The 576,716-nt window shown below is 35.6% G+C and overlaps 1 protein-coding gene and 1 long non-coding RNA gene across 5 annotated transcripts; one reads left to right on the plus strand and one right to left on the minus strand.

Moving 5' to 3' along the window:
• Positions 1 to 213,553: 213,553 nt before the first annotated feature.
• Positions 213,554 to 483,831, minus strand: LRFN5 (leucine rich repeat and fibronectin type III domain containing 5). Of its 4 annotated transcripts, none has more exons than XM_084791182.1 (6): positions 478,077 to 483,831; positions 357,747 to 357,899; positions 227,249 to 228,653; positions 224,017 to 224,732; positions 217,777 to 217,820; positions 213,554 to 213,952 (listed from the first exon to the last, which is right to left on the minus strand). In XM_084791182.1, exons 3-6 carry the CDS (start codon positions 228,631 to 228,633, stop codon positions 213,935 to 213,937), a joined length of 2,163 nt encoding a protein of 720 aa, XP_084647308.1. In that variant the 5' UTR covers positions 228,634 to 228,653; positions 357,747 to 357,899; positions 478,077 to 483,831; the 3' UTR covers positions 213,554 to 213,934. The 4 variants fall into 4 exon arrangements, with proteins under 4 accessions (XP_084647308.1, XP_084647306.1, XP_084647307.1 ...); XM_084791180.1 differs by having other exon boundaries at positions 357,747 to 357,922; XM_084791181.1 differs by lacking the exon at positions 478,077 to 483,831 and adding an exon at positions 416,019 to 416,085 and having other exon boundaries at positions 357,747 to 357,922.
• LOC311603364 lies at positions 292,226 to 295,302 on the plus strand. Its single transcript, XR_014781071.1, has 4 exons — positions 292,226 to 292,331; positions 292,839 to 292,957; positions 293,781 to 293,877; positions 294,975 to 295,302. It is a non-coding gene; the product is annotated as an uncharacterized lncRNA (long non-coding RNA).
• Positions 483,832 to 576,716: the final 92,885 nt, after the last annotated feature.

Below are 576,716 nucleotides of genomic sequence, written 5' to 3' on the forward strand. Positions count from 1 at the left end.
ACCTGACAGATAAAGTCATCCTACTTGTGCCCCTCGTCCTCCTCCACTCTCTTTTGTTGCTTCTTCTAGGACTTGCTGCCTAATTACAAAAATACCCTTAGGACGAAGGGGCTTTGTGACTTGATTCCTTTGGATTCCTTTGGATCCCTTTGGAGGATCTTTGGTGTCTTCAGGATACAGGGAAAAATACAAGCATGTCTTCTTAAGCAGGAGTCCTGGAATTATTAACATTTTGGAATATTTTTACAGAGTTAAAAGATGAGATTCTTGCTGTTGGAGTTGTTTGCTCTTAGGATGTGGTCTGTGATGTGTGAAGAATAGTTTGTGTTGCTGCCTCTACTGTTAGTTGAGTTAGTGGTCTTTACTTCAAGACTTGTATGATACACCATGGACCTTGTATTCTCTTCCTCATCATGAAGTGTACCCCACCTGCTTCTTGTAGATACTTTCTGTGACTGCATTTGTCTCTCTCTAATTGTATCCCCCAAAACTGTTCTTTTGTTTCCTTGCCTCCATATGGCTCCTTGAGGCCATCTCTGTCTTGATATAGGGAACTTATGTTCCCATGGTTTCTCCTGTCACTGTTAAATGTTACAGCTAGTGTCTTCTGCTGCTTAAAGCTATACATTTTTGTACAGAAGAAGAAGAAGAAGAAGAAGAAGAAGAAGAAGAAGAAGAAGAAGAAGAAGAAGAAGAAGAAGAAGAAGGGAGACTCAGAAAAAAACAATGCTTCCAACCCCTGTATCATATATAGGTACTTATATAAATGAGGGGTTATATATTTTGTTTTAAAAATCTCTTTGGTAATTTCATCAGATAGCCCTGACATACCAGCATAGTTTTTCTCTTTATATTCCATTTACCTCTCCTCATTTGCCTTAAGAAAACATTTAATTATTTTTTGTCCATTATGGGAGTGAACTATTGTCAATGATTTTTATATTCTCCATAATATTAAATTAAAATTAAAAATTTTTATTTAAAATTAAAGTATAATTGCAGTGTATATTCTTTTCCATTCCTCTGTCTAACACTTCTTATTCATTCATCTACCCCCTAAACCCAGAACCTCTATTTCTTCATTTGGTGATAAACACACACACACACACACACACACACACACACACACACACACACACACACCTTAATATGTTAGTATAGTATATATTATATAAAATTAGTATATAATGTACAATTATATATGATATGATTCTAAATATTTAACCACAACCTGCTCAGTCTGTATGACTTTACTGACATGTATACAGTTTTACTGCTGACTACTTGGTATTACATAACCAGTGAGGGAGCCTATTTCCCATGTGCTCAGGCCTTCTTAGTTGCACATACTTCTTTTTCTGTGTTGATGCTCCATGAGATTTTCCCCTTCCATGGTAGCATAACCGTTGGTGTTATCCTTGTTCAGGTTTTGTTTAAGCATGCATGTTTAGTGTTCTCACTGCACATTCATCCAGTAATCAGCAAATTTGTTTTGCACAGCAGTCTGTATTTGACACACAAGGTTGTCTTTACTGCATGGATACATTCTCCCAACTGATTTAGAACTTTACATTCCATTGTACTCCCTGTTTTCCACCAGAAGGTTTTATTTGATTTCATACTTAGTGATTTCTAACATATCCTTTTTTATCTCTACCCACTCTAACACAGAATCTTTCCAATTCCCAATTCTCAAATTGAACATCCTCCTGTTTCTAAATCACAAGAGCTGGGGACTATGTCCCCAAATCTATTGATGCTCATAAATTATATACTGGTAATGCCCCAACTTTGGGCCTCATTCTTTGTAATAAATGTATAAATGATTACACATTGTCATCTCTATCTTTTGAAGACACCGTGTAAAAATAAAAGAAAAAATCTTGTCTCTGATGTCTTCAGTAATTTTAGGCACCAAACAATGAACCCTTCTTCATATTACTTCATATTTCTTTATCTATAGGCTTTAACTCTCCTTGTATTTTTTATCACATGTGTAAGCAAAACTAATAGGGAGTTATATTAACTATGTAATAGTATCATGTCATAAATTATTATCATTATCTCACAATATTATGGATTCTAAGGCTTCCCTAAGTCAATAGCAACTTGGCTATTTCAAGTTTAAAGACTTTATAACCAGAGAGTCTCTTTTTATTAATTGCACTCCAAGCAGAGCTCCATGGCAAGAAAACACTTAGATCCTAACTCAAGGCAATAGGGCAGAGTAAATGTGTTCTAATTTACTCCACTGTTTAATTATATTAATCACTGCACTTTGCTTATAGCTTGAAACATTATTCCTATTCATAGCTATATGCAGAGTCATCTCTAACTACAATATGAGCATCTCATGGCCTTGTCAAACCATTATAACAAATCTGCTCTCCATTAACCATTTCAAGCACTCCTTATAACATATACCAAGCATCTTGTTTAAACTTTAGACTTTCTTTTATGTCACAGAGAGTATTCCAGTTACATATGTCAGGTGCCTACAGTGTTCAGAAGGAACACCAAAACCTATTACGATCGTATCAGAACATGTGGACTGCTATTATATTTACTCTATCTGATACAGCTTTTTGTTTGAAATACTGCAATACCTTTGACAAAATTTATTGGGAAGATATTTTCTTCCTGTAGTAATTTTGATATTGCACTTGAATGCTCTATTTTTTTTTGTCTTCTGGAGAAATGAATGTTTAATAAGGATAATTGTAAATTTGAGGCATTGCTGCTGTAAGCCTTGGGAGCAGTAGGGTAAGTGTGTTACAGAGAGATGCTGTTACCTGATGAAGGACAGAGTATGAGGAAAATGATGCTAAAGCAACCAACCACAGCCTCTGAAATGTCAGGGCCTAGCTGTCACTCTTGGACTAGCTGACAGGATAATTTACTAAGATATTTCTTATCTGTTGTACCTCACCCTTAAAACTATATTGAAAATATGTTGAAAACAACATTACAAGTTATTGCTGCCCTGGGCTTCAATATCTTGTAAAATATCAGCAGTGCACCCACTCTGAACACATTGGAAAAGCATCTTAGTACATTACTGCCTCCAGGAGTGGAGACCATGTTTATGGAATCAGGAAGTTATGACCCCATCTGTTACGTATGTCCAATAGCTTACTATTGTAAAAAGGCTGCGGTGTAACTTCACACATATCAGGCAGGCACAAAGATTGTTGGCAGGAGAATTAAATCACTATATATTTTCCTTAGTTTATTTCTCAGACTCCAAGTCAAGCTAATATACTGTAGTTAAAATGATCTTTCACTCCAACTGGTAACCCTTTTTATTTGCTCTTGCAGGTTACTTCTAAGTAACCTACATTCAAACAGAGCATTAAAAACTCACTCATATGGAAAGCAATGAATCATATTTAAAGAAAAGGGGCCAGCTGGAGTGATGGCTCAGTGGCTGCTGTCCCAGAGGATCTGGAATCAATTCTCAGCACCCAAATGGTAGCTCACAGCCACCTGTAACTCCAGTTTAATGTATTTGATGCCCTTCATAGGCACCAGACAAGCATGTGCTACACATACATACACACAGGTAAAAGATCCATACACATATAATCAAAATATTTAAACCATCTCAAATCTTACAATAATAAAAATGGAAACATCTATGAATTTTAATGCTTTTCCTTTTGATTTCTTTCTGCCATTTTCTATAAATGAAGCAATTCTGCTGTTTGTGACTTCACTCTCTTGTAAACTCTTGCCTTGTTAGTCAAATCAGAGAATAATTAAACTAAAATGAGGCATTATAATGTATGTGCACTTTATTTTTGTATGTATTGTTTTAGCACTATATGCAAAATAGATTCTGAAATGCTACTCATTATAAACGAAAGCCAGCAAAGGTCTTTACTGTCAACTCTACATTCTATAATACTTTAAATGGGTTATATACAGCATAAAAGGATATTCTTTTAGTTATTCACCTAGTAAAGTATTGTACACCAAATGTATACTAGACATAATTTATTGAATGATTTACTTCAAATTGTTTTCAAAGTGGCTTGTAAAATTGCATCTAGTAGGTCTAATGAGGGCCCTCAGTTGTTAAGATGACTTTGTTGCTCTTGAAGAAGGCCAAAGTTGAGTTTCCAGCCTCCACCTTGGGCGAATCACACCCACTTCTGGTGCTTCTTAAATACTTGCAATTCCAGGCTCAGTAGATTTGCTGCACTCTTCTCATATTCACAGAACTATACAAACAGACAAGGATAAAAATAAAATAAATATTTAAAATTCCATCCAATATATAACTTCACATGACTGTTATCACTTTAGCAATGTAAGGTTGTCAATAAGTATTAAGTGGAGAACAAAGGCTGTAGATATAGAACCCACACAAGAATTGCATGCAACAAAATGTAAATGATTTTAATTTCTTCAGAATAAAATCTTAAGGTATCAAGTCTCTTCTTGGTAGCCTGCTATCCTATGAACATATATACAGGGGGAAGAAGTCCCCCTCAGTCACAGTCATAGGGGAGGGGAGTAAGGGGAAAATGGGAGTGAGGGAGGAGTGGGAGGATACAAAGGGGATAACCATTGAGATGTAATATGAATAAATTAATAAAATAAAATTTAAAAAAATAATAAAATCTTAAACTACAACCATAACACCTTGTAGTCATTAATATTGAACTAGAAAGAAGAATGGTGGCCCACACACGTAATCCCAAGTATTTGTTGCTCATGTTGAATGCTCTTAGTTCTAGGCCTGTCTAGACCACAAGGTAAATTAAGACCAGCAGCCTGGGTAACTGAGGAAGACCTTGAATGAAAATGTTATTTTTTTTTAATAGGGTTGATCATGTAGTTCAGTAGCATATAGTGTGCTTAATATGGATGGGAACCTGTTTTTAATTCCTACTAACACACACACAAAAAACAACAACAACACACACATACACGCAGAACTTCTGAAGATCTATTTTGCAGCACATAAAATACATAGGAAAGAACTGTGTGTATTAAGTTGTGAAGACAGTAGATTTTCAATATTTCAACTACAAAATATTGAGAAATGTTTTAGATGATGGATGTTGTAATTAGCTTGTGTAATATTTATTTATTTACACTGCACACAAAGCCACACTGAAAATTATACTCTAGATTTTCAACTTTATCAGTTATATGACAAGAAATACATACTAGGCATTTCTGTTTGAATGTGAACATAAATGGTCATAATATACTGAGTTTAAAAATGCTAAAAGGTATATATGTAAACAATATAAGTTATATCATATATACCATGCTATAACACATAACACACCCATTGTACATACATACCTAAACACCTAACACTAGAAAATATAAAACAAATACAAGTGGCTATTTGTAGGGATACAATACGAACCTTGGAGTGTGATTATTTTATTTATATTATATTTATATTTTATATTTATATTATATTTATATATTATAGTATATTACTTTATAAATGTTCATAATAATAGTATTCTATGAGTTTTAAGTTTTTGACTTAAGACATGTTTGTTTTGTCACTGTATTTTTAAGTAAATAACTATTGTAATTTCTCATATTTCAAATTATCTCTCCTACCATTTTGTTTGAAGTCATTTCCACTAAAAAAGAAAAATGTAGCCATGAGATAGAAGAAATTACTTCTTAAGAAAATTTGCTAACTCAGCCACAATAGTATTCTAAGAGAGAAAATATGGTTTCTGAGTTGTCTGTATAAGAATATAAGCCACAACTTCTTTCATTAAGATGAACACTCTGATCTCTGGTGAAGTATTGTTTTTGCAAGAAGGTCGCCCCTAGATGCTATCCAGTCATCACATTTTGGAGACGGAACCCCTTCTTGTGACAGCAATGCAGTCCTTGCTGCATCGGTGCCCCCTGCTGGAGTAAAGTCACACAGACAGACCTGTGCAGTGACCCACTAGAATACCACTGTCTAGATGTGTAGGTGTTGCATTTTCCAGTGACATTTGTGAACGGAGAACACGGGAAGGAAAATACACTGCAGGACCTTGATGTGGTGCTGTGATTTCTGACACACTTTCAGACCAACTGCCCTACACTCTTTGGTGTTTCCTGAAGGGTTTTAGTCAGTAGTAAACCAAGTGTGCACCCCAAGTTCAATACTCAGTGAGGAACAGATAAGATTAACAAGAACACTGAAGGACTAAAGTCTTTGCAAAGGACACATTTATAGGTATCTGTGTGTATTTGTTTTCACATTGGAAATATTCTGCCTATATTTTGCAACTAAATAACAGCATTGGGAGCCTGATAAATATACAATAACTGTATAAATACCGTGTGCTAACAGATCATAATGAGTGAGTTAACCCAGAAGCAGAAAGAGTCAAATGGTATATACTCACCTATATCTGCATACTAGGCCAAGGGGCATGTCCCATGAAAGTCTTCACTAACCAGGAAACTGGGACAGAGGGGAGGATATCCTATTGGGACTCTAGATGAGAGAAGCATGGGAGAATGGCAAAGTTGAAGGATCCAGAGGATCCTAGAAACCTACAAGAAGAACATTATGATAGGCAGATTTGGGCCCAGGGGTCTTGCTTAAACTATGGCACCAGCCAAGGACAATACAGGCCATAAACTTCAAACCCCTACCCAGATCTAGCTAATGGACAGGACATTATCCACAGTTGTTTGGAGAGTGGGGTCTGACTTTCACATGTACTCTGGTGCCTCATATTTGACCATGTCCCCTGAATGGGGAGACCTGGTGGCACTCAGAGGAAGGATAGCAGGTTACCAAGAAGAGACTTGATACCCTTTGAGCATATACAGGGGGAGGAGGTCCCCCCTCAGTCACAGTCATAGGGGAGGGGAATAAGGGGAAAATGGGAGGGAGGGAGGAAGGGGAGGATACACAGGATGGGATAACTATTGAGATATAATATGAATAAATTAATAAAATTTTAAAAATACAATAACTGGCTTATATTTAAATAAATGTAGACTTGTATTTATCTTATAATATCCTCTTGCTTCAAGTTAGAGTCTCATATAGCTCAGGCTATCCTTAAACTTAATATATAGCCGAGGATATCTTAGAATTCAGACTCTTCCCCTTTCTCTCCTCCTCCAGTGCTAAGATCACAGGCACATCTGACATAGAACACTTATTACAAAAGTCTTAACATTACAGTGAGCAAAGTACACATGAATGGACATATTTCCAAGAATTAATTATTAGTAAATGATGTGTTTTCAACTATTGGTTAGTTTACATGAAACGAATACATGCCTTTTCTTTAAAACACGAGTAAAATACTGTTCCCATTGAGGTCCATTTTTCAATTTTAGGGTTGTAAAACTACAGATACATCTGTCTTATAATCTTCAAATCAAACTGAGCCAGTAATAAAGCTCACAGACATATACTTCTGCAAAATGATGGCATTCCATTAGGTTTTCAGCACCCCAAATTATTGATATCATGAAAAGATTGCACATCTGATTCTAATGCAACAGGGATATTCTTTTCAGATGATTTTTCAAGGACAGGTCCCTTTGTCAAGTTTTTCCATCTTTCTTAATCTGCTGAAGGGTGGCAATAACTTCAAGACATTCTCAGCTTGATATGCTTTGTGACTGTGTTTCTAGTTGTCATTCAAGTAGGTCAGAGAATAGCTCCTCTCTTGAGTCATACGAGTGGTTTGACATTGTAAAGCTCTCCTAATTGGGGCTGGAGAAGGGCTGAGTCAGCCCAAGTGGCTGACAGAAAGTCTCAGAGCACTGCTATGTGAGAGCCAGCATGGATAGCCATCTGCTGTGATTATACTGACAGCTGCATCCTTCCTCTCCACTGAAGAACCGCACCTGAGGAGTCAGTCCAAAGTGAGCCAGCTGCTGCAGCTTTACTCTGCACAGTCTTCCGAGAGTGCCTGATTATCCAAGCACAGCCTTTACTTCTCCTCAGCTGTAAGAGACTATGTTCAGGCACTGCTGGGTATCCTAATACCTTGGAACATGCCTTTGAAATTAAATTGGGTGGCATTATTATTCTTTCAGAAATATGCAAATACTTTCCCTCCACTTTGAATCATTCAGAAATAAGCACTTTATACACATTATCATAACTAATAGTTTTAAAATATGTTTAATGCTCTATAGCCATACTCCATAGTTTAGGCTTCATATAAAGATTTTCATTGAAGGTATGCATGGATAAGAGCAGGAACTCTGGCAGAACACCAGAATTTGTCTCTCAGCACATATTTCAGGTGGCTCACAAGCTTCAAATTATCTGACTCATTTTCTGGATGCCAAGGTGTCCTCATACACTTCACTTGGCATACTATCCTATGTTGCCTCTCTTTCCTATAACAAATGCTATGGCCAAAAAGCAATTTGAAGAGAAAGTGATTGTTGAATTATACATCCTGATCACAGTCTTAGTTAGGGTCACTATAGCTATGATAAAACACCATGACTAAAGCATGTTTGGAGGGAGAGTTTTTGGCTTATGCTTCCACATCACTGTTTATTATCAAAGGAAGTCAAGACAGAAACTCAAGCAGCACAGAAACCTGGAGGCAGGAGATGATTAAGGGGCCATGGAGGGAAGCTGCTTTCTGGCTGGTCACAACAGCTTGCTCAGCATGCTCTATTTTAGAACTCAGAAGCACTGGTCTAGGGATACCACCACCTACACAAATTAAGAAAACACCTTACAGGCTTGTCCACAGTCTGATCTTGTAGAGGCAGTTTTAAAATTAAGATTCTTCTCATCTTAGATGGGTTTAGCTTATGTCAAGTAGACATAAAACTACCCAGCATAATAATTAAGGAATGTCATGGCAGGTGCTCAAGCAAGAGCATAGGCAGAAACCATGAAATAAAGCAGCTTACTGGCTTGTTCTCCATGGCTTGCTTAACTTATTTTCTTATACACTCCAGAACCCTATGTAGAAGACTGCAATCCACTCCAATGGGTTTAATTGTCAAGTATTAATCAAGAAAGCTCTCAAAAGACATGCGGACATGCCAATCTGATGGAAGTGACTCTTCTTCTGCTGTTTCCTCCTTCCTTCTTACTCTAGATTTTGTCAGGTTGATAAAAACTAACTAGTACATAGGCATATATGCATGAATCTAAACAAAAATCAACTTAATACAAGCATTTTCCCATATGTCTACAAAGTGTTTTGACTGTATTTATTCTTGTTTACCAACACATTCTCTCATTTTAGATTGTCTATGGTGGATTGAATACGTTTGGCCCCCATAGACTCATGTGTTTGAATGCTTGGCCCATAAAGAGTAGCACTATTAAAAGGTGTGGCCATATTGAAAGAAATCTGTCACTATGGGGGCAGGGCTTTGAGGTCTTAAAGTGTTCAAGCTATGCCCAGTGTAAAGCACACAGACACTCTCCTCCTAACTGCCTTTGGACCAAGAGGAAGAACTCTTGGCTCCCACAGCATCATATCTGCCAGCATGCTGCCATACTTCCTGCCATGATGATAATGAACTAAACAACTGAAACTGTAAGCCTGACCCAATCAACTGTTACCTGTTGTAAGAGGTTGCCTTTGTTGTGGTGTCTCTTCATAGTGATGAAACCCTCAGTGGGACATTGTCTTTCCAGTCCGGTAAGTTTCATCTCTCTTTGATGTCTCATTCTGAAAAGTAAACATGAGTATCACCTACTGCATGGTGCTTGTGTATATTTCAGAGAAGGATAAGGCCTCACATATTTTCACACACACACACACACACACACACACACACACACACACACACACAGAGAGAGAGAGAGAGAGAGAGAGAGAGAGAGAGAGAGAGAGAGAGAGAGAGAGAGACTTTAAAAGTAGATTGGGATGTAGAGCTCCTGAGGGTCTCAATGATATAAAGCAAGTGATTTCTTCTTTTGATTAATAATCATCAAAGAGAGTGCCAAATTTATAGATATGTTAGAAAATGATAAATTTTCTGAAATAAGATGTCATTGATTTGGAAGGGGGTGGGGAAGAGATGCCCATTAAGGTAAAAGAAGGACACAAAACACAAAATAGACTAGACCATAAAAATTTACAGCCAGCATATAATAACAAAACCACCAAATATACAGAACAAAAGAAGAACATTAAAGCTTACAAAGAAAAAGACCAAGTCATATAAAGACAAATCTACAAGAATAACAATTAGATTCTCAATGAAAACAAAGCCAGAAGGACTGGACATATTTGTACAGACTCTAAGAGCCTACAGATTCCAAAATGGACTAATATTCCTTGCAAACTTGTAATCACAATAGATGCCAAAACAGACTAATATTGCTAGCAATCTTGCAATCACAATAGATGATAAAACCAAAAATGCAATATGTGCCTACAAATCCAGCTCCACAGAAGGTGCTAGAAGGAAACCTCAAATATAAAGAGGATAACCATACCCAATACAAACAGGATATAAAAAATACTAGACCAACAATTCAAAAAATGGGAAACACATACACAGAGTCACCACCACTAACACCACCATCATCACCACTGAAACAAGAAAAAACAATTAAAATGCACAACTTACTAATACGTCTCAACATCAATTGTGCCAATTCCTCAATAGAGTAACAGAGAATACAGGAGTGGATTCATCATTTTGCTACGTCCAAGAAATATACCTTAATGTCAAAGATGGATATCACCTTAAGGATAAGAGAATGAAAAAAGATATTGCAAGCAAATATACACAAGAAGGAAGCTGATTTAACTATTTTTTATATCTGAAAAAATGATTTCAAACTAAAACTAATCTGAAGAGATAGGCAAGGATACTAAATACTCATTAAAAGAAAGTAGAACATTATGATAGGCAGATTTGGGCACAGGGGTCTCGCTCAAACTAAGGCACCAGCCAAGGACAATACAGGCGGTAAACCTTAAGCCCCTACCCAGATCTAGCCAATGCACAGAACACTCGCCACAGTAGAGTGGAGAGTGGGATATTACTTTCTCATATACTCTGGTGCCTCACCTTTGACCATGTCCCCTGGATGGGGAGACCTGGTGGCAATCAGAAGAAGGACAGCAGGTTACCAAGAAGAGACTTGATACCCTATGATCATATAGAGGGGGAGGTAATCCCCCTCAGGAACAGTCACAGGGGAGGGGAATAAGGGGAAATTGGGAGGGAGGGAAGAATGGGAGGATACAAGGGATGGGATAACCATTGCACTGTAACAAGAATAAATTTAAAAAGGAGGAAAAAAATTAAAAAAATAAAAGAAAATTTCACCAAGAGGACATTGCAATTCTTAACAAATATGCACAAAACACAATGGCACCTCTTTCAGTATGAGAGACACTACTACAGCTTAAATCATATATTGGTACTCACACACTGATAATGGGAGATTTAATTACTTGACACTTGCTATTAGAAGGGTCATCCAGACAAAAGCTGAACAGAGACATGCTGAAGCTAACTGACATTATAAACTTAATGGATGTAACAGAAATTTGCAGAGCACCCTTCTCATCACCTCATGGAAATATGTCCAAAACTGACATCATTCTTAAATATAAAGCAAGTATCAAGAGAACAAGAAATTGAAATAACAACATGCATTCTATCAGACTACCATGGATTAAAGCTGAATATCGACAACAGAAACAACAGAAACAATCTCATGGAAACTGAACAAGTATGTACTGAGTGAAAAATAAGTCAAGACAGAAATAAACAAATTAAAGATATTATAGCATTGAATTAAGACGAATACACTATGCACCCAAACTTATGGCACATAATGAAAGCAGTTCTAAGAAGCCAATTCATAGTACTGAGTGCCTTCATAAAAAATTTGGAAATATCATATACTAAAAATGTAATAACAGAGCTGAGAAAACTAGGACAAAAGAAGAAATCACACCCAAAATGAGCAGATAGCTAGATATAAGCTAGACATAAACCCTGAGATGAAATAAAATAGAAGAAAAACTAATAAGCTACAAAGAATTAATGATACAAAAAAGTGCTTCTTTGAGAAAATCATTAAGACTCAAACTTTTATTTGTATTAATTAAAAGGTTGTGAAAGAATATTAAAATTACCAAAATTAGATATGAGAAAGAGAACATAAAACAAATACCAAGGAAATCCAAAGAATTATAATTTTACTAAACCAGAAAAAGCTGGATAATCTTCTTGATAGATGACACCAAAATTAAAACAAGATCAGATAAAGAATTTAAACAGACCTACAACCCTTAAAGAAATAGAAAGCAGCTATGAAAAGTCTCCCCAGAAAACAAACAACCAGAATGAGCTCATTTTACTGCAGAATTCTATCAGACTTTCAATGAAGAGTTAAAACCAATACTGCCAAATTATTCCACACAAGACAAACTGAAGAAACATTGACCAAATTGTTTTACAAGACCACAGTGACCCTGATAGCAAACCACATAAAGACCCAACAATGGAACAGAATTACAGACCAATTTCCCTATGAACATTAATACAAAAATCTCTCATTAAGTACTGAGAATCTGCATCCAAGAGCACATCAAAAATAACATACAAAACGATCAAGTAAGCTTAATCTGAGAGATGCAGGGTTGGCTCTCCATATATAAATAGATATACGTATTCTACCAAATAAACAAACTGAAAAAAAAAACCACATTGTTATCTCATTAGATGTAGGAAAGTTCCTTGACAAAATTTAATATCCCTTCATGATAAAAGTCGTGGGAAGATTAGGGATAGAAAGGACTTACCTCAACATGATAAGGGCAGACTATAGCAAGCATATGATGAATCCCATTTAATGGAGAACAACTCAGAGCAAGTGCGATAAAATCGGGAACAAAGCAAACCCGTCCACTCTCTCCATACCTGTTCAGTATAGTACTTAAGGTCTTAGGTAGATTAATAAGGCAACTTGAAAAGAAATAAATCGAACTTTATTTATTTGAAGATGACATTATAATATACATAGTTGAATGGAATTTTTCAGCAGGAAACTCCTTCAGCTGATAAACACTTTCAGCAAAGTAACTAGACACAAAATTAACTCACAAAAGTCAGTAGCCCTCACATAGATAAGAAAGAAGTTGGGGAAGCAACACATTTCATAGTAGCCTCAAGTTTAATATGAGGTCTCTGAATGTAATTCCAACCAATCAAGTGATAGGTTTATAGAATAAGAGCTTTAGGACACTGAAGAAAGAAATTGAAGAAGATATGAGAAGAAGGAAAGATCCGTCACATTCTTGGGTTAGTAGAGTTAAAACAGGGAAAACACTCATCCTAGCAAAAGTAAATTACAGTACAAATGCAATTGCAATCAAAATTCTAACACAATTCCTAACAGATCTTGAAAGAATGACCCTCTGTTTCATACAGACACAGAAAATAACCCAAGATAACTAAAACAATTCTGAGTAATAAAAGAAGTGCTGTAGGTATCATTATCTCTAAATTTCAGTTGTACAACAAAGCTATATTAGTATAAACAGCATGAACCAAAAAAGCACACTTGAAGAAAGACAATATCGTCAACAAATAGTTCTGGTCAAACTGGATGGCAGCCTGTAGAAGAGTCAAAATAATTCTATACTTAGCAAAGTGCCCGAAACTCAACTCCAAAGTTTCTTCTGGAGCTTCAAAAGGAAAAGGACCCTCTTTGCCTTTTCTAGCTTCTAAAGTTATCCACATCCTTGGCTCATTCCTTGTAACTGCCCCTGACACTATCATGCTGAACCACACAGGTTATCTGCTGCCATTCTGTCTTCAGTGGTAACTTCCTTCTCTCACTATTTCATTGTAAAGATGATCTCCCTCTGTGGTGATTCTTAACCACATCTGTAAAGGTTACCAGCATCAACAAGGTGGCTCAAAAATACCTATAATTCCATCTCTGGGGGATCTGATGTCTTCCTTCACCCTTTAACTGTTCTGCACCCATACGGTTCACTTAAATTCATGCAGGAACATAGGCAGACGCATGAATAAAACAAAATCTAAAAAGAAAAAGGAAGTGTTAAAATGAATAATATTGACTTATAATCAAACAACATAAAGAAAAGATGAAAAGTTTAATTTTTTATTCTGTTAATTTTAAAAAAGGTACCATTACTTAATATTAATATTTTAGTTACTTATATGTGTGCTTTATGAATGTGTTAAAAATTTACAGGAATTTACTGCTAATATAGTTTTTAAAATTACGCTTATAAACTCAGTAAAGTAAGTAGGGATTTCCACCAAATAACTAAGTATTATCATTTTAATATGAACATTATAAACACATTTTATTGTGCACTTTGCTAAGCCAATTTTACCTACAATTTAGTTGAGTTTAAAATTATTTATCACATTTATTCCAGACTTCCTGAAAAGTCTCTCTTTCATGGTTTCTCTGTGACAGACTGAAGTGAGGCATTTAAGTATTTTGAAATGTCACCACAATGAGTAATATATTTTCATTAACTAACTCTTCTCTTCTTCTGTGTTTAGAGTTCTGTTTTTGTCACTATAGTCTTAGAAATATAATCAGTAAAATTACTTTGAAAATACTCCTAAAATTGTTTTTTTTGATTCTTCATGTTTCATATATTTAATTTTTCTAAGATTGCTGATTCTATAATGTACTTCATTATTCTTCCTTGCCCAGTGTGATGATATCAGTTTGATCCCTAGGACCCACAAGATTGTAGAAGAGAACTAATTTCTACATTTGGTCCCATGACCTCTACAGGAGAGCCAAGACAAGTGTGTTCTTCTCCCACCTTCCACTGATATAGACAAACACACTGACAGACAGATGTGCACACACACATGCACACATAAATAAATGAGGTTAATAAAATTTAAAAAAAACAAGGAATTTTCATGAAAATATTATCGAAGCATTAGTGTAGAATCAATCTACTGGTTAAAAGTGAAATATATTACATAAATCTTTAAATAGTAATTTTGTTGCTGTTAAGGGTTAGATGCTTCGGGACAATTATCTTAAACTCCAGGGAAGAAAATCAACAAATTAAAACATCTCTCTATTAATTTTTGGGTTTGTTGACTGACTTTCTGAAACCACAAAAAGATATTTGGATTCAAAAGTATTAATTCCAGGGGAAATACTCCTTTTATTTTATACTTGTTTATAATTACATAAAGATCAAGTTCTGTCTGTGTGGGGGGTTGGAGGTGTGATGCACCACTAAACTTTATATGCTTAGTATAAAACATTTGGCTCTTGTTTGCTTAAAACTGCAGATATATGGAGTATTTCATTTAAATGAAATTTTATTTTTTGCAAAATATATCACTTTGTAATAAGCATCTTTAAATACTGAGTCCTAAAGATGTATTCAACAATAGAAACTTTTAACAAATAAAGGGTTTCGGATGTTTTTCTGGGAAAATAAAACCTATGTTCATGCTCAAAGTTAATATTGGAAATATCACAGTTCTTCGGTAATAAGATGCTTCAAAATAAAGTTAACATGCATGAAGATACAAATGTACTGCATTAAAACTACTTCATGAAATTGCTGATAAAATTGACAGGTCATATTTTATTTTGAAAGAATGAGGATGCAGGATAGTTAACTCCTAACATTCGTACTATTGAGAGGAGACTCACACTGTGACTATATTTTATGTACATCATTGGGATAGGTATTTTTCAAGTGTCTCTGCAAATAACACAACAGCAAGATCAGAATTGTTCACTTCATGTGAGCCTCAGCATTACCAGTTTGTTTTTTCTTTTCCCTTTTGGTTTGTTTGCTGTTTCACTTCAAGAATTCCTGAGGAGATTCTGAGAAAACTACTCCTGTCTTTAAGGGACAGTGCATAAACCTTTTACAAGCAATTTCTTGGTCCCAAGAGTTGTTGAGATTCACTGAAGCCAGAACACAGTGCTCAAATAGCTCAGTGATTGGGCTGCTATTTTAAAACAGATCTGGACATCTCAAGTATAGACTCTACTTAGCATGGTCTTACTAGAAAATATGCCTTATTTACATACTGGTGGAAATAGGCATGTAGATTGAATTCATTTGCAACAGTGAAATATAGTGCAATTTATAATCAGGGCCTGGATGTAACTAGAGTTCTTTGCATATATTTTAAAATTAAATTAATCATAATTTATACTGCAGAAAAAGATCATGATTATTCTGTAATATAATAAGCACTGGATAAACGAATCAACCACATCATGAGTTTGCATCTCTTTCTATTTTCAGATGCAAAGTAAAAAATGACAGTAGCTTGAGTAAGAAGGTAGATCCAAAAGACTTCATAGTATCACTGCCAATATAGGCTTGTTATTACTATGAAAACTGATACAAATAATCATAATGTAGCTGATGCCAATTGTGGGACATATACTGTGTTATGCACTTAACTCATATTTTTTTAAATTATACCTTGTACTAGCAATAAACATTTGAATATATTCAAAAGAAAGATTGTATTCCAAATGATAAACCAGAATCTGTTTCCAGGATCTTTGCCACTTAACTAAGGCATACTGTATGTCAATTTATACTGATCATGTATACTTTCATTAATAGACAGTCTCCACATTTTTTTATTTTTATTTTTGTTTTTTAGTGTAAAATATTTTTTAATTTTTTATTTTTTAAAAATACATTAATTTTATTACACATATATACAATTAACTACCTACAACCAAAAGAACCACGAAACAATTAGGAATTATATAAATCTTTTATTCATAGTTTTTGGCTATTTGTATTTGGCAACCTTGAAGAAAACATCTTTCCTATCTTGGTGGGTCTAAAATTCTGAATGTAAATCAATATCTATCATATCTCATCATTATCAACTATCTAGACCTAAAAACATTTTTACCCCTAAACAACTAAGCGTGTGTATGTGTGTGTGTCTGTGTGTGTGTGTGTATGTGTGTGTGTGTGTGTGTGTGTGTGTCTGTCTGTCTGTGTGTGTATGTCTATACATGCATGATCATGTTGGGGATGCAGATGAATAAATGTATGTTATACATGCAGAAGTCAAAGGACAACCTCAGATATATGTCCCCAGCTAGCCTCTACATTTTGCTGAGATATGGTTTTGTATTGCCTTGGAAATTTTCTATGTAGGCCTCAGGGCTTCCCAGGATCTGCCTGCTTTCTGCTTCTGGTCCACCATTGCTGGGGTGATATGCATTTAGCTCTGCACACAGCTTCTTACACAGATTTTGAGCCTCTCATCTCAGGTCCTCATGCCTGGGAAGCGTGTGACGTACTGAGTGAGTCATTTCCTAGCCCTTGCTTTCTTTCGACAACAAATCAACTTTCCTTTAGAGGTCTTCATCTCACCTTACAGCTGTAATAATTCAGACACACAGAATGACTTGAAACCTAAACCCACATTCTGCTCCTCAAAACACCACGCAGAGCAACTTCTCTGTCCTTTGTAAACTCAGGTGGTGCTGTCTGTATATTTTCATCATTCTACTGCAATAATTCCTACTCGCATTCTACAGGACTAAAAGTGAGTTGACTGAAAATATAAGCTGTGACTCTCATGTTCGTGCTCTCAATTCTTTGGGAATTCATTTTTACTTGAGAAAAATTAGTCATTCACTGTCTCTACTAAAGGAAAATTGACTATGGAGGGATGTGGGATATACCCTGCCTCATACTTATGGCAGATATTACAAATCACTGCATGTGATTAACTCTGAATCTTGAAAAATGATTTGAGAATTTCACATTCTTTAAAAATTGCCTTTATACTCCATTAAAATTAGATTTCCTAGAATTTATTTCCTCTGTTACAACTGTTCTTTCAAATATTAAATTTATAATTTGATACAGATTATAATGATGAATATAAAGATTGGTTCTTGGAGGTCAGTGCCTATGGTTGCCAAAATTATCCAATCAATGTACAGTGAGGAGCAGAAAAATGACTGTATGTGAGTATTATGGAGTATTCAGTATAATTCCAAACTATGTTTGTGTGTATGAGAATATATACATATAAATGCACACACATATATAAACATGTATGTGTGTGTATATATATATATGTGTGTGTGTGTGTGTGTGTGTGTGTGTGTGTGACATATAGAGAAGGAAGTAAAGAAGAAAAGAGACAGAGAGAGGGAAAAGACTGCATCAGTAAATTCATGATGTTCAGAAGACAGCATTTACATTGTGCATGTAGACCAGCACATTTGTGTTGTCCAAAAAGGTTCATTAGAATTGAGAATTCACTTAATGTTGAGAAGATTTAGACTAGGTAAAGCCTCCAGGAGTCATGGAAAGATGTTTCACCAAATGAAAAAGACAAATTAAAACCTGTAATTAGAGTAGTTAGGGCATAAATGTGTTTTAAAATGTGTATCTTAATGAAACGGGAACCTAACTTCTGCATGTATAATGAAATATATATATGGAACAAGAATATTTTCATGTCTTATTTCAAAGGCAAGTTTATAGAACTACACATACTTATTTCATTTTATTTTAAAGCCACCTAGCATATATTTTGAATTACAAGAAGTTGGAATTTGAGGAGAAACTGAGCCTGAAAGAAATTAAAACATTTATATGGCACATCATCAATACTGCTTGTTAGTTGTTTCACCTGTATTTGTATATTTGTATCCTTTAATACTTTTTGTTTGTTTGTTTGTTTGTTTGTTTGTTTGTTTTTCGAGACAGGGTTTCTCTGTGTTAGCCTTGACTGTCCTGGACTCACTTTGTAGACCAGGCTGGCCTCGAACTCACAGCGATCCGCCTGCCTCTGCCTCCCAAGTGCTGGGATTAAAGGTGTGTGCCACCACGTCCGGCTTCCTTTAATACATTTTTGTAAGCCTTTGGATAAAAAGAACAGAACAACAATAATATCTAAAACTATACAAACAGAAAAATGGGTAAAAATATAAATGTGAGTGTTTTTAATCACAACCAGTTACTTAGAACATGGAGAAGCTTTTTTTTTTTTTTTTTTTTTTTTTTTTAGTGAGCCCCTATGATCCCTGTTTAGTTGATTTTTGTGCACCACATTCTCCTGTGGTTCTTGACCCTTCTGGTTCCTAAAATTTTTCCTTCTCTCTTCTTTGCGGTTTGAGGGATCAGACTTATTTGAGGAAAACAACACAGAGAACAGTGTCATCAGCAAGTCAGACCTTCCACACAGAGGAAAAAAATATGCAGCAAGTCATAGGCCACTCTTTCTGTTCCTTTTTGCTTCCCCATCTCTGTTTTTGTTTTGTTTTGGTTTGGTTTGGTTTGGTTTTTTTCTTAACAATTTCATCTCCAGTTTATTAATAATGACCATTCTAAGTAGTGTGAAGAGATAGTTTATTACGATTGTGACTTGAATTCCTTTTATAATTAATTATGTTAATCGTTTTCCTTTTAAAATTTTTTATAAAATATTTATTTTTACATATACATTTATATTAATACATATATATTAACATGTAATATGTAATACATAATATATATATATATATATATATATATATATATATACACAATATACTACATATAGCAAGAAGAACCATGAAACAATCAGGAATTATATAAATGTTACATTTTTAGTGTTTTGGCTATTTGTATTTGATGGCCTTGAAGAAAACATCATTTCTATCATATCTCAGCATTATCATCTTAAACCATCCATCTAAACTTAAGAACATTTTTAACCCCTAACCTACTAAGCTTAATTGTAAGACTAAACTGTATGGTCTTCAATCCCATCAGAGATTTGATAAGGAAAAAAATTAATTACCTGAATAAACAGGAAGTGCAGGTAAGCAGCTTCCAAAGTGAAAAAAGGTACAGAGACAGCTTGGTGCCGGAAAAGTCCCCCAACACTCTCTATAACATTGGAACATCATCTTCAGCCTTTTGGCCCAATATATCTGACAGACATATTTGTGAGGCACGAGCTACTGAGTACTTGCTTACCCTGTCTTGGCAGAGTTTGGTCATTGACTCTGGCTGCATCCAAGCTTGCCCTGTTTTAGGCAGAATTCTGTCCCCCATCTCTGTAAAGCACATGTGTAGACTGACTGTTAGAATACTTCTATTGTGCAGTCGGAAGTCCTTGAGTTGACTGTCAGATTTAGCCAGACTCATCCTTGAAATTATTACTGTGCTAACAAGTAGAAGCTTTGATAGGAATAGTGGGTTGAATTAAAATGGCTATCATAGGTTCATGTGTTTAAATGCTTGATCCTGAGTTCATCGAACTCTTTGGGAAGAATCAGAACATGTGGAGTGGCTTTGTTGGAGACAGTGTGTAATAGTGGTGGGCTTGGAGATTTCAAATGCCCACACCTGACTCAGTGCCTTTCTCTCTCTCTCTCTCTCTCTCTCTCTCTCTCTCTCTCTCTCTCTCTCTCTCTCTCTCTCTCTCTCTCTCTCTGTGTCTGTCTGTCTGTCTCTCTATCTCTCTCTCACCATCTCCAGCACCATGCCTACCTTCCTGCTGCCAAATCCCACTGATGATCCTGGATTTCCTTCTGAAACTGTAAACAAACCCCCACTTACATATTTTTATGTTTCCTTGGTTATGGTCTCATTTTTCAACAATAGAACAGTAACTAAGAAAGCAGTTAAACCTTATATCATGTGCAGTTTTTACAGGAAACAGAGTAAGATATGTTAAAGTAGATATGAAATAGTTAGAACAAAATCTCATGTCTTTCTGGAGTTGATTATCATGCAATGGAGTTGCTGATCAGTAGTTGTTCTTCCCAAACCAAAAACAAAAAAAAAAACAAAAACAAAAAAAACCCAAAAACCTCCATAATCATAAACAACCCATTACCACAAGAAAGACTCACACTCAGTATACAAGGCTCAGATAATATGACAACTGTTATCTCCATTCATAGAAAATTAACTTCATACTCCTACTCAACACCATATTGGAAAACAATAATATACCGAGTTAAGAATACCTTTGAGTCTCTCACTTTCACACTTATTCTTTTTTAAGATGGATGCCTGTGTGTTTATATATAAGTATGCACATGCATGCAGATTCCATAGATGCCAAAAAAGATGCACTGGGTCTAGAAGAGCAGGCGGTTGTGAGCTTCTTGATAGTGCTGGGCAGTAAACTCCAGTCCTCTGCAAGGACAGTATGTGTTCTTAACTGCCGAGCCATCCCTGCAGATCCCTACACATACTACAGTAAACATTGACCCAAACTGTGATGCTGGTAAATGACACATGCTTCTAAGAAAAGATATGACATGGTACTCTAGGTGCTTATAATGGTAGGCGTATAGGAGCAACTCCTTGTAGTTTTGTTTTATTTTGTTTTTGATCAGCATGATCCAAGTTTTAGTTGCATGGAAATCAAAGTGTCTAAAACATAAGTAGTAGAATGGATTCAGAGAGGAATGGCAGGCTCCATTTTGTTGGTTTTACTTGCTAACTGATAGAGTTAATAAATAGTCAGAATAGAAAGAACATTGAAAAGTTGAGTGTGTGGAGAATCATGGTGATTGCCGGCTGTTATTTGAAAGAAGACACCTTGATGCAGATGCTACAGAAACAGGAACACAGTGTGTATGGGCTCCTCTAAAAAATATGGGTGTTTTTTTATCTGCTCTGTTTTGTATTTCCATATGAACTGTTTACAGTTCAAGGGATAAATATTATAAAATATCAGCACTACTGAAGTAAAGTTTTACTTCTGAGAAATAGCTACTATATCCCAGGCTTTGAAATTATGGATTATTTTTTTATATTGTTGAGTTTATATTCTTCAGTAGCTTCAGAAAGAAAAATAAAAAGTGACTTCAAAGGGTAATTAGAAATCAACAGTACATTACACGAAGAAGGATCATAAAATTCACTAATAGATTTTCACCTACTACACCTTGCATTAACCTGACTATAATATACATGACAGAGAGTATCTAGACGGGTATTACAGCATCATAACTCTCAGAAGATTTTCATTTGAAATTTTATTTAGGAAGCATATAAAAATAATAAAGTTGTAAAATTAAATGAGGATGGAAACCAATGAGAGAAAGGCATCAGTTATGAAAGCAAGAAGATGATAGTGTTATGTCAGATTAGATTTGCAGCAAATAGGAGGCAAATAAGGAGAAGTTGTAATAAAAGACAAAGTCTCCAAAATTACATGCACCTTTTTTTTTTTTAAATTTGGTCAGACTTAAATATAGACTCAGCAGAGGTAGGAAAATAAAATGGTTGTGTTTGACTATATATGGTGATAGTCTATACTATGATCTCTAAATAAAATATAACTTCCAGAAGTGAAGTTAAATCTATAATATTGATTACACATAGTGTATTCTCTTTAAGTCAAGTATTCCTGTATTGTCAAAACTAGTGCCCTTTGTGACTTAGCTAAATTTATCTTATAAAAGATGTTTGAATTTGTAGTGGTCAGCTTTGCAGTTTCATTGTCTATTTCTGACACTGTTTCATACCATTGAAAAACTTATTTTTAATACATATTTTAAACAACAGTATTTGATGCACATTGGTCTATTCTAAAGAAAGGGAATTTTGTACATGACACAAATCCTAAAGTAAGTTAAAGTATGTTACCAAAATTTCTAGACACTTGTTTCTGAGAAAACGAATGCAAACAATATGTTTTCTGAACTCTCTTGAAAACATTCATCTGAAAAAAAATATAGACTTTTGGTTTAGTTTCCCAATTGGTATGTGGTATCTGCATAAATTAATAAAACATATTAGAAATTTTAGATAACATGTGAGTACATATTGATAGTTATAAAGGAGTATCCAAGCATAACGGTCCTTACATTTGTGTCAGTTTTTACGGCGAGTAACTTCTATTTTCTCTCTTTCATGCACTTTCATATATTTAATGACTTCTGGTTATTTATATTGAGTGTAGCATTTTATAGAACAACATTTTCTTTCCTATATATTCTAGAAAAAGCACCAAATATAAGGAACAGTCACACTCTGTTTCCTTCTGGGTTTAAATTCATTTTTTATTATCCATGTATTTAAATCAATACATATCTATCTTAGTAGTAATTAAAATGTAAATTTCTAAATTTTTTGAGAAAAGTTTTCTTTATGTAGAGTTAGCTGCCTTGAAACTCAATATATAGACCAGTGGTGAATTCACAGATATTCACCTGCCTCTGCTTCCTGCAATAAAGATGTCACCTAATTGTCCAATTTCCAGGTTATCAATGATGTATTCAGAGTTCATCCTTGGAAGCAGAATAAAAGGCTACAAGTTATGGAATAAACACATTTTGATTTCTAATTGTTGCTTTTTTTTTATACTTTTTTATTTGGTAAATGATTCATCTTTTAGGTAAAATTTTAAAATAAAATTTAACCCTTCAAAATAAAACCTATTTCCCACAGCATGAGAATTGTGGAAATATTTGTGTCTTTTATGCCAGTAGAATTAGAAATTAAACTAAAATACAGTCTCATAAGTTATCTCAAAAGAAATGGTTGCCCTACTTTTTTTTTAACTCTATGAATTTGAGGCAGTCATTACAACATTATGCAGCTACAAAGAAAAATGTAAAGAAACACAAAGTACATAAGAGATATAATTTTGGTATAGACATATTTTGGAGAAACATTTGATGAAATAGGATAAATTCTGATGTGTTTGCTAGAAAAACAAAATGAAGAATGGTTCAATAATTCTAAATCTTTTCTATGCTCCTAGGATGCAAGAAGTATTACTGTAAGAAGACCATAATTATGAGTAACAGTTGTTCTACTTAACAGTCTGTTTATAAAGAAACCTAAGGTCAAGTGGGTTCTTAAATGAAAGAAAATAAACCAGAGAATAAAAATAAATTCATAGCATTTACAGCTTGTGTTGTCCATGTTGAAAGAGCAAACATTCTATGAGCACTGTATAGACAAATTGATAGATAAGGTTCTAAACACTTCCTATATATTATTAATTTTAATTATTAATATGTGACTTTTAGCTGCTTCTGAGAGGTAGAAAAGAAATAATGTATTACCTTCCTGGAGTCAGAAGAATGAAACTGCTATTGTCCACGAGATACCACATGAGTACAAGTCATAGCGTGAGGTGTGTAGCATGTACAATTAATGTTGTATGGTACAAACTGCCATTGCATATAGACATATACCATACAGTAAGTGAGTATTTTTGTTCATTAAATATAGTTTTATTATTTAAGACTATTATATACATATAATGCATACATATATATTGAACATAGTCTTCCCTTCCTCAAGACCTTCTAGATTCTCCCCCTCTCCCTACCCACTCCACTTTAACTTCTTCCTCAAAAAAACAAATTAAATACAATAGAACAACAAACACAACCCCCAAACCAGAAATAAATAAAAACCCAACAAACGGTACCCAAATAAATGCACACACACAAAACAACACCAACAATCTTTTTTTTCCTCCTTTATTAATTTATTCTTGTTACATCTCAATGGTTATCCCATCCCTTGCATCCTCCCATTCTTCCCTTCCTCCCAATTTCCCCTTATTCCCCTCCCCTATGACTGTTCCTGAGGGGGATTTCCTCCCCCTGTATATGTTCATAGGGTATCAAGTCTCTTCTTGGTAACCTGCTGTCCTTCCTCTGATTGCCACCAGGTCTCCCCGTCCAGGGGACATGGTCAAAGGTGAGGCACCAGAGTATGTGAGAAAGTAATATCCCACTCTCCACTCTACTGTGGAGAGTGTTCTGTCCATTGGCTAGATCTGGGTAGGGGCTTAAGGTTTACCGCCTGTATTGTCCTTGGCTGGTGCCTTAGTTTGAGCGGGACCCCTGGGCCCAAATTGCCTATCATAATGTTCTACTTGTAGGCTTCTAGAACCCTCTGGGTCCTTCTACTTTGCCTTTCGCCCATGATTCTCTCATCTAGAGTCCCACTAGAATGTCCTCTCCTCTGTCACAGTTTCCTGGTAAGTGAAGGCTTTCGTGGGACATGCCCCTTGGGCTAATATGCAGATATAAGTGAGTATATACCATTTGAGTCTTTCTGCTTCTGGGTTAACACACTCACTATGAGCATTTCTAGCTCAATCCATTTATCCACAAATTTCGGGAATTCCTTGTTTTTAATAGCTGAATAGTATTCCATAGTGTATATGTACCACAGTTTCTTTATCCATTCTTCTATTGAGGGACACTTAGGCTGTTTCCATGTTCTGGCTATTATGAATAAGGCTGCTATGAACATGGTTGAGCAAATTTTCTTGCTGTGTGCTGGAGCATCTTCTGGGTATATTCCAAGGAGTGGAATAGCTGGGTCTTGAGGAAGCCCTATTCCCATTTTTCTGAGATAGCACCAGATAGATTTCCAAAGTGGTTGTACTAGTTTGCATCCCCACCAGCAATGAAGGAGTGTTCCTCTCTCCCCACATCCTAGCCAGCATGTGGTGTCGCTTGAATTTTTTATCTTAGCCATCCTGATGGGTGTAAGATGGAATCTCAGCGTTGTTTTGATTTGCATTTCCCTGATGATTAAGGAGGTTGAGCATTTCTTTAAGTGTTTCTCAGCCATTTGATATTCCTCTGTTGAGAATTCTCTGTTTAGTTCCATGCCCCATTTCTCGATTGGGTTATTTGGTTTGGTGGTATTTAATTTCTTGAGTTCTTTATATATTTTGGATATTAGACCTTTGTCAGATGTGGGGTTGGTGAAGATCTTTTCCCAGTCTCTAGACTGTTGCTTTGTTCTCTTTACCGTGTCACCTGCCTTACAGAAGCTTCTCAGCCTCATGAGGTCCCATTTATTAATTGTTGACATTAATGCCTGGGCTGAACACCAACAATCTTTATAATCGATATATGTTGGTCTATGAATCCCGAACATAAAACTTTCTTGAATTGGTGATAAGACCAGTGTCATCCTATTGGAGAAAGCTGAATTTCCTTTCCCAGCACAGAGACCAGTTCAGTTTTTAACCTTAACCCTAGTGGCTTGGTTTTTCTTTATTCATCTACTCATTAATTAATTCATTTATTCCAAAAATAAAACATAATATAATGAGACATAACAAAACCTATCGCGTTGAAAATTGACAGGACAAACCAACATAAGAACCAAAGAGAAGGCACTAATATCAGAGACCTGCTTGTTTGTACACTAAGGAATCTCATAAAAACACCAATGAGAAGACATAATAAACACAGAGGACCTGGTACAGAGTGCAGGCCCTGGGATGATTCCTCTGTTTCTGAGATTTCATATGAGCTCTGTTCATGTTGATTTAGAGGGTCTTATTTTCTTGGAGTCTTCCATCCTCTTTGGCTCTTAATTACATTTTTTTTTCTTTTCCTCTTCCCTGGTGTTATCTGAATTCTGAGGGGAGAGAGTTGATGGAGACATTCCATTTGGGCCAAAGTGTCCCGAGGTCTCTCACTCTCTGCTTGGTGTTTATGATTTTCTTTTGATAGTGTTTATAGTATCTTCCTGTACCAAAGATACTGGAACATAGGGGTGGAATATTTATGTGGGCACTAGCTTTAGGTCTCCATGTTTAATGAATTGTGTAGGCATTGTACCATATGGACAATAAATATTGTATAGTGCACACTGGCATTGTATACAAACATATATTATATAGTAAACGGATATTTCATAAAAGAGTAAGTTTTTGTTTGATGATAGACCTATGTTTTTCAAGGTATTGTTGCATTGCTAGCATGGCAATAGTAAACTAAACAAAATTCCACAGAGAACAAAACTTTAAAGATGGGTTCATTGATGGGTAAATGTGAAAAAATAAGAAAATACAAATACATACAGAAAATGTAAAGAAAATAATGTTTCCCATACCACCTCCTGTGGTTTACTTGGGTAAAACTTCAGGATAGATGCTGAAATGTGCACTGTCAAGCTCTGTATATGACAAAAGGATGATTCTCTTTTACTTTGATACAATGACCAGATGACTCAGTTGATACTTACCTTTTCTCTATTCCTGGATATTTTTATTATTTTTTTTCATAATCTGCTCTTTTTTTCTGATCACCAAAATATTTTCTTTTACTTTTTGGTTTCTTTTAAGAGGCTTTGGCCTACTCCAGTTCAGTGCTTATAAACATATATATTTTGTTCTTGTTTATAGAAAAGAGGATATAAAAATAAATACAAAGAATTCAGTAACTGATGTATCAGAAAATCTCCAATCTGAATAGGAGATGGATGTCTATTACCTTCCATGGTTGCTTAGAGAAAGCACATTTGAGCTAGTGGGATTATGTGTCAGCTTGTTTTGCCACAGAAGGTCCCAGGGGTAGTGGGTCTCATGTGATGCTACACCTATTTTTCTAGATTCCACTAGTTATTAATTTGTTAATAAAGATTATGAGTCTACAGGAGATAAATGAAGTCTTTGACCTGTGAGTGTTTCAGAAAATACATTGTGCTTAACTTAATGAAGCAAAGCAATCCTAATGTCATTTTTGAGTTTTGCTAGTTACATTCACATTCATGTGACAGTGGTCAATGGTGGTACCTAAAGAATCTTAAAATGAGGGAGAGTATTATTCAGTCTGACTAGTATTCATGGAAAACCTGTTAGTGAGTCAATATGGAAAAAAATCTATGAAAAGGACAGGGTTTCTCACTGAACCTTGAGCTTATTAGCACATCTGGGGATCCTTATAATTATGAGGCAAGCATGATACCAAGGAAGCCATTTTCTACCTTCGTGAATTTAAAGTTCTTTAAAGACAATTTTTTCATATAAGACCAGATATATGTTTCTTAAACCTTTACAGCAGTCTGAAGTTCAAAGCTTATTTTCCTTTTAAATGAATGTTTCACTCTGATTATGAAGAAGAATGAAAGAAAATGTAGATTTTTGTTACTTGGTTTTTCAAGACATTATTGGCTATACTTTCTTTAATCATAGGCATAGGACATTTTGTACTTTTCATCCTAGCAAATAAAGTAATATCATGGTTAGAGTTTCAGAATTAACTGTTTAGAAACAAGTGTCTTTCACCATTACTACATGAAGTGTAGATAGGTGTAAGGATGGAGAACAGAGATAGATATTGGCTATGATGTCTTTTAGAGCTTGTAATCAAACAGCAAGCTGAGTCATACCACAATATATTGTTTTTATCTTTTCTTTAAATGATAACCCTTACTGTCATGAGTTTTAGGATAACATTTCTGCTTCCATTCATATGCCATTATACTTTGTTTTTGTTTGCCCTACTCCCCAATGGCCTTCACCATCCACTCTACCCTCTTAATGATCCTTTCTACTCAAACTGTCTACCCTTCTGCTTAAATCTGATACATATTCCACTGACCTCACTTGTTCTCTTCCTTTCCTTTAAAATCTGGTAAGCATATGTACACATAAATATACATACAGATATACACACAAAAGTGTACATGAACACACATATATAAAATGAAATCTAGATTCTGTATGTGTAAGAATACACGCTGTTGTCTTTATAAAGTAAGGCCTAGCTTGCTCTATATAATGGTCCCCTGTTCCATCTTTAGTGAAAATGTGATTTACTTCTCTTCATGGCCTAATAAGTTTCATTCTATGTATAGAGCACACATTTTAAATTTTTGTTTATTTATTCACTTTACATCCTAGCCCTAGCCTCCCATTCCTCCTCACTTTCCAGTCTCAATATCCCTCCCTCTCACACATCCACCCTCTCCTATTCCTCAGAACAAAGTAAAATCCTTTCCTATCCACCCTATGTGATCAAGACCCATCAGGACTGAGTGTGTCCACTGCCCCTGTAGCCTGGCAAGGCAGTACTTCCAGGGGAAGGTTTGCAAGAAAGTCCATGTCAGAGAGAGTCTTGATCCCCTTATCAGAGGACCCACGTGAATTCTGAACTGCCCATTGGCTACATCTTTATAGGGAGCTTAAGTCCAGTCCATGCAAGGTCCTTGACTGGTGTTTCAGTCTCAGAAGGCCCCTCTGGGCCTGGGTTAGTTGGCTGTGTTGGTCTTCTTGTAAAATTCCTGTCATATCCAGGTCCCGTCTCCCCCCCCCCCCACCCAGGTCACTTTTCCACAAGACTACCTACATATCACTCAATATTTGGCTAGCAACTGTTTCAAGGAGCTTCTGGGTGGTGAAGCCTCTTAGAGAATAACTCTACTAGGCTCCTGTCTGCAAGCATAACAGATTATTGTTAAATGTGTCAGGAGTTGCTTCTCTCCCATGGGCTGAGTCTTGGGTTGGAGAAAGCATTGTTTGGGCATTCCCTCAGTCCCTGCTCTATCTTTATTCCTGCACATCTTGAAGGCAGGGTGAATTTTGTGTCAATTTTTTTTCTGGATGGGTTGGTGCTTCTCTCCCACTATGAGGAGACTTGTGTAATGAGAGAATGTGTTCTTCAGTCTCTACTGCCCCTCCTAGGAACCTACCCTGACTTAGGTCTCCAGCTGGTCACAGAGATGCCATGTATCCATAATTTCTTTTTTTCTATAGGCCTTTATTCTCCTGCTTCTGCTTTCCCCATGCTCATATCACTCAGTGTTTCCCCTCCTACTTTGTTCCCTCTTTTCAATCACTACCTCTGTCTATTCTATTTCCACTCCTGAGTGAGATTTAAACATTCCCCCTTGGATATTCCTCGTCATTAGTCTTCTTTGGACCTGTGTGTTATGGCATGCTTATCCTCTGCTATGTGAGTAAAATCCACATATAAATGAGTACATACCATATGTGTCTTTCTGGGTCTGCATTATTTGACTCAGGATGATCTTTTCTGGTTCCATCCATTTGCCTGTACTTTTCAAGATTTCCTTGTTTTTAATACCTGAGTAGTATTTAATTGCGTAAATGTGCCACAGTCTCTTTATCCATCCTTCAGATGAGGAACATTCTCGCTATTATGAATAAAGCTGCTATAAACATAGATGAACACATGTCCTAGTTGTATGTTACAACATCTTTTGGGTCTATATCCAGGAGTGGTATATCTGGATCTTGAAGTAGCCCTACTCCCAATTTTCTGGGAAAGCACCAGATAGATTTCCAAAGTGGTTGTATAAGTTTACACTCCTACTAGCAATGGAGGAGTGCTCCCCTTTCTTCAGATTTTTGTGGGAAAGATTAAGCTTTGTCACAAGTGGAAGCAGTCTTGGCGGGCTTTACCCTTGGGGCACACCATGAATACCTTGTGAGAGACTGTTTGGAGCCTTCCTGGGCTTGGAATTCAGGAAGCCTACCTGGGAACCCCACCGTGGCTATTGTTTTCCTAATTGACCCTCGAAGGGAGGAGGAGACCACCCTTTGCATGTGACTGGGAAGGTGGTGAGGAAAAAAAGAAGAGGAGAGAGGAGGAAGGAGAAGGCACGGAGAGAGAGGAAGGGACCGGACCAGCTCGTGGGACTGAGATACCTAAGGACCCGTCCTGCCGAACGGATTCCAGGAGGTTTTAATCTTCTGTCCCTTTAACCTTTTTTTTCCTTCTTGTATATGCTAGTTGGGTTGTATAATAAAGTTTAATTGTTAATAAACAGAGCCAACACATTTTTCCATCATGTGTTATCACTTAAGTATTTTATCTTTTGACAAAGAGGGAAAACTATACAATGGAAAAAATGACACCATCTTCAACAAATGGTGCTGGTCTACCTAGATTCTGGATGTAGAAAAATGCAAATAGATTTATATTTATCACCCTGCACAAATCTCAAGCCCAAGTGTATCAAAGACCTCAACATAACACCAGATACACTCAATCAATTAGAAGAGAAAGTGGGAAGAGCCTTGAACTCATTGGCACATGAGACGATTTCCTGAACAAAACACTAACAGCTCAGGCTCTAAAATGAACAGTTAATAAATGAGACCTCTTGAAATTGAAAAGCTTCTGTAAGGCAAAGGACACTGTTGATAGAATGAAATGACAGTCTACAAATTGAGAAAAGGTCTTCACCAATCCTAAATCTGACAAAGGGCTAATATCCAAAACATAAAGAACCCAAGAAATTAAACACCAAGAAACCAAATAACCCAAATAATAATGGGGTACAGAGCTAAACAGAGAATCTCAAATGGTCCAGAAACATTTATAAAAATGATCAATGGACTTAGTCATCAGGGAAATGCAAATCAAAAGGACTCTGAGACTCCATCATACAGACTTCAGAATGGCTAAGATCAAGCACTCAAGTAATAGCCTACATTCTTTATCTAATCATCTGTTCACAGATATGAAGACTGGGATAAAGATATTAATGCAACAATAGCTAAGAAGTGAAACAATCGATCACTGTACTGTTTTGATTGGGAATTCTTTTGACAATGTCTTAATTAATTTTCTATTGCTGCGAAGAAACGCTGTGGCCAAGCCATCTATAAAAACAAAATTTATGATAATAAAGTAGAGTGTTAAACTGGAAAAAACTCATCTGAAGCCTTCTCTTTTCCTTCTAGGTACAATCAGTCTCTCTTTCCTTCTTGTTACCATCATACACTTTTATATCATTATTTCACAGCTCTGTTCACACTCATCAATACATTAGCTACACATATTACTCTAAACAGCAAATGTAAATCAATATCTATCCTATCTCATCTTTATCAACTTAAAACATCTATACAGAACGAAAAACATTTTAACCCCTAGAAAAACTAAGCTTAATTGTAAAACTAAGCTACCTGGTCTTCAACCCCATCAGAGACTTGAGAAGGAATAAAATGAATTACCTGAGTAAACAGGACATGTAGGTTAGCAGCATCCAATGTGAAAAAAATGAGAGACAGGTTGCTTCCTGAACAGTCATACACAAAACTCTCTATAATGTTGGAGCATCATCTTCAGCCTTCTGGCCAAGTATATCTGACAGACATATTTGTGAGACAGGAACTAATGAGGATTGGCTTAACCTCTCTTGGCAGAGATTTTTGTCAACTCTGCCTGCATCCAAGATTGCCCATTTTTAGGCAGAATTCTGTCAGTGGTAGAAATGAGGACATTTTGTCCAGTAGCTGGTTTGCCACATTTGAAGCTATCTCCATAAGGAGGTTCTTTGATGTTCCTCATCTTCTTGGAGGTAGACTGGATGTTGCCAGGAGTTAACCTGTCTCATTGTCAATGAATCTTTAAAATAATCAAAACATCTCTGAACGCCATATTCTGCAGGTCTCTTAGGTTTTTGAATACATTATCTGTCTATTTTATCTTATCTTTCTATATAATCATATCTATTTGTTACACCTAGGATACACATTCTTATGATGAAAGTAGAATAGCAATTGATATAGCCATGATTTGATAAACTAACAGCTAACTTGTATAACTTACTTATTCTAAACAGCATGAAATAGCACTTTCAAAATATTGGAAGGAAACCTTGTATTATAATTGAGTTGTATGTGTACAATACAGTATCTTAGAGTAGAAATATATATAATGTGTGTGAAGAAAAATCTTAACTTTGAATTCTATGCCAATGTATATAATTAACATTATTTTCAACTATACACAAAATTCTATACCAGTGAATTAAAAATAACCTTTGAGTAACAATTAAGGCATTAAGTTGAGGAGTAGATTCACTAGTCTACTTTTTGTCCTATCATTCCTATATATTTCTATATTCCCCTTCTTTATTTTCATCCCATATCTCCAAACCTGAACACAAGGTTGGACTCACAGATGTCTCTATCTTCCTGATGGCCTATTTCATTCTAGTAATTAACAGGATTTACCTGGTCAGTTCTCACTCCAGATGGCTCATAAATTGAGTCTGATGGAGGTTGGACTGTAACATTTTGAAAGCATTTATATATTTTTTTCTAGCCTGAGAATGCCAATTAGAAAAAGGAAGCAACCCTCAACCCATTTCTTGTGTACACTGACCATGTTGACTCTTCATACAGCTTTTAGGATCACCAGATTTCCTTCATGTTAGCCACCACCTCCCTAAACATACATTCCACATGAGACATTCAAGAGCTGCAGGTATAGTCTTTTCTTTCTTCCTCCCAGAAGTCCTAGTGCTTTGTCTACTCTCTTTTGTATTCTGTTTGCTGTGGCTGTCAAAAAATTCCACCCACATTGAGATGAGAGGTTACTGTGTCCCCCATTAGAGGGAAGCAATGTCAAATAATTTGCAGGTATGGCTTTCAGCCAGGACTGAGATACAAATTAACTCTCTAGGTTTAGCCATTCTCTATAGTGAGTGTGTGAGCCTCTAAAGATCCTGATCTTGTCTTTCAGATACTCTGTTGCATCTGAAATGAGTCCACGGGTAGCATCCTTCGGTCAGCTGAAGCAGAACAGTTAGAGTTTCCTATGGCTGGGCTCCCTGTGAAGCAATTTTCCTGCACAAGCACCTTTCTATCACCTGATTCTTCCTGTGCTTCCTCAGCAGCTGAGGCATCAGTTGTCTTGAATTTCATTTCCATTCAAAGCAATAATGTGTTATTGATGACCAGACATGCAAGGTTGGCATTTAGAAAAATCTGCAAGGCAATTGTTTTGTTTCTTCCACCCATTAAACTGATTAGAGAAGATTAAATGTAATATTTGTTTGAGACCAAATAACACAGGACTTGGCAGACTGTACAAATTGGGGCTTGAAAATAGTTTTATTCAGTGTCAAATGAAAAAAAAAAGATACACAAAGTGGTGTTTTTATAATCCCAACATTTGAGCAGGGAATCTATTGATTTTTTTTTTTAAGTTGGCTGCCATTTAAACCCTGCAATTAGTTAAAGATTGCGAATAAGCAAAATCTTAGAGTGCTCCTGCTGGTGCCCTGTGACTAATTTAAATCTTTTTAAAGCCAAAGATTCTAAGTCTCTAGAGAAACATCTCAGGGAAATTTGTCAGGTCTGATATGCCTAAAGTTTCAAGGAAAAAAAAAAAAGCTCTCCTCAGATTTGTCTTTTAACGCTAATAACAATCTAATTATAGACAGAGTGAAGTTGCCACAACCAGCTGAAAGCATTTTGTGGATTTTAAAAGCAAATTGAATTGCAGAAACACAGCTAATGTAACTGTAGCATTTGTGGTTCTCATAGGATTATTCAGCCAAACCAAATGCATCCCTCAAGGTAAGCAATACAATAGGCTAAATGAGAACTCAGGCACCACTGACATAGCATCATTTCACAAAGTAGTGCATTAAAAAATTGAGAGACTTGATACCCTATGAGCATATACAGGGGGAGGTAATCCCCCTCAGGAACAGTCATAGGGGAGGGGAATAAGGGGAATATGGGAGGGAGGGAAGAAGGGGAGGATACAAGGGATGGGATAACCATTGATATGTAACAAGAATAAATTAATTTAAAAAAATTGATCTTCTTGACCAAGAACATATCATTAAGAGCTAAAACTACCTTAAAATTTTAAACACCATGTTTTTTGAAGTGGTCCCTACAAACTAAAGACACTGCCTCCTTTTCTACATCTGTCCCATTTTACAAACTGGGACTCTTAAGTGGCCTGTGAATTATTACTTCCTCTGCTATAGAATTAGGTTTTTAAGTAAAATAATCCATGAATAAAAACTTGTTCTTCCCATGAGATTTGCATTTTCAGTCTTGCATATAAGTTTAGGATTGAGTCTTGGCATTCTGATATTCACCTCCATCAATATAGAATTGTCCTTACAAAGTTTACATCCCCAATGACAAATATTGTGGTGGGCTTACTTTGATGTCAAAACACAGAAGGCAGCTGGAGAGATGACTCATCAGTTAGAGATACTGGATACTGTTTCAAAGGTCCTGGGGTCAATTCCACACCCACAGTGCAGCAGTTCACAAAGGTCTGCAACACCAGTTCTATGGAATCTAACACCCTCACACGCAGGCAAAACACCAATGCACAAAAAATAAAAATATTATTTTTAAAAGCCACGTAAGACAGATAGACAATGTACATACATCCATACAGACAAAGTCATCATAGATACAAAATAAAAATAAACAAAACTTTAAAAAATTGAAACTAAAATAAAAATAAACATAAATTTATGGTGGAATGTTCTCCCTGAAAACTGAAGATCCTGAAGATCTGTGTTATATGTACGAAAAAAAGCCCTCACAATCATTAAGTACATTTTTATTGAAAATAAATATAATATGTGCTGATTATATTTCCCCTTCCTTCACTCTTCCTAGTTCCTCATTACCACCCCTCCCCTGTAGGTTCACTGACTTTCTGTTGCTCCTTAGAAAAGAACAGGTTCCTAAGAGGTAACAGTCAAACTAACAAAATAAAATATTAACAAGGTTAAACAAAAAACTATCATATCAATGTTGGACATTGCAACACAACAGGAAAATAAAAACAGTGCCAAGAGAAGGAATAAGAGTCAGAGACCCATTCAGTCTCACAGACAAGAATCCATAAGCTAATTACTTTATGTAAAGGACCTGGTGTGGACCTATGTAGGCCCTGTGCTTGTAGCATCCATCTCTGTGCACATATATGTGCCTTGCTTTTTTGATTCAGAGGACCTTTATTCTCCTGGTGTCCTCTATCTCCTATGGCTCCTACAATCTTTCCCTCTCTTCTTCCATGGGATTCCCTGAGCTCCATGAGGATGAATGTGATAAAGACCTGCAATTTAGACTCTCTCTCTACATAATATCTAGCTGTGGATCTTTGTATTCTTTCCATCTTCTGCCAGAGGAAGTCTTCCTGATGATGAACTGAAAAACCACTGATCAATAAGTATAGAAGAATTTAATTAGTTTATTTATTTACATCTTTTTAGACCAGTAGTGTTTAGTTTTACCCTAATTCTGTAGGTTATCTAGTCTCTTGTTCTTGGTTACAGAAGTAGTGTTGGGTATGAGTACCTTCTCATGGATGGGGCCTTAAGTCAGAGAAGCCATTAGCTGGCTATGCCTACAAGTTCTGTGACCCCATTGTCGTAGCAGATTGTAGGTCAAAAGTTTTGTGGCTACTAAAAGAAAAATATGGAAACCAACCTAGGCACTCCATAGAAACTAAAAACATAGGAATGAGGGCTCTGTGTAGGCATCAGCTAGACTTCTCCAAGCTTAATAAGTTATGTGAGTATTGTCCTCAGCAATGATTGCTGTGGCCCGCATTGCCCCCTGCCTGTCAGTTTGCAAAATTCAGTCTTTTGTTTTAGCAACAGCCTGGGTTGTTTAGGGATTTCCATGGAAGCCTCTTGGCCAACAACTCAATTAAATGCAGTCCAGTCCCTCCACTAGAAGTTGTGACTGGCTACAAAAGATGGCCAGTTGAGACTCTGTCCCTTATTAACTAGCAGTTCTCACTAGAGTAATCTAAGTAAATTCAAGGAAGCTTTCACTACACAAGGTTTTCATCCCCTACCAAATGACCTATATAATTCCAGCCTTCTTTCCCCGTACCTTCTTCCTCCACACCCCATCTAAATTCTCACACTGTTTCCCCTTTCCAACTGTCCCCAGTCTGCCTGTAAAATTTGTCCTATTTTTCCATTCCCAGAGAGATCCATCATCCCAACTAGACCTGTCCTCCTTTCATAACCTTTCTGGGCCTACACATTTTAGCTTGTTATGATCACTTATAAGTGAATCCAATGATATTGCTTTTCTGAGTGTAGGTTACCTCACTCAGGATAATTTTTTCTATTTCTATCCATTAGCTGGCAAATTTCATGATGCTATTTTTTAAGTAGCTGAGTAATACTTCATTGTATAAATGAACCACATTTATTTTCTTTTCTTAAATATTTTATTAATTTATTCATATTACATCTAAATTGTTATCCCATTTCTTGTATCCTCCCATTCCTCCCTCCCTCCTGCTTTCCCTCTATTCCCTTCCCCTATGTCTGTGACTGAGGAGGACCTCCTCCCCCTGTATATGTTCACAGGGTATCAAGTCTCTTCTTAGTAGTCAGCTATCCTTCCTCTGAATGCCACCAGGCCTCCCCATGAAGGGGACATGGTAAAAAATGGGGCACAAGAATTCATGTGAAAGTCAGACCCCACTCTCCACTCAACAGTGGAGAATGTCCTGTCCATCAGCTAGATCTGCATTTCCTCTACGCATTCTTCTGTTGAAGGACATGTAAGTGGTTTCCAGCTTCTGGCTATTATCTATGAAGCTGAAATGAACATAGCTGAGCAAGTGTCCTCATGAAAGGGTGGAGCGTACTTTGAGTAAATGCTTAAGAGTAGTGTTGCTGGGTCTTTTGAAAAAGAATTATTTATTTCTATTTATTTAATGTGCATAGATATTTTGCCTGTATAGATTTCTATGAGATGGTGCTGAATACCCTGGAACTGGAGTTACAGACAGTTGAGAGCTGCCATGTGGGTGCTGGGAATGAATGTGGGTTCTCTGGAAGAGAACCAATGCTTCTAACCACTGGGCAATTTCTCCAGCCTCATAGTTGGGTCTTAAGGTAGATTAATTCCCACTTTCTGAAGAACCACCACATTCATTTCCATAGTACCTGTACAAGTTTGCACTCCCACCAGCAATGGAGTTTTCCTCCAGCTCCACATCCTTACCAGCATGAGCTGTCACTTGTGTTTTTGATCTTAGCAATTCTGACAATTTAAAGATGGAATATCAATGCAGTTTTAATTTTCATTCCCTGATGACTGAGGAAGTTGAATATTTCTTCAAGTATTTCTCAGCCATTTCAAATTTCTCTATTGAGAATTCTATTTTTAGATCTGAAACTCATTTTTTAATTGGATTATTTGGGGTTTTGATATTTAGTTTCATGAGTTCTTTATATGTTTTGGTTATTAATCTTCTATTGCATGTAAGTTGATAAAAATATGTTTGGGTTCTATAGACTGCTCTTTTGTCCTATTCATTCTGTCCTTTGCCTTATACAAGCTTTTTGGTTTCATGAGGTCCCATTTATTAATTGCTGATCTTAGTACTAGCATTACCAGTGTTCTGTTCAGAATTCATTTACTGTGCCAATGCATTCAGCTATTGCCCATCAGGTTCAGTCTACCTGGTTTATATTTGAGGACTCTAATCCATTTAAACTTTATTTTTGTGCAGGGTGATCAAAATGCATCTATATGGATTCTTCTACATGTAGACATCCACTTTGACCAACACCATTTATTAAATATGTTAAAGTTTTTGCAATATGTATTTTTAGCTTCTTTATAAAAAAAAATCAGGTGTCCATATGTGTGTGTATTTATGTTCAAGTCTTCAATTTGACTAAATTTTTTAAATTAGTTGCCATTTTCATGGAGTGTGTTCACAGTAATAAATCACTAACTAAGACATAGGCCTACTAATTTTTTTAGTTCTTCTTGTAGCCAAACACTTTTCTGAAAGTTGTTTATCATTTATAGCAGTGATCTGGTGGAATTTTTAGAGTCACTTATCGCATCTGCAAATAATAATATTTTTACTTTCTCCTTCTCAAGTTGTATTCTGTTGGTCTCCTTTGGTTATTTTATTGTTCTAATTAGTACTTCAAGTCCTATATTGAATTGATATGGAAAGAGTAGAAAAATCTCATCTTGTCCCTGATTTTAATCAATTGCTTTGATTTTTCTTTCCATTTAATTTGATGTTGGCATTAGGGTTGCTTTAAGTTTTCTTTATTATGTTTAGATATGTACCTTGTATCTCCAATATCTCCAGAACTTTTATTGAGAAGGGATGTAGGATTTTGTCAAAGGTAATTTCTACATCTAATAAGATAAGAATGTGTTTTTTCTTTCAATTTGTTTATATAGTTGATTACACTTACTGATTTTCATATATGGAGCCATCCCTGAATCATTTGGATGAAACCTACTTGACCATGGTAACAATCTTTATGGCATATTCTTACATTTGGTTTCCAAGTAATTTCATTCAAACCATCAACCATGCTATATACAAATGGCAAATTAGATGGAGAAAGAAGTGAATGAACAACACCTTTCACAGTAGCCTGAAATAAAATATCTTGAAGTTACTGTAACCAAACAAATGAAATGCTAATATGATAACAACTTCAAGTCATTGAAGAAAGAAATTCAAGAAGCTATCAGAAGATGAAAAGCTCTCCTATGTTCATGGATCAATAGGAATAACAGTAAGAATGGCCATCTTACAAAAAAATGCCCAGAATCAATGAAATGCCAACCAAAATTCTAACAATTCTTTTGTTTTGTTTTGGTTTGTTTTGCTTTGTTTTGTTTTGTTTTTGAGATAGTTTGTGTGTGTGTGTGTGTGTGTGTGTGTGTGTGTGTGTGTGTGTGTGTAGCTTTGTCTTTCCTGGACTCACTTTGGTTTGAGGATTTGGCTGGCTGGAACTCATATAGATTCACTTGTCTCTGCCTCCCTGAGTGCTGTAATTAAAGGCTGCTCATCAATTACATATGCGTCCTGGGCCTAGGTCCAGTCCATGCATGCTCTTTTGTGAGGTACTGCTGGAGAGATTGAAGTCTGGCAAATCCAGATAGCCAACTGAGCTTGATCAATTAAAACAGGCTCTCTTTCCTGGGGAGGTTATCGCTTCCCCTGATCTGGGACCCTCATGTTCTCCAAGGAGCATCACATGTCCATCAGGGAAGATTACAGTTCCAATCCTTTCCTGATGAGAAGCCTGTTCAGAAAGCACCAGAGAAGTCCTAGAGTTACCCTCACAATAAGCCCAGCCTTAAGCACATAACCTTTAGTTGTACCTAAAAATTCTTTCCTTATGCATAAGTACTGTGTTTCCTTCTTACGATAAGATTCCATGCTATTGCATGCAAATGAGGTAATGTACCATTGCATATAGATGAAGTTTCCTGGCACCCTTAGCCCCAATGAATCAGACACACTCACCCACTAATCCCTTCCCACTGCCCAAGGTTCATAAATAAAGGTTTTCTGGCATGCTCACTCTCCTCTACAATCACCATTTAAGACTCCATTTTTTCTAGGGGGAAAAGTGCAGTGGAAAAACAGCCTCAGAAGCTGCTGGAGCCTGCTCCATTGCTGCCACTAGTTCGGTGATGATCACCAGTGAAGCACCCATCCTGGCCTGCCTGCATCTTACCTGACCTGTTGCCAGCCTGATTTCAGTTTCAGACTTGCTTAGTCCAACAGCTAGACAAAGGATGTAACTCTTTTGATTACATCATGGGTTTCTGGAGCTCCCAAGCCTCCACTGCCATTTGATGCTGACAATTTCATTCTAAAAAACTAAACAATACCCTATGATCATATAGAGGGGGAGGAGGTCCCCCTCAGTCACAGAGATAGGGGAGGGAAATAGGGTGAAAGCAGGAGGGAGGGAGGAATGGGAGGATACAAGTGATGGGATAACAATTGAGATGTAATATAAATAAATTAATTAAAAAAACAGTAACACATAGTACTAAACTCTAACACATGGTATTTAAACACACAGAAGTATTAAAGTAATATATTCTCCTTTTATTTCCAGGTGGAAGGATTTGGAGCTGCTTCAGACTGTTTGAAGCAGCTGATTTGTGCTCTAGCGGAGGCATGGTTTTGCCAGATGCAGATAATTTCTGCACATGTGTGACATTTGGAATTCTGAGAACATTTCAGAGAGTACAGAGATACTGCCTGGAGAGGCAAGATCAGTGGCTGTTAGCTGTTTAGAGAGTTTCCTTGTGGCTTTCTACGATAAACAAAAGGAAAGAAACTACATTCAGGGATCTCTTTTACTCTCTTTTGCCATCTGTCTTCTCTTTCCTCTCTATCCTTGTGTCTCTCCTATCAAGTGTTGCAGGGGAGAGGAACAAGGGGGATAAAGGGTGAAAAAAGAAGAACCCACAAAGTAGCAAAGACCAGCTACGTCTTTCCTTATAAAAACATTTATGCACTTAGTGCTATGATCTTTCCTCATCCCAGTTAGTTCCTTCTAAATCCATTTGATAAGAAGAGGGACTGTTTACATTAACTAATTGACTTCAATAGAAATAAGACTCAAACTTTATAATTGATAACAAAAGATAGTTTTGCAATCTACAGTAGAATGTTCAGTAGGACTGCACCCCTACAACTTACAGTAACCAGGAGATATGAGAGAGTGTCTTCCAGAAAGATGACTTTTCACACATGTTGGACAGACTTCCTTGGCCCTAATAAAATGTGGAAAACTCCTCTATTTCCCATTTGAAGGGATTTGTATAATTTTTTATAAAGAATCTTAGAGATCTTCTGAAATAAATAGCCTGTGACAAGACAGAATAGTCTCTTTCCATATTTTCAATGAATAGAAGTGTACCTCTAATTTCAGTTTTAATCTGTACTTAGATGTCAAAGTATTTTCAAATTACTAAAAAATAATAAACAATATCATTATACAAACTCATCATTTGTAGATGAGTAAGGAAACCTTCAGATTAAAAAGTTTATGAAGCAGTTTTTCTCATTGTATTTACTTCTAACAAAAGGTAGAGGTAGTATATGCAAAATGAACTATTCATTCCTAATTCACCAAATTTCTGCTTAATACCTGAGATTCTAATCACCCATACCCACACACAATACCTAGAGATCATGAAGCTAATATCTTAGAGGAAAACGTATTGTTGCAGAAATATAATAGAATAAGGCTGTTGTTGTGTTGTTGTTGTTGTTGTTGTTGTTGTTGTTGAAAACAAAGCCCTCAGCCATAGGTGGCAAGTATTGCTGTGACATGACAGGATTGTTAAGCATGTGAGCTCACAGTTATTGTAGTTACCTGAAGAAGACATGTGCACTACTCAGCTATTGAAAACAAGGAATTACTGAAATTTGTGGACAAATGGATTGAACTAGAAATGATCATAATGGGTGAGTTAATCTAGAAGCAGAAAGAGTTAAATGGTATATACTTACTTATATCTGCATACTAGCCCAAGGGGCATGTCCCATGAAAGTCTTCATTTGCCAGGAAACTGGGACAGAGGGGAAGACATCCTATTGGGACTCCAGATGAGAGAAGCATGGGAGAATAGCAAAGTAGAAGGATCCAGAGGGTCCTAGAAACCTACAAGAAGAAAATTATGATAGGCAGACTTGGGCCCATGGGTCCTGCTCAAACTATGGCACCAGCCAAGGATAATACAGGCCATAAACTTCAAACCCCTACCCAGATCTAGTCAATGAACAGGACATTATCCACAGTTGAGTGGAGAGTGGGGTGTGACTTTCACATGTACACTGGTGCCTCATATTTGACCACTTCCCCTGGATAGGGAGGCCTGGTGGCACTCAGAGGAAGGACAGCAGGTTACCAAGAAGAGACTTGATACCCTATGAGCATATACAGGGGGAGCAAGTCCCCCTCAGTCACAGTCATAGGGGAAGGCAGTAAGGGGAAAATGGGAGGGAGGGAGGAATGGGAGGATACAAGGGATGGGATAACCACTGAGATGTAATATGAATAAATTAATAAAAGAAAAGAAAAGAAAAAAGAAAAAGATAGTTAAAAGTCTCAACACTGTTGAAGGAGGAGCTACTAAATGTCCATTCCTTGATAAGGCGCTATTGATGGCTGATGGCTACTGAAGAAAGGGAGTAAATTGTCCATGATGAGTGGTCACACCCATTCCCTAATGTATGATGCCCACACCTATGGACACATGGGCAGCTCCTACTGTATTCATTGGCTTATAAAATGGAGGTTACGTAAAGATAAAAAGGAGATATATTGGGAAATTAAAGTAATTAAAGTGCAGCAAGTCAAGGAGGATATAATTAAGATGAATTGTTTACATTTATGAAATCTTCTAAGAATTAAAGCAACAACTAACATTCAAAATGTCTCACTAGATGAAGTCATTTGTCTCTTTTGAGGCAAGGAAGAAAAGATCAAATATCTACAGAAGTAACAGCAATACATAAAATGGCCACAATAAGATATCAGCCATCAATAATCACTGCAAATTATAATTTGATTATGTGTTTAAATCAGGAGATACAGAATAGACTAGTGCATTGAAACAACACAAGATGATATAGCTATATGGAATATAGCCATATATCCTATAGGGACACAAGTGAATTGGAAATGATAGTTGGAATATAATTCTTGCAAATGGAAAATAAAAGAATGCAGGAGCAGCCTTAATTACCTCAGGAAAATAGGTCTTACACTAAAAATGGTGAATATGACAAAGACTCAAATTACATCACAGTGAAAGGATGGGTATATTGAGTGAGTTGATGACAATTATAAATTCTATATATACTAGTACCCTCACACTGGAGCATGTGAGTGTACAACTGTTAATATATGTGGAGACAGATATAAATTGTAATGAAATGACAACAGGGGAAGTGAAAACACTTTAATCTCAACAACAGTTAGATCATCCAGAAAGAAAACCAATATGCCAAAACTAGACTTACATTATTCTCCAGAACCTAGTTTCTTAAACTATGCATCACAATGTCATAGGATGATCACATGGTTCCATGCAGAGTTCAGAATAGTTGCCAGGGATGAAAGGGTCCTGAGTACACCTAGGCCAAACATAAATTCAAACCCAGATCTCTGATGAATCTGTGACTTTGGGCAGTGTCTGCATCTTTTGTTTCTCGCTGTCTACTGGAGCTTTCATTCTTAACACACTGCACTGCACATGCCATCACACTATGAATGCACCTGAAAAAAAAAAAGCCTAAAACATCTCAGCTCAGATTTTTATGCCATGAGCTGTGATTTTTTTCAATATATTTGGAAAGATTTTTTCCTCTTATAGAAATATAATGAATTCATTAGGGAAAACAAATATTTCTTGTTTGTTTTTTGTCCTTTCATATTATGCCACAGCTTGAATTGTGTTAGAATGCTTAGTTTTGAATATTGAAAATTAAGCTGCTGACTTTTACTTTCAGAAAAAATTAAATGGTTTTGCATGACTCTAAGGATGGAATTTTCCAAAATTTCTGAAATAACTTTTGCTATATTTCTCTAATTTTGTGCTTTATGTTTATGGCAGCAGTCTTCTCAACATTGACAGTTTTGAAATCAAAATACTAGCCAACTCTGAAAAATGCTGGAAACATTTAATATCTTTCAGTATCAAATGCTCAGAAATACTTAATTTGCCTGTTTAAATCAAATACATCAGTCTCACTAGTAGGAAATTTTGTTTTCAATTCTAGAAAGAGGGTAAAATTATACAAATATCTGTCTCAAATCCTTTTACAATATGTTTCTTTTCAACTATTTGATTAACATACATATTTCATATACATATTTACCTGAGGTCATGTTAAATTTTCTAAGTCCAAAGTGTCACAACTGGAAGATTCTGAAAAGCTTTTCTCTAAGCCGAAAGTACTTACCAGATATTTACAGTATTCCCACAATCTTAATGACAGAATATTTTTAACTGCACAGAAAATATTTTAAAAGCAATTCATTATATGTAAGGCTACAAGGAAAATCTTACTAGATTCAAGAAAGTTAAAATGACAAGCATTTCCAACCATAGCATAATAAAAGTATGAATAAATGATAAGTATAGTTTTGTATGTTTTAGATATACATGCACAATTAAGAAAGTAGTGTATTAAAATTTTAATAACATTTAAAAATATATTAGATATATAAAAACAGAATGCAAAATACCAAAGCCTGTGAAAATTCAGGAGATTTACCAGAGAGTGTTCAGAAGTTATTACCCACGTAGAAGAAACATATCTAAAGCAGCACAATGCAGCTCTAGGACCTGATAAGAACTAACCAGATTAAGTTCAAAATAATAAAATAAATCATAATGACAAGACTAAGAACAAATGAAATGGGGATTAAAAATATAATACAAAAGATAAACAAATTTAAGAGTTGCTAATTTGGAAAGAAACAAAATTAGAAACCTTGGGACATACTAAGGAAAAGAAGATAGAAAACACAAATGGAATAATAGAGAAGAACAAATATTATAATTTGTAAATCACTATAAATAATTAAAATGCCTTATATAGTTTCTACTTAAAAATGAATAATGTAGAGAAAGTTAAAGTCTCTAGAAATATACAACAGCTAAGATACAGAACACACACACATGCTTATCAACAGATAATGAATAAAGAAAACAGCATGAATGCTCAATACAATGATAGTTAACCTTGAAACAAGAGAAAACTTGAAACAAGTTCATGAGAGATCAACTTGTAGGAGACTATGCTAAACTAAATAAGCCAGGAACTAGGAGTCAATACATGATGAACAGTGCAGAGTACTGAATAGAATACTGGTTATCAGAAGTAGAAGGAATTATTGAAGAAAAAAAAAGAATTCCATTAGCTGAAGGTTTCCTAGTCCTGTTTAGACAAAAGAAAGAAGCACACATGATTTACTACACAGAGTCCTAATGGTAATAAATGCCAACAATGCAGTTTATAATCCAAATTTGTGGAGAAATATGAACTTTATTAAAATAATAAATTACAGTTAATTAAAGGTAATATGTGTATTTATATAGGATATATGCATATACATTTCAGAATCGTTAAAGTATTATAAATCTTTCATTACAAAGAAATAATAAACTTAAAGCCACCACATATACTGACAACCCAGAAGTGAATATTACCCTATGTAGTACAAGTCAAAATACCATTTTATAACTCAACAACATATACAAATATGATAGATCACAAAAACATAAATAAATGTGTTTATGAATGTTTCCATTTTTGCTATAAAAACCACATTGAAGTAAATGTGTAAATGTTAAATTTGAGTATTTTTACTTAGTAATTTTTAAAATACAAACATTTATATTTGTATATCATATTTTGTTAAACATAAAATTTGCCAATTAAATTAAATCTTAAGAGAGAATATATTAACAGATACATCAGAATCTCCTTGAACCACTATTAGAATTCAGATTATCCCTGAGAAAGGGATTCCTTGAACCTTTCTCTGTGTATTGTTAATTGTCTTACAAGCCAACCTGACGACTTTTACACAGAACATGTCCAGAAGTCCACAAGTGTCATTAAAGTGGATCACAAAGTCAGAACCTGACTAATGTGCAGAGAAATGACTAATGTAGAAGAGTGAGATCCGATACTATCAATAAAATTACTTCTAAAAATATTCCAATATTATGGTTTATCTTTGGCATTTTATTTCATTTGATAGAAAAATATTCACTAAAAATAATATAAACTTTGGATGTATCTATTAAAGACAAATCACAAATCTCCTGTTTTTAATCTTATGAATTCCAGGATAAACTGGTTTTGAGGATTAATTATACCAGGTTCCCTTGTTTCCTATAGTAAATTTGCCTTCATTTTATATTCACCAACTTTCTTTCTGTATCCACTTTCCCCAAAACATGGTGACCTAGACTATGGTTTATTTTGATTGCTGAACTATAAGGGTATTTTTTTTTTTTGCCTAGAAGAAATAGATTTTGCTATTTTAATTTTCTTTTGAGACTATTACATAATCACAGCATTTCTCTCTTCCCTTTAATCCGTTCACATCCTCCCACATGTCCTTCCGTGGTCTCTTTTGAATTTATGCCTCTTTTTACCTTATTTGTTGTTGCACATATATATATATGTGCAACAATGCAGTTTATAATCCAAATTTGTGGAGAAATATAAACTTTATTAAAATAATAAATTACAGTTAATTAAAGGTAATATGTGTATTCGTATATACCTGCTCAGCCTGTGTAATGTTATTTGTATGTATGTTTTAAGGTCTGATAATTGGATATTAGATAACCAATTGATGCATTTTATTCCCTAGGGAGACCTGTTTCTTTCACTTCTTTCTTTTCTTTAATTTTAATTTTTTACTATTTTTCTTTTTTAACATATGTATTTATATTATTACACATGAATAAAGTAAATTACATACACCAGGAAGAACCATGAGACAATCAGGAGTTATATAAATGTTACATTCATAGTTATTCGGCTATTTGTATTTGTCAAACTTCAAAAAAGCATCTTTCCTATTTTGTTGGGTCTAAATTTCTGAATAAAAATCAATATCTATCATATTTCATCTCTAATACTTAAAGCATCTATCTTGATCCAAAAACATCTTAATCCCTAATCAACTAAGCTTAATTGTAAGACCAAACTATTTGGTCTTCAACCACACCAGAGACTTAAGAAGGAATAAAACTTAATTACCTGAGTGAACTGGAAGTGCAGGTTAGTAGCCTCCAAGATAAAATTTAAAATATATGACTAAGACAACTTACTGCCTGAACAGTCACCCGAGACTCTCTATAACATTGGAGCAACATTTTTGGCCCTCTAGCATAATATCTCTGATAGACATACTAGCAAGGCAGGAACTATCTCTTAGTGGCCTATACTTGTCTCTTGTGTCCACTTTGGCATATCCACTTGTGTGATCTTTCTTCACTTCACGTTTGGGCACTCATGCTGGTTAAAGTTTAATGGTATAACTGCTGACATTGTTAGGAGACACAGTCTTAGAGAATACTCAGTGATTCTCTGGCTCTGACAATCTTCCCAACACTTTTTCTGTATCATTCCTTGAGCCTTAGGTATGACAATACGTGGGATTAGGTTCTGCAGCTCTGCATTTGGGTTGATTGTGGTTTTCAGGAGTGTTCTCCATCTGCTATACAGAGAACTTCCTTGATGAGGACTAAAGACTACATTTATCTATGGCTATAAAGACAAATGGTTAGATTGTTGTTAGGGATTATGCTCACTACTTTTTAAAAACTTATTTTCAAAACTGGGCACCACCATCCAGGCACTATCATTTCAGCACCGTGGAAGCAGAGGCAGAAGTGTCACTGGTGCTTACTGGATACCTACATAGTCACATTTTAGAGCTCTATGTTTAGTAAGAGAACTGAATCACAAATAAGATAAAAGGGACCACTGAGAAGGTTCAGAGGCTTTCTATGTAAACCTGATGATCTGACATCAGTCCCTGAACACACAGAGTAGAAGGAGAGAAGCAACTCCACAAAGTTATCCTCTGACATGAAAATTTGTGCTATGGTACCTCACCCACTCACACATATCATACACACACACACACATACACACGCACACACACACACACACACACGATTAACAATTAGTTCTTCAATTACCAAGTTTTTAGAATTAGTTTTTCATGCTTTGGATTTCAATGATTTCTTCATCTCAGATATTCTCATAACCTTCTAAAATGACAAACCCATAAGACAAAAAAATAATAAGTGACCTTTGAAGAGATCCAAAAATATCATATAGCTATTTTCTAAAAACTGATATTATCTTCTCAGTTAACTCCACAACTTATTCAGTTCTTTTTTTTGTTTTTGCATATATTTTCATATAAGCAAACAAAAATAAAATAAAATGATTACGTTAATTTTAGAAATGATAAAAGTGACATTTTTGTTTTTATCACAAATTAAATCCCCTTTTTTACTACCTTGTTTGATAAATTAGAAACTAAATATAAATTACAAGATGACATAGGACTGTAGACACTCTGTGTGTATATTAATTACAGTTCAGTTCAATTAATTTTAGAAAGCCAAAAACAATTCAGTGAAATCTTGCTTCTAATATCTAAGTATTTGCTAAATGCAATTAATATTAAAAGTACATGTTCTTTTCAGTAATTATTTTTGGCACACATAGGATCCTAAATAACAGGTTCTAAAGATTCCAAGGTAATAAATATTTGAATCTGTGAATGCTACTGTTTATCCATAAAAGAATTCTTTAGACATGGTTGTGTGTAGGGCATTGAGATGCTGATATGATTCACCATTGTCTGGATGGTCAGTAGGTCTAATATTGTAAGCGACAGGTGAAAGATGTTTGGCTCCAGAAGAGGAAGAGGCAATCAGATGGAAGGAAATCATTGAGATCAATGAGTCTACAAAATGAAGAAAAGCACGAAGACTGAGTTTTCTTGACATTTCTGTAAGAAGCAGCACGTATCTCAGTGAAGTGTACCTTGGCATCAATTGGATATTTGGTCATGAAACTATAAGATAATAAATGTGTGTTTCCTAAGTATCTGTTTATGGCAATTATATATTGCATCGAGTATAAGAGAATGTAACATGGAAACAAGATATTCTGGTGATGTGGACGTGGTGTTAACTGAAGACAAAGCACCCAAGATTTTCATCCCAGAAATTTTCTTATAAAGATGATTGATTTACCGCAATAGTGGGTAGGTACAGATGAAAGCTTTTATTTCTCAAATATCTCAGTATTGTCTTTGTGAACAGATTCTTGCATCTCCTGTGTTGCCCAGTGTCTTTAAACAGTATTGACTGTATTACAGAATTGTGTAATTGATGTTACAATCCAAATTGTTAACCACAATCTATTTATCTCAAAAAATATATTGATATTCTTCTGTTTTCAAAACACTGAATACTGATAAGACCCCTGGTCATCAGGGAAATGCAAATCAAATCAAGTCTGAGATTCCATCTTATGCCTATCAGAATGGCTAAGATAAAAAACCCAAGTGACAGCACACATTGGTGAGGATGTGGAGAAAGGGAAACACTCCCCCAGTGCTGGTGGGAGTGCAAACTTATACAACAACTTTAGAAATCAATATGGCACTTTCTCAGAACATTTGGAATAGGGCTACATCAAAACTCATTTATACCACTCTTAGGCATATACCCAAAAGATGTTCACCATACAACAAGGACATTTGCTCAACTATGTTCATAGCAGCTTTATTTGTAATAGCCAGAATATGGAAATAACTTAGATGTCCCTCTACTGAAGAATGAATAAAGAAACTCCTGCTAAGATGTAGGAGACAGGCAGTACAGTCTCCTTGTTGGTTCCATAATATGGGGTGTAGGGACTACTTCTGACATGGGCTAACTCCCATATATCGATCACTTCCCCCTGCTGGGGCAGCCTTGTCAAGCCATAGAAGAAGAGGATACAGGCAATCCAGATGAGACTTGATAGGCTGAAGTCAGATGTTAGGGGAGTAGGGATGCCCCTTTCTGAAGACTAAGGAAGGGGGAGGGGATGAGGGAGAGAGGGTGAGATCAGGAGGCAACGAGAGTGGGGACTACAATACGGACGTCAAGTGAACAAATTAATCAAAAAATATTTTAAAGAGGTATCAAAAACAAAATAATATTTACAGGCATGACATGCGTTCACTTTATTGTAAGATTATATGTATGTTATTCCTATCTGCTTTTGTCCATTTTTTGCTATGTACTCAAAATTCCAGTGCTAGTACATCTTCAGAATCAGAGTTATGAGGATTGACTTGATGCATTCTAGGAGAGACAATACTGTATTGATTCATATTTTAAACTTAAACCTTATCTGTTCACACCAACTAGTACTTAACATTTATGAGAAGTGTATTAAACAGGTACCTGCATATCTATGCATGTGCATGTATGCACATACACAAACACACACACACACATATATACACACGCATACACACACCCCTCTCATAAATATATCTAAGGTAAACATTGATTTGCAGGTATATTTCTTCACCCTATGTGAGCAAATAAATGTAAGTGTTCACTAAAAGTCGTGTTTTTCTTCCTAAAACCAATAAGAAAGGATCATTGTTATGGACTAGAGATAGGTATTGACTATTTTAAGGCACAAAATATTATGTAAATATGTATCATAAAGCCAAGAATGATTCTACTGAGTAAATGCATACTTCCCTGAAACCTATTTCTTTTCAAGTCAGTTTTATATCACACACCATGTAGAACACTGCAAAGCTTAAGAAAGTTTGACTGTAATATAGGGACAATAACTACTCTCTGCTAAGTTTTTCATGGAAAAGATGATAAAGGTTTAGCTTAACTTAAAAAGATTGAAGGATTTTTCTAGATTAAAGAAACTCTTTTTGAGAACCCTTTTGCTGGATTTCCTTAATCTCCAATCATGAGCAACTATTTAAATCACTTTGCTTATGGAGACATGAAAAAGAACCTGACAGGGAAACAAATGTTCCTTTATGAAATATATTTTCCTTTAAATTACAGCCCTACTTACTGATGAAAACAGTTGTGCTCTAAGGACTTCAGGAACTCATTGTGTCTATCTTAATTTTGGAAAGACTTCTAAAATCATGCCTAAGTTAATAAATCAATTTTACCTACACCACACCAGGCCTACAGCAAAACTGTGATCCTGCCAGTGATGTAACTTTCATAGCAAAAGAAAGCAAATAGAACAGAAAAAAAAAACTGACATTTGGTTCAAGCAACATTCAGCTTCTTTCTTGCTGGAAGAATAGAAATGGTGAGAAGGGAGTGCCACAGGAGAAGTAAACCTTTTCGTCTTGGGTTGCCGTGGTCAAGAATGTTGTGTTCTCAGTCTAATTACAAAACATAAAAATGTTTGAGGTCAAGCAGAGCAATTCCAGGCCAAGAGAGAGAAACCAAATTACATAAGTCACCTAGGAGAAGAGTTTGAGCCAGAACAGCTGAGTTGAACGAGGCATCTCAGAGCTCAGAAAGAACAAGTAATGATGAGGTTATTAAGCAGCAAGTTGTGGAGGCTAAAACATTCTAGGCCTAAAATAGATTGTACGGAGGCTAGAAGATTCCAGGGCTAGGACTAGGTTAGCAGAGGAAGGCAGATAGCCTCCAAGACAATTGAGTGAGGAGACTAAAAATTTACTTTTATAGAAATTCCTATATAATTCTTCATTAAAGGCATCTGGCCCTGGGCTTGTTTCAGTCGGGAGACTTTTAATCACTGCTTCTACTTCCCTGAGGGTGGGATTATAAGTCTTTTAAAATTGATTATCTGATCTTAGTTTAACTGGTGAGCGTTATGTTTTCAGAAAATTATCCATTTATTTTTGATTTTCTAATTGGTGGGTTACAGGGTTTTATTTATTTATTTATTTATTTATTTATTTATTTATTTTTCTCTTTTATTAATTTATTCTTGTTACATCTTAATGGTTATCCCATCCCTTGTATCCTCCCATTCTTCCCTCCCTCCCATTTTCCCCTTATTCCTCTCCCCTATGACTGTTCCTGAGGGGGATTACCTCCCCCTATATGTTCATAGGGTATCAAGTCTCTTCTTGGTAACCTGCTGTCCTTCCTCTGAGTGCCACCAGGTCTCCCCCTCCAGGGGAAATGGTCAAAGGTGAGGCACCAGAGTATGTGAGAAAGTAATATCCCACTCTCCACTCTACTATGGAGAGTGTTCTGTCCATTGGCATGTTTTTAATTTATGGTTTTATGATTCTCTGTACTTCCTTCTTTTCTATTGCTATGTTACTCTTTTCATCTGTAAACTAATTAAGATCAAGTGGATAGATATTACAAAGGGAGAAGTTAAAATATGTTTACATGTAGATGATCTAATGGTATATTTAAGTGATCCTAAAAATTCCACAAACACCCTACAGCTGATAAACACTTACAGAAAAATAGCTGTATATAAAATTAACTCCCATTTTCTGGATCAATAGCAATATATCATGTACCAGGAGATGTGTAAGAACACCACATGTTGTACAGCAGCTGCAATTACAGTCACTGCTTGATTACTTTTCAATAGTCAACTGTTATTCTCCATAATCCATTCGTCTTCTGTAGTGGACAGATAAAAGAAATAATGAAAGATGTTGTGGGAACCATCTCCCCTGCATCTTTCGAGTCCTTGACAATGGCAAAAATTTCTGCAATTACACCAGGAATCTGATACTGACATTGACTTGCTAATTTTTCTGTCAGAGGCAACTTTAAAGTCTTTTATTTAGCCTTTCCAACCATAATGGTCTTCATTTAATAGGTCAGAGAACCAATATGAAAATTCTCCCAGCTTCTAAGTGTATCCATCCCAATGATACATTGTGGAATGAAATAAATAAGCAGAGAATGAGTACCACTGGACCATTAATCATCTGGCCTCCATAAGCCCTCACTTTAACTGGCAAGCCATACTGTTTCTTGGAGTTTCCCAGAATTATAGTCAATTCAGACAGAGCCACAGATGTGCCCATCCATTTGGGTCATAGTTAATTCTATCTATAATCAAATTTGCAGCTATAAATTGGCATCACTATATATGAATGTGATCTAAATGGAATTGCCAAATATTTGGGGAGAGAAACACTGAAAGGACTGATATTGTCCTTATCGCTTGGTTTCATCTCATTGAGTTGATGGCCAAAGTGTTCCCATGGGATTACTCAGTCAACCCAGATTGTTTGCAAGTCTGTTAGTTACTTTTGGCAAACTGACAGCAAGATGTCACTGCTCAAGATAACATGTATGAAACTCACTAAAGATGGAGAAGTACAGTTGGTGCCTGTGTCAACACTTCACCAATATGTACTAGAGTCTTTGCTTCAAGAAGGTACTCCTCACACTCCCATAGAAGAAATGTAAAAACAAGTCCCGTCAGAAAAGAGAAATGTAAACACCAACCCAGCCACAAAACTAATCCACAATGTGTCCTGCTCACAGACATGCTCGTCCAATGGTGACAGAAAGCTAGTAGGAGTAACCACCAACAGCTAATTTGCAGTGCAAAGTTTTAGAACATTGTTTTAAGAAATAAACCAGCAGATGTCACTCCATTGCTAAGACCTCAAATATCTCTGCATTTCAAAAGGCAAATATTTATTCACTTACAAACATTCCACAACATATATCTAGCCACTCTGTTCTTCTGCTGGGATTCTTATGTTTCCAAGGCCTCCTCTCCTCCAAATATTTTAACCCTCCTGAAGATTTTCAAACTCAGGTAGTGAAATTCCCACTTACGTTTCTTGTTTTGCTTTTGCTTTTGATGTTGTTGCTTTATTAGCTCTTTTGTATATTGAGAATATTATTCTACTACATTTTTAAAATAAACAAATTCTAATTCTTCCATTTATGAACTACAATGCTTGCTCTCATGATACCTACACCAAGCCTCCTACGTAGAAGTCTACTTCTCCTAACTCTGTCTGTTGGCTTCACACCTTTTTCCACATTCTTCTTTTTTTTTGAAATTAGTTATTTAATATCATGTTTTTACCTATATTGGTTCTGTATTTTAATTGTTTTGTGAAAATAAGTGCTTCCAGACATATGTCAGTTAGGTCTGGGTATTACCATGTCAGTTGTTCTGTTTTTTTTTATCAGAGGAAAACATGTGGTTTTCTGTAATGATCTATCTGTTACAAAGAGGCATATCTTTCATAAGGCATAATCTATACTTATTTGTGAGTATAAGGATAAATATTTAGAATGTAGTTAGGAAGCATGGTGGTTTAGAAAAACGGAGGTAATAGGTTCTCCTGCAAAACACACGATCTCACAAGCTGTGGATAATTTGCTAAATTTCCAGTGCTGGTCATGATTTTTCCTCTTGTTGTGTAAGCCATATTAAAGTTATTGGTTTTTCATGCTACTATAAAAGTGGCACCCCTAAAGATATCATGCCATGTGTAACAACAATTAAAGACATGGGACCACAAATCTGAGACAAGGCAATGAAATAGTGCATGAGAAGGTTGGAGGATGGCAAGGAAATGAAGGGGGTGACAAGCAATGCCATTATATTTTAATTTTAAAAACAACAAGCAAAATTTGAAAAATACAAGCATCTCAATAACAAAACCCCAAAACGTACACAGTATACACTAAACACATAACTTGTACTGACTTTCATTGGTAGCCATGATTCAGGTATTAAAGCAAGTTGAGTGATGAAGAAGGAACCCCCACTTATGGTTATAGTGTCCTTAAGAGAGGGGAAGTAGGAAAGATAACTTCACTGTTTCTCTGTTATGTGAAAGTAAAGCAGTCCAAACTGGAATGGTGCTTATCTGCACACTAGTTATAGATATGACAACACTTTGGTTTGGATTTTGTAGTATGCAGGACTATGATAAGTTTCTGTTCTTTTAATGGCACAGATTCTGATACTCTGTTACATCAATGTCAATGAAAGATAGTATGTCGGAGACCAGCTCCATCTTCAAGGGTTCAGATACTGAGATGAGGAGGGAATATCAGGGTTAGGTGAAGACATGGACCACCTCTTCACTTTCTAGCAAGTGGCCCCAAATAGCTCGCTCCATCTTTACTTATACACCACAATCCTTCTTGCTTGAATAGAGATATCATTGGTTATTTTGTTTAAAGAAACCATAACATCAGTACTATATAGCCCCCCTCATTTTAAAAAGCTCCCAATAGTTACTCTTCTTCCTTCCTCTACCCTTCTGGGTCAATTATCCCCCAACCATATTTTGTACTACAAAGCACAATTTCAGCAAGACAGAAATAAATGTCCACCTAAGCATGTCCTGTGGACATGAGCACATAGCCAGCTGGTAGCAAATGCTGTTATGGTTACATAGCTATGCAAGGTGAGAGATAGGTTAGTCATTTGCGGGTATAAGTTCACTCACTAAATAACATCCTCTTTTACAGTACTTTTTAACCTGTAGAAAGAGAAATGTCCATTTTTCTAAGCAACTTTTCTTGATATGCCTGTATTAATTTCTGATAGTATCTTTCAAGAATCATGTTTTAAGTCTCTAACAATCAGGCACAGCTGATCAGACATGATTTTCTAAGTCTCTGTTGATCAGACATAACTTCCTCAACACACTTATGAAAGCAGGACCCTTTGCTCTTCACAAATTTCACAAACTTACTCAGTATGACTATGGTGTTTCTCTAGGTTGAGACAAGAGGAAGATGAGTTTAAGACTAGCTAGGATGCATAAAGAGATTGTCTCAACAAACCAAACCTAAATATACACTAAAAAACACATTTTCAGCCAAATTTTGTCATTCTATCGAATATGCTGTAACTGTAGAAATGCCCATGAGATTGAGTAAGCTGTAATTATATATGCCCATGAGATAGTGATGAATTTTTGATGGTGAACTCATTAATGATATTTTGAATATGAAAAATGACAGCTTTAAAAGACTATTTATTAGATTATTTGAACTTGTGATAATATTTTTTCTAAAATTCAAGTGCATTTTCAAATTCTACAAGAAATATGCAATAAAGTTTCTTACCTTATGAAAATATACAAACATATAATTGACTCCTTTATATATGTTTAGGTCAAAGCATAAAAATTAGTGGAAACATCATATGTAAGTTCATTATTTTTAGAGATAATGGATTTTCAGTGAAATTTAAGTTAGCATGTCTTAAGCGAGTGAAAGAATAAATAATAATTAAATACATAACATAATACAACAGTATTTACTCTGAGATATCAGATAAGTTTAGCATGTTGAGTAAAAAAAGATACTAAAGGGACAAGTTTTTTACTATAAAGAAACTATAAATCTTTAAGAAGATAAATATGTGTTGGCTAATTTAAATGGTACATGATGCATCTTTATTGAAATATCATGGCTTTTCTGATTAGTATGTGTAAGTTTTCCTTCTATGCAACAATGTAAAAATAAATTTTATTTTATTAAAAATAATAAAAATCCTCATAAGTGATATGGGCTAACTAGCTAATCCTTCCAATTAAAGAAAGTTCTCCTCACTGCCTCCAAAATGGTTTCCCTTACAGAATGACAATTATGAGCAACTAGAGTGTTTCAGGTTGACCATGGGGCCTTATATTGTAGACAGCATAAAATCTGACAGTCATCTGGAAAATATATCTAAACTATACTGAAATTTTCTTTTTCTTTTACAAAGATTTAGGAACATGGGATAAGTAGGAACATAAGAAAATAAAATATCGATTATGTTAGGATTATAAAACTAGATGGATTCTAAAGTGGATAGCAAATACTTGATTAAATAATCCCCAAGGATGTGGTTTAAACAATATGAAATGTTTGAAGATTTAGCTGTGCTTTCTTTCCTGTTATAACTGGCCTCTTGTATAGAAGTAATACATTAAAAGCTATATAGAATAGCTGTTAGCTCTTTCTGTTTTGTTAACCTCAGAGCAGGACATCTTCAACAACTGTGTATCACCTAGGGTAGTCAGGTGAGGGGAGAGCACAGAGCAATGGGACAGTGATTAGTACTGTCCCAGCACATTTCTTTCTTGAGATGTTACACAATGCTTGACAAGAATATATACGTGTAATAGCGAGAGAAACACTTTAATTATCCATTATGAAGAAACCCTACTGCTAAAACAACACACCAATGCCTGTAAAAATATGAAGAGATATACTCAACAACTGTTCTCAGAAAAAAAAAAACAACCCAGAGGTTTAGAAAGTATTCCAGAGGGAAACACAGTATTACAAAGAAAGACTCAAGAGTAAAATGTAAGCATAGGTAAGCCAGGCAAAGAGGGAGAAACTGAAGAATATTATAATGAAATAATTATAACAATGGGTAGAAAAGGAGGGAAGGAAACAGTGAATGAGCAGGAAAGGAGGGAGGAATGGAAAAGTAAAAACTAAAATGCCAATGGCAAGGTTAGAAGGTCTAGGTTATAAAACTTCCCAAGAAGGTAAATGAAGATTTCCTCAAAGTCTTCTAATGAAGAACATTTTTAATTTATATTTTAGTCATACAACACTGTTTATCTGTACAGTACACAAAGTAACTATTATAGTGGTCAGCAACTGTAATGAAGAATTCATATCTTACTATTCTATATCTCATGAAACTCGAAGAGATGGTCTCACAATCCAAGCAAATTTTAGATTAGTTAATAGTAGACAAAGGTTTACTGCCTGTATTGTCCTTGGCTGGTTCCTTAGTTTCTATTGGGGCTGTAGATGAGAGAAGCATGGGAGAATGGCAAAGTAGAAGGATCCAGAGGGTCCTAGAAACCTACAAGTAGAACATTATGATAGGCAGATTTGGGCCCAGGGGTCCCGCTCAAACTGAGCATGAAGCTCTTTAAATCAAATAAATACCGATATAAGAGAGATTCGTAATAATCTCCAAATAGTCTTTCTAACTGCAATTGAAGTTGGTTGATATTCCTAAGAGCACCATCCATGGAGGTCTACTGAACTCTTAATGTATAACAAATGTTAAAAGTTTAGTTTTCTCTGTGTTGTGAACAAAAGTGTAATATGAATTATATAAATATAATTCTGTGGTATTGTGGTACACTAATTCAGAATTATGGATTAAGTTACAGAATGAAAGAGAAAACTATATAACTTTCAGGATAACTTTCCTACCCATTAGGAAAGCAAATACTTATCTAGATAGGAACTACATAACTGTAATTCCACATCAATTTTTCAACCAGTACAGCAAGAATGTGATTACCACATTCTAGTGGTGAATTTGCCTCTTTGACTCATGTATAGAATTATGAGTTTATTCCAACTGATCTCAGGTGGTGTTTTTGAGGTTAGAGTTACCAACAAGTCACTGTATATGTAATATGTACCAATCTGACAAATACTTTTCTCCTACAACGTCTCTGCCAAAGGACCCGCAGGGGCAGCTTGATTTCAAAAGTATATGTGAATTGTTGTAATTCAGACGTATATTGATCTCCGAGGCCCACATCACAATTTTCTCTTCAGAGACAATGATTGCTTCATCCTCCAATAAGACATATTGCTTTCCCGGTATGTCGATAGTATTTTTCTATCAGAAATGTTAAGCAGGAGGTGGTGACTTTTTTTATAGACAAAAGGGTTTTATTTGTGTACCGGATGATAGTTAGTGACTCCAAGATACTGGCAGGGAGATGCACCTCTGTTAAATTTCTAATGATCTGATACTGCAAAGTATCTCGAAATGTCCTTTCACGATGACTAGGGTACCTTTTCCCACTGTATCTCTTGCTTTCCCCCAACTACATCATGATTCATATGGTGAGTTCTCTATGACAAGCTGTCTACTGAGAAGAAACTTAGGCAATATACAGCCTTGTAGCCTGTTGAAGGACGAGAAAGAAAGGAAATCTCAGTGGAACAAGCTACGAACCATAAGCGTGCTTATTTGCTTGATTTTACTGAGGATATGCTATGCCAAAGAGTCTAATAAATCACAAATTTTGGCCAAGAATCTGACTTGATCAGGTGCAGAGAATATACCTAAGCAACTGATAACATACAGAAATGAGAAAGAGACATAACAAATAGTACTTTCTGCATGAATAATACTTGATGCAAATACTCATCAGACGATGACTTCAACGTGATTATTTTAGCAATTGTGTGGATAGAATATCTCATTCTGTGTGTATCAGTCAGTCTCTTTTTCATGTATTTCTGTCATCGCTGTATGATAATATAATCAAAAAGCCATGGTTGAAGAGCTAAGCAGATGTGGATGGACAAAACAGCAAGGATTTTGATGTACCAAGGGAATATCAAACATTCAGAATCTAATTAGGAACAGTATAGACCAGTGGATCTCAACCTTCCTAACACTGTGACCTTTTAATGCATTTCTTCATGTTGTATTGACCTCTCCCCAATATAAAATTACTTTATCACTACTTCATAACTGCAATTTTGCTCCTGTTATGAATCACTATGTAAAAATATGATAAGCAAGATGTCTGACATGTAGCACCTGTGAAAGTGTTGTTACACACCCCACATTTTGAGAAATGCTGCTATAGATCAACATTAAAGCACAATGAGTTGATGCTTTGGTGAGCTATAATAATGCACTCTATGAGGGTGCATGTGTTTGAGTTTACTATTTACTCCAAAATAACATATGATAATATTCCTTTCATAAGCAGATTTATAGATCTTTGATTCAATGAGTAGAAATGGCACCTAATTAGAATTATATTAAGAAACTATTGTGGGTAGCAATATCATTGTAGTGAGGACAAGAGAGACTTAAAAAGTACAATGTGCTATTTCTGTGTTACTGGATTATTTAAATAAATTTTTGGAGTCATACACTTTGATATCTCAATTTATAGTAATCCCAAAGTATTATAATTTGCCTGGGTTTAGGAACTTAACAGAAGTATCATATCATAATCTGTAGAGTGTGTGTTTCCAATTCCCTCATTTCCTTTTCCTTTTTGTGTTCAATTGTAAATAGCACAGTTTGATAGGATCTTTAACTTTCAGTTAGGCAGAGATTTTATTTTGCTTTTGTTTCTCCTAAAACCCAGTAATTGTAACTGTGAATATATGATTGTTTTTTAAAAGACATATGTCATCCAAACAAGGAGGCAAAAAGATAAGCCCAATATTAGAAATATGAGAATAACAGAAATGGCATATAGAAGGGCACGTGGGTAAAGGACGACAGAGATGCTGCCAGCTCACCTGAAGAACAGCGGTGGAGGCTTGGAACTGTACAAAGCACTGAAATGATAATCCTGACAAATTGCTGTCAGCTGAGCAAGGTGAGTCCTCTGGGAACTGCAGCGTTATGGAACTTTCAAGCTTCTTTTCTCTTAAAATCCAGGAAACCCAACATCTTCCCACAGAAAAGGTTTGAGAAAGATTCCCTGGTGGCTGTCCAGTGTCTGGGAGAGTAATCATTATAAAACTCACCCTGAGTTCTTCATAACAAATGCTTACTCTACAGGGAGAAACACTCCACTGGATGCTTGTTCTCATTGGAAAGGGTAATTTCTCTGCAATGCCCTTCTGACAATTTGTCTCAATCGAAGGGGAAAATATCACAGAGGTCCTGGCTTCAAATAAATATAACAGGGAAGTTGCAGATAGAGGAGGGTTGAAGGAAAGGAAGGAGAAAGAAAACAACAGCCAATGACTCTGGAAGAGAAGCACTTGTAATATCATAGCCTCTAGTCACAATTCCACTGAAATGAAGCTTAACTGTGAGATTACTGAACACTCCATCTCCCTGGCACTTTACCCCTACAAGGGCAAGACTCCGCTGGCGGAATGGCGAGTGAAGCAAACAATAAAAGATTTGGTCTCTCTGAAGAGTCATAGGAAAGAACAACAAAATCAATAAGAAAGATAAAAAACCAGACATGGCTGACATTTTACGTCAATTGAATCTGGAACCATAGAAGATAATAAAAAGTGGTTTGTTTTGGGTGAGAATATGAGACTGGTTAAAGACCCTCAACTGGGGCACATTATTAGAATTTGAGTGCTGTAAAGTGGGAATAACGATAGCTATTTTATTGTCAGTAACCTTTAATATATACAATAATTTCCTTTAAGCTACATTGTTGGTAACTGGCTTGTTTCACCATTTGATTAGTAAACTCACAGATCCTTCCATTGTGGCTCCCTGCCCTGAGTGTGGAGGGGAAGTTGTCAGATCAGCTGTTGGTGACTGACTGGACTCTTATGATACCTTGTGAGCACACCTTTCTGATACCTTAAGAAACTAAATTCTAACTGCCAAAAGCATTGTAGCTCTTATTGTAAGACATAGCTTCTGCTTCAGAAAGCTCTGCTCAAGCCCTAACCATTTCAGATGACCTAAATTAGATTTCCAGTCAATAAGCATTAGTAAACATAAACATATTTATTTATTTACTTACTTATTGGTCATGTCACGTAGCTTATACTGGTGTTGATCTAAAGATCCTGTTATCTTACTCTTCCAACTTTTATAATTACGAACAACTGTTGTTGTTCATATTATGTAGATGAATATAAAAGAGCCTGAAATTACTACTACTAAAGACTGAAGCTGAAGGACTTGATGAGTAATTCATCAAGAAGTGACTGGTTTGGACCACATGGATTTTTGGTATTTTGGATCACTCTTTATGCGGGTACTGTAAGTAAAAAAAAAAAAAACAAAACAAAAGCTATTCTGTGATTTGTACAAATATTTTTTCCATTCATGCCTCCCTATACCATATGTCCCTTTTGCCTGGATATTCAGACTGTTGTGATTATTCTTAAGTCATCCAGGAGACACACTCCTGTGCTGTTTCATGGTGATATGATACTAGAACCACCAAAAAATTTCAGCAGGGTAAAGTCTTCTATCCTAGTTGTGATCTTATCAAGAATAAAACAACCTAAGCTGGCAACACAAACAAGCAATAACAATGGAGGTAATTACTGTAGTATTAAGAAGGCAGCTGACAAGTAATGTTTGTCTAAGAATGTTTAGCATTTCTTTGTTTCACAGCCATTCACTATTCCTCTGTTAAGAACTCTCTGTTTGCATTGGATCTATACGTTGCTTTTGGTAAGATGGTCATTTTTATTATGTTAATTCTCCCGATCCGTGAACAAGGGAGATCATTCCATCTTCTCATGTCATCTTCAATCTCTTTCTTCAGAGGTTTGAAATTTATTTCAAACAGGTCCTTCACTTTCTTGGTTAGAGTAACTCCTAGATATTTTATATTGCTTGTGGCTAAAGTGAAGGGTGTGGTTTTCCTAATTTCTTCCTCTGCATGTTTCTCATTTGTATATAAGAAGGCTACTGACTATTTTGAGTTAATTTTGTATCCAGCCAATTTGCTGAAGGTGTTTATCAGCTATAGGAGTTCTCTGGTGGAATTTTGGGGGTCACTTATGCACATTATCATATCATCTGCAAATTGGGATAATTTGGCTTCCTCCTTTCCCATTTGGATCCTCTTGATCTCCTTGTGTTGTATTATTGCTCTGGCTAGAGCTTCCAGTACTATATTGAAGAGATATTGAGAGAGTGGGCAGCCTTGCCTTATTCCCAATTTTAGAGACATTTCCTTGAGAATTTCACCATTTAAATTGATTTTGGCTCTTGGCTTGCTGTATATAGCCTTTATTATGTTGAAGTGTGTGCCTTGTATCCCTGATCTCTCCAAAACTTTAAACATAAATGGGTGTTAGATTTTTGTCAAATGCTTTCTCTGCATGTAAGGAGATGATCATGTATTTTTATTTTTATTTTGTTTATATGGTGGATTACATTGATGGATTTCAGTATATTAAACCATCCCTGAATGCCTGGAATAAAGCCTACCAGGTCATGGTGAATGATATCTTTGATGTATTTTTGTATTCGCTTTGCATGTATTTTATTGAGTATTTATTTTTGCATCAATCTTCATAAGAGAAATTGGTCTGAAATTCTCTTTCTTTGTTGGGTCTTTATGAGGTTTAGGTATCAATGTGACAATGGCCTCATAGAATGAATTTGGTAATGTTCCATCCATTTCTATCCTTTGGAGTAGCATGAAAAGATGGTATTAGCTCATCCTTGAAGGTCTGGTAGAATTCTACACTAAAAACATCTGTTCCTGGCCTTTTTTTTTTTTTTTTTTTTTTGAGACTATCAATGATTGCTTCTATTTCGATAGGAGAAATGGGACTATTGAGCTTGTTTATCTGTTCTTCACTCAATTTTGGCAAATGGAATTGATCAAGAAAAATCACCCTTTTCCATTAGATTTTCAATGTACTCCCTATCAAAATACCTACACAATTTTTAAAGACATTTAAAGTTCAATTCTCAATTTCATATGGAAAGACAAACAACCCAGAATAGCTAAAACAATCTTGTACAACAGAAGATCCTATGGAGGAATCTCCATACCTGATCTCAAGCTGTACTCTAAAGCAACAGTTAGTAAAACAGCATGGTACTGGCACAGCAATAGGCCGGTGGATCAATGGAATTGAATTGAAGACCCAGAAAAGAATCCTCACACATATGGTCACTTCATTTTTGACAAGCCAAATCTAGTCAATGGAAAAACGATAGCATCTTCAACAAATGGTGCTGGTCTAACTGGATGTCTACATGTAGAAAAATGCAATTAGATCCATATTTGACACCATGTACAAAATTCAAGTCCAAGTGGATTAAAGACCTCAACATAAAACCAGAGACTTTAAGTCGGTTAGAGGAAAAAGTGGGGAAGAGCCTGGCACATTGGCACAAGAGACAACTTCCTGAACAGAACACCAACAGCCCAGGCCTTAAGGTCAACAATTATCAAATGGGACCTCATGAGGCTGAGAAGCTTCTGTAAGGCAGGAGACACTGTTAACAGAACAAAGTGACAGCCTGCAGACTGGGAAAAGATCTTCACCCACCCTACATCTGACAAAGCTCTAATACCCAAAATATATAAAGAACTCAAGAAATTAAATACCACCAAACCAAATAACCCAATTGAGAAATGGGGCTCAGAATTAAACAGAGAATTCCCAACAGAGGAGTAGTGAATGGCTGAGAAACACTTAAAGAAATGTTCAACGTTCTTAATCATCAGGGAAATGCAAATCAAACCGACACTGAGATTCCATCTTACACCCATCAGAATGGCTAAGATCAAAAATTCAAGTGACACAACATGCTGGTGAGGATATGGAGAGAGAGGAACACTCCTTCATTGCTTGTGGGAATGCAAACTAGTACAGTCACTTTCAAAGTCTATCTGGTGCTATCTCAGAAAACTGGGAATAGGGCTTCCTCAAGACTCAGCTATACCACTCCTTAGAATATAGCCAGAAAATGTACCAGCACACAACAAGGGCATATGCTCAATCATATTCATAGTGGCCTTATTCATAATATCCAGAACATGGAAACAGCCTAAGTGTCCCTCAGTAGAAGAATGGATAAACAAACTGTGGTACATTTACATTATGGAATACTACTCAGCTATTAACCCAGATCTAGACAATGGACAGAACACTCTCCACAGTAGAGTGGAGAGTGGGATATTACTTTCTCACATACTCTGGTGCCTCACCTTTGACCATGTCCCCTGGAGGGGGAGACCTGGTGGCACTCAGAGGAAGGATAGCAGGTTACCAAGAAGAGCCTTGATACCCTATGAACATATAGAGGGGGAGGTAATCCCCCTCAGGAACAGTCATAGGGGAGGGGAATAAGGGGAAAATGGGAGGGAGGGAAGAATGGGAGGATACAAGGGATGGGATAACCATTGAGATGTAACAAGAATAAATTAATAAGGTAAAAAATAAATAAATAAATAAAAACAAGGAATTCCCAAAATTTGTGGACAAGTGGATTGAACTAGAAATGATCATGAGTTAACCCAGAAGTAGAGTCAAATGGTATATACTCACTTATATCTGGACACTACCCCAAGGGACATGTCCCATGAAAGTCTTCACTTACCAGGAAAGTGGGACAGAGGGGACGACATCCTATTGGGACTCTAGGTGAGAGAAGCATGGGAGAATGGGAAATAGAAGGATCCAGAGGGTCCTAGAAACCTACAAGAAGAACATTATGATGGGCAGATCTGGGCCCAAGGGTCCTCCTTACACTTTGGCACCAGCCAAGGACAATACATGCAGTAAACTTTGAACCCCTACTCAGATCTAGGCAATAGATAGGACATTCTCCACAGTTGAGTGCGGAGTGGAGACTGACTTTCACTCGAACTATGATGTCCCATATTTGACCACGTCTCCTGGATGAGAAGGTTGCTGGCACTCAGAGGAAGGATAGCAGGCTACCAAGAAGAGACTTGATACCCTATGAGCATATACAGGAGGAGGAGGTCCCCCTCAGTCACAGTCATAGGGGAGGAGAGTAGGGGAAAATGGGAGGGAGGGAGGAATTGGAGGATACAAGGGATGGGATAACAATTGAGATGTAATATGAATAAATTATATATATATATGTGTGTGTGTGTGTGTGTGTGTGTGTGTGTGTGTGTGTGTGTAAGAAAAAAAGAATTCTTTGTTTAGCTCAAACCCCATTTCTCACTTGGATTATTTGGTTTGTTGCTGTTTAATTTCTTGAGTTCTTTTTTTATTTTGGATATAAGCCCTTTGTCAGATATAGGATTGGTGAAGATTGTTTCCCAGCCTGTAGGCTGCGTTTTATTCTTCTGACAGTGTCCTTTGCCTTACAGAGGCTTTTCAGTTTTATTAGGTCCCATTTTAATGTGTTGATCTTAAAGCCTGAGGTGTTGGCGTTCTGTTCAGGAAGTTGTCTTTTGGGCCTAATGAGTTCAAGGCTCTTCTCCATTTTTTTTTTCTAACAGGTTTTGTGTGTCTAGTTTTATGTTGAGGTATTTCATCCATTAGGTTTTAGTTTTGTGCAGGGTCCATTTTCCACTGTTGTGGGGGGATCAGGGACTGCCTCTGACAGGAACTCTGGTTCTCCTAATCTGATCACCTCCCCTTGGCAGGCAGACCATTTGGGCACACAGAAGAAGGGAATACAGGCTACTTAGATGAGCCCTGATAGGCTGTGGCCTTATCAGGCGTGGTCCACCCTATCTGAAGATGAATAGAGTGGAAAAGGGAAGGAAGATAGAAGGGAGAGGATAACAATCAGGACATAATATGAGTTTATTATAATAAATAAATGAAACTATTCAATAATATTAAAATAGTATATACATTTACAATAAATAATATATAGATATTATGTGAGATATGAATTCTTATTCATGGTAAATACCAATTACCATGTTCTATGGTTTAAAATATTTACATTTATGTATAAATTTGTTTAAAATTTGCAGGAAAATATAATGTTGATTTATTGTCCTTTTATTCCCAAACTTGCAAATTCTAGTATAAAGCTAACATGCATTCTCCTTTCTATTAAATTTTTGAAAAAATGAAAATGAGGCCTATGTCTTTACACACAGGCTTAGAATAAGTAACACTGGCTATCTTCCTCTGCTATTTGTTGCTATGAGCATTAGAGCTTTGACTGTTAAGTGCCACAGTTGAGGCACAAAGCAGCAAGGCCCTGCTTTTAGATATAACAACTCAATTCAGTTAGTTCTAGCCTTTAGAGCTAGGATCCATCAGATAAAAAGAAAAAACCACCTGTACTGCAATAGAAAGATATATAATGGTTTTTGCTGCAATCTTCAGAGGATTTTCTGTTTGTGGGTTTTATTTTCTTGGCATAATACTTTGTCAAAAATGGCGGTGTCTATAATCAATCAAGATACAAAAGGCATTCATTACAACAAAGATATATTAGTATCTAGATTTATTTATGAGTTTAAATAATGTTCAGATCACAACTTAGCTTTAGTATCCTTTATCCTGACATACTTATGAGTGCTTGAGTATTTCTTATATAAACCTGAGAACTCCATAATAAATTATATTATACATTTTTGCTTTGGCCCTCATATTAAATTGCTGACAGAGGAAACTGAAAAGTATTATATTTAGCTTTGCTTTATATTCTCTGTACCCCACACCAACACAGTTCCCTACATAACCCAGGCTGATACTGAACTCTGGCTTCTCCTTCTATCAGCCTCCAGATCACTGCAAGTATAGGGATGTCTCACCACACAAACATTTCTCGCTGTTCCCTCTTTCTTAATGCTATAAAACTCCTTATTTCACCATTGCCTTTTTTTGAATAACATTTTCCTCCATTCTTTAAAAAGTGGGGACAAATAAAGACTCTAAATTTACGTTTAGTCCGATGATATTTTTATGCATCTTATGCTCTGAATAGATGTGTGTTTAGATGTAAAATTCAATTGACAGATCTTTTCTTTCAATACTTGATGTGAAACTGTCTTTTTATATTTGATGTTTCCTCTGAGAGTTCTTCTTTCATTCAAATTGCTTATATCTCTAGGTAAGGTGTTTCTTTTAGTCTTTGAATGAAGTATACTAGGCCCAGAACCTTTATATATTTTGGAACTTCTAATAAGTCTAAATGTACTTAAATATATAAACTGAGTAAGTAATTTAAGGTAATGAATAACTGTACTTCCTCCCTAGAATGTACATTCATAAAATGTCTTAAATACATGATTTGTAAATTTGTGTTGAGTCAGCTTTTGACTAACAATGAATATTCAATGCATTCCAGCTCCAGAACTGTGCTTATACTAATCTCAAATTCCTAGAGCTGTTTGTGAGTCCTGAGAATGTTCAGGTGATAGTTTGTACAGGATCAGTCAGTGCACATGGAACATGGGTAGCACAGTATTTCATGTTTTAGTTATTTTGCCTTTAATTATGCTTTGAAGTGAGGTGTTATGTTAGTATTTATCCTCATCACCACCACCATGATTTGTTTTTTTTCCTCTTTTTTCTTTTTTTTACATTATAATTTATTAGATTGCATCCTTATTGTTATCCCCTCACTTATATTTTCTCATTCCTACTCTCCCTCCATCTTCTGCCCTATTCTCCTCCACTAGACCTCTGACGGAACTGGACCTCCTCCCCCAACATATGACCACAGCCTATCAGGTCTCATCAGGATAGCCTGTTTCCCCTTCCTCTGTGTGCTACCAGGTCTCCTCACCAAGGAGAGTGGTCAAATAAGGGCCACAAGAGTGCATGGCAGAGGCAATGTCTGCTCTCCCCATGATGATGGAGGATAGCTGTTCTTTGGCTATATCTGAACAGGAGGGTGTAGGTTTACTGCATGCATTGCCTTTGATTGGCACACATCACCCCCTGAGTCCAGACCTGCCAGCCTTGATGGTCACCTTGTGGGAGTCTTGAACCCCCTGGGTCCTTCCATGTCTCCGTTATTCCATATCACTCTCACCTGGAGTCTAACAGTGAGTTCCAGCATCTGTCCTGATAGCTCACTGTGTGCCAACTATAAGAAGACATTTATGTTGGGCCAATTTGTTTTTTAATTCAGGGTTTTATTTTGAAATCCAGACTGCTATTGAAGTCGGGACCATATTGCCCCATTTTTTATGCAATAAAACCTATATTTTTGTCGATACGAGGCAATATATACTATATACATTTAAATCATTATTTAGTAGAAATCAGGACCTCAGAAATTTCTGCTTTGAGCAAACAATACCAAGTGTACAGAGAAATTATAACATAAGCATAGTGCAGATACTTATTTAATTCCAAAACATTACATTTGAATATTTTAGCTTGTGCAAAGCTTAAATCTTAGTTCCATTTAGTTTTATGAACCTGTGTGCATTGGTTCCAACGTACAAAATGAGAAAGTAACATGGAAGTCCATCACTCTTAGTAAACACTCTTGTGTTTCAGGCTCTTCTGTCTTTGTTCGAGTTTCTCCCATGGAGCTGCAGATGGGATTGCTTACACAGGGTTAATACTGAGAGAGAATAGTCAAATCAACAAAATTAGAAATGAATCAAGACTATGCCAGGTCCTGGGTTTGTTTTTGTTTTTGTTCTTGTTTTGGTGGTGGACGTGGTGGCTTTTGATGACTGCCTGAACTTCCTTAGGAGATATTGGTCTGTTTAGTTTGTTTAACTGATCTTGATTCAATTTTTGTAGTTAGTATCTATCAATAACATTTTTCATTTAATCTAATTTTTCATATTTTGTGGCATATAGGCTTTTGAAGTATGACCTAATTACTCTGGATTTTATCATTGTCTGTTGTTATGCCTCCCTTTATATTTCTGCTTTTGTTGGCATGGAAAGATTTTAAGAGGCAAAAGAAGTATGCATTTCAGAGAAACAGCAGTTGTGAGAAATGCCTGCAATGTTGCACAGATCAACCCACAGCAGCTAAGACTACATGCGTGAGATCTGGACAAGATCAAGCCATCCAACATTCCAACATGGATTATGGGATGTTCTTGAAGTTTCAAACCTAACTGAGGAGCTATTGTTAATTGATGGGTTCACATGGGGTAATAATCAGTTTTCTTCAGACATGTGGACCTCAAGATGCTTCTTATGTTCCAATAGATGGTCTTATGGTCATGAGCATACAAGCAGCACTAAATATACTCAGCATTTAAAAAAAAAAGAACATGAAGTTGTGAAGGGAAACTAGTAGAAAAATAGAGTTAGAATTGTAGGGAAAGGAACAGAAATGGATTTGATAAAAACATATACATGAACTTCTCAAACAATTATAAAAATAATAATCTTAACATATTAGAAAACAAAGGAGAAGTTCAGGAAACTGAATTAGGTATGGAGGGTATTCACTGAAGACAGTTCAGGAGTCTCTTTTGTTTGTGGGAAAGAATGTTGTGTGAAGGAATGTTGTTTTATGGGAAAGGTGGTTAAATAAAGAAGACAAATAAAATGGTCTGAAATGACATGATCTAATGGCATTACTGACTTCAACTATATACAATAGAAACTTTTTTTTTCCAGAATGGCAGTAAAAGTGTGAAATTGTTGTGCTTAAGAGAATGTGGCATAGCTTAAAGAGAATTGGTATTAGCTCTTCTCTGATGGTCTGGTAGACTTCAAGAATTAGCCATAATCCATGTTGGAATGTTGGCTGGCTTGTTCTTGTTCAAATCTCATGCACATAGTCTCAGCTGCTGTGTGTTGATATATACAACAGTGCTGGCATTTCTGACAACCCTATTTCATGACGGTCCCTGAGGTAGGTGTGTGTGTGTGTGTCAGAGAGAGAGAGAGAGAGAGAGAGAGAGAGAGAGAGAGAGAGAGATGTCCCAGTAAGATCTGTGGCATAACAAACTTCTGGAGGAGTCATGGACAAATGTCAACTCACCTCAAATGGGGAAGTGAAGACCAAAGCATGGAAAATACCAAAGTCCAACTTGGTAAGCTGAAGTTATTTACAGAAGAATAAATAACTCAGAGACAACTATACAGAAAAGGCCACCCCAACATAAGTGGCAGGTTAAGAAAGCTGGAAAACTAAAATATATTTCAAAGCCTGCACTCAGCTCAACACATTACAGAATTACTTATCCAGGTAGATCCATTGGCCTGAGCCTCTTCCAAGAAGTTTGGATAGACTTCATGTTTTCTCTAGGCAGTTTGGCTCATCTCTGCTTCTTTCAGGCTACTTGGATGGGCTCTTCTTCCAGACTTCTTGGGTAGCCTCTGTAAGCTCAGGCACTGGAGCTTGCCTAAGAGTAATGTTCAGTAGATTTTACTGTTTGTATACTCTTGAAGAGGGAGGGACCTGATGTATCAAGCTATTTCTGTTTGTTATTTGTATGTTTGTTTGTTTCTCTGTGTAGCCTGGGCTATCTTGGAACTCACTCCGTAGACCATGCTGACCTTGACCGCAGAGATCAGCTTGCCTCAGTCTCCTCAGGGCTGGATTTAAAGACATGTTGCCACTACTACCTGGCCCTATAATTAATTTGAATTGTTTGCTTGTCTTAGGGAGCTTTCCTGAATATTACACCTGCCCTTAAAACACACTTTTTCTGTTTCACTGCCGTGTAAGCATTATTTCATAAGAAGATTTCTTTCTTTTGTTTCCAAAATTGAAAATTTTTAGCTCAGAGGAAATGGCTATACAATGAGATCTTAGTACTCCACAGTCTCTTATTTTCTGCACATTGACTAACAGTTGGTCTCTGTATTGACTGTCATCTACTGAAAAAGGAAGCTTCTTTGATGATGTTTCCAAGCTTACTAATCCAAGGTGGAAAGATAAAAATTCAAGGAATAATTCTTTGAGAAAGAAAATACTAGAAATTTTTCTACTAGAGGCTATGATCTTGGCAGCCATTGTTAATTAAAGGTTCTAGGAATGAGCTTCTTCCTATATAGCAGATTTTTTTTTATCCAATCAGAAAGTGTCTGGTAACTCCATTAATATTCTTGTCATTACTATTCCACTTGGCATATCTAGCTAGGCCAATTGATATTGTTACTCACAGGGTTCATACCTTTGTAACCATTTTGAGGACTTTTGTTAATCCCACCAGGTGAAAATAAAACCTTCAGCCCTTTAATACAGTTTTTCAGGTTGTGGTGACCCTCAACCATAAAATTGTTTTAGCTGCTACTCCATAACTTTAATTTTGCCACTGTTATAAGTTATAATGTAAATTTCAGATAAGCAGGATATCTAATATGCAACCCCTATGAAAGGCTCCTTTGACCCCAAAAGGGTCACAACCTAATTACAGCCAGTTTTGCTGATGCTTTTACTTTGCTTAAATAAATCAAGAATAGCTTCTAGATATTAAAGAAACTCCCCAAAAGTCATGAACCAGCCTACATAATAGAAGAAAAAAATTCCAGTTATAAATATGTGCTGATGGGTAGCTGACACTTCACGTGGGTCCTGCAGTAAGGGAAGCAAGGGCTGTCTCTGACATAAACTCTCTTGCCAGCTTTTTGATTACTTCTACTGATGGTACTGCCTTGCCATGCCTGATACAATGGGAAGAGGGGCTCCCCCTTTCTGAGGAACAGAAGAGGGAGCATGGGTGAGATGAAGGAAGGATGGCATTGGGAGGTGAAAAGGATGTGCTATAATAAGGATGTAAAGTGAATAAGTAAATACATTTCAAAAATAAATATGACAGCAAATTAGTGTCTAGAATATCCAAATTAGCACAAGTAACCCAACACCAAGAAAACATATAACTAAGTAGATATTGGCCATGGAATTGAACAAAAAGTTGTCAAAACAGGAAGCTACTAAACATTTAAAAATTCGTCATCCAGAGTCTTTTAGTACAATATAGATTAAAACCACTTTAATATTCAACTTTGACAAAGAACACCAGGAGAACAAACCCCTGTAAATCAACTGAGAAAACACAGATGAATTCAGAAAGAATGAAGCCACAAGCACGTGGCCTACAAGGGTCTACAATGGGCCATCTATGTATATCTTATAGGGTTCAGTTTAATATCTTTTGTGGTACATCAGAATGTTTGAACAAGTGGGTCTCTGATTTGTGTTCTCATGGAACTTATTGTTCTGTGTTTTTTGTTTGTTTGTTTGTTTGTTTTTAACTTAGTATATTTTATTTTGTTATGTCTTGTTTTTATCTAATAAAACCCTGTTGTTTTCCTCCCGGAGACAGAAAGAGAATGGGTCTGCATAGGAGGGGGCATGGAGAGCATTGGGATTAGCAGAGAAAATATAGTTTATGAGAAATGAATCTATTTTCAAGAAATAGAAATTATTAAAAGAATGACTTCCCAACAATTAAAAATGAATATAAAATGTGATCAACACCCTTAGTTACAGTGATATACAGATTAAAGCTACTTTAACCCTCCATCTCACCACAATTAGAATGCTCAATATTAGAAATACACATGACAGATGCTGGCTTGAATGTGAAGAAAGTGGAACCCTTATACAGTATTGGTAGGAATCAGGTGTATCCATTACAAAAATTAGTCAGGGCAAAAACAAAACGAAACAAACAGATATTGAACTGCTACATGACCTGTATGAACCATGGGCATTACACAAAGGACATTATATTCTGCTACAGAGAGCATTTGTGTTCAATGTGCCTCAACACAACACTTAAGAGAATGCTCTCCACTAAGAACAAATTAATGAACCTGTAACAAAAAAAAAATCACTAAAATACGTACTCGTGTATGCTTTCCTTGGATGGATGATATATTCAAAGCAAATTTTCATTTCTTCTCAGGAATCATCAGACAAAAGAATGTACACTTTTTTTTTTGATAAATAGATGATCTGGTATTTGTTCTAATTTTATTAAAAACAGAAATACAGATAAACAGTGTAATACAGAATGAGTGGTGATTTTGAAAACTCCCACCTTTCCCTACATTCTCCATTGCAATTTCCATTATGATTGTGAATTCTCCAGACATTTAAAATATGAGATATTATTACAAATGATTTAACTTTAATTTGACACTCAGAGGAATGGCATCTCAGCTGATATCTGAATTTCACTATTATGGCCAAGCTTGTAAAATAGATCATATTGCAGATTTGTAATGGATTACATTCTTTTCGCCATCTCTGCTCCAATTTTAAAAGTTGCAGATTTCAGTGATGATTGAAGTTTTTTGTTCATCCAAGTGTTCTGTGCTCATCTTTCTAATAAATATTGAGAGTGCTGAAGTGAGATTGCTCAGAGTAACGAAGTACAATGTATCATTTGCTGTCATATATAAGCAGGACATTTTAAATGCTGTATCCACCTAAGGCAACACTATGTCAAACAATAGGATCTTTTAAAATGTGTTCAAATGGTCCTATTGTTCATTTTTATTTCCTGACATGTATTCTTAGGGTATAAGTTACTACAATGTCCTTGGAGATGGCTGGGATTCTGGGCATTTGAGGGGAGATGTGGAAACTTAGTATCGTGGAAACTTCCTGGAATCTATGTGGGTGATCCTAGTGAGGTCTCCTGGTAGTGGAGATCACATAGTCTGAACTGGCAATATTTTATAGCACACTAAACTTCCCAGTGGAGATATTGGGCTGCCTTCAGTTGAGTTGTCGGCTGAGTGCATTCCACGGTGATGCTTACGCAAATCAGGCTGATAGTGAGAGACCGTATTTCCAAAAAAAAAAAAAAAAAAAAAGAACAACAACAAAAAAAAAACAATGAGCCTTCATTGCTGAGGAGAGGACAACATTCACACAGCTCATTGGGCATAAACAGGTAAAGATGGTGCCTACATGGAGGCTTCAGGCCCGTGTTCTAGTCTTTTTGGTTCAGGAAGGTGCTCTGCAGGCTACTGAAAGAGAAACCTGGACACCTACCCAGCCACAAGGCCTTTGACCAGCAATTTGTCCTGCCTGCATGATATGTGGGGATAATGGTGGTATAAAATTTGTGAGAATGTCAACCAATACCTTGTTTAACTTCCTGTTCATGCCATGAGAGGAAGCCTATGCACTACATACACTGCCTGGATAGCCAGGAACCAGACACTAAATAGCCCAGAGACCTACGGTAGAACTAAACACAAGCAGAAAAGAAAACCAATGAAATGGTTCCTAATAAATGGCTTCCTCCAGCAGCAGATGAGAGTAGGTGCAAAGAGCCACAGCCAGACATTACGGAGAGAGAGTCTCTAACTTGAGGTCTCCATTGGGGCCTTCTTCTAGGAGATCTAGAAGTCCTTGGAAGAGGGGTAAGAATAATTGTTGGAGTCAAATTGGATACAAGATGCCGGGAGAACATGGTCCACTGAGTAAACTAAGCAGGTTTTCATATTGGTTCACAGAGACTGGAGTGGAATGGAGGGGTCTGCATATTGTCTTCTGAGTGTATGTTATAGCTATTAGCTTGGTGTTTTTGTGGAACTCCTAATAGGGAGAGAAACTGTGTTCTGATTATTTTGTCTTTTCATAGAACTCTTCATCCTGTTGGGTTGCTTTGTTTTCCATCTTAATATGAATGCTTTTGCCTTTTGGTATAATATTTTGTTTTATTGTGTTTAGTTATCATCTCTTGGGGACTGTTCTTTTCTGTAGGGGAATGGAGGCAGAGTAGATTTGGAGGAGAGGGGAAGTAAGGGAGCGCTGGGAGGACTGGAGGGAGGAGAAAGTGTGGTTGGGATATATTGTATGGAAGAAGAAATAATAAAATAATGCGTGATTCCCAGTAATTAGACAGATATGTTTATTTCTATGATTATCTGCTAATCCACCATCAAACAACATATTATCCCTTATTGAGGGTCTTTATTATCTGAAAACTTTGTTTATCAGTGGACTTAATCATGGTCAATGAAAATATGCCAGCCATTGTACCATGACTAATTGTAGCAGCACTAGGATAACAGGGATCTCATTCCATGTTGTGTTATCACTTATCTCTCCCATGTGAGGAAAGACACTCTCTCAGGTTTCCCATTCAGAGTACTGGAGTAGTGAAGGCATAGGTGTGACAGTGAAATAGGCAGAAGTCAGGAGACTGGTAAATAAGAGAGAAGCACAGATAGACAGGACCTAATCTGGAGATTAAATCTTAAGAAAATGGGGCTAGTGATAGATTAGAGATTACGAACTCCTGTTTGTTATTCTTTCAGATGATACAGATTTGATTCCCCTGCACCCATTGGGCACCCATATGGCAGTCATGACCTCCACAGTCACTGGACATAATACAGTACACAAATATATATGCATACAAAATACTTATATACAAAAACACATATTAAAAACTTAAAACAGTTAAGAAAGCATCGTTTAGAAAGCAGAGCCACATCTATATAATTCAGTATTTAGGAAATTTATTAAAAGTGATAGAAATTTTGTTTTAGGTTCTGTGATCCTATAAAATAATTCCAAGAAGGGAATGAAGGGACATGGATCCAAAGGCTTCACAGTTATGTACCTGAGATAGAAAAAGTATGCACTCATTTAGAAGTAGTAAGCTCCTACTATGTGCCAGCCACCTAGCTCTTCTCGATTCCTACATAGAGCATGGAATAGAACACAAGAGCCTGGAGCCATGGAAATTTGATACTAAGCATGATAAGAAACAAACAACTAAAAAGCTAAATTAAACACATAGTTTAGTAGACATTTACATTATTTTTACTCTTAATTAAAATTTAATTCATTATTATTTATTCAGATTATACCCAGATTGTTATCCCCTCACTTATATCTTCCTGTTCTCACTCTTCCTCCCTCTTCTGCCCTACTCCCCTCCCCTAGACCTCTGACAAAAGGGGATCTCCTCCCCCACCATATGACCACAGCCTATCAAGTCTCTCTCATGTGGATAGCTTGCTTCTTCTTCCTCTGTGTGCCACTGGGCTCCAAGGAAAAGTGATAAAATCAGAGGCACCAGAGATCATGTTAGGGGCAGTCCCTGTTCTCCCCACAACCATGGAGAATGAATTGTCCATTGATTAGGTATGAACTGCAGGATTAAGTTTACTGCATGCCTTGTCCTTGGTTGGTATAACAGTTTGTACAGGCTTCCTTGGGTAGAGATTTGCCATTGAAGGTATACTTGTGGGCCCCCTGAATCCTCAGGGTCCTTCTGTCCCCCCATTCTATGTTACCATTTTCAGTGTTCCACCCATACTCCAGCAGCAACACCCAGCATCTATCCTGGTGCCCCACTAGGTGGAGTCTCTCAGACTATATCTATGTTGGGCTAATATCCACTTATAAGTGAGTGTATACCATACATGTCTTTCTGGGTCTGGGCTACTGCACTCTGGATGGTCTTTTGTAGTTCCATCCATTTACCCATAAATTTCAAGATTTCCTTGTTTTTAACAGCTGAGTAATATTCCATTGTCTAAATATACCACAATTTCTTTTCTATTCTTTGGTTGAGGGACATCTAGGTTGTTTCCAGATTCTGGCTATTAAGAATAAAGCTGCTATGAACATAGTTTATTCATTGTTGATATAACCAAATACATGATAAGAAGAAACTTTGAAAAGAAAGGTCTTTCTTTTCTTACATTTTGAAAGATGTCTTATTTTACTGCAGCAAAGTCCACACTGCAGGAGCCTGGGAATTTGATTCACATTATTTCCAGGGACAGGAAGCCTATGGAGGACAGGAAGTGGATCTAGGACATAAGGCTTGAAAACTTTCCCACAGTGACCTACTTCCTCTACTTTTACCCCAAGTTGAAAATGCCCCACAACCTTCTGTGTGGGAATCTACTATTCAATCATTTGAACCTTGGCAGGACGGTGTTTCTTATTCAAGTCAAAACAATTGCAGTAGGTAAAAAGGATAAAAAAGGGCAGGAAAATATGGAGTGCAATGAGTTACTAACATCCCATATTGTACTTGACTGCAAATACCAAGAAAAGCTTTCTGTGTTCTTTTTTATTATTCTGGAAAAGAGTTTAAATATTAGGAAACAAAATTGAAGAGGAAAGTGAAGGAAGTTAGTGAAGGAGGAAACTTGTACTGTGTGCTCCATCACAGAACTGCAGGCAGTGCTTCTGGAAACAGCATGGCTAGAATCATCTCAGAGAATTCCTCATGGAAGTAGGTAACCCCTGGCCCCACATGCACATGCTTTCACTAACAGTTGTCAGAAACTCATTCAACAGTGGCAGGAGTCACATTATTTAAGGAAAGGGGACATAGAGTCAACATTTTAAGGTTTAGAGGCCATTGGTTTTCTTCTGTATCAGCTGAATTCTGCAGACATGTGAGATGGTTCAGAAAAAAAGAGAAAGTCTCTCAGGTTTAGATTTTGTTTACAACCTGAGTGTCATGCTGGATTGCACTCCAAGCTATAGTTGGTTCATTCTTTTTATGACATATCACCTTGAATATTGTCAAGTTTTGCCATTTGCCCCTCTCCAGAAAGCTCCTGAGAGAACTAACTTAGGAACAGTAGTGTCCTTGGAAAAAAAATCTGAATATAAAGGATAAGCAGAAATTAGTTCATAAAACATCTGCTACCCTATGTGCCAAAGTGTGTCTGCTCTCATCCATTCAGGTCAACAAGGGCACACACATAACCTCAGCAGCAACAGAGAGGTTCCAAGGTGAAGAGCTGGGTGAGGAGTGTAAATCTTTGCACTGGAGTGTCATCAATGAGCTAGGGCTACCTGCTGTAGCAGGACTAGAAAGCCAAACAGAAGGAAAAAGACTCTGAGTCCTAAACGGGAACACAAAGATGGGGAGTGCTTCTCCACAGAACACGGGTACTTCTCTGAGACTAGATGAACTCCTTCCAATGAATCCAAATCACCTGTGTCAGAAGGCACATAAACTATAGCCTTAAGCAAAGGGAAATCATGTATCCAAAAAACAAAGAGGTGAAGGCTAAGGGTTTTATGCCTGTGATATAGAGATATTTTAGATAGAATTTTCAGTGAGCACAAATGTCCTGAAATTATGCACTGCATGGTGGGGGAAGTAAAGGAGATGCAGGGCTATGGTAGAGTCTAGTTCTATAGCATGGATTTGTGTGAGAAATTAAGTCATAGAGGTTGTTAGGAACACAAATAATGGGATTCAGGTCATCACAAAGATTCTGGGTTTCTATTTTGTTTTGATTTGTTTCTACATATGAAAATGAATATTTTAGCCTAAACACAAATAAGATGTGTCATTTGCATGAATTATAATTATGCCAGTATAAACTGTAACAACAAAGGAATTCTCTTTTTAAACTTTATATGATTCTTATTTACATATTTTTACTTTTGTTTAACAACAAAACATAACAATACAAAATATGATAAGGTAAAACAAAAGACATTACAACAATGTTGAACAAGTCAAACCAAGAGTAGGAAAAAAGCCCCAAGAGAAGGAACTAAAATCAGATACTCATTCGTTCACACACTCAGACGTATCATAAAAATACTAAACTAACAGCAAAAATACATATGTAGAGGGCCTGGTACAGGCCTATGTCAACCCTGCAGTTGCTGCTTCAATCTCTCTAAGTTCATATGAGCTTTGCTCAATGTATCTAGAAAGATTTGTTCCCCTGGTGTCTTTCATCCCCTTTGGATTTTACCCTCTTTATGCCTGAATTTTTCTCCTCAGGATTCCTTTAGTTCTGAAGGGAGCGATTTAATGGAGACATCCTACTTAGCACTGTGTGCTCCCCCCCATCTCTTTCTCTCTGTGCGTAATGTCTGATTGCAGGCTTTAGTATTTACTTCCATATATTCCATAAGAAACCATCTTTGATAATGGCTGAATAAAGCACGAGTCTACAAGAGTAGCAGAATATCATTACGAGTCATTTATTTTAATTATTTATTTATTTACTTTAAGAACAATGATATTTGGTTTTACCCTAGGTCTCTGGAATACCTAGTCTCTGGTTCTTAGTTACTCAAGCATTGTTACCTATAGGTTCCATCTCCTGAAGTGAGCCTTGAATCAAGCCAGACATTGGTTGGTTACTGCCAAAAGTTTTGTGTCACCATTGGCATAGCATATCTTCACCTGTAACAATCTCCCTTAAAATTCCAACACAAGGAGAAATAGCATGATTCATATTTTAATCAAGGAAAACTACAGAGTATTATTAACTGTGTGCTTTCATAATTATAAATTCACCAAATACTAATAAAATACAACAGCTGATTCAAAAAGAGAAGCAGTAAGAGCACAACAACCAAAATATTCTTAAATGTATGATAGGACCATTTAAAGTAGAAGATTAAAGGAAAATGAGATATAGCTGAGTAACTAAATGTCTTTGATTAAATATTAACGATAGTGAGAGACATTTAACAGTAGGGATAACCCCTGGGGTGTATAAAATTATACACTCTATAGTCATTTTGTAAAACAGTTTACAATGTTTGCTTAACAATAAATTTTGAATAAAACACCAATAATTTTTGCAATGATAAACTGTATTGTAGTGATTATCTTTGAATGAGGAAAAATGGACATTCAAGGCAGAGGTTGCAAGAATGTCAATAATAATTACATTTCAGGGTTAAAATAATGTTTTGTTTATATTCCTGTGTGTCTATGTGTACATGATAATGCCTGTACAAGCAACAAGAGGATGCTGTTTCTACTAGGGTTGAAGTTATGTCTGGCTATGTGTCACCATATGTGAGCATTACAAGCCAGACTTTTGTACTCTGCAGTAATACCAATTGCTTTTATTTTTTTGATGTTTTTAAAATATTTATTGAACTTACTGTTTCCATAAAAATATCCTATATAGTATTTTATATTATTGACCATATCTTAAAGAATAAATTCAGAGAATATTCTCAAGCTTTAAATACTTTTTAAATGAGAGTCATCCATAGTGTAGCCTAGTTAATCTTAGTTATTCATATAACTGATGGCTTGTTTCAATTTTCAAGAAGATATAAATAAAAATTTATCTTAACTGTTTTCCTCTACAGATAAAGAAAAACTAAGATCACTGGGTCTTGAGGTATCAAAACAAAATTAAATTCAGTCTAGTTACTTAGTCAAATGTGTTTAATGTATTTGATAGTATGTACACAAAAGTTAAAGTAGTTAGTATGCTTCCTTCATACAAGTGATATTTTATTAACTAAGAAAGTGTTGCCAGCAATCAAAATATTGTGTTTTCATAAATGCTTATCTAGCACTTGTTTATTCATATTGCTGCTTGGGATACTGTTATGGATTTGGGTACATTATTGCCATTAATTTCATTACTGTAGTAAAAGTGTCTTTTTCAACATCAACTTTCATTTCTTCTTAATTTTATTTTTTTAATATTTTTTATTAATTTGTTCATATCACATCTCGATTGTTAGCCCTTCCCCTGTTTTCTCCCAATCTTCCCTCCCTCCCACTTCCCCCCTTCTCCCCTACCCTATGTCTGTGATTGAGGGAGAGCTCCTCCCTCTATATATGCTCTTAGAGTATCGAATCTCTTCTTGGTAACTTGCTATCCTTCCTCTGAGTGCTACCAGGCCTCCCCATCAAGGGGACATGATCAGAAAAGGGGCACCAGAGTTCGTGTGAGAGTCAGATCTCACTCTCCACTCAACGGTGGAGAAATCTCTTCAGCACCTTCAGTAATTACTTTGGACTCAGGGAACATCACTGAAGAGAGGGCAAAATGATTACAAGAGCCACAACACATGGACGTCTACTGCAATACTGTGTCCTTTAGACATGATCAGGAAGTTATACATTAAAATTTCAACCATATGGCTGCTTAAACAAGGCCTGAAATATGACACTATTTGACTCTAAAGAATAGCAATCTTGCTTAGCTTCACCTCTGAACATAAAGCTTTGGTCATTAATGGCTGCTAAAAGAGGAAAATTAGTCTTTCCCAGAGGTAAGCCCCTAATATTTTTACAAATTGTCATCCTTGAATCAGTCATAAGTGTATATATACATACATATGCTTGCGTGCATGCATGAACATGTATGTATGTATGTAACAATCACTAAATGGACTCAGCAGATTGAATTTTTATATGTATATATGTAACCTTAATAATCAAAGAAAAAGAAACCATGACTTTAAGAGCAGGTGGAAAGAACAGGAGGGTTTGGATGGAGGAAATAAAACATTCTTTGAAAGTTTTCTCTAACAAGACTTACCTTGATGAAGCCAAAACTATTTAAAATAATTGTAGATGCTCCCTAGTTAACAAAGTTAACTCTCTGTAGATAAAAGGGAATGCCAAAGATCTGATAAGGGAGTTGAAGGGTTGGTGCATTTAAGCAGAATAGCAGTGCATATGGAGCATGCCTCATTATTAACGAAGCAAGAAATATATGGAGTGATGTTTACAGTTAGATAAAGCAAATCAACATTCAGTGAGGGAATACATCTGGTTCTATGTCTTATGAATATTTTCTTTGATCATGCAAAAGAGCTAAGAATATTTCTCTGAGGACTTTGCCTTTCTCACAGAGATAATATAGACACATCAAAGCATTTCTTTTATATCCTTTCATTCTAGCACATCCACTTATCAGTTCTTTCTAGAAGAACATTCTGCACTCTGTGACATATGTAGTTCATAATAAGTTCAAAGATTTCTTACCCAGGATCCCATATTGATAATAACTGTGATCACCTAACTCACTGAGATTAAAGAAGGAATAACCAAACACTTCAGTGAACTTGATGAGGATAGGAATAAACTCCTGAGTTATTCCTCAAGTTATTACCTCAAGAAAATACAACTCTATTGCTGAATAAAGTGAGAAAGCAAATTCAAATATGAAAAATCAGTTCTGTAAAGAGTAGAAATATTGAAGAAAACCCAACATGACATGAAGAGGTACTTGTAAAATTCAAAAACTCAGTTAGAAATCTCAAAAGAAAGACTTATAAGTAGAGCAGATGAAGTAGAAGACACACGTCAGGACTTAAAGATAAAGTAGAAGAATTGCATCATTCAATCAAATAATATGTAAAATTAAAATGAGAGGGATATGTGGAAATTTGTAAATACTATAAAGAGCTAACCCTTTAGATAATAAGCACAGAAGAAGGAAGGAAGATAATCCCAGGCAAATGGCTTTGGCCAGATTTTCAATAGTATAATAGAAGAATGCTTCCCCAAATTAAGTAAAAATATATCTGTAAAGATGCAAAAATCAAACAGAACAGCAAACAGAGAGGACCAGAAAAGAAATTGCCTATAACACTTTATAGCTAAAATACTTAATACAGAGAACAAAGAGAGACTATTGAAATTTTTAAGAGAAAATCACACACCCTATATAAGGAATAATAGTGATGTGTCAATGGAAACGTTAAAAGCCAGATGATGCTGTAGCAATGTACTCTAAACTCTAAAAGATCACATATTCCAATTCTGGTTACTTTATTCATCAAAACTATGTGCCATAGTTAAAAGAGAATGAAAATTTTCCATGATATGAATAGACAGAAAAAAATTATATCCACTAAACTACAGAGAACAGTGGAAACAATCCTTTAGACTAATAAAGTAAAAATTGTAGTCAAGAGCTAACCCTTTAAATAATAAGCACAGAAAGCAAATATAGCTTCAATTACTAAAACACAAGCTAGGTCTAAGAATAGGAAAGAAAGGGAGGCATATTATCTGTAATAAAGTTTAAAGTAAATAGCAAAACAATCTCTATTAACTACACGAACTGATGAAAATTAAATAACATGCTGCTGTGTGATATATGGGTCAAAAATAAATAAAAATATTTCTTAAACTAAAACACAGCAACTGGTCAAAGTACAAAGAATAAGTATAGAGTGCTCAAGAAAGATATATATTCCTTGACTGAAACATCAGCACCTAAATGCCACCTAAGCATGCAATAGAAATTACAATATGAAACTTCAGCAATGTAGTTGCTTGAAGAAGACTGGCCAAGCATTACAGCAGTGGCCATTACAAAGTAGACCAATAAATTCCACAAAATAATACCCCTAGATGAATAGATACCAGAACTCAAAGGCTGTTGACAGAGAAAATCAATTTCCTCCATGGAGGAGCACTTTCATAGGACATCTAATCCCAAGTGGTCAATCCTGGGCACATGGGTATATGAGCAATGCTAAATGGACTGGTTAGTAGTGGTGCTGGTGGTGGTGGTGTGCGTGTGCTTGTGTGTGTGTGCATGTATGTGTGTAAAACAATATTAGTTAATAAAGAAGAGTTCAAGAATTTGTAAAGAAGATGGGAAAACATGGGAGGAGCTGGAAGGTGGTGACAGAAAGAGCGGGAAGTGGTGTAGATGTATGAAGTCATGTATATGTGTGTGTTAATACAAAAATCGAATTAAATTAAAATTAAGTTCTTCAAACATTTATTAATATTAATAATTGACAACAGAAATGGCTGGAGCGAAAGTACCCTCTGTAAAGTGATAATAGTCCTCCCGTCAGTCATCAGTTACTTTTAGTGAAAATGCCAGTCCAGGTATACAATATCTTCAATTTAAGTTGTGATTCACGAGGTCCAGATGCACCCCAATACATTGTATTGGCATTATTCTTGGTTTTCCAAATAGAAAACCTTAATGGGGAAAGGACCTGCACCTTAGTAATAGGAGATACAAAACTCAAACATTAATGAGTTGCAAGAAGTGTGTCTATTGACCTGCTTTCATAGTACCAGAAAGTCCTATGCTAGCTGATGGAGGAGAAAGTCACCAAAAGCTTTACCTACGTATGAATGACTCTCTTGTCCCAAAGTTTCCTCAAGTATAACAGTGGCAAGGTTGCAATCGATAAAACCAACTAACTTTGTATAATACTTGAGGCCTGCTCTAGAGAAGGGCACTAATTATGGTTTTGGTAAACCTGGATAATAGCTCATGGCTTAAAAAGTCTTAAGCCCTAAGGGACAAGCGTTTACTATTGTTTGATTATATATTGTCATGCTGTTCAACTGCTTTCTAAATAATCATACTTGTTGTCCATAAAGGAGTATTACATGTTATAATTTTTATTCATGGAGTCTAATTTTTCATTTTTTCTTGCTTTTGGAGGAAAAAGGCTATTTGTTTAGCTTTTATTTTCCATGTTATTTTTTCAGAGTTACATCTGGGTATCCAAATATTTACATGAAACATTAACAATGGAGGGAAAATCATATATGAGCTACCTTATGTATTTTAGCTAAAAATACTTGATTATTTCTAAAGTATAGAAATAAGAATCATATTTTATATACACGCACACACATATACATACATACATACCACAAACAAACTAATTTTGAGCACCAAAACTTCCACTCCTGTATCCATTACCCCTCTCAATCAGATTCAAAGCTGTGCTAATTTCTTTCCAGAGACTTTGAATGAATTTCTGAGTTCTGCATGATGGTGTTTGCACAGATGGTACTGTTCTTAGTGGCCTCAGCCCCACTTCTTACTCTTTTGCAAACATGTCTTCTGAGGCAGTTGTGCCTCATCCAACTTGGATGCTGTGACATATTGTGTCATCTGCAAGAGTACCACAAAAAATAAATGTCCTTTGAATGAAGAAATGAAGCTCCTCTTACATCATGTTGTGAGGGTCCTGGAGTGTCAATTCTGAACATCTTATGTTCAGATCGTCTGTATACTTTGTTTTAGCTTTCTGTAGTAGCACAATGTACTTCTTGACAAACTTAAGATCTTCTCAGGGAAACATTTCTATCTCTAATATCTTGGCTGGAGTATGCTGCAGCCAACTCATTTTGAACAGGGTACCCCATCTCTTCTGCAACTTGCAACCACTGGAATCTAATTTCTTAACCTATGTAGTGATTGCATAGAACTGAACTGCAACTTCCTTTTTTTTTAATTAGAAAAGGATCATTGATTTATTAGGTTTTTCAGACCATTCTGAGTGACTTCAATGCTGGACAGCTACTTTAAATTATTTTCAAAGAGTATTGCTTTCAAAACTTCATTTCTTAGAAACGTGCTTTCTCATTAAAGGAAGTTGAATACTTTCTTGATCCTTGCAACCACATCATGCTTCCATTAGAACATTAATTGCTAAAGCTTTATTTTTTTAATTTTTTCTCCCTTATTAATTTATTCTTGTTACATCTCAATGGTTATCCCATCCCTTGTATCCTCCCATTCTTCCCTCCCTCCCATTTTCCCCTTATTCCCCTCCCCTATGACTGTTCCTGAGGGAGAAGCATGGAAGAATGGCAAAGTAGAAGGATCCAGAGGGTCCTAGAAGCCTGCAAGTAGAACATTATGATAGGCAGATTTGGGCACAGGGGTCCCGCTCAAACTAAGGCACCAGCCAAGGACAATACAGGCGGTAAACCTTAAACCCCTACACAGATCTAGCCAATGGACAGAACACTCTCCACAGTAGAGTGGAGAGTGGGATATTACTTTCTCACGTACTCTGGTGCCTCACCTTTGACCATGTCCCCTGGAGGGGGAGACCTGGTGGCACTCAGAGGAAGGACTGCAACTTCCTTATATTGATGTATTATAAAACAGATTTATGCAATCAGATTTATGGTAATTACAAGAATTCTTAAAATAGGAATAATAATAATGAAACAATTCTACATTTTATACTATAAGTGCTTCCATGCAGTGTTTCTCCACAGAAAATGTCTACTTCCTCTTCCTCTCCAAAGCCAGTCAATCATCACTGAAATGTAACATATCATGCATAAAATAATAACTTGTTCATTCTGCATTCAGTGCATAAAATCATCTTTAATGCTGTTGGGTGATTGGGGTGTGTATTAAGGACAGGAATGACATGTAGCATGTGCAGAAGAGAAGTTCAATGGATACTATAGACTTTAGAAGTGGTATGACAAGGCAGTATTGGTAAGATAGAGGAACTCCAAGATTAAGATTTACAGCTAAGTACATGTTGAAGAAATTGTTCTGCTTGTGGTGGTTTGAATGAAAATTATCCCTATAGAATCATATATTTGCATTCTTAGTGATAAACTACTGCACTAAAACAAACACGGCATTGTTGACATTGATGCAGCCTTGTAGGAGGTTGTGTATCACTGTGAGTAGACTTTCAGGTTCTAAAACTCAAGGCAGTCTCAGTGACTCTCCTCTTTCTTTGCCAGCTACCCGTGGATTAGGATCTAAAGCTCTCAGTTACTGCCTCAGCTCCATGACTATTTTGTTCTTGTCATGATGATGGACTAAACCTCTAAATTATAACCAAGCCCCTGATTAAGTGCTTTCTTTTATAAGACTTACCTTGGTCATGGTGCATCATCACAATAGAACAGTAACTATTCACTACAGAATAGTTCACCTCAAAATAATGGCTCACCTCAAAAATAATGACAAAAGTAACAGTAATTGTTCAAAATAGAGCTGATGAGGATTATTGAATTTGGCAATTTTTGTCATCTGCAGAGAACCAAGAAGTGATCCCTTCAATCAAATTGTTTCTGAATTTGTCAAATACCTAATAAGAAGAAAATAATATATCATATCATACAATCCACTTAACTTGCAAATACCACATTTAGTTCAGCTGAATACAAATAAAGATGTTATAAAATATTTATAGATTAATAATGTATTGCCTAATGATACATGTATATTCATATTTAATTCATGGATTATAGAAAGTGCATCTGTGATATGCTCACGGTAATGAAGAGAAAAAAACAAGCAAACAAACAAAAAACCCAACAACATCCCAGTCTTTGCTTCCTATGAACTAATTGCAGAACTGCTGATAATGGGAAAGATGAACAAAGCCAAATGATGTTACATATGATTGCGAATCAATCAGCTTGCACCAGTTAGCCCTAGTACTTTATGATTTTCGTCCAACCTACAAACTGCAAATTTTATTGTTCTCCCAAATTCTTTTCCCAAACTGTATGACACTCTAAGCTGGCATTCTATAATGAAACCTTATCACTTCTGCCTATACCAAGTATGTGAGGATGACCTTCCCTCACAATGAGAAGATGTGCCCCTGTATTTTCCACTGTTATTTCTGTGCTGGCAAGGAGCTAAATGTTGGCAGGTTGTAAATGCTTGTCCTTCCTCATCTGACAAAGGTCAACCCAAAAGAGATGGATTATGCTTTGTCTTGTTGTCTTGCTGCTGATTGGTTCATACTGGAATGCAGCTTCTTGTGTAATAAAGAACTGAAGGCACAGAACAGGGCCAGGAAGTAAGGAAACAGGACTTTCAGACAGCCAGAAACTCTCACAGACAGATAGTGAAAGAAATCAGAAGGAAGACCAATTGACAAGGAAGAGTCAAGGAGAGCCACATAGAAAGATAGTATGGTGGAGGAGTAAGGATAAGTTAGTAGCTATCTGAGACAAAAGGCCAACATCTTTATACTATAGAACTCTCCATGTCTTATTTTAACCACAAGTGAGGTTCTTTTCAGCCCTACAATACAAGTAGAAGTACTTTGATTTTGGAAGTACGAAAAATAAGTTATAAGTTATACATATACATATATACATGTATACATATATATAAGCAATCACTTATTTTTAATGAAAAATGATGGGTAACACCACATGGGTAGGAAGCACTACCTCATTGTACTAGTTTTTGTTTTTGTTTTTGTTTTGTTTTTTTCCAACTGAGATGAGCTAAGGTCATCTTGGATAAGGAAACTTTAACTGAGAAAATTATTCTATATTTGCTCTTTGGGCAAGTCCATGGGGGCATTTTTTTTTTAATATTGATTAATATGAGCAAGTCTAGGCCACTGTGTGTGTGTTGTCACCCCAGGCACTATCTTATAGGTTTATATAAACAACACAAGCTGAGAAAACCATGGGGAGCAAGCATTCCCCCACTGTTCTGCTTCAGTTCCTGCCTCCAGTTTTCAGCCTTGAGGCCCTGCCCTGGCTTCCCTTCATTGTAAAATAGCTGTAAGATAAAATAAGCTCTCTTTTCTACAATTTTCTTTTGTTTGTGATGTTTCTGATAGCAGTAGAAATCCAACTAGGACAACTAGCTAGTACTCCATAATTCATAGACATTCTACAGAATTTTCTAGATTCCTCAAAATAGGATATCACCATTGCAGGAAAGTGACTTCATACTTCTTATGGCCACAATGTGCCTGGTTTGTATTGCCCAGTCTAACTCAGATACCAGAGAGCACAGGGCCGTGCTCTTTCCTACTATGTCTGCCAGTAGAGACAGCTCCTCAGTTCTGATATGTTCCAGGCCAACTCCATGTCCCTTGCCTTCCCATTACCTACACATGGCTTCAGAAAGGGTCCTGGTATATGTGAGCAATCCCCACTCACAATATACATTTCTCTTGGGGGAGAAATGTGCATAGAAATAAGTACCCACAAAAACATTTTTGTTTTTACCTATAGAGCTTTGTTAAATTATGTTTGCTTCCATGAATGTTTCTCAGGATTCAGTTTCTACTGTGGATTTTTGGGCCTGCCACATATCCTGCCACATTTGCTTTCGAGTGACCAGAACCATTCACTCTTCTTTGGTCTTTCTTATCTGTTCTTGATTGCTTTATGTTCTTCTGAACCCAGTACAGGCATTTCAGAACTACCAGAATCTCATCTACATTTTAGATTGAGTTTCACCATGGTGTCCAGCAAAGCCACTAAGGCCCATCATGTTCCTCTCATGTTTATATTTAGTTTTATGTTACAGTGTTTTTATTCCAATACAGTTGTATGATCACCACCACCCCCCCCCCCCAGGAGACATACAAGTGTCTGTTATACTGATGTAGAACATTGATGATAAACCAAAGAATTGATTCTGCTCATATCTAATTTGGTGACTCAACAAGTTTATTGGGACTTCCACATGTCCCACTCTAATGTGGGTGATAAATAAGAAATTTTGTATTCCTGAAGATCCCTGCTAAATGTACAGGCTTCTCCCACTGAAGAAATTCTCATATCCTCTGTAATTATTTACTGTTCTTTTGAGTTTGGAAAAGGGTCTTGTGAATCTTACAATTTTTATGAGCCTTGTAACTTTCACTGGCTTCCTGGGTTTTATGAGCCTCCCCCTTCCCTCCAGCTAGAAATCTTTCAGTTCAGAAGAAATACCTTATAAAAACTTCTTCAAAAGGAAATATTAAATTTATCATAATATATTAGAGACATGCTTAACAATGTAAAATTCTCACCATAGAATAGCCTTTAGTTATAAGAAAATATATAAATCTTGTCATTTTTGTTGATTTCGATTAGAACTGACAAATATAGATTAAATGTGTTATACTGAAAAATCATATGTATTTCACATTATTTCATATTATTTATGTTTGGAATCATAAAATAACCATTCACGTTGTATCAGATATTCAAACAGTAACTATACTGGATAGAAAGACAGAAATGTTAGTCCAAGCACACAAAGTTACACACATTTGCTAGGAGAATGCCTATAGACCTGATAAACTTGCCATCTACTCATGCAGTAGACATGAGTATGCAGATATCTTAGTTATCTCTTCAAATAGTTGATTTTATTTTCTTTAGATCTGATATTAGTTTTGATATCACCTGGATACCCTGTGCTTCATAGCTGGTTTGGCTGATATGTGTGTTTCCCTGGAACACTATGGCAGATTAATTATTTATAAATTCACTAGGGAAATGCAAATCAAAACAACTCTGAGATTCCCTCATACACCTGTCAGGTTAGCAAAGATCATAAACTCAAGTGACAGCACATGCTGGCAAGGACATCGAGAAAGGGGAACACTCCTCCATTGCTGGTGGGAGTGTAAACTAGTACAACCACTTTGGACATCAATCTGGTGCTTCTCAGAAAATTTGGGATAATTCTACCTCAAGATCCTGCCATACCATTCCATGGTATAAACCCGCAAGATCCTCCATCATACAACAAGGACATTACCTCAATTATGTTCATAGCAGCTATTATTTGTAATAGCGAGAATCTGGAAACAACCTAGATGTCCCTCAACTGAATAATTGGTAAAGAAACTGTGGTACATTTACGTAATAGAATACTACTCAGCTGTTAAAAACTAGCAAATCTTGAATTTAAGGCAAATGGATTCAACTAGTAAAGATCTTCCTGAGTGAGGTAGCCCAGATCCAGAAAAACATACATGGTATATATTCACTCATAAGCAGATGTTAACCACATAATACAGGATAACCACATTACAACACAGAGACTGATGCATCAACCAAAGACCACGTATGATGTGAACCTAGACCCTCTGCTTAGATGTAGTAGACAGGGAGGACAGTCTCCATGTGGGTCCCACAATATGGGGCACTGGGACTACTTCTGACACGGATTTTACCCCCTTCCTCCTACACTGATTACTTCCCCCTCACAGGGCAAACTTGCCAGACCACAGAAGAAGAGGCTACAGGCAATAAGGATGAGACTTGATAGGCTAAGGGCAGATGTTAGGGGAGGAGTGTTCCCCTTTCTGAGGACTAGAGAAGGGAGAGAGGGATCAGGAGGCAACAAGGAAGGGGGCTAAAATCAGGATATAAAGTGAACAAATTTAAGATAATAATAATAATTTCAAACCTGGATGCGGGGGGGGGGGAAGCTAATAATTAAAAAGAAAAAACTATTACCAACAACAACAACAACAAAACTGTTATTTTCAGTCTTCACACACAGGGTTATTATATTAAGCACACATTTTAAACACTTTAAATTGCCCTCTGCTATTAAATTATAAGGTATTAACAACAAAGAAGGGAGAAAGTCTTTGGTTTAAAGTCTTTTACCAGTTTACATTTTACATATTCAGAAATGTTGTTTCTCCTTTCAAGGTCTTCAAGGTGGTACAAGAACACACTCAAATAAATTAAATGACATACACACAAACTCCATGAATGAGCTCTCTTTTTTTCATTTTTTTAATGGAAAAATAATTTTACACAATATATTCGGATCATGATTTCTTCTCCTTCATCTGCACCCAGATCCTTACATACCCACCATCCAACTCTCTCTCTCTCTCTCTCTCTCTCTCTCTCTCTATCTATCTATCTATCTCTCTCCAAACAAACAAACAAACAAACAAGCAAATAACAAAACAAAACATTCAACAGAAAAAGCTCAAGAAGTATATGCAGACACACACATACACATACATGCCTCCATACATGCACACATATACAACCCATAAAAATATAAAATCAAAAGCGTACTATATAAGCAAAAGACATAAGGTAAACATAATTCACAAAAAGGTATAATGAGACCAAAAACAACAAACAAACAAATAAAACTTTCAAAACTACCATTGAGTTTGTTTTATTGGCCATGCATTATTAGGCATGGAGCCTGCCCTTAAATAGGGTTTATACACTCAGAGATACTCCACTCAGATTTTTAGCTACCTAAGCAGCGTTGAGAATGAAAAGTACCTTAAATTTAATCAAATAGTGGTCAATTTCTCCCACATTTTGTGGTACCATTGCACTAATGTGTATTCCAATTAGTCATTGTATTGGAAAAAACATGATAGAAAAAAATCAATAGATAAATGAAGCACAGAAATTATAATAAAAATAATTGTAAATACATACTAAATAATAAATTTATTAAGCTCTTAGCACTGAAAAGCTTTTACAGCTCAAAGTTTTAAATACTTTCATGACCTTATTCCCGCCCCCCTCTCGAAAACAGCAACAAAACCAAACAAATAATATACCCACAAAACAAACAAATCACCACCACCACCAACAACAACAACAAAAGCAACCAAAAAAATGCCCGCTACAATTCAATCAGGTCAACCAGGTAAGTCCCTCTAGGTTTTGCTACCTGTTAGGTCCAAAGGAAACTGAAATTTTCTAATTCTAAAAGGCAGTCTAAATATCCAGAAACGGGCTCACTCTGGAGGACTTCTGATGGGTAAATAAAAGTAAGTGTTCCTCAGATCTCCTCTATCAAAAGAAGTCCTCTTCACACTCATCACTCACAGAAGGGATCAATGATTACCTGTGGTGTCTATTAGCATAACAAAGCACTTGGGGGCTGCCAGGCTCCCTCAGTATCCCAAGTACCAGTTATATAGTTCAAGGTTCATCCTGACATTCTGGATATTCTCTCCTCTTCCCCTACTCTAAATTCCCTCCTGTTCACTGGCTTCCCCTCTCCCCAGCTACTCATTTTCCTTAAAACCTTGCTATTCTTGATAAACTTCCCTCTCTCTCTCTCTCTCTCTCTCTCTGTCTGTCTCTGTCTCTGTCTCTCTCTCTCTCTCTCTCTCTCTCTCTCTCTCTCTCTCTCTCTCTCTCTCTCTCTCTCTCTCCCCTCCCCCCTTCCTGCTCCTGCTCTTCTCATGACCAGGTCAAGTCAGCACTAGTCACTCTACTTCTTTCCCTCTCTGCTGTAGACACTTCCAGATACCGCTTAATGTTCTCTCTCTCATAACTACAATTAAAGCCTTCCTGTTAAACCTATCAGGGAACAGTCGTGTTGTCAGTTTATATAGTACTGGGTCTTTTTTTGTGTGTGTTGTTTGGTTGGTTATTATTTTGGGTGACAGAGAGGCTATCTTGCTTTTTGTTGTTACAATAAAACCTTCATCAAAAGCAATTAAGAAAAGAAAGTGTTTGTTTGGCATATAGGTAACAAGAGCTCATCACTCAAGGAAGGAGCAGATCAAGGCAGGGAGCTGGAAGGAACTTGCAGAAAAGATCAAGAAAGAATGCTGCTCGCTTGCATGCTTCCCTATCTTGATCAGCTACTTTTCTTTAAAAGGCTAGGCCCAACTGTCTAGGAATAGTATTGCCCCCAGTGATCTGTGCCCTCCTATATTACTTCCAATCAAGAATGTGCCCCACAAGCATGCCCACAGAAGTCTGATAAAGGTAATTTCCACGTGTCCAGGTTTGTTTAGTTTATGTCAAGTTGAAAAAAACTAACCAGAATGTTAATAGAGTGGCAAATTTTTGTGTGTTTTCAACCATTATGCAATTCTACTGCTTTTCTTTTGTATAAAATAAAATGTACTTATATTCAAAAATATGTTCTCATAATTGAGTTTATTACTTAGGTTTGTTAATTTGTTTATTATTTAGAATATCTTTACAATTGTTTTTCTTATAATATGTGTGTTTCATTTATCTGATTACTTTTTTCAATAAAATAATTAATTGTTGGTTTTATTGAAAAATCACAGATCATTCTATTTTACCAGTAAAGACTCAGGAGCCAGATGTTGTGATGAAAAACCTACTAGATCAGAGAAGCAGAAAAAGCACCCAGCTGAACTTCATACTGCTGTGCTCAGGTCATGAGAACCCCTCAAATGACCACCAGGACTCAATACTGATGCAATAAACAGGAGGACCTTTAATTTTTTTTCGATTTGAGCAGAGCTCTGCCAGTAGCCAACACAGTGGTATCCAGAAAGAGCCCTGAACTTTGATCTAGGGGTAAATTTATAGAATCCTATCCCCACCAGCACCACAAGCCAGAGGAATTCCAGCCTGGCAAGTGCCTATTGATTGAGTAACATAAGGAGGCCTAATGTCTAAAGGTGACAAGCTCAAGAAAAAAGCCCAAGACCACCTATGGCTTAGCTTTCTTTGTTCTCTTTGTTCGCAATCTTGTCCAGGAAACTGTCTGGTTTCTTACTAACTCTATCTCCTGTGGGCAAGAAGGAATGTGGCCATAAAACTGGGTCTCTTAGTAACTCTATCTCAGGTGGGTGCAAAGGCTGATTCCTCCCTGTAGCTGGCCGGAATATCTCCTCTAGGCGTATTTCTTACCCTTTGCCTCCAGGTGACCCCGAAATCTAATTTTATTTCTTCTGGCAAATCACTACTCAGCTTACATGCCAATGGAGAAGGCCCAAAATGCTCATTATCGCAGCTGACAGCCCAGGAGGAAAAGGCCAAAGAACCCCAAGGCAAAGGCTTTGCCAGCTAAATGCTCACAAAGCTGAAAGCCAAGGAGGCAAGGAGCTCAAGAGCTGGAGAGCTAAGAGCCAAAGTGCTAAGAGCTAAAGCTAAAATGTCAAGAGCCAAAGAGCTAAAGTTCCAAAGACTCCTTCAACTTCTATATGCTGTCCTAAATACCCCTCCACTCAGTCTCTCCCTCCTACTCTCTAATCCTTGTCAGCTGGTTTCTTGCTCCACCTCTTGACCCAGGGTTAACTTTATTATATCCTGTATTATATCTGTATATCATGTACGCAGATAGCTCTTGGTTTTAAGGTGTATATTAGGGCTCAACCATACCAAACAAAAGACAGGTTTTTTACAGTTTACAGTCTCAGGCATCACAATGGGATCAAAGACAGGGTTTTACAGATCACAATCTCAGGGATTACATTAGGACCAAATATCCTGCAACAGGTTGCATCTGTTTTGCATCTGTTATAAATAGAAAGGGAAAGGAAATTTTTTGCTGCTTATTGTATGCATTGTTCTCAGCATTATCTAATAGTATCTCTTTAAGATAAGAACAATCTAATCTGATCCATAATAAAATGGGAGGTCAAAACACCTTCTAACTAAAAGAAGTCTAGGACTAAAGTGGCTATACAGATTCATAGCAGAACACTATCAGAGTCAAAGTGGAACTACCTACCAATAACTCTTAAACTCTTCATAAAAATCTAAACGGAAGGATCACTCACAAAATCATTCTATAAAGCTAGTATTGGTTTAAAACTCAAACGGGTTAAGAACCCCAAAACAATAAACCACAAGCTGATATACAACATGAACTTAGATGCAAAAATCTTAAGTAAAATACTGGAAAACTGAATACAAACACATATGAGGACTCTCATCCCCTAGGATGAAGATGCTATCTATATAAGGGAAATATAGGCTGATTTTACAGATATAAGCCAAAAAAAAATAAGAAATTAGACAATGGATTTAAAACAAAAATCATAATTTCTTCTCAAGACTTGCAGGAAAAAAATAATTTTTAAAAAGTAATTATTTTTCTTATTTGAGAAAAATGATGCCCTAAAGTAGGTGTTGTAATTAAATAGAAGAAATGTCAAAAACTTGTGATAAACAAAAAAAGTATATGAAATCATTTGTATAATATATCAAATGTAGACTAAAAACAGAAAAAAAAGTTACAAGACTTTTCAAGAAATAAGAATTAGAATTTATAGGATTTGGGATAAGTCTCCATTGTCTGTTATTCTGCCTTGGGTCCTTGGCAGAGTAAATTCATAAACCCTGGTGGGCTGTGCCGAAACAGTCTCAGAATACCAAAGCTTACTGTGAACCAGCATAATATACTGAGTCAGCTCCACTTTGGCTTTGCAATCCCTTCAAGAACGGTATAAAAGTTTAAGAACCAAACAGTAAAGGGAGGTGCATCAGTGCCATTCCTATTAGAAAGACAGAAAGCTTCATAACTGCCTCACAGTGAGAAAAATGTAACTCAGATTTAAACGTAGTTGTATGTTTCAATAAAGGGAAAAAAAAGGCTGTGTACTGGGAATTTTATCACATGGGTTATAGATGAGTGCCAGTTCAAGCCTGAAGAACGTTAAGTACCATTCCTGTCCAAGTCAGATAAAATGCAAAACACCGGAAAATGCCAATCTTATTTCCAGATTCAGGGATTATTTTTGGAAGCTGCATTGTATAATAATTGTAAATATAGGGTTTATTCTAATTATTTTAAAATCTGAAACATAGTTAAGTATTGCAATGGTTATACCAAACTTGTCTGCATATATTTAAGAAATACAGTTTTACATTTTCTTTCTATTTCTAAACCAAAACTGAATGTAAGTAAGTCATAAAGAAGGAAAAGCAGTATAATTGCACAAGGGCTAAATGATATACTATGTCATTGTCTCTCTGTGCTGGTTAGTTTTTTGTCAACTTGACACAAACCTAGAAGTTTCAGAGGGAAGCAAAGTAATATTTGAATAATACTTTATTTAATAATTTTATCTATGGCTCTTTTCAGTGGGATGAAGAAGGAAGAGTTGGACATGATTAACAAAGAGACCTAAACCAGTGAAATAAAACAACTTTACGGGGACAGCCAATGCTATTTAGATAGAGTTTAGAAATTTGCAGGGATTAAGAAGAGACCAATAGCATAGATGATCTTAAATGTGTGAGCATTTCCTCAAGGTCAACATACAGAAGATTTGTTATAGATGAGGCCCTGATCTATACCACGAGCTATGAGCCACAGTTGATAATGTGTTAGAATCTTTCAGGTATATGGTTTAGAAGACATGAGAGGTCATGGAGAGTAACTGAAGTTTGGCAACATGAGAGGTCGTAAGATGACTTTGAGGAAGATACACCCTCAGTTGTAATAGATGCTCCAGGATTGAAGGGATCATTGTGAGAAGTTGAGACCTGGTACCATGGTCAGAGTTCCTGAACACAGCCTATTGGTGAAGGTGCTGCCCAGTTTCAACAGAGATCAGAGCATTTTGGAGATACCAGTACTATCGGAAAAATACCAAGGACAATCGTGGCTGTGAAGTGGAACCAACCCAAGCCTAGGAGGCAAACTGTGTGGGCCATGAATGGTAGATCTTTCTCTCTGGCTTAGCCCAAACCCTTAGGGACTTAAAGATTTATGAGACTAAATGTCTGACAGTGAGCATCATACTGTTAGTGTTTGGTTTTGCTTTCCGTTCATTATGTTCCTGTTCTGATTACCTTCTCCTGGAGTAAGAATGCTGTAGTTTTGTTCTTATTTTAAAGGAGTCCACAGTAAGAAAATGTGGGGAGTTTTAGTAAGGCTTTGAATACTTATAGAGAGTTAATTTTTAAAGAGTTTGAATTTTTAAATATTGTAGGACTTTCAAAAGTTGGAATGTTTTTTTTAAAAAGTTGGAATGTTTTATATTGTGGTGTTTGTACTAATATGGCATTGGGGATGAACAATAAAGGAAAAGTTCTATTTGCATAGTGATATGCTCATGTGTCACATTGAAAACAAGTCAATTTTCCTGGTTGATTTATTTTTTCCTTTCTCTCTTTCCTTTCTTCTTTCTTTCCCTCTTTGTCAAGTTGACACAAGTTAGAGTCATATGGGAAGAGAGAATCTCAACTGGGAAAATGTCCTAAACATATTGGCTGTGAATATGCCTGTGGAGAATTTTCTTGATTATGTCTGGAATAGGCCATGAGCAGATGGACTAATAATAAGGAACAAGGCAGTAAGAAGCATTCCTCTATGATCCTGCTCCAGTTCCTCTCTCTATATTCCTACTTTTAGGTCTTGGCCTGACTTACCTTTATGATAGACCACATATGTAAGCCAAATAATCTCTTTCTTTCACAAGCTGTTTTTGGTATTTGTGTTTTATCACACTAATAAAAAGCCTAATTGAGATAATTCTTATTTTTTAAATAAAATATGTCATTGTCTGTCCATGTATTTTTCAATTTTGTTTTGATTAATAAATAACTATGAAGTGCTTTTCAGGGTAAGATTCCATAAATAAGTGAGGTATAATCAGGACAAATCTTGCCTTTCTATGGCTGGCTTATTCACTTCGCATATTTTTGTTCAGGTGCCTCCACATTCATCAAATAACAGGATTTTATTACTTTCATTGGCTCAATACTATTCTGTCATAGAATTTGATTGGAAAATTCAGTTTCTTCATCCTCTGTAAACTAATGCTTAAGTTGTTTTCATCTCTTGGCCATTGTGAGTAGTATGAAAACAGAAATGATAGTGTAGGTTTTATATCAATGTGTTGGTTTTATAGATGGACAAAAAGCATATAAAATACTGCTCAAGATGGCTAATCATTTGGAAAAGAAAAACTAAAAATACAATGAAAAATCACCTTATTTTATGAAAAAATGGCTTATATAAAAAAGACTAAATATAAGTATTGATGAGAAGGGGGAGAAAAGTGAATCCTTGGTTGTTGAAAATTAGCAGAGCTATTATGGAAAAGAAGTACAGAGGATTTTCAGAATATTAAATAGTAATAATATACAATCCAGGAAAGCTAGCTCGTGGTATATCTCTAAAGGACATTAACTTCAAGTATTGAGGAAATATTCATTTTTATATTTTAAAATATCAAATGAGGTCATATTTAAAATATGATAATTAAAGGAATGAATGGGTTATTCTTTTATCCTATGATATTTTCTGAATGAATTGTTATACTTCAATGATGCTTTACAAACATTCATTGAGAAAATACTAACTTACTATCTTCTAGAAAAAAAGCACAAGAAATTTCTCCTGGGATCCACCCTGTTCATAATTATTTGCAGCATGTCCTTTTCATCCATAGCAATGGGACTGTTCATTGATAGGAAAGTATTATTATGATCAATTGCCTGAACAAAAACAAATATATAAAATCACACAGATAACCGAACATTTTAAAGGCAATTATTTCACAATTTAATTAATTTATTTCTATTCACTTCTTTTATGAATACTATATCAGTATCAGATTAATTTTAATCTGAGTATAAATAAATACTTCAGTATTTGTTTCCTCATAAAATTATTATTATTATTATTTTTTTTTTTTTGGTTTTTCGAGACAGGGTTTCTCTGTGTAGCCTTGGCTGTCTTGGACTCGCTTTGTAGACCAGGCTGGCCTCAAACTCACAGTGATCCGCCTGCCTCTGCCTCCCGAGTGCTGGGATTAAAGGCGTGCACCACCACGCCTGGCTCATAAAATTATTTTTATGAAGAAATATTTATCTCTAGTATTCATTCATTTCTTAAATATATATACTACATATGCATAGCATGTTTTATATATATACACTTGTGTGTATGTGTGTGTTCATATCTGTGTATACACATTTCTGTTTATGTAAACATCTTGGTTAAAATTAAAACACTTACCTGGACTTTAAAATAGCATCTTTCTCATTTTTTGAAATGTATTCTTTTACTAGTCTATAATCTTTATCATATGCAACCTGGATTAGAAAGATAGCTGGTTTCTGATGGCGTCATATGTTTTTGAGTTCTATTGCATGTGTTTTCTTGCTGGCCTCTAGCCATCTGGTTGTCTCTTTTGTTAGCAGGCCTGGTGGTCCCTGAGATGGGATCACTGTCTGTGCCCCAGGTTGACTAGGCAGGTCAGGAGTAGGATGCTTGCTAGGTCTCCTCACAGGCCTTGTCGGAATGGCAGAAAATGGAGGTTGGAGCCAGAACCCAACTCACTGCTCAGGTCCCCACAGGCATCCTCAGGACGGCAGACAATGAGGATTGGAGTCAGTGCTAAATTCACCTTTGCTGGATTTGCTATCTGTCTGTCTGGCCTAATTTCAATTAAGCAAACTAAAATTTCAATGGATGTAGTAAACCTAGATGTCATGTTCAGATATAGGCAAGGAACAGCTCATTGTCATTGGTTGTGGGGATAGCAAGGACTGGCTCTGACAAGATCTCTGGTGTCCCCAATTTGATCACTTTCCCTCGGTGGTGTGGTGAGGCCTGGCTGCACACATAGGAAGGGAGGCAGGCCATGTGGATGAGACCTGATAGGCTGTGGCCATACGGTGGGGGAGGAGGTCTCCTTCTGTCAGAGGTCTAGGGAAGAGAAATAGGGTGGAAGAGTGAGGGAGGGTGGGAATGGAAAGATACAAACAAGGAAATAACATTTAGCATGTAATCTGAATAAATTATAGTAAATTAAAATTAAAAAAAGAATTCGTTAAACACTAACATAGTGGTTCACAATTCAGTCTAACATTCAGGTTGCTGAAACAGCTTAGTTTGTGTTTTAAAAGACAACCTGGACTGCAAAATAAGACCCTTATTAGTTTAATCAAAAAACTAAACTAATTAAATATATCAATAAATAAACAAAATATTGTTTTAATAAAACCAACTCAATGTGTGCTGACATTTTATAAATGAATCTGGGGGAAATCTTATGACTTTGCACATTATATTAATCACTTTGTAATATTGTTTTTTCACTTTTTAAGTTAAAAATCAAAATTTACTATTCTATGATTTCTATGTTGATTTTATGAAGGCTAAGCAATTATTTACTTATTATTTATATTATTTAATGATAATGTGTTTTCTTTACAAACTTTTGGGTCAAGTATCATGATGAAAAACCTCATAGCCTACCTTCCTTGAAAATAACAAAAAGATGCCACATTGGCTCATGGGTCCTATGATAGTTGACCCAAAGTTTCCATGTAGTTTCAAAACCTGTGGCTGCAAAACTGAAGATAGAAAATTAATTCTACCTCCTGCTGCTGCTGCCTTGGATGATATCACTGGGCATTTGATAAGAAGCCTTCTCAAGCACAGCATGGGGTAAGCTGCTCTCTCCAGTGAGAAAAACAAACCGGGCTGCACACAGTGCCTTGGCTCTGCATCTCACCCGCCATCCAGCTTCTTTTCCAATGTATATTACTGGCACAAAAGACCACCTGATATCTATGTCTCTGTGTGCCGCTGTCTCTGTCTCTGTCTCTCTCTGTTACTGTCACATAACCAAATGCAACATATACATACAAACCTTAAATATCACAGTTCTGAAACAAACAAACAAGCAAGCAAACCCCACCAATATCTTATTAGTATTTTGAAACCTTAAACTTCTGTCTGAAATTATTTCTCTTACTCATTTTTTTTTAATTTTTTAATGCACAGATCATTGGGTATCAAGAACTTCAATTTATTGGCCCTTGTGACAACTGATTTGTCATTGACATAGACATTAACCCTTTTTCCAGCAAAGTTGAAATACTGAACTCTCCTGACTTTCATAGCCCTTTACTCCCCCAACTCCATACTAGTTTCAAACTGTGTGTGGCTATAGCACCTGGCTTTCTTTCTATTTAGATTATTGGTCAGGAATTCTCTGCCATTATTTAGAGATTAGACTGACAGTTTTATTTATAAATCTCAAAAAGCAGTGCTGTCGAATAATAGGTTCAAATTCACTTTAGAAATTTTTTTACCACATTCAATCAATAATATTAAAAATGATATGCATGTTATTATAAAATAATATACATTATACTTCAAAAATTATCTTATATGTGAAAATAAACTAATAACATAATAAAGTATCCTCTTCTGAAATAGATTTTTAAAGATCAAAAAATTTTGCTATATAAAGGAGAAAAACTGAAAATGGTTAAAGACAATGTTTCAGTTTAAAAACAATTGAATATTAAAGCACAGAGTATTAATTTGACATAGACATGCATATGACATAAAGAGTAATATTGACATAATGTGAATGTGAATAAAGTATGGCTTATAAAGCAAAGGGGCATTACATAGCAGAGCTTTGAGGGAGGGAAGGAAACAGAAATGATGTAATTATAGTGTAGTCACAAAAATGTTATAAAATTTCTCTGAAAATGCATAGCCCTTACTATGAAAAACTAAAATTAAATACTGTCAATACCAAACTTACATTAGACAATAAATTGGAAATTAAGAAGACATATTGCAATTATTTTGTATAGTGAAACCTCTTATTAAATAATATATCGAATATCTTTAGTGAGGATTTGCCAAATAAAAGTATATTGTCAATTCCTGCTTTTCACTATTTTAACTGAGATAAATAGTGGGAATCATACATCATTTTTTAGTAGAAATAAACTCAAAAATCAATGGGAAGTACATACGAGTAATTGGAGGAACAAAGGAAGGGAGAAATGTAATTATATTTTTATTAAAAATTTTAGTTACTGAAAATTAAAATTAAGCAAAACCTATCAAAAGTATAAGTTATTATATTATCACACAGCTCTGTGCTGTTACATCATAAGCACCAGTTTTTGCTTCCCCAGGTACAGTTGTTATAATAATGATTAACATGCTGACATGCAACAGATCTGGATAAAGATTTATTATGCAAAAGGTGCAAAAGGGGGAGTAGAGAAAGAGGAGAAGGGTGCATGTCAGAGAGAGGAAGGGAGACAGAGAGAAAGCAAGAGAATGTAAGAGGCTGGCGGACACCTGGCACATACCTAACAGTGGCATCTGATGATGTCAGAGGTTGCTCTGTCCCTGAATGGCAGGCTAGTTAGATTGTCTGTATGCTAAAAACAGTCCCTATTGTTTCTTATTACTGTATGACTCCAAGAAGCCAAAAGGAGGAGATTGAAATTTAATTACCTTAGTATATAGTAAATAAAAGAAATTTTATATAAAGAATACGTAGTATTTGCACATGAAATACTAATATAATAAAAAAGAACACTACAACATTCCAGTTTTTATTGGTTAAAGTAAAAGAGATAGAACACTTGTGTATTTATCTCTTCTTCAGTTTGTTTGGAACCAGACAAAATAGTATAAAAGGGTAAAATGTGAAATGTGCACTTGAACTCTTCATAATGGCATAGCACAAAACAGCATACACAAGATGATTCTGAGCAAATGTTACAGCATGTGAATAACCATATAGTTTTACTTTTTTTTAATTGGTTGCCTTTTTTCAGATACAAGGTCTCTGACTACACACACATACATACACACACACACACACACACACACACATTTCACATTTGCAAACACATTTTTCATATCATTTAGATTTTTAAATGTTCTTTGCTACCTACTATTAAGTAAAAGATACCAATTTTATCAAATGTTCATGTAAATTTAATGTATAATATCAATAGACCATCTTTTGGGAAACGGAAATGAAATGAAAATTACATTTTATGATTTAATGAGATGACTATAGCTCACCGATATTCATCTAAAAACAAAAAATGCTAAAAGGTTCAGTACTCATTTATACTGCAAATTTTATAATATAATTAGATATACACAGATTATAAACTTTCTAAATTATTGAATAAATTATTTCTCTTAAAAGTTTTTTATTTTATTTTATGTGTATGAGTGTTTTGCTTTCATATGTGCAACCACATAGTATTCATTCCTGTTGCCTACTGAAGCCAGAAGAGGGCACCAATCCCTTTGAGTTGGATTTACAGACGATTGTGTGCAGCCTTATGGATGCTGGGAATCAAACCTAGGTCCTCTGCAAGAGCAGCCAGTCTATGGTCAAAATCACTGAGCCATCTCTCCAGCCTCATTGATAAAATACATTTTCCATAACATATTGAGTAATTTTATTTTGAATTTTACAGCATCTGAAAATTCTAGAAAAATATTTCATGGTGCCCATTGTAATATCCATAGAGGACAAAATTGAAAAGATTGAGAAGCCATTTTGAATTTTTATACATGTTTTATGTACATAAGTATGTCAGATTTTAAAAAGGTAGATTTTTTGTGTCTCTGAGTTGAACCATCTTTGGTATATTTATTCTACCAAATTATAACAGTTCAATCAGAGTTCTTGTCAGCTTCCTTGATAATCTTTCTTCTGTAATTAAAAGTGGACTTTGAGAAATATGATCAGTCCTGAAAAGTAATATTATGAATGAGTCTGACTATTCATCTCTGTGCACTGGTTCAAGCTACATGTAGAGAATTCCTAAACACTGGCAAGTCACAAGACACATTTTTAATTAATTCTTTTGTTTGTGATAAAGTCTTGAATAATGGATCTGAGATGAATACTGTATGACATCTGAGGCTTCTTCTGAAAGAACACACGTAATGAACCATCCATTAGCTTTACAAGTATGTGTACAATCAGATAAAATGCTGCTGCTAGTAATTTGTTTATAATTGCATCTGAAGATTATGACTATTTCTTCTATTATTAAAAGCTTGTACTCAAAAGAGATTTCTTTTTAAAAAGAAATTTAGGTTCCTTTGAAAATTTTTTATATTTATTTATTCTTTATGCATACTTAGTATGTGTAGATATTTTCCCTGAATGTATTTCTGTGTACATGCATATGCTCTGCCAGAGGAGGCAAGAATAGGATATTGGATTCTTTAAAGTCTATAGCTACAGACTATTGTTAGTTGCCATGTGAGTACCAGCAAACAAATGCATGTCCTCCTTAAGGTTATTAAATTCTCTTAACTGCTTATCTATCTCTCCATACACTAATATATAGTTTGCTAATTTTCTATAACATAAAACATAGTTTCTGATTTATCCAAGAATTTCACCTTAGATATTTGTTCATTTTAAACTTGATTTTATGCTTATTATTAAAATACTATATTATAAAATTTTCATAGATATCCATGAATATAGTAATATGTATATATACATAAATATACACACATATATATACATGTATATGAACATGAATATGGCAGATTGCAAGACTGTGAGAAAACACTCAGTAAGAGGCTCTTTATAGTGGTCTAGCAATGTCACTGATAATTCCAAGGCAATTTAATGCACTATATTTAGAAATATGAAAAAGTGAGTGTATCAGAAAAAATATATAGATAAGTAGATAGATAATCAAGAGTCCTCTATAAAGGTAAAAAGTACTCTAACTGCTCAGCCATTTTTTGTGATTCTCATATATTTTACTTTTTACCTGGTTTAATCATAAATTCATTATTTCTTTATTTTATCTTAAGTATGTAACTTGAAGATTGTACTTAATTATCAAAAAAGACAGAGAGGTCTTATTACAAGTAATTTCTTGCGCCATATTGTAAAAACAATAAAACAGTATGTATTAGATTAGAAGATTAAAAACACACTATCCCCAGTATTTAGTTATCTTATGAATATGTCTTTAAAGCTCAGTTTTCAGAAGAGAGTATTGGGGTACAACCTACAACCTTCAGTAGGTGCAACTTAATGATGTGTCCCAAAGCTAACCAATTAAACGATTAAAATTAAAGTAAACTGAGCACGGTAACTACCTCAAATTATATCAGAAAATTTGGAAGGGGATAAGAAATTTTATGCAATTCTGATTAGTTTTTTCAAAAGGGGGAGTCATTTTAAGAGTAAGAGTAGAGGCAAGCACCAGCTCTCTTATTTCTTTTCTCTCATGTATGTGGCCACCACGCCATTCATTGACAAGTGAATCAGGCAGCCAAGAGTTCCACCACAGCCAATGCTATGTTCTTGGAGAACTGAAAATTAAATAAGCTATTTCCTTGAAAGCACCTCACCTTTGGACTTTTTGTCACAGCAATGGAAAAGACAAAAACACACAGTATCCTGTATTAGATGATGAGGAAGGACACAGGCAGGGAAACAAAGGATAAAGTAATCAGTCACACTCTAGATAGAACAAGTAAAATTACAGTATATTGACTCAGGTACCTACCTCTCATTGTATCAGAAAGTTCTGAAGAGAATTATTTTCTAAAGCTTCTCTCTCATTTTGAGATCTTTGCTTGTTGTTTTGTGATCACTTTTTTTGTTTTGAGATTCCAAATTTGTCTTATCCTCTGATTATTGGTAATAAAAATGAGTATTGTTTTTAGATGAACAAAAAAACAAAGTTTTACAATTGACAAAAATATTTCAATTGCACTTTTCGTATTTATCATTTAGTCTTAGCAAATGATATTTAGATAAATCTTAGATTAAATTCAATTATGCTACTGATAGAAATTTATTCCTTTGTTTGATTTTACTGTGAAACAGGAACATTTTATTATTCTTTTGGCAGATGATTACTATAGTATTTAATAGAATATCAATGAACATGTAATTAGTGAAACAGCTCTTCCTCACACTTTGTCAAGTGTACTACCAAGACAAAATTATGGCTTTTTGTGATGATTCCAGCTAGGAAGTGAGTACTACCGATAAACTTTGACAATTCCATTCGCATCCTGAAGATAATAATTTTGACCACTGCCTTGGAGTACACATGAGGATAGCAGTGTACATTTTAGCATACTAACATGTGTTCTAAATACTTAATGTTAACTAGCTACCCATCAGTAGACTTAGGCAACACTGAATTATTACCTTTTGCTAGTGGTTGTAAACATAAAGAACAGCAGCAACAGGATTTAAGTAACTGACTGTAAACAAAGCTGAGAATGTATCATCAAATAACAATTAATTAATGAATCTCAAATTTTCAAAATACTAATTCTGACCTTTGTCATAGTGAAAGGCCTACCGACAAGGAGATAAAACTAACTTTGATATCTTGTCAAGTTTGACGATGTCAGAAATTATGATACTTCTTTGCTCTGTCTGTATCTACTCATCAAAGAATGCGTTTCCACATAAAAGACCAGAAAAAAGTATTCTCTACAGGGATACATCATTTCAAAATAGCAACAGCAAAAAGAACAAACATCAAAGTGGCTGAGCCATAGGCAAACATTTATAGGTAGGCATATATTCAGAAAAGACTCATCACCCCTCTGACTGACACTGTGATTGAGGGCACTGCAGATTCAAGCCCAAGCTGTCAGTATCACAATTCTAGATTACTATCAGTGCTTGCAAAACACCAGAATAGATAAGGAAGGATTGCTTATGACAGCTCTGAGCACTCATGAGATATGTTTTTCAAAGGCTGGGATTAGGTGTTTTATGTCAGAAGCATTACAATTCTATGAACACATAATAGGAAGATACATGTGTAGGAGGTCTGCCTACATTTGTTTCCTTTGGCTATAATAGAGTGACTGATGTATTGGGAACTGGATTACTTTAAAAATAGATTTACTGATGAATAACTGATCTACAAAGGCTGCATGTATTATATATATACACATAATACATATATATATATATGTATGTATGTATACACACACACACACACACCTTGGTAAGCTTTAACCGGTGAGTGACTTTACTCATAGATATTCAGTTGATTTAGTATCCAGTCACTTTACCGAAGGTATTTATCAGCTGTAGGAGCTCCTTTGTAGAATTTTGTAGTCACTTATGTATACTGTTGTATTATCTGCAAATAGTAATACTTTGATTTCTTTTTTTCCAGTTTGAATCACCTTGATATTCTTTAGTTAGCTTATTGCTCTAGCTTGGACTTCAAGTACTTTGTTACAGAGATATTTGTGTCCACATGCAATTAATAAAGCCAGAGATGAAAAGAAATCTAAGATTAAAGAAATTTAGAATCTGGTTCCAAATGGTCTACCCTGGTTTGTTTAGTGTTTGGGGCAGAAAACTCTATAAAAATATATTTAGTTATTTTAAGAAAATTACCAAAAAAAATTAAAACATGCATGAACTGAAACAGAAAACTGAACTGAAACATGAAGAATAAAACAGAAAAAGAAATCCCACATAAACAAAGAAAGTCTAGTAAGGGTATATACTTCTTTATAGGTGACCCTCCTGTACAGACTCAAGAATTGTAAAACAATTTATCTGAATCGGGTACTAAGCCATAATGACATCCACCTCAGAGACCAGAGATCGGCAGCTTGGTCTACTTCACTGATTTTTGAAGAAATAATATAATGAACGTGAGTGGATTTATGTACATCCACTCCACTGACTGTTGAGAAATAACCCTGAGTATAATTTGGTAGGTCTACACAGGATATCATTTTCAGGGAGCCATTTAAAAATGGTATTGTTATATCATAGGATGTCTGTGATTAAAAGAAAAACAAGTAATCCCAGCACTCAGGAGGCAGAGGCAGGCGGATCGCTGTGAGTTCGAGGCTGGCCTGGTCTACAAAGAGAGTCCAGGACAGCCAAGGCTACACAGAGAAACCCTGTCTCGCAAAAACCAAAAAAATAAAAAAAAATAAAAATAAAAAAAAAAAAAGAAAAACAAGTAAGAAAACATCAAAATAAGATTTAAAAATTATGATATGACTTTTTGAGTAACTTAATAACACCAAACCTATTAATATATGTATTTTATTTTCCATCTTCCAGTCCTACCCTCCCTCCCTCTTCCCCCTCCTTTACTCCTCAGAAAAGGGGAGCCTACAAAGGAAGCCCCTCTCCCCACCTACCCTAGCACATCAAGTCACATCAGTATTGAGAGCATCCTCTTCCTGTGTGTCCTGGTAAGAAACCTCCACCAGGGGGATGGGATGGAAAAGCAGGCAGAAGGGGTTCATGTCACAAATAGCCCCCATTCCCCTCACTAGGGGACTCATAAGAAGACAGAGCTGCCATTGTCTATAATTGTTTAGGAGGCTTAGATCCAATCCATGCATGGTCCTTCGTTTGTGCTTCAGTACAAAGTTCTGTAGGTTCTTGTCTGCAAGCATAGCAGAATATCATTAATGGTGTCAGAGTTGGCTCTCTCCCATGGGATGAGTCTCAGGTCGGGACAGCAATTGCTTGGCCATTCCCTCAATTTGTGCTGTATTTTTTTTTATCCCTTACTAGTTCAAATAATATTTCTAAATCTTCACAGTTCCAAAAATATGTCTCATAATTGAAATACATACTTTACCTATGTCCCAATCATTTAGAGATTTTTAAAACAAGGCAGACAATATTTGCTGTAAACAACATTTATTGTTTTGCTTGAAAACTTGCTTTAATGAGTATAAATTTACCGAATGCCCACACATCATTAAACGACAGTCTCATTATTTTTAGAAATCAAGAAAACAGAGAAGTATGGTTTGTAGACATCATATTAACATTTTATTGTGTAATGAACTTCTTTCTCAAATAATTAGACTCATGCAGTAGCAGGATTTAATAATCAAAACATAGTGTTATAAGACTGATTTAGGTAGTCTATTAATTTGAAAACAAATACATTAAAACAGTATGCTTCATACTGAAAGAAAAGTTTCTGTGATAATCCAGACAGGGTGGAGCTACCTATCTTGTCCTGTTGTGCTGAGGTTTAATTACATTTAAAAATTCAGTATCTGTTTTTCAATTGAAAAAATCTCACATAATATATTTGGATCATGATTTTCCTTCCCACAACTCTTCCCAATATCTCCTCACTTCCTCATCCACCTCAACACATACTCCTTTCTCTCTCTCTCATTAAAAGGCAAGGAGGCAACTAACAAGGATAATAATAAAATGAAAACAGCAATTCAAGCATCTGAGGGTCTTATGTAAATTCTCACAATCAAGTAATATAAAGTAGAGGAGAAAGGCTTCCTTGTTTTACATTCATAAAGCAACATATGCAGTGTGAGAATTTGTCGACATTGAGAAATAATACTCTGTTTCTTTGTAATGAATCTCACAACCAAACACTGTCACAGACGTCTGTGACCTGCATTTGTAACCTTATTTGTATTATGAAATCTCATGTACTAAGAATTCATTAAATACATCCCACTTCTTTCAAATTTTAATCTGTGTGCTTAATATTATTCAGAGGCTATCTTTTTTTTTTGTCCCTGTAACTCACCTTAACTATTCTTGTGCCTGAATCTAAAATAGAAAATTTTCAATATTCAATATTTTCTGAATTATTCAATATTTCTGTGGATTAGTAAACCTTTCTTGTTTGAACAGAAATTTGTTCTTCTCTGTCTTGCAGATTTGTCCATACTTTGTTCTTAATCACAGTGATTAATGCAATTGCCTTGGGATAAGATCACTTCCACTTAACCATGAGCTCTTCCTTAGGTCATCCTGTCACACATTTAGCTGTAGCAACAATGAAACCTAATGCAGTGCTCTGCCTCTGCTCAAAAGTAATTAGCAAGACTAATGGAAGGTAGTATTCTGGGAATCCCACCAATACATGGACATAGATCACTGGGTAGCAGTTCTGACTTTCTTAGTTTATAAAAGCACTTTGAAATAACATTATTCCCTCACTAAGAACAATGCCATTCTACACAGAACTATAGTTTGCATGAAATATTTTGACATGTATAAATTTATACATAGGATATTACTTATCTAGTTGGTATAAGTTAAACATAACTCCCTCGTAGATAATTTCTGTGAAAATTTTTCAACAAATACAGTCAATTTTAAAGTTGTTATTATTGTGTCAAAAATGTTATAAATGATCCATTTGTTCTTAAATGACCAGCAACTGGGCATGAGGAGATCCCTTAGGGAAGAACCACCTGCTTCATGAAAGCGAAAGACTAGATTTCAGATCACCAGCACCCATGTAAATGCCTGGCAAACATAGGGGTCGGCCTGGAAGCACACCATGTGGGAAGTGGAGACAAGGCATCCCCAAGCATATAGCCTAGCTGGACTTACTGAATCAGTGAACTCTCTGTTCACTGGAAGACTCTGCCTTAGTGAGCAACACGCAGGTTGATAGAGCAGTTACCAAATGGCAGCCTCTGGCCTCCACATACACATGTGCACCTGCAGGCATGACGCACAGAGGAGTTGGAGGCAGGAGAGTTTATTGCAAATAACTTGCCCAAGTCTTGGCACCTGCTTTTCCATACCCGAGAATGTGAAAGACACTTTCAGTGAGAATGTTGGAGACTTAGAAAAGCAAAACTGCATGAGCATTCTTAATGTCAGAATTCTGACAGATAATAAAATTAATTAAAAATCCTGGTTCGACAAAGATTTAAGTGACCTGTGATGCAGCTTTCTCTTGAAGCTGAAGATTCCCATTAAAGTGAAATAAGTTGAATTTCCAATTAACTGAGCAAGTCATTAACAGAACAGAGGATCAGTTGATCAGGTGCATCCCTGAAAATGAAGCAGAATGAAGTTACATTGTACTATTAAGAAAAATGAAGGAAACCTTCATCTGTCACACACAGAACCCATGGGGTTTTCTGCTTTTACTAATGATGCCATGCCAATAATACATTGACATGTAATTAGTGTTCTGATAATTCAACACCAGAACTGATTATTCATATACAAACTTAGACAAAACATTATGTTTAAATTTAGGGTAGATTAAATTTTGTTTTCAAAAAGAAACACTGGCTGCCATTTGACCTAGTATTTCTCTTTCTCATAAACAATCAGGCACTGTAAGTTGTCAATGTAATGAGTACCACTATTAAATTCATTCACAATGCCAACTTTCACAGTGATGGCTACAGAATTGGGAAACAACATCACCTGAAGAAAATGAGGCTTTTCTCCAGGGACAGCTTGATTAGGTACCAATACCCAGTATTCAGATCCTTGGCTATGACATTTAAAAGTTACATGGACTGCATGTAATTTTGCTGAAAATAGAACATTGTAGGTACCAATCATCAAATTTTTCATATCACTCTATTAAAGATTGCACAATAGTACCTGGCATATAATAAGCCAGAAGAAAAGCAGGCAATAACAGTAATGATCATAATGGTTATTAATATCATTGTTATAATAATTACTGCTAGACTTAGAATTTGAAACTCAACTAGCAAGAATGTAATTTAACTAGAAGCAATCTCTATAATGTGCCATATCTAATAAATCAGAGCCATTCTTTTGATCTCCTAATGGCATACAAATGGCAATAGTAGGAATAAAGTGACCATAAAGGATGATTTGACCTCTCCCTCTGTTCTATGGTGTTTCAGAAGATGAAGTTGAATTTTAAATTATCTATCTATCTATCTACCTACCTATTTATTAACTTTGAAGATATGATGAGATATGATAGATATTGATTTTCATTCATAATTTTAGACTCACCAAGATAGGAAAGATGCTTCCATTCTCTTGCAAGGTTAATAAATTATTTTTTGTCATTTTAGAAATACAAATGAACTGGTTTATTTGAGATAAAGGAAGTAGATATTGAAAAGGAATATATAAAAATAAATAAAATATCTTCTTAGACACACTTTCAAAACTTTATTTTTATTGTGTTTTCCTGGGAAATGTTCTTTGGGCTGTTCATAGAGCACTGTGAGATGTAATATGAATAAATTAATAAAAAAGAATATTTATATATATAAAACAAGTCTTCTGTATTTATCTGTGGGCATATGACCATCCAGCTCTACTAACAGGAAAAGCTGCAGTTCTGAAGATGCACTGTCTGCTTAGGCTACGGAGAGAAGGGTCAAATAAATTGTGGAGGGTAATTTTTTAAGTACACATTACAATTTTGTTCTTTATTAATAAGAAATAGTTTTCAAAATTGCATTCATAGTAATTTTACTATTATTTAACATATTTCTCACTTATTCTTTATTTCTCAATGTATAAGAAAGCCGGCCAAACAAACCATAAAGAGGAAGGCAACAAGCAGCATTCCTCCATGATTTCTGCTTCATTTCCTGCCTTCAGGTTCTTGCAATGAGTTCCTACCCTTCTTTCCCTAAATGACAGAGTGTGACCTGAGAGTTATAAAATGAAATAAACCCTTTCCTACCCAAACTGCTTTTGGTCATGGTGTTATCACAACAATAGAAACTAAACTAAGATAGAAAATATTCATGCATTATAAATATTTATTTACAGGGAAACGTAAGAATATATATATGTGTGTGTATATATACATATATGTTATATGCACACAAAAATATGTATACTTATATATATATACACTATCTATATGTATTTGTCTATATAAATATGTGTGTGTACTTAAGCACTTTCAAATATTAATGGCTTTTCTACTAGTGCTTGAACAAAGGCATACTGGGTGATTCAAGTGTGGGACTTTGTACATATTTTTGTATGTGTTATACATTAACACTCAAGTAAAAATACACTCCCTCTAATAAAAATACCCACTCTCATATAAGGTATGTCTACACATATGTCCACATTACTATCCTCATTCAACGTCAGCCCAGACACATTCCTGCAAGTCTTCTGTGGAAGGATGCAAGATTGATCAGTTAAATCAATTTTATAATACTTAAAGACAGACCTGCTTTCTAAACAGTGAGACAGATTTAAAACTAAAATTCAAGAGAAAAATACTAAAGCTCAAATTTTTAAAGATACTTGAAGATAATTTTAAAACATAAAAAATTAATTTGGGAAAATAAAAATAAAAAAGAATGAATAAGGACAAGTGGCAACAGAATTGGCAAGCGTTTATACAATGACACTCAAAAATATCAATGGTCAAAAACCTCAATATTTCTATACACTTTAATAAACATTTTGTGTACACCCCAACCTTCCTTGGGGATGCCCTAATGATCAAGGTACACAGGCTTCCATCTTTAATGATCTTTTTGTACGGAAAAAAATCTTTTCACAAAGGTTTCTAAACATTCATGTAAGGAAAAAAAGTGGTGGAAGTAAGAAAGACCATTTTTTATACCAAAAACCCGAAACATATTTTATTAATATTTTTAAAAATAGTTGTTTTATGTCTAACTTTTAAATATTATTTATCTCTCCACCTAACAACAAAGTCATAACACAAAGAACTGCCTACAAATTAAAATAATCATTAAATAAGAATAACCAGAAATATTTCAAAACCATAATCTCCTCAAACCTTTTAGTTCTGATAAAAATAAAACCCTGCATAATAACTTCAAAACTGACAAATCAAGAACAGTGAATAAACCAAAATTTATCCTTAAAAACTACATTTTAGTTAGTCTAGTTTGGTTTTAAGGGAAGAGTTGAAGTTAAGGAGGACATTCTTTTACCTATCTCAAAAGAGGGAAGCTTTCTTTTATCCAGAAATATTAAAGACCTATTACCAAAAATGATAGCATATTCTTAGAGGAATAGTGGAAATGATGATGAAACACATGAGTGCACTAGCATTTTTCTATTTAAGAGGCAAAGAGAAAAGTGAGCAGAAAATCAAATAGCAATTGGGGAAGCCATAGACCAATTTCTCAATCTCACTGTAAAGAGTTTGAAAACAGAGCCAGTAACTAGTAAAATGCATTTTGTGTAGCTTTTCCATTTCCTGGCCTATAAAACAACAGAATAATTGTAAATAATTGAGTTTTTGTAAAAAAAAAAAAATCTAAGAATAATTAAAAAATAATATTTACTATATTTAGCAGACAGCAATGGCTATTTTGTAAATATTTGATGGTATCAATAAATATTGATTGATTTCAATCCCATTGAACTGATATTTCACCTTATTAGGAAATCCAGACACCCCTTTCCCTCCATTATCCACATTGTTGTGAGGGGCTGCCCTGTCCTCCCTGTCAGGAGAGATGACTCTGTGATCTGATATGGCCTTTGGTGAAGGAAGCTTGGAGTGAAAGAATGGAGGGGTGGAATTAAATGATTATGCAATTCTAGAAATTCCCGTGTTTATATACTCCTAAGAAAGGAATAGTTCAGATAGTTCATTGTTAAAGTAGCTGATTCCATATGATACTGCTTAAATGTTTTCTTAAAATATTGCAAATAAAGAAGCGCATACCTTGTGCTCAACCTACTGTAATTACTCAAATGGACAGATAGAATAGAGTTTAGAGCATAAAATATCATTGATTCCATGAGCTTTTATTCTCAGTTGTGTACCTAAATTTCAGTTTCTAAAGAGTCATCTGAAGTACACGGCAAGTTCTGCTATATTCAAATCACAAACTTACAAGGCAATGCATGTATAAACATGTTTAATACCTATGAAAATTAACTTTTATCCATATAAAGTACACAATTTTGAACATAAAATGCATTTTGTGTACATAAAATGAACATATTTTGGGTACTTAACAAAATTACCCACAGAGTCTAAATTGTAAAACCAGCATTATATCACCCTTAAAGCAGAAGTAATATTTAATTGGTTAAAAATACCTACATGTCTCTAATTAGTTGAGTTTAGGATAAAGGGGATTCTTTTTTCTTTTTAATTATTATTAATTCATGTATAATTCTTTCTTGTATATTTATTACTGTAGGGTGTGGAGGAAGCCGTGGGTGAATGTGTAAAGATCAGATAAAATCCTGATGGACTTTGTATTTTTGACATGTGTAGGACCATGTCAATGACACCCAGTACCTCAGATTCATGGGAATGGCATAGCCTTCTTTGACCCTTGAGGCACTGCGGAAGGCAAAGCCTTCCTTTCCCAAATATTCACAGTAGGGGCAAGTAGAAGTATACAGGAATGATTGACCAAAGTCTGAAATAAAAGCAAAATAACAACCAACTAAACAACCAAACAAAAAACTCACAAGTGCAGCTAGCTGCAGCTTCCTCCCCTTGCATGACTGAAACCTGAATCTCCTCCCCCACAGAACCTCCTACTGTGACTAGCTAACTTCTGCTCCAGGGCTGCACACAATAAGAAGCAAGTGTGTGCTGGCTATCCTGATGAGAGCTCGTGGACTGTGATCAAACGATGGGGAGGAGCTCCCCCACTCCTGTCAGAGGATTAGGGGAGGGGAAAAGGGCAGAAGACAGAGGGAATGGAAACAGGAAGATAAGATGGAGAGGATAACAATGGGGATGTAATGTGAATAAATTATGATTAAAAACAAAAAGAAATGTGCTGAGCTTTCAGGTTGTTTCATAGTTAGTGTCCTTCCAGCAGAGCGACAGAGAGAACTCTGAACCCAGCTTTTCTGTTTGTATGTCTGTGTATCTGTGATTTTTGTTTTTTGTTTATTTGTTTGTTTGTTTGTTTGTTTGTTTGTTTTTCCTCACTTTCCACTCAGGTTCACAAGTTTTGGTCAAGTCAAATTAGTAATCTCTCTCTCTCTCTTCCCTTCCTTCTCCCTGTCCTCGTCCCTGTCCTTCTCTCTTTACCTTCCTTTCACTCTGCCCCTCTCTCTCTCTCTCTCTCTCTCTCTCTCTCTCTCTCTCTCTCTCCTCCTTACCCTTCCTCTTCCCCTCTCTCCAGTGTATCAACACATATGTGCCACACCAACCTGTATGGTGGTCAGATGACAGCTCTTAGGATTCTGTTCTTTCCTGTCACATAGGTTTCTAGGCTTAAACCCAAGTCCTCAGTTTTTGCTACAAACATCTTTACCTGGTGTCTCTACATCACAGGAAACTGTTCCTAAAGATATGTTTCCAAATTGCAAACACATAAATAACCTGAACAGAAATTGAGCTCTTTAGGAGGAGAAGAGACAAACAGGCATGGCAGTAGGGAAAAAATAAAGAAGGAGCTATGAGGGTATGCTTAGTGTACATTATATATGAGCATAAAAAAGTCCTCATGTGGCATGGCAGCATGAAAAAGAAATACACCCAAGGAAGATGTAAAGGCAAAAATAGAGATTTCAGTTGGGTCAGTGGGGAAAATTCATTTCCTATTGACAAGTCAGTAATTCTTACCTATAAAATATACAGTACTTTTAATCATTTTCCCCTGTTCTTTCTATTTTACAATGAATTATTTTCATTGCCCATAGTCTATCTCAAAATGAGCATTGAGGTTTTGTATTCTTTTCGTGACTGGATCGAAACTGTGGCATGTATAATTTAGCTTGTGCCCATAACACTACCACACTGTGTACTTTGCAGAGCATCAACTTCTTCTGTAGTACCTAAAGACACAGGACATCAAGTAGAGTGGCGCACACACCCTTCCATGTGCTCTCTATCCACTCTCAGGTCCACTTCATACTCGTTCAGGTCACCAGAGAGCTATTTCTGCTTTCTTGTTGCATTGATTGACATTCTGTTCCTCTTGTGGCACCAGTTGATGTTTCGCATTCTTCAACACTGAGGTTTGGGGTCACAATGCAGCATCATGTTCAATTCCCATTTTCTTTCCTAGATTACTGCTTTACCCCATTAGAACCATCTATATTGATTGTAGCTTATGTGAAGGAAACTCCAGCAAACAAAAGCTCCCATAAAAATCAATTATGAAAGAATATAGTTTAAAAATTCAACAGCTCAATGCACAAGAAAGTGTTAGAGGATGCACTAACTTGAGAGGCCAAAATCTTGAGAAGAGGTGGCCACAGGGAGAAAAGACAAAAGGATGTAAATATTTTACCTTCCAGATTTCACCAGCTGGGACCATAAGACAAAAGCTAGGTGTCAGAGCACTGAACAAAGGAAGTGGGATTTTACTGAGGCAGAGGGCTCCTACTGTATAGGTATAAGATGTAATCAACTGTTTTCTCCTCACATATTGATAAAAAATTATCTAATTTTGCCTGCTTGTTCGGTTAATGTGATAGTTTACATGTTTGAGTTTTTGTAATATAGCTAGTCTTGTAGAACCGTAATAAAATTGCTAAATCACAACACATTGTTATTATTTAATTCCAGTTATTAGTACATGGTGAAGAGATTACTATTTTTCACCTGAGCTCATACGGAATAATTTATCTATAGTTTCCTTTATTGGTGTTAAAATAAAATTCTCATAAAGGAAACTGGGCTTTGTTAGTTTCTACAGATTCTCTTGGAGAAAATATGGAATTTATTATTATTATTATTGTTGTTGTTGTTGTTGTTGTTAGTTGTAGTAGTTGTTGTCTCATTGTTGTCATTGTATAACCCTTTCCACCAAATTATCTAATAGCTGTCTGGAGATTTTTTTTCTGATGTTTTGCATTAGGACTTTGATATCATTACTAGTGAGAGTCACCTTCGAATTTTCTACTTTCATGCTCTGTGTCTGGAGACAGTTTGTTTTTTGGCCCAAAACTTACTAGTAGATAAATAATCTGTGTGTAAGTTGCTGTAAATACTCTCTCATTGAACTGTTCCTGTCTGAAATGTCCCTAAGAATATATTCTGCTTTCCTAGTATTCATAGCTTATGAGCTCAATTTTTGGTTAATTTTATTAATATATGAATTTTATATTTCACTCATTTCTTTACCTATTTGTTTCCTTATGTGTTATATATTTTTAATTGATTTATTCTCTTTTTCCTTTCTCCCTCTCTTGGTTTTGGTGGGGAGAACATAGATTTCATGATCAGATGTTTAGTTTTTGTAGTTTTTCACTTGGTTCTGAACATTTGTCTCTCAGGCTACAGAGAGGAAACTGTCAAGACTTATTTAAATTAACTTTTTCAAAATATATCAATAGTCTAACTTGAAAATTGCTACTCTACTTTAGAAACGAAATAGATTGTTGAAATATATTGAAATACCTGACAATTAGGAACATACAATACATCAAAATATGAACGAAATCCCACTAACTCAAGATCACTGCTCAGTGCATACCATTGTGTGTCAAGTTGTGCTTTTATTCCCTTTAAAGAACTACACTATACCTATTTTTTGTTATGGCCTCAAATTATATTCATTTACTTTTGTACTAACACTTTTTAACACAACTGCCCATCATAGCATTTTAAAGAGCTCATCTGTACCCTGGCAGCGATGGCACACACCTTTAATCTCAGCACTCAGGAGATAGAGGAAGATGAATCACACTGCAGAGGGAGTTCAGAGCAGGCAGGGCTACACAAGAAAACCTTGTCTCAAAAAAAAATGTGTGTTGGCAGGCATATTCCTCCCTACATTCTGTGGTGTGTTCTTTAGAATGAAAAAAGAATGGAACAAAGATAAGTAACTTCAGTTGCATCATTTTATACCTTAATGTGGCAACAATTTTGTGGTGTGTTTAAAACAAAGCATTCCCACCACCATATATCTAAGAGTAGCACTCATAAATCAAGTGTCCATAGGTATGTGGGTTTATTTCTGGGTTCGATTCAATTCCATAAATCCTCCAGTCTGTTTCCATGCCAGTACCGTGCAGTTTTTATTACTGTTGCTCTAGTCCAGCTTGAGATCAGAGATGGAGATACCTCTAGAAGATGTTTTGTTTAGGAATGTCTTAATTATTTTTTTTCGATATAAAATTGAGAAAATTGTTCTTTCAATGTCTGTAAGGAATTGCATTGGCATTTTGATGGGAATTGACTTGGCTTTGTAGATTGCTCTTGGTAAGATGGCCATTGTATTATGTTAGTTGTACTGATCCATGAGCAGGGGAACTCTTTCTGTCTTCTGACATCTTCAATTTCTTTTTTTAGAGACTTGAACTTATTATCAAACAAGTTTTTTACTTACTTAGTTACATTTACACCAAGTCATTTTATATTTCTGTGGCTATTGTGAAAAGTGTTGTTTCTCTAATTTCTTTCTCGGCTCATTTGTATTTTGTATACAAGGAGGGCTACTGATTTTTTTTTTTTTTGAGGTAGTTTTGTATCCAGCCATTTTGCTGATGGTGTTTGTCAGCCCTAGGAGTTCCTTGGTAGAATTTTTGGGGATATTCATATATGTTATTGTCTGTGAATAGTGATACTTTGACTTTTTCCTTTTCTTTTTTTTTTATTAATTTATTCTTGTTACATCTCAATGGTTATCCCATCCCTTGTATCCTCCCATTCTTCCCTCCCTCCCATTTTCCCCTTATTCCCCTCCCCTATGACTGTTACTGAGGGGGATTACCTCCCCCTGTATATGCTCATAGGGTATCAAGTCTCTTCTTGGTAACCTGCTGTTCCTTTTTAATTTGTATCTCCTTCATCTCCTATGGACACTTGGCTTTTGTCAATGAAGCTAAAACCATACAAGGAAAAAAAAGATAGCATCTTCAACAAATGGAGCTGTTCTAACTGAATGTCTACATGTAGAAAAATGTAGGTACATCCATATTTACTATACTGCACAAAACTAAAGTCCAAGTAGATTAAAAACCCTTGACACTATTAAGGATATTCTGCTCTGCTTGCAGGCAAGAGTCTAGCAGAGTTGTTCTCTGAGAGGCTCCACCCAACAATGATTTGAAGCAAATAGATAATTTTAAGCAAAAGACCATATTTGCAAAGCTGAAGAGATAGCTCGGAGGATAAGAGTGGTTACTGTGCAAACATAAGAGCATGAATTAAAATAGCCATTATCTATACAAAAAGGAAGTTATAGTCACATGTTCTATGGGATGCAGATAATGGGGATATTGCATTGCAAATTGGCTTTCTATTCTTTCCACAAAATCAGATGGCAAACTAGGAAATAACATGTATGCATGTATGTATATATGTTCATTCTAAATGTGAACAACTTTGAGATATTCATCAATTTTCTTTTTAAACCTAAACTACATTTGACCATCTAATCTTTTTAAATTTAACATTAATTTATTTTAACCATCTTAAAATAGTCAAAGATAATCTGCAAGTTTATATGGTATCATGTGTTCTTTGAAAAGGTCAAAACATTTGTAATATTCAAGTATTTCTGGAGCAATTGTCTGCCATACAAGACTACAGCAGTTAACTATGAGTTCACTGAGATTACTTATAGGGTTGAGAATGGATGATGCAAAGCCAGATCCATTAATAAAAATCAATCCTTGCATGCACGGTGACATATGTAAGTACATTTTGGAGCTGCTTGCTAAGCAATTTCATCAATGTTTCCTTTCTCTAGCAAGTGCTACATGCTTTTACAACTTTGGAGGGAGCCATATGATTCTTGCAAGTTTTTTAATCTTGTAAATTTCTCTGTTACTCATATAAAAACATGAAAGAGTATAATTTTATCAGCCCTAATTAATAATATATGAGTATCTAGATATCAAACACTTAGTATGTCTTTTGAAACATTAATTTGTGAAATAATAAAATAAAATCAATTACAGTGCTCCTACTTCAATAAACCACAGGATAAGGAGTCAACTAATTATAATATATATATATATATATGTATACATATATATGAAAAAGAATTGTGTCCATTAAATGTAGCACATTATCATGATATTATGCTTGATCACTTGACTACAATTTTATGAAGACAAATTTTTTGTAATTTGCACTCTCTTGCCAGTAAAACCTACATGCAGCTCCACAGAGAAAACTCAGTAAAACTTTATTCAGTTATATTATTAAAGTGTAACAAATTCTCTGACGGCAAATACATTAAAGTTAATGTTAGTTAATCACATTGTAGTGATACAAACTTGTGCACGTACCTACACATATAGTATAAAAACAATGCCTGGATTTGTTTTATCAAGTTTAATTTGGAGATAAGTAACTCATATTCATATTTATGGATTTCCAACACAGTTGGAAAAATTATTCCCCACTGACACCATTTCCAAACCTTATTTTCCTCAATGTAATCGACCTCTCTTTAGCTAGGTTTAGAATGCATGTAAGATGAAGAATGCTGTTGATCAGGGTCTCTGTGAGAGCATGCATCTTTCAGCAAACTCTGAAAGGATCTGACAGATCTACTTAGTGTTCTTTTTGCATTCTCAGGCGATCCCCTTTCTTTCTCAGGGTGATCTTTCCTCTTTAGATTGCCCATTGTCTCATTCTTTAGCTTTCTCTTTATAGAAGAGAAAAACACTGTCACTTTATCTGTCATGTTCACTTATTAATTGATGGATTTCCCTTTGATATAAAACAGCAGCTGCCAATGTATTATCTAATGTAGGAAGTGGACTTCAAGTGTTTCATCTGTGAAGGTTAGTCTGATAAAAACCTTTTAAGCCTTCTCACAGCTGTGGGAAAGTATTGGGAAAAGGTTATTCCAGGATTCTTTCAAGCAGAAAAGTTAGTAAAAAGCAGGGAACAGTAAAGGTTGGGCTTTCAGAAAATATTCTACTAGGCAGCTAGCTAAAGAACTTGAGTTTGAAATTCTGTGTGTGAAAGAATTTTTTAAAAATACTTTATTTATTTATTTATTTATTTATTTATTTATTATATTTGGGATGAATATCGTACATCATGATTGTTATCTCCTCCCTTGAATGTTCCCATTCCCGCCCGCCCTCCCTCCTCTGACCTATTCCCCTCCTCTAGATTTTTTATTTCTGATGGAGGCCAGGGCTGCTTCCTCCCTCACCATCTGACCACAGCCTATCAAGTCTCATCTGGATCGCCTGCATCCTTCCTCTGTGTGCCCCCAGGGCCTCCCCACCAAGGGGAAGTGATCAAATCTCAGGCCCCAGAGGTCATGTCAGAGACAGTCCCTGATTCCCACCACAGCCTTGGAAGATGAGTTGCCTATTGGTTACATTGGAACAGGGTGTCTTGGTTCTCGGCCTGCATTGACTTGGTTGGTGTAACAGTTTATGCAGGATGCCCTTGGTCCAGATCCAAAGGACTTGATAGTCTCCCTGTGTAGATCCTGAACCCTCTGTGTCCTTCCATCCTCTCACTCTTCCATATAACTCTCAGCACTGTGTGTAGAGTCTGGCTGTGAGTCACAGCATCTATCCCAAACCCCCACCAAGTGGAGTCTGTCAGAGGCTATCTATGTTGGGCTAATATCCAATTATAGTGAATATGGGCCATGTGTGTCTTTCTGGGTATGGCTAACCTCACTCAGGATGACCTTTCCTTGTTCCACCCATTGACCTGCAAATTTCAAAGTTTCCTTGTTTTTAATACCTCAGTAGTACTGCATTGTGTAAATGTACCACCGTTTCCTTGTCCATTTTTCTTTTAAGGGACATCTAGGTTGTTTACAGATTCTGGCTACTAGGAATAAAGCTGCTATGAACATAGTTGAGCAACTGTCCTTGTTGTATGGTGGAGCATCTTTCAGGTCTATGCCCAAGAGTGGTATATCTGGGTCTTAAGGTAGCACTACTATTAATTTTCTGAGAATGTACCAGATTGATTTCCAAAGGGGTTGTACAAGCTTGCACTCCCACCAGCAATGGAGGAGCGTTCCCTTTTCTCCACATCCTCACCAGCATGTGCTGTCTCTTGAGTTTTGATCTTAGCCGTTCTAGTAGGTTTTTGATTTGCATTTCCTTGATGGCTAAGGCCTTTGAGCATTTCTTTTAATGTTTCTCGGCCATTCAATATACCTCTGTCTGCCTGTTTAGTTCCACATGAGGCTTTTTACAGAACAATCACCATATTCCTCCCCACATGAATATTTTACAACTTGTGTGGTGAATGGACTATAAGAAATTGTCAGAGCCATGTGGTGGTGGTGCGTGCCTTTAATTACAGCACTCATGAGGCAAAGGCAGGCAGATCGTTAAGTTTGAGACTACAGTAATCTACAGAGAAAGTTCCAGATTAGCCAAGGATATACAGAGAAGCCCCATCTGTCTCAAAAAATTTTAAATAAAAAAAAAATAAATTGTCAAGTTATGAAGGTACAAAATGTTGAGTGTTATTAGCCTTCTAATTGAAAGAAAAAGTTCCTTTTACACTCTTGTATGTGATTGCTATAAAAGTAAAACAAAAACAAGCCATGAAACAGGTACACACTTGACACCGTATTTCCTGGTATTTTTATTTTTGATTTGTAAACTCAGCATCTAGTTCTGAGAAATAAAGACATAATATTTTGTTTATAAGCCAACTAGTCTATGGTATTCAGTTGGAGGAGACAAAATAAAACAAGAAAGTAATCAAATGCCATCCCTGCCCCTCAGGGAGCACAAATGAAGCAGAAGAAGGTAAAGAACATTAAAAATAAAGAAAACAACTGCTCACTCACTCTTTTTTATTTTTTCTTCTTTTGTTTCTTCTGGCCTTTTATACAAATCTTTCTCTAAAATGGTATAGGTATAAGCCTGGATACAAGAGTTGACCAAAGGAGCAGAAGATTATCTGTCCTGAGCACGGGCCTCACACAGTACAAGTATGAGGCAGAAAGTGGGCTGGATATGAGTCAGGGGTCCCTAGGGTGGGATCAAAAATAGTCTAAGGATTCTAACTTTTTCTGGTCAAGAAAATATGTATGTCAGAATGAAAAAGAAGCAAGAATTAATACTTAGAATATTTTATTAATAATATTCTTGTTTAATTTATAACTTTCATACAATCAAAACATTATATTTAAGGTTTTGTGTGTATGTTTGTTCTGAAAACACACTCAAAATATTAGGAAGATAGACTTGCATTTCACATTTCTTTTTAAAAAGACATTCTAACTCTATCATTTACTATGGTTCTTATGCAATCATCAAACACAGATCTCTCTATCTGAAGAATTTGGAATGTAGAGAATAAATATCTATGTATCTATAATTTCACAAAAGATACATGATAAATTTGGTTTTCTAAAGAGGGATCAAGCTATGATCCATTAAGATCCCAGCTAGTGTGGACAATTAAATGTTGAAGAGTCTCTTCATCAATCCATTTATAAAGTTTTCTCAGTAGTCAATAAAAATCCTTCAATACAAAAAATGAAATTCTAAGATAGGATACTAATTATCATCTCAACCACCAGATAGATATCTCAATCTTGGAACTGTCATTTGACATCTTGGTATGAAAAGACTCCTCATGGACAACAAACAATATAGAAAAATATATTTTAAAAAATCTGTATAACTTGGTAACACTAGAAATATCTAAGAACTATTTGTTTCACTCCCAGATAAGTAAATAAGAACATAAAAGTTTATTATTTTCAATTGAAAAAAACACTTCTTGTCTGTTTTAAAGATTAGTTGACAAAAATATGTGTTTATCATTCCCATTTCTTTTTATTCTCTTCAAAGTTTTCTGGTCTTTTCAAAGAGCATAATAATGTTTAAATATAACAGCACCTTAAAAAATTACAAAACTCTTATGTATTCCTTTCAGTTAATACCTTTTTATTCAGTCAATACTGTTTGAGTGACTTCTCTAAGTATTGTGCTAAGGGAGATAGAAGAATAAATGAGTGATAGCTCTTCTTTTGTAAGATTTGTTTTTAATCTAGTTTATGTGTATGTGTGTCTAACACACATGCATATACATATGAGCACTATGAACAATCTCTCTAGCCTTACTGTGATGTCTCTTTAATCAAGGAGCTTAGCTTCTGGCATGCTGTGATAATATAAGGAGATGATCCAAGCAATAGTAAATCAATCAATGCATGATATACCAGTAGGAAGTAACAGTAAAGAAGAGAAGAGAATCAAATTAATATGTAAATGGGAAGGGTATTTACTGTCATTTTATGATTGCTCAGGTAAGTTTTACAAGAATTGATATTTGATAACCCAGGAAGGAGGTAAAAGAGAAGTCTTTGTTCCCAATCACATTGTTTTTCCATGGAGAAGACACATGAATGGAGAAATAAGACTACACTCCTTATGCTGCAAATATCTGACTGAGAGAAAAGGAAATAAGAAATCAAGTTAGAAACTACATTGGAATATTTCAGGTAGACCATTTACTCTGAGATACTGGGTGGATTTATAAAGAAGAGTGTCAAATATTTCACATTTTAAAATGGGAGTTCTATATCCCACCTTGGAGGTAGAATTTGGGTTTATCAGCATTAGGATACTTTATGTTGTTCCACAGTGGCTAATAAACCCAAAGCAATCAATGAATTGTAAACATAATTTCTCCTTTGTTTTACATGCCCATTGTTAGTCAACAGAAGTATTTTGTTCATAACAATTAGTCAACAGCATCACAAATGGACTTTCAGCCATTACTAGAAGAGAAAGACTGTGGCATGACAATAACGCGTTAGATCTCAGCCTCAGTTTCTGAGTGACACCTGTCCCTTCTACATGTTTCAGTTACCCAGAAAAGTGACATAATCTTGTATGAAATTGCATTTCTCAGATACTTTCAACACTAAAATGCCCAAGTAAAATTTCTCAAATAAAGTGAATATGTCTTACATATTTCCATTTACCAAAGTTCTTCACTCACAGTGTTGAGTGCTAAGTGTGTCGAAAAGTTGATTCTCACTATGAAAAGAACAGAAGCAAACTGATTTTAGAAAAATCCTGAAGGAATACCACGGTGGGAAAAGATAGAAAGAAAAGGAGACAGCATACAGGAAAATATAAGCATCAAGCAAGAACGAGATAGCTGAGACCAGGGCCAGCAAATTTGAAGAATTGAAATCTAACTCTTCTGGAAAGATTTTTGAAGACCTCACAAATGTAAACTTCATTCCTTAGAGGAAAAGCCAAACAATCTTGGCCAAGAATATTATTCAAAATGATTTAATATTATAAATTTTTAAATATTTATAAATACTTAATATTGATTATTTAATGTTCTAAAGATAAACAAACCAATATATGTTATGGTTTTCTCTATCCTATATTTCTGTCTCATTGTACTAAAAAAAAATATAATAGGGCTGAAATAAAGATTCCTATTTCAGTAAAGTAGGAATGTTGAAGAAAAGCTCAAAGTCACTGGACCGCACACTGTGTCTCCATTGAGCACTCAGGGAGCCTTTTCAAGAGTTCTTGGCACAGACATCTATTTTTTATTATCTTCACTGGATATCCCTGAAATATCCTGAAAGATATTTCTGGAAAGGACATAATAAAGGAAAGTTTCTTCTTATATCATGTTCTCCAGAAGTTTTAAAACCTAAGAAATACTTTAAATCTCTAATAGCGACACATCCTCAAATGAATGGTTCTTTTACAGTGCAATGCTCTCACCATCTATTTACTAATTGTTTCTGATTAATAACAGGAATCGTGGTGACATTTCCTGACAAATCTGTCAGACTCATTTGAACTTGGACTATTCCCCAAAATGTAATTACCTCAATTTTTGTATATTCCAATGTCCAAATATATGACATGATGACACTTTTGTGTTGGTAGAGTGAGAAGTATAATCCTATTATACAGATAACGATATTTTCAAGTGTCCTTACCAATAAGATGATAGACACAAATGGAGAGAAACAAGACACCTTAAAAGAAGTTACAAACAAAGACAAACTGAGTTGACTGTGGAATGGGAGGACAAGAGGTGAAGGCAGAGAAGTATGCTTATATTTTGAAAAGCAATCTAGTATAATCTGCTAAATGTATATGAGATGTAAACCTAGAGTCAGGAATCAATCCAATGTTTCTTCTTTCTTGAACAATAGTGTAAGGTACCTACTAGGAGACATAAAGAAGACATGAAGGAGCCATTTTAAGAGGTAATAACACATATTCAGTTTTGCATGTGTTAACTTTGAGGTATAAATCTGCACTGAATTCTACATGTGTGTCTGGATTTCTGCTGATTAGTTACCCCTACCTCTTCTGCTCTCCAGTTACACTTAGCCTTCAAATTTGAAACTGAAACCATTCATTCTACACAAAATTAGACATGTGCGGATATGATGACCACTGTAGTCTTCTCTCTCTCTCTCTCTCTCTCTCTCTCTCTCTCTTCTCTCTCTCTCTCTCTCTCTCTCTCTCTCTCTCTCTCTCTCTCTCTCTCTCTCTCTGTGTGTGTGTGTGTCCATTTTAAAAAGAAATATTTTTATACATTTCTATTTTAGCATTGACCCCAATCTAAATAAAGACAATGTCATTAAGTGTTTTTTTTCTATCCTTTCTTTAGATAAACCAGTGTCAGATCACTCATACCATACTACTCATGATTGTTTTACTAATAATTATTAACTTCTAAAAGGAGAATGCCATCACAGACACAAATAATTCTATTTTCAAAATTTTAATTTTACATACAAGGTTTAAACATAGGCTTAAAAGTGTTCAAAATTAAATAAGCAACAGGTATCTCAGAACATGGTGTCCATTGATATTTTTCAGAGTTTTGTATGTTTGGCAAGACATTATCCCTATCCTATAACAATGATCGCAGGAAACATGAAAAATACTTTTTATATGACCACAAATGGATTAGGTATCCATTCACACTATCCTGAAGTGCTATTATCAAGTGGCCTTCTAGCTCCCATGAGCACCCAGGAGTTTGACCTTTGTATGAATTCATGTCACCTATTTTCAATGCATGCTACAATATTGGAAAATAAATTCTAATCTCATAAATCAGAGAGTTCTTTTGTCCTGTCTCTGCCGAGTAGTGAAAAGCTTGTGCTTCCAGAGAAATTCTGACCTGCAGAAAATGTGTTCTAAATTCAGCATCAAGCCAAGTACAGGTGCAAAAGCTTCCCCAGTTCACACCCCATGTTCTGACTTAAAATGATCTCTCTCTGCATTATCCAGCTGTGCATCAATCTCGAAGGCATTTTATTCTTTCATCTTTCCCTGAGGATGTTCACTGCAGAACTGAAACTTTTCTTTCCCAAGAACATATTTCAATACTTGAAAAATGTCTGACTTTTTGTGATAGCAAAACCATGTCATTCATAGACCGTTCTTTTTTATTATGTTAAGATTGATAATATTCATTTAATATTTCATTTCTACATGAACAATGCTCATTCAACATTTGTGCTTCAAAATTTTTTTAGCATCCAATCTAAGTTTAACATTGTGATCTTTGTTGTTACTATAGTTTCTGTGGCTACTTTTTATAGACATAGTCTCATCTGATAGTCCTGGCTCACCTTTAACCTCAGACCCACATGCCTCTTCTTCCAGAGTGTTAGAATGCAGGTGTCTGTGTCTCCAAAAATATGCATTTTGACAAAACTTTCACAAAATAAATCTTGTAAAGATGACAACTCTTTAATAGGGAAGAGAGCTATACCAAGGTCACCAACTATTTTGCCACTTTCTCTTGACCAGTGTTTACATTTATTTATGGACTAGTGTCAAATATATTATTTGAATTTGGAAATGTATAACATATTAACAATTGAACAGGCAAATAAGAAGCACTTGACACAGCCTTATCTTTTGTGTGTTTCTTGGTTTTTTTTTTTTTTTAATCAAATGAGATCACAATGCTACACTTCACTAAAATGGGATATCCATTTCTCCTTTTTTTTTAAGGACAAGGTTTCTCTATGTTATGTTGGCTGTCCTGGATTCGCTTTGTAGACCAGGCTGGCCTCAAACTCACATCAATCCACCTGTCTCTGCCTCCCGAGTGCTGGGATTAAAGGCACGCACCACCACACCTGGCCCCATTTCTCCTTTTTAAAAAAACTTGTTTTCAATATTTCTCAAATTTTAAAACACTAAAGAATGTAAATATAGGCTGAAGAAATGTTTTAAGCATATGGTCTTATTTAAATATACAAATGTTTTCTCTCCAAGGCTTCACCTGACTAGATAGGGGTATGAAGCTTCCATCTCAAGTATCCCAGCTTTCAAATAATACAGCACTAGGAACTTCACCTTGATACCTAAACCACCAAAAGACTCAACAAAGAAAGAGAGTTTCAGATCAATTTCTCATATGAACATTGATGAAAAAATACCCAATAAAATACTCAAAAACCAAATCCTTAAATCACATCAAAAATATCATTCACCATGACCAAGTAGGCTTCATCCCAGGATGCAGGGGTAGTTAAATATATGGAATCCATCAATGTATCTTTTGAAAACCACATGATCATCTCCATAGATAATGAAAAAGCATTTGACAAAATCCAACACCCATTCATGTTAAAAGTTTGGGAGAGAGCAGAGATACAAGGCACATACTTAAACATAGGAAAGGCAACATACAGGAAGCCTATAGCCAACATCAAACTGAATGGAGAGAAACTGAAATCAATCCCATTGAAATCAGGGACACTCTCTCCATATTTCTTGAACAAAGTGCTTAAAGTCATAGCCAGAGAAGTAACCAACCAATATCTGATTTAGTTTGATTACAACTCTATAAGATGAACTCCATGCCAAACGGTGCTTGGGTGACTAAAAATCTGAGAATAGAAAGATCAGGGACCTTTCAGAAAACCAAGTATTACTAAAGAAATGTATCAATAAAATAACTGCTAATAAAATTCTGATATATGCATAGATCTGCGTCTTCCTCAGTTATCATCTGAGAAGCTTTCACCTGTAGTATATTGAAATACAGAACCCCATAACTAGACAATATGCAGTGAACAAGAGACCTTCAACCATTTAATCTTAAATTGAATGTCTCCATCAAATCTCTCTTTTCAGAGACCAGAGAACTAGAAGAAAGGGGAAGTGAAGAGACAGAGTAACTGGATTTGTGTGTGTGTGAGTGTGAGTGTGAGTGTGTGTGTGTGTGTGAGTGTGTGTGTGTGTGTGTGTGTGTGTGTGTGTGTGAGAGAGAGAGAGAGAGAGAGAGAGAGAGAGAGAGAGAGAGAGAGAGAGAGAGATTGTGTTTCCTAATAATGACAACAGGTTACATATATAAAGTTTCATCAGAGTGATTGTTGCTCAAACAGGACAACAATAGACATGCTAAAGTGGACAGGGGAAAGCTGACAAGGCCTAATCCATACACAAAGAGCCATAGGCAATTTAACATAGTTTTTTGAGATTACAATGATATCAATATCCTCTTCTCTTTCTTCCTTTCAATCCCTCTCAAATACCACTCTATATCCTATTGCATATTCATGGCCTCTTTTTTCATTAATTGTTATGACACGTATAATATATGTATATGTACACACACACACTCTTAAATTTTAAACTGCTCTGTCTATATAATATTACATGCATGCATCTTTTCAGGACAGACCACTGTGTATTGTATAACCAATTTGTTTCTTAAGTAACTCATTGGTGTCTCCTTCCCTGGTGAAAATTATTTCTCCAAACTATGTTTTAGTTACATGTAGACCTCTGTGTAGCCTTGAGGCTTTGTGGTCTCTGATGGCTACAATGTGACAGGTAATAAGCTGAATCTCTTCAACCAAATCTTCACCTTAATTCTCTCGGTTTTATTTTCAACAGACGCTTGGCATCTACTAAGAGAGAGTAATATCTCACCTCTCTTACCCTTTGGTATTCACAGAGTTGACTCTTACAATCCTTGAACAAGTTGCATGACCTGAGAAATGACCTCGAATATAGTAAAATTGACATACTACAGTCTGCAGTGGATAAAAAAGATATTTTCGATTTCTCTGTAGAATGAGTTGCGCCTCATTTCGATAGCCGTTGGCATTTTATCTTGTTTGTTTGCCTAAAATTTTGACAGGTTTTAATATTCTCTGAGGTCACCTATATGTTTATCTATTTTGACACACACACTAATGATCCAGAATATATTCATGGAAGGAAGACATGAAATGACTGGGCAAAAACATTACAATGGGCTCTGTGGAAGTAAAACAGTGTCAACGTTGGAGTGACAGACGACACTTTTTTATTTTTAAATATGAGCAACCACTTATTGAAATAAAACAAAGAAGAGTGTTGCTTCAGAGTACAAATTCATAATGCTGCCCTCTGGCAAGGGGGTGGAAACGTATGATATTGTGAAGCTGATTTTTAAAAGAATTGCAGTTTTTACTATAGAGATATGTGCACTGGTTAAGAAGAAGAAGTAACAGAAAGATGGAGGAATTAACAGGAAGTATGGAAGGAGGAAATAAGAGAGAGGAAAGAAGTTAGAAACAGAAAAGATGAGAGGAAAAGGAACAGAAAAAGAAGAGGAAGAAAGAGGCGGGGGTACAAATGGGGAAAAGTTTGAGGGGTCCAGTGCTTGGCATTTAAGAGAATGTGAGAATGAGGTCCTGTGTCAGCTCCATGGACAAAAAGAATAACATTTGCAGAGAAAATGATTTTGTCTGAGAACTTAATCCATACTCTTTAATAAGGAATTTTGCACTTGAACAAATTTTAACACAAGCATGTTTCCCTCTTAAAAGACAGTGCAGGTGATGCATTGAAGCAACAAATACTTTTAAGTGCCTTCTTTGTGCCACAGAGGAAACAATGAAAAGGATATAATATCTCCCTTAATTGTATTTATAGTGCAGCCAGAGAGTGAGAGATATGAATTATTTATAATGTTCCAGGTACCGTGCTATGTTTTTGACATCCATTTACTTTTGATTCTTAAAATAGCCCTACAATGATGGTCTTAGTAGTTAAAGCCAATGCCATTTTAAAGGTGAAAAAAAAAGAGTCTTTAGGCAGCATTTTGCAGCCTAGGCTGTAGGTTAAAGTCACCAAGGGAGCCTTGTGATGTCAGAGTCCCAAATATAGAAGCTTATATTTATTTGATTTGGAGAGACAGCTGGGTATAAATATATCTTTGAAACTTACAGGAAAATCTGATGTGCAGATATTTGTTAAAACATTTGGCTAGACTGAACTTATAAATTACCCAGTTTCTTTGCTAATGAAAAATCATAAACTCAAGACCTAAATCATTCAGATAAACAAAATAATTTTGGAGACATAATTATTTTTCTTTTGGTGTATGGGAGTTTGGCCAGCATGTATGTTTGTGTGCTGTGGGTAGGCCTTATGCTCACAGAGGTCAGAATAAGGCCTTAGTTCTTGAGGAATTGCAGTTATAGATGATTGTGAGCTGCCATATGTGTGCTAAGAATACAAGTGCAGTCCTATGGAATAGGAGTCTATGATCTTAACTTCTGACCATCAAATTTTTGCCATTTACTATAAACTACAGCTTGTGTTCAATCTCTCAAATAAAATAATTGTCACAGGTCATATGTTTGTTTCTTACGTGACTAAACAGAAAAGAAGGAAGAAAGGAAGGAAGGAAGGAAAGCAGGAAGAAAGAAGGATAATTATGAATATAGGCTTAGATGACCTTGAACACAGAAGATCTAAACAGTTCTTTCAAGAATATGTTTTTAGGTAGGAAAGGTTTATTTAGCATATAGGTCACAGTCCATAATCAGAGGAAGCCACAGCTAGAACTCAAGGCAGGAACCTGGAGGCAGGAACTGAAGCAGAGGCTATGAAGGAGGAGTGTTGCTTATTGAAGACTATCTTTTTTCCCTCATTTTTATTAGAGCTTTGAAATTTTCATTCAATGTATTTTATCAAATTAACCCAATTTGATTCTCAAATGCACACCCATCCTTTCTTACTCAGCCAAATATGCTTAGTCCTTTTTAAGCTCATTAAGAGAATTTCCATTCTACATCTACATTTGGATGTGTAGCCTTCCAATAGAGTGATACAACTACTAGGGGTTGGATCCTTAACAAAAAATGATTCTCAGTGACTCTCAATTTCCAATAGCCCCTTAGCAAGGAGTTGGAATCATGCTCACATCTTATCTGCATTATAGGATTATTGTCTAGTCTGAATTTGTTCAAGTTTTGTCCTGAACTTTTTCAACTGTTTTGAATTAATATGAAGAAGTTCACTACTGTGTCCAAAAAATTCTTTTTCTCTTAATCTTTGCCATTTTTGGTTCTTACAATAGTTCAGTTCATACTTTCTTCCATGATGATTCACAAGCATTGAGATGAGAGGCTCTCTAGAATTCTAATTTAGGAATAAGTACTATATAATCTCTTATTCTCTGAACTTTGATCATTGTTGTCCTTTGTCTCAAGTTCCATCTGTCATCTACTACAAAATGAATCACATTTGATGAGGCTGGACTAATGTCCTAATCTATGCATCTAATGTTAAATTACTAGGTGTTAGTTTAATGCTATTCCATTTAGCAGATAAGTAGTAGTAGGTTCTTCCTTACAGAATATGGCCAATCTAGCCAATATACCATATGCTACCAGTAATGGTATCTGGTATGAGTTTCATCCTGTAGAATGATCCTTAAACCCAATCAGAAATCTATTGGTTACTTCTATAATACTCACAGCACTGCTACAATATATCCTGAAAATCATTTTTGTACCTTGTACAAAAGGTACTTTATGCCTTTGGAGTTTATAGTAGGGTTATATAAGTGAGTTCTTTTCTCCATGTGTAATATGTACAGCGTTTTTTAGCACCATGAAAAATGAACAGTAGAGATGAGGCTTCCTGGTACGTGCCTGTTTAATATCTCCATGTTCTATAACTTCAGTAAGTAGTGCTTTCAGTAATAACGTCTTTATTATCAAGTTCTATAGGGTATTGAGAGTATTAGCAACACCATGTAATGTTTGAGGTTTTTATGGGACTTTACTGGTCAATAACTCCAAAAGAGATAATCTATTCATGTATTTGCTAGTCTGTGGTATCTAGTAAAAAAATTGTTGAGAAATTTGTATGGAAACCTCCTACTTTGAAGCTTCATTATATGTGGAGATATAGTATATCTGTAGATAGATAGATAGATAGATAGATAGATAGATAGATAGATAGATAGAAAGAAAGAAAGAACAGCTCATTTTAAGCATGAAGAAACATGTAGAAATCAGTAACCATTTAAGAAAGCTCTTTATAAAGAAAATAAGAAATGTGGAGAGACAAAATATAAAAAAGGGACAACTCTATGCAAACAAAATACAATTAATAAGTCAAGACTTTGATACACCATTCAGTAAAACAAGAATGAAAAATTACTATATGTTAAAAATGAAGTGTTTTCAAAAATTAAAATAACTAAAAGCTTTGAAAATAAACTTATAGACAGAGGCAAGAAATTAAACAGAATAAAAAAATAAGAAAATTTTAAAATAAATAGATTATTTTTAGAACAAATTTGACAGCAAAAGCATAGGATTAATATTTTGGAAGGAAAAATAACAATTTCAATGGTATAATACAGGAAATATCCTCACTCTAGAATTTAAGTATCTTTTGACAAAATGTGTGTTGAATATAGACTATAAAAAGACAAAAAATATCAAGTATAAAGGGGAAATTATTAATGCTCTCTAACAGATAAAAATATTTACAAAATTTGAGTAAGTGATTCATAAGTATTTAGCAATAGTAGCAGTAAAACTTGGAGGTTGCTGAACGAATGTCACAATTTTACAAGAACATGTTTTCAAACTAGTTTTATAAACAAAGTAGAAAGGAAGTAAAGAAGATTTAGTGAAAATAATGAGTATAGACCTTGCACTTACACTTAAGGGAAAGTATTGGAAGAATGAGATATAAAAATTATTTTTCAAGCATAGAGTTCTAGGATCCTCTATAAGTTGGCTTTCTTGCTCACTTTTCAAATTGTGTTTTAAATCCTAGAGAGTGACAGTTATATACATTTTTTTTATTTTCAAGTGTCGCTAGGGAAACAGGGGGTTGATTCCGAAGCTGACCATGAAGGAGGGCTCTCCTTAACTCCATAAGAACAAGATAGACTACACTCAGAACTCTCAAAATAAATTATTTTTCATCACCTAGACTTCATGACAAGGAACGTCTACTAAATAGAATTATGTTAATTAATTTAAAATATGATATTTTAATAAAATATAAATGCATTGTCAAAGTCATCCACATCTTAGATTGATTTACTGACATCTTAGCTTTAAATTCTGAGACCTGCAGAAGAGTATTACTAAATCTTCATTATAGAATGGATTTAAGTTGTGGATATAACTCAGTTGGTAGAATGCTTGCCTATTACCCACAAATGCCTAAGTTTCATATCCAGCACTGGGTAAATTGAAGGTAGTGGTACACACCTAAAATGCTAGCACCAAGAAGGTTGAGGTGTATTAATCTTTAGGTTGCCCCAACAGAGTCATGACATTTAACCAGAGAAACTGAGGTCCATCTTGGAGGTCTCAGTCTTGTTTAAAAAATAATAATAATCTGAGAGCAGAGTGGAAGGAAGCTGGAAAACACACACACACACAGAGACAGACAGACAGACAGACAGAGACAGGGAGACAGAAACAGAAACAAAGACTGAGAGATCTAGATTGTAAACTGTGAAGGGAGAAGAGAAAGAGAAAAAATATTGATATTTGCATTAAGCTGACCTGATTGTCAACCACATGGTAACAAGGAGCTGAAAGATGAGGAACGGAATTATAGAAAAAGAGTACATATCTTAGTTATGGTTTCTATTGCTTCAATGAAGCACAACCAAAAAGTGGAAAGAGTTTATTCAATCTATACTTTCACATTAATGTTCATCACCAAAGGAAGACAGGACAGGAACTCAGGTAGGGCTGGATCCTGGAGGGAGGAAATGATGAAGAAGCCATGGAGGAGGGCTGCTCAGTGGCTTATTTCATGTGGGTTGCTCAGCCTTCTTTCTTATAGAACCAAGGACCACCACCCCAGGAATGCTACCACCAACAATGGACTGGGCCCTTCCCCAATACTGGATTAGTAAGAAAATACCTTCCAGCTGAGCCATATGGAGGCTTTTTTTCTCTCTGATGACTCTCTAGCTTGTATAAAAAGACATAAAACCAGCCAGTGTAACTGACCCCTTGTCAACATGACACAGAAACACATCATTATTAAGCCAAAGCCCTTTCTTTCTTATTCGTGCCCAAGATCTCACATTTAAAACATAAATAACTTTAAAAGTCTCACAGTCCTTACAAATTGAAACATATTAAAATTTCAATCCCTTTAAAATAGCCAATTTCTTTTAAAACCCAGACTCTTTTAAATTTCAAAGTGTCTCAACTGTGAGCTCCAGTAAAATAAAAAATAAATCAAATACTTTCTGACTTCAAAAGCTAAAAAAATCAGGACACATTCACAATCAAATCAAAGCAAATCAAAACTCCAACCATCCAATGTCTGTGATCCTCTCCTGATCTTGGAGACTTCTGCAAAGGCTGAGGCTACTTTTTCAGCTCTGCCCTCTATAGCACACACACACAGTTGGCTCCACCTGGCTCTGTGACCACTGCTTCTGCTGCTCTTGGGGGTCTTTCTGTTGTACTGGCATCTCCAAAATGCAGGGATCCTTTGATACAACTGTGCTGCATTTTCACCAACAGCCTCACCTAAGCCTTCTTCATGGTGCTGAGTCTTACCTTCCCTGCATGACCTCTTCAATCCTGGGCATTCAACTGCCTCTTCACCTTCTCCAATGGCTTCTCCTGGTATCTCAGTGCCAAGCCTCAGCTTCTCTCAATGACCCCTCATTACCTTAAAATCAGTACCATCTAGGTGACTCTTTCACATTACCAATTCTGGCTGCCAACACTAGGTACAACCTTCATTGGCTCCAGAACATTGCTTCCCTGTGCACCCAGGAAACTCTTCCCAGAGGTTTTCACTTAAGTTATGCAGGTCACTTTTTAATCACTGCTAATTTCTACCTCCATCTAACCAGCACTAATTGTCCCAGTGATGTAAAGATATCATTTTAGTAGTCCTTGTCTCTCGTTAATCTGCTAATCCTTGCTGACTCTCCAGTCCTAGCTGGCCAGAATGAGAGAATCTTAATTCAAAATTGTAAGTGGCCCTGATAAGAGCCTTTAAATTTTTCCCTGAAACTTTAGGAGCCAGGACTCCGTTTTCTTCACTTTCAACATTTTTATCTTCCAATTTCCTAAAAAACATTCCACTGAGCATTTGACACTGAATGTCTTTTCTAGCCCAAAGTTCCAAAGTCCTTCCACAATCCTTCCAAAAGCATAGGTCTTTCACAGCTATATCCCACAATCCTTGTACCAGCTTGTCTTATCTAGGGTTTCTGTTGCTACAATAAAGCACTGGGAGCAAAAAGCAAGTTGAGAAGGAAGGGGTTTATTCAGTTTATACTTCCACAGCACTGTTCATCGCCAAAGAAAGTCAGGGCAGGAACTCAAGCAGGGCAGGAATCTGGAGGCAGGAGCTGAAGAAAAGCAAGAAATGCTGCTTACATGCCCTGTTCAGCCTACTGCTCTTTTGAATTTAGTGCAGGTATCCACCACCCACATGGACTGGCTCACCCCACTGATCACTAATTAAGAAAGTGCCTTGTATCTGGATCTTATGGAGGCATTTCCTCAATTGAGGCTTCTACCTCTCTGATGACTACCTTGTATGATGTTGACATAAAACAAGCCAGTATAGTAAGGAAACCTAAAGTACCTGAGAAAAGCATAATTAGCCAATAGGCAAAGTCCTCCCTCACCCCCCAGAAAAGACTAAGAACAATAAAGAGAAAGTTATGGCTTTATAACTCAGAAAGGTGTGCATTCCCAACAAAGCTTCATGGTGGCCAGGTAGAATGAACGCTAGGGGCAAGAAGTTCCAGAAAAAGAAAATTACATCATGTAAATAAAGGAAGAATTATTCCTTCAATATCTTCAGGATGCTAAAGGTGGACCTGTCTTTGGGACAGGGGTGGCATTCTTTGGCCAGGTGGTTTATAAACTCAAATAAATTTCCTCAAAGTCATCCTCAGCTATTATGAGTGATCTTGAGACCAACTTTGTGTTCATAAAACCTCTGAACAGAAAACAGAAATGGAAAAGAAAGAAAGAAATACACAAGTTAGTTAAAAAAAAGTTTAAGGAAAATCAGTAAAAGACATTAAAAGGTAAAATATACAATATGTGTACTGTGCTTGAAAGGGCATAGAGCAATTGAAATATATACATTTTGACTTCCAAGATTTCTTATTTTACTACTTAAAATTCTGGCTTACTGACCATTGTGTTATTTCTCTCATTCTTTCTAAAGGAATATGAGGAGACAAAGAACAATCATTATTATAAGCATAGAGAAAAGTGGCTTGAGGGTAAATAAAGGCCTATAGAGGACCATAGTGAGAATCCAACACTTGAGTCAACCAATGGACTCTGTAGTTTGTAAAGCAGTTTGTATACAATTTAAATCTTTTCTTCAATTTGCCAGACTGGCTCATACAGGATCAACATTCTTTATTGATGAAGAGACAGGTGCTCCTCTTTATAATGGTTAGAAAGTCTAGAGCTCACCAGTTTTGTCAGACCTCCAAGGTTAGGTAGGTGAGATGGTTTTGGAGTAGCTGTAGTTCCAGATATATTCCTGGATGATATGTGTAAACTGGTGGAAATCTACTATTGTAGATACAGACTATGATCCCAGTAGCCCATGGACAAACTTATAACAACAATTGAGGCTCCCAGCAATAATCAGGAGAGAAAAAGCTAGTTGGTTCCGGTGTAACTTGGAGAAGAGTGTAGAACTCTCCTCCAGTGTATTACATGAAGTGGGTAGTAATGGAATGCAGAAAAAAATTGTTTATGTGTGGATTTGTCTATATGCTGGTAGAGCTTGGAGTAACACCAGAACATGGTTCCTTCTGGGGCACGTAATGTTTCCCAAATCAACATATTAGTGATGGCTGGTAGAGTACAAAACTAGAAATGATTGTTGAAGAGGCAGTCACCTGTGTCTCTAAATAATAGAGAGGTATGGTGGTAAAGAGAAAAATAACTGATTTGGGAGTTATGGAACATGGAGTTTAGTTAAGTAATAATAGGGTTATCTGTTTCAAAAGATTGTTGTGAAGAAATGCTTTTAAGGTTGTGGTAAGGGACCCACTGTTGCTGCTTTAGGCATGGAGAAGACTCAGGGAGTCATTTAGAATATTCTCATTTTAAAAATATTTATATTTTATTTATTCACTTTACATCTCCTTCCCTCCTATCCTCCCAGTCCTACCCTCCCTTCCTCTTGCCCCTCCCTTACTCCTCAGAAAAGGGACCTTCCAACCCACCCAATCACATCAAGTTGCATCATGACTTCCCCTGTGGCCTGGCAATGGGGAAGAAATAAAAAAGCGTGCAACAGATTCCATGTCAAAAAACAGTCCCCACTCCCCTTACCAGGGGAACCACATGAAGACAGAGCTGCCCATTACATACATCACTATGGGGGGTTAGGTCCAGTCCATGCATGGTCCTTTGTTGGTGCTTCAGTCTATAAGCCCCCCTGGGCCCTGTTGATATTCTTGTGGAGCTCCTGTCCCATCCATGTCCTTCTATCCTTTCCCCTTATACTTCTGCAAGATTCTCTATGCTCATCCTGACATTTGTCTGTGATCCACTGCTAGGTGGAGCCTCTTAGAGGACAGCTATGCTAGGATTTTATCTGCAAGCACAGCAGAGTATCTTTAACAGTGTCGGAGGTTGGCTCTCTCCCATGGGGTGTGTCTCAGGTTTGGCTAGTCTTCATTGGACATTCTCTTAATCTCTGCTTTATATTTATCCTTGCACATCTTGTATTCAGAGTAAATTTTGGGTCAAAAGTTTTCTGGGTGTGATGGTGTTTCCCTTCCTCCACTAGGAGCCTTATCTAATTAGAAGGTGTCCTCTTCAGTCTTCATTACCCCTGCTACTAAGTGTCTCATCCAAAGTCACCACATATTCCTCGAGTAGCCTACCATGTCCTAGGTCTCCAGCTTTTCACAGAGACGACACTGACTATGGCTTCTCTTTTCTCTGAAAGTCCTTTGTCATCCTGTCTTTGCTCTCCCCAGGTCTGATCTCTACCCTCATTTCTTCCCTCACTACCTCTCCTATGTTGTTTCTCTATTCTTTTTTCTTTTAAAAAAATATTGTTAATTTATATAGTCATTTTACATGCTGATAGTAATGCCCTCCCTCCTTTCTTTCATGTCCCTTACTCCATGTCTCTTTCCCTTATCTGCCCTCCCCTTCTCCTCAGGAAAGGACAGTCCCCTCAACTCACCCCAGAACATCAAGTCACATCAAAACTCATCCTCATCACTGAGGCAAGGCAAGGCAGCACAGTTAAGGGGAAATGATCAAAAGCACCCAACAGAGTCCATGTCATAGTCAACAGCTGCTCAACTTACTAGGGAACCCATAAGAAGATCAAACTGTCCATCAGCTACATATGTGCAAGTAAACCTAAGTACAGTCTATGCATGCTCTTTGCTTGGTACTTCCATCTGTGTAAGTATCCATGGGCCTATGTTAGTTGACTGTTTTTCTTCTTCTAGTGTACTTGTCCCCTCTGGGTATCTCCACCCTCCACCTCCCACTCTTCCACAGGACTCCTTCAGCTCTGCCTAATGCTTGGCTGTGAGTCTCAGCATCTTCTAGCCAGGCAAGACATAACAGTGGGATGAGAACACCATTCCACCTACAAAACATTTGACTCAAAATTTACTCTGCCTACAAATCCAACCAATGCAAGGCTCAACCTGAGACCCACCCCTTGAGAAAGAACCAATCCCTAACATCATTAATGATACTCTGTTATGGTTACAGACTGGAACCTAGCATAACTGTCTACTTAGAGGCTCCACCCAGCAGCTATTTGAATCAGATTCCAAGACTCACAGTCAAGCATGAGGGGGGCCTTTGGGAGATAGGGCGATATCATGCTGCTTCAACTACAGGATGTATTCTGATCACCAATAACCTCAAATATATTATCTAAATTGGTAGCTAGTGCTCCCTCAAGGAATCTAAAAATTAGATCTCTCCTACTCTGTGATGAGCTAAATGAAGCCATATGGATGCAGATTGTTCCACAACTGCTTAGGCCCATTTTTCATCCTAGTGGTATCAAATGAAGGTGGCCATAGCTTACATAGGCCCATGCCAGTGTTTTTGAGGTTATAAGCCCTATTCTGACTTAGAGTAATTATACTTACACCTCCAATTTGGGCACAACACAGAAGAAGTTTATTTTGTCTTGGAGGAGATAAAGGCATTTGGTGTTACTAGGGGAATTGAGGCCAGATTTGTTATTGTCAAAGGTGAAGAGGCAGTCTGCTCAGGGAGGGAAAATCAGAGAGGGTAATCTCTGAGTAGCTTCTGCAAGTTATGCATAAAGAGGAAAAAGGGGGTTTATTAGTTTGAGTAAATAACATCTATTAGAATTTCCATGTTCTTTGAGCTATCTAGGAGATCTTGAAAACAGAGAAGGCCTCCAGGAGCAGGGGAAGGACAGAGCCCACATTAGATGTCATAAAGGATGGAAGTTAAGTCATAGAATTTAAATTTGAACCTTTTGACAGGTTGTAGTACTCTTCAGAGAAGGGACCCAAGTCACGACTCCCTGAATCTTAGCCACCATTAGTACTATGGGAATGCATGGATTAACAGCTTGTGGGAAAAGATATTTTGATAAACTCAATCTCCTAGAAAAAAATGTTTTGGGTGATAGGATCAGTAGAAGGCTTAGGGAGGAATGATCAACATGTTTCTGTGTCACTATTAAAGTATATGAATATAGGAAGTCCTAATCTGGATAAATTATTACTCATGAGGTAGTAACATGTGAGCTACTTTTTACTCAGGGTTGTTTGGCCACCATCCCACAAGGGCAAGAGGATCAGAGGCCTAGGGTTGGATGCAGGGATCAGAGGGCAATGAGTAAAAGGTAATAACAGACTTCGGGACCAGCTCAGGTAAGCAGATAACTTCAGTCTAGGGCTGAGGGGAATATATCAGAAAGGGGAAGTAGCCAGGAGGTAGTCTGATAGGTGCTCACAGTGTACTTAATTTGCATGAAGCAGCAAAGTCCTATCACCCATGCAGGGCCACTCTACCTAATTATCATATAAGCAGCTGGGGGGAAGGCACTCTGCAGGAAGCTATGTAAGAGGCAACTTCTATTATATGCCAGGCATCCATCTCAGGGACATCCGCCAAATAAGAATGGGTGAAAAAGAGGAAGGTCCTTTGGGGGAAGGGAGTTCTCCATCTTGTGCAGAGCTCAGCATGCTATTTAGTCATGGAGGCTGCAACCTTCAGCAGCAGAGGCCTTCTAACATGAACAGTCCACTGATATAGTCTCATCTGTAGTAGGTAAACCTTCTATCCATCCTGAGAAAGTGATTACCATAGTAAAAAGATGTGCATGTCTTTCGTTTAGAGGAATGTTTGTGAAATCTATCTGCCAGTCCTTACCCAGAGGAATATATAAAAATTCGTATGAGTTGAAGGAAGTTGGGTTTTACAAGTCTCCTCTGTGAAGGTTTGGGTGCAGGGGAAGTATCCCTGACTTAGGAAGAGAATAAAGGGTGGGATGGAAGATAATGGGTTAAAGGATGTGGTTGAGAGGTCAAGATCCAATGTGAAAAGATTTAAAAATAGCTGTCAGGAAGGACTTTGCTTGAGCATCAGTGAGACAGTATGTCCTGTAAAAGAAGCCAACTCTGAGTGCCTATAACTTCTCCTGTACCTCAGAGACTGTCACTAGGACTCAGAGTAGGTATGAGGTAAGCTTGGAGGAGCCAACAGGAGAACAGAGGAAAGAGGGTAGTGGTGTTGGCTGACATCCCTAGCAGTTGTATCAGTGAAATAGTTCCCAAGGTTATATTGTTAATTTGGGCTTGGTAACATTAACAGAGAATTATTATCCCATGCTTGGAAAAATAAAATGGTTCTAGCAACCTTAAGATTGCAGATTATAAGTAGGTTGGTAATAGATGTACCCTTGGTGTTAAGGAAGCTCCTCTCCTAAAAAATAGAGGCATATTGAAGTAGTATATAAAATGCATATGTAGAATTTGTGTATGTTGATGGTTTTGGTTTCTACTAAGTAATGGCCCTAGGTAGGGCTATGAGCTCTGCCTTATGAGAAATAATGCATGTTATTAAATGGGAAGACTCTATAATCTGATGAGAGGAGACTATGGCACAGCCTATTTTTAGGAGAGATGATCTTATATCTATGCACAAAATATAGCCAGGGCATGACAGAAGGGAAATAGGAAGTTGTGTTTTTCTGTATTTTAAATATTTCCAGTGGTTTTAGCAGGAATAAGTGAGAGTAGTAGCTTTGGGAAGGAGTGTAGTAGAGCTGAAAGAAGGGCAAGAATCATGTTAGTTAAGACATTTCTAGGAAGGTAATGTGAAAAAGTTCAACCTCACAAAGGGACAAAATCCAGAAGCTCTCCTGTGATAGATGTGATCACTGAGCATTTGTGGAGAGAGAGAGAGAGAGAGAGAGAGAGAGAGAGAGAGAGAGAGAGAGAGAGAGAGAGAGAGAGAGAGAGAATGAGTGAACAGACAGACAGAGACAGACAGAGACACATAAGACACACAGAAGGAGACAGAGAGCATGCACAAAGTAAGCAGAGAGTCAATCTGGGCAAATAGAGATGGTTCTCATAGGGAAAAATGCCATCCCTTAACTGTTATATTAGCTTCTCTTTTAAAGACAGACAACAAGGGCAAAGGTGGATCCTCTCATTTGTTCCCAAACCTCAGAGTTACTCCCCAGTTTTCAACAGTATTTGACAGAAAGAGTTGGTCTAGAAAAGCCAGACCAGGGGCCTGTGAGAGTGCCTGTCAGAGGTGAGCGAAAGCAGGTATGGAAGGCTTGGTAAGCTTTAGAGGCTCAGTTAGTTGGCTCTTATCTGCTTCATAGTCAGGTCAAGTAAGATGATCAAAGTTAGAATACAGGTTCTGAGATATCCAGCAAGGCCACAAAAGGAGAGAAATTTTTCCATGGTGGTTGGATGTGTGAGGGAACATATATATTGCATTCGTTTGAGGGTAAGCTTATAGAGTTGGGGGATAGTAGAAAGCCTTGATAACTGATCCGAAGGACAGAATGTTGACCTATAAAAGGAAATACTTTGTATTCATTGTTTGCTAGAAAGTTAAGAACCTGAATAGCATATTGTTATGATAGCAAGAGTGATAGGTTCCATAATAGAAGGTCATCTAAGCAACTTAGGGACAGGTCAAGACAAAAGAGGTCAGTGGCCACAGCCTAACCAGAGAATTGAGCTATCCTGAAACCCCTGTCATAGGACAGACCAAGTAAGATGAGATACTGTTCCATTGTCAGAGGAAGACAAAGACTATGTATATCTGTGAGTAAAGTAATGGTGAAGAAAACAGTATTAAGGTATAGAATGGTAAAAGGAGACGTGGGGGAGGGAATCTTAGAAAATAGAATGTAAGGGTAAGGCATCACCAGGTTGATAGGAATGACTTCTATGTTACTAATATTGAGGTTCTGGACCAGCCATCAGGCTTTGTGACAGTCAAGATAAGGGTGTTATAGCCTTTATTAAAAAGGCATTGTTTAATAGGTTTTAAGCCTTGTCTATGCTTCAAAGAGATATTGCACTAATAATTATAAAATATGCTACTAGAGTAGGATCTTAATGAGGGAATGATGGGAAGCCATCAAAATCGACAAAGTGTCCCAAACTTTAGGTCAATGAGGTAGTCTGGAAGAGGATAGAAAGAAGCATTTGTTTCTGCAGGTAAACAAGACACACCTTCAGAAACTAAAATAAGAGGGAATATTCCAGGAGGAATTTGGTAAAAAGAAAAATAAGAGTGTGAATTAGCCATGCAGCCGAGTAACTAAGCATAATGCAGGGGTGAGGAGCGACCCTGGATGGAACAGAGGAGGAGCCCAGTAGCCCCAGGATTGAGGGGTCTTCAACACCTATCACAAAGCTCTGAGAAGGATAAGTTTTACTGGTGTAAGAAGTAAGAATAAACCAAATAGCTGCCAAGTCTATTCAAAATGAAAGCAATTAACCACTACCTGGACAATACCCTTAGGTTCCTCTGTAGTAATTCTGATGGTTTACTGGGGGCATAAGTCCTAGTGTAACACTCATCTTCAACTGCCAGACCAGAAGATCTCAGAGATTTTTATGTAAAGATGGAACATGGGGGACTGACCTACCTTGGTTAGGTAAAGAGGTACAGTCTGGCCTCAAAGGTTCTCCCTGTCTAGAATTGGGCAGTGTCCTGGGAGCAAGTGAAGAGAAATGCAGGTATTTACCCAGTGGCTAGTGTTACCTCACTTGAGCAAGCTCCAGGAGGAGTGTTTTGATGTGCTCCATCTTTTTTGGAGGTAATCTTTAAGCTCCTGTGAGAAGCTCATATTTATGTCTATCAATGGAAGCCTTTTTCCTTTTAGATATTTCCTGTTCCTCCCTTCCATTAAATACCTTAAAAGTCATATACATCACTTCTTTCTGGGGATCATGAGGGCCATCACCTAATATCTTAAATTTTTTCACTATTAAGAGCTGACTGAGAGAGAAATTAAGACTTGAGGACAACACAAACTCTGGTGCCCCATATTTGACCACATCCCCTGGATGAGGAGACCTGATGGCACTCAGAGGAAGGATAGCAGGCTACCAAGAAGAGACTTGATACCCTATGAGCATATACAGGGGGAAGAAGTCCCCCTCAGTCACAGTCATAGGGGAGGGGAGTAAGGGGAAAGTGGGAGGGAGAGAGGAATGGGAGGATACAAAGGATGGGATAACCACTGAGATGTAATATGAATAAATTAAAAAAAACACTCGAGGACAAGCATTCCCTCTTAAGAATTGAGATCTAGCTTTTTGTACATGATGCAAGCCTCTCTGAGTCAGGAGAAGAATACTGAAGGATTTTCAGATGGCCTCTGGGTGACCCCATTCAGTTTATCAAAATTAAACACCCTATGGAAGGCCTGTGGAAGCCTGCCAGGAGAAAAATAACCATTTTATCTTGGGCTCCTCGAAATGTCCCTGATTCTCAGTCAATTTGTAATTCTACTGGGGATCTGCCCAAAAAGTTGCCACAACCACCATGGGATATGAAGTTTCTTTGCAGTAGACATCAACTTCATGGACTACAGTGGCTTTCTAGAAGCTTTCCTTTTCCTTGGAGGTGAAAATAGAGGAAAAAAATAGAGGTAACATACAGATCATGTCAAATGATGCTATAGGTTTGGATGAAGCTCTTGAATTCTTTGGTGAGGTTAAAAGCTATGGAAATAAGGAACAAAGTCACTTTTCTAGCTGGAAGAGATCAGCATAAAAAAGGAGGGTGTGTGTGTGTGTGTGTGTGTGTGTGTATGTGTGTGTGTGTGTGTGTGTGTGTGTGTGTGTGTGTGTGTGTGTGTTATGTCTGGAGGTCCAGTTACTTCTCTGGGGGAATAAAGACCATCTGTATGGGAGCAAGCATAAGCTGCCAGAGTTGATGAGAAGGACCATGAGGTAGAGATAAAATAAGCAATCGAGAGTGGGCTGGAAGGACACTAGTAGACAAGGTTGAGGTGGACCCACATAGGGTCATCCAGTTGCTTAGGATGAAAAGCTCTGTGGAGGGGCCATATTCTTTAAGTAAAAGTCAAAAGGAGAGGAAGCCAAGGGCTCTGTGTTCTGGTCAGCTTTGGGAGAAGATTTTGCCTTTGACAGTAGAATGTCTGTATGTCATGAGGTAGAGAGAGAAGGGTGAGAATGGAAGACAAAGAAAGCCTGAATATAGAAGGGGTTCTCAGACTACTTGCCCATGACTAGGCTAAATTTTTCAAGAGCAATGAGTATTTGGAAATTAAATGTGAGATTATCTGTCCTTTGAGACTAATTTTTGAGTGTGTATCGAGGCTATATCATGCTGTAGTAAAAAGTAAGGTGGCAAAGCTTAATGGTGCCTCTAAGTCCAAAGAGGGAAGAAGACTACAGGAGACAGGCAATAGAAGTTAAAGAGTACAGTTTTCAGTGTGAAGAGATCATAGTTATTTTAAAGAAGGAAGAGAGATACCCTTACAAGGGCGAGAGAAGACAATTATCATAGAAACAGAGACACAGGGAGGAAAAGGTAAGTCCTGTGGAACAGAGTCTCAATCCAAGCATATTCCCAAAAGGATTGAGGCTTATCAGAGAGATACCCTGTATCACATGGGAGAGACATCCGTCCATTTCTATGTGTTGAGGTGCTAAGGGGGTGTGTGGGGAAGCTACCTGGAGTACCAGTGTGACTTTAGTTGAGCAGAATCCAGTAAGCAAGAGACAGACAGAGCATGCCATAATGCTCAACCAAGAAAGATGGGGCAGGCACCTCCTAGAGGACATTTAACAGAATAGGCTTAGAGAGACAACCGGGTGGAATATATGGAAGAGAAAAGTGGCTGAAGTGATGAGCTCTAAATTTGGACTCAGATATAATTTGTGTCAGAAGCCTGTGTAGGCAAATATCTGTTCCCAGGAGGCTCAAACTGGTAGTTTGGTTCAGTTAGAGGGAAGATGGCTTTTGTGAGAACTTAGTGTCCCTCTCCGGTTTCAGCACTAAATATAAGGGAGCAGTGAAATCACTAACTTATACTACTTTCTGTGTAGAAAGAAAGGTTATTGAGAACAAACACGGCAAGGCTATCATTTGAGGGTAGGTGCAGAGAAGCAAAGTGGTGGGAAAGCAAGAATATTTTATATGGTAGCCATCAGGGTGAGGCTCTTTCAGCTGATGAAAGTTGTCCAGATTGACTCTGAACTAGAATCCCTTTCCTGAAATACTTGATTTTTGTCAGCAGATTAACAATGGAGGCAGTGGTTTTCATGACAAACAGAGACTGACCTGTCAAACAGAAAGTTGCCTTAAGAGATTTCTTAGGGATGTTGAGTTTAGCCTCTGTTTTCCTAAGAGTAATCCTTCTGTTTTTCTGGTCAGAGTCCTTCCTTCTGTTTAGGATATTGCCACCAGCACTGACCTTTTGGGGTCCAGTTTTGGACTAAACCATTTGTCTACATCAATTTTCTTGCTGTTCCAGGCCAATAGGATTTGGCATACTACATTAACTCAGCATCTCCCATGTCCATATACCAAAAATAATGTAAAAGAAATGAATATAATCTAATGCTTATTTAAAATGCTTGGTTTACTCTGAATTTCAGTCCCAAATTACTACACTCCTGTATATTTCCCAGTCTCTGACAAACTCTTCTTCAATTTCTTGGGCAATGTTTTATGGCCTTCCTTCCAACATCATACCAACCTGACTGAGTCTCACAGGGAAATCTTGGGGAATCTTTGCCTCTGATTTCCATCATCTTCTATAGGCATCATTTACATACATTAAACTGGATGAGGCATGTTCTTTCTCTCCAAGTGAACTTACACCAAATAACTGGAGTGGAATAAACCTCTTCCTTCCTTTGAACTTCATATTTATGATTCTTCCAGGAAATATCAGGTGGCATGTTGTGCACTTGACTGTGTTCATTTGAGGACATCAAGCTGTGAGTGAAATGCAAATGAAATTTCCCTCAGGACTGAGTGCTGCTACACTCAGCTCAAGCAATATGACTATGAGATTTAATGCAAAAGCCTTGTTACTGCAGTGTTAGGGAAATTTATACTTTTCCCTGGGAAATTCTGCTTGTGTTCTACCACTAGAATATGTTTCATTCATAAAGAAATAGTTAAAATTCCGTCTACAGTGTGGATGGTGATTTAAAACCACGTATAAGTCCAAAATGAATTTGGCTCTTCATTCTAAAAGGGACTAAATGTCTTTATTCTGAGTGTTTATATTAAAAATCCTCTTTACTATTCCTGTCACAGGAATAGACAAACTATATAAATGAGAGTTTAAAGTCCCACAAATAGAGCTCACTTTCTATTTTTCAGGGGACCTAAAGCCATTTTTCACTTGTGGTTTTTTATTTTGTTTTGTTTTGGTTTGTTTTTATACTATTTCAAATATTTTCTCACAAGAGTAAGACAAAAAAAAATTTAGAAGGCTGACTTATGCCCAAAGGACTGTAGAGTTACACACAATCTAGAAATAGCAATACAAGGAATGGAAAATTGTGGAGAGAGAGAGAGAGAGAGAGAGAGAGAGAGAGAGAGAGAGAGAGAGAGAGAGAGAGAGAGAGAACATGTATGTGTGTGTGTGGGTGTAATATCAGAGTGCAAAGAACAATGGTAACACCAAGGTAGATAAGCAGACAGATAGGAGGAGGACCCATGTCCTGTCATCCTATCTCCAGATATCATCACACTTGAAATGAGTTGTTCCACATTATCAGCCTCCAGCAATAGTATAATTAATGTTAACACAAACTGAGATGACTGTGCTAGTATGCATTCATACATAAATATATACAGAAAGTGGAACAGAATGAATATCCCAATGGTGTAGAAGAAGTTTTGCCTTGTAAAATTTTCCTGCCTTGCTCCTGTGAAAAGATTTTGAAGTAAAAAATAATCACAAGTGCAACATGGTTTTCAGGTTCAATCAAAATACAAAGTAAATTCTATATGTGGGGACTTAAACACTCATTTTACATTTTGTTCATTCCTGTAGCTCAATCTGTATAGTGTCCCTAGTATGTATGTTTGTGGATGTGACCATTTAATGCTTGATTTTGGGTAACCAACTGGTGTGCTCCTTCCTAGAGAAGACTATTTCTACCACTCTGAGAATTCCTTAGTTGCTTCATGGTTCTTTGGGTAGAGGTGAGTCAAAGCATGTCTCTTAGGGATATCAGAGGTATGCACATACAGTCTCTCCGATATGATTTCTTAAGAACAAGTGAACAAGGAAAACACATCTCTAATCACAACACTCAGGAGACAAAGGTAGATGGAGCTCTGTGAGTTCCTGGCAAACTTGTTCTATAGAGCTAGTTCCTGGACAGCCAAGGATATGCAAAGAAACCCTGTCTCAAAAACAAAAACAAGCAAACAAAAAACTCAAACCAAATGACAAGGACAAAGAAAAGAACTATAGTCATGGCAAAGCAAACTTCTGCATATTTTAATTTTCTGGACTCAGAGTTAATTAGAAATATAAAATTGATTTTTCTGTATGTGGTTAAAAGCCTGTCTAAAATTGCTATGAAATAATTTTTCAATTCTTAAACTTATGTATATTTATATAGGTCATTGAGGGAAAATTTCTCTCTTACACACTTACAAAACGGCTACATAAAATGCATGTGTATGTGTATGTGTGTGTGTGTGTGTGTGTGTGTGTGCGCACATAGGCATAAATGACACGGCAAAGGTGTTGATATCAGAGGACATTTGTGGGGGTCAATTCTCTATTTTCCAGCATGTGAGTTCGAGTGATTCCAGTTAAGCTGTCCAGTTGGAAAGCAAGTGCCTTTACCTGATGAGCCATCTATCTCACTAACCTACATTTGCCGTTATTATTATATTTTATTTTTTCCAATTTCATTCAATGATCTTAATTCTAGTATATCACTTCCACAAACAAGGGAAATAATTTTACTATATTAACCATGAGATCTCCATCAAATCATTAATTTTCTCTTAATCTTTGTTAAATATGTATTCTGTAAGTTATGTACACGCTCATGAAAGACAAGACTAAGTGTAAGTGATTAAATTATTTTGAATAAAACCTAGTAGAAAAAGATCGCTTAAAAAGTCTGTAAGCTTAACCTTCTAACTGTATGGTTCAAATATAAGATGAGAAGAAAAAATGTATACATAATTAAGTTGTGACCGATACTTAGAAATATTTGATATAATGCTTGCTAAATTTCATAAAGGTGTATTACTCACTTTAGTAATTGAAAACAAAAGTAATTATGTCTGAAAATAAATAAAAATTATAATCAGAGAATAATATGGAAAAATATAGGTACAACAGAAATCCAGAGAGAGGGCTGGGGAGATGTCTCAGAGAGCAAGTGCCCTTGCTGTGCATGCATAAGCACTGGATTTCAAGCATCCAGGAATTCATAAAAGCCAGACATTATAACACAGTGTTCATGGGAAGCTAGCACTGTAGCTGGCTTCAGTGGACATATTCTTTTGTTTTCTGAAAAATATTCCATGGTTTCTAATTAAGTCTTTCTGTACAAAAGAGATACAATACTTGCTAGTGTGTGCAATTTCTACTTCTAAAGATTTCTTTCATGGAGATGATAAGAAAGTCAAAATACACACACACACACACACACACACACACACACACACACACACACCTTGCTTTCAAACACAGGCATGCCTTTGTGTCCTTCAGTATCTTGTAACTGGAAAAAATCCTTGTCCTGGAGCATGTACCAGAGCGAGGAAAGGTGGCCTACCCAGTCCATTAAACTACAAAGTCACATGATATATCCATATCCAGGGAAAGCTGTTCTTAATCACTGTAGGAGAGCTGTCAGATTTAATGGTAATAAGATTTCAGTCCCAGCAGGAGGATGGCAAAAAGGCTAATAAATCTAACGGCCCCCAACTGTTCTCTTCTGAAAAGCAGGAGATGTGTGAAAGCTACCTTTCATGTTATCTACTGTGGATGAAAGAATGACACTTCCAAGGCTTCCCTGGTTATTCCATTTACTGGTATGTCCCATAAGATGTAAAATGAAAGGGTGCACCATTCATCACACCTGTAAGAAGAGCTATTATCAAACACATGAACAGTAACAAATATTGGTATGGATGTGCAACAAGATGGAAAAAATGTAAAGTAATACAACCATGGTGGAAAGAGTACAAGTTGTTCTTTAAAAAATACTGGAAGTAGAGCCACCATATGAATGGAAAACTAAAACTGGATCTGTATGCAAAGAAAATGCCAAATAAATATTTGAACCCAATTTTCTTTGCATTACTGTTAACGGTTGCCAAAGGACAGAATCAACCTAGGAGATAATGGATGTGTGTGTGTGTGTGTGTGTGTGTGTGTGTGTGTGTGTGTGTGTGTGTGTACTGCAATGCTAAACAGCACAAGATATTGCTTCTAAGCCTTGTTTTCTATTTGTGTGAAACTGAATATGTTCGAATTACTATTTCACTTTTCATTTATGGGTTATATAGCCATTTACTGGCTCTAACTTAGTGGTTATTTCATAAGAAATCTCGAGTGTTAACATACCATTCATGGAATTATTAGGGGGATATAGAGTGCATTCACAGAAAACAGAGAAGAAATGAACATACTAAATCACCAATATTCATTATTACTCCTTATAAACCACTTAATTAACGCTGATTTTCTACAGTTGATTAATTTTAATCTAATTTTAAGAATCTAGACAGAACAAAATGGGATTTTACTTTCTAAAGCCTCATGTATATTTTTACTAAGCTTTCTGCTGTACAGTCCAGGCATCCTGGACTTTAACTGGTTGACCCAATTATCTTGCCTCTACTGGACGTTGAATAAAAGAAAATTATGAGGGTTGGTGTTATGCTTGCATGTATGTATGTGTGAGGATGTCAGACGCCCTGGAACTGGAGTTACTGAGAGTTGTGAGTTATCGTATGGATGCTGGCAATTAAACTAAGTAACTATGGAAGAACAGCCAGTGCTCTTAACCACTGAGCCATCTCTTCCACCCCAACAATTCTAATCAAACTGGATGGTGGTGAACAACTTTAATCACAGTACTTTGGAGTCAGAGGCAGGGGGAGTATGAGGCCACTGTGATCTACAGATACAGATCTAGTTCCACCACAGCCAAGACTACACAAAAGAAGCCCTGTCTCTTAAACACCAAACCAAATCAGCCAAACAAACAAAAATAAAACAAGTTTAAATCAAACATGAATATAGATTTTAACATTAAGCAAATATTCTCAGCTACCCCAACAGTGTTGTAAGGCATATGTTAGTTAAACCAGAATGCTTATAAGATAAAAATTGATGAAAATTTGTCAAGGGGGTTATGTGTAATCCATGATTCTAAAATATAGAAAATGTTTCATGAATTTGTCTGTTTCCTTGAACAAGAGTCCAGATAATCTCTGCATTGTTCCCGTTCTAATATTTGTGCTTGCAAAACAAGTGTCATAGTTGAGTATGTTAGAAAATGTCTTTGAAAATATGTACACACACACACACACACTCACACACACACATGCACACTTTACATGACGTAGCAACATCTAAATCTCAGGTATAGAAATATAAAATTTTGCAGCACATTTATTTCTCATTAAATGTTACAGAAACTACATTTTATATCAGAACATTTTTTTCTTCATATAAATTTGAGGAGGCTTAGACAAGACAACAGCCTACAGACCGGGAAAAGATCTTCAGCAACCCTATATCCAACAAAGGGCTAATATTCAAAATATATAAAGAACTCAAGAAATTAAACACCCCAAAACCAAATAAATCAATTAAAACTGGGGTACAGAGCTAAACAGAGAATTCTCAGCAGACTAATATAGAATGTATGAGAAACATTAAAAGAAATGTTTGACAACTCTAGTCATGAGGGAAATACAAGTCAAAATGGCTCTGAGATTCCATCTTACACCCCAGAATCGCTAAGATCGAAAATGCAAGTGATATCACATGCTGGTGAGGATGTGGAAAAGAGGGAACACTCCTCCTCTGCTGATGGGAGTGAAAACTTGTACAACCACTTTGAAAATCAATCTAGCACATTCTCAGAAAATTGGGAATGGATCTACCTCAAGACCCAGCTACACCACTCCTGGGGACATACCAGAAAGATGCTCCACCCAAGGACATTTGCAGCCTACTGAATGGGGAAAGATCTTTAACAACCCTACATCTGAACAATGCCTAATATAGTTTGCCAAATACAAATATCTAAATCACTATGAATGTAACATTTATATAATTACTGATTGTCTCATGGTTCTTCCTTCTGTATGTAGTTTATTTTACCCATGTGTAATAATATAAATATATATGTTAAAAAAGAAACATAATGAAATCAATTTAAAAAGAAAATATATAAAGAACTCAAGAATTTAAGCACCATAAACACCCAAATAACCCATTTGAAATTGGGGTACAGATCTAAATACAGAATTCTTTTTTTTTTTTCTGTCTTCCTTTTTTGTTTTGTTTTGTTTTGTTTGTTTTTCAAGATAGGGTCTCTCTGTGTTAGCCTTGGCTGTCCTGGACTCACTTTGTAGACCAGGCTGGCCTCAAACTCACAGTGAACCACCTGCCTCTGTCTCCCAAGTGCTGGGATTAAAGGCATGAGTCATCACCGCCTGGCTAAATAGAGAATTCTTAACTGAGGAATCTCAAATGGCTGAGAAGCACTTAAAGAAATGGTTGTCACATGCTGGTGAGGATGTTGAGCAGGAGGTAGATTCATCCATTGCTGGTGGGAGTTCAAACTTGTACAACCTCTGTGGACATCTCAAAAACAAACAAACAAACTGGGAGTGCTTCTACCTTAAGTCCCAGCTATGCCACTCCTGGGGACCTACCCAAAAGATGCTCCACCATACCACAAGAACACTTGTTCTATGTTCATTTCAGCCTGATTCCTAATAGCTATAACCTAGAAAAAAACCTAGATGTCCCTCAACTGAAGAATAAAGAAAATGTGTTACATTTACACAACGAAGTACTACTCAATTATTTTGAAAAAAAAAAAACAAAGACCACAGAATTTGCAGACAAATGGATAGAACTTGAAATATCATCTTGAGTGAATTCACCAAGACACAGAAAGACTTGCATGGCATGTACTCATAAGTGAATATTATCCTTAAAGTACAGGATAAACATGGTATAGTCCACAGACCTAAAGAATCCACAAAGAGCCCAAGGGAAGATGCTTGAATCTCAATCAAAACAGGAAATAAAATAGACATCTGAAATGTATGGAGGGAGGGAGATGGGTGGGAGAGGGGTCAGGAGAGTAACTGGGTGTGGATAAGGTGTGTGAAGGGTTGTGGGAAAGGAGGACTGAGAAAGAGAATGTAAATTGGTATTCAGGGGTCATTTCTGAGATATGGGGATGTCCCTAGCTGAGATTTCTAGCAGCAGGGTCAAGAAGCCTGATGTTGCCACCTCCTATAGCAAGGTGGGACTTCTAGTAGAGGGAGTGGAAAACCAATTCACCCAAGAAAACCTTCAGACCCAAATTTTGTCTTGCCTACAAGAAGTATAGGGGTAATGATGGGGAAGAGACCGAGGGAACGCAAACCAATGATGGGCCCAACTTGAGATGTACCCCATGGAAGAGAGCCAACCCCTGTCACTATTAATGATATGCCACTATGCTTGCAAACAGGACCTAGCATAACTGTCTTCTGAGAGGCTTTATCTAGCAGCTGATGGAAACAGAAGCAGAGACCCTCAGACAAACAATGGGCTGAGATTCTGGAGTTTGTGAGAGACTGGGAGGAATGATGGAGGGAGTGGCAGGGGTCAAGGATGTGACCAGAAGACCTACAGAGTCAATTAATCTGGACCCATGGGGCCCACAGAGAGACTGAATCCCTAAAGAGCATGGGAGGACCAGACCTAAGCCATTTATACATATGTAGCAGATGTGAAACATGGCCAACATGTTGGTCCCCTAACAATGAGAGTCGGGACTTGTCTCTGACTCTTTCCTGCCACTGGATTCCTTTCCTCTAGCTGGGCTGCCTTATCAGGCCCCAGTGGAGGCCTGCTGCAATTTGAGGTATAAGGGTGGATTTTCAGCCATGGGGGCCTCCCCTTCTCTGAAAGAAGAAGAGAGGAGAATGGAGGGAGGGGAGCTTGAGTGTGACACAAGGAACAGAGGAGAGATGGGACCTGGATCAGGCTGGAACGCAACTAGATTTTTTAAATTCTTTTTTTCCGTTTTTTATTTATACATTTATATAATATTATACCATGTATATAATAAACTATATACAACAGGAAGAACTGCAAAAATGAGGAATTATATTAATGTTATATATATGTAGTGTTTGGCTACTTGTTTGTGGCAGCCTTAAAGAAGACATCTTTCATATCTTGGTGAGTCTAAAATTCTGAATATAAGTCAATATCTACCATATCTCATCTCTATCAACTTAAAGCATCCATTAAGAACTAAAAACATCTTAAGCCCTAAAAAACTAAGCTTAATTATAAAATTAAACTATCTGGAACAGTCACCCAATAGTCTTCATAACTTTAGAGTATAATCTTCAAATTTCTGGCCCAGTATATCTGACAGACATATTTGGGAGGCAGGAACTATTGAGGGCTTGTTTCCTTTGTCTTGGCAGAGTTTGGCCGCTGGCTCTGCTTACATCCAAGCTTACCCATTTTTAGGCAGAATTCTGTCTGTAGCTGAAACAAAGACAGTTTTCCCAGTGAATTGTCTGACACATTTGAAGCCAGTTTCATAAAGAGGTTCTTTGATGCTCATCATTTTCTTTGAGGTAATCTGGGTGTTGCCAGGACTTAACCTATATAATTGTCAATGAAACATTAAAATAGTAAAAAACATCTTTAAATGCCATATTCTGTATGTCTTTGAGGTTTTTTGAAGATGTTATCTAACTATTTTACCTTATCTATAGAATCACATCTATCTGTTAAACCTAGGATGTATATTCTTACAATATAAATGGACTAGCAATTGACATGACCATGATTTGATCAACTAACAATTAACTTGTATAACTTCAATTCTTTACTATAAGGAACTTACAAATAAAACATTAAATTAAATGTACTTTAAAAATTATGCATATATGGAATATATTTTATAATATGTATACATACATATATATTTATATACATATTTGTAATATGTATATAAATATACAGTATTTTAATATGTAATATACATTGTCGTAAAATTAGTGGTAAAACATTTTTATTACTTGCAGTATTTAATGCAATAAACATAATGTAATATTATCTGAGTGTGCCTCTGTATATTTAATTTCAGCTATGTGTGCACGCATGCTTATATATAGAGAGATGGGCAGGGAAATCCTAGCAGTATAGAGGCATCTTAGGGCACAATAAGCTTTTCTTAATTTAATTCTTTCTACACAAAAGATAAGATACAATTACAGATATGAAATAATGCACTCTTCTTTTTTGTACAAATATAGAGCTGTTCAGTGCTTATAAAAATATTTTCATTGTTGCTGTGTATTTTAGGGTAGGCAATAATTCCCCAGAACACATGCAGAGGTTAGCAGGGAACCCTGAGGTAAGGTTTTTCCTGCTTCTATGTGGAATCAAGTGTTTCCTCCTTTACACAATGACCAGTCTCAACAGCTTTTATGAAGTAGACCAGCATGAAATATCAGTGTTCCAAACACATAAAATGTTATTAATATTCTCATTATTTTATGATCTCATTTTTGTTTATATAGGTGAATAAAGTATTTAATTCAGGAAATTTACAATTTCCCAAGTATAAATATTAAATAATCGCAATGAAATTTTATCATGTTCTGACAGTTCTATGTTTTACAGATATTTGTGCAGTTAAATGGATGATAGGTGAGTTGACCATTATCAAATGTTGATAAGGAACCTCTGTCCATTTTGATAATGGCAGAAAAGCACAGATATTCATATAGCCGTTTTTATGGTTATGCTAGAAAATTCAAGGAAAGTCCAAAAATATGTACTATATGAATTTGGAAGGAATTATGACAGAACATTGTTCCAAGATCTTGACAGGATCAAATGATGGGCCAAATTTAACAAGACAGATTTAATCTAAGTAATTATAAGATTACTCAAGGGATAGCTTCTGTCCAAAAACATAATTGGATGAGAGTGATTAAAAAGATCATCACATCTGCAGGAAAAAAAAAAAACCTATGGAAAGAAAATTAAAAATTAGTTTGAGAATTTCAATTAATACTCACTAAACATTCATTTCACTCTCCTAAAGCAAAATAAATTTCCTAATTGATCTGTTTCTTAATTTAGTAAAATTTGACGTGTACAACCAGTACTGGTTTTATTTATGTTGTTTTATATGTATCCTGACCAAGAGCATCTCAGAGAGAAAAGGCAGCAGGTTGCAATTCCAGGTAATGAACCGTTGTTGTAGGGGACAAAGAAGCATGGCCTTTGAAGCACCACACCTACAATAAGGGGCAAATAAAACATAAGTACATGGTACTTGCTTGCTTGTTCTTATACTCATTTCTACATTTCTATAAAGCGAGACACATTCATGATGGGTCTTATTTTTATTTATTTATTTATTTTTAAAATACATTTATTTTATTACACATGTATAAAACAAACTATACACAGCACAGAGAACCATGTGACAATCATGAGTTCTATAAATGTTACATTCATAGTGGTTTGGCTATTTGTATTTGTCCAACTTAAACATCTTTCCTGTCTTGTTGGGTCTAAATTTCTGAATGAAGTTCAATATCTATCCTATCTCAACTCTAATAACTAAACCTCATTATCTTGATCTAAAAAGATCTTATCCCCTAACCAACTAAACTTGATTGTAAAACTATGTTTTGGGCCTTCAATTCCCGGAGAGACTTGAGAAGGAATAAAACTTAAATTCTTGAGTGAACCAGCAGTGCGGGTTAGCAGCTTCCAGAAATGAACAAATTGACGTAGACAGTTTACTGCCTAAACAGTCAACCAACACTCTTTATAACTTTGGAGGCTCATCTTCAGCTTTCTGGCCCAATAACTCTGCCAGACATATTCACAGGGCAGGAAATATTGAGGACTTGTTTACCTTGTTTTGGCAGAGTGCGGCTGCCAACTCTGCCTGCATCTAAGCTGCCCATTTTTAGGAAGAATTCTGTTTGTGGGAGGAACAAGGACATTTTTCCCAGTGGCTTGTTTGTCACATTTGAAGGCATCTCCATAAGTAGGCTCTTTGATGTTCATCATCTTCTTTGAGGTGGGCTGGGTGTTGTCATGAGTTAACTTGTCCTGGTGTCAAAGAAATTTAGGATTATAAAAACAACTTTAAATGCCACATTCTGTGTGTCTCTGAGGCTTTTGAAGACCTTATTCAACTATTTTACCTCATATATTGATAGTCATATCTATCTGTTATACTTAGGATATATATAGTTGTGCTAAAATCTGACAAGTATTTGACATGCCCATGTTTTGTATCAATCTCTCTTTTCCTTCATCTTGCATATGTAGGTAAGGAAATAAAAGCTGAAAAGAAAGGGAGAAATAGGAACATAGAGGGAGGATAGAACAAAAGCTAGATAATTGAACCTACTCCTTAACTCAAGACCTTAATTGTTATGAAAGTTATATCTAATCATTGGTATAGAATTTAGTATATTGATACAAATAATGATGGGTCTTATTACCTCAATTAATAGTCTACATAATTCTCCAGAGATATTCCTACAGACAAATATGATGTAGTGAGGACAAGTAATTCTTTTTCATGACTTTTCTCCCAATTGATCTGGGGCAATCAGTTAAAAGTAACTGAGTATATCTCTCCTTCTTCTTCTCCCTTTCAATTACCCCCACAGAAAGGGTCTCACTGTAGTCTGGGATAATCATGGCTTCCTGATTTCTGTGACTCTATATCCCTACTGTTAGGATAGGAGATTTATATACTATGCCCAGATTTTAATTTTTAAAACCATTTTCTGATATGAACCAATCATACACAATCATTGTCCTCATTTAAGGAATTTCTCTTTTAAAGAATAGTTTAAAGAAGAAGAAGCTCACCAAATAAATTTATTAAAAATGTGATAAATTAATAAAATCTATAAGGTTTGCATTTTAAATTACAAGAGTAGGTAAGATATACTAGATTTTTACTTTAAATGTGACAACTGATATAGTAATATACTAAGATTAAATAGTCTTTTTAAAAAATTTCACCAAGTTTATTATTTTTTACATATACATTACACATATATACAATAAACTACTTATAGCACTAAGAACCATAAAATAATCAGGATTACATATATGTTATATTCATAGTATTTTGGCAAATTATTTTTGACAACTTTAAAGTGACCATCTTTCCTATCTTTGTGCATCTAAAATTCTGAATGTAAATCAATATCTATCATATCTCATCTTTATCAATTTAAACCATCTATCTAGACATAAAAGCATCTTAAACCCAAAACAACTAAGCTTAATCACAGAACTAAACTATCTGGTCTTCAACCCCATCAGAGACTTGAGTAGGAATAAAATTAATTTTCTGAGTAGACAGGATGTGCAGGTAAGCAGCTTCCACAGTGAGAAAATGACAGGGATAGTTTGATGCCTGAACAGTCACCCAAATCTCACTATAATATTGGAGCATCATCTTCAGACTTCTGGCCCAATATATCTGGCAGATATACTTGTGAGGCAGGACGAAATACTAGATATTTACTTTAAATGTGAATATTGATGTAGTAATGTACTAAGATTACATAGTCTTAAAAGGAATTATTAGATAAATGCAGATAAATTTTAATCCAGCAACATTGCTGCTCTGGCACATGATCACATACAAATCCCCAGTTCTCTTAGATCTGGCTGGAATGCAGACATGCCCATAGAACACATCTTTAATCCCACACAATGAAAGGAAGATTAGTTTAAAGAAGGAAGCCAGCATGTTTGAGAGTCTAATTGAGGGGCAGTCAAAGTGATGAATCAAAGATTTGACAGAATGAGTCAGAGATAGGATCCCTTCAATTCTCAGGTAAACAGACAGAAAACAAAGGATGCTGAAAAGCAGTGGAGGGAGAGTTTATGGAGACAGTACAATAGAGTTCAGGAGAAAAGTACAGTTTGGTCCAGTTCAGTTGAGAGCAGTTGAATCCTTGCAGCTCAGTTTGTGGAGTTAAAGGGCAGTTTTACCAAACAAAGAAATTAAGTGTGAAGCAGAGAGAAATCAATTTGAGTCCATCAGCTTGTTGAAATTTGAGCCAGAACAACTGAGTTGAACCAGCCAGTCAGTGTTCAAAAAGAATTAGAAAGGGTGAGCTTATTCAGCATTAAGTTTTGGAGGCTAAAAAATTCTAGGCCTAGGTTAGCAGATGGAGGCTTGAGGCTGAAGCCTTTAAGATCCAGGCTTGAAGAAGATTACACTAGAAGCTTCTCTGTCTAGGCCTAAGGATAGTTTGGTAGAAATTCTCCGGGCTAAGCCCAAGCCATGTTTAATAAAGCTTGGGTATGGCTCTTATCTTATCCCCTCATTTGAAGAAATCAAAACATTTACAGATAAATCCGCAAGGAATTTATTTTATACAATTGTAAAAGATGATAATTAAAAGGGTTTAGATAATGCCTACAATGAATGTACTTGATATCATGAAATTGATTCTCCAAATAGTCAATCTTATTTTGTTTATATGAGAAAGAGTAAGTCCTTGATTTCTATTTCCAATCTAGAGTTAACCATAGTTAATGTCCTCAGTAATTCTAACTAATATTTTTCTTATTATAGAATTTTTCTCTATCAGATGACTGCACAGGTGTAATGAGCCAGCCCAAAAGGCAGCACATTTCAAAACACTGGCAATATTCCATCATGAGGGGAACATTGGTCACTTAATGAATGTTACTAAAGATGTCTTTCTACTAATTTATAATTTTTATAAAGGCAACAGCTCTTTTTGCAAATATGCTCTAAGCAACTCTATGAAGCCATGAGTCTTTGAGTATTTCCTGACTCAGTAATAGCTAAGTATATCTCTCTCCTTTCAACCAAGGGTATGTCTCCAGAGTGAATCCTTTTACCAGCATTCATGAGGAACTGAGGATGGAGGTGAAGAAAACCTGAATTAAGCTTATAGACTTTTGAATTCAAATGGCAAAAGTAGTGTAGTTCATGTAAAATGTTTAATGTAACACTCACTACCATAAGAATATTGATTCTTGCAAGTCTCCTAATTTCAGAACCTCAGGATCACACCAATAACATCAACAAGGTAGTATAGACTTATAACCCAACTTGTAGGCTAAGGCAGGACATTTGTAGCTAGTCCTAGTTACACAGTGACAGGCTTTCAAGTACAGATCATAGTAATGATTATAGATAGTCTGATGTTTACATGAGTATAATTTCATTAACAGAGATATTAAAAGAATTACAGAGACAGAGAATTTCATAAAATACATATAAGTAAAAAGGCTAGAAATTGACTGTAAATAAATAAGTCATATACTTGAGAGCATGTTTTAACCACACAACCATTGCCTTTAGTTTTTATGTTATAGCATTTAAAATAGGAAAAACTTAAATGTCAAAATTTGAATATTAGCTCTTACTGAGACAGCATAAAGAAGAGTACACACACACAGACACACACACACACACACACACACACACACAATTTTATTTAGTTATTCACTTTACATCTCAATCATAGCCCCCTCCTTCCTCTACTCCCTGTCTCTACCCTCTGTACCTCCCTCATCCCCCTATACCCCTATTCTGACATCCAAAAGACTGAAGACCACCTCAAACCTGCTGCAGCACTTCAGGTCTCATCAGGACTGTGAACTTCCACTCCGATGTGGAAGGCAAGGCAGCCACTCCGATGTGAAGTGATAGAAGGTCATGCAATTGAAACCAACCCCCATCCTCTTTCTGGGGGGCACCCACATGGAGCCTAAGCTGCCCATTGGGTATGCATGTGTAGAGGATCTAGGTCTGGTCCATGCCTGGTCCTTGGTTGGTGCTTCCGTTATAGTCATATGATCCTGAATGCTCCTGATCTCATCTGATCTCAGAGTATATCCTTTATATATGAAATCATTTATTTAGAAGTAATAGATAATGTGTTATATTTTTACCATTTATCTTATGTCCTAATGTATTCATTTACTTTTTCATGTCATATAAAAAATCATACCTCTTCTATAAAATTCATATGATTTCTATAAAAGTAACATTAAAACCCAACAGAAAAGGCTAGAATTCATATGTGTACAGAAGACACCACAGCATTTTATGCACTACATTGAATGCTGGAGAATTTCCAACTATAAGAATATAAATTTCTCCGCATAAAAGTCCATACCATGTTAAATCTGAATAGTAAAATTATTGTAAATCAATGTTTATATGCTATAGTAAGTGAAAGAAAAAATTTAGGAAGAAAATCTTAGCCATTGTCCTTGGAAACAGCACAAATAAACTTTGCAACCATATCAGTGGAGTAAGAATCTGAAAAATTAATCGGAATTCAGCAGCCAGCAGGCAGTTCAGAAACAAGAGAAAGAAGGGCATATAGGTGCAGAACTGGAAAAGAGAAAAGAGCTGTTCAACCAAGCAGAATTTTATACAGTACGAATTTATATGGAGAATGAGAGTAGAAGGGTTCTACGCCACATGTCAATAGAGGCTTTAAGAGTCTCAGTAGAATTCCAAGAGGTGTTTGAAATCTGTTTGATATATGCTGGCATCTAAACAGCCTCCAACAGGAAATAGTATGTGGATCTCTCCAGTGGTAAAGAGGAGTTAGAGCTGGAGATTGGGAGCAGAGGAAAGGTTGATAGCTTTGCAAATTGTTGGATGGTTTTACTAGTATAGTATATGTGAGAGCTATTGAAGGCCTAACTTAAATATGTCTAGAAAGATGAGGGAATGGAAGTTAAGACTTAAAAAGTCTTGTATGATTTGGTTGAAGTTATTGAGTCAATAAACATAACTACAAAATAAGATGTCTAAATAATTAAATGATTAGACATTTATACAAATTAACAATGCCTTAAAAAAAGACAAATTATTTTTGGTATAAGGGGATAATGCAATTTTAGTATATGAGTTTGAATATCTTTGGAAATCTGAATATGACATGAGCTATGTTTTGGATTCAGAGAATTAAAGTACGCAGTGTTTCTTTTTGAATATAAAAGTAGCAGTGGAAGAGAATAAGAAAAGTAAAGATCTCCAATCAATACATTTTATAGAGTAGTACCAATTTGATGATGGGATTAGGTAATAATGTAATGAGCAAGACAGGGACTAGGAGAGATTTTTAAATCTCTCATGGAGACCATGCTACCTTAATGAAGTGTAATCTTTAAATTCAGTTTTAGACTTAAACACTATGGCAAGATGGTTAACTGGTCGCTCTGGTACAGATTCAAGTTTACCCTAAGGTTAACATTGAAGAAATTATTTTCAGATATATCTCAAATGATGTCTAAGTTCATCCTATAAGACTGAAGTTTGTTGACACTTTGTGAAAAAATGTTCAAAAATATTTTTAAGTTGTTAATTTCAGAAGTTGAGCACTAGAAAAATAGGTACCTTTCCCTTTTCTTAAAATACTTAATATTTTATTTTATGTGTATGAGTATGTAGCTACACACACACACACACACACACACACACACACACACACACACACACAAATTTAAATTTTATAAGTTACTAAGACCACCAGAAATATGTGTCTTCCAATGGTCACCACCTACAGGTTGAGAACTGCCGCTCTCTGCCATACCTTCATTTTATAAGTGAGAGGGAAATGAACCCAATGGGATAATTTGCATTGAATAACATATTTGTCAATAGATAGAAACTTATTAAATTCTTACAAGGTTGTATATAAATGATCCAGCAGGGAGACATTCAATATGACTCTAATTTCTGTCTTTGTTCCTCTGTCACTTATGAACATACTGCACAGGAAAAAAAATAATTTAAAATATGTGGAAAATACACTAAATGAGATGCATTCCAAAAAGAAAACTATTATTTCAAATTATGAACTCCTTAAGCTGCCTCCTCAGAAAAGAACACACTTTAAGACAGTGAATGATAAAATCACTAGCTAGTTTTCAGTTATTTAGTAGCAAAAGCAAAGCTGTTTGTCTTTCTTTATAATTAGTTAATATTTCAAGTCTATGTTAGATAGCATTCTAAAAACCAACAAGAACATTGTAAAAGAAGACTTTGTAGGAAATTAAATTCAAATTAGACTTGATATAAAATACCTAATATAATATAGGAGTTAGAAAAAAAGTAGCATAAACTTTGCTAATAAAATTGTATCAACTGGGAACCAAGAGGCAATCTAGTATATTTACATTCTTGATGATATTTTTATTATAAGTATCAATTTATACAAAAATAATCCTCAAAGTATTAAGCCAAACAACTTTATCTTACAAGTCCAGAAGCTAATTTGGGATGTTTTATATTCTAATCAATCATTTTATTGTTTGATCAAAAAATGTCTAGGTGTGACAGTTTTGTAAAAGCTTTTTGTGACTTTTGAACATCTGAGGAACTTTTACCATCTCAGTTAACACAGGTAGAATCTGTGCAATGTCCCTCAAAGGACTTAACTTATAAAAAAGATGGTTCAGTGCTGCAGCAAATTGGTGAAATTACAGAAAGATACTGGTTTAGTGGATCAGAATGTTCCATGTGCTTAGACTAGAGCTATAGTTCTTAGTGAGTCAAATCATTTTTCTAATTCCCAACTCTACATATATTATTGCAGTGTGTCATATTTTTACCAAGAAGTTGAACCAAAGTTTTATTAAACTGCATTTCTCAGTTTACTAAGAGTACTATTTTAATTTTCCTATTAAAATAAATACTGATGAGTTGTGTATTAAACTGTATTAAATATATATTTAAATTGAGTTTTTCAAAAATAATATTTAAGTGAACAGTTGTTATCAATGCAAAGATAACAGACTAAACACACTAAAGTGAGGACAGTTAGCAAAACATCTTTAATACGCTTACTAAACAATTCTTAATTCATGACAGTTTTTCCGAAGTTACATATTTATATTCTATACATGATAAAAATATAAATACATATTAACATATTTGTCATAAGTCTTCTCCATCAGATTCTTATATAAAAGACAATTTGAAGTGAGGGAGATTTGGTTACTCTTGTTTTATTTTCTTGAGACTAAATTTTGCTGAGTAGCCAAGGTTCTAACACCTTGTGATAGTTCTGCTTCTTGCCACTGAGGGCTTGTTTATGAGTGTTGACCACCATGACCATGTGACTATGTGAAATTACAGTGAGAACATACCTCTTTAGTTAGGTGGCAGATATAGGGTTTCTACTTTTGATGTAAAATAGATATCTTTGACAATAAAACATAAAATACTTACAATCACAATCAATATTATTATATCACAAGTGATCAAATTTTGTCAACATTCATACTTATACTCATGCTTAAATAAGGACAGATGCTCCAGATACTGTAAAATTAGGGAATAAGCGGTCAATTCAAAGCACTTGCAACTAACTATCAAAGTTCTACTTTAAATCAACTCAGGAGAAAGTGAAACTAATGAATTAAAGATCAAAGGAAAATGCTATTACACACCAGTGAGTTTGCTAGAAAAGCTCACTTTAGGAAAATTGTTTCATAAGACATGAGTCTTGAATATTTGGTAGACAATGAGTCCCTTAGGAGCTCACCTATCCTGGCATGATGAATTGAACTGAGCATGTCATTGGGGGTGTGGAGACTTCATTAATTCTCATAAGTTTGAGTTAACTTTTGCAATATATATATAATTTTTTAAAACCCCAAAAGATTAAAACCCAAAGGTCTGTGCACTGCCAACGTTTTGAGGCCTACAATGGTTGCCTTCTGTCTAGATATCTCCTATCCAACCTTTTCTCATTACACCTTTTGTTGCTGTGATATTCAGCACCCGTCTGTGGGGAGCCATGCTAAATTCAGCCATATTAGAAATCCCCGTGCTTAGGCTGTGACCTTCGAGTTGTTGACCTTTGCTGAAGGAGGTCTTGTGTTCTAGGCTATCTTTGGATTATCTACCCAGAGAAATAGGGAAGTTCTTGCAGGGAAATACCCAGAGGATTAAGGAAGTTCTGAGGGGGAACTATTCAGGTGATTGTATTCTTGCCTGGGGCCTAGGGAAAGTGGTTTAGAATAGATCCTGTTGACCTTGTTATATAAAGTCTTACTCTTCTGCATTAAAGTGAGTCTTGAACAGAAATTTCCAGACTTGACTCATTATTTCTCACATCTCTGTCCCCACTTTCAATCCCCATTCCCTCTTTTAGGTGAACCCTGGTTTTATTCGTCCTGCAGGCCTGGACAACCATCCACAAACTTTGCATTATTGAAGGTATTCTATCTCCAAACAAGGCCTAGAAAACAAACTGATAGTTCATAGAAAAGCACTAGCACTTCCAAATCTGGAAGTGCAGTGAACTCTACAATTTACTCTGAAGTTGGACTGAAGACATATTTCCCTAATGAAGAACTCTACTAATGTAGTGAAAAATAGAGGAAAGAGTGTAGCATCGTTGCAAAAATTCATCAGTGTTTATTCTTCCTTTTCTTAAAGAAATAAAGATTTTGACATTTTAAAATTTTTATTTTCTGTGAATTTACCATATATTTTTATACTCACCCAAAGTTAAAATGATTAATTGGGAATAGTTTTTGTAAAATTTGTATAATAGAAGAGTTGATAAATGGTTTGTAGGCTTTTCTCTCTCTGATACATATTGGAATCATAATAACACATAACTGAGATAATATGTTAGAAATATTGTGGACACCGAATCTATCGAACATATGTCAATCAGATATTCTTTGCCTTAACATATATGCATGGAGGATGTGAAATACCTTTTTCCCCAGTGAAGTAAAAACATTTTTGTGTGTCAAATAATAGGGGTTAATAAGCTATTATGAAATTAAGAAAAGTCACCTTTTTTTGAGCTTTCAGGATTTTGCATACTCTTTTATATTGAGCTGTGCTCCATCATGTAGACCCGGCAATGTAAGGGGTAGAACTTTAATGGAGACTGCATATGGATGTAAATCCATAGTCTCTCCTCGGACTAAAGGTTTGATGTAAAATCTGTTTTTTATAAAAGGGTTGCTGTGTGAGTATAGTAGTAATAGACTAAGAAATACAACAGATAAATTAACTATTTACAAAGATATAGGGATCCTCTTTCTAATAATTTTTGTTGTTTATCTTGTCATTTGTTCAAGTGGACTTTATAAAGTGTATGCAGGCATTTATGTGTTCACACACATTTCCATGGACAAGAAAAAGGAAAGAGTAGTGAGAGAGAGAGAGAGAGAGAGAGAGAGAGAGAGAGAGAGAGAGAGATTGAGGGCATTTTTCAATTGCTTTTTCACTACTAGTTTCAAAGATCAACAGAATGCAATAAAGCTCACTCAATGTTTATAAAGGTAGGAAGCCCTTAAACTGTAATTTGTTAGCCCTGATCACAAAGAAAATTTAAAGCAAACCACTTGTCCGTTTCCTTTCTTCTTAAACCTTATTTTATAACTGCCTCAGAGGAAAAGAAATAAACCCTTGGAAACCTTTCGTTCTTTTTCTTTTATTTATTTCTTTTTTTCTCTTGTTTTGTATGAGAAGTTTTCTACCAAGTTCACTATATTTGAAAACATCTTGTTTTTGTGTCACCATAACATGATGAGTGAGTCAACTTGAACAGATTTTATTTTAATTCACTTAATTATGCTTATGAAATAGTAAGCAGGTTTTAGTGATAAAAGAAAAGTGCATTGAAGAAATAAAATGGGACAAACTGCCTTTATTAGAGTTCCAATCAATGTGCAGTGAGATGCATCATAATTTGAAGAGAGGGAAAAAATAAATTCTAGACTTTAGATGTTAAAGGTAACACAAGTTATACCATGATGAAACATAGTGCTGAGTAAATTCTCAAGAACCTTTTCACCAGAATAAAAACTCCACAGACTGTGATACAGAAACTATATCAATTAGACAACTATGGAATCACTGTACTACACTTCTCCTATGACCCCTACCTGCTGTGGAGGAGATTGTGTTAGCAGAGAACATTGCCTTGGCATTTAATGTGAGGACATTATCTACAACGAGAATCCAAAAGCTCCTATACCTTCATCAGAGAATCTCTTTCCAGTTCTGCTAAAAGATGGAGGCCTGCATACTTGTGTGAGGGAGTCAGACAGTAGTCAGTACCATTAATAGGTCTAGAATGGACTGGGACACACCCCTCACCCCAATACCGCAGAACTCCCTGTAGGGACAAAACAGATATGACCTTGCTTGGCAGACAATGCATTGCCCTTTCCAATCACTTCTCATTTGAATTAGCCAGGAAATTCTATGAAGAAATAAATTACATGAAGTTTAAGAGATGTTTAAGACTGTTGAATGACTTTAGTGCATGGCCTTCCACCCTAGGAGCTATTTTCTTGTATCCACTAGACCTTTGCGACGTGACACCACAAAAATTTGTTTTTCTTTACACTTTGACTCGATTTTCCTAAAATAATCTCTATCAGTTATAAAGGGAAGTGTCTTTAATGTTTGGTGATAACTATATCTGTCTGGGGGTATAACTAATATTTAGAACTCAATTGGGGATTATGCAGGTTAATTAAAGTAGAGATTGCAAGTTTCATGCAAGACCAATGACTTCATTAACTAGAGTGAGATGGCTAGGTTTGCAGTACCACACATGGTTTCCCTCATGTTGAATGGTTTTTAGGTCTTACAGGGAAGCAATTTACAGTACAGGATTACAAGACATATACCAAATAGTAACTTTAACAGAAATGAATAGGCTTGGAAAAGAATATACATATACATATGTGTGTGTGTGTGTGTATGTATATACACACATCCAAGCAAATTAGCAATACACAGAAATTAAAAAAGAAACATCAACAGAAAAAAATATTGGTGCTTTCTCTTGAGTCTTTAACTACCATATATGCAGTTAGGCTGTTACCTTATCCTTTAATTTGCAAACTTTTAAGGTTGTCCTAGCTAGGATTACACAGATTTTGTCAAAACATCATAACAGAAAACAACCTAAGGAAGAAGAAAAGGCTTATTTCAGTTTAACTAAAGGTAGGAGTTATATAGTTTTGATCTTATGACTTGCTCAGGAGATCTTTTGTACAATTTATGACTACCTGTTCAAAGTTGGTACCAACCATTGTGGGAAGGATTGTAAGGTTTCTCCCAGGTGAAAGCTGTCTTGGTGGGCTTTACCCCTTGGAAACACCACGGATTGCCTGGACTGAGCCATGCTGTGTCTGAAATTCAGGAAGTGGGCCTGTGGACTCCTGCCGGGCTATTGTGTTTCTAATAGAACATCCATGGGGGCAGGGATCCTGAACCAGACTGGCTATTGCACGCCTGAAAGGGACGCAAGTGGAGGTGAGAGAAGGCTGCATCTTTTGGAGCAGGATCACAGGTGGATTTGGGGAGAGACCAGTTTACAAGCCAGACCAGCCTTCAGGCCAGAGACACCTAGGGATCCATCTTGACGGACAGTTACCGGAAGGTTTCCTCTTGTTTCCCTTTAACCCTTTTTCCTTCTTTTATAGGATTGTTGGATTGTATAATAAAGTCTAATTGTTAAAAAACAGAGCCAACATATCATGGTGAACTCAGCCTCCCACATCAATCGTTAATCAAGAAAGTGGCTGGTAGATTTTCCTATAGAGTGGATGTTAGAAAGGAATTTTCTCAGTTGAGAGTTTCTCTTTCCAGGTGATTTTAACTTGTGTCATAAACCATAAAACTTGTCAACATAAAACTAATCAAAACAATGGCTATTTCCAAAATAATCATTGACACATTTTTCTAGTCGTCACATTGTTATTAAAATATAACATTGGCTATAGTACTCACAAAACTCTATTTTCATCTGAAGAACAATTGTTAGTTAATGCAAAAATTTCATAGTGAATCTTTTATTTCCTCCAAAAATAGTACCCCTTTCTCATCCCACTGTGCACATTATCTCATGCATATTTGAGGTCTCCTTTACAAAAAACAATGGCATAGATATTAAATATTTTAAAAGAATAAAAGATTATAAAATGTCTTACCACTAAAATGGTTTACAATTATTAGAACTAGTAAGAATTGTATAAGTAAACAGATCAATGTCTATTTATAAAAGAGGAAGAGATACTTGACCCAAGACCTCAGAAACAAAACCAACTAATATTTTGTAGGCTTTGATCTTTTTTTAAACCTACTTTATCTGGGGCTCTTAAATGTTTCCATCTCTCTTCCAACGCACCTACCCTACAGAAGAGAGAAAGGAAGTTAATAGGGACTCTTGACCTAGACCTCTTTAGACTCAATTCCTTAGGGCAATTTCACTCTTCATTGTTAAGATGTCAACAGCAAACACAGCAGCAGGAACAAGTAGCAGTGGCAACAACAGCAGACAAAGCAGCCTCTTTGCAGTTTTCTCCAGAGCACCTCTCTAGCAGCTTATCAAACTGGAACCTATGAGCAACCAAGCAATTCAAAGTATGTGAAGCCTCTGTTTTGGAGACTCCTATTTATCTGCTCTCAGAGTCCATACTAGGAAGTTTATCAACTGGCCAAGACCATGCCCCCACATGAGGTAGTTCCCTTTCTAATGGACAAACATCAAATGTTCTCACGAAAGTCTGTTTCACATGTCACACTTCTTGTGGTTATTTTTATAAAACTGTGCTTATTTCTCTTAGCTTATTTCTAAACCTGGCTATCATACAAATAATTAAGACTCTTATAATGCAAGGATTCACAACACTGAGCAGTTTAAGTCTGTTCTCTTTTTATTACTTTTTTTACATATACATTTATATTATTACACATATATACAATAAACTACCTACAGCAAGAAGAACCATGAAACAATCAGGAATTATATAAATGTTACATTCTTAGTGTTTTGGATATTTCTATTTGGCAATCTTGAAGAAAATATCTTTCCTATCTTGATGCGTCTAAAATTCTGAATGTAAATCAATATATATGATATCTCATCATTATCAACTTAAAACATCTATCTAGACCTAAAAACATCTTAATTGCTAAACAACTAAGCTTAATTGTAAAACTAAACTATCTTGTCTTCAACCACTTCAGAGACTTGAGAAGGAATAAAATTGATTACCTGAGTATCCTGGGAGTGCAGGTTAGTAGCTTTCTAAATGAGAAGATGACAGAGACAGTTTGCTACCTGAATTGTCACCCAAAACTCTCTATAACGTTGAAGCATCATCTTCAGCCTGTAATTTCTCACCATTTAGAAACTGGACCACAATGTGATTCCTAGCTTGTTTAACCATTTCCCCAATTTTATTTGGGCACTTACAAAAGTATTATTCATCCCAAATCAGCCAGAACAAACCTTAAGAGAATGATGCCCCATTTCATTTCAGGGGGATTGAGGAGGTTTTTGGCTGCTTTTTATGGGCTATAGAGGGTTATTTTCAATGTGAGTTGGTTATAAGTTATTATTGTCCTTATTTAGAGAGAAAACAAGGTTGGAGTCAGGGATGTCTCTCTTTTCCTTTATCTTTCATTCTTAAGTTTGGAGATAGAGGTTGAAAAGAAAGAATGGGTAATATAGAAATATATAGGGAAGATAAAACAAAAAGATTAGTGAATATACTCTTCAACTTAATGGCTTAATTGTCATTCACATGATGGCAATGAGAAGGCAGAACTACAGAAATTGTAATCAGGAGGCAGAGAACACATTTGAAATGGCAAATGTTTTGAAACATCAAGGTGTACCCCAAGTGACACCCCCTCCAGAAATCTAATACTTCTTAATTGTTCTCAAACAGTTCTATCAACTAAGGGGTTATGGAAGTCATTTTAATTTCATTTCCTACACATTAGTATATTGGTAGGTTAATTTTCACTGTCTAACAAGTAACTTGGCACATATAATTTTTATTTAGCATCTTAATGGGAGCAAGTTATAACATGAAGAACTAAACTTCAGATATTTGTTACATATTGATGTTCACCTCAAAATAAAAATATTATGCATGTAGAAACTAGTTTAAGAAAAATACATGAAATGCCATATTCATAAAATATAATAGAAACCATTTGACCATTAGTAACCATTGGGGATTATAATTAAGATGCTGGAGAGACAAAGGTCATTTTTGAGTAAAAACAACAAAGCTGTCTCATCTTGTCCTCTACACAGCAAGGTGCAGAGCTTTTAATGAGCTAAAAATTCATTGTTATTTGTTTCAATTTTTTTTCTTATTGGATCTTAACAGTGTATCAAGTCTCATTTTTAGATAAGTACAAAATTTGAAGTGAAACTAAAAGGTCACAATATCTATCATATAAAACTTTTGAAAGAGAATGTGCCAATTAAATTAAGACAGCTTAGACTTTTATTCAGAAGCAGTCTGTGGCTCATCCAGAAGATTGCAGGGAACATAGTGAACCAGTGATGTGCCTGTTCCCAATGACACTACCAAATGAAGTCCAAAAGCAAGGACTGCTCTTCACTGTTAGTCATTATCAAAATGACACAGTAGTTCTAAGATAAGAAAAAGCGTTGCTGAAAAGCACCTTCCTGTATAATTACTGACCTGTTCAATTGTACAGGTGGGATTTAATGTGCTTCTTTTATGCTATCTCCATAGTGTATCTATTCATGGTTTCCTATTTTCCCTAATGAAAAACAAACAAATAAGGCTTATTTATCTTTTTCATTAAATAATTTTAGGTTATAAGAGTAGGCAGATAGCAATCAATACGTAATGTGAATAAGTTTTAATTTATAAAAAAGAAAAAAAATGTGTAGGTTCATTGGGTTTCTGGTTCCTCTGTAAGTAAACCTAAGTCTAAATGAAATTCTCCTTTATGGAAAAATTTAGCAAGCTAATATATTTACTAAATCATGCAAAATTATGTAATTCTTTTACATTTGTCTCACATGTCACAATGTGGTATGGCCCTTAATTTTCTTAATAAGTATATCTTATTGGGAGACTTACAATTGTCACAAACATTTCAAATTTGGATAGTTTTATCAAAAATTTTACAAGAATAGAATTCTAAAAAAAAAGAAAAAACAGAACAAAACAATAAGAATATAATGAAAAATTCTATTTAATAAATTGACAATTAACTAATGAATATATTATTAACATATTTTCTTGAATATATTTCTTTACACAAATGCACACATTTACATGTATATTATTCTTACAATATTTTCACAGGCACAGTAATATTATAGTTTCTTTTACTAATTGGCACAAATTAAAATTTATAATAAACTTATTTAAATGCCTAATTTCAACCTACTATATGATATATTTAGAAATGAAAACATTCTTATTAAAAATATTATCTTTTCATTAACTTGGTACATAATTTTATGAGAAGAGCAACACAAATTCATTGATTGTAATTATAATTGTTTATTAAAGACCAAAATTCTGAAGAAGTATATGAGAGTTATTATAAAATTATTAACAAATATGGAACCCAATTTAATATACACTAAATCATACCATTTTAAAAGTATATTACTTACCTGTTTTTCTTTCAGCACAGAATGTTTATAGCCTGAAAATAGACTGTTTTGTTAAATGTCTGTCTTGACTAGATATTGGCTATTTTTTATCACCTGTTCAGCACACATTAATTGGCAATGATATGATCTTATTTCTTTAAGGGAACATCATGGGGTTTGCATAACCATTTTTTCTAGATATCTTTACAATCAGCCATTCAAGTACCATGCAACTCTGTAAAGGTTTATACCCTGTCTCCCAGGTCCCTGGAGCAGGGAAGGCTTAATAGTAGAAAGAGTGAGGCAAATACAAGCCACCTGGGGAGCTATGCAGTTTGTTAGGTCTATGTAGTAGTTACAGCCTGAGTAATTGCAGGGTGCTTGCTATGGGAGCAATTCAATTTTCTGTCTCTAGAGGCCCGCAACAAGCAATAGATCAGACCAATGAAAGAACTTGTGTTCCACAGTCCTACATATGGCAAGGGAAGCAAAAATGACCAAAGTAGGGAATCAATCTCTTTTATGGGCTCCATTGGAAAACCAACGGAACATCAAACAGCACAAGACTAAGTGACCTACCTTGGGAGAAATGCAAGTGTATCAATTCTCTGAAGCATGAAAACAGCTCAATGGGCCCTTAGTTGAATGATACATGACTTGTAATGAGACAATTGGGAACAAGGTGTCTTTTCCAAAAGTGCACTACTTTCTGCCGTTATCATCTAGACTGGGCCGTGTAAACAAGGCTGTTGTGCTAAATTCTCTCTGTGGTCTCTAAAGAATGAACACCGAGTTACCAGTGCTTCAGTTATTTGGTTCTAATGTGCCAGCATTTTTTCATAAGAGATATTCTCTCATTGTGAGAAAATTTAATTTTACTTAAGAAATTAAATGTATCCAGTAATGAGCTTTGAGTGAAGCTTAACACAAACTGTACATCAAAAATTGATCTTCTTTTAGAGAATTCTTGTGAAGAAAGTGTTTTGTGTTAAGCAATAAGATACCTAATCAAAAAAAAAAAAAAAAAAACTAAATGAGTAAAATACAGATAAGATGGAAAATGATTTTATCTTAAATTGGTCTGAATCATTACATCTTCCTATTTCACAGTATACTGTATGAAAGATTCAGCTCTCTGAATATAATTACATTATAATGATTACAAAATGGAAATATAGCAGGGTAATAGAAAAACCTAGAAAATCACAGAGAAGCGACTTTGCATCTCACTAATCCTCATAGCCATGATTGTGGCCAAGTGAAAGGTTAAGTGAGGGCTCTGTTGAGAGCCTTAGCAAGCACTAGGCAGAACGCAGTAGAACAAAGGGAACAATCACCTGAATACAGGAAAGGATCCTAGGGACCCCAAACCAAGAACACCACGTGTGTATGCACACACGCGAGCACGCACGCGCACACACACACACACACACACACACACACACACACATTTCTGACAGCACATAGTACCCATAAATGTGCTTTTATGTTTGTATGCATCAGTTAATTTTTACCATAAAAAATAATTACACAAAGACCAAAGACTAGGCCTGTAGTTGGAAAATATACAGGGTAAAATAATTCTCAAAGCAATAGAAAAGTCTTCTGCACAAATACCTCTAATGTTCAGTGATAGCACATACTGGTGCTACTGCTGTCCTGCTTATAACACAGTCTCCAACAAATATGAAAATGTGCAAATTTCAATGGCAGATGAATCTTGGAAGTAAAGTAGCTTCACTGTATGCATGTGGCAGTTCTAGGTTCTTGTTAAAAAAGAAGTCGAGTGAAAGTTTTTTTTTTTTTTTTTAGTATGTATGCTCTTTTGTAACTCTACAAAAGCTTGGAGCAGCCTGCCTTTTAAGAATGGATTATTATCGGAACTTTTTGCATAATTGAATATTCAGTGCAAGAAAGCTGACCTAGTAAACTGCTACTTCATCTATTGCTTTGTTAAGATATTTTAGAAAAGAACAAAAGCCCACTATTCTCTGGGGTTTTCACAGTGAAACTGTAACATTACACCCGTTTAATGATGGTAAAAACAAGCAGTAATCTTGGTGAAGTGGCCAGAAGGTGCTATAAACTCCTGTTACATATTACAGTAGTGGAAGAGATGCCAAATAAATAAATAGAAAAAATTGTATCAGTACCCTCTCCAAAGTTCAACTACATCTATTTTTTTTCATTTTTTACTAATATCTTTTTTAACATATACATTTATATTATTACACATGAATAAATAAACTAGGTACAGCAGGGAGAACAATGAGGCAATCAGGTATTATATAAATGTTACCTTCATAGTGATTTGGCTATTTATATTTGGTAAACTTGAAGTAAACATCTTTCCTATCTTTGGGTCTATATTTCTGAGTGAAAATCAATATCTGTTATATCTCATATCTATTAACTTAAAATATCTATATTGATCTAAAGGCATCTTAACCCCTAACCAAGTAAGCTTAATTGTAAGACTAAACTATCTTCAACACCATCAAAGACTTTAGAAGGAATAAAACTTGAGTACCTGAGTGAACTAGAAGTGCAGGTTAGCAGCTTCAAAGATGAAAAAAATCACCCAAAATTCTCTATAACATTGGAGCATCATCTTTGGCCTTCTAGCCTAATATATCTGACAGACATATTTGCAAGGCAGGGACTATTGAGGACTTGCTTACCCTGAGTTGGCAGAGTTTAGCCATTGACTCTACTTGCACCTAAGCTTGCCTATTTTGGGGCAGAATTCTGTCTGTGACAAAAATGAGGACATTTTGCCCAGTGGCTTGTTTGCCACATTTGAAGCCAACTCCATAAGGAGCTTCTTTGATGCTCATTATCCTCTTTGAGGTAGGTTTGGTCATGCCAGGAGTTAACTTGTCTTGTCATTAAAGAACCTTTAGAATAACAAAAACATCTTTAAATGCCATATTCTGTAGGTTTCTGAGGCTTTTGAAGACATTATTTAACTATATTATCTTATATATCTATAGAATCATATCTATCTCTTAAACCTGGGATATATATTCTTGTGATAAAATTAGACTAATATTTGACATGACCACAATGTGTTCAACTCTCAATTAGCTTGTATTACTTAAGTATCCTAAATAGGCTGCAGCCCTACTTTTAAGGCATTGGAAGTAAACCTTGTACTATAATTGGGTTGGATGGGTATAACACCTCATATTAAAGTAGAAATATATATATATAATGTGTGTGATGGTTCAGTGGATAGAGCACTTGCCTAGCATAGATACAATTTACAAAACTAACAAAGATTACATATATCTGGTGACAAGAGTACAACATTTACATAACATGTATGAGTTTTATTAGAAATTCATTTCTAATTATTGTTACATACATTATGTATGCACATATCAGAAAAAAATGAGAAATATTTCCAAAAATTTGAGACTGCTTTTGCTAAAGTATTATATACATTTATATTTGTCTTTAGCTAGAGTTAAACAATGATAAAATGTATTCTTATTTCATTTAAATATTGAAATGCCTAATTTCATGATGCATGATGTATTAATATTATAAATATAATTAACAATAGACATGAATTATTTTAGATACTATTTTTTAGCCTTAGAGATTGAAACTCATTCATAAATATTGTATATGTATAAGGTAAGAAACAGGAAAAATTATTAAAGGAAGGCACTAATATAATATTGATAAGGATAATAATTAAAAAGATTTAGCACATGTAACAACCTAAGAGTTCACTTCAGCTACATCTTATATAGGGACTTATTAATTCTCTAACTTACACATAAAAACTAATGTAATTACTACTATTTACATTTTCCAAGTAACAAAATTAGAATAGAGTTAATAAGCAGCTCAATATGAGAGTGTTCTATAGTGTCATGGTTGTAACAGAAATCACAGGATTTCTGATCTCAATGTATATAAGATAAACAATCTGACTCATAATTGTACAGATGAATTGTAAGCTGTGAAGTCAAAATGCTTTTAGATTATTCAATATGTTGCAAAATAATATAAAATTCATAATATAAAATTATAACACTAGAGATTTTAGTCTGAAAGTTAACAGTAGATCAAATTTGTTTGTTAGATATAAGCAATGCTCTATGAGATGCAATCTAAACCTGGCAGTGTTAATAAAGGCAAGAGTCTGAGGCTAGAACCTACTAATTTGATTTTGCTAAATGAACATAGCATTAAAAAGACTTCTAAATGACCTAGACTTGTATCCAGAGATCAGGACATCATTCAACCCTTGTCAGAGAACCTTCTTATTATAGAAGATGGTACTTAACAAAGGCCCACTAAATTGATCAATACATAGGTAAAAAGAAATCTCAGACTATTCAGTGCCAGTTTAGGTGTCTATATTAGAAACCATCCTTCAAGTCTCAGGATATTTTAAACAGAGGGCAGAAAGATTGTTGGAGCTGGAGGTATAAGTGACTTCAAGGAAACCAAGTTTTCAACCACAAAGAGAAGAATGGACATAGAAATTCACAATGCACAGAATGCACAGTGACTGAGCATGTTCAAACCAGACAAAAATCACAACAGTTGCCATGAAATCACACCATTTGACAAGATATGCCCAGTAGTTCAATGGTGTCATGAATATTTTGGCATAATCAACAATTTCCAGATTAGATATGAGGCCTCTTCCGTAGGAAGAAGACATGCTTGTCACTGTCGAGCTGATGAAAAACCAGTGGCTAGGGAGGCCACAGGCCTTCTAAAGGAATCTACTACCCAACTGCCTTCTAAATCTACATATTTATTTATAGTCCTAGACTAAAATAATTCTCAGCCTTGGACAGAGATCCCTAATTCAGTAAGTGAATGTATGAAAGTTAGAACCCAGACAGGATTTTTTATATCATCTCCTACAAGGCCCAGGGAACATCACCAAAACAAAGATGGAGGTATTAAAGGATCCAAAGGATAAAGAGAGGTGAGGTGAATTGCCCTCTCACAGATATTACAGGACCATTGCTACAATGAATATAAATTAGTTGTGACTATCTACATGAATCCTGAAAAATTAAAGCATAGAAATAAAAAATCGAAACCAACCAACCAACGAAACAAAACAAAAACACAAGTCTGAGGGAAATGAGAAATCTGATGGTAAGAGCACCATTACATCAGAATAACATAGCATTCTACTTCAGGGGAGTAGGATAGGGATGAGAGATGGTCTCAGGGTCGAGTATGGTCCCAGGGCACTGAATAAAAGTATAGTATTATCAAAACTATTAAAAAGTGTATAGAAACTAAAAGCCAATTTATTATTTTCTCCTATTAGGAAAAGAAAATATATTTATTATACAGAAAGATAATTGTAAATGTTTAAAATTGAACACACCTACTGTTTCCACCTGGTTACAGTTACATATATTATATACTGTTTTTTTGTTTGTTTTTTGTTTTTTGTTTTCTCCTTTTTATTTATGCCTGAAACCCAGCTTACATTCAGGGTGAACCCTTTTTTTTTTTCACTTTTTTTTCCTTTATTAATTTATTCTTGTTACATCTCAATGGTTATCCCATCCCTTGTATCTTCCCATTTTTCTCTCCCTCCTCTTTTCCCCTTATTCCCTTCCCCTATGACTGTTCCTGAGGGGGATTACCTCCCCCTGTATATGCTTATAGGGTATCAAGTCTCTTTTTGGTAACCTGCTGTCCTTCTTCTACTTTTGATGGCAGTTTCAAACCCTGATTTTATAGATATTCTATGAATATAAATTCTGTACCCTAAAATTATTTAAATACTTTATAAAACTGATAAATCTAATGAGCTCTTCTAAGAATCTTGGGTCATGCATATTTGATGAAACAATTAATTATTTATTTTTCATTTTTAGATATATCAGAAATTCTAAGAAAGAAAACGCGTCTTTCCCTTGATTAGACACAATATGTGTGAATACAAACCCCATAGTCAGGAGAATAGGGCCTCCATTTCAGTGGCCAACTTACTGTTTGTTCTTCATAGTTCCTAGCTCTCTTTTTCTGCCTTATATTCTTCCATAGCTGTTGGTCTCTGTGCGTGTTGGTTTGAATGATACTATACACGTTTTCATGTGTAGTAGAGAGAGTGCTGCAAATAGAACAAACATCCTCTGAAAAAGGAGTGAGTTGCTCCTAAATGCTGAGCCATCTCTCCAGACCCTCAAAAAATTATCTTTGCCTTACAAAGTAGATCCATTCAGTGGACTCAGTCACTATTAGAACCTTTGCTATGTGAAGAGTCATTTTAGTAAGATTAACACAGTTGTTGTTGTTGTTTTTTTTTCCCTTTTCGAGGCCTGTGTGTAACTGGAAGAATGACAGAGAGGGGCGAGGGAAGGATAACACGTTTAAGGCAGTGTAATTGTGTTGGGTTATGTGTTTGGTTTTTTTTTTTTGGATTACATGTGTTCATTTTCCTGTTATATGGAAATATCTATCTTCTTTACTGTGATTATGAAAGTATTTAGCTTGGTGGACACAGATGACAGATAAGAGAAATGAGAAGAAAACTGTATATTCAGTCACTGTGGGTCAAGTTGTTAAGCAAGTTAGCTCTAGAAAGTGATGATTAACCAAAAGGCAAATATAGAATGTAAACTGATGATAGTGATTGACTCATGGTCAAGATGTAAAGAGAGGGGCTTTGAGCCTGTGATCCACTCCAGCTCCTGGCTCCCTGAAAGAAGAGGTAAAGAAGAGCAGTGGTAATGATCTACTCTATTGTGTCAGTTCAAGCCAATAGAGCAGGTGTGTGTGCGTGTGTGTGTGTGTGTGTGTGTGTGTGTGTGTGTATGCATGTATATGTATACATATATAAACACACCTATATATATATACACATACAAAAATATATGTATATTTCAACTTTAGAAGTATTTCAGACCATATACATGCTCTTACATATGTGTATATATATATATATATATATATATATATATATATATGTAATTAAACCAATGCAATTATGAGTAAATTTAACTTTTAAGCATGCCTCTTTCCTTGAAGTGCCCCTCCTGCAGAAGGCACAAGGAAGGGATAAACCCCATATCTCCTGGAATCCTTTCTGGGCTGGTTCTATGATGCTTGGATTGTCTGATCTATTACCCTGTCCTCTCTGATTCCTCTTAAGAGGACACTGTGAAGGGAAACTGCTGCTAGAGACCTCCTGGGAGCAATGCCATGTCTTCCACTCTCATTTTCATTGTGTCATCCATTAAGTCCAATTGAAATTCACAACTAGAAAAGTAGTTTCTATAAATTTAGCTTTCATCAAGCCCCTACCATTTTCTTAACCTCATTCACCCAGGGCTCAGGTCTGCCAACAAATCCTTATATTGTCAAAGTAAGAGCAATCGTGAATTTCTCAGATTTCTTTAGAGCATACAGAAACTTCCATTGCAAGTCTAACAGTTAGATGGAAGGTATATTGCTACTGTGCTGGTCCTAGCACTGAAAGCTTTGTGTAAATCAAGGCAGGTGATTTTTTCTCTCTCGTGTTTTGTTGTTGTTGTTTTACTTTGCAATCATCCAAGCCCTCAAGCAGGGCTTATTGCCAAGCAACATGAACATGAGGGTTAATTTCTCAGACCCCTTACACACATACTTAAGTTTTCCACAGCAGCCTAAAGCAAAAGTTCCTGTGGGAGTACAAGGTGCACAATCAGATGCTTACGAAAGATAGGATTCAGAGAAAGCATGTTGCCCCAAGCTGATTTGGTTTATGATAGGCATCTGATGCAAACCAAAAGATTTGTTGAAAAGAACTTAAAAGATAGGGAATGCAGAGTATGGTAATAAACACAAAGGTTGGTGAGTGAAAACTATATGGATGTTTTTTATAATTAGCTACCAATGAGGCACTCCTGGAAGCCAATAACATGCAATATAAACCCCTTGCATACACTAGCTCACAAAGCTGGGTGAAAAGAGATGGGTAAAAATGAGATATTGAAAAGGGAGGAATGGAATAGGTTTGTTTCAATCACATGATATGCATATATAAAACTCTCAGAAAATAAGAAGCTTTAAAAAAGTACATGAAAATAATAAAAAAAAAACCAATTAAATAGAAAACCTGCATTAAAATAAATAGTAGGCTCTTCTTGTAGGAGACTCTTGGGACTATTATGCTTGATTCCTTTGTGGCACAGTATCAGGATCCAGGTGATATCCAAGTCCCCACCGGCTTCGTTGTGGATTTTCTCTCTGATTCTTCTTGAATCCTTTCTATAGAGCAATCCTTAGTTTAATATCCATTTATTTAGATATGTACAAAATCTCTGTGAACAGGAAAGTTCATAGAAAATTAACAGATGTGTTTTAAATCCATCTAGTTTCACTACCATCCCTTAATAGACTGCTATTTTTAGCAGTGCTTAAATTAGAGGGTTCCCAACTTTAATTGGGTATATTTTAATTTTACTGATGCCTACAGATTATCATAATCTGAATGAAAACATTATACATGAAATAAACGAAAAGTCTGACAATACATGATTTGTGTTAGATTTGAAACACTTTTCTATTTTTTTTTTTTTTTTGACATCAAGGGAAGTACCCATATCCAAATAATCAGGTGGATGCATGCAGATTCAGAGGAAAAAAAGTACCTGATGGCACTGTGAGAGGTAGGGAAAGTCAAAATTAACTTCTTAAAGATTATCATTTTCTGTTCTTATAAAACAAAAAGGAAAAGTAACTGTGGTTTTCATTGTTTTGTTTTGTTTGCTATTTTAGTTTTTGAGACAGGGTTTCTCTGTATAGCTCTGATTGTCCTGGAATTGCTTTGTAGAGCAGGCTTTGACCTCACAGAGATCCACTTGCCTTTGCCTCCTGTGTGTTTGGTTTAATTTTGTGGAAGAGTTGGGGGAAGGATAGAGGGACCTAGAGGGGACAAGAACTGCACAAGAAGACAGCGTCAACTAACTGAGGACCATGGGGGATCACAAAGACTGAGCCACCAACCAAAGTGCTTGCAGGCACTGGACCTACACATCTGTAACTGATGGACAGCTTGGTTTTCATGTAGGTCCCCTACCAAGTAGAGCAGGGGCTGTCTCGGACATGGACTCTGTTGCCTTCTTTTGGACCACTTTCCTATGTCTAGGCTGCCTTGGTGGACCTCAGTAGAAGAGGATGCATTTAGTCCTGATGCAACTTGATGTGCCAAAGTAAGTTGGTGGCAGGGGGGGTGGGCTCCCCTTTTCTGATGAGAAGGAGAGGGAGAAAAGGGGGAAGAGGGTAGGGGGATGGTTAGGGAAGAGAAGAAGGAGGGGTTGCTATGGTGATGTAAAGTAAATAAAAAAGAACTTTTAAAAAGAAAATGAAAAAATTGCTTTTAATGGGAAATTTTCAACCTATCAATAAATGCAAAAATATATGTACAGCTTCTCTTCAGAGCCACTTCAGGGATTTATAGCTATCTCTTCATAGTTGTGAAGCCTTAGAAATAAATCCTGTCAGTGGCTAAATGTTATGAATAGACACCCAGGCAAAAAGAGTATTCCATTAAGTGAAATAAGAGACACAGAAAGAAAACTTGTTTTCATGATCTTACATCAGTGTGGGAATCAGACAAAATGTTTCAAAAAATAAAGACAGGTAAAAGTGGTTACTATGGGCAAAGGGACTGGGAGCAACAGGATTTATTTCAAAGACTAAAAATCAGACTATAGAACAGCAAAGACAAAGACAATCGAGTCCTAGTGAAAATTATGAAGGATACTTTTTATAAATTTTATATATCATCAATTCTTAGATTATAGTGGATGTAATTTCTTCCATCATTTAAAAGTGAATATAAACCTATAGATGTTTTGATATATGCCTCAATCATTTTATTTATTTATTTCTTATTATTAATTTATACAGATTACATCTTAATTGTTATCCCATCACTTGTATCCTCCTGTTCCTCCCTCTCTCCCTCCTGCTTTCACCTTATTCCCTTCTCCTATGTCTATGACAGAGAGGGGCCTCCTCCCCCACTATATGGCCATAGGCTATCAAGTCTCATCTTGGAAGCTTGCTTATTCTTTCTTTGAGTGCCACCAGGCCTCCCCACAAAGGGGAAGTGGTCAAATATGGAGCACCAGAGTTCATGTCAGAGCCAATCCCTGCTCTCTACATACCTGTTGAGAATGTCCTATCCATTGGCGAGATCAGAGTAGAGCTTTGGTGTTTACTACTTGTATTGTCCTTGGTTAGTCCCATAGTTTGAGCAGACCCCATTGGGCCCTGATCCAGCTGTCATGATGTTCTTCTTGTAGGTTTCTAGGACCCTCTGTATCCTTCTATTTCCTCATTCTCCTATATTTTTCATACCTAGAGTCCTAGAAGGATGTTCTCTCATCCATCCCAAACTCCTGGTAAGTGAAGACTTTCATGGGACATGCCTTTTGGGCTAGTGCCCAACTATAAGTGAGTACATACCATGTGAGTCTTTCTGTTTCTGGGTTAACTCACTTAGTATAATCATTTCTAGTTTCATCTATTTGTCCACAAATTTTGAGATTTCTTTCTTTTAAATGAACATTCTTTTTATTACACATGTATAAGACAAACTACATATAGCAGGGAGAACCATGTGACAGTCATGAGAATAATGAATTCTATACATGTTACATTCGTAGTGCCTTGACCATCTGCATTTGTCTCATTTGAAGTAGGTGTTTTTCCTGTCTTGTTGGGTCTAAATTTCTGAATGATATTCAATATTTATCCTATCTCAACTCTAATAGCTTAACTTCTTTATCTAAAATGATAGAGATTTCCTTGTTTTTAACAACTGAGTAGTATTCCATAGTGTAAATGTACCATAGTTTCTATATCCACTCTTCAACTGAGGGACATTTGGCTGTTTCCTGGCTCTGGTCATTATGAACATGGTTGAGCATATGTCCTTGTTATGTGGTGGAACATTTGCAGGGTATATTCCAAGTAGTCATTTTATTTCTATTATTTTTAAATTATATTTTTAAAATTATATGTATGCCTGATTATCTGCGAGTTCATGGATGCTAGTGCAGGTGACTGTCTTTGTGAGACCAGAAGTGTCAGACTGTCTGGATCTGGAGTTAACGACTGTTCTGGATAATGGCCAGACACAGGTCGTCTGGATGAGTAGCAAGTGATAACTTCAGATCCATCTCTCCAGTCCCCACTTCAATATCATACATAGGACAGGACACATTATAAGCATCAAGGACATGCTATAAAATTTCTTTTAAAAGGAAAATAATAGATATTGATCATCAATCTCCTAAGAATTCATGAACCAAAATATTTAAGAAAATTTAAGAATTGATTGTTGAATGAAGTGTAATTATTCGTCAAGGTACATTTTCTAAAGTGACATATCAAAGTGAGAACAACAACAACAACAACAACAAAAACAAAACAGTAAAAGAAGCTCAAAACAGGATCAAATTTCTACTCAAGATGACAAAAATTTCTAATCATCATATTTTATCCTCTAATGTAAAAATTTGTAATTTATTCTTACCATTATCATAAAGTATATTTGTCTTTTTGCCATCATTTTTATTGCTTAAGTATTACATAGTTTATGAACCTGTTGGGCTACCATATAACCCCATCATCCTCCCACATCTCTAACAGTAAAAACAATTTATCAAAAAAGAGCATTAGTGGTTATAAATGACCTCACTAAATTTAGGCACGCAATCAGGTTTTATAGCTATTTGTCTGTTTTATTTTCATGCTTAGTGAAAGAAACCATATCTTAATGTAGCTTTTTATGTGCTTCATGTGCATTTTGTGTCTTTCATTATTGTTTTGATTATTATCCAGCATAATAATAATAACAGTGAAGAGTTTTCATTTTCTAATTATGAGAGAATATTTAAGAAAGGAAATGTATATGTGTAATATTTTTAACTTCTAATTTGAATTATCAAATAGTAATTTTGTTATTAGTCATAATATTCAGGAAATTGATAAAGATCTTAATTGTGCTACATTATTCACATGACTCTTTACAAATACAGGAAGACTAGGAAAGGTCTGTATATTCATTCAAATGGACTTGAGAAATGGGTTCATAGAAGAAAATACTAAGGCATTAGTAATCTTGGGATAACCATCATGTTTGTCAGCTGCAGCTATAAGTATACTTGTAAAGGCACACATCCATGCGATTCTGCCACACAGTAGGGAAGTTCCTTTCCTCTCACTGTCCACAATGACTTATTGTGGTGAAACCTCATAAAAACATTTCTTATGTTTGAATAGACTGGAAGTTTTTCTGGAACTCACAACATCCAAAGTTAGTAACATATCTTTAGATCACTTAAGCTATAACACTGTAGTTCTATTGTATACTCACCCTCATTGTTTAACCTGCTTTTAAGAGAAGAGAGTGACAACCAACTTTGCTTATCTTGGCTTTCTACTGAAGGAAATACATAGATTTAGTCTTAAGATATGTATTCTTAGTGTCCTTTAACCAGTAGTAACGCATGTGTGTATATATGCTCTGTTGATAAATTCTCGAAATATTAAATAGGTTGAAATAAATCTTATAAAATGAATATTTCCGGAAACAACATTTAGATATTGCTTGATATCATTTGCTTGTTGGGTCAGTTGGGGTCAGGCGGGGTCAGTTTAGGTCAGATAATTTTAGTCCTTGTAACAGTCTGTCAAATTTTCTGTAAAATATCCTTCATGCCTTCTCCATGTGGTGCTTTCTATACTGCTAATAAATGCAGGGCAAAGTTCTTTGCCAGGACAAAAGGAGAGTGAGAGAGAGAGAGAGAGAGAGGGGGGGGGATGTAAAAGTATATTTTATTCACCTGATAAAACTGTTATCTCTGAGGTTTACTGCCTATGTCTGTTAACCTAGGTCTGTTCCTGGAAGCTTCTAGCCTTTCTATACAATCTAACCAAGACCTAGAATATTTTCAGCCTCTGAGATTTACTACTGAATAAGCTCATCCTTTCTTTTCATTTTTAATTAATTCTGGCTGTCTAGTTCAACTCAGCTGTTCTATCTCAACTCCACGCTGACTGATTCAAACTGTCTTCTCTTAGGTTCTGACTGAATTGCTTTGATTGCCCTCAAACTAGCAATCCGTTCTAATTTTCTTGCTCCTTCTCATTCTCTGACTCATTCTGTGTCTATTTTTTTCTCTATTTAACCTGTCTCTACAATGCTTTCCACTTAAACTGTCTTCTCTCATCTATGCCTCTACCCCTCTTTCTCTCAAGGTGCCTCTCTTTCCTCAGTCTTTGCCTGAGCATAGAGTATATCCTATTCAGTCAAATCATTCTCTTATTTGTCATTTTTCTGCCTCTCAATTAGACATTACTTTCAAACATGCTTGATTCTTTATGCAAACTAACTTTGCCTTCATTGTTTGAGATTAAAGGTGTGTACTTAAGGAATGTCTGCATTCCAGCAGATTACACAGACCTAGAAGGTCTTTGGATGTGATAAGAGCAGCTGGATTTAATGCAGCAAGTGCTGGATTAAAATTTCTCTGCATAGGAACTCACAAGGTAGCATTTTCACAAGCTGTTTCTTATTTTCACTTAAAATTATTTATTATTTAATAAAATATAAGCTAATTTTTTGTGCATAGAGTGTAATAAAAGATCAATTTTAGAGAGTCCAAATTGAAAGACTTTTTCATAAGAATCCATAGAATTACTAGATGGTATCATTCAAAAGTAGTCATGTTTGTTGATTCTAAAAGGGCCTCAGTAGTCAAGCAGTTCCTGCTTGATTCCCAAGTTGACTGAAACTTTGATGTTGGCAGGAGAGTTGATATTGTGGGGATGGTTAAACTATTCATTGATCTCTAATGGCCACAGAAGGTAATTCATTGACATATTGAATGTAGGCAATGGATATTCTATTAGTATCTTTTAGACATTCTCTTAACTAATCTATATTTTTATTGTTACATATTGAAATAACCATATACTAAACAAATTTACTGTCTAGGCAAAATTAATATCATCAGAACATATAGAAACATAATGTAGCAAAGGTCAATGATGGGATTACATTTCTGAGAAGCATGTTATCTCTAGGCTTAGATCTTTCAAAACCTTCTTTACTTAGGGTTCTCAAATGCTTCTACTTCCCTTCTAACTTACCATCCAGCAGTAGGGGGTGAAAGCAGGTTAATAGGACAAGGTATGTGAACCTGTTTAGTTCCCTCGGGGTAGTCCCTCAGGGAAATTACACTCTTTGTTGTCAGCAGTCATGCCCAATAACAAACACCAAACAGTAACATAAGTCAGTAGCAGTGCCATATCCAGCAGAAACAGCAAGGCTCTACTGAATTCATGGAAACAGACAGAATCAGTCAGAAGTCCATGAGAAGTTCTCTGTTGTATTTCTCTCTATGAAGTGAAGACTAACTAAGACCAGTGAAGTGTTGCAATGTGTAGCATGGCAAAAATTATCATCTCACTCTGGGGTTCTATTTATATTCTTTCTAAACATTATCCACCCTCTCATGTGTCTGTTTTCAGCAAAACTCACAAGATGGCTTCCAGAAAAATCACATGACACAACTGAATTTTTAAAGAAACCAAAAACTTACACTTCAATTACCACTGATAGCTGAATTAGTATAGCATTCTTATGCTATAAAAGACCAATGAAACTTAAATTATAACCTCAAAACTAAAATGGTTCACTGTAACAAATGAAGTAGAAATCCTCTTCCTTTTCTTCAACCACATCCTGTGTCTATTCTATTTTCCCTTCTGAATGAGAATTAATCATTTCTGTAGGATTCTCCTTGTTATTTATCTTCTTTTGGTCTATGTATTTTATTATGGTTATCCTGTATTATGTGGCCAATATCTGCTTATTCCTGGTCATATGCATGAAAGATGCTCCACCATACAACAAGGACATTTGCTCAAGTGTGTTTATAGCAGCTTTATTCATTATAACCAGACTCTAGAAACAACCTATATCTCCCTCAACTGAAGAATGGATAAAGAAACTGTGGTATGTTTAGACAATGGAATACTATTCAGCCCCTAAAAGAAAGGAAATCCTGCAAATTGCAGGCAAAAAGATATAACTATTAATTATCATCCCGAATTAGATAACCTAGACCCAGAAAGACAGACAGAGTTTTGTATTTGGTAACCAATTATACAGATCCTCCTTGGGAGACATTTCCTTGGGAGACATCTCTCATTATTTGCCTCTAATAGTCAAGGAATTTCCAAAATTTGTGGACAAATGGATTGAACTAGAAATTGTCATAATGAGTGAGTTCACACAGAAGCAAAAAGAGCTAAATGGTATATACTCACTTATATCGAGACACTAGTCCAAGGTGTATGTCCCCATGAAAAACTGTACCTACCAGGATAGTGGGTAAGAGGGGAGGTCATCCTATTGAGACTTTAGGTGTGAGAAGCCTGGGAGAAAGAGGAAATAGAAGGATCCAGTGGGTCCTGGAAAACTACAGGCGAGTCTGGGCCCTGGGGTCCTCCGCAAACTATGGCAACAGCCAAGGAAAAAATAGGCAGTAAACCTCGAACCCCTACCCAGACTAGCCGATGGACAGGACATTCTCCACTGGTGAGTGGAGAAGGAGATCTAACTTTCACACAAACTCTGGTGCCCCATATTTGAACATGTCCCTTGGACGGAGATGCCTGGTGGCACTCAGAGGAAAGATAATAGGTCACCAAGGAGAGACTTGATACCCTATGAGCATATACAGGAGGAGGAGGTCCCCCTCAGACACAGACATAGGGGAGAGGAAGGGAGTAGGAGGGAAGTGGGAGGAAGGGAGGAATGGGAGGATACATGGGATGGGCTAACAACTGAGATGTAATATGAATAAATTAATTAAAAAAATAAAAATTAATAAAAAAAAGAAAGAAAGAAAATGAGGCTTAAATGAAGTTCAGGAGGTAAAAAAAAAAGAAAATGTATAGGTAATAATAGTTCGATTCTTATTACATATATGCATTTGATTATTTTTTACTTTCTTATGTTTTTATATAGACAGCATATTTTCTAAGCTTAAATGTCATTTAAAATCTTGTGTCTATAGAGCCATCTATATGTGCAATATTACTACAAGCACAGATTTTGTCAATTTGTGTGTATAGGTACACATACATAATATGTGCATGTATACATACATACTCAGTGTGTGTGTGTGTGTGTGTATGTGTGTGTGTGTGTGTGTGTGTGTGTGCATGCACACATAGGCATGCTCTTTGCCTGAAGTCCTGATAGGAATGTCCACTAATAATTGTGATGAGATTTGATATCTATTACCTCCTCAGGCAATACATTCATGTGCACATGGAGAAACATACATATACACAATTGAAAACAATTTAAAAAATTTTTGAAAAGTAACAATATAACCTTAAAGAGGGTGGTCTTAAAATTGTTGAATCTTGCCCAGAGTGGTAGCTCCTGTCTGTAATCCGAGATTCAGGGAGATCTTTGTCACATTTGAGACCAACCTTGTACATTCTATAACCAGAGCCACCTGGCAAGACCATCTCAAAAACAAAACACAGGAAATTAAAAAAAAAATGTTTATATTTGAAATCACATCACTTAGCACTCTGGAGGTAGAGGCAGGCAGTTCTCTCTGAGTTCAAGGCCAGCTTGGTCTACAGAATTAGATCTAGTATAGCCTGGGCTAAACAAAATAAACCCTATCTCTAAAAACAAAACAGAAGAAGAAGAAGAAGAAGAAGAAGAAGAAGAAGAAGAAGAAGAAGAAGAAGAAGAAGAAGAAGAAGAAGAAGAAGAAAATTGTTTGTTTCATTTAGATTTTCAAATTTTGTGTCATAGAGGATTTTGAATAAAACCTAATGATTCTTAGGATTTCTTCAGTATCTGTTGTTATGTCTCACTTTTCATTTCTGATTTTGTTCATTGGTGTAATATCCCTCTGCCTTTTAGTTAGTTTGGCTAATGGTTTGTCTATCTTGTTAATTTATTTAAGAATCAGAAGAAACATAGTCAAAATCATTGTATAAGGCCACAGTCACCTTGATACATAAACCATAGAAAGATCCAACAAAGAAAGAGCATTTTAGAAAAATTTCTCCTATAAACATTGATGCAAAAATACTCAATTAAATTCTTGCAAACTTAATCCAAGAACACATCAAAAATAGCAGTCACCATGACCATATAGGTCATTCCAGGTGCAGGGGTAGTTTAATATATAAAAATACCCAATGGTCAGAACATTCTCCACAGTAGAGTGGAGAGTGGGATGACTTTCTCACATACTCTGGTGCCTCACCTTTGACCATGTCCCCTGGAGGGGGAGACCTGGTGGCACTCAGAGGAAGGACAGCAGGTTACCAAGAAGAGACTTGATACCCTATGAGCATATGCAGGGGGAGGTAATCCCCCTCAGGAACAGTCATAGGGGAGGGGAATAAGGGGAAAATGGGAGGGAGGGAAGAATGGGAGAATACAAGGGATGGAATAACCATTGAGATGTAACAAGAATAAATTAATAAAAAAGGAAAAAAAACACAAAAATACATCAATGTAATTCATCATATAAACAAACTGAAAGAAAAAAAACACATGATCATCTCCTTAGATGCTGGAAAAGCATTTGGCAAAATACAACACCCATTCATGTTTAAAGTCTTAGAGAGAACAGGGATATAAGGCACATACCTAAACACCATAAATCCAATATACAGCAAGCATATAGCCAACATCAAACTAAATGGAGAGAAATTTAAATTGATTCTTCTGAAATCAGGCACAAGATAAGACTTTCCACTTTCTCCTTATCTCTTCAATATAGTACTTGAACTCCTAGCAGATAGAATAAGACAATTAAAGGAAATCAAAGGGATACAATTTGGAAAAGAAGAAGTCAAACTATCGCTATTCATGGATGATATGATAGTATACAAAAGTGACCCCAAAAATTCTACCAAGGAACTCCTACAGCTGAGAAACACCTTCAGCAAAGTGGTTGGATACAAAGTCAACTCAAAAAATCAGTAGCCCTCCTGTATACAAATGACAAACAGGCTGAGAAACAAGTTAGGGAAACTAAGCCCTTCACAATAGCCACAAATAATATAAAGCATCTTTGTGTAACTCTAACCAAAAAAGTGAAAATCTTGTATGAAAAACAAATTTCAAATCTCTGAAGAAAGAATCTGATGATTTCAGAAGATGGATAGATCTCTCATGTTCATATCTTGGAAGAATCAGCATAATAAAAGTTGCCATTTTACCAAGAGTAATCTACAGATTCAATGCAATTATCATCAAAATACCTACAGAATTTTTTTACCAAGCTTGAAAGATCAATTCTCAACTTCTTATGAAAAAGCAAAAATCCCAGAATAGCTAAAACAATCCTGTATAATAAAAGACCTACTGGAGGAATCTCCATCCCCTACCTCACATACTACTGAAATAGAAACAGGCTTTTTTGATGAATGGTATAGAATCTAGGATCCACATACCTATGGTCACTTGATTTTTGACAGAAAAGCCAAAGCCATACAAAGGAAAAGATAGCATCTACAACAAATGGTGCTGGTCTAACTTGATGTTTCCATGTAGAAAAATCCATATTTATCACCATGCACAAAACTAAATTCCAATTACATTGAAGACTTCACCATAAAATCAGACACACTAAATATGTTAGAAAAAAGTGGGGAAGAACCTTGGACTCATTGGCACAGGAGTGATCTTCCTGAACAGAAAGAACACCAACAGCTGAGGCTCTAAGGTCAGCATTAATACATGGGGCCTAATTAAACTGAAAAACTTCTCTAAGGCAAAGGACACTGTCAACTGAACAAAATGACAACTGAACAAAAATGACAAAATGGGAAAAGTACATCACCATCCTTATGTCTGACAAAGTGCTAATATCCAAAATATATAAAGAACTCAAGAAATTAAACATCACCAAACCAAATAATCAAATTAAAAAATGAAGTACAGACCTAAACATAAAATTCTCAACAAAGGAATACAGAATGGCTGAGAAACATTTAAAGAAATGCTTAACATCCTTAATCATCAGTGAAATGCAAACCAAAATGACTGAGATTCCATTTTATAATCTGTCAGAATGGCAGCATAGGCTTGTGAGGATGTGGAGAAAGGGGAACACTTCCCCACTGCTGTTGGGATTACAAACTTCTATAACCACTTTGGAAATCAATCTTTCACTGTCTCAGAAAATTGAGAATATTGCTACCTCAAGACTGAACAATTCCACTCCTGGTCATATACCCAAAAGATGCTCCACTATACAAGAACATTTGCTCAATTATGTTCTTAACAGCTTTATTCATAATATCGAGATTCTGAAAACAACCTACAGCTCCCTCAAGTGAATACTGGATAAAGAAACTCTGGTACAATGAAATACTAAATAGCTATCAAAAACAAGGAAATCTAGAAATTTGCAGGCAAATGGATGGAACTAGAAATGTTCATCCTAAGTGAGGAAATATAGACCCAGAATAAACATCTAGAACACACACATGGTCTATATTCATTTATAAGTGGATATTATCCCAACAGAGATGTACTCTGAGATACTCCACCCAGAGGGGGATGGGTACAGATACTTGAACTTGCAGCAGGACTCTGGGTTTGAGCTGCGAGTTGTATGGAAGAGATGGTGGATAGAAGGACTGGAGTAGGGAGGGGAGGGGAATTGTCAGGAGCTCTATTAGGAGACTGTCAGGGATGATGAACCTGGACCTAGGGGAGCCTGCATGCACTGAAACACCACCCAAGGACAGTGAACACAAAGGACCTGGACCCATTGTTCATCTGTAGCCAATGGTCAGCTCATTCTCCACATTGGTAAGTGGGGGCACTGCCTTTGTCAAGATCTCTGGTGCCTAGAATTGGTCACTTCTCCTTGATGGAGAGGGCCTTTTTTGAACTCCATGGAGGGGGATGCAGATGGTCTGGATGAGAACTTATAGGCTGAGGTCTAGGAGAGGGGAATAGATGAGAGGGGTGGAAAAGGAAGATAAGAGCAATAGTATTACAATCTGGATGTAATGTGAATAAATTATAATAAAAAAAAAAGAAAATGCAACCATGAAACAAGTTGAATTTTTAATTTTAATATCTAAAACAAAGACTTCAAACTAAAAGTAATCAGATGCTTTGAATCTCAGTTCATACTGTTCAAAAGGACAGTCTATCAAGGTGACATTATAATCCAAAACACATTCTCTCTCTCTCTCTCTCTCTCTCTCTCTCTCTCTCTCTCTCTCTCCATATATATATATATGGTACATATATATAATATGTACCTAATTTTATGAAAATAAATGATCTTTTTAAATGAATCTCCAGGTTAGTAACAATTTTAGATATAGTCATCAAGTTAAATACTTCACTAACAGTTTATAGGACATCCAGATAAATAGTTAAAAAAGAAATAAACAAAATCATGTACCAAATCTTCTCCCCAGACATCCACTATACCACCTAAATACTAGAGAATATACATTAGCCACAACAACCTATAAACTTTTATCTAAAATTGTCCACATATTGGGACAAAAACAGTCTAAACAAATACAAAAAATTGAATTACTTCCATGCACTCTTTCTGATCACAATAGGACAAAGTTACACACTAAAAGTAAATAAAACTCATAAAAATTTCTGTAAATTATACCCAGTCATTACAATTGAAAAATGTCCAATATCCCATCATGATAAAATCCTTGAGGAGACTGTATTTCTATTGGAGATTTCTTAATATAATAAAAGTTGATATCTATTTTCATGCTAAATGCAGAAAATTTCAAATTATTGCCTTTAATATCAGTAACAACCAAGTGTGCACTCTATCAACTCCTATCTATTATCATGTTTGTAGCCTTAGTTATAGCAATAAAACAGAGAATAATGGGAATAAAAATAGTAATTGAGTGATCAAAGTATCTTGTTTTTAGATAATATAATCTTATAAGGAAAATGTAAAGACTCCACACACATCGCCAGCCCCCAACAAAAACAAACATATAAACAAAAAAACCTCCAAGAGTTGAAAGACACACTTATAAAGTGGCAGGATCTAAAATGAGCAAGTAAAAATCAGTAGTTTGTCTACTTTATACTTATGACTAGCATGTTGAAAATCAGAAAAAATACTATTCATAATAGAAACACACACACACACACACACACACACACACACACACACACATGAGAGAGAGACAGAGACCGAGACAGAGACACACACAGACACAGAAACAGACACAGAAAAGACAGAGACAGAGACAGAAACAGAAATGGACAGAGAGGGTGAGAAATATAATATAACAAAATAATTGTGCAATGAAAACTTTAATATGTTTTGGAAAAAAACGTACAAAAGATAGACAAACTTAGCCATGAAATGTAAGAGAAAAGTAACATGAAATACAATTAATTTATAGCTCTTTAAATTACAGTTCATTAATTATTTCTTTTAAATTTTTAACAAAATTGTCAAAATACACACTTGAGAATAAATATATTCAACAAATTATGTTGACATGAAGAATAATAAGACTAAGTCTTTCCTTGTATATATGAGATACATAATTCATATATTGTTAGACAGGGAGACAAGAATGGAGAGAATGTGGGGGAGAGAGTGTTACGTGAGGACTTTTAAGTTAATGTGTTCAAACGACATTACATGAAATTATCAAAGACTTCATAAAATGTTCATAAGACTCACAGCATTTTGTTTATAGGTATAAGATCATTCAGAATGGTTTAACCTTTATGTGAAAGCAAAGAAATGATCCACATAATGCCCTTTTTTCTGGTTTACACATATACACTAAAACATACATATACCAGTAGCTGTATACACATGTTTCTATGCACATATATTAGAACAAGTATGTTCCATATTGTATTAAAGTATATATGGTAATGTGTTCCAATACACATGCAGTATTTATAACTATCATGAGTTGTTGTTCACAACAGACATAAATACATATATACTCATGTATTTATAATATATATATTTTAATTTTTACTAATTTATTCTTGTTACATCTCAATAAAAGGTGCTCTGGAGGAATCTCCATACCTGATCTCAAACTGTACTATAAAGCAATAGTAAATAAAACCACATGGTACTGGCACAGCAACAGGCTGGTTGATCAGTGGAATCAAATCAAAGACCCAGATATGAATCCACACACACAAATGTGGTACATTTACACAATGGAATACTACTCAGGTATTAAAGACAAGGAAATCCTGAAATTTCCAAGCAAATGGATGAAACTAGAAATGATCATCTTGAGAGAAGTAACTCAAGGGCAGAAAGACATACATGGTATATAATCGCTTAGAAATGAATATTACCCCATTATAGATGTCCTCTGAGAGACTACACTCAGTGAAAGAGCGGGGCAGATGTTGTGTCTCGATACTGGGTTCTGGATGGGCCTTGGAGAGTGGTATGGAAAGATCAAGAGGGTTCAGGAGCTTTACTAGGAGATCATCAAGGCTGGTGGATCTGCATCTAAGGAGTCAGAACAAACTGTTGCATCAACTTAGGAAAATGCATGCAGTAAACCTAGACCCCCTATTCAGATCTAGCCAATGGACAGCTCATTCTCCACAGTTGTTGGGGGACCGAGGACTGCCTCTGATATGCACTCTGATGACCCTGATTTGATTACTTCCCTGTGGTGGGGAGGCCAGGCAGGCACACAGAGGAAGGGAAATCAGGCTATCTGAATAAGATCTAATAGGCTGTGGTTATATGGTAGGGAAGGAGGTCCAGTTCTGTAAGTGGTCTATGGGAGGGGAATAGGGCTGCAGAAGAGGGAGAGATGGTGGGAATGGGATGATACAAGTGAGGGGATAACAAACAAGACGTAATCTGAATAAATTATCATAAATTGAAAAAAAGTACCTCCCTTATATTGTTATTAATTTAATGTCTTTATTCAGCACATATTAATTACCAACTGTGTGGCCATGCCCATGTTTCTCTTTACTCTGTTTAGTGATTTCTCTACCATGGTAAAATGAAACATTTAATGGATAAGTTAATGCTTCTTATTAAAAACCATATAAATTTTCTTGGTCCTTTTCTTTTTACTTTTAAGTAAACGACTTTGAACTTTTTTTCATGGGGAATAATAATAATAATAATAATAATAATAATAATAATAGTTATTATTATTATTTCAATTATTAAAAATTCCTTAAATACACATTTATATTATTACACATATATAATAAACTACTTACAGCAAGAAAAACCACAAAACAATCAGGAATTACATAAATGTTACATTTATAGTGTTTCAGCTTTTTGTATTTGGCAGCCTTGTAGAAAACATGTTTCCTGTCTTGGTGAGTCTAAAATTCTGAATGTAAAAAAATATCTGTCATATCTGGTCAGTATCAACATAAAACTTCTATCTAGACCTAAAATATCTTAACTCTTAAAGAACTAACTTTAATTGTAAAACTAATCTTGTTTTCAACCACATCAGAAACTTGAGAAGGAATAAAATTAATTACCTGAGTATACAGGGAGTAAAGGTCAACAGTTTCCCAAATAAAAAGATGACAAAGTTAATTGTTACTTAATCAAATCATGCTCATACCAATTATTACTCTATTTGTATCACAATAATACACATCCTATCTGTAACAGATAGATAAATAGATAGAGTCTTTAGAAAGATAAGGTAAAATAGTTAGATAACATCTTCAAAAACCTCAGAGACATACACAATATGGCCTTTAAAAATATTTTTATTACTTCAAAGATACATTTCAAATGTGTCAAATAAGCCACTGGGCAAAATGTCCTCATTTTGACCACAGACAGAATTCTGCTTAAAAATAGGTAAGCTTGGATGCAAGCAGCGCCAATGGCCAAACTCTAGCAAGACAAGGTAAGCAAGTCCTCAATAGTGCCTGCCTGACAAGTATTTCTCTTAGATATATTGGGCCAGAAGACTGAAGATGCTGCTCCAATACTATAGAAAATTTTGGGAGATGGTTAGACAGCAACTTTGGACTCTTAGCGTTAACTTCTAAGTACCTTATGTTGGTGAGAATTTGGATTTTGATTTAAAGTAAGATATATTCAATGGAGAAAAGCTTTTCTAAGATTGTTTCTGAAGTCTCCTGTATGTGGATATTTACTTCCCATCCATTCACACCTTAGCTAATTATAAGCAGTTTAATACTTCTAAATTAACATAACAGCTGTTTGTCTTCTTGGTTTGATTAATATTTGGTGACTAATGAGTAGGTTAAGTTAAATTCAGCCTACCACTGGGATCTAATCAATATACAGGTGTTGTTTGATCTAATTAAAAATAGCCCTTTTGACTACTTGGAAGTTTGACTAAACTTTTTACTGAATTTGTCAAAGACAAACTTCTTTATTCTAGTGCAGGCAAACTGTACAGTTTTTGCTATTCATATCTGGAGTGAGATTTACTGCTTGACAAGACAGCATTAAAAACTGAAGATGGTTTTATAATCATTAGTTTCAACTGTGTTACCACAATGCCCTTGAAAAAACACAGCTCTCTGCAGTTAATTCAGCAGACTATATCTATGTATGTCTTCCTTCAGACAAATTTGTTGAGCTGTCAGAGTATTGTCAAGAAACAGTTATCTAATTAGAATTAAGTTTCACTCAAGAGGAGGGAAATCATGTCTGGACTAGAAATCTACCCAACTTTCCAGTACTGTTGAGGTTATAGCCCTTAGGAAGAATATATTATCACCACTTTGATAGACCAGTATAAGTCTTTACTACATTCTAAATCTTACCTTTATACTACAGATAAGAGTAGTTACAACCACTCATGATGGATGCTTCTATTTACAGAATATGGAGACAATTACAGAAAACCACAACTAGTCACACTTCAGAGATGAAAGGGTAAAGGGGACCCCATACCCAATAGATACATCTTCACCACAATCCCTGCATCTATGACATAGGGAAGAGAGGCTAGAAAAATTCTAAGAGCTGTAATAACAAAAAGTCAGTGGAGAAGCAGCCTTATCTAATAGGCTGTACAAATGGGCAAAATATGGCAATATTATTAGACATTAAGATGGAAGAGAAAATTATGAAGGGGCCCTACCATAGACAAATAAATAACGGAAATGAATAAATGGGATAACAAATTAACCTCTCAGGAACCATCCCCTTATTGGTTATGCAGTACAAAGTGGTCATCCCTAAAACCATACACACACAAAGACCAAAAACAGACTCAAATTTTATTTTTACATTTGTGCACTCCCACCTCTCTCTCTTTCTCATATATATATATATATATATATATATATATATATATATATATATTGCCCTGGTTCTTTTCATTACTTTTAAATAAACTTTGAACTCTTAATGTTAACTATTAAGTACTTTATGTTGGTGAGAATTTGAATTTTGAATTCTGATTTGAAGTAAGATATAGTCAATGTAGAAAAACTATTCTAAGACTATCTCTGAACCAGTCTATTTGTGGACATTTACTTTATAGCTATATCTATCTATATCTATATCTATCTATCCATCTATCTATATCTATATCTATATCTCTATATCTCTCTATATATCTCTCTATATCTCTATATCTCTATCTCTCTCTCTCTCTCTCTCTCTATATATATATATATATATATATATAGAGAGAGAGAGAGAGAGAGAGAGAGAGAGCAGAGAAAGACAAACAGAAACAGAGAGAAAAGGGGGGAGAACAGTAATCAACAAACAAGAATTTCTCAATTTGAGAATTAATGGAAGGGCTGGAACAATGCTACCTTTGAGGGTCTGGAGAGAGAAAAGTAATAGGGGAAATTTATGTTATTCTATTTTAATTAATATGCATTAAAAATTTAAAAAATGGGGAAGAAGTACTGCAAGAGACAAAGACATAGAGGACACCACAAAGACATGGCCAACAGCATCAGCTAAGCAAAGACCGAAGTGGCAATCACAGATTCTATATATGTCTGAGCTAGGTCCTTTATATATATCTTAGAGTTGAGTAGCTTGGAGTTCTCGTAGTAGTCCTATCAGTGGTTTAGGAGTGAATCTTTTGCCTGCTCTTGTGATCCTTTCCCTCCTATTGGGTTGTCTCATCCAGCCTTGATATAAGGGGAGGTGCCTAGTCTAATTGAACCTTCTTATCCTATGTTCAGATAACACCCTATGAGGCCCTGCTCTATTCTGAAGGGACAAGGAAGAAGAGTGGATCTGAGGGAGAGAGGAAGTTGGTCCTAGAGACTGGGAGGAGTGGAGGGAGGGGAAACTGCAGTCAAGATGTAGTGAATGAGAAAATAATAATTGTAAAAGAAAATAGGAAGGGAGGAAGAAAGAAATAATGAAAGAGAGAGAGAGAGAGAGAGAGAGAGAGAGAGAGAGAGAGAGAGAGAGAAGAAGAAGAAGAAGAAGCCATGGTTGGAACTGAGAATTGAGAATTAAGATTCTGACATAGAGTTACTTCTCTTTTATTTCTATACATGGCTATCTATGAATACCAGAGACAATAAGGCACAGCCTTTCATATTTAGAACAATAGAAATAAATTATTTGAACATTCAATATCAAATAAGGCAATTATTTGTGTCCATATTAAAAGTTCTAAAAATGTACAACTTGGAACTAAAATAATTTTTCTATCTCATATTGCGTAGACTTTCCATCCAAACTGGGAAAAATAATGTTTCATCAACTATTTTTTAAAAGAAGCTAGGATATCTACTTCTTACACTGTGACCTAGTCTATTTTTGAAGAGAAAGGTCCAGCTGTAATTTAGTACTAAATGTACTTATAACTGATGGATTCTTAAATAATTTAGACCAAGTGTATTAGATAACCTAGCAGCAGAAACAGTTTATATTTGTTTGATGAAGAAGCTGTTGTTCTAATATGCCTAAATCCTGGCTTGAAACTCCAAATTCTAAACCATAATATATCAAGCTTTATAAATTATTTCTGGGGCACCATAAAAAGGTCATCAGAATATGTCTATATAGTTACATCCTGAGTCATAAGTCTTCAATTGTACTCTTCCTTATGTGAATAATTTTGTTTTTAACTTTGAGAAAATCAATCAAATAAATAATAGCCAAAGAGAACTAGCTCTGAATAGCATTTGATGATGCTATTCTGATGCATTTATATTTGAGCATTTGCTTGAGCCTAGTTTTAATCTCCATTCTGTAGCAGCATGTACTCTGGCAGGTTCACGGAACAAAATGTGTTCAAGAGTAAACAAAGTTCACAAACAGAGCGTCTGTGGCTACCTAACTGAATAACAAACCCAGATGGAAGAGACTCAGAGATACATGTGCAATTCACTACTAGGATTATCATAGTATCCTCTCTTGATGTGTAGTATGACTATGCAGTTGTCTTGTTAATGCTTCTTCACACTTGCCTTATATTTTTTTGACTATTAAAAAGCTAACTTTCATCAGAACATTTGTGTTTTATATCTTTTTAATATAAATTAATTTGATCATAGTGATAGACTCATAATTTCTTTCTTGTGATCCTTTCTTAATTTAGCTAATAGAGAGTTTTTTATCAGATTTCTATACCACATATGCTTAGGTTAAGTAAACAATCCTATATAAAAAACATCTATTTTCTTACTACAGTGCCTCCTTTCATGAATATTTGCTGTTCTGCTTTCTCTTTAGCATAGCTAGCTTTGGAGTCTCTTTCCCATTAGCTTTTAATGCCTATGGATATATATTGCTAGTGTTCTTTGCCTTACAGAAGCTTTTCTGTTTCCTTAGGTCCCAATTGTTAATTATTGACCTAAAAGCCTGAGCTATTGCTATTCTGTTCAGGAAATTGTCTTCTGTGCCAATTAGTTCATGGCTATTCCCCACTTTTTCTCCTAACCAATTTAGTGCTTCATTTTTTATTCATAAACTACTTTTGAGTATTTGCAAATATGTTAATTCACTATATTTGGTACATACAATTTTTTCTTATGCTTATAACCCTTACAGCTAAGTCACAAAAAATTGAAAATCAGTTAATTATAAGAAACATAATAATAAAAGTGTTGTAATGTAGTTAACAGCAAGAGTGCACTAATTAAGACAGAAAGCTGTTTATGGTATTTTACATCAATTTTAATATCTTAAGTTAGAGCCTTAAAATCTAAGTGAATTTACCTAGAGGTTAATAGTCTTCTTAAATGGTGCATTTAAATATATGTCATGGAATAAAGAGCAAGTCAATGTTGGAAAGAGGAAAGGAGAAAAATAGAATATAATTAGTAATGTCAAATCTAGATATTTCATTACCAAAATACTTTATATATATTATATATTTCATAGATTGTTGGAGGGAAGTACATGTGCCATGACCTACCTGTAAAGGTCAAGACTACGTTCTGGGGGCCATTCTATCCTCACTAGATTCTATGGATCAAATATTGGTCATTAGGTTTAGTGGCAATCACTTTTCTTGATAAACCACCTTGCTGGACAAAACTGATGTTTCTGAGAATTCAGATAACAACAGTTTTATTTACTTTCCAGTGATACCTGTTTGCTTATTAATTACCTAGAATTTTTTCTTCTCTTTGCAATCAGTTTTTGCAGACAAACTCCCATCAGCAGTAACTAATCATAATGGGTTACATGAATAGGTTGGAGTGGTATGATATTGTTGCCTTTTAATTGCAAAGTTTGGACTCTATTTGCTGACGATATAAAGGATTCAAATGTTATGTATTAAAGAATCATTATTGTTATTGAAACATTATTTAATCTCTATTCATAAAAGAAATAAAACAAAATAATTGAATGTTTTGAGTAAACAGAAGGGATGACTTCTGAACACTTTTTGGAAATTATGAATTTTAATCTGTTCTCTTTCTTTCTATCAAAGTCTTATAATAGTTAATTTTGACCATAAGTTTAGAGAGAATAAAATTGGAAACTGTAAGGAATACAAAAAAAATAATGACTATGTTATAATTTTCTCCTAAAAGTCTTTAATATGATTTTAATATATTTATCTTTTGAAGTTCCAAATAGTGTTGGGATCACTATAATTTGTATAACCATTGAGAATAACTTGATAATATATGAAGAGAATGTTTAATTTACTACTATATTGGAATTATATTATTAAACAGAATCAAATTCTCAAATAACATTTCAAATTTCTAAGAAAATACTTTTTTCATGGTCTCTGCTGCGCAAATCCCACATACTGAGTTTAGTCTCTAGATCCCAAAGTGGAGTGAGTAGAGTTTCTCAAAAGTTGTCCTTTGGCATGTTCTTGCCACCATACAGACACACACACACACACACACACACACACACACACACACACACACATACACACACACCTTATACATGTAAACATAATAATAGAAAATAAATTAAATAGAACAAAATTTAAAACATTTTTTCACAATAAGGCAACATTTCGTGCCAAAAAAATCTTGGCTGACATTTAAAAATAATATTTGTAGCTTAGCAAAATTTTCTAAATTCTCAGTTAATTAACAGGATAAAAGAGAAAATCCAGTTTAATAGAAATAATTTCAACATTTTCAAAAACATATTCTCCATTGTACAGCAATTGGAAAGATTTGAAAGAAACTATTTAATTTAAGTAACAAAATGAAGAAATTACTATCTGTAAGAGGCATGCCATTAGCCTGACATTCACATCCATACAGCAAAATGAATTAAAAGCCTTTGACCTGAAATGGTTAGATGCAGGCTACACTGAACTTGCACAGTATATAAAATTTCCTGAAAACAGAAACAAACAAATAATCACAAAAACCTCAAATTGGACTCTTTTCTGCAACCCCAAAAATTATTGTAGAGTATTTGTTGTAACTAAAATTATGAGAAAAAAAATTTAACCAAAGGACTTCCTGATAGGTCCCATCTGCTGTTTGGGAAGGTCATCATCATAGACTTAGGGCATAGTTTCTGCAAAGGCACACGAAGAGCAGTCAGGAGGAAAGGAAACACTGCCTTGCCAGCCCATCAACTCTGAGCTGGGTGGTGGTGGTGCACGTCTTTAATTCCAGCATTCGGGAGGCAGAGGCAGGCAGATTACTGGGAGTTCGAGGCCAGCCTGGTCTACAAAGTGAGTATAGCACAGCCAAAGCTACACAGAGGAACCCTGTCATGGAAAATCAAAAATCAAAAACAAAAACAAAATAAACAAAAAACAAAACAAAAAAACATACAGCCCACATTGCCCTCAAGCATGCGACTAAGAAAGACTAGCACTGAACTCCTGATGCTGCTGCTTCTCTGTAGCCCATAGCAATGATCACTGTCTCTCAGGCCTCAGGTGCCTGCAGTCATCAAGAGCTATAGGAATACTTTTATACCTGACATTCTTTAGTACTCTCGGTCTTATCCCTTATTTTTTGGTACTACACTCAGATGTGTATGGTCACATATAATCAGAAGTTTCCATTGGTGTCTTGTACATTAATTACTATCATACATATTGTTAAGATGATATGAAAAGTTTACGCTTATATATTTTTATTCTCATCTAAACAAGGCCTTTGTGTCTGGGGCCATCGTCTTCTATTTTTAATTTGTTCACTTTACATTCAGATTGTAGATTCCTCCACCTCTACCTCCCAGTACCACCATCCCTGCTTCATAACCCTTCCCTTCCTCCCCTAGTCCTTAGAAAAGGGAGCACTCTTTCCCCCAAATCTGACTTTAGCCTATCAGGTCTCATCTGGACTGCCTGTATCTTCTTCCTCTGTGGCCTGGCAAGGCTGCCCCACCAGGGAGAAGTGATCACAGTTTGGGGTCCAGATTCCATTTCAGAAGTAGTCCCTACTCCCCAAATTATGGGACCCACAAGAAGACCGTGGTGTCTATGTAGTACATCTGAGCAGAGGGTCTAGGTCCTCACCATGCATGGTCCTTGGTTGGTGCATCAGTCTCTGTAACACCCCCTCCACTGCCCAGATTTGTTGTGGAACCATCATTTTTATATGATATTCATAACACTGGTTTGGAATGAGCATGTCTTAGATATTTGAAACTCATTTATTATCTACTTCATCTATTTGAAAAGGAAGTTTGATAAATACATTGTTTTAAAACCTATACATTGAATAAATGTAAGCTTATTGGATAAGAAAATGCAGGTCGATTGATAAATTTTTCATCATATCACATCTTCTTTCAATTTCTCAGCTGTTACCATCATCAAATCAGAGCTTTGTCCTGTCCTTACCTGACTCCACATTCTTAATCCTTCATTTATTCATTCTGTGTACAGCTATTATTGCAATGTATTTATGTAGCACACATTATTACTTGTCTCATATAACCAATGCACCACTGAATATTGAAAAAGTACCAGAGCTTAGTGCAAAATCTCTAGGGATATGAATTCCAAATAAAATACACAGTTCTGTAAATATCACCAATGTCAATGAGGTTCAGTGCTATGTCATGCAGCTTTGAGATGAAGTGCTGAAATATATTAACTCAAACTAGGACCATATCACCAACCTTGTTGTTTTATGAACGTAGTCATCAGTTGGATATGTTATTACATCTTACTTACCTTAAGAACCATCACTGTGTGAATTCTTTTTATGTCTCTTAGTGAGCCCTTTGTTTGGTTTGTATTCCACTTCTAGGTTCAGGCTCTTGAATTTCCATAGTAACTATGTTTGGACAAAAATATCTCCATGCTTTTTCACTAGTCAGCAGTATTTGAACTGTCCCTGAATAAATTGTTTCTACATCACTTGTTAGGAAATGCCAACCCAGGACATTAAATGCTAAACAAATAGTGGATAAAGTAAAAAATTTTAATGGTCTGAGGCTAATTTAAATGTTACTATAATAATGCAAACGATGTCTGTTGGTGGTTGGAAGTTCTATGGAACACCTTCCTAAGTCATTGCTTTCAGAAATTCATTCAAATAAAACTGTTCCCAAACATATTCAATTAACAATGTTCATTCCTAAATTTTTAAGGAAAGTATATAGAGGGATATTAAGCCACCAGCATGGCTGCTCTGATCACATCCAAAGACCTTTTAGGTCTGTGTGACCCAGCTGTGTTGCTTTTAGTACACACATTTAATCCCAAACAACAAAGGTACATCTAATTGAGAAGCAGAAATATTTGACAGAGTAGGATATTCCCAGCTCTAATAAAAGCAGAGAGAAAAGAGAGGCGACTTAAGAGAGAGCAGCATAAGGGAAGAGAGAGGGACAGAGAGAGAGAGAGAGAGAGAGAGAGAGAGAGAGAGAGAGAGAGAGAGAGAGAGAGAGAGAGAGAGATGAGGGAGAGATTTACCAGGAAAGTTATACAGAGACAGGTTGCTGAGAGAAAGAAGGAACTTGGAATGCATTGCCAAGGTAAGTATGAGGCTAAAAAGAAAAATTCAGTCAGAAGCAGATAGAACCCAATTTGAATCAGTCAGACTGAAGAGAAGTTAGAGGCAGAACAGTTGAGTTGAACCAACCAGTTAGGAGTCCAGAAAGAACTACAAAGGGTGAGCTTATACCTCAAAGCAGTAAGTCTTGGAGGTTAAATACATTCTAGGCTTAGGTTAGTATCCAGAAGCAGTAAGCCATAGAGACAACAATTATTTCAGAGGGGTAAAAGAAACATTCACCAAATATAAAGTAGCATGATTGGCATTTTTTCTTAATTTTATAGGAAAACTTGGACCCATTAATTTTTAAATATTTTTCCTGAACAACTAATCATCTCAAAACCTTAGAGACACAAAATATCAAGCCAAGCACAGTTTTTGAATTGTCTCTGATGTTTCTTTTTTTATAAATATATAAATCACAACAATGATAAATCTGAAAACACTTCCAAAGAGCTCCATGAATATATTAGCTACACTAATATACAGAAATGATTACTGGTTAAAAGTGTATAAATAAATTTCCTTATTAAAATTGTGAGTGATGTAGCAATGCAGATATATTTGCATTTTTATGCCTTTGAAGACACTGAATTTTAATCTTTCTGTAGTTTTTGGGGTTATTTATAGCCATATACCGCTATTTATAACCTGTCTTAGCAACACAAATAAGGAAAATTCTTTATTTGAGTGTGATCGGTTTGTAATGGGTTAATTTTAGAATGACTGTTATTGTTGTAGTTAATAAGACTCAAAAGAACATTGGGCATTAAGGTTTTGAAGTAAGTTTCAAATAGGAAAAAAATGAAGTAATGAAATCTACAAACAAACACGAAGACAAGCTAATTATGGGTGAGAATTTGCACAAAAGGAAAGTCCTTTAGCAATTTTACACATAGAAAAAAGATCCTGAACCCAAATTTATTGGATTAGCAAGTGTTACAACCGTAAAAATGTGTAGCAGCATATGTCACTTTTTGGCTTACAGGTTTATGTTCCATTATATAATACTTATAAAATGCTATTTACTCTAACATGCAGTGGTGTTAGCCGAATGTGGAGGTGAGCAGGTTAGCTTTAACTCTCCCAGTGCATATCAAAGGAAACTAAGACAGTCCTATTCAGTGCACCCAGATCTCTGGAAAACAGTCAAAGGTTTACATCTACTAAATAGATGCTGAAGGGAGAAAACTTGAGGTTACAGGATATCAGGAGGGCGTTTTCAGTTGTTGTTTCTCCAACTCCTACTTGCACAACAGAAATATTGAAGTAGCATCAGCCTCTGCACCCATCCGCAGCACAAACTCTTCCCGACTCTGAGCTGGGTCAGTAGACCTCACACCTGCATTATAGTGCCTGTCTCTCCTAATCTGTTTGGCAACTACCTGAAGGAATGTGGTTAAATAATCACCTTGGTTTGGTCAGAGATGTGACAGACACTGCTTGCTTTAAACTACAACAGGGAAACCAATAACTTTACGATGTTTGGAGCGAGATTATACTAAAACAGTCTCAATCTAGGGGAGAAATACTTTACAATTTACAACATTCAAAGTTATGTATATATTCAAAGCAATTCAGGATTTCTTTTCACAAAATCAAATAAAAGTGTTTATGTTTGCTCTCATCAATCATTTCAAGAGTAAATTCAAATCTCCAATAAAAACCAGATAAAGACAGAAGAAAACAAAAACAAACAATTACAGAAACAAAAAAGGCCACATCTTTGTCCAGTGTTTAAAAAACCAAATAGATATTTCATTGGAAACAAAGAACAAAAAGAGAATGTGAGGCTGGTGAGCTCATACCAGGGGACCTAGACATTGAGTGAAGATGGCTAAAGGAGAAAATGAACACTATAATTGATGGAATGGGCACTTAATCTAGAAAGCATAGTCGTTACTAAATTACCTGGACAAAAATAAAGCCTAAAAACACCCAAAACAAATATTGGCAGAGTAAAAGGACAAATAAGCAGTTCTACAATAAAAGTTGAATGTTTTTCATATGACACAGTAAATAATCTAAAATTCCCAAACAATGGAAACCAAAACACAATGGATCCACTGGTGAATTCTAACAAATAGAAAGTAAGAAATTATTCTTCATTCATTCTGTGGTCCCATATCACCGCAAGAACAAAAACGGATGGAGATACTAGAGAAACAGAAAAGTAGACAGAAGTATATTTTACACCTAAGCCAAAATCCTGAAAAGACTAGCAAGTCAAAGTGAGCTTAGTTTTTGAAGTATAGGCCAAAATGGCTATGGAAATACTATTCTAGAATTGCCAAGGCAAGTGAAGATTAGGGAAATCTATCAATGTAATATATTAAGTTAGTATACTTGTAAAAATATAAAAATATGCACAATCATCTTATTTGAGTAAAATGATATTTGTAAATCTAACATAATCTTATGTTAACAACAGTTGTATAGTAACAAAGGGACCTTTCTTAATGTATAGACAAATTGTGTGAAACCTGGAGATCAAATCATATTCATTATGAGAGGTTGAAAGTCTATCTCTAGTAGCAGAGATTGGAGGGCAGAGATGTCCATTTTTACTATTGCTGCTTTAATTCGGTGAAATTAGATAGAAAAAGAAATCAAAAGCACTCATACTGAAAAGGAGAAAAATATCTCCATGTATGGATGACAACATTTTGTATGTAGAACGTTCCAGAATATACACCAAAAATTACAAGATCTGGTGAAATTTCATTAAGCCAAGTCATGAGATACACAACTAGTACTTAATATAACAATAAAATACCATTGAAAGAAATTAAGAATGTTATTGGCAACAGGGAAAACATGGCATGTTCATGACTTGGCATCCTTGGTGATGTTAATCTTGATATTATACTTCACAATCTCAGGTTTCCTAGAATCTCTTTAAATTTTCAACAGAAATTTCTGTTTAAGGGAAATAAAAAATCCAACGATAAAATAAATGTTTAATTTCAATATTTTGAAATGATGAAAATCCTATTGATAACGAAGGGGAAAATAAGAGAATATGGTGCACTTCCACATTCTCTTCCCATGATAACTAAGCCTTTTTACTTGTAGAACCGTGGTACTCTCACAAGTTAAATATGAGGTCTAGTGGAAAGCAGCAAAGATGCCAGGCATAATCCATTAGTGATGATCAATTGATCTTCGGCAACAATAAATGGTAAGTAAAAGAACAATTAACGGTGTATTCTGATTGTGCTGGCATCACTGGATTCCTACAGAAAAAAGGAAAAATGGATATCGACTTCACACCCTGTACATATTGCTTTAAATCAAGTAGTGAAAATGTAAAAAAATAAACTTTCTTGTCTCAGAGAATACATTATTTAATTAACACTTAACTTAAAAGCAATAATACAAAGAATATATATACTGACCTCAAAATTCAATCCCCATAACCCATATGGTAAAAAGAAAAACTGACTCCCAACTTTGACTTTGACCTCAGCACACATGCTATGGCATGCATATACACACCCTAAAAATTAAATGAATATAATAAAACATTTTGACAAAAGTGTGGTGTAAAACACTCCACAATATGGGAGAAAAGTAAAAATCATAAATCCAACAATAGACATATAAATACCACGTTCAATAGAATATATATGTATTCACGTAAAACCTACCTCTGCACCTGCCTCCCTCCAAAAGACAAATTCTCCAATTTGAAGGAGGGAAAATAATTGACTTGGTAGTTCATCAGAAGAGATACAAAAGGTCCAATAAATATATCAAAGAGCAATAACATCACTAGATATCTAGAGAATGCTAATAAAATTCAATGGAAATACATAATTGCTATAAAACATTTCAATAAATGATAGTATTTATGATGTTGAACCCCTAAGATTACATTGGGTAATGACATTGTACCTATCTTATTTTTGTAAGTATATATGTTTTAACTCATTACAATGAAAAGTCACCTAATGAAACATTTCTACAGGTGTACTATTATGATTAAGCATCTGCTGACTGTAACAGACCTACTTGAAAATTACAAATGTGGAAAAATAAGTTACATGTATTGCTTAGGGGAAAGTAAACCAATTTAGGTGTAGTGGGCATCAATACATCAATTTACTGTAAAATGATAAAAAGGAAAATGGATCAAAACGTAACCTAATCGCTCAACAGCCAAACTCAAATGCAAATGCAAATAACTGAAAACTGAGAATTAAATGATACTTGGATATCAATATATATTTTGACATAATTAACAGTACCCAAAGAGTGAAAAGTATGTGTCCGTAATAAAGAATGTTTGGAACCAACGATTAATGGTAATGTTATTTATGCTTCAATGTAAATTAACCATACATTTTGGTAATTGGAATAAGCTAGGTACAAAAGGACAAATATTACATTACCTTGATTGCATGAAATTTCTACATTAGACAAATTCACAGTGAGTAAAGGTTGATGAATGAGTTAATGAGGAGCTAGGGAGGGAGACATTAGCATCATGCTACATGAACAGAATTTACATGTAGGGTTGAAAACAACCTGTGAATGCAGTTAACACAGCTGACATATATTGAATTGGTCACAATGTCACGTATAGTGTTAAATATGTGTTCTACAATAAGAACATTCTTCAAATGCAGAGCAAAACACTTCCCCACAGTCATACTTGCATGTACAATAGAGCTCTCCTATGTTTGAGACCTTTGACTCTAATTGAACTTAATAGATTTTTGTCACTAAGACAGTCAATGTATTTTGAATATGATATTTCATCAGTATATCTAAAATTCCTAGTACAAATATGATTTTGAAATAAAAAATGATAAATATATTGTTGGATGAACTGAAAGATAAGTGAAACACAAAAATAAAATAATCTGAGTATCCAAGTATATTCTGAAAAATAACCAGGTTTCAAAACATTCTACGTAAATAGTGAATATTTTTACAAGAAATTGAAAATCAAAATTACTGTAAAATATGACTATCACTTACAAAACTAAAAGTAATAATTCAAATTACTTGAACCTGATTTATGTTATTCTTTTTGACCAGCATTATACTTTATTAGTCTTTCTCAGTGCTTCAGATTATGATTACAAAAAATTATACATTTATAGTTTGAACAATAGTTTTAACTTTGCCATGCAATTCATAAACTCTGATGTTGAGCAGGGATAACACTCCTTGTCATAACTCCAATTCATGTGCTTGCTATGTTTTATAAAATTTGTATAAGATGCTACCTAAGAGTTTCTGTCAGCATCCACACCTGGGACAGTTTATTACACAAATAATTGCAAAATAACCTAGAAATAAAAAAATAGAAATGAAATCTGTCTGTGCTCGTTAATTTTATAGCTAACATTTGTTTCCACTTAGATTATTTATTTACTTGAATTATAACATAATGGAGTGAATTTATTGTCCCCACTTACCTACAAATTGTTTTGTTATGTTCATAGAGAACTTTGTGGTTGACCATGAATTGCACTTAGTTCTATGTTTATGTTCTCTTGTGTATCCTTAATATAGGATAGTTTGGATCCTGGGAGATAGGGTGAAGGTGTCTGCCACCATCTCTGATTATATGAATTCAAACTCCATGGTATATATGATAGAAGGAGAAAACCTACTCATACAAGTTGTCCCCTCAATTCCACAGGCATGCCATGGTATACACATATCCACACTACATGCACATGTACATGTGAACAAAGTAAATATGTAAAGTATATTAAACTTTAAAAATATATTCGTGTATATCATTGCATGAAACTTAATTATTGCATACCTCAAGACCCATATACTGAGATTCTTCTTAATAATTATTGTCTTATGTAAACATTATGATTGCTGAATACAAATATAAGTCCAAGATTTTTTATTTTTGGAGATTCAGAGTAAGAAATTAAAATAATTTTTATTCTAACACACTAAAACTGTACTCTATAGAAAACAATGTTATGGTGTTTTTCTTTTAAAAACAAAAACAAAAACAGAACAAAAAAAGCAAATGAGAACTAGGTGACAGGTCAGGCTGCAAACACTAGTTACATATTACCACTAAGGGAACCAGAGCCCATGGAGTAAGGGCGCAAATGGGACCGTCTCCAACATAGGCCTTGATACACTGCTCTGGGCTCTGGACAGTGTAATACCACGGTCCCTGATGTTAGCACTTTGGAGGCGAAAAAAAATATGCTAGAAGTCTTCTGTGCCAGTGTTTGCTGTTTAGTATACATTTCTTCATCATAATCATTTGTGTACACACACACACACACACACACACACACACACTTTTCCAAGGAATTAAATTTGTCACCAAACATAATTAAGCAAAATTCCAACTTCAGAAATCATCACCAAAACTCAACTCAAGCATTTTCCATTTCAACCACATATTTGTCATGTCCTTGAAATGTGTGCAAGTGTTGTTATCTAGTGTAGCAGGCCCCTGTTTTCAGTGCAACTACTATGTTGGTCCAGGAAAACAAATAGAATCTACATTTGTTAAAAAAAAATGAGTTAAATAGTGATAAGAAATACTACTTCAGTTCACTATCCTTATATCTCATACCAGACTAGGACAGTTCATATCCATTTTCAAATATTGCTCAAATAATTATGAGAGGTTAGGATAAGAAGAAGAACAGAAATTGCTTCTGATGCTTCAGCCCAAGATGTACTGTAAAAGGCTAAGGTTGGACACCTTCTGATGTGGCTTTATTCTCATTTGTAAGCATAAACATATCACATCTCTACGTATTCTGGTGTTAACGTACATGTGTACTCTGAAATTTTGAAATGTTGGAGAAAAAGAGCTTGACCAAGACATATAGGCCTGAAAAAGTTACTAAATTTTACCATTTTTGCTCTTTAGGATACCAAACCAATGTACATTATTAGTAACCTCCTCATTCTTCTCAGTTTTTGATGGTCCCTGAGGAGAGAGACAATCCTCCCCATTTTGTATCTTAAACGAAGAATACAGCTGCTACTAGTGAGTTGAAACAGTGGTGCTCTCCTCCTTTAGACATAGGTACACCCTAGAGAAAAAGTTGTTCTCCTACTACTAAGCAACTTGGAATTCCTTATAGTTTTCACCTCTTAGATATAAAAGAAATTTATTATTAAAACATATAATTTTTTTTATAAAAATCACAACACCATGCAAGCTTGAAGCAAAAGATATTCCCCCCAAATAAGGCAATGTGCAAGTTGTGTCATAGTAAAACATTTATTTGTTAAAGTGATATAGATTATTCAAGATTCTACAGTCTGTTAAATCATGGATGGCAATGTAGGATGGATTGATACAGAACTTGATGCCAATGAAGGCTTCGTTCTCTTTCCTTTCTTAAAAAAAATATTTGTAGATCAGAAGAAAAAAATTTGGTTTTAAAAGGGGATGAACCATGGTGTGAGGGAGCCAGTTTCACCGCATCAGAGACGTCATCACTTTGGCTCCCAAGCGCAATTCCTTCTAGTTTAATAATCCGCCATTGTGAACTGATACATTTTCAAATTTTATCCAGTAAAAATATCAAGGGCAACTGTTCTCAGGAGAGAGGAAAGCGGTGCTCTTCATATGGACTCCAGCCTCTGCAAATAAAAGAAAGGAAAGGAGGAAGAAAACACACAAACCAGTAAGAATATTATGCAGAAATTCTAAAACTTTTGAGCTTTGAAACCCAGGCCAAAGAATACTGACACAATATATAGGATATAACAGAGATACCCATATCAATATTGAAGATAGTATGGGATTATTTGAAAGTTAGCGAATATGTAAAAATAATCATTTTAAAAACAGATCTAAGTGCAGAAAGCTTCCATATTTTTTTGACTCAAACTTAACTGGTAGGCAAGAACTTTCTTTTACTTAATTGCCCCAAAACCTTGCAGGAAAAAATTAAATAATATATGCCTCTGTTGTTTTTTTTAAATAGGCATCTTCAATCACATTTCTTCAGTATTTCTAAAACTTACATGATCACTGTGCTTTACATTCTGCAGAAAGATTTGTGTTATGAAAATTTAGTGAGATTCAGTTGTACCCTTAATGATGACAAAGAATATTGTTCTTTTTCACTAATTAGTCAAATTTAAGTAGAAACTAAGCACTTATTTTGAGGCTGCTATAAGCTAGTATAAACCATGTTATACTTGCTCTGAGCACACACACACATAAACACAGATAAATCCTACACATTTTGTTGTTTTCAGTAGAGAAGTCATTCTTCAAACTGTCACTCACAGCACTTTAGTATCAAAGTACACAAGTCCACTCACTTCTGTATACACTGCTCCTTTCTTACATGCTAACACAGGCATCCTTTCTCTTACTGGGCTACTTTTAAGGATACAATTCTTTGTCAATTATTCCAACTGCTCTACTTATCATCACAAAATTTATGAATGACTCCACTTCTCTCCTTTGAGTCATGTTGTGTGAGTATATCCTTATAATCTTATTACACAATAATTGTATGTAATCCATTTACATATTTTAGGCCCCCTGTACTTCCATGTTTATTCAGAAATCCATAAAAATGAATGAACGAAGAAACAAAAACCAGAATAAGACATTTTGTAGAATACAATTCTGTTTAAAACACACTATAATGTGATAAAAAAATTAAAATCCCCTTGGGAGACGATGCTTCAGTGTTGAAGTCCTGAGGCTGCTGCTAGCTGTGGATTTGTGCTCAAAGACTACTCTCTGTGCTGTGGCCCTTTATACGCAAACAACAGAGAACTGAAAGGGGGCATGTGAGAAAGGGTGAGGCTCCCAGACTGCTCAGAAGAGCATCACCTTTGCTCCTGCTGACCACTGTGGAAATGACAAACCTGAAATAGCCAATATAACGTGTGTTCCAAGAATACGTACAAGAAGGTCAAACAGGAACTTAAATTCTCATATATAAACAGAATGAGAACTGGAATGCGATTTTGACACTAATTTGATAAACGTTTTACTATTTGCATGTAAATTTCTTGGCAATGATTGTAGAAAAGACAGAACAGAAAAACTGCAAATGAAGTATTTCTATGACATTAAGGTATTAGTTTTTATATCTTAAAATATTTTAAAATTCATCATCAGGAATTTTAAAGACTGATGTATTCCATCCTTTTTCCCCTTCACTCACCTGCAAAACATACCCTAAAACAGGAATTTCATAGTGAGAGACAGATCTACACGATATCATGGGTTGTTGTAATAGGTGTTGGTGGTAGATAATAGCTTACATACATTTATATTTTGCTTTAATTACATGTTCAAGTTATCTATTAAGAGCAGTAAAGTCAGTGTGATGAAAAGTCATTGTTAATATTTTTATGAATTTATCACATTGGCATAATTTTACTTTGTGTAGCTGTACACACACACACATACGCACACGCACGCACACACACACACACACACACACACACACACACACACACACACACACACACACACACGTCCAAAATAAGGGCAAAGGCTAACTTCTAATTCCATTTCTAATAATGAAACGAAACAGTCATGGTGGTGGGTAATGCCCCTAGGCTGTGCTGGGGAATTCATAGTTGGCAATTTGAATACGTCTTGAGTATCCACTCTTCTGCTTCTGCCTGCAGCACCACAGTGTGCTGATATGACGTAGAAATGCTTCTGATACAGCAATCATCTGCACCTAATCTGTTACTTAAGCTATACCTTAATGTTCAGGTCAGCCGGATGCCCAAATTCCAACCATCAGTGCACTGTAAAAAGTGAGAGAAAGACGGGAAGATAAATAGAGAGAGAGGGGAGAATAGAGAAGAAAGGAGAGGAGACTGAGGAAAAGAAGAGGCTGGAGGTCTAGGAGTCAGGAAAGGAAAGAGAGAAAATGGAGGCGTGGAGAGCAGGGCAAGGTAAACTGAGAGAGATGATGTGGAGAGCAAAGCCGCCCTCTGTAGGCCAGTTCTGGTTACGGCACCGGGACTTGTTGAAGTTCTTGGTTTCTACTGAGCCATCTGTTCCCTGAGACACTCAAGAATGGACTAAGAGGAAGGACAGCAGGTTACCAAGAAGAGACTTGATACCCTATGAGCATATATAAGGGGGAGGAAGTCCCCTCAGGAACAGTCATAGGGGAGGGGAATAAGGGGAAAATGAGAGGGAGGGAAGAATGGGAGGATACAAGGGATGGGATAACCATTGAGATGTAACAAGAATAAATTAATAAAGGAGAAGAAAAAAATGAAAAAAAAAGAAAAAAAAAAGAATGGACTAAGGGAAGAAATATTACATGAAAATGCATGCTTTCCTTTAGGGGTGGAATGTTTTAGGGAAAACAATGATACACGGAGAAAATTAATATTTTTAATGTAAACAATATTAGAAGGGGCAAAAGATATCTTTGACATTGAAAGTATGCAGGGTTTTTGTTTGTTTGTTTGTTTGTTTTGTTTGTTTGTTTTTAATTTTTAAAAAGAATTTTCCCCTGGTTTGAAACCTCAAGCAAATGGCTGACACTTCCAGATGTTTGAGCAGATTGCTCCAGTGCTCCTCCATTCTGGCAACACATTTACTCATCAATTAAAATTCAGGAATCATATTCTCATTTGAAAATTATATATATATGAAAGAAAAGCTCTCAAGAAGAGCAATTGGTGGCTGACAAAAACAATGCCTCAAATAAGGCATGTTCAGCTTCACTGTAAAATGATCACATCTTTTCGCACACCAGTGTAAAACTTCAGGTTTTTCTTTTTTTTATTTTTTTATTTTTTTCTCCTTTATTAATTTATTCTTGTTACCCAGATCTAGACAATGGACAGAACACTCTCCACAGTAGAGTGGAGAGTGGGATATTACTTTCTCGCATACTCTGGTGCCTCATCTTTGACCATGTCCTCTGGAGGGGGAGACCTGGTGGCACTCAGAGGAAGGACAGCAGGTTACCAAGAAGAGACTTGATACCCTATGATCATATACAGGGGGAGGTAATCCCCCTCAGAAACTTCAAGTTTTTCAACAAGGCAAAATGAATTATCGCACCCCAGAGTAGAGCAGGGATGAGAAGCGTGGCTGCCTGAACATGCCCTTACAAAGATGGGTGTCAGGCCCGGATCAGTGTATTTGTACAAAGATATCTATGTGTACAGAGTAGTTTTAAAAATGATTTAAGGCAGGGATGAGTGCATGAACTGCTCCAGAGTCACACTAACAACAGGATTAGAGCTACGTTTATCCCAATAACGTTTATGGTCATCAGGAATAGATCTAGGCACGGTTTGAAAATTCTCTCAACCCACACAAAGCACAGTTTGTACTGCTAAGGCCTCCATTTAGTGGACAATCTCAAAGCAGTGCATTAGCATGTCAATAATTAGAAACTTCATGAATATAATAGCGAACCTTTGGTTTTGAAGTAAATAACTGTTAAGTTTCTCACCTGTGTTTCCTGGACACTCTGGTCAACATTAGTCGGCAAAGCATCTGGGAATGAGATTTTCAATGTCATGAGCAGTTCTTTACTTGTTTTGTTCCTTAAGATCAGGTCCTAATACCCTATTCACTTTATTTTTGCTGGGCTGAACCATCACTTGCATTATAATAATTAGCTTTTCTATTTCATAGTTTTCTGTAGCTATTTCATATATTCAATACTATAAAAGTTTAAATTAAAAATATGTATTTGTGGAATGTAAACATATGCCTTCTAGTGCAGCATCAATGGAATTCAATGAGACAGTCAGGTTTCTTTTTTTTTTTTTTTAATTCATCCCAGAATTGACATTTTATTTGGTGAGGTGCCTATGAAAAACATAAAAACCTCAGAGTTCAAGGCAGGAAATAGAATTCATCCATACTTACCACACCTTTATAAAAACTGTATTAGCCATTAAATTAACATTTAGTCCTCAACTATTCTTATGTTATCCATTTCTAAATGAAAGCGTAAAAATCAGATACTACATGCATATCCATCTATTTGCCTATAAATGTTCAATATCATGGCAAAACCTTGTTTAGACATCTTCCATTTCTCTGAAGAGTGTGTTCAAGGAAAATACTATTAATTATTTGGAAATAGATGTTGTTAAGTATCTGTAAGGATGGTTGTCAGATTTTATAACATATGCTAGAAAAAGATGAAATATTATTTAATTTTATATAAATTCATTGAGCATAAATATTTATTTGAATTTACAATACACCCTGTAGGTTAGCATTTTCATAGATATTACAGAGAGAAAAATAGGAAATTTGTATACTGTAGAGTCAAAATATATTTCATAATTTTAATTTATTCAAATATTCATTTACTTGTAATTATAGAGTGCAGAATTGCATCAACTGCTTAATGTACATCTTCAATGATAAAAGGTATGTAATCATACCCCAAACCAAACACAATAAAATAATAAAACAACAGGTGGATGGTTTTCTCTAGAATATATTAGAAATTTCATATATATATGTATATATATATACATATATATATAGTTTTTGACATTTATAACCATAATGATCACCATTTTGGTAAGAAAAATGAAATGAGGATGCAAATTGGACATAATTAGAAAACTCAAATGACAAATGTGTATTAGAAAGTGTGTATTTTGAATATTATCTTAAAAATGTTAGATATAGTTTGGTAGCATTTCTTTGATAGTCCTTTAAAATTGGCTTATATTTAAGTAATTGGAAAGTTAATAATTTGCATTCCATAAAATATAATTTTCTCTGATTTCCCCTAAAATTTACTGTATGTGCAGAAATATATCTATCCATAAGTAGTTGTACAAATACACAATATTCATATGCATTCAAAATTTACTTTAGTTATTTAGTATTGACTTTGAAACAGCCGAACATAGCCAGAACAATTACTCACCATTTCCTTTGTTACAATGACAAGTTGTAAATTTTAATAAAGTTTCAAATGCATTTATATTAACCCCATGTGATACTTTAATACTTTAATACACTTCCAATTATAACTCTACTTTGTGTCTCACTTGTGAGGAAGCTAGGATACCTCAATGACAGGAACATATTAATGACTTTTTTTATTTTGTGCAGAATTTTGTTCTGATAAAAGCAATTATTTCCTCCACAAGACAATGAAATGAAATACAAAACTCACAGTGCTTATAACATCATGGCTGATAGAGCTTCCTTGTCAAATTTTTAGGTTTTGTCTCTACAACTGAGTATTTTGAGGGCCAGTTTTTGAACACATCATAAAAATCTTGTTGAGTTTGATGAGTTTTCTCTTTCCTTTATGAATTTGGATGACACTGCATTTTTCTTTAAAATTTGATTAATTCGTTCTTTTTATGTGCATATGTGTGCCCACAAGTGGAAGGATGTGCACCCTATGCATGTAGGACCCGAAGAAGTGAAAAGAGACATCGGCTTCCCTATACCCGGAGTTATTGAAAGTTGTAACCCACCATGTAAGTACTAGAAACAGAGCCCAGGCTCTCTGAACAGGAAGTGCAGTTAAGCACTAAGCTGTCTCTCCATGCACTCAATGACATACTTCATACCCACAAAATACATTCAGTGTCATTTGCCTCTTGTATTATAAAGGATGTAATTGTGTTATTATTTTATTATGTTTTATTATTACTATTAACAGCTAAGAAGAAAAGCATGGATCTTTTGTATCCAACCCACAGCTCTACGGAAGTCTTTACCCCAAATATTTGCCTGGCTAACACAGAAGCATGCAATGCTAAGACTGCTCTCATGACAAACACCAGTCTGAGAAAGAAGAAGGAAGGTTCTCACTCTGCCTGGTTGGAATGGCCATGCTTCACTTAGCCTTTTAAAACTGCAGTTGTAAATAGTCAATGGCAAGAAAACAACAAATCTTGTTTGCTGCCTTCTTAGAAAAAAAAGTACATTTAAAGGACACCTACAATGCTTATTATGTCTTCAGAATTTGCATTTTAGAGAAAGTTTTCTTAAGTTTATAACTAAACATAAGGAGAGAAAGAATATTAAAATGTAGGAAACAGGTGACAATTAATTGAAACTTAATATTCTTATTATTTGATCTAATTTCTAAGTTAAAGTAACATTTCTGCAATTAAAGAAGATAAAATGAATGAAATTATATTGACAGCAAGCACTTTTGTGAGATGAACACTGAAGAGAAAATATTTTGAATATTTTGAAATTGAATTATTTCAGAGAAAATTGAAATATTTTACTGAATATAATTTGTGTCACTAGATTATCCTCTAAAACTTTGTCAAAAATATCTTAGAAGTAGGTGAAATCAATTGATTTAGTGCAATTGCTAGTGAGACCTCTCATGACTCCTTTAACTTTGGAGGAATTTCTATAGGAAATAAACTGGAGAGTGTCATGGTTCCTGATTCCCACACCTAATTTAAACTTTTATATAACAGATTCATATCAAATTAGAGGTTCTAATTATAACAGTTATTGAAGCAAAGGGCTATTTCCCAGAATGCTCAGGAAACTTTGAAGGCTGGATTCCTCCATTAAGACGCCACTTGAATTGTCCTTTGGTGTTTCTAACTCAAAGGACAATTACTCAAAATGAACCAAAAACATTTTAGAGAAGGATGCATAATGTTTTATCTAAACATTCAGAGTAAACGGCTCTAAAATATGCTAATAATTAAGAGAACACGTATTTTTTTTTGCAAGTAACTAACTGATAATTTTATATGGCTAAAAGGAAATTTAAATAATTAAGAAAAAGGAAGTAAAAATAATGTATGTATTCTCACTATAGTCAGAAACAATAAAAAGGAAATGGTAGGTTCAGATCACAAATATATGGCAGTTTAGATAAAGAATGTAGTACACAGAAAAAGGAAAAACAAGAAGAGAACAGCATCTATGATTTTTGTTGTAACATAATTTCTGGACCACAATCATCATGATGCTAATCAGTCAAAATCATTATTAATGGTAACAGTAATACCTCTATTTCTACAGCTACTCATGTATCTCTCTATACAATTATTCACTCAATAAACTAAGCATATATTGTGTATCAAACATTATAATAAATAATAGTAATCATCTCCAAAAGTAAAACTTCCATCCTCTAAATACACATGAATATCAGATGACTTTCTTGATTGGCTATGTCTCAAAATATAAACTTTTCCAAAGACTAAAACACCGACTTAGATATTTATGTTTAAAAGAAAAATGTCCAAGATTTTGGTAAATGTACTCTGAAAAAAATCTCATGAAAATACTAAAAAGGAATTATTTTAAAGACTTCAGTTAAATTTTAAATAGTCCTATGTCACATATTTTTAAATGCCTATGAAAAGTAACATCCCCAAGATTACCCCAAGGAAGGTAAACAGGTTCATCATCTCTAAAAACAAAGCAATTGTAAAGTTGGTGTTTTTCTATAGTGTAGAGCAGGCATGCAGGGGTTCCTACTCTGACCTCAAGCGCTTCTTGTCCTACTTCGCGTTTCTTTGTGAAGACTGGAAAACTTTTCCCCATTCAAAACATTTATTATGATTCTGGCAAATCACAGAATGGAATGATTAACTTGCTGTTCCCATTCACTGCAGCCTTAGGAATTGTGTGGTCGGTGTGAATTCAAAATACACAACTGGAGTTAGACATTACTCCTGTAACAGTGCTGAAAGTCCCTGCACCTTAAGAAGTGCTTTGCTTTCATGAACTAAGACCATATAAGTGACCTCATGTGTCCCCAAGTAGCTATCTACAGGAGCAATCAGGAAGTTTAGGCTATGCTTAGCAAAAAGGGAATTCTCCAAAATAAAGCAAGGAAGAGATGGGACTTGGAGAGCATAAGTAAGACTTCTGGGCAACCTCTAAAAATAAAGTTATAAAAACTGGCACTAAACCCATCTCCAATTGCTTCAGTCTGTTTTCTCATTTAATAGTGTCAAGAGAAAGCATATATGGTAAGATGTACCTCGGCAAAATTAAATTTAGTTGAAAATTTAAAGTTGAATTAATTAATTTTTATATTGGATTAAAATTAATTCAATGAGCAAAAATGAAGATAATGATTTGAGAGTCTGAAGTTTAAGCAATGTTTGAGTGATATGAGTTACTATATAATCATTTTGAGGCAGATGTGGGAGTGCATGTGTGTAATCCTACCACCTGGGCAGTGGAGTCAAGAGTGTGCTAGAACCTTCAAGGTGTTCTTAACTATAGAGTGGGTTTGAGGTCAGCCTGTGTCTATGCCAAATAGACAAATATAATTTATTGACAACTCCATAGAAATATTTATCTATGAATCATGACTTCAGTGAAACTCCAAGAATGTTTTATCAAGTAAACATACAACTAATTATATATTGTCCTTTAAAGTAACACATGCCCATTATATTAAATTATTTATGGTTACATATAGCACACTTTTGTTTAAAAATGTATTTACTTTAAATACAAACATTCAGTAGCAGAATTATGTAACAAATAAGAGAAAAAGGTCACTCTGGTTAATTAGCAATGCTTTTCTACCATTTGTTAATGTAATGAGTCTTCCTGTAGAATTTTTTATTTCTTGTGATGATAAAAACAAACACCTATTTGTAAAAGCAAGTTTACATTTTTGTCTAATTCTTTGAATTATATTAAAAAATATAAAACACATTCATTCAACAGTTGTGCATGGAATTAAATGTGATCACCTTTATATCTATGGATTAGCATATATGATAAAATGTAAAATGAATTTCATTTTATTTTATTTTCCATGAAAAAATATGTGTTTTAAAGAGAAGTAGCATTGAACAATTTTAGCACCAGAACCAAGACTTTTGTTGAGAAAGTTACTAACTTGGGCATTGCTGGGAATGCTTAATTTGAATAATTAATGTAAATATCAAGCCGTTGATTGCCACTGGAAACAATACAGTGCCTTCACTGAAAACATATCAGTTATTTCTATATAGACTTCTCTTTAAATTACAAAGAAATCTAATTTTTGTGTGAGACATTACCTATGATGGGATTTTTCATAAAACAAATTCTGTTTATTTTGTGTGGATGAGGATGTGGGTGGCACTAGCAATGGTTATCAGAGGACAATTTGTGAATGTTCAAACTCTCTTTCCACTACTGGTTCCCATTCACTAAATGATCAGGCATGGCAAGCACTGTGCTTTTATAGGCTGAGATATGTCTTGGCCCTGTGAATACTTTTTTTTTTCTTTTCTTTTTTATGATAAGCTCTCATAGGACCTGAATACTAGCCTTAGGTTAGGAGAAGGCACTGCTGCTGTCTCTTGCAGCCCCCACATTTGCTGTATTATTTATGATACCCTCATGCATATGCATGAAGGTGCTATATCTTCCTTGGATGATTTATAAATAACCTCAAGTTCAAGAATCAAAGACAAGACAAGAATTTCAAATTTCAATTTCCTCTGTGAATTTCCCCTGTGATTATTTCAAAGAGAATGAATAGATTAAACAACACTTTCTTATGTGCACTCCACATTCAAAACAGTTAGTTTTCCATTGCAAATATCGGAAATGCAGAGCTGAGTTCAAATTCCATTCACAGACATGCTTCTTTTAGGAGATAGCTCACAAGATTTCGGTGAATTACCATAGGAATAATATTCCTTTAATCCTCCTTTATGGGAGGACCCATGCCTGGCTCTAGCTCTCCCAGCAGGCACAGTGAGAAACTTACTTGGCTTGGTATGTGCTCTTTGAGAAGTGGGTCCCTCTGTGACAGAATCAGGAGGGCAGCTAGCTAACTGCAAGGCAGTTGAGTTGTTCCTGTTAGTGTTTTGAGACTCAACATTTGTGACAACTTCACTCTGCGGCGGCTCGGCACTCGGCTTTGTGCCAGTCTTTCGTTTCTGCTTTTGAGACACAGACGCACTTGAAGTCCAGGTAGGGGGCAAAGCAGAGGTAGTGGTAGAAGAGTCCTGACTCGTACACGTTTCTGAAGACTGAATTACATTGTCACTGGCAACTTTGCAGCACTGGGCATTTTCTTCATGGCCCATGGCTTGTTTGGACATGGACTGAGGCAGCGTGACACTGCAGCCTTGCATCTGAGCCCCGTTAGTTTGAGAATAAACGTTGCTAACCTTGGTGACCTTGTGTTGCCCATTGTTGTTACAAACCTTATATCGGATCATTAGTATGATGATGAAAACCAACACAGATGCAACAATGATTCCACCAATGATGATAATCATGGTACCGCCCAAAAACTGGGACTGCATAAAGTGGCAACGGACATAATCCTGTTCTGTCGTAAACTGGATGCAACCCACGACTCTTGTGGCAGTGAGGGAAGTGATGCCATCGTCATATATGGCCAAGACACACAAGTCATACATAGTTCCAGAAGCCAGATTATTGACCAGAAATGTTTTGCTCGTAGGAGGTATCATTCTGAGGGACAATAGAATATGTGTTAATATTAAAAACAAAACAAAACACATATACACAAAGTCATTATGGTTTTAGTTCTCTCTCCCTCAATAATCATTAGACAAGCACATTTATAACAGATATGAAATATGGAGATATGATCTGATCTTATATCTACCCAGTTAAAATAGCTGAAAACTCATTGTCACAGTCTGAGTTATATTAATGGGACCTGCACCATGCCTTGACAAGCTTACTAATTACACTGTTTGGCAAAGCAGAACTCCTAATAAAAGTCATTGCTAAAAATCATTTGTGACAAATTGCTTGTGAAAGGTGTGACTGTGACATTATCTGACTACTAAACAAATCCATTTAGCACTTACAACACCTTTATGGCTGAAAGGCAATTTGAAGAAAGAGAAAACACTGACAATTACATTAGCAACCAAAATGGAACTGCAATTCAGAGCCTGTGCTTTCCAAATCAGTGACAAGCTGCTATGGAATGGCACCTGCTAAGGCTATCTTTAATAACTTCTCTTGTTACAAGGATGAACAGATTTTATTTACAGACATCCTGATTTCTCATGTTCCCAGTATTTTAATGAGTGTGATGTGCTTGCATGAGTAATGACCTAGACACATGACGAAGCATAGCTTTTGGTTAAGAGTATGAATTCATCGAACCACCATATCCAGGTGAGAATCTCCATCAAAGCACATATATTTTTAGGTTTAGAGAAATCTTTCAATACATTCCACCATTAATATATTTCTGTGTTACTATTTATTAGTAACTTTACTTTCTAAAAAGTAACCAAATACAATTTAAAGTAAAAATTACTTAGAAGTAAAGGTTAAAATTATAATTTCTCCTGAAAATGAGTTATAGAAATGTCAAACCACGGTAAAACTAAACTGGGATACAAACTACACAGTGTGTTCTGAATGCACTAGAAAACTTACAAGAGCATGTATTAATAACCTAAATTACTGGTGCCATTCAGTGAGTGTATTGTAAATGTTATATATCATTAAGTACTTGCTTACGTCAATGTTTAATCATTGTAAGACACAATGGAGTAGATACCAATGTTTTACAGACAACAACCTGCTCAGACATTCAACAAGGTTGTCAGAACCACACATAATTTATTTCTCAGAACATGGATACGACTGTGGGATTTGTGAAAGTAAAATGTGGCTTATCACAGAGTTAAATTTTATTATGACAGTTACAGAAAAGTGTGGTGAGGTTGGCATCTTTCCGTGATCACCAGTTGAATATCATCTGTAGACTGTGTGGAGAGCCTGTGAGACAGGAGTAAACTACATTTTGCTACTACTTTTATGTTATAGTGTGCTACCACATCCATTTACCGATGAGAGGGATATTAGAAACCACTTAGCCTAATCGTTCATTTTAAAGATGAGGAAATTAAAACTCAGCCAGGTAGAACCTGGTCCAGGATTGATTACATAGCTAGCTAAGATACTTTAAATTTTTTTTCCACTAGTCTACACTTATTTTAAGAAATTAATCACATTTCCATACTTGAATGAAAAGCAAATTATTTTCAAGAATTTAACTTCTGTATACGGGAACTGACCTAAATCTTAGTTTTTCAGAACTGTGACTTTACATCATTTCCGAGGGGCAATAATAGTCTGTCAGGAGTAAAATTATATGGAATAAAAATGTGAATTTCCAACTGAAAATTGGACAGGACGTGACTATAAATCAATGAGGCTGAACTTTAGAAAAACATACCAGAAATTCACTAGCAGCTGCAAGTTCTCCGTCATTGTCCTGTCCCCGTGGTTAATACTTAACGCCAGTGATACTTTCACTGCTCAAAATATGATGTACATCTTCTTTGGAAGTGTCTTAAGACAGCACACATGCACATAAGTCAGTCATTCAAAGAATCAGTCTCATTACTTGGTAGTTATATCATACCTCTTGCCTAACAGTGGCAATAAGCATCTTGAGCACCCACCTTATTCACAAGACTTGACTCCAAAAGGCTTGTTTCCAAATTGAAACTCACCCTCAAAAGACGAAGATTTGACACCATTGAGGATATTCAAAACAGTATGCCGAAGGTTCTAAAGATAATTCCAAAACTGCTTTGAACAATGGCAGCATCACTGGGGTAATGGGATAGCTTCCCAAGGTGACTTCCTTGAAGGAAAAACACTCATGTGGATGTGTAAATTCTGGTATGTTTTTGAAAATTTAAATTAAATCTGTCTTGTTGTCTGACAGTCACATGTCCCATATGAGGTAAAAAAAAATTAAGCATAGTATTAAATATAAATATGTACTGTTAGAAAAGAATTCCATTCAAACTATTCTTCTTCCATATATATTCACCACTTAATATGGCACTTTATGTACTATAAAGTTGGATTGCTACTAGGACCAGCACAGAGTAGCAGTGTCAATTTGGGAATAATACAAAGTGATATTGCTTTATAAACCCTGTACTATAGAGGTCAGCAAAGACCCAAGATGACTGAATTTTTCTTACCTGTAAACAAGGGTGTCATCATAAGTACCATTGTATTGAATTTGAAACATACGGATTCCAGGAATATTTCTTTGAAAATTAAATTTAAGTAGTGCTGTTGACGAAGTTGCTTCTGCCACCACAATTTTATCTTGACTCATTTTAGTATCACCGTTGCTACTGCTAGCGTTTGAACCTGACTTTGTGGAAGTAGAGATATCTGAAGACCCAGGGTCAGGCTCATGGATATGATTGGTGCTGTTTAGTAGGTGGGGGAGTTTAATTATGTGAAGGTCCACAATTTGTGTTGCTTCCCCCGCAGGATTGGAAGCAATACAGGTAAAAGCTCCCGTATCTTTTACAGTTGTTATAAGGATGTCAAGTGTTCCATTATCATACACCAGGGATCTTGTTGCATTTGAAATCAGCTTCCCTTCAGGAGAAATCCAGTGAATTGCGGGTTCAGGGTCTCCTCTAGCTTTGCACCTCAGTGTTGCCCTTTGACCCTCCAAGACTCTCATCTCATGAGTGTGACGAGTGATGAGCGGAGGCTCACACAAAAACTCTTCTTCAGGAATTGACCAGAAATAGCGACCAGTTAAAAGTGCAGGAGAAGCACATGTCTCAAGGTCGTCTTCTCTCGACAGTCGTCTCAGCCACAGTAACTCACAATTGCAGTGCAAGGGGTTCCCACCAAAACTCAGCGCAAACGTCGACGGGCTTATGATTCCTGAGGTGGCCAGCACCTGCGCTCGCTGAAAGAGAGGGTCAGGGGGCAGCTTTTGCAACTTGTTTGATGTCACATCTAGCCGAGTCATCTTGTGCAAGTGGGAGAAAGTTCCCTTAGGAATGTTGTCAATCATGTTGTGATCCAAACTAAGGGTGTGTAAGCTCACCATCTTCTCTACAGCATCCCAGGGAATCGTTTCTAGATTATTATAGGACAGGTCCAGCTCCTCAAGGGCAAAAACATCGTCGAATGCTGTGGAAGAAATTAAAGTCAGCTGATTGTTGTTCAGTATCAAATGATGGAGATTGGAAAGCCCACTGAACATATCATTTGTAATTTTAGTCAATCTGTTGCTATTCAAATGCAAGGCTCTCAAATTTCGTAGATCAGCAAACGCATGGGGTGTAATAAAACTTATTGTATTCCTGGATAGAGTCAGGTCCACCAAGCTGGTCATATTGGCAAAATCTTTCCTTTTGATATTTGTAACAAAATTGTCTGCCAGCCGTAGTTCCACAGTTCTTCTGTCAATGTTTGGTGGAACAAACAGAAGCCCTTTCTTGGCACAAAGGGTTGCAAGATTGGGAGACAAAATCTGACAGACACAACGCTTTGGACAGATTTGAGCTCGCACAGCTATGCCAATGAGAAACAGGTAAAAAAGGAATTTTTCCATTGTAGATCAGGTTTAAGAGCCTGCAAAAAAAAAAAAAAAGATATAAAAGAGAGTTTAAAATCCAATGATTATATATGTCATATCAACATTAGAATATTTTTATGTAGATGGGGACACAGAAGTAGTATTAGTGGTTTAGATTTCAAATGAGTATTAATTATACCTTCTCTAGTAGAATCTGTGTTGGAGTCACAGAATTTAAGGTTAAATTGAAAATATTTAATTAAAATAAATCATGTAAAAAAGGAAAATTTTATCAAAAGATTATTATCATTCTCTAATTTAAATGTCACTTAAAATTTTCAAAGATACTTAAAGAAAACTTAAAAATAAACAAATAAACAAAAATAGAAATTTGTGTTTGGAATTGTAGAGCTAGGAGTTCAGAAAATAAAGAAATATGAGTTAAGAATCTGTTTTATAGCCGGGTGGTGGTGGTGGCACATGCCTTTAATTCCAGCACTCAGGAAGCAGAGGCAGGTGGATGACTGAGAGGTCAAGGTCAGCCTGTTCTACAAAGTGAGTCCAGGACAGCCAAGGCTACACTGATAAACCCCGTCTCAAAAAATCCAAAACAAAACAAAACAACCACAAAAAACAAAAAACAACAAAAAAAAAACACACAAAGGAACAACAACAAAAACAACAACAAAAAAAAAAAACAAAACAAGAATATGTTTTATACAAGTGGGTTCAAAACATTGTGAGCATGTACACCCACTAACAGGTACAGACATAGTAATGGAATGGTTGTTGGATTAGTTTGTAACAAATAGTTGACGGAGATTTTTGGTTACATTACATTCACTAATAAAAATTTTCAGTATATTGTAGAACTCTCACATTCTGGCTACAAAAGCAGGATCTTATTCTCAAAAGCCAGAAGGCTGAAAATGTATCACAAGATCTCCTATTGCACACACTACAAAATATTTCATTAGCTATGAATGAGAATGTTTAAAAAACATTAAAAAAAAACAGTTATTAAAATAATGGACACAAAATCCAAAACATATTGCATTATCTTTTCCTGTAGGTTTTTATTTTAAGTTTATGGTCTGAAATCAATCATGAGGCTGGAGAGATGGCTCAGTGGTTAAGAGCACTGCCTGCTCTTCCAAAGGACCTGGGTTCAATTCCTAGCACCCACACGGCAGCTCACAACTGCCTGTAACTCCAAGATCTGACACCCTCACACCAACACACATAAATTAAAATTAATATATTTTATATAAAAATATATAAAAAGAAAAGTAAACATAGCATCATAATAGTGATTATAATTTTCCACATATGTAATATGAAGTTTTACACTCAGGAGAGAAAATAGTTCTATGATATCACCCCAATTTTAATAGAATAAAAAAACAAGACATGTAAAGTTTCAAGAGTCATTATATATTTTTCTAAGAATGTATAACATTTAATTATTTTATGCATCATTAAATGTGAATATAATTAATAACAATTACTTTTCTAAACTGATAGAGTCTTGTTTTCTTGATAATTACTATTATTGAGCTATAATTTCCACAGAAAATAAAATGTGCAAAAATAAAACAAAACAAAAACCCCCACAATTTTCAGAGACTATGAATCAGTATGCATGAAACTCTAATAAGAGAAGTAGTAAATTTAAAAGTAAGGTCTGGCTTCTCTAGGAGACATTATCCAAAACCATACCACGAGAAAAACAAAGCACATCATTCATGACCAGTCAAGGAGAGACGAGCAGTCAAATACAGAATTCCCTGGTATACAGGCTGCACCAGGGGCACATATCTACCATCCTGCAAAGCAGATTATAGAGAGGCTTCCAGAAAAGCAAATAAAAGTCAAGTGACATGTGTGACAATACAAAGACCACAATCACAAGTATAACTGGAGAGCAGAAACTGAGAAGAAGGCAGAAATGCACTTTTTGAAATATTGGAAAGCCATTTTCTAAATGTGATTTTTAAAACATATCAGTCTGAGCTCAACATAAGGAAGCCATATTGAGACAAACCATAATCTAGCTGTAAATAATAAGAGGAGAGGAAGAAAAAAACTTAAAAGCCTTCCTAGTAATAAAATTTATTACACAATGTTTAGTGAACAAAATGACAATACTGGGTGGTCCTTGGCCCCTAAGCATAAATAAAGGTTGAGGAATGATGAAAGTGTCTCAAGATGGCTCTTTACAATTTGGATAAAGTAACAATTTTGTAAAACATAAAAAAATAAAACTCTTCATCAAAAACATAGATTACTTATGAATAAGATAAGTACAAAAGAGAAAAAGGAAAGAGAAAAAAGAAAAAGGAAGAAATTCATGTGAGAGTACAAACCAACAACTTACAAAATAAAACAACAGAAGAAAAATTCAGGGTCCCGAATAAGTTTTTATAAAGTATTGTAGAATTGATATAAACTTGCCCTTGTGAAAATTGAAACAGACCTAAATTCCAAATAAAGAGAACATTAAGAAAATACCAAGACAACTACAATTACTTTGAAATATTAAATAGTTTAATGACTTGTATAATGCCAGTAACTGTGACAGCTATGAATGTAACATTTATATAATTCTGGATTGTCTCATGGTTCTCCCTGCTGTATGTAGTTTATTTTATTCATGTGCAATAATATAAATGTGTACATCAAAAAATAAAACATTAAAACAAAAATAAAACAAACAAAAATAAAACAGAAAAGGAACAAATTCATAAGACAGTCCCCTGGAAACACCATAGTCTAGAAACACCTGTATTCAAAACATCACAAAATTATTCCATGTCATCCAAATGTCAGTACAGCCAAGAACTATAATTTAAAATATAGTATATTATATATGCTCTTATAAGGAGACAGAGTTTGCGTGTGAGGGGGCATGTGCTAGTGAGAGCTATGATCTATGATCTTCATAAAAGAGATACAGAAACTCTCCATCCAATTATTGCAATCTTTTTGGAGCTACATATAGATGAGAACTCTATACGATGGCACACTACAGTCTAATAAGAAATGAGCGATGATGTAAAAAGATGTATTTCCTCAGTTCTGCCATATTTAATTTTACTTCCTATTTCATAGTATGACTTACTGTTGTATCAAGCAACAACACAGAAAAGTCACTGAAGATTTCATTGTCTAAAAAGTTAGAGTAAATTTAGAACAGATGTGAAGATTCTCTAACCATTGCCTTTAATTTCTGTCTAACATTTTCATGTATTGATAAAAATGAATTCTGTTAAAATTTCCAATGTGAGTAGCAAACGTGAACCTTTAGTATTCAAAATATGTAAGACCAGGAATCTTTCAAGGAAGCAGTTTCATCTCATTACCCAAACCACAATTAATATCTGATTAATTGTTATTATTATATCAATAGACAACCACTTGGTCAGTAGTTATGTTTGCTATAATTATGATTTGAAAATCATAAATGTTACCAACAAACTGATGCTTAATTTAAGCATACAAAACTTGCAAACATCTGTCTCCTGCTTTCTAGAAATAACAACATGTAAATTATACAAACAGGTTTTGTTAGAATTTTTGAAGGGCTGTAGCACTCCAAGTAGGAACATCATTGTAGCACTTTAGAGAATTTCTGCGCATCCCTGAATTACATGTTCTTTCAAGAAAACTCTTCTCAGACATAAAACAACTCATGTATAAGCAAAGAAGCAAATGCCACCACCCACAGTGCAAAATGATTTTTTTATACATTTCTTTGCTTATTGCTGTTACATAACATATGCTGAAGAGCTGGTGTTTATTCAGCAACTAGAGTGGAATATCAAAGTAAATTCAGATTTTACAAGCAACAAGGATTATACTATATCTAATGGAGAAACCAGTATGGCCAGCAATTAAACTTCTGCTTTCCCCTGTAGCTGCTGGACTCCGTTCAGGAGAGCTCTAATAAGTCAGTTTGTATAAAATTGATCAGGCTGGTACCCAGAGACAAACAGTAATGTCCACTGATGCTGATGACTCACTGTAGGAGATATTAAACTGGTTAAAAGTGTTGACAAGAATATTTTGTTCAGTGAAACAGAACTGACTATTTTAATTTTAAGTACATCTTTAGTTTTCTGCCTACTTATTTATCCGTAAAGAACTTAGAATCATAATTTATTTGTGTTTGTCTGATCTATACGAGTGTCTGTGGAAACCAGTAAAGAGCATTGATCCCCTGATGCTGAATTTACAGGTTGTTAACTGCCTGACATAGATGTTGGGAATCAAACTCAGGCACTTTGTAGCAACGAGTTCCTTTAATCACTTAGACAGCTCTGCTACACCAAAACCAAGTAATTCTAACCACAGTCTCTAGGAAAGCACATGCCAAATATATCATGATTATACCTTTCACACTCATGTTTCAAGATATGACATAATAATGATCTCCTGGTTTTTAGTAGTTATTAATGAAATTCATTATCATATGAATATAATTAGTTAAAATCCTTAAAGAAATTCAGTCCATAGCTAAACCCTTTGAAAGTTAGAAACTTGACATCTGTGTAGAACAAATATTAAAACAAAAAGTGGAATAAGAGAAATTCTGACTTAACATATCTTTTGATACTTTTGATATAGTTATACAAGTCAATAGGTTATTAGTATCATATTATATAGATGTCCATTGTGAAAAATAACTAAAGTTGAAATACTAAAACAACATGAAGAAATCATTCATTTGTTTTAAAATGAGGAATCTTAAGATGAGATGATAATAGTACAAAATGTCATTTTTATACTAAGTGCAATTTGTTCTGTTCTGTTGGACTTACTGATGTATGGCTACTTCAATGAGAGTTTGCTTTCTAGAGTATTTTTTCACATAATAGATTTTAATTCCATTTGTCCTTCCTCAACTTTTCCCAGATCTTCCCTGCCTCTCTACCTACTAATTTCACATTTTTCTTCCTCCCTCTCTTTTTAGCTAAAGCAAACAAAATAAAACAAAATAAACAACAAACAAATAATATGAATTCTGTGTTCTGTTGGCCAACTAATCCTGACTGTTGGCCTATCATAAAGTGTATTTAATATACCTAGTGACACTTTATTGTAGAAAATATGTTTCCTTTTCCTCAACATGTATCAATTGCAAAGAACTTCTTGGTTAAGGGTAAAACTTTGTGTCCTTTTCTCCTGCTCAGTGTTGTCTGGTTTGAACCTGTCCACAACCTATGGCTAGTTCACATGTGTGATTAATAAGTCTTGTTGTATCATGAGGACACTATCACCTTGGGATCATCTATCACCTTGACTCTTAAAAGACTTTCATCTTCTTCTGCATTGACCTTTGGGTGTGATGAAAACATTCCATTAAGGACTGAGTGCTTCAAAGTCTCCACTCTCTGCACATTATCCAGTTGTTGGTCTCTGTGCTGAGTATCATCTACTATAATAAGAAGCCTGTGTTTGAGTACTAAATTATATTTTTATGTGTGAGTACAGCAGTATGATATTAGGAGCCACTTTATTGGCATGTTCCTTTAGCAGAATAGTAGGATTTTCCTTAGGCCCATGAGTTATTTAATAGAAAATTCTTTGCCGATTTAGCAGTGTCAAATATTGCTTCCATCTTATGGAATGGACCTCAAATCCAATAAAAAGTGGGCTGTTACTTCAATAATATTTGTGCCACTATTTTATCATTATATCTTGCAGGCAAGCTCACTGTTGTAGGTCCCATAGCTTGTAGCTGTGTGTTATTGAAAATTACTTTTCTCTTCTAGTACTACACAAAGTACCTTCAAATAGTTTTAATCCTCATATGATGGCACATATATTGCATAATTTTCTTTCCATTTTTCAAAAATAAACTTAATAATAGAAATATTCATTCTAGGTCATAACAGTAGACAAAAAAGAGGTAAATAATAAGTTATGTTAAAGTGACTCCTTTATTTACTTAAGGTCACACTTAAAATATTAGTTATGTGTAGTAAATGTCATTTGTTATGTATTTTGATGGCTATATGTGAAAAGATACTAACTTTTGTGATTCTTTACACTTATAATTTCTTCATATATTTTCCAGATCTATTTGCATTGATGAGTGACATGAGACTATTTGTATGGAAGCACAAATTGTATGTCTAAATATCATCTATGATTTACTTTGAGCATGTCAAGATATGACTGTCACCCTCCAACGTTTCCATCCTGAATATTATATATTATTTAAGAATATATGAAATATAGCTAGTAGAAAGGTGAATGGGTTTTTTTGTGTGTGTGTGTATGTGTGCCAAAATAGCCCTCAGTATTCTCTCAGTGGTATGATCTGATTCCCCTTTGGTTTACTTGTAACTTTGTCCATCACTGAGAATTTATAATGTCATCAGAAATCTGTGAATCTTGAGAATTGCTACAAAAAAACCCCTTGTGATAAGTGCATTTCCTCTCACAGAAAATATTCTGTGAAAAGAAAGATGCCAAAAGGGCAGTCTATCCTACAACAGTTAAATATTCCCAACAGTGCTGTGACATCAGTAGTTTGGCATAATAACATTAGTCATTTGGGATAGGTTTCACTTGTTTTACTTAAAATTAATTTCTGTGGACTGTGATCTCCACACATGGGCACATGAATGGTCAGAAAGAAGTGGGTGGTATTTTCTAAAGGACTTGATGTGTGTAGAAATTTTTAGTAATTGAGCCTGCAGTGGCTCAACATAAATAATCTGGGCCATAGATAGATATTTAGACATGTGATAATCTATGTTGGATGTGAAAATGAATTTTCCAAGTAACAGATTTAAAAAATTATAGAGGATACCGGAAGGTTGTATTATTTTTCTTGTATGTAAGTAAAATGTACTGCAAGAAAAAGGAGGGATGATATAGAAGGAAGAAAAAGCCCCAATGTAATGTGAACAGGTAGGTGGCCTTCCGATGAGGGAGTGGAGTTAAGAAGGAACTTAAGAAAAGTACCTTTATTCTCTGTGGCATTAGCAGATGCTATCTGTCTCCACATGTGAAACTTAAACGATATTTTCTCCAACTATGAGTTCCTTTGAGGAAACCACAGAATTAAAGACTTGGAGTAAAGCATTTATGCAATCTCTTTGAAGAACTAAGCACATTATTAGGTAACCATGGTAACAACTTATATTTAGAAAAAGAGTTTCTCTTTGTATTGCATCTCCTTGTGGAACAATCAGGTATTAGTGGACACAGGATGCAGGAGGATTTATCATAGGACATCATGAAGAAACAGATTTACACTAAATCACCATGTTATGCTATGCCATTGGATAACATTTGTGTCATTTCAGTTTCTGAGAATAGAAAGCTTCAATCCATAGATGTCACCTTGGTCAGGACAACTGGAGAGGCACAAAATGTCAAAACATTTGAAGAAATCTATCATAGAGTTAAGGTGACTCTAATATTAATGTTATACTGTATTTTTGAAAAATGGGAAGATTGACTCCTAAGTATTCATATAAAAATTGGTAAATACCTAGAGTAATGAATTTGTTATTTAACTATTTTTAACCATTTCCTAATGTACATATAATTGAAAACATAATGTAATACATAAGGTACATAATCGTATCTGTTATTTAAATTTTTAAATGAAGAGCTACAAGAGGGGAATACAAATGATTCTTTTTTTGTTTGTTTTTTTCATTTTTTCTCCTTTATTAATTTATTCTTGTTACATCTCAATGGTTATCCCATCCCTTGTATCCTCCCATTCTTCCCTCCCTCCCATTTTCCCCTTATTCCCCTCCCCTACGACTGTTCCTGAGGGGGATTCCCTCCCCCTGTATATGTTCATAGGGTATCAAGTCTCTTCTTGGTAACCTGCTTTTCTTCCTCTGAGTGCCACCAGGTCTCCCCCTCCAGGGGACATGGTCAAAGATGAGGCACCAGAGTATGTGAGAAAGTAATATCCCACTCGCCACTCTACTGTGGAGAGTGTTCTTTCCATTGGCAACCCTACATCTGACAAAAGTCTAATATCCAAAATATATAAAGAACTCAAGACATTAAACACCACCAAACCAAATAACCCAATTGAGAAATGGGGCATGGAACTAAACAGAGAATTCTCAACAGAGGAATATCAAATGGCTGAGAAACACTTAAAGAAATGCTCAACCTCCTTAATCATCAGGGAAATGCAAATCAAAACAACGCTGAGATTCCATCTTACACCCATCAGAATGGCTAAGATCAAAAATTCAAGCGACACCACATGCTGGCGAGGATGTGGGGAGAGAGGAACACTCCTTCATTGCTGGTGGGAATGCAAACTAGTACAACCACTTTGGAAATCTATCTGGTGCTATCTCAGAAAAATGGGAATAGGGCTTCCTAAAGACCCAGCTATTCCACTCCTTGGAATAAACCCAGAAGATGCTCCAGCACAAAACAAGAACATTTGCTCAACCATGTTCATAGCAGCCTTATTCATAATAGCCAGAACATGGAAACAGCCTAAGTGTCCCTCAATAGAAGAATGGATAAAGAAACTGTGGTACATATACACTATGCAATACTATTCAGCTATTAAAAACAAGGAATTCCCGAAATTTGTGGATAAATGGATTGAGCTAGAAATGATCATGAGTGAGTTAACCCAGAAGCAGAAAGACTCAAATGGTATATACTCACTTATATCTGCATATTAACTCAAGGGGCATGTCCCACGAAAGCCTTCACTTACCAGGAAACTGAGACAGAGGGGAGGACATTCTAGTGGGACTCTAGATGAGAGAATCATGGGAGAATGACAAAGTAGAAGGATCCAGAGGTCCATATAAATGATTCTTTACCAATTAAAACTATATCAATTTGTACAACTAGTCATATACCAAACTGCCCTGATATGATCAAAGTAAACTGCATGAAAGCCCTGGGTAACTGAGTTTAGTAAAATAACAAATTATATTGAAAGCACAAATGAGAAATGGTTGTTTACATAAACCCTGAATAAACTCCAAGCAGCTCGAGAGATACTTTTTGCTTGGCAGAATAAGAGGATTTGTCTTAGAGATGAACCTAACAGCAAGCCAAACAGTAAATACAGTGGATAGCAGTGTCTTGTGACCCAGGCCAGTGCTTACGGCCTCTGTTACTAAAGAAACACTATCCAGGTATCACTACAACTGCAAACTGAAAAATATCCTTCAACATCAGAGAGGAAAGACCTCAAAGCATAGGTCACAAGAGTCACCTCAGAACGTCTTTGAAGTTCAATGTTAGGACATGTAGTGACTGTCACATCACATAAAGGGACAACCTTGTTTTTAGGCTGGAGATCACAAGTAGAACCTTGTAACATCCACTCATATTAAGTGGAGATGCTGCCTCATTGTTAGACCCATGTTTCATCCATAATGATTTTTAGTCTTAAAGTGTACTTTGAGCATAAGCCTTCCAAAGACTATATAGGACACTGTCTGTATAAATCTCAATGATTTCATTCATACCTCTTCAAACTTTTATAAGAAAAGATGGTGTGAGAACATATTTAATTGGGGTAGGCCTTGGCATAATACATGCTTTAGGACTCAGTATTAGGCTCTTGCAATCTCTCTCTCTCTCTCTCTCTCTCTCTCTCTCTCTCTCTCTCTCTCTCTCTCTCTCTCTCTCTCTTTTGCCGGCTTAAAGATTTTATTTAGATGTCAGCACAGGGGCATCCTGAGTAGGGATTCATCACCCATGTTCAGCCATCATTATAACCAATCTTGATCTGAATAGCCTTACTTCTGCTTGAGTTCCCAGGACCCGGGTTCAATTCCCAGCACCCACACGGCAGCTCACAACTGTCTGTAACTTCAGTTCGAGGGGATCTGACAGCCTCACACAGACAAAAATGCTGGCAAAACACCAATGTAAAATAAATAAAAAATAAATAAATGTAAATTTTAAAAAACGGCTTTTGCAATCTTAAACTGAATAAAACTTTGTATTTTCCCTGCCCAGACCCATGAAAATAACAGAAAAGCTCTTGTACTGCCAGAGACATGATTCTTAGACTTCTCTTTCCAGCATCACCCATGATTGTTTGCAATAGCATTCGCCATGTGACTCTAGTCACAGGCAGCCTAATTTAACTTGGTCCCACCTCAGAGGTTTTTTTTGGGGTTTGTTTGTTTGTTTATTGTTTTGTTGTTGGTGTTTTGTTTTGTTTTGTTTTTCATTTTTTTCTTCTTTATTAATTTATTCTTGTTACATCTCAATGGTTATCCCATCCCTTGTATCCTCCCATTCTTCCCTCCCTCCCATTTTCCCCTTATTCCCCTCCCCTATGACTGTTCCCGAGGGGGATTACCTCCCCCTGTATATGTTCATAGGGTATCAAGTCTCTTCTTGGTAACCTGCTGTCCTTCCTCTGAGTGCCACCAGGTCTCCCCGTCCAGGGGACATGGTCAAAGGTGAGGCACCAGAGTATGTGAGAAAGTAATATCCCACTCTCCACTCTACTGTGGAGAGTGTTCTGTCCATTGTCTAGATCTGGGTAGGGGTTTAAGGTTTACCGCCTGTATTGTCCTTGGCTGGTGCCTTAGTTTCAGCAGGACTCCTGTGCCCAAATCTGCCTATCATAATGTTCTACTTGTAGGTTTCCAGGACCCTCTGGATCCTTCTATTTTGTCATTCTCCCATGATTCTCTCATCTAGAGTCCCACTAGAATGTCCTCCCCTCTGTCTCAGTTTCCTGGTTAGTGAAGGCTTTCGTGGGACATGCCCCTTGGGCTAATATGCAGATTTTGTTTTGTTATGCCGAACTATGAACTCATTTCCCAGAACAGCACTGCATGGGTAATGAAAAATGCTTAAGCATGAGGCTGGTCCTTCAGTAATGATTCTGTCCAACATTACAAGTCTAAATATCTGAACATGTCAGGCATGTGAGGATACTGGCGCCACTGAAAAGAAGAAAGCACACACACACACACACACACACACACACACACACACACACACACACACGTGTCCACACATACTGGGATTACCCTCTAGTGTTGAACTGGTGTCAACAAATTTAGGAGAAACAATATAAATTCAGATTTAGGGTGCCATCTAGTGCTAAATTAAGAAAAGGATAAGTTCTTAGCTGTGGGATTAGAATTTCTAGAAAGATTAGTATAATAGAAGAAAGATCACAATTTAAGTAAATAACGATCTTTCCATATCTAGATAATGCTGCACAAGAATGTGCTGGAAACCATGGTCTCACATAATAGTCAAACAGTGAGCCAGAAACATGCCAACCACTGCCTGTACCTGAAAATCTTGGTTAAAAAACAGAAAATAACTCTTTTAAGAAACTCAGTAAACTTTCAGGAAACAGAGAAATATTAACAGAGAGTGTTAACAGAAAGAGTGAAGTACTATTTAAAGTCAAAGAGAATCGTTGAGATAAAAATACACTAAATAAAATTTAAAACACTTTAGAAGGTATCAGTAGCACAGCTATTATTTCTAGTAATGCTCACTCATTTACAAATGTCATAACTTCAATCTTCAAAGATATGTAATACACGTTGCATTGTGCAAATGTATCACGCTGTTTATTTTCCATTCATCAGATGATGGACATTTATTTTGTTTCTGTGTTCTGGATATTATGAGCAGAATGACAATAAACATGGAGAAGCAGGTATCTTTATAGAAAGAAATACAATCCTTGAGGCTTATTCACAAGAGTTGCCAAATAATATGGTTATTCATTGTCTATATTTTGGACAACTCCCATACTGATTTCTCTAGTGGCTGTATTAGTTTTGCACACCCTCCAGAAGTAAATAAATATTTTCTCTTTGTCCATGTCAGCATTTGTCATCATTTGATTTTCTTTTTTTTTTCTATTCTGATGGAGGGAAGATGAAATTTTAGTTTTACCTTGCTTCTTTATCAGTGTCAACAACCAATGACATTAGATTTTTGTCATTATTCTGTTTAGAGGCCATAACATTAAGCTGATTCCGAATGATTTATCTTAAACCCATAGATTATTGCATTTCTCATTCCTCATTAGAGGAGCTTCAGTAGATAATCATTTGCAGAGAGATCTATACCTGATAAAAATACAGAAAATAAGAAACTGTGGATAGCTCAGTCCTTTTAAATGTTTTATGTTTTTACTTTTCAAAATAAGGTTTGTCTGTCTTAGTCTGTCTGCCTTGGAACACAGTCTGAAGACCAAGCTGGCCTTGAGCTCAAAGAGACTCACCAGCCTCTCCTTCCTGAGTTCTGAGATTAAAGAAGTGTACCACCACTACCTAGATGGATTGATCAGTCCTAAAAAAGATATTTATATCACACACATATAATATAAATTATATATATTACATATGCCACACAATAAAATACAAATATTATAACACACACAGACACACACAAACACACACATATATAATTTTTATCTCCCCTTCCTCTGAAATCTCAGGGATCATCAAAAAAGCAGGTGCAGAAAGTTTCTAAGAGCCGGAGGCTGTGGATAATTTCAAGCAATCAGTGTTTTCTTGACACAGAAGGCAAGTGTCACATATGCACTTACAGTGGTTGTGACAGCCTACCAAAGCCTAAACAAGCTTAACCAAAAAAAAAAAAAAAAATCACAGCATGAAGAAGGGAGGAAGGCAGAAATGTACATCTGTTGCTTAGGAGCTACATTTTGTTCTAACTGATGAATCTCTTTTTAAAATTTACTTTTATTATTTAACAAGAACATTCTCCACAGTTGAGTAGAGAGTGGGGTATGACTTTCACACTAACTCTGGTGCCTCATATTTGACCATGTCCCCTGGAGGGGAAGACCTAGTGGCACTCAGAGGAAGGATAGCAGGTTAGCAAGAAGAGACTTGATACCCTATGAGCATATACAGGGGGAGGTAATTCCCCTCAGGAACAGTCATAGGGGAGAGGAATAAGGGGAAAATGGGAGGGAGGGAAGAATGGGAGGATACAAGGGATGGGATAACCATTGAGATGTAACAGGAATAAATTAATAAAAAATTAAAAAAAACATATACATGTATATTATTACACATATATACGTAAACTACCTACAGTAATAAGAGCCATGAAACAGTCAAGAATTGTATAAATTTACATCATAGTGTTTTGGCTATTTGTATTTGGCAACCTTGAAAAAAACATCGTTCCTATCTTGGTGCATTTAAAATTCTGAATGTAAATCAATGTCTATCATATCTCATCTCTATCAACTTAAAACATCAATATAGACCCGAAAACATCTTAACCCCTACACAACTAAGCTTAATTGTAAAAATAACTATCTGGTTTTCAACCTTATCAGTGACTTGAGAAGGAATAAAATTAATTGCCTGAATCGATAGGAAGTGCAGGTTAGCAGATTCCAAAATAAGAAAATGACAGAGACAGTTTGCTGCCTGAACTGTCACCCAACACTCTCTATAATGTTAAAGCATCATATTCAGCCTTCCGGCCCAATATATCTGACAGACATATTTGTGAGGCAGGGACTATTGGGGACTTGCTTACCCTGTCTTGGCAGAGTTTGGCTGTCGACTCTGCCTGCATCCAAGCTCTCCCTTTTTCAGGCAGAATTCTGTTTGATGGCTGCTGTAAGAAGGAAAGGTAATTTTCTTTAAGGGTGTGGCCCCTTGTCAGTGGCCATGCAGCATCTGCTGGTAAGAGCATGTGTGCGTCAGGGGTGGAATTATACTTCCTCAAGGCCAACTGAAACCCATTACCACTTGGCAAGGACCTGTGGTGAATTTTGGTTGCCTCTGTGTTTATTACAAACATTGTGTGTTATACAAGCTCTCCTTGCTTTTCTTATACTGTTTTTCATCAAAGCAATATTTGCTGGTCACAGGCAAGGCTGGGATCACACAGGCTGAAAGCCCTGTCAATTATTCTCTGTTTCTTTTGAGGGATAGAAGCCTCCTCTCCTCTTTCTGTCTTTGTCATGCTCTATATATGACCACTAATCTTGAGTATTTTGGGGACACGGAATCATGTCCCTAGAGAAACAGCTACACTCACACTGAGTAAGCCTGTGCCAGATGTGAGGAGCAATGGGTCCTGGTGCATAATTGTTCTGAGGAAGCAGTGTCTCATCGATAGAGACTTAAAAAATGAGGAAGCTGTGTCTGATCAATAGAGAATTAAAAAATGGTTCCTGGAAAGGTGGTATTAGGAACTGATAGGTGCGTGTCAGGAAAGGTTTCTTGGTGCAATAAGCACATCTCTATCTGTAATTTAAAAAGTATTCTGACAGTGGGGTTCTATTTGATGAATGGATTTATATCCACGAACAGTTAATTTGTCTCTCACCTTGCATAATTATGTAACTGCATTTGCTACAAGCTTAGTATGTGCTCATGTCCACAGGACATACCTGGCATACATTTATTTTTGGCTTGCTAAAATTATGCTTTGTAGTGGAAAATATGATTGGGGGTGATTGACCCAGCAGAGTGGGGAAGCCACTTGCTTTAATGTAAACAGGTGGTCAATATCTTCACTTTGGTCGACATCATACCTCTGTCCACAGTTTCCACAACCCTTCTAGGATTGGTGGTCAGGGGCCCCTGTTAAGTTTCAAGCTCCAGCTGAAGGCTACACATCAAAGTATCTATGGGCTTCACAAATTGGAGTTGATAGAAAAGAAAAGGACAAAATGTAGGGTCAGTAGGGTTGGTTGAGAGGAGCTGTGGGGTGAATATTATCAAAATACATGACCTTTTCAAAGGACTAATAAAAATTGTCCCTTCTCTCTAAACAAAAATGTTCAAGTTAGATGCTGGATATAAATTGATGTGAGAATATAAAGATGGGGGAAACTGCATGCATCATATACTTATAAGAATAAGAGGTTCTTTTGTGCTCCTACCTGGTGAAGTGCTGGAGACAACTATCTACTGCATGTTTTAAAATGTTGGGAGTTTCAGTGATTTGCCTGCTTTCAAATTTGTGTATACACATGGGTCAACTTGTGGATTATGCACCGTGGTGCAGTGTCAGAGAAGTCCAGCAGATAGCAGGAGAAATCCCTGTGAGCTGGATTTGAGATTAGCTCTAAGACATCTGATTTCAGGAAATGAGCTTGGGTCTTCAGAAACATTACTCTTAACTCCTTAGACCACTTTTTCAATGTCTTTACTGCAAAAAAATATTGCTTGATAAGACAGATACATTTGCAGTGATTAAAACTTTTCTAACATATACCGTTAAAATGACATGTAACCCAATAATAAAATACATTTTTCAAAGTTTGAATTAAAATGGATTTTAATATTAAATAAGATTGAACTAAAATGCTACTTTATCAAGTCAATTAATAACAGAGTGAGTGAGTTCTTTTAGCTATTTGTTTGACATTCTAATAATAAAATGTCTGATCATTTCTGATGTCCTGGTTTGCCTCAGCTCCATTTTCCCACTGATGGTTAGTATTCCTTCAAATTATGGTTCCTGGGTGATGGTGACTTTGTTAAGTACATTTGTAAAGCAATGCAGAAAGATGATAAAAAATATAGATATTGTATGACCAAAATCAGTCAACTAGAGATATAGATGGTTATATAGAAATATCAATAATTCATTGGAAAAATGAGTGCATTTAAGATTGTCATTTGATACAATTGTAGGAACCTAGATGTTTCCAACTGAAATTCTAGGTGGCTAGAAGATATCTACTAAGGTGATAAACTTAAAAATAAACATGAGCGGGGCATAGTAAAGCAAGATGGACACATCCAGAAGAAAGTAATGAAATTACTGACGGTTTAAATACTAAACACGTGTGTGGGCGAAAAGTTCCGGCAGGACGCCTGCAGAAATATTCTGTCAAACTAGCACCATATGGAAGCTTTCATAGCACTAATGGGAACGTGCTAATAATGCATTCCCCTCCCATCTCTCCATCTCCCTCCCCGTCGCCATCACCATCTCCATCTTTCTCCTCAACCTTTCAGAAACCAGGGACACATGAGCATTTAGAAGGTTATGTTGTATTGGGCTCAGGGTACACTTTTTATAAACAATAAAGGCTTTCAGTAAAAGCTGTATGCTTTTTATAATTCTCTGAATGATACTGGACCTTGTGTGTCCATAAAATCCAACAGTACACTAACCCATGATGAAAGTTAAGAGTGAGAGATAGTAGTTTTATTTACCCAACATGCACTTGAGCCATTACTTGAGCTATTTACCTAGGATGGATGCTTTGTCAGTGGCTGCTTCAGCAGCTACATCCTCACTGCTCATGTTTCCTCTTGGTGAAATTTCTATAAAGTTTCAACACCTTTGTTTTTAAGTCATAAAAAAGTTGAAGCAAGACATGGCCTTAATAAAAATGCAAATTAAATTCTGCACCTATTTACCAATATAAGTCTACGTGTATAACTGTGTATATGTTAACACCTGCATGTGTGAGGACAGTGATGTGCCGATTGCCATTCTGAAATCCATTCTCCTCTCTCTTCTTCAACCTCGTAGGCCACTGTTTCCAGAATAGTTCGTTCTCTGCTTTCTTTGGTAGATAGGTCTAATGAGGCACACCACTACTTCCAAAGATGTTCAAGTAAAATTACTGAGAAGAACTTCAGAGAAGTCTTGAAGGGCGATGACAAAGATGTGAGGCATCTGTTTATCTTTTCTCTGTCTATCTTCTTCTGAAATATAATTTAGGTATGAAATCTGAAACTTCAGTAGCCACCACAGAAAGGGATATGACCTGGAAAAAGTCCTGTGGCAGTATAATCAAGCAGCTTCCTTCCTTCTCTTCTTCTGTCATTCTTTCCTTTGTTCCTTCCATCATTGCTCCTCCCGTCCTTCTTAGAATTTCTATGTAGTCATGGCTGACTTGAAAGGCTGAAATCATTTGGCTTAACCTCCTGAATGAGGAGACTGCAAATGTGTCACCTACCTGAGTAGTAAAACACATTTCTTTTTGTCAGGAATTCGTTATGCCAACTTGAATTTTCTTGCAAGTTGTTTAGTCTTATTAAGAAAAATAGGATCTACTCATATATAAGCTAGACCAAAATTAGTATAAAGATTGTTTTGGAAATATTAGAATATCAACTATAAATATATTATACATGACAACAAATGAATATATAATGCAGAAACCTATACAGCTAGTCTCTCTAAATATATTTTAAAGTATATATATATTTGAAAGCATATTTTGTAAAAATGCTTCAAAGTTAAAAAGAGCTTAGATTACTTTAACACTAAAATTTTATTGTTGTCCTTAAATTACAAGAGTAAAAATTGTAATTTAATTGACAAATTTTTGACAGTTATTGCTCTGAGCTACAACACAATTGCAAACTATCCAAAGATTTTATGATATTGAAATGAGTAAGGTCACTAAATATACATATATTATACACTTTTCATTCATTCCCTTAGGCACTTTCTGATAGTACGTTAGTTAACAATCCACTAGGTATTTTAGCTAACCAAGAAAGTTTTATAAAAATCACTCCTTCTTTTAAGAAGAAATATTATTTCACAATGGGAAAGTAAGGTTAAAGAGAAGAGAAAGATTTATGAGTTTATTATAAATATGCATGGTAATCAAAATAGTTGGCTGAAGTACTGAGTTTTGGCTTTGGTCAGTTAATCAATAGAATTAAATTAAGTAATATATAGGAAAAATATTTGAGCTTCCAGGAGATGATGAGATTGGTTGGGGTATGCTATTTTAATGACCACGTATTGCTTAACTGACAGATGAAGATAATTAAATAATGACTGACTGATATGAAAGTCAATGGGAGTGTAAACTGTGAAGGAGAAAATGGGCATGATTGGCTTTTGGGCAACAAAGTTTTTACTCTACATTGCTTGGCAATCTCTGTTATCTAAATTTGGAAGTATTTTTGCAGTTATTTTTTATAGCATAAGTAATGAAGAATTTTGAGTTAATGACTGTTTCTAAGTTGTGTATTGGCAGGGCTCTTAATGGAAGTATTTCTATGTGAGACAAATAAATATCCATTATTCATATCTATAGTTTAGAAAACAAGGCTAGATACCTCATCAGTTATAATTCTTGCTCCCAGTATTCATCTTGTTCCAATTTTTATAAAACACTGAGTTACAAGTAAGGAAGTGAATCCTCAGCTTTTCAAACCTTAACTCCCAATATATGCAGCTTACATGTTTCTTAATAATGTAATGTTCAAGTGAAGGACAGACCAATTAGTGTTAGAATGTAACGCACAAAAGTCATTACCATTAAAAATAATAAGAGAATGTATTATAATGTGTAAGCCATTGAAGAGAGAGCCCAGGACAGGAGTCTACATACTTGTTCTCTGAAAGACACCACCCATCAGAAGCTTAGTCACACAGCTAAACTTTAGGCAGAGCACAGGGTGTGCTATAGGTGATTAGGGAGGCAGGCAAGGAGCTCCACAGGAAGACCAACAGATCCAACAAATGTGGGACTTTAAGAGTTGAAGTCAGTACATTCCATGTGTTCCTTTCTGGGTCTAGGTTACCTCACTCAGGATGATCTATTCTAGTTCTAGCCATTTACCTGAAAAATTCATAATATCTTTGTTTTTAATAGCTGAGTAATATTCCACTGTGTAAATATATCAAAGATTCTTTATCCATTCTTCAGTCGATAGACATCTAGATTGTTTCCAGCATCTAGCTATAATGAATAAAACTAATATGAGCACAGTTGATCAAATGTCCTTGTTGTATGGTGGAGCATCTTTTGAATATATACACAGGAGTGGTATAGCTTGGTCTTGAGGTGGAGCTATTCATAATTTTCTGAGAAAGTTCCAAATTGATTTCCAAAATGGATGTACAAGTTTACATTTCTACCAACAATGGAGGAGTGTTTCCCTTTTTCCACATCCTTACCAGAATGTGCTGTTACTTGAATTTTTGATCTTAGCAATTTTGATAAGTATAAGGTAGAATTTCAAGGTCATTTTGATATTCATATCCCTGATGACTAAAGATAATTGAACATTTCTTAAGTGCTTCTCAGCCATTCAATGTTTCTATGTAGAAAATTCTCTGTTTAGCTCTGTACCCCAGTTTTTATTTGGGTTACTTTGTTTGTTGGTGTTTAGTGTTTTAAATTCTTTATATATTTGGATATTATCCCTTTCTTAGATGTGGATTGGTGAAGATCTTTTCCCAATATGTATATGATATGTACTCACTTTCATAAGTGGAATTTTAGCCATATAGTACAGGATAAACACACTACAATGCATAGATCCAAAGAAGATATGGAGCAAGAAGAACCCAAAGGCAGATGCTTACACTGCATTCAGACAGAGAAATAGAATAGACAGAGGTGGCAGTTGAAGAGAGAGAACAAAGTAGGAAAGTAAACACAGAGAAAATGAGGAGAGAGAGCAGTCCTGGGCAAAGCATAGACAGGGAACAAAAGAGCTGTTCTTGCAGACAAGAGTCAAGCAGAGTCGTCCTCTGAGAGGCTCTACCCAGCAGCACCTCCAAACAGATGCTGAGACTCACAGCCAAACATTCAGTGGGGAGATGCTTAGGGAGCCTTGCCGAAGAATGTAGGGAAGGAGAAAACGACTTAAAGATGACAGAAGCTTCACAAGAAGATCCACAGAGCCAACTAACTAGGGCCCAAAGTAGCCTACTAATATTGAAGCACCAACCAAAGCCCTTGCATGGACTGCACTTATGTCCCCTACCAAATGTATCTGATGGCCAACTCAGAATTCACTTAGGTCCACTAGTAAGGGGAGTGGGGACTCTCTCTGACATGGAATCTCTTGCCAGACCTTCAATCACCACCTCCTGCCAAGACTGCCTTGCCGGTCCACAGGGAAAGGGTACACATTCAGTCTTGATACTAATGGATTAACCTGGGAGGATGGGAAGGGGGGATGAGGATGTGGGAGAGGGATGGAGGGTCAGACTGGGATGTAAGGAGAGATGAGGTTATGATTAGAGTGGAGAGTGAATAAATAAACTAAAAATTTTAATAAAAGAAAAGAAAAAGCATAGAAGTATTTTTTCAACTTGTACAATGGTAATTTGAATAGTTGCCCTAAGATGGAAAAGTAAAGAACTCCTATTAAAGTGATGCATTTTTTAATGTCAAGAAAGCATATTGGTTCAATAATTGTCAAATAGTAATGACAAAAGAATCTACTTCCTTATATCATACATAAAATGTGATACGCAGCCCTGGGTATCTCCTCCTTCTGAGTGTGTCTACTTCTTTTTGTTCTAGAACTTTCAGGATTGTTGTTAAGTTGCTACTATGGGATCTCTCCAATTTCTTTATGAAGGCATTTTGTGCTATGACCTTTCTTCTCAGCACTGCTTTCATTATATTCCATAAATTTGAGTATATTGTGCTTCCATTTTCATTGAATTATAGGAAGTTTTTTAATTTTTTTTTTTGTCCCCGAACCAGTGGTCATTGAGTAGAGAGTTGTTCAGTTTCCCATGAGTTTGTAGGCCTTCTGATGTTTCTGGCAATAGTTCTACCTCTAGACCTAGCCATACATCTCCTGGGCAAATATTGGAAATATAATCCTCCACACAAAAAGGACATTTGCTCAACTATGTTCTTAGCATCTTTATTCATAACAGCCAGAAACAGAAAACAACCTAGATGTCCCTCAACTGAGGAATGAATAAAGAAACTGTGGTACGTTACACAATGTTACTTACAATGAAGGTTATGTCTAAGTCATTGCTATAGAATTTAGTATACTGATACAAAACATGGGCATGCCAAATACTTGGCAGATTTTAACACAAGAATATATATCCTAAGCCTAACAGATAGATATGACTCTATCGATATATGAGGTAAATTATTTTAATAAGGTCTTCAAAAGCCTCAAGACACACAGAACATGGCATTTAAAGTTGTTCTTACTATCATTAATTTCTTCAACAACAAGACAAGTTAACTCATGACAACACCCAGCCCACCTCAAAGAAGATGATGAGCATCAAAGAACCTCTTTATGGAGATGGCTTCAATGGTGGCAAACCAGCCATTGTGCAAAATGTCCTCGTTCCTGCCACAAACAGAATCTGCCTAAAAATGGGCAACTTAGATGCAGGCAGAGTCGACAGTCACACTCTGCCAAGTCAGTGTAAGCAAGTCCTCAAGAGTTCCTGCCCTGCAAACAAGTCTGGCAGAGATATTAGGCCAGAAAGCTGAAGATGAGACTCCCAACATTATAAAGTATTGGGTGACTGGTCGGGCAGTAAACTGTCTTAAGTCAATTTGTACATTTTGGAAGCTTCTAGCCAACACTGCTGGTTCACTCAGGAATTTAAGTTTTATTCCTTCTCAAGTCTCTGAGGGGGCATTGAAAACAAGATAGTATAGTTTCACAACCAAGCTTAGTTGATTAGGGAACAAGATCATCTTAGATTAAGTGAAAGAAGTTAAGCTATTAGAGATGAGATAGGATAGATATTTAATTTCATTCAGAAACTTATTTTTTTAAAGACGCTTCAAATGGGATGAATGCAGATGGCCAATTCACTGTGAAAGTAGCATGTATACAACTCACTATTCTCGTGATTGTCACATGGTTCTCCCTGCTGTATGTAGTTTGTTTTATACATGTGTAATAAAATAAAAGTATTTTTTAAAAAGAAAAAAATATGGAGTGTGTGCACTGCCTTTGACATGGTCTCTGGTGCCACTCATTGATTACTTCTCCCTAGTAGGGCAGCCTTGTCAGGCCACAGAGGAAGAGGATGCAGGTAATATAGAGGATATTTGATAGGCTGGAGGCAGATGATAAGGTAGACAGGCTCTCCCGTTCTGAGGCCTGGGGGCGAGGGATGGTAGATAAGAGAAGGAGGGTAGGACCAGCGAGAGATAAGGGAGGGGGCTGCAATTGGGATGTAAAGTAAATTAATTAAAAAAAAAAAACAAAGAACAAAATACACAAAACACAAATATATAAGTATATATATTTAAATATTCGAGGAATATGAAGCTATATTTATGATCATGGAAAAGAAATGTTTCTCAAGACAGCAGTTCTTAAATGTAAGAAAGACAGATTTGAGGTTTTAAAATTAATACCTCTGTACATGAGCAGATATCAACAAGAAAATAAAAAGGCACAGCAAAATTTATATGAAGTATTAGTGGCTTAAATAATTTGTTTGGATTGAGATGTATTGCACCAAATCTTCCAACACAGTATATAAGACTGAATTGTAATTTATATATGATTATAAACATATTAAGTAAGGGAAGCTATACTACAGTATTATATGTTGTTAGTCTAATGTGACCTGTTTCACTATTGAAACTAGAGCTTTTCACCATAATCTGTTTTGTGGTTTTGTTTCATTTGGTTTGTATTATTTAAGCAATAAAATATTTGAGAATTTTAAAACATTATACAAATTTGGAAAAAGCAGACCTTTAAATAAACATGTAGAAAAAAATAAAAATGAAATCAAATGTCATGTTGATACTTTCACATGCTAAGGATGCCAGTGATTGACAACTGACCACCAGAAGTACATATGTGTAGGACTTATGAAACACATGTTTTCCCCAAGTCTTAGAAAGAAAACAACCTTTCTAACACCTTGAGGAGGTATATGTCACTTCACAACTGCAAGGTAAAAAAAAAAAGTCTGCTTCTAAGAGTACTAGTTATGGCAATTTGTCACTGGAACTTTAACCAGCTAGCATATTTCAATAAGGAGATAAATTGAGCTAAAAATGTCAAACTATGCTGCTTATAAAAGTGTGACATACAAAAATGAGTAAATGTTAAAAGTAAAATAAAAAGAAAATGTTTACATAAAATGTTATTAAAAGAGCCATTTTAAAAACAAAAAAATACACATTAAATCAAAAAACATTGTTAGAGTAAATTTTTACTCAGTAATTAAAAGATATGTGTGTGTGTGTGTGCACATGTGTGTGTATATATATGTGTGTGTATTACAAAATATAATTTTCAAATGAATGGAAACTATAAAGCCATAATCAAGTAAATTTAATATGTTATCTTTTGTTACATAATATAATGAAAAAGAAAGTTAGAATATGCAGATTAAAAATACTGCTAATTACTTATTTTGGCATACTACATAAAATTATCAAATATATAATATATTATGTATATTACACATATAATTACATGTAACTCTATATGTTATGCTATAACAAAGGCAAAATATTCATTTTGAGCAGAGAGAAATTACTTCAAAAAACAAAAATTTTGAACTAAAACAAATGTGTGTTTCAAATACTGGAATCATTCAGAACAATTTTTCAAATTTTATTGTTATTTAACTAGAAGTTACACACACACACACACACACACACACACACACACACACACAGAGAGAGAGAGAGAGAGAGAGAGAGAGAGAGAGAGAGAGAGAGAGATATCTTAACATTATACTCTGTAAATAGTCCATCATCTATGATAAATCATAATGAGCCAATAATAGTGAGAACTGTATCAAAAAGTATAGTATACTCCTATAGTCATAAAAAAATAAATGTACTCTACAGACATATTTTGAAAAAGAGAAATGTTTGAAGTGATAAATCAAAAATATTATATCTTACAATGTTTTGCAAGGAACATAAATAATAGAAGATACACAAAATAAAAAATTAGTATACAGGAGAAAAAAACAAATGTATCATTTAAGTAACTATTTCTGGTTATGTTTTCATATATGTAAAGTTGATATAATATCAATCTTACTAAATTTTAAGTGATAAAAATGAACTATTCTGTAGTTTCATTGTGATTTAATATAACAGTATATTGAAAACTGTTGGCAATGTTATAAGAAGCAGTATGGTGAAATAGTATCACCAAGGAATGGAAGTACAAATATTTAACTCATTGTCATTAAACTATAGTAGTATAGATCCAGGAGTGGTGGTGCACACCTTTATCTCAGCACTTGGAGGCAGAGGCAAGTGGATCGCTGTGAGTTAGGGATCAGCCTAGTCTACAAAGAGAGGTCAAGGCAGCCAAAACTAAATGGAGAAACCCTGTCTCAAGAGGGGGCAAGCTATAGATAGTTTTGTATTAAATGAAAATTGCTGGATTAATTTTCATGACAATTAATATTACAAATTAGTGTAATTTTTAGTAAAGAAAACATATGACCAGTTCAAGTTGTACAGAAATAGAGTTTTAAAATTTAACATTCAGTTACTTAAAGAAAAGAATTCAAAAGAAGAATAAAATGGAAAAATAATAAATGGTATAAATGGATTTCATAGTGAAAATGTCATTCTGAGAAAAGAGTAAAAATAAGTCAGCACAATAAACATGATAATGGAATCACAAAAAGCACAACATGAAGTTCAAAAATATAAGTCAGTAGAATATAATTATCTTTAGATGATATTTTACAAAGAAAGGCCTAAGATACAGTTGAAAGGTTACCACTTGTAATAACAGAAATACTTTGGATTACATTTAGTGAAAACTGAGTAACAAAAGCAAGCAAAATAAAATAAAATATCCGATATTTTAGAAAACATTATGGATCTAAAAAAGGGAACTCTTAGAGAAAAGTAATTAGCTCAGACAAATAAGAGGCAGATAAATGAGATGAATTTGGTCAAATTATTTTATGGCTTATTAAAATCTCATAATGAACTCCAGTATTCTGTATAATTAACACATAACAAATTTTAGGTGGAAATGTTAAAAAAAAAACTACTGAACACAAACACTAGTGGATTTGATTTTCTAAAAATAAACATGGAAGTCCACCGAAGCATTTGCTGATCAGAACCCTAATAAGAATGCACTCTAAGAGGCTAGAGACACAGTGCTAAATAAGACAAGGATCTTCTCTCAAAGCGCTTTAGCAAACATACAGATATACAATGTCTTTGGTGAAATGACCTTCATCATACCTATGTTGCCTAAATTTGTTATTTGTGAACTGTACATCAAAATATATAATTGTACTTCTTATTGTGTGAAGAACAGAATAGATATGTCTGAAGCATCCCTGTTGGAAATGAAAAAAGAAATACCCAAAGGTGCTTTAGGAAATGATTCACCCAATAGTTAAAGAAAGGCAAATAATCAATGTAGAAAAATATATGGGTAAGTAACCATTTCAGTGTGGAAGTTAAGGTAGATTGTCTAATGTGAGAAGTGACAGATTATGTGTAAAAGTTATTTAAGATAGCTATCAAGAAGGAAATGCACTTAAAACTATGATAACCATGAGGCTACTAAAGTATAGTGATGCTTTAAAAGCATCCAGTAAACATCATTTAGGAACGCCCTTAAATTGAAATATGGTGGCTTATGTCTTTAATCCCAGCACTCAGTATTTTGCAGCAGGATGATTGCTACAAGACATTCTGGGCTTCATAGTGAGTTCCAGATCAGCCTTGGTTATACTTCAAAACAACACAAAAGGAAAGAGAGAGGAGACAAGAGAATAAGAAAAGGATTCTGGTTTTTTTTTTTTTTGTTGTTGTTGTTTTACTTACTTGACCTAGGTGGTTATCTGAGAAGAGGGGACACCACTTGCAAAAATGTCTCCATAAGATTTCTCTGTAGGCTAGTCTGTACAACATTGTCTCCATTAACAATTGATTTAAATGGGATAAGATCACTAGGGGTGGTACTACACATGGGATGGTGGTCTGGAATGATTTAAAACAGAAAGTTGAGCAAGTCATGCAGAGAACAAGTCAGTGAGAAGCTCTCCTTTTTGGATTCTGATTCAGTCCTGCTTTCAGGATTCTGTCCTGCTTGAGTTTCTGCCCTGACTTCTCTCAGTGATGACATGAGACGTGAGAACTGTAAGATGAAATATCCTTTTCTTCCCCAACCTACTTCTGGTCATGGTGTTTTATCACAATGGTAGCCTTAATTAAGACAGAAATTTGTAATAGAGAGAGAAGATTATTGCTGTAAGGACCCTGATCTTGTTGCCGATGTGTAGATTGTGGAATATTTTTTAAATTTTTGGGTTAGAAAAGCCATGATTGTTTGAGCTTATAGGCTGTTCTGTGGAAACCTGAGAACAGTGCAGATGATGGAGGCCTGGTTTGTGATGTTTCAGACAGAAGTTGTGATTTCCTTAGAGACTCCATTGCTGCTGTCCAATAGTTTGACTTAAGAATCTGTAGTAGTACTTGTCAGCAGAGAGTAAAGAATCAGCCATAATTAATAGGAGATCAGATTATAAAATGAAACTTTTGCTTTATTGGGACAATTGAGACTGGTTAGCTGGTCTTCAGAAATAAGTGACTATTAAGAGTAATCACTGAGGATTATTTCAGAAATATTTCTTCAATGACAGATAATAGAAGCTACGGTCCAGAACAGACCAAAGTCTGTACCTCGTGCTGGTAGGCAAACTTGAATTTTGCCTATCCTTAGAGTGGGTTGAAATTGTGCCCTGGATCTTCATGTTTGAAATGAGAAGAATGCAATTTATTTGGTTTTACAGGATCCCATGGTTAAGAGACTTTGTATATTTAAGAGAAAATTTGGAGTTTTAGAGACTTGGGATCTTTTAAAGAGATTGGATGGTTTTTATTTTTTTAATAATTTATTCAGATTACATCCCAATTGTTATCCCCTCACTTGTAAGAGATTGAATTTTTTTATAGAAGAATTTATTTTGCTTTAGAGTTCCAGAGGGATAAGAGTCTATCCTAATGGGGAGGTCTGACAGCAAGCAGCAGGCTGGGTGACAGGAGCAGGAAGCTAAGCAACCACTTCTTCATCTGTTAAGGAGAAACAAAGAGTGAATGAGAAACGGGCCAAGCCTATATTCTTTCAAAGTCTTAGAGTTTTATTCCTATGAAGAGACATCATGACCATGGCAACTTTTATAAAGGAAAACACTTAAGTGGGGCTGGCTTACAGTTCAGGGATTTAGTCCCCTGTATTATGTCAGGATGGACTGTGCCAGGCAGGCTGCCATGGTGCTGAAAAGGTAATTGAGAGTTTTACATCAGGATGGCAGGCAGCAGAGGGAGAGTACCACACTAGGCCTGGATTGAGCTTCTGGGACTCAAAGCCCAGCCCCTAGTGACAGACCTCTTCCAACAAGACCACACCTACTCTAAAAAGAGCACACCTACTCCAAGAAGGCCACGCATCCTAATAGTGCCACTCCTTATGGGCCTATGGGGCCATTTTATTCAAGCCTCTCAACAGTGCTAAAGTGTTCAAATACCTGATTCTATGAAGGATATTTCACCTTCATGATCTGACATAAAGGGAAACAAGAGTTAAGCTGGATTTCAAGATTCCATTTGAGAACAAATGAAATCAGATTAACTGTCCTAGATGTACATGCATCTATATAAATATATCCTTTAGGAAATATTCAGAAAACAGTGCCAAGGAGAAAGGCTGAGATCAAAATTCAGGTGACATCACATGCTGGTGAGGAGGTAGTGAAAGGGGAACACTCCTTTGTTGCTGGTGAGAGTGCACACTTGTACAACCACTATGGAAACCAATCCAGTACTTTCTCAGAGAACTGGGAATATGGATAAAGCAAGATCCAGTTATCACACCCTTTGGCATACATCTGAAAGAAGCTCCAACACAAAACAAGGACATTTACTCAACTATGTTCAGAGCAGTCTTATTCATAACAACCAGAATCTGGAAAAAATCTAGATGACCCTCAGTCAAAGAATGGCACATTCTGAAACTGTGGCATAGTTACACTATGGAATACTCCTCAGCTATTAAAAACAAGGAAATATTGAAAATTGCAGGCAAATGGATGGGACTAGAAATGATCATCCTTAGTGAGATAACCCAGATCTGGAAAGACACGCATGGCATATACTCACTTATAAGTGGTATTGGTACAACATGAAGATTGAATTTTTTAAAGACTATGGGACTTTTAAAATTTAACATGTATCTTTAATTGATTAATTGATAATAGTATATAATTTTTTGTGTTGAACAAAAAAGGAAAGCTTATAGGTGAATAGTAATACATTTGTGCATCTAGTTGACAAGATCTTCTGTTCATTTGTTTTGACAACTTGACTGAAGACTTTTCTGAGAAGATGGCCTCAATTGGGAAATACCTTTATGCTCTTGAATAATAATTGATGAAAATGGGCCCAGGTTATTGTTTGTGGATTCACCCTAGGGTCAGTGGTTCTGGATGGCACAACAAAGAACCCTGAACTAGCCGTAACGAACCGTATTCCTCCATTCCTTTTTTTGGCCTCCGTTGCCACTGTTAGGTGCCTAATTTATTTGAGTTCCTATTGAGAGTTTGCTTGGTAATGGACTGTTCTCTGAAAATTGTAAGGTAGGATGAAATAAGATGAGTCTGAACAAATGAAATTTTTCTAGGATAGAATTTTTGTTGGAAAATAAAAATGATGGGAAAATTATAACTATGATGAACAATATGATGAAAATGAGGACAGCAGAGTGTTCTAGGAAAAATAGTCCATCTAAAACACCAGAATAACATAGAAATACCCACTGAAGTTCACTGATAATTGGTTCATATTTTTGTTTTAGTGGAGCAGACAATACCTTGTAGTAGACTCATCAGAGCACAGAGTACATAAAATGCTAAAGCTGAGTTTCTTTTGACTCCTCAGGGCAGTCTGGCTTTGTGAGTAAGACCAAAAGTAGAAAGATTAGAGAAGCTTTCTAGACAAAAGAAAGTCAGCTTTGTTGTTTTGCTTCATTGCACTTTAGAACAGTCCATGCCATGTAACAATGAAAAAGACAGTTAAACTTAAAAAAAAAAATGACAGAAAAAAATAGAGCTATTCCAGTGACAAGGAAGGTAAGAACACAATCCCACCAGAAGACATGAAAAAGCTGTCCAGTTATAGCCAGGTCATATCATTTTGTTGTTTAGAAGCAGCAAGTTGGAGAATGTTTATAGTGGTCTATTTATTGCCAGGGAAGAGACACATTTTGATCACACTGTGAGGACAAGATCTGCCTCTGGTATGCTTGGAGAGTGTGGTAGAGAGTTTGCATAGCCTGTAAGGAAACAGAACACCTCCCCAGAGCAAAGCAACAGCCCTTCCATGTGTTTTGTATACCTGTTTGGGATTCTTTTCTTTGTTCCTTCTACTTTGCTTCATTTTTCTTTAGCTCAATTGTGAAGCATTGTTTGGAAAATCAACAATGTCATTTCTGAAGCTCAGAGTGCTTACACTTGCATTTAATAAAATAAAGTTAAATTCCTTCCAAAGTTGACTCTACTGTTTAGATCCTTTAATCTCAGACAGCTCTTCATTAGGATGCAGTGTTCTGGCAGCACTGCCTTTCCCTACTTGCTTCGGGTCTTTCATATATAATATAGCCATGTCTGTTCAGCAGGGTGTGGTTGCTGTCTTAATGTGTAATGCACTTAAGCACTGATGACACAGAGGCTCTCAAATATACTGTAAGTTTTGAGTCCCTTTGTTCTGGCATTGTAAGTTTCAATCCAGCCAGGGCTCTTAGTAAGACTACAGGTTTGTCATCATCGTTGTTGTTATTGTTATTGTTGTTGTTTTTTCTTTGTTTTTTAAAACTATGTTTCCTGGGGACTAATCGTCAATCATCATATTTCATTTCTGTTTTTGTCTTCATAATATCGTCACTAAGTATAACTTATTTTTTTTTACCTTCTTGCATCCAATTTAAGAGATTTAAATGAGATAATTTGAGGGGTTATATTACAATATGTTTCTGAATCACTGTATGCTTAAAAGGGTTTAATTGAACAAGTAAAGTTTGTATGTATTGTTCATTTTTATCACCATATTCAGGGCACATTAGGCATTTTGGATATATGAATGAATTATAAAGAACAGTGCTACCAACTGTGAGTGAATATTTGTTTTGACATCAAATAAATATTACATATACTTCAAGAGGAGAATCCATAAAGACAGTAGTTTCTGTAGGCTACATAGTTCTATGTGTCTACTTCCCCATCTTTTTTAACCTCACTGAAAATAAAATCAATGCCATCTGTTATGATTCTGTTTCCAAGGAAACAGTACAATTAAATTAGTTCAAACTGTGGATTATAAGCTCCATTAATTGAGATGTACTGAAGCAGGGTGTTACCAGTGGAAGACACAGTGCACTGGACATGTCTCCAAACTTTCTTCCTTGATTCATTAATTTAAGGAGAATAAGGATATATTCTTGGTAAATTATGAAACCAAATACTTCACAGGGAGTCTCTCTATAGTGCTTTGAACACAGTAAGTACTCATTAAAGTTAAACATTATTAGCCATGAATAATTTAGGAAGGGTTCGAAGATGCAGCTCAGTAAAAGTCTACAAGCATAGCATTGCCTAGAGTCTACGCTTTATCTCCAGTCACCCCTAAGAGTTGATTAAATAATTTGGAATGAAGACTTTCAGCCAAACTTTGGACAGAGTGCAGGAAATCTTATGCAAGAGAGTGGGGTACAAAAGACCAGGACAGGACAATAGATCCACAAGACCAACAGAGCCAACACATGTGGTTTCACGGGAGTTTGAGGAAATTGATGAACCAACCAGGGACCATACATGGGAGAAGACCTAAACATCCACCTCAGATGTAGCTTATAGGCAGCTTAGTCTCCATGGGGGTATCCTAATAAGGAGAGCAGGGGTAGTCTCTGACATAGACTCTGTTGTCTGCTCTTCGATCACTCTTCTGGCAGGACAGACTTGCCAGGCCACAGAGGAAGAGGACGAGGAAGAGGATATAGGCAGTCCTGATGAGACTAGATAGGGTGGAGTTAGTTGGTAGGGGAAGAGGACTCATGCTTTCTGAAAATTGATAGAGGAGGATAGGAGGGAAAAGAGAGGGAGGGAGATAGGGAGGGACCTTAAAGAGACGAGGGAGGGGACTACTTATTGGAATGTAAAGTGAATATATTTTTTAAATAAATTTAATTTGAAAAGAATTCCAGAATACTTAGAATGTTCATTAACAGAGAAAGAAAAGTTTACTGCCTCATAATGTTCGTTAATGATATTTTCTTCAGAAGGTGAGTTAGAAACAATGTATATGAAGTGTCACACACTTTCTACGTGCTCCTTCTGCTACTGTCCTTATGAGAAATTCAGTTCATTGGTGGAAAGGACAAAACCTTAGTTAAAATTTTAGTGCCTGTTCTTGCTGATAAGTGTGATAGATAAAACGTGTTCAAGAACTGTGTGTTTGATGTATAGAATTTAATTGTACATTAAGTATCTTAGTTTAAATACAATGTTTATAAGAAATTTATTTTAGTAATTTGTTCCAAAAAGAAGAAACAGTGTACTTTCATGCACATCTACCATATTCTGTTGCTGAAATATCATATATCGTAGAGTCTTCACTTATATTGAGAGGAAAACCCAATTTTAATATCGCAGCTTAGTACCTCATGTGAAGAGAAATTCTCTTATGAGAAGGATGAATTATTTAGACATGTGCGCCGGAAGGCAAAAAAGGAGGCCAAGATTAATGGTTTATATCTTAACTATTACTAATGGAAAACAATTTCTAACTTTTATTCCCCAGGTCACTGTATCCTGTGAAAATGTGTATACTGACACACACTTTCAAAAAGGAAATATGTTTTTTTTTCTATTACATCCTTAAAAGTAGAGTGGTTTAGAGTGCAAACATATGTTTTAATCATTTTGCATTGTTTATGGTGAATCAGAATTTTATTTTAACATTTATGGGAAATATTTTCAGGTTGCTACCAGTAGGCAAAAGCTTTCTAAGAAAACATAAATCATTTTGGAGTGATATTTTTCTAAGCTGGGTATTTATGTGGCATGCTAAGTGGTTAAATACTTGTCTATACTGTAGTAGACACTTCTTTTAAAAATTGTGTGTCCTCATGTGCTGCCTACAGCTTAAAATAGAAAAGATTAAGAGGAGATATTATTTCAATATAAAGACTAGCTGCTACTACAAAAAAAATACAGTCTAAACAAAGTACAATACACTAAGGATTTATTACCTATTTACAAATATAATTTCATGTCTTTCTACTGCTTCAAAATCTCTCACATCACCAGGATTACTGCAGTATAAATCTAGACATAGCTTGATATTCAAAGCTCCTGAAAACATGGCCCTAGGCTTTTGAATAAACCCTATGCCACTGTAAACGCTGATGTTACATCAGCTTTAGGACTTGCAGTCTTACCTTTCCTCAGTCTATCATTTCCACCCACCTAGTATACCCTTTTCTAAAATTTTATCCATCAAAATTTCTTTCACTCTAGAAGTGTGAGGTGAAATACGTTCTCTATGAAACATTTCATCATCTGGGTTTAAATGCAGAGTATTTTATCCTCTATACAATTTTATCAGTCTTTCACTTGTCCGATTTAACTAAATTACGTGCCACTGTATTTTGTTTTGTGAAGAGCCCTGCTAGACAGATGATTCCTGCTACAGAGAGGTATGAACACACATTACTTAAAAGCTTTTGCTTCATTCACTGAGAAGGTGACTTAGTAAAAGCACTAACTAAAGATTCTATGATAATCAGGCTCATTTCAGCAAAGCAATCCTCTTTGACTATCTCCATGAAAATAACAGTTGCAACAAACCAAAGCAAGCAAAAAAGAAATGGTTCATTTTCCTACTCATAAACTCAGGTTTATGATTCTCCCCAACAATACAAAGATCCTCAAAAACTAAACTGTTCTCTTGAAGTCAGAATTTTGAATATTTCTTTCCTTCTAGGATTTCAAATATATAGTTTTAATGATTTGTCATTAAAACCCACTCTACGTAAGAAGTCATTTGGAATGTCGCTCAAATGCATGCTAGTCCTGCTATTTAAAATACAAAGATAAACTCAAAACTAGGTGAAAAAGAAAGCTCCGTGGGTAAGATCAAATGTCACAAAGCTTGACAAACCAAGTTTCAACATATATAATCATTCCAAAAGGCAGAGCATAGCAAAAGAAAATTCAGCAATCATATATATGGGAAGAAAAATCTAATATCACACAACAAAATATCCATTTGAGTCAATTTTTTATAAGGTGGCTAGAAGGTAAGAATGGGCAGGAAACTTGTGATTTCCATTGACATGTGAAAAGTCCCAGGCGACAAGTTCAGACTATAAGATGGTCTCTTCTTGTGATCACACAGTACTTCCTAAAAGAGCAGTAAGACACTAAAAGAAATTGGTGTTGAGCTTCCTGGAAATCTCAGGCAAGGAGCTTACAACTTATTAGTGAAAATTATTGTTAATCTGAAATATTGCTTTTCAAGAAAATACAGTAACTTCAGAGCTAAGGTAAAAATGTGTGTAAAAGAAGAACTCTAAGAAACAAGAAAGAATTTTATGTTCAAATACTGAGTCTCGATGATTGAAATGATTGATATTTTTGACTCACTATTTACAATAATTAAAGATGTAGTACACAGTTGTTCCACCTGCAAATAAATGAAACCAATATGTGAAAGGACTATATACACGACATACTGACATTTTGTTTCCAATTGATTATTAAAAGTTTGCATGCCCTTTGATAGTACTGATTACTTGTATGTAAAATAAGGACAGATTCATTTGATCACAATATCAATAGTCTAACTCAGAGACAGAATTTTTTCTTGTACAGATTGTATTCAAATTGCTATATGCAAGTATATGAGAAATATATAGAATGGTATATCAATTATCATAATTTAGAATGAGAAACAATGGAAGAGATTACATATATAAACATTATATTCTTCAAAAGAGAAAATGAATTACAAACTAGCCTGGAGGGGGAAGATATATGGCCTTCACAAGGCTCTTTTTCTTTCTTCCTTCCTTCCTTCCTTTCTTTCTTTCTTTCTTTTTTTCTTTTTAAATTCATATATCACATATTTTTATTTTTAAATACATTTTTATTGAAAAATAAAATAATTCATATTACATCTCATTTGCTATCCCATCCCATGCATCCTCCCATTCCTCCCTCCCTCCCACTTTCATCTCATTCCCTTTCCCTATGACTGGGACTGAGGGGGACCACCTCCCCCTGAATATGATGCTAGGGTATCACATCTCTTCTTGGTAGTCGGCTATCTTTCCTCTGAGTGCCACTGGGCCTCCCCAACAAGGGGACATGGCCAAATATGGGGCACCAGAGATCGTGTGAAAGACAGTCCCCAGTCTCCACTTAACTGTGGAGAATGTTCTGTCCCTTGGCTAGATCTGGGTAGGGGTTTGATGATGACTGCATGTATTGTCCTTGGTTGGTGCCTTAGATCGAGCAGAACCCCAGGGCCCAGATCCGCCCATCATAGTGTTCTTGTAGGTTTCTAGGACCCTCTGGATCCATCTATTCCCCTATCTCATGTATTTATCTCACCTAGAGTCCCAGTAGGATGTCCTCCCCTCTGTCCCACTTTCCTGGTATGTGAAGACTTTCATGGGACCTGCCCCTTGGGCTAGTGTCCACTTATAAGTGAGTATATACCACTTGAGTCTCTCTGCTTCTGGGTTAGCTCATTCATTATGATCATTTCTAGTTCAATCCATTTGTCCACAAATTAAGTCCCTGAAGAAAGCGATTGAAGGTGACTTGAGAAGGTGGAGGGATCTCCCTTGTTCATGGATTGGGAGAATTAACATTGTAAAAATGGCCATCTTACCAAAAGCAATTTACAGATTCAATGCAATCCCTATCAAAATACCTACACAATTTAAAAAAGACATTGAAAGGTCAATTCTCAGCTTTATATGGAAAGAAAAAAAAACCCAGAATAGCTAAAACAATCTTATACAAGAAAAGATCCTCAGGAGGAATCTCCATACCTGATCTCAAACTGTACTAAGAGCTATAGTAATTAAAACAGCATGGTACTAGCATAGCAATAGGCTGGTTGATCAATGGAATCTAAATAAAGACCCAGATAAGAATCCACACACATATAGTCACCTGATTTTTGACAAAGAAGCCAAATCTATTCAATGAAAAAAGAACAGCATCTTCAACAAATGGTGCTGGTCTAACTGGATTTCTACATGTAGAAAAATGCATTTAGATCCGTACTTGTCACCATGCACAAAACTCAAGTCTAAGTAGATTAAAGACCTCAATATAAAACCAGAGACACTAAATCAGTTAGAAGAAAAAGTGGGGAAGAGCCTGGAACACATTGGCACAGGAGACAACTTCCTGAACAGAACACCAACTGCCCAGACCTTAAGGTCAACAATTAATAAATGGGACCTCATGAGGCTGAGAAGCTTCTGTAAGGCTGGAGACACTGTCAACAGAACAAAGCAACATCCTACAGACTGGGAAATGATCTTCACCAACCCTGCATCTGACAAAGGCCTAATATCCAAACTTTATAAAGAACTCAAGAAATTAAACACCACCAAAGCAAATAATCCAACTGCGAAATAAGTCTCAGAATTAAACAGAGAATTCTCAACAGAGGAATATCAAATGGCTGAGATACACTTAAAGAAATGCTCAACATCTTTAGTCACCCGAGAAATGCAAATCAAAACAACTCTGAGATTCCATCTTACACCCATCAGAATGGCTAAGATAAAAAATTCAAATGACAGCACATGCTGTTGAAGATGTGAAGCAAGAGGAATACTGCTTCATTCCTGGTGGGAATGCAAACTAGTACAGCTACTTTAGAAATCTATCTGGCGCTATCTCAGGAAACTGGGAATAGGGCTTCCTCAAGACCCAGCTATTCCACTCCTTGGAATATACCCAGAAGATGCTCCAGCATATAACAGGGACATATGCTCAACCATATTCATAGCAGCTTTATTCATAATAGCCAGAACATGGAAACAGCCTAAGTGTCCCTCAGTAGAAGAATGGATAAAGAAACTGTGGTACATTTACACTATGGAATACTACTCAGCTATTAAAGGCTCTCTTTCTTTACCTGCACTCACGTACAGCAAAACCAACACAATTCCCACCATCTGGAACATTTATCAAATTACTTAACATGATGGAACCCAACTATTAATAAAGCAATGCAATTCTTACTTTTTTCAAGTGCATCATACCAATTAAAGTGAGTTTATTTGCAGTTAGGAAAGGCCTGAGACTGAAATGCTTGAATTAAAATATACAATTCTAATAAACTGAGAATGTAATATAATTTGACTTTTTAAAATTAGCTTTATTAAAGCACCCAATTTGTATATAAGATGTATTCAAAAATTAACCTAAGAATTACAATTACAATAGTTTATTAAGTAATCCCTGTTTTGAACAGCCTCAGAAAGAAAACACCCAATTGCCACAAATTTTCATGTGAAACAGATGTATCTCTTTAATTTTATTTATGTAAAAAAGTACCTTCAACATGTTTTCCATTTTTCTTATCAAGTTGTGTTTCCTCGCTGAAGAACCTTGTAGGAGCATTTTAAGCATAGATCTAAACACCATATGTAGTGTTATCCAAAGCCGAGCTTTGCACTGCTATATTTAAAGTGAAATTTGGCTTTAAAAAATCAGCTTATGTATGCCATTTTTGCAGTAATCATATTTAAAGTGCTTTCCATTTAAACTGAATAGTACGTTTTCCAGAATGTAATTCATATGTTAATATTCTCAGTCTGCTCAGAAAAGTCCCTGGTAAGAACAGTTCTTTAATTGTATTGTTTATACACTATGATAGCATCTGTACACAGGTGACATTTTCACAGTTTAATTACAGACAGTAGATACACTAGAGTGCTATGTATCAGGATAACATTTCTTTAGAGTAGTCAACCTGGTGGGTTACAGTATTGTTATTTATGAAACTATAGTTGTTTGAGTTGCACTAATTGGGTATGGATAAGTAAAACAAGTTCTCATAACATACAAAATTTAATAACTTAGTAGCTATAACTAAGTACAGTCACAATAAATGGATAGGTTTTCCACCCAAATTTTTATTTTATTTTATATAATTTTATTTTATTTTATTTTTACAATATGGAAGTATTAGCTGTTGTCATCCCAAAATATACTAGGCGCTCATGTTACCTTTTATTTCTTCTGAAGTGGTAACATTATAATGTAGGAGGAGTAACATAGTTATGCGTTGTTTCCAGAGAGTGGAACAGTAATTTAGAAATTGGGCTCTGCCCTAGAAGAGGCATTTTCTAATGTTAGAGAACAATTTTATAACTCTGCACTGTAAACATAGGGTCCAAGGGATGACATCATAACAATGAGAGGTCATGAGGATAATGACACTCAAAGTATCCACTAGAATGAATCCTGCTAACAAGGAGGGCAGTATGAGCTGCCACTTAATGATGTGTCCTGCACAAAAGTCCATTTTCTATTGGTCATTTTCCAGCAGGGAGCTCTCCAGAGGCTGGAAACTTAAGAAGAAGAGCCTACCTAGATGTGCTTAGGTCAGAAGGTCTGTACTTTTGAAGGGGCTTGTAAAAGCCTGGTCTTTTTAATTTTGCTTCCTACCTTGTGATATAAATCATTTACTCTGCCATATAATTATTGTCATTGCCATCTAACATCCTCAGTAGTTGTAATCAATTGATCCAAAACATTTACTTATAACAACATTATTTCTGATATTTTAACATAGTAACAGTACAACATATAAAATGGGACCAAGGTGTAGGACCGATCACTATAGTTTTCCTTATGTAGTCAAAAATAAAAATAAAATTTTGAGCAGGAGGTTAAACAAGGGAACAAATATATTGTGAAGATTAAGAAGGCCAGAATAGTGCTAAGAAAGTAGGAATGTATATAATATATGTAAATGTTTTAAACTGTCCAATGAGAATGAAGATACAATTTGGAACTGCCAGGGTCATCTTAGCTTCACCGTAGCAAAGATCTTAATTACACTCTGTCTGAGACATTTTAAGGTCCTTAAAAGTAGGAAGTGTGGAGAACCACAGAGCCCTTTGTGGACCTCACCCCAAGATGGCGCCTGGCATGCAGCCAGAGCTGCCTCGGTGGAGGTAAACAAGTCCTTATTTGGAAGACGCCCGCTGCTTGCATTAGCTCCGCCTCTACGAGCCTATCAGCGTGTGAGACATGGCTTAGTGTGATTGGCTGTTTGGGTGGTATAAATGAGCGTGACGGGAGTGGCTCGGGGGATTCTCCAAGAAGAAAAGCCTGAATAAACCGCTTGAGAGAAGAACTGGTGGTCACGTCTTTCTTGCTGGTTGAGCGAGGCACAACAAGGAAGAACTGAGCTAGGTATAGTGCATGCCTATGACCTCATAACTCCAGTAACTGGGAGTAAGGACATGAAGATTGCTACAGGTATAGGACCAGCATGGACTGCACAGTGAGCATCAAGTCAGATAAGGTTACACAGCATGGCCTATTTCATAAAAAAAATAAGGACACACATCACACTAAAACAAACAAGCATGAAAAAATAATTTTTCTAGGGAAGTAAATTTCAAGTCAGTGTAATATTCTATTGGAGGAGCAGGTCTTAACTGGGTAGCATTTCCAAAGCCTTCAACACAATTCTAACCAGTATCAGAAAGGTGGGTTTGGTATTTTGCTTCAAATTCTGTTTAGGGCAGAGTCAGTTTGGGCAGGAGCTCATGGGTATACTTAAATGCCTAAGACTACTTCATTTTATTTATCTAGTTTGGCACACAGAAATCCTGGTTGTCAGAGTGTGATGGTTAATAGTCAACTGGATTGGATTGAGGGATACAGAGATGTCCAGATCATGCCTCTGGCCATGTTGGAAAGTGTGCTTCTATCTATGAGTAGATCCTCATGTATTTGCATCCATTAAAGTTTAATCCATTGAAGGATTTTAAATTTAATCTTTGTCCATTTTACCACTCTACATGTATAGGATCTTACCTGATAACTTTGAATTTTTATTAGAAAATTGGGAAGTAGAGGAGATTATGGTGAGTAGGGTCTAGCTGGAGGATGTAGAAATGGAGCACATTAGCTAGTACAAGGAAACTTGATCATATTGATCCTTCTGTTCATGGTGATGATGAGAATAAGAAATAGAAACTATGAATATGGGCACAGATGGAAAAAAAACATTTCTGGGAATGTCCTTCCTGGAGGTCAGGAATGCCTAAAAACTTCTTTGTCATTTTCAACCTGGAAGTTATTCATAGCAGACTGAATGAATGGACAGGAGCCCCTTTACACCTTCGTATAGGACCAAGTGGATTAATTAGTTTACCCTTCACTGATCTCTTATTTCAGCTTCTTCCACTATTATTTGGTAAACTCTCAGATGAGTTCTTCAATGATACAGAATCTCAGAGACCATCTAGCCTCTACTTATGAAACTTTTACCCATTAACCTAAAGGTACCTTCTATGAGTCCTGAATTTTATGATTTCAAGTGCCAAAAACCCAAAACCCACTGTCTCCAGACAGCTTCGGTGGCCTTTGAACTGATAAAAATTCTATCACATTCACAACTATCTAAACACATCTGTGTCAGTGACCAACTCATTACAACTGAGAAACAACCTAGCTGGGCTGGGTTGTGATTCCTAAAACTTTAAGCAAAAGTAAGTCCTCTCTATTTCATTATAACTTTTGTAATAGGTGAAAACTGACTAACACACATGGTTCAAGATGGATCATTTTTAGCTCACACTAGTCAAAGATCTTATTATCATGTGCGTGATGCTTTGTAAGCATGGAGAATGAGATACAGAGGTCATGGTGTCCTCCTCTGAAATGCATAGGAAATCCAAAATGGCCAATTAGTATTTTCCATGGTTGTAATGTGTATAGCTATCTTGCAGTAGCGTGATGTGAGGCTATTAGAGTAAAGAAAACAGTAGAGACATAAGGAAAGGTGAAGTACCAGGAACATACAATACTCATCAGGGAACATTTCAGGCAATAGATCCAGCTAAAGAGATGAACCATATAAGTTGTAATAAAATGTTACAGAAATAGTGTCACCAATAATTTGAACATCTGTTTTCTGCCATGGCACACCTCTGGTTACACATAGCCTTCATTGTTTGTCTTATTGGGTTCTGATTTCGCTTTGCGTTTATCTTTCCTTTTCATATTTCTGTTCTTTTCTTTTGAGATATGAATATTGAACATACTCCGACTCAAGACTTCATCTCTGAAAAATGTAGTGTTTGATGGTTATAACAGCTCACAGGATAACTTTAGTATAATATTTGCTCAAACATTGTGCTTAAACCTTTGAGTAATGCTGAGATAAGATTTTAGACTCTTCAGAATGAACCAAATAGATCATGAAATATGAGTTGGAGGGAAACATTTAGGGGAAGAAAAGAATGTTATGAGTTCAATGATTTTCTCCCAAAGGTTTATTCAGAAAAGGCTTATGGACCAAGGCAAGTCTGTTGGGATACAGTAAGATCATTAGTAGGTGGAAATAGGAAAATCCTTATGGCATGCATACATACTCTTGAAGGAGAATTTGAGAAATGTATCTCTCCCTTTATGAACCCTGGCACCTCACTAGTGTCCACAATGCATTTATTTCACTTAAAAAGTTTATCTCAAATCCCACTTTTCAAATACCTTAGTAATGGAAGTGAATATAAATCACAGAGAAGTCAGATGCATTCTTTGCAATGTGTTGCTCAACTTTATCATTTTGTTCTCAATGGGAATACACATTTTAAACTGCAAGCAGTACTAGAGCATCCTGCCATAAATACTTTAGTATCATTACAATAACAATAAAGGATGGTCCTAATGCTGAATTTAGAGCAATTTTCTTTATATAAGATTTTGCATTACCTGTTGGTTTGTTTTAATTAAAATACATCAGTTCAGGATGCTTTTGTTGTTGTTGTTGTTGTTGTTGTTGTTGTTGTTAGTAGCTTCACCTACTTGGTACATATACCCTATCCTCATGTCAGTAACCAATATTATTTAGATACTTAATCTTGGAATCTGAAGATTAAGGCACAGTTTAGTCATGGCTTTTCTACTCACCCTCAGGAAGCTCCATATTTAGTTTAAGAACGTCAAAAATAACTACAAAGTGAACACGATAAACCATTCTTTGATAAAACTTCACTGGTATACAGAAGAGTGGAATTCTTATCAGTTTAAGTAAAAGTAATAAAGTAATATCAAGTTTAGTTGTCAATGGTAAGTAAGGCATTAAAGAATTTACTGATGGGATAGATTAATTTGCTCTCTTTAAAAATTATTTTATGTGCATTAGTGTTTTTCTTGCCTGCATATTTGTCTACATGGGAGTGTCAGATCTTGGACTTAAAGACAGTTTTGAGCAGCAATGTGGATGCTGGGATTTGAGCCTGAAACAGTACTCAGTGCTCTTAACTCCTTGTCCATCTTTCTAGCCCAAGATTAATTTTCTGAAAGCCACATAGCTGGTGTTACCAATTTGATCACTTCTCCTTGGTGGGGAGGCCCAGGAGCACACAGAAGAAGGGAAAGTAGGCTAACAGGATCAGCCCTCATAGGCTGGTATCATATGGTGGGGGAGGAGATTCCCTTCAGTCAGAGGTCTAGGAGAGGGGAATAAGGTGAAAGAGGGAAAGAAGGAGGGAAGTAATGGGAAGATACAATTTAGGGGATAACAATACAGATGTATCTAAATAAATTATAATTTAAAAATGATACTTAAAAAACACATAGCATTAGAATCCTAGATAAGGGAAGAAAGATAGAAGCATTCCAGGGGATAAAGGTATCTGAAGTGATTTTAAAATGAATAGTAGTTTATCTAGTGGTAGACAAAATAAAGGTAGAAAAAATAATAAGTAGACTTTCAGAAGTTGATTAACAAAGCACTATTGTGAAGGAGAAGCAAGGACTAACTTTAGTGGCCAGTCAGAAATTAAACACCTTTGGGATAGGCTCATCTTCCACACCTTGAACAAATCCGAAGTGACATTATAGACAACAGGACTGCAGGAATTGTAGCAGGTAAGGAAACCAAACTGGGGCTTTAGGATGGAGTATCTATACCAAGAGTTAGGGTTCTCAGCCAACTGCTACCTTCAAAAACATGAATTTACCTTGTTTTTCATGTCTATGGAAAGTGCCATTCTAGGTGATTAAATAACATTTTAAACAAGATAAAGCTATAGTGATGGTTAGTTTTAAATGCCAACTTGTCATATCCTAGAATCATCTGAATAGGCAGCCCAAATTATGGATTTTTTTTTTCATTTTAGTATATCAAGTTGGTTTGTGACAAAATCTGGGAGAAACTGTATTGATTGCATCCATGTAGCTGTATCTTCTCCTATGTTTCTCAGTCAGTTTAATGTTATTTGTATCCCTTTATTTCACGTTTTGCAGTTCTCATGACTAGGGTCTTCTTTAAGGAATGTTACACTATAAAACAAATAGGGTATGGAACTTTATTGGTCGTTCATAATGCTTTTTATATTTCAGTTAATATGATAAAGTTTTCTATCAGTGCATCTCATTTTGTTCAAATAAATACACACACACACATGCACACACACACACACAAACACAAACACACACACACATAAGGGATTTGATGATATCTGGAGCTAAGCCTCAAACCTAATAAACACTATGGTTAATGATGATTCCTCTGGTAAAAAGAGATTGTTAAAATCTATATAGTAAACTACTACAAACCTTATCAATATAAATGCATTTGTTACCCCTGACTCACTTCCTGTGAGGAACAAGGGGTTTAGACAATCTCTACACAAAACTTTGAACAGTTATAGGAAAATAATGGTGCAGACTGGTTCCTTTTAGCATCTTTGGGTACAGCAACAAAGAGAGAATGAATTCAGTCATAAAACTGAGTAGCTTCAGATGCATTTAAATAATTTAAAGGTTTCTAAATATGCCCTGAAGAGACTCTTCTCCCCAGGAGTCACAGAGCTCAAGTTTTGGAAAAACAAATGTAAGTAGGCCCTCATTACACGATTAGCTAACTTTCAAAGCTAATTTAACTCCCAGCATTGAAGGGTGTCAGAAGTTAAAGTGAAAGTACTAGTGGGGAAAAGATGGCATAATATGATTTAAGATGCAGATGTGTGGGAGTACCCAAACAAGGTTGAGGACATTGAAGTCTGAGATTCTGGGAGCAGCATCTATGAAGAAACAGTGTGCCCTCACTAAATAATAAATGCACTCTATGCCCTTATTTTGCAGTATTACCCTCTACACCATGCCCTGTGAATATTAATCTTGTTGTGTCTATAGAACTGCCAAGGACTTTATCTGAAGATTCAGACAATTCAGACAATGTTTATTTCCTTCAGAATCAGCACACTGTTTATAGACCTACAACTGGCCCCAATGCTGAGAAAACTAATGTAGAGAGTGTGGTATATGAGATCTAACCTTAAAGGACTTAGTTCATTTCAAATTAATTCAAGCAGAATTCTGAGGATGGTGTGTGTACATTGATTCTAAGTGTATGTGATAATGTTGAGAAAGCAAACCTGAATCAGTGTGTATCTACTGATACAGGACTGTTAAGCAGAGGTATTTAGTTTTAACATTGAAGTTCACAGAATTATTTTAAAAAGGTGCCTAGAGTTTAATTTGTGAGCTCAAGTATTTGTGAGAAGATGGCCTTTTGAGAAGAAGATGAGGAGGATGCTGTCCCTCAGTTTAGAATTGATGTAGAGATTCTTTGGCTAAGAAAATTGTAATGTCGGAGTGGAGCATATCCTGCCCAATGCAAGAGTGCAGATGAAATGCCCTTTACTAATTTCAAAATGATGATTAGGTGCCAGCACATCCAAACAGTTTTATTTTTGTTCTTGTCCATGTACCAGACCTTAGGATGGGAGATATAACCACTGTTGGAGGAGCTGAATTTAATGGATTTAGTTTGATCTCTGGGCAAAAGAGGACTCGTGACAACAACGAGTCTCCAGAGGCTAGAAGAACACTGTTATCATAATGGGTAGCACAGGCAAGCAATGGCTATAACAGTGTGCTGGTTAATGATGCTGTTTCCAGAATAAAACTGAAATAGAACAGAAGCCGATTAAGTTTTCTTCGATCTTCATAAATGGGAAAAACTCTACAATAAGAAAGAAATTGATATTTGATCAAAGCAACAGAGAATCATGTCCGATCAACCTAAGGTATGACATGAGCCTGTTACAAAACCAGAACCTTTTGAATGAAGGAAAGGCCACGACTTATTTAGGACTGTTACAATAGTTTTATTATTAATCTGCCTTTCAACCTTTTCCAGAAGAACCTCTGACCTTTGACTGTGATAACTGTACATTTTGGGAAAAGGAAGTACTCATAATTTGTGGGGCTTACCAGAAAATAATTCTAAATTGACACTGATATAAGTAGGGACCTCCAAAAGCAAGGTTTCCTTCCAGTAAACCAGGGGCTTGTGGAAGTCAGGTGATCAATGACATTTTGGCTAGTCTGGTCCATGGTAGGTCCTGTTTTTCATGAACTAATCCTGCAGTTATGTATTCAATCCCAAAATTTTGAAGCAGACAAATTTAGAATTAACAGTATCCTTACTCTGATATGCTGACCTGTGTAGTAAGGATTTTTATGCTTAAGAAACCAAAAGGAAATGATTTAATTGACACATCTAGTAAAAATAATGAGCCCCTAATACTATTACATCCCTGGAAGGTTACAGAAGACTAAGGACTTGAAAGATGTAGGGCAGGAGTTGATGCTCCTCACAACATCTCACTCACCATGGAGAGTGGCAGTTGATTACCATAAACTTAATCAAGTAGTGACTCCAACGGCAGCTGTTGTGCCAGATGTGGTTTCCACATTTGAGAAGATTAAAACATATCCTGATTCCTCATATGCAGCTATTAATCTCACAAATGTTTTTGTCCCCTCAAGTTCCATCTATAGGGACCGTCAGAACATCTGCTTTCAGTGATTTTGAAGGAATACTGATTTTTTACATTTTGTACAAAGTACCAATTTAGTCCACTATATTAATATATTATGTTCAGTAGGAGTAGGACAAATGAGCAGAAGGTAGGACATACTCTTGACTTCTTCATAAAACACACACACACACACACACACACACACACACACACACATATATATACTCCCTCATGTGTGAATGTGTGAGTGTGTGTGTATTTATTTGAATAAAATGAGATGCATTGATAGAAAACTTTATCATATTAACTGAAATATAAAAAGCATTATGAATGACAAATAAAGTTCCATATCCTATTTGTTTTATAGTGTTCAAGTCCTTAAAGAAGACTCTAGTCATGAGAACTGCAAAACACGAAATAAAGGGATACAAATAATATTAAACTGACTGAGAAACATAGGAGAAGATTATATATACATATATTTTTTTCAGAGGATAAAAAACACTTAATCAAACTTAAATGATATTATAGCTCAGTAAAGTGTTGGAGCCCAGTGGAGTAAAGCATGTAAAAATTTCCTTCTAAAGTGGAAGGTAAATTTTTGTTCCTGGCCTCTACCACCAGGAGGAAATAATCACATTGGGCCTTCTTAGATTTTGGAGCCCATTCTTCACTTTAGATCTGGACCACATACCAAGTGATTTATAATGTTTATAGCTTTATGTGGGGCCTGAAACAGAATCAGACTCTTCAGTAGTTTCAAGCTGCTATGCAGCCTGTTCTGTCATTTGTGCCATATGGTTTAGCAGACCTCATGATATTCAAGGTGTCAATGGCATAAAGGAAAGTCATTTAGTGTCTGTGGCAAGCCTCCATATATACACCGCAGTGGAGGTCCTTCGGAGTTTTAAGCAAGGCACTAACATCTTCTACAGATAACTTGTAACCCTTTGAGAGTCAGCTCTGATCATACGCTTGGACTTTAGTGGAAGCAGAGTGCTTGATGGTGGGTTAGTTAAGATACTATAAGACCTGAGCTGTCCATCATGAGTGCTTGTGTTCTGAGCACCATGCCAGACACTGTATGTGTGCTGGACAAACTATCCAAAATTGAGATAATGGGTACACGATTGGTGACCAGGAGGTAAGTCACAACAGAATTTATTCAAATTCCTATGATAAGCATTCATCTATGTTTTATGAAGTGTACCATGATTGGTTGAATGAGGAAGAGAAGATTAAGGCCTGATTTACAGATGTTTGTGAAAATTACTTAGGTAGCAGTTAGACCGACATGACTGCAGCATTACAGCTTTTTTTCTGGGACTTCTGGCAGTGATCATATCCTTACATTTTTGCTTTTAAGATTAAAATGCCAGATTTGTGGTTATATACTAATACATCTTATGGCCAATGATTTGTAAGGATGGTCAAGGACTTGGAAGGATATGATTGAAAAAATGGGTGAGAAAGTCATTTGTAAAGGTATGTGGATAGATCTATCCAAATGGCCAAAATATGAAGATAATCTTACTCCCATCAGAATGGCCAAGATCAAAAATTCAAGTGACACCACATGCTGGTGAGGATGTGGAGAGAGAGGAACACTCTTTCATTGCTGGTGGGAATGCAAACTAGTATAGCCACTTTGGAAATCTATCTGGCACTTTCTTAGAAAACTAGGATTAGGGCTACCTCAAGATCCAGTTGTTTCACTCCTTGGAATATACCCCGAAGATGCTCCACCACACAACAAGGACATATGCTCAACCATGTTCATAGCAGCCTTATTCATAATAGCCAGAACATGGAAACAGCCTAAATGTCCCTCAGTAGAAAAATGGATAAAGAAACTGTGGTACATTCCATTTACACTATGGAATCCTACTCAGCTATTAAAAACAAGGAATTTCCGAAATTTGTCGACAAATGGATTGAACTAGAAATGATCATAATGAGTGAGCTAACCCAGAAACAGAGAGACTCAAATAGTATATACTCACTTATATCTGGACACTAGGCCAAGGGGTATGTCTCATGAAAGTCTTCACTTACCAGGAAAATGGGATAGTTGTGAGGACATCCTAAGGTGGGAGAAATATAAGAGATAGGGAAATAGATGGATCCTGAGGGTCTTAGAAACCTACAAGAATAACACTTTGATGGGCAGATCTGGACCCAGGGGTTCTGCACGATCTATGGCACCAACCAAGGACAATATGTGCAGTCATCATCAAACCCCTACCCAGACCTAGCCAAGGCACAGAATATTCTCCACAGTTAAGTGGAGACTGGGAACTGACTTTCACACGAACTCTGGTGCCCCTTATTTGGCCATGTCCCCTTGATAGGGAGGCCCGATGGCACTCGGAGGAAGGATATCAGACTACCATGAAGAAACTTGATAACCTAGCATCACAGTCACAGGGAAGGGGAATGGGCTGAAAGCAAGAGGGAGGAAGGAATGGGAGAATGCACGGCATGGGAGAGCAATTGAGATGTAATATGAATGATTTTATTTTTTCAATAAAAAATTAAAACAACAACAACAACAACAACAGAAAGGTAATTTTAACGGAGGGGTCCACAACCAATAAGATACAATGAACTGCACTGTAAGTAGCCTTCTTCTTCAGCCATTCCTGTCATGTATTAATAAGCCCATGAAATAAAGTGGCCAGAAGTTGAGAGTATATAATTATGGCTCAATAACATGAAATTCTATTTGTAAGTGTTGACTTGACTACAGTTGGAACTGAGTGTCAAACCTGCCCCCAGAAGATTCCAACCATGAGTCCCAGTGTGGTATAAAGACGTGGAGATTTCTGGGAAGGTTATTCATTATAATTGCATTGTGGTATTCTAAGGGATAATTAATCTAGATCCCCAGAAGGAAATTGAACCTTTGAAAGATGAACTATATTATACATTATGAAATTAATACAAAACTGGAGGAAATAGGTGAATGGTTGTCATTCTCAAAGTGATATGTTTGTATGTCAGGTTAACATGGGCTAGAATTTAGAACTTGATTTTTATATGTAAATTATCCACAATTTAGAATCACTTGAGTTTCATTTGAGAGGATTTAGAAACTACAATGGAGATATTGTCTAAACCAGGTTGGTCAATAAGCATATTTCTCATGAATTATTTTCATTACCTTAAATAATGTGAGCATTCCCAAAATGGGTGCTATCTTTAGTAGCATCCCAGATACTAAGGATATGGTAAAAGGAAGACTGTTTGAGTTTTCTTTCTTAGTCCATTCCTCTTTTGTTGATTGTGTCTCCTGATCATCTCTTTACTCCTATAAGGATTAGCTTTCCCAGGCCTCTGGTGCAACTTAAACAGCTCTCTCCAGGAACTCCCCATTCTTTGCACAATCTGGGATTGCTGAGGCAACTACCCTCATGGACTGAGAAACTATTGAGTACTGGTTCTGATATACTTAGGTATCAGTAATCTATTGTTAGAATATTGTGGTCATGTTACAAAATCAGATTCAATAAATTCTTGAACATATATTCTAAATTATTTGTATATATGCATATACATATATGTAAATTATACATTACATCTATATAAATGCAGCCTATTGTTTCTGTCCCTAACACCAAATTATGGATGATTTGAGCCTCCATTTGAATGTTAAGAATTGATCTTGGATCCTATACAAGATCTGACACTGTGCTTAACTATTGAGCCATCTTTCCATCCCCCAAAATATTTTTAATAACTCAGCAGAAAGTAAGGCTATATCAGAGTAATATGATAGAAACACATTGAGATATGCTATATTTATTTATTTATTTATTTTTGTTTTTTAATTTTTTATTAATTTATTCTTGTTACATCTTAATGGTTATCCCATCCCTTGTATCCTCCCATTCTTCCCTTCCTCCCATTTTCTGCTTATTCCCCTCCCCTATGACTGTTCCTGAGGGAGATTTCCTCCCCCTGTATATGCTCATAGGGTATCAAGTCTCTTCTTGGTAACCTGCTGTCTTGCGCCCAGGGGTCCCACTCAAACTAAGGCACCAGCCAAGGACAATACAGGTGGTAAACTTTAAATCCCTACCCAGATCTAGCCAATGTTCAGAGCATTCTCCACAGTTGAGTGGAGAGTGGGGTATGACTTTCACACGTACTCTGATGCCTCATATTTGACCATGTCCCCTGGAGGGGGAGACCTGGTGAGATATGCTATATTTAATATTTATAAAATTATTTGTGAATGATGTTAATAGCATTTACAAGATTCTAGTTTCTTTAAATTTTATGTACAGACTTATTTAAGAAATATTGGGCTGGTGCAAGAAATTAAAGTATTTAAATTTCATTACCGGAGCAAATTTCAGAGACTTTCCATGTTAATTTGAACTTTTATTTATTTGGAAGAAAACAAAATTTTTTAAAACTAAATTCCACTTTTTTCTTATGACATTCTGGGATTATTTTAATGGAAATAGTGAGTAGGCTTAAGTGGTTTATCCTTTCTAGTGAGTAAAAAGAAAAACAGATGGGGCCAGGGGATGTTCTAAGCAAAAGTACTTTAAAAAATTTTTTTGAATTAATTGGGATGGATATTTTTTTAACAAATTCATGGAAAATTTCAATTTAATGATTAATATAAAAATAGCTAGTATAATGATACCCCCAAATTGGCATAGCCTAGTTGTTGAAATCCATAAACTCATTAGTTTTGTGATTAAAAAAATTGCAAATGGAATTAAAATAGTGACTTTAAAATAGATTATTCTTGATAGTGCACATGAAATATAAGATAAATATACATTGAAATAGAAGTATATTACTATCCCATAATTTATTTAAATATTCCATTATTCTTGGGCAGATTCCATAGCTTTTGGTGATTTAAAATTGTATAATTTTAATCAACTTTATAAACGTCTATGTTGGCATACATAAAACGTGATTGAATTTATACCTACAAGTTTTATTTATGAGTGGTACTGAGTAAATTTTGTGTATCATTTGGTAATATTGTAAGCAGTCTTGCAGTATTAGAATATCAACTTGCACACTATTTAGAAGTATATAGGTATGGCTTGAAGCTCGGTAGTTTTCAAGATTGCATAGAGGTATAGCCAATGAACTATGCAGATCAAACACATGCTTATCCTTAATATTTGTTAAAATATTAATTATGAAAGGAGTGCCAGACCGTCTCCATTAAGTTATCTATCAAAATCAGAACGGCCACAAATATACTATTCCTGACTTTTAGCTTTTAAACCTGGAGACGTTCTACTGCTGTTACTTAACAGTAATTTCCAAAGGGGCTGAAAATAAGAGACACTGAGTACTTTGGTCTTTTGTAAGCATTAATAAATTGGTATGTATATTTTTTATTAATTAACGTATCTATTCATCCTGTACATCCTGGTCATAGTCCCTTCTTCCTCCCCTCCCACTCTCCCTCGCTTATTACTTAGAAAACGGGATTCCCACCCATCCTCCCCCAGATCATTAAGTAAGATCAGGATTGAGTGCTTCCTCTTCCCCTGTGGCCTGGCAAGGCAGTCCCACCAATGGGAAGTAATAAAAAAGCAGGCAATAGAGTCCATGTTAGAGATAGCCCCTGTTCCCATTGCTAGAGGACCCACATGAGGCCTGAGCTGCCCATCAGCTACAGCTGTGTAGGTGTCTAGGTTTACTCCATGCATGACCCTTGGTTGGCGCTTCCGTCACCACAAGCCTCTCTGGGCCCTGGTTAGCTGGTTCTGTTGGACTTCTGGTGGAGTGCCTGTCACCTCTAGGTTCTTTTATTCTTCCTTCAACTTGTCAACAAGATTCCCTATGCTCTGCCCAATAGTTGTCTGTAAGTCTCAGCATCTGTTTCGAACTGCTGCTTGGTGGAGTCTCTCAGAGGACAACTCTACTCCCCGGCTACTAGAAATCTCAGATTCCACCCCCCTCATATTCTTGCGGAAGCCTATCCTGACTTAAGCTTCGAGTTTGTCACTGAGATGCCAGTTTCTTTCTTTCTTTTTTTTCCTGCAGGGCTTCTGTCCCCCACCTCCCACACACACCCCGCCCACCACAGGTCTGATCTCACCCTTTATTCTCTCTGTGCTCCTTCTCCTACCTTGTTCTCTTTCTTCAACCACTACCTCTTGTCTATTCTATTTCTCCTTCTGGGTGAGATTGAAGCATCCTCTTTATTATCCTCCTTGGGTTTGTGAATTGTACATGGTATGTTTATCTTGTATATTAGGATTTAATAACAAAAATTACAAAGGTTAAAAGACCAGAATTTGAGTAAACTTATCAGTCATAATAGCAATAGTGTTCTCTGTCACACACTCTCTCTTTGTTCTATATCTCTCACTCCTCTCTTTCTCTTTCTCTCTCTCTTTCACCTCTCTTTGCCACTGTCTCTTCTGCATTTATTTCTGTCTTTCCTTTTCTCTGTCACTCTGTATCTTTCTCTCTGTCTCTGTCTCCTTTCTCTCTCTGTCTCCTCTGTCTCTGTCTTTCTGTTTCTCTGTCTCTGTCTCTCTGTCTCTCTGTCTCTGTCTCTGTCTCTCTGTATCTCTTTCTGTCTCTGTCTCTGTCTCTGTCTCTGTCTCTGTCTCTCTGTCTCTGTCTCTGTCTCTCTCTCTCTGTCTCTGTCTCTACGTCTCTCTCTCTCTCTCTCTCTCTCTCTCTCTCTCTCTCTCTCTCTGTCTGTCTCTAAGTCTCTCTCTCTCTCTCTCTCTCTCTCTCTCTCTCTCTCTCTCTCTCTCTCTCTCTGTGTGTGTGTGTGTGTGTGTGTGTGTGTGTGTGTGTGTGTGTGTGCTTCTAATTTCTCAAAGTGCTTATTTTATTACATCCCTTTTGCATTAAAAACTTTTGTAGTTACCTGAATGTGTCTGGATTCAGAGTACATATCAGTAGTAGTTTCTACTCTCCACATTTTGGAATCCACAAGGAAACTGTGTTGCTACATCTGAGCAGATGGTCTAGGAAAAAATCATACATGGCCTTTGGTTGATGTTTTAGTCTCTGTGTAGTAGTGTAGTTAACCTGTAATGTGTGGCTAATAGCCGCTATGAGTGAGTATATAACATTCCTTCTCAAGTCTCTGATGGAGGTGAAGACCAGGTAACTTATTTTTACAATGAAGCTTAGTTGTTTAGGGGTTAAGATGATTTTAGATCTAGATAGGTGTTCTAAGTTGATAATGACAATATGTGATGGAGATTGATTTATACTCAGATATTTAGATGCACAAAGATAGGAAAGATGTTTTCTTCAAAGCTGTCATATACAAATAGCCGAAACACTAAGAATGTAACATTTATATAATCCTGATTGTGTCATTGTTCTTCTTGCTATAATTAATCTATTGTATATATGTATAATAATATAAATGTATATGTAAAAAATAAAAAATCTATTGCTGTAATATCTGCTGTTAGATGCACTAAATAATCTTGAATTTTGAAACTCAATTGCATGACAAGCGTTAGCAGTGGACCACTTTTTTTATTTCAGCATCAAAATTTATTATGTGTTTAGTCATTCAATACATTTAAAACTATAAACATATGCAGAATAATGGAGAAACTAGAAATATGATAAATTTTATATATGAATGTTTTATTCAGTCTTAGTAAGTATAGTTCATATATATTAAAATGTACATACTAAAAGGTGAAAATATAAACCATTTATGTAGAGTATGTACATATTTTTCACACACAAAAAAAGAGTTTGATATCAATCTTTACTACATATGGAATATAAGGACAGTCTGGACCATGTAATGAGAATTTTCTCAGTAATAATTTATATATTTCAAGTTAGTTAAGATGAAACCAGTTAAGTGAATAAAATATTATATAAAAATGAATGCTATTTGTTTGTAAATATATATGCATATTACATATGAATAGATCTCTATGTGTTGCCTAAATATATCTTCCACATTCACCATAATTGAATTCTAATAATTCTTGTTATATATTTGTATTTTGCTTAAAATGATAACAGTAGATAAAATCTGTGAGAGAACATTTTTATTTTCATTAATAAATTCCTAGAAGTAGAATTATTATGTCAGAAAAATCATATTTTAATTTGTTAGTTCTCTATTTATAAACTGGACTTAAAGCAAAAGTCTTTCTAGTTCACATTCTAACTGAAGAGAATAAACCATATCTTCGTTTATTTCTTTTCAAATGTAACTGATTTTGTCTTAAAGCTCTCATAATTTTATCCTTTAAGTATTTACTTCTATTTAAAATGTAAGGTTTATATGCAAATGAATTCTTGCTTAGGCTTTTATTAGCCTGCAAGAGACAGGAGTGGAATTTAATGCATGAGTTACTTACTTATTAGTGGCTTGGAGCATTTCAACATGATATTATTTGAATCAGAATCATTTGCAAGTGTAAAATTTGGGTCCTTATTTTAGTTTTCAGAGTTCCACTTGAGGCCTACAGTTATGTATAATTAGTCACCATATAGTTTACAAATAAGTGATAGTATGCTGATTTGCTAGATATCTTTAAATATGTATAATTATATTTAACTGAACTGAGAGATTAAAGTCATTTTGAGTTATATTGTAAAATATTCACTAATTTGAGAGGCGAGTTGTGACACTGTTAATCAACACTTTTCCTAATTAGGAGTGTAGATGAGAAGTTTTCCTGAGATTATCATTTGTTCTCCTTTATTAAATATGTACTCACCACACTGCTATAGAGAGCCCCTTCTTTGGTTTAGTACTCTGAAAACTGCTATTTATACCATCAAGCTTGCTGAGGTATTTCTTAATTTACCATATGTTGTGAGCATATTTCTATACCTGATTATCTCAATGTTATTTTATTTGACGGTTATATGTGAGATTATCTTGAATTTATTCCTTACATCTTCCTATATGAATTCCAGCATACACAATACAAATCCATGAGTTAGCCATATATAAACAAATATGATTGAATCTTATATTTATATTTATCAGTTGGATCCACTTAAATTAATATTCTTAAATGGTGTAAAAGTCTGGACTATGCATTGTTCACCACAAAGTTGTAGCAGAGGATGCCAGAGGGAAGTTGAAAGGATCATAGGGAGGATGTTGGTGAATAAAGAAGGACAGATAAGCAATGTCTACTATAGCAGAAAGGAGGGTCTTTACAGTAGGCAATGCCAAGAAAAGGGGTGTTACTGCTTCTCCTAATGTATACAAGCAGTGACTTAAAGTGAATCATTGAGGCTCCACAGATTTACTGCAAACAACTCAGAGATGATTCTTATGACAGAAGCAAATACAATAATACAAAGACATAAAGGATAATTACTCATGAAATAGATAGACTAAATGACTATGGTTCAATGCTAAATATAACAAGGTCTTGCAAATATGATTTAGCAGGTAAAAGCAATTGTCTCCAAACCTGATGACCTGAGTTTTATTAGTAGATTCACAAGATGGAAGGAGAGAACTTAATCTTATAAATAAGTCCTTTGGCCTCCACACATGCATCTTGTAGCCCACACATCCATTGTGCACCATATTCATGTACACAAATACAAATGCATGATAAATAAATAATAAAATAAAAATATAAAAATAACAAACACATTGGTTTTATTAGAAAAGCAGAGTGTTATTAATCACTTGTTTGAAGAAAAATTGATATAGTTATAACAGAAAACAGTATGCATATACTTCATCAATATAAAAATACAATTATTGTATGATCTACCCATAAGATGATGAGCAATTAAACTCAGTGTAGAAGAGACACCTGCACTTCTGTTTTAATGGTAGCACCTTAGCCAGTAAGTGAAAATAAGCGAAGGTGACACCAACTTAAAAATGAGCCAAGAAAGCCTTGAAGAAAACATCTTTTATTTCTTGGTGCATCTAAAATTCTGAATGTAAATCAGTCTCTATCACATCTTGTCATTATCAATTTAAAACATCTATCTGGATCTAAAAACGTCTTAACCCCTAAACTACTAAGCTTCATTGTGAATCTAAGCTGTCTGGTCTTTAACTCCATCAGGGACTTGAGAAGGAACAAACTTGATTAGCTGAGTATGCCGGGATTCAGGTTAGTAGCTTTCCAAATGAGAAGATGACAGAGACACTTTGATACCTAAATAGTCACCCAAAACTCTTCATTATGTTGGGACATCATCTTAAGCCTTCTGGCCCAATTTATCTGACAGATGGACACACCAAGATAGAAAAGATGTTTTCTTAAAGGCTGTGAAATGTAAATAGCCAAAATACTAAGAATGCAACATTTATATAATTCCTGATTGTGACATGGTTCTTATTGCTACAGGTAATTTTTGTATATATGTATAATAATTTAAGTGTATATGTAAAAAATAAAAAATGATTAATTAAAAAATCTTTGTAAAAAGCTAAATTATGTCCAAAATTACTGATCCCATAAAACTGGCCTCTAATGAGAATAATGCAGAAAAATTCCAAAAAAGCCCACGAATAATTATAACTATGTTCAAATAATTTTTAAAATTGTAATGTACTACAACAGAAAAAAAGAGCTGAATGACATGAGGAATTCAGTCCAAGATACAAAAATAAAATTCAAAAATGAGGAAATATAATAATGTGGGGGAAAAAAACCCTTAAAGAGGCTGGGAATCCAAACTCAATAAACTGAAGTGAAAATCTTAAAAAAGCCTCACTAATGCAACATATGGATCATGCAGAAAACAGACTGTAAAATATGATGAACAACATAATATTAGATCAATAAATAAAGTTTCACGATAAATTTAAAACAACAGCAAAACCAACCCTAACAAAAAATTAAACAAATTGCCAACAACAATCTCCACATAAAACACCACTTTTAGACTTTTTATGCTAACAAAAATGATGTGCAAATTATATGCATAGAGAAAGGATAAAGATATCAAAGACAAAGAGATAGTAATAAAGTTATATAGAAAATTCCCCAAATCAAGAGAAAGGGAGGGAGGGAGGGAAGGAGGGAGGGAGGGAGAGAGAGAGAGAGAGAGAGAGAGAGAGAGAGAGAGAGAGAGAGAGAGAGAGAGAGAGAGAGAGAACCCTATCTATGTACAAGAGCCCTACAAACATCAAATGGATAAGATGAGAAAAGAAATTACTCATAGCAAAGTTAAAATACAAAACCACAGAGAACTAAGGCATTGAAAAGTACAAACACATTTTATGTGATATTTCTGTTGTTTCAACATAAATGACACAAGTAACCATGTCATTATAGATAATAAAATAAAGAAAAGCATAATTTGTGTTAAGAAATTATTTAGTTTGGTTTGTTATTTTTAAGAGCATATTTATACAATTTGACTATAAAGAATATCTGTTTAACAAAAAAGCAACAAACATACAAAAAAGTAAGAAATAGGTTAGGGTGATCATTTAAGATTGTTCTAACTCACATACCTACTGCATAAATAGAAAGTTTACTGTTTCAAAGCTCATTGGAAATTATTGCACAGTCTCTAAAAAGATGAGCAAAAAACTACCTAAAGGCCTGTCCAGTAAAAATGTTCAATATCATCAAGAGGAATGGTTTGTAAGTTGTGCTATATTCACATGATTAAATAATGTGCATTAATATTAGGTATGCATTAATACAACTATGTAAAATGATTTATGAGTATGCCAAAAATCTGAATAAATCCTTATAATATTTCATAAGTGGAAGAAACCATACATATAAATGTTCAAATCATCTAACACCATATGTACATGTACATATAAAATGTACATACATTGAAAGCACTGAGATTTATGAAAGAATCCAGAAAGGGAAAACAGTGATGTCTCCCTAACTTTATACTAAGCTGTTTTTATCAGTGACGATATTACTTTTCTACTGTGTAAGTGTGCCTCCAGGAATAAAATTTTCCGGTCAGATTTTCAATATTAACAATATGATATAGCATTGTTGTATACTTTCTATATAAAAATACTTAAGTAAATTTGGTTCTTTTACGTATTCATTGTTACATTATTATATGCTATGTAAGTAGTTCCATATATGTTATTGTGAAGGAAAATGATTTTGTTTTCATATTGTTGGAGTTGTGTGTTTCTGTTTAGGGGATGAATCATTTAAAAGCCTTTCTATTTATAAGTATCCCACCCTAAAAATTAGACTATTTTTAAATTTTTCATATTTTGATGTTATGTTCTTGGTATAGTTTGTGTTTTAGACATGAACCTTTTGTTAGACGTATTGTGGGGTAGTATGTTCTCCTATTCTTTAGATTGTTTCTCACCTTGTTAGTAGATAACCTAAATAAGGATTATTTTCAATAAAAGATAGTTCTCAATTCTAAATAATAAACTGCACATTTTTTCATGTTCATATTATATTTCAAAGATGCCTCTCTCATGATTGAGTTGATTCATCTTTTAATTGAATCTCAAATTATTCTATCTCAGGCTTAGTATATCAAATGAACCCTAGAATATCACAACATTTAATATAAATAAGAGCTACTTGTGTAAAAATAAAAAGAGGATTTTTTAATAAGAATAATTTTACTTGCCTTCAAGCCCAAGAAATGGCTTTTTGGTTCTCTCAGATGGTGTATACAATAATGCAAGGGCAGCAGTACAACTTTGCTACTTAGGGAACAAGGATGGAAAACAGTATTCATTATTAATGTGCACAGAAAATATTTATGCCCTGGAGTGCTATACCAGAGGTCTTATCATTGTTAAGGGCTATTTTAAATTGCACTTAAGCCCCAGTAAAAGATTTTACATTCTACATCTTTAATTTTGAGATTTTGTGCACACTATACTGAAATATTTAAGAGATATCATTAAATAATAACAGAAGCCATTCCAGGGCTCCTGTGCCAAATGCCATTTAGGAATAGCATATATGAAAAGAAGCATAAAATGAATTTAACTAGAACTGATTTCTAAGTTTCTATTCTAATATTTTTAATTGATACATTAAAATTTACACTGTAATGAGGAAAAATATATGTTTTGATACATATAAGCATTGGCGACGTTCAGATTAGAAAAAAATGTATTTATCTCCCCTGATATAACATTATTCCACAGTGCTTATATTTTATATATGTATGTTTCATTTCTTTATAGTGAATATATAATGGAAAAAGTATCATATGTACACTTTTTTATCTTTAGTCTCACTGATGTTCAGAACATACAAAAGCATACATTTTTCTCATGAAGCTGCAATTTAGTACCTCCTAATCAGATTTTCCAGATACCACCCTTCACTCTTCTCTTCCCAGTCCAGTAGCTATCATTCTACAATCAACCTTTATGGTACCAACATTTTTACAAAGCATATGACTTAGATTATTCAATGTTTGTCTTTCTGTGCCTGGCATATTCCCTTAATAAAATGCTATCCAATTCCACGTACTTGTGCAAATAATAGATTTTGACACATTTATGGCTAAATAGCATTCTACTGAATATATGTAACACTTTGTTTCAACATTTTCTGTAGTTGACAGATACATACTTTTTACCATATAGTCATAGTGCTACAATAAATAGGAAATGCAGCTATATCTTCAATGCACTGATTTCATTTTCATTTGTACATACTAAGCAGTCAGAAAGACTGGGAATGTATGTATGTATGTATGTATGTATGTATGGATGGATGTGTGTGTATGTATGTATGCATGTATGTATGCATGTATGTATGTATATGTGATATGTGATATTTTTGTGTACTGATTTCTTGATGTACAATCTAACATTTCTATTTTTAGCTATTGAGACATATGTTATTACCAAAATGGCTAAGCCAATTCACATTCTCACATACCATTTGAAAAGTATGGTGTAGAATAAGGATTTTTCTTCATATCCTTGTCAAAATGTGTTATCTTTTATATTTTTCACAATTCTAAATGGAATAAAGTGATAACCCTTTGCAGTTTTTTAAATTTTACAAATAATTGCTAAAGATAAATATTATGAACAGCACTTATTGAACATTTTCTTTTGAGAAAAATGTCTTGTAAAATTGCTCATTTTATACGAAGTGTTACAACTTTTTTACCATTGCATTTTCTTGAGCTTTCTAGCTAGCAATCCCTTGTGTATATAATCTTATGTGTACTGTATTTCATTCCTTAATCTGACTTTGCGTTCTGTCATTTTTTCCCTTTATTTCCAGCAACTATTTACTTTTCTGTAACTGTATCTGTCTTTTTTGGTATCATTTTCTAGATTTTAGAGGTATTTTCAAAAAATGTCTTCATGAAACATTTTTCATATATTTTCTTCTGCTGTTTTCATAAGTTCAGTTATTACACTAAGGCTTTAATCTCTTTTGAGTTACCTTTCATATAGGACAAAATCTATTCTTCATGCAACTATCCAACATGTTTACCATCATTTATTGAAAGTTACTGTACTTTCTCTATCATGTGCTCTTAGCTTCCTATATAAAGATGATTTATAATTTATTAATGGAGCCTTTTGGACATTTTGTACATCAGCTCATGCTATGTACAACTAGCTACTATTTAATTTCTACCTTTCTCTCTAGGCTGTTCTTTAATTCTTCCTATAAATATAAATGATCCAGTATTTATCTGAACAACTTTGGTGAAAGTAAGCTTTCTGGTCTTACTAGAAATATTAGAAAAGAACTTCTCATCTTTTTCCATTAATTAAAACATCAGTTGTTACATTTTTATATATGGCCTATATTAGATTGAGGTAAATTCCTTCCAGACTAGTTTCACTATGAGGCACTAATAATGATGCGATGTTGAATTTCATCAAATAATGTAATTATATTATTTGTGCTTCAGTCTGTGTATATACTATCTACAAATTTGTGTAGGAAACGTATGTACACCTTTGGGTTGATTTTCACTAATTAGCTTTATAATTGACTAGTAGGTTTTGTGAGTTACTAATGTACTGAGGAGTTTTGTACCCATCTTCATCAAGGATATTTGTTTTTAACTTGCAGGTTACCAAGAAGAGACTTGATACCCTATGAGCATATACAGGGGGAGGTAATCCCCCTCAGGAACAGTCATAGGGGAGGGGAATAAGGGAAAAATGGGAGGGAGGGAAGAATGGGAGGATACAAGGGATGGGATAACTAATAAGATGTAACAAGAATAAATTAATAAAGGAGAAAAAAGTCAAAAAAATTAAAAAGCAAATCCCCAACCCCCAATTGACCTATTACTACTGCAATATGATTTCTCCTCAATTAGAGTTATGTGGGCCTTCCTATAATAGTGATAATAGCATCATCTCACTGAACTGATGCTTGTATTGTGACAGAATAGTTTTCCTTATTGCCCTTTATTTACTTCTTCTGATCTAAAGGTTTTATGTGTGGCACAATATAATCATCTTTTCCACATCAACTATGTGGTGTGTTTTATCTCATGCTTTTACTTTTAGCCTTGAGTCCTCAGATTGTAAATGATTTTGTTGCATAATATGTACATTTGGATAGTTGTTAGTATCAGTTGTGAGGGAGGCGTGGTGGCAGGAATAGCTCATCCTATGACAGGCAGAACTTGTAGTTTTTTTTTATAAAACATCTTGGCAGTTTAGGGAGTTGAGTGCTAACAAGCAGTATGGCAACAAGGCTATAACACCGAGTAATATGCCAATCACCAAGACCCTCTCCTATAAGCCATGCCTCCCAACCCAAGTTACTAACCTCTCAAAACATAGCCACCTACTCGCGGCCAAGGATTTCAACAGAGGAACTTCTGTCACTTTCAAACCATAACAACAAAAACCAAAATATTATGCTTGCCCTTTAGTCTGTATCATGTTTTGATATTTAAAAACATGTTTTGTATACGTTTGTGCATTCATTAGTGTATACACTTATATCTGCATTCCTGTTTATCAAGGTTAGAGTTCTGGGGTCCTGCAGGCAAGATATTGATTATGGATTCTTATGAAGTCTGGGAACCAAAATTTAGGTCCTTAGGCTCACACAAGATTTTTAATTAATAAGTGAGTGGTATGTCGGCCTTCATTCTGACATTTTGGTGTCCCATTTTTCATCTTTCTATGTTTTCAGTCTTTTAGGTGCTCCGCATTTACAACACTAGAGCTTCCTGGCTTCATTTGTATAAATAGTTTTAAAAGTATTTATGCATCCTAAATAATGAGAACTAAATATCTAAAAAAAATGATAACTGTCTTAAGAATTTTTATTTGTCAGGTGTGATGGGATACATTCTCTCAACGTTTGTTCGTTTGTGCGGCATGCTATCTCTCTTTCATGCATAAGGACAGCTGTTGTCAGCACAGCTATCGGCAGGTTTGTGGTTCTTCCTTTGCTATTGTCAGTACATTTAAAAAGTCTCCTGTGAGTCTCTCTTGCTTTGTAATAATTCCTAAGAGATTTTTGGCACCAAATGGATTGGGAAAACTATGAATTTTCTTTCTTTTATTTTTTTCCTTACTTTTTTGAGTGACCTCTATTCACACTTAAAATTTGCATGCTTGGTTAGAATACGCCTGGAGACATTAGCTGAATTGGATTTGGCTGGTGACATTTGACCTTCATGCACATAAATATTTATATCTGAATTAATGTGGGAAATTTTTACTTATCTCCAAACAAGTATCTAGCATTCTTAGTATTTTCAAGTACTTCTTATTATTGTTTGAGTTTGAGATAGGGATAGTGAAAGTCATATCCTGGTTATTAAGTCAACTGCTAATTTAAATCAAATATAAGTCTCACAGAAACAGATGTCTGAAGGGCCTTATCTGTATAGCAAGCTCATCTGGTTTGTTGTGAAACAGGCTAGAGCCAGGCATGGTCTTGAGTCTCACACATTTGATCTTCTAATTTGGTTTTTTATTTTATTTTATTTTATTTTATTTTATTTTATTTTTTATTATTAATTTATTCTTGTTACATCTCAATGGTTATCCCCTCCCTTGTATCCTCCCATTCTTCCCTCCCTCCCATTTTCCCCTTACTCCCCTCCCCTATGACTGTTCCTGAGGGGGATTACCTCCCCCTCTATATGTTCATAGGGTATCAAGTCTCCTCTTGGTAACCTGCTGTCCTTCTTCTGAGTGCCATCAGGTCTGCCCCTCCAGGGGACATGGTCAAAGGTGAGGCACCAGAGTATGTGAGAAAGTCATATCCCACTCTCCACTCTACTGTGGAGAGTGTTCCGTCCATTGGCTAGATCTGGGTAGGGGTTTAAGGTTTACCGCCTGTATTGTCCTTGGCTGGTGCCTTAGTTTGAGCGGGACCCCTGTGCCCAAATCTGCCTATCATAATGTTCTACTTGTAGGCTTCTAGGACCCTCTGGGTCCTTCTACTTTGCCTTTCTCCCATGATTCTCTCATCTAGAATCCCACTAGAATGTCCTCTCCTCTGTCTCAGTTTCCTGGTAAGTGAAGGCTTTCGTGGGACATGCCCCTTGGGCTAATATGCAGATATAAGTGAGTATATACCATTTGAGTCTTTCTGCTTCTGGGTTAACTCACTCATTATGATCAGCTAGAAATGATCATAATGAGTGAGCTAATTTGTTTTTTTTTTATAATTCTTTTTTTTTTATTAATTTATTCTTGTTACATCTCATTGGTTATCCCAATCCTTTTGTTTTTCTTGTTTGTTTGTTGCTTTGCTGAGAATTCAACTAAATTCAGAGCTTTGTACTTGTTAGGCAAGTGCTCTCCCACTAGGCTATACTCTCATCACTTGTGGTTTATGTTTGTTTGTTTGTTTTGTTTTTAGAAAATTCTCCCTATGCTAACACATGCCTGGATGATTCTATATTTTCAAACAACATCTTTTGAGAATCTGCTAGTTCCGTTTTTCTATTTGACCTATTCTACTATTGGTGTATATTTTTGTGCTCCTATTTTTGATAGTGCACTTGTTACTTCAAGGGTTTCTGTTTAATTTTTAAAGTTAAGTCTCTAAATTAGGACAGTGAATCACTTCTTCCTATTGTCTAATGTCTCACCAGGGTTCCTTAAAATGGAATTTCAAGTGCTCTGATTGGTCACATATATGGATGATTTCTAATGCCTTATTATAACCATTAGGAAAGACCTTGAGACCCTGAAAATAGATGCTTTCAGACACGGGATATTACTTTACAATGAAGAACTGGGTATGTATTTTAGTCTTTTAAATGAAAATTTAAGACTGTTCTTTCCAAAATTCTTAACAGTTTGTTTATTTCATCCAAGACTGTGGACACTTCCAGTATTTCAGTGCTGTATGACACGCAAGTCCAAAATCTACAGCAGCCCAAAACTGGTGTTCTCCCATTCTTCCAATGAGAAAGAATGCACTGAACTCAGATTGATATCTAATCCACACTTAGTATTGTATCCAGAGTAAACTGGAGCAAGGCATTAAAATATTTCCTATCTGTGGATGCCCAAAGAGCAAGTTATATAATTTTTAGACTCACCAACATAGGAAAGATGTTTTCTTCAGGGCTGTCAAATACAAATAGCCAAAACACTAAGAATGTAACACTTATATAATTCCTGATTGTGTCATGTTCTTCTTGCTATAGGTAATTTATTGTTTTTATGTGTAATAATATAAATGTATAAATAAAAACTTTTTAAAAAGAAAAAAGAAAAAGAGACTATAAATTTGAAAGATAGTGAGGAGATTAAAGATAGAAACATTTGGATGAGAAATAAGGAAGAGAGAAACATTAATTTCATCAAAATGTTTAAGAACATATATTTAAAAAAATCACCACCTTGTCCTTGGGAACCATAGAATTCCGTTGGTATCAGAACCTCATTGTAAAAGGCTCAGTCCTCATTTTCAAGTAAGAGGTTGGTAACCACCTTCCTTTACTTTGCTCTTTTACTGCTGTGCTGCCTAGGATGAGAGATGGATAGATTGGGAAAAGACTGTGATGCAGCTTGAAATTACATCCTGCCTAAACCAACATAGCACCAGACGACTTCTGTGTGTATCTTTCCCATGAAGTTGTAACTGTGGCTCAGACTGCTGTAAACAGCCACACACAATGCTGGCTGAGCTACTTAGAACTGAAAATCTTCCCTTGGCCCTAGAGAAGACCCAGAGGCTCTGTTCATGGGCACAACCTGGAGCCAGGGCCATTAGGATCTTCCCTATTTTAAGTTTGCTTAGCCTGAACCAAGTAGCAGTACGGTGTCACCTTATGTACCTTCCCTGGCGTTTGGGAAGTCTTATTATTAATTGTGCTCCTTGATTGGGAGAAGGATTAATATCCTGATTTTTTAGGCTGCTGTTATGTTGTTTATATATCGGTTTCATAAGAATAATGAAGTGAAGAGTCTCCAGGGGCTCTACTTATGCATTAGGTGGGATGTTACATGCTGAAACAGGAGAACAGCTTTATGCATGTTGTACAGAGGTCTGGAGGAACAGCCTAAATCACGTGTTTTCTGGCAGGGCCTAATTTTATCTCTCCTATGGTTCTCACTGTACAAAGAATCCCCAAGAGAAAGTCACATGTTTACTCTTTTCCTAGCTCTCCATGCTGCATTCTCTGCTGTGGAGGAAGTGGGATGTGTATAACCCTTTCCTTCCTGTCATCATGAATGTTGTATGGTGAGTAAATAGCTTATTAAGTTATTTTCTCAGTTGGTGAGTTGATTGATTATTGGGAATCTTATTCCACCACCTTCTTGATCACGATCTAGTAACAGTAATTTTATTAATATTTTACAAGGGAAGAATGCTATTTAGAAATATTTTACATGGATTTTATAGTAACATTAAATAAATACATAATGAAGAAATCTATAGACATTTTATAACTCCTTTCTGCCTCGTTGTCAAATTAAGAAGATGGTTTTCTTGGTAATAGTATGCCATTTAATAATCTATTGTATAATTCTATTTGATAAAACTGATGCTTTATAATGAGCCGACTTTTAAAATCACTTTCCCTAGTTAATCTAGGTGCCCACATTATCCTCCCTGCTAATCATGAAATTTAATTAAAGATTAAGATTATATGGGTGAATTAAAGAAAGGTACAGTTGAAAAAGCAGTAAGTGAGGCTATTAGTACTATTTATGACAAGAACAGCATGTCTGTCTGGACCAGGAGATTCTTTGCCTGTTCCTCTCTACATTATCAAAGCTGGGAATATGAGTACACAGCATGCTTTAGCAATGCCTGCTGGTTAGGAATCGAATGAGCTGGTACCAGGGGAGTTCAATAGAAAGAAAGGCCTCAACTGTAATGGCAGAGCAATATTTTCATAGGACATTTAGATCAACATGAAGAGAGCCTGACCATTGTCAAGGAACCTCTACAGAAGTAGCGTTAGTTAGTTCAATTGCTTCAGCAAAATTTTTACAGCTGTTCTTATAAAGGTGAATGATGGATTTACTTATTTTTCTGATACTGCATTCCTTCATTTCAGGATATGCATACTATGTGATACAATAAAAAATGCAAATATTAAAAAGTATAGGCCACAATTACCGGACAAAATGGATGACATGTCACAAGGACTGGCAGTAAGTATAACAGGTGACTAAGGAGAGAACATCATAGTGTAACATACATGCAAAGAGAAATACAGATCATAGCATACATAATACTAAGCTATTTTGAATGTCATGAGTCAGATACACATAGTGTAATGCCAAAACTTATATTAGAAAACACATATTCATAAAAATCTCCCTTTTTTCCAAAATGGCTGTCATTGCCATCAAAAGTATGTTTATTACAAACATTAGTCTATTACATATTACACATATTAAATTTATTCACATAGGTTTCCACACAAAAGGCTGTGTTTTTGTTTAAGACATGAAAGAAAGAAGAGAGCTGAATTTGGCAGAACAAGTTATCTGAGATAATTGAAATTATGGAACTGTTTGACATTCTGACTAATTTATGAAATTAAAACTCTGTCAAATAGCATTTAGAAAACTCATTGCGGCCTCCAAGAATATTCAAAAGGTACAAATGATATTCAACATTGGCACACAGAAATACAGAGGCAAAACAGAACATATAAACAACAAAAACTATTTTATCTTAGCTTGGCTCCCCTAAAAAGATTAAGAGGATACAATATATAGAAGACTTACTCTCTTTCACATTACAAATTATTTCTATACACGTACATAGTAGAAATAAACAAAAAATAGTCCCACACTTTCATGGCAACCACCTTTTTTAATATTATCTGGAGAGGTCATCACCATCTACTCAGTTCAAAGCATGTTAATTCTCCTTTCTTTACAAAGATGTTGAAAATTTATATGTGTAAAGCAGTCATTATTTAAAGACATTCTTCAAAGCAACATTTCATTCCTTAAAAATCATTTAACTTAATTCATTATATTATCTTCATTACTTCAATCCCACATCCCCATTGGATTTCTGTGAGATTCCATGAAGAGGAACGGGGAGAGACATAAAACATCCTGCACAACGGCCACCAGTGATGTAGCTCTTTTCTTCATGTTCTACCTTAGGGCTCCATATTTAGAACTCTCAGTGAAAATATTAAAAACAGCTCAAATGGTTCTATATATGTCACAAGCACTGTGCTTGAACAATGCATAGAAAAATAACCTTTTCTCTGGGATTTTTTTCACAGAACTTTTCTACCAAGAAATTCCTTGAGTATGAGTATTGATGAGGATCACACAGTAGCCAAAATGAAGGCAAACTGCATCCCATTCTGTCAAATAAAGATTTTCTAGCAGTCTGCAATGGTAATAAATAACACATTATACAAGATCAATATACATACTTAGTATAATTTTCAAAAATATATTATCTCATTAGTGTTTCACTGATGACAACTATACATCTGCTTAATTCCCTTTCAAATATTTGCCTGCTTCAAATGTCAAAAGTAAAAAAAAAAATACAAAACAATCATTTGGTTTATATTCTTTGCAAGAGATATTTGAATTTTTGAAAAAAAGTACATATAGTGTAATATGTATTCACTGGTTTCACATATACTTGCAATAGATATTAACACAAGCACTTGAAAAAATACTGCATTTGCAACAAAGAGTAAATTTTTTGATAAGAGTATTCACACAGCACAAATTTTTCTTAACATTATACCAACATTTAGCTTTCCCTAGTTTGCTTTGCAAGTTTCAGTTTTGTATACCATTATTTTTTTTTTTCAAATACACAGTTGCAAAGTTGATTATTTTCTTTTGAGGTAGAGATTCATTTTTCTTAGGTTGTTCTTTAACTCACTAAGTAACTGAGGATGTCCTTCAACTTTAACTCTCAATCTTCCTTCCTGGATCTCCCAAGCACTTAGACTGCACAGCTTTTAAAAAAGACAGAAGCATGGGAGAATGGGGAAATAGAAGGATCCAGAGGGTCCGAGAAACCTACAAGAACATTATGACGGGAGGATCTGGGCCCAGGGGTCCTGCTCAAACTGTGGCACCGGCCAAGGACAATACGTGCAGTAAACTTTGAACCCTCATACAGATCTAGCCAATGGACAGGACATTCTTCACCATGAGTGGAGAGTGGAGACTGACTTTCACATGAACCCTGGTGCCCCATATTTGACCATGTCCCCTGGATGGGGAGGCCTGGTGGCACTCAGAGGAAGGATAGCAGGTTACCAAGAAGATTTCATACCCTATGAGCATGTACAGGCAGAAGAGGTTCTCCTCTACACAGTCATATGGGAGGGGAGTAAGGGGAAAATGGGAGGGAGGGAGGAAGGAATGGGAGGATACAAGGGGTGAGATAATAATTGAGATGTAATATGCATAAATTTAAAAATATATATAAAAAAGAATAAGACAAGACAGTTGTTCCTACTATAATAAATGAAAATATTCCCCTCCTTCTTCTTGTGTGCACCTCTCCTATGCATACCAGTTACTTTTCTCCACAGATTGCCTAAGTTCCACAAAGATTCAGTCCATATAATTGAGACTATCCAATTTACTACTCCACTTTAATTTATGATTCATGTCTCTTTTTTTTTTTCTATGCCTCTGCTCAGATCACGCTGAAAGGTTATAATGCTAGTATGAGTAAATTTTTTCCTGTGTTCTTTCCCAGGACTCCTTCTAAGTCCTGGTATCATCATAGGAGCAGGACACTTCAGGGGATGGTCTGATTGACTCAACTGCTGACCATGGGTATCGAACTACACCAACTTGATGGTGATTGCTATAGCTCTTATCAAGATTTCAGGGCTTTGGTGGAATGAGAATCAGAATTCCTCAAAGTGCTTTTAGGGAGTTGAACTTTGCAATCCTCTAATTGAAAAACCAATTGCTTTCTACTCCTCCATCACTCAGTTCCCCAGAGATTTTTGCTTGGGCTTCTTTCTTGAACCACAATATTTTTGGGTAGAGAGGGAGAAACTGACAAAATTACTGCAGCCTATTAACTTTCCCAGGAGATTGTGAGCATAAAATAGTACTCTTGCATTCTAGCCCTGTTACTCAGGGACAGCACACTGCTATTTTGCCACTCCATTTCTGTGCCTTGATGTTGCTTTGGTCCTTCTTAGGAAAACACTAGTTAAACAAACAAACAAACAAACCCAAACTGACAGACTCTACAGGAATCTATACATAAGCTTTAAAAATGTCCAAAAAGAGGAAGAAAAAAATAACCATCTATTAGTAATTACTTACTCTATAAATAACCTTTCTTAATACAGGAGGTCATTTTGAGGATGAAATTGCAAAAGAATAACATGGCCAAATATTCTGTCTATTATCAATGACTGGGAACGATTTCATTACACTTATTAATGGATTACTTCACAATGCAAGTATAGTTTTAATTTTTCTCAGATAACTCTCAAGTCAAAGACACCCAAAATGTTACTTTTAATGGCTTTTAATGACATTCTGCTATCATCTTAGGTTAGTGCTTTCTGAGCCATCATCACAGAAATTTCTTCCTACAGCACATGGGAACAAATTTAGATAACCACACCAAACTATGTGCAGAGAGTGAGAGATCTTGGAACACCCAGGCCTACATGGAATATCTCCATTAAATTATTCTCCGTGGGCCTCTGGGAATCTTGAGGAAAAAGAGACAGAAAGAGTTTAAGAGCCAAAATGTACGGAAGACATCAAGAATCCTCTGTCTACATTATCCAATGTCATATGAACTAACAGAGACTGAGGCAGCATGCACAGTCTCTTCTTGAGTTTTCATCAGGTACTCTGTGTGTGAATGCATATGGATATGTATATATGTATATATATATAATGACTTCTAGTCTAGTGTCTATAATATATTCCTGAGTTTGTAAATGAATGAGTCTCTGATTCTTGTGCATTATCTTGGGCTGTTTTCTTTCTGTTTGTTGGTTTTGTCCAAGTCCAGTATGTTAGCTTTTATTTTATTATATTATATTTTATTAATATCCACTAGAAGCCTGTGTTTTCTAATAAGAGCTAGAAAAAAAATGAATTGGATAGGAGGAGAGGTGCAGGAGGTTCTGGGAGGGGTAGAAGGCATGGAAAGCATAATGAAGATATATTATGTGAGAAAAAAATTTCAATAAAAGAAAAAAAAGAAGTTCTACTGGTTTAATGAAATGACATTAATAGTTTTTCTTCTAACATTCATGGCTTCATGAACCATGCACTGCTTTCATCTTGATAAATGACAAAACCAAACATATAGTAAAGACTTGTTTTAAAATAAAATTCTTTATGATTTACTATCAAAATTTTTACTTTAATATGCTATAGCAAATTTGGCCATGCATAAATTTTGGCATATATGTTCATATATACAGTAGATAATCATTAATGCATACATTGTATACATTGAACTAGTGGTACACATGAATATATGTATGCATATGTATATCAAGATGTCTTTCTCCCTGATTTCGTAAGTATGTTTCCTTGTTGCAAGCTATATATAAATTATATAAGTTGACATTTCCAAAGGAAAAGTATCCCTTTTCCAGAATTATATATTAGAAAGTACTGCCAAACAACACTGCTAATTGTCCAGAGACATATAGGTTTTCAGAATAACGGAGCACAACTATTTATGATTTTTATCAAATGCATAAGAATAATCAAAAGTATAGCTAGTGATATTGTACATAACTCTTTTTCTCTGTTGTGAGTGAGAAGAATTTATTCCTAGGGACCTCTTCTAGACATTGTGACTTTTTAAAGAAAGGACGTTATCTAATTTATCAGCTCATCTGTCTTGAGATCACTTGCCTTACAAGCTAGATATATTATTGTATTTTCATTACAGTACATTCTAAGCACAAATAAAAGTTGCAATTTCACACTTTAAAAAACATCTTTCTTTACTGGATTAGAATGATTTTTGTGCTGTATGCTGTGTGGATGAATCATTACTTTCATCTAGAATCATTACTTTTATATGAGCTCCAAAGATTTTCATCCACATTTCCCAGATCTTTTTCTCTCCATCCCATTTATTCACCCATTAGCCTTTAATGCTCCCTTGGCTACTTTTAACCCTATTTAAAGTCATGAAGACTCTTTGACTTCACATCACCTGACAGGTGTTCTGTCTCCAAAGAAAACAGCTGCTCAAAATGTCCAGACCTGAGGATTATTTGAATCCTACATGCTGCTCTGTGTTATATTTTTAAAGAAAATAATGAATGTTCTATGTCATTATCTACATCTAAAGCATAGAGAAATAATAAAATATAGCAATGAACATTTATTTACCACCAACATCTGTTCTGGCTCAGAAAGATAGTAGCCCATTTATTTAACAATTACCGCCTAGTTTCTGTTCTTCCTCATTGGGACATTTGAGAAGTGAAGTTAGCATAAACTTTGTTTCCTAAATCTTTATATAAATTGATTACCTCTCCATATATATTTATGATATACCTATATGTTTTTGTATACACACACACACACATACAAACACACACTTAGATATAATGTTGTGTTTTAATGATTCTTCTTTGTGTAATTTAAACATATATTTCCAAAAGACACTGGAGATAAACATTCAGATATCAGTCCTTTAATATAATTAAAATGGTTAACTAATAATTAGATGAAAATTTAGAGAATAAAACTATCAAATGCTAAGGTGAAATCCTAATGTATGTTCAGTGTGATACATAATTACCTTACAGAATATATTGACTATCTATAAGAACATATAAAAGTTAAAGCATTACATGTATAATATTATATATAATTTTATATAGACTCAAAAGTAAATATAGATATCATTATATACGGTAGTTTGAATCCTTCAGTTTGTTTATTTGTAGCCTCTTCCTTCCTCTCTTCCTGGTCCTACTCTCTCTCCCTCTTCTTCTTATTCCTTCTCCCCTACTCCTCAGAAAAGGGGATAACCCCCACTAATCCACCTGAGCACATCAAGTTGCCTCAGAATTGAGCACATCCTCTTCCCCTGTGACCTGGCAAGGCAGCCCCTCTATAGAGAAGTGATCAAAAAGCAACACCATGTCGAGATGGCCCCTACTCCCCTTACTAGAGTCCCCACTTGATGCCCTAGCTGCCCATAGGCTACATCTGCATATGCGGTGTACGTCCAGTCCATGCATGGTCCTTGGTGTGTGCTTCATTCTTGGTTAGTTGGCTCTGCTTGTCTTCTGGTGGGACTCCTGTACTTCCCTTCTATTCCTCTTCCCACTCTTACAAAAGTCTTCCTGAAGCCTTCCCAGTTTTTGACTGTCTCTGCATCTGTTTTGATCTGCTGCTGGGTGGAACATCCCAGAGGATAGCTGTACTAGGCTCGTGTTTGCAAGCCTAGCAGAGTATCATAATTAGTGTTGGCAGTTAGCTATCTCTCATGGGGTGCATTTCAGGTCGGGCCCGGAATTGGTTCAACATTCCTTCCATCTCTGCTCTGTTTTTAATCTGCACATCTTATAGGCAGGATAAATTTGGGTCAAAGTTTCTGTGGGTGGGTTGGTATTCTTCTCCCTCCCCCAGGAGTTCTGTTTGTTAAAGGGTGTCCTGTTCAGTCTCCATGATGCCTGCTACTAGGATTCTTAGCTAGAGTCACCCCCATATTTTCCTAAGCCCACACCCTGTCGTAGATCTTCAGTTTGTCTGGGAAATGCCCCTGCCCATGATATCTCCTCTCTACAAGCCCTCTTTCCTCCCACCCTTGCTCTCCCCACATCTGGTCTGTACCCTCATTTCTTTCCAAGCCACCTCTCCGACCTTCTTCCATCTCTTCACCCACTTCCATTATCTATTCAATGCCTGCTTCTGAGTTAGATTTAAACATCCTATACTACGTACTCTGCGTTAAATATTTTCTTTGGCTCTGCACATTGTAGTATGTTTATCCTGTACTATATGACTAAAATCTGCTAGAGGTGAGCATATGCCATGCATGGTTTTTAGGTTTGTTTTACTTCAGTCAGGACTATCTTTCTTAGTTCCATCCATTTGGCTGCAAATTTCAGGATATTTGCTTTTTATAGCTCAGTAGTATTCCATTGTGTAAAACTAGATGAGAACGTGGGGATTAGCCTTGATCTCATTGGCAGAAGAGACAACTTTCTGAATGGAAGATCAACAGCTCAGGCTCCACGATCAACAATAAACAAAGCAGACCTCATGAAACAGAAAAGCTTCTTCAAAGCAAAGTATACTGTAAATAGAAAAAAATAGCAGCCTACAGACTAGGAAAGGTCTTCACCCACCCTACATCCTACCAATGGTTACTATTCAAAATATACAAAGAACTCAAGAAAATAAACACCACAAAACCAAATGACCCAATTTAAAAGTGGGATACAGAGCTAAAGAGAGAATTCTCAAGAGAAGAATAATTAATGGCTTGGAAATACTTGAAGAAATGCTCAACATGCCTAGTCATCAGGGAAATGCAAAACAAAAGGACTCTGAGATTTAATCTTACACTTGTCAGAATGGCTATGGTTAAAAAAAAAAAGCCCTCATGTGACAGCACATGCTAGAGAAGATGTGGAGAAAGGGGTGGGAGTGCAAACTTATACAACCACTTTGAAAACCAATCTGGTGCATTCTCAGAAAACTTGGGAAAGTTCTACCCCAAGACCCTGGGCATTTAACCAAAAGGTTCTGCACCATACAACAAGGATATTTTCTCAACTGTGTTCATAGCAGCTTTATTTTTAATAGTCAGAAACTGGAAACAACCCACATTTTTCTCAACTGAAGAATGAATAAAGTAACTGTAGTACATTTACACAATAGTTTGTTTTTAATATATGAATTATCAAAGTAAATGATACAGTGATGGCAAATATTTGGAATAACCAATGTCTATGAGTAAACATAAACATCAATTACAAAGTCATAGCTACTTTTTAAAAATATATTTCAGTTTCTCAGCAACTTATTATGCAATAACATACCAAACTGAGACCTAAATACAATGAGTGTCCCAGAATGCGAAAATCAATCACTGTATATTTCTTTGGGAGTGTGGGCACCTAATAATTGCCCTTTTTTTTAGTTGATAATTTATGCTCATCACATATTGGCAACACTAATAGAACTTGGTGAGTATATCCTTACATACAAGCATACACACACACACACACACACATATATATGTACTTACATAATACATACATTCATAAATCATATCATGACATTGGAAGGAAAATGTGATGGTTGAGTTCTGACAAGGTTTGGAGGGTGGATATGATCAAGATACACTCTGTGAAATTTTTAGAGACTACATTAAATGTAAATATTTTAATATAAAGATAAGTATATCTGCACTGATAACTTAGCTCAGTATGTGAATTTGTTCTGTTTGCTTTGCTTTGGTTTCGTTTGGTTTTTGGTTTTACAAGACAGGGTTTCTCTGTGTAGCCTTGGCTGTCCTGGACTAGTATTTTAGACCAGGCTGGCCTTGAACTCACAGGGTTCCACAAGCCTCTGCATCCGGAGTGCTGGGACAAAAGGCATGCACCAACACCTCCCAGAACTATGTGAACTTGGAAACAAGTGTGGACTATGTAATGATGAAATCTTGCAAGAAACATGGGCTTTGTTAGGTACTTTTGCCATGCACAATAGGTATGACATTGATTTTAAAGCAAAACTCAAGTTCAAGTTCCAGATTCCAAATTAAAAAATACTGATACAACCTTATACTATTCTATTGCACAGTTAATAATTAAAAATAAAGACTAGCAATAGTTCAGTTTTCATAAACTTCCTTCAGAATTAGAGTGCTCTTGCTCAATATAAGATATATTCATAGCAATATTTAATATTAAAATAGTATTCAAACATGACTACTAAAGATCCTGGATATGATAGATAATGCCTATGAACCCAGAGTTTAAGAAAATAAGGCAAGTTTGAGGTCATTCGTGGATAATAGGTAAAGTCTAGGCTATTTATATGGAGTATGACTTTTTCTCACATACATATATATTAATATATGTCCATAAACAAGTAAAATGTTTTAATTACAATGTTGACTATTTTTAAGTGAAATCTCCACAGCAGTCAGAGCAATATATCCAGTTGTAAAAATGATTGGGAAAATTATTTTCTCTAATTTACAAATTTTGCAGATGTGCTAGCTAACTGGATGAATAAGATCATTTCAAGATACCAAGTGAAAGGGGTGAATGACTATGTTCCTCTGAATATTTTCAGAGAGCACACGCATATATATTACTGCTGACACTGTACACCAACCTCTGCAGAGGATCTCAGATGTCAGGTAAAAACAAGCATTGGAATCCAGCAAGGCAGTGCTCATCTGAAGCACCAGTAATCTACCCCCGAGGATATTTGGTGATAATAATAGATTATGAATGACATAATCAATACTAACTGAACTCTAAATGTTATGTCACTATTCAATGCCAAAAACGAGAGAACCAACAAGATGAAGGGATGTTTCTGCAGTCAGCAAGTGTACATACTACTCTTGCAGAAGACTAAAGTTTTGTACTCAACTCAGAACATCCTGTAATTCCATCTTTAGGTGATTTGACACCATCTTCTGAACTCTGCAGGCATCTGCACCCAAATTCAGTAGATGAGAACAAAAACAGTGACCCACAAGTGGACAAAATGCAGAGAGTGAGAGACCTTGGAACACTCAGTCCTAAATGAGCTGTCTCCAAATGCCCCTGTCCATTCTCCCCTCTCCCCACTTTGGGCTCAGCAAGGTATGCAGAAGAGGAAGAAAGATTGTCAGAGTTTAGGGGCTGGAAAACACCAAGGAAACAAAGCTTTCTAGATACAGTAGGACTGATGAGTTATAAATTTCTAAGAAACAGAAAGCATGCTCAGGACCTGAACAGGTCTAAGCCAGATAGAGTCCCATTGCTTAGAGGCGAGATGGATACAAGCCCCCATCTGTAAGTCAGAAGAGATCGCCAAATTAAAACCACTCACAAAGGAAAACTTGGTGTTCTCAAGTGATACTATACATTCCATACTAAAGGGAAGGCTCTCTGATCAGCAGTAGATGCTGAACATAAAAAAACCTCAACATACCTATGGGTTATTTTTTTATTGTCTCACACTGCTATATCAGTCCTTTTTCCTTTTCTTCTTTTTAAATCACATGTCTTCTGTTTATCTGTTATGGTTTTTGATTTATGTATTAAAGGGATTTCTGTGTATGTAATATGAGGTTTTTATTAATTAATTAATTAATTTTTGGGTGTGTGTGCATGATTTTTGTTTTGGTCTTTATTTTTTATTTTCTTTTTTATTGGATGCCTACTTATTTTCTATTTAGAGATTTTAAGAAAGTATGTGGATTTGGGTGAGTAGGAAGGTTGGGTGGATCTGGAAGGAGTTGTGGGAAGGGAAACATATTCAGAATACATTATATAAAAAATGTATATTTTTAATTTTAAAAATATATAAAAGAAAAATACCCAATATAAATTAGATATAGATCATAATATAAGAGTGAAAACCGTAATTAGTCTATCTGAAGCACTTTCATTTTCATGAGCATGGTAAAAAGAAAGGCCTTAAAATAAATATAAAAACTCATCAGGAAGAGTTTAACATGGAACACTGATACAGCATGATTCTGTGAATGAGTAAATGTAGGCATAATATTATTATGTAATTTAAATGCTGATTTCTATATCCCCCAAGTCTCGTTGCAATAGTTATTTTGAGAATCTCCTGTCTTAATGTTGTATAAAACCTGCTCACAAATTATCCCCTGATATGTTAATCAAGGAGCTTACATCCAATTGCTGAGTAGGGGAGAAAATAGGGATGGACTTCCTGCCAGTCAGGGGAGGAGGAGTTAGAGAAGAAAATATGGGATTCAAACACAAGTGATGCCCAAGTGACATCTGGAGAAGAATTGGATCAGGAAAGATACAAAGTGCAATTATCTCTGGGTGCACCCTGAGAAGAAACCAGATTAACTTAGAGGGTTAAGAATAGAGGAATACATAGCAGCCTTATTCATAATAGCTAGAACATGGAAACAGCCTAACTGTCCCACAGTAGAAGAATGGATAAAGAAACTGTGGTACATTTACACTACGGAATACTACTCAGCTATTAAAAACAAGGAATTCCCGAAATTTGTGGACAAATGGATTGAACTAGAAATGATCATAATGAGTGAGTTAACCCAGAAGCAGAACAACTCAAATGGTATATACTCACTTATATCTGGACACTAGCCCAAGGGATATGTCCCATGAAAGTCTTCACTTACTAGGAAAGTGGGAGAGAAGGGAGGACATCCTATTGGTACTTTAGGTGAGAGAAGCATGGGAGAATGGGGCAATAGAAGGTTCCAGAGTGTCCTAGAAACCTACAAGAAGAACATTATAATGGGCAGATCTGGGCCCAATGGTCCTGCTCAAACTATGGCACCAGCCAAGGACAATACGTGTAGTAAACTTCAAACCCCTACACAGATCTAGCCAATGGACATGACATTCTCCACAACTGAGTGGAGAGTGGGGCCTGACTTTCAGATGAACTCTGATGCCTCATATTTGACCACGTCCCCTGAATGGGGAGGCCTGGTGGCACTCAGAGGAAGGATAGCAGGCTACCAAGAAGAGACTTGATACCCTATGAGCATATACACAGGGAGGAGGTCCCCTCAGTCACAGTCATAGGGGAGGAGATAAGGGGAAAATGGGAGGAGGGAGGGAGGAACGGGAGGATACAAGGGATGGAATAACAATTGAGATGTAATATGAATAAATTAATAAAAATATATTTAAAAAAGAATAGAGCAATACCTTCTCAGTTACTGAGTTGTGAAGCTTATTATTAAACAAATATAGAAGACTCTCAATTATTTTAATGCCACCCTGTGTAAGAGAGAAACTAAGCAACAAACACATTTATATAACTATAGCAGAAGAGGTTGTTACCTGGGCTGACTGTACTTTTTTTCCTCTGAAACAGAAGGAGCAACATATTGATATAGTAGTAGAAATTCCTTCTGAATATTTGTTGGGCATTAGGGTCTGAGGAATTCATCAACACTAAGCATATATTAAAGTGCCACAGAGCAGCCTGTTACTATAAGCTCATTTGCAAATACTAGTAAGTTAAAAAAGAAACTAAAATCATAGATTTGATGCCAAAAATTCTTTACTTTGGAATTTACTTGTATATTATGTCCGCCAGCCCCTTGAACCAGTAGAGATGGTGAAAAATGGAATGTCATTTTGAAGACTTAATTGCAGTATTGTTGGTATGGTAATGTATTGTGGGTCAGGAACAAAATCTTCTGGAATAGCCCAGTCCTACGAAAGTTCTGAATAGAGGAACAGGCACAGATCTGCTCCTCATCCAGGAGTCATTTTGAGCAAAGGTGAAGTGCTCCTTCCATTACTGCATCTAATGTTCCTCCAGTGGAAACTCTGTTTCTCATTACTGAAGCTCTGACTCTGCTATTCCAAGAATCTTGGCTTGAGAGGGAAGACAATTTCTACCTCGGGACACAGCAATGATTTCATTAAAGTGGAAAATGAAAGTGCCTCCTGGCCACTTTCAGCACCTCATGCTAGTGAACCAGCATGCGCACAAAGGCCTAATTATCCTCATCATTAGGGGAAAGTGAATTAACAGTACAGCATGGACTTAAATGGTTTATTTCTAGAATGGAGTCAAGCGCTTGCAACACCTCTGTTATGTTCTATGATGGGCCGATATAAAACTGCAGCAATCCAATACAGATAAGAATAACCACATGACAAAAGGCTGGGAAGAAAATCCACATTTAACTGAAAATTAAGCTCTGGGCAACTACCTAATCAGTAGCCCAACAGTATCTTAAATATTGGCATGGGCATCATTTTGCTCCCCATGCAAATTCATGTCTAACTTAATAATATTCAGAAATAGGTTTGGGGGAAGATAATTAACATTTAGAAATAAAGGTGAATGCGCTCATAGTAAGATTAAGGAAGAGAGATCTCAAATGTGATGGAAAGGACAACCTTTTTTATTTTCTTCACATTATCTTTGTCTCTCTTTCCAACTGCTGCTGCTGCTGTCCAATACACCAATACCAAATGGAGTAGCAGTGGCCTTCTTGTAGGGTGTGACACATATCTCTAGATTCCCCAGGGACCCATAGCCCTTCTGAGGCTCAGGATAACTTACCAGTACTGCAATTGCAAACTACTAGATGGAGATGAGTTCTGATTTCTCAGCGCTAGGCCTAAATCTCCACTCATATGCCCTTTCTTCCTAAATACACATAGTAGCTCTGCTTTCCCAATCAAATGCTGAATGATGTAGAGCAGCTGCGTTTCTTAGTAAAAAAAAAAAGTATATTAGAAATAAACCTTCAGAAGAATATATATAAAGTAAAATTACAAAAATAAAAAGCCAAAGATAATAAGAAAAATTATGTTAGAAAAATGTTAATAAAATTGTTTGTAATCCCGGTGTTGGAGAGAGAGAGGCAAATTCATGGCCTTTACCATCCAGCCAACCTTGCTTACATGAGTCCCAAATTATTGAGATTCCATTTCAAAAATCAAAGTGAAAAGAGAACCGCACCAGCAAAACAACACCTGAGGGTGCACTCTGACATCTATGTACATGTACTCACAATTAATAAATGGGACCTCAAGAAACTGAAAATGTTCTGTAAGGCAAAGGATACTGTGAATAGAACAAAGCAACAGCCTACAGACTTGAAAAAGATCTTCACCAACCATACATCCAACAAAGAGCTAATAGCCAAAATATATAAAAAATACTCAAGAAATTAAAAACCACCAACCTAAGTAATCCAATTAAAATGGGGTACAGAGCTAATAAGAGAATTCTCAAGAGAAGAATATCAAGTGGCTGAGAAACACTTAAAGAAATCATCAACTTACTTAGTCACCAGGGAAATGCAAATCATAACAATTTTGGAGATTCCTTCTTTCACTGGTCAGAATGGCAAAGATCAGGATTGAGCTAGAAATGATCATAATGAGTGAGTTAACCCAGAAGCACAAAGACTCAAAAGGTATATACTCACTTGTATCTGCATACTAGCCCAAGGGGCATGTTCCATGAAAGCCTTCACTTACCAGAAAAGTAGGAGAGAGGGGAGGACATCCTAATGGGTCTCTAGATGAGAGAAGCATGGGAGAACAGCAAAGTAGAAGGATCCAGAGGGTCCTAGAAACCTACAAGTAGAACATTATGATAGGCAGATTTGGGCCCAGGGGCCCCGCTCAAACTAAGGCACCAGCCAAGGACAATACAGGCCATAAAACTTTAAACCCCTACCCAGATCTAGGCAATGGGCAGAACATTCTCTACAGTTGAGTGGAGAGTGGGACATGACTTTCTCACGTACTCTGGTGCCTCACATTTGACCATGTCCCCTGGAGGGGGAGACCTGGTGTCACTCAGAGGAAGGACAGCAGGTTACCAAGAAGAGACTTGATACCCTATGAGCATATACAGGGGGAGGTAATCCCCCTCAGGCACAGATATAGGGGAGGGGAATAAGAGGAAAATGGGAGGGAGGAATGGGAGGATACAAGGATGGGATAACCATTGAGATGTAACAAGAATAAATTAATTAAAAAAAAAAGAAAAAAACTCAAGTGACAGCACATGCTGGCAAGGATGTGGAGAAAGGAGAACAGCCCTCCATTGCTGGTGGGAGTAAAATCCTGAGAGTAGTCATTGAGCATTTCTTTTAGTTTTCCCTTCTTTCCACTCCCACCATACAACAAGGGCAGTTGCTCAACTATTTCCCTGGTAGCATTATTCACAATAGCCAGAATCTGGAAACAACCTGGATGTTCTTCAGTTGAAGAATGGATAAAGAAACTGTGGTACATTTACACAATGTAATACTACTCAGCTATTGAAAACAAAGAAATCTCGAAACTTGCAGGCAAATGGATGGAACTATAAAAGGTCATCCTGAGTGAGGTAACCCAGATCCAGAAAGACAGGCATGGTATATACTCACTTATAAGCAGATATTAGCCACACAGTACAGGATAACCACACTACAATACACAGACCTAAGGAAGCTAAATAACAAGGAGGACTCTAGGTAGGATGCTTGATTCTCATGCAGAAGGGCAAATACAATAGACACAGTAAGTGGTTGAAGAGAAGGAACAGGAAGGGACCCTACCATAGAGGTGCTCTGAAAGACTCTACCCAGTGGGGAATCAAAGCAGATAGTGAGACTTACAGACAGATTTTGAAGTCTTATGGGACAGTTGGAGATAGAAGGACCTGAAGGTGACAGGAGTTCTACAAGGAGACCAATGGAGCCAACAAATCTGAGATGTGCGTCACCAGTGGCAGGCTGCAGGGACTGATGTACCAACTAAGGACTATGTTTGGTGAGGAACAAGAACCCCTACTATGATGTAGTGAATATGCAGCACAGTTTTCTATGGGTCCTCAATAATATGAGTAGTGGCTACCTCTGATACAGACTCTGATGCCCACTAGTTGACTGTCAAATTTAACCTACTATAAAACAGAAAAACAAAATTTTGATTTAGGGAGGAATGAATGATAATGAAAATTTTTTTCAAGAATTGTGACAATGAATGAACATATCATTTCCTTTAGTTATTATGTAAGTATTTCATCTGAGGATAAAATTATCTATATTATGTAAAATATATTTTTATACTCAAACAAGAAGATAATATAACTACTTTTTAATGTGATTAGTCATATCATATGAATTTCATTAGTTAATATTGAAAATCTATTTTCCTCATATGATTTAAATTGTTCTGTTTTATTCTTATAATTGCTCAAAAGGAATTATAAAAAAGTGAGTCTAGGATCACAAAATCTATTTCTATTTTATGGGATATAATATACACTAGTAATAGTTGTAAATACATAATAATAATAGTGGTAAATAATAGTAAAATATTCCTATGTAATTTTGCAAATGATTAATGAAAGATAAAAATTACAGAGTGCATTAAGATGAAGAAAGTAGGAATGATTATGTTATCAGCCAACTACGAAGAAACTGAAACAAGAAACTGGATGTGTAACATTAACTCCCAAAATGTGTGATACAATTGGATGATGGAAATAGGACAGGAGGTGGAGGGCTGTCAGATATTGTCAAGACTGGTGGATTTGGACCTAGGGGAGACTGCACAAACTGATGTGGCAAACAAGGACATTGCAAGCAGAGAACCTAACCCAGCCCAGCCCCCGCCCCCCCGCCCGCCACTCAGATGTAGCCAATGGATATTCTTCACATGGAGAAGGGGAGGAGAGGGTGAGGACTGCCTTGGACATGATGACTGCCCGTTGGTGGAGAGGCCTTGTAGGAATACAGAGGAAGAGGAAGCATGCAGGTTCTCCAGATGAGACCTGCTAGGCTGAGGTCAGATGGCTGGGAAGGAGGACTCCACTTGTCAGAGTTGTAAGGGAGGGGGATAGAGAAGAAAAGGGAGGGAGGGCAGGAACAGGAAGATAAGAGCAAAGAGATTGCAATTGAGCTGTAATGAGAATGAATTATAATAAAATATGTATAAAATATAAATAAATAAATAAGTAAATACATAAATAAAGAAAAAATGGAATTTTAAGATATATAAAAACAACAATTATGTATAATTTATGTTTCAGGGAACTGTCAGGAAATCATGAAAGGAAGTTATATGAATAAGAAAATTACAGAAAAAATTTTCAGCTTTTATTTTTTCATTTTTATTATATTTATTTTTACATATATATCTATATTATTACCCATAAATAAAATAAACTACATACACCAAGAAGAACCATGACACAATCAGGAATTTCATAAATGTTAATTCATAGTGTTTTGGCTCTTTGTATTTGGCAGTCTTGAAGTAACTATCTTTCTTATCTTTGTGAGTCTAAAATTCTGCTTCTAAATCAATATCATATCTAATCTCTATCAACATAAACATCTATTTAGACCTAAAAACATCTTAACCACTAAACAACTAAGTTTAATTGTGAGACTAAACTACCTGGTCTTCAACCCCACAGAGACTTGAGAAGGAATAAAACTTAATTACCTGAGTAAACTAGAATTGTAGGTTAGCATTATCAAAAATGAAAAACTGTAAGAGACAGCTTGCTATCTGAACTGTCTTAGAGAATATCTTCTAAGGAAGTCATAGTTGATATTGATGGTAGGCAAACTGAACCATAAGAAAAATGATGTTACTATTAATTCATCTTCAGATAAATGTAAGACATAACTTGTTACAGTGAAAATGGTTTCACTGTTATTGTTACTGTAGATCAAGGCTGAAATAGAGGACAGACTTGAGAAGCAATTATGGTACTTACCAATGGTGCCTGACTGTAAACCCAAATGCATACAGACTCTGGAGGACGCTATTGGTTACATTGGTTTATTTGTTTTTTTTGTTTGTTTGTTTGTTTTGTTTTTTTTTTCATGAGAAACATCAAGGAAAATGCAGGAGGATATTAGCTTTGAATGTTCTTGATAAAGAATGATTTAAGTTACTGTTTTAGAAGCTGGATCAAGGGAGGAGTGTGAATGATAAATGTTTCTCAGATTATGATTGTTCAAATGAAGTTTGGGGGAAACAGTTTTCCTGGCTTAAAAGGAATTTTGATCATAAAGACTCAGCCTTATATCCTATAATATCATAATCTAGTGAAGGAAGCAGGGAAAGGTGATATGAGGGTTGAAATATAGCCGTTGTTCCTACTTCAATTGACAATATGAACCCAGAACTCTGAATGTACCCTTCCTCATCCACTACCCGTGCTGATGCTTTGAGACAGAAATTATGATGAATAAAAACAACCATGATTCCTTTATCACTAACTTCATCTCTGGCACCTATAAACACAACTTTGTTAAATGGTCAAGTCATACAGATTAGGAAAAATACTTAGATAAGGTCTTCAAAATCCTCAAAGTCCTACAGAATATGACATTTAAGGATGTTTATATCATTTTAATGAATCTTTTGACAATAAGACAGTTTGACACCTGGCAGCAACTAGCCTACCTCAGGTATGACAATGAACATTAGTGTACCTCCTTATGAGGATGGCTTCAAATGTGGCAAACAAGCCACTGGGAAAATTTTCCTTGTTTAAATCACTGACAGAATTCTGCCTAAAATTGGCAAGCCTGGATGCAGAGTCAAGGGCCGAACTCTGACAAGACATGGGAAGCAGGTCCTCAATAGTTCCTGCCTCACAAATATGTTCATCAGATAAACTGGGCCAGAAGGCCAAAAATAATGCTCCAACATTTTAGAGAGTTATGGATGAATCTCCAGGCAGCAAACTGTCTCTGTCATTTTTGTCTTTTTAAATATGGAATCTGCTAACCTGCACTTCATGTTTACTCAGATGATTGATTTTGCTCCTTCTCAAATCTCAGCTCATATTGAAGACCAAAGAGTTGAGTTTCACAGTTAAATTTGGTTGTCTAGGGTTTAGGTGTTTTTGGGTCTACATAGATGTTTTAAGTTGATAAAAATGAGAAATGATAGATATTGAGTTACATTAAGAATTTTAGAGTCACCGAGATAAGAAAACATTTTCTTCAAAGTTGCCAAATACTAATAGCCAAAATACTATGAATGTAACATAAATGTAATTCCTGATAGTTCTATGGTTCTTCTTGCTGTATGTAGTTTATATGTGTAGTAATGTAAATGTATATGTAAAGAATAAATAAATAATTAAAATGTATGATTAAAAAGTTCAAGTCATAAACTGTCAATTTATTTAAGGAAACAGCTCAATGGAATAATTAATATTGTAGAATAACAGAAGAATCATGATCAGAAAGTTCAAAGTTGACAAAAATAAGCCAACAAAACTGTATTTCAGCCTATTTTTCTATATCTAAAATCTCCCATCTGTCCTAACATAGAGTTTCTGGCCTAGGAGCCTGACCTACATATTTTCCTTTGACTTACTTTTGGTTCATGAAAAAATGGTACTCATTTCTTTTTAGCAAACAGATATAGTCCCCCTGTGGCATGATCCAATTCTCAACATGAAGCTCACCCTTGAAGCCAGGGCAGGTCTGAAGGGCAATGGTAGAAACTTAGGATGAAAGCATATAGAGTTAACAAGTGAGATCAAGCTTTATGTTCCCTTTCCTGTTAAAATAAGGTAGGGAAAATAAAGACAAAATTTAGAACTAGGTCCTAAACTTAGAAACATAAAAGCAATAAAATCACTTTGGTATTTTAAAAATAATTATAAAACAACAAATCTTGTCAAAGGAAAGGGTTCTAATTTTCAGAAGGGAAGTAACATGGTCTTCCTAAAATATAATTAATAAAGTGTTATTTGGTAAAACTCAGAGATAGGCTACTGTTTTGCTATCAAAGTTTTAGAAATTTACGTGAGGAAGAGTGCAGAAGAAGCAGACCATGCCTGATGAATTTGCTGTTTATTTTCCTCAGACATGTTTTGCTGACATGTTTTACTACTACTTTTTCACAAGATATCTAGCTCAATATTTTCTGTGTCATACAAATGTATGTACACGAAATATAGTGCGTCTAGATCATGAAGGCAATAAATGGGAAAGATGTATTCTATCTTAACTAATGTTTTTAATTCATATTCTCATATCACCTATAACTTATATATTAAAAACTATACATAAATACGCACCCTCTTTTGTGAGGCAAATAAATAAAATTGTTCTTATAGGTTAATGTTCTAAAATCTCCATTCTGTTACAGGAAGTACTAGTGTGACAACATAAAATGTAAGCTTCAAAATGAGCCCGAGGTTTACAAGCTAGACAAGAAACAAATGCCCATGCAATAGCAATAAGCTTAATAGTAGTTAATGAATCCCTGTGTTTTGTATAGGCATCATTGTCATTCTGATAATTTGGGCATAAATTATATGTATTATATCTATTAGGATATATATATTTATATATATTAGGTTAGTCTTTTTGGTATTCCCATAACTATTTGTAAGACAACAGAAATTCAAATTTTCAAAGTTATAATAGATCTGTACAAACTCAATATAAATATAACTATCATTTTCTAGACTAACACTAGTAGTATGACATATCCAAGTGTCTTAAGTAATTTAATAATTAACTGTTGCAAACATCAGTAGTTACTATTATTACTATCATCATCATCATCATCATCATTGGTTTTCATAGCTATGAAAGAAGAAACTTTCGTACTAAGATACAAGGTATGTACAAGATGACATGACTATACATTTGTTAAGGCAAGATATAAATACAAGAGATAGAGCCTTTTATTTAATGCATATCATCACAACTCCGTAAGATTTTATGATTATATGACAATAGTAACCATACAGAAATGATATATCTAGTCAATACCTAAGCAAATATTTATTTCTTATTGATGAGTATTCAATGGACCTCTGCACAGATTAGTTGAGTATTATCAGACAGAGTACTGACCGTGAAAGACTTCTCTGATTGAATGAAAGTTAAGATTTGATATGAGGAAGAAACAGTATCCATGATTAAGAGATGGCACAATGATATTTCAAACTAAATGAACAGGATATGAAAAGACCCAGGATGTGAAAGGAATTGCATTTGAAGAATTAATGTAGTCAGTTTGGGTAATAAACATGCATTTAAGTATATGGAACCACATTAGTTTCAATGAGAAGAAATGGCTTTTGAGATAGATACATAATTTTCATAGTTCTGTAATAAAATGAGATAAGCTATAATATGGTTAAATCTATTCTTAGAACAACTGTTCTCTTTATATATCATAATAATAGATGAAGAAAGTAATTAACCAAAAATTACAATGTAATTGATTCAAATAAGGAAAGATTATATCTAATGTGTATACCCAGAGATTAAGGAATATTTCACATATGTTGGCACATATCATTTGAAAGGTCAAAGAATTTTTTAAAGTTTTAGTTATTAGTTACTTAAATATAAACAAAGTCTTCTGAAGCCTTTCCCTAGAATCAAGAGAGAGATGAGGAAATATCTCCTTTACTACATAAGGTTTGCAGCTTTTCATCTGCATATATTGATTCACTAACCATATTTGAACGTGATTTAAAAATGAAATTGGGAACAAAATAATACCAGTGATTAATATCAATATATCTAAATCTAAAGGATGCAAAAAGGATCCAAGAATAAATTTGGATATTAAATAAAATCACTCAACAACAAAAAATAAAATATTAACTAACTAGAGAAGTACAAGAAAGTCAAAGAACCGTTCAGTAGGTAATAGTGCAAGTGATATAAATAATAGAAGAGGTAGAGAAGAGGAAATTATAAGAATAAATGATTTCCAGTTTATGATATAGTTTAAAAATGTACAGAAGGTGATTTAATGTACTACACTATTTGATCTCCAAATCAAAATGATATTGAAGTTTGAATACTGGCATAGAAAGATTGTCAGCTGCCAGCATATATGAACAAGTAAAAATCTAAAGACACAAAAGTCAACATCAATTCTTTTGGGTTTCCAGAGTTGGATTCAAACAGCAATGAGGAAACATGTGCATGCAGAGAATGATAGCTTGGTAGAAACAGAACTCAACTCAGAATGTGGGCCTAAAGAGAGACAAGTAAGCTATTACTGAGAAGCTAATTGCTGGTCCTCAGCCCAGATAAGTTTAAGAGTTCAAAGTTTCAAGGGACTTACGCATTCATTGGGAATAGATATAACTTAATTTTGACTTGTTTTTATGAGAACAAGAACACACACACACATGCACACACACACACACACACACACACACACACACACACACACACACTCCACCCATTAAGAGAAAAAGGTGATTTTCACCCCACAGTTTTAGAGGGGACTATTGTAGTTCATCCTGATATTCATAGTGAATTTTACAATATATATACATATATATATATATATGTATATATACTATACACACATATATGTACAAATACACATACATAAAACCTACATACATATACATACATACATGCATACATATATACATACATACATACATACATACATATATTCTCATGCTGCCAAGAATAGGGAAAAATAATATTTTTAATAAAGTCGGGCCATTCTGTTTTTCCTAACAAAATTTTAAGCAAACCCCAACTTCTAGTAGTTATTTTCTGACAAATGGACCTGGTGGAAGCCAAATGCGCAGCTATGATGTATGCTTGACACCTGCCTGCTGGGTTGGATGAGACTAAGGATTGTGTGTGAAATTCACAATGTTAATGTTTGGGATAACAACACACTGGTGAGTATTCAAACATTAGAGATGGCTTCTGCTCCCCAGAATGGAATGCCCTGTTGTGGAAGGTTTGCTTAGATTAGATCTCCCCACAGCACATTCATTCACCAAGTGCTCTATGATTGTCAAGTCAGAATTTCAAAGATCCAGAAAAATGAAAAAAGCAAAAAATTTCTTTTTTTTCCATTTTTCTCCTTTATTAATTTATTCTTGTTACATCTCAATGGTTATCCCATCCCTTGTCTCCTCCCATTCTTCCCTCCCTCCCATTTTCCCCTTATTCCCCTCCCCTATGACTGTTCCTGAGGGGGATTACCTCCCCCTGTATATGCTCATAGGGTATCAAGTCTCTTCTTGGTAACCTGCTGTCCTTCCTCTGAGTGCCACCAGGTCTCCCCCTCCAGGGGACATGGTCAAAGGTGAGGCACCAGAGTATGTGAGAAAGTCATATCCCACTCCCCACTCTACTGTGGAGAGTGTTCTGTCCATTGGCTTGATCTGGGTAGGGGTTTAAGGTTTACCGCCTGTATTGTCCTTGGCTGGTGCCTTAGTTTGAGCGGGACCCCTGTGCCCAAATCTGCCTCTCATAATGTTCTACTTGTAGGCTTCTAGGACCCTCTGGATCCTTCTACTTTGCCATTCTCCCATGATTCTCTCATCTAGAGTCCCATCAAGATGGGTGAAATCACAAATTAGACTTAGATTAAAAAATACTTCTATTTAAGGTGTTAAGTCTCTAATAGGCAAAATAGAAACCATGAAAGAAGAGCTGGGCAATACTGTCATAGGGATGCAAAAATCAAAGATCAAGATTAAATGCTAAAGGCCCCAAATGGTTAAAGCACATTTACACAAATGAAGAATTTCTGTAATAAATTTAGTGGTAAATTAGGCAAATGGACACAAAATTTCTGTGCATAGAGATATACCAATAAAATCCTTTTAAAAACAATCTCAAACAAAATAAACACTGAGAGCAACAACACAAGAAAACAAAATAAAACAAAATTCAGTAGCTGTTGGACAAACATACTGTCTAGAACATATGTTAAATGGAATTGTAAGAGAGAGGTATATGGAGAAAGGATAAAGCTAAATCTTAAAATACATTAACAGAAATGTTTCCAAGATTATCATGATGTGCAAAACCACAGATCTGGGAATCTCCTAAAACATCCAAAGGAATAGAGAAGAAAGTACACCCAGGTCTATTGACTTAAATATGCAGAAAATCAAAGAAAAAGAAACCATCATGAAGGAAACATTACATAAACTAGCAATTTTAGAAAATGAAACTGAATAATTATGTCTGATTTTTAACATTTTCTTCAATTCAGAAGAAAGTAGAATGACTACATAAAAGTGTTAGGATAAATGGGAAAGCCACCAACACAGATTTACATCTCAAGCATGGAAGTAGAGCTCATCTCTCCCAGTGAGAAACTACCTTTTAAAGGTGAAGTACAATGCACATTTGTTTTTCAGATGAAAAAGTTGAGTTATTTTATTGCAAATTTGAAGAAGTTTTTTTTATGACTATATGGCTCCATTACTCTGGGTCTATGCTCTAGCACTCTGTTATCACAGAAGTGTGTGACTTAGAAGGCCACTGACACAATGTCAGGTTAAAAGAATAAAAAGTAACATCCCCATTTCCCATAACCCCCATTGGGGCCAGTGTCACCATTGACCAATATTTCTAACTACATTGACCTGCTAATTTTTTTTTTATCACTTTCAAAAAGTGTCATGTTGAGGGCCATGACTTCATGGTTATTGCCTCATCTAATTAATTCTCCACCTGTGTTAGTTGCTTTTCTGTTTCTATGATAAAACACCATTTCCAGAATCAACTTACAGGAGTAAGAATAAGTAGAGAGGTAGGGAAGGTGGGAATAGGAAGACAAGATCGAGAGGAATACAATCCAGATGTAATGTGAATTAATACTACTACTATTACTACTAATAATAATGATTATGATGATGACAATAATATTAATAATAAAAATGAAGAAGAAGAAGAAAAGGATAAAAAGAAAAGGAGAAGAAGAAGGAGGAGAAAGAGAACAAAATAGAAGAGTATATTTGGGCCTATTGCTTCAGAGAGATAGTGTTCACTGAGGCAAGAAGAAACAGCTGCAAGCAACACCATGTGCTAGGAAAAGAAATATAAGAGCTTATATCTTCAATGAAAACATAAACCAAAGGAAGAACACTGGAAGTAAGATGGATCTATATAATCTTAACTCTGTGCCCAATTGCACTGTTGTACTTCCTAGGCTTCCATAGAGCCATCGATTAAAAACCAAATGTACAAAATCCAAGTATATTAGGCTTTGCCTCTAAGTTATCGTACCTAGATTGGGTTGTTGTAGTTTCATATTAATTTTAATCACAAGACATGATAACAAAAGATGCCCTAAAGAATCCACTGAACTTCAGACATAATTTTCCTTACCTCTATTGTGAGGAAGCAATTGAATTTCCTCTAGGCAATATGGATCAATCATTGCTCCTAACACTGTTTTTCATTTCTAAGCTTATTGAATTAAGAGCATCAGAATCCCATTGTAGCCAGGGGGAAGTCTTTACTTCCATCTCAGTGGAATATTTGTTCCACATCTTGACAGAAGTGCCCCACCCTCTGGAACAAAAGCTTCTAGGCAAGGACAGCATAAGGTCATGGAATCAGAAATTTGCTACTAGTTATCTAGAAGTGATAGTAGAATTATTATCACTTCCACCCCTTGATTCTTATACCTAAGAATCATGACTATAGGAGAAACAGAATATTGGATGTTGCTTATAGCATATCCCACCATTTGAAAAATATGTCTCCAACTTCCAGACTGGAATACATAAATTATGGTGCAATTATGTAGAAAAAAACAAAAACAAAAACTAGCCCCCCAAAAGACAAAAACAAAACAAAACAAAAAAAGGGGCTATTCCATCATTTATCAGTCAAGCTGGACCAGTATATTCCATAAGCTTGGGTCCAGTGTTGCATTTCTCAGAGTGTGAAGTTGAGTTCCTTGGTCAAAATGCTGTATGAAATACCATGAAAGTAGATAAGAAATTTCACTGGCATAATAAGCAATATAAAGGTACCTCCATAACCAGAATAAGTATCCATCTCAGAAAGGACAGAGTATTGCCCTTTCCATAAAAGAAGATGTACAATGTAGTAAACTTGCCACAAACATACTGTCATTTACCCTGAAATGTGATGTCTCGTTCAGAGTTCAGTGCTGGTCTTTAATACAGGAAGATTTGTCACTAAGAAGCCGCTATAGCCAATTCAATCTTGGAGAGTGGAAGTTTATGCTTTGGAGCTCATGAATAACTTCATCTCTTCCACCACTGGCACATTGTCCATAGGCCCCTTTGCATTGACAAATGGTAGGAGGAGGATGATAACTATTCACAGAACAAGTCATCCTGTCAATTTAGTCCCTCTTCTTTTCAATGTTATTAGACTGCTTTCTCAAGTGAGATTAAACAGTTGGGAAACAGAAAATTCTAAGTATCATTAGGAGCCTCCATATAACTCCATCCCAAATTACAGGACCTCATGTTTTTCCATTCAGTTCACTTACTTTAATAGAAGACATTACTAAACCTGGCATTTAAATTTCAATTGTAGATAACCTAATCATATAATGAGTGCTTGGTTTCTTGGATTTGATTTTAGACAACTTGAGCTCTGTAGCTGCTGGAATGAAGAATCTTATGCAGAACACCCTGAGAGAAACTTAAACTTAAAAGGCGTAGGTTGGCTTACAGGATGCAGGCTGACCACTCCAGCTCTAGCCATCTTACATTGGAGAGACTGAGAATCTCATAGGTGTTCAGTACATGAGACTGTGTGTCTCTGCAATTCCAATCTGGCTCTGGGTTGGGGGCCTGAATAATCTTCCAGTGATGCTGATCTTCACTCTACATTTGAATCCTTAAAAAAGTTGAGTCTAATGATGCAGTAACAAGATAGACAAACATTCCAGTGAGAGTGAGCAGTTTCCCCCTTCCCTGTCCTTTTATCTGGACTATCTCCAGAAGGGTCTACCAAAATTTAGGATAATTCTTCTAGATTCAAGGTTTTAAATCAAGAAAATCTCAGAGGAAGAGCTGGCGGCTTATATTTTGATTGATTCCAAGTGTGGTCAAGTCGACAGCCAAGATTAGCCATCTCAAGACATAACATCAAATACTATAACTTGTGCTTAATTTACTATTTTCCAAGTGTATGATCAAGAATAGAAGGTGAATGTTTTGATGTTGAATGGATATGGCTTATGGTTAACTAAGACGGCAATGAAATAAATTGTAAAGCAATTGGAGGGAAATAATTAAAAGCAAGAATTGTCACATATTCCACTTAATATAAAAAAGCTAAAATAAATCCCCAAGACAAATGGTAAATGATGTGTTATTAGTATAAAATTATGTTTCTTATTTAAATGTAAATAGATTGCATGAGTTTTTTTAATGTTATTTATTTATTGAATGATTGAATGGTATGTGTGTGCCACAGCATGTGTGTTGATATTCAATAAAAGGTCATGAGAGTCACTTTTCTTCATGTGGGTTCTAGAGATTGAACTCAGAACAACAGGCTTAGCAGCAAGCACCATTGCCAACTGAACTATTTTGCCAGCCTGAATATTATGCAGTTTAGAAGGAATTTTAAAAATGATAACCTTAAATTTTCTTGTTGGGTCTACTGGAGTAAAAGTACTTGCCATGTGTCTGTGACATGCAGGAAACAGAGAATATCTCTCCCTAAATTGAAGCAAAAAGAGGGTGCAGAGATAATTACCAAGAAGTAATAGTTATGTATAAAAAGGAAAAATCATTTCTTTATTTTCTTTTTTGCATAATAGGATGATGATATTAAACTACTCAGGTGCCTTTAGATTAAAAAAAAAAAGAATACATATACTTCCTTTAACACTGCTTTAGTTCCTTTAAGTTTTTCTAAGGTCATCTATCTCTGTTGATGAATGTCTAGAATGTGTTCAGTTTGATTCCTAGCACTGTATAACATAAAAGTACACACATGAAATCTCAGTACTCAGGAAATATAGGTAATTGGGTGAAAAGTTCAAAATCGTCATTCCATAATTTGAGGCCAGATGTCAAGTGTCCACAGCTCTGTCCATTCAGGAGTGGATTGGAACCAAATAGTCTAGCCTCCAGATTGGGGGTTCTGGGCAAGTCCAGTGGTACAGGAGATTGAACCCAGGCTTTCTGTCTTCATTGTTTTTGTTGTGGTATTATTAAGAAAATTGTTTTCTCTGTACTTAGTATCTAGTTTATGACAAGGTTTATAGCTGAAGTTGGGTCAGAAGGTAATAAGCAAAACATGGAAAATACCAGGTACCCTTCTTGCTGGATGATGTGGAAGCATTCATTATGGCGTAGGTGATCACATGGCCTAAATTTTAAAATAAAAATAAAAATTACCTTTAGGTTGGTACATTGCACAAAGGCAAAATCTTTTCTTTTTGGTTGAAATTTCATTCCTACTCTAAATTTTGAAAGAAAAAAAAACTGTTCAATTTTATTAATTTAGGAAAATAAACAGTCAAAACAAAGCACTTTGAATTGTAGAGTCAGAAAGTCTAGTCTCAGATTTTTCACCATGAAGTACTTCAGAGGTATTGATTTTTTGTGTGCTAATGGCATCATCCTGAGACAGAAGAATTCAGTTCCTAGGCCATTGGGGGGTCTGACTTTGTGAAGCATTCAAGAAAGATGCACAGTACTTGGTACATAGCAAGACTGCCTTTGCTGTTGTGTTTGAGAATCCATTGATCTATTCCCCTGCTGACTGCTTCCCTAAGTGCACTTAGTTTGCAGAACTGAGTTTCTAGTTAAGTAGATTCTATGAATACCCTAATACAGGCTTCCCTATGTGAATTTCTTGTTTCCTCAAATACATAAAAATTATTTTGGAGAGAATCCTGTGCTGATCTTCCCACCATTTAAGTTAAAGTTAATGCTCAATTAATGCGTATTGATTTTTAGTAGAAAGACTTTAACATGAAAAGTAGCCTTTCCTGGACTAGACTAAGGTTATCACATTAAAAACTGATTAGAAAATATGGTTGCAGCATTGGTTCTATAAATTTAATCTTAATACAGAAGGAAGAAATTGTTAACAAAGGGGTTTAAAAGGCAATTTGAAGATATATTTGAGCTGAATGCATAGTAACTCTAGAGTCTATGTATCCAGTCATTTTCAAGTATTATAAGCACATTAGTACAAGGGATACAGCCACTTTAAAAATATTTTATCTTGTTATCTTGTTATCTTTTATCCTTTTATTTCTCATACTTTGAATATTGAGTTTGTGTTCTCAGTTCTCTCGGTCCATACATATTAGATACATTGGCATCTCTCTCTCTCTCTCTTTCTCTCTCTTTCTGTGTGTGTGTGTAGACTGTGATCCTCTATTTCTTCAAGTTCCTCCTCATTCCTGGGTTACAGCCATTGCCTTAATGAATAACTCCATTGCTATTCCAGCGTCCAGGTGATCTATACTAAATGAGAAAGGCTTTGAATGTAATCACCTAAAGAATAGTTTCATTATAGTAATTATTTCACAAATTTTGTTAACTATCATTATAGGAAAAAATCAATTGCTTCTATAGTAAAAAAATATCAATTATAAATTTCTGGTAAATAGAGCAATACAAAAGTGCTGAGGCATCTAATTTTATTGTAGGTGAGACAAAACACTTTATCTTTTAGGAGAAATAGTAAAGTAAAAAAAAAATCAAAATGGGGATAACTCCAGGAATCAGAAAAGGAGAGCATTGTTTATTGCTGAAAAATTGATGTATACAGGCTTGGATGAAGTCATCATCTTGGTGATTTATGCATTAGAAGGACAAGTATATCTGTCCCTGTCTTAAGTTTGAAAGCTATGTGCTAATAACAACATGATCCTCAATGGGAAGTCCAAGAAGATTTGGCTATGAGGTAAATTACACTGTCTTGTCTGACATACTTGATTCCTTGGCCACTTAAGCTGAGGCAAGTTTGTTAGTAGATCTAACTGTAAAACATAAGGAATGAAGGATTGACCTGTTAACTTTTTATCCTTGACGTGACATCAACCAAGCCTGTGCAACAATAGAAACAAAATCAAAGTTCCACTAGATGGAAATAACTTAGAATCACATATCAGACACATGGCCAGAAAATAAATTCACATGCACAGGTAACATTGAAAAATCACAAAAAAAATGAAAGTCCAAGAAAGCATGCCCCTGCCTCCCAACCTCCTAATACTATGGAAATGTTCTCCTATGAGAACAATCTCGTCAAGCTAGGCACAGAATTTGAAGGAACTATTACAGACAAAATTAAGAATTCAAAGACTTTAAAGAAGAACTCAAAGAGAATTGATAAAGTAAATCCTAAGTGAAATATATGATTGAATAAAATGGTGAAAAAAATTTGGACTTAAAAATTGAATCCAATAAAAATATAGAACTATTAGAGATAGCACAAATTGAAGTGAAGGTAGAATGAAAAATATCTCATTATCCCAATTAGAAAAATGTTTAGAGAACAGACTTATCGGGAGAACCGATCAAAGAGAAGAACGTAAACTATCAGGACATAAAATAAAATGATAGACTTATATTATTTAATCAATAATATGAAGAAAATCTTGAAAGGATTTTGTAGGTTCTTTGGGACTGTATGAAAAGAACAGATATATGAATTACACACATGAAGAAAAGTATAGGTCAAGAGCCATCCTGTTAAAGGAGCTCACTAGGCATGAGGGCCGTTTAGGAGGTAATTTGGTATTTTCAAGGACTATACTGTGATGCACCCCCAGAACTGCTTCCAGCCTCTGACATGATGTCAAGAACCATTGATTTGGGGAAGTTCAGTAGACCTGAGAGATCTCTAGAAAAGATCTGGTACTTTGCAAGGTCTGTACTGTGATGCACCCCAGAACTGTTTCTAACCCCTGACTACTCTGTCAATTGTGCACTGACGCAACTCTCTAAAATCTGGCATTAGAATTAAGCATGGTGGTGCATGTCTTTAATCCATCAACCAGGGAGGCAGAGGCAGGTGGATCATTGTGAGTCTAAGGCCAGCTTGATCTACAAAGCGAGTCCAGGATTGCCAAGACTGCATTCAAGGCCAGCCTGGTCTACAAAGTGAGTCCAGGACAGCCAAGTTTACATAGAGAAACCCTGTCTCAAACAAAATCCAAAAAGAAAAAATATCTTGCATTTGCGTCAATTGTTACTTTCTGGGTATTGGCCAGCACCGATTTAGAAAACTTCCTACAGGATCTTATTTGAGGATACTGTTTATTATTTAGATGAATTAATCCCTTATTATGGAATTACTGATTTGATTAAAATAGTTTTAAAAGTTAAATTGTTTTAGAGCTTCTGAAACAATTTTAGAGAGTTTATGGCTGCAATAAATTTCACCATAAATATATGCAAGTTGGTTTAAACTTTCCATGGACCCAAGATGGAATGGGGCTACCAAGAGATGTCTGAATTTACTCTGTTTCTTAGAATGAAAGACAGATAAAATTATTGTCCTGAACGCATTATGAACTTAGAGATATCTGGATAATGTATAGTTAGATTAATCCTAATTGAAAAGTCATATATTACCTTTGACACTCTGAACTCACTATGAACTTATGCAATGGATATTTAGATGAGAAATGTTTAAATTTAAAACATATAACCTGTTGCATTTTATAATTCATTTGTTTTTGGGATTAATTGTCCTTTTTCAACAATGAAGTAATTCTCTATTCTTGGAAGTATAAGAACAGTGACCAACAATAAACGGCACTGAAATTGGGAAGTTTAACTTCAGTTGGAGTTAAGGTGCCTAACTTCATCCACCTTTTCTCTTGAATGTATGTGTGTGTGAGTGGTTTATTTTCTATCTTTCTATTATTTTTTATTTTCCTGTAGATCCACAAATAATTTCGCAGGCTCTGTGTTTTATCATGAGCATTTTAGCATTAACAGGCGTAAGTTCATTTTAGCTTACTGGAGATCTCCACAAAGAGGCCTATCTACAGATACCTCCTTTTATGACCCCAATGCACTTTCTAGCTGCAAGCCGCTTTTTCAGCCTCAGCTATAGGAAAATCATGGTCAGTTTAAGTTCTTCTCCTCAACCGCAGTATAGTTAGTCCCTAAAGAAACCTTGGGATCCCTTTGCTCTTTCTTCTTTCAGTCCTGAACAGTAACCTGCGTCATCAGCTCTGGCGACCCAAGAGATGAAGCACACTGGAAGGGCATCTGCATCCAGCCCCAGAGACCCTGCCCTGGACCTCTTCAGAGCAGCAGCTGGGCATTAACAGGTAACAGTTTAGGACAGATCTTCAACAGCATCTTAGAAGAAAACTTTCCCAAATTAAGGAGTAACTTACCTATGAATACAGATATAAAAAAAAAACCAAAGAGAACATAAAATGGGAAGCTACAGAAAATATACTCTTCAGAGCTTCTTATATTTAAAGCACCTACCGTGGCATCTCAAGTCATAGCAGGACTTAAAGTATCCTTGTCTATTGAAGCCTAACAAGGCATCCCAACTAGGTTAGAGGGATCCAAAGGCAGGTTACAGACTCAGAAAGTGCCCCTACTGCTATAGCTAGGGAAGCTACATGTTGACTACATATGCTACATCAGCTACATATGCGTAAAGGTCTACGTCAAGCCAGTGCATGTTCTTTGGTTATTGTTTCATTCTCTGTGAGCTCAGAAGAGGAAATAAAATAGACATCTGAAGTAGATGCAGGGAGAGAACTGGGTGTGATAGACGATGAGGAGGGTAACAGTGGTGGAGATCAGGTGTGAGGAATACTGGGATCGGGGAGGGGGAACTGTGACTAGTCAGTGTCTCTGTAAATTAAGATGAGTTCCTGGTAGACACAGAAAGTTAGATTTTGTTTCAAGTAGCATCAATCATTCTGATTGGCTAGTTGAGGCCATTAGTTTTTAGTGTTACTGTTGAAGGATATATGTTGATTGCTCTCATTTTGTTGTATTTTCTGTTGTTGTTGTTGTTTGTGGTTTTACCATTGTTTAGTTATCCAGAAAGAGAGATTGTGAGAGAGAATGGAAAGTGGTGGGGGTGGGCATCTTTGGGCCAGGGGAGAAACCTAGGAGTCTATGGAGGTGACCTCAGTTGAGACTACTAGCAGCAGGTGTTAAGAAGCCTAAAGTAGCCACTTCCTCTAGCCAGATGAAACTTCCAGTAAACTAATGGGGACACCACCCATGCATAAAATCTTTGACTCAAAATTTGTCTTGACTACAAGAAATGTAGGGATAAAGAAGTGTTATTAAAAACCCAGTTTCTTCAATAGACAAGTCAAACGAAAAATTAAACAGAGAAGCATCACTATCAAGTACTATACATTAAGTGAATTCCACGTAAACATAGAATAAACATTCTATGCAGTAGCCCATGGAAGCTTCTCTAAAACAAAAAAAAACATATTTAGACACAAAACAAACCTTAGCTGAAATAGTTCTGTGTTTCTTATCTGATGACAACGCAATAAAGCTTAAATTCAATAGTAACCAAAGCCCCAGTAATTACGCACTCTTATGAAGAGCAAACAATGTTAGTGAATGATGAATGCATCAAAGACATCCAGAAATAAATTTTGAAAAGCACAATGATATTAAATGAAAATATAAACAACAACACAATAAAACCTGTTGGACAGATTAAAAGCAATCCCAAGAGGTAAATTTATAGCTCTAAGTGTGTACATTTAAAATCAGGAACAGTACAAAGAAAGGATTTGATGCAACTGAAGGACTGGAAAAAGAAGAATAAACTAAGCCTCAATTCATAAAATGGATATGAATTATAAAAATAACCAAGAACATAAATTAATGAAGTAGAGAAAAGGAAATGATACAAAGAATCAACCAATCTAAGGAGAAGTTGTTTGAAGAGATAAAGAATACAGGCCTCTATATTAATGAGAGAGAGAGAGAGAGAGAGAGAGAGAGAGAGAGAGAGAGAGAGAGAGAGAGAGAGAGGAGAGGGAGAGAGAACACAAATTAACAAAAACACAATTAGAAATGAAAAGGGAACCTTAACAATAGACAGCATAAAATTAAGAACATTTTAAGGAAAAACTTAAATACACATATTTTGTTCAAATAGAATACATAATTTAAAATGGATGCCATTCTATATTCATCTGAAATACAAAGATGAAATCAGCAATGTATAGTGACTCAGTGCTACTTCATAACCGTAATTTCACTAATGTTATGAATTATAACGTATATATCTGTGTTTTCCTACGGTGATCTTAGGCAAGCCCTATGAAAGGATCATTCGACCTTCAAAGGTGTTGCACTCCCAAGTCGGTCATAACCCACAGGTAGAGAACCACTCTGCTAAAGTATAGTGCTAGCTAGCTACAGTGCTGGATGCATTTATCACTTCAGTTTTCATTGAGCAAATGATCAAGTGCAGGGCCTTAGAAGCTATTCTCCGTTTATTTCTACTGCTGTGTTAAACACCATAACCAAAGCAACTTAGGGGATGAAAGGATTTACTTCGCTTCTACTTCCAGGTCACGGTCCATCAATGAATACAGCCAAGACAGAAATTTAAGCAGGAACTTGGCAGAAATCATGGTGCAGTGTTTCTCGCTGGCTCATGCTTAACCAGCTTTCATTTGCAGCCCAAGACCACCTGCTTAGGGACCATTGCTGGCCACAGTGGCATCAATTAATAATCAAGACAATCTCCCAGAGATAAGCCACATGCTATTGTGATGAGAGCAATCAGAGTTTCAACTAGGATTCCCTCCTGAGATGACTCTAGGGTATGTCAAGTTGACAATTGAACCTAACTAGGGCAGAAGCTTATTCATTAATCCAAAATATAATAATCAAGCACACAGTGCTTCGATCTGGAAGAAAGCTGAGGTGAATTTCCTGTGACTCAATAATCAGTTACAGTTGTGCTAAGAGTCTGAAGTCAAATCAAATTTAGCTTACTCTAGCAGCAAAGTATATTATTGTACACCAAGGCCCAATTCACAAACAAAACCTGAGAAAGAGAAGGCATGACTTCTGACTCCTATTTTTAAAATTGGCTTAGTCATGGCAACTCTGCCTAGCAGAAGAATTAGCAACACTCCTCTTGAAACAAATGCCACCAATATGCTTTCTCCTTATCACCTTGTGTCTCTTTCTCTCCATTTCCTGTTCCCATCTCTTTTCACTTCTCTCATTTCCCTCACAATTATCTTCATATTTTTCATATTTTAGTAAAAAATGAGAATTTAATATATAAGCTTTATCTTATATGTAGATTCATGCAATAGCTAGGCTTTGTGTGCAGCCTGGAGTATATAAACTTTAAGTAGCATATTATCAATCAATAAGGACAAACATAGCCTTCCAAGAGTCCTAGGAACAAGCACAATAAAAAGCCAATAGCTCTTACTGACCATTAAATTTTATATTAAAATGTCTGTTGAATTCAGGAAATGCATTAACAAACCATTTTATGCTAATTTAGAATGTGTAGTCACCATGAACCATGACTTGGTGACACTGCATGTCTCTGTCTCTGGAAGTGTAATATCTAAATGTTGGCTATACGGATTATTTGTTACAGCTGGAATGTAAAGTTTATTCTTCTTTCTTCTCACTGTCCACAGGTTGCTTTTATAGGAGGTCAAATATTTTTCATGCTTATTTCAAGGCAATTATTGTATTCATAGCAAGACATTCTGAAGTTGATCACCTTTGACTTACACACATTTCTTCACGCACTTCATGCATTAAGATAAACAGTATATAATCTGTACTCAGAGTCCCTAAGTACATACTGGTCAGTGTTACCTGACAACAAGGTTCTCATATACTTCTTTGGGATTTCCTGAAACACAATTTTTGGGGGATGTCCTTGTGCACTGTGTATTCAGATGCTGACTTCTGTGCCCTGTGATCTGGTTGTAGTCTGGACATGGCCACTATTATTTCTTTTTTTTAAAAAAATAATTTATTCAGATTACATCTCAGTTGTTATCCCCTCACTTGTATCTTCCCATTCCCCCTCCCTCCTTCTTTCATCCTATTCCCCTCCCCTAGGTCTGTGACAGAAAGGGACTTCCTCCGCCATATGATCACAGCCTATCATGTCTCATCCTGGTAGTCTGCTTACCCTTCCTCTGAGTGCCACCAGGTTTACCAGCAAGGGGAAGTGGTCAAATAGGTGACACCAGAGTTCATGTCTATGAAAGGATATGTAAAGTATGGGTTCCAATTATCTCTGATTGATTAGTTAAAAAGCTGATTAGCTCATAGCTGGGCAGAGAGGACAGGAGACAGGACTTCCATACCAAGATTGAGACTCAGGTAGAGACCAGAAGGAAAGGAAAAAGAAAGGTAGACCCATGATGAGAGGGGGTGCATGAGGGAGGGAGAGAGATAGCAGAAGGCCAAGGGGAGGCTAAGATGACAAGTAACAAAAGACAAATTACTGGGAAGTAGCAGGATTCAAGTAGAAGAGTTAGAATAGATGAATATCTGCCAAGCAACAGTGATTAAAGCTTGTTGAATGAATCTAATAGGTCTCTGTCAATTTTTTGGGAGCTAGGGTGAGCAGTAGAAAAGGTCCCTACTAATATCCTGTTTTGACAAACAATATTTTCTTATTTACTCATACTCACTCTTGGAATGTGAAGTAGACTCAGCCTTTTGATTTCCATATTTTTAAAATCAGTGAAATGATTCTAGGCCAACATTATTGCTACTTAAAATCATCTTTGATTAAATATTCATACTGCAATTCTCAAATCACTTAATAAATGCTATTTTTGCATATTACCAAACATGGTTACGTGCTACAAAGGTTGACTGATCTTTATATTTGAAAATATCTCAGAATTCATACAACCCACATCCCTAACTTGTTGATACTTTCAAATAATTTTAACATTGTGCTTAATATAACCAGCTTTTATTAATAAGATACAAAACCAAATCTATCAATACCCTATCATTTCTTAATACGCTGTAAATAAGACAGTGATCATTTGATATTAAAGTCACTTTTCATCAAAATTAACATGAAGATTACCTGGCTTCAATGCTTCCTTGGGTCCCAGTGTCTTGTAAAAGTTAAGATGTATTTGTTGTCCTCTTATTATTCTGGCTTTTGTTATAGAAGCCTTAGCTATGACCTGAGGGTGGGTAAGGAGACACTTTGCTTTCCCTATGGTCTATAGTAATATTTTCTGTTTCATCAGTTTTATGTTGGTTCTTTAGCAGACACGTTATTTTTTGCATAATTCATTGTATATAATTATGGGTTTCATAAGACATTATTTTCAGATATATCTTGTAGTTTAACCATATGCCACTTATGCTTTCATCTGTCTCTACTCTTCCTCCCCACGCGACCCCTGTCCTGTCGCCTACGAGCCTTCCTTACTACAGTTTCCCTTCTGTTTTATGTCACTTTTATATAAGATACCTGGATCATATCTATATAATAATATGTTTCCTCAAAGGCCATACTGTCCAAAAGCTTTTTCTTTTCATAAAATATTGATATGAGGGGAGTAATGCTTAATCACTTCTACTGTGAGTGTAAAATGACACAAGCACCATAAATATTGATGGAGAGATTAAAAAAATAAAAGCAGAGCTGATCTATACAAGCTATGCCCCCCTGAGCAACATCCAAAAAATGTTTATGCTACTACAGAGATATTTTCACACTTATGCTTGTTGCTTCTTTATTCTCAAATGAAAAGAAATAGAAATTGTTATATCAATTACAAGAAAAATAAATGAATAAAAAATGGTCCATATAAAAAATGAAATTTTATTCAACTCTAAAAAAAAAAAGAAAAGAAAAATACATGGGTGTAGAAAGTGTCATAGTAAGTGAATATCCCACAAAGATAAATACCACACGTATCTGTCAATGCAGACCCTAATATGAATGTGAGTGTGGAAATAAGCCATATACTAGAAAGGGGTCCATAGAAGGGGAAACTGAGGAAGGAGAGAGGTGATAGGTCACATGTAGCCTGAATATAATCTTGAGAGTGATGGAGTGTAAAAGTTGAAAGGAATAGAGGAATAGATAAGGGACAAGAAGATTAACAAAAACAAACATGTTCAGGCAATCATGTTGCCAGGAAAGCACCAATAAATATGCTAGTATAAACGGAAACCTCATGGGCCTTCAAGCCAGGAAACTGCAGAGTGCTTACAACAATAACAACAACAACAACAACCACAACCACAACAACAACAACAAAATAGTCTTCCCCAGGTCAAAAGACACCCATTGGCTATACAATACAAAATGGTTATTTCTGAAATTATTTACTTACAAGTAACTCTTTATATACAATTTAAGGAACATTTTCCATGAATTGAAAGAGTAGGGGTATGTGTGGGAACAGTTGAAGGAAGGAAAAGAAAAAGGAGAATGATGTAATTATACCAATAGTTTTCCCAGTGCCAAATGGTCAACTGAGAAAAACATACATATGGTAACTTTATTTGTATTAAGCAATATATATATATATATATATATATATATATATATTTGATAGATACATGACAAATAGGTAGATGATAGATAAATATATATATGGATGTGGATATATGCATACATATATGTACATATATATGTGTGTGTGTGTGTGTGTGTGTGTGTGTGTGTGTGTATCAATATACATAGAATAACAATGGAAAAAGGAGGCCATGGATTTGAAGAAAAGTACAAAGCAGAAATATGGTAAGGCTTGGATAGAAGAAAGGGAAGGGAAAATATAATTATAATTTCAACAAAAGAAAAAAGAAAACGAAAGTTTAATCTCCCTCAACCTAGAAGGAAATTTATTTTTAATGTATTTTAGAGATAACATAATGATTTGGGAAATACTTGAAGTGAGGGTTTTCCAACACTGTGAAAATTCTAAATGACTGAATAACTTAAACCTGTTGTCTTTTTGTTCTATACAATTTACCCAAATAAAACGGATAATATTGTTCTCCTTTTTTAAAAAGGAAGTGTAATTTAAGAACAAATATATGGTCAGACGGGGGTCCAGGGATGGAGGACCCCACCTGTCAGAGGTACAGAAGAGGGGAATAGATCAGAGGAGTAGGGAGTATGGGAACAGGAAGATATGAGTGAGGGATTACAATGCAGATGTAATGTGGATAAGTTAAAATAATAAAAGCTTTAAAAAGTTAACCAAAACATATGTATGAAAACACTGCCGTAAACCTCACTACTCTTTAATTTGAAAAACAAGTAACAAAGAGGGAAATTTGGTTGAGCCATTAATCAGTTAAAAAAAAAATAAGAGTATAACACTTTTTGGAGCAGAAAATAACTACTAGGCTTGGACCAATATATTTAATAGAATAAGGACTAGGTTTGGAAAAGATTGAGATTCCTGGCTTCTGAAGTTTTGTCCTTGAAGGTTAAGGTTCTATGTAAAGGCAGTTTTCCAAGCAAACAGTATACTGATTGCACGTTTGTCAGTGAGATCAACTTCCCCAGCTCTACACTGCAAATGGGCCAATGTACTTTCGTTTCATATGGAAAAATACAGGTTAGGCATTACCATTACTGTGGAGAGTCAGTAAACTCTCTAGCCAGATTGGAGGCTCCTGTGTGTATACTCTTTGCATGCTGTAGACAAGGAAAAAGGTACAATTCTAAAGTCTCCCAGTTACCTGCAATGTCAGGCAGGCACCTGAATAAACTAGCAGTATTAACACAGCAGGCTGTGTTTCATCTCACTGGAATTACCTCGAGATCTCTTGGCTCTGGTACTCATATCTGGGATGCTTGGAAGAGAAGCAAGAGAGAGAGAGAGGACACTGGGCTTGCACGGGCTTTTGAAGCCTCCGAAGCTAGTGGTTTTCAACCTCCCCAATACTGTGATCCTTTAGTACAGTTTCCCATGTGTGGTCACCCACACTATAAAAGTTATTCTGTTGCTACTTCATAACCATAACTTTGCTACTGTTATGAATGTAAATATCAGAAACGCAGCATATCTTATATGTCACCTCCCCCAAAGTGTCTGTGACCCACAATTTGAGAAATATTGCTCAAAGCCAGCCATTAATGACATTCTTCTTCAAACAAAGCTACACATCTTCCAACAAAGCCATACTTCTTAATCTTCTTAAATAGGTTCAAAACCTGGAGATTGAGCTTTTAAATATGTATGCTTATGATGGCCATCTTCACACAAACCACCACACAAGCACACTCACAGCTACAGAGGTAAACATATACTTGTGCACACACATACATACCATGCACACTCCTGCACACAGGCACACACATGTACAAAATGTACACATATGCATACACACATGCATGTACATGCACACATTAACAGACATGAATGCACACATACACACAATTTTTTTCTAAAATTTCCCAGGATGCTCTTGAGTGATGTTTTCCAGCTCCCATTTTCCTGCACCTTCTTCATCTTAGTTTGTGCTCATTATATCTAAACCCTTAGAACCCTGCTTTGAGAGCCCCACAAGGGCTTTCAATTACTAAACACACACAGAACTGATACATTACTACATTTCAGTCTGTGCTTATGGTAGGAAAGTTAAAATCTAGTATTCTTTATACTCCCTTTCCATTCATAATGGCAACTCTGACTAACTTTTCTTCTGATAATAAAAATTTAGAGACATTTATTGTCATAGAAAGTCATACTTCAGAGACTAAGCCGGCAAACAACTATGCTGTGATCTAATTATTACTTAAACTGAAAATACAGAGGCAATTTATTGCATTTTTCTTCCGTAGCTAATCTTAGAAACGCTATCCACCAACTGCTTCATGGTTCACATTGATTTCTCTTCCTCCCACCTTCCGCAATGAAACCATTACCAGCACTAATGGTCTAAATATATTTACAATAATAGCTAATATAATGACAAATTTTAGAATTAATGATCTGGCATTTCAAAAAGGAAATGCATAGTTCTGCTCTGGGTTATTGCTATTATGTCAAGTACCCTTTCCTGTTTCAAAACAGTATAAGATAATTAAAAATTAAGAACAGAAACAAAACCAGCATTTCATTCACTTAACAAACATTTTTGAGAATTCCCATGTTCTAGTAGTCTTCTAAAAGTATCTTGGTAAAAATGGAGCATAAAACAAGAATATAAGTGAAAATATATGCACACATCTGCTGTGTTCTTTGTGTAGGATTTATATTTTCACCTCATTGCTGCTTCGTGTAGGTTTGCAAAATTATATGTATAAAATAAAGCATGTACACCCACTGGATGCCAGACAGGCAATGTGTTATTTGCTCTACTGATAACTCACTTATCTTAAAATTAACTTCTTAAGATGACTGATTTTAATACAAAGATTTGCAGGCTATTTGGATATAACTAATTTAGTCTATTACTGTGCTTTTATTGTATTTATTATTGTTAATTGAGAAGCTATAAGAGTATAGCTTTACATTGATCCTGACATCAAAACTAAGACACTTTATGTAGTAGAACATGAAATATTTTAAACACATTTTTGTATTCAGAAGAACAGAAACAGAACAAAGCTATGACAAAAACTGTGTTAAAATATCCTTATTAACAGCCAATCTGCTTTGCTTTAGGGTCTTTTTTTCCTCTATCTGTTTTCCAACTATTCAATCTTTTAATCATCTCTGACATATCTAACCCATGCATACTCTCTGTGAAACATAAAGCTAAGCAAACATTACTTTCCAACTGAGACTAGAGTATAAAAATCAAAGTGTTGTCGGTCTATGATCTTATACCTTACTTTAGTCAAGAATCTACTTAATTTTTTTAGCAAATGTTTTCATTCTACAAATGTGAGAGGACCATAAATCTTGAGGTTGAAAAATATAGGTGCCGTCCTCGATCATAGCTTGGTAATAAAGGCTCCCTCTTTGATCAATTTCCCTGTAGATTCTTCTGAATTATTTCCCCAATTATACACTGACTTTTAGGCTTTATTTTTCTTTTTGGATTGCTTAGCATATGCAAATGTGTCATTTTAGCCAATGTCCCTTGCTATCAACATCTGTTCATTCCTACACAGCCAGCCAGACATCTAACTACCCATTCTCGTAAGGCATTCAAGTCTGTGTTCAAGAAGAATACTGTCAAGTCAGTTATGCCCCCAATTCTCCACCCAGTGGCCTCTTTGTAGCACAACTCCCACCACTCCCAGCCAGCTGCTTGATTGCAAAATACCAACTTTTCACTACTACATATAGGATTAGGCCTGGTCCTATAACAGGGTATCTTTTCCTGTCTTTCAACACTCTTTGATTATAGTCTGCCCTCAGTACTACTACCACCCAGCACTGGTCTTTCTTTGTGTTGACTAAGGTGGCTATCAGCACCTAAGAGAGATAATTTGCATGGATTTGAGCTGCATGCCTACATCAGTTGTTTTTGATGTATGCATGTGTGTCCCCATGTACTGGTGCAATGACCTACAGAGTTTGACGTGGAGGCTTGAGTCATGGCTCCATGTATTTCTTTCAGAGCAGGATGCTCTCTCACCCCAGAGTTTACTATTGCAGATAGAATTGATGCTCAGCAAACCTCAGGGACAGGAGCACCCAGAGATTCCTTCTGCAGGGCTGGGATTGCATAGATGTATTCTAGTGTCCTACTTTTATGAAAGTGTTTGGCATCTAAACTCAAGTCCTCATAGTTGTACAGTAAGGACTTTACCTAAGAGCCATCGTTCCAGCCCTTAGTCACACTTTCATTCCATTTCTTATTTTCCACCACGTAATGTTCATATGTCAAATACCTGCATGCCCCTTTTGTTTTCTACATCTTAGTGAGGTCCCCTGTGATACTGATTAACACAGACATTTCTTCACAGGCACATTGCAGCTGAAAAATCATTGAGAATATAAAGAACTTGACCCCTTCAATTCTGCCTTCCACTCTACATCAAGTGCTATTTTCTTTTTTTCAGGTTTTAATGAATCTCTCATTTTCAACAGAGAAAATTATATAGTTACTCTCATTTATTCAAATATGGCAGGGTTAGGTAAAACATGTTTCCCATCACCAATTTCCTCTATATGACACTTTTAATGAATGCAATAATGACCACGTGCTACAAGATTTAGAATCTACAAGGACCCTTTTCACAGAGGAAAAAAGATAGAAAGAACCAGCAAAACTAGAAGAATCCTGGTGGTGCATAGACACCTTCACAATGAAATTCCTGTATATTGCACAGGACCAGAAAACTGATTATGGTTCCTGACCTTTAAGACACATGCACTGTTTGCCCTTGTATATGGGCACAACTACTGAGAGATTCACAGTGTAATGAACATTAATGTTGGTTGTGGAACTGAGAAAAAAATCAAGACTCTTGCATGATGTTAGTTATCATTAATTTGACATTGATTATTAATTGTTTGGAAGCTTTAGAAGTTTGTATTTATTATTTTAAGGGCTTTAGACAAAGACTGGCAATCCTTATTTTATATGCAGCTATATGTAAATACTTTAAAAATCTATATGGAAACTTACTACTCTAATAGGTTTCTAAAGTACAAACTGATTTAAATGAAGTTAGCACACACTGGTGGAGAAAATACCCCAAATGGACACCATATGCTCCCAATTAAAATCCACAATACCAGGAATGGACTACATTTCTAAAAATAGTCAGCTAAAAGGGCCTCATAGACAACCCCTGAAACTCTACAGGCTATTATTGCACATGAATGTCAATACTGCACCTTTAGAAATCTCTTGCCATGCTGATCATTGTTGTGATTCCTAGGCATCACAGCTGGATTGGACTATTAATTGATTCCCACCCTTGGGAGCTTGCATAGCAACTTCTGGTACAATGAAAGCAAGACCAGAGGAAAGCAAGAAGAAGAGTTTCAAGATACAACCATTTAATATCATTGAAGCCCTGTGTCCTAAGTATAAGATGTTTTCAGCAATGGAATCTTACCTTCAACTTCTGAGAAGGAATCAAATGCACAATCAATAGCTTGTAATGTTTTGATAATCAGTTGGACTTCTCTGACCATAGATTACTCTATGACTCTTATGAGATTTGTTCCTTCCAGTCCTAGCATCACTAGTCCTTTAATCATAAAAATATTTGGGTATCTGTTGAGATAATCATGTGTTTTTTGTCTTTAAATCCATGTATGTGATTTATTACATTTGTTGACTTAGATATGTTGAAGCATCCCTTTATCTCCAGGGATTTCTGATTGTGTCGGATGACCTTGATATCTGCTTGCATTCAGTTTATTTTATAGAGGGTTTTTGCATCTATGTTCATCAGGAATGTATTGGTCTATCATATTTTGTTGTAGTTAATGCTGATTCTGATGTTGTGTCTTTATTGGTTGTGTCTTTATTGGTTTTGATATTAGAGTAATAGCAGCTTTATACTTCCTGTTTGGGATTGCTTCTTAGGTTTCTCTTTTTTTTTTATCATGATTTAATAAACATTGGATGTAGGTCTTCTTTGAGAATTTGGTAGAATTCAGTTGTGAACTTATCTTGACCTGGGTTGTTTATTGGTTTGTTTGTTTGTATCATATCTGACAACAAATGATGGTAAAGATACAGGGAAAAAAGAATCCTCATTTTTGATAACCATCCTTATTGATGATAAGAGTACAAACTGGCTCAACCACTCTATAATTTAGTATGAAAAATCCTTAGGAAGACAAAAATATATCTACCACATGACCCAGCTATTAGACATATTCCCAAAGAACTCAACATCCTACTCTATACATACTTGATCAACAATGTTCAATGACAAAAGTTTCATAATACTAGATGATTTAATCAATGAAAAGTCATTCAACTGACAAATAGAATTGAAAATCTAGGACACATATACAACATAATACTATTCAGGCATAAAAAAATAAATTTGTGGATAAATTGATAGAACTAGTAAACATTATGCTGATTAAGGTAACCCAGAACCAGAAAGATAAACTTTATATGTTGTCTTTCATCTGTGGTTCCTAGCTCCAAAATTCAGATGTGAGTATTTAACTCTGAGTTGCCCCAGAAAAGAGGAATGTAAAAAAGGGGCCATGTGGTTATGTAGACAGGAGAATAGCAGGGTACAGGTCACATGAAGAGGAAAATTGGAAAACTGGGAAGTGGAGATTTAATACAGAAGTGTGTGTGTGTGTGTGTGTGTGTGTGTGTGTGAGAGAGAGAGAGAGAGAGAGAGAGAGAGAGAGAGAGAGAGAGAGAGAGAGAGAGATCATGCAGATATAGAAGGAGAGAGGAAAAATAAATATGTCTTAAACAAGAATGACATTTCTTGAATATTCCTGGGAACCTCAAGTTCTTTTTGGAAGAGTCATCAATGGAAATAAATTTATGTTAAAAATAAAAACTGTTGTAATAATGTAGAAGATGATTATCTATCCTGAAATTTTCTTATGAATAGAGTGACTATATATTAATTTTTTATACAGCTGAGCACCAGTCAACCATCTTCCATTGTGTATTGAACTTTGCACAGCTGAGGAACCTGAGGTCAAGCATGGTCTGCACTGCCAACATATAACAACAAATGGTCCTATGTGAGTACGTTCAGACCAATTGAACAGTTGGGCCTCATGAGTGAACTGGATATAATTAAAAGACAAGAAAATGTACAGTATTTGTAAACCAGATACATTTCTGGTAAAATTATATTCTATTAGTTACAGATGTTTTGGAACTATTATGTGACCAAATTAGCATTAAAAGAGAGTAAAATGTACAACATTTGTGAAGTAAATGCATTTTTTCTAGCAAAAACTATGTTATAAATTATGAGTTTTTAGAAATCTGTTTATAGGGTCAGTTCAATGGTCATCAATAAAAAGTGTAATAAGTTTATGAACCCAACACTTGACATATTTGACATTATTTTGAACAACTTTTACAATTACTTATTTACTACCAAAAAATAGTACTGAACATCTGAAGAAAAAGAGGATATTTTTTCATAATAGTTCATTTTTGAAGTATCAGCAGTCAGTAGGGTACTTGGTTGACAGAGACAATTACAAACAGGCCTTAACATCAACAATTAATAAATGGGACCTCATGAGGCAGAGAAGCTTCTGTAAGACAGGAGACACTGTCAACAGAACCAAGCAACAGCCTACAGACTGGGAAAAGATCTTCACCAACCCTACATCTGACAAAGGTGTAATACCCAAAATATATAAAGAGCTCAATAAAGTAAATACCAGCAAACCAAATAACCTAACTGAGAAATGGGACTCAGAACTAAACAGAGAATTCTCAACAGAGGAATATGGAATGGCTGAGAAACACTTAAAGAAATGCTCAACCTCCTTAGTCATCAGAGAAATGCAAATCAAAATGGCCCTGAGATTCCATCCTACACCCATCAAAATGGCCACAATCAAAAATTCAATCAACACCACATGCTTGAAAGGATCTGGAGAGAGAGGAATACTCCTTCATTGCTCGTGGAATGCAAACTAGTACAACCACTTTGGAAATCTATCTGGAGCTATCTCAGAAAACTGGGAATAGGGCTTCCTCAAGACCCAGCTAATCCACTCCTTGGAATGTACCCAGTAGATGCTCCAGCACACAACAAGAACATTTGCTTAACCATGTTCATAGCAGCCTTATTCATAATATTCAGAACATGGAAACAGCCTTAGTGTCCCTCAGTAGAAGAATGGATAAAGAAACTGTGGTACATTTACACTATGGAATACTACTCAGCCATTAAAAACAAAGAATTCCAAAAATTTTTGGACAAATGGATTGAACTAGAAATGACCATAATGAGTGAGTTAACTCAGAAGCAGAAAGACTCAAATGGTATATATTCACTAATATCTGGACACTAGCCCAAGGGGCATGTCCCATGAAAGTCTTCACTTACCAGTAAAGTGGGACAGAGTGGAGGATTTCCTACTGGGACTCTTAGTGAGAGAATCATGGGATAATAGGGAAATAGAAGTATCCAGAGGGTCCTAGAAACCCACTAGAATAACATAATGATGAGCAGATCTGGGCCCAGCGGTCCTGCTCAAACTATGGCCTCAGCCAAGGACAACATGTGAAGTAAACATTGAACCCCTACCCAAATCTAGACAATAGATAGGACATTCTCCACAATTGAGTGGAGAGTGGGGTCTGACTTTCACATGAACTCTGGTGCCCCATATTTGACCATGTCCACTGAATGAGGAAGCCTGATGGCACTCAGAGGAAGGATTACAGGTTACCAAGAAGAGACTTGATACCCTATGAGCATATACAGGGTGAGGCAGACCCCCTCAAGCACAGTCATAGGGGAGGGGAGTAAGGGGAAAATGGGAGGGAGGGAGAAATGGGAAGTTATAAGGGATGGGATAACAATTGAGATGTAATATGGATAAATTAATAAAATATATTTAAAAAAGAAAATCTAAGCAAAATTTTGGATTAGTTAGAATTGCTTCAAATATGTTTTGGAGTAATATAGTAATCAAATAATCAAATTAAGACACACTGTTATACATATGATGTTATATCAAACAGTGGTTAGTGTGAAAGTCAGCACACTTTAAGCATCCTATAGACTAGCCAGGTTTAAGCAAAAGTGTATAGCGTCATATACAGAGAAATTGCTAAAGCTAAAATGCTATCCGGAGATTTTAATGTGTATTTCTCTGTTCTTAAAAGACTCTAAGGAAAAGAACACAAGTAAATATAAGTTTTAATCAAATGACATAGATATGTTGAATAAACTAATGTGAAGTATGAGCACACATTTTTTGGATGTATTATATTTTGACTGTTATATAGTCTATACAGTAATCTTAACAAGCTGCTTAAAAGGAGCATAATGACTGTGAAACCAACTAAGCTATAAATCAATAAACTGTTGTACAAAGGAAAGAACCCTAAATAATCTATTGATAAGACGTTATTTTATTCACTATTATAAACACTTGAGATAAATGCTTATGCAGTATTACATACTGTTCATGTAAATTGAAACTAAATAGGCCTAAACGGAAACACATTTGATATCATATTATTAAAGAAAGCTTGAGAGGTTCAAAAAGTCATGGTAGAGTACTATCTGGAAGATATATCAAATAAATTATGGAAGATTCAGGAAATAAATATAATGATAAGAGATGAAATGAGTTTAATAAATATCAAAGGAAAAAGTCAACAAAGCTAATAGTTTACCTTCTAAAAGATAAAAATTGTTTATAGTTATAGGTAATATTAAGAAAGACAAATTATAAAAGGAGAAACCATTAATTCAAATCATAAAGATAAATACTACTATAGAGTAATATATTGTCATAATAACAAGTACATAACTCACACAATTAAGTGATAATAAATATTAAATTTGTCTTTAAGAGCTTCTAGAAAATGGCATCAGCATTTTGAAGAGAAATGGAAAAATCCTAGATCTCTAAGCACTAAAAAAGGTAAAATGTATAAATAAGCCCAGGCCATTCACTGTAAAAACAGCACTCACTGATGTCTTTACTAACACATTTTTGAAATTATTTCAGTCATACACAGTTGTGCAATCTGAAAAGGGGTGGAATTTTCAACAACTCAACAAAAAAAGGCAGTATGGACTTAAGAATTGGCATACAGCGAACTGCAAAACTAGTCACATTCTCATCTTTGATAATTAAGAGAACTTATCTCCTTAAACACTACACAAAAATCAAGATGACTAGGAGAATCATGAACAGAATTATTGCACCTATAACTGGAGTCACAAAATTGTCTTCTGCATAGCAGGAAAATCAGTATTCAGGAATACACATTTTAATCCTGACACACTAGATTTTTTAACATGCATTTTTTCTAGGCATGCCGTAATAAAATAAAATTGGCTTTCAAAACGTAGCTATATTTTCCCTTGTTCTAAAGGATCCACATCCAAATGAGTTGACTTTGATGGGGAGGTAGCAAGTACATAACTGCTTTTTCTTTCTATCTTTATTTGAGGTGTATGCAGCAAAAGAGAGACAGAGACACACAGAGAGATACAGAAATACATAGAGAAAATTATGATTTCTCTTCTTCAGAAAACATTAATTCATTTCCCAAACCTCAATTGTCATGACCTCATGACTTCATCTATGCAAATTTTATCTCTAACACCATTTTTCCATGAGTTTGGGATTCAATGAAAAATCTTGGAAGAGATATAGATATATGGTGGTGCACACCTGAAATATTAGTACACTGGTAACCAAAGCATGAATATTACAACATAATACAAGTTTAGGCTATTTATAAATAACCTATATAAAATCACAAAACATGGGGGTGGGATGTTGTAACAAGAGAAGTAAACAATTTTATAAATATTATAAGGAAAAACAGAAAGTCAAAATGAACAAACATTAAATTATTCATGACCTTTATAATTTACAATAGCCATTAGGGAAAAATAGGGGTTTCTGCTTCCAGTTATGATAGCATAAAAGGAACCAATATTCTCTCTCTTGCTTTTTAAACAACTAAAATGTAGAAAATATGGAAGACAGACCTACATTTGATAAAGATTAGCAACAGAGTCCCACTGAAGCTGCCTTTACTGTCTGCTTAGAGTGAGTTTGAATTTTTTCACATCACAAGAAGGAGGACACATAGTAGCACAGTAGTTCTGAAGCATACACAGCATAGCAGTTTTACACAATTGATAGAAAATAGGAAGTGTGGTCTTCTAGACTAAGTTTGCAGGCATGGAGATATGTACAGAGAAAACCCTTACAGAATCCTTCTTGAATTTATTATGAATGGTATTTATCTAAAAATGGCCAGGATGGCAAAAAGTAAGAAACTATTACTCCAAATGGGGACTGTCGATAGTCAAAGATGTAGATATGAGAGTCATGGGAGAACTAGCCAGCAGAGATGGGGTGACAGTGAAAGGGAAAGGATCATTATCAAGAGGAGAGAATTGAACAAAGGAACTTCCATGCATGAACAATGTATGAGCACAATGATGGCACACAAGATAGAATTCACCACAGAGTAGACAAGTTGAAAGATATGTTTTGAGACAATGACAAAATAGCAGCAACGGAAGTGATTCAAAATAAGACGCTTAGAGAATACTACAGTGAGATTAAATGAACAAAAACAAAGATGCTTAAAACTGTGTTTGTCAATGTGTTGTAAGGCTGTCAAAGAACCAAATTTGTCAGAAGATACCTACAAAAGGAGGGAGGAAGAATGGCATTGAAGCAATAATGACTTCAGTAGCTCAAAATAATTTTAAATTAATCATAAACCAACTGATTCCACCTCAAGAAACTCTCAGTGAAACAATTATTTTTAAAAAGAACAGAATGATCACTTTCTGCATAATGCTAACAAAATATAATCTCAAACACAGTCAAAAGGAAAAAAACTACCTATACCTGTCATAATGTGCATCATAATATTAAAAAAAAAGAATGTTGGGTGCTCAGCTACAGCATAAAAAGGAAGACCCTAAAGAGGCATGTCAAAAAGGAGCTCGATAGATATTTGCAGAATGACTATATATTTTTAAAAAAATGGTAGAGAAACGCATTCCTATAGATTTGTACCCATGTAAAAAGCCTGCTGTAGTGGACAGTCTTAGTAATCCACACCCTGGGGAGGGAGGGACAGATGATTACTAAGGCTTTACTAGTAGCCACTCTAGCTGATGGCTGAGCTTCAAGCCAATGATAGATTCTGTACGATAGGAAGTAGACAGTATTAGTGATGATGACTCTAACGTGGTCCTCCAAGTACTTCATACTCAAGAGTCTCCAGCTTACCACAAGGACACTTGTTCAACTCTGCTCATTGCTGTCTTATTTGTAATGTCAAAACTGGAAACAACCACAATGTTCCTAAACTGCAGAATGAAAAGAGAAAAATGTGGAACATTTACACAATGGAATACTACTCAGCTATTTAAAAAAAGGCATTATGCAATTTGCAGGCAGATGGATAAAATGAGAAAAAATCATTGTAAGTGAGGTAACCCGGAAAGTCTTGCATGGTATGTACTCACTTATACAATGATATTAGCCATATAGTACAAGATAACTATACTACAGTTCACAGACTCCAAAAATCCCAAGGGGAGCCCAACAGAAAATGCTTGAATCTCACCCAGAACAGGAAATACAATAGGCATCCAGAGCAGATGGAGAGAGGGGATTGTCTGGGAGATGGGGCAGTGAAGAGAGTGGGAATGTGGATCAAGTGGTCTGAGAGAGGAAGTTGGTGAAAAGAACTTGGAAAGAGAACAGAAATTGGGGGTTGTCTATCAGACAGGGGATGCTCCTGAGAGTCTATAGGGGTGACCATAGCTGAACTACTAGCTAGAGTTAAGCAGCATAAAGTCATCACCTCCTGTAGCGAGGTAGGACTCAGTGAAAGGAAGGGGACACCAACCCACACATAAAACCTTCAACCCGTAATGTGTCTTCTCTACAAAAAGTATAGAAACAAAGATGGAACAGAGACTGAGAGAATGGTAAACTACTGACTGGCCCAGCTTGAGATGCACCCAAGGGGAGAAAGTAGACTGTTTTCACTGTTAGTGATACTCTGCTATGCTTGCAGACAGGAGTCCTCTGAGAGGCCTTGTCTGGCAGCTGATATAGACAGATGCAGAGACCCAAGGCCAAGCAATGAGCTGAGCTCAGGGAGTGTGGTGGAAGAGTGGGAGGAAGGATAGAGGGAGCAAGAGGGGTCAAGGATACCACAAGAAGACCTACAGAGTTAAATAATTTGGGTCCATAGGGGCTCACAGAGACTGAATCACCAACTGAAGAGCTTGCATGGGCAGGACATGGACCTCCCCTGTATGTATGTAGCAAACATACAGCTGGGTTGTCTTCTGCATCCACTAACATTAGGGGCTGTCTTGGAATCTGCTGGGTCACTTTCCCCTAGCTGGGCTGTCTTGCCACTCTCTGGTGGGAGAGGATGCTCTTAGTCCTGAAGTGACTTGAGATGCCAGAGTGGATTTGTACTAGTTTGGGGCCTCCTTTCTATGGAAGGAAGGAGAGGGGAAATAGAAGGAGGGGAGTTGGGGGTAGGACTGAGTGAAGAGAGGAGGAATGGAGTGCAAAGTGATTAAACAAATAAATGTAGGAAAAAATTAAAAGCTCATATCTAGCGATAAAAGTAAGAATATAACCTGTAGCAAATACATTAAAAATTTTCATATGTCAGTAAAAATATTAATTGCTTAAAAAGTTGGCAGATATTTTAAAGAACATTGAATTGAAAAACACCCTAAAAGAATATTAATCATGCAGATGTACATTAAAATTCATTACTTATTAGTAAAATGAAAATTAAAACATATAAATGTCCAGGCCTCATGGCTCATTCCTTTAATCCCACACTTGGGAGGCAGTAGCAGGAAGAATTTTGGGAATTTATGGGCAGCTTGGTCTGCTGAGTGAGTGCCAGGACATCCAGAAATATATAATAGAGAGATCCTGCCTCTAAATAAAGGAATGAATGTATGAATGAGTGAATAAAATATGATAAACTGAACACCATTGTTACTCAAAGAAAATAGGAATAATACAATTAACTTAGAGGAAGATTTGGAACAAAGGTTTTAGAAGATCTTGACTTCTATCACAGTCCCACCCTTTAAGGTCATATCCAATATAGTGATGATAGTCATGGCTCAGTTTATTGTAAGGTACAAAGGTTTCCTAAGAAAAATGGCTCAGAGAAATAAGCATCATAAGGTGAAAAAATAATGAACATGTGAAAAAAATTTGTCTTGATCTCTTTGGTTACAGGACATTTTAAACAAAAGCCATGTATAAATAACTGAACACAATTCTTTACCTTAATGGTTACTATACACAGAATGCCTAATATTAAAAAAAAACCCTACAAGATACATGAAAAGGAAGAGAAAGGATCTAAAAGAAGCCAAAATATCTTAATAAGATAGTTTGGGATTCTGAAATTATCATGAAGAAAATTCAGGATAACTAGGATTAATGGGTTATGATCCCTATAATGTTGGGATGGTAACACAAGAAGAAGAAATGGGTAACATAAGAAAAGAATTTAAAACTCTAAGAAATAATAGAAAAGAATGTCTTTGGTTAAATAAGCTAGAAATAATCACAGGCATAATTATTAAACATAAATATAGGATGATTAAAATAGCATATTGAAATAAATGATTCTGATGATGAAAAATTAACTAAAAACGATTGCATGTTAACTAAGAAACAATAACAAAAGTAAACACTATGCAAGTGGAATTAAATCAAAAGGAGTGAACAAGAAGTATGCAGCAAGGAAGTTTTATTTATTTATAAAGTGCAGATGAATTCAGTAATCCCACAAATCAAGAATGCCAAAATGAGAAAGAAAAAGACTTACCTACAGGAAACAGTTAAAACTATAAGGAACCAAAGAGCAAAATGTTTAAGGACACCAGAGCACAAAACATATCTTATTTTAGAACAAAAGGAAGAATTTCATGAGGAATGAGAGAAAAACTTAATTAAAGAAAAACATAAGTAATTATTTTATTCCTTCTCATACCTTTGGTGAGGTTGAAGACCAGATATTTCTAGTGCAATAGTTAGGCTTAAGTTGTTTAGGACTTAAGGAAAAGTTTTAAGGTCTAGAAGGATGTTTTTCAGTTGATAAATACAAGATATAGTAGAGAATAATTTAGGTACAAAACTTCAGATTCACCTAGAGAGGACAGATAGTATTTTCTTCAAGGCTGCCAAATACAAATGAGCTAAACATTTCAAATGTAACTTTTACATATGGCTTTCCTGACTGTTTCATAAAGGTTATTACTGAATGTACTTTATTATAAATAAATAAAGTCCATATGCATAAGAAAAATCTCTTAAAATCATTCTACATGGCAGTCTTACCCTACTCTTAAATCCAAATGAAGGGTCTCAAGATATAATTTCTTCTTATATTCTTGCGCAGGGTATAGAAATCTCTACATTTATTTACTAGATTAATAAGAACAAACTGAATTTAGACAAACAGATCTCCTTAGTAAATATACAATATTCTCATTAAGATACTAACAAGTTGAAAAATGAATGAATAAAAAGAATTATATAATATCATCAAGTAAAATATGTCCCAACCATACAATGTTAGGATGAACACTGAAATAATATGATTCATCACACCATCACACAACAAGTGTATGTTAGTTATAAATGAGTGCTTATGAAATAAAATTAAAAGAAAACAAGATATTTTATGTTTAAGACCATTTCAAACTATTTTTTGAGAAGAATACAAATAAATACTGAAGAACAAAGCATCATCATAATGGTCTGCTGAGTAGTAGCTGAATATCTGTTCACAATGTAGTTTCTAAGATGCACATGAGTTTCATATCTTTCTGTATTATGTACTTCAATAAAATAAGAACACTGAAGGTTTCTCTAACTCATGAAACCACAAAAACAAGAGCCTGCTGATGAGAATACACAAAATTGTGTGAGGAAATAAGACCAAAAAAATAAAAGCAAGGCATTTAACCTATAAAAATAGTAGTTGCACTCAGGATTAAGTTGGGAAGTTATGACTCTGAAGAAAAATGAATTCCAATAAATAACAACGTAAGTTAGAAAAGGTTATAGTAAGAGTCCTTTTTAGTACCTAAATCTCTAATTGCTAAGGAAAACCCATATTTTTCTGAAGTTCTATTCAATGAGAAAAATATTAATATATGTAAATACTCATTAAGATATATTCTATTTTTATATTTATACTTGACAGAAATTAAATCATGTTACTTAGACTTAATGCACTTGCATTTTTTCCATTTTTTATTATCCAGAAACCCATTCCTGAAAAATAGAGTAGGGTCCTGATTTAGGGAAAAGTCTACAAAAGCAAACACCATCATGTCCTGATGTGCTGAACAGTCTATGAAATCTCTTCTGAGAGCAGGTTCCACAAATTTCTGTCACATCAGTTTAGTGTCATCTTCAAAGAAGTCTAGAAGATGTAAGCTTTTACATACATAGAATCACTGTTAGGGTTGCTGAATTCCAACATCAGACCCATTAAAGCTGAAAGTTGACAACTGAAATAGTTATTCTACAATGGTTATTATGTAAAAGATGATTCATGGGACAATATGGGTTACAGTAAGAATAATATCATTTCTTAGAAAGAGATTACTTATACAAACAATGAATGATGACGAAACACAAAAGTTGTCCTTTAAAAGCCAGAGAGGGACTGGAGAAAAAGTTCAGAGTTAGAGCACTTGCTTATCACGTGGGAGGCCATATGTTCAATTCTAGTATTAAAAAAAAAACTAGAAAACTTAAACATCATAAATATTATACTTTATTTTTGACCTCTTTGGGCTTCATAGTGAATTCCAGAGCAGGATGAGCTACATGAGACAACCTCAACTCAAATTAGTAAATAAATTATAATTAATTAATAACAAAAAGAGTTACAGAAAACATGAGTGGTCCTGATCACTATTTAGCTTATCCATGGTTAGCATCCTACTATTCAATAGATAATAATGATATTCCACTCAACAGTGTTATCATAGATATTATACATTTTGCTTCCCTTTGTGTTGGCAGCTACATAAAGTGTAAGGGAGATGCCAAGTGATGTTTCATTATATGTGATTTCATGGTTTACAAACTAGAAAATATAGAAACTATTAATGCTTTGGTGGAGCTGTTTCAAAGACACAGTGACAAAACACAGCTCAGTTTATTGGACACAGTTTCAAAATATAGCTTCATTTTAAAAGCCCAGTCAACAAAACACCAAGAAGCTTCGCCTATGACAAACTGCAAGAGAAATGCTAGCTACAATAGGATATAAGGCTTGCAATAATACCTGTAGAAGTTCCTAGAGATATTTACCTCTTTAAAAATAATCATTCCCTAAAGTAATCAATACACATGGACCCAGAACAATTCACAACATAGTTTTTAAACAATACTGTCTACTACCAAGACTGAAAGAAAGACTAGATGTTCACCATTAGTTGAACTATGCTGATAATGAGCATATGGTACTAATTATTCATTTCATTGCCTATTGAAGCTCTCATGACTAATATAATTTTTGCAGTGGTGCACGGTATTTTTGTAGATGTGATAAGCAGAATAATGAAATAAAATAACACATCCAAATATGTTCATACATATATGAAAAATGTGCATGTCATAATTTGAATTTCAATTTAATTAGAAATGGCTGTTTTCTTCAATAAACAATATTGAGACCATCAGTTATGAGGGAAAGAAGAATGGAATAGAACTAAACTGTACTCTAAATATAATTTTATTTCTATATTAAACAATAGATGAAAACAAAGTTTAAAATATTCACTGTGTTGCAAAATGTATTTATTCGGTGTTAGAGAAGGATAGCTCAATTAATTCACAAAATCAAAATGCACATATAAACACTTGTACACACTAAAAAGAAAAAGTACACAGAATAGACAAGTGACAACTTTTCCATATCAAATGGAAATTTTAAAAAATATTAGCTGCTTTTCTGAAGCACAGGGTACTCTTAAGAGATGACTCTGTATAACAAAAAAATACTGCAATTGTCATTGAATTAACCTTTAAAACATTTCATGAAATTTATGACAATAATTAATTAATTAATGTGTCAGTCCTATATACAAAATTATAATTGTGCTAGTGGCAGAGAAGCTTAAATATGCTCAATAGGTATTGATTTAGGTAAGTCCAACAGTCACAGATCCACACAGATATGTCCCTGGACTACTGTCTACTGAAGACATGGAAAGAGCACTTTATTACCATCACAGTAGGAGAATGCAGGGCAACGTTATCTCATCCAAACCACCTGGAGCCCCTGACAGGAGCATGGTTAGCCATCACCAGATACTGAAAGATTCCTGGAGAACTCATGAGAACAATGTCACAAGACCCATAGCAAGCACTCCGACTATACTATCTGTGAACCACTGTGGGATGGGAAAAGCTTATGACCTATACTCCTCCTCTCCTCACCTTATTTCTGGTGACTAGTATCAGTGGGTTGCATTGAAATTGTCATTTGTGTCTTGTGTGTTACCTCTGTCTTACCAGCCTGTATGTGTTTTAGGTGTGGAAAATTTTATTACTATTCCTAAAAATAGAATGTTAGTGCTTAATAACAAAGTATATTATTAAAATTAAAACAACATCTATTGATTAGTAAAGATGTCTGGTACCAAAATAATCCACAAGTAGTGTAAAATGAAATATTTACCTTTTCAACTATTTCCCATGATCATGCAAGAGAAATAGTAGCAAATTTAGTAATATCTCAGAATTGCTTCCAGAATTAAATTTTATAGAAAAACAAATCTAGACAAAGATTTCAGACTTACTGAAACAATAAAATTGATTAATAAGAGAATAGCAAAGAGTTTTCTATGTATTAAATAAAGTAAATATATATGTAGTAGTATTTATATATATAGTAGTAAATATATATATATCTATAGTAGTGAAACGAAGAAAGTTCACTATAAAACTTGGAAGCACTGATAGTTTTATGTCTTATTTGTATTAACACTTCCTTTTAGCTGCAGTGATTACAATTTTCCATTCACAAAATGGAGTCATGCGATATGTATATAATCTCAGCAAAGCTTATTACTACATTTCCATTTGTTTTCATTTTCTGCAAGCTTCTATTCAAACAGGATTACAGAAATGTTTAATATATAACTAATATTATGATGAAATGCCTCATATATCTACAACATATAACAATGTATTTAATATAACGAAGATGAGAATCTCTAGAGTTTGTCGTAAAGACTCCAGTGCTATATCTTTTTCAACAGTGTGTTCCATTTATGTATTGTTTACATTTTAGTCTTGTGTCATTATAATTGTTCTTTATAAAAATAATTCAATATATCACTATTAATATCTATATGTGTGCATGTGTGTATGTGATGTGTGCTCATATTAGTGCAAATATGAAGTACACTAAAGTTTCTAGTAAAGCTTTCACAATACGGATTTCTAATTCCAGTGTGGGATCCAATTTAGGTCACTAGGTTAGTACATTTACCTGTACAAAGTAAGTCCATTCACCTGTAGGGTGATGTAACAATCCTACATTGTTTTTACTAATGTATTAGGGCATAAAGCTGTACATATAAATGGGATTCTCTGTGATGTTTCTACTAAGAGATTTTGTAATGTTCAATTTATCTTGTGTGCATTGATTGGCATAAAAAGCTGTCATTTCTACAGAGTCAAAACACTCAAATTAGTGCCTTGTTTCTGAAATACCAACAATTTTCTGATCTGCAGTTACCATGCTCTGTAATACCAAACCATAAATTCTTACTCCTGTGGAACGTAAACCCAGTACCTAATGATCAAAATTTGCTTTTTCCCTTTTCTTACTGGCCTCAAGCATTCATTAATCTACCGAACTCTTCTCTGGTATCTTTAATTCATGGATTCCACATATCAATGAGATCACATGGTATTTGTTTTCTCTGGTTAGCCTAACCTATTTCATTTAACATGATGACCTCTTATTTTAATCCAATATCTCGAGTAGTTTCTTTGTCTATTTCTCTTATATAGTTTAATAGTACTTCTTTTATATACACATCATACTGCCTTATCTATCCATCTTTTGAAGGATGGCATACTTTTTATAGTAAATCATATTTATTTGCTGTTTTGCTTATTTATATTTTACATGAAAAGTTTATTATATACTTAAATATTTGTTCTTTTGGTTAATTTTCTGTAGGCTAGTTAAAATTTGTTCTCATCCATCATATTAACCAAAGTAACTATTTTTTGCATGTTTAAGCTTATTTATGAATATAATTCAGAAAAGAATATCATCCCAATAAGTAAAAAGAGATACTTTCTTATTGGTATGAAGATTCTGTCTAAGTCTATAGAACATTTTAATTTTTGAGGCTTAAAATATACAAGAACAGAAAATCCTGCTTAATTCTCATGGAGGTCATGTTCGATACAAGTAAAATGATACTAACAGAACAGATTAAATGTTTATATGATATATTTGATGATTCTTGCATGACATTTCCTTCAATATTTTTATCATCAGTCTTCACTTTCCTGCTGTGGCTTTATAATATTTGTGAGACAGTACCATTTTATAACTTCTCGCATTTCTGAATTTTGTCTCTAAAAAGTCAGTAATTGGGATTTCTAGTCTAAAAGCATTCATAAAACACCAAACATACTGAACAACTTCTTTATGCTTTGAATAAAAGCACATGTGTGTTATGATAGATAGAGAACCACAAACCGACCCTGCAATTCAGAAATCCGTCAAGGTTCTTTTGGAATCATTATATTGGATGACATTTTTTTTTCTTAACGCTATTTTCCACATGGAATCGTTTCTGTCTGGTGACAAAAAGAACATCCATCAATGACAGAGATGCATGTTTACTATAACTGTTCAAGCCAAACAGAATTACCACTTAAACCTGATCAAGGATTGGAAAAAATCTACTGTTTAGTTTAAACATAAATACAAAACATACTGGGAAAGGTCTAACAACATAAACCTGTTAAAAAAAACTTAATTTAAAATTTTCACAAAATTCCAGTCATGAATATTCTGTTCTTAGTCCTCTTTCGACAGAGAAAATCTTTGTTATGTTAATGTTTATCTTTCTTTTACTTCATAAATAATGAAGTCACGTTTTAAAATCAGAGATTATTTCTGTGTTTGAAACTTTTTCCTAGGAAACATTGATATAATGGAAGAGGAGCTCATTTATTTTAATGGAGTGCTATACTCAAGTCATAAACACATAAATGGATGTTTAAACGACATCTATTTTTCAGATACTAGACTATATGTTAAGGTTTGAATGTTATCTTAGTAATGCCTACATGCATGCAATTTATCAAAAGAAATCCATGATTTTTGTGTATTACAAGATTTTAGCTTTCCTGGAGTCAGGAGAAAAAAATTACAAGAAACAGGTGAGTAGAAACCAACACAGAGCCCTCATCTCTATGGCCAAAACTAATGCCCGTGGTTTGGATGACATCCAGAGGATGCACGGAGATTTATTTTCGTGCTTAGCCAATTACTACTTGAATTTTACCAAATCCAAAACTGAGGCTAGTTACACATGGAAATAAATCACCACCACACAATATCACACCTCTCTTGCATGTGTGGGTGTTCAGCAACGATGGAGGAGGTGGTCATTGGCGAGCAGCCTGAAAAGAGCCCACAGGGCAGCAATCCCAACTGCATGCTGTCTTTGCCATCTTTCATTACAACCTCTTTAACAATTGTAGAAATATGTTTGTGTTAAAACTCCAATACTGAAGTTAGATATGCCGTCTAATGTCACACTTCAAAATCAAGTCTCCTAGTTTTCTTGTAGTCTTAATGTTTTCAGTTGATAATTCTATGTCTATCACTTAGAGCCTTCATGGTAGAAATCACTGGAAGTGTTATTGGAAGTATTAATCAGTATAGCAGTCATATCTAAATTTCTTCCCATGGTTATTTATGGATTTTCACTAAAAGTAGCCTTTGGATAGGCTGCAAACATTTTTCTTGGTGTATTGCCACCTGCACCCTGTTTAATGTTGATGAGAGGTGCATCCATTTACCCAGAATATTCTAAATCTGACACAACGTTCCACGGTTTTGCTCACATTGATAGCTGATGGTGAAATACAGGGATAGGGTCCTTTTCAGGATAACCAAGATAACCTTAATTTGAATTAGTATAAATTGGTTTGTCCCCATTTATTTCAAAGCTAATACCTAACAAGGGAGATTGCTTCCCTCACTGAAAGCCCATGGCTATGAGTACTCCTCATAGGTAATTAATTTCTCCAAGCTCTGCAAAGGCAGAGCATCTATTGAGACCTCTCCACAGGGCACTACTCTGTAGGAAGCACTGCAGGCCAACACAAACTAGAGGCACAGACAGCAGATCCTCTACATCTGCCAGCTTAAGGCATGTTCAGCACTGTTTTCAGTGCCTCTGGGCTTTTGGAAACCTGTGTTGTCACTCAAGCTTCTGGGATTTTATCTCAAAAGGACAACACAGCAGCTCATTAACAGCAGTGTAGGGTTGAAATCTATCTCAGAAAGCCAGACAAATTCAATTTCCAATGAATCTATTTTCATTATCTTAAATGATGCTATTTCACACACTCAAGGCACCTGACAATTTTTACTTTTCAATTCCTGTTTACACCAAGGTAGCTCACTCTGTGTTCTGTTATCCTTATTTCCCTACAAGTGTGTAATTGTGGTTTAATGAGACATTTCAGGTATTATTTTACCTGTTCCAGAAAGAAAGGCAAAAGCAGGTCTTGTTTTTGTAGATAAATCCAACCAGATTAGATTTTTCAAATGCACAGAAGGGACATGTTTTGCTTAATGGAATTCCCTGTTGCTATCAAAGTTTCGTAGTGCTTCATTGCTGATGGCTTTTGCTAGTGAGTGGACTTATCTGCCTCCCGCGCCCCTTCAGAGCTTGACACTATGTCACTCGATCTGTATGCTAATAACAGGACCCAGTCGTTGCCTTTCGGATGCAGCCGGAGATATGAAAAGGATTTATTTGGAAGGTAACTAAGATTCCTCTGAAACGTGATAAATGCGAAGCACTTAGGTAATTAATTATATCTGATTGAAAGAGACTGGCAAGAGATGTACTGAACATAATACTTGGCACAGTCTGTTTTAGGTTGGCTTTTTTTGGGAATCATTTAAAGTATTTTTATTTATTCTTTTTGTGCAGAGAGATGCATAATTTCACATGTTCTTGCTCTGTTCCTGCTCTTTATTTCAGTATGACTGAATCTAGTTGACACTCACTTCAAATAATCAGGTAAGCTTTCCCACCTGGGTATTGATTTTGCCCTATTAATGATCCTGATTTATTTGTTTTGTGGGTCACATATTCTAAGTTCATATATTAAAAGTAACAATTGCATCTATATGCTTGAGCATATAACTTTGTAGCAGCCCAGAAATGGTTAAAAGAATAAAATGAATTAATGGTTTACACATTAGAACCAGGCATTTCAAAGTTATATTTTTGATCATTAAATAAGTCTACTAAATAGAATTATTTAGCACAATATACCACATATGCATATAAGTATCAATATCATTATAGAGTATATTTTATAAATCATAAATGTGAAATTCGTGAAAAATAACTTAAATTTTATTTGCCATATAAAAAATCTTAATATTTAGAAGGTATAATAACTTACGGGGGTGTTATTGCTATTATGTATTCACAAAACAGGTTAACATGCATATGCATGCACTCACACAGATGTGTATACATGAGAAGATTTTTCTATTCAGTAGTATCATGTATAACTTTTTGTTTCATGAATAGCTTTTTTAAAAAATAAATAAATAATTTAGGAGGTGATGGAAATGGAAAAGGGTGCTTGGCCTACTGGACACTAAAACGACAGAGAAAAAATGCCACTAGAACAACAGTGGTCAGATCAGCTTCCCTGAGGAAGCTGGGTTGGATTGAGTATTCCATTGCATTTCCTTCTACTTCTCCATTCTCTATTTTATTTTCAAGATCCAGCACAAACTGTTGTACTTTGTTTTAAAAAGAAATACTAGTGATAAGCTATGAATTTTCTAGGAGCTATTTGAAATTAGCTTCTAACTAGGAATGCATTTACTTTCTCTGTTTTTCAAGTTTTTTAAATCAATGCAGGACTTTTAGCCTAACACTATTCACTGTTTTATCAATATGGTGAGGTTGTGAGGGGACAGCAGGGGGGTGGGAGAAGGTGAGAGGGAGAGGAAGTTCCACTCTTAAAAATAATAGAGTTGTAATTAAAAAAAATACAAAACTGAATTAGTCACAATAATTGTTATCAACATATATATTATGTTTATGTAGCATTGTACTCTCATTAATTAAACAGATCTTTTGGTCTTATATAGATGCTAGTATATAAAAATATGTTTGATTTCAATGTTCTGTGATTAATATTAGGGAATTACATTCATAAATACATTTCCTTAGCAAACAACTTTTATAAAGTTAAATGCTTTCGTCAGAAAAGCTAAGCTTTTCAGCAGAAAAGAACAATAATTAATAGTTACATTTAATGTGTAACATTGCCTTAAATGTAGATGTGATCTTTCATTTCATTAAGATTTATAGAAGATTAAAACCTAGCAAGTTTTTTCAAGATGCTCTATTCAATAAAAAGGTCAAGAGCCATAAAATAAATAGAAATATCAAAATAAATTAATAAATCATGAATTAGTGGTTGATGAATAAATTAAATATACATAGGGGAAATGCTACACTGAAACAATGATTTGTAATTTGTCAAATGTGTATTTTATGCTACAACTGCATTATAGTGAATTTGTTGTTATATAATACAGATACATTCTTTTTCTCTATATTAAATATAGTCCTCTAAGATGACTTAGGGCATGAAGTAATAACAGGCTGCTTGATGACTGCTCTAATCTTACACAACTGGTAGCAATAATGAAGAAATTATTCTCCATTAATAAAATAGATATCTGTATTGAAGGTTTCCTGGACTTGTAATGTGCTGCAAAATTGAACTATGCTTATGAAGCATCTCATACTCACTTAATAAAAAAATAATAACTGATAAAGTGTTAAAGTTAAGCCAATACTTTGCTGTTTATACAAATAGACCAACATTTATTTTCTGTGTAAGGACATTTGATACATTCCCTGGATCAATAATAGGTGTCTGTGATAACATGCGCACGCACGCATGCGTGCGTGCACACACACACACACACACACACACACACACACACATTTGGAGGCAAAAAAATCTCCATTAAGATTATAAAACTTGAACAATAGAAAATCAATAGTTTTAAAAAGATTTACTTTTTCAAGGAAAATGTCTTAAATTCTGAACCCTATAAACATAATTCAGGAAACAATGTATCTATCTGACTTACTAGATCTTTTTGGTTGTTATATGAAGTATGTTATGTTTTGTATTCATCCAAGTATTCAGTCTTCTAATTACAATTCATTTTCTTTCATGTTATTGCTATTTTTTTGATTTTTCTAATGTGAATTTTTACAGTCTGTCATATACTATGAAAGAAAAAAAACCCCAAAGACTATTCCATTCTGTAAGTCAGCCAATCATGCAAAATAGTCGTTTACTGACCAATGCATCCCACCCATAGCCTTCAGTTGTCATAACACACTAAAACAGAACTGTTACATGACTATGCTCAATCTATTTGTGCAGTTCACAAAATTATTAGTTTAGCCTTTACATTCTCTAAGCAACAAAGTTGCAAATGTATCTTGCAATGCTTGCAAATCAAATCATGAGTATGGAAACAAATCAGAAGTTTCCATAAGGATGTAGGTTATCAAAAGAAAGCTAGTAGACTTCATTACCAGGAAAACTGGAAACAAAATATTATTAGAAACAAAAATGAACAATCCTGACTTCATTTTGTCCAAAATTTCTCAGCATTTCCAGTAAACCTCCCATAAGTGTTTTTAAATTGCCTGGCAATGATGGGACTGGATGTGTGCAACTTACTTCCAGAGCCTGAAGAGTTCCTCACTACCATGAAGGAGTCAGCGCGGGGCCTGGCTGCTGCAGAGGACTGGCAGGGTGAACGCATCTCCAATGCTGGTTCTGAGAAGGGTGTCGGAGGGAAGGGTGGTCATCTACTACATGTCTTCTCCACACCTGGCAGAACAGACACGGGGACTCTTCAGAGGAGGCAAACAGAACCAAGAAAAGCCATCAAAAACTGCTTTAAAGATACCTGGGATTTATTGTTTAAGTTGCATGTCCAATTCCAAATCAAGTTAGAATGTTCACTAATTAGAACTCAGATATATTTACATAAAAAGTTTTTCAATGTAAAAATAAAAATATACTTAGTAAAAAATATATTGAGAAAAAACCTTTCCAATGGAAATGTGCAATATGTTCTCATTCCAACAAATAAAACCTCTGCTTTTGATTTTGTAGAAGATACGGTCTCTTGAAATTGTAGGTAGTTTAAATGATCCTAACCCACATAGTACTTTTATAACTCACAGTATCTTTAATTATGACTTGCTAAGTACCAGGTACATATGCACATAATGTTAGGTATAGAAGTGAGAAAATCTATCACATCCTGTCTGGTCTACAAGAAAAACATATCTAGTTTATGTTAACTTTATTTTTTTTAAGGCAAAAATCTATCCATTGCAATACATTTATGTCTGGAGAAAAGATGTGTTTACATATATTATATACATTGAATTTTAAGTTCTTAATTGTATTTTTTATTTTATTGGGTTTTTTTTTTTTTTTTGAGACATGGCTGTCCTGGACTAGCTATGTAGATCATATTGGCCTTGAACTCAGGAGATCCTCCTGCCTCTTCCTTCCCAGTGCTGGCATTAAATGTGTGCACTACCATGCCCAGCTCTAGTTGTGTTTCTAAAGTGTGTGATCTATGATGATTTCTTCTCCTTTCTGAGGATTGACTGTCACTCTGTGTGGGATGCAGTGTTTAACTTTTTCTCATCTAAGAACTGAATAGGAGTTCCAACTGATATTTCAACCTAAAACTTTTAAAGCAGTGCAAATATTTTTCAAAATATCTTTAAAATTACTAAAATATCTTAGCTTGATTTAGATTGTGATAAATATTGACAGAAGCACAGACTATTTTCAAAATATGACAATAAATAATGAATATAAGATGAAACAAATACTATTTAATTTGACTTATTGCTTGTCCTGACACTCTTTATAAAAATATAAAGATGAATGACACATGTTTTGTCAGCTCAGAAGCCTTATTATTAATTAATGATTGTTGTTATTTTTGACACTACCAGAAAATATGATTTTACTAGGTGCTTTAAAATAAGCAATGCTCTAAATGTTTGGAGCTCCTAATAGTTTGAAATAAAAGATTGTTACATACTTCCAAGATCATCTTACAGAAATTGTTTACTTTGTGACCTAGCTAACTTAAAACCGTGGGGGGAAATGTTCAAATACGCGCACAGTGAAGGAAAAAGAGATATGACTTACTCTCAAGCCAGTACATTCCTCAACCACATAATCTGAGATAGACAAGCAGTATATGAATATTATATCAGTTGATACATTACATGAAACTTGAGTGTACAAATACTTAATAAACATCAACTCTGATCAGCTTTGCTTCCCATAACCCTGTTAGAAGTCTACTAGATCGCACTCAAACCATGGAGCTGATCATCTTTGGGCTCCTACATAGGAGCTTCCAGTCCCAACAACCAGCAAGATTTACTCAAAGAAAAAACTATGTCACCATTATTTTCTGTTCTCATTTTCATTCTATGTACTTTTCACTAAAGTTTAGCTCAAAGGGGATTTGTTATGTCCTGATTTTAGAAAGATAGTTGACAAAAACTATCCCAAAAATGTCCAAAGTACTAAAATACTTATGGTTTAATTTTTATATATTTTGTTAATTGAGGAGTTCATATAGTATATCTTTTCTAATGTTATTTTTATATTAATTTATTCATATTACATCTCAATGGTTATCCCATCCCTAGTGTCGTCCCATTCCTCCCTCCTTCCCATTTTCCTCTTACTCCCCTCCCCTATGACTGTGACTGAGGGGGATTACCACCCCCTGTATATGCTCACAGGGTATCAAGTCTCTTCTTGATAGCCTGCTATCCTTCCTCTGAGTGCCACCAGGTCTCCCCATCCAGGGAATGTAATCAAATTTGGGGGCACCAGAGTTCATGTGAAAGTCAGACCCTACTCTCCACTCAACTGTGGAGAATGTCCTGTCTGTTGGCTAGATATCTGTAAGGGTTTGAAGTTTACTGCATGTATTGTCCTTGGCTGGTGCCCTCGTTTGAGCAGGACCCCTGTGGTACATTTACACTATGGAATACTACTCAGCTATTAAAAACAAAGAATTCCCAAAATTTGTGGGCAAATGGATTGAACTAGAAATGATCATAAATGAGTGAGTTAACCCAGAAGCAGAAAGAGTCAAATGGTATATATTCACTTATAACTGGACACTAGTCCAAGGGGCATGTTCCATGAAAGTCTTCACTTACCAGGAAAGTGAGACAGAGGGGAGGACATCCTATTGACATATAATATATCTTAATCATATTTCTTTTATAATTTATGAATAAGTCTATGTCATATGATTTTTCATGTCTGGGAAAGAAGAGGAATTTACATTACTTTGCTTAGATAGATGTGTCTGATGATTAGAGATTCCTTATTTTTTAAGATGCTAAGTGAATTTTAAAATCAATCAAAACATATAAATGGAAGAATTTTTATGTTTTGTATTTTTAATATTTTTTGAATCACAGTCCAGAATGGCTGCAAAATTTCAAATCTCCCACTTTAGACTCCCTAGTAGTAGGATTATAAACAAATGTTAACATGCATAAATGTAATTCTAAATTTAAGAAAGTAAATTCCTTTGTTTTAAAATAGGTACTGAGATGGCCTCCATGGTGTGACTACATGCATAAGACCTGAACAAGGGTAAGGCAGACAAAATGACAGTACGGACAAAGGTGCACTTTATACAACACGACATTTATCTGAGGACTTCTGGGACTAGAGTGTTTTCTTTAGCAATTTGGCTTCTGAGATGCTGGCCATGATCCAGTATACAGTACTACACCCATGCACATCACACAGGCAGAATCAAGTGGTCATTCTGTGTTTGGAAAAGGAATGCATTATGTTGAAGGAAATAATCATGGTCGAAAAAGGGAGAAATTGGAGAGGGGAAATCATGAATGAGTATTATTAAAATACCTTATATGAATTGCTGAAAATAAATGAAAAGTTATGAAAATGTTGAAACTCTCCAAGATAAACTAGTGAAAAGTAGAGATGTATTTGTTGTTGATATACTGTATATTGTCATAGTACTGTCATTGCAAATACAAGTAAATAAAAATCCATTGCATATCAGAATTTTGAAATTTTCTATTTTCTATTTCTATTTTTAATTTTTATAAACACTTAAAATGAAAGCATGTTTACTGTAAAATTGTAAAATAGTAAATACAGTTTATTTAGGAAAAATTTATGAATCTTTAGATTAATGTTGTATCAATTTAAGTTAATATAATAAATTTGAATTTTGTGGGATTATATAACAGCTAAGATGTAACACACATATAAATGCAAGTTATGTTGTACCCCAACAACCATAAGACAGCTATTGTGTGTTTGTTCATTTATTATTTTCCATAAAAATTTAAACTGATTTTATATTTATATATACTTGATAGATAAGGAATAAAAGAACTTAAAAAGTGAGTCTCTTCCAAAGCAAGACATCATGCTTTTCAGTGTATGTAGATTCTTACATACACTCATGAAACTACTACAAACAATTTTTCCTTCTCCTTTCATTTAATGCACCTTAGAGAACATCGATCCATTTTCTTTTACATAGCCAATCTATCTATTTTATTGTGTAAATACATCAGTTCCCAAAATGTAATAATTGAAAAATATTCATGTTTCGCAGATTTTTGTCATAGAAATGATAGACTCAATTCTCTATGCATACATTTCATACTTGTTTGTGAATGCACATACACACCCCAGAAATAACATGTTTAGGAAACAGATTGACCTTGTCCCAGGTTCTGCCATAAGCTCTGCCTCTTTAGCAAAGTCATGATACACAGTAAAATCAAGTTTGAGTTCTGCATTGTGCCTTTTTTATTGTATTGCATTGTGGTAACAATTAGAAATGCTTCAGGTTGTCATCCTAATCCAAAGGGATGAATTACCAAAGATAAACAGGATTCTGTTTCAAGGTATGTACGATACAGAAAATGCCATACTCTTCACTCAAATTCAAGTTCTTCAGGGAAAGATCCATGTATGTAGGACATACAGTTTCTCTATTGCAAGCTTGGACGCAGGCAGAATCAATGGACAAACTCTGCCAAGACAGGGTAAGCAAGTCCTCAATAGTTCCTGCTTCACAAATATGTCTGTCAAATATACCTGGCCAGAAGGCTGAAGATGATGCTCCAGGTAATAGAGAGTTTTGGACGACTGTTCAGGCAGTAAACTGTCTCTGTCATCTTCTCTTTTGGAAGCTACTAACCTGCACTTCCTGTATACTCAGGTAATCAAGTTTATTCTTTCTCAAGTCTGTGTTGGGATTGAAGACCATATAATTTAGTGGGATTTTTTTTTGTTGGTTTTTTTTTTGTTTTTTTTTTTGTTTGTTTGTTTGTTTTTTAGCTTTTAAATCCCAATTTATTGGCAACATGGTAAAGATTATACAGATAGAGCAAAAGAGATAAGTCAGTAGAGGCACTGCTCTTTTTGTTCTTGTTTTGTTTTTGGCTTTTTCTTTTTTAAAATTTTTTATTAATTTATTCTTGTTACATCTCAATGGTTATCCCATCCCTTGTATCCTCCCATTCTTCCCTCCCTCCCATTTTCCCCTTATTCCCCTCCCTATGACTGTTCCTGAGGGGGATTTCCTCCCCCTGTATATGCTCATAGGGTATCAAGTCTCTTCTTGGTAACCTGCTGTCCTTCCTCTGAGTGCCACCAGGTCTCCCCATCCAGGGGACGTGGTCAAATATGAGGCACCAGAGTTCGTGTGAAAGTCATACCCCACTCTCCACTCAACTGTGGAGAATGTTCTGCCCATTGGCTAGATCTGGGTAGGGGTTTAAGGTTTACCGCCTGTATTGTCCTTGGCTGGTGCCTTAGTTTGAGTGGGACCCCCGGGCCAAAATCTGCCTTTCATACTGTTCTACTTGTAGGTTTCTAGGACCCTCTGGATCCTTCTACTTTGCTATTCTCCCATGCTTCTCTCATCTAGAGTCCCACTAGAATGTCCTCCACTCTGTCCCAGTTTCCTGGTAAGTGAAGGCTTTCGTGGGGCATGCCCCTTGGGCTAGTATGCAAATATAAGTGAGTATATACCGTTTGAGTCTTTCTGCTTCTGGGTTAACTCACTCATTATGATCATTTCTAGCTCAATCCATTTGTCCACAAATTTCGGGAATTCCTTGTTTTTAATAGCTGAGTAGTATTCCATAGTGTATACGTAATTTAGTTTTATAATTAAGCTTAGTTGTTTAGGGGTTAAGATGTTTTTAGGTCTAGATAGATGTTTTAAGTTGATAATGATGAGATATGATATATATTGATTTACATGCAGAATTTGAGACGCACCAAGTTAGGAAATATGCTCTCTTCAAGACTAGCAAATACTAATAGCCAAAACATTATGAATGTAACATTAAAAAAAATCCTGATGCTTTCATGGATCTTCTTGTTGCAGGAAGTTTTTTTATATGTAAAATAATATAAATGTAAAAAAATAGGAAAAATGAAAAAAATAATTTACTAAGTGCCACAGAGTATGAAGCATATGTTACTTCATGTTTCCAAAGAATCATTCCAAGACAAATTAGGTTATTGTGTATTCTTCTATGACTTCTATATAAAATAAATAAATATAATTCAACCACCCTTGTCAAGGTCACATAGCAACTAATGAAAACAAGATTGTCATCTAAGACAAGCTTCCTCTATATGCTTATAATTCCAGAATGTAAAGAGAGAGTTAAAGTACATCGTTTTTTATGTGTTTACAGCAAGCATGCACTAAATAGCTAGTTTTAGTTTACTCAGCAATACAGCAGGCGCCTGTGTCAGAAAGAGAGGACAGACAACATAAAATAATTTAAACCACATACAAAATAACTTTGAAATTTATTTTGTATGAATTAGCTTCTCATGCTAAAAATGATCATAATGATTTGCATAAACCCTATTATTAAAACATAGTTTCTCAGCATGAACACAGCTAAACCTAGGTGATTTTAAAATTAAATTAGAGACACTGATTAAAAATGGAAACAATCTTGTGTCATCGGCCAAAAACACAGCACAAAATACTTGCTGGAGGAAAATGTTTACAAATAATAGCCCTCATCCAAGATCATATGACAAATAAATTAATGCTCTACTGGAGCCCTCACCACTTATGTAAATGTCACCCTGAAAATTAGTACAACTAATCATCGCTTCCCTCTAACAGCAAGAGTTCAGCAGTTCAATCAAACATAAATCTCGGTGACCTAAAAATTGGATTGCTCTATTTGTAATTTCCTGTGAGCAACTCTTGAAGTAAGTTACTGATGGTGTTGCTCAGTAACTCACTGGACAAGGGAAACGACTTTGAGGTCAGAGGACAGCAATAGGTGGTGACTGATATGCATTGATTTCATAGTTAATTCATTCAATACATTTCATAATAGGCCAAAGTGATGGAAGTTAGACACAAAATGGCATTCAATTAGCCATCTGTTTAATAAAAAGAAAAAACAAAAACAGAATTTACTAATATGACTGGACTTTAATTATAAAACATCTATTCAGTAGATAGTACACATGCAATATTCTTCCTGTTGGAGTAGTTCAAAGCAAAAGTGAGCTCAAATTTGAAATCCTTGCTTCTATACATGTGACTTCCATCTATCCCTTACAAAATATCTTTCTCTATATTTACTGAAAACACACACACACACACACACACACACACACACACACACATACACACACCACACATACTTTGGTAAAGGGAAGTAATTAGGAATATTAAATGTTTCAACCAATTTACAAAGGAAGAGTTTAGTTTACTGCATCCTACTCAGTCATAACAGCACTCAAAATTGTGTGCAAATATTATCAGTCTATATCCCTAGGATGCATCTAAGTAAATGATATATTTATTTACTGTATTATGTGTAAACACACACATACACAACTCATTATACTGGGCCAGATGCATAGAAAAATATACAGTTTAAGATAGCTAGATGTTCAATTTGGGTTGAAAAGCAGATTACATGGGAAGTGCAAATCAAAATAAGAATCATTACCATCCCACAAAGGCAATTAAAATCAAAGCAGGCTGAATACGAAGTAGAAAAACTCCATATTATTGGTTGTGCCCTAGCCTTTAATGGCTGACATTGGTATCTCATTCCCTCCCATCCTTCTTGATATTTGCAGGTAAATTGATGGAACTAGAAGTCATCATGCTGAGTGAGCTTAACCCAGACCTGGAATGACACACATGATATAATACTCACTTGTAAGTGACAATTAGCCCAACATAGACTTTGCCCGATAGATCCACCCAGCAGGGGATCAGTCCAGGTGCTGGGACTCCAGAGTGAGAGTAGTATAGAAGAATGGGAGGGTGGAAGGATCCAGAAGGTTCAGGAGCTCCACAAGGAGACCATCATGCTAGTGGATCTGGACACAGTAGGGCCTGCATAAACTGTTGCACCAGCCAAGGACAATGCATGTACTACCTAATCCCCCAGTTCAGATCTAGCCAATGGACAGCTCATTCTCCAAGGTTGTGGGGAGAGCAGGGACTGTTTCTGACATGAACTCTGGTGGTCCCAGAATTGATCACTTCCCCTTGGTGGGGAGGCCTGGTGGCACACAAAGAAAGGGAAGCAGGTTATCTGGACGAGACTTGATAGGCTGTGGTCATATGAAGGGAGAAGAGGTCACCTTCTGTCAGAGGTCTAGGAGAGAAGAATACAGAGGAAGAGAGATGGAGGTGGTAATGAGAAGATAAAAGTGAGGGGATAACAGTCTGGATGGAATCAGAATAAATTATAATATAATAAAAAAATTTTAAGAAGAATAACCAGTTGGGTACATAGTTTTAAATGATCATAAGGCATATCATTAACTTGGTTGCAAGGTCTTCTAAAAGTTTATTCTGAAGGTAAAAGATATAATTTTTATAATTAGAAAAAGTTATTCTCATACTAGATAGTACCAAGAAATAATAATAATAATAATAATAATAATAATAATAATAATAATAATAATGTATTAAAGTTAAAAGGTACAAAAGGAGTATTGAGATAATGAGGTATTTTGATTCACATGATTAATGTTTCACAAATGATAAGAACCAAAAGAAACAAATAATTTTTTTAATGATTCAAACTATATCCTCCTAATTTAAAGGTAATTAGCTAAGGTTTCTTGAAATTTATATTTAATTTAATCCATAGAATTGAAATTTATTTCAATTGAATGGATTTGGCTTCTTTGTCGAAAATCAGGTGAGCAAACGTGTGTAGATTCATCTCTGGGTCTTCAGTTCGATTCCATTGATCCACTAGCCTATTGCTGTGCCAGTACCATGCTGTTTTAATTACTGTTGCTCTATAGTACAACTTGAGATCAGGTATGGAGATTCCTCCAGCGGATCTTTTATTGTATAGGATTGATTTTGCTATTCTGGGCTTTTTGTTTCTCCATATGAAGTTGAGAATTGTTCTTTTCAATATCTTCAAAATATTTAGTAGGTATTCTGATAGGGATTGCATTGGATCTGTAAATTGCTTTGGTAAGATGGCCACGACAGCATCTTCAACAAATGGTGCTGGTCTAACTGGATGTCTACATGTAGAAAAATGAAATTAGACCCATATTTGTCACCATGCACAAAACTCAAGTCCAAGTGGATTAAAGACCTCAACCTAAAACCACAGACATTAACCCAATTAGAGGAAAAAGTGGGGAAGAGTCTGGAACTCATAGGCACAGGAGACAACTTCCTGAACAGAACACCAACAGCCCAGGCCTTAACATCAACAATTAATAAATGGGACCTCATGAGGCTGAGAAGCTTCTGTAAGGCAGGTGACACTGTCAAGAGAACAAAGCGACAGCCTACAGACTGGGAAAAGATCTTCACCGACTCTTCATCTGACAAAGGTCTAATATCCAAAATATATAAAGAACTTAAGAAATTAAACACCACCAAACCAAATAACCCAATAGAGAAATGGGGCACAGAGCTAAACAGAGAATTCTCAACAGAGGAATATCAAATGGCTGAGAAACACTTAAAGAAATGCTCGACCTCCTTAGTCATCAGAGAAATGCAAATCAAAACGACACTGAGATTCCATCTTACACCCATCAGAATGGCTAAGATCAATAACTCAACTGACACCTCATGCTGGCGAGGGTGTGGAGAAAGAGGAACACTCCTGCATTGCTGGTGGGAATGCAAACTAGTACAACCACTTTGGAAAGCTATCTGGTGCTTTCTCAGAAAAATGGGAATAGGGCTTCCTCAAGACCCAGCTATTCCACTCCTTGGAATATACCCAGAGGATGTACTACTACACAACAGGGACATATGCTCAACCATGTTCATAGCTGCCTTATTCATAATAGCCAGAACTTGGAAACAACCTACGTGTCCCTCTATAGAAGAATGGATAAAGAAACTGTGGTACATTTACACTATGGAATACTACTCAGCTATTAAAAACAAGGAATTTCCAAAATTTGTGGACAAATGGATGGAACTAGAAATTGTCATAATGAGTGAGTTCACACAGAAGCAAAAAGAGCTAAATGGTATATACTCACTTATATCGAGACACTAGTCCAAGGTGTACGTCCCCATGAAAAACTGTACCTACCAGAATAGTGGGTAAGAGGGGAGGACATCCTATTGAAACTTTAGGTGTGAGAAGCCTGGGAGAAAGAGGAAATGGAAGGACCCAGTGGGTCCTGGAAAACTACAGGCGTTCTGGGCCCTGGGGCCCTCCGCAAACTGTGGCAACAGCCAAGGAAAAAATAGGCAGTAAAAACCTTGAACCCCTACCCGGACTAGCCGATGGACATTCTCCACTGTTGAGTGGAGAAGGAGATCTAACTTTCACACAAACTCTGGTGCCCCATATTTGAACATGTCCCTTGGACGGAGATGCCTGGTGGCACTCAGAGGAAAGATAATAGGTCACCAAGGAGAGACTTGATACCGTATGAGCATATTCAGGGGGAGGAGGTCCCCCTCAGACACAGACTTAGGGGAGGGGAGGGGAGTAGGGGGGAAGTGGGAGGAAGGGAGGAATGGGAGGATACATGGGATGGGCTAACAACTGAGATGTAATATGTATAAATTAATAAAAATGTATTTAAAAAAAAAAGAAAGAAATTTATTTCAAGTCAAAATTTTTGAAATTTTAGTTGACTCTTGGTCTCTTGCATCTTTCTGGGTCCTTCTATCCTTCTTTCCCACTCTTCCAGGGCCTTATAAAGAGGAAAGCATCGACCATAGAGCATGCATTGACAGGACCTAGGACCTCTACACATACGTAACTGATGAACAGTTTGATCTTCATGTGGGTCCCCTGATAAGTTGAACAGGTGCTGTGTATGTCTGCTGCCTGTTTTAGATCACTTCATGCTAACCAGGCTGCATTGCCTGGCCTCAGTGAGTGAGAAGGAGCTCAGTTCTGGTGAGACTTGATATATAGGGGCGAGTTGGAGGGGGTACCCACCTTTTCTGAGGACAAGGGGAGGAGAGATAGAGGGAAGTGTGTAGGAGGGAATGGCTTGGAGAAGAGGGAAAGGACTATGGTCCAATGTAAAAAGAATATATACATTAAAAATAAGTTAGTTTTAAAAAGATCTGAAATTACGTCCTTTTTCTAAAGGTTGATTTCAATCTAAGTCATCTTGTCTCTAGGGAAGTAAAGAAGTCATTCTCTTTTATCCTTGCATCTCCTTAACACTTTCCTCATTCTCTTTATCCTTTCCCCCTTCCTTTCTGAGGTTATTTGATAAAAAAAAATGCTGAAATCCTATAAACATAGTAATATTTATTCTGGGGAATGCATGTAATAAGAATCTCAAAGCATGTGGATTATATAATGTCTTTTCTTCAAAATTCTAACTCATATACATATTTATGGAAAAGAATTCATTTTTCATGTTAAGAATAGAGTGTATGTTTCAGTGGGGTATTAATTTAATTGCACAAGTTAATTTTGAGCACCTCATTTTTATGTTAATTATAATAGGGGTTAAGAAAAAAGTAGGTTTAGATCACCTGGGAATCTTTGCGTTATTTTTTTTTTTAACTGCATGAAAATCTGCCTTATATCAGGGAACTTCCAAAGAATCTTAAGGCCCAACATCTTCAGAGGCCAATTTCATTACTTAAAAAAAAAAGCATATTTAATTTAAATGTTACAGTTACTTTTTATTTTCCAATATTGTCAGTTTAAAACAAATAACAATACAGCATTTTTTTCCTTTTTCCTTTTTTCTGTGCACAATAATTTATTTTTATTTTATTCACTTCACATCATGATTGTAGCCCCCTCCCTCATCATGTTCCACTCCTACCCTCCCTCTCTAATATGCTCTTCCTCCTTCCTCTAGAGGGAAGCCCTCCACTCCTAGCATCTGATGTCAGCCTATGAAGTCTCAATCTAGACTGCCTGTATCCTCTTCCTTTGTGGTCTGTCAAGGTGACCCCACCATGGGGAAGTGATCAAATTTCGGAGGCCAGAGTCCATGTCAGAATTAGTCTCTATTCCCCATATTATGAGACCCACAAAAAATGTGCTGCCTATCAAGTACATGTGAGCAGAGGATCTAGATCCTCACTATGCATGGTCTTTGGTTTCTCTTCAGAAACCCCTTCCAGGATAACCAGACCCAAAGAAACTAAATGACAAGAAGGACCCTAGGGAAAAATGCGAAATTCTCATTCAGAAGGGCAAATAGAATAGACACCATTAGCAGTTGAAGAGAAGGAACAGGAAGGGAGCCTACCATAGAGGTCCTCTGAAAACTCCACCCCACAGAGTACCAAAGCAGATGCTGAGACTCACAGCCAGACTTCTGGTTGAGTTCATGGAGTCTTATGGAAGATTTGGAGTCCAAAAGAATCTGGTGGGGACAGGAGCTCCACAAGGAGACGAATGGACCCAACAAAGCTGGGCAGTACTTTTCATTGACTAATATACCTAATTATTTAATATTTCATTATGTGACTCCTACATGGGCTTTGGTAACATGCATATAGATATATAAATAATTATTAGATGCATTCTAACATGATAGATGAGGATGAGTAAAAACCTAAGTAAATATACAAAGTAAATATATATATATATATATATATATATATATATGAAAATTTTAAAATAAAATGTTTTTAAAGAAACAATGTGAGAAATATCCAAAGACCACATGGATTGGGAATTTGGAACACTTTTAATTCTATTAAAAATCAGTATGGATGTGGATAATATAAAAAAGTACAAGAAGTACACTAGAGTGTTGCAAGAGATTTCAAAACAGACTTAAAACTGGGAAAATCTCAAACTGTAGTATTGAGATACCCTCCCAACACAGTTTTTAAATACATACACACACACACACACACACACACACACACACACACACACACACACACACACATTATCCCCTGTCTATTGTTTTATGCATATGTATGTTTCTATATAGACAAATAATGAAAAACTAAATATGTTAGCCCTTTATTCTTCTTGGATCAAATGATCTTATGTGTGTCGGCTGGACTCTATCAGTGGTGCATATTCCCAGGTAGATACCTCACTTCAGTTGTTCCATTATCCTTGAACATGATGGCATATAGTTTTGAACTCAGCGTAAATAAAGATGACTCAAGAGTATTTTTAGTTTAAGGACTAGGGTTCAGAATAAAACTAAAGTCAAGTAATCAATTAATGAGAAAAAAGAAACATAAGCTAATATAAAAACTTCACCTCACCTGCAACAAACACAAAAAGTTCCCTTGTAATGATATGTCCTAATGCTGTAATGATATTTTGATACTTTAGAAATTTTATTGGCATGTAAACACTTTGAGACCTAAAGACCACATGAGAAGTACTATATGCCTTGCTGTTTCCAGCATATTCATTTACTACACATAAGAACGTGAGAAATCAAAACACTGAGAACAAGGTTTTCCATGCAGATAAAGAAAAAATCTCATTTATCAGAACATTTTAACATACTTCTTGAAGGAAATATTTTTAAAAGGAAAGATGATTCACACAGAAAATAGGTTCTAAAGTGAAACTTATGATTCAGTCAAAAATATTCTGTTGGCAACAAGACCATTGGAAAGTAAAGTTAAAAGAGCTATGGAGGACACAGCACAGTAATTCTCTATAAGGTCAAATACCAAAGTGCTGTAGGTAATGACAAAGAATTCAGAGCTACAGATGAATACAAAACAGTACTTGAAGGCACGTTCAGCTACATTATTATATTACATGGTAAACCTTCAGTCCTTGAGCCTTTTCTTATTCAGCATTTTAGCACTTACTTGACAGAGGACATAAGTAACACAGCTTATTAACTCTGTGAATCTGTGACTGACAAAAACTTAAGATTGAAAAATGTCCCCACAGCTTTAATGGATGAGCACAAAATGTCAAAATGATATATGCAGCCAAAGTTAAAAAGACTGAGACTCAGAAACTTAACTCTTAATGTGAAGGTTGTTTTTTAAATTCTGTATAAGAAATATGCATAAGGAATTAATTTTCCCATGAACCATTAAATGTAAGTTTCCAGAAGTGCAGCCTTGGTGCTAACAGAAAACCATTCTCCTGATGGTTGCCTTCAATATCCCTCTGAGTTGTTTCATCTTTCCTTGATTTGTCTCACCAGCTTCTCACCAAGCCACATATAGGACACTGCATGTTGTCCTGATTCCAGTAGTTTTCCTGATAATTATACCCATGGAAAGCATGGCTAGTCAAAAACATTTCTTAGTTTGAGCTACTAATCCATATATTTACCATCGAATGTGGTGATTACTGTGTTTTGTTTTGCTTTGCTCTCTTTCTGTGCATGATTTCTCTAATGTGGAGGTAAATTTATTTAATTCTCAGGTTATAGAGTGGACTTATGGTAATTTTTTAAAAATTATTTAAAACTTTTCTTCAGAATCAACTGAGAAATGTCTGTGCTGCTGCTTCTTTATTTGTTTATGTTTCATATTGCATCGAGTGAATTTTCTATATTGAATCCTTTTCCCACTCAAGCAATACCTAACAATCAATCATTTTCTGTAATTGCTTTAATACCAAGCTACACTTTTGTAATTTTTGTTTCTGACATAGAACAATATTCATAACATACAATAAACTACATAATTCTTTCCTTGTAGTATTGTGTGTGCTTGTATGTGTTCAAGTATGTTCAGGTGTACATGCAAAAGTGGAGGCCTCAGCTACTCTATACTTTAGTCATTTACTTAATTATTTTGAGTCATGGCTGACTACTGAGCTCCAGGGGTCTTTCTGTCTCCTCTCACATAGCTCTGGATATACCGACGTGCATCTCTACATCTGACATTTATGTGACACTAGAGAACTTCATTTACATCCATATTCCTGTATAAGCACTTTATTGATGGAGCCATATGTCCAGTTCACACCTATAATGTATTTGCCTGATAGTAATATAAAGATTATGATTATATGGCAAATTACAGTATGCCCATCCTGTCCTGTTATTTTCAAGTTTGAAATAGATTTACCTTGGTTTCTTAAATGTTCAATTAACTATATTAGTCAATATCACAGAATATTTGAAGAAAAGAATAATAGATTTTATGAATATTATTCCCTTGTTTAATGTCTTACATTTCATATGCTTTGATTTCATCAATTAAGCATTGAGATACTAATTTCTTTGGGAAATTATGTCTTTTCATTTGACATTTTGTTTATTTTTATTTTATGTCCATGAGTGTTTACCTGAATGTATGGGTCCCTTGTTTGTGTAGTACTCATGGGACTGGAAAAGGATGCTTACTGGAGTTACATAAGGTTATGAGCTGACAAGAGGGGATGGGAGAAAAAAACTCAGGTACTTGGAAGACAATTTGAAGACTACCAGTCTTCTTACGCACTGAAAATTTTCTCCAGACCCAAAAAGTGTATCTTTATATGTATCATTGCTGATGTAATTAATAATAAACCTTTCTTGCTAAACTCTTCCACAATAATTAGTGTTATTTACAGTATTATTGCTCTAAATTAATCTCTACACTTTTAGATCTAAGTATTTTAATTACTTTTACACTTAACAGGAGATTCTTTCTTCATCTACTCAGCTGAACTAAAAGTGGAGTGCATGAATTACAAAGAATATATTCAACTAAATAAACTCCATATCCTAGGCAGCAATTTCAAAATCAATGTATGTTTAAGTACTATTTAGCAAAGAAATACTGAAATAAGAAAAGTTCTTGCTCTTATATTTTTCTATTTCATATGAAACTATTATGAAAATCAATGACAAGGATTATTATGATTTGATTGAATATTTGATTGAATGGTGAAAGCAATTTTAATGTTGCAACTTAATTCTGGATTTGAAATTGCAATTAATATTTGTTTTTAGCTGATGGCATATGTTAATTAATGGTCATTCCATGGATTGAGCTAAAGGATTTTCTTTTAAGTACAAATGGATAAATTGGTTAGTAAATTTATTTTTAAAGGGCCTCACAAAAACAACATAGTTGATCAATTTTTCATAGCGTCATTAAAATTAAGGAGGCATATTTTTCAAAGTGATAAGGATGTCTCTCATCTAAAATGCTCAGACATTCAACTGAGTTAAGAACATTACAATCAAGAGACTCATAAAATTGTTGCAGGAGACAGCTATAAAATCTGCACACTTACCTAACCTTATGCAGTGGGCTTGCTGGCTGGATTCTTCTGGTGATTAGGAATGAAGGCATACCATTTATAAACATAGAATAAAACATTCTTCTTGATTATAAATGACAATTAAGAATGAGAAGAAAAGTTAGCATTTATAAGTATTATTAAATGTCTATAATTCTTTGTTGAAGTGCTATTTATTTCATAGTTGATAGTGAAATTTTGTCATTATTTGAAGTGGTGAAATTCAAGTGTTTTTCTTCGAAAATCTTGGTCTCATTAGGATGGTCTCTCTACTTGAGTCACAGTTATAAACTTTCTTGTTGAATGACTATATTTTTCATATTCATTTTATTTGTATTACAGATTTGCTTGAGTTGTTCACATGAATTCTCAGAGAGGTAGTTACAGACAATTGTATTTGTGTCCCATTTTTAAACAGCAACATCAACTAATTTTGTCTGTGTGTGCATTTAGTGATTGCTGACCCTGCAAATTTATTCAATAAAATTTGACTAATGGCAGATTTCCCAGTCAAGTACATCCCTCTTGATGTTTAAAAGTCACATACACAGGAGAGATGCTGCCAGCATTACTGAGAGAATCTTCCCATTGACTGAGCAAAGTCCTCAAAGAAAGTCTGAGACTGCATCCCTGTTACTGCCAGACCATGAAAACAGGGAATGCAGTGTACATGATATAACAAGAAACAAGTGAGCACAACTAAAGTAACCTTAGGAATCTTCTAAGGAAGTGACATTTTTATACATGGTTCTTTATTTGTTATAATTATTTTTGCATTTTTATGGATAAATTTGAAGAATATGTCTAATGAAGGAACTAATGAGGAACAATAATGGTTCTCTAAGAAAAAGATCACAGGTCAAACTGAAGAAAATACAAATTGAATTCAAGTAGCTATTGACAAATACATTTTCAAAATCCACAGACATAATTGCCAAAATATTTCACCAATAGCCAGTCTTTCTCATCACAGAGATACGAGGCGATGAAGCATGTTCAGGACCTGAAAACTAGTGCTTATCTACCAAGAGTTCAGAAGCACAGACAAGCTGATGACTAACATAGTAGACACACTTTAAAAAACCAAGAGTGAATGCCCTTATCCAAATATAGTCACGTTAAAGGGAAAACGACTATTATGATTTTAATCTTGAAGGCTGTCCAGTGGCTCCTGTTATGGCACTGAAAATTAGGTTCTATCTGGTAAAAGTAGATCACTGAGAGTGGTTTTTTTAATGCTATACTCAGCCCTTGATCTAGTTCTCATGCTGTTTCAAGTCTGCCATATGGATTATAGAGTAGCATACATCCTTGGAACGCCCTAAATGTTTTCAGCAAGGCAATGTGGTACAGTGGTGACCACGATAAAGTATTTGACCAAGGTCACTATTAGGTTCCCATTTATATTAATCCTGGCACATGCTTACCAAACTGGAATATTCTTTTGTGATTAAAAATACATACTTTATATATTATTGAGTATGTGATCTATTAAATATTCAATTTTTCTACTTTATTTATTTTTACTAAATATTTTTATTTATTACCCATTTGTATTATTACACATATAGATATACAATAAACTAACTACAGTAAGAAGAACTATGAAACAATCAGGAATTATATAAATTATATAAATTCTTAGTGTTTTGGCTATTTATATTTGGTCTGTCAATATATTAAGCCAGAAGGCTGAAGATGATGTTCCAAAGTTACAGAGTTTGGTGACTGCTCAGGTAGCAAACTGTCTCTGTCATCCTCTCATTTGGGAAGCTGCTACACTACACCCCCTGTATACTCAGGTAATCAATTTTATTTTTTCTCATGTCTCTGATGGGATTGAAGACCAGATAGCATAGCTTTACAATTAAGCTTAGTCATTTAGGGGCTAATATGTATTAAATCTAGATAGATGTTTTAAGTTGATAATGATGAGATATGATAGATATTGATTTACATTCAGATTTTTAGATGCACCAAGACTGGAAAGATGTTCTCTTCAAACTGGTATATTTCATTGAGGTTATGGAAGGCAAAACTTAAAGCTTATTTCCAGAAGCATGGCATAGAAACAACGGATTTAAGGACAGCTTCTAGGTTTTAGTTTTAAGGCAGTGGATGAGTTTCCACATGCCAATCAGCAAAGGTATGCCCATGAGGAGTAAAAAACCCAGAATTCTATCTCTGTGGGCTTGGCAAGGCTGCCATATGACATGCTATAATGAAACTTATGAATCACAATGAAGGAAAATGTCAATTGTCTGCAAACAGATGATGAAGCCATGAAAGCTAATGAGGAGAAAACATGACAGCTAAGGTGCGACTTGCAAAGAGACAGATTCGTGACCTGATTCCAACTTTTATTTACAATTTTTCTTGGAGAGATTAATATTATTAATCTCTCCAATTTAATATCTAATCAGCAAATGTTAATTCTGGCCAGTGTGTTAAATTAGTCATAAAATTTGAATACTGAAAAGATGTAAGATATTAGATCAATAAATTCATTACTACTGCTAGATTCATTCTTGCTGAGAAATAAGGAAAAGACAGAGCCACGGGGCAAATTATACCAACAGTGTCCATTTCAGGCATTGAAGTTAACAGTTTAAAGCTATTTTTAAAAAGAAACAACCTGACAAAAATAGAGGAGATTCAAGGACTTTGTCCTCTCTAATTTTACGTCAACCTGACACAAGCTGGAGTCATTTAGAGAGAACTTCAATTGGGAAATTTTCCCCAGCATATTGGCTAGTGAACTGGGAGGTGGGACTTTTAATAATTGATGTCGGAGGGTCCACCTGCTGTGGAGAGGCAGAGCAAGCCCTGGGAACAAGCCAGGAAGCAGCGGTCCAGCACTGCTTCTGCATTAGTTCTTGCCTCTGGGATCTTGTCCCTTATTTACCTCAGCGATGGACTATGGTGTGGAAATATAAGGTGAAATAAACCTTTTCCTCCCCAAATTGCTTTTGTTTATGATGTTTCATCACAGCAACAAAATCCCTAACAAATACAGCCTACAAAAGGCTCTAAAAATCATTAAGAAGTGAAGTTGAAATTTCAAATACTAGAAAAATTAGTTAAGCCTTAGTTATCATTTTGAGAACAAAAAAATGATAATTGATACAATAATAATATATAATTGAAATTATATATGGAGATAAAATTAATACTCAAATTAGAAATTTTCTGTTTAGTTTATAATATGAATATATTATATAATATATATATTAGAATATAATATGAATATAACTTATTCATATTCCATGAGAATTAGGTAGGTCCTTGTATTCTATATAATATACATTTAAAAATTAGAATGATATTTTCCAACAATATAACTCAATATTGTTAATTAATATTAATTTTTTCTGAATTGATTAATATTTTTAATCCAAGTGAAAATTATTTCATATTTTGCTGTAGCACATTAATATAATTTACTTAAGCATACCAGCCAAATAGTAAAACTGTGAATTTCTTTTTTTTAAGGTTTTTTTTATTAATTTATTCATATTACATCTCAGTTTTTAGCCATCCCTTGTATCCTCCCATTCCTCCCTTCCTCCCGTTTTCCCCCCTACTCCTCTCCCCTATGTCTGTGACTGAGGGGGACCTCTTCCCCCTGTATATGCTCATAGGATATCGAGGCTCTCCTTGGTGACCTATTATCCTTCCTCTGAGTGCCACCAGGTGTCTCCATCCAAGGGACATGGTCAAATATGGGGCACCAGAGTTTGTGTGAAAGTCAGATCTCCTTCTCCACTTAATGATGGAGAATGTCCTGTCCATCGGCTAGTCTGGGTAGGGGTTCGAGGTTTACTGCCTATATTTTCCTTGGCTGTTGCCATAGTTTGCGGAGGAGCCCAGGGCACATACCCGCCTGTAGATTTCCAGGACCCACTGGATCCTTCTATTTCCTCATTCTCCCAGGCTTCTCACATCTAAAGTCTCAATAGGATGTCCTCCCCTCTTACCCACTTTCCTGGTAGGTACATTTTTTCATGGGGACGTACCCTTTGGACTAGTGTCTCAATATAAGTGAGTACATACCATTTAGCTCTTTTTGCTTCTGTGTGAACTCACTCATTATGATAATTTCTAGTTCTATCCATTTGTCCACAAATTTCGCGAATTCCTTGTTTTTAATAGCTAAGTAGTACTCCATAGTGTAGATGTACCACATTTTCTTTATCCATTCTTCTATTGAGGGACACGTAGCTGTTTCCATGTTCTGACTATTATGAATAAGGCAGCTATGAACATGGTTGAGCATATGTCCCTGTTGTGTGGTAGTGCATCTTCTGGGTATATTCCAAGGAGTGGAATAGCTGGGTCTTCAGGAAGCCCTATTCCTATTTTTCTGAGAAAGCGCCAGATAGCTTTCCAAAGTGGTTGTACTAGTTCGCATTCCCACCAGCAATGAAGGAGCGTTCCTCTTTCTCCATGTCCTCGCCAGCATGTGGTGTCAGTTAAGTTATTGATCTTAGCCATTCTGATGGGTGTAAGATGGAATCTCAGTGTCGTTTTGATTTGCATTTCTCTGATGACTAAGGAGGTCGAGCATTTCTTTAAGTGTTTCTCAGCCATTTGGTATTCCTCTGTTGAGAAATCTGTTTAGTTTTGAGCCCCATTTCTCTATTGGGTTATTTGGTTTGGTGGTGTTTAATTTCTTGAGTTCTTTATATATTTTGGATATTAGACCTTTGTCAGATGAAAGATTGGTGAAGATCTTTTCCCAGTCTGTAGGCTGTCGCTTTGTTCTCTTGACAGTGTCACCTGCCTTACAGAAGCTTCCCAGCCTCATGAGGTCCCATTTATTAATTGTTGATGTTAAGGCCTGGGCTGTTGGTGTTCTGTTCAGGAAGTTGTCTCCTGTGCCTATGTGTTCCAGACTCTTCTCCACTTTTTCCTCTAACTGGGTTAATGTCTCTGGTTTTAGGTTGAGGTCTTTAATCCACTTGGACTTGAGTTTTGTGCATGGTGACAAATAGGGGTCTAATTTCATTTTTCTACATGTAGACATACAGTTAGATCAGCACCATTTGTTGAAGATGCTGTCGTTTTTCCATTGAATGGATTTGGCTTCTTTGTCAAAAATCAAGTGACCAAATGTGTGTGGATTCATCTCTGGGTCTTCAGTTCGATTCCATTGATCCACTAGCCTATTGCTGTGCCAGTACCATGCTGTTTTAATTACTGTTGCTCTATAATACAACTTGAGATCAGGTATGGAGATTCCTCCAGAGGATCTTTTATTGTATAGGATTGTTTTTGCTATTCTGGGCTTTTTGTTTCTCCATATGAAGTTGAGACTTGTTCTTTCAATATCTTCAAAATATTTTGTAGGTATTCTGATAGGGATTGCAGTGAATCTGTAAATTGCTTTTGGTAAGATGGCCATTTTTACTATGTTGATTCTCCCTATCCATGAGCAAAGTAGATCCCACCATTTTCTGATGTCATTTTCAATCTCTTTCGTCAGAGATTTAAAGTTTTTTTTCAAATAAGTCCTTCACTTGCTTGGTTAGGGTTATTCCTAGATATAAACTGTGAATTTCTTAACATGTTTTAAAAGTTTTTCATCTCAAGTTTGCTATCCTTGAAAATACATGCCAATAATAAATGAGTCCTTAAATCTTGTTGAATTTGATAAGATACATATGTCTTTGAATGTTTGTTGCTCATTTGGATATGATATTTAAAATATTTTTTCAAAGCAGTGGTCATTACATTTTCTTTAAGAGACAGATCTGGAATTTTTATCTTGAATTTTACTAAAAACACATAGAGGAATGTTTCTGTTTTATGGGAGAGTATTTTTCAGGTTGTATAATTCCCTTTGTGAATTTTTCCTTTCCCTTTCCCTCTATTTCCATTCCCGACTTTCTGCTCTCTCTCTCTCTGAACGAGCACAAATAGTAAATTCATTAAACAATTATAGTGAAATCAGAACCAAATTTGAGATGAGAAAAAAGAGAATGAATTTGCACTGGAGGTTAACTGAAGGTTATAAGATTACTAATAGTTTAAAGATGGTAGCATGGTAAAACAGTAGTAAGGAATAAAGGTTGTGTGTGGGTGACATGGAATAATTGCACTTACAATAAAGGGATAATTTCTGCTGCAATTTAAAAACTTTGCACATGAATATCAGATATAAAATTGCCACACAATATGGCTATAAAAGGATACTGTGCACTCAGGAGGTATATTAATAATGTTTTTTAAGACTGTGAACTTAAAAATAATAAAGCCTCACTAAAAATATACTTGTACTGTAATATAAAGGACTAAATGGAAGAAAACATCAAATATCTCCATAAATAAACACATTCACCTATTTCATAGACTTTCAAGGTACAAATCTGAATAAATATTTTTGCAGTTACTAAGTTTGTTGCTGTGACCTAATACATGGAAAAAAAAGCAATTTTAGAGAGGGAGGGGATATTTCCTCTAATAATTTAAGGGGATACAATATATCATTACAGGTGAGAGTTGACAACATAGATATCCATCAATTTATGAACAGATGATGGAAATATGTTGCATATAAGCAATTAAATATTGCTTATCTGGAAAAATGATATTATGAAATGTGTATGTAAATGGTTGGTTATAGAAATGATCATTTTTGAATGAGGTAACACAGACACAGGCAGACAAACACTCCATGTTCTTTTCATACGTAGATAATAATTTTGAATCATTAGATGTATATGAAATTAAATTGGAGTACCCAGAGAAGGCAGGAAACCAGTGTAAGACCATGAGGTAGATTTCAAGGATAGGAAGATAGAACACAGTTTGTATGAAGGAAAAAGAGGGTTCATAAGAAAGGAGAGCCAAGAGTAAAACAGGTGATATGGAGCTAGAGAATTAACATTAAAGACCTTTCTTTTTCCTGTTTTTGTTATTGTTGTTGTTGGTTTTGCAGAGTAGATTCTTTTCTCACACAATATATCTTGAGGGTAGTTTCCTCTCCTATTTTTCCCATTTTCTTCCTCCCTTCCCTCCCTCCAAAACCATTCCCTTTCGGCTTCTCATCATAAAAGGACAGGTTGCTAAGAGGTAACCACCAAACATGACAAAATCAAATATAATAAGGTAAGACCAAAACTATCATATCAGGATGACTGTAATCTCATCACTCAAAGAGGCAGAGGCAAGCCAGTCTCTGTGAGTTCAAGGCTAGCTTGGTCCACAAAGCACGCCCAGGACAGCCAAGGCTACACAGAACAACCCAACAGGAGGATAAGAATCTTAAGAGCTGGTACAGGTGACAGAGATGACCTTTTCTCACCATTAGGATTCTCGTAAGAATGCTAAGTTAATATCTATAATATATATACAGAGAAACTGTTGCAGGTCCATGCAGGCCCTTTGCTTACTGCTTCAGTCTCTCTGAGCTCATATGTGCCCTGGTTAATTGAGTCAGATAGCCTTGTTCTCCCAGTGTGGTGCTGGGTTACAACTTTCCAAGTTTTTTGTCTCGAAAGTTTCATAGACATTTCCCAAATGTTACAATCTATTGGCATTGATGTTGGCTTTCACCCGTAACTTGATAGTAATAGTCTATTGCTGAAGACATCACATACTTAAGTCATAGGACATGCATAATTTAAACTGGTGCTAATATGGGATCTTCATACATACTACGCTAGCATTCAGAATGACAATGCTAGAAAGTTCTGTACACGTTACTGTGTGAAGAAGTCATCAATAAATTTATCCAGTTGTGCACATTGAGAGTTACAATAATAACTGGCCTGGAAAGATATGTCCACAGATACAATAGTGGCATGAATACTGTAAGATTGTGCAACCATTTCCTGGTTGGATTAAAAGCTTAGATTCATCTCCTTACCAAAACTCGCACCACAGTGTTTTTAGAAGCTTATTTTATAATCAAATTATAAGAAATCAAAATGTGTATGTTTAAGTTATACATCAGTCATCAGTATTTGTAAATGTTTGTTTTCATTGCAACCATATTTTACAAATTATGAGTTAGAACTAAAAGGAAACTAGCAGTGCCAGTGGTTCCATGGTTAATGAGGGAGGAAATGTAAGGTAGAATTCAGGGAATGTATAGGTGACTGAAGCATATTTAACATGAAAAGGTGGACAGATGATACCATGTGTCAACATACACAGATTTGTACAGAAGAGAGTACAGCTTAAATGGACTTAAATTAACAACTTATATCTTTTTGATTTACTTATTGAAATAAATGTATGATGCCAATGCAAGACATGAATTAAAAAGGAATGGTAGGAAGAAGGGGAATATAACAAACTTTTGTACCTTCTATGCAAGTGCTCTGTAAAATGAAGCTGTCTTTTTTTCTGAGTCTTCATCATGTTACTTTATTTTTCTTAGTTTATTCATATTACATCTCAATAGTTATCCCATCCCTTGTAACCTCCCATTCCTCCCTCTCTCCCACTGTCACCCTATTCCCCTCCCCTTTGTCTGTGACTGAAGGGGACCTCCTCCATATTATCATAGGGTATCAAGTCTCTTCTTGGTAGTCTGCTATCCTTCCTCTCAGTGCCACCAGGCCTCCTCATCAAGGGGAAATGGTCAAATATGGGGCACCAGAGTTCATGTGAAAGTCAGTCCTCACTCTCCACTCAAATGTGGAGAATGTCCTGTCCATTGGCTAGATCTGGGTAAGGGTTTGAAGTTTACTGCACGTATTGTCCTTGCTTGGTGCCATAATGTGAGCAGAACCCCTGGGCCCTGATCTGCTCATCATAATATTCTTCTTGTAGGTTTCTAGGACTCTCTGGATCCTTCTATTTCCCATTCTCCCATACTTCCCTCACCTAGAGTCCCAACAAAATGTCCTCCTCTCTATTCCAATGTCCTGGGAAGTGAAGATTTTCATGGGATATGACCCTTGGGCTAATGTCCAATTATAAGTGAGCATATATCATAGTCTTTCTGCTTCTGATCCTTTCTGGTTCCATGCATTTGTCTACAAATTTCATTAATTCCTTGTTTTTAATAGCTGAGTAGTATTCCATAATGTAAATGTACAATAGTTTCTTTATCCATTCTTCTACTGAGGGGCACTTAGGCTGTTTCTAGGTCCTGGCTAGAAAGGCTGCTATGAACATGGTGAGCATATATTCTTGTTGTGTGGTGGAGCATCTTCTGGGTATATTCCAAAGAGTGGAATAGCTGGGTCTTGAGGAAGCCCTATTCCCAGTTTTCTGAGAATGCACCAGATAGATTTCCAAGGTGGTTATACAAGTTTGCATTCCCACCAATAGTGAAGGAGTGTTCCTCTTTCTCCACATCCTCTCCAGCATGTGGTGTCACTTGAAGTTTTGATCATAGCCATTCTGATGGGTGTAATATGGAGTCTCAGAGTTGTCTTGAATGTCTGAGAAACATTTAAAGAATCTGTCTTTTAAAATCTAGTAAAATAGCAAGCATATATTGTACTGATATAGTCTCTGGTTTTTTTCTTTTCAGTAAAATGATGAAACCTCCCCTCTGACTTATGTCTATAATGCGTTGTCAGACTACGATGACTTAAATAAAATTCGTAATCATTGAGTGTGTCAATTCTAAAAATTAAGTATCTTGTACATAATTTCATGAAGCATGTACAATTTGAGCAAGCACAGGTAAAATACAGATTAAATGATTATGATAATGAACACTTTGGTTCATTATTAGATAAATGACACACATCTCTGTTCTTACTAATCTGTGTCAAACAAATCAAGGGACAGGCACTTAACCTGACATTTAATGATACGGTTGGCTAAATTCAATAAGTTTAATGGCCACTTATATTGGTGATATTTTGAATTGTAAGACAGTGAACTTCTTACTTTAGATTTGTATCCTACAGCCATCTCATTCTTTTTTTTTTTAAGTTAGAATAGCTAACTTTATTTTTAATTTTTTATTGTTTTTATCTTTATATTTGCTCATTTTTCTCCTTTATTAATTTATTCTTGTTACATCTCAATGGTTATCCCATCCCTTGTATCCTCCCATTCTTCCCTCCCTCCCATTTTCCCTTTATTCCCCTCCCCTATGACTGTTCTTGAGGGGGATTACCTCCCCCTGTATATGTTCATAGGGTATCAAGTCTCTTCTTGGTAACCTGCTGTTCTTCCTCTGAGTGCCACCAGGTCTCCCCCTCCAGGGGACATGGTCAAAGGTGAGGCACCAGAGTATGTGAGAAAATAATATCCCACTGCTCCTCCAGGGGTCCTGAGTTCAATTCCCAGCAACAGCCATCTCATTCTTAATCTACTATTTTTCATTCATGCAAGTTCAATAAAGCAGTGATAGTATTTCTTCTTTATTGGAAACTAAAAAGGTCATATAGTGAAGGAGAGAGAGAAACCTGTTTTAGTTATGATCTCAAATATGGGATCAGAATGTTCTTGGGAGAGAACAGGTAAGGTTAATCCACAAGAAGACCAACCATCTCCTGTGGGAGCTTGATTGTTGCCAGCTGAAAAGATCCCATGAACAGACTCTGGGAGGAGATATATAAATGAGCCCAGATCTAGAGGCAGGGCCACTGGAGACTTGGGATAGTTTTAGCTGTTCATTGTTCCTTTTCGAGACACTCCTAGAGAGAACTGCTTGAGGGAAGGCTGGGGGCTCCAGCTCCTGCTGAGGTTCTGGGTTTCTGGTTACTCCAGGTTCCAGCTGAAGAAATCCTGCTGATTCTACCAAGAGAAAAGTCCTTGGAACTGATATCCTTACAGTTTTTTTATTATTCTTTAATCTTCGTTTCCTATTGTTTTCGTTAGTCAAGTTATAGGCGATGTATGCTCAGTTAATAAGTTCATTACAAAGTATATTGGTTAAGAAAACTGAGCCTACAATATAGAGCTGGAGAGACTGTTCTGTTGTAAAAGACATTGGCTGCTTCTCTGGAGAACATGACATGATTCCTAGAACCCACATGATACCTTACAAAAATCTGTAATTATAGTTTCCAGGCATCTGACATATACTTCTGACATATACTCAACAGACACCACATATGCATATGTTGCACATGACACACTCAGGCAAAACACTCTGATGCATATAATAATAATAATAATAATAATAATAATAATAATAATAATAATAATAATAAATTTACTATTAATGTTGTTAAATAACATCGTCTAAGTCACTAACAACAAGCTGTGTAATACAACATTTTCTTCTTTTAATTTAGAAGGCATAAGAGTATCTAAAAACAAAAGAGAAGTAACAACACTTCTATATTCCAAAATAAAGAGCTAGACCAGGGAGTCAGTTGGTTTTTTTTTTTTAATGGAAGTGTTTGATATGTCTGTAGTGACACTGAACTTACTACTCTCTTTATTAGATGGATGAATAACTCTGTACCTGAAAAAATCAAGAACGGCTTTTCCATGCAAAGTCATTCATAGAACAAAAGGGTTTAAAGAATCTTTCAAAAGGTAGTGTCCATAGGAAAGTTTTATGTATGTAAAACATCAGGTTTAGTAATTGACAAATAATAGATGACAGATCAAGATTAGTGAAAACTTCTGTGACAGTTAAAATATGTTTTATTGAAAGGAAAAACCCATATGAAACATACATAAAAGTAATAAGAAAAATCATTAAGTTACATAAGAGGACAATATATTCAGTATTGACTTCTAAGAGCAGAGGATCAAGTGTTTGAAACGCTATCTCATATTTAAGTTTCCAAACCTCTTCATAAGTCCAGTGTTAATTTCACTATAAGACTCTGAAGCCTTCACTTTGTAGATAACAATACATTTAGTGCTACAATATTTAGAATCCAGAATGAGCTAAAGGCGTGCCAACTTAATATTCATATTACCTTTTAAATTACAAGAAATATTATTTCTTATTTATATTTGAAGCCTGTATGCAAGATGCTATGATGCACAGAATGCAAGTCTGAGCTGTTCCTGAGTGTTTTTTCGGCACAGGAAACCTCAGACATGGCTACATGCAATATAAACATAGATAAACTTAGATTCGTGGGCAGTGTATAATTTTCATCCATAATTATTTAAAAGTATTTATACTTTGAAATAATAAACTAGAAGATTAGGAGACAAAAGAGGTAAAGGAAATGATCAATACTCCCCTGAGATTTCAGTGCAATACATAAAGAGTAGGATTTATAAAACACATCGATTTGATGTAAATATGACATAAATATTGAAAAAATGGAAATGAAACGGAACAATGAAACATCATTTCTTCACAACAAAGATTACACTGAGGCTTGTGATATTTTTAAGCTTTAAAATTATCATTGTGTGCTATTTAAATAAAATGATGTTTCCTATGCAATTTCATATATCCATATAACTATTCTGATCATATTTATTGCCCCTCTTATGTTATCCTTCTTCCCACTAGTAATTGTACAAATGGAAGAACATTTGAACACATTCTCTACAGTTGTACGGAGAGCAGGGACTGACTCTGACATGAACTATGGTGGCCCCTATTTGAAGACTTACTACAGAGAATATATAAAGGGAGAAAATTAAAGCAATACCAAATACGGTTTTAGCATCCCTCTGGTTTTCAAGAAATAAATGCAGAATAACATTAAGGTTCATATTAGAGAAAGCACTAGACTTGGAAGATAACTTTTACTTTTTATTTTTACTATTATCAAATTGTGGTAAATGGGATTTTTTTCCTTTATTAAGCTTGGGACCCATTGAGAGAAAAGGATTCTGGAAACACTTCTCTTTCTGCAGACCATTTTCCACTCATAACCCACATAACACACAAATAATCCATGAATTCATACGTGTGGCACAGATTAAATGTACTTGTGTCTCACTATTTTTATCATTTTGGTGAAAAATAACAAAACAAAGTACAGTCTACAAATTAGAAAATAACACATCTCTCTAGTTCAAATTACATTATAGATTTGTAACATACCAATAGTTCAATAAGGCAAAGGAGGGAGTATAATCTGAGGCAATTACTCATGGAGAGTTGAGAAGTAACAAAGAACTCATATCGCTCAAGTGATGGTATTGAATGTTTACTGCATATCAGTATGAGCTCCTTGCTTTAGAGGTGAATAAATGAATAACACAATGACTGCAAAGACCAGACTGTTAGCAGGACGCTAACAAGATAATATAGCCATTCAGTTAATGGATTCAGCTTGCATAGGAGACCCATTCTACTTCTAATCTTTCTGTGCCCCTTGGCATTGACCTTGTCTGGTAAAGCTTACAACTAAAGTCCTTAGGGAAAAGAGTAGCTAAAGTTATAAATATAACAAAGAATGAAGAAGGCACCTCAAACTTGCACCCAAAGAGAAAACATGACATCCCAACATCTGTGTCTTTCCATCCTTTATCCCAATCACACACACAAAAAATAACTATATTCCAGAATTTTGTGCTTTCTATTTTTTTCACCTTTATTGGATATAATTATTATGCCAAATTTCGCAGAATTTACCCAATGACTGGTGCTCACAGAAGTTAGAAGAGGTCATCAGTCCCTGAAACTGGAGGCATGGATGACTGTAAGCCACCCTGTGAGTGTTATCCATCATGCCAGAGTTCACTGCAAGAGGAGCATGTGCTGAGTGATCTCTTCCAGCCCCTTTGATTACTCCTAATTTATCTAATTACTATTGAATATATCATTATGGATTTATTGATTGTTCTTTTTTATTATTCTGCCAAATATGTGTTTGCTCATTTTCAAGATGATTCTGTAGATATTTATTTGTATTTAGTTTTACATATCTATTACTTAATGTCATGGCAATTATCTATGATATATTTTTTATTCACATTTATATGAATGAAAAACAGTTAACGGTTAGTCTTTGTATTTATGAAAACTCTTGGTTCTCTAAGATTAAAATTGTAAACATTGTGTCACTTTTTGAATAGTTATTAGTATTTGTTATTAAAGTACTATTTATATTTATCTTTTTGTTTTGAGACTGGGTTTTCTGCATAGCTATGGCTGTCCTGGAGCTTGCCCTGTAGGCCAGATGCACCTGCATCACCTGGCATAATTTTATATTTTATAGTAAAGATTTATGTTATTTAAAAGATTGCTTTTGTTTATATGTAAACAAAGTGTATATGTATTTTTAATCCAAACTAAAACTGATTTAAGAAAACTATAACAAATGTTTACATATTTTACATGCATAATAAATTGTACAGGTTTCTTGTCTTGGTTAGAGTGACAACTACTATGATAAATACTATGACCAAAACCAAGTTGGGAAGGGAAAGATTATTTTCACTTCCACTTCCACTTCCACATCATAGTCCCTCATTGAAAGAAACAACGGAAGGTCAAATAGGACAGGAACTTGCACCCAGGAGCTAATGCAGAGGCCAGGGAGGGTGCCACCTACTGGTGAGCTCCCTTCACTTGTTCTTCCTGGTTTCTTAAAGAAGCCAGGTCCACCATCCCAGGCTTGGCACCACCCATAACAGGCTAGGGCCTCCTCCACAAAATAATAATTAAGAAAATGATCTACATACTTGACTATGCCCACATCTTATGGAGACATCCATTAACTGGATTTGTTATTCCAACCCCGACCCTGATCCCAGCTCAAGTGACTTGGGCCTCTGTCACGTTGATTTATAACTATCTAGCACATTTTTCCTTATTAAAATTTATTGTGTGTATGTTTGATTCAAGATCAAACATGTGTGCTGAGAATAAAACCCAAGTCATTTGTAAGAGTGGCATACAATTTAAATGGCTGAGCCATCTCTTTAGCCCTTTCTACTAATTTCTTTTTTATATATTTATTCTTTCTTCTTAATAAAAATACATTTTTCTCATACCCTAATTTAGGTTCCGCACCCTCTTCTCTTCTCAGTTTCCCCATAATCCTCTCCTCTCAGGGTCTACATCAGGGTCTACATCATCCCTTATCTGTCACTAGGGAAAAAAAGGTTCTAGGGGATACTAATATAATATAAGTAAAATAATATAATATAATATAATATAATAATGATAACACAAAACTAGCACATCATATTAGGAAAAAATAAACAGAAATAAAACAACCCAAGAAAAAGCACAAGAAACAGATATAGATTCAGAGATCCCCACATTTGCATACTCAGGAATCCCATAAAAACACAAAACTGGAAGCCATAATTTATATACCAAAAAACTTATAGTGTTAAAAAGAGGAAAACTATAACAATAAAAATGTAGACAAATTAAAATCTAAATCATATACACAGACCTGCACACACATACACACACATAACATACACACACACACAGACACACACACACACACACACACACACACACACCATGAAATGATATTATGAGACAAAGAAACTTCAAAAGTGCTGTTGAGTTTGTTTTCTTTTCGTCGTCCACAGCCTACAGATTTCCTAATACTTCATTTCTTCCCTTCACTCAGTGAAGACACTTCTCTATCTGAGAGAAATTTCATGCTCAGGTATAATTTTGTGTAGGCTCTTTATCTTCTTTCAAGCATATCAATGCTAAAAGTATACATTTGTTTTTATTTTTCCTTTTCTTTAAAATTTTATTAAATATTTTTACATATATATTTTTATAATACTACACATATATACAATAAACTACCTATAGCAAGAAGAACCAAGAAGCAATCAAGAATTGTATATATGTTTTATTAATAGTGTTTTGGCTATTTTTATTTGGCGGCCTTGAAGAAAACATCTTTCCTATCTTGGTGAGTCTAAAATTCTGAATGTAAATCAATATCTATCATACCTCACCATTGTCAACTTAAAACATCTATCTAAACATAACAACATCTTAGCCCCTAAACAACCAAGTTTAATTATAAAACGAAAGTATCTAGTCTTTAGCCTCATCAGAGACTTGAGAAGGAATAAAATTAATTAGTGACTATACATGGAATGCAGGTCAGCAGCTTCCTAAATGAGAAGATGACAGAGACAATTTGCTGTCTGAACAGTCATCCCAAATTCTCTATAAAGTTGGAGCATCTTCTTCAGCTTTCTGATCCAATATGTCTGACAGACATATGTGAGGCAGGAACTATTGCGGATTTGTTTACACTGTCTGGCAGAGTTTAGTCTTTGGCTCTGCCTGCTTCCAAGCTTCACATTTTTAGACAGAATTCTGTCTGTGGTATAAATGAGGACATTTTGCCCAGTGGCAGGTTGCCACATTTGAAACCATCTCCATAAGGAGGTTCTTTGATGCTTATTATCTTCTTTGAGGTAGGCTGGGTATTGCCAGGAGTTAACCTGCATCATTGTAAGGGTATCTTTGAAATAATTAAACCATCTTTAAATGCCATATTCTGTAGGTCTCTGAGGTGTTTAAGACCTTATCTACTAGTTTACCTTATCTTTCTATAGAATCATATCAATCCATTACACCTAGGATGTATACTCTTGTGACAAAAATAGATTATTAATTGATATGACCATGATTTGATCAAATAATCATTAACTTGCATAATTTACTTATCCTAAAGAGCCTACAATAGCACTTTCAAAATATTGGAAGTAAACCTTGTATTATAATTGAGTTATATGGGTATAATGCCATATGAGAGTAGAAATATATGTAATATGTGCAAATAATAATAGTAAATTTGAACTTAATACCAATGTTTCTAAAATTAAACTTATTTTGCATCTATATACAAAAATCTATACCAGAGAATTAAGAATAACATTGTGAGTAACAACTAAGACATTAAGTTGTGGAGTACATTCATTAATCTACTTTTTGTCCTACCATCCCTATATATTTCTATAGTTCCCCTTCTTTCTTTTCAACCCCTATATCAAACCTAAGAATTAAAGATAAGGGAAAAGAGAGAAATCCTGAGTCCAACCTTGTTTTCTATCTAAATAAGACCAATAATAAGTAATAACCAACTCCCAGTGAAAACAAATACCAATCACCCAACAAAACAACCAAACTCTTAGCCAACCCCCTGGCCCTTAAAGGGAAATGGGGCATCTTTCTCTCAAGGTTTCTTCCCACTGATTTGGGAGGAGTAATAGCTTTGTAGGGACACAAATAAAATTGGGGAAAATGGTTAAACAAGCTAGGAATAGTGTTTGTGGTCCAGTTTCTAAATGTTATGAAATTCCAGGCTTGCTTGGTGGTGTCAGCACAAGCCTTTATCCCAGCATTTGTGAGGCAGAGGCAGGCACATTGATGTGAGTTCGAGGCCAGGCTGGTCTACAGTGAGAGTCCAGGACAGCCAAGGGTACACAGAGAAACCCTGTCTCAAAAAACAAAACAAAACAAACAACAAACAAACAAAAAGACAGGTGGAGCCACCCTCATGGGTTTGTGTTCCTTCCAGGTAGAACCGAAAAAGAAAAAAGAAGAGGAAGAAGAAGGAGAAGGAGAAGAGGAAGGAGAAGAAGAAGGAGAAGGAGGAGGAGGAGGAGGAGGAGGAGGAGGAGGAGGAGGAGGAGAAGAAGAAGAAGAAGAAGAAGAAGAAGAAGAAGAAGAAGAAGAAGAAGAAGAAGAAGAAGAAGAAGAAGAAGAAGAAACAGAAAAAGAAATTCCAGGCTTAATTAGAGCCCTGTATGGGACAGCTTGAAATACTAGACCAGTTGGGGTTGGAATGGTTCGAAGCTGTCCTGGGAGCTGTGCTGCTCTGATAATGCAAATGTCGTAGGATACAGAACATCCAGTACATGCATTGGCATTGTCTCCTGCCATGTCTACCAGGAAAGTTACTACAACAAAGTGCAAAGCATACTTTGAACAACTAACAATTTTAAGCATTGTTTACTAACTCATATTCGTGTTTCATTAATGTGTCAGTCAATAGCCATTATCTTATTGGGTATATATGTTACACACACACACACACACACACACACATATATGTTTATGCATTCTTCTATTTCAATTTTTCTTTTATGCAAGGACCACTTTGTTTTCAGGGTATTTTGTCATAAATTTTAACAAAGAGAAACTTATTAACAAAATGTAAATATTTCCACTTATTATAAGAGCAATTTTCAGTGTAGAGACAGCCATTTAAAATTTTTATCTAAATGGAAAAGTCAGAAAAATAAAATCTCTCTCTATGAAAAAAATAAATAAACAAATTAATTAATTAATTAATCCAGACAATAAATCAGTAAGAGAAAAAATACAAAAACAAAACAAAATGAAACAATATGCACTTTAAAATACATTTAAATTATTCAAATTAATATTGCATCAACAAATCAAAGGAGTTATCTCTTTATAAAGCAGTGTGCTGTGTGTTATTCTAAGCACATTTACATTAAAAATAAAATCTACAATGTATCATACACAGAACATAAGTGGACTAGCTACATTAAACGAGAATCACAAACAAATGTTGTGAGCTTCTTAAAACATTTGCGTCGGAAATTATCATAGGATATAATGTAAGAATATGATATGGCTGAATTTCCTTAGCTTGATGTCCCATCAAAATGATGGTAACTGTGGCTCTGAGTGAGGTTCTGTACTTATGTCAAAGCAAAGATGGGTTCTTCCAGCTCAACCGTTCACCTAAAAAGACTATGGACGTATATTATTTTAGAGTTGTAGTTTGCTGATGTGATATGCACATGGATATGCATGCAGTTGAGTTCAGAATAAGTGATAATTGCTTGTAACACTCCTGCTTTTCAGATACAAAGTGAGACACCTAAAATATAGGACCTAGATTTAGATATAACAGGGTCTTTTTGGTCTCCTTTTGTTTATAATTGTTCTAATAAGTAGCTTTATCATTGGCAATAAAGTCATTTGCTAAAGAAGTCTAAGAATATTATAACTTATATCTTTATTATGAAGATGATTTAAATTTTTTCTACCTAGATATAATTAAGGTCAATGTGTTTTAAATAGCAGTAAGATCTCAAGCACATATATATTATTGTTTACATTTCCCATCAATATGTTTGAATATAAAAATATATGTTTCAAAAATTTTAAACCTCAATTTTTTTAATAGTAAAGTAGATAAACACATAATAAATGTATGCTTCATAGTAAATAAAATTTAGTCTTTTAAACTGACTAGCACATGGGCTGGCACATAGCTCAGTGGTAGAATCTTCACCTACTATGTAAGAATTTCTGAGTCAGATTCCCACCATAGCAAAAAAGAAAACAAATATATGGCCTACAAGACACTTAATTCATTCAACATATTTAAAACAAACAATAATAAATGAATTTCATAAATAAGAAAATCAGTATATGAAATATATTGCTGTCAAACTATTTTAATTTTTTTAAAAAAAAAGTGATATCAAGTTTTAATCCTGAAAAAATACATGATTCCAGAATGATTCAAAAAATATGCAAGTAGATACTGGACAATACCATTTTACTAAATATGGAAGGACAACTAGTTGGGTTTAACAACAACAACAAAAATGAGAATCAAACAAAGGGAGTTTCCAGTAGTTATATATATGGCAATTATACTAGGATGGTACTCTAGAGACAAGTGGTCTACAACAAGAAAAATACCAATCTGTTTGCTGAATGCTCAAAGTGGCCAAGTATTTAGAATCTTGAAAAGAAATGAAAGATGCAGGCACACATTCTGCTTTTCCTTTACAGGAAAGATGGAGGAGTTTAACAAAGATTGGGGGCCTACATTTCCCTTTCATTCAGGAGAAAATAAAGATAAAGAAAGTAATAAATATTGTAGAATAATCTTCAGTTTGAAAATCATATATATATATATATATATATATATATATATATATATATATATATATACATATATATATATATATATATATATATCCCAATAACATTGCAAAACAGATAATTAACAAGTATCCATGTGTCAGAAAATATTTCATTAACAGTAACTTCTTATGATTTATGAATGTCATTTAGATTTAAAAAAATTTTTTTTTTGGTTCTTGAGAGAGGATTTTTCTGTGTAGCCCTGGATATATATATACTAACTTGTTCTGTAGACCTAGCTGGCCTCAAACTCAGAAATTCACCTACCTCTTCCTATGAGTGCTAAGATTAAAAGCATGCAAAACCATGCCAGGCCATTTGGTTCTTAATTTGGTCAGAAAAAATGTGTCATAAATAGAATGTTAATGAAGCAGCTGTGAGAACTGGAACACTTGCGTTTTAGCTTGTTTGTTATCTAAAAAAATAATGACAGGGATACATTAGTGACATTAGTATTGTGAACATCTTAAAACAAGAAATCTATGGAAGGTGTATAAGTATTGGTTCTCACAGATAAACACTAGGGAAACCAGGAATGTTAAACACACAGAGTAATCTCTTCCAAAAGAGAGATATGTATAACCCATTTTCTACTCAGAAGGCTCAAAGGAGAAATGTTTAATTGCACTGACTGACCTCTGAGCTATCTGTACGGCCAGGACACTCTAGCTACCCAAGAACTTTATTCTGTTAATCTCAATGTATCAATAGTCCTAACCTCCCCTAGGCCCTTATCATGAGAATTGCTTACCTTTAACCTGCTTCCTTAGTCAGTCTACAGAACCTATCTTTATGGAAGATGTATCTTGCATATTACAAGAATTTCAATGTTATGAGGTATTATCCTTTGTTATGCACATGGGATTGAGTTAATTATTCCTGAGAATTTTTTCTTTCAAATTGTGCTGTGTTTCAAATAAACTGCCCAGTGTCATTCTCTCAAAGTTTGAACCAACACTGGCTACTGATAGAGTTGAACAGAATTTCCTTCTTATATCTCCTAGATAAACATTGGTGACTGTAGTATGTGCAAAATAACCACAGAAGTCTTGGATATCTAACAATGCATGTTCAAATATTTAAAGATGCCATAACAAGCTGTTACAAATTATTTTATAAACTATATGTTCAAGAGGTCAGGTGATGAATTAATAAGATTAATTATTTTGTAGTAATTATTGGAGATATGTAACATATTCCTTGGAGAATTATTAAATGGCTTCTTTGTTTACATTAGATATTTCTTGAAGTAAAAAATGCTGATAATACAATAGTATGTGCTACTTAATAGACTTCATGAAGTAAAAAAAAAAGGAAAATGTTGGACTGCTTAACTTTATGTAGCTATGCTAAATTGACAGCGATTTGTGGAGGGAAGAAAAAATGGTTTTGGTGACTTGAGTGGTTTGCTAATTTCATCAGTTATATATGCACTAATGTACCATGTTTCTCAAAGGAGTTAAAACACATAGCCATGTAGATATTTAAACACAGCAAGTATTTGGCTTTTAATATCCATGAATTTGGTCAATAGCTATACTAATTAATCATTGATTTAGAGTTTTGTGGATGTGCTATCTTGGACACAGCCATTTAACTCTACCTAGGTAGCTCTAAAAGACTCAGAGTATTCACACTACCCCATCTCTCTCTCTCTCTCTCTCTCTCTCTCTCTCTCTCTCTCTCTCTCTCTCTCTCTCTCTCTCTGTCTCTTTGTCTCTCTCTCTCTCTCTCTCTCTCTCTCTCTCTCTCTCTCTCTCTCTCTCTCTCAGATTTGTTTCATTACATTTGTGTGTGTGGGGATTGTGGGGGTGTGTGGATGTGTGTAGGTTAGAGAATAATTTGTGGTGCTCTTTTCTTTCTTTCCACTATATAGGTCAGGAAAGTTTTGTGGCAAGGAACTTTGCCTGGAACCCATCTCACCAGCCCCTGAACATGTTTGCAATAAAGAAAGATCTCTGTTACTATTGTATAGAATATTATTACTTTTTAATGAAGCTGAAACTAGTTTAAAATAACAATCAGAAAAAATATATAAAAGAAAGAAAACAGCTAAAGATATGAATAAAATATTTACTCCAGCTAAATTAAATACTAAACTCTTTGTGGAATATATTACAAAGAATGACAAAAGCATGAGTGAGCTATACAAAGATGGGCTAGATGTGGGAAGACACATATTCCTAACCAATATCACTTTTATAGGTCTTTTAGAAAACACACTGACAATATTAAACAATCTCTGACCCAATCTCAGACTCTCTACTGAAAATTTGTTCCATTGAAAAAATTAAACCAATGGAGTATTTTAGCATACATTGTATGCCCTCAGTTTCAAAAAAGTAGCAGAATTTCATGTTCAACCAATGAAATATTGTTGAATAAATTATTATAGTTACTATTAAATAGTAATAAAAAGAAAAGTAATAAATAGCAATACAAATAATAGGTGTTTTAAAAGAATGGTTCTGATTATGAGTGTAATTTTGTAAATAACAACCAATAACTGTAAATGTGGCATGTTGGTATCTTTGGTGGACAGCCAAAATTTGTCTTGGACAATACAGGAAAAATATATATCCCACATGTAGTATTATATGCCATGATGCATAATATAACATGAAGTGTTATGACATTTGCATTGATTCCTTAGGTTTGGCATAAGGTTTAATATATATGAAGAGTTGAAGGAGGAGGAATAATGAGATAAAATTTATTATTCACTCACAAAAGTCTTACTTTTGTTTCCCTCATTCTCATTTCTGTTCATCTTTGTGTAAGTGTGCTCGCTTACATATGGCTGTGCATTACGTAAATATACTTATAAATTATATGATGTGAACATTACACATTAATTCATGTCTGGCCGATAGTACTGCTCTGTAACATTTTCATTCCTCAGGTACTGAGGACACTGACTTTAGTTACATAAAGAATTTTTTGCAGCATATATAGTTGTGTGTGTGTGTGAGTGTGTGTGTGTGTGTGTGTGTGTGTGTGTGTGTGTGTGTGTGTGCATGTGCCATTCCCAACAAAATGACGAAATGACAGGGACCCAAGCTGTTGCTTAGAGTAATGTGGCATATTGTTTTCTTTCAAATTTTTATTTTCTTGAACTTTTAAAATTAGATTTTTTGATGCTCATTTGCTTTTATATTAGTCATTAGCTAATATTATTGCTTTTTAAAAGAATGCTCAAGTGACCCTAGAAACAAGTGAACTAGTGAAAGCCACATAATGACTTATGATAATAACTTATTAATGAGTGATATAGACAGCGCCTAATTTATATGGATTGTTTCACAAGCTGTATTGCATATAGATCTTTCATTCTTTAACAGTGTTTATGTTGTGAGCAGAAAGATTTCAGAAACCTAATTCCTTACAGTAAGTTTATTTTCTAGAGAGGTGTCACATACTTCATTGAACTTAATAAAAAGGTCATTTTTTCTATTTTTTTTGAATGGCATTTATTACCTGTGATCGTTTACTTTTATAAAAGCACACAGAATAATAAGGACACATTTTATGATAAGAGGACAAATTTTGGAAATGGGGATAATAGTGAAAATAATTTTTAATGTAGAAATAGGTCTAGAAGATTTAGAGGGAGGAAAATGGAAAGGGAAATTATGTAATCACATTATAGTCCAAAACACAAAAGAGGATTGGAAAGAAAGCTTTAACTAGACAAAGCCCCAGTGTCTTAGGAAAATAAAGAGGTCCAATGCCTCTGAGTTTCAATGATTCATTAACATCTTGCGTTCCCTGTAGGATAGTTAGAAAGTTTCGTTTATGTTTTCATTACTTGCACAGGTTAGTCCTGTGTTTTTCTTTCCTTTTTCATTTTTTTCTCTGACTGTGATAAAAATACCACAGCTAAGAGCAACTTGGAGGAAGAAAAGATGTATTCCAGTTTACAGATTAGAGTCCATCATCAATAGTAGCCAAGGCAGAAACTCAAAGAACTTGGAGGTATAACCAAGACAGAGACCTAAGAGGAGTGTTTTTTTTTCTAGCTCTCTTTTTATGGCTTGCTCATTCTTTTAAACCCCATGACTACCTGTCCATGGTTGGCACTCCCCACAGTGATCTTAGCTGTCCTGCACACATCAATCATCAATCAAGAATATGCCCTACAACCATGCATTCAAGTACTGTTTGAAGCAAGTTTCCATTTGAGGTTCCCTCTTCCCAAGGGAATCTAGTCTGTATCAAGCTGATCAGCACAGTTATTCACCCCGTATGTGAAACTAACAGAACCACCTGGATAAATCATGCATTTAGCCTCTGGAAGCCCTGTCGGCTTTTCCATGAACTAGCTTCTAATTCATCTGACAGCCAGGGCAGAAAATATACCAGGGATTCTCCTATTTTAAGGTTATGACACTATAAAAATTGTTTAGTCTGAATAAGTAATTGTCTTCAGGTTACCATTGCTGTGATGAAAAACCACAGCCAAAGCAGTTTAAGGAAGAAATGGTTTATCAGCTTATTCTTCTACACCACTGTTCATCCAAGAGGGAAATTGGAACAGAAATTTAAACAGAGCAGGAGCCTGGAGGCAGAAGCTGATGCAGAATACGTGGAGGGTGTAGCTTAGTGGTTTGCTTCACATGACTTGCTTTACCTGATTTCTTATAGAACTCAGATCCACCAACCCAGGGCTGGTTCTACCCACAATTGGCTGGGCCTTTCCCACATCAATCACTAATTAAGGAAATGCCCTTTTGACTTGTCCACAGACAGATATGGAGGCATTTCATCATTGAGAATCTCTCTTTTCAGATGAGTTAGGCTTGTTTCAAGCTGGCAGAAAAATAGCCAGCACAGAAATTTACTGTTTACTCTTCTAAAAGGTGCATGGTCCTCCTGAATCTGTTGCTCTAAATCTTTCTAATTCTTGCCTTAACCTTTCCCTCCTATGTCTAGGACACTGCCACTATCACCCTGAGCCTTCTTAGTGAAGTGTTGAAGGAGATGGGAAAGTCACTCTTCTCATTGCATAGCTCCCCATATAGTACAGTGATTACTGTAATGGACTGTCTCTATAACCATGAAGTACTTTCAGAAACATACTAGGTCCACTGCAAAATCAGAAACAAACATTTAATAACTAATGGATTGCATAGTGTTTTGGCATCTTCTTTGTTTTAAATGATATTTCCTTTTATGACAGTCCTTACTCTTCCTCAAAACTTTCAGTTAGTGAAGTCTGCCTAATATGTTCAGAGAAGACACTTGTCCTAGATTCATTTTCTAGTCTAAGCTGGCCTAGAATTCACAGAGGTCCGTCTTTCTGTTCTTCTCTGAGTGCTGGGACTACAGGTGTGCATCATGAAGCATGGCTATGGCAGTAAAATTTTAAAGAGTGGTGTAGCATTTAACTTGATAAGATTATGATCATCTGGAAGTCTCTGGACGTTCAATTGATGGATTATCTAGATGATGTTACCTCTGTGCACTTACTAAGAATAATTCAAATAAGGTAGCTGGCCTAACTGACCCACTCTGAAAAGGATGTACTCAACTGTACCAAAAGAAGACAGCAAGCAGAACACTATTCATCTATGCCTGCTATTTGACTATAGATGTTATATGACCAACTACCTTAAGCTCATATTGCTATGACTTCCCCACTATGGTAGACAACTTCTTCAAACTGTGAGCTAAAATAAACCTTGGATGGTCAATTTAATAGTTAACTTGGAACACTCTGGAAACATCCTGGAAAAGCGTCTTGCTGAGCTGTGTGTCTATCTATGGTGGAATACTTTGACTATATTAATTGAGGTGGGAAGACCCATCCACTGTGAGTGGCACCATTCTGTGGGTCAGGGATTGTGCAAGACTGAAGAAAGTGAGTTGAGCCAAGCATGCATACATTCATTGCTTCATTTTCTTGATTATGAATCTAATGTGAAAAGCTCCTTCAAGCTCCTATTACTATAACCTCCATGCTGTGATAAATCGTAACTTTTAACAGTGGACTAAAATAAGCCTTTGATCCCTTAAGTTGGTTTGTAAATGCATTGTGCCACAACAACAAGGAGCAATGCCAAAACAAAACACTTCCTCCATTTAATTGTTTTTGTTGGGCATTTTGTTACAAGGAGGCCAGTCACTAAAAGATGGTTTATAATCCCATACTCATTTAGCTCTCTGTCTCTCCTCAGCCAAGAACAACATTTCCAATGCCATAGAATTATGATATGTTCACCATCACTACAATGAGTATCTGCATGACTAACAATGAATGGGAAATCATCCATCTTATATTCTGGACCCAATTATCTAACAGGTAGACAATTCTTGTAAAAAAAAAAAGTTACTCATCTACAAAATATGACATTGCATTTTATTAAATTAATATGCTTTATGATGCTAATATTCCATGATATTTCAATTAATTTCTACTTTCCTAATTCCCAAAACAAGAAATTATTTTCACACTATTTTATTAGTTCACAAAACAATTTGCATACCTTTCTCATATTATCTTAGAGACATCTATATTAACTCCAGCTGAAGGATGAACTCTCTTGGCATTCTATGTTAAGGAATATTCTCATTTTTGAATTAATTACAACTGTACTTGTATGTTCCAGTCACTCATGGATCATATGCCAGTGACATGTAGCTACCTACCACGGGTCATGTTACGGTTACAGATTTAAATTTTAATTACCCCAAGATTACAAAAAATAATTTTGCTCTTTGTATTCATCAAACTATTCAAAGTTAATACATTCTAATTTAGCCAACTTATACCTCTTTGACTGTATGTCTCTGGTCTAACATATATAGTTCATGCAGTTTCTGTGCAATCCTTGCTGCTTTCTCATAATTATGTTGTTGGTACGTATCAACCGTAGTCACCAGTCCATTTGTCATACCATCACCTCCTTTCCCACCAGATTTAAGTGCTAAAATTACATGCTAAATTAGGGGCTAAAGAGTAATTTAAGTATAAAGAGCATATATGTTGTTTAAGTAGCTCAAAGTAAATTCTACTTATAGCACACACAGCAGGGTTTTGTCAGCAGTGATCCATCCATTTGACAGTTATCTTCCATAACATTCTAGGAGAAGATGGCATGCAATATTTATAAGCTGTCTCCAGATATTTGGCAAAGTAGCACCCGTGCTCCTTTCTGCTTCTGTTTCTCCTCCTCTGTAAGTCCCCTTTTCTCTTTTTTGAGGTTTCTCCTTCTCACTGTCCTCCATGAGCAATATTTTTCAATATTTCCTTCCAAGATTTGAGGACCTTGAAATAAGAAAAAGTTCTTTTCTCCTTTCTTTCCACTCAGTCTTTTATCTTTTGCACTCATTTCAGCACTCTAATTCCCTTTCATTTTCACTCAATTATATCTCATATAATTTCCAGATAGATTCTGTTGCTGCCTTCCTAGCCCTGTTCCTGATAACATTCCCCTGTGAAGTATTAGTTTCACACAAATAGATGAAAAAAATGCAAGTGTGAAGCATGCGGAATTCTATGTTTATAATGAAAGTCAGATCTGAAGATTAGAGCTCTGTTGGCTCCTGCCATTCCTGAGTTTGTAAGTTCTCCTGGCCTTTAAAAAGACAAACCATTTCCCCAATTTTATTTGTGCCCATCAAAGGCATTATTCATCCCAAGTCTTGTAAAAACCTTAAGAGAACTGATATTCCATCTCCATTAAGGGGTGTTGGGTAGGTTTTGGGTTTTTTTGGGGGGGTGATAGACATTTATTTTCATTGGGAGTTGGTTATTAGTTATTATTGGTCTTATTTAGAGAGAAAACAAGGTTGGATTCGGTGATGTATTTTTTTTCCTCTATCTTTCATGCTTAGGTTTGGAGATAGGGGTTGAAAAGGAAAAAGCAGAATATAGAAATATAGGGATGATAGGACAAAATGTAGATTAGTGATTCTATCCTCAACTTAATGCTTTAATTGTTATTTACAAGGATATTTTTAATTCACTGGTATAGAATTTTCTATATAGAAGCAAAATAAGCTTGATTTTAGATACATTGGTATATAATTCAATTTTGAGAATATTCTTCACACACATTATGTATGTTTCTACTCTAATATGTGGCATTGTACACATGCAACTCAATTATAAGTCAAGGTTTACTTCCAATACTTTGAAAGTGCTATCCCAGGCTGTTTAGGGTAATTATGTTATACAAGTTAATTTTTCATTGATCAAATAATGGCCATATCAATTACTAGTCTACTTTATCACAAGAATATACATCTTAGGTATAACAGATGTTTCTATAGAAAGATAAGGTAAAATAGATAAGGTCTTCAAAAACGTCAGAGACATACAGAATATGGCATTTAAAAATGTTTTTATTGTTTTAAAGATTTATTGGCAATGAGACAAGATAATTCCTGGTAAGCTGCTAACCTGCATTCCCTGTATACTCAGGTAATTAATTTTATTCCTTTTCAAGTCTTGATGGGGTTGAAGACCAAATAGTTTAGTTTTACAATTAAGGGGTTAAAATGTTTTAGCTCTAGAGAGATGTTTTAAGTTGAGAATGACAAGATATGATAGAAGTTGACTTAAATTCAGAATTTTAGAAATACCAAGATAAGAAAGACCTTTTCTTCAAGGCTGACAAATACAAATAGCCAAACACTATGAATGTAACATACACACACACACACACACACACACACACGCGCGCGCGCGCGTACACATGTGTGTGTGTGTGTGTGTGTGTGTGTGTGTGTGTGTGTGTATGTATTATTCCTGATTATTTCATGGTTCTTCTTGCTGTAGGTAGTTTATTGTACACTGTACATATGTGTAATGATATTAATGCATATTTTAATTTTTTAGTTTAAATAAGGACAAGCCAATTTTCCCCCTGTAGCCTTGGCTTCCTGCCTTCAAAACTTCTCTGGAGCTCTTCTTTTATCCTCTCTCCATGTGTTCCATCCTTTATATTTACCACATGCAGTGGTCTTCTTATGTTCTTGATGAACGATTAGCATAAAAATTAAGAAAGTTGCTTGAACAGGTTAGAGTCCCCAGGACACTGGGTCTTCTTGTGTCATAAAGCTTCCTGCTCTAAGCATGGCTCCCGTTTATAACAGCATTTCTTCGGTAGTGTCTTGGGCTGACTTAAGAAACCTTCAAGGCCAGAGTATTTGTAGTTTTGGGAGGTTTGGCATTTAAGGTTGGAAAACTCATGTTGAGATTCTTATATTTCTGTGAACAAATGAAAACTATAGTGATATTTTTTCTGTAGCTCTGTCATCTACTTTTTTGATGTTTACCTTTCCTCAAATTCAGTTTAGTCTATTCTTAAATAAGTATAATTTAAATTCTAATTGTATTTCTATAAACCAGTTTTGATGGGTATTTTCATTTCTGATATAATTTTTATTAAATATTGCTTAAGTAATTTTATTTTTCTTCCTTTGTTTCCTTCATTTGGTTTGTTTTGCCTTTCTTTTTTCTTTTTTTCCTCCCTTCCTTCTTCCTTTGCATCCTTTTTTTCTAAGTTTTACTCTCTTGATTAAGACTGTCTCATTATATAGCACAGACAAGCTTCAAACTTCTAACCTCCTTAATGCAGTTTCCAATGTCTAAGCTGGTAGGTAAGCACACTCTGTGCTTTCAGTTTCTCAACAACTATAGTCAGCATGTTTTCTTCGGACTCATTCACACATTAAGCCTACATAGACAATTACCACCTATCTATTGTGTGTTCCTAATTATCTCCTAATTTACAAATTGTAGCTACCAAACTGAGAGAATTTTAAAACTAGAATGAGTTTAGGCACCATTAAACTCAACTCTCCTCACTGTGCCTGCATATGGAATGCTTTTAATGCCTACATTCTTTATACACTTTTTAAAGATACAAGGAAAAAAATCAATTCACAAGGAATAAGAAATTATCCTTTAGTGTTAGAACAAAGCTTAAACTAATCAGTGAAGTCCCCCCACATACACATTCACAGTCTCTTGTTTTAATCTAATGTTGTCCTTAACCCTCCGAGCCCACCCCCAACATGTGCCGCTGGCTCTGGACCACACCATTGACTGCACAAAAGAAGCACCTAGGGAGCTTTAAACATACAGATGCCTGAGCCTCCAACTTACAGGCTCCACTTTGTGTGGGGTACAGCCCATGCATTAGAAACTCTAAAGGCCCCCAGATGGCACTAAGACTGTGGTGAGACTGAGCACTGCAACTTGGTGCAATATTCAAATTTAATGTGCAGAACAAAGCTCAGATTTTCTAAACCTAAGTTGAATATAGTATAACAGCAGTCCTCCAATAAATCCAGTTTTCTGGATAAAAGCTGCTCACCTTAGAACAAGATTTTGACACCTCTTAAATAAATAAGTGTTCTCTCTAAGGGTGATTGCTTAATGAGGAAAAGACAGAAAAGATAAAACATAAGTGTAAATGAATATAATTATTTTAGATTTAATAGTGGAAATTCATTTTAAGGCAAAAATACCTTAGTAAAGATTTAAAAGTTAATATACCAGTATATAAACCAATTCAAATGAATATGTGCAAAATATCAAAAATATCTTTAAAAGTATAGCTTGACAATACATTTAAAATGGTTTAACAAACTCAAAAGAAAGAAGCAAATCAGAGATCAGGTAGACATATTTTAACACACATCTCATAGTACCCTATTATTGTGTTGATGATTCTTATGACAACGATCACAGTGGCAGTGTGGCTATTGAAGAGATGAGCCCTATGTGTTGTTTTTATAAGTAAAATTTTGCTAATTTATTATTAAAATAGTTTTAAGGCTCTAAAAACATATCAAATAAAATTGCCTATGACCCAACAATCTCTCTTCTGGGTGTACATCCAAAGGGAATTCAGTCCACAGTCTGGCAGTCTTGATAACATGATTGACAACAGCCAAGATGTGTAAGCAATGTAAATTCCCATCACCAAAAGAATAAATAAGAAAAAGTGATATAGGCTAATAACAGAATATTATTCACTCACAAAGAAAATAGTATCCTATCACCTGGGACAAAGTGGATTATTCTAGAAGATACACTAACTGAAATAATCCAGGTACAGAAAAACACATGCCGCAGCATCTGACTAATGTGGAATCTCAGAAGTTGAATTAATAAAAGGAGATAAAGGAATAATGGCTATTAACAGGTAAAAATTGAGAAGGAGAATGAGAGAGATTTGTACAAAGTTGAGCTAGACATAATGAATACATTTTGAGACATCTCACACTGCAAGTTGCATATCAGAATTAAGTGTATCTTTATCGTTGGGGTAGAATATTTTATAGATGCCTGTTAGATCCATTTGCTTTATGATATTATCTCTAAATGTTCTGTATTTAGTTTTTGTTATGTGACTTGTCTATTGATGAGAGTAGGGAAGAAAGATTACTTACTATAACCATGTTGGGACTGATACATGACCTTAGAGGTAACAGTATTTCTTTTATAAAATTAGGTTACCTTATGTTTGGTGTATAAAAGTTTAGAATTTATTAAATTTTGGGTTGAAGTCAGTTTTGCCAGATAGTAAAGCAGCCATATCTGCTTGCTTCTTGGTTCCACTTCTTGAAAATAATTTACCATCCATTTATCTTTGAGTAATGCCTGTCATTGGTGATGAGGCATGCTTCATGGATGCAGCGCATAAGTAAATCTGTTTGTTTGTTTGTTTGTTTGTTTTTAATCTAACCTATATGTCTATGCCTTAAGGTTGGGGAAGAGACCACTAGTATAGAGTGGTATTGAAGAGTTTATTAATTCCTGTAATTTTGGAATTTGGTGTGTGTGTGTGTGTGTGTGTGTGTGTGTGTGTGTGTGTGTGTGTGTGTTTAGATCAAAATTGTATAACTGTTTTTGTTAACCTGTCATTTATTCCTGTGTCCTCGGTGTGGTAAACATCCTCTCCAGAGTGAAGTTTTCCTACTGATGTCTTTATTTTATTTTATTTTATTTTATTTTTTATTAATTTATTCTTGTTACATCTCAATGGTTATCCCATCTCTTGCATCCTCCCATTCTTCCCTCCCTCACATTTCTCCTTATTCCCCTCCCCCTATGACTGTTCCTGTGGGGGATTTCAGAAAACTGGGAATAGGGCTTCCTCAAGACCAGCTATTCCACGTCTTGGAATATACCCAGAAGATGCTCCAGCACACAACAAGAAAATTTGCTCAACCATGTTCATAGCAGCCTTATTCATAATAGCCAGAACATGGAAACAGCCTAAGTGTCCCTCAGTAGATGAATGGATAAAGAAACTGTGGTACATTTACACTATGGAATACTATTCAGCTATTAAAAACAAGGAATTCCCGAAATTTGTGGACAAATGGATTGAACTAGAAATGAGCATAATGAGTGAGTTAACCCAGAAGCAGAAAGACTCAAATGGTATAGACTCACTTATATCTGCATACTAGCCCAAGGGGCATGTCCCATGAAAGCCTTCACTTACCAGGAAACTGGGACAGAGGGGAGGACATCCTATTGGGACCCTACTGATGTCTTTTTACCGACTAGATTAGTGGACAGAATTTTCTCAAATTTGTTATCATAAAATGTTTTTCTTTCTCATTCAATTATGATCTATAGTTTTACTGGACTAACACAGAAATTATAGAAGATTAAGAGATTATTATAATTTGATTCATGCATGCTATGTGTTTACTTGTTGATACACATGTTGAAAATAGGATAGCAGTCTCAAAAATTGTGACGGTGTTACATGTTAATCAAAACTATTTAAAATATGATTGAAAAATGAAAAGAACAAAAGATTTATAAACATCAAGTTAGTGAATGGATATCTATCACTTAGTTTATGCACTTTCTACTATGTTCATATTTCAAAATATCATACTACTTTATAAATGTGATGCAATTTTGATATGTGAGTTAAACAGAAGGCACTTAGAAACTTGCTTTGCCATACTGATAAAAATTTTAAAAATTCATTGTGGTCTCAACACTTGCAGAGAAAATCATTGTAAAGCCATTTGTTAGAGAGGCTACAACCTCACAGTAAATAAAACAATGTTATATATTTATATTTTACTTATATATAATTAACTTATATAGTATAATTTATAGTTTGCATATATTTAAACTCTATTCAGATAAATAACACTGGAGCACAGCATTTACCTTAACCTAACATCAAACTACATAGAACCACTGAACACTTTCTCTGAAAGACATGGAACAAAGCAAAACCTTTAGTTCTTTATACTTTTAATCAAATTCTAACTGGAGTCTGAACAAGAGCAATCCTGCAAAATACAAACTGTTATATAAGATCAGGAATAATCAAAAGCTATGATTCTTACAAGACAAGATAGTAGCTTAAAAATTGTACATTCTACTCAAGAACAATAGTCACACAATAAGGATAACTCCTCAAATCAACAGTATTTACTTATGCTTCCAGCAACAAAGACAAAGTAAATGCATATATTTAAAGACACAAAAGATACTGAAAGTATATTACTAGGAAGAAATCTACTATTATATGTGTGAAATAATATTACTCAATTGTATATACATGTACTAATATAAATGTATATGTAAAAAATAAAAAATGTTAAAATAAAATAAAATACCCCCAGTTTAAAGCAAAATATAAAATATAAAAATGAAATAAAATGTATCTAAATCCAATGATGTAGCATTTGTTTAGTAGTAGCATTTGTTTCTCCTTCTATTTTCATGGTGTTTCCTATTTTTTATGTAGGCCTTATACATATAATCACAACTGCAATGTGTTCATTATTACAATGGTCCTGTTACATCCACAAGATAGCAGTTCACAACTCTTCTCCCCATCTTCTTGGAAATACAGTATTGGTGTCTCCCTTTTCCAATATGTTTTTTGGGTCTTAAAGAAGGTATTATAGATGTCTTTTATAGTTTTGTCACTCCACCATCACCTATTTTTAGCATTTTATTACTAATCAAACTCTTCATTAATCATATTTTTACTAACAGAAGATTTCTATGACCAATCACTAGTCTTTGGGTACTGAGGTAGTTTGGCTAAGTAAATGTCAGGAGTACTCTCCACTGCCTGCCTTACTGTTTACAATTCTATGTGTGAACTCCCTCCCATGGAGCAGGCCTCAGATCGAATCAGAATGCAGTTGGTTGCCCCCAAATCAGTCGTGTCACTATGGCTCCAGTGGGAATAAAGCCAAGCTGTTCAGTATTATAGCACAACGAACCCACACATGGGTAAAATAGCTGATAGCTTTTCTTCCCCAGGGATCTTGACACTGTTAATGCTGGACAACAGAGGAAGCTTCCAGCTCAGTTTCAGCTTGATTTCTGTGTCCAGTATCCAAAGTATCTGCTGCTTTCGATTGGAGTGTCTTAGAGTCCTATTTTGATAAGCAACCACAGCCAGCATCAATAGTCGTTATTATTTGTGTTGCAGGTATTAATTAGCCAACATCTCTTAGTAAGGTAGCCCACACCTAATGTTACTGTTTTAGTTTATTATTATCTAAGAATTCAGGAAGCATTAATATCCAGCCATGCAGGGTGCTTTCATTTAAAAACTTTTATACTTCTATTTTTCCTCTCTCATAAAAATACATTGCTGTGTTTTATATGTACTGAATATTTAATAAAATTCCCCTAAAATTCCACTCTCCCTATCTCCCATCCTGTCTACTTCAACATGATTTTGTTTTTACTATGCTTCACAAGACCTCTTCACCCTCATATTTCATTGCCCATCTTCTGCTTATTTTCCTCTGTAGACTCTAACTCCCACATAAACACATGCATACACACATACAAACATACATGTACATACTTACACATGTGTACTCAATGTACCTACACACAGAAATTAGAAGTTAGTTACACACAGGAAAGAACATATTGGATTTGTCTTACTGGGATATTGTTATCTCACCCAGGATATTAATATCTAGTTTCATCCACTTTCTTTAAAACTTTATGATTTAATTTTTCTTCAGTTCTGAATAGATTTCTACTGTATATAGTCTTCACAGTCTCATTTTCCATAAACAGTTAGTAAACATAAAAGTTTATTCCTTTTCTTAGCTTTAATGAATGTAGCACCCTTAAACACAACTCTGCAAGCCAAAGCCCCTTAGCCACACACCCCAGAAGTGTATGGTTGAACAATATTCAGAAGCATCCATATTGACTTCAGTGGTGGTTTCACCAATTCACACTTCCACATTCAGTGCAAATGAGTTTCTTCTTTCTCACTTTTCATCGATTTATGTTGTCCTTAGTTTTCTTGATGATAATCATTCTACTTGGGCTCAGATGAAGTTGAAAAGCTCCCTTAATTTACATTTTCCTGAGAGTTAAATATTTGAACACTTCTTAAAATGCTTACTGATCATTTGTCCCCTCTTTTGGACATACTCATTGGGTTATATGGTCTCTTGATAGATAGATTTAAAAAGTTCTTTGTGTATTCAAAATTAACAAGCTTCTGTCAGATGAATAGTTGTTCAAATGTGTTTTTCTATAATAACTTATAGTTAGGTATGCTAATATCTCAAGCATTATTCTTTCTAGTTAGGTTTTTACTTTGGCATTCTGACATCCTTACGGCTTCCATATAAATTTTAATTTATTTTATTTTTGTAAAGAATATAGTTGGAATTTTGTTTGGAATTGCACTGAATTTGGAGACTGTGTTCCATAGCTTTAGTTCTAAAATAAACTCAAGAAAAATGGCTATATGCAGTGCCTCTTAGCATCTCAAAATGCATGCTGGGCTCCAGGCGCCATCAATAGCACAAGTCCCGGTTACAGGGTCCATGATGGCATCCTGGCTCTTCTCACTCCAACTTCTCACTACCCTAAACTTCACCAGCTCATGGGATTCCCTGACCCCACTTCTGATTCCCCTATAACACTGTTATTTTGGCTATGTAATCTCTTGGTCTATTTTTCTCACATTCTGTCTTCATCTCTTGTTCTTTGCATCTCCTGTTATGGCCAAGTCCAGTTTGCTGCCTACTTTGTTTCTCTGCTGTGGACTCTTCAAAATACCTTTGGCTATACTCTTCCTTACATCTACAATAAAAAAACCTTCCCCACAACCATTCCTTAGTGTAGTAATGTTGTTAGTTTACACATTTAGGATGTATGGTGTCACAAAATGGATTTCTGATTGATGAATATGGGAGGACTATTTAACTTCTAGTATTTTTCACTTCCTTGGTAAGCTTTGTCCAAAGTTGTTTTTTGTTTGTTTGTTGGGTTTCTCTGTGTGGCCTTGGCAGTTCTGGACACCCTTTGTAGTCCAAGCTGGCTTTGAATTCACAGAGATCTGCGTGCCTCTGCCTCCCTGAATGCTGGGATTACTGGCATGTACTATCATGCCTAACATCGCCAAAGATCTTTTTTTTAAAGCAGTTAATTGTGGATAGTATTGGCTCTCCATCTTACCCATCAGCATGCTTACTATTTTGCTACGTTGCTCATGAGTTTCCGTTCTTTCAGATTTCATTTCTGCTAAAAATATTGTATAGTCTCTAAAATAAACATATTACAGGCCTGGGAATGGTGATTCACTTAGAAGGCAATGGCTGGCTGATCTCTACAAGTTCTAGGCCCACCTAGTGTATATAGTTTTTAGGCTAGCCAAAGCTACATAGTTAGAACTTGTCACAATAAGTAAAATAAAATAAAGTTTATTACAAATATTGTTTAACTAATGTTTTTAATAACTTATATGATAATGTAACTGATATAAAACCATAACTTTAAACAATTTATGAAACAAGTTATTATAACAATTTACTACTTAATTTCAAGCCTTCTACAAAGTTAAGGCATCCAGATCATGTATTTTTTATTAACAATGAATAAATACACTATGAAATTGAAATGCAGTTTAAAAATGAATACATACACTAGGTAAATAACTGGCACTCAACACAGGATCAGATTGACTGACTGGGCAGATGATACCTACATTAAAATGAATGGCTGCTTCAAGTGGATATATTTTTTTAATTTTTTATTAATTTATTCTTGTTACATCTCAATGGTTGTACCATCCTTTGTATCCTCCCATTCTTTCCTCCCTCCCATTTTCCCCTTATTCCCCTCCCCTATGACTGTTCCTGAGCGGGATTTCCTTCCCCTGTATATGCCAAGGACAATACAGGCGGTAAACTTTAAACCCCTACCCAGATCTACCAATGGGCAGAACATTCTCCACAGTTGAGTGGAGAGTCAGGTATGAATTTCACATGAACTCTGGTGCCTCATATTTGACCATGTCCCCTGGAGCGGGAGACCTGGTGGCACTCAGAGGAAGGATAGCAGGTTATCAAGTGGATATTTATTATGCAGGAAAATGCACTTCAAAAGATGGATGACTTTGCACATACAAAGTGTCTTATTTAGTTCATCTGAAATAAAATAAAAGCTACCATGTGATGATAACAAGATAAGACAATGGGAGCCTTCCCATCTCAGAAAAAAGAAGATTTCCTAAATAAATGCAGTAGACATTGTACAAATCTGACACATTGTCTTCTTCATTCTAAAACTACTTGACTTTAGAAAAGTACCTTAGTGTAAATTACAAACTTTGTCAGTGTTTGGAAGGAAATAATATCCAAGCTCTAATACAAAGTTATTACAAGTCACTGATAAACCCATGAAAACCATAAGCATGCAAAAACAATCTTGATAGAATAGAAAAGAACATAAAAATAATAAATGTCGGGGGAAATATGGAGCAGATTTATCTATTCAAACAGTACTATGGCACAGATAACTTTAAAAAACTGTTTCACAAGTTTTCTATAAAATTTTAATACACATTCTAGTCAACATTTCTATTACTGGGTTTTTAGTCTATAGAATGGAAAGCATTCATACAGAGAATAGCTCTTGAAAATGTGTACACATCACTTTTATAAAAAGCCTTGGGTAAAAAAGTAAACAAATATCCAGAGACAGAGAACAGACACATTTTGATACAACTACACAAGAACAGAAGCAAACTACCAACATTCCTGGCTTTGCTAGTTGGTTTTTCACATAAACTAGAGTCATACGAAAGAAGTGAAGCTTACTTGAGGAACTCTCCTCATCAGATTACATTGTGGGCAGCCTGTGGTGCATTTCCTGAACGTGTGACTAACATGAGAGTGTCACGATGGCTTGTTTTGCCAAAGAAAGCTAAACAAGACAAAGGGATGAAGCAAGTAAGCAGCATTTCTCTCTGTGCTTTGCACCAGTTTCTTCCTCAAGTTTCTAATTTTAGAAACTACTTTCATGGCTTCCCAGGCTGATCTACTGTGACACTGACATGTATCTCAAATAAACCTTTACTCCTCTGTGTTATTTTTTGGTGATTGGGTTTTGTCACAGCAAGAGAAAAGCAATAGAAGATGGTGATAATCTTCACGTGAATTTCAAAAACAGGCCAAGCAGGAGCAAAATCCACTACATTTCTGTTTGAAATCAGTACATGTTTGTCACTGCTAGCAGACATGATCTACTAACTGAAATCAGAAAACCAAAAACATAAAATTGTCCAACTTCATAGAACTGAACATGCAGGTAATTTTAATATGTACAAACAATGAAGAAAGTAAGGAAGGGATGGTGGACATTGCTTTACAGTCCCAGAATTTGATAGGCAGAGACAAGAGAATTCAGGACAGGCTTGCCACTTACTTAGCCCTTTTTTCAAACAGCATTTGTATTTTAATTACCTTTTTCTTCGACAACACTATCAGTTTTTATGTAGTTCTGATACATTTTGCTTAATATGATTTGTAGTTCTGTTTTTCACTGTACATATGTCTACAATTTCATGTCTCCCAGATAGAGTAATGTTTAACTATTGCAAATTGCCTATAATTATCTCTAGAAACTTTGTGTGTGTCTGCGTGTGCGTGTGTGTGTGTGTGTGTGTGTGTGTGTGTGTGTGTGTGTGTGTGTCTGTTTGTCCCATTTCTTTTGCCTCTGTTTGGTTGCTTTTTTATAATATTCTTTGTATTATTTCCCTTTTAAAAGGGAAAGTATTTTAATATGCATGACTCCTACAGAGAATGTAACTGGGCTTTTTTTCTCTTATGAAAAAAAAATCTGCCTTTTGATTTATGTTATTTAATTTATACAAACATTAAGGTAAACTTCATATGGGTCAATTTAAACATGCTGTGATTTTTATATTTCTCATATTTTTAGAAAAATCATAATTTTATATTTAGTTTTTAATCAGATGAAAGATATTTGAGGTTGAAGTATTTTTGGTCTTTTCTCACTTCTTTTGATGTTCCCACTATGAATATGTCTCTATAATTAATAGTGTTCCACACTTTTCTGACACTTTTGTAAATTTACTTCATTCTCATTTTTTTGTTATTGGAATCTTATACGCACTGCTCTATAGTCAAATTTGATTTTCTCTTCATAAGCCTTTTTCTAATAAAATTTCAATTTTGTTTAGTTTTCATTTTAACTACACATTTTGCAAATAATATTTATCCATCTATTCATGTTCTCTTTTTATTTGGTACTGATACAATATAATTATATACTTGCTTAAGGCCAGTTAGTTGTCATTTAATTATTTGAACATGATTGTAACAATGCCCTTTTTCCTACTTCTACCATCTAGTTTTTAGAGCACCTTTATCCTGCAGGGCAGTAGCAATAGTGACCTCCTGCCTTCCCACAGTAAAACTACTACACTAAGTGGGATATAGAGAAAGGGAGGCTTCAGTTTCTTGGCTGTGTTTGTCACTGGAGGAATTCCTCTAACATGAACTGGCTAGGGTGAGAGTGGCAGAATATGTTATGTCTCAGAGTAGTTTGTCATTGCTCTGGCCAAGATGAACATACATATGCCTGGATAAATATTCTTCTCCTTGCTGTTTGCCCTTAAGATAATTTCCACAAGAATCAAATGATTATCTCCTTATAATTGACATTAGTTCTTTGGATGCATTTTTCGGTGACAATGCTCCTAAGAGCCTTACTTCATCATTTGGGAGTCAAACAACAGCAACAAAAAATATATTTTTGTAATGCTAATTCTATTTGGTCAAATATTTAAGAAACAGGAAATAGTCCTATGTTTTCCAGTATCTTAAAACATGATAAGTTACATTATAACAATATCATACACAACTCACAAGATATCAAAAATTTTATATTTTACATTAAATGCATGAAGCTGAAGAAACATAACAAGATGTGTTTTGTAACAAGATAGAACATCCACAGCAGACTGAATTAGATGTTCTTAGTTTGATGTATACATCTAAAAATGGATGTAAATTATGTCATTCAGTTGGTTCTGAACATCCAGTGATCCATGATTTGTTCTTTAAAAATGTAGCTCTTCACATACTAAGAACTCAATAAGAAATTGTATGGGCTTTGTAGACCTCCAGAGGCACACTGCCAAGATAAATATTCCAATATTCTAAAAACACCTGATGAGTTTCTTGTGGAAACAAAAGTACCTTTGCCAGCTATAATGATACAGATTTTAAGGGTTTTGTTTGTTTTTGTTTTCAATTTAAGTCCAAATGAGAATTGCATAATACATTTGTGCTTTTACTGCACTTGGGAAATAAGTATGAGCACCCAGGTGATAAATGGACTGAAACAATTAACATACATGCTCTACTCACAAGAGGTGCTTGATTAACAGGAAAAAGAAATATTTGCTCCCAGAGCTATTAGGTGCCTGGCTGAAGTATAGAGGTGTGTCAGAAAGAAGGCTCTTGTGTGCTTTGAAAGGAGACAGAATCTTCACCAATGGAGATGAGGAGAAACAACCTAACCCATGGGACACAGGAACCGAAAAGGCAAAGAATAAAAATAGCTAATACTTGCAAGGTGCTTACTATGTGCCTAATATATTCCTAAAGAATTTACTTGTGCTGACTTAACTTAATCCCAGCAATGTCTATCTATTAAAATGTTTATCAATGCAGGATTTAATAAAAAAAAAACACAGAAAATCTAAAACTTTCTAAAATGAGCACTTGAACTGGGTCTCTTAGACAAACAAACTTTGCAACTGTTTAGAGGAAATAAGACCTTGAATGCATCCATATAGTGAGAAAATAAGTATTGAATAAGAAATTTGCAATGAAGCATTTGATCACTCCTACAAACCGTTATGTGCTATTGGAAGTTCCTGAGATAGAAATAATGCCAGAAAGGGATTTGTTAGATATATTTATTTACAAACCATTAAAAAGTGACCATTTTGTTGGAAGTGGTGTTAAGATTATTGTCTTAAGATAGACTGCAGTAAAGAAATGGAGACAAAGAAAATATAGCCAGTTCTGCAATGCATTATAATAGCAAAGAATGACTTTGCTCTGAGTGGGGGAGATGTTATGAAGAGAAAATTATAAGCAATTGCCCATCAATTTTAGAATCAAATTATTAGAAAATATATTGAGATAACATTTTAGACTTTAGAAAATTATAACACATCAGATAAGTATGATGTAAGTTATATAATTCTTGCAAATGTTAATTTATTTTAATGACTGAAATATTGTAGAAGTTCTATTCTCTTCAATTTGCATATAGGAAAATTAAGTTTCTTTATAGTAAAGGAAACCTGTATAATCCAATTCAAATTTAAAACTGTAATGTAATATTTTTATGAAATTTTACTTCTATTGTTCTACCCAGGCAGAGCCTCCAGGAATGGGTCTGATGTTCCTTCCAGGAGTAACTGATTGCAGTCTTCTTGTTTTGGAACATTCTGTCTGTTTTTACTTCTTTATCAGAAGTTACCTTTCAAAGGTAACTGTGTTGCTAGGAAATGCTCTAACTTGGGAGTGCCGCCAAGGGTCATTCAGGCAATTTTACTACCAAGTCTCGCTCCACTTGTTAATAAAACCATGGCTAAGGATTAATCATAGTTTATATTATGACTTACAAATAAAGTGTTTTAGAAAGCTCCAGATAGTAACAAAAATAGCTAAGAAAAAATTGTCTTGACTCAGAGATGTTTGGCATAATGAGAGAACACTGACCTTTGATAAAGAGGGCACATGAGTACTGATACCAATCTAATGACCTGAGAATGATGATCCAAGATTGAAGACAACATGACTACTCTACATCCTCTATTTTGAATTGTATGAACAAACTGTGCCCACAAAACCACTTCCAGTTCCAAAAAAAATGTGTATAAAAACCTAACTTGCTTGCCTACAAAATACACTCTGACTTAAACTTTCCCCTGGGTTGGTCTGTTTGTCACTTTGCCACTCTTTGCCCACTGACACTTCGTGAACTCCCATTCCCAAGGACCTATACCCGACTGAGAGGGTCTGCGACAAGCCTCAATTAAAAGCTTTCCTTTATAAAAGTTGTGGTCACGGTGTCTCTTCATAACAATGAACCCTAAGACACTCAATCACAGTTATGACCCCAGACATGAATAACCTCTTGGCCATTGAAGGCCAACTCACCCTAGTACCTTCTCCTGTGTTTTATTCTCCTGGACTTCCAGGACATTTACAAATAAATGTGCTTTACCTGCCATTTCAAAAACAAAACAAAAAAAGTAATGCATTTAGTTAGTTTTATCTCTCTGCCTTGTTTTTCAATATTCTATACACTCAATATCTCTGGCTATTATTTTCCTATCTATTAAAATTAAAATGATGGATAAGTACCAGACCGTCTCTAGAGAGAAAGGGAGGTTTCTATAACTGTGCTCCATGCAAGCAAGCACAAACAACAGAAAAATATTCCAAAGAATTTTAAGGGCCATTCTTTTTATATAGTGAATGAAACTAACATTTTACAAATAACTTGAACTATGTTACATAAATAAATTTCACCTAGAAGTTCTTAAACATATGAAACCAAGATTAATCTTTTAAAAAATTTTCAAGTATCTATTATATGCAATGTCAAAGCTCCATATATTTTGCAGATATATGTGTGATATGTGTGCACATGGGAAACAGAGGTTTACTTTGGTTCTCATGCTTTGTTGCTCCCTACTTCACTTTTTAAAAATGCTTTTGTTAATTTTAAATTCTTGAGAATTTCATACAATGTATTTTGATTATATTCACTCCCTTACTTTCAACACCTCCCACATCTACTTTCCCTTTCAATAAACAGCCAAATTTACATCCTGTTTTATATTTTTTAAACTATTGAATCTAAGTTGTGCTTCTGATGTATTCTTGACTATGAGGCCATTCGCTGATTCAAGGTACACCTACCCTTAAAGAAAACACACTGTCCTTCTAAAAGCAGCTATCAGCTTGGCATGGGATATAGATCATGCATACCTCTACCCCGTACATGCTGAGACTGTGTTTGGCTCGAGATTATAAATAGGTCTTCAGAATGCTGTCTCAATGTTTGTTAGTTCATATATACCATCCCTAACCCTGACCCTAACCTTAACCTTAACCAATAACTTCTTAGGAAAATTAGAACAGCTAAGTTTCCTAAAAAAAAAAAAAAAAAAAAAAAAAAAAAAAAAAAAAAAAAAAAAAAAGACGGATCAACCATGGAGCTGTCCAAAAAACAAATGCAAAAAGTTCCAGAGTTCTGGTTTTCATGAGTCACCATCCTTATTACCATAAGGATTGGAGGATGCAGATGCCTTAGAGTTGCCCGTGTTTCTGCTACTGATAGCACAAATAAATTTATTCTTTACCAAGCTAACCTTCAACAACACTTTGGTCAGTTGTCATTTCCCTATCTGAAATGAGTAAATGTTGTGGAACTTTTCCTGAAGATAGGTGTCTTACAACACACATACTGTTTGTATTAACATTTGCAAAGGTATGAGTTTCTTTTGCTTTGGTAGCCATGGCAACAGTATTGATAGAGTTTGAAGGTGTTTATTAAACCAATAGTTAAAAATATATGGGCCACTGTTACTTAAAAATTGATTTCTATTAGTTCCCATGTGATGGATATAATTTTCTAAACCAAAGATCCATTTTATCAGCTCCTTTCACAAAATACAGTCTTGTTTTAAACTGGTTTAATTTTGTTTTATTCTACACCTTCAAAATATTACCACATCTCTGTGACATAAATTACAAATAGTTTTCTCCATTTGATTTTGATTTTTTTTTCACTTTTAAATATTTTTACTGCACATATTTCTTTCTAAGATGTCTGTTGTGGTTTTGGTATGAAATTTTTCCTAAAACCTTATTTATTAAATAATTGGTCTCCAGAGAGCAGTGCAACCACTAAAAAGTAAATGGATTCTGAGGGCTTTGATCTAATAGATTAATAACATGACAGCTTTATTGGAAGGTAGTGAAAAGTTAGGGGTGGAATGTAGTTAGATGAAATAAGTCACAGAATGAGCACTCTGGATATGCCTTCCTCCTGTCCATTTATTGCATTTCTCTACTTTGGTATAGCCTGCTTTCTCTACCTCATCACAGGCCCAGAAACACAAAGCAAAGAAGCTACACATTTATATGTGCCAAAATAACTGCTCCTTCTTTGTAAGTTTTGTCATAAGGATTGTCCTAGAAAGAAAACTCAAATAATCTTTATTACTATTTTTGGCTTATTTTACAATGGACTCCACTCCTGATAGAATTCTCAATTTACGGTTATGGTTATACATAAAATTCACATTTCTGAATTGAGATTTTCCCAGATTTTCTTCCTAAAGAGCTTTACTATTTAATCTGTAGATACAATATTTATCAAGTTTATCACATGATTTGAGATATAGATCCATTCATTTCTCCATGGTTTCACTTTTTAAAATTAATTAATTTATTTATTCTGCTTGGTGGCTGCCTATTTTCTAAATATAATTGACAATGAGATTTTGAATCTGAAAAAAAAAGAAAGATGAAGAAGAAGAAGAAGAAGAAGAAGAAGAAGAAGAAGAAGAAGAAGTAGAAGAAGAAGAAGTAGAAGAAGGAGAAAAATCCTTCGTATTTCTATTACATGGTAGGGACATTTTCTAAACTGAGGTTCCATCTTTCAAAATGACTCTACACTGTCAAGTTGACATAAAACTTGTCAGAACACTCAATTGTATTCATGTTTTACCTATTATTTATCTAAAACTATTGGTCTTCATTTTCCAATTTGTTCTCTATCCCTTATATAGGTATATCAACTCAGACATCATTTGGGGTCTGCATATTTACATTTATCTATAAGCAGAATGTTTAGACCCAGATGGGTGTCCACAGTAAACATTCTGATTCTGGATGGTATCTATGCTTAGTTTCCTTGGATCTATAATTTGTTAGAATATCCATCTATTTATAAGCTCCCTTTGGTATGGACAGAAATACAAATATTAGGTATATTTAAATATATAACTTTCTATCTACTTTTAAAGAAGGATTATGTTATAATATGTACTTTTTTACAAAATAAATTGAAAATCTACTTGGAGCCAGCATTTAGTCTTGAAAAATTCTAAAGCTACTCAGGATAGTGGGAAAAACTGAAAGATGAGTGTGCTGGCTACTTTCCTGTAAATTTAACACAAGCCAGAAACATTTTTGTAGAGGAAAACAGTTTGAAAATTTCCCTACCCATTTGGCCTGTGAGCAAGACATGGTTATTTTCCTGATGGATGATTGATGTTGGAGAGCCTAGGTCACTGTGTGCAACCCTGCATCTGGGCTGGTAGTCCTAGGTAAGGAGCAAGTTTATAAGCACCAGCATGGCCTTTCTTTAATTTCCTGCCACCACATTCCTGTCTTAAGTTCCTATTCTAACATCTTCAGGAATGGAGATTGACCCGAGGGTTGTAAAATTAAATAAACCCTTTTCTCCTGGTGTTATGGTGTTTTATGACAACAACAACAAAAACATGAGTAATTAATAGAATTTTTAAAATTACACTGGGAGAAAATCCTATTGATTCATGGCATTTTATTCAACTAAGTAGTACTATCAGATAAGAAAGATGTACTACATAGAGTAGAGTAAAATAAACAATATACATTTAAGTGTCAGTTGTCATATAAGAAAGAACATGCAATGAAAATGGAAGATTCATTACAAGTTCTAAGTAATTGTCATTGTATTGGTAATGTCAATTTTTCTAATAGTCCATACAAAAATAACAAAGTAAATTAATTTTAAAAATAAGTAATATACTTTTATAGCACCACAATATTTAATATAATGAAGAGCTAAACACCAAAAAATGGAAGAGTTTTAATATGATCATCATGTGCAAACATTTTAAAACCATTTAAGGGCAGCATTTATAAAGCAGTCACCATATACTAACTACTCCTCCAAAAAGTTTCAAGCTTTAATTCATTAATTCTTCAGGCAACCAAATACACCATAAATCTCAAACTTGGATGTTAGTTATAGGTGAGAACTGAGACAGTAATGACCCAGTTTTGCAGCAACTGAGTGAAGAGTAACAGCCTTGAGATGAGGTTTAGTATGGAGGCAGTTAGCTATGCAGCCCTAATGAGTACAGCCATGGTGCCCACTGTGGACTATTAAAAGGAACTTCTATTTCCTGAATCAAAAATAATAATGATAAATGGTTGCAACTGTCAGGAAGAACATTCAAGAGCATAAGCCAGAAAGGAAAATACCTATGTCCAGTTCCAATTCAAAGAAGTCAGAAAAAGCAGATCACTAGTAAACCAATGGTCAGGACAATTAGAAGACAACGACTTGTTCAGTAATTAGTTGAATAGATAGAGTCTATTCCAAACTCAGGCTGGGGTGATTTTGACTCAAATGGTGATAAGCCAGATCACAACTCCATAGGTTCAAGGGCAAATTGAACATCCAGTAGACTCTTCTGATCCAGACTATGCACTTCATTGTCTAGTTTGCTAGATGCTAGCCACAAGTCCAGTTCTCCAAACAAAATAACCCTATTAAAGAGTTGCAGAGTTTGAGCCAGGAGTGATGGTGCACACCTTTAATCCCAGAACTCAGAAAGCAGAGGCAGGCAGAACTCTGAGTTCTGGGAGATCCTAGTTTACAGAACAATTTCCAAGATTGCCTTGGCTATACAAAGAAACCTTGTTTCAAACAAATAAACAAACTAGCAAGCGAATGAAACCTGTTGCAGAGCACATGTCTATAGCTGCAGCATTAGCACTCCTTACCTATGGCTTTACCTCTCAAATACTCTTGTGCTAATACTGGATGAAATAACTGGGTCCTTCCAGTTTGTTTGAGAGATACATGTCTTTTTGACTATAAGAAATTTAGGAACAAAGATACATAAAGAGAAACAAAGGGTAGCAACGTATATCTTGAGCAGAAACCACATCATAGTTTTCTAAACTAAAACAGGTAACACAGTTTTGCCTTTATCCAGACTAACTCACAGATTATGGCCTGCTCTGTTTAATAAAACTATTAAATATTACAAATCCTCAGAGCCTTGAGATCTCTTTAATTTTTTCACACAATTTCCATTAGACTATAAGTAGTTTAAAAGGAAGATAATAATAGGCATTCCCCATTGAAATAGGTTTATACACATCCATTAATATAATGAGCCACACTGTGTTCATAGTCTTCTAGGGTCATGTACTGTGGACATTTATGTCAAGTTGAAGGAAGTGCTGAGTTAGGTGGACTATCGCTCCTGCCTATCCATGAGTTTGTTCCTAAATAGTACATCTTATCTGGACTCTCTAATTTTTGGCCTGTGACTAGTCAGGGAACTAGTGCTAACAGATAAAAAATTTAAAGGATAAATTATTTTTTCTTTCTGAGGCCAAAACTGTGGCTGAGCAGTTACAAGTGTTCATTACTCTCGTAAAGACCCAGTCCCAGAAGACTTGATATCCTCTTCTGAATTCTATGAATACTTCATTCATGAGACATACATACATAAAACACAGACATACACACACAAATAAAAATAAATAAATATACTTAAAGATATTTATCTCATTATTTAGGTCCCTGACCTGAGTAACTTCTAAGCTATAATCTTTGAAATATTATAATATGAATATTTACAATGGCAGAAAATTAGGCCTATCTTTCACTCTTCCATAACAAACATGCAGGTCTCAAATTTTATACTGTCCCTGAATCATTATAAAAATAAATTTCAAAACACAAACTATGACTCATTTATCCATTTAGCAGATAGCAAAGATACTTTAGACTATTCATGAAGGATGCTGAATAGATATTTTTGCTAAGTGATGTGACTGTCACAGAACAATGAACACTATCAGTTCCGACTGCTAAATGTGGGGATCATGTGAAGGCCTCCTCCCATGGCTGGGATTCCGTCTAAGTTCAGAGAAACTACAGCTCCTCCAAATGATACTTAATTTCCCATAACAACATTCTCTATTTGGGGCTGTGACAAAATGAAGCAAACTGAGACTGTAAATTAAACATATAGTAGTAATCTCAAAAGTATTTAAATAAATCCAAACAAAAAACTTTATAAACACTATATTCTGTGAATTTTTTAGCTTCCTATCTTTCTTTCAATAAATGGTAAAAACACAGGAGTTTTAGGAAATGATAAAACAAGTAATTAAATAAAATTAAAGCTATAAAAACTCTGAAGAAAATATTTTAATGAGACATATTCATGACTTACATATATGTGATCAAATTCTTAATTTTGATACAAGTAATTTCCTAAAAACCTTGGTAATTTCAATTTTACTTTAACTTAGACCAAGTGTGAAAAATGAACTTTTTAATGGTAAAAAAAAATTGAATTTACATTTCTAATGAGCAGAAAAATTACATCATAAAAGTAGAAACTTCATTTTGTAATTTAAGTGACTAACTTCTGAATCTAGACTATAAATCTGAAGTTGCCTACTGAGAAAATATACTGTTCTCCTACATGTATACAGCTGCTGGCTTCATCTTATTACTAGTTTTTTGATTAAGGAAATCAAGGAAATGTAAAATTTTTCAGACCAAAAAGTGGCAAGGAGTTTTGCAAAGTCCTTTCTTTCATATTGCAGTTGCCCTTGAACTAAAAAGTCCAAAAGTACTAGCAATGAATGACACTCTTCTGTTAATTATGATGTTTATCACCTCTTATTCATGTAAAATGCTTTTCACTGCCAAATAATTAACATTGTCAATTAGAGGAATGAGTAGGTGCAAGAAGAAAAGCCCAAGTGGATTTTCAGTACAGGATGAGATTTAGATTAAGTATTTCTAAATTCTGCCCAATTACATAGTTCTATAAGTTATCCAAATGTTGCTTCTTATCTCTAGTCCCTGATGGATAGTTATACTCCACAACCCTTTCCTTTATTTTCTCTAAACTTAGCATACAAAAGATTCTTTAATGGTGAAGATTGCCGTAAACACCTCTTTGATCTTCCTGGCTGCCAGCATCTTCCTGAAAAGGATACATTATGAGGGTTGCAAGACCATCTGGTTTGGTTTGGTTTGTTTAAGAAATGTCAAGCTTAAGATATCAAGCTTAAGAACTATTATTTTCATGTATATTAGTCTTGAACTATGGAGTGTACATCCATGCTAGAGAAGGGCACACATGGAATCAAGAATGTCAGCAAACTACTGAAGCAGCTGCATGGCCTGGGTAATAAAACTTGCAACTGAGCTGAAATTTGCTTATTTGCAATAACAAAAGACTGTGAGGTCAGTGTGCTCAGTGTTAGCCCCAGACTTCTAGGTAAATTAGATAAAAGAGAAGATGCTAGGGAGATATTGCCTTGACATTTCTCAGGGCTATGTGTCTGAAATGGAAAGAGTGTATAGGTTAGATATGCATAACAGAATTTTCCCCTGGGATCCTAAAATGGAAGCTACATGTGATTTCTAACTGTATTCTAAGTACTTACCCTACAGTCACTGATCAGTGTAGCTCTCACTCCCTCTTCAAAGGCAATGACCACTAAAGAAAGCCACAACTGGTTGAGAAGAAGAGAAGAACCAATTGTTTATTCAATACCAAATGTTTAGCATTAACATGTAATAAACTCAAGCAGGTCATATTTATATGTATCTATATATCTATCAGCAATAAAAAATGTTAAGCTGAAAATTTTGGGAAACAAAAATTAATTTAAAAATAAATAAATATGGAGGAAAACGAAATAAAAACTATCTTAAAAAAAATGAACTTCTAAGCCCAAACTTTGCTATAGAGGAGGAAACAACCCATTACTCAATGCGTGATTGGGAGGCTTAATAATGTCCCTTTTCAGGAAGTGTGATATAAAGGAGGAATCTGCCTGTTAAATGCTCCAGTTGGGAAGGATTTTTAAACAAGAAGTGAAAAACCCTTTAACCCCTTGGCTGGAGGCTGTGAGACCTGAGACAGGAACAATCTGCCTGCTGTGGGAGCAAAGAAACTGATACATGTGGCTTCCCATTCTTCCTAGCTATAAAGGCAGTGTAATGCAAACAGAACAGTCCCAAATGTACTGAGGCACTCCTAAGTATTGGCAACTAGAAGGCAGTAAAGGAAGGACAAACATTAATTAGTAAATTGGATACAAGAGGGTCAGTCTTTGGTGCTCAGTTTATTGTCGTAGAGAGAGTAGTGTGCACAGGTGAGTCAAGATTTAGATCCAGATAGTTTATTTTTCAATTAAACTCAGTTGTTTATTGGTTAAGCTATTTTTAGATCTAGATAGACGTTTTAAGTTGATAATGACCATATAGGATCAATATTGATTTACATTCAGAATTTTAGACACACCAAGATAGAAAAGATGTTTTCTTCAAGGCAGCCAATACAAATAGCCAAAACACTATGAATGTAACATTTATATAATTCCTGATTGTTTCATGGTTCTTCTTGCTGTAGATAGTTGATTGTATATATATGTATAATAATATAAATGTATATGTAAAAATTAGATCCAGCAGGGACTAAGCCTCCTGTGCAGGGTTTTAGGGGCTTCTCTGAGCTCCACTGCAAGATGTGGTCTCTATGAGACAGGAAAATCTGGATAGGACTGACTGATATGTAAACTTGTTTTGTAACGTGCAAAAGCAATTAAGACGTGATGAGAAAAGAGTAAAGAACACAAGAGGATTTGTCAGTCTTGAACTTCCAGGGAAAAAGACAGAAAGACAAGTGCTATGCCATTGGGCTTCTAGGCTACTTTAAAGCCCGAGCATCAGCTCAGAGACGATATAAATTGTAAAATAATACAAGTGAAAAACATTAAAATTGACCTAACGATGGATAATTATCCCTTACCCCCAGAGTTCATGATGCAAAATATCCTGCGGATGGTGACTACTTACATAGCCTCAAACTCTCCCACAGCCAGTTGTGGACAAAGCAAAGTGAAAAGAACAACAGTGCTGGTCCAAAACCAGTCAGATCCCAGGCAGGCTACAGAGCAGCAATTTGGTCTAAGCCAAGCCAAGAAGTGCAAGAAAACCCTGCTGAGAATAGCAGCGGGTGGGGGGTGGGAGGAGGAAGGAGGGGGGCCTTGGGGAGAGGAGATTCAACAATGCTACATTAGCAGCAGCAGTCCTCCAGATGAGATGGTCAGGCAGCACATGGGCAATGGCTGGGGATTATGGGTATTCCTACATGAAGCTGTATCCTTCATCCATACTGCTATACTCAACAATGCTTGACAAAACAGTTGACAGAGGTGACAGTGTATTAGATAGACCTAGTTTGTCTTTTTCAGTGCCCTATTGGTTGTCCCTGTAAGTAATTCTGAACAACATGCCTGAAAATAAATGCAATAGTTCACCAATCTTCACTTGGGTGGATGCATTTTTGGCTTGTCATTGGTTTCTTACATAGAGTGAAGATGCATTTGTCCAAGTCTCCTCAGGAAAAATCACACACACACACACACACACACACACACACACACACACACACACACAAAATAGCAGTTTCAAAGCATCAAAAGTCCAGGAGGTAAAGATGCAATGAAACCAAATCTAGAAATTATATGTAATATATAAAGGTAATATAAATTATATAAAGTTAATATATGATATATATTGAAAATATATAAAGGTGATATATATTATATAAAGTTAATATATAATATAAAGGTAATGTTGTATTTACAAATTGAGATTTTAGTATGTGTATGTATGTTAACTACAAAAATGAAATTAAGCCATGAATTTAAAGGATGGCAAAAAGGGGTTTATGGGAGAGTTTGGAGAAAAGAATTGTATAGGAAAAATGATGTAATTACATGATAACTTCAAAAAATAGAAGACCTAGTTTCAAAGATAGTAGAATAGATAGAATGTTTTGACAAAAGTTGAATACACATTACTATTCCCTACGTATATGGTATGTATTATATAATTTATTCTTGATAATTTTGTATGACAAGTGTTGATCATATGCACTCTCCTTCCTGAAGCTCCTCTAGACCCACCATGTTCTGTACTTACCCACTTTGTGTTTTCCCACTCCACACCCACACCCCAACAAAGCCAGCTTGTTCTGCCCAGATTTTCCTGAATGTGCTGCTTTTCACTGGAGCATGTCAACTACCTAAGGGCTTCACTCTTAGAGATGTGACCTCTACCTTCTAGCAGCTAATAGTGGCAAATACATCCTCATGGGTAAAACTTCATGTTCAAAGTACTTTTCCATTCTGGGATTTGGTCTGGGTTTGGCTCGTCCATGTTTTAGTTTTAATTAAGTAGAGATTAATAACATATTCAGCTTTTGCCAGATTATTCTATTCTAGTATTTTAATTCCATTATATATATATATATATATATATAACTATACATGTATACATATATATGTATAAATATATGTATGTATGTATGTATGTATGTATGTATGTACTATAGTCACATTATTTTCCACCTCACTCTCTCCTCCCACTACCACACCCTGAATCCCTCACTCTGCTCTCTCTCTCTCTTGAATGTATGGCTTTTTCTCATGTTTGTGTGTGTGTGTGGTGTGTTTGTAATTTAATATACTTTAATATAGGTTTTATTTCAGTAAAACCTATTTAGTTGGGTACATTTAGTATTGTTCATATGAATATGATTTTAGGGCTGGCCATTGGTTATTCGATAACTAATTAGGGACTCAACCCTGGGAAATACTGGTTCTCACTGTCCCAGCCGTCGTTAATTGCCTGAAGTTCTTCATCTAGGGATAAGACTTTGTAAAATTTTCCCCATCCACATTAGCCTGTCAGCGAGTGTTGCCACTGTTCATGTTTAAGCAACAGTATTGTTGGGTTCAGTCTCTTTGTTCTATATAGAAATCTCACATCAAACATCATAATCCCTTGGCTCCTATTGTAGTCTTTGTGTCCCTCTGTCTATGACATTCTCTGAACCTTAAGTATGAGGGTACTTCCCCATGAAAAACTTTACCTACCAGGAAAGTGGGTCAGAGTGGAGGACATCCTATTGAGACGTTAGGTGAGAGAAGCCTGGGAGAATGAGGAAATAGAAGGATCCAGAGGGTCCTGGAAAACTACAAGAGGAACTGTATGACAGGCAGATTTGGCCCTGGGGTCCTCCTCAAACTATGGCACCAGCCAAGGAAAATATAGGCAGTAAACCCCTACCCAGACTAGCTGATGGACAGGACATTCTTCACCATTAAGTGGAGAAGGAGATCTGACTTTCGCACAAACTCTGGTGCCCCATATTTGACCATGTCCCTTGGATGGGAAGACCTAGTGACACTCAGAGGAAGGATAACAGGTCACCAAGAAGAGACTTGATACCCTATGAGCATACACAGGGGGAGGAGGTCCCCCTCAGTCACAGACATAGGGGAGGGGACTAGGGAGGGAAGCAGGAGGGAGGGAGGAATGGGAGGATACTGCTAGTTTCCCTCTTTGGAGCTCTATGCTCCACCCCCAGTCTTTATTTACTGTTCTAGTTTCTGTTATTATTACAGGTTTATACTCATACCTAAAATTTTGGAGTTAGGAATCAGAAATTAAGAAAAATGTGGTTGTTTTTCTGAGTCTTGTTCATCTCATTCAGTATAATATTTTCTAGCTTCATCCATTTATCTGCAAATTTCATTTCATGATGTTTACATTAGCCATTCATCAGTTGAAGAATGCTAGATTCTTTCCACTTCCTGGATAATGGTATATATTCTTACATATTTCCACTTTCATCTAAATAGACAGATAAATATTGTGTGTACTTGTGTGTATACATATGATATATAGAGAGATAGAAGCAAACACAGAGGGAGAGAGAGATAGATAGAGACAGAGACAGAGACAGAAACAAAGCAAATCTGATCGTTGGTTGGCCAACATCCATCATAATCATAGTTCTTTGCTAGATCAGAAATTGATTATGTGTCCAAAAAAAAAAAAACTTCCTTTAAGCACCTTATATACTATTTGCTTACCATTTCAGAAAAACTGATAACACATCATTTATGTATTTACATTGAGATCAATATTAATAGCAAGTAATTCTAATAAGTGTACTAACAGGATAAACACCCTCAGTCTTTCTGAAAGCTGGTTTTCTGCACATGACATTCTGGGGGATAGCACACATTTTCTTACCTTAGGAATTATCTACTGACCAGAGTGCACTGTTATCCATCCAATAATAACTACAGCCTTCCAAATGGTCAAATATTTTGATCTATTATGATTTTCCATGAAAATCAAAACTAAATAGAATGGAAGAGTTGGCATTTGAGTTAGCTCAGAAAAACAAATTAAGATAATTTTCACATTTTTCAGTAAATGAAACTACTATTGTACTAAACTTAATAACTTATTTGTAGTTCTAAAATGTGTTGCTTGTTTAGTTAATAAACAAAATTACATATATTAAAATGTAACAACACCACACATATTAGAAGAAATCTGTAATCTCAGCATTCAGGAGCCTGAGAGGAGGATTATGAATAAAAAGCTAAACTTGGCTACCTAGAGTTTGAAGCCAGACTGTTTTTTACAGTGATATCCCATCATAAATTTATCCCTTGACTTCCCCCAAAATAAATGTTCACCAAAACATCAAGGTGTATTTTATGCTAAAATAGTCTTTTAAACTTTTAAAGGAAATTATAAAAAATATTTATAATACAAGATGCTTCAAAATTGGGAGGATAAAAGGGATGGGATAACCATTGAGATGTAATAAGAATAAATTAATAAAATAAAAAGGAAGTATATTGTCCTCTTTTCCACATAAAAGAAAATTAAAAGATAAATAATTTTAAAGTTATAATTTACAATAACTTCCAAGGAAGTAAACAGTGAAGACCAGAAGTGTCAATGAATAGTTATTCACTACTTTCACTGCTGAGATAAAGTTACATGTATTAATTATTCTGTGGTTAAAGGAAGATAGTGTTAAGGACCAGTCATATAGTAACCAGCATATATCAAGTGAAACTACCACTTATAATTCTACAAGTAAAATGCCAACACCTAGAAAATGAGTCTGAAATTTTCTCAAGATCCTGTTTACTGACAAATGCTTTTTTAAAAAATTTAAAAATAATTTATTCAGATTACATCCAGAATCTTATCTCCTCACTTATATCTTCCCATTCTCCCTCCCTCTTTTACCCTATTCCCCTCCCCTAGATGTGTGACAGAAGGGAACCTCTTCCCCCACCATATGATCACAGCCTATCAGGTCTCATCCAGATATCCTGCCTCCTCTTCCTCTGAGTGCCACCAGGCCTCTGCATCAAGAGGAAGTGGTCAAATATGGGACACCAGAGTTCATGTCAGAGTCAGTCCCCAGTCTCCCTACAACCACAGAGAATGAGCTGTCCATTGGCTAGATCTGAATAGGGGGTCTAGGTTTACTGTCTGCATTGTTTTTGGTTGGTACAGCAGTTTTTGCAGGCCACCTGGAACCAGATATGCCAGCCTTGATAGTCTTTTGGGGGGCTCCTGGACACTCTGGGTCCTTCTATCTCCCCATTCTTCTAAACTACTCTCACCTAGAGTCCAATAGCTAGTTCCAGCATCTGTCCGAATTCCCACCTGAGTAAAGACTCTCAGAAGACATCCATGTTGGGCTAATGTCCACTTATAAGTGAGTATATACCATGTGTGTCTCCCTGGGTCTGGGTTACCTCACTCAGGATGATCATTTCTAGTTCCATCTATTTGCCTGCAAATTTCAAGTTTCCCTTGTTTTTAATAGGTGAATACTATAGTATAGTATAAATGTACCACAGTCTCTTTATCCATTCTTCTACTGAGGGACGTCTAAGTTGTTTCCAGATTCAGTCTATTATGAATAAGGCTGCTATGAACATAGTTGAGCAAATGTCCTTGTTCTGTGGTGGAGCATCTTTAGTGTATATGCCAAAGAGTGGAATACCTGGGCCTTGAGGTAGCCCTGTTCTCAATTGTCTGAAAAAGTGCCAAACAGATTTCGAAAATGTTTGTACAAGTAATGAAGGAGTGTTCCCCCTTCTCCACATATTCCCCAGCCTGTGCTGCCATTTGAGTTTTTTATCTTAGCCATTCTGGTGTGTGTAAGATGGAATCTCAGAGTCATTTTGACTCTGATGACTAAGGACATTAAGCATTTCTTTAAGAGATTCTCAGCCATTAGATAATTATCTGTTGAGAATTCTCTGTTTAGCTTTGAACTCCATTTCTTAATTGGGTTATTTGGTTTCGTGGTGTTTGGTTTCTCGAGTTTTTAAAATATATTTTGGATATTAGACCTTTATCAAATGTAGGGTTGGTGAAGATCTTTTCCCAGTCTGTAGGCTGTTGCTTTGTTCTGTTGACAGTGTTCTTTGCCTTACAGAAGCTTCTCAGCCTCACGAAGTCTCACTTATTAATTGTTGGCCTTAGGGCCTGGGCTGTTAGTGCTCTGTTTACAATGCTGTCTCTTGTGCCAATGAGTTCAAGGCTCTTCCCTACTTTTTCTGCTAACAGATTTAGTGTATCTGGTTTATGTTGAATGTTTAATTCACTTGGACTTGTGTTTTGTGAATGGTGATAAATATGGATTTACTTACATTTTTCTACATTAAGACATCTGATTAGACCTGCACCATTTGTTGAAGATGCTATCCTTTTTCCATTGTATGGATTTAACTTCTTTGCCAAAAATCACATGTTCATATGTGTGTGGATTTTTTTTTCTGTGTCTTCTATTTGATTCCATCGATTACCAGCCTATTGCTATGCCAGTACCATGCTGTTTTAATTACTGTTGCACCATAGTACAGCTTGAGATCAAGGATGGAGATTCCTCCAGAAGATCTTTTATTGTACAGGGTTGTTTTAGCTATTCTGGGTTCTCTGACTGACAGAGGCATTTTACAATATGGTGTTGGAACACTAATCACATGTAGTAGTTGTCTACAGAGGGAACGATGTGACTGCTAATCCCTATGACACAATTTTTTCCAAACTTACACCCATAAAGTCTCAACAAAATGGCTTTACAAGTATGATCTGAGCAAGGATGACACCAATATTCATGACAAAGGGGGCAGAGAAAAGGCCACATGGCCACAACCCTACACAAAGTACTACAGGCAACTCAAGAAAGTTGAGAGCAGGAGAAATAATCTTCCCCAGAAAAGAGCATAACAACTGGTTATCTAATACCCAATGGTAAACTCTGAAAACATCCATACAAATAGTATTGCACAAACCGAGCAGGATATTTTGGGAATACATAAGTATGGACAATATATATGCATATACATAAACACTCAGGTACACATACATATTCATATGCATATATATATGCAATAACAAGTAGTGAAAAAAGAAGCCGTGAATTTGAAGGACATGAGTGAGGGGTATACGGGAAGATTTGAGGGAAGGAAAAGGAGGAATGTTGTAATTACAATCACAAAATGAAAAAAAAAAGTTTCTCACTATAAGACTTAAAAAATTTTTCCTTTTTTCCTTCTCTTAATTATAAGATATAAATGCTTTTTAATTTACAGATCCATGAACAACTAATTTATGCATTAATGAAATGATATTATCTTAAGAAAATGTATATGTTGATCACAGTCTCCTTATTCAAAACTGATTTCACATTATCAAGTTTCTTACTTCTAATCTGCTTATGAGAGATAAGTATTCCTGATGTCAAATGTGTTTAAGATTCATCAGAAATTCCACAGGATCCTTTTGATTTAAAAAAAAGAGAAGCAAGGTAGAAGATATGAAAAAATGGTTCATAAATGTTTCAAGACTTTTCAAAAAGGCTTTTAGAAATGCCTGTCAGTATATTATAAATTGGTTTCATCATAAGATCACAATATCTCCAAACAAATTATAAGCACTCATGTATTTTAAATGGCTTCATGCATAATACCTAAGGGTTTCAAAATAAATTTGCATGTTAAGTACAATGGAATTTCTCATTTGCATCTTCCTACCAATGCAATACATAACTTATGCAGCCTAACTTGAAGACTGTCGTTTGAACGTCTAACTGTGGTAGGTCAGGGAAGAACACTAATTCCAATCACCATTGTGGAAATTTTCATCTGCTTTAATTCCATTTAAGATGATGTTTAAATATACCTTTAGCTCAATAGGTGACACCTATAATTTACAAACCATCACTAAAAGTGCTATTTTATAAAATTATTCTGTATCTTTCTTCACCCTACAATTAAAGGCACACCCTCACTTCTTTCACAAAAAATATTCATAAAGACATGTCTATGCTAAAATATTACTTTACTTTACTTTGGCTTAGATGTTTTAAGATAAGGACAGTTTGGCTGGTAAATGATAAGCTGAGAACTGAGGATATTTTTAGCTCCATCAGAATCATTACATAGAACACTGTATGGGAAAAGGATTCAAACGGATAAATTCAAGCTTTAGCAATGGCATAGTCTTTTGTGGTTTTATTTTAATTAAACTTTAGTCTTACAAAGGATGAAAAGTTGGAAATAAGGGGATAAAATGTTATATTTTAGGTTTCTTCGTGTCCTGCAGCTCATTGTTTAATATTCCAGTTAGATATTAAGTATATTTTGATATTTAGATATTTTATAGATATTAGCTATTCCAGTACATGTATGCATTGTATAATATTCAAAGTATATCCATCCATTCATTACTTTTTGTTGAAAGCCATCAAAATCTTTTCATTCTAACTTTCTGAAATATATACATCATCATCATTATTATTATTATTTACAATCATGCTAATCCTAATAGAAGAATGGAAATTACTTCTCTAAATATAAATTTGTACCCAACAACCAACCTTTCTTCACCCCTCCCTCTTCTTCCTGCTTCACATTAGACTATTGCGGATCCCTGTGCTCAGCTGGAGTCTGCTGCGGATCCTTATGCACTGGTGTCTACCACACTGCTCAGCTGGGGTGTTAGACACACACTCTAAATTGTTGGAACTCACTGCCCTTCTGAATTCAATATTCATCATGCTAGAAAATCTTCTAAAAATGATTCAGTAGACTTCTTGGGTCTCAATAAATCTCCAAATGTGAAATACATGAAAACCCAATCTCAGCAATAAAGCATCCAAATATAACCAAAACAAGAATAAAGCTCAGCACGATGACTGAGTGCTCAAATTAATCTCTTCTATGGCTTCAAGTAGCTAGGATTAACATAAAGACCATTCTCAAAGTACAGGCAACAACAAAAACTGCAATAACTCATACTTTGTAGTGACTTTCATCTTTGAATCTGGATATTCTTTAATTTTCATAATAGCCTTAGGAAGTAAATATCATTATCCTTATTTCATGGGAGATGAAATTGAGAGATTAGTGAACTGCTCACATCCACACAGTGAGTGAACTATATGCTGATTTTAGTCCAAGATAGTGCCATATCTAGAAAGCTATTAATGAATAGAGAAAGCATTAAAGTAAGAGGCAACTTAGAATCTAGAAGTTCTAATATAAACATAAAAACAAAGTTATAGAACACATAGCAAAAAATACCTTAGTGAATGCCTTAGTTTCTGTGCAGCAGAGAACACAGAGCCTGACCTTGACTGTCTTTATTCTCATACCAGTCACATTCGATTCAGCAGACTGTGTTGTCCTTAGGATCAGATGTATCTAGACTCTGACCATTGCTGAGTCCTCCCTCCCCATCTGTGCCACTTCTTCTCTTAACAAGATCCCTGCAGGATCCTACGAAGTCATCCTTCTCTAATCAGGCCTTCTCCTCTCATCCATAAGCCAGATTTCTTTAAACCGTAAAACAAATGGTGTCCTTACTGGTCTGCCTATGTTTAGTAGTTGTCCACCACTGCTGGACTGTCAGCTTTCTCTGTGTTGTTCTCCCTCAGTGAACCATGCTTGTTTCCAACACTCAGACAGGCCTTCCCTTGGCCCAGCATCACAACCCAGGTGATCATCCAAGCATTTTTCTCCTTCCTAAGGGTTATATCTTACAGTTTGATTTTCTGTGAGCCTCTCTTCTAAGCATTAGTATAATTTAGTCCTCACTGGGTTTCAAGTTATTATTAAAGTAATACTATTGCATACGTCTTCCATCAGCCTATATGAAGCAGTTACCTGCCCACATGTCCCATTGCAATCTAGCTTCCCAAGAACCTATCAGCAGCTGCATATATATTCATATTATATGCCAATTTTGGAGAAGTTAAGTCTATATTCCCTATGGCATTTAAAACAGCAAACAGAGAATTTGTTATCTGTAGCTATGAAAGGACTTGTTCTATACCTATACCAAATGCTTAACAAAAATATGTTAAATAAGAAATTCACCAGGTCTCCCCCTCCAGGGGACATGGTCAAATATGAAGCACCAGAGTTCATGTGAAAGTCATACCCCACTCTCCACTCAACTGTGGAGAATGTTCTGTCCGTTCAGAGGAAGGACAGCAGGTTACCAAGAAGAGACTTGATACCCTATGAGCATATACAGGGGGATGAAATCCCCCTCAGGAACAGTCATAGGGGAGGGGAATAAGGGGAAAATGGGAGGGAGGGAAGAATGGGAGGATACAAGGGATGGGATAACCATTGAGATGTAACAAGAAAAAATTAATAAAAATTTTAAAAAAAGAAATTCACTTAATCATACCAAGAGGTGGATAGACACTGTAGGATGTCTGTAAAGATACAGAATCAGAATTGTTTGAAAACAAAATAGCCTATGGACGAGAGAGGTAGAACATGTCAGAAGTTAAAAATAACCTGTGGCACATGACTTCAGGATGCATCCACATAATCACTGATGCTGCCACACGTGCAAATCTTTCCCTGATGTTCTCTAAAAGGACATGAGCTACAAGACAGTAGTAATGACTATGCTCACTGGTTTTCCACTATTCTTTTCAAAGATGCTTTTTAAAAGATGCTGTTTTTGCCATTTTGTCATTTTACCTACTACCTCTTGCTCTCTACTTATGATGCCTACTAAGTGGCAGTACCACAGAGGTGAAGTTGAAGCAGGACCATTATTATATTATTATTATTATTATTATTATTATTATTATTATTATTATTATTATTATTATTATTATTATTATTACTGTGAGAGAGATTGCCCACTTTATTACAAGTTAATCAATGGAGGTACCAAGGAGGAAAACCATCATCATTTTGCCAATACAGATGGTGACAGAGTCAGTGAGTCAGCATACTACTGGAGCTGGCATATGTAGAATGATTTCCACTCCAGCAATGACTACCTCCCACTGTGGCGTAGATCACAAACTCCCTGACCTACTCAAAGTATTTAACCTACGCATTACAAATTTCCCATTCCTCTCAAGGTAATTTACTTCATTCATTTCAAACCACCAAAATAGTAGCCGATTTTATCATCATGTACAGAGTTACACCCATGTTCATAAGATCTTTGCAGCTCACTTTTGCCTCCAACCATAAATAATGTCTGTACTGTGGCAGATTTTCAAATATGTTTCTATTCTCAGTATATTTCTGCTCATCCTCTGTTCTTTGTTACTGAACAAAGTAGTGTTGTAATGAGTAATGACCAACACTTCTATCAAAAAATTTTAATGGAATCATCAAAGCCAACACTTTGCTGAAGCCAGTTGTATTTATTTTCATTGGTTTTTACTACTTGATACAGTTTGAAAAATTGATTATATTTTCATATTAAAATTTATTATTTTCCAGATTATACACTTTAAGCTGTTCCTAACTTCATGTTGTACTGGTTTTGTTTGTTTGGTTTTTGGTTTGATTGTTGTCTGTTTATTTGTTGCTTTAAGTTACAATCTCTATTTCCTTTACATTTGGAAAAGATGAAAGTCCTTTAGTTATGTTCTAAGATGTTTCTTTTGTTTTCTTTATACATTCTGTATATATGATGTCATTGAGTTGTATCTTCTAAAACTACTGATAATTTTATAGTTGAATTTCTTGCTTGGAAATTTTCCCTAAGAACAAGAGTCACATCCCATGACACCAGAAGTTTTATTTATACCTTATATGTTTGTACTACTAGAAATATCACAGAATGTTTTAATTGTATAAACTTGCTACTTTAAGATAAATGTGAGAAGGAACATATCACCTCTTACATGTTACTTTTTCATCTTAATATTTAATGTACTAATTGGATATAATAACCAAACAATTTAAATAACTAACATACTTGTTCAGATAATCATTAGTTTTCATGTCACTCAAAATTCACATGTTGTAGCCTAGGAACTAGAGTATGATTATAGAAAAGAAATAATTACACAAAGAATTAAGTTAAAAGAAGTGACCACTGTGGGCTTAATTCCTAATAGACAATTGTTTTTATTCAAAAAGGACACTCATTTCAAACTATCTATTATTACACAATTTAAGTGGTGTTAGCTGCAATAAATGAGTGTATCTAAGAACAGCAACCAGCCAATGAGGCATGCTTTACTTTATTTCATTTGTGGCTAAACTGCACTGTTTCAAGTAAACAATTTGAGCTGCAATAATGGTTCCATGGTTAAGAGGACTGAATTCGATGCCCAGTCCCTATGGTGGATGGCTCACAACTGTCTATAACTCCTCGTTCAGGGGATCTGGAACTTTCCTCTAGCTTCCATGGGGGCCTGAACTAATGTGCACACACACACATGCATGCACACTCACACACACACGTGCATACACACATGTGTGCACACACACACACAAGAAGGGAAGAAGAGATGGGGGAAGAGGGAAGGAGCAAGGGGCAGAGAAAGGGAAGGAGGGAGGAATGGGGGAGCAGGAAAGAAGAAATAAATGATCTCATGACAATGATGCTAAGTGTCACCCTCTGGTACTTAGAAACCCCTTTTCATTCTTTGTAATGGATGCTGTAGTAAAATGTCCATAGATTCTCAAATACATAGCTATGTGGAAAAACTGAATTCATCATAGAACAACTCCACTATCATTTCAAGTTCTTTGCCTAAGTGTGTACATGAGATTTTAATCTTGTTCTGTTTGTCTTTTGTATTACAGCTGACATTATTTATAGCACTTTTCTAAGCAGAGAAACAAAGGTTCCAAGAGAACAGCTCAGAAGGGCAGCTTGAGCATATTCTGCTCACGAACTCCAACATTTGCCACAGACAACTCCAGATTTAGAAGCTGCCATCTCAGGGCAGTGAAATGAGTGTGTTATTGTGGCATAATCTGAGCGCTCATTAAAAGTTTCCACCAGGGAGCTCAAATTGGTTGTGGCTGGTGGATATTCAGAGGAGTGCTGTGATTGCAAATAATTTGCACAATTTGATCCTTCCCATAAGCAGAGAACAGAATGTATTCTTTGTCTTTAAGTCCAAAAGAAAAATGAGCATTGCTATAAATAGCTTTATCTTCTTCCAATGTCAAATTTATTTATGCTTTTTGTGTATATAAAGAGGACAAAGAAAAATCAATATAATTGGTATATATATAGTATTTTAATAAAATTGGTAATATATTTTCATCTATTTGCATATAAAATTACACATTTTCCTCTCTCCTCTGGTGCCCTGCCTTCCCTTTCCCTCCCCTTCCCTACCCTCTCCTAGCCTCTATTATCCTCTCTTTTTCTCCTTCTTACCTTAGGTATTTTACTTTTACACATGAGCACAGAAGTGAACCTGTTGATTAAGTATTTGATGACCGTATTCTAATGCATAGTTGAATGTGTGTGTATACCAATGTACTGTAATTATAGCATGGAAAATTTACATTAAATATTTACTTTTTATATCTTATTAATATACTATATAAATATAAGTAAATATGTAATTTAATGAGATATTTCCAAAGATGCTTTTGTAAACTAAAAAATACTTAATAATATTTATATTTAAGCATATTTTCAGGCTGCCTTATAGTGAAGTTTTTTTCAAACTACCTTCCCAAGAAAGAATTAATGTAAATACTCTTACAAGTTGATTGCCACTGGGTCATGTATTAACTGCTAATAAATTTGTCTTACTGTCACTTCTATTGACTTAGACCATTCCCTTTTTTCCCCAAATGTGTTGATTATGGCTTTATTAAAATTTGAAAACAAAATGTAATTTTCCTCTAACTTCCATAGGTGCCTGAACTAATGTGCACTCTGTGTGCTGACTTTTTTGGGCAATGAGCTGCTCCTCTATCAACTGGAGCCTTCTCTAATACCTATCTCAGTTGTCACATCTCCAGTTCAGTTCCTCTGTGTATGTACCATGCTGCTCAGTGTCTGTCCTGCTTCTCATCACCTGTTCATTGTACTAGTGGCAATGAAAGCTATGGTGTGTCACCCAGCATACACTTTTGCCTAGACAGCTTTACTTGGAAAAGTCCATTTCAATGAGTCATTGGTTGGATTCAAGGCTTCCGGCTTCTGCTACACTATCAAAACTGGATACTTATCAGGACTCTTCTTGGATATCCTGTTGCTGCCCTGTGCAGCTTTGGATCAGAAGGACTGGCCCCTTCACCCGCTGCAGCAGTTCATAGATGAGGTAGATGTTGAGGTGGGTCAACTCCAAGCACTGGATCTGGGCCTGGGTGGCAGCTGAGCTGGTCAACTTGCAAACTCTCCTACAGCTGTACCATGTAAGAACAGGGACCCAGACATCAAGGGTAGCACTGTCCGGACATCACCATGGCCTGAAGTGGCAGTACAGGTCTCTCATATCAGGCTACCACCATTATATCTCCAGTTCTGCCCCTTTTCATAGTACACAAACAGCTCTGCATCTCTTTCCCTTCCATCTCTCCAGCACATACTTGTTCAACTTAGTGGTACCTGTCTCCTCACATGCCAGACAGGAGGCAGGCCTCTGGCTGTCTTCCACTTGCCAGCACTGCCTGGCTGCAGGTGGGTCTCTGGATTGACCATTCCTCACTGTACCTTTTTATTCCTGATTTCAATTTGTTCTATTATATAAAACCACCATCTCCTACTTATGTGATAAATACTTTCTGTAGATGAAAGTGGGAGAGGTAAAAGGAAACTGTACTTAAATCTTCCGCTGCATGCCCCACTAAGCAAATAAACCTTCCAAGACTTTTTTTTAACTTCATTTATAAAAACCAAATTGCAAAACAGAAAATGTTCGTGGAGTCAAACTTTTAGACAGTTCAATAACATTTGCCTTTGAAAAGTACATATTAACTATACCTAATTTCATTTTATTTTATTAACAATCTAAAGTTTTATATGTCTTGTTTTATTCTGAGTTATCCCACTCACATACTTTTTTGTCAAGACAGAGTTTCTCTGTGCAGCCTTTTGGCTGTCCTATACTCGCTTTGTAGACCAAGCTGGCTTCAAACTCACAGTTATTCACCTGCCTCTGCTTCCCTGACTGCTGGGATTAAAGATGTGCACCACAACAACCAGATACCACTCACATATTTACAAATGCCATTTTATTTAAGTTGTATGTTATCGCTTAGGTAATCTTACCGAGTAGTCATTTTGATTTGACAATAAACTACTAAATTATTCATATCCACAATGATGAGATACAATGATAAACTCTCATTACTTGAATATTTGTATTAATTTTGGAGGTTTGTGTTGAAAAAGTAGTCTACAGGACTCTTCATTTCATGTGTCCATTTTTTATGAACGCTTCATATCCAATTATGGACAGTGATGAAAATTTTGATTACAGCATCTTATTACACTCTATTGATCACAATAACTATCATACTTTCATAGTGCAATCTAGTGAATCTTCACTAATCATGGTGCTCATTAAGCTTGTACATGACCTTCAAAAGATACATGACTAAAAATACCAGAAGATAGATTTATATAGAAATATGTTACCTCAAATAACTATATTAAATGTATTCTTTTGAACGGTTATTTTTGTGTATATATTTGTGTGTGTGCGTGTGTGTGTGTGTGTGTGTGTGTGTGTGTGTGTGTGTGTGCAGGTTCACAGGCACAGGTGTGTACATTTGAGTGGAAGCAGGGGTCAAAAGCAGGTATTCTACATTATTATATGTGATCTCTCAATGTATCTGGAGCTCAGAGATCTGGCTAGACTAGTTGGCCAGCACGTCCCAGGGATACCCCTCTCTCACTACCTCGCTACACTGATAATACAGATATATTTTATAAATTGTTATAGAGTATCAAATGTAGGTTTTCATACTGCAAATGAGCATTTTACTATCCAGTTCCCCAGTAATCGTCTAGCTGCTACTCTATTAATTTATCTTTACCCTCAAAGAACTTTACTATTCTAAAATTTTACCTGTATTTATATACTTCCCCTTCTCTTGTTTCAAATTTATTTGTAATTATTATTTGGACTAGTACTTCCAGTTTTCTCCGAAGTAGAAGGTTTTACCTATCCAATCCCTTCAAGAACTTAATGATTCCCAAATATCTTGGTTCAAATAGAACCCTACTTATATTGTTGAATTTATATCATTGTTCTTATTCCATTTTCCATTCAAAATCATCATGATATCATGTGAACTCATTTCCCTCCTGACAGGCCAAATGCTTTTTACAGTCTTACTTCATGGTCAAAGTAAAAAAAAAAAATTAAACCCATAATATCAGTTCCAATTAATTGATTCCTCCGTGTTTCCACCTTATTAGTTAAAGGAACTTTGTATAATGATTCCTTCACAAGTTATTTAAATTATACACATTTGGTTTATTTGCTGAGGAAGGCTAAAGGATATAAAATAACTACACAAACACCTCTCTCTCTCTCTCTCTCTCTCTCTCTCTCTCTCCCTCTCTCTCTCTCTCTCTCTCTGGATGTGTGTGTGTGTGTGTGCGCGTGCATGCATGCGTGTGCATGTGCATGGGTGTGTACATGTACTTTGGACATGTGCTCTTCCAAAATCGCTCATCAAGTTTACTTGCACACTTGTCTCTTATTCTGTGGCACAGATACATGGAAAACAAGATTTTCCTATGTTTTCTGAATGTACTCAGTCCTGCCTTCAATTCATTACAGATAAGAACAGCATAGGCTTCCTTAATGGTATGGTAAGTTAGTCTAGACATGAAGCTACCAAGAAGCTTGCTTTCATTGGTTAACACAAACAAATATTCACTGTCATCATAAAAAAGTCAAAATTAACAGAAGAAAAATGATGCTTTCAACATATCAGGACCTTTTATAGTAATTTTTTATGGCTAAAGGCAGTTTTAGGGGAAAGTGAACTAGGTAATGAGCTATGAAAAGACAGATTTCCATGTGAGTTCTCTGCTGGGCATATAGCCTTTCCACTCCATTTAAATCTATCCTTTAGGAAACTGAGACAATAATAAGCTCTAGCTGAGGACCTGGATGACATCAAGGGCAGAGATAGTGTTTATAGGAATAAAAATAAAGGGCTTCACTAATGCTTTAAAATGTCAATTAAAATTAAAGACAACTTATTCATGATGAAAGATACGTAACAAGACATTCAGCCATCAGAGAAGATATAAAATCCCTCCAGATGCTGAGCTGACTACAAACTTGGTTTTGGTGATGAAATTCAAACATAGTTTTTTGTCCCAATAAGAAAAAATAAATACTGTATGGACTATTTGAAAAGAATAATCAGAAACCCTCTAATCCAGAAAAAGAAGACACAGGAAAGGATGGTGGTTCTATGTCTGACTGTCCCTCTCAAGTCCACTGGCTACACTGGATTCACCTTCTGGGGAAACCTCTACAGACCCTGAGGACTGACAAACATTTTTCATCATAGCAGTGACAGATGTTTTCTATCTACTATCTAGGTTAATTCACCAAGCCATATCAAAATACATATTATTAATGCATTATTTTTACTAGTTGAGAAATTGGACCATAAGAATGAGGAGCTCACTCATCTAACACATGTAAAATAGAAAGAGTCAAGTGTATGATCCACAGCTTTGTTTTAGTGGCTTTGGCACAGTGACCTGTGGCTGTGGTAAAGGAAGTAAACAGATATTTAAAGTGTAATAAACAAACCAAAACCAGGCATCTCTTTTTACTGTGATTGTCACTGATGATCAAAAAAGCTCTTCCCATCTAACTTGTAAGTTTTGCTTACTTCTTTGAGTATTTATGGATTTTAAATCTCCTTCTTTAGGCAAGGCTCTCCAAAGACTCAAGCATTTCTCTTCTTTGGACTTAAACATCTGGATAGTAAATAATAAAATGCATAAAGTGAAGGAATCTGGGAAGGAAATCAAAAAGTCTAAAGAAATGTTTATACTCTGTTTTATGAGTTTCTTGCTCCTTCTATTACAATGAAATTTACCCTCTCCCTGCACATATGAATAGTTACCTACACATTATGTTTACCCTCCAGTGCTATAGAATGTAATTTATGAATCATGATATGGAGTGAAACTTGTATGCATCCTATGTATGGTGGGATATATGTTACTTCTCAGATAGCATACTATAGGTAGATTCAGAGTCAGCTTAAATTTATTATTTCATTATTTTATTTGTGAGTACATGGTAGATTGAAATAAAATTCTGCAACTTTTCTCTGCAGAAATATGGAGTTGTGATTTAATACTAAGTAAGTGTTAGGCTGCTGATAGAGCTCCTTGGAAAAGAACTTGCCTAGCACATGTGAAAGGGAAGGAGGAAATAAAAAAGAAAGGAAGAGAAGGATGAAAGAAAGAATTCAGGTAAAGAAAGACAGAATAGTACATACCTGCCAGAAAACCATGTAGGCTCTCTTTCTCTGTCTCTGGCATTCCCTCCTTCTCTCTCTCTCTCTGTCTCTGGCATTCCCTCCTTCTCTCTCTCTCTCTCTCTCTCTCTCTCTCTCTCTCTCTCTCTCTCTCTCTCTCTCTCAGTTACCCCAGATTTTTATTCAATCTCTCAATCTCCTGTCCTTAGCATTGCAGTAGATTAACACATGCATCCTCTTTTCTCTCCTGCCCACATCTTCCGTGGATCCCATAGACTACCCCCTCCTAACTTCTGTTCCCACAACTCATCACTGTATCCCAGCTCCCAATTCAAGCAGGTACCCCCTATACAACCACAGAGCTGTCTGCCAGAAAAACAGACAGCTTACCTCAAATCTTCTCCACTCCATCTCTTTTCACAGATCCAATCCCGCAGTCTTGTCCCCTAGCACCTCAACAGAACACCAGCTGCAGTCTCCTTACATACTGTCCTCATTTTCTATAGATTCCACAACCATCCTCTCCTCACCTCTCTCCCCAAAATGGTCTCTAAACTCAAGCCTCCAATACCAGCAGCCACTACTTCCACATAGGTAAAAGATGCAACACATAGCCATCACGTTCTCTGAAAATTCAGAAAGAAGACAGAAACCAGGGAACAAAACACTCACACAACAAAGAAAAACTCAGAAATCTGTGCCTAATCCTCTAATCAATCCAAATTCAGATGCCTAGATGCCAGTTTAACAACACAGTCAGTATTAGCGAGAGCAACACTCCTCCACTAGAGCCCAGCTACCCTAACACAGCAGACTCCAAATAGTCCAAAACAGCTGAAACACAAGAAACAAACCTTAAAACCAACTATATGAAGAAGATAGTTATTTAAAAATGAAATGAATAAATCCCTCAAAGAAATCCAAGAAAACAATTGGACACAGTGAATAAATCCCAAACAACCAACCAGTAGAAGGAAGGAAATGAGATTGTCCAAGAACTGAAAATGGAAACAGAAGCAATAAGGAAAACACAACTGAAGGGAATTTTGGAAACCAAAAATTTATGAATTAGAAAGGGAACTACAGAGCCCGCTTCACTAATGGAATACAAGAAGTGGAAGTTAGAATCTCAGGCATTGAAGATACAAAGGTAAGATGGTTATATTAGTCAAAAATGTTAAATCTAAAAAATTCCTGACACAAAACATTCAGTATATCTACAACATTATGAACTAAACAAACCTAAGAACAATAGGAATAAATAAAAGAGAAGAATCCAAACTCAAAGTCCCACAATATATTTTCAACAAAATCAGAGAAGAAAAACTTCCTATCTAAAGAAAGAGATGCCTATAAAGGTACAAGAAGCAAACAGAATGTGAAATAGGTTGGACCAAAAAGGAAAGTACCCTTGCCACATGATAATCACACACTATACATCCAGAGCAAAAATAGAATATTAAGAGCTGTAAAGGAAACCAAACAAATAACGTATAAAGGCAGAATGAGCAGAATCACATCTGACTTCTCAATGGAGACTCTTAAAGCCAGAAGGATCTTGACAGACTCTAAGCAACCATAGATGCCAGTCTAGACTGCTATATCCAGCAATACTTTCAATCACCATAGATGGAAAAAATAAGATATTCCATAATAAAGTCAGATTTAAACAATATTTATATACAAATCCACACCTATAAAAGGTAAAGGAAAACTCCAACCTAAGGAGATTAAATACACCCACAGAGAAAAAAATCTCACATCAACAATACCAAAAGAAGAAAAGAAGGGAAGCGCGTGCGTGCTCGCGCGCGCGCGCGCGCACATACACACACACACACACACACACACACACACACACACACACCACCACCACGAAGACCAACAACAACAACAACAAAAACAAAAACAAAATATCAGGAACTTCGAAGCATTGCTTAATGATCTCTTTCAATATTAATGGTCTCATTTCTCCAATTACAAGATATACCTAACACAATAGATGCAGAAATACAATATATCCATCTGCTGCATCCAAGAAGCACACCTCAACATCAAGGACAAACATTACCTCGGAATAAATGGTTGGAAAAAATATTCCAAGCAAATGGACCTAAGAGGCAAGCTGGCATGGCCATTTTATTATATAACAAAATAGACACCAAATCAAAAATAATCAAGAGATGGGAAAAGACACTAAATAATCATAAAAGGAAATATCCACCAAGACCACTTTTGAGAAAAGTACTTGCTTTCAACCATGATTTTAAACAGGAGAAATCATTTAATTACTTTTAATTACTTTTCTTTTCATCTCCCAACATTTTAAGTTTTTATATTATCAAGTGTTAATGCGGAGCAGTTTACTAACATGTGCAATAACTCTACATTCAGTAAAAGATCATTTGATATTGCGAGGAAGACCAGGGGAGGGCATAATTTGAGCTGACAATACATACATACATACATACTACATTAAAACACAATTAGAAGCACAGAGCTGGAAATTTATGTAGATAAAAATGAAAACATAAAAATAAGAGTTATAAAAACATTTTAAACTGAATACCCTTACACACAGCCTAATGGCATGAATGTGCATGCCCGTGTGCCACTGAAGAAGCACAGAATATATCCAGAAAGAACAATTCATTCTCAATGTGAAGTGTTATCTTAACTGGAAAATATCAAATGTAATAAAGATTTATAATTTATCTAATAACACAGAAACAAATGATGTCAAAATATAGAGGATATCAACAGACTAGAATACATAGTCTGTTTTTGTGACAGGTGCAGTGTATAAGAAAAGGTCTTGGTTTCAAAAATAACCTTCAAATGAAATATATTCCAAAATATTTCCTCCTTCGCAATTCTCACAGAACAGAGTGCTGTTCAGAATGTGTTTCTAGTTGAACAGGGATGTACAATATTTTCAGTAATTACATGTCTTTAATTTCTATTGCTTTTTATCATCAGCTTCATTTTTTCAATATGTTATGAAAGAGTATAATTAAATTAGTAATCTTTTACTTCTCTCAATATATTTTCTTCACTTACTTTATGAAGAAATAAAAAATTAACACCTGTGTAACCCTAAATTATCTTTCTAACAATATTTTTACCCAACACTAAGCTTGTCTCCTGAAGTACAAGTTCATTAAAACAACTTTAATAATGAATTCATTATGATTTTCTCACTGGGAACATATAAAGCTCTTAATATTTCTGATAACTATTTCTAAGACATAGCAGGGAAGTACAAAACAGCATACAAATATGGTAAGATCTTTTGCATTTAAATGGTATGGGCTTTACTACAGCAAAATATGCATAGCTTAACTTTATCCTGCACTTATGTGTCAAATTACATAAAATATTGCACAAAAATCCATCATTTTATCCATCCTCTTACTCTAGAGGTCAAGGGTCAAGAAAAAAACGTACAGTTTAAAAAATAGTACGTGAATGTCTATGACTCATGAAGCAAAGAATCTTTCTAGCAACCTGTATTTGCCCTCTTCATATCTTCATTTTATATGACCCATTAAAAATGTAGATGTGAAATGTGCGGTTTTCATCCTGGAATATGTGATAGCTGCTCCTGACAGATGCCCAGCTTTGCCATTTTTTCACCCTCTCTTGTAGATAGAGTAGGTAAAGAAGAAGGAAGTGGCTCCAACTTGAGCCAGGAGATTTGACCTGGGTATTTTCTCAATGTGCATAGCATCTGACCTTGTAAGTTTTGTGGTCAATTCCTTTTGTGCTGCTCACATATTTGTGCTGGAAGAAGATGCATGTTCTCTCCCTTGTTCAAATGGGAATCATAAACTGCAAAAGAGTGTAGTAGTATGTCTGCAGAAATCTGGACTTCAGATTATAACACAAAGAAAAATTTCAGTCTGAAATATATTTTCTGTACTAGCAAAACAGCACTGTGAACTCACTTTCAGCATGCATGTCTAGCTTGTTACATTGTTGTTTAAAAAAAGTTATAACATTTATGTTAAGCACTGATTTCTTTCTTGTACTGTGTCTAGTATTTATGGAATTTCTCTGAATGCTAAAAACACATTCATATAGTAATTCAAGATCATACATTTCTTTTTATAAAGTGAAAGGTTTTCTCAATTCTATTTAGCTATAAATCAGTAAGTAACATATGAAACAAATCTGTTGTCAGAAATATGCCATGGCTTAGGGTTAATTTCAATAGCTTCAAGTTATTACAGATACACATACGTGGTGGTCGATATACATTTTCTCTCTCAAGAGGCTTTTATGGTGATACACTCCTTTTTAGCATTACGGAGTGATATGCTGCACAGTGAATGCAGAAGAAACCTGGCATTTATTTGACAAGGAAATGTTTCCAATCTTCACATTTTGATGCTTTAGGGCAAAATAATTATTCTTCAAATTTAAAATCTCTGAAACCTAAATCAGAGCCATTATCAAACCACAGGGACTTTCTCAATATCAGTGGTGGTACACCACAGAACTGATAACTATCATAGTGCAGTATATTTGTGGAATTTAAAGAAAAATTTTGTGTTTAATTTCAAATTGATTATCTTAAGTAAATGACAAACATCTCTTTAGACACTCTTAGAAAAACCATTCCATCGCAAAATATCCATGCATATGTAAAATCAAAATCTATTTAATGTATTATTATGCTATATTTCTTGGAATTATTGAAAAATATTATAGTTAATTTTAATTTTAACTTAAATTGTTCAAAATACTAGGCTTTCAGATGAGGAAGTAACTTATCGCGCTGCAGGTGATGCTTTATTTAAAGTGGTGAGAGCAGAATGTAGATTTATTCCATCTACCTTATGAAATCTATAATCACATGCATTGTCATTTCTCTACAGAGTGCCAACATGCCTGAGTGTGTAGTTAATATTTCATACGCTCTATCTAATGTCCTTCCCAGACCTTCAGAATAATGTTTTCAAATGCCCTCTGAAGAGACCTTCCTGTCTCCGGAATGATCAAATGTATCTCAAGTTACTTGCTGTGGCTTTACATCAGGATGGAGGGTATCAGCCCACAGTTCAGCCCAATTTGCACTTGAGAGAGTGTAATTTTTTAAACTTCTTTGTCTACTCTGCCATTCTAAATCTTAAACTTTTACATTCTTTCTTCAAATAGTCATTTGTGAAATTCTAACTCTAAGAGATTCACACACAGTTCTTAAGGCAATGATCCATGTATGCTATTTGGATTTCAGATATTTAACCTCTGACTGAACATCACCAACCACAAGGAGAACTCAAAAAATAAGAGAACAAAAAGAGAAAGAACAAAAGAAGGAAAGAAGAAAGAAGGAAGGAGGGAAGGAAGGAGGACTTAGCTAATCCTAGAAGTTTTCAAGACAAAGATAGGATATCAAAAGATACCATACAAAGGATAATGAAATTTGAGAAAATAAAAACACCTCTGATAATATTTGATGCTGTTACCATCTGTCTCTTACAAATGTTAAGTACTTATACAATAGCTTCGGCAATTAAAACAAGACAGCGAATCACTAACTATGATAGACACACTTAGAAAGAAATGGCTTACTTGTGTGAATTAAAAATTTCAATTTTACAATGTCTTAATCTTATTTTTATATTAATTTTTATTTTAATTTATTTTTTACATATATTTATATTATTTCACATATATACAATACCTATAGCAAGAAGAACCATAGCACAATCAGGAATTATATAACTGTTACATTCTTAGTGTTTTGGCTATGTGTATTTGACAGCCTTAAAGAAGACATATTTCCTATCTGGTGTAGCTAAAATTCAGAATGTAAATCAGTCTCCATCACATCTTGTCATTATCAACTTAAAACATCTATCAGATCTAAAAGCATCGTAATACCTAAACAACTAAGCTTCATTGTAAAACTAAGCTACCTTGTCTTTAACCCCATCAGGGACTTGAGAAGGAATAAACTTGATTACCTGAGTATGCCGGCAGTGCAGGTTAGTAGCTTTCCAAATGAGAAGATGACAGAGACGGTTTGCTACCTGAACTTCAGCCCATACTCTCTATAACATTGGAGCAAAGGGCAAGCATGCATGCAGGCAGAGTTGATGGCCAGACTCTGCCAAGACAGGGTAAGCAAGTCCTCAACAGTTCCTGGCTCACAAGAATGTCCTAATCTTATATTTGCTTTGCTTTTCCAAAGGCAATAACACATGTACAGTAGTATAGTACAAACTGTATGACAGAAGCAAAAGCTTCCGTAATCATCTCAAAACAGAGATGTGACTTCTATGTGAATACACATGAACACAATGTGCTCTGCTCCCTACCAATTATTACCTTTATATTTTTTAAATAGTTATTCTCTCTGACTTTAACATAATAAGCATTTGGGTGTGCATCAGCAGCCAAATGTAAACAGTACTACAACCAACGTCAGCCTCTGAGCCTGCATTCTGCAATGGGAAAATGAAATATGTTTTTCACCTTTGACACCACCATAACTTCAGTTTATTTTTCACCTTTGATCCCAGGGATACCGCATTCAATACATGTATGTTCTGAATAACCTCAACATTCAGGTTTAATATAAGTAATTATTTAATAGCAATTTCTTCATATAGTAAGCATATATTTGTACCCATTCCATCCTTCCATATTTTTTAGTTCTAATCTTACTTTAAAATAATACTTTCTTCCTATGAATCATATGAGGTAGGTGATTCAATATTTTTATTATGTATTACTATGTAAGTGTAGAAAGTAAAAGGTTAAAAGATAGTCTCATACATAACATACAAAGTTTGTATTCAGGCAAAAACAGAATCAGAATACCTAGTTCCTGGGAGATGTCTGTTTGTTTTAATGAATCCACCTATTCAATGCTGAAAATAAATGAATTTCATTTAAGAGCTCCTATTTGGATAACATTTGAGTAATAGGGTCAAGACTGTATCCTCTTGTTTGTTAAAGAAATAGAGGACAAATTAACTATTTTATCTATGATTCTCAGTTTAAGCTTTGATGTGGGCTGCAAAAAGTATTTACCATATTATCCATCTTTCAGGGTAAGTTTTTTTTAGTAAATGTGTGCTCCGGTAGTTATCAAACCGACTGACCACAAAGAGGAACATTATGGATTCTTAATTTTTGAGATTAATGCTTAGAGAAAAAATATATTTTAGCACTCCAGCAGGAAAAAAATACTACATATTTTAGTTCCATGTTTGCCATTTTCAGATAGATATTCTGAACAAATGTTTCATCTGTATGGTAACAGTAATGATCTCAAACCTTTATACCTCACAGTGCTTCTGTAATGATCAAAAGTATTAGCACAAGACCTATGCTTTCTAACAGTTGCTAGAGATATAGAAATAGAACTGATTTTCATGCATTTGAAACTCCATATCCAATTTGCTTTTAATAATCTAGTAAAATATTTAATAAAGTACTTATAATCATTTACACTACATATAAATTACAATTTAGTAATTTCTTCTGATCTCTCAAATTATATTTTTTCTCACTAAATAATTCTCATCACTTAGTCCACAAATATATATTTAGGGAAGAAAGTGAAGGCTTCCCTAAGGAAGCTAAGTCCATCAATTCTAAGACTGCCCATGATAAGGGCGGAAATGATTATTGATACTACAGGAAATTCTAAAGGCATCCTAAGAGGAATTGCACAGTGCTTTGTAAGGCTAGATTCCATACTTTATACTGTTTTGTTTAGTGAAAACAAGAGAGAGCAGGTATAAATCAAAACGTATTTCATCTACAAAGCCTTACAGCCCTCTTTCTACAAGCCAAGCTGTCACCAACATGGAGGACTTATTCTCATTGTTAAGAATGTGTCATACCCTATGATAATATACAAGAGGAGGGGGTCCCCCTCAGTCACAGTCATAGGGGAGAGGAATATGGTGAAGGGAGGAGGGAGGGAGGAATGGGAGGATGCAAGGGATAGGATAACAATTGAGATGTAATATGAATGAATTAATAAATAAAAGAATCAGAATGGAAGCAGAGTTATAAGCACCCTGAATAAAATAGCTTTAAAAAAAAAACCAAGAATGTGTCTATATGATCAACATTGTCACATGGAAAATGCAGGTGAATGGGAAAACACATACTCAAGGGTGTGGTTTTGATGCAATAGGAAATATGAGACTTGGAAAAAGAATATTTTAATTTTAACATTGAACTTCTAGCAAAATCTAGAAAGTTTTTTTGTGTTTACACAGTGAAGCTGATGGGCAGTTTGAAACCCTTCCAGGTGCTGATTTGGGTAGAATATCTGATTCTACCTAGAAGATCCCTAAATCTTCCATAAATCTCTACAGAATGCAGGCACATTCCAAGGTCCTTGGAAAAGAAAATAAATCATCAACTCTTCCGTATTTTGAGCTGTTTTACACAAGTTGTGGATTGTATCATTAGGTAAACTGTCATATCATAATCTCCAGATGAAATACATGATGCTGTGAACAAAAGAGAAGCATTGAGCAGGCAGGAGCACACACAGGTAGGTCTATTCTTTACTGAACATGACCCTAAACCTCCTCATTAAAATAACTTCTTATTGTCCTAGGATAGCAAAAAAGGATTGCATTTGCAAATTTAGAAGGATTCTCTTTAAAACAAAGAGAAACAAGTGTGAGTAAACTTTGAAATTAAACAGACAAAAGCAAAGCTGATTAAGAAGACAGAAAAAAAAACTTATATGCTCCAACTCACTTCTGGTAGTGCTTATGCATTTATAACATTAAATGAAAGCACTGAAACTATGTCATTCTCTTACTGTATGATTATGAAGGTCCATCATACAGACTCTTCTAATTGTTAATGAAAAGCTAAATAGTATCCTCCCAAAGGCCTCTTCATAGCCATGAAGAAAACAAAACCCCTCCTTCTTTCTTGTTATTCTCAAAACAATTGTGGGTATTCAATTAATAAAATGCTCTCAGACATGGAGGGATGTCCTACAACATTAAGGTCTTGTTACTCTCCCTCTTATGCAGGAGATCTTATGGTGAAGGGCACCTGGCTGAGACTGACAAACTTTGCTCCTGTCCCTGAAAACATGATATTCTTCAAAATTTTTATTTTGTTTGCATTAAAGTTATTTTTTAAATTTTTTTAAAAATTTTAATTTGTTCACTTTATATCCAGATTATAGACACCTTCCTAGTCACCTTCCAGCCCATACTACCTCCCTCATACCTTCTTCCTCCCTTCTCTAATCCTCAGAAAGGAGAGATGTCCTCCCCTATCGTCTGACCTCAGCCTATCAAGTCTCATCTGCACTGCCTGTAGCCTCTTCCTCTGTGGCCTGGCAAGTTTACCCTGCCAGTTGGAAGTGATCAACATGTGTGTGGGGGGGGGGGGGTCAGAGTTCAGGTCAGAAGTAGTCCCTACTAGCCATATTCTGGGACCCACAAGGAGACTGTGCTGCCTGTCTCCTACATCTGAGCAGAGGGTCTAGGTCCTCACCATTCATGGTCCTTGGTTGCTGCAGCAGCCTCTGCAGCACCCCTCTCCTCTGCCCAGATTTGTTGTCTCCGTTGGTCTCCTTGTGGAGCTCCGGACACCTCCAGGTCTTTCTATTTCCCAACTATCCCATAAGACTCCCAGCACTTCACCCTGAAGTTTGGCTGTGTATCTCAATATCTGGTTGGATCTTCTGCTGGGTGTAGTCGTTCAGAGGACTCTATGGTAGGCTCCCTTCCTGTTCTGCTTCTGGTGTCTATTCTATTTGTCCTTCTAGACGAGTATTGAGCATTCTCCTTTGGGCCCTCCTTGTTATTTAGTTTCTTTAGGTCTGGTATTGCAGTGTGGCTATCCTGTATTAGTTGAATACCACTTATAAGTGAGTATATCCCATGCATGTAGGTAATGTAATGTATTGTAGATATAGTAGCAATACATTTTTATTATCTCTTATGTACCTCCTACACCTATGAGTAGATCTCCTTCTCAACCAAGTCTACCTCCTATATTCAGTGTGTGTGTGTGTGTGTGTGTGTGTGTGTGTGTGTGTGTGTGTGTGTGTATAATATCCCTGTATGATGAAAGACACTCCAACAGTGCTCAGGTGGCCAAAACCATAATGCCAGGTAGGCCAGGAACCTAGGGTAAAACCTACTACGACTGCCCTGCTGAAGGAAAATAGCCATACAACTCCTCAAAAGATTCAAGTATACTCAGGTCAGCGTCCTACTCAGCCATCCTGAAATAGATGAGAACAAATACAGAAACCCACAACTGTTCAGTGTCAATGTCAGTGTATGCTATGACTTTAGGTTTTGTGGTTTTTATGGAATTCCTGTGCACACAAAGTCATGTGTCTATATTTGCTTCTTCTACTTTTCCTTTGGTGATTTTTCTGTTTCTTTTGAGCTGTTCTGTTTTTTTTTTTTTTTTGTCTCATTTTATTATATAAATGCCTGTTTCTTTTCTCAGGAGAGGCAGAAAGAGCATGGATCTGGATGGGAGGGAAGCTGAGCAGTATCTAGGAGTAAGTAGAGCAGGAGAAAACATAGTCAAAATATATTGTATTAAAATTTATTCTTAATAAATGAAAAATAGAAAAAAAGAAAAATATGCTTGTGCCAACATTTATATTTTATTTTTCTTGACCCAAAACAATTTATGGGAAAATAAGAGATTATAGGATGACTCAAATCTAAAATAACTGAGTTCTAAAAAACAGACAATTATTAAATATATTCTTTTGCAGCTGCTATTTGGAATCAACTTGTAGGTACAGGGATGGTGTCTCTTTTAAGTTTTACAATAATGCATTTGTCAGATTATACACTAAACAACCTATAATACACTAAAAACCTGTATTTATAAAGTAATTAACTTACATAAAAACATTTTAAATATATTTTATTAATTCATTAATATTACATCTCAATTGTTATCACATCCCTTGTAGCCTCTCAGTCCTCCATCCCTCCCATTTTTCCCTTACTCCCCTCGCCTATGACTGTGACTAAGGGGGACTTCCTCCCCCTGTATATGCTTACCATAAAAACATTATTATACATCAAAATGTGGAAGAAAACTTCATTGGAGAAAACTTCATTGGAGAAAGATAGGTATCTAGTGTTGATTTGAAATTTAATCCCCTGGATCCACTTTCTGCCTTCCGTCTGCATCCTTACTGCAGATGACTACAATTTGATCACTTAACGTGTCATGTCTTCACTATCATGGACTGTTCTTTATTTTTATAATTGTGAGTCAAAATATAGATTCTTCCTTTATATTATTTTCTAGTAAGGTATTTGGTCACTGGAATAAGAAAAGTAGTTCATCTATAAGTTAAACAATCAAAACTGAAATTGTTTTGAAAAAAATCAATATCAAATTATATAGCTCAAAAAGAACCAGATCACTGTGTTACCTCTAATACACATTTAGCCATTCAGTTCTTATAGTCAATTTGAAAGACACAAGCAGCCTCACCCAATGAGAAACTACCTGAGTTTCAGGACTATGATCAATTTAGTGCTTCTTAGAGAATTGCACAAGTCTCCTTTTTCTTGAACATTACATGATTCTACTATTACAATCTGTAAAATATCAAGTCTGGCACTGCATGACCTTCCCTTTTATTAAGCTGTTTGCTTTTAGGAATTTTTGAAAATAAGACCACATAGGGAAAAACTACATTAAAAAAAAAAGAGGTGTTTCTGAACTGCATTGACACTAGAAAATTATCATAGCTTACAAACGTTTTTCGTATTCTTTGAAAATGAATGTTGCCATCAATTCAGGAGAGAAATGCTTAAGGTTATTATTTTTTTTAGATTTTTTGATATTGTAGTGTAATTACAAAAATTCCCCCTTCCCTTTCATCTCTCTCATTCAAATTCATTGGCTCTTCTCTGCATGAATTGTTATTGCATACATATATATTGCATTCATATATTGCATATATATATATATATACACACCCATACACACAACCAATTGGTGTGCTCTTCCCTGGGGTAGACCAGCAATCCCTTTATTAGTAATGTAAAAAGCCAAACCTGTGACGTCTCAGCAGCCTGACTGCCCAAACATGAGCTGAACAAGAATGATGCCAATGAATATGTCAAAGCAGAAGGAGGAAAGCCCTGAAGTATTAAACCCTAAACAAAGATATATCGGCAACCCAGGCAAGCTGGTTTCAACCTCTTTAAAGATTTTAGCAAAACTGAGATCACTGTTGCTTCCACAGACCTACAGTCCAGTGTGCAGTAATTGGGACTCATTCTGCTGAAGTTTTATGATCTTATTTTTTAATTTTTTACTAAAGAAGAAAGAAATTAGAGATAATATTTTGCCTCATTTTACAAAAATATTAACATAATAAAGGAAAACTTAACACTCATTATGTAATATTTGAAATGATTTTATAGAACTGGATCTAACCTTAAACATGTATTTAGACAATACAATTATCAACATCAAATATGTTTGCAGATGATGTCATTTTTAATGTGAAGGATGTCAGTGAAACATTTTTAGTAAGCATTCCTCATGCACATCAAAACAATATTTTAAAATGGGCTTGGATACATGCTCATTTTTTCAACTCTGCTCAGAAGTTTAAGATATGATATTTTAAAGTCAGTAAAAAGTTATGAAAATATAATAATTAATTAAAGAAAAATAATGCTTCCCAAAGCAGCCCAAAAGCCTGAAATCAAGTCAGAGTTTATAGAGTAAATAATGTTATTAATAAACCTTTTTAAAATTATTTTAATAATAATACCATTTATATATGAGTTACAGAGTATGCTTTATCTTAAGAAGTTTAATATGAATAACTCAGTGTGGAAATAATAACAATGACATCGTTTTATGATATCTATTTTGTGCCTGGCTTTATGTTTAAGACTGCAATTCTTGTATCTGGTTGTATTCACAAATTCACAAATCCTAGAGGTTTTAGTTTACTGATGAAGACACAGGTTCAAGGGGTCTAGGTTAAAATACTTTGAAGATTTAAGAAGGAATAAACTTGATTACTTGAGTATGCCGGGAGTGTAGATTAGTAGCTCTCCAAATAAGAAGACGGCAGAGACAGTTTGCTACCTGAACAGTCACCCAAAACTCTGTATAATGTTGGAGCATACTCTTCAGCCTGCTTGTCCAATATATCTGACAGATATATTTGTGAGGCAGGAACTATTGAGGACTTGCTTACATGCAGCTGAAGACCAGGTAGCCCAGTTTTACAATGAAGCCTAAGTGTTTAGGGGTTAAGATGTTTTTAGGTCTAGATAGGTGTTTTAAGTTGATAATGATATTATGTGATGGAGATTGATTTACATTCAGAAATTTAGATGCACCTTCATAGGAAAGATGTTTTCTTCAAGGCTATCAGATTCAAATAGCCAAAACACTAAGAATACTACATTTATATAATTTCTAATTGTGTCATGGTTCTTCTTGCTATAGGTGATATGCTATATATGTGCAATGATATAAATGTATATGTAAGAAAATTTTAAGGGGGAAAATAAAAAAAACAAAACAAAAAACAAAGGAACAAGAAAAAACATACTTTGAAGACAAACTTGACTGTAAATCTCATTCCTAACTCTGTCTAGAAAAACAAAAATATAATAGATATTGATCTTCATTCAGAAATTTAGACCAAACAAGATAGGAAAGACGTTTGCTTAAAGTTTGCCAAATACAAATAACCAAATCACTATGAGTATAACATTTGTACAATTCCTCATAGTCTCGTGGTTCTTCCTGCCGTATGTAGTTTATTTTACTCATGTGTAATAATATAAATGTATGTGTTAAGAAAGAAAGATAATATTCCTTTTTTAAAAAAGGAAAAGGAAAAGCTAAGACACCAAGAAATCTATTAGCTTAGAATGTTTAGACACCCTCAGACAATTAAGTCATGCTTGGAAAAGCCGACGTTAGCTACATGAACTATTCAATTAGTAAATCCCATTCAGAGAATAAAGCTGGTTTTTTTTTTCTAAATAAGCTGTAAAGACTTTTGAATATGTGAGAGAATGAGTAGAAGTAAAACAATGGAATTATTTTATAAATGAGCAATATGAAACTTCCTTAGCCATAAAGCAGCTTGGAGGCATGGCTACAAATAAGTGATCAGGAAGTTGCTTGTTGAGTAAAACCTCAGGCTCTGTTGTTGAATAGATTGACTAACATAAGACACACTCATAAAGCAATAGGTTTTGACTATTTGGGGGAGGATAATTTACATATATTTTCAGCTCAGCAGTAAAGCTGTTTCTGCAAATAGTCAAATGACATCTTTCATACCTTTAAACATTCCCCCTCTGTGTGTATGTGCAAATCTCTGTCTATCGGCCTTTCTCTGTGTGTCTCTCTCTGTCTCTCTGCCTCTCCCTCCCCTTTGTATGCGAGTCTGTGCATGCACACACTTCTGTCTTAAAGTTAGATGAAGAGCCTAGCTTCACAACTGAACTACAACAGTGCACACATTACATGGGAATACACAAGTCAGAACAGCAATCTTATATGAGATGTAATCCAACATGTACTATCTCCAAATGAGGGAAGCACAGGGTATAAGAGACACAGAAGAAGTCTCATGACTGGAATCCTAACACACACTTGGAAGAGCACCTGCCTCTTACTCATAATTGTTATAACCTGTCTAAAGCCAGGCACAACATTCCTAATTAATGCTTCATCACATTTTTAAAAATTTGCCCCTACTAATCTGCCCTCTCGACAAATTCACAAAGAATACTTCTCTCATTTACTTCTGTAACTTCAGGTCCTAACATTGTGTGATATGTATAAATGTTACCAATAAACATATATTAAATGAGTGTATCAGTGGGTTAAAGTTGCACAATGCACTAATCTAAGAAGATGTCCGGGATAGAGAAAGAACCTTTCTCCTGTGTTTTCTCTGACAAATGGTCTCCTAATAGCTCACTGAGGAATATCTGGGATCGAATAAAGAGAATACAGAAGCTAAGAGATAGCCCTAACCACTAAAGAACAGCTTCATTATAGAAATTGAAACAAATGCTATATGAACAACTGAAGGAAGGAAAACCAGAAGAAAATTAATGAAGCAATTTACAGATTACTTTTCAGTAAAAAAATAAAATAATAAAACTGAGAAAAATGATGTTTCTATTTGCAATAAAATTAATTTCTACTATAGAATATTTTGATTATCAATTGTACAAATAGAAGTCATGCACATTTTATGGTTTCTTACACAAGAGAAAATAAATGTATAAAATTTCTAAAAGGCTCTTAATCTGATATTCCTTAGTCAGGTTTCTGAAATTAAAGACCAGCCAAGTAGTAAAACTGTCTATGCAAACAAGTTCAATATTGACTAGTAGCTTTTAAAGTTAAGTTGGCTCCTATACCTACACATAATATCTGTACAGGTAACAGGAGAGAAGTTGATACACATATCCCTTTTCCCACCCATTTGTCTCTGCAAATGTAATGTATATTTATAGGAGAGTGACATTGAAGTTTCATTTCTAAAATTAAGACTTAATGAAGATGGTGTTGCATAGCTGTTAGAATCGAGTGCACAGATGTTGATAAATAAGGTTAAACCAGAACACTCAACAAATAAAAAATGACATTGATTATACTTCAGAGAATCAGATTTGCTCATTTAAAGATTATGAAATGTTCTTAGGACATCACAGCCACTCTACTAGGTCCCTTGGGCAAGACCAGACAAAAGATGGTCTTAACTGCTCTTCCGGTGACTGAGGATGTGGCAGAGACTCATGGCTGCCCACGGGGCTAAGAACAAACAAGAAATCTGGGCACAGCTCTAAATAAGACATCTATACTACCACCACCCCTAATGCTGGTGAAACACTGCAGAAGGAGGTGAAACTACGTAAAGTTCAGAAGAGACAGAAAGAGTCTTGGAAAAACACCATCACTAGAAACAGTTGTAACCTACACTGGCCTCATGCAAGACTGGTCCTGTCCACAGTCTGTCATGGGAAGGGTAGGAGCTCATGGGGACCTACCTCTCCCTGCTGCACTATTTGAAACTAATACATTCTCCAAGAGTAGCAAGTCTGTGTCTTCAGTTCTGAATTCACTACTGACCTCAGGTTCCAATGAGTAGCTACAAAATCACTGTCCAGTAAATAGAGATATGGCCTCATTAAACTCAGTGATTCACAAAATAAAGCAAGGAAAGATGTTTAGGATGGAGGTAAATGAAAATGGGTAGAGTACAAGTGGATAGTAGTCAGTATGAGTTGTGCATTTGGGAAATTGTCAAACAGCATAGTTTTAACCATTGTAAGATCTTATTTTTTAATTGTGTGTGAGTGGGTGTGTGAGCACCCACATGCATGCAGGTTCTGTTGAGATCAGAGTAAACATTTTAAAAGATGAAACTAATGTTTTCATTGTACGAGTGCATATAGGTGTAGCCATATCTTTCGCTAGTTATGGAAATAGTTTTGTAAGGAAAAAAAAGCTTGGCCTCAGTTATATTAGGTGTAATGGTACATACGTGTAACATATATATACATATATATATGTATATATATATATATATAATTTTTGTTCAGTTACATCCAAAAACTAAATTTTAAGAGAAATTCTGTTCAGTTATTTTTTTTCTTCTATTAATTTTCAAGTCTTGTCACTTGTACGGCTTCTGCTATTTTTTTAATTTGGTTGTTTTATAAATCAAGTTGATTTTCATCAAATTACAATAAATATACCCTAGGTGTTTGTGTTTTAATGTAATAATCTCTCTTCCATGTGACTGATAAATATTGCTGTGGCCAAGTGTACAGAAGAAAATATTCCTGACTCCTATCTCTGAGAAAATGAAGTTGTGAGCTACAGGCCCATCATTAAATGTGTTTTATTATGGAAGTCAAAGACATAATTAAATCCTAAAATAAATTTGGTGTTCACAACTTGTCCTATATCTCCACCCCTATTATATTGTATTTAGAGAAAAACCTTGAAAGAATGAGTCTTGCTTGTATTTCAAGATCTTGGTAATCCTTACAAGGAACAGAGCATGGGCTTTGTAATTGCTGAACTAATTCCATCTTAGGTAGGCTCAGAAATTTTTAGTAAAAGCAAATTTGTTAATATCTTTGACATCATAGCTGGCATGTAAATATGTCATGTGTATTAGCTTTTCGTTGTTAATAAGAAATGACATTTTTATTTAACACATGATCCCATCTTTGTAAATACACTTGAATTCTTGTTATTATATAAACAGATTAGTATGGTACACATAAAGTGGAAAAGTTTGACAAATGCAAAAGAAGGAATTGTATCTTAACCTTCTCATTACAAACAGAAGCATTTTCTGCCTTTCTGAGTGCTTGCTTCCTATAATTAATACACATTAATACATATCTCCCTATATACTGATATGTATTTGCACACAAGGAATAACACATTATGTCAATCACTTTCATGGATACATATATTTTGAGACTACATATTTACTTAAGAAACAATACTGTATTTCATTGGGAAATACATTTACTACTGATTAAAGTTTAGCATATTATACAGTTTAAGAAGTTATTTTGTACTTGCAAGCTTCATTATAATAAATTTTCTTATGCAGCGATATAATCAAATGAATTCTAATGTCAAACTTTGATTTCAAATCAAAATGAACAAAGGTAACGTAGATGTTCAGCATAAAGGGCTATATGAAATCAGCAATCTGTAACTGAGTAATGCTTTCTAGCTTACTAATGTACCTCAAAATATCCAGCCCTTAGTCTTAAGCAACATATACAAAGCAATCTGCATTATAAAGATTCATGGGGGCAGTGGGATGGGCCACTGGTTAAAGTATTTGATGCACAAGATGATGATAAAATGCTCATTTGAAATCCTTCTCAGAAACTGCATAAACATGCAAGAAGATTGAACCATACAACAATTTGTCCTCTACCATCAGCAGGACAAAACACACTAATAATTATAATGAATATATATAAATATAATGTATATATGTATATATATATATATATATATGTATCCTTTAAGTTGCTTTCTTAACAACTAAGCTGATGACTGGTAATTAAAATGTTTTATTCAAAGGCAGGTGTGGTGGTGGCACATGTCTCAAATCCCAGCACTGAAGTGGCTGAGGCAAAAGAATTGTAAGTTCAAAGACAGACAGTCAAGGTTGCCTGCTTGGATTACATACCAAGATCCTACTTCATATAAAATAGTATGTTTAAGAAGGTATTGTCAGAAAAGTAATGAAGTTAAGACTAAGGAAAATAAAGATGCAAGTTGATAATTATGTTCTACTTAAAAATTTTAAAGGAAAAAATCAGTAAAATTATAAAAGCTTTGTGTTATCTGTAAAATAATATGATATGGAAGTAGATTAGCTTCACTGTGGTTTTTTGTTTGTTTGTTTTTGTTCATTTATTTGGTTGGTTGTTTGGTTCTTTGTTATTTGTTGCTGTTTTTGTTTTTTGTTTCTTTGCTTTCTTGCTATTGCTATTAGTTTTGTCACACTTTTGCTCAGGTTAAAGTTCAAAGCAATGATACAGAGTAACTGTTTGAGAATTCAAACACTGTTGAAACAAAATATCACTCTATCTTGGTACTAGTTATATCTGCAATAGCTCATTACTGAGTCTTAAAGAATACTTAGTCTGCAAAAGGAGTCTATGACAGCCAAGGATACACAGAGAAATCATGTCTTGAAAAACAAAGACAGAACAAAACAAAAGAGCACTTTGTGGAGCATGCATAAAGTCATACGGTGAATATTTTACCCAAAATGGAAAAGACAGGGAGGAGAATACTATTTTTATATTGCTTGCTGTATTCTATTTTTGCTAATAGTGTTCCTGCTCAATGCTTTTCTCTTCTGAAGAATCATCTGAATAGATTAAAAAGGATGATATCAATTACAGTACATAGTCCTTGTTCTAGCTTATGAGAGGTATGTTGTTGGTTTTAGTTAAATAATAGCAATGATATTTCCTTAACAGAATTAACTGAATAAAAAACCAATAACTTAAAATTCAATCAGATTAATTTAAAAGAGTATGAATTCAACATCCCAGTCTATACTAAAATGGTTTAATATTCTAAAGTATGTTTATCAAGTTAAATATATGATCTGTGCACTATACTAAAGTGGCAGCCATTATTTCAAAATTTGAATGTCTGTATTTCAAGATTTGGTATCTCGAAATATTTTACATGAGCAGGTTCATGAATCACTTACTTCTTGGTGAATTGAGATCTTATGATTAATATATAATTCAACACATTATATTTCACTAAATATTGCTAAACTGCATTGTATCATTCTCTTCAAAGACTACTAGCAATGCCTCTCAGTGGAGAATGTAGATCTGGATTCTTAAAATAATTGTTCAATAAGTATAGAGTTATTTGTCTAGAAATATAACAACAAAAAGGAGGCTTTCGCATTTCTACCTCCTCAATACTGAACTAAACAAAGTGAAGATAAATACTCAACTGTTAAATAATGTATGATCTCTTATGAAATGTGATGAGTGCAAATAAAATGTAAAATTGCTATAAGCAATATTCCAATGGATAAGGCTAGACAATCAATACACCGTTTCCTCATACAGTTTGTAGCAAGAATGGTAGATATCTATTATTAAAACTCTCTTGAACTAACTTAACCAGTTACATTTACCAGAATCTGCATTATGATGTAGTTCCACACAATACACTGGTATACTTTATTACACTTTTAGATATGTTATTTAAAATACAAACTCAAAAACAGACCTTTTTTCAAAACCCCTACATGTGTTCATTTTAGCTGCCACTTTGTCTGTTAGAGTATTTGTTATTCTACCACTACAGTAATATGTGGTCTTGAGGTGAAGCAAAAGACAGAGCTAAGCTAAGCTAAGGAAGAACCTGTAGAGAAACTCTCCAGCTTATGCTGTCATGAAGATTTGAACTTCCTTCTTCTCCAGAAATTCAACAGATTGTTTTTGCTTATCCTTTTTCAAATCTATCATCTGTTATTGTGATGTAAGATATTAAAATTAAGTGATAATAGAAAATCAGGATGAAACTTGATTCCAGAATCAGTAAAAATAAACCACAATAATAAAACAATATTAATATGGCCTTCATTTCACAAAAAGAAATGGACCTTATCTAGTGTTTGTGTTTAGTTGAACTATTGACATTTTCTCTTCTACAATTTCATTTAAATGTATTTTATGAGTAATGAAGGATGATTGTATACACACTACCTTTCAGCTTAGAATTCATTATTAAACTTTTTAAAAGCGGGATTATTATAACCCAAGAGTTTGTGCACATCATTTATTTATTAGAACCCTGTATTAGAGAAAAATTATTTAACTGAATGTGTATATGTGTGATTTCTTAGTAAACAGAGATATGTATGCATATGTGTAAAGACAGATTTTCTGTGTTCTATAAATAAGTGTGGTGGTTTCGATAAGAATGGCCCCCATAGACTCATCTTTGAATGCTTAGGGAATAGCATTAGGTGGTAGGGCCTTGTTGGAAGAATTCAGTCACTGAGGATGGACTTTGAGGCGTCAAATGCCCAAGCCAGGCACAGTGGCTCTCTATCTTCCTGTGTACTGCAGATGCAGATGTAGCACTCCCAGCTCCTCCAGCACCATGTCTGCCTGTGTGCTGACATGCTTCCAGCCATGACAGTACTGGACTAAACCTCTGAAAGAGTAGAACAACCTCCAGTTTAACATTTTTTCTTATAATAGTTGCCATGGTCATTGTGTCTCTTCACAGCAATAGAAACCAAATATGAAAGGCTGTTAGTGCACTAACATAATCAGGTAAAGCAAGGATTAACAAATAGTGCAGGTCTTAGTTAACTTCTCAATGAAACCAAGCAAATACAATTTTACTTATAGTAAAACTTAATTAAAGGTATTCATTTCCAAGATTTTACAATAAGTTTGGCTCAACAAATTTCAATTTGCTTCTCCTAAATAGCAGAGCTTGCTAAAGAATCTTAGATCAGGAAACATTTACAATCAAAGCAAAACATCAGCCTTTTACCAAAGCCTTACTTGTTTTTTAATTTTACTTTCAATAGCACAGTGGCATTTTATAGAAATTAATTGTGAAAGAAAGAGAAAGGAAGGGAAAGAGAAGGGAAGGGAAGGAAGGCAAGGCAAGGAAAGGGAAGGGAAGGGAAGAAAGGAAGGGAAGGGAAAGAAACAGAGATGGGAAGAGAAATGAAAGTGAGGAAGGCTGGGAAAACCAGTTTGAAGAACATTCGTTCCCTCCAAGTTCTATGATTATAGAAACGCTGGGGTCACAAAACAAGGGCTGAAGAGAACATTCTTGGTGACTGTTAAGAAGTACCTTCCTGCATTTTTTTTTCAGACACCTTTTTCTTCTTTCCTTCCTGTCTTTCTTTTCCTCCTTCTGCCTTTGGAAGCTGTGCTGTGGTTATGTGGAGCTATTGTGCCTTTGCCTTCCCATCTCAAAGAGGAAGCACTGAAGAGTAAGGCCAGCTCAATGTCTGGATCATGCATTTCAGCGATTCCAAAGCTGAGTCAGGTACTCCAGTTAAGATGCTGCTTGCCATGGTGAGCACCAAGAAAGTCCATCTGGTAGTGGACAAGCATCAAAGGCATCTCTTGATGCTAAACGAGTCCTATTGACCTAGGTACTGAAAATAAAATCTTTATGTTGTTGTACCATTGTTAGTTAGTTACTCTGGATCCCTACAAGCTTAGACCTATAAACTTTTTTCCTCTGTCTCTTTTTGCACATACATCTGCATGTCCAAATTTCTCTTTGGTTAGTACATTGTAAATTATAATTTTATATAATCATTTGATTGAAACAATTTGTCAAAGGGAGTGACAATTCCAAATGCATCCAGTTCATGTGGATTCTTTCCACCATGAAGGACACCTCTACTACACTACATAAGGAAACTTTATGTGTTTAAAGTCAGTTTGAGAGAGCTGACAGTTCTTATTCCAAACACTAGTGACATTTCACAAATGACATATAAAAGATACAAAAGAGGAAAAACTTCAAAAGGATACTACAATTAACTTCCTTTTTCTCCCTAGTTTAGTACATGGTATTTTCCCATTCTTATCTTCAAATCACCAGTACCCCTTTCTGTTGTATACACACACACACACACACACACACACACACACACACACACACACACACACAGGTTTCCTTTACTTTCCTAATTTCTGCAGCTACTTCAGGTAATATAATCACTTCTGAAGCCTTGGAGCTTGGAGGGTGCATTGGAAGGATTGGAGGAAGTAAACATGAGGGGCAAGATGATATAGTTATCATTTCAAAAATAGAGGTTTGTTGTTGTTTAACTTAGGAAGGAAAGGGTTTATTTAAGTTTACAGATCACACCCCAGGATTGGGGCAAACTACATTATTTTTAAAGGCTATATTTTTTTATAGTTCATGAATCAGGATTCTCCTGTATGCGTGAGTGAGTGTGTGTGTGTGTGTGTTTGTGTGCGTGTGCGTCCCTGAGTGTGCATTTGTGAGTGTGTGTATGGGTGTGTGTTAATGAGACAAAAAGCTTATAAATAGCAGTATTAAATGTAAACATCAGCATATTGATAGTGACTATAAAATGAAACTCACTTATTTCTTATGTAACCTATAGATTTGTATGTGTTATAGCTAGCTATGTGTTAAGGCCAATATTTTAAAACTGTGACATGATATAAATAAGTGGCATCATTAAATAAAACATTTAAAATATGTGACATCAAAGTGAGTGCCAATTAAATTTGGTCAATCAGCATATCCAGAGGACACATTTTCCTGAAAGACTGACATATTTCACTGAAATTCTGTCTTCCTTTCAAAATTCTTTCTAATCTCTTTTCTTACCTTGACAAAAATACATCAGTTATAATTATTTACTCCATGTTTTTTAAAAGATAATGCTACAAATAACATTTAGGGTGAAAGAAACTTTGTTTAGTGGGTAAATTCAAGCACTAATTAGGCAAATTGATTTATCAACTTTATGTCAATGAAATGTATGTACTAAACTTAAATACTCATATAGGTATATAGGCTATTAAGTTAGGTATTTTACTTATCAAATTATAATCATCCCCCAAAAGCAGAGTTTTATAAAGACAAGGAAGCAGGACAACAAATTTTGTCTAAAATACAGTTTATGTTCTTACATGATGAGAGAACAGAAGTTATTTATTTATTTCCTTAAATTCACTGAGCATGAGCCTAATAAGGGGTCTCAAATTTTCCTCAAAAAATAACGACTCTTCTTGAAGCACCTTACTTGTGTTTATGTCCATAATTCTAAATGTATGTTTTTTCTCCTCAAAAAAATTCCATGAATAACTTCAAATCTATATGTAGCCCATAAAATAGTTGCTGTTCAGAGTATCTGACCATGTTCTCAGAATTACAAAATATTCAAGATATTAATTATAAGGTTTTTTTTATCCCAATTGACTTAACAACAGTCAGTTATGCTGGATTTATATGATCTTTACACTTAGATTTATTTTTAAAAATCAAAGTTATATATTAAATCTGGAAAGTAAAACCTATTATCCTAAAAGGCTTTATTTCTTCAGTTAAAAAAAAAAGCAAGACACTTGCAAGAAGCAGTAAATAAAGCAAAATACCACAACCTGAGCTAAAAGCATAACTGTGCTAACTGTTCAGTTCAGCTAATATGTGATGTATATGAAAATATTTACATTTATCTGTCTAAAAAATCAAAAATTTCTTATGAATTATATTTCTTATGCAATATATTAATAATAGCCCCTGGCTTCTTTCACTGGAGTTAGTGTTAGGAATGCTTAGAACTCATTATGTCCCTTCCAAAACTTTGAGGTAATAACAGTATTGGTTCCATTCTACAGATGAAGAACCTAATCCATATAATGTTAGAAAATCAATTTGTATATATTGACACATACAGTATATGTAACATATATTTTACTACTTTAGAATTCACTAGTAGTAGAAATGACAAATAAACTAATTCAACATAACTTTATCTAATATTAAAGTTTAAAACCCGAGTAAGAAATTATAAAGGCTGTAATGGAATATTTCACATTCACTAGAATCAAAAAATTTCCAAATTATGATTAAAATATAACATTGAAAGAAATAATATGAACATGAAATACAATTTCATGCATTTCTTTACAAATGCATCCTTTTTACCAAGAAAAATAAAAGAACATATATTATGACAATACTGATTTTAATTAAGAAGTTGTACAAATAAATTATAGTAATTGTTATAAAAAATAATTTATATTGACTTCTCTATGACATAAACTCCATGGCTTATTATGTCTATAAATTGTGAGAATTCCAGGTAGAATTGTTTGATACATTAGTAAAAATGTTACAAAATAGCTTTAAATAATAATTAAAGGGTGAAATTTTAGCATAAGTTACCCAAAATAAATTAAATTTACTGAAGAAGTGAATGGTAAATAGAAATTATTGATGAATAATTAGAAAAAAGTAAAATCATATAGTTTTGACAATAACAGTAGTCACACTGGACTAAATAAAGCCCAAGTGCAACATGGAGAAGCAAGGCTTAGCTGTCCCTAGGTGTTATGCTACTGTCAGAGACCAGATAAAAGCACATGGCCTTTTCCTGGAAACCTCCCATGTGCAGTCATTAGTGGCTGCTTTAGAATCAGGAAAATTGAAATGAGTATTGCATACATTCAGCAATACTGGGAAACATCTTAGACAAGGAACCAATTGTCAGCATACACTTCTAAAAGTTTAGAAAAAGAAAATATTCTTCCTTAGAAATACATTAATTCACAGACTGAAGATAGTATGTCTACAGGAGGCAATTTTTAAATAAACACTTGTTCGTTTAAAAAAATTTTTTTTCAACAATGAGAACTTTTTTTTTTCTTTCTAAAGACCCCTGGCCTCTGACTACGCCGCGATTACCCAGGGCGTACAACTCAGAAATCAACTTCTGCTTCCTAATGCAGTGGTTAAAAGTAACACCCATTTTCTTTGTTCATGACTAGTCGTTAAATGGTTTTGTTTTGACTCAGCTTGCTAGCTGGTTCTTCTGCTTTCCACAGTTGTTATTCATGTGACTATAATTCCCAAGGCTCAGTTCTGTCTGGCTATGCTCAGGTAGCTTCATCAATGGGTCTGGCTATCAATGCTGGATGCCATAGAGGCTCCTTGACCTCAATAGAGGGACCAAAATAGAGGGTTTCTTTGCGTGTTAGGGATATTTTCTCAGAGGGACAGAAAAGTGAAAACCACATGGTCTTGAGGTGATTCGGTTGTGAATTATTCTCTAACACTTCTACTACACTCAAGTTCAAAGCAAAGCCACAGGCCAATTACGATCCAAGCTCAAAGTAAGCAAAGTCCATTCTTGTTAAGATTACAAAGATAGGTGGACATTATAATTCCTCCAAGAGAAAATACATAGATCCCAAATGGCGACACACCAGAGAATTTACTTTAGAGATATGTCTTGAAATTTTCTATAATTTATGAACAGACTTTGAAAAACTATTATCAGACACAATGATTCAAGCAAAGGATATGGCTTTATTTATTACTGGACTTTTTCCTGGTTTTGTACCAAAGAGAATAAGTAATAGGAATAGAACTTGAACACTCAGTAAAGATGGCCTTGGCAGCCTGTACCAATCTCAGGGAAAAGGGGAAAAAAGACAAGTTGAATGCAGGGCCTGATTACACAGAGGCTAGTATTTTAGTGAAAGATGTAGGATCTCTAAGTCCCATCTCTCCCTAACATTGCAAAATTCCCTGACTTCTCTGTTCTAGGAGTAAAGATAGGTAGAAAAACTATATATTAATCACCTGTGACACAGTGGTTCCTCTACAATAACTTCTAAGACCTTTTCTTTCAGAGATGGAAATTTGGGGTTAAGTTAGTTTAAAAATAAGTTTTAGCATCTATTCCTATCTTTGACTAGGGATAATCATAAAGCCTTTGATAGGTGTACAAATATAAAATTTAGCAGGTTATAAGCTGATGTAAAAACCAAAGAGCAAATAAAGAATTTGGTGTATATTTGAAATATGGCCTCACAAAGAAAAAGTTTGGAGAACATACATGTAATAATCATGTAGGATACAAGGGAGATCCCCAGGCACAGAAGCCATAGCACCTTCTTTAGAATCAGAATACTTGGCTTTGAGGTCTAACCTTCTAATCTGCTAGCTGCATAGCCAACAAAAAGTGCTGAGTTTCAGTTTAGATGTCTGGAAAATGGAGATGGTCACAAGGACGCTAAAGATCTATCGTAAGAAATGAAAGTAAAAATAAACATCCACTGATGCCTAGTGCCTTCTCCAAAGAAGAGAAACAGGATGACACGACTCTATGATGGTGCTGACTGTAGTCTACTACATAATGTCCAAGCTATGTTGGTATAGTTCAGTGATTCCCTTTATCAACTATATGACATGAAAGAGCATGTGTTGCCTCAGAGGAAAGCTTAAGATTTTTACTCAGCCTAAGGCTCTCATATCCTACAATCATGGTGTTTTCTTAATACATTTCTTATTTGTAAGTTAAAAGAGAAACTGAACAACTGAAAAACCACATAAATAAAAGCAAAGTAAATCAAATAAAAATCACATAGTTAAGGCAGAAGGAAAAGAAGAGTTAGTGTAACTTGCTTGGAGCATGCAAAGGATTGGCCCCGGAAGACACTTTGTAATAGTCACATATAGAGCAGAGACAGAATCATTAAGAAAAGATAAAGTATATTTACACTTGATGTATCAGTTTTGATATCTATTTGTACTCACAATATATGTATAGCCTTTTAAGAATAATGCCCCAAAAGAAAAGAATACAAGATTATGGTATCTAAAGATTGATTCTTCAGGGATACCAGGAAAAGGGAGGTTTACTATCACTTCCTGCTATCAATTTCCCTTTCCTTGTTAGAAAGCTGTCCTGCCTACAACATGTGCAGGGATAAAATATACAGCTGAATTGGAGGGAAGAGCCAACCACTCACTGGCCAAGCTTGAGACTCATTCCATGATAGGGAAACTACCACTGACACTATTAATGATATTCTGCTATAATTTCAGACAGGAGCCTAACACAAAAGTCATCAGAGAGGTTTCACCCATAAACTGGTAGAAAATGATGCAGAGACCCAGAGCAAAACATGAGGTGTAGCTTTCGGAATCCTGTGGAAGAGGGGGAGAAAAAAAATTGAAGGAGCCAGAAGGGCCAAGGACAACACAAGAAAACCAACAGAATCAAGTAACCTGGCCCATCAGGAGCTGACAGAGACTGAACTGCCAAGCAGAGAGCATACATGGGACAGACCTAGACCCTCTGCACAGATGTAATCATTATACATATGGTTCTTCATGTAGGTCTCCTAAAGTGGGGGCAGGGGCTGTCTCTGACTACATTGTCTTCCATTGGATCTCTTCTCCCTAATTGGGGTGCCTTTTCTGGCCTCAACAAAGATGTGCCTAATCTTACTGCAATTTTACTAGCGCAAAATTGATATACCCAGGCTGGTTGATATCCATGGGAAACCTCCTCTTATCTAAGAATGAAATGAGAGACAGACGGAGAGGTGAGGGCAGAAGGAGGGACTGCAGGAGAGGAGGGGTCAGGATGTAAAGCAAATAAATAACTTAAAATTTTAAAAAGGTTTCATCTTATAATGAAGAGGAAGAAGCTGCTTGGAGCCCAGTTGCTGAATTTATTTTTAAATGAACATGTAAACAAATTAATTAACCTTCTAGAAATAAACCATCTAGGTCTGGCAGTAAATTAAGGGAAGATATGGGCTTATCAACAGTACAGTTTTTTTTTTTACTAGTTTGCTTGTTGTTACTCTAGATTTAAATTTTCCCAGAGTAGCATCTACACAATTTTAACTTGTGTCTTAAGGAAGATACTGTTGAAAGTTTCTATGCCTGTACTGAATACCAAATAAATAATCTTTGAAGAGTATAAAGAACATGATTGTAACAATTTTTGTTTATATCATAAAGCCCCCAATACATCCAGCCAATTTAACATTGAGAGAGTCATATGCATTTTTTTGGTCTTTCTGTTTCATGGTTTGGTATGGTGCTGATGAAGAATGCCATCGTAATATGTAGTGAGAGTGGTAAGAAATATTTAACTAACTTGACCATTTTGAGTAAAAAATGTAATATGAGTGTTCAGAAGGCAATCTTGAACACTTGAATAGACTCCAAACTCAGAAGCAGAAGTGTTTCATCTCATGACTATCTTAGAGTTACTTGTTAAGGTCTCTAAGGCTCCATGCAAGTTCAAGTAGAAGAAAGGAACGTAAGTGCAAAATTGGATTTTCTTTATTCTGTATCCAAGTAAAAAGAAGAAATGATGATCATACTAAAGTCCTCATTGGTTGTTGGCATTGTTTATATGTCTCAATGAAATATGCAACAAACAAAACAGAAATTGTCAAAAAAGTCTTTTCAGACTAATGAGACTGAACATTACTGAGCAAAAAAATGTAAGAAGATTAAGAGCAATAAAATAAAACTGTCTCTAACTAGTGAATGTACAAGAAAAAAATAAAAATAAAATAAGGGTTGAGGATCTGAAATAATTCAGTTCTAATACTTAATACCAAGTCCCATTATTAGCAACAAGGCTTTCCATGTATGATAATACCTCTGCCATGCTAAAAGTAACTAGAAGCTACAGGATGCCAAAAATGGGTATCAACCAAAAGTATGACACACTTAATAGAAACATGGAATAATTATATTTTATATAGGTTATTTTGAAGTTACTAAAGTTATTCAAACTGAAACTTGACCAAGAAGCTAGAAAGATAACATAAGATTGAGAACATGCCAAGAAAGTTTAGAAGCTTCATAGTTCTGTGTCCATCAGGGGTCAAAACATACTTCAATGGCAATGGGTTTGGGTAGGTCATGCACTGACCAGTGCTCCAGTTCTTAGCTCCTAAGATTTCCTAAGCCTGGGCAAATCCCCTGTTTTGCATCTTCTGCTTGGTCTCTGATCACACTACGACTTCATAGTTTTATTATTCCAATCATAGGGTTTAAGCCATCCCCTTACCTCTATTGTCCCTTCCTTAGGCTCAGAACCGCTAAGGACAAGAAGATCACAATTACAATGAAGATACTTAACTTACTGATACATGATAACACTGCAGCTGCGGGACAGTGCGAGCCTATTGTCATACTAGCACATTTTATAAGTGGGCAAAGTAAGGTTCAGAGAGATTAAAGGGCTTGTGCTGTAGGTGGTACAGGGCAAAACATAAATTACGAAACTTCAAGTATCACATTGATAACTATGTCATAAAACTCAACCCCCCTCAAAACACAGGTATGATTCCAAACTTTCCTCTCATATCTTCTACAAAATATACAGTAGGAAAGGACCAAATATCAGTTAACAGATATACCTCAAACACATGTGTTTATATTATTCATGTTATTAAGAAAATATGTTCACACGGTGACAGCTCAATGTGCTCCTGGACTGTCTCCCACAATTCCCATAAATAGCATGATGATTTCAACTTTAAATTAGATATAATTGTATTGAATATGATATAACAAATTAAGATCTGTGACTATTAGTTTGGCTAAAATATGTCTCCATTCGTAATAAAGCATCAATGTTGGTATATGAATTATAGGCATTTTCATGTTGCATATGCATACATGCAGACAAAACATTCTTACATATAAAATAAAAAATCAAATATAAAAGTAGTTTACTATACCGTGTAAATAAACATTTAATTAAAGCATTCGATATTTTAAATAAAATTATTTCAGAAGTATATTTACATGACCGATTGTTTATGATATAAAATATCACTTATAATTCAAAAACTATTATTTTACATTTATAAGTAATATAAAGCAATCAATTCATATTTCACAATATACAGAAAATATAGGTCTAATAAATTTCCAGGTATAGGATTATTTCTCTCCTTTTGCATAGTATGATCAAAGTCTTGCAAGTTCTCTTAATATTTCTCAAATGTATAAATTTCTTATGTTTTTCCAACATAGCACATGTGTTATTAAAAGTTACCTTTAATAAAAATATTTTGATCTCAATTAGAAAAAAAATCAAGTCAGAAAACTACTGCCTTCCATATCACTAAGGAGAGGGAGTGTTAGCTTTAATGTAGTTAATGTGCTTCCAGTAGTAAATCACTTTAATGTGAATAGCCTAAAGTTTAAGAGGTGATTTCACTGAAGTCCAGAAAACCCTGTATTCAGAAAGCAACTGAGGCTGGGGTGAGCTCAACATCAGAGTGTGTGCTATCATGAGGAAAGCCCTTCTTTGATTTGGAGAAGTCAAGAGAGAATGGAATCTAGAGAGTAAATAAAATGTTCCCTCCTGGACTGTTAGCGCTTTCTCAATGCACCTTAAAAGAGCAAAGGGAACTAGGTTAAGATAAGCAACACATTTGGCTCCTGTCCCTGTTTAAATTAAACATTTTAGTTGTGATTGAAAATGTCTTGAAATAGTGGTGTTTTTTTTTTCAAACTTTTCTGAAGAATTCAGAAACTTTTCCCAACATTTGTTAAAAGCACTCTTAATGTTAACCATGTATCTTATTATGTCCTTTCTAAGACCTTTTCTGTAATAATATAAGAAAATAGCTTCAATTTTCTTTTCAAATCCTGCAATCATGCTTCACAGGAACTTAAACACTAATTTAAAAAAAACTTCATTGAAAATCCTTGCTAAGTGCTATATAACACACACACACATATATAATTATTTAAATATTTATATATGTCTACTGAGAATATTCAAAAAAGAATAAGATATAACATGTGAGATATTTCTTTTACATGAATTGCTAGGAAAGAAAAATTGATCATTTGGCCTTTTCCTACATAATCTTGGAAATCCTGTGTAACAAGGTAATTTTCCACATAACCTTGTAGGTTAAGAAATGTGAGCTACCAAAATTAGTTTCAGATAAATATTATAAATACATTATGCAGCTTAAATACTAAAGCCTGTTCATGCACTTTACTTGGTATCAGTACTCTGATAGTCATTTATATAACCATGTAATTACATTGTAATTTTCTATCACTTGTTACCTATAATCTGTAAAATCCTTCTGTCAGAGCAGTATTTACTAGGACACTATTAATTTTTTTAAAAAAGCTTTAGGGGTACCATTAACTATTTCTGAGTGAAACTCTTCTATTTCCAATCTTTACTTATTAAGGGCTTCCTAGGACTATATAATTTAGGGTGATAGAGTATAATTTTAAAAGCACCTCACCTCTAGCTAAAACGATTTCTATAATTATAAAAATGATAGTTTATTAACTTCAGCATGCATACACCACAGAATGTATACTTTATACTTCTGTAGATTATACAACTGAATAATGCCACATGAATGAGAGTGTGAGCTAGGGAAATTGAGTAAGTGGATCCATCCTCAGAACTTAACTTCGCACATGTCTCACTGGAATGATTAGCAAGATTCTTTAGTCATGTATCTTAGAGAGTCACTGTCACATGTCTGAGGCTTACGTTTTAATTTTCCTCTTCCATGAAACATAAAGCTTAAAAGTGTTTGTACAAAAAAAAAAAAGAAAGAAAGAAATAGAAAAGAAAAGAAAAGAAAAGAAAGAAAAAGAAAATTAAAAAAAGAGAAAAATCATTTAAAATGCTAGTATGTTCCATTTCTGAGTAACCGAAATCACTAGACTAAAAGACAGGTTAACTAGTTCATTCTTCAGAATTTTTCAAGTGGCTTCTCTTCTTCTTCTTATTTCAATATTGGCAAAAATGCTTTCAATGTCATGTAGTTGAATAAAGGCATTAGTAGTTGTTGTGGAGTAGTTTCACTGATCGAGGGGAACACTGTCAGCTGCAAGTATCTCATCCTTACCACGTAACAGCACAGCAAGAATCAGCAGAAAGCTTGGTCCTAATTTCACCAGCTAGTAAACTCAGCAAAACCACCAAGCCAAAAGTGCTTCAAGCATCAGTACACTGGCTTCGATGTACAAAGGGAAATGTTCCTTCAAAAAGGATGTAGGTGGGTATAACATGGGGCCATACTTAAATATACATGACACAAGAGGATAGCACTTCAGCACCAAGATCTGCTGAATGCCAAGAGAGAGAAAAAAATAATAGCTAACGAAAAATAAAGGTGGGCCATTTCTTCCTCATACATCTCTTCTATTTCTCTGGGGGAGAAAGAAAGAAATTGCCTTAGGCTATATCAGTGAAAGACACACATTGATGAGCTTCTTGTCCCAAACAAACCAGTACCTGAGTCTCATATCAAAACTGAAATATGTGAGAATGTTCATACATATATTACATTTTTTAATTTTGAGAAGCAGGTATGTGAAACACAGAATGCAGGTCTTGTTCAAGGTCATTCCTTTTAAAAGAGAAATGGAAAATCGCTAAAAGAAATCCAGAAGATGAAAATCTAGTGTCAACTTCCTTCAAGCTGACTCTCTGCTCCCTCTTGCTCCCCTGTGTGTCTGCTATTTCCTATTCGTTTTCCCCCTGTTAGGAATGAGTAAAAAGGGATTTATAAAGGAAGAATTCCTGGCTGGGAAAATGTCTATCAATATCTTAACCCACCAGTGAGCCAGAGCAGTTCTGCCTGGGGATAATGTCTAACAAGGGGTGAGAGTCACATCTCAAATCCAGCCTTAGCCTTCCTTCTTTCCTTCCCTCCTTCCTTCCTTACCTCCTTCCTTCCTTCCTTCCCTCTATGTTAAGAGCTCCATTTTCTTATGACATTTAAGTTAACTCTAGTCTCACAAAGGAACGACCTTTTTAAACCTAAATCACACCACAATATATATTTGAACTTCTGAGCATTTAAACTCCGGCTTATGGATTTGTGTGCTTTCCCTGAGGAATGGGTGCACAAAGATGAGAACTGACTTGCAAAAACATGAAATTCATAGTGAGAAAAGGCTAAAAGAAAGTAACACAGAGATGGGAAAATATGTATTTTTCAAGTACCAACATTGTTCATTTTAGTTTTCTTGGTCATCTTCTGGATATTTATGAGTTATTTGCTTGCAAATTACTATGTTTTCCAACGTTCCAGGCAAATTTAGTACAAAAAAAAAAAAAAGCATCTCCCTGTTAGACGTTTACCACATCTGATTTTCTGAGTCATGGAAGATTTCAAATAAATTCACACACACACACACACACACACACACACACACACACACACACACACACACACAAAGACATTTGAGGTGAAATTCTCTTAAATTCCTTTAAATCTGGTTATTTTCTAATGTTTTATTTTCCTCTCTATATTTTTTAATGTAGGCAATGAAACCTTCTTTTTCTCTCCCTAGACCCTAGACAGTGGAGTATAGATTATCTTACTGCCAGAGTTGATTTGGCCTCTATATCCTTCCTCTAAACTGAAGATTAATGCTAAACTTGTCTGAAGAGTGGCTCCTCTAGACTTTAGGTTTGAGTAGAGAGTGCAAGATCAGTTGATTGTATATGCTTCCGTTTTAATTGAAGGCAAAAGAAGGCTGCTAATGACCTGAAGCAATATGGGAGAATGTGAGAAAAGAGGAATAGGAATCTAAGAAATATGCACTTAGCTTCAATGCTTCAATTCTGATAAATCATACAGTGTTTGAATGTCAAGCAATTTTAGAAGCCAGCTTTTAATACATGTTCTTGAATACTCGTATGTCGGGCATGGAGGGGGGAGGGGCCGGCGCACATTTGGAAGGGGGTTGTAGTCACAATAGATGGTCAAACAGCACCACCTACTCATCTCCCATTTCCCTTCCCTCAGACCTAGGCAGCCACCCTAGCCACAATGAGCCCCACTGTCTGCCAGAGTGCTTGCTGAGCTCCCCAGCCCCGCCCCAAGTAGTGTCAAAGCAGAGCTGCCAGCTGCAGTGGTGGAGCCCAGCCCCCAAAGCTCCCTGCATTCATGGCCTTGTAGCACCACCACCCTGCAAGGGCTGCAGCAGCAACAGAATCTAGACTCTGGAGCAGTAGTCGGGGACTTCAGCATGCAGGGACAACTACAGCATCTACTCATTAGCTTGTAATCTGCAAACGCCATCATATGGATATCTATAGAAATGAAGGGAATAGAAGATGATAACTGGGCAGTCCTCCTACACTTCCTAAGCAGCTTTAGCAAACAGAGGACACTACCTCACACTCTGCTCAGCTCTACTCCACACCTACATAGGTTGGTGCCTATCTCTGCCTCCTAGACCAGTGAACCATGGACCCACCAGGCCAAACCTCAGGTGGAGTGCTGCCAGCAGGCAGCTCCTGAAGGTGGGAGACAAACCAGCACTCCTTGGTTGAATTTTTCAGCCCTTTTTCACTGTGGAATTAAACACTGATAGGAATACTTTGGAAGTGTTTTATGTTGTTAATGCAAATGCTCTCCAGAAAGAGGGGAAATTTTCTGTGGGGAACAGGCAACAGTGGTGACAGGAAAAGATGGAATGAACAAGGTGCAACGATAAAGGGCTTTGGAAGTTAACTAAATTTGTTCTGTTTTCTAAATGAAGGGAATCTCCATTTTCACACATCAGATCCAATATGTTAATTAGGCAGTCGCAAATCCAACCTGTTTTTAAATCAAAGTGCTGGATGGAATTTTCAAAATACCTAGCGTACATAAACAACCCTGGGCACAAGCCTATGTTGGTCACTGAAATAAAGCAGGTGGGGCCAGGACTGATGTTGTCACTGGGGCTGGGGTTGGGGCTGGGGCTGGGTGGTGGCTATTGGTTTTTGGCCCTGTTCTCCTAGACATAAAAATGACCTCTTTCGTGGATCTATTTTGTTACATCAAACCAAAGCCTGGCAGTTAAACAGCTCAGCTCTTCATCTCAGCACACACCCATAACAATGAATTCCTTTCCACGCTAAGCAAGTCCCAAGAAAACTCCATTTCACATCAAAGTCTCCAGATGCATAATTCACAAGTACTAAAAGGATCTGGCAATACCGTGCACAACAAGGGAAGAAAAACAGTTTGGTACCAGAGGTAAAAGAGTCCAAAAGGGGGGAGGGGAGGGGGAGAGAGATCTTTGATAGATGTGGGGGGCGGGGAAACAAACACCGGATCTCGCTCCAGTATCTGGAGGGTTGGATACCAAATGGTCCGCAGCAACCATAGCCTGAAGGAAACATGAACCATTCAATCTCTGGCACCTTCAGTTAGGTTCAACGAGCCTGGCCCTACTCAAAAACTATCCTCAGGCTTGATTTATTCATATATCTCTAGATTTCATTACCACGTTAAATGCTCAAGTATAGACTTACATTTCTATGTACCAGAAACTGCAAACCCCTTCACTGAGCAAGCGCCCTTGGATATCCAGCCCTTCCTAATGATTTTCAAAACATTAATAAGTAAAGTCGCCTGCAATGCAGATAGGATGCTAGAAATAAGACCTTAAGGAAAGTGGGTGAGGCAAGTAGTCCTTCATTGTTACCTGGTGCCTCTAGGGGGAAAGACGGTCATAGGAGGACTTTCTGCCCGCAGGTAAGATCCAGGCAAGGTGGCTCCAGGTGGCTTTCACAGTCGTAGTGGGGTCTTGCTCATCACCTCGCTGCCCTTTGCCATAGCTCAGCACCCGCATCCTAGGGAGTCAGAGAGGTGGCTCCTGCCACTGCCGCCGCTGCCCTTAGGTCGCGCTGGGTGGGGAATCAGCGCAAATCGCCCCATGAAACCGGTGGCTCCGCGCCCGGGGAGCAGGCAGAAGCAGGGCAGCCTTGCGCACACACACAGAGAGACACGCTCACACACACTCACACATCTCAGCCGGCGCGCGCGCACTCACACTTGCACAAGCACTCCCCAGAACCGCACCGGGAGAGAGAATCGGTGCTGTTCCTCCTCACGATCCGGTCCGGAAGCCCACCAGCCCACCAGCTAGTCGCTTTCTCACATATTCCTTGATCACGTCTCCTTCAAGTTCTCCTGCAGCCCAAATCCTTGGTATTCAAGAGCGGGTGACATTTCGTTGGGAAGTAAAGAAGTCCTAGAAGGTCTATAGAAGCATTGGGTATTCTTCAAGCAGTTTGAAAAGCAATCCTCATTACCTTGTTTGTACAGTAAACGTGCTGGAAGTGCTGAAGTTTTGGGCTTCAAATGTTGTGGGCAGACACGTTCATATTCTTCGGACCAAAACAGCAAAGTCAAGATGCAAGGGAGCAAGACAGCTGCAAGACCCTCTCTTGACCTTGCAATGTACCTGGAAGCTGGTTAATACAGCTACTTTCCAAGCCTCTGGATTAAGAGATCCATACACCTGGGTCCACATCCAAGCAGCCGCCCAAAACTCAGCCAGGAAAACGAATCTGGGCGTTCTCCGCGCTCTGCGAGAACCTGGGCATGGAGGGGCATCTCTGAGTTAACACATTTGCTTCTGGGCAGTTGGAAAAAAGACTGTCAAATGCATCCGATAGGAGCGCGCACATACACACGCGCACAAACACACGCATACACACGCAGCTAGCTGGAAAGAGGCTTGCAAAGCACTAGAGAAACACCAAGATGACTTGAAAAGGTGGAAAACGTCCAGGTTCGTAAAGAAAAACGGAAAGGCCAGGCAGGAGATTCCAAAAGTCTTCTCAGATCTTTCAATATTCATATTTCTACTTCCCCCTTTTCTATTTCTCGTTTCCAGAATGTTTCATGGCTCTGCCCCACCCCCGTCCAGTTGCGCCTTATTTTCTGGTATTACAGACCATACAACATGAATTACATGGGTGCGTTGTGCTCACAGCTTCACAAAGTCAAGAATCCTCAGGAGCAGCTAGCTGAGAAGCCATTCACATCTTCAAAGAAAGAAGAAAAGCACACACGCGTGCACGCACACACGCGAATACACACACACACACAAACACACACGTACACGCGCGCGCACACACAGACAGACACACACAAGGTTCTGGCCGCTCTGCCTAGGCTCACCGCCTCCCTGCGCCGCTGCACACCGCGCGATGGGCGCCCCTCCCGCTGGCCGAGGTGGTGGGAAGAGTCCGCAGCTCAGGCGCGAGGCGGGAAGCTGGGGTCCAGGATCGCAGCCGCCGCCCGGGCAGGCCTGGGAGAGCCGCTCCCCAGCGCGGTGCGTACGGACCACGCTGGCCGCCTAGCCCTGAGGTGCTGCGCTCCGCGCTGCAGCATGGAGGCGGCGGCAGGGGCGGCGGCGGCGGGCGCGCGGCCGTGAGCCCGTCCCTAGCTGCAGTGACGAGAACGGGCGCACCTCCCAGACCCCTAGAAACAGGAGACGCTCCAAGCCTGGGCCGCTGCACTCTTTGCCTTAGCGACTCCGACGTAGACGTGTTCAGAGAACCGATATACCGCTGGAGCAAGGAGAGGGCCAGCGTCGTGCATCCAAATCCCGGAGCAGTGGATGCGCGGGGGCGTTGCAGGAAGGGGGGAGGGGAAGCAGTGGAAAACACGAAGGTAGAAAGCGAACTTCAGGGGCATCCCCCGCCTCTGTTGGAAATGAACTGCGGATCCCGTCGCCCACTGTCGGATGGTTAAGGGATTTTTAAAAGGTGTCACCCGGTCAGGCTGTGACTGCTAATGGCAGTGTGAAAAGTGATTAGCTCCAACCCGGCGGAGAGAATCCCAGCCTCGGAGTACCGGCTGAAGCTCCCAGTCACCCGAGGCTGGCTTCCAGTGCTCCCTAGTTGGCGGTGGGTGATTTGCTTACTAATCAGATGGGATCGGATTCTGAAAAGAGTATTTACATTTGGGAATCAGCGCGGTACCGGGAGAAAAGAAGTGATGCAGCTGGCCACTTTAACTGTGCAGAGCTTATCTCGGCCCCAGTACTCGGCAGAAAGCAGGCCTGGCCACCTAAGCCACCTGCGCTGGGAAGGACGTGGAACCGGAGAGAAGTGTGGTGCCCAGGAAACCAGAAAAGCCTCTTGGGGGAAGGACTGGGCAGGGCCCTCCCTGACTTTACTCTTGTAATACTGCCAAGATTCCCAGTTAATTCCCAGACTCTCGGACCCCAGCAACGTTTCCAGAAACCCCCTACAGCCAGCCATTAAAAATTAAAATAGAAAAAAAAAAAAGACTCCATTCAGTATCTGGAGCAGCCAGAACCCAGTCTTTTCCAGTTAGAGTTGATGCGCACTTGATCATTGGTTTTCCGTGCAAACCTCTTAGCCCAGACATCAACCTGAACCAAACCTGAAAGAGTTAGGGGATGCCATGGGAAGTAATTGGCTAACAAGGAGCCCTTCCCTGCCTACTTGGTAAAAACTTGCATCCTTGAACTGTGCTGTCTCCCAAGATAGGATACTTTGGAATTTTGCTTCCAATAGAAGAACTCCAGAGGCTTTACAGTTGAGTGGTGAATGTACCAGGCACGTACACTCAGTCACACCCACGGACTCTATGTGAGCGCGCGCACAGGCACCCTGGCATAATCAAGACTCACACTGCTCCGTTTTCAGAGTCTGGAGTACTTTAAGTGGTAACTGCTCCCTTTTCTTCTCTTCGCCCCTGGTCTTCCCTCTGCTGCCAGCTGGGTTCCAGGTTACAACCCTGTGTGGTTCACGCCATGGTTTAGCAATCCGAGTTATTCTATGGTTACTTGATTTCTGAGGAGCATGGCTGGGGATGCGTTTCCCGCCGTGCAGTCTCCATCCATTTCCGCTGGGGCTCCATGTTGCAGAGCAGTCCCCAGCGGCATATTGCAGAGCTGGAAGCAAGTTCAAGTTCGAGAGTCCGAACATCTCTCCAAACAGCCAGGCACTAACCAGTAAGATTTCATACAAATTTGCAAAAGGAGCCTGGAGGATAAATACTTCAGCCAGCACCCTGGAGAGTCTCCACTAAAATCGTGAGTGCTTCTCCGTGGGTTTCTAGTCATGGAAGTGGATAACCGAGTATTCTAAGAAATCCCAGGAAAAACCCATCACCTCCTGGAGTCCACTTTTGGAGGCACTCAGGAGAAAGTGCTGCTCTCTGGCTTCCCTTTAAACTTTGCAGCTTTGAGGACTTCAGGCAGAGCTGTTGAGTCGCCCTAGCTTGGACTCCAGGCATATCCAAATGAGCACTTCCAAGTACTTTAGGATGTGGGGGTGACTCTTTTCCAGGACTGTCCCACTTGCTGTCCTGCTCAGGTGAAAGGAACCAAAAGTCTCCAAGATAAGTATTTGCTGATCTCAAAAGTGGACTGAATACATATCCAAATATTGAATCAGAACCCAAAAGACCTTTGCCTATCTGGATTGAATAACTTTCCTTTTCCTTGTTTTTGTTTACATTTTATATCCTGACAGAGGTGAGAAAAGAACTCACTGGCAATTGGGCGAATTGAGGAGGGTAATGGTTGGTAACAAGAAAAATTTTCAGTTTCACCTTGGGGTTCCTTTAACTAAGCCAGTGAGGTTTTGCGGTGAGAAAGATGACATCAGCTTTTGGCTGAAGGCAGGAAGGAGGTGATGCACAGCATCTTGGTATTTTTCAAGGTCCAGCTCTCCCCAGGCAGAAATGGCCTCCAACTTGAGTTCCCTGTGCAGTGAGCTTTGCTGAAGGTTTTCCCTCTCCCCTCCCCACTCCCCCTCCCTCTAGGAAACTGTGTTAAGGCAGGAATTTTTCACTCTGCAGATACTGTGTTGCTGTGTTCTTTGCAAGCCAATTCCAGATTGCAAAAAAGGAGGAGAAAAATGTTTTATTTTTAGAATGTTTTAAATAAAGGTAGTTTTTCAAAGTCTTAAAATTAATATATATATATTTAAAATTTTTACAAAATTTCTAAACAAAGGTTCTTTGTTTTTAGAAAGTTAAAGGAGGGGCCATAGTGGTTTTCATAAAAAATGCCAGAGTTAACAGAATGTACCTTTTATTATTTTATGGTAACACACAATTGGGACACACACACACACACACACACACACACACACACACACACACACACAGAGCAACTTCTGGAAACTGGTTATTAGGAGGAATTTTTTATTTACTTATCTATTGTTGAGAATAGCTAACTCTAAAGTTGTTAAAGTTTCAGCAGTTTATACAGTTAGAATAGAATTCTTGGTCCAGAATTTAAAGAAAAAAATCCAATCTTCAATAAATAATTTGGATTAAATTTGGCTTATTTTCTCAAGAGACTATCTATCTTGATTATCTTCATTATTATCAAACTAAACTTAAGCCAAATAATTTTTAGAAATATTTTCTGTCTCCTCCAAAAGATTATTCTAAGAATTGGTGGCTATAAACGTTAGAATTCTCATTTTAACAGAATTTTTTAAAAGGCTGTTTTCTTATTTTTAGTCAATAAGTGGAAATGTGAATGTTTTACAGTCAATTTGACACATAAAAACTATTCCTAATCTCTGCATGTATTATTATTTTCCATTGGATTTCTCTAAACTATGGAGAAACTATAACCCACTCCTTTAAAAACAGTATTAATTAAAGAGTTCACTTTTCTAGGTCTCCAGTTGAGGAATGTAGGGAGTCACCACATCAGTTCAGCCCTTTTCCCCTGTGCCTTCTATAAAGCACATTTCATTCAGAAACATCTCCAGGTTTTGAGTCATGGTTGAGTTACTAGCTTTTTGGTTTTTTTTTTTTTCTTAATAAAAGGCTCTGTGACCTTAAAAGTTGGAGGTGATATGAAGAAACAAGGAGAGATAAAGTTATAAACTGAACATATAAACATAATTTAAGGCAAATGAAATAAATTCCATGCACTGACGTTTACTTTAATAGTTAACATAGTTGTGAGCTTCATAACATTTAATCACTAGCAGGACTGTGACCTTCACAGTTCTATAATGATAAAAGTTTGCTTCAGAGCTTATTTCTGTCACAACCTATCATGAAGTATATGAGTGCAGAATATTCCAGCAACTAGGCCTTACTTAAAACAACTAATTTATCTCTGTAACACTTAATAAGAAACTGTTATACATGATTTGGACTAAAAGTATAAGCTACTATACTCATTTTTAGTATACTTCAAAAACAAATATACCCCTTTCCCCCTTAGTTTGTTATTTTTTGAGCTTTTACTTGATTTGTATGGATACATCTATGCTCTGAAGTATGGAATCATGGTCACAACTTCAGTCCAGTGGCTCATGGTAAGACTGTTCCAGAGGAGAGAGGCTCTCAATTATTCATTGTGTAGAATGCCCTTTCTCTCCTCCTCTTTTCTCTCTGTCTCCCCACACCTCACTCTCAAAAAGTTAAGTTTCAATTTCAAATTTTGAAACTGGGCAGGGATTTCTTGAGAGATTTTAGGAAAGGGAAGATCTCAGAGCTGAATATTGCTAAACAAAAAGACAATCCTTAAGCACTATTACAACTAACCACCCTTTTCTTTCCTTGTTTATATTAGTAATCTGGCAAACAACCTCCACATTTATGTAATACACTCAGTTACTACAGACACAGTGTATCAGCCCATTGAAGAATATCAACCACTTCCCCTATCATCAAAGCTACTTTGTCAAACTATATGAATCTAACTATGATTGTTGTGTGAAGCTATGCTAAAGTATGACTGACCCACCACAGTCTATACATTTTGGAAATAGAAAGGCAGCTTGCTTCCTAAAAAGGAAAATTTCTAGTAAAACATACACAGAAATCTGGGCTACTTTGGCTAAGCTGTGCTGGTTGAACTGAATATCAAGTGCAATACTTTGAGACTTTTTCATATTTTTATAACGTGCTGAAAATATTTCCAAACACTAGTCATCCATTAAGAATTCTTTTTACATTTTTGTTGACAAATATGTAAAATCCCATGACAATTTCTACTTAATCTCTAAGATTTGAAAATCAAGCTAGTTATGAAACAGTTATTTTAAAAACAAAAGTCTGAATTATTATTATGACTTTGTTTATGCATATGACAGGACAGAATAAATTCCATTAAATGGAAGTAGTAAGGCATTTGAAAGGTTTTAATGTGCTTCTATTAAATGCCCTGTGACTAATTATAGAGCAATTGCTTTATTTTACAGATGTAGTTGATTTTTCCCTGTAAAATCATAGCAATTATCTGCCCCGATTTCAGACAGATGACCAAAGTGAGCAGTAAGATGACACTCACTTGGTTCAGACCATAGGGTTGGGTTTTCTGGAATACGAGCTCCCAGAGACTTAGACTAAGACTTTCTTTCAATGAATTCAATTTAAACACATCTACATTAAGATAAATGATGTCTGATGGGTTTTATGAATATGACAACACAAAATCTCATCCAGAAGTCTGTACCATATGCGTATGTGCTAACATGTGCATGTTATTGTAAATCTGAGGTACAAATTGAGTGTCTTCCAAAATTTCTCTCCATATTATTATGATGATGATGATGAAGAGGAGGAGGAAGAGGAGGAGGAGAAGGAGGAGGAAGAGAAGGAGGAGGAGAACAAGGTCTCTCACTGAACTGTGATATAACTGTTTACATTACCCTGGATAGGCCAGCAGCAGGATTCACCTGCCCCCCTGTTCTCCAACCCCAAGTCCTAAGGTTTTACTTGTGGGTGGGGATCCAAACTCAGGTCCTCACGCCAGTTCATCAAGCACTTTTTAGCACTGAGCTATCTCTCCAGCTTTCAGAGCAAGTTTTTGAAATCAATTTCCATAGCATGACTTAGGAATTTGCCTCCACCTCTTCAGTAGTTGTTTTTTCTCCACACATGTAACTTTGGTAGGGAAGACTTACTTATGATAGATTCTCTACTCATTTTAAAAATATATTCATAGTTTTCCTACTTCCTTTAATAACCTATATTAGTTTAGTTACCATGCTTTAAAGTTCCTTTGGTTCCATTGCTCTGCTCTGCATGGCTCAAGAATGTAAAGGAAATTTTTTTGACTCGGCCATCAACCTTCTTTCTTTATATAATGAAGTTCAGGTCTCTGCTGATAACTTTGCTGGTGCCAAGGAAAATTATGGATCACCTAGAATAGAGGAACTGACCACAGTTGTCACAACTGGATTATCACAGAGTGCTTAACCCGCAACAAATTGATTCGTTATGATCTTCATTGTAGTTCACTACTAAGAGTAACAAAATCCAGATGTCTCTTTCCTGATCTCTTGTGAAGCTTTGGCAAGTCTTGTAAAAACCTTCACATCCTGCTTCAGTTTTGTATGTTTGTTTTCGATATTTACTCTTCCTTCCCTAGAAGGCAACTTTGGAATATGTAAACAGCGTCTTCCCACAATGCAAAGCATAGCACTTGCCCAGGCCCAGGGTTTGGCTCCCAAAAGCCATGTCAAGATGCTCACATCTATCCTAAATTCAGGTCTACGAGGGATCCAAACCTTCTTTTGGTCTCCTCAGACATTCACACACAGGTGGGGGTAGATCTACACACAGACGAATAAATACAATCTTGGAATTACTTTCATTTGGCGTTTGTTGAGAGGTGAGTGGTTTGTAACCCAGCTGTCAGAAGCCGACTCTTTCAAGTCATGTAATAAATAACTCAGTTTCACTAAAGTATATTACTTACAATTGAATTTCTTGGCAAATTCAGTCTTGCACCATGATTTCTTACTAAACCAGGGGTATGTGCCATCAAAATGATACTAAGATCTCAGAAATATGCCATAAACATTCTACTGATACTGTTTTTTCTTTGGTATTAAATATTCTATCATGTGGATGACATAATATTGGTAAAATTCTGAATACTGATTTTTCTCTGTTGAGATATTGTTTGGCTTTAAGATATTAGTCCTGACAGCATACCTGCCCCCTTGAGGAGATCTGACACAAAAAGAACATTAATAAAGATCCCTCCTTAAATATCACTGAGATTGCCCTTGTCTCTTCAGCTGATTATTAAGTATAGTGAGTCTTGGCTATTTTAGAGGTAGCTAGAACTTCTTGAATAGAATATAAAAATTGTATCATATTAATTGTTATTAAATTAACAGATATTTTAAAAAGTTGTACAATAGGAATACAGGAGCATTATAAAAGATTTAAAAGAATTTCATCACAAATATATTAAATCCTAATTAATATCTATACTTTATAGCAATTGAAGCTACTGTTAGACATTTTTAATTTAGTTGTATTTTATTGCTATGCAAAAGTACCTTTTGCTGCCTTTAAAGTGATTTTGCAAAGTTCTAATGTTAATTTAAACTATCATCCCTAATATATTTTGGATTTGCATAGATATGCCAAAATTATAAGCAAAATAATGTCTTTTTTTTTTAGTTTGGCATATTTTAACACATCCGTTACATTATGACTATTAAAAAACTGAAACCTTTTAAAGTAAAAAATGCGTTGTTGAAAATAGTATTACACAAACATTCTTTTGTGGGAAATTAGATATTAAATATTTGGAAGTTTGGAATAAAAAAGGGATCATGGCATATTGTGAAAATGTATGGTCTCTGCTGAGAAGTCAGGTGTAATTCTGATAGGTTTTCCATTACATGTTATTTGGCCCTTTTCCCTTGCAGCTTTTAATATTTTTTCTTTGTTCTGTATGTTTTGTGTTTTGATTATTATGTGACAGGCAGTTTTTCTTTTCTGGTCAATTCTATTTGGTGTTCTGTAGGCCTCTTGTATGTTTATAGGCATCTCTTTCTTTAGATTGGGGAAATTTTCTTCTATGATTTTGTTGAGAATAGATTCTGGGCCTTGGAGGCTGATATCTTCTCTTTCTTCAATGCCTATTATCCTCAGATTTCTTCTTTTCATGGTGTCCTTAATTTCTTGGATGTTTTGTGTCAGGAGTTTTCCAGATTTGGCATTTTCTTTAATGGTTGCTTCAAGATCTGTTAGTGTATCTTCTAGACTTGAGATTCGTTCTTCCATCTCTTAGATTCTGTTAGAAAAGCTCAGCACTGTGTCATTTGCCTTCTTCTCTGAGGCTTGGAATATACCCAGAAGATGCTCCAGCACACAACAAGAAAATTTGCTCAACCATGTTCATAGCAGCCTTATTCACAATAGCCAGAACATGGAAACAGCCTAAGTGTCCCTCAATAGAAGAATGGATAAAGAAACTGTGGTACATATACACTATGGAATACTATTCAGCTATTAAAAACAAGGAATTCCCGAAATTTGTGGATAAATGGATTGAGCTAGAAATGATCATAATGAGTGAGTTAACCCAGAAGCAGAAAGACTCAAATGGTATATACTCACTTATATCTGCATATTAGCCCAAGGGGCATGACCCACGAAAGCCTTCACTTACCAGGAAACTGAGACAGAGGGGAGGACATCCTAGTGGGACTCTAGATGAGAGAAGCATGGGAGAATGGCAAAGTAGAAGGATCCAGAGGGTCCTAGAAGCCTACAAGTAGAACATTATGATAGGCAGATTTGGGCCCAGGGGTCCCGCTTAAACTAAGGCACCAGCCAAGAACAATACAGGCGGTAAACCTTAAACCCCTACCCAGATCTAGACAATGGACAGAACACTCTCCACAGTAGAGTGTAGAGTGGGATATTACTTTCCCACATACTCTGGTGCCTCATATTTGACCATGTCCCCTGGAGGGGGAGACCTGGTGGCACTCAGAAGAAGGACAGCAGGTTACCAAGAAGAGATTTGATACCCTATGAACATATACAGGGGGAGGTAATCCCCCTCAGGAACAGTCATAGGGGAGGGGAATAAGGGGAAAATTGGAGGGAGGGAAGAATGGGAGGATACAAGGGATGGGATAACCATTGAGATGTAACAAGAATAAATTAATAAAGTAAAAAAAAAAAAAAGAAAATGTATATGAGTGAAGCCTTTATATTTTTAAAACAAATATATGGTGGTTTGTTTATTTTATAGTTTCATAAAATACATTAATGGATTCTTTGTTATACTAATAAACTATAGATGAATTTATAATCTATAGTGCTAAGTATTTATTTCACAAATAGCATGCTCCAGAAATAGGATAGCCTGGTTTAGCCCTCACATACTGAGACATGTTATGATTCCCTAGTTTTCATTTATATAAAAATTATATATCTAGAAAGAAGAAAAGGAAGGTAGGACTCAAAGAATAAAGGGCAGTTACAAGTCAACATAAACAAAGTACATAAATAGTCCCATATATTTTCTAGAAATTCCAATTTAACTTCAAATACTAATGCTTTCCTTCCAAAAATATTACCTCTCACTCCACAGAGATAATTATTTCATACATTTTCACTTACATGTGGCTAAATGGAGGATGTGTAAGAAGGACAAGTAGAGAGGTGTATAACATGCAGATCTCTCCAAGCATAGGTTTCCTTTCCAGTGTGATAATTTATAGTTAAATCTATAGATCCAGGCATCACTCGGCTCTCATCAGAGAAGGTTCTGCTTACAGTAAATGGCAATTAACAGAGAAGCTCACAAGAGCCAAAGATGGATGATTTCTAGGAGAGCAGTGATTTCAACACACAAAAAGAGACAGGACCACAAGCTTAAGCCAGACAAAATCTAGGTATGGTAGAAGGGAGGTGCACGTAAAGCATTTCCCCTCACTGAGGAGCTATTGGTGTTTGACTGCTTCTGGGAGAAGAAAAGTCCACTTTTAACACCTGTTACATAAACCACACTTCAGAACAGGAGGCATAGTCAGTCAAACTGGGTTTTGCCTGTGGTAGCAGAAATTACGTACATAGGGAGATGAGCCTCGGGGCAGAATTGGAGGAAGGAGATAAACATGATTAAAAATATGGTGCACGAAATTCCCAAAAGATGATTAGAAGCATTTAATTTTAGAAATCTAATTTTACTCTTCTCAAAACAATTTTTGTTTTGTTTTGTTATGGTTGGGTTTTTCTGCTTTGGGGTGTTTTTTTTTTTTGTTGTTGTTGTTGTTGTTGTTGTTATTGTTTGTTTGTTTTAATGCATTGGTAAACTCATAATTGACTCTTTTGTGTTTGTTTTGCCTTTCAGGGATAAAATAATCTCCCAGTGGGCTCATTTTTCATTTTTCTTTTACTTCAGTGCAGTTTATTTTTGCTATCTGTGCCCTGAGATGTAAGTACTCTAACAGAGAGGCGACAGTAACGAACACAGCTTGAGAGAGTGGACATAGTCCTGAACAAAAAGCACTTTAGTTTTGGAAAAGAACGTGTCTGAGTATATGCACAAGCTGATGAACCTTGATGTGGCATTGCTACGACCTTGCCACAAGTTTTGCCCTCCAAATGCCATATAGACCAGATTTACATAAGCGATAAGTTTTTATTAGAAATGGTGTGAATATGAGACTTTATTTAATTTTGTGTTTTCTTTTTTCCAACAATACTTATTTTGCATTTCTCTTTAATGTTGTAATGTGTAAAGGAATGAAACAACCTATATTAACAGTTTATTATGTGATTTTTAAGAAACCGGAAGTTTGCTTCTGCTGTTTTAATATTGAACTGAGCATATGCTAGATACACAAAGCGTGAATGAAACAGATTGTTCAGTGTGGTAGGGTATATTTCAAAGTATGTTTTATTCTAATCTTAAAATAAGAAGTGTCTAAGAGGTGAATCAGAATGGCTACCAGGAGCCACAAAGGGACCTGATGAGGTATCTTTTCTTATGCAGCAGCCCTGATTAAAAGCCGTTGACAATTTGTTGTCTTTGTTGTTTCTGGCAGTGTGGGGATCTTCAGTGAGAACTGATGATGAACCAGCCTGGAACACAGTGTGTTATGCTTAACTCCAAATGTATAAATAATTCCTTTATCAACTATGACATTTGGTTGTACTGTGTCACTGTTTGTTTACCCAAAATCATAATCAGAAAATTGACATTTATTAATAATTCAATATGTAGAAACTATGCTTTCATGCGCATATTCCTATCCTGACATGTTTTGTTATATTTGCAGCCTAAGAAAGAAAAAAATTAACATATATATTAAGTTTTAGATTCTTTCAGAATAAAACAGGATCTTGATGCTTGGAAGGTTATTTCAGAGTTGTGAAAATTATCTTTCTCCTCTGTTGTTTATGTAATCCTTATACTACCTCATCAATTCTGACTGTTACGGTCAGAGAGAAATCTTGCTGACATGTTTTTTTAGTAGAGCTGAAGTCAGTATAGTAGCAGTAGTCATTAACTACTCCACGTGGTACAAATAAGTGTAGAACTAATACATACTAGCTATGCTTATGTAAGAAATAATATTTGACTTCAAGAATTACTATAAGTATACATGCTTATCTATAATAACTACTTTAAAAATTATCCTGCTTAAGGAATAGTAAATGGTTCAGTCAGTGAAGTGCTTGTCTGGCAAGCATTATGACTTGATTTCAACTCCAAATACCCACTTAAAGTTTCAGGTCCTAGTGAGAAATCTTGACTCATGAAGCAAGATAAATTCACAGATAATTAGAAACAAGATCTAACGTTGTCTTCTGGGTCTTCTCTCCCTCTCTCTCTCTCTCTCTCTCTCTCTCTCTCTCTCTCTCTCTCACACACACACACACACACACACACACATACACACACACACACACATACGCATATACACCACATACATGAGCATGCCTCACACACAATATCCCATTCATTCACATTCAGAAGTGTTTGAATTTACATGGACAGAAATAAAAATTTTAACAATAATCTGAATACAAATATTTCAACTGCAAATTTAAAATAAAATGACATTAAATGTTAATCTAACTCACTTAACTTGAATTTCAATGCAATAAAAATATAATAACTAAAAATACTTTTCATTGCAAAGGTAGTAAATTGGATTTTTATTGACACATGTGATCAATCAGTAGGGAATGAAAATTAGATTTTTCCCAGTTTCTTGTATTCAGGAAGATTGTAGTAAAGAAATGGTCCATAATGAGGGATTGTCATCACACACAAATGATTATTCTGAAGTGAAAATTAAGCATTTAAATATGTAATTGAATTCAGTACAGTTTAGGACAATAGGAAGCATGACTGATTTTGGACAGTGACTAGTTTTAATTTGATAACCAGCAATGAACGTAACTAGTTTATGCACAAATATAGTAAATAAAGGTTTCTATTTGAGAATTATTTCTGCATTAGTTTTTAGGATGAAGGGATGACTTAATATTAATTTTTAAAAGATTCCACAAAACAATTATTGTTGTTTAAGCATAAAATAAAAAATGTGTCATAATTAGAAAGAAAAAAGTTGGTGCCAGAAGTGATAGAATTAGGTCTATTGGCTAATCAGATCCTCAGATCAACTCTTGAGTATTTCATTAATAATCCCTGGAGCTATAAAGATTTCCTTGTCTGGTAATCCAAAAACCCAAAGAAAGGATGTACAGAAGAGAGGAAGAGTGTCTGGAGGCAGAGAAACTACAAAGGAACACAGTAACAGACACACTATAGACAGACAGACAGACACACACACACACACACACACACACACACACACACAGAGACAGACACACACACACACACACACACACACACACACACACACACAAAGGAGAAGTCAATGCTAAAATGTAATTTATAGATTGAACTTGAGTAACTTGCTTGCTGTTGGCAAATATTTAATAGTCAGGTTGACAGGAATATTTGGGGAAGGGAAAGGAATGAATTTTATATATAACCCAACCTGTAACCCTCCACAACTGTAATAAAGTTATTCAATCCAGATCAACTTTGCATTGCTCTAAGGGGTCCCTGAGCACAGTTGTACTCAGCTAGCCAACAAGCTGATCCTAGCTTGCCAGTGACTGCAGGATACAGAAGTGTCCTCAAATGATTTCTTCATTCTTGTCAAACATTCCACAGTATTGAACCAGAATAGTCCCTGTCAAATTCTCTCTTGGCATGTTGTGATAATTGTGGGATTTATATGGCAGCACCAGGATAGGGGGAAAGGGTTGGTTAGTTCTGTAAACAGAGCCATGTCTGTGGCTGACTGTGAAAGCACAAGTGATCTAAAGGGCTTATGGTGAGTGGCACAAAGCAGACACAGATGGGTTCTCTTCCATGTGAAAGCGAAAATATTTGTGGTATTAGAGGAGAGAATAGTACTCACTTCAATCTAGGAACGGGTATTATATAAGAAACCTGAATAGCTGCTACCAAAATGCAGTCAGGGAGATGAGGAAGCCAGAGTGTTGCACAGCACAGACATGTTACTACTGAGTGCAATGATCTAGTCTATTTAAAAAGAATAGAATTTGAAGACTTCTCATCACTACAAAATAATAAATATTCAAGGAAATGGACCTCTAAAAATGATTTAGTTTTACTATTTTAAATTCTCCCTCCTCTCTCTCTCTCTCTCTCTCTCTCTCTCTCTCTCTCTCTCTGTGTGTGTGTGTGTGTGTGTGTGTGTGTGTGTGTGTCACACACACACATATCTGCACATTAGTTCAATATCTCTGGAGACTGGATTGCCTGGAGTGGGTTTATAGGCTGCTGAGAGTCACCTGATGTGAGTGCTAGCATCTGGTTCTAGAGCTATGCTAGAGCAGTGCTGTCTTTTAACTGTTGAGCAAAGGAGATAAAAATATTAATTGTTCTTATTTTATTTCAAAATATTACACACATATATAAAATCATCACAGTAGGTGATGCAGTAATTATATTCAAAGTAATAATTGTATTGAAATTAAAATAAGATAAATACTTTTATGTGATTTGAAACTTTTGCTCTTACTAGATCACAGAATTACACTACAAATGGCTGAGAAAAACTTAAAGAAATGTTTACCATCTTTGGTCATCAGGGTAATGTAAACCAGAACTACTTTGTAATTCTCACATCTATCAGAATGGCTAAGATCATTAAAAGAAATGATAGCTAATCTGGCAAGGATGTCTAGTAAGAAGAATATTTATGAAATGCTTTTTGGACTGAAAAAATGTATAGTCACTATGGAAATCAGTGTGGCAGTTACCTGAGAAGATGGGAATCAATCTGCCTCAAGTTCTAACTATATCATTGTTGTGCATACAACCAAAGGATACCTCACCTCACCATGAAGATACTTGCTCACCTGTATCTATTTCTGCTTATTTATAATAGCAAGAAACTGTAAACTACCTATATGTCACTCAACAGATGAATAGATAAAGAAAATGTAGGACATTTACAAAAAACGAAGTATTACTAAGCCATTTAAAAGAATTAATTTATGAAATTCACAGAGTAATGAAATCATTCTGAGTGAAGTTATCCAGATCCAGAAAGACAAATACAGTATATATTTGCTTATATATGGATATTTTCTGTTAAGTCTATGGAAATCATGTTACATTCCATAGAACCACAGAGATTAGGCATATATTGAGGAATTGGGAGGACAGATAGATGTCCATAGGAAAGGAAAATAGGACAAAGAGTTATGGATTGTTGGTGTGTGTGTGCTAGCATGAGAGAGTAAGGGAAAGAGGGACTAGTGAAAAATTGAGGGGAGAGAGGGCTAAATCAAAGGGCCATTTGAGGGGTAGTATAGAATCCTAATATAGTAGATATTTTGTATGATATATACATAGATGAAGAGGATTTTAAGGAAATTACCAAAGCATGAGGGATATCTCTTGTCACCAAAGGAAGCATCCAGTACCAAACTTGGTTCCGTCTAACTTAGTTATTAGCCAGAGGGGGTCCCATGAATGCTCCAAACCTACACAGGCTGTTGCCAAGACTATACGTTGCTCTCTACAAACTGATGCTAAGGTCCCATTGTTGAAGGCAACATCTACTCAACTCCTTAAGTGTGAAAAAGTCAAGTAGGTGCCTAGATAGAACTTTCACTTCCATACATTCATGTGTTCAGTACAGGAAAGTACTCTGCATGGCACCAAAGGTGAAATGCAAACAATGACCCATACACAAACTTTTTGATCTACAGTGGTAGCTTGCCTACAAAATATGCTAGCGCAATTTTGGCAGAAAGCTTGTGGGGGTAACCAATCAACATGTGATTTTACTTAAGGCCCACTCGGCAAGACTGAACACATTTGCAACATTTCGGTGACCAGAAATCTGAAACTAGATAGCTAAAAGACCTGGGGTAAAACCAAATACTACAGTTGTAAAAAATTTTAAAGTATCAATAAAATGACTCCTCTGCTTATGCTTATAGATCAGTACCTTGCTCAGCTGTGATCAGAAAAGCTTCCTCTTATAGCACATTGGAACAAATACAGAGACCCACAGGCAGACATTGTGCAGGAAATGAAAGACACTGCCACACTGAGCCTAAAAGGGATGTCTCCGATAAATCCCTGCCCTCAAAGCTAAGGGCAGCCTGTAGGAAATGAGGCAGAAAGACTGTAAATGCCAGAGCAGATGAAGAACAACAAGAAAATAAGGATCTCTAAATCAACAGGGTCAAATCACATACAAACTCGCAGAGACTGAGACAGCATACACAAGCCTGCACAAGTCCTAGACCTGAAATAAGTGGACACATGCCACCATCCCTATGTCTGAAAGTAACTCCAATTGATAATCACTTTTAAATGAAAATTTAGTTCTCTCTAAGGGAGTCTCACTTGAGAAATAAACTCATCTTAAGGGTAGGTTGCATGCCTAGCACTAGATGAACTCAATGGCATGTTGGAGGATCTTTGGCTCATATCATGTGTTGGAGGTTGGCCTGATGCTACATATTTTAATGTTAATTACTGGCCCCCAAGGTCCCAGAGCGACACATTCTCAAGTACCATGTCCTTCTTGTGTAAACCTTGCTTCACCAAATTTAAAGTGATTAGTTAATAAAAAAAAAAATATCTAAAGATTGGGATTTGGCAGAAGAAAGGGAGGCCGACTTTGACATACTCAGGCTGTTATCGAGGGACCACGAAGCGAGGGAGATAGAAAATGACAAAGGATGAACTAATAAGGCTTGGAAATTTTTAGCCTCCATACAATCTAATCTTCTGCAAGTCCGGACCTCAAGGCTTCAGCTTCTAGCCTCTGTTTGCTAACCTAGGTCTACAATGTTTTCACTTCTGAGACTTACTGGTGAATAAGCTCATCCTTTCTAGTTCTTTCTAAACTCTGGCTGGCCAGTTCAACTCAGCTGTTCTGGCTCAAAACGCCCCTCCAAACTGACTGATTCAAACTGGCTTCTCTCAGGTTCTCACTGAATTGCTCTGCTTGGAAAAACTGCCTCTGGACTCCACAAAGTGAACTGCACCAAATTGCCTACACTGAACTCAACCAACTGACACCAAACTCTACTGAACTACTGTTGTGTCCTCTTTTCCCACTATTTAATGAACTCTCTGTGCTGCTCTGAAGTAGCTTCTTTTTCCTGTCTGTTGTCCTGAGAGTTGGGCATTTCCTATATCTAACTCATTTGTCAAATCATTCTCTAATTTGTCTGCCTCTCAATTAGAAGTCATTGTTTGGGATTAAAGGTATGTTTGTATTACACTTGGATCACATAGAGCTGGGCCTTTGGATGTGATTCCTTGGCAGAACAGCCATGTTGCTTGATTGAAATTCACACAATTCACACACACACACACACACACACACACACACACACACACACACGATTATAGTTTATTGTTTTCATGGGATTTCTGAGTGTGTGAACATGTGGGTTTCTGCATCTATCTATGTTTCTTGGGTTTTTTCTCTTCCTGTTTGTTAGTTTGTTTATTTGTTTGTTTGCATTGTCCTATTCCAATTTATTAGATTTTTAAATTAAAAAATTTTTTATTATTATCTCCTCAAGTCCTATTAATTTTCTAATGAGAGACAGAGGGGGTTGATTTGTATAAGAGGGAAAGAGGGGGAGGAAATGGGAAGAGGAAAGGAAGGAAAAAGCATAAACAGGATATGATATGACATGAAACAAATCTATTATAAATAAAAGAGAAAACATGAAATCAAAATGAATTTAAATAATTATATGATAAAATATAAGATACCCTTGTGTTACTGTAATATATTTCTTATTATGATGTGATACATGTTTTCCTTATGCTAAAAAGGTATAGGAAAACTGTACTGTTTAAGGCTGATAGAGCTTTCAATGTTGAGAAATTTTAAGTTATAAATTGTTTCCTGACAATGTTAAAAAATATTCTGTCTGCTCAGGTTTGATTTCCAGGCATTTTTGGAAAGTGTTCGCCTTAGCTGTGTTGAATCCTAGGCCTCTAGGACCGTTGGTCGAGTCATTTCTGCCTCCAGGGAAGGGACACTTGAATGCTGCTGTTTTGTGCTAACAGCTGCTGGGCAAGCCTGAAAAGAGAGCAAATTTTTGCTTACATATTTAGTGAACTTAATTCTATAATGAAAACTGGGTCTTTTTGTTATGTGATCAAAATAATAGAAACCTTTGAAAGCAATACAAGAAGAAACATCTGGCTTTAGAGCATGCTAGCTGATGAGTGAAAAATTCAGAACATGTTCAAAAACATCACATATACATAACATGCATTCATTGTTACAAATGAATTCCAACCTACTATTCCCAAAGATCAATTTCAGTGCTGTACAGCAATTCACAAATTCTCATGAGATCATAAACAAGAAATAAACGTTTTGAAAATGCATGCGTCTGATATGGTTTTTCTTTCCTTTTTTCCCCCAAAAGAAAATAAACTTAAAAATCATATAGACATTATTAATATTGTTAACCAAAAGTAAATTTTCAGTTTGTGTTCTTTAGTCTGTAAGATGGGGGAGCTGTTGTATTATAGAAAATAGGTTGATTACATTCCTTTAAGTACTTGGCTCTGATAAAAATAAAATTGACTTGAAAATGATGACCCGGGCTTTTATTAACAACAGTATGGCTGGGGCATAATGCAATGAAAATGAGTTTTTAAAGGTGCTTTGCTTACAGCAAGTGTGAAATTTTCCTTTTAGAACTGTATTTGAAACACATATCAATTATTTCTACAACACCAAAATATATTGATTAATATTCTATTTTTGAGATAAAAACTATTAAGCTTTTCCCAAGAGAGTTTGCACTTCTGCATTCCATTAAACTGTGTTTATCAAGGAATAAAGGCCTTGTTGGCAATTAACTATGCTTCCTCTTAAATCCTGATAGGCCTCACATATTTCTTAATGCCTGTTAAGGGTAAGCAAAAAGAATGCATTGCCAACTTATCCCTAAGTAAACCCAAGTCAGGAAAATGCAACGAGAATGTCTTCAAGTTTGATTCTACAAATATGAAGGCTAAAAGGCAAAATATTAATGTCATAAATAATAATTTATAATTATTTTAAACTAGACTGAAAACCTAGTCATAAAAATTTATTTATATAATACTTCACCTGCTTTGGGAGTAACATTACTCATTATCTTGAGTTGTGGATCTGGGGAGATGGGCAAAGAGAAAAGTCTCTTTGATGTATATGATTGCTTTTCTCATCTTTATCTGAAAGTTAAGAAGAACTCAAAGCCAAAGTGGACAAAGTAGATACCAGTGGATCTTCTCTGCAATGTGAGAAACTATTAAGCGGGAATTGTTTCCTTAGAGTTATTAGTCATCAGCCATCAATGGTACTCCATGGATGCCCTTTTATATTCATTAAAAATAGGGTGAATAATTTAAAACTTCTTATGTAACTCAAGACTACTGACAATGAATGTGAAAAGTGACTGCTATTCATGAAATATAATAACATTGCTAGGTCACAACTTTATAGTTAGAGTTTGTAACTGATCTTGTCTATTTTTAGACATTCTTTGTTAATATTTCATTGATCCATTTCCAACCTTTAATTGCTGGAAACAATATTTTACATTTAGTCCTTTTAATTCAGGGCTTGATATCTTTATTGAGTGTGTCTACAATGTCTACTGGAGTCTACAAGGCATCTAAAATGGAAGAATATTTATAGATGACATGTCCCTACACACAGCTTAACATACGTAAGAAGGTGTTATATGCTTCATCCGTCAAGCAATCTTAAGGTATGGTTGACAAGCACTGGTTATATTAATGGTGTACAAAATGAAAGGACTGTATTTGTACACATTGTTAAGATGGCTGGGACAGACAAGGGGACACATCCATCACTTTACAAAGTTACCTCAAATTAAAAGTATTTGTATCATTTTTAAATAATTACCATTTTTCTATTATTAACTTGACTTTATTTGAGAGTTATACAAAGAAATCCACTGAAAGGGTTTTGGGGGTATAAATCATACAAACATGGGCTATGTAATATTTATGATGAGTTTAGGAATATATTTTGTTAGATAATTCCAACAGGCTTACAATATCATCATCTATAGAGCACTGTCACTATCTACTAACTCCGGTGTCAGACCATGATCAAAGGAAGGATGCATGATGAACAATGCCATACTGAATTGTGAGAGAGGCTCCAGGAAAATAAGAAGATGCACTTTATTCTCTGGGTTGTTCCTAGATGTGATTTCATGCCTCTGGCAACACATATTTGCATTTAGTTTATAAGACATGTTTACTCTTGTTGGGTGCCAGTACATAGCTATAGAGCTCAATCTGGTGAAAGGACATGCTGAGTGCTGTCTTCAGTGGATATGGATATAGCCTCTTACCTTGTTTGCATGCTTTCCCAGATTTAATCTATAGAATGTGCTCAAAAATTTTATTTAAATGAATCTGTACTGAGAAAGTTTTGTGAAGTGCTGCTTGGTTAATATCTAATATGTGCTTACTGGTGTTTATTGATATCTTCTTCTAATTACGGTTTTCTGAACTCAAACCATCTTCCTTGGATCATTGCTTTATTTGCTGCATTCATCTGTGAGAGTACACTGAAACAGAAGTAAAGTTGTCTACAGCATCAGACTGTAGTCTACCCCATTCTTTTAGGTCCTCAGATCCCAGATCCAACTGTCACATCTACATAGGTCGACAAAAAGTGAGCACTCTAGGTGTTAGTAATTCTCAGAGATGACTCCACACTCTAAAAAATATTTTCCATATTGAGTTTAATGGCATGGATTGAACAGGTATTTATTTTATGACTTCAAAAACTAGAAACAGATAGACCTGACTGTGTAGGTTTTGTAAGACTTAAATCTAAAATGAAAGTGGTGAAATTTGGTTATATGAAACACACACACACACACACACACACACACACACACAGAGAGAGAGAGAGAGAGAGAGAGAGAGAGAGAGAGAGAGAGAGAGAGAGAGAGAGAGAGAGAGAGAGAGCACAAAGGATGATCAATTAAAAGCCTAAGTTAACATAGAGTCGTCATAGTCATAGTCACAGGGTATGGAGTCATAAATACAGTTTTGTTTCTTGTCTGCCACATATCAGAATATGGGTTTGGGTAAACTGATTTAACTCTCTTAGTTTATTCATATAGAACAGGAAGATAAAACTAGATATTTCACATTAAAAAATAACTAAGGTAATAGTTTATAACACATAGATTAAGTCCTGTCATTAAAAAGTTTATAATATCAAAGTACAGAAAATTTTTCAGTGTTAATTAGGATAAATAGAATTCTGATTTTTTTGTCCCTGAACTCCTCCTTACTTCTCCCAATCCACTCAATGTCACCTCTCTCTCTCTCTCTCTCTCTCTCTCTCTCTCTCTCTCTCTCTCTCTCTCTCTCTCTCTCTCTCTCTTTAGAGAACAAACAAGCAAAGAAAACATTTTAAGATAAAAAACACAAAAACCAGACACACACACAGAGGCACAGGCAGGCAAACACACACACACACACACACACACACACACACACACACACACACACACACACACCTAAGTCTCATGAAAACACGAAATCAGATACCGTAATAGACAGCCAATTGCCCAGTAAAACAAACAAACAAACAAAAATCCCCAAAGCAACTTGAGACAAAAAATAAGCAAAAATAATGTTGAGTTAGTTTTGTGTCATCCACATACTGCTGGGCAAGGGCCTATCCTTAAGTGTGGTTAATAAACTAAGTGAGGCTCCATTACGGAAAATTGATTTTCCCTTTGTGAGTTGTGATCAATTGGAAATGGCTTTTGGGTTAAGGATGGGAGATCTTGTCCACTTCCCTCTTTCAGCACTGGGACTCTGTTTGACTGAACCATTGCAGGTCTTTCGCATGCTGCCACAGTCTCTGTGAGGTCATGCATGCATTAGTCCGTGTGTGTGTGTGTGTGTGTGTGTGTGTGTGTGTAAGACACTGCTTGCTTAGTGTGCCCCATCCCTCTGGCTTTTACAGTCCTTCTGCCTCACTCTCTACATAGCTCCTTGAGGTTTGAGGGGAGCTATTTGCTGAATATATCACTTTTAGGACTGAGTGTTCCGAGGCCTCTCACTCTCCACACATTCTCTAGTTTATTTATTTATTTATTTATTGCTCTGTTCCTTTAGCAGAAGAATAGTGTTTGCATTTCCCCTAGACCCATGACCTATGATTGACTTACTTTTTAAAAAGTATCTTCAAGGAAAAAGATATTATATATATGCTTATATACATGCATAGTGTTTAATTCAGAAAAGAGTCTGATTCTACCTCAACTATAATTCTGTATCTGTTTGAAGTATACTTTTAAATATTTTGCAGAAATGTGAAATTCCTCATTATTAATCTCTTAAATTTTTTTATTAATTATAATTTACTCACATTGCCCAGCAATTGTTTTCCCTTCCCTCATCTCTTCCCATTCTCACCCTCCCTCCTTCTTCTGCCCTATTCCCTTCCCCTAGACCACTGACAGGGGACCCTTCTTCCTGCATTATCCTTCCACAGCCTATCAGCTCTCATCAGAACAGCCTGCATTCCTCTCATCTGTGTACTTGCAAAGCTGTCCCATAATGCGAAGTGTTAAAATCTCCTACACCAGAGTTCAATTCAGAGGCAATCCCCCTCCCTCCCAGGAATGGAGAACGAGTTGTCCATCAGCTACATCCATTCTCCTGGTCTAGCTTCTCTGCATACATTGTCCTTGGTTGGTTCATTAGTTTGTGCAGCGCCGCCCACCTCCATCCCCTTGGTCCAGATCCACTAGCCTGGATGGTCTCCCTGTGGAGCTCCTGATACTTCTGGGGATCCTTCCTTCACCACATTATTTCACACACATCAAAGCTCTTCCCCAGAGTCCAGCTGCAATCCCCAGCATCTGTGCAGATCCCGCACTGGGTGGAGTCTCTCATAGGACATCTATGTTGGGCTGATATCCACTTCACTCAGGATGATCTTTTCTAGTTCCATCCACTTGCCTGCAAATTTCAAGATTTCCTTGTTGTTAATAGCTGATTAGTGTTATATTGTGTAAATGTACCAGAGTTTCTTTAACCATTCCACACACAAGGGGCATCTAGATTGTTTCCAGATTCTGACTATTACGAATAAAGCTGCTATGAACATAGTTGAGCAAATGCCATTGTTGTATGGTGGAGCATCAGAATTATTAAATGTTTTTCTGTAAGTCTTGAAAGACTGATTGTTGTTACATTAAGATTCTAATATTTTGAATTTAATATTTGATTCATAAAGGTCTAGAAAACACAGATTTGGGTCTTTGTATCTAGTTTTGGTAAGTATTTTCAAGAATATATTTGGAAAGGCCTATTTTCAAATCTCATGTACAAATTAAATATGTTTTGTAATAAATAGAAATTTATTCATTGAAACAACCCCAGAGATAAGCAATAACAAGGAAGTGTTTACATATTTGTTACATATATTAGAATCTTTTAAAGCCTTTATATATACAAGAAACATCTTTCACCATCATTAACACCACTTGAAATTATTTCCTTTGTACCTTTTTGCTATTGATTTGAGGTACAGAAGTTAAAATGGTAGGTCACACCACCAAATACTTGTCATGAATATCTTGAACAAGTTAGTTAAACTCTGTTCATTGCAGACCCTTCTCCATTAAAATATAGCAACGATAATAACTAGTTATTTGGTTGTCATATGTATTAAATAAATGAACAACATTGGAATGCATGAGATAGTGCTTGACTCACAGTCAGTGTTCAGTTAGCATTGGCTATTGCTTTTCTGTAAGGAATTAAGATAGATACTTTGGACATCAATAGTTCCAGAATAAGTACTGAAATTAGGATATGTTAAATGTTCAAGAAATCATAATTAATTATATCACTCCTTTACATTTTTACTTTTTTATTCTAAGCGCTTTCATCAAAAAAGTACTTCGTTCAAAAAATTTTTTTATCACAAAGACTTTCCTCCCTCTCAATTGCATATGTAAGGTAATTTATAATTCCTGGCTAAGGCTATCATCGCTCTCTGCATACAGTGCAGTTTTCCTCAGAGCTAGAATTGCAATGAGGATATATCATTGTGGAGATCAGATCATTAAACATGACCTGTTTAAAGTAGAAAAATATCAGAGAAATATTCATCACATAAAATATTAATTCCTCAACATGAAAAGAGTGAAATGAGACTTTGGAGAGTAAGATAAAAAATAGAGAAAAAAATTCTCTCAAAAGGAAGATATAATTTAGAATTTTCCCCAAAGCCATTAATTCTACCTTGAAAATAGATAAAGGGACTAAGAAGTAAAGGAGTATCACTAGATCAAAGCCACAAAAAACATTAAGAAATTATTTTTATTTGTTTTTAAAGTAATCATAGGAGTTTATGAGAAGGACTTTCCATTTTGTTCTCTTTAATGAAAACAAACATCACTCAAATCCACACATGATGGCCATACTGACAGAAGAACTGTTCAAATACTTTTCACATGCCACAAGTCGAAATCATTTCAATGGGACTTTGAAACTATATCAGATCAGCTTATTAATATATTTGTTTAAATAATTCTTTAAACTTTTTTCAGCTGACTAAAGGAAGTCATGAGGAAAGGATAAGAACTGTGTTATGCATTACAGAAACTTTTCTAGTTGTCTGCATTTAATTTTAACTTCTGTTACTTGACTAAATGAAATTATTTTAAAATGCTCTGGTGACGCAATGAGAAGCCTCAGCAGGTGTCGGTGCTTTTAATGGAGGTTGAGTTCTCAGACACAAAGGGTCAAAGAAGAGAACCAAATCACACAAGTTGTCCTCTTGCTTCTAGCCAACCACCATGACACAGACACCCATACATATATCTTTACACACACACACACACACACACACACACACAGAGAGAGAGAGAGAGAGAGAGAGAGAGAGAGAGAGAGAGAGAGAGAGAGAGAGATGATGATGATGATGATGAATAAATGTAACATACAGCTTAAATGATAAAATGTTCTGTAAGTTTAACGTAATTTACATGTCATGGATTCATGAAGATGCTCCATTGTCCATCATGTAAAGCAGTTTATATGTTAAAACAATTCTCCACCTTATACTTCAAGTCCAAATGAGATCAAGAAGGTTTAAAATAGAATGTCAACATGTTAAGTTATAATATCGTGATATTATAGCGTCAGAACTGGGATTGTGAAGTTTTTGTCAGTGTTTTTATCATCAAATTCTGAGGTGGTCAGAATGTCACATTTAAGAAAAGGATTTACTTTATTATTTGTTTTACATTGTGTGAGTGCATGTGTGAGTGTGTGGGTATGTTAGTGTATGTATGCTACATGTATGACTCTGCCTATAAAAGCTCACCCTTTCAGATGACTAGGGGAGGGAGAAGGGGGGAAATGGAAGGGAGATTGGGAATCAGAGGAGAGGAGGCAGAGGTTTGCAATCAGGATATAATGTGAATAAATTATAAAACATTAACATAAAAATAAAAGAAAAAAATCTAGAAGGTACTGGATCTTCTATGGTTGGAGTGACAAGCAGTTGTTAGCTGCCCAGAAATGGTGTTGGTAACTGAGCTTGGATTCTCTGCAAGAGCATTAAGTACTTTAACTGCTCAGCCATCTCCCAAACTGTCAATTTTTGTCTATATTTGTTTATTCAGTTTACATCCTGGCCATAGCTCCATGCCTGCTCACCTCCCAGTCTTATCCTCCCTCCCTCTTTCCCCATCACACCTCCCATATTCCTCAGAAAGAGGAAGCCCCTTTCCCATCCGTACCAGCTTATCAAGAAGTGTCAGCACTTAGGTCCTCCTCTTCTTCTGTGGCCGGGCAAGGCATTTCCACTGAGAAAGCCACTAAAGATACTCTGCTATGCTTGCAGACAGCAGCCTAGCATTGCTGTCCTCTCAGAAGCTTCTAAACAGACACTGAGACTCGCAGTCAAACATTGGGCAAAGTGTAGGGAGTCTTGGGGAAAAGTGGGGGGAAGGATAAAAGGACCTCGAGGTGACGGGAGCCCCACAAGAAGACCAACAGAGTCAACTAACCAGGGCCCAGAGGGGCTTGTGGACACTGAAGCACCAAACAAGGACCATGCATAGATGGGGTATATCTGTCATATTTTTTATATCTGATTTTTAAAATGTTCTAACGTTTCTTCTACTATATGATTTTCAGTTATTCTCTTTATGGTTATTCTGATAATCATAATTTATGCTTTTAATGAAAATATAGAGGATTAGATGATTATTCACTGATAGTATATTTTAAAAAGTGGAGCTATATGACTGCACTTCTCCACAGTATTATATTTTTATATACACGATGCCCTTCTGTTTACTTTTCTAGTTGGTGGGATGGACCTGAGAGAGTAGAGCCTGAGGTGGACTAAAGTCTCATACCACAGCCAACTTTGTTCAGAGCGTCCGACAAGTTATACTCTGAGGATTAAAAAGAGTCAGTCACGTGAAGTCAGGTACAGGGGCATGCCTGTAATCCCAGCACTGGAGGCGGCAGCAGAGATAGACAGAGGTTGAGGCTGCCTTGGCCTACAAAGTGAATACAGGACAGCCAAAGCTACACAGAGAAACCCTGCCTTGAAAAACCAAAAACCAATAAATAAATAAATACTAAATAAAAGGAAAAAAAACAGTGTTGCAATTACTAACTTTTTTTCTTATCTTACATGTTTTAATATTTTATTGCCAAATGCTAAGGCATAATAATTATTTGCATGTCACTTAATACAATTTAGTTTTCATAAATATTTGTATTTTCAGTAAACATAGTATTTGCACCAGCTATTATTTGGTTAGCTCTCATCTACCAGTTTGCTGGTTTTGGAGGTTTCTTATTTGCTGTTTTAAGCTTTTTATTTTTCATTGAAACACTATTTTTTATTTAAATAATTTATTCAGATTACACACCTATTGTTATCCACTAATTTGTATCTTCCCATCCCCTCACTTGTTTCCGCCCCCCCTCCTTCTTTCACCCTATTCCCTTCCCCTAGGCCTACAATGTAAGGAGACCTCGACTGTCATATGATCACAGCCTAGCAGGTCTCATCCAGATAGTTTGCATCCCCTTCCTCTGAGTGCCACTAGGCCTCCCCACCAAGGGGAAATGGTCAAATAGAGGGCACCAGAGTTCCTGTCAGAGTCAGTCCTAGCTCTCTAGTAGCTGTGGAGAATGTGCTATCCATTGGCTAGATCCGAATAGAGAGTCTAGGTTTATTGCATGCATTGTCCTTGGTTGGTGCAGTAGTTTGTGCAGGCCCCTCTGGGTCCAGATCTTCCAGCCTTGATGGTCTTATTCATTTCTCTTGTTTTATCTTGTACTGTTAACATTTAACAATCTGCTTTTAAAATTCCATTTGCTTCTAAATGTGGCTGAATGTCTGCTAGTTTCTTTTCTTTTCTTTTCTTTTTTTTTTTTTTTTTTTTTTTTTTTTTTGACTCAAACAATTTCTTTCCAGAATATCAGGTAGTTGACACATTCTGAATTTGTGCTCATCTTGGAATGTCTTGATTTATCTCCAGGTTTTAAAGAGTGGTTTTTTCTGGGACTCCAGATCTTGTTTGCTTCAGGTGCCATCCTGTTACACTCCGTTCTTCAGTCCCAGTGTTAGCATCATTGAAGACCGTGTACAATCAATCATATTTTCCTTGACGTTCTCATGGTTCTGTTTGTACTTGGCTTTCAGTGCTTTGATGTATTACATGTGCATGTATTTGAACTCATTCACGTGTCATTCATTAATCTTAAATGGGCAGATAAACAATTTTGTTATATTTTGGAAATGTCAGGTCTTACCTATTAAACTATGCTTTCTCTGCAATTGTGTGTGTGTGTGTGTGTGTGTGTGTGTGTGTGTGTGTGTGTGTGTGTGTGTACACTTTATAATATCCCAAATAGTAGGTCTCTGTTGAGTTTTACTCACTCTTCACTCCTGTTTTTGTATTTTGGGAACCCTCTGCATTGATTTTACTAGTGGCTTCATTATTAATACTCCCTACAGTAGGGAATAGTGGTCTCATAAACATGTGCTCACTGTTATTTGTGGGGTTTTTTGTTTGTATATGATTAGTTAATCAGATTAGGATGAGAAGGAATCAGAATGGCTTTTTTACACTTCCTAAATGTTGAACAATTTTTAAAATATCAAACATTTGTTATTTTTATTAATTGTCTGCGCAGTTTTTTAGTCTACTTATGATTGAAGATTCATGGGTTTTGTTGATACTATTTATGGCTTTTTATACATTCCAGAAACTGACTCTCCCTCTGCAGTACAAAAGGAAAGATTTTCTCAAAATTTAAAGGTTATCCTTTTACTTTGCCAACCTTTTATTGTTTTGTTTGTTTTTAAGACAAGGCTTCCCTGTTTCCTTGGCTGTCTTAGACTAGCTTCGTAGACCAGGTTAGTTAGAAACTTACAATGATCCACCTGCCTCTGCCTCCCTGAGTGCTGGTGTTACAGCTGTGTGCCACCATGCCCAGCTACTTTGCCAACCTTTACTATGGAGAAAATTTCTATTTTTCGATAATTCCATTTTTCAATTTTTGGGGTTATTTTCTGTGCAATTGGATAGATTTTTCAGAATGCTTTTTTGCCTATAGTTGTCTTGAAATGGTTTTCTTGTTTTTGTTTTTATTTAATAATTTTCAGATTTATATTAAAGACTTTGAGATACCAAAAATTGATTTTGTTCTGTTGATGTTTATTTTTGACACTATTATTGAACCTGACCACTATGGCTGTGTAGATTTATACTTTCTATTCCTCTCTTCTGTTGTTCATTATGTCACTTTTGGTCACCATACCCTGATGATTTTTCTTTTTTCTTTTTTTACTATTGCCTTGTAGTATGCTTAGAAATCACTTATTGTGGTATCTCCAGCATTGTTCTTTATACTTAGTATTGCTCTGGCTTTTGATGATCTGTGTTTCGATCTGGGTTGCTAGTTATGTGAAGAATGTCATTGTAATTTTAATGGAGATTGCATTGAGCCTGAAGGACAATTTTGGTAATGCAGTCTTTTTCTTTCTTTTCTTTCTTTCTTTCTTTCTTTTTTTTTTTTTAGCTTTCTTTCTGCATCTATTTATTTTTTAATATATTTTATTAATTTATTCATATTACATCTCAATGTCTATCCCCTCCCTTGTATCCTCCCATTTCTCCCTCCCTCCCATTTCCCCCTCACTCCCTTCCCCTATGACTGTGACTGAGGGGGACTTCCTCCCCCTGTATGTGCTTATCGGGCATCAAGTCTCTTGGTAGCCTGCTATACTTCCTCTGAGTGCCACCAGGTCTCCCCATCCAGGGGACGTGGTCAAATATGAGGCACCAGAGTCCATGTGAAAGTCATACCCCACTCTCCACTCAACTGTAGAGAATGTCCTGTCCATTGGCGAGATCTGGGTAGGGGGTTTGAAGTTTACGGCAATATATTAAGTTTGCTACTCTAGAAGCATGGAAGAAATTCTATCATCTATTATCTCCCTTAGCTTATTCTGCAGTCTTAAAGTTTTATTTTAGAAGTCTTTCACCTCATCAGTATTGTTTAATCCTAGGTGTTTTTGAAATTATTATAATGAAATAACTCTCCTATTTTTCTGGGTAAATTAATTATTGATGCATTAAGTTACTGATACAAAAAATTATTGATGTGTTTGTATGGGTGAGTATACATATATATGGTCCTGTAGAAGACTAGAAGAGCCATTGAAGTTAAAGACAGAAGTGTGTCCCCTAACATGGAGGCAGAGAACTGAACTCTGCTTTTCTACAAGAGCAGCAAGTGGTCTTAATCTTTAAGCCATCTCTCCAGCCCTGTTTCTGATTTTCCTAACTATTTGTATCCTGAAATTTTGTTGAGAGTGTTTAGAGATTAAGGGTATCCTAGTGGAATATACAGAATCTTTTAAATACAGAATCAATATATTGGAAAATAGATAGTTGACATCTTTTCTTAACTGCGTGCATTTTATTTCTTTGACATGTCTTATTGTTGTAAATAAGGTTTCAATTACTGCTTTGAATAAGAGTGGAGAGGGCAGGCACCTTTGCCTTATTTCAGATCTTGGAGAAAACACTCCAAGGTTTCCCTTCTTAGCATGTTTTAGGTTTCTCATATAACAGCCTTTACTATGTGGAGGTACGTTCCTTCCAGTACTAGTTTTCTCATGACTTTTATTATGAAAGATATTTGTCTAATTCCTTTTCTTTGTCTCAAAATAATCTAGTGATTTCTATCTGTAGGTCTATTTATAAGACACATTATATTCATTGATTTGCATATGTTAAAAAAACTTGTATCCTGGAGTGGAAATAATTTTGTTGTAATGTGTGATCTTCTTAAAGTATCCTTGAATTTGACACTGTTAATTTTGGTGAAAAAATTGCATTTATATTTATCATTACCTCTTTTTTCTGTTGTGTCAGGTTTCACACCAAATTAATGCTTCACAGAATGATTTTCTTTTTTTTTTACATTTATTATTTTATTTTATTTTATTATTAATTTATTCATATTACATCTCAGTGGTTATCCTATCCCTTGTATCCTTCCATTCCTCCCTCCCTCCCATTTTTCCCTTACTCCCCTCCCCTATGACTGTGCCTGAGGGGGATTTCCTCCCCCTTTATATGCTCATAGGGTATCAAGTCTCTTCTTGGTAACCTGCTGTCCTTCCTCTGAGTGCCACCAGGTCTTCCCCTCCAGAAGACATGGTCAAATGTGAGGCACCAGAGTACGTGTGAAAGTCATACCCCACTCTTCACTCAACTGTGGAGAATGTTCTGTCCATTGGCTACATCTGGGTAGGGGTTTGAAGTTTACAGCCTGTATTGTCCTTGGCTGGTGCCATAGTTTGAGCAGGACATGCCACTTGGGCTAGTATGCAGATATAAGTGAGAAGATGACAGAGACAGTTTGCTACCTGAATAGTCACCCAGAACTCTCTATAACATTGGAGCATCATCTTTAGCCTTCTGGCCCAATATATCTGATACACATATTTGTGAGGCAGGAACTATTGAAGACTTGCTTACCCTGTCTTGGCAGAGTTTGGCCATCAACTCTGCCTGCATCCAAGCTTGCCCTTAAGCTGCAAACATTCATCATATAACTGCCTCAGGTATATGTCTTAGAAACTGTGAAATGTGTGACGTGTGTGTGTGTGTTGTATATGTTCATTTGGGAAATGGTTTTGTTTCCTCCAATATTTCTTCAATCATACTGCCATTCATTCAAAAGTGTATTGAGCCCTCTCAAGTAACTGAATAGTTTCTCTGGTTCCTACTGCTTTTGGTTTATAGTACGATTCCATTGTGGTCTGTTTAGGTCAGAAGAGTTATTTTCTTTTCTTTGTTTCTTACGTGCAAATAATTGTTTTGTGGGTTAGAGGGTCATCAGTTTTAAAGAAGGTTCCATACACTGCTGAGTAGAATAGGCTCATCTTATCCTTTAGATAGAATATTCTGTAAGCATCTTTCAAATCCAGTTATTTTCTATGGTATAATTTTGCTGGGAGGTTTAGCTACTGTTTTTTGTTTTGTTTTGTTTTGTTTTGTGTTGTTTTGTTTTTATGGAAAGCTGGAGGCAGGTAGTTGAAATCACCCTTTGCTTATACCATTATCTATTGGACTTTTCATGTCATTTAGTATCTGTTTTATAAAATGAAATGCCTCAGGATGTAGTTTATATTTACAATTGTTATATCTTTTTGATACATTGACACCCATATTCCATATTAGCATGCATTTGCCATAATTGTATCTTCATACTAGCTTTTGTTTTCAGTTTTCTTTTTCAGTCATGAGAATAGCTTTGGCAGTTTTTTTAAAGCTTTTTCTGAATCCATATATCCATACTTTCAAAAAGATTTAAGCAATATCACTCAATGGGATACACACACACATGTATATGTATATGTATATGTATATATATACACACATAAAACATATGCATATATGTCTATATATACATATATGTATATGAACATATGTATACAATAGCAATTAATGAAAAAGAGGGCCTGGATTTAAAGGAGAGCAGAGAGTGGCATATAGGTTTGGAGGGAGCAAAGGAAAATGGAGACACATAATTCAAATAGAATCACAAAACTGAACAACAACATAAATAAAACCAAAGGAAAATATTTAAAGAAAAAATGATTTCCTTCAGATTGGCTGGTGATCTGAGGTCCAACCAAGGACAATTCATGTAGCAAACCTAGACCCCCTGTTCAGATCTAGCCAGTGGACAGCTCATTCTCCATGGTTGTAGGGAGAGCAGGGACTGCCTCTGACATGAACTCTGGTGCCCAGGATTTGATCAGATCCCCTTTTTAGTGTGGTCCACAGGCACACAGAGGAAGGTGAAACTGGATGAGACCTGATATCCTGTGGGCACATTGTGGGGGAAGAGGTCCCATTCTGTCAGAGGTCTAGGCAAAGGGAATAAGAAAGAAAAGGGAAGGAGGGTGGGAAGGGGAAGATGCAAGCAAGGGGATAACAATTGGGATGTAATCTGAATAAATTATAACAAATTAAAATAAAAAAGCATTCACCTGTTTTCTTGAATAAGTTCTACAGATGTTGCAAGTCTTTAGTATAAGACAATGCTATGTAATGTTTCTAAAATATGATTTTTGTCATTGATGAATTCATCTATCTCTTCCTCTATCTCCTCCTCTCTCCCCTCCCTTCCTTTCTCTGTCTCTTTCGCTTTCTCTGTCTCCCTCTTTTATTTCTCTCTCCCTCCCTTTCTCTCCCTCTCTCTTCCTCCCTCATTTTTCTCCTCTCTCTTCTTTCCTGGCTTTCTCTGGAAGCATTGCTTTTCTTTCCAGATGCAACCACGAGAGCTAGAGTTGAAATATACATAATCTCTTCCATGAAGTATGTCTTCTATTTAGTTGACATTTTATGTTCAGCGTGATCATGGGCAACATTTAATTCTCTGGAGCTATTCCTGAAAAGCCACCTTTTTTTGATTTCCACATTGAGTATAGAAGAGTAGATATTTTAATTCAATAAGGCTAGCCAAGTCTTTAAAACCACATTCCAACAATGACTATAGTCACATACTCTGTTTTATCTCTTTCCAAAAAAAACTATGGTCTTGTTTTTAATTTCCTACAACACTTTTATAAATGAGAAAATTTCTCCACAGTTATTTACAGAATACTAAATATGATATACTGGTACTGCTTCAATGGAGCTTCCTGTCTTGCAAAAACACCAACTTAAGAGCCTCAGACAGGGGTGGAGCTTTCAAGGTGCCTACACTGCAAGCTACATGAGGAAGTTGTACTGCAAAGTACGAGATGAAATTTGGTTGGTTTGGCTTTGTTTTTACGGTGGCTCTTGTTTCAGAGCTGTATTTAGACATATAATTATGTTAATTTATCTTTCAATTATGTTTCTACTGGACGTATCCTATGAGAATTCTTGACTATCTTATGTAACAATAAACTACAAAGTGCCACATTTTAGATGAAGTTAATGTATACTAAAAATGAAACCAAATTGGCATGCACAAAGGTAACCCATGGGTTTTTGTGAGATCTTCTATGAAACATAAGCCACTGTGGTAATGTGTATGCCTATCTGAATGCCTGATATTGTCGCAGTTAACAGCATCTGGTCATGTTTGGATACCTCATAGCAGTGTATTTTACCTACTACCACAGTACTTTCACTTGAAAATAAAATGACAGAAATACAGAAAGTACCTCTCATACCTTTATAACAATTTATTGTTATAAGTAATTAATTACTTAAGCTTCTCATTGCTGGATCTTGAGAATAATCTATCTCTGTGTCCTTTTTTTCTGGATTTTAATACAAAGGAAAAATACTACCTGGCTAAGTACACAAGGATCAGGCACAGGCAGGGTGGAGTGACGCAGACTACTCTAGAGAACAAGTGCCAAACAAAAAGGACACAGACCTGTAGTACAGATAGTATCTGCTCATCTTCTGAAGTGTCATGTCCATATTAACATCAATGGTACATCAGAGAGGATGCATATTGGAAGACAGACCTACTAAGTGATCAGACTCCTTAGGAAGCAAGTTTTTTATTTTAAAATTTTCATAAAATAAATTTGATTATATTTTTCCCTCCTTCAACTACTCCCAGGCCCTCCCTTTTCCTTACGCACAAAACTATTTTCTCTTCTTAAAAAAAAAAAACACAAAACAAATGAAAACCTTCACACACACACACACACACACACACACACACACACACACACACCACAGTACCACCACCAAATACAAACCCACACAAATATAGAAATGAAAGTTAAAACATGGAAGCAAGTTGTCATTCCAATAAAAGCAGCAGAAGAGCTGAAGTGTTGCTTGAAAGCAAAAATATCTGAGTAATTACTGAAGAAATACTTTCACTTACTTACAACAGTCCTAGAGGGATGGACCCTATATCTCTATATATCTGGGTTACTTATTTATTAGTATATTTAACTAAATTTCCACTTTTGCTTACTTTATTCCTCCAACATCCTATCATTATTTTCATTATCATCTATATAATGTTATTGAATCACCAATTATAAAAGAAAATTACTATATTTTAAATTTCTGTAGTTCAAGACAACAGAGGGTTGTTTATTTTTATTTCAAACTTTGCAGGCCACTCTTGAGCAAAGAGATGTCTGCTTACGTACTATGTTTCCATTACTAAAGTATGTTTACTTAGGTAAAAAAAATGACTCATTAAAGTGTTTTGTAATAACAGACTGTAATGGCTAAATGTGTGTTTTTATGAATGTTGATAATTGCATATCTCCATTACTAGTCATTTTAAAAATTCATTTGCTGAGGATCAAAGTCAAGAGTTCACCACTCTATTATAAGTGGCTCCTGTAAGGCTATGCAGCCAAGCAGAGTTCAAACACACTGAGAGGCACCACTTATCACTTGGTACAAGAAAGTAAAATTTCAACTTAAAATCCTATAGCTAATGCAAATCTTTCAGCTGATGTACATGCTTCACACTGGTATTATCAGAAGACTATAGGTGTGTGGCACTGGGAATCTTTCACAGCAAAGAAACTGCAAATTGTCTATCAGTCTTGGGCTTCATGTCATGTTTGCACATCTCCTCTTTGTATCCAGGCTTTATGCATTCATTGATTATCAAAACTTCTACAAAGGTCTGCAGAAGATAGAGACTATAGTGCTTTGCTTTAACAGTTCAACACAGAAATGGAGAGAATGGTTGAATTCTGTGACTGAAATATAAAATACAGGATATGTTGAGTATGTTAGTAGAGATGATATCATTTAAAGCAGTATTTTAAAATCAAACATAGTATGAAATTCAAAAGATAACTTGTAGTACATTGAAAATACATGTGGCATTTTTTCCACCTTGTTAGAATTCTTAGCGATAAAGTTTTAGCAACTTATACTTTAAAAATGTCATAAAACCTTTGTTACATCTATGTTATCAAGCTGTCTAGTTAAAAGTTCCATAAAATCACAGTCATTTATTCAGCTTTCTGGAGGATATATTTTTAAATTTTTCATAAATCACATTTAATCTTGGCACCTCACAAGCTAGAAAACCATCCTACCGCTGAGCCACGTCCCCATCCAAGTAACTATTAATTTATTTCCACATAATTAGAACTGGAGCTTTAGTATGTATATGAAAAATCCATTCACATTTATGTCACACACACACATTCACACTTAAGAGAAACATACAGAAACACAGCACATGTAAAGAAACACTTCACAGATGGAGGTTTTCATAAAAAGCCAGTATTCTGCATGTATGAAAGGGTGATTTCATATCAACTGAATCCTGAGATATAAGATATGAAATGAGTCTCTTATGCTATTACACATAGCCCACATTCCTAGTCTCATCTTCTCAGGGAATAATTTAAAATTTAAAACTCTTTATGCTTAAAGACTGTACAATTGTTTGTGACAGTTAATCCACGTTACATAGGGAAATGAGAGTGATAATACTCAGAAAGAAAATATGTTGTATAGAATGGCAAACTGAAGTAAGACATTATGAAACTCAGCTCTAAGTGACAAAAGTGAATTCCTGGAATTCAGAGATAAACTAATAATTGAAGGCAGTTTCCATGCACCAGATATTAGGCATAAAGGAATTATTCTCCAGTTGAAGTGGGACACTTGACACAATGACTAACATTCTGAAGGGACTTAAGCAGTAATTGAATTGAACAGCCCATGTGTTTGTATTTGCTTGTTATGCACACATACTCAGATGGTGCATACACGTTACGAATTTATCATTAGACACCTGCAAGCAGAGGTAGTCATCTCATGCATGGAGAGAGGCAGGCTGTACAGCTCTCAGGATGTTCTGTGTTCTCAGGCATTGGAATTTCTGTCTTCTGTTCTTCGGGAGATTTATGCTTCCCTTAGGGATTATATTACTTTGAGAGATTTGTGTGATTACTGCAATACATCCCCATGTTTGAAAACCATGTAAAACTCCCCATCTGGTTTAAAATACTAAAGCCTTTAGATGACACAGTTGGTAGAAATCCGAGATCCTCTAAAAACCCAACTTTCTTTTGTGGATATGTCCTTTCATAAATATTGAGCTGGTTTTTCCTTTTGTTGATCAAAGAAATAAATGGAGATATCAATGAATAAGATAAAAGCATTTTATTTTACCACCTATTTGTGAGCAAGAATCTAAGTTTTCTGTACATATATCAGGAATTTTTTATTTTATTGCTTCATTACTAGTGCTGTGAAATCTTCTGAAAGTTTTTGAGTTAGGTGCACAACCTTAGAAAGTCAAAATCAATGGCAACAAGAGAAACAACTCATTAAGAAAACTTTACACAAACAGCATATATATATATATATATATATATATGATCATATATTATATACATTTATGATCATGTATATCAAAGAGTATTTTAAAGCTGTGACTTAATTCTGAACACCTAATAGCCATAAAGATGTAGTAAGAATATCCAAAAAAACTAGGAACATATTATGAAGACCTATTTTATGTAGGTCTTTTTCATTTTGACTTATTTTCTTTTGAATGGATATGATCTATTTACACTACATCCCAAGTGTCATCCCCTCCCTCTTTTCCTCCCATTCCCACCCTCCCTCCCTCCTCTGCCCATTACCTTCCCCCAGACCTCCATTGGGGAGCACTCCAGCCCCAACTGTCTAGGGACAGTCTATTAGTTCTCATCAGGACAGGCTGCATCCTCCTCCTCTGCGTGCCTGCTAGCCCTTTTTGTCTAGTGGCAGGGACCAGAGTGCATGTGAGAGGGTCAGAAGCAATCTCCCACCACCTCCCATGTGGAGAATCAATAGTCTGAGCAGGGTGTCCTGGTTCTCTGCATGCACTGTAAGTGAGTATATACCATGCATATCTTTCTGGGTCTGGGTTACCTTACTCTGGATGATAGTTTTTAGTTCTATCCATTTGCAGGCAATTTTCAATATTTTCTTGTTTTTAATAGCTGAGTAGTATTCCATTGAGTTAATGTACCACAGTTTCTTTACCCATTCTTCAGTTGAGGACATCTAGGCTGTTTCCAGATTCTGGATATTAAGAATAAAGCTGCTATGAACATAGTTGGGCGAAATGTCCTTGTTGTATGGTGGAGCATCTTTTTGGTATATGTCCAGAAGTTGTATAGCTGGATCTTGAGGTATCATTATTCTCAAATTTCTCAGAAATCTCCAGTTTGATTTCCAGAGTGGTTGTCCAAGTTTGCACACCCACCAGTAATGGAGGAGTGTTCTCCTTTTTCTACATCCTCTCCAACATGTGCTGTCAATTGAGTTTTTTATCTTAGCCATTCTGATAGGTATACGAATGAATCTCAGAGTCATTTCAATTTGCATTTTCCTGGTGACAAGGGATGTTGAACATTCTTTAAGGTTCCTCAGCTATTTAATGTTCTTCTTTTGAGAATTCACTGTTTATCTCTATACGCCGTTTTAAACTCGATTATTTGGTTTGTTGGTGTTTACTTTCTTGAGTTCTTTATATATTTTGCATATTAGCCCTTTGTCAGATATAGAATTGGTGAAAGTCTTTTCCCAGTCTGTAGGCTGTTGCTTTGTTCTGTTGACAGTGTCCTTTGCCTTACAGAAGCTTTTAAGTTTCAGAACTTTGCATTTATTAATGGTTGATCTTAGGGCCTGAACTGTTGGTGTTCTGTTCAGGAAGTTGTCTCTCGTGCCAATAAGTTCAAGGTTCTTCTCTATTTTCTCTTCCAACCGATTTAGTGTGTCTGGATATATGTTGAGGTCTTTAATCCATTTGGACTTCAGTTTTCTGCAGGGTGATAGAAAAGGATATATTTTCATTTTTCTACATGTGGACATCCAGTTAGACCAGCACCATTTGTTGAAGATGTTATCTTTTTTTCCATTGTATGAGTTGGCTTCTTTGTAAAAAAATCAAGCGTCCATAGTTATGTGGGCTTATTTCTGGGTATTTGATTTGATTCCATTGGTTAACCAGGCTATTTCTATGCCAGTACCATGCCATTTTTATTACTGATGGTCTATAGTACAACTCAGGATGAGGAATGGGGATTACTCTGGAAGATCTTAACATTTTACAGGATTGTTTTAGCTATGTGGTCAGAGGGGAGGGTAAAGTACATTGTGGCAAGTATAACTATCTCTGAGGATATTTGAAAAGCCATATAAATCCTACTATGTTATGAACTTTTTAAAAATATATTTTATTAATTTATTCATATTACATCTAAATTTGTATCCCATCCTTTGTATCCTCCCGTTCCTCCTTCCCTCCCATTTTCCCCTTGCTCCCCTCCCCTATGTCTGTGACTGAGGGGGACCTCCTCCCCCTGTATATGCTCATAGGGTATCAAGTTTCTTCCTGGTAGCCTGCTATCCTTCCTCTGAGTGCTTTATAAACTTTTTAAACAACACACACACACACACACACACACACACACACACACACACACACTAATTTAACTTGAGTTACCTTATAAAGAGTTATGCTCATCCCAGAGGCCACAGATTTTCCAAATAAAAACCCTTGTATCAGGTGTTGGTCATTGTAGTTCTAGCCCCCCAAATTATACAGATTATTCCCATTCCTCTTGGTTGTCTACCATAACTTGAAGATTGGCTAAAAACACCATTAACATCGTGTTCCTTGTCTGAGAACAACATGTACATCGGGTTCCATGTCTAAGAACACCATGCATTCATCACAGTCCAGTGAGAAACCAAGGCAGTATCTTCCCCCCTCCTGGCTAGCAGTCATAGTACTCAATAATGCTTGGGGGAACAAAAATTATCAACAGTCATATTTAGTTGTGAACACTGTGAACTGGAATTACCAGATTGGGAAGATATATTCGTGGCTGCAATAGTGGTGTGAATGTTATCGGGATAACCATCTACTTTCTGATTAGATTTAAAGCTTACTATAAATGAGGAAACACATTCCTGTTACTGAAAATCTGGCCAGAAACCCAGGTTTTAGGAGCGTACATGCCTCAACTGTCAATAGTCTGCTATACTTTTACTAAATAGACATAGTGTCAAACTGTCCTTCATATTTTTACCTTTCTACCCAAAGATTAGTATAGTTCTCAGACCTCTTTAGAGAGCTTCTATGTGTTCATTTTGGAGGTAAATCCTGAAACATACAAGTAATAAAAACATGAAAAATAAATGACTATGGAATATACAACCACAAGTGGAATATCAATACTGTACTCTACCTCAAGATCATGAATCTTCTTGTAAAAGGGTATAGAAAGAGTTTAGAAGGTAGAGAGAAGCAGAGAAAAAATAGTTCTTCTTGACATGACATAACTACTACACATTGTACAAACCAGCATCTCTGGTAACCCACACAAGGCTTACACAAAATCAAGATTTTCAACATTTTAGCACTGATAAGAGGTTTGCAAGCCCTGATCATTAACTGAGGAGTGTGAACAGGTGGCAGTTTCTGGCAGAGAGAGAGCTAATTTTATTTAAGAATGTGGTTCCTTTAATATGGAGCATGCTGTCATAGATAGGCCTACACATAGGAGGATATGGACAGTACAAATTAAATTCAATGAGTTGTTATGATAATAATAATAATAAGATAGGAAATGGTGAGGCAAGGTGGTAGAAATGGATTTGAGAAAGACAAAGAGGAAGAGTTTGGGATAGTGATGATCAAAATACATTGCACAAAATTGTAAAAACTGAATAAAATATCTAGTAAATACAAAAATCCTAATAACTATATATTACTGACAATAAACATTCAAAATGGTGACAATTATAAGATTTCTGTACAATGTTTTGTTTCAAAACACCACTTCAGTGTCTGCTACCATCCAAAGAAGAATTATAAATATTAGTTTTTTCTCAAACTAAAGGTAAAATTTAGAGTATAACACATATGACAGTTACTTAGCTTTAACTTAACTTGTTAAAGGACCCTACATTTTAATTATCAATAATATATATAACAATAGCAGAAAAGTTACCCAGGATTTTGTTAGTTTAGCACAATTTAAGTTGCTCTCTATTCTAACTTTTATCCATAGCTATAATTAATTTTAAATGCTAAACACATTTATAATTTTATTTGCAAAAGCAAGCTATGTTTTATAATTATTACTTAGAAAGAAATACAAAAATGTTCACATTTAGCCAGATTGCCCTAGGGTGAATTCTAATGACAATAATAGCTTAAAGACTTTATTCCCATTCATGGTGGCAATGTACAATGCTGCCATGAGAAAATTCTGAATACTGTGTCCAAGTACCTTGCGTGTGTCACATTTTGTTACTAAAATCCAGTCTTGATTCTGTATTGCTGCTCGCAGGAAGCCTTAATAAAAAATGTCTCCCAAGCAGCTGCAACTTCTACTTCAGTTTGGTCACAGCAGCCCTTCTGATTAGCCCCTGCAGGAGCTGCCACAAGGCTCAGCCTAAATCTGCTCTCCAAAGTCATAGACATGTGTAACACAAGGCCAAAAGTTATCAAAATTCATGACAACGTGATAACCTTTATGTTTGGTTTAATTGTTCTGTAGACTCAGAATAGCTACTGATGATCACGTAATGTGCATTGTCTAAGAACTTTAATGATAAGGCTAGTAATTTGCCATTACCTTTTTTTTTTTTTTTTTTTTTTTTTTTTTTTTTTGTCCACTAATGATATATGATGTACAAGAGTTGAAATAACAGCAGTGACTATGGCCACCTAAGGCTTTATTCTAATCTTTTTGTATTTTCTCACATGGGTTTGCATTCTTGTTTCTTGTAGGTTTTCTGTGTGACCCAACAGGTGCAGGAGCTGCACAGTTCTCTCTGGTTCTTATGGACAGAATTCATGGTGTGCAGGTTTTACTTAGAATAAACGTTACAATAAAAAAGTCTAATTAAACCTTTTGCTGGCAGATTTTTTTTATTATGAATGTACACGGTTTTATTTTGATACAGCTGTAAATTTGGGCTTTAGTTATTCTGATTTTATTCACTATAAGGACACATTCTGATAAATTATTGAAGACTGGAGGAAAATATTCATTCATGGCTGTATGGAAGTGAGTCCATACATTAGACTGCTTACATCATGTAGGACATATGAGTACTCAAGGAAGCCTGACCGATAATTTGGGCAAAAACATAAACGAGTGACAATATATGCAAGGAACTATATGGGTAGAAAAACCTGGGAGCGGGATGGGAGGAAGTGAATGTTGTAAGTTGATGGGAGGAGTGAAGAGCATTGGGAAGGCTTCCCCAGCATTTGGAAGAGCTGAAGTAGAGTAGTAGTACAAGCTGAGATCTAGATGTTAGAAGAAAGAGAAAAGCCTACAATATAACACTATTTGTCTAAATGAAAGACTAGGGAAAGCTGAAGACCACCCAGGATTATGTAACATGGCAGTGACACAGGGACTGAGGAAAACCAGAGAGTGAGGGAAAGTGCCAAGAAAAATGGGATATGATGAAGAACGGCAGCCACATGGAGGCTCACACTCAATGTTCTGTATATTGGGTATTTTTTTAAAGCCATGTTAAGTTTGAGCATGAATCTGTGTGCAGTTCTTCATCTAGGCAACAATCCCAGGCAGATTTTTTAATCAATATATGAATTAAAAATATGGGGCTCCTATGAGGCTGAATGTGGTCAACAAGCAATGAGACTGGCATTCAAAGCTTTTTGTGGACTCCAAAGCATGAAAGTATGTGAGCATACATAGGGAGAGTCAGACTATATTCTAATGTGATGTAAGTAGCTGCTTGATCACACATGATAAATGTTGCTATCCTAGTAATGCAGGAATGTTTGGGATTAGTACAGTCTCTGCAGAGCCTTGAATGAAGCAGTCCTCAGAATGCAGTCGGGGAGAAGACTTTGTTTCTATGCTGTTCGTTATGAAGAAAGAGTCGTATGATATAATTAGGAACAAATCCTTGATCTTAATCTGATTCTTTAAAAACCTGTGACAATAAATGTGCTCTGATTATTATTAGTCAGAAAATAGTACGGCCAGAATTATATGTTATCAATTTCTTTTGTTTTGTGCCTTCTAAACGCCTCTCTTCTAAAATAAATAACTAATGATTGCTATAAAGTCTAATATAGAGATGTAGAGAAAAACTTGTAAAATTAGAAAATCTTTTTATATATCTTTTTCTCACAGTAATACTGTCAACTAGTATGGCCTTTTCCATCTTTACGAGACACTAGACTAGAAACGACTGCTGATCTTAAGGAGTTTAACATTCAAGTAAGGCAAAAATAGACTAATAAAAATCAAAAGTGCTATGGAAATATTGTGAAAATGGTAATGTTGGAGGAAAATGTCTTAGAAAACATTTAGGAGTCTGAATACTTGCTCTCCATTGACTGATGTGTGGCTTGTGTTGGCAGACTGGAGAAACACTGAACCCTTTCCCTAGAAGATGTGCTGGTCCTATGTGTTGTGAATATGAAAAACATATCAAAGCACTAGAAAATGTTTGAGATCAGGAAGTGCTATATTTCTTGGGAACAAGAAAAAAGATAGAGATTAATATTTGTTTAAAAAGAGGTGATGGAATCTCAAACAATGGTCATAATTTATTAGGTATTAATAAAGCTGTTGAAAGACTTCAGTAGAAAGCTAAGGCTAACATCTCACATTTGTGTTCTAGAACTCTCTGCAGTTATACTGAAGAGACTGAGGGTATGATTTTTGGGGGAAAGGCCTAAAATAATATACTTTTCAGTGAATTAAATGTAGGTAGTTAATTTGGATAAATCCAAATTTCTGGGTGAGTTATTTTAGATGATTAATAAGATGTTAAATAAATGAGTAGTATCATATTAACTGAAATAATAAGGTCACTAACTTACACTGAAGCTGAGCAACCTATAGCATAAAAAGAGATTTTATAAAGGAAACATGGAAATTCAGATATGTGTGTTGTACCTTATGCATTCTTTTGTGCTTTGGTGTTTAGATATGATAGTTTCTTGACCTGTTTTCTGTTTGTGGAGCCTCATCAGTATAGTAAAAATTAGCTGGTCCCCATGCCTTCTGACTTCCAGTTGGATTCAAACAGTGCAAGACACTGAAACACTTTCCAAAACCATAGAAGAATGAGTCCATATTTATACACTAATGTTTCCTTGAGTTAGTGTGTATCATAAATAATAGGTGATAAGTGTTTACTAAGATTAGCACTTTCTGTTCTCATGATTCCCTCCAACTCAAGCCATCTCTTCTCTAATTAGTCAGTGCTAAAGATGGACATAACTTGCGAATTATTTCCCCACATCCACCTCATGTCTTTACAAGTTTGCAAATCAGCTTGTCCAGAGAGATGCCACTCTGAATGTGCCATCCCTCTGCTACTACGGCCATGCACAGTGCAATATAAATCAAGAATGGCTCTTATCATTATTGACTTTAAGAAAATATGTAATTTAGGATTCATAAATTAACAGATACAAAAGACCATCTTAAGAACTTCTTAACACTTCTTGCTAAAATAAAACATATATGACAAACATAATATATAATTTATTTCAATAGTTAAAATTGAGGTGAAGTCTAAACTCAATTAAATATCCAAATAGTTTAAACCGATTTCCAAAAGAAATAGTTTACAAGTGTTACATAGCAGTACCGTCTTTGACCTTCTATTTCATACATTGTTCAAGAATTGTCGAGATTAGAATCAAGAAAGCAATTTATTGTCTTTGAATCATTTTTTAGTCTAAGATTTTTCTATATACAAAGAGGAACAAATATCAAAGATGAAAATGAATAATTTAATGTGTAAAATAACTCATAATAATGGCTGGTATAATCATAGATATGATTAATTGACCATGGGTTATATATATAGCAGGAATGAACCTTACAGTCAAGAAGCCTAATTCCAATACTAATCATGAAGGGAATTCACACTGGTTATTTAGTATAATTAATTCTTTCCCAGAATGGAGCCAACAACATTGGAAAGAAAAAAATAAACCAAGTGTCAATAAAAACCACTGTAAAGGGGGCACACTTCAGAGTCAATAGCTCATATCAACATGGATTGAGCTGTTAATTGGTCATTCTCTGTTAAGCAACTTCATTCCCTAACTACTTAAGCTGGCTAGTTATAAAAATATAAAGGAAAAGAACCTAACTAATAGACTTATTTTAAAAATTATAGGACAAGGTGCAAACAAAACATTAGTATTTCAACTTGAGTTTCAAGACTTAAGAAGATGAGGGGTCTGTATACTCAAGGCCTTTACCCCACTGGCCACAGTGCATTCACTTGCCAACTGGCTGTCTGAGTTATGACTTTGGGCCATATTTGAAAAATGTTCATATGACAATAGTATTTATCCTTCTAATTATATTGAAAATAAATAAAAAATATACCTAAGGGTACAATGTCTGGTTTTAAGTATAGTTTTTATCTACAAATGTAATAGATGTGTTAAAGAGTAAGTATGATATATGGAAATTTAATTTGTCTGCCAGGGACAGATTCATCTTGACATTCCAGGATGTTAACTTTCTGTTCTACTACGCTTCTATTAGGTAGAAAGGATGATAAAACAGGAAACATATACAGTTACCTACATTATAAATTCTGGGTGTTAGAATGGCACTATATCTATTTAAAGTGTTGGGGCAAGATTCCACAACACATGCCAAGGGGGAGGGGGAAGACACCCAGAAGCCAACCAGACACATGGCAAGCCTGCAGCGGGAGCCACTACAATGTGCAAGTATGTGGTGGGCAGATACAAAAGAAGGAGTAGTGGAACAGTTTAATCGTCATGAACAGAGGTAGAACTGGAGGCTCGAGGGAAGCGAAGATTAGATGTGCGGCAATGAGGGCCATGCCTGGGTCCATGGCTATGCATCATCAGGGCTCAGTGTCGATGTACATAGCTCACAGTACCATTAAAACTGTGCAGAAGTCCATGGAGATAGGGGCCGGTGAAGGAAGAGACCACGGCAGATAGTCTTCTACGGAGCTGAGGATAAGACTGGGATATTGGATTTGGGAGAGAGGAGGGAGAAGTGAAGATCTGAGTTTAGCCTTCCTGCTTCACCAGCTCAGGTGGCCACGGTTTTTTTTCACGTATATGAAAACCCCTCTTCTGGAAATGTCTCTTCTATCTCTCACAGTCGTCTGTTCATACCTCATGCTGGATTGCTTCAACAAGATCCTGAAACACGATTATGAGGTCATGGCGTCTATCACTTCTCTGATAATGTGGTCAAAGTAATACGTAGAAAACTTCCTTTGTTCTATCTCTTTCTCCATCACAGCACACATGCTGCCTGTGTCTATTTGATATTTATGATCAGCAGACTCTACATAATGTAGACATGGAGACAGTTACTTTGCTTCCTAAGCCTTGAGGTGTAAGAAAGTCTTTCCAAGTTTTTTTCTTTGTTTATTACTTTTCACCCCATTGTTGCCATAATGTCTGTCCCTAGGGAGGAAAATCTCAGTAACACCAAGACCCTTCACTAATTAACAGTGCTTAAGGCCCTCATTCATGCTGGTGCCCATATAGCTCCAACAAATGAAATTTATCCGTTTACCCCATCTACCTCTTCTCGTGTTGCTCCTTACCTCTCCTCAATCCCTGTACATCCAACTTCCTCTGATTTTGCTGGCAAAATACCCTGATTCTCTTTTTCCCAGAATTCCTCTCTCTCACTGAAGTCCCGCCTATTTCATCCTGTCTAGCTATTGGCCATTCATTTATTTATTTAGCTAATCATAAAATGCCTTAGGCAGAGAACCATCCTAGAAAAAGATTCTCTAAACACCCTATAATAATTCTTATTTGGTTATTCTGTGCCACTCATTAGAATATTCATAAATTTTCTTCCACTCAAATGTAATAGAAAAGGGAAAAAAAGAGCAATTTTATATTTTTAACCTAGAGCCATAAATGAATAAAAATCTAAATTTAAAGCCTTAATATACTATATTTTTCATTTCCAGAGACATTGTTTTGTTTATATGCCATTTTTACCAATATTAAGGCAACATAATATGCTTGACTTATTTGCAGTCACTTGTGAAGAATAACTCATCAATAAAAATTATTTAATTATCTTTTTAAAGACCTATAACATAGTAGTGCTAAACAAAACCCTCTGATTACTTGATTAACAAAATATTATACAAATTCAATCATAGTGCACACAACCAAAATGGTATCTATGCTAATTAAAAGCTGGTGTCTTTGCTGAGAAGATCCAAGGAACTCTGTATTCTGCTCACAGATAAGAGCCAGCTCTAATCTAGTTGTTGGCTGAATTCATTGCCTTCAAAATATTTGTATATAGACTCATACAATAAACTTCCATTTCAATTTGTATTTGCATTTTGGCTTACCTTTTACATATTATAAGCACTGTGCACATAATTTCAACCCTTGTTTTAAAAGAAAAACATTTATTAGGAAAGCAGAGAAATCTCAGGCCAGTTTGTGAATGTTTATGTGTGGCTATGCTGCATGTTCATTGGAGATGTATGTCTTGTAACTCAGTAAGTCAGAGACTAACTTGGTGTGTGGCTCTGATGCTCTCACTTAAGTAGCAAATGATAGAATATGGCTTTATAGTAATATTCAGAATAGTTACAAAGTTGTAATATTTTCTTAACCAAACAATTATGGTGCCAAAATATCCAATTCTAATCTTAACACTGGGGCTTCTTAAAAACAGTCTTTGGTTCGTCTGTCTGTCTTCCCAAACTCCCAACCCATCATCTCAGACAAGCTGACAAGTGTGGTGCTCACTGTTTCATACATACTTGTATGTTTACTAGAGCAGGTGTTTTCATTGTTGTTGGTTTGCTTACCCGTCTTCCTATTTTTTTCTACTCGTCTTGCAAGACACTTCATTTGCCTTATAGAATACTTAGTAAATTAGATTTCTACTTCTTCCTACTAGGAATATTCTACTGTTTCATTTCATGAATTATGTTCTGAAGTTTTTGTCCTTATTGTAATCTCAAAACTTGTTTGAATTTGGTGATAAAATATTGTTTTAGCAAGTCCTTCTCTTTCATCAAATGGTACGTTCCTGAAGGAGAAGAATATCTCCCTACATAGTGTCTTGCACGATCTAAAACAAGGACTCACTTGGGATGCTTTCCCACATAGGAAATGTCTGGTAATGCCTGGGAATGACCATTTTATATGACTTGGAAGAGTGGTATGAAAATTACCATAATTTTGTAAGTGCCATGAATAATGCTGTTCAATCTACAATGTTGAGGAAAATGTTTTGTCTATAATGTTAGATGTGCTTAGCATAGTAAGCGCCACTCTCTAGGTGTCTAAATCATTTAGCTTATATGGACTCATATGAAATGGGATTGTTCAACTTAGGTCACCTAAACAGTCTTAGTAATGTCAAAATCATTTTAGGACTTTTTGATATACATGAATGATTACATATATATATATATATATATATATATATATATATATGTAGATCTTAGAATTAAGACTGTAAATTCTAATATTTTCCTCTCTTCTTTCTCATATTAATTTACCAATTTAAAAAATGGGAAAAGAAAGATCACATACTTATATATTACTCTGACATATATACAAAGGAACATGGTTCTGTGATAGTCTTTTGTACAACATACTAGCCTCCTGTCTCACCAATGAGATGAACTAACCCTCCCTGATCTTTTCATATCAATAATTTTACATTTTTCTCTCCCTTAATATGTAGGAGCTCATCAGCCTCTAAAAACTTAATGCAGGATTGAAACATTTTGAAATATAAATATAAATTTTAAGAAACACTAGTTAAGAAAAACCAAGTATAAAATCAAACTGGGGGAAAGAGTGAGGGAAAAATGGCAGAACTTATAAAGGAGTAAGGGGATAGGGATTGGCCCCACATACTTGCTTTTGAACTATGCTCTCCACCAATTTTCTAGCATCACAGAATTTTGTAGTTTTTGTGGTCCAAGTTTCCTTAATGCAATTTTTGTCTTCCCTAGATTCACTGTTTCTCCTCTGAGAATTAATGAATGCCATTTTATGTCTAACAAGAAAGAAATATTTCCTATTTTGTGTATTGAGTTAATTGTTGCTTAGCTTTCAAGATGGGGCTTCTTACTCTGAAAGACATTTCCCAGTTGTTCAGTCTCCCACAAAAGGCTAAGGTGCTTGCTGTAGTCCCTATGGAAACTGACTGCTCTCTCTCAACAGAACACTGAATACATTGAATCAGGTATGTTTATTTGTTGGTCTCTTCCATCTGGAAAGGGACTGTATTTTCCTTCAGTACCTAAATAAACTACACTCACTCTTAGCTATATAATTATTTTGTGATAAAAGATATAAGCAAAAATGCATGAATACAGGAAGCCACACTTAGCACATGCTATAGATTTTGTAGTCATGGAAAAGAAACCCATCAGAGAGATATTCAGTCACACTTGTGTCTGAGGACTATGCTTGGATTAAACATCCACAGTGAAATTAATGTTATTCTGTGGCTTCATATTTCTGATGTAACAATACGATTTTGGACAGTATGAAAGTGACTCCCTGTTTGGAAATAGTAGGGGTATTTTTGGTGCCTTATATATTCAATTTGAGGACACTGGTTGTATACTATCTAGGATATTAATTCCTTTTTCAACTAGTCATATTCATGTGAAATCTAAGTGTAGTAAGAGTACAAAAGATGAGCCCTTACAGAAATAAGCTTAATAGCTACACTCATATGAAGGTCTTTGCATTAATTATGAAATTTAAGCATACAAAAAGAAGGGCTTGAGAGGTAGCTCAACTGGTAAAGGCACTCCCTGCTCTTCTAGACGAGTCCACTTTGATTCCTACCACCCTCACACATTACAATCACAATCTTCTGTAACTCCAGTTCCAAGGAAATATGGGGTCTCTGGCTTCTATAGAAACCTCTGCTCAAGTACACACACCCAAGTGCACACAAAGACACACAGACACACATCATTAAAATAATTGAAAACTTACTCTTTTTCAGTTTCTTTTTCTTATCAAAAAGAAAAAAAAAGCTTACCTATGGAAGAAATAAGACGACAAATGACCGGATGCACTTGTGTGAGGAAGAAGTGGCTAAAGAGTTACAAGGACAACTAGGTCCCGTGATGGCATGCACCAGCCACTAAAAAGCTCAGCGCCAAGCAGAGACTTTGAACTTGGCATCCAAATAATCAGAAAAAGTCAGACTGTAGCCAAGAGTCTTTACACTCCAGTGGAACGCATGATGTCCCAGTGATCTGAGCAGAACAATGTAACTCTCCAGTAGACTGACTATTTCGCTTGAGGCTTGATGAGAAGTGCTCTGATCAGTCTATTCCATTCACATGGTCTTTGTCTCCCAGATCAAGGACCGTCTGCATCAGGTCTACTGGTAGAGAGCTAAGATTAAGTAGGGAAGAGGACAAACATGGGAACTGGCAAATGTTAAGAAGTCCCATTTGCTGTGTTTTGTAGCAATAAGGCATTCTCCTTGGCCTTCCTAACCCCACCATCCTCAATAAAGCATGCACAGGGAGTAGTGTTTTACTTGCAGTAACACAAGACTGTGTTCTCTGAGAGTAACAGCAGAAATCAGAGAGGGTGCCTAGATTGTGTGATGACACTTCTCTCTTCAAATTAAAAGGTGCTTGTAACAGTGTTAGAAACAATGTTATCCAGCACAACTAAACTCTTTCTTCACTTTAATTCCTTTTTTTCATATATCTCAAAATACATGTAAATTCTGGGTGTCTTTGGAAGTTACCCATCTGCCTTATTCACTGACCAGTTTTAAGTTCATGTAAAGCTATAGTAAGCAAGAGAGTTTGCTATGGGTGTGTATTAATCAAGGTTCTCCAGAGGTACAAAACTTATAAAATTGTGTGTGTGTGTGTGTGTGTGTGTGTGTGTGTGTGTGTGTGTGTGTGTGAATGTGTGTGTGTGTGCGTATTCATGAAGGGGATATATTAGCACTCTGTCTATAGTATATCTATTCCAACAATGGCTGTTTAATAATGAAAGGTCCAAGAATTCAGTAGTTGTTCAGCCCACAAGGCTGGATGTCTCATCTGGTCTTCAGTATGTGCCAGAATCTCAAAGAAGTTCTAAAATTGACAGTGAAGGAATGTACTTGCTAGCAAGAGTGGGAGCAAGCAGACGAAGAGCAAGCTTTTTTCTTTTGTGTCCTTTATATATGCTGCTAGCAGAAGTTGTGACCCAGACTAAAGGTGGATCTTCACATCTCATAAGATCTGGATTAAAGATTTATCTTCTCATCTCAAAAGATCTAGATCAGAACTGGTTATTCCACTTCAAATAATTTAATTAAGAAAAAAATTCCTCACAGCTGTATCACGGCCACTTGAGCTTTAGTCAGTTCCACATGTAGTCAAGCTGACAAGCAAGAATAACGAAGAATAAGCATCAAAAGATCAAAGAACAGATGCCTAAGTCAATGGAAGAGAACAGTGATGTGAGAAACAGACTCATGCAAATACAATGTAATGATCATTGAAACAAATCGGAGGCAGCTCAACACACTCTCCAGTGACATACAGTACACTTTTTACAGAACTTGGTTCAATTGGTTGACCCAAATATAAAACATAAAATGACCTAAATATAAAATAACATTCATAGAGGAAAAGCAGGAGAAAACCCCTAGGATCCATGGAAAGAAACATTAATCATTTGCACTTGATTAAAATAGAAAACTCTTCTAAAATACACTATTATATATGTATAGTTTATAGTAATAGTATGTACACAGCCCAAAGACAGTATTTCTAAGTATGAAAAAACATAGACTGGAGGGAAATGTTTATAAACTATATGTGTGTGTGTGTGTATGTAATATTTCAGAATATTTTTAAAATTCAAAACTAAGGAATTTAATTTAAAGATAAAAAGAAAAACAGTTATCTCGTCAGAGAAAATGTTTATTGTGATTTTAACATTACACAATATATCATTGCATCAAAACAAGGTGAATACAATACTTTTTATAAATTTCTTGAAGTACTGATAAAAATATTTTTAAAATCTAAGAGCCAATTTTCTTTCAGGTTTAATCTACTCCATTTGAGAGAGAAAATAAGCATAAGTTGTTTATAAATCTATGATTGAAAAAAACAAAAACAAACCCCCAAAGCAAACAACAACAACAACAACAACACACACACACACACACACACACACACACACACACACACACACACACTTTATTACCTCCTTAGGCTATGTGTTTTGTTAGTCAAAAATAAATTATTATAAAAATTGTCAAAGTTATTGTGCATTGGTAAGATGCACAGCTGGTGAGAGTGAAAAGTCATTTTGAAAGAAACTTCATCTATTTTTTACAAAGATAAATAAATATACTTTGCCTGTATGACCAAGCAACTGCACTAATTGATGTTTTTTGTTTTTCTAAAAATATTTATTTATTTTTTTATTATTATGTATACAGTGCTCTGCCTACATGTCAGAAGAGGGCATCATATCACATTATAGATGGTTGTGAGACACCATGTGGTTGCTGGGAATTGAACTCAGGACCTTTGGAAGAGCAGCCAGTTCTCTTAACCTCTGAGCCATCTCTCCAGGCCATAGGTGTTTTGTTTTTGTTTTTTACTTGCTTTTGATTTCGAAACAAAGTTTCACTCTGTAGTCCAGACTAGTTTGAATCTCACAGAGATCTGCCTAACTTTGCCCCCAAGTGCTGGTATTAAATGCATGTGCTACCATGAACAGTGCAGTAGTATATTTTCATCAATTTACTTGAAAACATAAATCCACTCACATTGTGCACACAAGGCATGATGGTTAATGTTCCCTGTCAATGGACTGAGTTTAGAGTAGCCAGGTAGTATCTGTGAGGCCTTTGCCAAAGAGGATGAACTAAAATGAAAAGATGAACTCCAGGTGTGAGTGGTTTCATCTCCTTGGTTTGGGACTCAGACTAAGTTAAAGAGGGAAAGGAGAGAAAACCAAATGAATTCCTTGATTCCATTTTCTGTTTTTGTTTCTGTTTTGTTTTGTTGGTTTTGGTTTTTTTCTGCTTTCTTGTCTACCAAAATGTGATTAACTTTAGATACAGGTTTTTTCCTTAAATTCCCCTATGCCATCCAAGGCTCTACTCTCTATAATTATGACTCCAAGTCACACCTTCTACCTTAAGTTTCTGTGTTTATTTCCTCATTTGTTTATGTATTTGTTCATTTTACATCTGAATCACCATGCTACAAACTCCTCTCCTCCAAATTCCACCCTCCCATCCATTTCCCATGTGCCTTCTTCTCCGCCATCCCCCTCCACCCCACCCTCAAGCCCTCTGGGAACCAACCTACCCTGTCAGCATTCCAAGGTGCATCAGGGCTAAGTTCCTCCTCTTTTCCTGAGGCAAGGCAATACAGCCCTGCTGGGAAATGGAATCCAGAGGGAGGCAATGAAGTCCAAGTCAGACACAGCCCCTGTTCCAAATTTTAGAGGACCCACTTGGGGACCAAGCAGCCCATCAGCTTCATATGTGTAGGGGTATAGGACCAGTCCACACAAGTTCTTTGGTTAATGGTTCAATCTCAATGAGCTCCCATAGACCCAGGTTAGTCGGCTATTTAGGTCTTATTGTGGTATCCTTACCCCCTAAATTTTTCACAAGAATTCCTGACTTCTGCCTACTGCTTGGCTGTGGGTCTCAGCATCTGTTTTCTTGAATCCCAGTAAGAAGGGGAAATAAACCAGACATCATAGGCATTGGAAGTGGAGGGGAAGAGGGAACTGGGTGCATAAAGTAGAACACCACTTACCTAAAACCCCTCACTTTTGCATCCCAAACACACACCTAATCAAGATAAAGTATCACATGGCAATGTTTATAAATATAAAATGTCTCCCTTCCCCACACTCCTACTTTATAGATAATAATTCTGACCCTTCTGGTACCAATTTTAGGAGAGTCATAACTAACACCATAGTTTAATAGTTTAAATAATAGAATGTATTATCTCCTGATCTCATCATCTAAATCTCTAAGATTAAAGTGTGAATAGGTTTTTACCCACTAGGAATGTCCCGTGAAAGAGTTTGTGCTGCTCTGACTTCATGCTTCTGATATGTCCTTGGCTTGCATCAGCTTGCCATTCTTAGCATAGTGTCTCCCTGTGTGATTGCCAAAATGTTTCCATTCATAAGAACTCCAGAACACAGAGAGACCCTGTCTTGAAAAACCAAACAACAACAACAAAAAAAAACACCCCAAAAATTCCCCACAAAAACACAAAACAACAAACAAACAAAAATAAAAACAAACCCTCCAAACATCCCGCATTAGGGCATGCTGGCCTATTTAGTTATTTACATCTACAATGCCCTTTTTCCAAATACACTCACATTCTGCGGTACTAAATTTAAGGCTTCAGCCTTTGAATTTGAGGAAGCACATTTCAACTCATAACATCACTATGCCTAGATAAGAACTAAATAGTAAGTAATTGGATCTGGTATTTGGAGATATATTTCTCTCTGGGAAAGGATGGTGTGCTATTTAATGAAGGGAAAGGAATATGATCTATGAGATAATGAAAGGGCACCAGAAATATATTGTCTCAATAGGAAATGATAATAGTTATGTGGACATAGTGGATTAATATGCATTGTACATATTTTTACTAAGTCACATAAGCAACAGGAAAGGCACCACACATCTAGGTTTTGATTTCTGATACTACTCTCCAATAAAAGGAACTGATGTTCTTTGGAGAAATGATTTATTTGGGGACAAATACAGAAAATATTCAAGGTGAGTTGTATCTTGGAGTATTCCCAAGTGCTTCATGCTAATGACAGAAACAAAGAGAGCACACAGGGTACAGAAAACACCAGAAAGTGCCCAGTGCATCCACGCTTTTCATTTTTTTTGAGACAAGATTTCTCTATATAGCCTTAGTTTGTTCTGAAACTCAGTCTGTAGACCAGAAAGGCATCAAAATCACAAAAATCCAGTTGCCCTTGCCTCCATGAGTGCTGGGATTAGAGGTGAGTGCCACCACTGCCCAGACATCCAAAGTTTTAAAAGTTGAGTGACAAAATTTTCTAAAATGGTATTGGATTATAACTAATGAAAAGGAACAAAATAAAATAAGTATATTGAGAAGAGAAAAACACCTTTGTAGAATGATTCCAAATAAATTATGTTAACCATCTTCCTTCGGAGAGGATAAGCACTATTTACGCATTATATGTGTACTGCATGACTTTTTAAACTAAGAGTGTGACATGAAACGGAAGGAGTGGATAATGACTCAGCAGTAGATAAAACATTATTGCAGCTAGGTAATGAAAGTTAACACCCGATTGCTAAGTCTTACCAATGTGGTGTACCCTGTTTCTATTTTTGTTGCCTCATGGCTTGTCTGCTTAGGCTCCAACGGATCAGGTGGCACTGAAGTCCTTGGAACCTCAAGAAGGTGGGCCTGGCCTATGGAAGTAGGTTGCTAGGGAAGGGACTTAGAACGTTATTCTGGTCTATGGTTCCTATTCATGAAAGCTGAATAGCCATGGCCTTGCAGTCCTGCCACTATGCAAGTAGTCTTTCCACCATCCCTGTCTTTTCATGATAGACTAAAGTCTTTCTGAATACATGATCCAAAGTAAACCTTTCCTCCCCATTGCTTCTGTTAAGCATTCCATCATAGTGACAAGAAAATTAATTCCTATAGCCCTTGATATGATGTGTGTGAAGGACGTTTACCTCAATAGTCTTCTTCCTCAAAATATATAGCTCCAGTTTAATCCTGATAAAACAGCATGCTTACCTTAGCTGAAGGGCATTCTACAAAGTTCCTGATTAGTTCTCCTCAAAGTGTCAAAGTCATGAAGAGGAAAGCAGGGGGAATGGAGACGTGATAAATCAGCGTAACAGCATCCTGGATGTCGGCAGGAACAGAGAAAAGAACACCGTGTTAAAACTAAAGAAGTCTGAAAGTGAAGTTTTAATAAACAATTGAGAGTAAGTACAGTAGCTTACCAAACTAATATGTTGTTATTAAGATGGAAAGCGATGTACAATACATAGAAACTGGTGTAATATCTCAGCTTTAAAAATTAATCTAATACTGCTTTAAAGTAAAGACATAAGAACATTTTTTTAGAGTGGAATGGTTTGCCTTAGGCCTGTAACCTACACTTTCATCCTAAATCCTTTTTCTCACAGGCAATTAAAGATAATTGCTTTATTTTTTTCTATAACCCAGTTACTATTTAGAGAATATAAATTCCTGATCTACCTTTGTTACTTTATTAAATTTGAAGGCTGGGGCTGTTACATTTCATCCTTATATTCAGTTTCTGCATCAGAGTGAAACAAACTTTCCTGTGTTTCTTTTTCCAGAGGAATAAATAGTAGGTCAGCAAGTGACCCAAGACTCAGCTTTAGGTTTATGGGGACTAGACCCTGAACACTGGCAAGTCATTTGAACTTGAGAAAAGATTCCCATTTAACCTACCTTTCCATGCCCCTCAATTTAAATTCTATTTGAATTATACCCAAATAAACTCTTTAAAATATATATGTTAAGAATCAATTATTGTCATAAGTTGTAACATTAAAAAATCACCGTAAGTTACTTGATGTGGTCCTGTTTTTAGGATTTTCTGAAATACTGACAACAGTCTGGGTACTTCCAACACAACTCCTAAGGTAAGAATATGCGGCCTGAATTAATGTCAAGTCTAATACTCCTACTAAAATGCAAGAAACATCATTAATAGATATTTCTGTTAATTCTTGGACTTGAGAATCCAACTGATCTAGACTCTTCCTAAATGACCTAGATTTCACAGAGAGAAAGTTTCTCCTTTGTTCATTTGATATTTATATAATAGGTTCCATGCAGCCTCCATACATGGCTCCTGATGATGAAGAATATAGTAAATTTTTAGGATGTAAAAGGCAAAACCACATTCTTAGCCCGAGGTCAAAATACATAAAGTGTTTTTTTAGAAAACAAGTTTCTATGACCATATAGAGTACTTGTATTGCTATTTCAAAATTACAGATATCAATAAAATGTCCAGGTACACCCTACGCTCAGTAGTAGACGGCCAACAGAAAATAACTCAATGGTGTTCTTATAAATTTTCGTCTCATCTTGCTTAGCTTGGTCATTTTTTAATCTTTCTGGTCTTTGCCTCTATCTTATTGTTTCTGCTTTTGTGCTTTTTATTAGTTTTGGCTTTCTTTGTCAGTATGTCTGTGTACATGTGTATGTGTGCATTCCTTGTGCTTCTTCTGGTTTTCTGGTTTGTTTCATGACAGTAAGAAAATATGGAGATGGATGGCTAAGGGGTGGAAAGAATCTGGGAAGAGATGAGGAAGAAAAATGAGGGAGAAGATGTGTTCAGAATATATTATATAAATTATCAATTAAAAAATACAAAAAAAGGGGGGGGGGAATGCCTCTGAGATGCTCTTCTGACCGCTGCAAGTATCAGGTACCCACATGATGCACAGGCAGAGATGTAGGCAAAAGATCCATCATACATATGAAATAAAATAAGTAAATATAAAAATTATTTAAAAAGAAGGAATTAGGAGCTGGAGAGATGGCTCAGTGATTAAGAACAAATACATTTATGGTTTTTACAGAAGTCTTGGATTCTTTTCACAGCTTCTACATGGCCACTAACAATCACCTTTAACTCTGATTCCAGAAGTTCTGACGTCCTCTTGTGTACTTTGTGGGAACTGCATTTATGACCACATGGCTGCTCACAACTCAGGCTTTAGGATGTCTAATACCTTCTTTTGACATCTAAGACCATGAGCCATACAGGCAAAATACCCATTCACATATATTAAAAAATAAATACATTTTAAAAGGAAAATAATGTAGGAAACAGTGTTTGGAGAAAAGTGAGAGGAGAGCTGCTACCTATGATTGAAATATATTTGTTTTCTTGCTTTCTTGGTATTTATTGATTGATTGTTTTATTTTCTGATATTTCATAATATTCAGGAGTTGAAGTGATGTTTTCAAAAGTAGAACATTCAGAAATTTTGTTTGAAAATAAAAAGCAATTTTCAGAAACTAAAAGGAGAGAGATCGTTGTGTGTCACACGCACACACACACATGTGCACGCATCACATGTATCACATGTATGCCTACCATACTTACTTTCTGCGAAGTATCACCAGTATCCCAGATCCTTTGCCTTCTACCCAAAGAACACAATAAAGCAACTATTTAAAGACTATGAATTTATTATGGGGAAAGAATAGACTTTTAAATAGTTTTTCTAAAAATAACAAATATATGCCTGGTCAGATATCATGCTACCTTCCGAAGTAGAATGCTCTTTACATTTGTTATCTGGACTTGGGTGTTACATATGCTTTTTCATTATTTTTCTCTAAATGTTGATCTAATTTTAGACAAATGCATAGTTAATGTGAAAAAATTAAGTGTTTTAATTTTGCAAAATTGTACAAAAAGCATCTTCTTTTACAGAAACTATGTTTGTTATAAGAGGTGCTTTCCAACTCAAAAGTATTTTTAATATTTACAATTCTACTGTATAAAGTTGCAGCAATATTATTTTCTAATAATAGTAAGAAAAATGATAACTATGTATGTTTTTGTGTTTTCAAGAAATTATATTTTAAAAATTGATTGTTTAATAATACTATTGTGCCTTTTTGAATTTCATATATAAGAATCACTTTTAATAAAGAGAAATAATATCTTTTACAGTGATAAGCAAAAAACAATCTTTTCTAAAATAGAATTATTTTTATTTCAATCTAACATAAATTTGTATTAAGATGTTACTTATTTTGTTAACTCCCAATCATATATACATATATATGTATATAGTTACATATTGATTGCTAGTTTAATTTAAGTGAGCAAATTTAGGGCACACTATTAACTCTATTTTTTTCATTTTAGACATTTTGAAATTTTCTACTACTTACTAATAATTTTTAGTTATTGATGTTTTTAGGCCAACAAATTGATACCCCAATGGAAATTTAATAAAACATTCTAGAATCTTAGGAAAGGAACCATCAATTGTGAATCCAGTATCATAAAAAGTCTATTCTTACTTTCCATTAATTCCTATGTGCCAACTAGAATCTTTCACCACCAAGTAAAACCTCCAGTATCAGGAACGGATTATATCTAGTTTAGTGTTTGGCCAAGGTGCTTCTTTGAAATGGTCAAACATCTCCAGATAGGACCAAGGCTATTGGTTACTTTCCATAAACTAATGGTAAGACACTATTGTTGAAGACAACACTTATAGATCTCATTGAACATGGAGAAGTTCAGCTGGTGCCTAACAAGAACCTTCACTTATTCATAGTGCCCATATAGTGTACTCTGCACACTACTAAATGTAGGCACCAACCCAGCTATAAATCTTGAGATTCACAAAGGAGAATTGCCTGCAAAATATGCTTGTGCAATAGTGGTACAACTTTTGTGGGAGTAAAAATCACTCTTGATTGTATGTAAGGCCAACTCTATGAGATCTAATCCATTTTAGTCACTGTCCAGGTAATCAAGAAACAGAGACTAGATAGGCCATGGACCTACAGAAAACAAATCAAAATTTATTTTCCTGCTAAAGGAACATAGTGATAAAATGACTCATAATGACAATGTGATATATCCATAGAACAGGGCCTCACTCAGCCATAATCAGAGAAGCCTCCTTCAGCTGTAGAGAGGAATTAACACAGAGACTTGGGACTAGACAATATGCAGAGAGTGAGAAAATTTGGAGCACTCAGTAGTAAATGACATGTTTTCATCAAATCTCTCCTGTAAGGGCTCAGAGAGCTGTGTAGAAGAGGAGGCAGAAAGATTGTCAAAACCAGAAGGGAAGGGACACACAAACAGTGTTTTCTAGATGGAACAGGATGTATGCACATATAAACTCATAGAGGCTGTGGCAGCATGCTCAACATCTGCACATATACAAGGCAGATAGGATACCAACACTGAGAATAGAAAGTGGACATGGACTCCCAGTAAACAGGAAACAATCTACAACTGATACCCTTTGAAAATAAAAAAAAAATAATTTTCTTCATTGGGTACTCATTGGATATATTAACCATATTTAAAAGTAAGTCCTATCCTCAGCAGGAGGTAGCCAACAGAAAATGTCCTCAATAGTATTTTTGTGAACTCATCTCACATTGCTTTGTTTGGACATTGTTTATTATAATTTTCCATTTTGCTTTTATGGTGTGCATCGGCATCCAAGCACTGTTATTCCATTTGCAGAGCACATGATGTAGAGGGATATATTTCCAAGTGTGTTCTAAAGAATATTAGTTCCCTGAGCTATCAAATAACATCCTAGGAAAATTGTGTGTGTGTCTGCACATGCACATATGCCTGAGTGTACATGTGTACATGTGAGTTCATGGTGCACAGGTGGATATTAGAGGAGAACATGTGGAATTGTTTTTCTTATTCCATGGTGATTCCAGGAATTGAATTTAGGTGGTTTGGCTTGCTGCATGTGTTTAAACCCACCATACCATCTTCCCTGCCCTAGTTTTGTTCATTTACATATAAAATTTCAACCAATCTTAATGATAACATAGTTATTTATTTTTAAAATAGAACAACACATTTAACTTAAAATGAAGGGTGAATGCTATTAGCAATTTATTAGCTATTATCATCACCATCATCATCATCATCATCATCATCACCATCATCACCATCATCATCATCACTCATCAATCTTCAAATTCTGACAAAATGTGTTTTGGAATAATTCTGAAAAATGTTGGATTGCTGTCTAGCTCTTTGAACTGAGTCTTCTTCCTTGTCCAAATACAACAACCTGGTAAGAAATCTCAGACCCAACCCCTTTTTGAGTGATAGAGACAGAGGCAAGAACAGCTGCAGCATGTTTGTCCCAAGCCACATGACTCACAACAGGAGATATACTTATGGTGGGATTATAGGCATCAACCAACAGTGTCACTTCCAAAGAAAATATTTAAAATAAACTCATGGCTATTTTAGCTTGTTCCAAATGAGTAATATTAGCAACTTATGCCCACCTATGAAGGAATTTTCTGTCCTGAATATGAGTGATGAGAATATGGTAATGAATTAAATGTATCTTTTTCAAATCCCAAGGCTGATCACACCTTTTACACTCGCCTTTCAGAAGAGCCATTCAATACAATATCTTCTTATTGTTATTTTTAGATTTTAAATTGTCTGTGGTTACTCTGTTTGCTATTTTTTTTCTTGCGAGAAGAATTGTTTGCTTTCATTTGGAGTATTTACCTACTTTATTTCATTTAGTTTTAAATTGCTTTTATTTATTTAGAATGTTGGGGGCATGAGTGCATATGCACACAATATGGATCTATGTGGAGACCAAGAGGCAACTGGCTGAAGTAAGTTCTTTCCTTTTGTCACGTGTTTTCTGTGGACTACAGTAAGATGGTCAGGCTTGGTAGAAATTGCTTTTCTGTGATAAGGCATCTTACTGAACCCCATTTTAAAATGAATGTGCAGAATAATGACTGTACCTTTATGGACTAGTAATGTCTAAAGTGCAAAACAAAATATTGTATTTTCTTCAATGGACATGGTCCTTCCACAACACTTATCCAAGATTGTTTCCAAAGTTATGGTACTTGTTAGGGTCATAGTCAGGGCCCTTACAGTCCTGACAAGCTAAAAGTGTCTCCCCATCATCTTCAACGGACCAGTTAAAGAGCAAGGAGTAGTGAAAAATTTTTTAAAAGTGGAAATTATTCAGTATGGTCACATTGAAAATGAAATAAATAAAGATTCCCAATAAGCTTCCCAGGTAGACATTCCCCTAAAGAGCCTTAGAGGCCTGTTTAAATCAAGTAGGTGGCAAGTGCACAAATAAACATTCCTGGTCATGGTGTGCTTCACCATTCATCGTTTTTCCTTTTGCTCCTGTCTTCCCAGAATGAGATCTGATGAATTGTCAAAGCTCTGTGACCTCTATTCCTGGGAGATGAGTTCTTTTTCGAGCTCATATGAAACTCTGGTCCCTGTGCCCATTAGATTACCAGGAAAATTCAAGTACTTGGGGCATCACTTTCCCAACAGTCTGACAGTCGAATGAGGAGTACAAGTACTCCTCCAGTTAGGCAGGTTACCAGAACTCATTTTATTTCGAGGCTTCTAGCCATGCTGTATTTTCAGTTTTTCTCAAATATTTATTCTCAAACTACATGAAAGTAAGCAAAAAGGTAAAATTTCAAAACATAGTTTCTGAATAGTTGAAACCATTGCCATTAAGGTAGAAAGGAATTCATCCCTATACACAACACTTCAATAATCATCTAAACACACCCTTTTTACTTAGCTATAGTGTAATGGGTTTTATCATGGCTTTTTCATGCTGTATCTTACTATACTCATTCTTATTCCTTCTCCCAGTGCTTTCCACCATGACCTCTCTTCCTTTCCAGCTGCTTCCTTTCCTTCTTTCTGTAGTACCCTGTTCTACTATTTTTCATATATAACAATACTCTAATTTGCACATATTCAAAACCGCTTTGTTCATTCTCAAACTCTCTTTATCAATATAAAACTTAATTTGGATTCTTTGATGAAGAATGAAAGAATGGTCTCTCCATATAATATATATGTGTGTGTGTGTGTGTGTGTGTGTGTGTGTGTGTGTGTGTGTGTGTGTCTACCTTTCTATATATCTGTGTGTATACTCTAAAATACGTAAATTATTTTGGAAAATCTATATTAAGAGTGGTAGGATATTCATGAGACTTTACTGCTGATGTTTCTTCTGCTTTGGACTCTGTGTTCCATTTTCAGCCCAAGAATCATCAGAGTGCCTCAGCTAGTTCCAGAGATGCCCAACTGAGCTGTATCTCCACAGCATTAATCTCAGTTTGTGGTCCCTGAGCTTCTTAAGATACCATCTCCTGTATAGCCCTTCCAATTTCCACTGAAAAGAATCACCAACCACAAAAGGGGTCATTCTGTTCACTTTTTATTTTTTAAACCTGCCATTGATTCTTCTTTCTTCTCTAGATAATGCTCTAGAACCCTTGTCTGCAGCTTCATTGGCAGAACATGCTGCTCTAGCACTGTCAGCTTCAATATTTGCTCCACCACGCATGAGTCTGCTTCTGTCACCAAAAGCAAAGTTCTGATGGGTGAATTCCATTATGGAAACTGTTCAAATCTTGTCCAGAAACCTAAGCATGTTTCTTGATCGTTCTTGATCCTTCTTCCTTCTCTGGAGTTAGGATGATAAGTAATAAATCTTCCAGTACCTGCACAGGCATCTTGATTTATGATGGTTTAGGAAAGATAAATAAGGCAAGATATAAGCTTTAGAAACACATCTCATTTTCTTGGCAGATACTCCTGTATCTCAGGAAACACAGCGGCTTTGCCCTAGACTGTAGCCACGAATGTGGCACTCACAAGCCATTTCCCAGAATTGAGTTTTAATTTTAGAAATGTATTTCATGAAGCAGTCACAGCTACATACACTTGATGCTCATGAATATGTACAAGCTCAGCTTCCCAGAAGGAATTCATCCTTCATGAAAATTGAGAAGAGCAGTGATTCAGTGGAGGAAGTCCACAAATGAACAATGCTAAAGCAGCAGTAGATGTATGTTGAGGAAGGGCAAGATGGCTTACAAGCTAAAAGTGTTCGCTGTCAAGTTTAGTGTCCTGAGATCAAACTGCAGAACCCACTTGGTGGAACAAGAGTACCAACTCCCACAAAGTACCCTCTGACATCCACAAGTGTTGGACGGGGTGCATGTGGTTTTCTTTGTTTCCATATCAGTCAGCCTACCAGTAAGTCAGTCTATATAAAAATGCATTAGTCAGTAGTTAGGAAAACATCTAATTCCAACTCCATCACCCAGTGGGAAAAGCAGTAATAGCTGTGGAAACAACAAAATAAACTTGGATATGTCACCTTTGATTGTGACTGTGATGCTACAGTGGCATGACAAAAGTACAACAAATATGGGTGAGCATAGTGGGTTCTTGAAATAGATCCTCTCCAGGAATGATGCTGTGATATCACAGAAATGTCAACAAAGTATTAAAATAAACTTTTATTTCCATAAATTTTGTTGATTAATCAATGTCAGCCCTTGTAAAACCTGACTCCAAGTCTTAAAAAAAGTTCGGTCAAAAGCAACCTATAATCAAATAGCATAAAATACCGGAGAGAAATCTTTAATAGAGTTAAGTCAACCAGAATGTCAAAATCTGTTATCTTTGCTTAAGAAATTTTTGTTATCAGCATATATTTCAGTGATATAAGTTTATTATTGTGTATAAAATACTTTTACACAAATACTATTGTGTACTTATAACACTACAGTACAGTGTAAAAGTGGAAACAATAATAATAGAGAAGGCAGAAAGAGGAAATTCCATAACAATTTTTTTTGTAATAATCACTTTATTCAGATTAACAGAAATAACATTTCCAGCATCTTTAGGCTGTACATACATCTGTAAACCTCACATTTTCTATGAATAAAAGATACTTTTAATAAAGAACATTATTTTTCTCCTTAATTAACTCAATCCATATAAATTATGATAAATTAACCACTTTTCTTTTCAGAGTGTTCTGCTTTATGTCTAATTTGTGTAACGAGATAAATTTTCTAGTGTTGTATTTAGTTGTGCAACAGGCATACTGTCTTTCTCCGTACTATACATCTTATTCATCGGAAATGGCATTACCTTTATAAAATGAATATTTGATTTAGTCTGTCTCCAACTTTGCAAACACATGATTTTTATAAAACAGAAAAATCAATAATGGTGTTGCTTTATAATAAAATTTTATGCAATATTTTAACAATAGGCTTTTTATGTCAAAAGAGATTCGTCAGCTAAACCAGTTGATATGTTTTAAATCGGACCAATATTTTGTTAACAGGCTATTTTATTCCTGATTTCTAAAAACGGTCTAGGATTTACTACCTTCCTAGATGACATCGATTAATCATTCAGAGACATAAAGATAGGATTGATCATGATTCAGCATGGAAAATACTGCATTTCAAATCTAAAAATGCATTCTTTTGGCATATAGTAGAAAGTCCGCTCATGAAACCATGAAAGGGAGTTTGGTGTGAAAAAACCATGTGTGTTGATTTCCCAAGATGAAAACTGTCTTGGTTATGGTTACTACTGTGAGGAAACACCACGATAAAAAAGCAACTTGAGGAAGAAAAAATATATTTGGCTTACACTTCTATATCATAATCCCTTATTGAAGGAAGTGAAGGCTATACCTTAATCAGGTCAGGATATTGGAGCCAAGAGCGGATGCAGAGGGCATGGAAGGGTGCTTCTTACTTGCCTTCCATGGCTTGTTTGGCCTGCTTTCTTTTAGAACCCAGGACCACAAGCCCAGAGGTAGAACCACCTACAAAGGGCTGGGCCCTCCTCTTTCAGTTGCTAATTAAGAAAATGCCTTATTGGCTTGCCTACAACCCTCCTGATCTTATGTAGATATTTTCTCTACTGATGGTTCCTCTTCTCTTATGATCCTAGCTTTTGTCAAATTGACATAAAACTAGCCCATCACCTATACCATCCACCAGATTGTTAAAAACCAATCTTTACTATCTCTGGTGCACTAATGATTTCTATTTTAGAAAAATTGTTCCAATACAGAGTCATAAACAGCCAGTAGAAAACCATCAGTATCAGAGAAAAAGCAGAGGTAAAGAGAAAAATACACAAGCATTCTGAGAGACACTGAAAATGACATTTCAGTGTTTAGTGATCTGACATTCCCTTGGAATTTATTTCAGCTTTGTATAATTTAATTTCCTATTTCTTGAATACCTAGGAAAAACAAAGGGGCCATTTTTCTTAAAACTCTGCTTGATTAAATAAAACACTCAAGATGGTTTTATACAATTACTTTGTTGACTTATTTCCACCCAGTGGATTTCTGTATTCTCATAAATATCAGGCAAATTGTACAAACTGAACTTGGGCTATTCCTGCTACAAAAAGAGGATGTTATTACCCAAATCATGAATGTTTCCTGGGAAACATTGCTTTCTAACAATTGCACTTGTAATAATTATCATACAACTTCACATTTATTGTCTAATATAATATGAATAGATATAATTGCTGTAAAGCAATTTAAAAATTGGAGAAAATATACCTTACTTTATTTTAAGTAATATCTAATAGAATTTTTAGAAGAAATCACCAAAAAAAATCACTGAATTTCTAGAAGTATTGCCCTAAATAAAGCAAATACTTGGTTCATTTTGTAAGTGCTGTATCAAAGATGGAATCATAACGATCAAAATTATACCAGAGCAATGGAAGATGAGTACTGAAATGTAACTTACATAGTAAATAGGAATAACAGGGACAATGATAATCACACTAGTAGATCTATTAAATAAGTATTATCAATAAATATAATCAAGACAATAACCTAACCTAGATTAGTAATCTAGCCTAGATCTTTCTTTCTGTTTTTTATTATTATTAATTTTTCTATTATTGTTTAACTACATTTTTTGTTGGGTGTTTAAAGCCTTCTAGATGGACCAGAATTGATTTTTCTTTTTAATTGATGTTAGCTGAAGCTTTCTAGGAGTTACTTCTTGGGACTTAGGAGGTTTTTTAATCTATCAGCTAAGTGTAGCAGCAAATTCCAGAGGAGCCACTGCCTGAAAGCTGAAGTGAAGAGTTCTTGAGAGGCAGGAGCCAAGGAATGCAGGGAAAAGTTTAATTAGCTTTTATAACAAAAGGATTGAAGAAACTCATTGCAAAGGAATAACAATAGACTCCTTGAAAGTATAAGAGTCTGTGACTTGCATGTAGTTTAAGCTAAGATATTGAGAAGAAAGATGAAGATACAGAGTTAGATATTTTTAACGGTCACTGGCAAATAAATTGGTAATTCTACACTACATGGTTAACACACTATTCCAACTAAGCCTGAGGTAATAACAAGGAGAGAATATTTCCAGAGAATCAGATTGTGTGGTTGCTTTTTGTTGTTGTTGTTGTTGTTGTTGTTGTTGTTAAAGAATACTGTGCTTAGGTACTTCACTACTTATAAATTCATTTAGTTGTGTTTTATTATGAGGCAATTAAAGAAGAATCTAGAGAGATATTCAATATTTCCATATTTAACATAGAGTATATGCTAACATATTCTTTTATACCTTAAATCCTTATTTTATTTTTTAGGGGTAAATTGGTAGATGCTGGAATATTCTAATCATTCATTCAGTGAACTTAAAGAAATTAATTTTAAAGTTTAGAAAAAAGAAAAGTTCTTAGATTCAATATTTGTCATCTGTCTGTGTCTTATTAGCACTCGGGTATAGTGGCACTTGTCCTTACATCTTTGAGATTTCAGCTCTTTGTCATTCACATCAATCAAGTACAGAAGTCCAGTTGTGGAATCTTTTTGCACAAGACTCAAGATGTCCTTTACTTCTGTTTTTGATTTTGCTTTTATTTTGGATTACAGTAGGTAATTTATTCAACAACTTGGTTTCTGACATAGGGCATATGGAATTTTGTAATGCATGATACAGGTGTGCATGCAAGATAAATGGATTTGTTTTAAGTTGGTTTCTTGTTCCTCTTACAGCTAATACAGCACACAATTATGTTGCATCCACAGGTAAATTATCAGCAAAATAAATAAATAAGAATGCATCATAGATGGTCTTTATTTTTTATTCAGTAAAGGTAAAAAATTCTAGAATTAGAATTTTAGGACAGGGTTTCCTATTCGTGCTTTTGTCCAACTTAAAAATTTATGTTGGAATTTAACTCTCATTGCAACAATATTTACAGGAGTGATGGCACTTGAGAAGAGATGGAGTCTCAAAAATATTCGCTCTTCTCTTATTTTCTAATCATTTCACTGTGTGAGAATAAAACAGCCAATCCATTCTTAGGCACTACAGATCTTGACTTTCGACTGCGCATAGCAGAAATTTGATAAAGAGCCCACCTGTTTTATATAATCCATCTGAGATATTTTATTACAGCAGTGCAAAACAACTAAGACTCTGTTAGCAATTAGTTAGTACCCTAGTTTGGGACTCTGTTAGTAATCATCAATTAGTACCCCAGTCTAAGACTGTGCTAGCCACCAGTTCTTTAGTCTAAGGCTATGCTAGCCACCAGTTCTTTAGTCTAGTGTTAGCCATCATTTGGTACCCTAATCTAAGAAAATGTTAGCCATCAATTAGTGTCCTAGTCAATGTCGTTTAGGTTGTGGGTAGGTTAATTTTTACTCTCACCATTAAGGCTTGATCTTGTAAGGAAGTAATGACGACTTCCAGTTCTCCTGTACCCTACACTCTTCCTCTATCCATATTTTCCCCTCAGTTTCCGATAGAACAATTTTTACCTGAAGTTGTTAGATAAATTAGATTCCAATGTCAGCCTCGGCCTGTGTGTGGGTAGCAATAGATGAGTCTCAGTCTATTTGGACTGCCATAACCAGATCTCTCTGACTGAGCAATTTATGTGCAATAGAAATGTATTTCTTAGTTCTGAGGAATAGGAAGTGTAAAATCAAGTGCCAATTTATTTTTAAAAATAAATAAAAAGAAAATAATTCATTTCTAGATGCTACTCCAAGACAGTGTTCCCTCTTATTCTTTCTGTAGTGGTAAATAAAATCAATTGTCATATGTGTAACAGGGAGTAAATTAAAAAAAAAAAACTGGACTTGAGCTGGACATAGCCTTGTCCTCACGGCTTCTATCAGAGTGACCTGTCATTTTCTTGGGAGGACCACAGAGATTTCAAATGTGAATGTCCACAGAAACAGTATTGAACCTATCTAAATTAGAATGTGCTATATGTCTCCTTAACATTGAAAATGCTTATCTTTATTAAGAAGCCTACCTTTCCCATCACTGTAACAAAGCATCTGACAGAAGCAGCTTAATAGAGAAAGATTAAATTTTGATCACAGTTCAGCAGGGGCAATACCTCATTGTGAGGGAGGCCAGGTGGCTGGCGTGGTTTAGTCTTCATTATGGGAGCTTCCATTTACACTTCCTCAAGTGCTGAGACCAAAAAGGAAAGAAGGGAAAAGGCTGTAACATTCCCTGGCCCCTGTGACCAGACTCTAAGACAGGCCATGGTAACCATGTCAGAAATCCCACAGTTCTCAAAACAGCCCTCCCAACTGTGTACCAAGTGTTTGCATACACATTTATTAAATGGTGACATAGCAGGGAAGGGTACCATTTATTTTCTTTTATATTTTTTCGTATTAACCTTAACTCAAAGTATTTTATAAACAGTATTCACTCATTATATTGCATTTGTGGTTCTGTGGTCATGTGAATTAAGGAACTTTTTTGTTTTAATTTTTTAATTTTTTTCAATGGTTCATATTTTGGAAACAGTGCAGGGACAGACATTACTTTGAGGTCATATAATCAGAAGCCATTTTGTCACAGAATTCTAGTATTTTTACCTCACAATTCCAAATGGTTTCTGCTTAATGGTATTTTTAGCACCAGCTAACTATGGTATGCAACATATATGCACAATTCTTGTTGAAACTTCTTTCCCTTTATGGTGGAACTAAAAGGCAGGTCATTCAGAAAATACTGGTCTGGAGAACTCTTTCTCTCCAATAGGAAGCCACTTGACCTTTTCTTCATGTGAGGATTCAGTAACAAGGTCCCATATAGGAAGTACCTTCCCTGATGACTCCTTTAAAAGAAAGAAAAATTATAGTTCATTTATCTATAAAACTCTAATGGTTCTTAATCATGAATAATTTTTATAACAAAAATATCCTGCTTATTAAATTTTTGTTGCCTTTACATTCAAAGTAATGTACAATTACTTATTGTACCCTCCAGTTTTATGACCAGAATTAGTATCTGTTATAGTATATCCTGATGAAAGCAGAAATGGTAAGCAGTATATGTAAAATGGGCATATGAAATATAGAATGTACTCCTTCCTTTTGGTATACATTTAGAGAACTCAGTTTTTTAAGGCCATTGTTTCATTTGAAATGTGAATTCTGAAGCCTTTAAAATTTATGAGAGTACCCATGAAGAATTGGTTATGAGTAAAACCCATGAAATTTGAGTGTCTATGAGTTTGAAGGTGCTTTCTCACCAGGAAAATATACTTTCCTGCTGAGTTTCATTGAACGTTGATTTTCTTTCATCTTTCTTTGTGAACAGTGTAATAGTGTAGATTTGTGATTCCCATAACATAGAATATCAAAGTCAATTTTAGTATAGCTTGCATTTATGACTCTTGTATTGACTACATACTCAATTCTTTTTGCAAAAATTTAATAAGAGAGTAAAAATATGATTAATAAAATCTAACTTTTTTCTTTTTTGGTGATTCTAATAATGTATCTACACTTCCAAGAACAAATATTTGTGCTTTTCTTTTCTTTTCCTCTTTTAGATTATATAAGGTTTATTAAATGAGCATGGGGACAGAAGGAAAGGGGGGAGGAGTACTCCAGAGAGAGACAGAGACAAAGGAAGAAAGAAAGGCAGTAATTGGATAAGAAGAGAGAAGATAGAGAAAGGTAGAGTAAGCCTTGTGCTTTTATTTCAGGCTATCTTTCTGGATATCCCCTTGTGACTTTCCACAGAGACACTCAGACTAAGGATACATATAATTCTGCTCATATAATGCAGTGTAAACTGACTTTACCTTCCTTATAGCCTGAAAAAGCTATTAAGTGGATTATGAATAGATAATTGTCAAAATTGTATTCCACATAGCATAAAGATATTTTATGACTTAATTAATTTTGTTATTTATAAGATTATAATTTTTAATTATATTCCGTTAGTTTTAAATAACTTTCAATATAACTGTTTTAAATTTACCATTAGCAAAGAATAAAAATAATTTTTATTTTGAAAGGTTTCATAAATGGACTCACCTATTTCAGTTAGAAATACAGATCTTTGGAAGAATTATACAGTGTTTAATTTTATATTTATTATATATATATATATAGGTGTGTGTGTGTATGTGTGTGTGTATGTGTGTGTGTGTGTGTGTGTGTGTGTGTGTGTGTGTGTGTGTGTTCTATGACAGGAAATTTCATTTCAGTTCATTTAGTTATTTTATTTTTCCACTGGCCTGGCATGCTTCTCAATAGAAGTTTCATTTTTTGAACATACACTGATTAATTTTCCCAAGTAGTATATTGGAACCTATACAAATCTTCCTCTTTATGGACATTTCCTCAATGAATATAAATGAACAAGGAACTACACGCAATAAAGGCACTCTTAATCTAGCAGAGCAGATAAGAAGTGAGGACATGGTCAGTGGTCCAGAATCGTAGTTATTAGTGAGAAAGATGTTTAAGATTCAGTCAGCGATATGGGCAATAATAGTTCCAACATAGCAGCATCAATAAACTTAGACACACTAAATGTACTGGTAGTGTTTACTCATTATGATTATGAAAGTATTTTATGAAAAATGTAAAAATCAGTATTATATGTTGTTAAAATGAAGAAAAAGAAAGCTAGTGTAAAAACTACCACACAAAGCTATAATGCCCACAAGCACCAGCATACCAACAGCATAGATTAACTAATTTTAACTTTTGCACCTAAACTCAACAGCTTTTTAACTTCTTCCATCATAAGCTCAGGAATTGAGGTCAGGATCATTTCTGCATATATGTAACCCAGTGTCCATTTGTCTCAGTGGTCAGGTGCATATGCTTGATGCTCATGCTTCTTTGTCTGCCTGCCTTGTGCCTCTGTTGCTCCAGTGGACCCACTGCCAGTGCCACACCAGGGGGACAACCATTCACCTAGAATCCTGAGACGGAGAGCGCTCAGTTCCAAGGTTTCATACAATGGCTGCAGCTGTTCTTCACAGCGTGAGAGCGTGCATGATAAGAGTGCTTTCTGCCACCTGTTCTGCATGCACCCCTGGGTTTAGACCAGCATTGCTTCTCCCCCAGAATTTGATGAGAACCCTCTTTAAAATAGCTTCTTTGTCTGGAAAGATGGCTCAAAGGCTAAAGGCACTTGCTGCCAAGCCTGAAGACCTGAGTTTAACTCCTGAATCCACATGGTATAAGAAGGAGAGAAGTGATTCCCGCAAATTGTTCTATGAACTCTATCCACACCGACACTGTAAGCATGACCCTCCTTCTCAAACACACACTCTGCAAAAATATACTTAAAATAGTACCTGTAGCACTAGCCCACCACTGCAGAAGGACTACTGTGGTAAGTCCACTGAGAAGGCTAGCTCTGTATGACGGGCCAGATGCTGCCTCTCATTTGAGCTGCTCCTGCCTTTCTTGCCAGAGTCTTTCTTCACCTCAGAGAAGTTCTTTTTCTATTTAAGTATTTTTTAGAACACTCTACAGAAAGAGAATACAATTGGTTTTAAGGATTATAACAACAAAAGTAAGTGCACAAATTTCTAAGGAAGAATCCAACTACTTCTGTGCATAAAGACAATAACGCTGTGAAACTTAATTGCAATGGCTAAAAGCTCAAAGCTAAGTTTCTAAATGCTAAGCAGAAAACATAAAACAACCTGCAATGTGCAGTGACTCACACTTTTAATACCAGGATTCAGGGAGGCAGAGATAGGTGGATCTCCATGAGTTCGAGGCCAGTCTAGTCTACATAGCGTGTCCAGGACAGCCAGGGCTACACAAAGAAACCCTGTCTTGGAAAATGAAACCAAACCAAACAACAACAACAACAACAACAAAAATATGAACAACTATTTCAGTATTGGATTTTAAAAGTCCCTCAAGTGACATTTCTGAAAATTTGGTTTGGGAACTATTTGTGTGTCAGGAGATTGATAAGTGATATCTGTGTATTTGGAAGATGAAGTGAAAGTGATCAGATTTAGTCCATTGGATGGGGACGCCTGGTGGCACTCAGAGGAAGGATAATAGGTCACCAAGAAGAGACTCGATACCCTATGAGCATATACAGGGGGAGGAGGTCCCCCTCCACAGACATAGGGGAATGGGAGTGGGGGGAGGGAAGCGGGAGGGCGGGAGGAATGGAAGGATACAAGGGATGGGCTAACAACTGAGATGTAATATGAATAAATTAATAAAAAAAAAGAAATGTGAACATTTTAGCAATTAAAGTTGAGAAGAAACTTTAAAAAAAAGATTTAAAATTTTAAAATCTTATAAGCTTTACATGAAGCTAGAAGAGAATAACACTCCTAAGAAAACCCCAGATATCCAGAGTCCCCAGATGACTCTAAGATGATCAAGTTAAATGGGGAGAGGTGGAAGAGAAACAGAAACAGAATGGTGTGTGCACAATGAAGAGAGGCAGAACTGAAGACTCCTGAGTACTAACGAACTGCTTGAAGTGAATAGCCAGCAATGCCATTTGAGGCCATGGTGAGGCTCTGGGTCTGCGCTACAGCAAAGGGCCACGCCTGCTTCCATGGTCCTGCGGCAGTGGGAGCCTGTTACCACCAAAGACCACGAAGATGTCTCTGGTCTGGGTTGCTGCCAGGGGCCATGTTAAGGTCTGAGGACTATTAATAACTGACCCTCCTCCTCACCAGCTGCAGCACTGAGGCAAGCAACCAGCACCTCTCCAGGGAAACACAATAGAGCTGGTGCTGGATTGGGGGTTTTCAGGTGAATTGGGCCTCATTGAGTGTGCCTGAGGGAGCAGGACCTGCCATTTGAGGGGTCCTAGAGGGCAGGACAGCTGGAGAGCTTCTGTGCTCCTTGCTGGCTGCATTACTTGGGAGAGCATTTTACTAGGCAGCACAGTAGAGCTGGCCCTGGCGGCAAAGGTGAGGGTGAGCCAGCCCTGAGGGCAGGGTAGAGGGAAAGAGGGCTAGCCCTTGGTGGCTGTGGCCGTGGGTGAGTTAACCAGGGCAGCGCTGGAGAGCTTTCCCTGGTGGTGGTAGTGTGGGAGAGTTGGTAGCTGTTGAGCTCAGTTGCTACCCAGGACCAGACCCAGAGCTTTGAGTTGGTCTGCCACACTAGCACGACCAAAGCTGTGGGATCGCCATGACACAGGGCGACAACAGGATATCCAAGAGGAGTCATAACGAGGACGCAGTATAGATAGCGTAGCAGAAGCCAGAGGCCTTGAACCAAATCAATCATTGCAATGAACATTCGCAAGTAAAGACGTGTGAACAGAAGAGTACAGTGTGGGACACTCCGAGGCACACCACAGTTTCCACAAGATTTTGGGTTGGTTTGGGGGCATTTTAGTTTGTTTTTGTTTTTGTTTTTCTTCTTTTAGAGGGGAGGAAAATTGCAAGAACAGAAGGCCGATACAAAGGATGAGAAAAGAGTGGGCGCATGATGTGAAATTCAAAAGAAACAATAAAATGTTTTTTAAAAGTTTGACTCACCATAGTCCTGACCTATTTCATTAACAACATCTTTATGTTTTATTAATAATTCTGTGCATATTAAGTTTCCTATGAACACAACTTGAAGAATATTTAGTCGAGAAATTGGAAAGCAATATAGGTCAAAGAGATTCTCTATAAATATTGCTCTTTTTAGTCAATGTTTTGGAATGTTAGGAGTAAAAGCAAATTTAAGATTATTTATATTCTGGCAAAACTCTTAGGTGTAGTCATTTGGCTGCAGGCTGCTTTGACTTTCTTAGAAAAGCAGTGCTGAGCCTGAGCGTGGCCCATTTGAGAGGCCTTAGAACCTCTCAGATTATGAAATGATTCAGTTCTCAGGGGGACATGAGCACCTCAGATTTCTGACTTAAGTAATGCTCTCATCTGAAGAATCTTCTGTGGAAGGAAGCCCAAGTCTGTTTAGTACGTGTTCATGTAGGAATTGCCTATGTTTGTCTCCTTTATTTTCCTCTCCTCTTTAAATGTGTCCAATTCATTATTCCCTGACAATTGTTTTCAAGTAGTGTCAAATGTTCTGGGTGGTTTTCAAGAACAGATAATTTCATACCATATGTTTCTATCAGATCGGGCATGTTTTTTTTTCAGTCTCATCTTTTTCTACCAGTCTGCTCTATGCTTTGATTCTTTGACTCAAGAATTCTTCTAACAATGCAGACAACTTGTTATATCTCATCCATCACATTCTTGATAATCATGTGTGTGTGTGTGTGTGTGTGTGTGTGTGTGTGTGAGAGAGAGAGAGAGAGAGAGAGAGAGAGAGAGAGAGAGAGAGAGAGAGAGAGAGTTTCTGTGTCTCTCTGTGATTGTCTCTCCATGTGTGACCTGCATGAATATGTATATAATTTATTTTTGCTTGTGTGTGGGAGTACCAGTGTGTTTATACATGTAGAGTCTCAAAGTTTATATCTAAGACCACTCTTAATCACTCTTCCACCTCATGCAGTAAGATAAGTTCCCTCAATCAAACTAGAGCTTCAGATATGGCTAGTTTCACTACCCAGATTGCTCTTCCAGGTTTGTACAGGTGGGATGCCAATCACATAAACAGGTTTCTGAAGGTCCTGGCTCTTGTCTTCTTCCCTTCATACTTGTTTTTAACACCAAGCCATCTGCTCAGCCTCAGAAAACACACACACATGCACAAAGACGCACACACACACACACATACACACATACACACACACACACACGCACGCACATACACACATAACACACACACATACATTACACACATACATACACACACATTCACACATACACACACACACATTCTATTGTCACTGCTTTTCTGGGAGAAATATACTCTGAGACTAAAACTATATGGTTTTCTTTGCTTAAGTTAAACAAAGTATATGGAGTACATTGTTTTGGATTGAAAACCTCTTAAATTTATCTCCCCCTAACTGTTGTGTTATTAGCTCAGTCTTGACATTTTCCTAAGATGTGCCTGATTTTGATAATAAACTATGGTTTGTCTTATTATCATTATGTTGCCTTGGTTTTGTCACCTTAACATTTCTGGACTCAGCATTTTCAGTTTTTGCTTTTTGTTTCTAGAAATTAACCACTTGTTTACTATAAGTATACAAATATTTTAGTGTATCTTTCTTTTAGGTTTTGACTTTGAATGTATACTTCAGTTTCAATTATTTTATTTTTATTAAAAATTAATACAATATATTCTGATAAGTCCTTCCTACCTCCCCACCCACTGACCTCTATACCCTTATTCTCTTCCAAAAACAGAGGCCACTAAAATAAAATAAACACACTAAAATGAAAAAGACAGCAAAGAAGCACAAGACACACACAAACTATAACAATATACAAGAAAAAGATCAGTTAAGATAAAAGATATCAAAACAAGTAAATATAAGATCAAAATCAAAACAACAACAACAACAACAAAACAAAACAAAAACACACACAAAAAAATTCAAAACCACAATTGAGTTTATTTTATGTTGGCCATTCAGTCCTGGACATAGGGCCTGTCCTTAACTGTGGTTTGTATACACAATGAGGCTCTATTAGGGATGAGAGAGATTGCGTCCACTTCCAAATCTCAGCCTTGGCACTCGGTCTGGCTTGAACCACTACAGGACCTGGGCATGAAGCCACAGTCTGCAAATTCTCAAGTGCATCAGTTGTGTTTTTCAAATGCTAATTTCTGCACTCCCACCTCACTCCTGCAAATCTTGTTATAATACTTCATCTGAGAATCTCCTGTCTCATTGTTATGTAAATACTGCTCCTCAATTGTCTCTAACAAAACAGCTTATAGCCAATCACTGAGCATAAGTGAACAGGACTGGACTTCCTGCCAGCCAGGGTAGCAGGAGTTAGAAGAAGTAGGAGATTCATCCTGGAGATTAAACACTGGGCAGAGGTCCAGGAAACATGAGGAGAGAGGACATAGAAAAAGAAAGCTACAAAGTGCAAATACGGCTGGGATGCACCCTGGGAGAAAAGCAAATTTAGCTTGTTTGAGGGTTAAGAATAGAGTAATAACTGCTCGGTTATTGCTTATTATTAAACAAGTTTAAAAGAGTCTCAGTTGTCTGTGTGATAGCCGGGTTAAGAAAGAAATTGAGAGAAACAGTTCCTAAAAATAACCATAACGTTTTGGTGCCCCACACTGAGCACTACCTGTGGGCATTGATCTTTTTAATATTTGCTTTACTTGGGGTTCTTTAATGCCTCTACCTCCCTTCCAACCTATCTACTCTAGATCGGTGAGAAAGGATGTTAATAGAAACAGTGTAAGCAGACCTTCCTAGACTCAGTTCTTGGGGGCAATTCCACTCTTTGTTTTCAGGATTTCAACAGCAAGCACAGCAACAGGAACAAGCAGCAGCTGGAGCAACAGCAGATACAGCAGCCTCTTCAAAGTCTTCTCTGAAGCCTCTGTCTATCTCTGCCTCTGTCTGTGTCTCTGTCTCTGCCTCTGTCTCTCTTTCGCTCTCTCGCTCTCTCACTCCCTCTCTCTGTCTCTGTCTCTCCCTCCCTCCCTCCCTTCCTCTCTCGCTCCTTTTGCTCCTCTCTCTCTCTCTCTCTCTCTCTCTCTCTCTCTCTCTCTCTCTCTCTCTCTCTCTCTCTCTCTCTGCCTCAGTATTTTCAAGCAGAGTGATGAACAGCCAGGTGATGTGAAGTGATTCAAAAGCCAAGCCTCTGGTTTTTGGCCTCTATTTATCTTCTCTCAGAGTCCACCCTACGATGTTTGCGAATTGGCAGAGATCATGCCCCTGCAAGAGGCAGTTCCTTTTCTGTCGGATAAACATCACTGCACTGTCTTACAAGTGTGTTTATAGCAGATAAACATCACAAGCCCTCTCACAAATCTGTTTCACATCACACATCTAGGATCAAAACAAAAACCTGTTTACATCTACTACACTATCTTATTTGGAAGACACTGTTTCCTTGGTATCATCCATCCTCTGTAGCTCTTAGAATATATTTTGCCTCCTCTTCTGCATAGCTCCCTGTCCCATGAGTGACAAGGCTGGATGAAAACCAACTATTTAGAATCGTGTCCTCCCGTGTGCCTCAACCTCTGCAAATTATCCACTTGTGAGTCTCTTTATTCCTTCCAATCTTCTGCAAGAAGCTTCTCTTTTGATGGCTGAGCTAGACACTTATCTATGGGTGTAGAAGAATGTTGTAGTAGTCATTTCATTGCTTTGTTCCTTTAGTAGAACGATAAATTTTGGTTTTCCCCTAGGCCCATGGCCTATCTTGTCTCACGTTCTTGGCCATCTGAGCAGTATCAGGCATACATATTCAACAACAGAGTTTTACTCAGTTTGTGGAGAAAAACCAATAGTCCAGCAATGGCCTGAGATGTTAGGGGATCTCCATGGGATTCTTTTGGCCAAAACTCTATTATCTGTATCCTACTACTGTCATTTTAAGTTTTATCTGATGGTGAAAAGTACCTAGCTTGAGTATTATCTCCTCATTATTTGTGACTCTATTTAGATTTTTTTCACATATATACATATTTTAAGGAGCTTCTACAGAAGTAAGTCAGTGTACAGATATTTATAAGCCAATTTTCTTTTTTTTTTCAAGTAATTTTCAAAACTATCTCTGGACTATAAACTAATTTAAAAGAAGCAAAATAATTTTTGTACAAGCAATAAAGCAAAGTATTGCTAACTAAATAAAAAAAAATAAGAACATTCGTTTTTACTTCACTATCAACTAAAGAACATTAATATTGTGTATTACAACAAGTAATTATTCATCAGAAAATGCAGTGTTATTTCTGAAGTTTTATAAACTTTTCCCTAAGCCTAACATAGTTTTGTTCTTTTTTAATGTGGGATAAATGAAATATACAGAAGATAATTGTTTCAGATTGAGTCTCTGTGCTAGGCTATGAAGGACCAGATCAAAGTAGAATGTTGTGTCGCATGCAAGTACCACATTATCAACCAGACTAAGAACCATATTTTTTAAAAGTAAAAGGTTTACAGCTACTCACTCAAAGGAGCCACATCCACATAAGCAAGCACGGTCAGGGAGCCCTCCTGTCACTTAAAAGAGTGTTTCCCAAAGAGCCACGTGCCAAATGATCCTTGATCAGCTGGCAGTGTTAAGAGAAGTTTGGGCAACTTCAATAGGCCGAGTATACTGGGAGTCCCTATCATTCAAAGAATGGTCTTGAATGGGGTAAAGGATGCCACCCTCTCCCTTTCCCTGTCCTGGATATGAACAGTTTTGTTATGCATGTGCTTATATCAGTAATGTCTAGCTTCAACACTGGCCCCACCATGACAAGATCATCTAACTGTGGAGTAAAAGCCCCAGACCCTTAAGCCTAGAGAAGATCCACTCTCTATAAGGTCAATACTCCAGGTATTTTGTTATATATTAGGACGCATATTCAGATATTTGGAAAGTATCAGCCATTTCTGTCCACAAGGATAACTTTCCTGTTCAGCTCTTGAGAGTTACTCTGTTATAGGTGGCATATGGCCAGATTCATGAATATAAAACCCATGAGACCCTTATACTCAACTTGTTAAAATTAAAATAATGATAAGACCTTCTGTCCCTCACTCTCTGCCATGCCTTTTCTCTTTCCCTTAATTTGAAGATTTGCCTTCAGAATCACATGGTGTTTCTTTTTATTTTCATGAACTTTTAATAGTGTATATTAATTACATGAAACTGTAAGTTTCATTGAGGTTTATTTCATGGTGAATATTAATATCACTTTAATTTTTCACTCTAATAAGCACTTAATTTTCCCCTGCTTCTTTTACCATATTCCTCTAATATAGTTCCCTTTCTAGTTTCTCAATATTGTTGCCTTTCCCCTCTCCATTTTTCTCTCCTCTTTTCTATTCTTTGCTTATTATATTCCATATAGGAAAGATAATCTGTGGTATTTATCATCATAGATTTGACTTACCTTGCTTAAAGGTGTTTCTCTAGTACTACACATTTTCGGCAAAAGATAATCATATTTATCTGCATGGATGATTAATAGTCTATTAAGCATACATGTGTGTAGACATGTGCTTGTGCAGGCATGTGAACACACACACACATACACACACACACACACACACACACACACACACACACACACACACACACACATTTTTTTACCCATTCATTCATGGCTTGGTTCCTAGGGTGAGTTTCATATAAATACTGAATACAATATAGTGTTGAATAGTGTAGTGTAGGCAGATGACATGTAATTTCTATATTGTTTTTAAGAGGGACCTCTATTCCTATTACACAGTATCTGCACTAATTATATATCATATCTATCAAGACTGTGTTACCCTTCTCACATTCTTACAGCTATGTGCTGTTTTTCTTGATGATAGCCATTCTGATTGAGTTTAGAGGTAATCTCATTTTAGTTTTGGTTTGCATTTCCCTACTTGCTAATAAGAATTATATTTTTCATGTGTTTATTGCCCCCTTGTATATTTTGTCTTGAAAAGAATGTATTCAATTTATTTTATCCTGTTTATGGTTGGTATTTAATTTTGAGGCTTTTATGTAGTCTTGGTATCAGTCCCATGTCTAATATATAGTTGGATAAGATATTTTTGTACTCTGCAGGTTGCCTTTTGCTCTGGTAATTTGTTTCCTTTATTGTTCAGAATCTTTTTAATTTGATGTAGTTCTATTTGTAAGTTCTTTTATTTTGGAAGTACCAGAGTTCTATTCTGAAAGTCTTTTCCTATCCCTTTATCTTGAAGCATATTTCCTGTGTAGCTTCCCTCTAGTAGTTTCCTTCTAGTAGTTTCAAAGTTTCAGATACTACATTAAAGGCTTTGATTTATTTAAAGTTGAGTTTTATGTAAGGTCAGAGATAAGGATGTAGTTTCATTTTTCTACATGTGGATGTTAAGTTTGGCAAGAACCACTTACAGAAACCATCCTTTCCATAGCACGTTTTTTTGTACCTTTGCTAACAGTTAACTATAGCTGCATTAATTTCTTTCTAGATTCACTATTAGACTCCATTGGTTTCCTGTCTATTTCATTTGTGATTCTTTTTTTTTCCCTTATGATGTTGTATCTTTTCCTTATCTTGACCCTGTAGAACCATTTTAAATTAGCTGTTGTGGTAGCTCTAGCATTATCCCTTTGACACAGAATTGTTTTGCCTATCAAAGTTTTTTTTTCTTCTGTATGGGAGTCCTCTTGGATGAAGGTGGATAAGGAAGTGTTAATGGTATGCCAGAGGGCCTTTACTTGGGATTCTGGGTACCAGCATGGCCTCTGGTAGAACATGGGTTTGCTGCTGAAGTTGTGGTCCTGATATTTTGATGAGGGGAAAGGATACTATTGGTTCTTAGTGATTTTTATTATTGATGTATTTAAATGCTGCTATTTTGTGTTTATTATTAATATTTTAAAATATATACAGAAATTTTACCAAATTCCATCCTAGTGTCTTCTTATTTTTCTATATCACTCACTCTTACTGTTGAGGTAGTTGTCTGTTTCTTTAAAAAGAATGTAATGTGTTTACTTACCTTCTTCATTTAGTTTACAGCTACTAATTTCTACTGTTTACCAGGGTCTTAAGTACATGGGGGATAGATTTTATTGTCATGATTATTATCTTATCCTCTAGAAAAATGCAGGTCAGGTAAAAAGGCATTGAGTGATAGATGTATGCCAACACAATTTGGTTTGATTTCCAAGTCCATAATCTTAGGCACTGTACAATCCTGTCATTAATAACCATTTAGAGGAAGGCAAGCTGGCTCACCTGGTAATAGTGCCAAGCCTGACAACCTGAGTTTAGTGTCAAAATTTCAACCCCACTATGAACTATAAAGAGTCTAAAATTTTTTCCAAGATGTATATTATTTTATTAATTTGTTCTTGTTACATCTCAATGGTTATCCCATCCCTTGTCTCCTCCCATTCTTCCCTCCCTCCCATTTTCCCCTTATTCCCCTCCCCTATGACTGTTCCTGAGGGAGATTACCTCCCCCTGTATGTGCTCATAGGGTATCAAGTCTCTTCTTGGTAACCTGCTGTCCTTCCTCTGAGTGCCACCAGGTCTCCCCCTCCAGGGGACATGGTCAAATATGAGGCACCAGAGTATGTGAGAAAGTCATATCCAACTCTCCACTCTACTGTGGAGAATGTTCTGACCATTGGATAGATCTGGGTAGGGGTTTAAAGTTTACAGTCTGTATTGTCCTTGGCTGGTGCCTTAATTTGAACGGGACCCCTCCCCTGTGCCCAAATCTGCCTATCATAATGTTCTACTTGTAGGTTTCTAGGGCCCTCTGGATCCTTCTACTTTGCCATTCTCCCATGCTCGTCTCATCTAGAGTCCCAATAGGATGTCCTTCCCTCTGTCCTAGTTTCCTGGTACTTGAAGGCTTTCATGGGACATGCCCCTTGGGCTAATATGCAGATATAAGTGAGTATATACCATTTGAGTCTTTCTGCTTCTGGGTTAACTCACTCATTATGATCATTTCTAGCTCAATCCACTTATCCACAAATTTCGGGAATCCCTTGTTTTTAATAGCTGAATAGTATTCCATAGTGTATATGTACCACAGTTTCTTTATCTATTCTTCTATTGATGGACACTTAGGCTGTTTCCATGTTCTGGCTATTATGAATAAGGCTGCTATGAATGAGTCTAAAATTTTTAATCTGATTTTGAAGCTTACTATAGGTGAGATTTTTGAAAGGTGACAGTATTATAAATCTGTCATCAGAATAGCGAGCTATGTTTGAATTCTGAAGATTTTTTGTGTAGAGGTAGATAGAAGAGAGGAAGATGTAGAGAGTCAGAGAAAAGCAGAGCAGAGCACACACACACACACACACACACACAAACACACACATACATACACATACAAACACACAGAAACACACACACAAAACACACATGTAAACACACATATACACATAAACACATACACAAACACACACACAAACACACACACACATACAAACACACACACAAATGCACACACAAACACACACACACACTCCCTGGAATTCTTTCTTTCTTGGTTTGTACTTCTCTGTACCACATCAGGATTGTGTCAAAACGATCATTACTACACTCGTTTGCTATCCTTGGATCTCTTTACTTTATATAGAAATAAAAAATGGATTGTAACAAGTACTCAACAATTCATTTTTGGTAGAGCAATACTGCAATTAAAAGAATACTGCATAATGCCATAATCTAAATTCTTTTGCCTACTAATAAATGCATTTTTTCTAAATATTTACAAAAAATTGACTTCTCTTAACCATTTACATTTTCCCAAATGTATTGTAAAAAAATACAATGAATATTATATATCCTTTATCCATATTCTATTTAATAATATTTGTAGGCAATTAACAGATTATTAATTTTGATATTAATTTTCAAACATCAATTGTATAAAGGCTGACTATATTCAAAATGAGATTAGTTATTTAACTTTAAGGAGGAAACAGTTTTCAAGCACTGTATTTCATGAGTCAGTATGATGTTCTATACAAACCAGAGAAAATGCTAACTCTTCATGATTGTGATTTCATACTTCTGAAAAATATTTGCAATTTAATCAAAGGTATTTTAGAACTTTTGGGAAAATGTATTGTACTTTAAAAGTTGAAGTCAGTTGAACTCTCATTCTAAATTTTATTGCTTACTAATTCTAGTCATTAAAAGCAACATTTTTTTTTGTAATTTATTTTTCTTTCACTGAGTATAAAATTATTAGTTCCCTTTTCTTTCTCTGGCTCCAAATGGTTCAGTTTGCTTATATGTAATCCATATATTTATTCAAGTATTTATTAAAAACTACCTAATTTAATATTACCTGTAATATGTTCTATGTTGGGATAACATTTATCACATATTAAACATGTTAAATATTATTTTACTAATTTAAACATTATTAATATTGTCATCATTTAGGAAAATTACCAAAATCGAGTAAGTTATGTTTAACTTTATAAAATTTGCAATTAGTTGCCAAAGCATGTATAGAAAATTACCAAGTATACTTTGTTTCTTAAAATGTAATTTCACGTCATGAAATCAAATTTAGTTGCATGTATGTATCTTGTACATGTAGCTGTTTGAGTCTCTGAGACTGGTCATAAAAGCTACATCGATCCTTCTAGTTTGACTTCTGAACACTTGAAAAAAGTAAGCAAATAAATAGGAAATATTACTCAGGTGTTATCTTTCACAGTCACAGACATAAAACTGGAGGACACAGGCCTGTGAGAGGATCCAAAGGGGGTAACAATGACACTAGGACTCAGGCTGACTCTGGAGTATAGTAGACTGCAGATTAGTCATCTCAGCAGGCATATAGCAGAGTCAGTCTCAGTCTCTGGAGCATCAGAGAGGAATCCTTGCTTCTAGACTCAGCTCAGTGCGATGAGAGCCACAGGCCAACATGCAAACATGTGCTCCCTTTTATAAAGTCACCAAGATAGGAAACATGTTTTCTTCACGGTTGCCAAATACAAATAGGCAAAACACCATGAATGTAACAATTATGTAATTCCTGATTGTTTCATGGTCCTTTTTGCTGTATGTAGTTTATTGTATATATGTGTAATAATATAAATAGATATGTAAAAGTTAACAGAATAAATAAATATCTGAAATAAATTATCATTTGCTGTACTGAAAGATTTTTTCTTTCTCCTATGCTCTTTATTTTCTATTAGTCATTATATATTTACTAACTATTCAATGATAATGTAATTTAAGAAAACTGTCATTAGCATAAATTTGATCATTTTTACAATATAATAGGCTAAATGCAAATATTAGATGATTTAACTCATTCACAGAATTACCAAACTACATAGTTCATTGACACATTTTTAAGTTTCCTTTTAAAATTTAAGTTTATTTAAAAAAATATTCATTTTACTTCTCTATGGGAAACTCCCTTCCTCATCTCTTCCAGGTCTCTTCCTCCCTTCCTTTTCCTCCCTACACCACACCCCTAGTCGGCAGAGAGGGGGATCCCTCCTTCCCTACCAACTGACCTCAGCCTACCAATTCTCATCAGGACTGCCTGAGTCCTCTTGCTTTGTGGCTTGGTAAGGCACTCACCAGAGAGAAGTGATCAAAGAGCAGGCAACAGACTCCAAGGCAGAGAGAGCCCCTGCTCATCTTTACTAGGGGACCCATATGGAGACTGAGCTAGCTATAGGCTACATCTGAGTAGGGGACTTAGGTCCTCTCCATGCATGGCCCTTGTTTGTCTTTTTGTCTTCTTGAGGAGCCCTTGTCCCATCTGGGTCCTTCTATCCTACCACTCTTCCATAAGACTCCTTGTACTCTGCCCAATGTTCAGCTGTGAGAATCAGCATCTGCTTTGATCCCTTCTTACTTCAGGGTAGATAATACCTGTTTTGCTTTTCAAGAGCTGACCATTCTACCATTACTTTGTGTTTGTCTTGCTCGTGAGTAACTGTAGTCACTGGCAAACCTGGAAAATTCACAAATATATAGAACACAAAGGGCTTCTTTTGCTTTTCTTTTTTGTCTTCTTCCTGAACTCAAAACCACTTCTGGTTGAAATGGGCAACCTGTGGCATTTGACCACAGTTCTTTTAATATGTGGAGTGTTAACAGGAATCACTTAAGCTTGTTTGCCTTGCACTGAAACTCCATACATGGCCGGTCCACAGGAACTCTGTGTTCATGGGGTACTATGGGTATCATGTACTAACAGGCAGCAACAATAGCTGACGTGCATCTTTGTTTATAGTCTCTACTCATATTAATGGCATTTTATGTTTTCAGCATACACCCAAGACAAGAGAAGAGCTAATAGTAGAAAAATCTAGTCTCTTTAAATTTATTGCAACATTATTATTCAATGAATTGTTTCACTAAAAGACAAAAAGAGGTGAAGAGAGGTCATGTGTTCAACTTAATGAGTCATCTCCAGGTTAACTAAAGTAATAATTCCAGAATGCGCAGAAAGTGGTTTTCTCATTCTTTTGAGTTGGAATCACTTGTAGCCAAGTGACATAGCTGCTTTGAATAGCCCCAAATTGCCGTTACTGTCCTAGTTTTCATTAATTTGTTCAAATACCTCTTAAAACACTTTCCACAAACCAAGTTTCCACAACCACACAGCCTACTTTTTTTATCACAGGCATGTTGGTATATTCTTTCCCCCCCCCCGCCCCCAGTTTCTAGATACAAGGGTATGTTTAGTCTACAAGACTGATTATAGTGGGCATATAACTTGTAAATATCAATATATGTTTTCTACATTATAGTTCAACAAAAACTTGAAAAAATATATAAAGATGATATAAAGAGGCTTTGTGTATTGGTGTGCCTTTGTATATTTGTGTATTGGGATGTAGATCTCAAGAAATGTGCCTAGTGTGTAAGGAGAGTGGAGAGACATGTTGTTCAGATCCAGGCTTTCAGATACTGGCTTGCAATGGCTCCAAGCACCTGTCCCCAACCCCCAGACCCTGTTGATTTGCTCTTAGCCACTGGGAAACCTACAGAAATTATAGCTAACTGTTCAGTGGTTTTCAATAACATGAATGTTTTCTCTGAAAACAGCACAAACCTTAGGTTTTTTTTAACCTATTTTTTTCTCATTTTCCCTTCAGCTGTATTTTAAAGATATTTGTGCTTTCTCAAGAGTGAATGATGCAGTCTTCAGGCTGTGTGTTAAATGTTTCTGAAACATTTCACCTACTGACCCAGAGAATACACACTTGGAGAAGACTACAGAAGAATTACAAACCTGAGAAAGTGGCAAAAAGGAATGATTAAGGGAGATGTTTACCAGGTAACAATGTTCTTTGCTGTATTCATTTTAAATAGTCAGTCTTTTCAGTACATTCTCCAGAGCCTTTAGACCACAGAAAATACTGCTAAAAATTAGCTGTGAGAAGTATTCTACATGCATATTGGAGGCTACTTAAAAACTCTTCACAAAACCTGTACCTGAATATTTATTAGTTTGGTATCACTTCTTTCTCTAAACTTATTCTGTTGGCGTCCCTTCAAAGTTTCTACCAGGTGTGATAAAGTACACCCATGATAACATTTTAGTACCACTTTTAAAACACATCTACCCATTAGATATTCTTCTGTTGAGAATTCTCTGTGTAGCTCTGTACTCCATTTTTAAATTGGGTTATTCGGTTTGGTGGTGTTTAATTTCTTGAGAGAAATGCTTAAAGAAATCCTCAACATCCCTAGTCATCAGAGGAATGCAAATGAAAACTACTAAACTATTTTCATAGCAGCATTATTCATAACATCTGTAATCTAGAAACAACCAAGAAGTCCCTCAACAAAGAATGGATAAGGAAACTGTGGTACATTTACACAATGTAATACAACTTAACTATCATAAACAAGGAAATCTTGAAATTTGCAGGCAAATGGATGGGACTAGAAATAACCATCTTGAGTAAGGTAACCCAGATCCAGAAAGACACACATAGTATATGGCAATTTATAAGTAGATATTAGTCCATCATAGTTGTCCTCTGAGAGACTCCACCCAGGATCTGGACAGATGCTGTGACTCACTGGTGGAGTGCTGGATTGGTATGGAAGAATGGGAGAATAGAAGGAACAAGAGAGTTCAGGAGCCCCACAAAGAGACCAGCAAGGCTGGTTGGATCTGGACCCAGAGAGGCCTGCACAAACTGTTGCACCAACCAAGGGTGCTGCACGCAGAGAAACTAGAAAACCCTGTTCAGATGTAGACGACAAACAGACTGCTCATTCTCCATGGTTGTGGGGAGAGAAGGGATTGCTTCTAACATGACCTGTGGTGTCCCTGATTTGATGACAGCCCCTTAGTGGTGGGCACACAGAAGAAGGGGACACAGGCTGTCTGGTTGAGACTTGATATGTGGCGATATGGTTGGGGAGGAGGTCCCCTTCTGTCAGAGGTCTAACCCCAGAAATGTTGGATCTTATTTCCTAGGCTTATTGTTTTTTGACAGAAAAATCTCTCATGCTTTATTATAAACTTAAATAAATGTAAATAAGTGACTTATCCCAAGCATCCATTCATTGCCATTCATTTTTATTTGCTTTAAGTGGAAAGAGGAAATGATAATTTATTTACAATGCCTGTGACATTCCTTGGTAGAAAATTACCTTTGAATGCCTATGTGCAGATGCATTCTATGAGCAGCAGCTGTCACTAACTTCAGAATCAGCTCAGAAGGTCTAACATCTGTGTTGCCACTGGTAACATTGTCCTTTCAAATTTGCTGTATCCAGCCTTGCACATGTATACTTCATGACTAGACTACATGTCTCAGGAAAGGCAAAATTAGGTATCATGCAGACATCTCCTAGTAGGCTTGGAGGCTTAAGAAGTAAAATTATTGTCATTTTTAGACACATGGGTTGGTGGTTCCCTATAGAAAGTATTGAGAAAATATTATATCAGTAACTGTGTTATTATAGAAAGAAAGCAAAAGAGACTGATTACACTAATGATTTATGAGTGGAGATAAAATAGCTGCCTGGTAGACTGTGGTGAATAATGACAAATATCTAGGTTGTGTGAGATCAAGGTCAACAAAGGGTGAAGACAAGGTTGAAAATAAGAGTAAAATTTTCAGAGCTATTTCTGTATCAATATGAGGTAAGATTAGAACTGACAAGACCAAAATGTTGCTAATGTTAATAAGGCAGAAATTGCTCCTTATATTTTTTGTGTTCAGAAGTATTTTAGTTTTTTAAAAAAATTTTTATTTTATGTTATTGGCATATACATTTATATTGCTATACCTAAATAAAAAATTACATACAGCAAGAAGAACCATGAAACATATAGGGATTATATGAATGTTACATTCATAGGGTTTTGGCTAATTGTATTTGGCAACCTTGTAGAAAACATCTTTCCTATCTTGGTGATTCTAAAATTCTGAATGAGAGTCAATACCTCTCATATCTCATCTCTGTCCATTTAAAACATCAATCTAGAACTAAAAACATCTCTAAAAAGCTAAGGTTAATTGTAAGACTAAATATCTCATCTTCTACCCCATCAGAGAATTCTTATTTACAATAATTCTGGCATTTTAGAGAAAAGCGGCAAAGTGACTTCCAGACTCTAGGACACGCATTACGTTAGCGTCTGGCTGTGTTACACGGTTAGTTCTGCAGTTCTATATTAGTGCCTTCTGATGGTTAAGCTTCCATGCTAGATGATTTGTAACTCAAAACAAACGGAAATTCAATATACATGAGTAAAAATGCCTTCACACAAATAGAACTTTACTGTAGTCCTACAAGCGCTAGATGAAATAGATTGGTTTTATAACTTAATGAGAAAATGTGTACTGTTCTGTGGAGATAGCTCCCTGTACTTGTTTAAAGGACAAGTCCAATTTTAGTCTAATATTAATTAATAATTATTTTTTACATTTAGTGTCTAGACATCACCAAACTTCCCATATTTAATCATTTTCTAGATATAAATTATATGTGAGTGATGTTGAACAAATTAATAACCTTCAAATATCTAAATCTCAGTCTTTAATGTTAAATTCTACTATATTAGACATTATTTTGTAAATGTAAGACCTTTATATCATTTTAATCACTTACAAAAGACAAATTGTAATGTTATTTATTTGAAAATGGAACAGAATTATTTTATTCTGATCACACATCTAATTAGCACCTCTTTAAGGGCGCAGTTGAAACAGAAAATATTCTTCATTCCTCTCTATAGGGGTGTTGTTTTCCAATATCCTTCAGTGTTATTTTGGCACTAAATAATCTAGTCCATAATTCAAAGGTTATTAGCGTACTTGGTGGCAAAAGGTTACACATATTAGTGGTAATTGGCTTTTATAAATATTATTCATTATGGAAATGGTTTATTTACAAGGACCATTAGATGAAAGTAAATGTGCAACTCAGGTAGTGAGTGCCTGTGCATTTGTTATGAGGCAAAATATTTGACAATAAAGTAGAAATTGTTGACAGATACCAGAATAATTTGAGATATAAAGTTGAAGAATTGCTCTTGACTTTGCTTTGTAAAGCAAAGTCACTTAGAAGGACAAGAATAATGATAGGTTAAGTATAGATATCTGAGTGCAGTATCATATTAGTTGTCTAAGATGCAAACATAAAAATATTTCTAACCCATCAGGTCACAGGGGAAGAGGACCAAATGAATTTGGTGGATAGGAAGTGGGGCTCCCCTTTTCTGAGGAATAGGGGAGGTGGAGGCAGGAAAGCCTGGGTGGGTCTCGGAGCTGAGGAGGGATGGGGATATGAGCATATGTAAAGTGAATAAACAAGTAAACCAACAAACCTTAAAAAAAAAAAAGTCCTGGAAGAAATCACAAATGCAAGTAGCTCCTAATGAACCACTGATGTTAGGACAAAAATTTAAGTTGCCTTGTGGAGCTGCGCTGCTACAATTTCTGTGTGATTTGCCTTTTAGTTACCTTGACTGAACATTAGTCCTGACAACAAGGAAAGAAACGTGACTGAAACATAGTACTCAGGGGTTGGAGATATGGGTTAGTGGTTAAGGGCACACAAGGAAGCCTTGTTTCCCAGAACTCAGGGACCGCCAGCTCTAGGAGAGACCTGACATGATAACTCATGGAACATGCTGGCAACTGTACTCACATGCCTGTAACTCCTCCACAAGACACACACACAGAACAAATAAAATATGGCTATAATCTTTGTTTAGAAAAATATGTACTTCTTGTTGATTAAAGCTCAAATTCCAATAAGAGAGGCACATTGCTAAGTCTTATCCTAAATCATAGGGATCTTCGTCTCCAAACCCTTCCATTATAGAAGTGCAAGGAATTAGTGGTGCGGGAGGAATGAGGAGTGTGGGGAAGTCCTGAGTCTGTCTGTACATCCATGCTCCCAGATTCCTTTTTTAAATGCAAAATAATCAGGATTATTACTCCAGGAAATTGCACCCAGTGGTAAGATTTTCATTTTCAATAAATGAAAGTGTGGTAGCTTACCTCATTCTAGAAAGTTCTGTTCCATACCTGCAAACATTCCACACAAGTTGTGTAGGAGGTGGTTCTATGAGTGGGAGAAGTTAAAGCCAACAGCAAAAAAGCAAGAAATAAACACTCTTTATTTGGGGACTTTCAGAGGTATGGGTGTTCGCCATTGTTACACTGCAGTCAGTTTCCTGTTTAGTTGATGCTTTTCTTTCCTGTTGTCATATACCAATTCAGGAAGTATTCCCAGGAAGTCTGTCTGGAAGTGGTTCTAGATGCAAAGATGTGCAGTGGGGGAAAATGCAGCCTTCCTCTTATGGTCCTGATGTTTTCAAACCACATGAGGATGCACAGGCAAATTTGTTCATCTGTTATGAACTCTCAAAGCTTAGTCAAGGAAAAGCTAGTTTAGCAGATAGTTTAAATTTTAACCTCAAAAATAAAGAGATGTAGGACTCACTCATTGTCCTTAAGAGGAAGACCCTTTGTGGATCCTTTGTGTGCATATAGACGTGCCCACCTCTAGGAAGACAGGTTTTCAAATGCTAAGGTGATTTCAAAACTGAATTTCAAGTACTCAGGAGAAAATAATAACTGGAGAGAGGGCTTGGAATTCATTCTCATAAGAAAGATAAATTTCTTGTTGTGTCCTTGACCCCTCAATCAGGAAGCCCGCATGAGTCTGACCTAGGCCAACTGCATATGATACAATTGTATAGCTTGGTCTTTTTGAGGGATCCCTAACAGGGGAAAAATGGGTCTATCTCCGACTTTTTTTTTTTGCCTGATTTTGGGACTCTTTTTCTTCTACGGAGTTACCTCTTCAAGCCTTAATATGAGGGGTGGTGCCTAGTCTTACTGCAACCTAATACATCGTATTTGATTGATATCCCTGGGTAGCCTGGCCTTTTCTGAAAGGAAATAGAGGAGTGGACTGGGGGGAGAGAGGCAGTGGGGAGGGAACTGGGAGGAGAGGAGGGATGGGAAAGTCCAGTATGAGTGTAATTGAGAGAATAAATAAATAAAATTTAAAAAGGAAAATAAATTTATCTACAGAAGAAATACAATTTTAAGATTATATGAACAAGTAATATACATAAATATTAATTTACACTATCTAATTTTCTAAGGTACTATTTTAGGTTTCACATACTGGCAGAAAAGTACACACACACACACACAAACATATATATATATATATATATATATATATATATATATATATATATTAAGTAAGTATATATACATATACATACATAGACTTAGCCTACACATGCTTTATCAAAAAGATAAAGGCAACATGAGGAAAGTTTATCTTTAAAGCAAGAATAGAAGAGGCCTCATCAAAGGATTTTCTTTTTTGTTTGTTTTGTTTTGTTTGTTATAAATATCATAGTCAAGAAAAATATAGCTCTCAGGCCCCATTAAATAATATTCTCTTCATAATAGACAGAGACTCTTACAAAAAAACACAACTGGCTAAATTTCAGAGATTATTAACTGTGTAATACCTAGGCCCAGTTAATACAACACAACTCCTGCACTTAAGACTCTAGGAACATCATGGAAGAAATGGTGAAAAGACTTCAAAAGCCAGAGAACCAGAAAATTTGAAGTGAAAATGTGTCTCTTAGAAATGGTAGGAGAGCTTTCCTTCAATAATACGGCTGTTTAGCCAAGACCTGAAGAAATACAACACTAACTAACATGCTAAAAGGAATGGGGAAATCTGACAGGGCCTCACCTATAGGAAATCAGTCTATAGACAAATAAAAAATGGCAGAACAGCCCTTACCAGGGATGAACCCTAGTTGGTTATCCAATACCAAGAGGCCATCCATGAACTCATATATATCCAAGCAATACTAACAAAATTGAGCAAGCTGTATTTACACATTTAGGCATATATGTGTAACAGTTACTACCTAAGGCAATAAGGCCATGATTATGAGAGGGAGCAAGGATGATACATGAGAGGGATTGAAGGGGGGAAACATAAAGGCAAACTGATATCGTTATATATTAATTTTTTAAAGTAGTTACAATCTCCTGTAGAGCTGGAGAGTTGCCTCAGAGGTAAGAGCACTTGCTTTTGTAGAGGACTTGCATTCAGTTGCTACCATCTACACCAAGCAGCTCATAGCTGCCTAAACTCAAGGTTTACAGCTCCAGAATTCTGTTTTGGATTTCATAGGCAACTGTATGTATGCAGCCTTCACACACACACACACACACACACACACACACACACACACACACACACACAGAATCTGGCTCACACATAAGACAGTTATCTAACTCATATTAAGAAAAATGAATATTATATCATTATATCTAATGATAGTCCATAAATACTTCATTTTATTTGTATTCTCAAGTAGGAGAAGTGTACAGGAAGAGGTAGAAAAAGCATTCTCATTATTTGAAAGGAAGAATAAAACTCTAACCTACTTCATTCTTTCAGTCAAACAAGCAACATAGAACTAGAGTACATATCATCCATATCAATCATCGTTCATCTCCTTGCACTCTATTTTGTCCTTTTTGTTTTCTTTTGAAACAGGTTGTTTTAACAAGAGTTTCAAAATACTGGCTTCAAGATGGGAGCCATCTTTCTTTAATGATTTCTGTTCAGGACTTAGAGCCAGAACAGTAGCAAACCACTACTTGAGATTATTCAGCCATGCTGAAGTAGAAAACCCCAAGTTAGAGAACTAGATCCATCCCTCTACTAAGACATGCTCATAAGGAGAAGAAAGTATGTCGATGGCATGACAAAAGCATATCTGTGCACATGTTTACAGGATGCCGCCTACTTCCTGTATCCAGTCTCTTTTCCCTGTTTTTACATCTCTGTTCTCTCTCTCTCTCTCTCTCTCTCTCTCTCTCTCTCTCTCTCTCTCTCTCTCTCTCTCTCTCTCTCTCTCTCTCTCTCTGCTGCACTGCTCTTGGCTGCTTCTATGAAAATTTAAAGTTGACAATTGACCATCAGCTCTGTCCAAATGCTTTTAATCACAAGACTTGATTCTCTGAATCACAGGATCAGGAGTTTGATTTGAAGTCAACCATAGGAAAGGTTATCTCAAAAACACTGCAGCAAAGTGTAGTAACAGATAAAAGAAAGTTTTTCTTTAACATTTTTATAGCTCCTGTGGTGAGTTTTTCAACTGTACTTTGAGAAAGCAAATCTCCATCTAGCGGGCTAATTATTAACTTGTTTCTCTCCTTACTTAGACCCAACTATATTGAAAATAGTTTGTAAAAAGTAAACTATATTTCCACATTTTCCATCCCCACTTGCTTAAATTAATTAAAAGGCATTATAGTAGTCATTGGATTTTTCTGAAGCTTCTTTTTGCCCCACACATTTCATTGAATATCTTAGTAAACAGCACCATTTGGCTTGAATGTTCAATCAATATTTATTTACCTTATATAAGAGTAAATCTGTGAATAACCAAAGAAAATGTCTTCATTATCTGCTAAGGAAGTATTAGTCACAACACACACACACACACACACACACACACACGCGCGCGCGCGCGCGCGCGCGCGCGCGCGCACATGTCTATGTGTGCTGACTGCATATTTTTCTTTCTACCCATTCTTGATAAAGCAGCAGGTGCTTCCTGATAAAGTAGTAAATCACCAGGTGCTTCCTTTTTGTGCCAAGAAAGCTCACAATGAATCCACTGAGGAAATAGGCTTTGTAAAATGGATATAATGCAGACAGTATACCCATAATAATAAGCACCTGGGACTCAGTCTAGTTTCTCTTCTATGGTATTTGATGACTAGAGGGCATTTGAGGATATGATGTACTTGTAGATGTGCATATGAGCTCTCGTGAGTATCAGCGCGCACATGCACACACACACACACACACACATACACATACACACACACACACACACACACACACACAGCCTAAAATAACATAGTATCAATCAAAATCTATTCCCTGAAAGACTAAGATTAACATTTAAATAATTCTTGCAAATTTAAAGTGTGTGTGTGTGTGTGTGGGCACGCGCGCACGCACGCGCGTGATGTCTGTGTCTGTGTGTCTGTTTCTGTGTCTGGTGGGGGGAAGAAGAGGACTTAAAACATAATAGTCTTAGTGCATATCCACACATTCTTGGAGACTTTATAACTGTGATCTTGTGCTAACATGAACAATAGAGTATAAGTCAATTTAGTAAAAAATTACTTATAAAAGTATTATAGTTTCAATATTTTCTGTTGATAAATACAGCCTGTGATTGCCTGTATATTTATTTAGATATAGCAATCCAATAATACTTTATCAGGAATTTGGGGGAAATCATGAGTACTAATTTCTGTTTTTCTCTCTGAGGAAAACAATGAATTCAGATGCCAATCTCAATGTAAGAAAAATTATCATTTACTTCTGATCTGAGGACACAATCAGTGAATTGGTATTTTCGTTTGCATGAGTGCTAATGGAGATGTTCAAATCAGCAGTGCTTTGCTTCTTTATTAAGAAAGGTCATGTTGAAATGCACTGAAGAATTAGAACTTGGAAGTAGGCAGGGAGGAAAATGCAATAAAAAGCTATTATGTTGGAACCTTGTTTCACTTCCAGACTTCACGAAAGTAGATGGATGTGAGTGGTTGCTTGAAAACAACAGAAGTCTCAAAACACTGACCAAATGCACAGCGATGCTCTCACCTAGTTGAACATGTTTGGCTTTTATGATGCCATTTACAGAACAAAATATAAAATATCTTAAGATTTTTATGTGGTATTAAAATACTAGTTCCAATTAACTAAGTTGTCCAGTTGGGCATATGAAGAATTTCACATCCTTTGGATTATTTTTTCTTAATTTTAAAGCTCCTGGACATTAGTTATGGCAGATGTCAATTTATCTCTAATTGTTTATTTACTTTTTAAGACACGCAGCTAACACAAACTTAACAATTTTTCAAAACATGATCTTGATGACAGGATCTATATAATTAATTATTTTTGTCTAATTTTAGAAGTTAAAGGTATTAGATGCTTTATGCAATCATTTTCTTTGAAAGTTAATATAAACATTTATCATTTTATATCATAATCTTATTAAAATTAGGAAGATTTATAGCTAGAGAGAGTAACATTACTGTTTTGTCTTCAGTTTTTAATAAAGTATACAGTGAAATTTCAATACCACAAACAAGGACCAATACACATAGTCTTTGAATGACCTTTAGTCCCTCATTCACATTCTTTTTTTTCTTTTTTGAATCAAACTTTTGCTGTGTAAAATGATTGATTTGCATGTATCATTTTTGCCCTAGAAAAGGCTAGTGTGCCTATTACTTTAAATTACTTAATAGACATCTATTTACTTCAGCAAATAACATGAAAAGACTATTGTGTGACCTGACTTGTCCTGGGAAGATGTGAATAAATACTTATTCACCCCAGGTTGGGCATTTACAATGGACCAAGGAAATAATTCCACCCAAGTAAGTGAAGCAGCGAGTTTGTCAATGTAGCAGAGAAGATGAGAAGTTACTGGAAGAAGTAAGGGTGACCTACAGGAAGCTGTACCATAGAAGAGCCCACTCTAGCTACTTATAAAAGGTGACTCCTTATAAAAGCTGCTTCCCGTGAGCTCTATGCACCAGAGGTACTAAGTGCCTATGGGAGAGTTAGTTCTCTCTCCCTAATAGCTGTTTACTGGAGGGAAAATGTGAATCATAACTTTTCTAAGTCATCTATTTTGCATTAGAAGCCCTCTTTTCAGGAGAGAACTTCTGTTGGGAGGAAATAGGTATTTGACAAATATGTAAAAGCTATTTTCTTCTTTCCTACTTTAACATTTAAATTTTTTTATAATATTAGAGGACTAATAGCATATTTCATTTTATTCAATAAGATATAAGTGCACAAATAAGCAATTTTCCTACTTTTTTGCTTGTGTCTATTATAGAATTTACCTAGGACATTACTCTCAAATTCTGTTTGAAAAATATCACTATTTAAATAGAACTGATTTTTTTTTTAGATCATATTGACTATGACCAGAATTTAAGTTGTAAGTACTCGAAAACCAATTTTACTGTAGGCCTACATTTAGTTGTGTTGTTTTGATTTATTAACTCCTATGACAGGGTGACATGTAAGTCAAGACATTTTCACAGTGTCTATCAATTATGGAAATCCAATGTGTATGCCATAACTAATACCCACATTATTGGCATTTCAGTGAGTTAATCTGAATAATATATTCAGGTTCATACAGATAAATATTTGACAAAAATATTTTCCATTTTTTCAATTCATCATTTCAAAATACCTAAGGAACAAAATGATGAAGTAAAAATTAAGAATATATTAAGTACTTAACAAATAGCAATTTAAAGTTGAATAATCTTTAATAAGATGGTCATTAAAATAATACACACTAAATGTTTATGTGTACCTGAGTCCATAATAGCAATTTAAAGTTGAATAATCTTTAGTAAGATGGTCATCAAAATAATACACACTAAATGTTTATGTGTACCTGAGCATAATAAACTAGTTTGTAAGCATATGTATATGTATTTGAAAATAATCACTGCTATTTGTCAAACATTTATAAATGTGAGTTTTTTTATCCATGAAAATATCCATAGCATAACATTTACTCAGCCATGTCCATTTTGTCAGAGATATATAGGATGCTCAAATAAGGTAAGAAAGATTCCAGAACCATATTTAGAAATAAAACCATTTTTATTTATTTATAATATTTATTTTATACTCTATATTTAAATTATATTTATAATATATTTATTTATTTTATAAATTTTAGGAGACCACTGGTATTCTCCTCTTATCCATGTTGTAATTTAGAGATTTATTTTAAAATACATATTGCTTTTAGCCCCTAAAGTGGAGATCAGAGCTGATGAAAGGAACAGAACATATTTACATGATTAACTACACATCTCACCCAAGTCTTAAATAGTTCTATTTGAGAAGGAATAAACTTGATTACCTGAATATGCTGGAAGTGTGGCTTAGAAGCTTTCCAAATCAAAAGATGACAGAGATAGTTTGATACCTGAATAGTCACCCAAACCTCTATAATGTTGGAGCATCATCATCAGCCTTTTGGCCCAATATATCTGACAGACATATTTTTGAGGCAGGAACTGTTGAGGACTTGCTTACCCTGTCTTGATAGAGTTTTGCCTACAACTCTGCCTGCATCCAAGCTTGCCCTTTATTAGGCAGAATTCTGTCTGTTGTAGAAATGAGGACATTTTGCCCAGTGGCTGGATGGCCACATTTGAAGCCATCTCCATAAGGAGGTAGTCGAAGACCAAGTAGCTTAGTTTTACAATGAAGCTTAGTTGATTAGGGGTTAAGATGTTTTTAGGTCTATATAGAGGTTTTAAGTTGATAACAACAAGCTGTGATGAAGACTGATTTACATTCAGAATTTGACATGCACCAAGATAGGAAAGATGTTTTCTTCAAGGCTATCAAAAACAAAT

Source organism: Acomys minous, assembly GCF_964271855.1.
Source record: "Acomys minous genome assembly, chromosome: 8".
In the NCBI taxonomy this organism is placed as follows: domain Eukaryota; kingdom Metazoa; phylum Chordata; class Mammalia; order Rodentia; family Muridae; genus Acomys; species Acomys minous.

Excerpts from the sequence above, each read along its gene's own strand:
- LRFN5 (XM_084791182.1), bottom strand. The coding sequence starts at position 228,633 with ATGGAAAAATTCCTTTTTTACCTGTTTCTCATTGGCATAGCTGTGCGA. Across the intron at positions 224,733-227,248 it reads GATGACACCCTTGTTTACAG|AATGATACCTCCTACGAGCA; the intron begins GTAAGAAAAATT and ends ATTGTCCCTCAG. Across the intron at positions 217,821-224,016 it reads AAGAGCACATACCAAGCCAA|ATGCTTTGCCGACTAATGTT; the intron begins GTAAGTTTCTCA and ends TCTCATTCCCAG.